This window comes from Suncus etruscus, chromosome 2 (genome assembly GCF_024139225.1).
Source record: "Suncus etruscus isolate mSunEtr1 chromosome 2, mSunEtr1.pri.cur, whole genome shotgun sequence".
In the NCBI taxonomy this organism is placed as follows: Eukaryota; Metazoa; Chordata; class Mammalia; order Eulipotyphla; family Soricidae; genus Suncus; species Suncus etruscus.
This window is the reverse complement of record NC_064849.1, coordinates 23,297,537-23,712,536: the sequence shown is the minus strand read 5'-3', so window position 1 is coordinate 23,712,536 and position 415,000 is coordinate 23,297,537. Positions and strand designations below refer to the sequence as shown.

Here is a 415,000-nt window from a genome sequence, read left to right as displayed (position 1 = left end):
TAGCCCTAGACAGCCATCAGCCATACACTATAATAGGTAAAGCAATGTATGCCTCCCCGCTCAACTCTCAGAAGCTACGAAGGAACTGAAGATTAAAAAGCAAATCATAAACAGCTGCGTCTCCCTCCCAATTGTTTACATTCTTAGACATCCACTTTTTAAAAATATTCCCTCTGTAGATCAAAACACGCTGCACTTGGAAACAGGCAAAAGCAATGACGTGAGCTTTAAGATATGCCAGAATTTACATATAAACAGAGCTGAGCTTCGTCTGCACATTACTCTCCTTGGCAGTGATCGGGTTGAATGGCTCAAGTGGAGAGTATAATTAAGTGTGTTAATTATCTGTCTACAGCAAACTCGGAAACACGGATGTACCCCTTAAGATGGTCTGTCTTGCTAGAATGTGTACTCCCACTTGAGTGACCTACCACTGATTTAGCAAATCGAGGGGTTTTTCAGTTCAAGAGAGCCCGACATGAAATGGGTGGAGTTCTAGGGAATCTCTTCATGCCTCAATCTTTTCCTCTTCCAGTCCTTCCAACATTTTTCTTCTTTTTTCTATTAAGAAACTCCTTCTCTGCTCATCCTATCAGTGAGTGTCACCCAGAAATGCTTTCCTTTTTTGGATCTTTGGGTCTCACCCAAATTATGAGCAGTGCTCATGATTTACTCCTGGCTCCAATCTCAGGAATTATTCTTGGCATGTTTCAGGGGGCTATATGGAATGCCAGGGATGGAACCCAGGTTGGCTGAACTCAAGGCAAGCACCCTACTCATCGGACAATTGCTCTGGCCCTGCCACCCACAAATTCTTGTTAGCATCACTACAATATTCGGGTTCAGATATCTGGGTGGTCCAGATCAACCCACGTTAAAAAAAAATTGCCTTTCAACATAAAAAAATACTAACAGAACAAAAAGCCAATGTCAGAAGGACAGGGTTTGCTCTCCCAAAATTAAGTCTGTGGGAGAGGCACAGGGAGGAGTCACATTTCTCTAGAATTTTTAAGGAAAAAAAAAAATAAAAGAAATTTTAAGAAAAAAATTCTAGCAGCTGCCAAAAAGTCACCAAAAACCAAAGGCCATCTGCGGACCTCATGCTAAGACTTCCAGTGTCCCTTATGAAGGAAAATCATTCATTCTAAGAATCTTCTAAGTTTTCCCCTATTCCAGCTCACTTCCATCAGCAAAAGCAGATGAGTATCAATGGCAAGAGAGTAAGTTCAGGCAGAAAAAGACTTGGCTGCTCTTAACTATCATTAAGAACGCATTTATCCTATAGGCGCGTGTCTGAGCGATGAGCCATGGTGAATCAGCTGTTTTACATCAAGCACTGCTGAGTCCCTGCATATGCTCCCCAGAGGAGGAAAGAGCCCTAAAAGTGCTTCCCATGTGGGGCACATGAATCCTGATCCTCCACAGTGATGCTTGTACTATGAAGAGAATATCCTTGTTAGTTCAGATGCAGTAGTCCAAGCTACAGCAGGGATAGAATCACAAGGAAGCAAAGAACTGTCCCCTTTGAAAAGGAAATTAGACACACACTCAAGAAGACTCTTAGAGATGGCCGGGTGATCTGGCCAAGGGAGTCGTACCAGAGCAGTGGCAGGAATATAGTTTAGGGTGCTTTATTGTTGTCCACATAAAAAAGGTAGATTTCTACAGTGGTGCGTTTTGTTCCTTCCTCACAAATGGATGGTAGACCCATTGAACATGGATACCTCTAGTTTACAAGGTTATATGCTGGTATTCATTAAAGGCCAAAGTAAGAAGCACTATATATTTCAATTTATTTATAAGGTGCTGCATTTAATAGAACTCGGCAATGATTCCAAATCAAAAAGCACTTAAAGGGGACCTCTAACAGAGTTAAGAAGTTTCTATGGCTGGGCCAGAGCTAAAGTAGGTGGGTAGGACAATTGCTTTACAAGTAGCCAAACCTGGGTTCTAATCCCCAGCATCCCATAAGGTCTCCTGAACCTGCCAGGAGTGATTCCTAAGTGTAGAGCTAGGAGTAACCCCTGAGCTCCATCAATTGTGGTCCCAAAACAAAACAAACAAACAAACAAACAAAATAGAAAATAAATGGGGCCGGAGAGATAGCATGGAGGTAAGGCGTTTGCCTTTCATGCAGGAGGTCATCGGTTCGAATCCCGGCGTCCCATATGGTCCCCCGTGCCTGCCAGGAGCAATTTCTGAGTGTAGAGCCAGGAATAACCCCTGAGCACTGCCGGGTGTGACCCAAAAACCACAAAAAAAAAAAAAGAAAATAAATAAAAAAGAAGTTTCCAGGGCCAAAAAGAGATGTTGCTACCAAGTTTGTAGACTCCTAGTAACCAGTCTGTGACAGGCAGGAAGCCTGGAGTCTGAAGAGGCATTCCACAGAACCCGAGCTTCCTGGGAAGGAAGGCTCTGTGGCCAGTGACATTTAAAAACTATCTCCTTCTTGACATTAGAGCCTGTGCATTCTGTTTAATTGTGCGTCTCCTAAACTTATGATCAGCATATTCTGTTTCATACCATCAACTCTTAACGTCATATCAAACTCACCTTAGGAAAGCTACATTAAAATTTCTCCCAACTACACCCCAACAACACTAAAATACATCATCTTACATTTCCCCTCCTTAATGTTATTCAAAAAGCATTCTGATAATATGTGCACATGTATATAGTATATATACAGTGTATATGTAAATAAAAAGTGTGAATTTTAAGATGTTAAATACACATCTTTGGGGGACGTTGGGCTACACCTGTTGGGCTTCCTCTGTTACTCAGAGGTTACCCCTGGCTCTGTGCTCAGGGATCATTCCTGGTGATGCTTGGCAGATCATATGGGATGCTGAGGATCAAACCCAGGTAGGCCTTGTGCAAAGCAAATGCCCTACTCAACATACTATTGCTCCAGCCTCCTAATTACACATCTTTTTTTGTGAAGTTAACTGGAGAAGGCTGGGAGATGACTTGGAGATGAAAAATACACCTTGTATGACTAAGGATCAAGTTTATGATTCTTTGGGGAGCACCACAAGCTCCCCACCCAACATGTATTCCTCCCCACAGCACAGCTGAGTGGGGTCTTGGCAGCCCCCAGTACCAGCATATCAGGGTCAGAGCAGCAATGCTTTGCTGGACACTAGCACTGATCTGTCTGTCCATGAAAAACAGGTGGATAAGGCTCTATCTCCAGAGTCCCCTGGGAACTGCTTGGATTTTTATTGAGAATTATATTGCATATAGTTTTATTCTGTTTGCTTATTTTTGGACCTGGCAGTGCTCAGGGCTTACTCTGGCAATACTCAGGGATCACTCCTGGAGGGGCTCAAAAAACCACATGCGGAGTTGTGAATCAAAGCAAAGTGGGCCATGTGCAGGGCAAATGCCCTGCCTGCTGTTCTATCTCTCCAGCCCCTCTGGTCTGAAAGTCCAAATATGATTTGTAGCCAAAAACAATGTTATTAACATCAACCATTTTACTTTGTTATATAGTTTGTATATCTAAGGAAGTGAGGTGTTCCAATTCACACACATACATAGGGAATGAGGGAAAGTGACAGCAAGGGAGAAAGAAATGACGGGTACAGGGCAAGAAAGAAAATCGCAGTAAAAAGAGCAAATTTTCTTCCCTAATTTCCCAGACTATCCAAAAAAATTTCCCAGACTGTGAAAAGAAACATTTTCAGTCTTTAAGGCTCATTTATGAATGTTGTTTTTATCTTCATGGCATTGGTTTAAAAACATTCTCTATGAAATAATGTAATACTATACAAATAAATTTTAAATACTACTTGGGAAGAAATATAGACTTTAGTAAATTTGTTTACATTATTTTACCATCATGCGCTAACATAAACTGAGCTGTTACCAAATTATAAAAAATATAAATGGAAACAATTTTTTCCCAAAATATTAGACAGAATGCTATATTACATTTTAGCCCAAATACTTCTTCAACATATAGTTATGTCTACCAGGAAAATGCCAAGTCAGAACGTCTAAATGTTTATATTTAGACTCAAGTAAAAATTGTAACCAAAAAGGTTAAATTTGGCTGAAGTTAGATAAACACATCCAATTAAATTCATAAGCTGTCCAAGAAAGTACAATTTTTGAAACTGCGATAATAAATATGATTGCCTATAAAGCATTTTTACAAAAACCCTTAAACAAAGATGCTCAGGGCATATTCCACATGATTTTATCCAGTAGTTGTGGAGGAAAAGTGGCCATGCAAATTAAACATTTACTTTTATTTATGCCCCAAATCTGATTCCTAGTAGCCCGAGGGAAGGATAATGAAAAAATAATAGTCCTAATAGTCAAAACTATTTGGGTGAGAGAAGACACCACACATGGCTTAAAGCAAAATCAGAGTCAAATGAGAGCTCATCACCAGCCACCCATCTAAAAGTTGTCTCCAAGTACTTATTTATAAATGGGGAATAGATTTGACGTACTTTTACAACACCATGTTGGCAAATGAAAACGTTCTTCCTATAGCACATAACAGAATGTCTGGAAAAATTTTTACAAACAACCAGTGAAATACTAAATAGGGTACCTGCACTTCATAAAGGAGCAAATATGTGCTGGGATTCTGTGTGTGGAGTTACAAAGGTTTTGACATAACCAGCAAACCATGGCAGCTGGCAAGTATCCTGAACCTTAACCACCAAACAGCAGCTGTAGCAAGTCACATTCCAAAACTATGCAGCACTTCCTATAATAAAGTCAAATGTTGATACGCAGGGAAACTTATTTCTTCACTAAGCCTGAATGAAGAGCATGTGAGCAGAGAAGAGCTTCGATGATCCAAGCAGACAGGCATTTTCCAACGTATTTAAAATGCTAAAGAGAAAACAACATGGAAGCTAAGTTTTTTCCCCCCAGAACTTGTCACTAAGACAAATAAAAACCATTTGAGGGATGAAATTTAAAGCAGAGCAGAGCATTTTCTTTCCGCTAGAAGAAATGCAGGCGAATCAAAAGTCACAGAAGCACACAAATATGCCACAAGACTGTGAGTAACAGTCATAAGCACTCACGGAAATGTGTTGTCTCCTCTCTCTCTTTTAAACCATGAACTCAAGCTTAGAGGAGAAAGAAAAGTAAAGCAGAGAAAGAATCTGCCCATCCTCCAAAAAGTCTTATAATGTATGGGCATCTATATTAGTTTGAGTTCGAGTGAAGTGCTTTTTGGACTTTCTTTGGATTTGCTTTTGCATTTTGAAAGAAAAGATTTAAATAAAACCTCATTTTTGAAACCAAGATTCACTACATTGTTTTACACTGAAAGGTAGCCTGAAGTATGATTTTACTACAAAGTGACTTTAGGAATCTCTTGTTTATTCTTTGCTGAAGTACCCTCCTCATTTTTTTTTTTTTTTATGAAATACCAGGGGAAGAGGTTCTCATGAATAATGGCAAAGCTCAGGGTGTCAGGTCCACACTTCCCTACAAACACGACCAGTCACGCTCATTCCCCTCTCTTAATCTGCTGTGGCTCCATTAGTAAGCCCCTAAAAATGTAACCTGGCATTTACACTCTTGTCCAGCTGGAATGTCCCTACGTCAGAGGAAAACCCTCATCCCCTGTGAAAGATGAACAAGGGCACAGCTGGTGGGGAAGAGCCGGGCACAGAAAAGGGACTCATTTAGGCGCTTCCATAGACATAGCTAAGTATTTAATCCTTGCAGCACCCTTTCCCCCACTCTTCTTTCCATTTCCAGAGGAGGCTAGCAAAGAAGTAAGTGGGTTTTGGTTTTGTTTTGTTTTGTTTTTCTTTTTTTTGAAGCTGTACTATCAGTCACCAAACAGTTCGTTGTTGAAAAGATATCGGAAGAACAACGCTTGGAAACTTGCCATCCAAGCTGTATGAAGTCCAAGGTGCTGTTTTTTTAGTTACTGGAAGCCTTGGAAGCAAGTATTCATAATGCTCAGGTCGATCTTGTAAAAGTTGCATTGTGAAATCCAGCCCTGCTCCTCTGCCCTCCTGGGGCCTCAGGGCCATATATGTGCATTGCAGCGAGGATTCAGGTTGCTGAGGTTTTCCATGCTGCTCCCATGAAAATCAATACTTCTAGGTTTCACTGCTGGCGCAGGATGTGAAGCTAAACTTAGAAATCAAGCTGGGTTCTCTATCAGGTGACACCAATAACTAGCTGAGGGCAGGAACGTGAATGCACAGACCATTCTCATTCTTAACTATTGGGTTTAATGAGAAAAGCAGGGCAATAAATTCCAACCCTCCAGATAATGTAACTACAACAATAACATAATTGCTGTGGAATGCACTGTGGCGTGAAATGTAGCCTTTGTTGTAACTGAGGATTTGTTGTGTAAATAGACTACACAACAGGGGGAGTTATATGCACCAACTACAGGGGGCGCTGTTTACACCACTGATCACAAGGTGAGCTGCCTGGCCATTCCAGATCTGTTTCCAGTAGCTCTCGATTCAGAAAAACCTGTGTGTGTGTGGGGGGGGGGGGGGGGGGGTATTTTATGCCTGATACTTTGCAGTGTTAATTCTTCCATGCGCCTCACCACTTCTCCTTTGGCCAGCTGTCACTCGCGGTACAAAGTTTTCCTTCTAATCAATATTCAACTGATCACAGGCTAACTGGGGCTTCAAAGTAATTTCTTTCCACAAAGCCTCCTACACCGCCGATATACAGGTTCTAAAATCTGAATCAAACTCTAATTTTATGGGAACGTCAATGAATCTGCAATTCTCCAAACCCAAGGAATCTGCTCCAGTAAGAGTTCATCTGACCTAGTTCAACGACAATGAATCTTGAAATGTAAATGACTGTTTCATGAGAGTAATTTGGGAATTGTGACAGAGTTATAAACATGGCCATGCAGAACAGAGGCTGCCAAGTGACATTACTTTCCATCATAAACTACATGTTTCTCATTTTTGATAGCAGAGACCCTGGATTACTGGGTTGCACAGGCACTTGATCCTAATGACTGGAAAAACATAAAAGAGGACAGAAACAAAGCCAGGGATATGGCTCAAAGGAAAAAATGCATGCCATGCCATGTGAGCATGAAACTTGGGTTCAATCTCTGCACAGAAAAAAAAGATTAAAGAAAACAGAGAGAGAGAGAGAAAGAGAGAGAGAGAGAGACAGAGACAGAGAGAGAGAGAGAGAGAGAGAGAGAGAGAGAGAGAGAGAGAGAGAGAGAGAGAGAGAAATAGTGCAATAAAATGGTTAATGAGGGCCAGAGAGTTCAATGGGCCAAGCACACACTGTAAAGCACATGTAGAAGACCTGGGTTCAATCTCCAGCACCTCATGATTCCCCCAAAGCACTGCCAAGAGTGATTCTGAATGCTTCCAGGCATGGTGCAAAATCAAAAGCAAAACAAAGCCCAAAGACTTAAAGAATACACAGAGCTGACATGCATCCTCTATCAGCACAGTCTTTGTTCACTATAGAAGCACTAGGTCCATACATAGCAGAACCTTATTGGGTTCACTTTCTTCCAACAAATATTGACCAATGGTTTCCAGAAAAACATAAATTTGGGAGGTTGAGAGAGAATATCAGAGTTAAGGCACTAGTCATGATAGACCTACAGAACATGATTCCCCAAAATCACTAGGTGATTCTCTGGAGGCCCATAAGCCCTGTAAGGTCCAAACAGTAGTACATCCTCAGAACCTGCATTAACTGTTTCCTAGCTGTCTAAGAATTGCTAGGAGGGCCCCCAATGGGCCTCCTAAGCACTGCTGAGGAGCCTCTTCCAATTCTCTCTCTTTCTCTCTCAACCTGATTTGATATATAAATTTTGCTAAGGTTTTTCCAACTTTGTTTTTTAGTGAATGTAAATAAGCATGTACCATCCAATAGAATGTGGCCTGTTGACTTGGAATCACAGTTCAGAATTCTTTGGGAAGGCACTGCAACCCATACTAGTGTACTGGCAATTAGAGCCATAAATCATAATCCTGAGAGATTACCATCTAAAATGTCACAAGGGTACAGGATGTAAAGAAAAGAAAAAATCGAGAAAGCAACAAATTGCATTCTAAGCTTTCTCTACCATCTCAAACTGTGATCTTGATTGCAACAACTTGACTCTACTGCTTAATGCTCAAAATCAACCCCAAACAGTATATTGGTTATGGGTGTATAGCAATAAAAGTACAAAAACACAACAGGTGACAGCCAGATTTTGGCCCAATCTCTAGTTTGCTGCTGATGCCTGATTCAGTGTTGTGTGAGCTAAACAACTAGTACTGTAAATAAGAAATAGGACTGTGTAAAAAACAAAAATCAGCTGAAATTAATAGCTTTGTAAACACATAGCAACTTTCTTATGAAAAGAAATAACCAATGATTTGCCAAAGTAGAAATGTATGCTTTCTTGGTCTCCTTACCAAATTTTGTAATACTATTTTCAACATCCAGATGACGACTTGAACATTGTGTCACTACTTTTCCTTTAAGAACTTTTATAGAAAAGAATGTTCCAAATAGAAAGACAGAAGGAGAAAAGAGACAACACTTTAAAGGGTAACCTAACCCAGATCCCTGGAAAGAGAAGGAATGAGAGAAAGCCCTGGTGAGGTCTTACTTATCCCAAACATTTTCAACAGCATTTTATTTTGGATTCTTTTTCTATCAAATTACTAAATGTAGGGTTGTTTTTTTTTTCCTGTTCTTTTTTTTCTAACATATTGTGGTTCTTTCAGGCCTGAAATTACGCAAGATTCTGAGAATTCTGTATTAAAAGTCTCTGGGTAGGCTCTAGTCCAGTTTTATGACAAAAATATTAAAATGAAATCCACAAAAAGTACACATCTCAAGATACTGGTGGCTACTCCCCCCACCCCTTTGAATGCCTATATGAAAATGAAATGAGCAATTTGTGGAGCTTGAATTTCAAGGGTATTTTGAAAAAGATGCCATCTGCTTTCCAAAAGCAAAACAGCAGCAGAAATAGTTTTCTCTTTCTCTGAGGCCACGAAGCCAAAATATGAGATCATAGCGCATTTGATTTTCAATGGCGAAAGTATCAACATTTTTGCGGTCTTTCTCTCTTGATGTCTATAAGTCGAGGCTTATTCCATCTGGAATTGTTTTCCATTCTCACAATAATTCCAAGTTAACTTTAACTGCCATCCAAAAAAAGACCCTACAGAAATTCTCCATTCACAAAAGCTTGGATTTTTGAATCAATTTTCTCTTTTGTAATACCCTAGAATACTCTTCTCTTTATTATCCCTATCAACAATGAATCTCAAGATAATATTGTATCTTACTGAACATAATGGTCTTTGAGTAACTGGGGCTTCAGAATTTATTCGTATCACTGTGTCTAATAATTTATTAATTTATTACTAGTAGATAAATTTCCATTATGAATAACAGATATAAAAGATATATGAAAGATGGAGCAAGGGTCAACTTTTTCTTTTTAAGGGTCAACTTTTAACAGCTCTAGATCCAATGTCATTTCTATTTTATCTAAAAGTAAGTTTATAATTTCTCTCCCACAAACTCTTTTTTTTTTTTTTTTTTTGGTTTTTGGGCCACACCTGGTGACGCTCAGGGGTTACTCCTGGCTATGTGCTCAGAAGTTGCTCCTGGCTTGGGGGGACCATATGGGACACCGGGGGATCGAACCGCGGTCCGTCCTAGGCTAGTGCAGGCAAGGCAGACACCTTACTTCTAGCGCCACCACACCAGCCCACCCACAAACTTTCTAATGCATTTCTTGCTTCTGTTTTTTGTTTTTTTTTTTTACTGCATTTATAAAAGTGTGTTCCTTTAACAATAACAAAGACTAACAAAAAGAATATGACAAAGATTTAAAAATATGGACTTTTAAAGGGCTGTGAGAAGTCCTCAATATGCTTGAAACACCAAAGACCAGGAGAAAATAAGAGAATGAATGAAAATGGCATTTGGAATCTCTGCAAAAGGAGGTCAAGTGAATCACAATGATGGCAGCAATCCATAACATCCTCTCTGTTTGGGAATGTGCCACCATTTATCTTCTGTTGCAGTCTGTGTCAAGGTGACTCAATGTGTATCTAGATGTGACTAGATCATAAATTGATCAGCTGCCTAACTGGTTTTCTACTAGATCACACAACTGAAGACACTTAAGTGTTCCCTGCAGAGCTAATGGTGTGCTGTCCAATGAAGTGCTGGTTATGGTTAAGCCATCCAAAAAGTCTGGAGAAGTCCAGCATACAAATTTCATACTCAGCTCATTCTTTGTCTGAGTCAAAAGTCTGCCTGTAGTTCCATTACTTCCCCCTGAGACATTATCTCTATCAACCTTCACTTCACCATACAGATTCACCAAATTCATAGTGCTTTCTTAGAAAAACAAAATAAATTTGTTCAGCTTCATGTCTCAGGAAAAGCACGGTGGAGCTGCAGAGAAAAGGAGACATCAGAAACTTATACCAAATGGCTGTTGTCCATCTTCTCTGAGTGCCTCTCAGTTGCAGGTTTTTCAAGGACTGGTCCATATTTAGTTATAAAGGCCAAATGAATTGTTATATAGTCCTGGGAAAACTCTTGAAAACCTAGCTTCTTAATTTGTAAAATTTTTATTTTAAAATAGATTCATGATTCATGATTTGGGCTGAAGAGATACTGCAGGGGTTAACATGCTTGCTTTGCATATGGGAAACCGTTGTTTGATCCCAAGCATCATCTGGTCCACTGAGCAATGCTGAGATCAACCTCTAAGCACAGAGTTAGAAGTAGTCCTCGAGTACTGTTGGGTGTGGCTGAATCCTTACAGTTTATTACAATTTAAAAATATTACGATTTATTATCATTAAATATTTGGTTTGTATATTTTACATACCCTGGGCTGCAGAAAATTTTTCTTAGGTGAAAAAGGGGTCCTCCCTGAAAAAAGATCATGAAGCTCTGCTTTAAAACAACCCAGGAGCACTAAAGGCTCTTACCTGAGCTCCCAGGAGTAAATTAACCGGAAGCACTGCCATCTACCTACTCAAAAATCAGCCTAAACATTTATAACTTCCTACTTCTACTATTCAGGTTTTCAGGAAGAAAAGGAACCACCTTCCCACAATTATCTTCTCTTAACCCCCTAACAGAAATACACAAGTTTTTACCAGCTGAATACAACTGGTACCAGGAAAAGGCCATTTTCAATAGTAAAATTCACAACTGAGACACAATTTTGAAAGTAAGAAAGAACTGAAATGCTATTTTATGTTGGAAAATTAAAAAGATGAAAATACTAAAACTCAGATAGACGAAAACTGCTATTTTACTTTTTGTACAAAATTTGTTTTAACATCTACTTTAGGCAAAATTTGACCATGAATTAAGTTCTTACTTTGAATTAAATTTATACGAGTTTCATCTTTGACTTCTTGGTTTATTAATCAAGAATGATTACTTTTGTAGAAAAATAGAAAAAGATGAAGAAAAGTTATATCAACTTCCAAGAACCCCCCCCTTAAAAATAATTTCATATTTTATATATTTACTTGAGATATACTCAAGGAGTTATCATCATTGATTAGTTTCTCCAACTCATCTAATTCTGCTGAGGTTGTACTTATCATTAACTACCTGTGAATCCCAGGGGGCTTCTCCAACATCACTATCATTGATTTCATGAAATCCTACATCTTTTGCAAACTATACCTTTCCGATGTTGAATATTAACTGATGGAGAAATAGTCCTGGGTATTAAGTGTAGAGAGATAATAAGCAAGGAGAATTTAGAAGTGGTGAGTTCATTAGTGAATATTTTTATAGCTTCCACTTGCCTACTTAATCCTTATAATTGCAGGAACTCAGATAATTAAGTGGAGTTTCATATCATCAATTGCTAGCATGTCTACATGAAATGACTAGAGCCAGCTGTCCATAGTAGCTCAAAACAAGAACGATCACAGAATTAACACCTAAAGACAAATGGCACATCTAAAACATCATTAAGAGTTCATTTGTGGAGTTGGAGAGAAAGCTCAAAGGACAAAGCACAGACTTCACCTGCAGACAGCCCAGTTTCAATCCCCAGCATCATACAGTCCCCTAAGCACTGCCAAGAGCAAGCAACAAGCCAGGAGTAGCTCTCAGGCACCACTAGGTATGACCAAATAAAATTTCAATAGTTAATTTTGTTACCATTTTCCAAGAAGTAGGCAAAACCCAGTTTGTTTGTTTTTTTAAGGGGATGAAAGCCAAAACCAACCCTTTCTACCTAACTGGCACCATATGCTTCTTTCCATGAGGAGTTTTAAATATTTCACTAAAGAGATACTCTGAAGCAGAAGCACTAGAATAGACCAGTCATCCAGCAAACCAGAGCAAACGGACTGAAAGGAGCTAAAACACTCCTCATTAACCAGATAGGCCTTCATTCAGTGCCAGCCAACAGGCAGCCAAGTGTTATCAGCAAGTCTAAATTTGGGTCTCATAACTTACAAACCATTTCAGATAAAGAGTACTGAAAGAAGTGCAAGGACGTTATAATAGGGTCAAAATGTGAACAGGTCATGTCAGGTGATATGGATTTCAAAACAAAAATGACCAACATGGGTATATTAAAAACCAAGTTTAACATTTCTAACTAGAAAGTTACTCAGGGAGCCTTAAATCAAGGGGTCCTCCTACCCAAGAAGGCAGGACCTTGACCATTGTTTATATAAAAATTGAGACTAGCTGTAAAGAAACTGCAGTAGGTGATGATGTCAAGAATATGTCAACAGTCATCAGGTAGGGAATCAGCATCCAAACAGGCCCCAAACCAAGACAAAACTCTGGTCACTATAGATGAAGGGCCTAATTTGGCCAAAGGGCATCTAAGGTGCTGTTGTAAGATATTTCCTTGGGGCACCCCCAAAATACGCACGCATGTCTAGGAAAATCTGGGTCAGAGGTGGCTTTAGTTCATATCCCAGTTAGTTGGCTCAATCAAGAGTGCAGACATGAGAGTGAGATATTACATAGCAGAACTCCCTGTCTCTCCTATATAAAACCTGGAAGGCTTGCTGGGTGGTCTTGGCATACATGGTTAGCTTTCTTAATGGGCTACTCACCACACTGGGAATGAAAGCCAACCTACTCACTAAGGCTGAGCAAACACTCCTAGACCTAGCTCTGGGCTGCTCCCTCTCCCAGCTCTCTAGATGCACTAGAACCTACTGGAACTGTTCTCAAAAACAGGACTGAATCTGTGTTCCCAGTAACAACACTTACCACCAGCCTGTAATCACACAATACACACACACACACACACACACACACACCTCGTTTCTTGGGCAATGCTTCCTTTCTCTGTCCACTTTTGCCATAAACAGCTCTTCTTCCCCTCTTTATCACTTGCAGGACTTGTGGGTTGTTTTTTTTTTTCTTTCTGATCCTCTTACTGGAGTTGCATTGCTTTTGTTTATTCAGTTATCACACTAGAACAATATATACATTATGGGGGCCAAAGTGATAGCACAGCAGGTAGGGCATTTGCCTTGCACGTAGCTGACCCGGAGTTTGATTCCTGGCATCCCATATGGTCCCCTAAGCCTGCCAGGAGTGATTTCTGAGTGCAGAGGCAGGAGCACTCCTGAGCTTCACCAGGTGTGGCCCCCAAACCACGAAGGATCATAGGCAAAGCAGGAGATCAAACTATTTAAAAACAAAAACAAACAAACAAAATCACCACCACCAACAACAAAAAGTACCTGGGTTCAAAGAAGGTATTCAACCAGTAAATATCTGTGGCAGAAACACATGAACATAAAACTACACTGGTATAAAAATATCCCATGCAAAAATGAAATAAAAGATCACAGGCAAATAATTATTGATAAGAATTGGAATGAACCAAATAAAAGCCAAATCGGCATTAAGAGTTACTTGTGAAAACCACTTTGAACACTTCTCTGGATTTGCTGATCTTTGAATCCACTTGAAACTAAGCTCTAGCTTTTACTAAACCAAGTGATTGTCTTAGAAATTAAACAAGATCTTGGTTCTTCTTTAGAGTACAGGACTAAAGAGAGAGAGCTGGGCTCATTTTTGCATTAAACTCCAGGTTTGATCCCCAGTCCTACATCCAAGCATTGCTGAGAGCATGAGGTGAGAAGTAACCTGAGTACTCTATGCCCTTCAGTCCCAAAAACTTTTTATAGGAGGATACATATTCTGTGTAGGTACATGGTGCCCAAGCACAATTTAGCTGTATCTCCCATCTTGATTTGTGTGTACTTGCATACTTTAATATTGTGATGTGTACTGGGGCTTTCTCTGCCTTTGATGAAACCCATTCTTTCTCACAAGTGTCTGTCTGTCTCTCCCCTCCCTCCCCTTACTCAGAATTTCTAAATAAAACCTGTTTTTACTTAAAAAAAAATAATAAAAATAATGAGAAAAGTTAACTGATCCAGAAAAGATGGGGAATTCTATAATCAATTCTCCCAAAAAATGACTTGGTGACCACAGATATTCTCTTAAAGCACAGAAGACTGGCACTCCACAGAGTAGAGACATAAGAGTTTAGAACATGATGCAATGGAAGATAGTGAAGGACTGTTAAGGACAACTGAGCAGTTAAGGACTGTCTTTGCTAAGCCAAGAGTGGTCACTGGCAATGCAGAGAATAGACACGAACTTCAGGACAGTTCCTGTTCATGACCAAGAACATACTGAAAGGTATGATCAAGCAAACCTCAGAGTATCTTCAGGATGGCAAACATTAGGTCATATAGCAAATATATGCCTATTTCTCTCCCAGTCAACCAATTCATGGATGGAAGGGCCAGAGATAGAAGACACACAAGGGAAAGTAATTTAGTCCTCCTAAGAGTTTCACAGAAGACAAGAGATTTCATTTCTATTTGATAAAGCAACAACTGTTCAATCACTTAATATCCATGTAATTTTACAAAGTGGGAACAGGGAAGATAATGGGGAAATGGGGTTCAGGACTTATCTGGTCATTTTTTGTAGGAAAGTTTGTATCTATGATTCCAAGAGAATGGGAACATATAAAAATAAGTCATCATATAATGTACCAACTTTCCTCAATAAACTCAGACCATTCACTGAAAAGAAACATATAATTCTCTTAGAAATTCAATCACCATCCATTGATTGATATACAGGATATATGTAGCTTTCAAAGCCATATAAAATATAGTTTCTTCTTCTCTCTCTTGAACAGTGCAGGCACTGAGAAATATACTCCTCTCCCAAGAAAAGAAATAAGACATTTGAGAAAGAAAAAAAAACAACAATAAAAATCCTAGTGGTAATAAAAGTAATTTTAAAAACTAATGTTTAGGTTGACTAAGTCATTATGCTGAAAATTAATTAGAAGTATTCATAAATTATATTCAAGTAAGGCTAATAATTATACTATAGGTAAATAAGGAAACTGCATTTAACAAGCTATCTTTTAAATCTTTTCATTATTCTCATAAATTACGATTTTTCAGAACAGATCTTTGAAAAATAAAATGTACCTTGCCAACAGAAGTTTAAAGAAAAACACTGCAAAATTTAGGATTGGAGATATGGTACAAGAGTAGAGTGTTAGCCTTGCATATGGCTGAGTTGATTTTAATCTCTGGTACTACATATGGTCGGTCTCCCTGAGCTCACCAGGAAAGATCCCTGAGCACCAAGCAAGGAGTATGCCCTGAGAACTAGATGTGTTATTTAAAAAAAAAAAGAAGAAGAAGAAAGAAAGAAAGAAAGAAAACTTCAAAATCCAAATTTGAAATTCAAAATTGAGTATGGTCTACTCAGTTTCTTTAATGCTTTTCTGACCAACATTTTATTCCAAAATCTCCCTAGCATCCTTGATTTTTCCTAAGAACAATTCTCTGGAATTGCTCTGGTTAGCTGGCTAATAACCATGACCCCAATCCAGGAGTCTGCTTATTGTCTTGTTTCTCTCACACACACACACACACACACACACACACACACACACACACACACACACACAAAATCCAGAAACCAAACATTATTCCAAGCACTCAAAATAGTACCTGCCATCATAAATATCTACACAAATAAATGAACAACTAAGTCTTAAACACACATTCTCTGCATATCTGAATATGTAACTTGTATATTTTATAAATACATACTTAGAAAACATAATTTATAAGCACCACACAAATGTCCATCCTCATACAGTACAATCAAACTGGAGATAATACTTTAGAATTTTCTGCAGACTTTTATTGATAGTTATATCTTCTCAATCAATTTATTCAATTCCTGAGTCTATGTTTATTTACCCATAGAATAAGGAATTATGTTTAGTTTTGTTTTCAGGCTTCTTTATCCTTCAGTTTTAAGAAAAAGTCTACATGCATCATCATATTTGAATGGCATTCTAAAATTTGTGGTATATAAGGAAACTTTCAGCTCTAATTTTTTAACAGTGCTCTAGGGATTGAATACATGGTTTCACACAGGCAAAGTAAGTTCTCTCCCACTAACCCATATCCTCAACTCCCCAAATATCCTTACTTAAATAATTCAAGAGGGCAGAAAATTTAACAGTAGGTTAGACCCTTGCTTTGTATGTAGCTAACCCAGGTTTGATTCCATGTAGCACAGAGCCAGAGTAAACCCTGAGCATTTCCAGGTGTGTCCCAAAAAGAAGAGGAGAAGGAGGAGGAGGAGGATATAGTGGGAAATCAAAAGGCAAATTTAATGCAATTAAAACCAATTTAAAGAAAGAATAATTCAAAAGACACATATTAATAATGGTTCACAGTCTACATGGAAAATACAAAATAAAAAATCCTCACATCTGACCTCATAATTCTAAATCACTAGAATCAATGACAATTAATAAAACTGTCATATGAAGCTACCTCCTCCAACATTCTCCTTTATTCTCCTCATTTCTCTTATACCCGCCTCCCTTCTAAGAACATGGACACCTAAAAAATCGCCACACAGTCATTACCAAAGTCTTTCAGGATCAGCAAAAGAGGATATAACTGGTTTTCAGTTTGCAGGGCTTCCTCTCTTTCAGACAAGAACATGGCATCACTGAGATTTTATGGTCATTATCAGAGGTGATCTAATTCTACATAAATAAGGACACTTTTTTTTTCCTTTACCCTGCTCTTCAAGACAGCCCTATCCTCTGCTTTGTACAAGGCAGAAATCCAGAATCTCTTTGCCAAAGTTTCCCTAGAGTTGAATAATTTGAGAATTTGAAGAAAGAAAGTACTCACTGTTACCCAGAAATACTTTCAGTTCTCATATTTGGTATATTGTTAATCCACAAAAACAATAAAATGTATGTGTGTACCTTACTTGAAAATACAATACCTACATGTTGCTCTTTAATCCTGATTTATATTTATAGCTTATAAAAATAATTTAGCCTAGATATAAGACTTTGCTTCTTTTACATCAATATGTACAACCCAGTTCATAAAATCTAACAGAATTATACTCGGATTTCATAAAAGCATTTGAATTAGAAAATCAGTGGCCAAAGCGATGGCACAAGCGGTAAGGTGTTTGACTTGCAAGAGTCTAACTTAGGATGAACCTAGGTTCGGGCCTCCCCCTCTCGTCCCCCCCCCATATCCCCCTCCCCCGGCATCCCATATGGTCCCACAAGCCAGGAGCGACTTCTGAGTGCATAGCTAGTAGTAACCCCTGAGTATCACCGGGTGTGGCCCAAAAAGAAAGAAAAAAAAAAAAGAAGAAAATCAACATGACAATAATCTTATGGACCAGAAAAACTAGGTCAAAGAATAATGAATCTCAGGAAGTTCCAAAGTCAGAAAAACATCCACCTCCCATTTTTTTGTATCCATGTCAGTTCTAGTCTGCCAGCTGACCTTTCATTTGTAACAGTCAACCCAGCCTTATGTCATCATACATAGAAACCAATATATGCACAAATAATCGTGAAGGAAATGAGTCAACGGTCATAGACAGTTGTTCCCTTGTAAGAGCAAATACTATTAAGTTGTAGGAAATAAGAGAATCCTATCAGGACAAGAAAAACGATGCTAGTAAGTTACCCTTACCCACCTCCACCCTGTAAATCCCCCCACCATAGACCTTTTTAACTTTAAACTAATGTTTAATCCTCTTATAGAGCGTGATTACAAGAAAAAAAAATCTTGGGATCAGAAATGCAGAACTGAAACCCAAAGCTTATCACACTGATAAGGAGACTTATACAGGAAGCAATAAATTACCAGTGCTTCCTGTTTTAAGCATTCTTATCTGTAGGACTCTATTTTTTTTTTTTTTTTACAACAGAACCTCACATTTAGGATACTTCCCCAAATAGATTCTTCTGATCTTCAGCTGTCAGCTGGAGTTGCTTCATAAATAGTTTGCCATGTGTACTCTAGAGGGCCGTTAACAATCTCAGTGCAAACAGAGCTTAGTGGAAACCCTCTGCTTTTAGACTTGGGTGACAACCTGGAAGGTGCTGAATCCAACCACAGAAATCCTAAGAGAATGCTATGTTCAGGGAACTGAACTCTTCTTAACAGAGAACTTGCAGCAAAGGCTTTAGCAGATGCATCTCCCCGTTTTTAATATATGGGTCACACAGGACCTACAATCTGTTACAGATCAGCTTTAAGAACAACTTTTGTCCAGTTGTTCATTTTGGCATCTAAAAAGAACACAAACACATACAACAACTTGGGTCCTGGGTTTAAAATAACTTTTCCAGAGGTTTTCATAGCCAACAAGTAGAGACAACAAAACTGATTATAAGGAATGTGTTTGAAAAATTACATATGTAACTCAAGTTTAAATATATGGAGGGGAAAAAAAAAACTCACACATTAGTATAAAAGACGCCTAGCTGTAGCTGTAATCTTTATGATCTAGTATGTCAGGAATTCTACTGCCAGAATTACACAAGCTGGGACAATTTCAGAGAAAGAAAAAAAATCAATGTCTGTGTTTAAAGAACTAAAGAGAGAAATAAACAACTATGAAATAGGACTATGAAACACTGACCTTAGGCTTTGGGGGAATTGTTTTGTTTTGGGGCCATATCTTGCTCCGGAGCTACTCCTGAGACATTACTTCTCTCGGTACTCAGGGAGCCATCTGATGACAGGGACCAAACCTGGACCTCCTGTAAGTAAAACGAGCATTCCAATGGCAATATCTCCTCTGCCTATGGACGGGATTTTATGATGTGTACGTGTGTCCTGAACTAAATGCCAATGCTTTTATGGTTCCCTATCAGTTCTGCCTCTGCTCATTAGCCCCACCCCAGGTGGGGTAAGAAGTTTTGCCCTGGGCCCAGAGCAGTTACCCCAGCAGGTTTGGTTAACTACACCCTATAAGAAGTACAGAGTCAAAAACTCTTGTTATTGAGTTAAGGAGATAAAGAAATAGAACAGGGTTAGGGCACTTGCTTTGCATGTGGCTGACCTGGGTTTGATTCCCTGGTATCAAATATGGTCACTTGCCTGCAAGGAGTTATCCCTGAGGGCAAAGCCTGGGATAAGCCCCAAGAATTGCTGGTGTGGGCCTCTACAATCCTAGTCCCCCAAATGCTTGCTGCATGCTAACTCTATACAAGTCCCTTTTTATTTTTTTTTATACTTTTTTGATTCATTGATGATTGACTGATTGGGTTTTTGGGTCATACCCAGCGGCACTCAGGGGTTACTCCTGGCTCTGCACTCAGAAATAGCCCCTGGCAGGCTAGGGGACCATCTGGGATGCCGAAAATCGAACCAGGTCCCTCCCTGGTTGGCTGCATGCAAGGCAAGAGCCCTACCACTATACTATCTCTTTGGTCCCACAAGTCCCTTTTTAGCTGATTGCCAACTAGCTACTTTTTTCATCTAATAGTACTACTAAAAGCTCATCCACCCAGAGTGGCCCCTGTTTGAGCTCCAAAACTATTCCCTGCAGTGTAGCCAGGAAATCTCTGTTCAGACACATTCAGACAGAAATGAACCCGTGGCCATATGGAGTGAGCCACATGGAGTCCAGTCCAGGCCAGGGTGTCTGTCACCTCCATATCCCCACTAGATTTTAGTCTAATACTGATGACAACCAAGTTCAAAGGAGACTACTTCACTTAATTAGGAAGTAACAGTCAAGGAAAAAACAATTGATAATTTGATGATCAGTATCTATCCTGAGATAAAATGGCAAAACCACTTTAAATGAAAACCAACAACAGAAGGATTCAAATAAAACTCCAAACAGTTCAATCCTTCAAGGGGAATTGCTCAAGAAGGTTCTAATGACCACAGCGGCTCCGAAGTGGTCCCGTTATTAGAATGTTCTATCTCACTAAAGACATTCACACTACACAGAGGAGAATGGGGAGTCTTGAGAGGGAAAATCTCCAACTGTAACTTACGTTGGCTGGAAACACTCTATAGGTTGGCTAATCCTGGGCAGTTTGCAGAAGAACTATAAAATTAATAGAAAAGGTCTGAAAAACCAAACTGATAAGTACAACTTAGAAATGGTTCATAGGAAGAGAAACAAGAGCTGACTTCACACAGGTCTTCAAACATATGTCGGGAAATAGCCCATAAAAGGTCAGTGAGTTGAATAAACAAACTGTGGTACATCCATACAAGGCAATATCATCCAATGACCAAGAAATACTGAGCCTTCAAGCCACAGAAAGACACGGATGACTCTCAAGTGCACTCTATAAAGGGAAAGAAGTCGGTCTGATAAATGCATGTAGTGCATGAACGCCAATTTTCTGACATTCTGGAAGAGGCGAAACCACAGGCGTGATCAAAGGAGCAGTGGTTGCCAGAGACTGGGGGCAGGAAATCTGACTAGGGAAGTACGGCAAATTTTAGGGCAAGCAAACTATTCTGCATTTTGTCATGGTAAATATGAGACATCAGGCATTTGTCAAGGCCCATAGAACTCTACAGTCCATCAGGTTGGAGAAATAGTACAGCGGTTAAGGTACTTGCCTTGCATGCTTCCCACCTGAGTACAATCCCCAGCATTTCAAATGGTCCCCTAAACCCCAACCATGTGTGATCTCTAAGTGCAGAGTACTACCAGGTGTGGGCCCAAAACAAACAAAAAGGAAGTTACAACACAAAAAGGGCATCTTAATCATTACACACATATTGGGGGGTGCCTTTCTTGAGGGTGCTATCCTCAGTGGTACTCAAGAATTAATTTCTGGTTCTGTACTCAGAAATTACACATGACAATGCTCAAGAGACCATACAGGATACTGGGAATTAAACCCAAGTCAGCCCAATGCAAGGCAAAACCTTAGGCCTGTACTACCACTACCATCACCCCATCCAAATCACTTTATAATCAGCTATCCCAGGTTAGAATCTCAATAGATCAGGAAGAATCTAAATATATTCCAAAGACATGAAACAAACTCTCTGAAAGAGGGAGGAGGATAAAGGCTGAACTAACTTGGGAAATGAGACATAGTCAGTAAAACAAACCACACCTAAGCACTGGGCTCTAGTTGATAAAGTTGTTTTTGATAGGAGTGTGGATATTTGAATCTCCCACTGCTGATTCTTTATCACCTGACAAGTAAGCAAATGGCTGAGGGACTAAGGCAGCCAGGCTTCTGACCACTGGAATGGGAGACAGAGCAAGAAAGGAAGTGGGAAGGATCCATGTCAAAATCAATTATTGTGAAGATGCATCAGAATGACGCTAAATAAATCAATGAATAAATAAGAGAGCTAAAACATAGTGCCAGACACATTAGTCAAAGGAATAAGGTTCCAAATTTAAACCTTGGGACCACACAGCTCCTAAGTACCACCAGAAGTGGCCCTGCTGGCTTTCAGCACTGTTGGGCTTGGAGTATCACCACATCTTGGCCCAACCACTGAGCCTCCAGGCACGTACAGTCAGACCAAGTGCTCCTAAGAATGTTTCCTCAGCCCTAGTTCTATAAATATCTATGAAGTTTTCTCTCCAAGTGGTTTTCCAACACCTTTTCTATTGCTTGAACACCTTAAAATACTCCCAATTGTAAATTGCATTTGATGAATTAGTACTTTCATAGAAAAGTCAAGATTTCTTATGAAGGAAATTGATTCTATAATTAAATTTCAGCAAATATATATATGTTATATTTGAATCACAGAAAAGCATATTCAGGTTAATTAGCATTGTCTTATCATTTATAGAGCATTTTATATTTATGGCTATCTCTTCTAAGAATTTCTGTTGAAGCACTTTTCCTGGCTTATTTCCTCTTATAGAAAACGAATTAGTAATGGTGCCAAGGTTATGATTTTATGCTTTTTCTTTTGTACATTTAAATGCATTGTGTTCATTTTTAATTTGTTTAGGATTCTTGCTGTGCCTTACAGTATATTTATTGCATGCACTTAAATCTTTTAATAAAACAAAATTTATAACCCCAATTTGGAGAGGGGTAGGGCCATCTCCAGTGGTGCTCGAGGCTACTCTCCACTCTTTGTTTAGATTACCTCCAATAGCTTCCAGGGTCAGCAACATGCCAAGCAAGAGCCTTACCTCCTGTACTATCTCTCTGAGCCTACCCTCAATTATTATTTTTAATTAATTAATTAATTAATTAATTTTTGCTTGGGGCCATACCAGGTAGTGCTCAGGGCTTATAGCTCTGTTCTCAGGAATAACTCCTGGCCTTGATTAGGAGACCATATGGGGGTTCCAAGAATTGAACCCAGGTTGATTGTATGGAAAGCAAGCACTCTTTTCATTGTACTATCACTCCAGTCCCAATTTATTTAAAATATTTTTGTGAAGCAATAGTTTTCATTGAAATTTATTTAGAAAGGAATGAGGGGAGAGAAGGGGGAAGTGTGTATTCAATAGAGAACACAGGCTTTTCCAGAGTGAAACAGGTATGCAAAAAAACAGAGACAAGCAAAAGAAATACTGTATTTGCCGGCGTATAAGACAACTGGACGTATAAGACAACCCCCTAATTTTGCAATTAAAACATAGGTTTAGGCCTATATTCACTGTATCAGACAGAACATTCCTGTGCTACAACTGTATGTACCACAGTGAGCCAATCACAACAAGCAAAAGTTCTAAGACTCTACTGTAATAGACTTCCTCTCTGACTCTGGCCAATCTGAGCAGACTTTCTACAGTGTAGATTTGGGTACAGAACACTGTATAATTTGCATGCATAAAAAGCCTGCTTGGATTGGCTGAGTTAGAGAGGCAGTCCGAGCAGCCTTGCAGTGATTGATGCAGGATCGAGTTGGAAAATTCGTTTTGTGGTGTTATTCAGACAATTTTCGTTTAGCGGCATATTGAAACATTTTTCGGGATATACTCGGCGTATAAGATGACCCCTAATTTTCGGTTGACTTTTTTTTTGTTTCCAAAGTCATCTTATACGCCGGAAAATACGGTAGGTGTTCAAGGGAGAACATGGGCTTGCAGAGCAAAGCCCTATCCTCAATTTTTTGTTTGTTTTTGTTTTGGGGAAACATCAGGAGCACTCAGGGGTTACTCCTGGCTCTGTGCTCAGAAATTGCTCCTTATAGGCTCGGGGACCATAAAGGATGCTGGAGTTCTAACCTAGGTCAGCCATGCAAGGCAAATGCCCTACCTGCTCAGGTGCTATTGCTCCAACCCCCTTATCCTTAATTGGTAAAGGTAAAGGTAACAGCCCCTCACTTATCACTTCTAAAAATCAAAAGAAGGAGTTTAAATTAGTAATAAAGAAATTTCCTTAGGCCAGGGATGTGGCTCAGTGGTGAAGTACTTCCCTTGTGAGTCTGAGGTCTTGGTTCTATGCAAGAATTATAAAAACTTTCTCCCCATAAAAGTTTTTAAACGGGACTGGAGAAATAGCTGAATGGACTGGTTATATGCTTTCCATTAGGAGACCTGGGTTTTCTCCCCAGCACCAGATGGTCCCCTAAGTACTGAGCTGGTATAGTCTCTGAGCACTATCAGGTATAGCTTCAAAATATAAATCCATTTTGGAAGAATCAAAAAACTAGCAATCACTAGAAAAAGTTTCTGAGGTTTCCTTTTGTAATGTAATGACATAATAGTAATTTGGCTAAAGATCCTTACTAGAAAAGTACATAGATTATCAACATGAAATTTTAGAGAAGAGGCCTTTTAAGAGATTTGCTTTTATTCCCAAACATTTTGGAGAAGTAAATGTGAGAAAAGTAGACATATCAAGTACTTTTTCAACATTTGAGAAAAGGATTATGAATCAATCTACAGTATGCTTTACATAATAAGCATCAAAAGCATGAAAGCTCCAGGTCCCAGTATCACTGCTATTCTCAAATTTGTTCCATCAAACAAATAGCACTGAGTAGGCAGAAACCCACCCCACCACCATCACCCCGACAAAACACACACACACACACACACACACACACACACACACACACACACACACACACACACCACATGAACCAATCCTGGTCTGTCAGGGCCTCCCAAGATATCACAGACTTCTGACACTTTTCCCTACTTGTGCCTGTTCCAGATTGTGCCTTTTATGCAAGACAATCTCTCCCAGGCAGACACACATCAGTTTCAACTCTTACTTCCTTCTCTTTCACGGCCTGCCCTTATTACATCAGAAAACACTGGCTGTGCCTACTTTGTGAGTCACAAGGTAACTGTAATCAAGAACAATAAACGACACGAAATGCCAAGGATGGACTTCCATCCAGGCAAAAGAACATGATGAGTTTTACACTGAAACTGGGTACGAATCAATGCTGGCAATCCTGTACGTCCATTAAAAGAGGCCAGAATGCCTTGCCACTTCTCTCAACAGCTATCATCATCTAGAGCAGTGGTTTCTCCATCAGAGGCCATAATGCCTCCCCTCTCTGCCCCTGTGGGTCTGTAAGATATTCCAGGGAGCCACATGTGAAAATCGCACCAACTGTGGACCACAGCGTAAGACTATGGGGCCAACCAGGAGGCCACAGTAAGGAAAATGTTGAGAAAAACTGACCTGAAGTTTTCTCCCTCATCCAGTTCTCAAGAAAAGTTATTCTAGGAAGGCCCACATCTTTACTTTCTTTACAGCTGAAACTTGAGAATGTAGGAATTCTTTTTTTTTTTTTTTTTTTTTGAGAATGTAGGAATTCTTTAGGCCACTCAGTAGAGAGTAGTGGCTCACTCACTCCTGGTTGCAGTTTGCACTAACTAACCATCTTAGATCTACAAACATTTGAGCCTCCCACCTTTCTTCGTAACTGGCCAGGGCTTTCTTCAAACTTCCAGTTTCAATTATTCTCAATTCTAGCCTAACTGGAAATATTTGGGGCAGCTGTGACCACCCAGTTGTCAGGTAATGTTACTAAGTAAACGCTGTCCTCTTGAATAGACTATGATTCTGCGCTACAGATGAAGGGGTGCTGACACATTTCACAAGTTACTATGGTCTGAGAACATCTGACCCCATGTCCAATCCTTCAGTCCCTTCAACAAACAGCATCATTTCAATCAGAGAGGCTCACTGCCTTGCACATTTGAACTGGAGTGGACAGAGAGGAAGAGCCTGGTTCAGTTACAGACCCACTACTGTTGAAAAACACTTTTGGAAACACTTTTAGAAAGTAGAATAAATGTCAAATGATGGTCTGTAGGGTATTAAGAAAGCTAAAGTCCTATTTAATATGTAATAGAAGACACAGATTTTGCAGAGTTGGTGGAGCTGGGGTTTGTTTTTGTTTGTTTGTTTGGGTTTTTAATAGTAAAATGATAAATATTTTGCTAACTATAAAACTGTTTGGACCTTAAATCTTTTCAGTTTAGTACTTAAAATATGAAGCAAAAGAAGTGCTGTAATTGGTCAACTTGTTTAGGGTGTGCTTTTTATGGCCTGGGTGGTCCTCACACAAGCTCATTCTCAATTTACAAAGGTAGAGAGTAAGGCAAAAAAAAGTCATGAATCTTTCCAATTGGTTCTACTCCCCAGACCAAGGTCACATTCTATTAGAGTAGCTGACAAGGGTCACCAAGGCAAAATGAACTCATTGAAATGAGATTTCTTTTTTTGTTCTTTTAAAAATTTATTTTAGATTTTGGGTAACACATTACAAAGCTTAGGGGTCACTCCTAGCTCCTGGCAGTGCTCAGGCAGAAACATATGAAGAAATGCTGGAGATCAAACCCCCAGTCTAGGCATGAACAAGCCATGTACCCTACCTGCTTTACTATCACTCTGGCCTTCAAATGTAATTTCTTTAGCCAACTCTTCCCTGTGTTTTAGGAAAAGGCTATCTAATTAGCAATAATATACCCAGGACTAAAAAAAAAAAAAAAAAAAAAAAAAGGAATGCATAGAGGGACAAATCAGAAGAGGGAGTTGGGAATTGGCCTCTTTAGGAAAAGAGGTAGCCAAGAGACAGTTATTGTTATTCAAGGAATTCTCTTCTCCTTGTCACTGATCTCTTCAAACCTCAGTGCAAAGATGATGCCCTGACCTAAATCAGTAAACTACAATTAACATCAGAGGCACTCCATTAGTAGCACAAAAGTTGATGAGCTACTGTTGGAAGCAGAGAAATAAATCTTGTCAAAACAAAGCAAAGTTTCTGTCAATCGTGGAGAGAAACAGTTGTGGGGGGAGAGGGTGCAGAGCTGAAGAAGCAGCCAGGATTTCCGACAGGATGGATGTGGTTTGGATTCCTGAGGAATGAAATGGCTGGAGGTACCTCACACTTCAGCCAGGGCATTGTTTGTGGTGGATGGGTTTTCTAAAGCCCTCCTGCCCTAGATTCACAACTCAACTGTTGATAAACAAGCTTTCCATTCAGGGCGACTTGTGTGCAGGCTTCCTTGGCTCTCTGAACAGTGATTCTACACTGAAAAGGCTCAAAAAAGATAAAAATACACGCAAATGTCCCAGGCAGGAGGGCAAAGGCAGCTGCTGCAGTCATTCAGGAAGGACTAAACCATCTGAAATAGAGGAGGTAGAGTGGCAGATTTACTGGAACTGAACCATCTCACACTCACACAGCTTGCTGGGACCTTTTAAATGTATTGATTTTTTTGCATTGCAAATGGATGCTCAGAAGGCTGAAAATCTCTGAGCTCTTCAGAGCTATAAACTTTCTGCTTCCATACCTTCTACCTTCCACCATCCTTTTCAAAAAGTATTTTCAAAACATAAGAACTAAGAGACTAGAATGTAAGAGTAAAGACAAATCCCTCTTGTGTTGGTGTGGTGTGGAAGAATGGAACAAGGTACACGGAAAAGATGTCTATTCATTTTAAATGCACCTAAAAGTAGCAAATAAATCAGCTCAGACTGGGTGGCATGGGATTTGGTTTGTGCCTGATAATGCAAACTCGCTTTCAAGAGCCCATACGATAATGTGGTCTGGTGGGAAAGTGGGCTTTGAAGACACAATAGCATTCCTCTGGCGAGTTTCAGGCTGGAGGCTAAAAGCACCAGCCATTCATTTTTCCATCTTGAGACACATTCCTTCCTCAGTTCAAAGGCCCAGAAACAACAAGCCGGCACACTTTCCCAAAGGTTGTCCCTTGCAGGAACTTGTGAGAGGCCAAAGGCAGGGGTGGCAAAATAATTTTAGAGTCCTCATTGGAGGAAATGTTTGTTTATTATTATTGGTTTGTAGTCTCCACTCCTACTGCAAACCTTATGCATGCAAACAAGTTTAGGCAAAAATCAAAGTTTTCATTATAATCACAATGACAGCCAGGTATATACCAGCAATGAAAGAAATATATTTTCAGAAAATATAATCAACATTCCTAAAAACACATAAAAAAAAATCTATGATATTTCTACTCCATTATTGGGTCTGATATCCTTGAGGCATTTTAGATTCTGATAATAGGACAAGATGAGGTAATCTGGGCAAAAAAGGGCTTTTTTTTTTTTTGCCCCACTTTGCTGCCCAGTCATCACTGACTCCTCACTTTCCCAAATCCATATTGTGCTCCAGTAGGAAACCCCCTTTCAAAACATTGAGAAGTCTATCACTCCTGCCACACTCCCTCTTTCCTTCTTGCCACCAGAAGTAGGAGAAACATCCTGAGCCAAGGTCTCATTGGGGCCAGTCCAGGGAATGTAGAACTATATTGTTTTGGTTCCTCGTGGAAGACCAGCAGCAGTAGTATAAATATTTTCACGACCTCCAATGACATAAAATATACAACAGCCAGAGAGTACAAAGGATAAGGCCTTGCATCTGCCAACCCCGGCTCTATTCCTGACACTGCATATAGTCTCTCAAACACTGACTGACGACAGAAATGATTACTAAGCACAGAGCCAAGACTAAGCTCTGAGCATTGCCTGATAAAGTCTCAACATACACTCAACAGTTCTGGTACTAGATATTGCAGTGTTTGTCATAATTTCTTTTTCTTAGACTTGAGCTTACAACCTTCAATTTATCCAAAAAAAATCTATCCAATACAAGTACTGTCTCCTTTCTCCCCATTGTATCTACCCATGTCCCAACCTCTTCTCAGCAGACCTCAGACCTATTAGCAATAGGTTTTAACACTTTAGCTTACCATTTTGTGGTCTGTTCATCAGTTCTGTTAACATGTGTGCTATACCTAAGTCAATTCTATCTCCTTATGTTGCACACATAAGTGAAGTTATCCAATACTGGTCATTTCCCTTCTGATTGACTTCATTGTACACAATTCCCACAGGTTTCCGCTTTGTTCCAAATGGCCACATTTCCTCATTTTTATTGCTGAATAGTTTTGTTAGTATAAATGTACCACCTCTTCATTATCCTATCAACTCTTCAGGGGTACTTCAGTTGCATTGGCTGTTGTAAATAGTGTTGTAATCAACACTGGGGTGAGTATAACTTTCTTTGTTAACATTTCCATGTTTTTCTGATAGGTTCCCACAGGTGAGATTGCTAGACCGCAGGATAGCTTTATCTTTAGCTTCTTGGGGACATGTCATGGTATTTTTCAAAATGGATGCACCAATTTATATACACACACAGTGCAAGAGACTTTCATGCTCTCTAGACCACTGGCTGGTACTGCTGCGTTTGATGTATACCATTCTCACAGGTATAAAATAGCATGCAGTGGTCTTCATTTGCACTCCCCCTGCTCTGGTACTGCAAGATCAAAGATGAGCTTTTCTTTTTTCATATGACCAAGAAAAGGCATGAGCTCTTTCCTGAAAATGATGCCAACCTAAGAACAGCATTTGCACCTGGCATAATGAACATGCACTATGAAATATATAAAAACAAAAATATTTGTTTGGGGTGGAGAGATTGTACAGTAAGGAAGGCACTTGTCTTCCATGCAGTCAACCTGGGTTCAACTCTCAGCATTATATATGGTCCCTGGATCACCACCTGAGCACAGAGCCAGACACAAGTTCAAAGTACAGCAAGGTGCGGCCCCAAAATAACAACAGGAAGAAAATATTTGCTTTTCCTTCACAGGCTGAATGACAGAGCTACATTATTTTCCATTTTTTCAAGCACCCTCCACCAAATGCCTCCCTGTTATTTAACTACTTTTTTCCATACCATACTTTGCTATAACAATTCCCTGTTTACTCTATCTCTGATGAGCATCAGAAGGAATGGGAAATTCCTTTAATCTCCAGTGACTGGCTGCCAGGCATTTAATGAAGACTTGAGAGAATATGTTTTCTGAGAATTTAAGAGGAAACCATCTTTGTATGAAGAAAATCATTGCTATTTAACCCCAAGCTAGAACATCATTATAAACATCTAAGTACAATTTTATTCTAAATACTCAACATGCATCTGAGGTTTAAGGATGAATAAATATATTCATGTAAATATATAAAACATAAATTGGGCTGGCTATGCACATGGAATGCTCTTTGATCCCCAATACCCTGTATTATGGTCCCCTGAGCATGTCAGGAGTGATTCCTGAATGCAGAGTAATACCTGAGGGAAACAGAGAGAAAAAAAAAATGACATAAATAACCAGATTTACAAATGCAGTCTACTCTGTGTAAATGAGAAAAAAATAGATTCTTCTATCAAAAAGTAGTATCAATTTTTCTATCTTTAAAAGGGTATGGTAATAGTATTGTGGCTTGCTCCGAGCAATGGGATCGTAACACTGTGATTTAAGAGGCTTGATTTAGTACTTGTGTCTGCTTGCCCTTTCTTGCTTCTGAAGCTTGTCCAATACCAGATAAAGTTCAGGTTAACCTTTGAGAGAGAATGGCTATCTGGTTTGGTCAAGAAAAAGCACCAATGGATGCCTAGAGGGAGGCCACCCAGATGTACCAGTTCCCAGCCAATCCTTCAGTTCTATTTCAATATGCCTTAATCCAGGTGAACCAAGCAGAAGAACCACCTCGCTGAGCCCAGCCCAAATCACCAACCCAAAGAACTGCCATCTAACATATTTCAGCAATGTCTCAAAGCAGCCTGTTCTGCGATGGTTTGTTACACATCAACTAGATGACATACTATATTAAATTCCTTAACAGATTTTTTCCCTTAAGACCTTTCATGTTGAAGGTCATGTTACTCTCTAGATGACCTACAAACCACATTACTCTAGGTGATCTAAAGGAAAACTGGGGTTGGAGGAATAGTGCAGTGGTTTAGAAGAGGAAAGCAAGGTCACAGATCCCAAAACCCAGTGTCCCTAAAGGGCTGATTGAGATCTTGGTAACCCAGCTTTTAGAATGCTGTCCAGTCACCCCTGGTACAGCCAGCAAGTTCTGATGCACTACATTCAGGTATATGTGTACTTTACCAAAAAAAAAAAAAAAAAAAAAAAAAAAAAAGGAAAATGACCTCATGAACCTCAGAACCAATAAAGATGCCATAGTGCCACAGACAGAAAGTGTGAACCCTGGTTAAGCAAATGTTTGAGGACTATAGCAATTCACAGTGGGTGACAGTCACACCCTAACTTTCTTGCCTTGATTAAGAGTGCAATTTCTGGTGAATATGTGTGTAAATACTGCCACTAAAGAGGGTCAATCACAGTGAGCAGCTAAGTATGCGAGCACCACAATATGGTGGGTATGTCCAGGGGAGTACCTCTGCTAAAAAAAGCTTTTCCAGGTTCAGAGAGATAGTACAGTAGATAAGGTATGCATGCAGTGGACCTGGATTCAATCTCCAGCCTCCTATATGGTTCCTTGAGCTCCTCCAAGAGTGATCCCTGAGCACTGCTGGGTATGGCCAGGTATGGGTGTTTACCTTGTGGATACCCAACTGGGGTTTCATCCCAGCAGTCCATATGGCCCCCCACAATGCCAGAAGTAATTCCTCAATGTAGAAACAGGAGTAACCCCTGAGCATTGTTGGGTGTGCCTCCAAAACCAAAGTAAAAAAATAACTTTTAAAAATGCTTTCCCTCCTGAGGCCAGAGTCCCCAGGATTTGATCTGCAGAACCTTGTGTGATTCCTCTGAACCCCTCCAAGAGTAAGCTCCAAGAACGGCCATGTTTGGCTAAACCCCCATCTCCAAATGCTTTTCTTCCACTAGATTAACCTGAGGATTCAAAGGGACCTGGAAAGTAGCAAGTACTTTTCTTTTTTCCCCTCCATTAAAGAAGCACCATCTCTATTGTTAAGAGGCACTGTCTTTTTTCTGTGTTACTTTAGTGCAGAAATTGGAGATCCAAGCGCATTATTCCATGGAAATTCTGAGTAAGTGGGCACTGGACCCAGTTTGTATTACCAAGCTTCAAAACTTACAAGCAGCCTATCTTTAAGAATATATGAAAAGGAGTCTTCATGGAACCATCTGACTAGAAAAACTAAGGAACAAGAGAGGAAAGGGGACTCTCTCTCACATATTACTCACACCTCACAAACAATAAAAACCAATAAAATTTAGAGTCTCTTCATATATTGTCTGTAACCTACCCCCAACTGAAAATTAAAGTTAAAACCAAATGTGAATAGGCCCAGGAGTGAATCAATATCATTTTTTAAAAAGTTGTTTATTTTTTATATTTCTGTAAGAAACTACTATAAACTCAAAAGCAAGCAGAGACAGCCTGTGAATGTTCAAGAGAGAGAAACTGCAAATCTCAAAGGAGATCATACTTTCAGCCAAATGCTAGCACAGGAACCAGAGTTCAGTGGGTTAGACCCTTTTATTACTAAAAATAAAACCACCCACCCAACAGGGGCAAAAAAGAGTCCCTGAATAATTCAACTGCTAAGCCAAAAAGACTTGAAGTGAAAGAAAAAGAGATTCTTTTGCGGCGCCTCTCTTGCCTATTTTCTTCTGAACATTTGCCCAATCTACAACAAATAGGCATCAAGCTCAATTCCTTTAACCCCGGATCTCTCTCCACTGCTTCCCTTGGATGAAGAGTCCAAGGGTCTCATTTTCTGGCTTCTTGCTAATATCCTCTTTCTACCCCAATAACTAAACATGGATCACTCTTCCCACGGAGAGTCCCAATAGACCTAAAAACTAAAGTGGCTGTGTCCTGAGTAAGAATCATGCTTAGAATAACCAAAAAGAGCATATGACCATATGAGTGCTGAGTACCTTCGCTTGGTTTTGTATAAAAATGTTGATGAACATGACAACACATTCCCAGTCTTCATCCCCAATAGTCCCATTTTTCTTCCCAGTGATCCCACCTCATCCTCTTTCTACAACATAACTCAGCATTATTCACTGAGGAAAAAAGAGAGTGTGAGGACTAAAAGAAGCCTCGGTTTTACTTGCTTAGTCAATGGCACCTAATGTCTCTAGTTGAGAAAGTGTGGCGGCCTTTAACAGTACACTACAAAGTCTACTGTTTTGCTGGATTATTCTTTAACACTCAAGGGCAAGTATTATTATTATTATTATCCTACAGAGACTCAATTTCCAGATAAATAGGAAATTGTCCTTGAAACTTCTTTTAACTCCTCAAAATAAAATTTTTGCCTCTTTTATTTAGCTTATACCTTTCCCAAGATTAACATTCTTAAAAGACAACTTGTGTTTTAAAATTGTGCAAAAGACAACTTGTTGGCCACGTTATATCTAAAGATAAGTTATCCAAAGATACCCCCCCCCAAGTCTCTGGTGGTTTCAAAAAAATATATAATGTAACTAAGAACATCTCAAGATTAAATTATACCATTTAGGGGCCAGAGCGATAGCACAGCAATAAGGCTTTTGCCTTGCACGCGGCCAACCCGGGGCAGACCCGAGACAGACCTGGGTTCGATCCCTGGTATCCCATATGGTCCCATGAGCCTGCCAGGCGTGATTTCTGAGTGCAAAGCCAAGAGTAACCTTCGTGCCACCGGGTGTGACCCAAAAACCAAACCAAAACAAAACAAGAAAAAGATTAAATGATACCATTCAGCAACATGACCTAAATAAGTGCGGAAGATCAGAGAACTGGTACCAAAGTTGTTTTGTTTTGTTTTTCAAGTTGATAGAAAAAAAAAAAAAAGGTAGGGGAAAGCAAGTTTATCTATTATACTTGGATTTCACTGGAATCTCCTTCCACCCAACCAATGAGCATCTAATATATCCAGGCTGGACTAAAAAGGCCAGGCAAGGTGATGTAGCATGTAACACAAGGGAGGGAAAAACAAAGACAAAACACAGCCTGCAATGGCCAAAGAGAAACAATGGGTGCCACTCAGCTCCTACCATAGATCACTCAGTACAGACAATCTAATCATAGCAAGTTTCTCTGCTTGCAGACAAATCCAACTCCAACTATATTCAACCCACACAATCAGTTTAACAGACATTAGTGATGAAAACACAGAGAACTGGTAACAAAAAGCAGCCCCTCAACATAAATGCAGCCTTCCAAACAGTCCTATTTTTCAAAGACCACTGACTCAATGAAGACACACAAATACCATTTATTCAAACTAATCTATTTCAACAGATTATAGCAGAGCCTGCAGCAGCAAGAATATTATGAAAATGGAAAATGCTCTTCTCCCCATTGATGTCATTACCTAATCTATATCGAATCCATCTTCCCTCTTTTCCTAGGAATTAAAAATGGGAATGATCCTGCCATTTCTATCTGTAAGATATGAATAGAAACAAGTAGCACTTTACTAGTCTATCATCTTCATTTACTTATTTTCTTTTTCCTGGTGGAGTTTTGGGACTGCAAGTGACAGTGTTCAGGTACTATTCTCAGCTCTAATCATGATTCACTCCCAGTGGTGTTCGGGGGACAGTGCAGTATCTAGAATATAGCTGAACTCCCTATACACATGTCAAGCTATCTCCCCAGCCTAAGCCCATCATTTTTAAAAGCTGTCCAGTAACTTTTGTAATATTTCATATTAGTTTGAAGTAAGTCTATTATTTATATTAGTCTAATCTTAAAATGGCATTGTTGCATTAAAATTAATGTGACTACATCTTCTGAAAATGTTGTAATTCTATTCAGAAAAAGAGCTTTTTTTTTTTGTGATGGTGGTTATGGTTCGGGATCACACCCATTGGTGCAAAGAAGCTACTCCCTGCTCAGTGCTCAGGGGACCATTGGCACTGAAGATAGAACCCAGACCTCCAGCACATGTGTTCCATGTATTTTGAATTATCCCTCTGGCCCCCTCTAATGAGCTTTTGAAGTTTATCACATCCATGTGGACTCTTATGGTAATAAAATAACAAATCAATTATATAGTTACAATGAGATAAGACAGAATATCTATGATTTTAAACACTAAAAAGCATTAGTGTAGGAAACAAAACATTACAGAATCTTTAGTGTGAAACTGACTTCAAATACAATTCACATGAAATTCTTCTCTTTGAATACAATTTCCAGTAAACTCTGTATGTAACATGAGGAAATAATTGAGGAAATGGTTTTCTTTAAAACAAAGCAAAGCAAGCCCTTAAAATCATGATGTATTCCATTATGCTAAAATTACCAACCCACTAAAAGAAACCACTTATATGTTATGCAGTTAAGAAATATATCCCATTATAGCTGGGCAGGAAAAGAGTAAATCAATGGTGTTTTGAATGAGTCAATAGACTATTTATGAAATTCTCGTGGAGATGCCCAAAGGGCTGGAACTTCTGAATACATGTGACAACTCAATAGCTAAAATAACATGGGAGCAGCAATGCTGGTTACAGGTCAGTTACTCACATAACAGGTGGGAAACACATTTTGCTAGCAAGAGAAAACACAGCTTTGGTACATACCTACTAGGGATACATAAACCTAAACAAAAACTATGGAAGACTTCCTATGGTCCCCAGCTGAACTCTCTTTCCTTTCTTTCACTCATTAGGATACTTCACTGAAGAATTCTGATGGCACAAATGAGAAATATTATCCAGAACTGACCACCCCCGCAAGTTAGGGGTGATTTCCGAAACAGAATTCACAGGAATAATGTCGTAGGAGTATATTGGTTAAAGCCTGTCCTACACTGCAGGGTAGATGTTTCCAACAACTGACCTTTTGGGGGCTGGGGAGGCAGGAGTTAGCAGGTGACTTGTATTCCAGCTCACATTTCATTTTTAAAAAGAAAGGAACGAGTTTAATCAGTCTAGATATGGTTCCAAAGCAGTCTGAGGCTAGCCAGAAGAATTTATCTTAAAACAGCGGTCTGTTCAAACTTGAAAATGCCCCCTCCAAACAAACAGGCAGACAAAAAGATTAAATCAGGCCCATAAGAAGTTGGTTCTATCAGTTCCAAAAGTTTGTCTGATTTAGAAATCAGAACTGAGTTCCCCAATGCTTCTCAAGATGCTCCCATCCGCAGCTTTTTCAGAAAGAATCCTCATTACACTTGACCCACTAAAGAATATTAAACATTTCTCTGCAAAAGAGTCCTATGTTTAGAGCTGAAAAGGAGGTTAGAATAATTTAGAACAAAATTCTCAATTTACAGAGGAGGAAGTAGGTCCAGATTAATTGACGTGTTCAAGGTCACAGCATTAGCAAAGGACACACAACCAGGGCTAGAACTCAAGATCTCTGGCTCCTGGGAGCTGTTCTTTCCATTGCATCATTTAAGATAACATAATGCTATTTTCCAGGAATTCTGATAAACAGAAGGGGGAAAAAAAGAGTGGAGAGAAGTATGCCCTTTTGGTTCAAGGTCTTTACAGAAGGCAACCTTCGAAAGTTTGGGGGGCAGGAGCTATGTATGATCAGTTAAATGATAATATATGAGATTCTGTATGTATTTTCTTAAGTGTAAAAAGCTGGCTACAGAATGGCAGAAATTTATCAGATGCTAAAACGCTTTCTGGAATAACAGGGAAATTCATGGTTCAGAAGCAGGTCGGGCATTGTATTTATCACAAGGCAATCCTTAGATCATCATGTATGATACTTTAAGTAATACAGAAGGAAGAGTGCAACTCAGGGATAGATAGTGCAGGCCCTGAGGATAGCACAGTGGATAGGGCGCTTGCCTTGCACGAAGCGGACCCAGGTTTATCCTCGGCATACCATATGGTCTCCCAAGTCTGTCAGGATTAATTTCTGAGCACAGAGCCAGGAAATCCCTGAGCACCAATGGGTGTGGCCCAAAAACCAAAACAACAACAACTACAAAACAACAAAATAAACCCAAAGAGTGCAGGCAGAGCAATGGATGCATGAGAAGTAAGCATTTAGAGAGAAGAGGGTGGGAAAGAGAACATACTTCTACAGCACAATTTCTCTTTCTCGGTTTTCCTTCTTTACTTTAGAAAGGTCAGATCGGAACAAATTTTCCATCCCACGGTGTATTAATATAACAGAAATCTGGCTTTTAAAAAAAATAAAGGAAGAATAACAAATCCAGCAAGCTCTCAAAATCAGTTTGCCCAGTCTGCCCTGATAAGCTGTCAAAGGTCAAAACACTTAACTGTTTTTTGAGAACTTAAGCAACATTTGCCCAACTCCAACCAAGAATCCTAATCAAGTCTTATAATGAAATCAATCTCTAAGATTCGCAGGCTTTGAAAGCGGATTCCCAGGCTTGCGTTTCACTGTCAGCACCCTCAGGCCTAGGTTGTTTTTGTTCATCTTATCTCCTTCCCAGCTTTTGCAAACAGCAGGCTCTCAAAAAAAAAAAAAAAAAAAAAAAAAAGCCTTTCCCCCTAATGCAATTTCCAGTCAAATGAGGGTTTTTTTTTCTCTTTCTTTTTTTCCTTCTGCCCCCGATGATTTCCAGACAATGCCAGCCACAGAGCTTGTATTTCCTTCTTTTAATTTCCCTTCTCCTCCCTCCCAGGAGTCTGAGATGTAAATGGAAGCGTTCTGAGCCAACCCAATCAATCCGACAACCCAACGACCACGTGCTGCAGATGCAGCAGCTCCCTCCGGCTTGCAGCATTCCAGACAGGAAGAACGTGGAGTGGTAGTAAAAAACCATAGTAGAGAGAAACAAAATGGGGCGCGTCACATGGTTCAGGCCTGGATTTTTCTCAATTAAAAAAAAAAAAAGAAGAGGAAGCGTGTGTTTCCGGGCGCGGAGGGGGAGTGGGGGGGACTTTTTCATTCTTAGGATTTCTGGTCTCGATTGCATGCACAGGGGCTGAGTGCATGACAGCCTCTGCGAGGGGGCAGAGAGGAGGCTCACTTCCGAGTGCTCCAAAGGGCATGGGTGGTGGAGGGAGAGGGGTGGGTGAAGGCCAGCTACCCCGATCCCCCACACCCGTCTCCCCCGGACGCCTGGCCCAACCCCCAGAGCACGACCCGGGAACTAGGCCACCGGCCCCCACTTGCTAGGGCCCCAGCCCCATCCGAGCCACCGCATCTCGGCTCTGATTAGCCCCGGAGAAGGCCAATCAGCACCCGGCGCCCCTCCTGCTCCCAGCTAGTCTCCGCCCCTCGCAGTTGCAAGAGCTGCAGCCCGTGGGGAGAACATCGGGGTGCGAGGGGGTGAAGGGGCGTGTGGTGGGGGGAAAGCAAGCGAGGGTGGCGACCCGAGAGACTTGGCTGGGTGGGAGACCACGGAACGCGGCCTGGCTGCAAATTCCCACCGCGCGACTCTAGGGGGGCTCCGGAGAAGAGAGGAGGAGCCTGGTGCCCAATAAATAGGGAGGAATGCAGGAAGCGGAGATGACCCGAGAAACGGGCAAAGGCCCGACCGAGACCAAACCCAGAGGGTTTGCAAGCAGACAAAAAGGCCACACAGTGAGGGGGAAGAAGGGGCGCTCAGAGAAACAGAATGTGAAAATGGGCAATGTGGGAGAGGGGTGGAGAATTTACATAACCCCACAAAACGCAAACACACACACACACACACACACACACACACACACACACACACACACACTTCAACAAACACACACAGCTGCTGAAGGGAAGGATGGCTGGGGTCTGCGGTTCAAACAACTACAAAGCCGATAGACTGGGCAAAGGTGGCTGACAGACGACATCTAAAAAAGCCTGGTTGTCCTTTCTGCCTGCCTCAGTTCCCTCGCTGTAGCAGAGGTCCAAGGACCAGGGCATTCTAAAGGGGATAAAATGAAGTCAGGCCATGCCAGGAACAAAACCAGGGAAACAAAGAGAGGGAATGGGCAAGGAGGCGCGCTCGCCAATAGTATCTATACGTCTCTTAAGTTGGAGGAGGTTCAGCTTGACCTGAGAGGAGAGAAAGGGAAGGTTTGCAGCCTGGTGAAGAAAGGCCTCCAACAAACTTGAACACCAGGGTGAAATATCTCAGACAGGGGAAAGACTTTTAAGTCCAGGGATTCAAAATGGGGAGTTCAGAAAGCACACCTGCTCAGAACACTTCACTTTCTCTCCAGCAGAATATTTTCCCTGGGAATGAGGAGGCATTGCAAGCATTTTGCTGAGGGCATTAGGAAAACCTTTTCACAAACATCCTCATTCCTAGGGAAAGTTGTTTGCCAAAGACAGGTTTGACTTCTTTTTGCTTCAGATGATAACTGACTATCAAAGCACACATTAATATTCAAGAAGGCAAAGCAAGCAGAAGGACCATATATACACATCTCTCTGTCTCTGTCTTTCTCTTATACATACACACACCCTCTTATTTATTCATTTACATATTTTAAATACGTGTAGGGATGGGTATTTGTCCTGACATGGTGTCAACGTATGATCTGCTACTTCAAGATCATTAAGGATAAGATTATTCTTATTCCAGACTGTTATATTGCAAACTCAGAAATAGAAAATTGTTTTGTTTGGTTTCTATTCCCTCCATATAAGAAGGACTTCATTTTTAAGCCCTTTGGAAAACCGAAACTCAGTTTGTTCATGAGCTCTCTTCAGAGAAAGCATTATTTAGTTTATCCTATAAAAAGAAATCCATTCTAATTTAAAAAACAGATGAGGAAAATTTAATGTTTCTAAGTTTCCCCCATTGCCTTTATAAACAAAAAGTAACTTCAGCTGGGGAAGAGAGGGTTCTTACAATCTTATTACTTTATAAATCAAACACTTTGCAATACAAATGGTGGAAGTGTTAGACGATTGAAGGTTCCTAAAAAAAAACATCATTTGGAATAAAAGGAAGTTTTTGCTGTTGGTGTTTCAAACAAATCTCTCTTCTAGTGACTCATGAAAATACATGTGGACTACTGATCAAATATGTTTTTTAACTATACCACATGACCTGAAAGTCCTCATCTGAAAACTTGAATATCTCCTTATACAAAACAGATAAGAGTTAAATATGAGAAACTTAAGATCATGAAAGAGCACAACCATATTAAAACCTATTGGCAGGAATATGAAGCACAAATTCATTTCTCATGAATGGGCAAATATTTTAAGAAAAAAAAAAGAACAATGCTCAATAAAGTTCATTCTGTGAAGCATATATAGAAAGACAATCAGAAAAAAATCAGTTTGTCAGACTAAAATGTTTCCAAATGCTGGAAACTTCTGTAGTGCCAACTCATCACATTATTTGCAAACTATATTCCTCTCTTCCCACAATTATGACCACCAGAAAATAGGCTCAACAGAACCAAGGGCAAGCTAATTTCCTATTACAAATGTTTTTCATTTTCAGTACAGCCCTAGCCACAGAAAAAAGCCAACTTGCAACATTTACCAAGGTCATCTACTCTTGGATTTAAAGACAAACAATAAATAGCCAAAAAAAATGTGGAGTGCAAGGTTAGCTCTTACATTCAAAGTTAAGACCAAACAATAGCCATTTACCTGATGTAATAATATTCCTTCTGTCCAGTCCTAAAGTGTTAGGTAATAGAAGATCTACAGGAGCCCTAAGATCTGTGGGAAGTCTCTGAGGAGGCCTTCACAAGAACAGAAAGCCAGGGATGAATTTCCATAACGCTTCACTAATAATGGGTCCCACACACATGCAGATTTTGCTGCCTGTCCTATACAGAAGCTGCTGTGCCTGCAATGTGGTGGGTCTGTGTGAGAATAATAAATACCTCACCAATCTTGATTGGGGAACAGAAAGCAAACATCACCATACTTACTTTCTTAAAGTGAGTCAGGGACAGACTGGTACTTCTACTTAAATAGGTATGCCTCCACACACTATGACTCCTTCCATCTTTTTAAGGGTGGTATGGGGCTTTCCCTCCCTTCTTTGGGCTGCCTTGGTATCCTGGCACCACAGAACTAAGCTACAAACGACTAGCTCAGATCACCCTTAAGAGCTCCGAATAAATGTTTCATAGGAAGGGATTAGTTAGCACCAGTTTTGAAAACCGTGTTTGCAGAATTATCCTTTCCAGGGACAGACAGACAGACAGAAAGATCGAATACATAATATAGGTAGGTCAAACTCAATTTCAATCAAGGTTCATAAAGCTCAAGGCTCTGAAACAGAAGCATGGCAAACACTGCAGTAAGACTCTGTGATCTAAAATTTCTACAGCAAGGACCTCTACTGAGACCCTTGGAAGCACAAGGAGACCACCTTCCAGGGGTCCTCACAGGTACTCTGATCTCACTCTTCTCCCTTCCCATAGCACCCTAAGGATGAGACAGAGAGCAAAGGGCAGAGGCAAGAGAAAAGGGATTCCAGCATCAGAGGCAAAGCAGTTCTGTCTGCTAGCTCTGCCACCACAAAACGCACCTGCTGTGATGTCCAGTCGGGCTACTGGCGGTCCTCTAGCTGCTTCTGGAAACTGATGCTGGCATAGGCGCTTAAATCCTCACTGGAGCGGCGGCTGCTCTGGCTGCTGCCCAAAGGCTGATGAGGGGCTGGGGGTGGGGGAGGCTGTGGTTGAGGCGGGCGCTCTGGGGGGCGCTGTTTGAAATCCTTGACCAAGTCCAGGTCTATGTAGTTCAGACCATTCTCCAGACCCCCAGGAGCCCCACACACTTGAGTAGGTTCCTTGGCGACTGCCCCAAGCTCCCCAGGCCTGAGCCACACATTCTCAAAGGAAGCAGAGCTGTGGCGCTTCACCTCCTCGCTGTTGCTGTTGCTGCTGCTGCTACTGCAGCCTCCGTTGCCACCCCCTAGGGCAGGACCCCCTGCAAAGGGCACCGAGTTGCCTGCCCGGGTGGCACTAGGCGTAGAGGAGAAGGTCTCGGAGCTGTGCCGCCTTCGGCACCCCTGTGGGTCCGCCCGGATCACTTTGGCACTCTGGTTGCGGTTGGGACTGAGGTTGACCCGGGTGAAGGCGCTCATAGCTCCAGGTCCTTGGGAGGCCCCTAGCAGGGAAGAGTGCCCAGCCAGCTCCCCAACTCCTGTAGAAGGCCCAGTGGGGGAAGTAGAGGCAGAAGATGAGGATGGAGCATCCGCTGTGTCCCCAGGAAGGCTCACCTCCTCCACCACGACCCCTGTCCGCATATCAGCATAGCTGATGGGGGCTACAGGAGAGGTGTCTACATAGCTTGGCCGGGGACAAGTCACCTGCATGGTCATGTAGTCACCCCGGCTACTAGGCACAGCCCGGATGGGCCTGCACATGTTCGAGGTACCCAAAGAGGCCGGCCCCACCCTGCCCACTGAAACACCAGAGCTCTCTTGCCAGCCTGCCCTCCGGGGCCCCAAGTCCATGTTCATGTACTCTTCTGTGCCCGTCTCTTCCTCCCGCGGTGCGGGCTGCAACGGGACTGGGCAGCAGACAGAAGGAGGGCTGTGCGAAGCCACGGGTCCCGATAGGTAGCCAGGTGGGTCACCCCCAAATTCAATATTCACATATTCCCCAGGGCTCTTAGGCTCGGGAGGGTGCAGCAGAGGGGGCTGAGGGGGCAATTGCTGTTGTTCTCGGGCCCGCGGCAAGGTGCTGGCCTTGGGGTCCCCCAGAGACAGCCGTGTGGGCCTTGTCAGGCGGCTGTGGGTCTGGGCGGCTGTGTCCACCTTCCGGGGCAGGTAGGGCTGCAGGACCTGGTGATGGAGATGAGGGAGGCCAGGCTCCGGCCTTACCCCACAGTACCCGCTACCCAGGCTGTCACTGCTGGTGGAGGAGGAGGAATCTTCGGGCACAGGGGCCGCGGTGTAGACCAGGCGGCCAGAGCTGGCGGAGAGGCGGAGGTGCTGGTGTCGGACTGTCTCCTCCAGCTCCCCGGGGCGCTGGGTGTGCTTAAAGGACCTGGGCAAGGAGCAGTAGGACAGGACCGGCTTATGCTGGGGTTCCTCCTGAACGTAGTAGCTGTCGGAAGGGCTGTTGGTGGTGGAGTCCGCCACAGGGGACATGTTCATGTAGTCTCCGGCGCACGACGACAGGAGCTTGCCCCCGCTGCTGCTCCCCACGGGTAGCTTGGGATGCGGCAGGGCGGGGGAAGGGTGGCCTCCCACCCCATTCGTCCATAATTTGCCATAGCTACCCCCTGAAGGGGTGGCACTGCTGCTGCCACCGCTGGGGCCCCCGGAGATGTCAGGAGAGCAGCTGCCACTGGGCGACATCATCATGTAGCCATTGGGGTCTACTCGCTGCGGATGGCGCCGGATGGGGTTGATGATCTGCTGAGGGGCCGACACGCTCTTGGGGCTCATAGGCATGTAGTCACCGCCACTGCCCTTGCGGCTGGTGGGCGTGGGGGCCACGCCAGGAGACATGGGCATGTAGCCATCATCCGGGCGGTGATGGGCAGAGGGATCGGGGCGCGGGTGGCCTCCATGGCGCTCCAAGGGATGCATTTCCAGGGTTTCCTCGGGGTAAGAGTGGGTGGGCACGAAGGCCGAATGCCGGTAGCCGGGAGGCCGGCCTCCACTGCCCCCTCCTGGTGGGTAGGCGGGCATCATCTCCGTGTATTCCTCGATGGATGCCACCGAGGACTGCGAGGGGGTCTTCTGATGGGAAATGGTGGGCGAGGTGCCCGCCGAGTGGGTCCGCTTGCGGAAGCGATTGTCCAGATCGCTGGCACCCGAATCCTCCGTGGCCAGGGCCGGGCTCAAGCCCAGGCCGGCTCCTCCCGCACCGGGGATGTAGCGATGTCCATTGCCCGCCCGGGGCAGAATATAGTGTCCGTTGGGGGCGGCGAGGGTGGAAGGCCCTTTGCCTCCCATGCAGATGTAATTGCTCAGCTCCTCCTCTCCACGGGCGGGTGGGGTGTGGCCCAGGGAGTCTGGGGTGACGCTGCGGAAGGAGCTGCGGAAATCGCAAGGGCTGGAACCGTACTCATCGGAGGAGATGAAGCCGCCGTCGCTGGGCGAGCCGGACACCGAGGCACTGGAGCGACGCGGGAAGAGACAGTCCGACGTGGAGCCGTGGCCACTAGTGCTGCTGGACGACAGGCTAACGGGGCTGGTGGCAGAGGGCGAGCAGCGTGAGGACGGCATGGGGATGGAGCGGCTGTGGTTGAGCGGGGGGTGCAGCCTGGAGTTGCCCCGATGCCGGTGCGCGTGGGTCCGATTGGTGCTGGGGCTCACGGGGCTGCCGTCCACCGAGGCAGGCCTGGACATGGTGCCTTCACCGTCGCTGGAGGCTCGGACGCGGAAAGAGCCCTGCTTGCCGCCCACCAAGCTGGCCGGGGACGTGGCGGTGATGCTCTCGGTGCGTGAGCGACGGGTCAGGCCTACCTGGCTGGGCGGCGGGTTGTTGAGGTGGTGCCGGCGCAGGGGGACGCTAATGGGGTTGGAGCAGTTGGACGACGACTGGCTTTTGCTGCGCGGCCTGAACTCGTCGCTCATGGCCCGCATGGCCTCCAGGATGGTCTCGTGCATGTTCTGCGCCACCACCGAGTCATCCACCTGCATCCAGAACTCCCCGGGGCCCGTCACGGCCGAGCGGCCCACCTCGATGAAGAAGAAGTTCTCCGAGTGGCCGCAGCGTCGGATGTTCATGAGCTGCAGCACCACAGCCGCAGCCTCCGAGTTGAGCTTCACGAAGCTGATGGTCTTGCTGGTGAGGCAAAGGCGGTAGATGCCAATCAGGTTCTTTGTCTGCCCCAAGCCCTTGGGCTTCAGGATCACCTGCCAGACCTCCTTGAACGCGGGTCCTGGAGGCATCTCCCCGTAACTCAAGTCCTCGCCGGCCTCCCCTAGGCCGGAGCTGCCGCTGCAGCTGCCCCCGCCGGCTCCCCCAGCGCCGCCCGGGCCCGCAGCGCCGCCGCCACCGCCGCCGCCGCCGCCGTCGTGGTGGTGGTGGCCCTTGGCACGGTTGTGCAGCTGCAGGAGGGCCTGGTACCAGCTGTCCTGCTCCGCCTCGCTGTCGGCCGCGATGGCAAAGTGCTCGTCTCGGGTGTAGAGGGCCACCAGGTGCTTGTTCTTGGAGTCGGCCCGCTTGTTGATGTTGAAGCAGCTCTCCAGGGGGATCGAGCGTTTGGGGGCGCTCGACTTGTGCCGCCACTTCTTCTCGTTCTCGTAGTACTCGAGGCGCGCGGGGCCCCCCGCCTCGCTGGCCGCCCGCAGCACGAAGAAGCGCTTGTGCATGCTCTTGGGCTTGCGCAGGTAGCCCACCTTGCGCACGTCCGAGAAGCCGTCGGTCTCCGGGGGGCTCGCCATGGTGCCCCCGCCGCCGCCGCCGCCGCGGAGACGCAGGAGGTGCCGAAAAACAACCGGGTGCTGGGGGAGGCGGGAGCTCCGCGCCGCGGCCCCCCGCACATGCAAACAGGGCTGGAGATGGCCGAACCCCCCTTCTGGCTCCGAAATGCACCCCGCTCCCAGCACCGGGAGCACGGGGAGGGGGCCGTCGCAGAAGGACGCAGCGGCCGTGCCAAGCCAAGCCAAGCAGAGAGCCCCCCGATCGGATCGGAGTTTAGGGGCGTCTTTTCATGCCCGGGGGGTGAGGCCGTGCGTCCCGCGTGAGAGCAGCCCCGATCTTCTTCCTGGAGCCCCGTCTCCTCCTCTCCGCCGCGGCGGCCGGGCAGGGGCGAAGAGGCATCTCTCGCCGCCCGCGGGGCGCAGGCAGGCAGGCAGGCAGGCAGGCAGGTAGCGGCGGCGGCCCAGGAGGGAGGAAAAGGGGGGGTCCCCGCGGTGTCCCCTCCAGGCGCGCGCGCGCCTTTCCCTTCCCTCCTGAGTTCCCTTTCTGGAAGTCGCGATTCCGGAGGCAAATTAAATATCCTTGGGCAGGGGGAGGCGAGCTGCCAAGTCCCAACGTTGCACGGTGTTCTCCCTCCTCCTCCTCCTCCTTCGCCTCCGCCTCCTGCTACCACCCCTCCACCAACCAACCGGCCCCGCCGCCGCTGCCACCAGCAGCACCCCCCCCAAAAAAATACCAGCTCAGTGGCGGAGACCGCGGCGATGCGGCTGTGGCTGCTGCGGCCACCCTCCGACGCGTCCTCTGCTGCAGCCCCCGATCGGGCCCATCTGGGCGGGCGAAGAAAGTGGCTTTGGCACGCGCCGCGCGCCTTGGGAGCTGGGGAGGACGGGCCGGAGGGACAAGCTCATCCCGGCGGGCCGAGTCTCGCTGCAATCGGCCCGGGGACTAGGGGAAGGGGACGGAGGGGAAAGGAAGGAAAGGGGAGGTCGGAGAAGGAATCGGGGTTGGGGGAAAGGAGGGGTGCAGACGTTTCTTGCCTGCCAGGGAGGAGCAGCCGCTGCAGTTACTTCTCTCTCCCTCCTCCCTGGGCCCTCCTGCTGCTGCTGCTGCTGCTGCTCCTCCTCGGAGAGTTGCCGAGAGCCCCAACCAAAACAAGCAGCGGCGGCGGCGTCTGGCTCTCCGACCGCGCCGCCGTCTCAATTCGGAGGAGGACAAACACGTGATGAAGCCTCGGAGCTCGCAGCCCGCTCGCCGCCACCGAAGAGGCTCCAGCCCGGGTCTCTCTACATTCCCGGCCGAGCCCGCCCCATCGCCCGCCCCTCTCCGCCCCCCTAGCCTAGCTTAGCCTTGCCTTGCCTAGCCGTGCCGTGCCTTGCCTTGCCTTGCCGCAGAGGCGCCCGGCCCCGGTGCAGCCGCGTTCGGGCAGCGCCCCGGCGCGGCCAACCCCGGTCCCTAGCGCAGCGCCGGCCTCTCCCAACGCGCCACCCAGGGCGCGCCCCCCTCCCGGGCCCGCAGGAATCCCCGCCGCGGGCACGGGCGCGGGCGCGGATGGGGTGGGGGAGTGTTTGGGTGGCTCCCCGAAAAACACGAGGGGAGTCTGGGAAAACGAGGGGTGGGGGTGAGCCCGGGCAGACGCAGGAGTGAGGGTGGGGGGACAGCGGGGGGTTTCGGGGAGCAATGCGGCTGATGGAGGAAGACCCGAGTGGGAGGGCCCGGGGAGGAGGGACGGAGTGCGGGATCTGGGCTGAATCTTTACCTAACCAGGTATAAAGCTCGACACCCCCCACACTCCTCGGAAAGGGGGTTTCCAAGCCAACAGGGGGTTTCTCCCTCCCAGCAAAGTAGATTTCAGGGGTTTTTTTGGGGGGGGGAGCATAAAAAGCCCTGATTTTTTTTTTCTGAGGGACTTCTGGAGCTGCGGGGGAAATCTTCCACTTAGGAATCCCCCGGCACAGTGTTGCCGCAGTGTGGGACCCTCTGAGCAACCGAGGGACGCTCAAGGACAAGTGATTACAGGTTGTTTTTTTTTGGGGGGGGGGGCGAACATTCCACACTGCTGGGAAGTCTCCTTAATAGCGATCGCTGGTGCTAGGAGAAAAATTGTAAACAGCACACGTTTCTTTCCCCCTCCCCACTCCATACACATATGCACTGCGGCCCCCAATTCGAACGGGGACATCTAGGGGGTGCATACTTGGGGAAGGAAAAGAGATTCCTTCCCCTTTCAGACTCCTAAATCTATCTGCGTGATCTTCAAAAGATGTCATGGGGCCAGCCAGGAGAAGGGAAGAGGGGGGGAATGCACAGGGTTCGAAGACTCGCTGGCTGCAATGTTTGTTTCTCACATCGACCCACCCGTTTGCATTTATTTATTTATTTATTTATTTATTTATTTTTACCCTTGGCCAGAGCCAAGGATCACCCGGAGAAAACACGAATGATGCAGACTAGACTGTAGGGGGGGTAATAATAATAATAATAATAATAATAATAATAATAATAATAATAATAATAATAATAAATAAGGCATTTCAGGAGTCCAACAGCTTGGCTCCAACTCGGATGGACTCTCGCACCATTAATGACGTGGCGGTAACGATCTCACGTCAAACAAACGCTCCACACACCCCCAAAGTTGTGGGTTTGTTTTGTTGTTTTTGTTTTTTTGACGCAGCTGACCTATAAAAAAAATAAGCAGCTTGTTCTGCAGGATTCTAGAAAGATGACGCCGGTCTCCCCGAGTCCTTCCCCCTCCGTGGCTGCAGGGTTTGGCATTCCCACTTCCTCCCCCCCCCCACTTCTCTTCGCGGGAGACCCCTCTAAGCCCCCGGCGCTGGGGCACTGCGGGATGCTCTCGGGGAAAACGCTGCGGCGGAGGCGCTGAGCATGCTCCGTGGCCGGAGCAGCGGTGCTGTGAGGGGCGGGCACACGTTCGGAAGGAATCGTCTGATTGGTGCAGCTAGCTGCCACTCAAATATTGGAGGAGAGGATGGGGAGAATGGGTGAGGGTACCAAGGTAGGTTGCAAAGGGTAGTAAAAGAATAATAATAATTTAAAAATAATAATAAAGGAGCAAAGGAGCCATGCAGCGGCCTCTGATCCATGAATTGGAGGACAGGGCCTGTTTATGCATCAGGGGGGTTATCAGCCACCCTTCTAGCTGCTTCTCTCACCTCCTGACTCCCTCCCATCTTGCAGCCTCATCTAAACCTGGTTAATCTATAATTTGAGTACACACTGCCGAGAGCCCGCCCTTGTCTCCCTCTGACAGTTTTGGTGGTGCGGGCACACGTGTCCACTACAGCAGTGCTATAAATAGCAATTATTGGAGCCTACGGTAATGAGGTGGCAAGAACAGCGACCGAGATCTAAGGGGGTAGCCTGCTTTCTAAAAAGCAACCCGGGGGGGGGGGGGCTTCTGAGCTGGGAAGCCTGAAGTTAGTGATGTCTTAACTCTGCGATTTTTTTTTTTTTTTACCTTGGGGGAGAAGAAAAAAATACAAGAGTTGTTTACTAGGAACAACGCAAACGGAGACCAAATGGATCTGATCTTTTATCCTCGGGTGGGATTAAAAAATAATTTACTTTTTTTGGAAGACTCCATAGACTCTGATTCTTCATAATAATCTCTTCCCCCAAGGTTAACTGAAGGGATATGCCTCCCGAGAAAACAATGCTATTCTCTTGAGAGCGGGAAGACCTACTTAATTTGCAAAAAAAAAATTCTACAGTAGATTCAAACCCATGTTCATTTCGAGGCTAGAGGTTTGATCCTATTGAATTATTACTCTAAAAACCTCTTGAAGATGTCTCACTAAAAAGGGGGCTAAAGTATACTATAGGATTCCTGAAATAAACCAACTTGCTGACAAATTCTACTCAGGCCAATCAATTTCATGTGATAAATAATTGTTCATTAGAAAATGTTGCATTCCTTTCGACATGCCAATGTTGCACTACCAACCTTAAAGGTAATTCATATTTATTATGATTACAGTATAGTAAGTTCACTTGTTCCCTGCGGGTTTTTTTTTTCTTTCTTTTATTAATGGGTTGAGATTAATGGGAATGCACATTTGGTTCACATAATCTACAGGATGGAATGAATAGAATGCTTTTGTGGAATCTAGCTGAAGTAATTTTAAGCAGGTACAAGTATTATCCTGTCATCTTACGCTAAATTAGCTTGTGGTGTACTGTAATGAAATACACTGTATGAAAAATTCACTCCTCACTGAAAATACACCGAAACCAAGCGGCAGTTCAACAAATATATCGCTCAATGCTGCCATCTATAGGACAGTTATGACAGCTAAAATAATGGTGCTTTAAAACTGGACAGCGGTGTTATCAGGAATTAGAATCCTGAATTCTAATACAGAAATTAAAACGTAAGGTATCATAGGTGCACGATTTAGAAATATTAATAAAATTTCCTTTGGTTGTTAAATGTTTTATTTTATTTTTTTTTTTTTTTGGTTTTTGGGCCACACCCGGTGACGCTCAGGGGTTACTCCTGGCTATGCGCTCAGAAGTCGCTCCTGGCTTGGGGGACCATATGGGACGCTGGGGGATCGAACCGCGGTCCGTCTCCTAGGCTAGCGCAGGTAAGGCAGGCACCTTACCTCCAGCGCCACCGCCCGGCCCCTAAATGTTTTATTAAAATATTTGAGTACAATGTGGGAGGGGTAGTACAGTTGGTAAGGTTCCATCCCCTGCATTGCATATGGTTGTATTTGGTTCCAATGTGATTTACTGAGCGCAGAGCCAGGAGTAAGCTCTGAGCACCGGTCTCTCAAAAAATAAATAAATCTTTTAGCTTCTATTGATCACCATAGAGAAGAGGTTTGAATGGGAATCAAGAATAAAGGTCGTTGGTAAGGAAATGGATGAGTAAAATTAGCTTTAAAATGAAAATATTGTCTGTGTGATAAAAATTATTATGTATATCATGTAACCTCTCACTGTAAACTTAAATTTGATCACAAATTTACATTATGAAGTAAATAGTTTCAATATGATCAGCATGGGGAAGTATATTATCATAATACCTAGAACATAGAATTAATTTGGTTGAAGATATAACTTGAAATTTGAAAACTAGGAGGTCTTTTTTTTTTAATTTCTGCAAACATGTTTGAGTTTTAACTATAGAATGCACACCTTCCTTCATCAGTGCAACTTTCCCACCACTAATGTCCCCCATTTCCCTCCTTCCCCATTTCCTGTCTGTCTTCGAGACAGGAATTATATTACTATCATAGGAGGTATTTTACATATAAAAACATATGGGTTATTTAAGCTAGATTAGCATAACTAACTGTTGAAATATTGTCATCTCTAGACTTAATTTTAACAATTTAGAATGATGGGACCTGAGCAATAGCACAGTGGGTAGGGCCTTTGCCTTACATGTGGCTACCTGGGTTTGTTCCCCAGCATCCCATGTGGTACCCCCAAGCAAGCCTACCAGGAGTGATTTCTGAATGCAGAGCCAACAGTAATCCCTGAGCACTGCTGAATGTGTCCCAAAAAAATAACAACCCAATTTAGAATGATGCTTCAAAAGTTAAAATCACATTTGAAGGAAAATCAAAAACTTGAAGTTGTTCTCTTTTTTGTGGCTGATCTTTTCAAAATGTTTTTAAATCATTATTACTTATTTGCAATTATTTAAAAGCGGTGTATAACAGAGTTTCAGGTATTTAATTTCAAGTTTCAGTAGCTGTTCTCACTTTAATATATAGTTTTATTTAAGATAGCTCAATAGGGGCCAGAGAGATAGCATGGAGGTAAGGCATTTGCCTTTCATGCAGAAGGATGGAGATTCGAATTCTGGCATTCTTATATGGTTTCCTGAGTCTGCCAGGAACAATTGCTGAGCATAGAACCAGGAGTAACCCCTGAGCGCTGCCAGGTGTGACCCAAAATCCAAAACAAAAAAAAAGATAACTCAATAGTTACAAATGCCTGCATGTCAGAGAGTATGACCTATATAAAAAAGAGTCAATAATTTGGGAAAATTGGTTAACTACATGTACTAAATTAAAACTCGATCTATTCCTCACACCTCACACAAAGTGAATTAAAGTGAATAAAAGTCATAGAGAGCCGAACAGAAACTATAACTTCAATGATCTCATACCACTGACACAAGCAACAAAATCAATAACAAACGAGACTACATCAAATTAAAGAGTGTCTATGTGACAAAGGAACATAACTAAATGGTGGAAAATATTCACATTCAACACTAAAAAATTAACATTTAACAAAGATCAGTGAAAAAAAGTTCAAAAGTTCTGTCAATAAATGGAAAGAGGAAATGAGCAAACACTTCTCAGTGTAAGATAAGCAGATGGCCAATAGGCATATGAAAAAGTGCTCAGCATCATTTATCATTAGGAAAATCCAAGAAAACAATGAGATATTATCTCACACCATTGAGAATGGCAAATTATCAAAAATAGTTGAAGCAATCTGTGCTGGCAGGCAAGTGGTGAAAGAGGAATACTTATCCCCTGTTGGTGGAAATGTTGTCTGGTTCAACCTCTGTGGAAAATGATATGGAGAGCTTCAGTAAACTTAGAATTGAGCTAGCATATGACCCAGAAATTCCATTTTGAGGTATCTATCTTCAGCACTTAAAAACATTTATTCAAAAGGACAGATGCATGCATTTTCGTTGATGCAATTAGTACAATAGCTAAGATATAGAATCAATGTAGGTGTCCAATGGCATGAACAGATTATGAAGGTGAGGTGCTTATGCACAATGAAATACTATGCAGCTATAAGCAATGATGAAATCATACAATTTGCTGCAACCTAGTTGGTGTGAAATAACCTGGTTGGTGAAATAAGCCAGAATAAGAGCACAGAATAATCACACTTATTTGTAGTATATAAAATAATTTCATAAATAATGTAGTAAAGGGAGATGTCTAGATCACCTCTAACCCTAGAGCCTAGGGAGGAGAAGGACAGAGATGAAAAGAAATCAAGGCAATAAAAATGGGAAAGAGAAATAATGGAGGAAAGGAAGTCAAGGATTGCTTTTTTTGTAGTGGTGAAATGGGAGCGAGCTACAGCTCTGTACCCAGAGCACAGACTCAACAACACTGAAAACATGATATCCAAGCTGAACCCATCCAACTTTAATGTGCCTGCCAAGGTGGCAGGTGGGGGAGGGGAGGTTGGCTGATGCAGTCAAAGGATTTGACACTGGTAGTGGGATTAATGTTGAAATACTATAGTTCTACAACTCAACTATCAATAACTTTGTGAACCATGGTTTCTTAATTAAAATTTTAAAAATTAAAAAAATTAAAAATTAAAAAAAAGAGAGGCAACCCTTATAGCTTTGATGGGGTAATTAGAGGGACCAAATAGGATGGGTCTGAGCAATAGTCCAAGGGGTAGGGCACTTGGGTTGTATGCAACCAACTTGAGTTTGATCCTTTGGTACCCTTGGTATCTCTTGATATTCTGAGCCTGCAGGGAGTGATCCTGGAGTGCAGAACCAGGAGTAAGTCCTGAGTACAACACTTCCTTCCAATTAATTAAATAGAATAAGGATGATTGATAACGAAAGTACTGTGGTTTAATATCAAATACTCTTCACTTAATAGTTCAATATCAAAGACTCTTCATTTAGAGCATGTAGTGATAATGTGGGCAAAATTAATTTTTAAATCTCTGTGGATTCAAGAATTCTGAGGATTTACTTAAATAATCCCTGAGAACTGCTGGGGTTTCCCTGGTGTCCCTCACTGCCATGGGCTAAAGACCTTACCATCCGTCCCATAGAGCCAAATAAAGAGAATTCAGTGACCTGCATAGACCTACCTGAGAATAATCTGCTCTTTCTAAACAGGCTTCTAAATTGTCCTGCATAAACTATTTCTTGAGGCAATATAGGCAAGATGTTCTTTAGGAAAAGTTTAGCATCTCTCAACCTGCCTGGTATTATAATCTCTTTCTTGACCAGTCACTTTGTCTCTCCATGGATGAAGCCTTCCACCAGCACTGTCTATTTTTGTAGAGGAAATAACCCATATCAAAGCCCAAAGTTAGAGTAGGAAAGAGGGAAGTGAGGCCAAAGTAAATTGAAGGAAGGAGTGTAAGAGAGAAAGAGCTTAGAGAAATAAAATCATGGATACAAGAGCATGTGAGTTTTTTGTTTTAATTAATGTTTTGTTTTGTTTGGGGGTCACACCCAGCGATGCCAAGAGTTTATTTCTGACTCTGCACTGAGGAATTACTCCATATGGGACCATATGGGAGTTGAACTTGAGTTGGCCTTATACAAAACAAGCATACTCTAAACTATCACTACCCATTGAACCTTCATTCTGGCCCCTCATGAGAACCTTTTGAAGTACTTTGGTTTGACCTCAGTGGTAGAGCACCAGGCCCTAAATTCAAACCTTAATTTACACAGCCCTCCACACACTATAGATATAGCCCTGGTGAGTCCCAAGCCATACTGAGTATTATCACTCGATAGTCAGACACTTCTTTCCAGCTCTGTGCAAAGAGGTCAGTCCACATGGTGCTAGGGATTGATTGAACTTGGTCATGCATCCACTCACCAAGCATGTACTCAGACCATGAGGTATCTCTCAAGCCCTAATTTACATTTTAAAGACTTACTAGGGAATCTCTCTGGGAATAGAATATAAGGAAAGATGAGGTAGGAATAAAAGCAGAAAAAGAGGATCAAGGATATATACTGTACAGGAGTTAGGGTTTATGTCTTAATATTCCAGACCAGTACATCATATGGCCTCCAGAACCTCACTGGTTGTGCCCCTGGTGGTCCACAAGTACCATTGGGGTGGCCCTGGTATCTCCAGTAATGCAGAGACAAAACTCTATCTTTAGGCCTAAGGATTGAACTGGCATTCCAGTTGACCAATTATTACTGGGAGTGCTCCCCCAGCTCCCAAAAGAAAAACAATCACAAGACTGGAGATATTGTTTAGCATATGAGAGGCCCTATGTTTGATCTTTGGCACCAGAAGTTCCCCCAGTCACTGCCAGGAGCAACTTTCAAACACCTCACTAGTAGCACCTGATTCCTGCTGGGTAGAAACAGGACACCTGATAAAGTTAATTGCAGAAATCCAACCTAGAGATGAAAGTTAATAATGGAAAGTGAAAGTAGACCAATTCTGAATATTGTACAGGATTTATTTGTAAGTGATTTAGATGTCACATGAATGAAAAAAGGCTTTTACCATGCATCTGGGAAGATACAGTCTCCTTCCACTGAGATAGCTGTCATTTTCTAATGCTAGATTAAGGAGAAGAGAGAATAGGAAAAACAGGTGTTTAGGTTGTCCTCATTAAGGCCAAGATAAAAGGAAGATACAGTATTAGGAAGAAAGAGTGAAGATCTGAGTGGATCACTGCTAGGGGCCAAATCAAAGAAAATTTTGGGATTGCCAATGGCTTTGCTTCACCTCATTTGAGCCATGTGCCTAAGACATATTAACACTGGTCTCAGGTGCACATAACATGTTTAAGACAGGATTCTAACCTTTAGGAAAATCACTAGATCCATCACTCTCTTCAATTCAATGCAGTCAACCTGCTTACATGGATAATTTCCCAAATCTAGTATATTACAGCTTCTTTTTGTTGTTGTTGTTGTTGTTGTTGTTTTTGGTTTTGGGGTCACAACTGGCAGCGCTTAGGGATTACTCCTGGCTCCACACTCAGAAATCGCTCCTGGCAGGCTCAGGGATGCCGGGATTTGAACCATCGACCTTCTGCATGCAAGGCAAATGGCTTACCGCTCTGCTATTTTCCCGACATAATATATTACAGCTTCTAAACAACAAACTTGTGAAGTTGCCACCAGGGTGAAAATATTTAGTGTATGTGGTGTTAAATACTTATATAATTCTCATCTGGCACGTAAGCCTTTTTGTTTGCTTGTTTGAGGGCACATATATACACCCCTGAATCTGTACTCAGGAGTTCCTCTTGGTTATACTTGTGCTACCATGTGGTAGGAAGACTATCTCTCTGGTTCATTTTATGGCTGAAATATCTAAACTTCTAGAAAGTTCTTAAAATTTTGAGAGAGGAAGGGACAGGGCCATGGCTCAGCAATACAGCACTTATTTTGCTTGTGCAAGGCCCTGTGTTTGATGCCTGGCCCCATAAAAACTAATATAATACTACTAAGAAAATTTTGAGAGAGGGAGCAGTGGTGGCATGGAGAGAAAGAAGGATCCATAGAATAGATTTATGAGGTAACACATTTTAATGTTACCATTTTTCCTTACATTTTTACATAAAAGTCTATTTCGAGGACTCTCTATTGATTTAATTTTACTAGTTAAATTGTACTGAATAATAAATGATAGATTTCTCCTTTCTTTTAAATGACTGCTCAAGACTAACAAATTAAAATTTAGTGTCAAGGATTAAAACCATTACTAACACTATTTAAAATAGGGCATAAAAGATGAAATCTTTTATAAAATAAATTGCTATCCAACAACATACCCCATAAATAAAAACTGGTCAATTATTTGTAGACCACACAAGTTCTCAGAGAGTGAAAATCTTCCAAGTTAAAAGCTTAGACCCACAAAACACACTTATGTACATCCCTGTCTCTGTGAGCTGTGAATTATTACTGTTTTAACCTCTCATTTTTACAGAATAACATAGAATAAAAATCCAAAAGATCCTGCACAGGTGCTTGTGGGAAAGCTCAGTGATGAAGCTTCTACCTTGTAAGTGTGAGGACAAAAGTTCGAACCCCAGTGCATCTTATATGTGCTAGGGAAAGTTGTGAGGGCTCTGCAGAGCACACAAAGCACTGGAGTGTTATATTCTGCAGAGCACACAATGCACTGGAGTGTTATATTCTCCAGAGCACAGAAGAAATGTGTGCAAATAATATGATTAAAGTGTGTGATTCCCCACTGAGGCCAAGCATGTACCCCCAGAACACACACATAGCAGAACATATACAAGAATTGCCACTACAGGAGTGTGACCCCTGTTGAGCACATGTGCAAGCACTGACACTACAGTGACCCCTGGCAAATATGGCAGCTCACTGTGTGAGAACGAAGCCAAGTGTATGTGAAACCCCATCATGTCCAAAAAATAAATAAATAAAATAAATAAAGGAAGGGAGGGACAAGCACATGGCAGCTGAGAACAGCAGTTGATGTGTGTCCCTCCCAATGGTGATCTCTCTGCAACCCCACTAGACTCATGTAACCATTTTACCCGAGTTGAAAACTTATCCCACAATTGCTGCTCTTTCAATCTGGTCAAGGTTGATTGTGGTTTCTACATTGGTAACAGAGAATATTTAAAAAGGAACAGCATAGGAGCTGGAGAGGTAGCACAAGCAGTAAGGCTTTTGCCTTATATGCATTAACCTGGGACAGACCACAGTTCAATCCCCTGGCATCCCAATATGTCCTCCAAGCCAGGAGAGATTTCTAAGAGCATAGCCAGGAGTAATTCCTGAGTATCACCAGGAGTGGTCCAAAAACCAAAAAATAAAAAATAATAAAAAATAAAAAGGAACAGCATAAAACCCTTTTCTCCTTCGACATCATTTTCACTTCATTTTATATGTTCCAGTCTATCACGTGTCAATGGACTGGGGGGTGGTTCAGGACCATGGAGAGCGGGGGAAGGGTGCTTATACCTATATTTGATCAATGCTTTCTGAACATTGATTTTCATTTACTGGCAGACCATGCTGGAGGCAGTCGAAAGTTACTAGTGCAAAACATCTTTGGGGAGTTTATGTTTATAATTTGCTTTCTCTTAAATTTTGGTCACTTATAGGCTCCCATGATCTTTTGCCAGTTATAGGTTTGATGATCCATGAGGGAGGAAAATTAAGTCACACAAAGGAACTTGGAGTTGGAAGTGGAAAATAAGAGGGGGTGTGGGCCCAGAGAGATAGCACAGCGGCGTTTGCCTTGCAAGCAGCTGATCCAGGACCAAAGGTGGTTGGTTCGAATCCCAGTGTCCCATATGGTCCCCCGTGCCTGCCAGGAGCTATCTCTGAGCAGACAGCCAGGAGTAACCCCTGAGCACCGCCGGGTGTGACCCAAAAACAAAAAACAAAAAAAAAAAAAAAAAGAGGGGGTGTGAGCTGATTCTAGTTCAGGGTCTCTAGAAATGTCCTGGAGGCTGATGTTCATCTTTCTTTTTTTTTTTTTTTTTTTTTTTTTTTTTTTGGGCCACACCCGGCGATGCTCAGGGGTTACTCCTGGCTGTCTGCTCAGAAATATCTCCTGGCAGGCACGGGGGACCATATGGGACACCAGGATTCGAACCAACCACCTTTGGTCCTGGATTGGCTGCTTGCAAGGCAAACGCCGCTGTGCTATCTCTCTGGGCCCTGATGTTCATCTTTCAAGTCAAGAACCTACCTGGAATCTTCACTGTGGTCCTCTTTTCCCCTTTTAATGTTGCATAAGCTAGTTTCATTTGTGTTTAGTTGTTTGCAAGCAAGAATGCCCCGCTAGTGCAGATAGGCTGGTACTAATGCAGATAGGCAGGTTTACATTCACAATGAGAAAAATGCTGGATTCTGAGTCAAGAATGAAAAAACTACAGGACAGGAGACAAGACATAGGATTTTCCATGGCAAGGAAACTATTGGTTTAAGAAAAATGAGTGATTTTAAAGAAATATATTTAAATATCTTCTATATTATGAAAGAAAAGGAGTCTTTTAGTCTCTTTAGAAGGCAGTTGAATAAAAGTTATATAAAGTACAAATGTATATACCATTGACCCCAAAATCTATTTCCCATATAATTAAATAAAAGTATACAAAAACTTCCATTGAAATGTTATCCATGTTATAAAATGGCTAAAATGATATTTATGGTCACTTATATGTTAAGTATAATGCTATATTTCAACTTAAAATGATAACAAAACACTAAAGAAAATGTATGGTGACAAAATAGAAAATCTCCATATGAAGGAGAAAAATATTACAGTATAAGATTAAAAAATTATATATATACTTAAACAGCATATATTTTTGTGTACATACAGATTTCTAGAAGGCAAAGCCAGAAGTATTAGCTATGATTTTCTCCAAAGGAATAACTATCTAGGGCCTGGAGAGATAGCACAGTGGCGTTTGCCTTGCAAGCAGCCGATCCAGGACCAAAGGTGGTTGGTTCGAATCCTGGTGTCCCTTATGGTCCCCCGTGCCTGCCAGGAGCTATTTCTGAGCAGACAGCCAGGAGTGACCCCTGAGCAATGCCAGGTGTGGCCCAAAAAAAACAAACAACAAAAAAAAGAATAACTATCTATATTGCTTATACTGCTAGTTTGGTGGTTTGTTTGTTTTAGCTACCTTAACATGTTACTACTTGAATTAAACCACCATAAATATGGAATGATGACAATTTGATTTTATTTTTGAGAAGGGACACAATCAGAGATGCTCAGGGAGTCTTCCTGGCTCTGTGTCCAGGAATCACTCCTAGTGGGCTGAGGGATGGGGCACATGGGATGCTGAGAATTTAACCTGGGTTAGCCATGTGCAAGGCCAACACCCTACCCCCTGTAGTTTCACTTCAGTACCAAAAGAATGATGACAATTTAATGAATGTAAGTTATAACTTTTTTTGCAATTTTTGTTTTAAAGTCTTTGTGTACCATCTCCTAAAAACTTATGTGGAAGAAAGGGTGTGTCCAGGTGCAATGTTACATGAGGCTGTAGCAGAACAGCTGCTAGAGTTCTTTGAGGGGCAATACCATGAATGCAAGCCATGGTGTCTGACTACACCCATTATCTTTTTGAGCAGTCTCTAACTGCATTACCAACTCCTTTTGCCACCATCACACCAATACCAGGAGATATTTCTGTGGAAAAATTAATTTCTTAGAGTGTTTATCAATAGAACCATACTGATGTCGAGGGGCTATTTGTTTCCCTGCTTCTGGCAAGCCAATTTTTGGGGGTAGGGATACTGAATAATTTTTTTTAATTTTCTGAAAATGCAGATGTGACAAATAAGGTCTGGAGCCTCTTTTGTAGACTCTTAAGTAGTGATATCCTGAAAGAATTATTGTGGTACTGAAGTGATAGTGTGGTGTATAATATAATATAGCAATAATTTAGATAGTATATTATAGTTGCATTGCATGTGGCTGATGTAGGTTCCATTTCTAGTAGTTCATATGTTCCTCTGAGCCCCATTCACCCACCCAGGAAAGATTCTTGAGTCTGAAACTATGAGTAAGTCCAGATCTTGGCTAAGTGTATCCTTCCCCCTCCATCAAAAAAATTTAAAAGATTCTGATCATAATGGCTAACAAACCATCAAATAAACTGTTCCTTCTCTGTTAGGTACTTTGAGTTAGTAGAGAGGTTTACTTCAACTTACGGTACATATTACTACAAAATTTCAGAAAAGAGTGTTTTATAATCACTTTTCTTTCTATCTAGCAGTGGATGTCATTGTATGTAGTGTTTAATCGTGACAATGAGAGCTGTAGAGGTGGCCCAATAGGTAAAAGTTAAAGTATAGCAGAAGTCCAGGTTCTATCCCTAGAACAATATGTTCCACCAAAGACCTGTGCTATGTGTGTCCTCCCCAGGAAATAATCAGGGCTGTGATAATGTTGAGCTTTCATTTAGACAGCTAACTCTTATTGTTTATATAAAATGGATTTAGAAGACAAGAAGTTATAGTTAAAGAAATATTTGCCATTGAAATTCAGGTACATCTACCAAATTGCTTACTCCATCTTTGGCAAAAAGCTATAACCTAATATTCTATTGGCCAACTCAAAAGAGTAATTATACTTTAAAATTCAGAAAGGTCAAACACTGGCACTGTTATTTAACTTTCCCTTGGTCTCAAGAATCAATAAAGTGAGATCAATAGTACCTCTTGAAATCATTGTGAGATTTTATTTCTTATTTATTTAAATTTTTTATTAAATCACCATGAGATACAGAATTGAAAGGTTGCTAATAGTTGTTTCAGTTGTAACTGTATGACTTTCAATACCCATCTCTTCACCAGTGTTTAATATCTTACCACCAATTTCCTATTTCCCTGTTATTCCCTCTCATTGTAAGGTTTTAAACAGACAGTATTTGAATTTTGAATTCTCAATAAATCATCATTATCATCATCATTATATTATTATTATTATTCAGAGGCTAGAGAAAAAGTACAGCAGGTAGTGTGCTTGTCTTGCATGCAGTTGACCTGGGTTTTATCCCTGGCATCCATATCGTACCCCCAAACACCACTAGATGTGATTCCTCTGTGCAAGCAGAGCATTTTTAAGTGTGACCCAAAAAACAAAAACTAAAATTCATTGTATATTTTACTTCTTAAATCTTCTAAATAATACAAAAGTCCTTAAAATGTTCTATATTATATCAAAGCATATGAAGCCTAATTTACTGTCAAGACCATGAACTATAAGTAGCAGAAGACAAAGAGACAAAGAGATACAACAAAACTTGAAGTTTCTATTGCCCTTCATTCATTCTAGTTAAAGCTATTTCTGGTAAGCATGTTCTATGAAGGATGAAAAGGTTTTCTTAAGGGTTAGTACTATATATTTTTACTGGCAGTACTTAAGTTTTTATTTAATGCCAATTGGTGAATAAAAACAGGATACCGTATTTCCCAGAAGTTCTATTTTCAAGATCCTAACTACCCAAGTTTAATTTTTAATTTTCTCCGTCTTATAATATATTCACGCTATTTTTTTGACATAAAAGTCAGCACTTGGGAGCAGGAGAAGCAAATGGAGGAGAGCAGTTAAAGCTTTAAATTCTTTCTTATATGATGCCCCCTGCTTGGTGTGTTGAGTTTGTGAGATGACACTGATGTCTTATCTGTTAGGGCACAGGTGGCTGCCTCTGTCAATGTATCTGACTATCACTCAGCAGTAGATCTGGTGGCATTGTGCTGACATGCAGGCTGCAAAGTCTCTGCAAAGGGCCAACACACCTGCAGCCTGACTTTATGTCACTAGCTGACATTCCTCCACCTGCTTTCGTGTAAATGGCTTACTATCTCTAAGGACATTACAGTGCCATCTTTCTGATGTACACTCGGCGGTGACAAACTCAATGCTACTTCACCTCTGTGAGAGTTAAGATTCATGACTGGGCCATGCACCCCAATTGTGTCTCTGAATATTCCGAATGGCAAGGCCATTTGCATTAATTGGAGTAGCGTGAAATGATGGGTAAAGACAAGCTATGCAAGAAATGATTGGTTTGTCTTCTGAAGAAGATCACTTCAGTGATCATCATTTCTGTGGTCTGACAGTAATGTTCAGAAAGCTTTTTGAAATGGCCTATTTATAGACTAGGCTCAAGGATGAGTAATCTCTTAAACTGGGGCTCACTTGCATTATTTGGTTGTTTACAGGGTATGGATATGTGATTTCAAAAACATGGACCTGGAGACAGAGAGAAAGTACAGTGGATAAGGTGCTTTCCATGTACGTGGCTGACCTGGGTTTGGTCCACAGGACTTCATATGCTCGGTTGTCAGAGCACTGCCAGGAGAGATTTTTGAACACACAAACAGGAGTGAGTCCTGAACATAGCTGATTGTGCCTCAAAACCAAACAGAGATATAGTGATATTTTTCTAATTGCATTTTTGGTGGGTGGTTTTTTTTTTGTTTTGTTTTGTTTTTGCTTTGTTTTAAAAAAGCTCATTTTGGAACTGGAGAGAATGTACAAAAGGTAGGATAGGAGTCTTGCCTTACATGCTGCTGACCTGAATTTGAGTCCTAGCATCCCATACAGTCCCATGAGCATCACCAGGATTAATTCCTGAGTGCAGAATCAGGAGTAAGATCTGGGCATTAAAAGCAAACAGAAAAAAAGGTGTCTTTCTGCTACAGGTGTCTTGCATCTCAGCATCACTAGTGGGAGAAAGATCCTTCACGAGAGGAAAACGGGTAACATGAGCAGCTGAATATGAAATATGAAATAATGAAACCACACAAAAGTATGTGGGGCCAACACAGATTCTGGCAGAAGTGTGACAAGTTTAATTTTTAAGCAGGGGGCTTTATAGGGGTAAAGCCAGTCATAAATATAGAACAGAATGTTTACAATCACAAAGTAAAGTTTAACAGTAGACAACACTTAAGCTATGGCGTGAGCAGTAAGAATTCTGAGTTACAAAGGAGAAGGTCACATCCCAGGGCATCTTTTAACAACTAACTTCAAATGCAAAATAAGAGATTATTAAGATGTAGAAAAAATCTAGGAACTTGGTCTTCACTGAGGTGAGCTCTATTGTTTTAGAGGTCAAGGACAGAGCCAAATCCCCTATGGTGCAGTTCTCATTTTCTGAGAAGGGTCAATAGCCCAGAATCTGTATTCTGGCCATGCCCTTGATTACCAGACACTGAGGCTGCAAGGACATATTTGTAAAAGAGAAAAAATATTGTCTTTGATTTTAGTGCTAAATATTATCCAGAAAAGAGTTTCACTTAGTAATCTTTAGTGTTGGGATTTCTGAAAAGAATTTGATGGAGGCAATATTTTTGCCTGAGATTTTACAAAGGAGAAAATAATGACATAAAGAAAATGATGACATAAAATGTAATGCCAAGCATAGATTTATGTCTTCAGGAATTCCTTAACTATCCACACAAGGGAAGAAGCATCCACAGAGGGCCTTTTGAGGAACCCTGTGGGGGTTATTTCAGTTCTCCACGCCAGGAAAATCTGGGGATACATCTGGTGTGCCTCCTGAGTTCCCCTAAAATGGAGATATTTATGCATGTCATGGTATCATTTATAATTTTATAGTTCTGTACACCAGAAGTCTAGGTGAAGCATTACTCAGATATAGATTTCTCTCTCTGTCACTTTCTCTGCCTATCTCTCTCTGTCTCTCACTCTCTCACTCACATACACACACTTTGGCAACAGTCTTTTGTTTCTTAAGTTTTTAAGACTGTACCAGTTTTGAAACACATTTAGGTTGTTGGGGAAATTTCACTTTTTCTTTTTTTTTATTCCTTTTTTTTTTTAGGAAGGAAGGAGGAAACTGAGGGAGGGAAGGAAGGAAGGAAGGAAGGAAGGAAGGAAGGAAGGAAGGAAGGAAGGAAGGGAAAATTCACTTTTTCACTTTTGTTTTTTGGTTGGAGAACTGAGCTCTTTATTACATTACTGGTTTTGTATAAAGTCATTCTCAGCTTTCTGCACCATTTGGCTCTTCCCCCATTATCCTGCTAAATGTTTTTTGAAAGGCGACATGCATTTTGGTTTATTTTTTAATGAAGTACTATAATAATTTACATTTCAATTGTAGTTTTCTCTAAGCATACTAAAATATAAAGTTCATTGATACTGTCAGGCTATTCGCTAAATATTCAAGTATCTAAAATGGTATGACTACATACTTTCATAATACTATTTTTGTTCTTTGTAAATATATACAATAAATTGTATTTTTACTTCTGAATTTAAAAGTAGTCGAGGTGGTATGTTGTATGAATGATTTGATATGGACTCATTTGGTAAATGTCATCTTTGACTTTCTGAGAGCTAGAACTAGTCAAATTATTAGCTTAACTAAATTGCTCAGTGGGTTTAAGTAAATGATTGTTCAATTTGGTCACAGACAGTTGATCTAGTAGGCCCAGTTGTCAGTGTTCTAATTAATGCATCATAATAGTCAATCAAAAATTACTTACTGGGCACCGATCAGGTACATTACACTGATATCCAGTAGGGAACCAAGAGAAAACAACTCACTAAGGCATTAACTAAATGAAGACGTTTACTGAGCAACCATAAACGAAAAACTAATGAGGTAGACATTTGTCTTTATGAAATATCAACCTGTAATTATGGACTTAAATGACTCTAAAGGACAGATGTGTTTTGGATAGCCCAATCAAACAGGAATTCCAGAAATCCAAAACTAAACCCACTTTAATTTGGTTCTAGCTCTATCTATAGAGAGGGAGAATAGAAGGAAGTTAACAAAAGTGAAGGCTAGCAGTGAAATGACCAGAGTACATAAAGGAGAAGAGTCATTAATAACTATACTAGAATCAATTGAAGATTGGGGTGATTGTCGGAAACTAGATCCCTATGTCTCTTAAGATTCACTAATGCAAATACAACATGCACAGTTAAACACCTTGAAGCTAGCACAGCAATAGCTGTCCCCCCCCCAAAAAAAAAACATATACAAATATCATCCAATGGTGTCTATGTTCAAACAAATTTTATTGTTAACTTTGAAGTGGTTGGAGTATGACTCCCATTCTGAGAAACACATTTCAAGGTTTCCCATGGAATTCTAAGTTTAGATCATCTCCTCTGTTTAGCAAAGATGTAATGTAGCCTACTGTTACTGCTGTCTGTGCAGCCCATCTAAAGAGCTACTTCTATAGAGCAAAAGAAAGTGATGGCCACTGACTCTTTCCAGGTATGCTGGTCCAGGCTGAAAACTCTTAAGCCTTCTCAGAAAGAATGGGAAAAAGATTCCCCTTTCTACTTGTGCCACTGCAGCCCATCTACATCCAACACCTCTAGTGAGAAATGACTCAGCTCTACCATTTAACCTTGTTTAATTGCCAACCCACCAGATTTGTTCCAGAGTTATTAATCCTGGACTTTATGGCCATGAAAAATTTCACAGTACTGTCACCCAAGAAAAATCACAAGGAATCTGATGGGAAAGTTATATAGAATACCACCAAGCTCAGTGAGCCTACACAGTAAAACAGAAGGCTCAACTAGCACCCATCAACCCAATAAATCCTTAAATAATTACATTAGTAATACCATTGATAGATATAATTACTTCAAAGTAACCCTTATTGATCTAATTTTTGTTTTTTTGGGTCACACCTGGCAGTGTTCAGGGGTTACTTCTGTCTCTGCACTCAGAAATCGCCCCTGGCAGGCACGGGGACCATATGGTATGCTGGGATTTGAACCACTGTCCTTCTGCATGCAAGGCAAATGCCTTACCTCCATGCTCTCTCTCTGGCCCCTGATCTAATTTTTGATAATTCCACTTGCCTTTGCGTTGTAGCAAACAATATATATGTAAATTTGTTTGTGCCTACAAGAGAACAGGCTAGGATGGTGGGTGAGAAACTGGGATGGGCACTGGTGAAGGGAAGGTCACATTGGTGAGACTAATGTTTGAACATTTAATGCCTGAAACATCTGTATTATGAACAACTTGGTAAATACTGGTATTATGATAAAAATTGGTTAAAAACGTGTACTATGAGGAAAACAAAGTAAATATAGAGAAATCTAGAGAAACCAGGCTTCTGAGTTCTCTGTGAATTGAAGATTTCTGCTTCCTTCAGAACACCAGAGGGGAGGTAATGGGAATAGGGAACCAGAACCTACTACACATTGGTGTAGTAAAGGTATAATATAGCTGTATATCTAAACCACAGACAACACTAAAAACATGAGATCCAAACCACAATAACCAAACTTAAAAATGTACCTGTCAAGGAAACAGGCTGGAAGGTGGAAGGGAAAACTGGGTACACTGGTGTAGGGAGATGGAATCTGTTGAAGTTGAATGTACTACTGATACACTATATGCTAAAACTCAACTTTGTAATCACAGTGCCTCAATTTAAGGCAAGGCACTTGCCTTGTATGCAGCCAACCCTGATATGTTCTCTGGCCTCTCAGATAGCTCTGCTAGCATCACCAGGAGTGATTACTGAGTGCAGCAGCAAATGTAAGCCCTGAGCATCACCGAGTATGGATAAAAACAGCAAAAAAAAAAAACCAAAAAAACAACAACAAAAAAAAAAACCAAAAAACAAAACAAAAATGCAGACTTACTCAATGATGGCACATCCAGGGTCAAATATGACCTTTTTATGTAAATGTATTTCACAAGGGCAAAGCTTATAGTCATGATCTCAGTGACTGGACTCAGTAGAAGGAAAGATAAAATTACATGATCATATCCATAATTTCAGAGAAAGCAATAAACAAAATCTAATATCTATTCATGTTGAAAACCCATAGCAAAATAGGTGGGAAAGGAACCTCCCTTAAGTTAGTAACATCTTTCTATAAAAGTCTCACATAAAAACCCTATAAAAAGTCAACATTGGGGCCGGAGAGATAGCATGGAGGTAAGGCGTTTGCCTTTCATGCAGGAGGTCATCGGTTCGAATCCCGGCTTCCCATATGGTCCCCTGTGCCTGCCAGGAGCAATTTCTGAGCCTGGAACCAGAAATAACCCCTGAGCACTGCCGGGTGTGACCCAAAAACCACAAAAAAAAAAAAAGTCAACATTATTCTTGGTTTTTGGGTCACACCCAGAAGCACTCAGGAGTTACTCCTGGCTCCTCACTCAGAAATTGCTCCTGGTAGGCGCAGGGGACCATATGGGATGCCGGGATTTGAACCACCATCCTTCTGCATGGAAGGAAAACGCCCTACCTCCATGCTATCTCTCTGGCCCACAAAAGAGCCAAGATTATTCTTCATGGCAAAAAACAACAACAAAGCATTTCCACTAAGGTCAGGTATGAGGCAAGATGTCCATTCTCTCCACTCTTATTCAACGTATTAGAAGTCCTAGAAATATCTATCAGACAAAAGAAGGAAATCAAACAAATCCAAACCAAAAATGATGAAGTCAAACTATCTGTATTTGCAGACGGCATAATTATATACATCAAAGACCCTAAATAGTCCATTGAAAATCTCCTACAAACAATAATCCAATACAGTAAAGTGGATGGCTACAAAGTCAATACACAAAAGAGAGTTTACATCTTTTATACAAAGAAATGGCTCAGAGGAAAAAGAGATCAAGAGTCTATCCCAGGGGCTGGAGAGATAGAACAGCGGTAAGGCATTTGCCTTAAATGCAGAAGGATGGTGGTTCGAATTTCAGATCCTATATGGTCCCCAGGAGCGATTTCAGGAATAACCCCTGAGCACTGCTGGGTGTGACCCCCCCAAAAAAAGAGTCTATCCCAATTAAAATAGGGTCCAAAATTATTAAGTACCTAGGAATCAACCTAACAAGAGAGGTGAGGACATATATCAAGAAAACACTTTAGAAAGAAATTGAAGACCTAAGAAAATAGATGAACATTCCATGATCCTTGATTGGAAGAATAAATATCATCAAAATGGCCATCTTACTCAAAATACTATATAGATTTAATGCAGTCTCTATTCAAATTCAGACAAGTTCATTCTTCAAGGTCTGAGAACAGTCAATTACAAAGTTCATGTGGAGCCAAAAAAGACCTACAATAGCCAAATCTATAATGAAAATCAAAACTGGAATCACCTCATCTCCTACTTTGAAGCTCTACCTCAAAGCCATAGTGATCAAAACAATATGGTATTGAAAGAAAAACAGATTTTCAGATCATTAGAATATCCAGCGACAACTTCCCAAGTTTATCGTCAACTAATCTTTGACAAAGGAGCCAAGAATTTGAAATGGAACAAAGACAGTCTTGTCAACAAATGGTGTTGGAACAATTGAATAACCACAAATAAGAAATTAAAGTTTGGTCTATATCTCACACCTACACAAAATTCAGTTAAAAGTGAACTAAAGTACTTGAGATTAGACATATATATATGTATATTTATATATATATATAAAGTTCACTGAGGAAAACATAAGCAGAACACTCCAAAACTTAGACTTCAAAGAAGTCTTCGATGATAGGATGCCAATGGCAAGCATCAAACCTAAATAAATAGGACTACATCGAACAAAAAGTTTCTGTATGGCAAAAGAAACATGGACTAAAATTTAAAGACAGGTAACTGAATGTACATGTCTGTCCATGTTGTATATAGTCCATCCCCTGTTATATATAACCCTTATTTTCCCCCTCCCTTGCTTACCACATTAAAAATTCTTTTCTATCCTTCACTCTCTCACACCAGAACTGTAATTTCTCCTTATTTAGCCTTTTTATCTTCAGTTTTAACTCCTCGGGAACTGAAACAATCCCCCCGACTGACCCCAACCAGCGCCCAAAGCGAAAATACAGTTGCCTCTCTTGGCAGGCCAGGGAAGAATCTGCTGTTGCCACTGCTGCCGATTTGCATTTGGTGACTCCTTTTCTTCCACACCCTTTTGCTGTGGACTGTTGCTGTGTTCCAGATTTAGCTTTTGAGAGACCCTCAGCACAAGGACATTTCTCTTTCATTTTTTTTGTTTGTTTTTGGGTCACACCCGGTGACTCTCAGGGGTTACTCCTGACTATGCGCCCAGAAATTGTTCCTAGCTTGGGGGATCATATGAGATACTATGGGATCAAACTATGGTCAATCCTAGGTTAATGAATGCAAGGCAGACACCATACCACTTGTGCTACTGTTAAGGCCTCTCAAGGACATTTGTGATCCATGAGTTTTGGGAGCCATTTTTTAGATTCCACATTTGCAAGCTGAAGCTGTGCTTCAGATTTTATCCCCTATTCAGACTATTTCAAAAGGCTTAAAGGGGATATGTATATTTCCTTTGTAGATTTATCTAATTGTATTTATAGGTATAATTCTTATATGTATTTCCTTATGTAGAGGTAGTCTCCCCATCACTTTTTTTGGATTTGTTTAGTAGAAAATTCTAGTAGGTAAGTTTCTCTTGGGTCCTGGGTTTATGTTAGAGTCAGGCTATAAAGATTGTTTAACTTGTTATTTTTACCCCTATGTACACCTATGTATCATGTGTCATTGTTACTTTATGCATAGGCACATTAAAATAGGGAAATCTTGGGTATACAAATAAGTTATCATCTAATATAGATAGGAACTTATAAATTTTATATTGCAGGGGGGCCTTTCACCCTGAACATTTGTCACAGGTTCTTGACTTAGGCTTCAGTAGATTGGACACTGACTGTTAACCACTGAACCTTGGATTCCATATTTGGAACTGGCATGGTTTTCTGCATCAGCACCAGGAAATGAATGTCTATCAGGGAAGGTCCTAATGCTGTGCTGGCACCAACTTGCTCTAGAGTGTGCTCATATGATACCCAACAATTTGCTTTCAGAGCAGCCTTCACTGCATTGCCATCTAATGGTGAGATGAAACCAGATGATGCTCTGTGACACCCTGACTTAGACATAGGGTCTGTACAAAAACCAAGGTCTATAATTATAGAAGCCTAACTGTGACAATGGTGATTGAAGAGAACTTTTACTAGAACCATGGAGAAAGACTTTGGAGTTATATAACTTTGTATGCCTGCAGCCTGTAGTTGGTCTTATGGCAGGATGCTTCATTGGTAGGGTCTCCATAGTTTTTTCTTTTTATTTTCCCCAACTTTTGCGGAGCCTATGCAAAACCTGCCACCTCCTATTTTTTCTTCTTTAAAACATTTTTTAATCTTTTAAATAGGGGATCCCCCTTTTTAAGAGAACCTTGGGACACAGATTCCTTTGTTTTACCTCATATTTCTGAAATTTTCTATAAAATTAAGAAGAAAAGAAAAAAGAAAGAATGGGATCTGGGAGGGGGGCGGCAAGTGATCTCAGATGCATTGGTGGAGAAAAAAGGACAGAACTAAATATCCAAGCCAAAATCAACAGTAGAATCAAGAAACCTAAACTTTAACAATCTAAACTTAAATGGGCTTGTTATACAGGCAGGCCAGGGGACAAAAGGTGGTGGTATAGGATGCATTCTGGGAACATAGGTGGAGGGAGGTCAAGACTGGTTGTGGGAATGGCCCTGATTATATCCGAAATTCAACTATGAAGGACTTTGTAGATCACGATGTTTTCAATTAAAAAAACTTTTAAAAAGGAACAGTGGGTAAGGAGGTTGCCTTGCTCACAGCCAAGTTATATTCAATCCCATATGATTCCCTAAGCACCTTCAAAAGTGATTGCTGAGCACAGAGCCAGAAAGAAGCCCTGAGCAGAGCTGGGTGTAACCCCCAAACCAAACCAAACCAGAAGAAAACCTAAGTGAAGGGAAGTAGAACTATGTCTAGTTATAATAAAGAAAACTGCCCAAACCCCTGGTCCAGGTGTGACTTCCATTTTTCCCAATTCTAGTAATTTGGGCCGATCCTTAGAAGCAATTCTGCAAACATTCCAACTTCTGTTTGGTCCTAGGTTTCTCTACCATCTCTGACCCATCTCTGACCATTTCCTTCAAGTCATGACTCAAAAGCTTAACTTTTGGCTTGAAACTGAAATTCATTCTCTCTTATATTTTACCTGAACAGCTCTACATTTTGAACAACTATGTCTATTTGTCTGTGAAAGGGCCCTTCTAAAGGTATTGTAAGGAAGTAGCAAGAAGTGCCAGGGTGAGAGATTGGTTAGGGTGCACTTGTGAGTAAGTGAACATTGGGTCCTCAGGTGCTAAAGGCAACCATAAAGTGAGTAAGGGATAATCAAAATGCCAGTTATTCTCCATTGCCATGGCCATGACTTGTTTGCTACATTTTGATGTAAATTCCTTTTTCACATATTTTTGTTTCCTTAGCAAGAACATTCAGATTATCCCTATTCTAGAATTCCTTATCTAGTTTTTCTAAATATAAAGTGCATATTAAGTATTTACAATAACATTCGCCCATATTGGAGGAGATGTGCTTTAGCAAGAGCTCTGTGAGGTCCCATGAGGTCTCAATTCTCATTGAGAAAATAAAATTTGGTCGTATGGAATAAAATTATTCATTGTAGCCATGGAAGCATCAGATTGTCAATGTTATAAATAAAAAAAAAGAAATGGCATTTGCAGTTGTAAAAGAAAAATGTTGTAAAAGAAATGATTATTAAAATAAATGACTTTATCTGGGGTTTATTATATGAAAGAAACAGGAGCTCTCAAACAATTTTTAACCATTCTTCTGCAATAAAAGAACAATGGGACATCTGTACACCCAATTTAATTTTTAGATAATAATAATTGAGTGAAAACAAGATTAAAGAATATTTAGCCAAAACATTCAATAGAAAAAAATACTTCCTACAATAGAAAACTATGGAAAATAAAATGAAGTCATTCAAAATATTCTGAAATGGATAGTGAATTATTGTCATTTTCATGTGTGATTGTTAGGATGATTAGTGAAAAAAAGAAAACCCTATGCAAATACATGAGCAGAAACAAAATCTTTCTTATAGAGACATCATGCATCCAAGTAATACTCATCCCCGAGTTCCCCACCTCCACCCCAGCACTAGACACTGAATATTCAGCAGCGCGTATAATATATTAGGAAATTTGAATGATCAATCAATCTCTTACTTTGCAGGCTCTGTAAGCTTTGGCAAATGGCTTAGACTTTCTGACCTGTTTCCTCATTTATACACTAGAGATGAAGTGCTGTGCTTGGCATAAAGTAGACATTGAACATATGGTAGCTGATAGTGGTAATAATAACTAGCATGTATTGAGTGTTTATTGTGTGCCAGGCATTTTGATGAGAGCTCTAAGTTATCTTATTTAACAAGTGGAAATATAATGGTAAAAGTTAGAAGAGGGAGAAAAGAGAAAAACTCACTAAAATATTAGAGTTGTCAGAAAACAAAACCAGGACCAGATAGTACACCGGTAAGATACTAATGTTGCATGTGACTGACCTTAGTTCAATTCTAAGCACAACATATGTTCCCCTGTGAATCTCTGAAAGTAAAGAGTCAGGCATAAGGCCTAACCAATCCTTGAATGCTCCCCCCCAAATATTTGTATATGTATTTATATATATATATTTTTCACAACCTGTGAATGCTGCAGTCTAGCATTGAGCCTTGGGATTTTATGTTCCCCTTAACACTGAGCACCCCTAGATGTGGCCCCCAAATTCAAGAACCTCCAAAATGATTTATTTACAATATGATTGATAACCAGGTAATGGCTAATCCAGAAACAGGAGTTTAAACATTAAATAGTGGGCATTAAAATACTGGAAAAGTAACATCAATTATTTGTTAAAATATATTTTCTCAGTTTTATTAGCTTAATTGAGAGTTGATTAGTAAATATTTATGTGAAATTATAATATTGTACATAATAATGTCAATATAATTAAACATACAGGTCTACTGTAAGTATATGACTCCTATTTGTAATTTTAGTGACACCTTATTGCTGCCAGAAATTTTCTCATTGAGTATCAAATGAACTCAGTTGTGATGGAATCTTTATTTTTTCCTGTATACAAAGTATGCACAGTAGCCCTTTGAACTATTATCTCAGCTCCTCATGCTGGATTCTTAATTTTATATACTTATTTCCAATCTGCTAAAAACTTATTTGAGTTCTACACATTTCCATAAAGAAAACAAAATTCAAGAACTCTGCAAGAAACTCCAGACATGTTAGTTGCTTTTTTGTTATTAATAGTGTATTCAAGTTAAAGTGACTATTCTCTCTATTTTAATTGGCTTGAGCCCTATTTTCTGCATCCAAATAAAAATTACAACTAATTTCTCCATTAATCTCCTAAATAAATTCTTTAGTTCATTTACTTCAATATTTATGTTGTAATGCTCACACAACAAGATATTGCATATCAAGGCATGCTCTTTTCATCCCTACTGATCAAAAGAATATGTCTTTCAAATGCTCCATGAAACATTAATCTTCTAATGATTCCTCACAATGTTGTTCTCATTTCATTTTTTCTTGGCCTACAATGCTCTTGTGCTAATCCCACTAGGTCCAAAACCCTCTTATACATCAAGAAGACTATTCAAATGTCAACTCTAAAGTCTCTTTTCTCATTTCTCTGACATGTGACTATTCCTTTTCCTTTAAAGTCCCAGATTAATTTGACTAAATATCACTCAGGACAGTTAGCTCTTTCGCTCTGATTTCTTTGAAATTTATGTAGATTGCTCATCTCCATTACATGACTGCAAGTTCCTAGACTATGGCATCCATCTCTGATTGGTATCCCTGTCTCATGGACAATGCGTTGAGCATACTACACAGAAGGGCAGATTTGCTACGCTTAGTTTCAATGCTCATAAGTGACCAAAGGTGTCCAGAGATTAGGTTATCTTTTCTTTTTAGAGTTGATTGGGATAAAATTCATATAGCATAAACTTAACCCATTATACATAACCCATGCTATGATACTGATAAATTTACAGAATAGAGTAACTGTAGTCCTAATCATTTTAAAACATCCCTATTACCCCCAAATTTCCCTTATACTCATTTACTCTTTGAATCCCATCCCAATGAATCTCAGTCCTAAGCAACCACTGTTATCATCTGTGTCCATACATTTGCCTTTTCTGTGCATTTCATAGAAATGGAATTTTTTGACATATTGTCTTTAAGATCTCATTTCTCTAAATTAGAATACTGAATTTAAGAAATTGCATTATCTTTTCAACAGTTGAAGACTGTGACTTTGGAACTACTGTGAAAATACTGTATGAAATTTATATATAAGTTTTTTGTGTGTGAACATAACTTTCATTTTTCTTGTGTAGATAGCTAAGAGGAATTGCTAAATTGTCTCATAAGTCTCATTAGTGTATGTATAACTTAAAAACAAATACATGCTATTTTCAAGGTGGTCATACCATTTTACATTTCCACCAGTACTGTATAAGGATTTGAGATTTCCCCACAATCCTGATAATAACTCATTGTTATTATAGTCATTTCAGGGTGAATGTGGATAGAAGCTCATTATGATTTTAATTGACACTTTACTGTGCAGTATTTGCTTTAAGTACAATTCATATATTTTGCTTAATTTTAATTGAAACATTTATCTTTTTCTTAAGATTTTTTAAAAATATATCAGATACAAATCCATTATCAGGTATAATTTTGTTGCAAATACAGTTTTTCAGTATATAAGTGAGTTTTTACATTAAGAATTTTTTTTTACATTAAGAATTTTTTAAAAAAAATAAGTGTTATTTTTATTTGGGTAGGTCTAATTCTTTTGCTTTGTGCATCATACTTTTGGTGTTTAAGCTAAGCAGTTTTTGCCTTATTGAAAATGACAAAGATGATCAAAATTTTTTAGAATACTTTTAGCTTTAGTTATTACATTTAGACCAGTTCAAGTAAATTTCTGTGTTTCTGTGAATAAAGAATATAATGAGTGCATTCATTTTTTTGATACAGATGTGTAATTTCCCAGCACTGTTTATCAAGAAAACTCTATCTTGATAATTTTTGTGAAAATCAACTTAGATCTAAGGCCTTATTTCAAACCAATGACCATTGTGCCTATTCATATCAGTAAAGTATTGATCCTACTAACCTCATAGTATAACTAAATTTTTCCGGTAAACTCTTCTAGCTTTGTTCTTTTTTCATCTTCCTTTAGGCTGTTATATTTTATTCTAAGTCATAATCATCAGCTTGCCCGTTTCTAACATTTATAAAGTTGCTAAGAATTGGAGTGTGATAAACATACATAAAAGATATATTATGTTTTCTTCAAACTAAAAAATTGTATGTATAAATGCTTTTTAAAATCTTGACTTTGGGGGCTGGAGAAATAGCATGGAGATAAGGCATTTGTCTTGCATGCAGAAGAACAGTGGTTCGAATCCTGGCATCCCATATGGTCCCCTGAGCCTGCCAGGAGTGATTTCTGAGTGTAGAACCAGGAGTAACCCCTGAGCGCTACCGGATGTGACCCAAGAACAAAAACAACAACAACAACAAAAAAAAAATCTTGACTTTGAGACTAATTTGTTACATTTAAAAGTTTATTTGCATGCATGTAGCTCTTTTTAGATTTATTTATGAATATTTCTTCCTATTTGAGCTGAAGCCTCTTTTGTTTTTATTTTGGGCCACACCCAGCGGTGCTCAGGGATTACTCTTTGTTTAGAAATAACTTCTGTCAGGCTCAGGGGACCGTATGGAATGGCAGAGATTGAACATAGGTCAGTCACATGCAAGGCAAGTGCCCTACCTATTTTCTGGCCTCAAACTGACTAATGCCTTATCTTTTACTTTCTTATTTCACTGGCTTGTGCACAAATAAAAGTAGTGAAAATACACCTACCCACCCTTACTTTTGGTTTGGGCCACACCTGCTGATGCTCAGGGGTTACTCCTGGATATGCTCTCAGGAATTGCTCCTGGCTCGGTGGACCAGATAGGACACTGGGTCATTGAACTACAGTCTAAGTTAGTGTGTGCAAGGCAGATGCCCTACCACTTGTGCCACCGCTCTGGCCCACATCACTTTTGTTTTTTAAAGGGATGGTCTTAAGGGAAAACATTTATTGTTTTACTGTGAAGTGAGATTGCTTTTGGTATTTTTTAGGTTGTAATCCCTAATTGTGTCTTTATTGTGTTGGATTTTGCCAAATATTTTTTATCTATTGAGATGGCTTTTTTGTCTTTTATAAAATAGTATTAATATATAGTTTTACATTAAGCCAAACTTGGATTCATGGAATGTAATTCTTCTAACATATTGCTAGGTTTGGTTTATTATTTCAGAAAATTTCATTCATGCATCATATTGATTGGTAGCTTTCTTTTCTTGTAATGTCACTATCTAAACTTGATGTCAGAATAACATTTTCAAGTAATGAAGTAAAAATTGCTTTCTGGGGTTGAGGAGATAACACAGCAGGTAGGGTGCTTGCCTTACATACCAGGGTGCTGGCCCAGGTTCAATCCTTAGCATTCCATATTGTCCTTTCTACCTGGAGTGTCTGATTCCTTAGCTCAGAGCCAGGAGTAATTCCTGAACACTTCCAGGTGTGGTCCCCAAACCCCACCCAATTATTTTTCTCTATTTGTTTGCTTATGATTTTATCTTCTCTTCCTTAAATATTTTATTGAATTCACCAGTGAATCCACTTGTACTTTTACTTTTCTTTATGAGAAGATTTTATTTCATTCCCAGGGCTACATCTGTTCTGAGTGGAATTGTGCTACGAAATATATGTTGAAGTTCTAACTCCCAGTACTACAAAAAGCTATTTTTGGAAAATGTGTGATGACAGATTTAATCAAGATGAGGTGCTACTAGAGGTGCTGATTCAAAATCCTCTATGAATTATGTAAGAGGAGGAGACAGGAGAGAACAGTATTATGAGGATGGAGGCACAGACCGAACTTGATGCAGAAGCAAGTCAACTAGAGAAACTCCAAGTTTTGCCAACAATCCAGTAAAGCTACTTTGCTCCAACAGTGCAGGTGGTTCTGTGATTTGCTGATCTTACCTCCAGAACTGAGTTTCTGTGAAGTTACTATGTCTATGGCACTTTGTTATGTTAGCCTTAGGAAATGTTACGGACAGTTTTCAGATTTTTTCTTATTTATGGAAACTTGTCTCTAATAACTTGTACAATTTATCTACATTATCTAATTTGTTAGCTTATAGTCACTCATATTCCTCTTTTCTAATGTTAATACAGCAGGTAGTGACTTCCCTTATTTTTGGCAATTTATTTTATTTCTTTTCACCAATCTTACTATTTTCAAAAGACCATTTTTTATTTTAATTGATTTTGTCTTATCTGTTTCTTTGGTTTCCACTATAATCAATTATATCAATCCTAGCTTCATGTACTTAGGGTTTCATAACTTGAGGGAACCAAAACTTTTCTAGCTTATTAATCTTCTTGATATCTTGGCCCTGTCTACAAAAATAGGCCATAAAGTCTATTTTGTCTGATTTAGTATAACAGCACGTTTTCCTGGTGCATGTTCTTTCATTGTTACGTATAGTTGTGTTCTTATTACCACATTCTGTGATGTAATTTCATATTAAAATCTTTGTTTATGTTGGTCTAATTTGGATTCATTTTCACAGTCATACATCCTTTCATCAGTTTCAATACATTTTTAGTAGTTTTAAATTTAACAATTCATGGAAACCAAATAAACAATTAAAAAAGGACCCTTTTCAAAAAAAAAAAAAAGTCTAGTCATCTTATTTTATCCTGGTGTTGTTGTCTGCGGTTTTCATATTTGGACCAGGTATTGAAAACTGGTCATTCCAGATATATGAACTGTATACAAAAGTTGTTATCTCTCTATATTTAGACCAAAGAATAGTTTTGGATTATTAGGCACAAAAGTATAATGTTGCTTTATCTTATCAGTAAGCTTTTCAAGATAATGGAACAATTGTCTAGCTTTTTAAAATATTTATTGCCTATTTACACATTTTTAGTTAATTTTCTGGATCTCTCAAGCCATGCTCAAGGGATCCTGGCACCATTCCTTGCAATAATCCAAGGTTAATGTTATTCTCTACCCAGCAGAGCTGGGGCTATTAGAGTCTGGGAATGGCAAGTTGATGTCTGGATTTGAATTAGGAGTCTCTTCATGGCACACACATGGCACACACTTCAGTCATTAGAACTATTGTTCTGGTCTACAATTGCATCATTTTTTTAAAATGCTAATAGATTACTGGTATTACTTGAGCATTTTAAACACTTATTTTCAGGGAAAGGATGCTAATGACCTAGTATATTCACGGTTAAGGTAAGAAATTATCATTCAATTGATCTGTTGCCAATTTAAATGGAATTGTGAATAACATGCTGGTTTCAATAGACTTCAAAATATCTCCGATCTGCTTAATGAATCAATCATATAGGACAAAGAAGTCATTTTTAAAAGGCTGTTTTCCTGACCTCTTAAATGTCTATTAAAAATTTCACTGACAATATTGAGAACGGAATAAAATCAAAGACACTTCTTACTCTCTACATAAAATCATTTTATGAGATTGCTGTGTTGAGACTTTTGTGAGTCCCTTAAAATCCTTCCTGTTTTTGGTGTATTAAAAATAAGGACATGAAAAATGGAACACTTACAGTAAATGGGGAATTTGAGAAGACAGGAGTTAATATTAATTATACTGACGCAAATGATCATGGAGCTGCAATACACTTGGAAGGGACTTCTTTCTGAGAACTTCCATTTTATTTTTTTTCTGGGGGGATATATAAAATACCTTAGTAGGTAAATTCACTCTCCATCTCACCCTTAAGAGATGCAGTTTCTCACGATTAGCTCAACTTTCTGATCAGTAAGCATATCACTACCAGAGAGCTAAATGTATAGTTCAAATTGCATGTACTTGGAATCTGCTAAGAAGATGCTGTCTCTAGAGCGTGTTATATGCCTAGCACATGAGACAACCCTTCATTTAAATTTCAAATGACAAACGTTTTCATGATGATTTCTTGCAATACACACTGCAACAGATTATCAAGCTCCTGATTTAGTTTTTGAGTGGACACAGCTGTCATGCCAATAACTACAGAGTAGCATAAAACAAAACAAAACAAAAAACAAAAAACAAACAAAACACCTGCATTTAGATTCCTCCTTGGAAAAGTCCAATCTTCCCCATTCGTTATCAGAAAATTCCCTACCCATCAGTGAGACAGTATTCTCATTTCATGATGACATAAATCAAGTATGTAGGCAGGTTAACGACCTCAACATAAAACGTGGTGGGGCAGAGAAGCAGAACCACTTAACGGGGGAACCTTTCAGGGACACACAGAAGAAAGTGCAGCGTTGGGGACTTGAGCCTCGTCCTTGTCACGGTTCTACAGCGTTGACGGTGGGCTTTTCTCTATGTGGTTCCTTCTTCCTCCTGATGCATTTTCACTCAGTATCTTCCTTTACGTTGCAGCAGCAAGAATACGGATTGAGCTGAGGTATGGAGGCGCACTTCTCAGCTGGGTCTGGTTCCTGGAAGGTTCGATGGGCGGCCTCACAGTCCAGAGAGCAAGACGGATTTAAATCTGCATTTACAGTAAGCTGCAAAACCGACGAATTCTGGTGGCCAACTTCCACCTAGCATTGAGGCGCCGGCCCCTGCGCCCAAGGAGATCCTTTCAGATGCTAAAGCCATCAGCTCACACAGCGCAGAGACAGCCCTGGAACTCTTTAACAGCCAGGAGAGCCACAGTGCGCATGCCCCGTCCGCTAAGCCCCGCCCCTTCCGGCAAGCCACGGCCCCTTTGTCTCACGAGGTCGCCCAACTCCGCCTTTCTCCGGGCGGGCCTTGATGACGTAAGAGCGCGCCGAGACGTGGGGACGCCGCGGACCGTAGAGAGCGTGAGTTTCTGCGCCTGGTTAGTCGCGCTTGCTGTGCTGCTGCTGCTGGTGCGCCGCGTCTTCCCCCTTTTCTTTCTCGGGGCTGGCGGGCGCCGGCGGCGGGGCGAGGGCTGTGGGGAGGCTGTCGGCGCCAATCAGGGCCCGGAAATAAGGCCTGGGTGCGCTGCCTTTGCTCCCTGAGCCGTCTCCATTGGGTCGAAGGTGGCCGGGGCGTTGCATTTCCTAGAGTCGCTCACCGTGTGTGTGTTTGATCTTGTGTGTTTCATGGTGTGTGTGTGTGTGTGTTTCATCTTGTGTGTTTCATGGGGTGTGTTTGTGTTTCATCTTATGTGTTTCATGGGGTGTGTGTGTGTTTCATCTGGAGCCCTTCATCTCTTGGGGTGTGTGTTTCATCTGGAGCCCTACATCTCTTGGGGTGCGTGTGTGTGTGTTTCATCTGGAGCCCAAGTGTGGGTGTGTGTATGTGTGTGTGTGTGTGTGTGTGTGTGTGTGTGTGTGTGTCTTCTGGAGCCCAAGGGAGTTTCCAGGGCCTTGGGATGTCGGGGTGGCTCTGTGGAGTTGGAAAGGGTTCCTGTGAAATTCTGAAATCGAAAGCGACATTGCATCAGCCCCAGCTCGCAGTAGCAGGTGCTTCTGGAACTGTGTCACACACACACACACACACACACACACACGTGAGTGTGCGTGTGGGTGTGTGTCAGAAACATGTCTTAGCCCATTAGCTAGCGCTTTTCTTGATGCCCACATTTTAAACACACCGCACAGGAACACGGAACCCGATTTGATGCTGCATCATTTCCCCAAACGGAGTAGACACTTCTGAAAGATACAGGGTGATGCCCTAAAGGGGCAAAGTCATGATTTAAGTCATTGAGATGTGCAAACTGCCTTTCAGGTTACTTATTGATAGCTGGATACTTTTTTTTTTTTTTTTTTTTGCTTCTTCCCTGCCTTCATTCTCCCTTTGACGTTTTTAAGATGCTCACATTTATTCTATTTTTTGGGGTTTTTTTTTTTTTGGGGGGGGGGGAGGAGAGAGGGCAGGAGTTAGTCTAATTTAAATACCCTGAAACTTGTCATTTGTTGTTGGCCTACAGGGTCTGAGAAAGGAAGTAATGTTGCTAAAACTAGGACTCCTAGGCTCAGAACTACAGCTTAGGACCCATCTGGGAATTTTGTTTGGAAAGCAAGTTTTGGGCTCTTACCCCAGAATTCAGTCATCTGTTTTAACGAACCTCATGGTTGCTCTATGAGCTCATGGAGGATGCTCAGGTTTGAGAATAGCTGGTCAGGAGGCACAGGAGGTAAAGTGTTACACTTGATAGCCCTTTAGTAATAGTATTGTACAACCCAGTGTTTAAAAGGAAAGTGGGGGGAGTGGAGTGGAGTCAGAGAGAGGAGAGAAGAGGTAGATTGGCAGGGAAGGAAACTGGGAACACTGCTGGTGGGAAGCTAAACATTGGTGAAGGGATGGGATGAGTGTTGGAACATTGTATGACTGAAACTCAACCATCTACAACTTTTAAACTGGTATTTCACAGTGATTCAATAAAAATTTAAAAAATTAAATAAGAATGGCTAGTCAGAGTGATCAGGCACAGAATGGAATTTACTTCTAGACAAACTGCTTAGAAGGCAAGTTACTCATAGGTTACATCAGGAGGTTATAATCACCTGACAGGAAAATGTAGAAAAGTTGTGACATCATGGTATGTAAGAGAACCACTTCATAGAGATAAGATAGTATTGGGGTCCGGGAATGGCTCAGCTGGAGCAGATGTTTTGCAGGCCAAGAAGCCCTGTTCTTTCTGTGGTCTCTCAACCACCTCCAGATGTAGCTCCCCTCCCCTCAAGATGTTTTAAATAATACTATTAAAAGGCATTGAGGAAGTACATAGTTGGCTAATTTTAGGGTTTGAATCTCTGTAGTACATATATGAACACTTAGAGGGCATTTTATTTTTCAAACTCTTATTTATAATTAAGGTTGGATGTGATTTCAGTTATTTAGAGTAATATTACTAAATAATACTGGTGCAATTATGGTCTTATTTTAGCCACTATTGTGTTAAAAGTTTAAAAATATTTTTGTTCTTTTTTTCATTTTGGGCCACATTGGGCACTGTGTATGATGATGGGGGGGGGGTTGAAGGGGTGGTATTATTCCTGCTCAGTACAGTGTGTGTGTGGGGTGGGGGAGGGTACCCTGCAATATTCTGTGATTATGTAGTGCCTTGTTCTAACCTGGAGTGGCATCCTATATGCAAAACTGGTATTCTAACCCTTGAAATATCTCTGCACTCATTTATTTTTTTGTTTTTTGGGCCACACCTGGTAATACTCAGGGGTTACTCCTGGCTATGCGCTTGGAAGTCGCTCCTGGCTTGGGGGACCATATGGGACACCGGGGATCGAACCATGGTCCGTCCTAGGCTAGCGCTGGCAAGGAAGACACCTTACCTCTAGCGCCACCACACCGGCCCCTATTTTTACTTTTAGTATTTTATTTTGTTTTGTTTTGTGAACACTCCTGGTTTGTTGTGGTCACTTTTGGCAGCTAGGGGATCATCTGGTACTGTGGATGGTTGACTTCCACAAACATGATTACTGTTATCTGGGCCAAGCCATGGCTCCTGGAGATAAATGGAAACATTGTATTGTTTTGTTTTTATTTATTTATTTTTTTGTACCACACGTCATAAATCACTCTGTGCTCAGAAATCACTCCTGATGGTAGTTAAATCACTCCATGGGTTGCTTTGGGACTTTATGCAATGCCAGAGATTGGAGCAGGATTGACCACATGCAAAGTACCATATTTTCCGGCGTTTAAGATGACTTTTGAAACAAAAGAAAGTCAACTGAAAATCAGGGTCGTCTTATACGCCAAGTATATCCCGAAAAATGTTTCAATATGCCGATAAACGAAAATTGTCTGAATATTGCCACAAAACGAATTTTCCAACTTCATTCTGCACCAATCACTGTCAGGCTGCTCAGATCGCCTCTCTAACTCAGCCAATCCAACCAGGCTTTTTATGCATGCAAATTATACAGTGTTCTGTACCCGAATCTATACTGTAAAAAGCCTGCTCAGATTGGCCAGAGTCAGAGAGGACGTCTATTACAGTATAACCTTTGGATCTTTGCTTGTTGTGATTGGCTCACTGTGGAAGATACAGTTGCAGCACAGGAACATTCTGTCTTATACAGCAAATATAGGCCTAAACCTATGTTTTAACTGTAAAATTAGGGGGTCGTCTTATACGCCGGAAAATACGGTAAATGCTTTAATCCTGTCCTAGCTTTTAGTCCAAATGGGGTCACTTTTAAGTAGCTGCTCTTTCTGTAGTTTATTTTCTATTTTCTTTTTGATGTTGGTGTTTGAGCATGTGGGGGAGTGGTTTGGGCATGGTTGCTTAGGACCACCTCCTGGGGTGCTTAGGGTCTATTCTTTTTTTTTTTTTTTTGGTTTTCAGGTTACACCCAGCAGCGCTCAGGGGACCATATGGGATGCCGGGATTCGACCACCAACCTTCTGCATGAAAGGCAACCACCTTACTTCCATGCTATCTCTCCAGCCCTGGGGGTCTATTCTTGGCTCTGTTTGGGAACCATTGCAGTGCTAGGGATCTATTGGTTGGCCTCAAGCAAAGCAAGCACATTACCCCCCTGTACTGTATTTTGCTCCTATAAATTTCTTTACTCTGCCAAACTCGAAGTATTCCCTTCTCAGCGGTCTCAAACAAAACATTTCTTTGTTTCTTGTGTCTAAAAGTCAGAACTTTGGGAGTGGGTTTGGATCAGGTTGACCCTATTTAGAACTCTACCTTTGTTGCACATTCCTAGTCCATAAAAACAGTCGGAGTTAAGGTATAGCCAGGATATTGAATAAAATAAAGTGCAAATCATATCCAGGAGGTATTGCCTAATAGATTCAACAGTAGCCAGTAAATGCTGCATGTGTGTGTGTGTGTGTGTGTGTGTGTGTGTGTGTGTGTGTGTGTGTGTGAGACGAAGGTTATTGGGTTATTGTGTTAAACCTTACCTTGATTTCCTTGAAATTCTCTGTTATCTAATTGTGTCTTTTTATATGAGAAGTAATTCTTTGGTGAAGAGTCACTCAAAGCTTTTGCTTTTAGTAAGAGAATGCAAGCACTGTAGAAAGTTAAAACTTGAAACCTAGGAACCAGAGTGATAGCATAGTGAGTAGGACATTTGCTTTGTACGCAGAAGACCTGGGTTGAATCCCATTTGATTTCATGAGCTTGCCAGGAGTGATTTCTGAGTGTAGAGCCAGGAGTAGTCCCTGAGTGCCTCTGGGTATGCCCCCGTTCTCCCCCCCCCCCCCCCAAAAAAAAAAAACAAACAAACAAAAAAAACCCAACCAACCAGTCAACCAAAAACAAAAAAATACTAGAAGCCAGGCAAGAAGAAACCAAGATCAGTTTTGTTTCCTGGGTAGCAACTTCCATACTTGGCTAAAGATGTTTACTAAGACATCAATGATTGATTCATATTTCAGTATTCACCATGACAGAAGCTATGTCACAGGTCATGAGACCACAATGAACATATGTACCCCAATGTCAAAAAACTCTTGGTCCTGAGCAGTGGTAGTGGATAAAAATTCTTCTGTTCTGAGGTTGAAATTCTCAGGACATAAATTAGACTAAAAAAACCCTGGAATTCAAGATTCTTGGGAATGGGATTTACAAATATCTTCTGAGGGCAGCTGCTAGGTTTTTCAGCAGTGTCAAATATGTATAGATCTTCCTGCTGTAGCATTATTATTATTTTTTTTAAATAACAGTCTTAACTTCACTCATGTTAAAAATAAAAATAAAAAAAGTTGTTTGTGTGCACATTTTTGAGAGATCATCTAAAAACTTCTCCCCTTAATCCTTCTAAGCTAGGACAGCTGTATCACTGTTAAAACTATTCAATATTTTAACTGTATGTTAGTTAGCATCACAGATGACTCTAGTCTAGGATAAGGAAACAAGGAGTTCATGGATGTTTATGCCTGATGTTTACTATCCGTTAGTCTATCTGTTGTGTGAAAGCAGCTGGTTTCCATTTACATTGTAAAAAAAAATCTTAAAGACTTAATTTTTAACTAACCGTGAGCTTTCATGAGAAAATAATTTCAAATGATAAGTGCTAGGCTGTTATTAAGAGTGGTGGTAGTAATATCACATTGTCTTTTTTTCACAGATTGAGGAGGGTTTTCCCGTTGACAGCTGGAGCATGGGGGAAGGGAGTCAGTCACTTTCAATCAACCAGCTGCTCAGTGCAACATCATGATCATGATAGCTCAAAGCCCACAGATCATTTTGGCTGTGTTCAGGAGAGCAAATGTATCAAATTTCTGGGCAGCAATAGGTAGTGGGCCAGAGCCCCCGTGGGATGTAGAGCACAGCCAAGTGACATTGTGTGCATTCAGCTTTGCATGTTGGTATTATTTACCATCTAGTTTCTTGGACATTGTTACATGCACATCATAATTATAAAGCCATAAAGTCTAGTTCCATAGGGAGAACAGGCTCATTACATTATGGAGAGAAAAGGAAAATCAAAAAACAAACTTTGGGGTTTCTGTGAGATGCTTGCACCTAATGCTTCTTTTTATTCTCAGTGGTTCATGGCAATAAGTATTTTATTTATTTTCTTTCATCTATGGGTAAGGAAGGCCAAGTCAGCAGGTTTGATGATAGGATGATATGATTTGTACAGAATCATCCACTGGTGAGGATAACATTCATATTTAACCTGAAATCTGGCTGTAGCACCAAGAGTTTTGTTATTCTTCCAGCAGCTGTTTCTCTGTGGTGTTCACCTGCTTATGCATTCTTAATCCCAAACCACAGTATCAGGATAATTATAAGTGAAATTTATATGTATATTATAATGATTTCCAGTTTATATGAATAATATATAGGGATATGTGCCTGTGTGTTGGCAGCAAATTGTGGCTTTTGAGTTTCTCCTTGAAGCAACTGTCTTAGGCAGCACTGCGAAGGAAAATTTACTTACAAAATTATTTTGCTTATAAATACATTGTTAAGAGTAATGACATTTGTATTAAAAACAACTTGCAAATATCTCTGCTGTAATGATACCTGTTTTGAGTCTACGTTTGATCAAGTGGAGTAATATATTGCTTTGGACTGCCTTGTAGAAACTTTCTTCCTACCAAAATTTTCATGAATTTCTCTCTTTCAAGGTATGTTAATTTTATAGTAATAAGAGACCGTGTCTAAATTTACATCCTGTAGCTATTGTTTTTCCCACTTGAAGGCTTAATGCAAAATTATTTTATTTTTGTGAGGTAGCTCCACTGCTTTGAACTTAATTTCATTGGTCACTTTATCTCCCTTACCACTACTCATAGGATAATACTTATGCCAATATTTCTTTCCATCTTCTTCCTCTACTCAGAAATATAAACTGCATGTTGTCTTTAATGCACTGTGGGCACTTGTGACTGTAGTCATGTTAGAACACTTTATCGTAATGCAGTGTTGTTTTTATATATGTTGGCTTCTCTTTCTACATTGTGGTTACTGAAAGGACCATGTTTATTCTTAGTAATTTTTTAAGGAATACTAAAAATAAATATTTGTTTAAGAAAGAAACATAGATATAAAATTACATGCCTGAGGCTTTTATTACTAACGTTTCACATTCATTGGTTCTGGGTTCATGATTAGGGAAATAGATTATGTCTCTTAACTAAATTGGATCTTGGTAACAAATTCAGGAGTAAATTTTACTGCACAAAACATGCAGTATACTCCATGATCTTTTTTGAAGACTTTTAAATTGAAAAAGACTTGTTTACATTCTCTCTCTTTCTTTCTCTTCCCTCTTCTTCCCATGAATCTTAACGTTCTAATCGGATGTTTTCATTAAATGTATATAAAAACCATACCCAGTGAAGAATAAAGGCAGTGAGTACAATGTTTTGAAATTCACCGATGATTAGAATTAGTCTTTGAAAACATCAACACTGCAGGAAAAGACAACTACCTTACACCATCTCTTTTTGTGTTTGTGATATACCCTTCATCCATTGTCCAGGTTTGTACATCAGGGTTATGATTGTGAAAGAATGTGCCACAAGTGTTTATGCAGCAGATGCTCTTGTTCTCACATCTCTAGTCCTGTGTACTCTCTTTTCTTTGGATATATCATGTCCACAGTCGACCTTGGAGAGACTGCAGACCCTGTCTGTGTTTTGGTTCTCCTATTGACTAAGGAAAGCCTTGTGCTTAGTAGAATAAAAAGGATCTGGTGATGTTTGGAATAGATCGGGTTCTGCTTTTCAGCTCTTAACAAATGCATGCCTCTTCTGAGCAGGGTTTATTGACTTCAAACAGTAGAAACTAAGTTCTCCACATTAAAATTTGCAAGAGTGAGACACTGATTGGATTTTTAATGGATCTTCTTGAAGAATCAACTGTAAAACTGAAATGACCAACTAAGCCTTAGTAAAGGACAACAATTAAGTGGATTCTTGAAGAAGTTTGAGTAGACTGGTAGACCTAGAAAAACTTGAGTTCATGCTCTAAAGTATTGGCTCCAGAAGTTGCTAGTTTTGTGTCTGCACTGGTGAAGACCAGGAGAAAGTTAGTTGTTCCTGTTCCTGCAACTTTGGTCACCTGTCACCCTTGCTTGTGTGGGTGTAGGGGAAGCTCCTGTGATTGTTAATTCCTCTCCTGGTCCTCCGGAGAACACAGACATCATGGAAGTTAGAGGTGGGTTTCTGTTATTGAAAGAATGAGGTATAAATGCCGGACAGGCTAAAAAAAAAATCAAACGTCCCACAATCTAGCAGTTACTTGGTATTCCATGTGCTTTGTGGGGTCCTGAACAAGTATCTATGAAATCTGGCAGACTTTTTCCTCCCTTGACTAGTTCTTGTGCTAGGGGATTTTTAGTTACATAAATAACTCAACACTTCTTAGGTGGATTCAGCTAAATGGGGGACTCCAGTTCTCCCTTCTCTCTTGACTTTAGGAAGACAAAGAAAGAAGTCTGGGGAGCAAACGTGAAGATGGAATTGTTTAAACTCTCCTGAAGGGAATGATGGTGAGATAGTCCCTGTGTGCTTCCTGGTTTGAAGGACCTACGTCTGCAGGGCTGTCAGTTGGACAACCTTAATGAGCCTTCATTATCCTAAAACCTGTTGTCTGTGGGGGAAGGGGCTGACTTATGATTGATATTGGAATTCATAAATGGTGATGGATCTGAATTGAGTTTGGCACTAATTTACCTAGCTGTGGAGCAAAAGTGAAGATTATATGCAACACCTAGTATAATTTTTCATGTATAAAGATAATCTCATAATTTCTGTTCTGAAGAAAGAGAAAAAAATCTCCTAAATATTTGGCTATTTGACATGTTGAAGTTTTTTTTTTTAATCCTAAAATGGAGGCTCATTAAATTATTTGATAAATTTAGATGGAGACTATGAAATTTTAATCTGCAGTTAATTTTAGTTACCATTATTTTCCTTTCTCATGCCGTCCACATGCCCTGCCACCACATCAGACTGAACAATACAATTGAGTCTCATGTAGTTAGAAAATATAGGATCATAGACAGCCCAGAAAAGGGCTACTAACTCCCAAATTACAAAAACACATAAAACTGGGGCTGGAGCAATAGTATTTGCCAACCGCTGGCCCAGATTTGGCCCCTAGCACCTCATATAGTTCCCCTAAGCTCTGTCAGGAGTGATCTCTGAGTGCTGAGCCAGGAATAAATGCTGGCCATAGCCAGGTGTAGTTCCCAAATGAAAACAAACACCACTTAAAGTTGCTTTAAAGTTATAATCTTAAGTCTTATTTGGGCAAATGGGTTAAAAACACTATTTTACCTAGTCTAGATTTAGATGTTTATAATCTCACTGAAGCATCACAAAAACTGTACAAGCTCCCTTTACAGTGAGAAGTTAGTAGTTCAGTAATTTCTAAGTCACAGAGTCCTGCCATGCAGAATTCTGTCCCAGCCATGTACCCAGTTACTGTCCCAGGCTACCTACCCTGCACTGTGAGCCCAGAATGAGCCTTTTGACAAAACATGTCAAGACCTTTCTTTCCTCCAAGTCTGTCTATTTGCCCCCAATTCTCTAACAGCTTCTTTATGTCCAGACCACGCACACACGTGCTGTGATCCGTGGTATGGTGTTCCTGTTTGCAGTGGAGGTGAATCCAGTGTCCCTGTTGCAGCAGCATGCACCCTGCAAAGTCTTTTGTCCTTTGTGTCTCAGCGCAGCCTGACAGCCTTTTATGTTGAATCTAGCAAGATTGCTTTTCACTTCACAAAGCGGAGTGTCACTCTCTAGGTGAAAAATAATGAAATGCCTTTAAAGATATATTTGATTAACATGAAGCGTGATCTATGTAAATTAATTATAAGTGTAATGATGTCATAGCCTTGTCTTTTGTTATTAACCAGGTAATTGACCAGAAGTTGGGGCTTATTGTAACTGACAGTTCATGGTTTGACCTTGTGTGCCTTGTAGAAGAGAAACATGCACAATGCATGTAAATGCATCTTATTCCCTGAGCAGTGGGGGGTTGTTGGAGCCTGTCATCTTGGGTTCTTATTTTCACTCTCCGTATTCTTAGCTGAAATTAGTGTACTTGAACTGAATATCATACTGATTTCTTGTACTAAGAGCATCTGGCTAAAACCAGATGCTCTCTCTGTCCTTGAATAGTTGCAACCAGACCTGAAACTTTGCCAATTCAGGATCTAGAGTCAAGTAAATAGAAGCCCCAGAGGAAATGAATTCCACTTTTAGGTTCATATGATGGAAGGTAAAACTGCTCTCAGGTGAGAAGAAGTGAATAGTGGCTGGTTGGATAGGTTGAAAGAGAGAGCTACCTTCTCTTACTCTAATCCATTCAAGAAAGTTCAGTGCAAATAATATTTTAAATATTGGAGTGATACTTAGAGGAGAAGTGAAACATGTAGTGTATGGCAGTGGTGATGATGGAGCAGAAGCCAATACTCTTAACATCAGTTCATACTGGCAGACTAGCACTTAGACTTTCTTTTGAGGGGCCACACCTGGCGGCGCTCAGGGGTTACTCCTGGTAAGCTTGGAACCATATGGGATGCCAGGGATCAAACCCAGGTTGGCTTCTTGCAAGACAAATGCCCTACCCGCTGTGCTATCGCTCTGGCCCCTCATCTTAGACTTTCTATTAGGAGAAATAGACATCTTCACTAGAATGTGAACAAGCGAGGCATTTCTAAAAACAAACAAACAAACAAACAAAAAAACCCCCAATACTTTGCAAAAATTATGCAATGAAGACCAGTGTTTGTCAGGCAAAAGTATTAGGAGCAAGGCAGTCACAAGTCATATGCATCAAACATTAAAAAGAAAACCTACAAACCTGATAAAATGATAGATAGCTCATCTTTATCATTGTTAAATGGTTGAGAAATACATAAGCACTCCAAAACATTAGGCTCTTTCCCTTCAGAAAGACCCAGACTTTGCTCATGCAAGTGGCTGGCAGTGGGATAGTGGCTTGTGAATTCTTGATAAGTGGTGGAAGGAGGGTTATTGAGATGGATGTATACATGGACTCTTGTAACTTACAGCAGGTAGGAAATGTTTGAGGAGTGGAAGAGTACATTTTGCAGTTTTCCTCATGTGTCTTATTTCCCTTGGTATACTCTTCTGCATTCACCTAGTACTTCTTGCTGATGAAATGATACAGAACCAAAAGGGACATTTGGTTTATGCTCAGATTGTTCCCTGAGATAGTAATTGCTTTTGAACAAATTTGCTTGTTTGAAAACAAGTCCTAGAGGGGCCGGAGAGATAGCATGGAGGTAAGGTGTTTGCCTTTCATGCAGGAGGTCATCGGTTCGAATCCTGGTGTCCCATATGGTCCCCGTGCCTGCCAGGAGCAATTTCTGAGCGTGGAGCCAGGAATAACCCCTGAGCACTGCCGGGTGTGACCCAAAAACCACAAAAAAAAAAAAAAAAAAAAAAAAAAAAATCAAGTCCTAGAGCAGAACTGGACTAATTAATTTATCCTTCATCAATATGTTTCATGTTTCAATGCTAATTGTTGTCTTAAATGTCTCATCTGCTTTTTATGTTTCAAGGGTAACTCCGGTATTTTCAGAATTGGATTGAGTTTTTTTGTTGTTATTTGGCACACATTTGTATAGTATTTTCCTGTTTACCTGAAGTGCCCATTTTAGGTTACATGTGACACCAATTAGTAATAAATGAGATGTGTTGGGGGGGCAACCAGTTGCTGAGCTCCCAGCAGTAGAGTATTTCTGTGTATTTGAAAAAGGATGCCTTTTTCTGTTTCTGGTGGGATTTCGCACAACAAATAGTCACTTGAAAGGTGTTTTGCAAAAATGGAAGGTGATGATCTCTGGGGCCCTAACAACCTGAGGGGCACAAGTCAGTGTCGAAAGGCAAAGTATTATCATCTGAGGGTTTGGTGGAACACAGAGCTCAGGGTTAGAATAGCTATCTTTGATACTAATAATAGAGTAGATAAGATCTTTCTTTGTGGCTCCTCCCCACTTCCTACCCTAGCTTTGTTGGCTGGAACCTAGATTTAAAAAATGGCTCTCAGCACAAGCTTCACCTCCTCTATTCCCCAAATAAGCTTCCCTTGCACACATACTTTCCAGGTAAGGAGGAGGCGGAAGAAGAGAAAGAAGAGGAGGTATCTGGGCTGCTGCTCCTTAATTGAGTGGAAGATATTTTGATGCGGAAAATTACATTTGGGTAATATTTTTTTAAAACTTTATTTTAAAGCCAAATTTTTGGAGGGTTCTTAGAGGGGCACACAAGCAATGCATGGGTCTGATTCTTTGCTCTGAGTTCCAGAATTACTCCTGGAGTTGATTGGGGTACCATATGGGATGCTTAGGATCAAACAGATTGGCTGTGTGTGTAAGGCAAGTGTCCTGCTTGCTATACTATCTTTCTGATACTCTGGTATTACTTTTGAGGAAATGCTTATGATAACAAATACTGACAGCAATTGGGTAGTTGGACATTCATTTGTACTATTCCCTGAAATTACTTGTATGCAAAATGACTTGTATGCAGAAAATACATTTGATAGAGTAGAACATTTAATGCTTTGACATTTTTCTGTATTTAAAGTACTCTGAAAATACATAAGCATATTGGTATATTTAATGGAAATCACCCACTGGCCTTTCTTGGGAAGGACCATTATTCACATGGAGATTCAGTTTGTATTCTTTCTTGTGGTAGTTCAACTGACATATCTTTTGTTAAAGGACCATGGGAGTGATTTCCTGTTTCAGCTTTGACATGTTAAGAGCTTAGAAGTTGTCACTTCTGTTTTCATAACAAGGGGGAAAAAACCTCAAAAAAACTAAACATCAACAACTTTTCTTAGATTCATTGGAGAATGGAGGTCACAGAGTAGACTGCCTTTTGAAATCTGGAGAGACGGGTTCATATGAAGAGATGGTTAAAGAGGAGAGGAAAACTGTTCTTTTTTCTTCTACATGTCTCGATATCCAGCTGGGACCTTATAAATTGGACTGATAAGAGAGTAATAAGAGCTACAAACAAGATGATGGGCACATACATGTCCTAAATATGGCAGCACCAGGAGAAGAGTAACCCAGCTCATGGGTTAGAATTAGGATTTATTGAATAGCTTGGCCAAAAACAGCAAAGGATTCTGGAACTGACAAGACAAAGGACTTTGATTTCTCCATAGGCCAGCATGTTGGGAATTAGTTGAAAATAAGGGCTAGTGGGTGATATTTGCTATCTGGGTCCCTTAGTGCTGGGGATTAAACTCTGCCTTTGCCCATAGAGGGAGGAGGGGCCACCCCTATACAAATTTAGGTCCTGCTTTTATGCAGATAGGGAATGGTGGTAGAGAACTCTTCTTCTATCTGCTTCTCCCTTGTTTTCTTCTCAAAACAATCCATATGCCAGGTTGCATATTGCAACATTGCAGAATTTCTCACCCATGGAGCTATGGTTAGCTTACCTGAGAATGAAGCCATGGAGCACAGTACTTAGTGGGAACTCTTGAGTGCTACTTTTTTGATAACTGCCTGGGGTCTGAGTAGAGACTTTTATCACTTCACCCCCTGAATGGAGACTCTTGATTTAAAAACTTTCAGTTTTTCCAAAACATGACTCAAAATTTTGTTTTAAGATCTCTGGATCTCTATTCTTTAGGTCAAATTCTATGTTGTCTAGAAAAAAATAATGACTCAGAATTTTGTTTTAAGTTCTTTGGATCTCTATTCTTTAGGTTAAAATCTATGTTGTCTAGAAAACGAGAAAATACTGTCTAAAAAAAGTTTGTTATGACTGAAATCCAACTGCAATCATGTATGTAATCATGGCGCTTAAATAAAGAAATAAATGAAGTTTAGGTTATTAGAAAAAATTTATGGAGGATTGGGCTGGGGTGATAGCTCAGCAGTAGGGCATTTGCCTTGCATGTCACCTACCCAGGATGGACCCTGAGTCGATCCCTGGCATCCCATTATGGTCCCCCAAGCTTGGGAAGAGAAATTTCTAAGTGCAGAGCCAGGAATAATCCCTGAGCACTGCCAGGTATGGGACCCCCCCCCCCTCCGAAAAAAAAAGGAAGTTTGGAGAATTGACTCCAAACTTACAGGATTACTGAAGAAACTAATATGTATTTATGTGTACATATAACTTCAGCATGATTTAACTTTTTGATCGAGATTTTATTTAAACAACAACAAGAAAACACTAGATCCTTAGCAAGTGTATATTTCTGATAAAGCCATAAAACGGTAGTTCAGGGGTGAGAGAGAATGGAGAGAGAAAGAGAGAGCAAAAAAGTGAGAAGGAGAGAGTGTAGAGGTCGAAGGCATTTGCCTTACATGCCTAACCCTCCTTAAGTCTTAGACACCTCTGAGCACCACGAAGAGTGACTCCTGAGGCCTGCCAGCCACCCTCCCTCCCAAGCAAGAAAATCAGTGACCAAGTTTTGATGTGTTTCTTCTATGCTGACTTTATTTTAAGCAGTTTGATATTCTAAATTATCCAATCTTTCCAAAACTTTTAGGATCAAAATTGGCATTTAGCATTACCAAGCCATTTTGTGTATAGGAGATAAGACCAATAGTTAAGAAGAGATGATTACACCACCCTGGCACCTGATCAGGGGTGGTGCCATCAGGGAGCCTTTCCTGAAGGAGGGAGGAAAGAAACTGCTCTTGAAGGTTAAGGGGAAGTTGATGTTGGGAGGAATATCAGGGAGAAGGTCTGAGGCCTGGGAGTATGCTGCTATGTCTGAGTTAGTGCTGACAGCTGCTGGCTTTTACTAGTACTTTCTGTGGTTGGTGGCATGTCACAAATGATAGGGAGTTGTGGCTATATCTTCAGGAGATAACTCTGAGATGCATCTGTATGTGCTCTCAAAATTCCCAGTGAGATTAAGTGGGGGAAGAGCTGGTGATGAGTTCCAATGTACAGTGTGTGAATGAGGCTGCAGGGCTCCTTGGATCAAGAAAGACATATTCTGTTCACAGTCTCTGCAATGCAGCTGATAGTGTTTCCATTCAGTTTTGGAGTGATGATATTTGGAAAGGAAGCTCTGGAATGTGTGTAAGATTTATTTTGGTGACCTCTGGTGGCCAGAGTGCCTGTCGTGGTGAGAGAGAATCCTCATCTGCCTAAATGGCCAAATTTATTAAGTACCTTGGACAGAGCCAGCTACTGTTGAATTTGATGCCATATGCACTCCTCTTCCACACACCAACACCCACAGCCACACTCACGCGCACATGGGCACACACACACCATCACCACTATCACCACCAAAGTCTCAAGGGCAGAAATTCCAACATTTCAACTCCTTAAATGAACCACTCATTGGGAGTTTGTCAGATGAATGTCAGGACAGTTAAATGGTTTCCTTGGCAAGTGCTGAGTAGACCAGCTAGTAGATAGCATGGAATACATTTTTTATTTGTTTTTGGTTTCTGGGTCACACCCAGCAGTGTTCAGGGTTTACTCCTGGCGTTAGGCTCAGAAATCACTCGTGGCAGGCTCGGGGGACCATATGGGATGCTGGGATTCGAACCAATGACCTTCTGCATGAAAGGCAAATGCCTTACCTCCATGCTATCTCTCCAGCCCCAGCATGGAATAAATTTTATCTTTGTTGGATTGTGAGATTTAAATGAAATGGAACAAATCATAACTTCTTTGTATGCTACTAATAATTACATAAATATTCATCAGGATGGGAAGGTATTTAAATCCTAGACTGAAATGGATGAGGCTGATCAGGTGATGACGATGTAGGTGATATCAGCTAGTACATATTCTTTATGATATTTTAGATATTCTGTATATTTTACAACTGTATGAGTCAGGTTTCAGTATTTAGTAATCTGTCTTATAAATGAAGAGGTGGGACTGGAGAGATAGCATGGAGGTAAGGCGTTTGCCTTTCATGCAGAAAGTCGGTGGTTTAAATCCCAGCATCCCATATGGTCCCCTGAGCCTGCCAGGAGCGATTTCCGAGCATAGAGCCAGGAGTAACCCCTGAGTGCTGCCGGGTGTGGACCCCCCCATAAAATAATAAATGAAGAAAGGTGAGTTCAGAAGATTAAGAAATTTCCTATAGACACGAGGTTTTCAAGCATTCAAGCTAGAATTTGAGCATAAACCTTTGCTTTTGTTTTTGTTTTTGGGCTACACCCAGTGATGCTCAGTGGTTACTCCTGGCTATATACTCACAAATCACTCCTGGGTAGGGACGCCGTTCTGGATCTGGTGCGTGCAAGGCAAATGCCCTACCTCTGTGCTATCGCTCTGGCCCCTGAACACAAGCTATTTTTGTTTACATTATCTATCCTACCTCTGTGCTATCGCTCTGGCCCCTGAACACAAGCCATTTTTGTTTACATTATCTATCCTGGGAACCATGCCTAGGTATGATGATGACAAAGTAATGAAAACAGTCAAAAGTGAGGAAACATGATGGATTGGGGCCTTGATGAAAAAGTGAGGAAACTGGATTTGAAACTAGTGGAATCAGGCATTATGTTAGTAGATTCAGGGAAAGGAGTATCAGGTTTTGGTCTGACCTTTGATGAAGTCTCACTTCACATCACAGATGTCTTTATTACTGTTTTTTTCTGAAAAACATTTCTGAAAAAAAATCATGCCTGAAACATTCTCTTATGTTGTTTTATTAGTCTTAAATCCTATCTCCCTGGAGATCAGATACTCTTCCTTCTATATGGAAAGCATTGATTCTTAGGACAAACTGTTATGAATGACAGTTTAATACTAACCCACTAAGGAATGGGAAATTTTGTATTCACTTTCATTTGAAGAGGAATATGAAAAAGGAAGGATTCTGGGTGATGATCTAATGGCTGTGTTGAGTAAGGTGAGATTTTTCTTATGGTTATAATGATGAATTATATGAGATTGGAGGACTATTCTATAATTCAGGGGTTCCCTGAATTTAATTTATTCAGCCAACTGTGCCCGTTTCTTTTTATGGATTTTGTGCAACACCTGGCAGTGCTCAGGACTTCTGGCTTTGTGTTCAGTGGTCACTTCTCACAGGGCTAGGAGGACTATATGTGTGTTGGGGGATTGAACTCCTATCTTACATTGGCAGATGCTTACTCACTATATTACCTCTACAGCCCTCTACTGTCCTTTTTTTTTTTTTTTTTTAAAAAAGTCAACAACAGAATTGATACCCTATCTACAACAAGCTGTACAAAAGAGGACCAGTTACACTGACATTCCGGGTAACGAAGGCGGGAGATATGGGACACATGCTGGGAACAGGGATGGAGGGAGGACAACACTGATGGAGGGAATGTCCCTGATTCATTGTCACTGTGTACCTTAAATATTACTGTGAAAGATTTGTAAGTCACTTTGGTCACAATAAAAACTATTAAAAATATCCATATCATTCAGCAGCCCCCTGGGTCCCCCCCCAAGAACCTTCTTTAAATAATACATCTTCCTTCTTTAAGGAATGCATTTTCCCATTTGCAGTCGAGCAGATTCAAGATTCTCCTGGATTATTCTAGACCCCACCCCCGAGAATGGGCAGTATTATCTACTTTGGGAAATACTTGTACTAATTGGAGGTTTCAGTAGCTCTAAAAATGGGAAAATGCACTAAAGTTCTAAAAATTTCTCTAGAACAATGTCCAAGTTATATTTCATAGATACATGGATATAATTACGGAGAGTACAACAATATTAAAAGATTAATAGAGACCAGATCCCTATTAGTTTCTTAATAGAATTTGATATCAGTTTTAAAAATGTTTTAATTTTATTTAAACACCATGATTTACAAAAGTTTTCATAATACAGTTTCAAACCATTTAGAATTCCAACACCAGGGCCTGGAGCGATAGCACAGCGGCTTTTGTCTTGCAAGCAGCCAATCCAGGACCAAAGGTGGTTCGAATCCTGGTGTCCCATATGGTCCCCTGTGCCTGCCAAGAGCTATTTCTGAGCAGACAGCCAGGAGTGACCCCTGAGCATCGCTGGGTATGGCCCAAAAACCAAAAAAAAAAAAAAAAAAAAGAAGAAGAATTCCAACACCAATCCTACTACCACTGTGACCTTCCCTCAACCATTGTCCCTAGTCCCCCACCTGCCCTTTTAGCAAAATAATTTATATTATATTGCTTGTTGTAACAAAATGTCTAATGGAGTTACAAGAAATTCATGATCAAAATTGGAATTATCAAATTTCCAACATTTGATTTAGAATTTCCAAAAATTCCAAAATTATAAAAATTCTGTTAACAAAATATTCAGTAAAAGGACATTTGTGAAAATTGTTATATCTCATGATGGGATAAGCATTGGGGATTTACTAAGCTGTTTATTGCTAGCTGAGTCTTCTGTGTTATTCCTTATGTTTATTGAACATATTTTGCTTCTGTGAAACTTTCCCATCAATTTGTTGTGTTTCTACCTGGCTGTCAGTACTGTGGAATTTGGAGGTGTCTTGTTCTAAGAGCTCCAGAGTCTGTAGAATGGGGCTGATGAATTTCAGTGGCTTGGCTTGGCTTGGTCTCTTTTGAGATTAGTCGTGAGGCTGTAAAGCTGGACCATTGTTAACATGGCAGTAGCTGCCACCACTGACAAGCTTCAGCTTTCAGTCTTCCTTGCGGAGGAGCCCAAAGCACTGAGTCCAACAGCAGTTCCCATCCCAGGTTGTCCAGGTGCCACTGCTTCTCCCACTAACCCAGGCCAAGCAGCAGCATCCATAGATGAATGGGGAACTCCTGAATAAAGGACAGATTGGTCAGAGTGTGGCTTTGTGATATGCTGTGAGCATGCAGCAGGGACAGGCACCCTGTTTTTTTTTATTTTTTATTTATGAAGTCAGTTTTTATTTGCTTGATTTTCACTTTTCTATCTCTGCCTTCAGTATGAAACAAGAAAATGTAGCCTTATTCTGATTCTCTTTGATCCAGTCATGAATGGGACTCATGAAGCCACTTAACAGATTTAGATGGCCAGAAATACTGATTACTTATGTGTGACTTGTTAAATGATTATGGCGCTTTTGTGGAGCCTTGATATTGCACCTCCAGACTCCTATTTACTAAACAACTCAGGTAGATGGTACATTCTGGTAAATTGAACATGGTGTAATGATGTGAACCCATGCCATCTGCTCTTGCATTTAATTTTTAAATGTCAACTTTAAAAGCATAATTTTTGTGTTATCCATATAGTCATGTATCATATATAGAAAATAGGCATGTTCTGATCTACTTGAGTTTTTGATAATTGATGTATTTGAAAAGGAGAAGCAAACATGTTTTACAAATATTAAGTTTTACAAATATTATTTTCACTGAATTCAAAAAACTTGCATGGCGTTAGCAATTTTTTTTCATTTTTAGAAAGTATCTTGAAATTTTTATAACTGGGCTCTTCTGGAATCCAAGGAAGCTTTAGGAAAATGAAATTATGCTAAGTAGTTTTGTAAGAATTCTATTATTACTGGGCCAGCCAGACCACAGAGTTCTCATCTCTTGGCTATGTCTTAACAAGTCAAGAAAATAGTTTCTTATGTTTGGATTAGGAAAGCTATGAGTGATAAGATTCCTGAGAGAGTTGAGGCATTAGAAGAAATGGTCTGGTTCAATTCATTTTTAGAGAAAGTGAATCTAAACAGAATCAGACAGGAAAAAAAATACATGTCATGTCTCATTTGACCTACTTAATATGATATTTATGATGCACTAATTTGTTGTCTAGCTCTTGTCATTGAAAAGCAAAAGAGGCTTTTATGCTTAGTTAGCACCAACAATTTTTATTTCTGTCTCATTTTTATTTTGTTGGAAACATAGCATGCAACCTCCCTGTTTCTTTCACAAGCAGTTTTACAATATTTGGATTCAAATGGGTGGGCCCAAGCCCTGCCTTTATATTGCAAGAGCTTCCATATTGGCTTTCAACACAGCACACTGGAGGGTTGGTGGTGCTGACATTCTTGTGCTTCAACCAATACAGTTTCCTCCTGGCTTCATATTTCTCCCTGAATCTTTTGAGTGGAACATGTTCATTTCTTTAAAAGGTGGAAGAGGAGGGAGACAGAGTTATGAGGGGAGGGAATAGTTATGTTCCTTGTAAAGGGGATCCAGTTTTCTCTGGTACTACAGTAGTGCCAGGTGAGACTCTTTATCAGTGACAGAGTAACTCCTCCAAATCCTGTCTCTTGGTTTTATTACATCTCAAGTATTCATTGCTGTGGGGTCCCTTCCCTACATGCATTCATGCCTCACTTGTGAACTTTCAGGTTTATATTACTTTGTAAGCAAGAAAAATTTAATACTTACTGTCATTGGTTATTAGGTCAAAAGAAACCAGTATTATTTAAAACAAGTATTATTGATGATTTGGAGAAATTGGAACATCTTAACATTGTTGGAAGAATTATAAAATGGGGCCCAGTTTGGAAAAAACAGTCTGGTGGTTTCTCAAAAGTTAGAGATAGAATTACCATAGGGCTTAACAGTTTTATTCTATGTGTGTCTGTTTATGTATTTGTACATACATATATGTTATATGTTTAGGAGAATTGAAAATGGAAAACGTGGATTCTAGAAAAGTATATATCAATGTTCATAGAAATAATTAACTTTGTGCCATACCTGGAGTTGCTCAGGGCTTATATGTGGCTGGACCCAGGGGACTATGTGAGTTGTTAGGAATCAAACCCAGGTCAGTTGCATTCAATACAAGCACTCTCTTTGCTACATTATTTCTTTGGCCTTAGCATTTTTATTTATTATATTCAAGAATTCTATCCCAAATGTTGCATTACACCACATTAACATTGCAGATTTTATGCCAAATATTCTTGCACAGCTCCCCAGCCCCCGATTCTGTTATCATTATATGGAGCTTTTGTGTAAGAAAAGCTGTGCTTGGGAACTGAGAAATAATACAACTGATTGTGCCCAGTTCAACTACCAACTCAGGTTCAATCCCTGGTATTTCATATGGATCCCCAAGCACTTCAGGAGTAATTCCTGAATGCAAAGCCATGAATAACCTCTGAGTACTGCTGGGTATGATCCCCAAATAAAATGAATCAACTACAGAAAAAGAAAAGTTGTGCCATGTTTAAACAGGTTGCAATGATGATGATTCAGAGATAAATGGATAAGCATAGTAGGATAAAGCTGCACAAAGAAATATTATTTGGCAAAGGAGAGGACTCACAACCAGAGTGCATGCTTTATACATGAGAGCTCCAAGTTCCACCTTAGTGTCATGTGGTCCCTTGAGCCCTACTGGGATTAACCACAGAGCCTCAAGTTCCACCAGGCTCCACAGGGCATGGTGCCCCAAACAAACAAATGTATGTATCTATCAAAAGGAAATATAGACACCACAATAATGTGAATTATTGACTTATATCCTTGTTAAACACCGATGCAAAGATTCTCAACAAAATATTAGCAAGTAATTCATCAAGAAGGCTATACACCATGACCAAATAGGATTCATTCTAAGGATGCAAAGATAGTTTTGTATGTGCAAGTCAATCAATATAATATACCATATCAATAAACATTATTTGATTGTATCAATAGATGCAGTGAAAACATTCAACAAGGTCCAACACCCAGTCATGATAAAAACTCAATAAGATAGGAATTGAAGGAACTTTCCTCAATATGGTCAAAGCCATTTACCACAAACCCATTGTAAGCATTATCCTCAACGGGGAAAAAAATTAAAAGCCTTTCCTTTAAGATCTGACACAAGACAAGGTTGCCACTTCTCACCACTTTTACTCATTATGGTACTGGAAGTACTTGCCATAGCCATTAGGCAAGAAAAAGATATCGGGGCCGGAGTTGTGGCACAGAGCAATAAGGCATCTGCTTTGCTGGCTCTAGCCTAGGACGGACCGCAGATTGATCCCCCGGCATCCCATATGGTCCCCCAAGCCAGGAGCAATTTCTGAATGCATAGCCAGGAGTAACCCCTGAGCGTTGCTGGGCGTGGCCCAAACAAACAACCACAAAACAACAACAACAATAAAAAAAAAGATATCAAGGGCATTCAAATAGGAAAGGAGGAAGTCAAGCTCTCATTGTTTGCAGATGACCTGATATTGTATTTAGAAAATCCTTACGAGTCTACAAAACAGTTTGTAGAAACTACAGTAGACTTAGTAAAGTGGCAGGCTACAAAATTAATACACCAAAATCTATGACTTTGCTATATACAAATAATGAAAGAGAAGAAAATCATATTAAAAAATGATCCCATTCACAATTGTGCCTCAGAATCAAGTACCTTAGAGTCAATTTAGCTAAAGAGGTGAGAGACTTATACAAAGGAAACTACAAAACACTGCTTTAAGAAATAAAGCAGGACACTAAGAAGTGGAAACATATACCCTGCTTATGGATTGGGAGGATTAATACAGTTAAAATGGCAGTACTTCCCAAAACATTGTACAGATTTAATGCAATCCTTATTAGAATACACATGAAATTTTTTAAAGAAGTGGATCTTTGAAGTGGATCAAACACTCTTAAAATTCATTTGGAATAATAAACATCCACGAATAACTAAAGCAATCCTTGACAAAAAGAAAAATAAAAAATAAAGAAGGCATCACTTTCCCCAACTTTAAACTGTACTATAAAGCAATAGTCATTAAAACAGCATAATTTTGGAAAAAAGACATACTCTCAGACCAATGGAACAGACTTGAATATTCAGAGCTGAGCCCGCAGGTTTACCATCAATTAATCTTTGATATAGGAGCAAGAAATACAAGGTGGAGCAAGGAAACAAGTGATGCAGGGAAAACTGGTCAACTACATGCAAAAACTGAACTTAGACCCCTCTTTAACTCCATGCACAAAGATCAAAGTGGATTACAGGGACTGGAGTGGTGGCACAATTGGTAGGGCATTTGCCTTGCATCTCCCAGTATCCTATATGGTCCCCCAAGTCTGGAGCAATTTCTGAGCGCATAGCTAGGAATAACCTCTGAGCATCACCAGGTGTGGCCCGAAAAGCAAAAAAAAAAAAAAAAAAAAATTGGATTACAGATTTTGTTATCAGACCTAAAAAACCATAAGGTACATAGAGGTACACAGAACATTCCATGACATTGAAACTAATGACATTTTCAAAGTTGAAACACCACTGACCAAGCTTATGTTAACAAGGATAAACAAATGGGATTACATTAAACTGAGAAGCTTCTGCATCTCAAAGAAACAGTGATTAGCATTCAAAGACTGCTCAAGGAATGGGAGAAATTCTTCACCTAACACCCATCAGATAAGGGGTTAATATCTAAGATACACAAAGTACTGACAGAACGTAACAAGAAAAAAACATCTAAACCTATAAAAAATGAGAAGAAATGAACAGACATTTTCTCAAAGAAGAAATACAGATGGCCAAAGGCACATACAAAATGGTTCCATTGCTAATCATCAGGGAGATGCAAATCAAAACAACAGTGAGATATCTCACACCACAGAGTCTGGCACACATCACAAAGGACAAGAACTACCAGTGCTGGTGTAGGTGTGGAAAGAAAGGGACTCTTATTTTCTGCTGGCGAGAATGTAGACTGATACAGCCTTTTTGGAAAACAATATAGATATTCATCAAAAAACTAGAAAATTGAACTTCCATATTATCTAACAATACTCCTCCTAGGGATATACCCTAGGAACCTCAAAATACCATCCAGTAAAGCCCCCTGCATTGCATTCCTATGTTTGTTGCAGCACTATTTACAATAGTCAAAACATGGAAACAACCGAAGTACCCAAGAACAGATAAGTGGCGAAAGAAACTGTGGTGTGTGTGTGTGTGTGTGTGTGTGTGTGTACTGGAATACTATGCAGTGGTTCAGAAAAATGAAGTTTGCTTATATGTGGATGGATTTGGAGATTATTATGATATTTGAAATGAACAGAGGGAAAGGGATTGACAGAATATTCCCACTCATTTGTAGGATATAAGAAATTTAAAAGATACTATGGTAATAATATCCAGAGACAGTAGAGCTGAAGGTCAGGAGGACCAATCAATGGTAGGAAGCTTGCCACAAATAGGGGGTCAGTGTAGTTAGGGCTGAGAAAGGACCATTATGAGAAGAAAAGTTGGAATATATCACTCTGGACAAAAATGGGGTACCAAAGAAGATAAAGTGATATGCATGATACATACCCCTTCATTAACAGTAGTGCAAACCACAGTGTCAAATGGGGGAATAAAAGGAAGAGAGTGAGAAATGGGGGAGGGGAGAGGAGAGAGGATGTTTGCCAAGAGGCAGGCAGGTTTTGGAGGGGTGGGAAATTGGGGGCTTTGGTGTGGGAAAAACACACTGGTGAAGGGTGGTGTGTGTTGTATGACTGAAATTTAAACATGAAAAATTTTGTAAATGTGCTTAAATAAGGTATTTTTTAAAAATTAAAAAAACATGTATTTATGTATATATGTAATTTGGTAATAAAATGATACTAGGTCTCAAAAGTTGGTACATTGGGGCCGGAGAGGTGGCACTAGAGGTAAAGTGTCTGTCTGCCTTGCAAGCACTAGCCAAAAAAGGACCACGGTTCTATTTCCCCGGCGTCCCATATGGTCCCCCCTAAGCCAGGGGCAATTTCTGAGCGCTTAGCCAGGAGTAACCCCTGAGTATAAAACGGGTGTGCCCCCCAAAACAAACAAACAAACAAACAAAAAAGTTGGTACAATAAGGATGGGCTTAAAAACCTTCCACTAAATGAGAAAATTGTATGTTGTATGATTCCACTGGTGTGACATGTTCAGAGCAAGTAGAGCCATAGAGACAAAGTCGATCATTGGTGGTCAAGCACTGGAGAAAGGACTAGGGGGGAAATAATTGCTAATGGGCTCAGGATTCATTTGGGGGTAATGTTCTCCAGCTATGTAGTCATGGCACTTTTACATCCTTGTGAATATACATTGAATTTACAGTTTGAGCGAGTTGTATAACGTGTGACTTATATTTTACTGAAACACATCCAAAGCTTGAGTGTCTGGAAAGTCAGGGCATTTACAGAGTGTTGAATCTGGATGATAGAAAGCTTTTTTAAATAGTTGCTGAATGACTAGAGTAAACTCAGATTCCCCCCCACCCCCATGATTTAAAAAAAAAAAAGCCAAATGAATATACTTAAAATATATGGATTTATTAAATAAAAGTTACCAAAGGCATGAAAACGATAACCATGACATTATGGGACCACACTTCCAATGGAATAAACCTTTTCTTGGGTCTTGCAGAACTCTCACAATTTATTTTTTATTTCTCTCTCTCTCTCTCTCTTTTTTTTTTTTTTTGACCACACCCAGCAATGCTGAGGGGATTACTCCTGGCTCTGCACTCAGGAGTCATCTCTGGAGGTGCTCTGGAGATCATAGTAGATGCCAGGGATTGAACCCAAGTCATCTGTGTGCAAAACAAGTACCTTATCTTTCATCACTCTAGAGCTGAACTCTTGCAATTTAAAATGATTTCTAGAAGCTGAAAAGATAGTACAACATGTACAGTGTTAACTGTGCATGCAGTCAACTGTGTTCCATCTTTGTCAACAAATATGGTTTCCTGAACTCAGAAGTGATTCTGAGTGCAGAGCCAGGAGTGAGCCCCGAGCTCTGCCAGTTGGGGCCCCAAGCCCAAAACAAATAAGAAAAGATTTTAGAGGATAATTTAAGATGTGTTGAGCTTTGAAAACAGGGAGGGCTGCTTTCAGACTGTTTTCAATGACTTCTATTATACCTGCAGTTTCTTTCTTGCTTGCAAAATTTATTTAGTTATCAGATACCAAATTCAATATATACTTATAGATGATACATGTTCTTGCATTTTAATTATTTAAAAAAAATTTTTTTTTGGTCACACCGGTAGCGCTCAGGGGTTACTCCTGGCTCCACACTCAGAAATTGCTCCTGGTAGGCTCGGGGGACCATATGGGATGCTGGGATTCGAACCACTGACCTTCTGCATGAAAGGCAAATGCCTTACCTCCATGCTATCACTCCGGTCCCTGCATTTTAATTATCTTTTTTTTTTTTTTATTGATTTTTGGGCCACACTGGCTATGCTCAGGGGTTGCTCCTGGTTATCTGCTCCTCAGAAATAGCTCCTGGCAGGCACGGGGGACCATGTGGGACGCCGGGATTCAAACCAACCACCTTAGGTCCTGGATCGGCCGCTTGCAAGGCAAACACTGCTGTGCCATCTCTCCAGCCCCCATTTTAATTATCTTAATTGAATTATAGGATGCTAATTTTTGCCTTTTGCTGTGGACTGCACTGAGCGGTACTGGTAGGCTGCTCAGAACCCCTGTGAGAGGTTCTCTCCAGATGTATGGGGGTAAGGACACATGGTGTCAGATATTGAACTCAGAACCTCCCCACATACAGGACAAGCACTGTAGCCACTTTCTTGGCTTGAATTCTTGGTCAGTTAATGTGAAAATTAATGTATGAGCTTCCTCAGTAAGTGATAATAATGAAACATTTTTTTGCTTTTTAAGTAGAACTTTAAAAAAAAATCACCCCAATTAGTTTCCTTCTTTTTTATTTTTTTGTAAAACTAAACTTCCTTTTTCTTTCTCCCTTGAGACACATTGGTTTTCCAAGTTATGAATCTCATTTCCTTTGTTTGTTCTACCCACTTTGTTTTCACTATTATGTACCTGTTTAATTTTTAATTTCTCATTAAAAGTAAATATGGCTAATTTCTCAGTATTTCAAGTTGCATTCCATTTCTCTCTGCTACAACCTTGATATAGTGTTATCTAGTGTATATTATTACATAATTCAAGTGTCCCCCTTATCAAGAAATTCCGGCCTAACAGCCTATTGATATGTCTTAGAGGGATCTGTGGTTTATTTCTGTGAAATTGAGATAAATTCTAAAAATGCTTCTGGAGCTAAGTTTCATACTATGGGGAAGTCATTAGAGTTGCAGAAGTTGCAGGAAGATTACTTGAAATAAACGTATCAGAGGTCTTCAGACCTTGGAAATGCCAATCCTGACTCAGTGTGCAAGTCCTTTTTCAAAAGATGATGGGGATCACTATACTGGGCTTTAGTTATTGTAATCTGTGGATTGGAATGGATAGGACGCTTCTTCCTAGCAGAACTCTTGATATAGGAGTGACTGTGTAACTGGTGCGTAGGGACCAAGGCTGACAGCAGTGTGAAAGGAGACCAGAGAGATAGGCACAGGGCGTAGTTGCCAGGATGCAGCTGCAATAAAGGGTCTGGTCTTTATTCTACATAGAAGGATAACTCACTGAAGGCTTCTGTGCAGCTGATTGCAGCTTCACTTTGGACAGGATGACTCTGAGCAGTGCATGGACAGTGACTGGTAAGTACTTGGAGGGAAGAGAGAATCAAGGGTATGAGTTTTCCTTTTTCTTTTTTCTTTTTTTGCAACTCTGGTTAGAAATTAGTTGCCTCTGACTTTAATACCTGATTCATCGGCTGACTCTGTGCTAAGGTGGAGCTTTGGAGGAAGAAGATTGGAAGGGACCATCTGGAGTTCATGTGTTTAGGGGGATGTGGCATGTAGGGACTAGCCTGGCCTTCCCTGAGTTGTTACTAAGTAATTTGTGGTCGGGGTACACATCCATAGATATCTTATAGATTTGAGGGTCAGAACAGAATTTTTTGATTTTGATTTTGTCTTTTTATTTTTTGAGTTCAGGGGTTACTTCTGGCTCTACATTCAGAAATTCCTGGTGGGAATTGGCGGATCGTGTGAGCTGCATGCAAGCCAAGTGTTCTTACCCATTGTACTATAGCGCAGAGCCCCACTTTTTGATATATTTTTTTTTAAAGTTTTGATCCATACTGGTGATGCCAAGCTGCTACTCTTGGCTCAGTGATCCAGGGTCACTTCTGCACATGTTTTGGAAAAGAAATATGCGACTGGGGATCAAACTTGGCTCTCCTGAACACAAAACATGTGCTCCTGCCTTTTGAACTAGCTCTCTGGCCCCAGAAATGCAGTGTTCTTGATTTCATTTTATAGTCAATGCTTCCTTATTATTGCTTTTCTCTTTATGCCTTCCCTGTACAAGAGATCAAATAACAGATATGATTTTAACGTAGCTTTTCTGTGACCTTGAGACATCTGTCATTATGGATGATGGCTTCTTAGAAGGATGATAGTATATAGAGTTTGTATTCAGTAGTCTCTCAGTTTATTGTTAATATTCAAAACTTACTGGCCAGGTGTGTGACTCAGTTGGTAGTGTCTCCCTCCTATGTGTGAGGTACTGGGTAGGCCCAGGCACTGCCCCCAAATGTAGACCTTTCCTTCTCTCTCCTTTAAAGCTGTGTTCTGATGCACTTAGTGAAAACACATCCCAAAGTATTATGTCAGACTTGCTTTAATGTTTTTCTGCTTTCATAGTATGTACATATTTGTTGAGAATAGGAAATACATAGTTTTCTTTATCAGTTTTGACTTTTTGTAGGCAATATTTTTTATTTGTTTAGCAAGTAGAAAGGGTCAATTTAGGGCCCAGGCCTCTCTGTTTGTATGTGCCTGCAGCATGTATGAGCCTGTCTAGGGCCTAGCCTGCATTTGCCCGTTCATGTTTTTAAGTAGATAACTGAAAGGAAGGAAGGAGTGGTGATCCCGTGAGAAGCCACAATCATTTCATTCTCAGGCATCACAAGCTCAGACAAGCAATATTCTTTTTCTAAGATTAAGTTCCCTGAAGTCTCTTGAGAAATCAGGACTGAAAAAATGCATATTTGGGGATCATCCTGATAGAAACAACTAAAGAAGCCAGGGAATTCCATGTATCAATGCACAGTGAGTTGGGATTGATAGGAAATGAAAGGCTGAGACAGAAGGACTGGAGCCTGCACTGGAGAGCAGGGTATGCTGGGAAAGGGGGAAAGAGCTGAAGAATGGGTAGGAATGTAAATGGAAAGGGACCTTTTGATTTGGCCTGAAGTCAAGTAAATTTCATATGAATATGAGAGTGTAGTGTAAAATATGACTGGGGAAATTCCGTTGTCCTTGTTTTATACCCTCCATCAGTAATGATTTCAATAAGGGTTTTTTTTTTTTTCTTTAAGCTCAGATAGAATTAGTTTTGATTTTCTACTTGCATGGTCTAGAATACATAAGACACTATACTGAAACTGAAGGGTTTGCTTTGTGATTTCATGCAGTTTATAACTTATGACCAAGGTCATATTTCTCCATTGCTCCCATTAGATGTAATGATGTTTGATGTATGTAATTATTTTGGGGATTCTCAAAAAGAAAAGAAAAGAAACCATAGCAGTTTAAGAATAGAAATTGGACTTGAATGCCTAAGTGAAAAATATAGACCATTTTTTAAATTATTTGGGAGTGTTATAGTGAAAATTCCACTAATGCTACAAAACTCTGATAATTTTATGGCAGTACAGAAACATGTGACCCTATGCATGTGTATGCTTATATACTTAGTGTATGTTATAGTTTGGGAGGCATTTCCTCTTGGTATTATGGTGATAAGAATTCATATATGATGATATGAAGTAAATTTGAGACTTCATTAGTTTGTTTTGGTTTTGGGTCACACCTGGCGGTTACTCCTGACTCTGCACTCAGGAATCATTCCTGGGATGCTGGGAATCTGAAACGGGGTTGGCCATATGCAAGGCAAGCCCTCTACCCACTGTGCTATCACTGCAGCCCAGTGATATCTTATTAGGATGCATCTTTTAGCAAAGGAATTTTCACATAATTGTGCTGCCTGACAGGAATGGAAAAGCAACTGTGGACTTTGTTCTAGAAATATTAGTCATTCTGGAAAAAAGGTATTATCTCTCTGAATTTTTTTTTTTTTTTGGGTCACACCCGGCAGTGCTCAGGGGTTACTCCTGGCTCCAGGCTCAGAAATTGCTCCTGGCAGGCACAGGGGACCATATGGGACACCAGAATTCCAACCGATGCCCTCTTGCATGAAAGGCAAACGTCTTACCTTCATACTATCTCTCCGGCCTCTATCTCTCAAATTTGAGTTGAAGACATGCGAGATCAGAAAGTTTTAGTAATTTGCCCTGGATCGCAAGACTAGGAAATGGGCATCCTGTCCTTTTGGAACTCATGCTTTTTGCAATTTCCTGTATAAATGTGGCTCTGAGTGAATCATCGTTTTGGGAGCGAAAAAGCCCCCACAGAGAAATAGATAACAACTTGAGAAGTTTTTTTTTTTATCATCCTGTCTTCTTCTTTGCATGTTTCTATATCTGGATCCCACATTTTTCTTCTTTTCTCCTATGATCAACAGGGCTCTTCTCTCTAAGGATTTGTTTCCTATTTCTCTCTTTCTTTATTTATATATATATATTTATATATATAGTTATATATATAGTTATATGTATATAATTATTTATTTATACACACATATGTGAGGATACATATTCCCCAGTTTCTCCTCATAAGTAAAATCTAGTTTCTTGATAAAGAAAATGTTTATTCCTTTGGGTTAGCACTCACTGTATAACACACTGCTCTAAAACACGGCAAAGCAAAACCATAAGTATTTAACTAAAGTGTTTTCTCTGCCATTTTCTCACCACGGCCCCTCTGACCTTGTTTTATTTCTGTGGCCCTCCTTGCTCTATGTATTGACACCCTAGTCTTGTTCCTTGCCCCCACTTTATGCTATTTTTATTTGTGGCCTCCTTGAGATATTTTGGGGTTCGACAGTCACTTGTTTTTTTTTTTTTTTTCTGGTTGTGTTAGCTCATGTTGGACTCGGGTGACACCTCTTAGGTTTTGCGGTCACATGTAAGTCAGCTCAACAGCTTTGCTTTGAGTGGTAGAGTAACCAGCACCAGTCTCTTTCATCCTACAGAGGACTAGACTGACTTGGATAAGTCCACTCAGTTGGCTAGAATGGATACAAGAGAAGGCAGAGGATTCCCTGTCAGTTGGAGTCCTCTGTTTCAGACATACTTCTCTAGGTCTTTTCCACCTCTGTTGGCCACAACAGTACAAGACAATCCCAACTAAGGATATGGAGAAAGAGAGAGGCAGTGCTGAACCTTGGAGCTCTTCCCTTTGTTGCTAATTCCAGATTAGTAGTGAGTGACTTCAAAAGGACTGAGCTAATCCAGGTTTGGCACGAAGTAGGCAACATTTAATTTCATTTTACCTATTTTCTGATTTTGGGTCACACCTATGATACTCAGGGCTTACTCCTGCCTCTACACTCAGGAAACACTACTGGCAGCACTCTGAGGATCATATGGGGTCCTGGAGATTGAACCTGGGTTGACCTCCTACAAGACAATTGCCCTACCTGCTGCACTCTTGCTCGGGCCCCAGTAGGAAACATTTGAAAGGTGAGGTTTTTGAGGGGGTGGACAAATAATATAGGGGTTATGACACATGCCTTACAAGTAGCAGTTCAATCCCTGGCACCACACCAGAGCATCACTAAGCACAACCCTAAAGCCCCTGAACATTGCTGGGAAACCTCTAGCACTGCAGGGCCTTATCACTGAGTCTGTGGTCCTCACATTGAACCCTTGGAGGATAGTTGCTGGGAGTTACTAACACCTGAACATTCTTTGGGAAACTCATCTCAACTCATTCCCTCAAAAACAGAAATACAGAAATCCTGAGGTTTATGTGTAGCTGAAATATTTTCTGGCAGTTGAAATCTGCTAATATGGAATAGAAGATAATATATATTGCAATTTAAGGCTAATTTGCTTGTTGGGCTTTAAAACCTCGGGAGAAGATGCTATCAAAATAAAATATTCTATTGTAAATGAAGGATATAGGGGTCAGGGGTGTGGCTCCATGGAGAGCCCTTGCCTTGCATGTGTTCAATTTCCAACAGTGCCCAAAACATAAGACAGGACAAGACCAGAGGGGTGTACTGAATTCTGAGTAGAAATCATTGTTGTGGGTTATTTTTTTTCTTTTTATTTTTTGTAAGAGATTACAAATTTGTTTATAAGACAAGCAGACCAATTTTTGCTGTTGTTGTTTTGGAACCACACCCAGTGGTGTTTAGTGCTTAATCCTGGCTCTGCCCTCTAGGATCACTCAGGTAGGATGCAGAGATGTATGTGGGTTTGCTGTGCTAGGCAAGTGCTTTACCTTCTATACTCTCATTTGGCCCTGCAAGTAATATTTGCAGGGCCTGGTTTATTTGTGAGAGAAAGCATCCCTGGGCTGGGGAGAGCTAGAAGGACTGGAGCACATACCTTGTGTGTGTGCAAGACCCCAAATTTAATCCCTAGCACCAGATCTGTCTCCCTGCTGTTAGTCCACTAGCTTTGCATTGCCAGGTCTGACTGTTGAAGTGGTGACTATCATTGAGAGTGGCCGTAAGCCCCCTGAACATTGGGACAACTACAAACAAAAAAAAAGGGTAAATTATACCCATGCATACCAAATACCTATTCATGAACTAGTAGTCCATTGGCATAAATTTTTTGCTTTATACTATAAAATGAAGGGGCTTAGCCAGAGTCCTGGGTATTACTTGGAAAGATGTATGAGTATGTCTGTGAGAAGGGAAATGGCTAGGGTATGTAAAAGAAAAGTTTATTTTTAAGTCCTTTTTTGGGTGTGTATATGTATTGGTGGTGGTGGGGGGGGTAGGACCATACCCAATAGCATTCAGGGGCTATTCCTTGATATACTGAGGGTTCACTGATGTTGGTGTTGGGGACATTAGACAGGGGTGGTGGGTTGAAAATCCTTAAACAAGGTAAGTGCCTTAATCCCTGTATTTTCTCTCCAGCACCAGTACTCTTTTGGAATAGATGGGATTTTTCAGATGCATTTTGTTTTCTGTTTTAGACTTAGCTGCCTGATACTTACTTCCTGGGATTCCTGAAGCCCGAGTTGCTTCTAACCATGCAGCGGAGATCTAGAGGAGTCAATACTGGCCTGCTTCTGCTTCTTTCTCAAATCTTCCATGTTGGTATCAACAATATTCCACCTGTGACCCTGGCAACTTTGGCTGTCAACATCTGGCTCTTTTTAAAGCCTCTGAAGCCTCTCTATAGCTCTTGCCTTAGCGTAGAGAAGTGCTACCATGAGCAAGACTGGCAACGCTTGCTGCTCTCACCCCTTCACCATGCGGATGATTGGCATTTGTATTTCAACATGGCATCCATGCTGTGGAAAGGCATGAAGCTGGAGAGAAGACTGGGCAGTCGCCGGTTTGCCTTTATCATCACCACATTCTCGTTACTCACGGGGGTGGTGTACCTGGTGCTGGAATTTGCTCTTGCAGAATTTATGAATGAGCCTGACTTCAGAAGGAGCTGTGCAGTTGGTTTCTCAGGTAAGCTCCACACATTGCCTGGGAGCGTTTGTGCAGACAGAAGGGAGATGTCATTACTGTCATTTTGTGTGTGTGTGTGTGTGTGTGTGTGTGTGTGTGTGTGTGTGTGTGTGTGTGTAAAGTTTAGCTTCCCGGTGGCAAGGGAATAAAATGCAGAATTATTATTGGCAGCCTGGGCTTGGATTTTGGAGAAGCTGGTTTTGGAGGGAAAGTGCTCAGACAGGATGTGGGTTTTACTATTGCTCATTATGTGGCTTCATTATGCAGTGCTGGGGATCATAATTGTTTCTTGGATAGTTGTCTAGAGAGTTTGTAGGAGAAGAAAGAGATCTTGGGTTTATACTGGCTCGATCATGGCAGTGCCAGAGAGAGCCTTTGATGCATTTACAATAGCAAATTCTCGACAAGGATGAGTGTGCCTCTCAGAAGATTGTAAAATAACTGCTCCATACCCTACTGGGATTTGCTTATTATGTTCTAGGGGCCACAACAGTCACTGCACATTGCACACTGTTTAATACATAAGAGTTCCAGAGGGATTGACATTATGCAGGGTTTGTGGATGAGGAAGCTAATTCTCAAAAATTTGACTTACTCAAGGCTACTCTCTTGCTAAACTGGAAGAACTGGGATTTGAACCCAGTCTCTATGACCTTAATCACACATTTCATTACCTCTCACATTTCCTTCTTATTGGTTTGTTTTGGGGTCACAGCTAGCTGTGCTCCGGGTTTACAACTAACTCTGTGCCCAGGGATCACTTCTGGCACAGCTCAAGGAATTGTATATGATGCCAGGGATTGAACCTTGCGTTTGGCTACATGCAAGGCAAGCGTGTACTACCTCTGATCTGCCCTTTCAAAATATATTTTTTTAACACATAAGGCTGGATTGGCCATCATGACTTAAATTAGGTGTTATGAAAATTAAGGATTTTCCAGAACTTGGGGAAATAATCCTGATATTGAATGAAACCCCCTACTTTCCATTTCTTTCTTCCCTTTAATATATTCTCCATTATCTAATTATGGGAAAAGAACAGAGTAAAGGGTCTCTACCTTCTATATAGGGTTAGGACAGTATATGGCAAATATGCATTACTGTTTGTTTTTAATTGAATGAAAAACCACGCAGTATATTAGTGAATTTGTTCTTGCCACTTTAGTTGTATTTAGTATTGTCAACTGTTTTACCCCATCTTATCTGTTTAGTGGCATAGAAATTTCGTATAAATTTCTGTGCAGAGACTCAAAGCAATGATCACCTTGTACATTAACTATCTCTCTACCAAGTGATAGGCTCACTTTCTGAATAGCATGTGTTTCAAGGCACAAAGTTGGAAGTAGTTGAGTAATCATTTTCACTCTCTATTAGTTTTACTTGCAAATGTTAAGATTGTTGATATTTGTATACTCTTTGTTCTCTTCTAGGAGTGCTGTTTGCTCTGAAAGTTCTGAACAACCACTATTTCCCTGGAGGCTTTGTCAATGTTTTGGGCTTTTCTGTCCCCAACAGATTTGCTTGTTGGGCAGAACTTGTGGCTATTCATTTCTTCACACCAGGGTAAGTGTTTATTTTGTGAGAATACAAAGGAAGAACCTGCTGTTGCGTGGAGAAAGAATTGCAGTCATGGAATAACTTTTTTTATTTCTTTTTTCATTTATTTATTTATTTGCTTGTTTGTTTGTTTATTGCAGTGAATCGATTTTTGCTTTCACTCTAAGGGCAGAATTAAGCTTAATGGGTTTTTGTTTGTTTTTAGAATTTTTATTATTGTTTCTTTCAAGGGGCCTCCTCTTGATAATCTTAGCTTGATGATGAGAGGATAATGATTCAATGCTTGAGGCCTGACAGCACAAAGTTTAGTTTCCTTTGGAGTCTTCCAGGTTCATCCTGGCATTGCATTGGGCACACGGAACTCAGGCAGGGCATCTGTTTTGCCTCTTTGAAACGACTGTATATATCCCAATCTGAACTTTTTTTTTTAAATGTAAAATAGTTTTTTTTTGGGAGGGTGGGGTGGGGGGGTCACACCTGGCAGTGATCAAAGGTTACTCCTGGCTCTACATTCAGAAACCGCTCCTGGCAAGCTCAGGGGACCATAAAGGATGCCGGAAATGGAACCCTGGTTTGTCCTGGGTCAGCTACAAGGCAAATGCCCTACTACTGTGCTATTATTCTGGCCCCTAAAGGAGGGCCAGATAATTTACTTGGAGAAATGTGAGTGGAGAGAGAGAATAGATATTTAAGTTTGAACATGGACCTCTCCAAGTTGGAAATAGCCACCCCCCCCAACTCTATTTCCTTGTTTTTGAATTTTGGAACCATTCCCAGTGCTTAGGGTTTACACCTGGCTTTGTGCTCAGGGATTGCCCCTGAACCATATTTTTATGGTTGGGATTCAATCAAGGCCTGTGGCAGGCAAGTGCTTTAACCCCAGTAGTATCTCTCCTGAATAGTTTTAACGCCTGATATTCCTTAGCTTGAGTCTTAACAAATACTGATCTATGTTTTGGTTTACCTGTCCTGCCTCACTTTCACTTTTCTCACTCTTTAAGGAGGAACAAAAACCTGCTATTCAGGTTTGAGAATCAATATTAACCAGCCTGTCAGTTAATTAATTCTAAAAAGTAATTCAAAGGAACACATAGAAACAACATGACTGTAAAGACTGAAAACAGCCATAAAGTTCATTGACTTGGTGTTTTTAAGTTGTTTGCCTTGCGGGTATTCTTGGTGATAGACATCTTTAAACAGAATTAACTTAGAGCTACGAAAATACGTGGATATTTGAGTATTAGCTTATGTGTAGACATAAGCTTTATTTCTCTGAGGTAAATACCTAAGAATATAATAAACACTTAAACACATATAAATAAGTATGTTTTTGTTTGTTAGGGATTCATTTTGGGGGTGGTCATACTCGAAATTGTTCAGTAGTTACTCCTGGCTCTGCTCTTAGGGATTACTCCTAGGCTCAGGGGATCACATTGAATACTGGGCATGTAACCCAGGTTATCTGCAAGCAAGAAAAACACACTACCTACTGTACTTTCTCTCCACTCCCCATGATTTGGTTTTGAAGATCAAAAGAAAAACCCAACACAACTTTGACATATAAACTTGCTGTTGTGGGTGGGTCCTTTGTCCAGCCCTTGATAAAGAAGGTCACCTCTGTCCTGAAACTGCCAAAGGGTGGCAGCAGGTGTCTTCTGTACAGGTGTGTGCATCTCTCTGGCAGGGCTTTCTGGATGCTGAGGTGCACGTGTCTCCTATAGGGCAGGATTAAAGTTCTTGACCAAAGGCTCTGGGTTCAGAATTTGGAGGCAGATGTGCTTCCTGCTGAGAGTGTTCATCCTATAGGTTTTGCGACCTCTCCTCTCATCCTGGATGTTCTAGGAACTTGTCCACAGTGGTTTCCTGACACAGAGCATGTGGCAGTGGCAAGGAAAAGAGGCTGCGAGAAAAGGGACCATGCATTTCCTAACAGTATTTGCATTATTTTGACTTGTGACAAAGAAACCCGGAGCCTAGACAGGCCTAGTTTTCTCATTGAGACCCCCACACCAAACCCCAGGACTCTTAAGAAACAGTGTAAGAAACACTGATTATAGATGAGTCCTCTTCTTTAAAGATCAGAGGTTAAGGGGCACACAGTAACCAGTTTGAGTGAACTCTGGAAGAAGCAGCAGCCAGGCCTCCTCATTCATTCCTGATGTTCCATCAGACTTCTCTCTCTTTGGTTATCTTTTCTGCTTTCTGTTTAAAAGAGAAACAGAGTGGAGTGCTTCCCTGTGCTTAATCTGTGCAGTCCCACAGCCAGTGCATGCATGGTTTGTTAGTTTGTTTTTACTGTGGGTTTAGGTCTGGAAGCTTGCAAAGGTAGGCAGTAAGAAGGATCTTGGTGTTACTCTTCAGGTGGGAGATTTTGTTTTGCCTTTAATTGTGAGAGTGTAGGGCATGGTGACTTATTTGAGAGGATTCTCCTTAGCAGTCCAGTAGTAACTTGGGGTCTTTCTTTAGTACTAATTCTACATCCATCCTGGGCCACCACTGCCAGCATGTCTGGAAAGAGGCTGAGCTGTGGTCGCTGAGCACCACTCATTTGCAACTGCATTGTTAGCCTGTGACAGTTCCCAGAAGAAAGCCGAACAAAATCTTCAAAGTTCCTTTTGAAAATGACTCTGCCTTATCTGAACGGCCCTGTCTGTACCTCATCCGTCATTCATGGCTCCCCCACTCACTTGATGTGACTTGCTTCTGTGTGCAGAGGGGAGACTCCTGTCTTGAGAGCAGCACCCAACATTCATATGAAAATCACTTCCTCTCCTACTTGAACTCGCATTCTGTAATGAATCCATTGAAGAGCTGTGCAGGCGACTACTTCTGAAGCTTCTTATCATGTGCTTTATTTTTTTAGGGTCCTGCCTTGACATGGCAAAGGCTTGCTTGTATTAGTATGTAATATGCTTATTCTGAATGAAGGGGCCCAGTATTCTGAACCTGGGAATTAAAAAAAAAAATCTGTCTTTGAAGTTGGAAATAATCATTTTTTGGGGTGGGGGTAGCTTTTCAGATTTTTTTTTTTTGCAGAATACACTTTTCATATCTAAGCCTTTACTTCTGAATGTGTTCCAGTAAAGACTAAGCTAAACCCTGGCCTTGGAGCCTAAGAATCAAAGCTTCTGAGGGATGGGGAAGAATGAGAGAAATGTGAGCTCTCTCTACGCTGCATTGTTATTCTCCTAGTGGTTGTCAATTAGAATTTTCACTGGGAAAACACTGTAAATCTTTAGAACAAAGTCTGCTTTATTGCTAGAAGTAATGAGCTGCCCTTTGGGAGGAAGAAGTAATCGGCTCTGGTAAATGTTCCATGGACCACAGTGTTTTATGAAAGTCACAGAATGACTGATTTTACTGCGTGTTTTAGGGAAAGATGCTGCTCCCCCCTAGCAGCCAGCCCAAGTGGGTGAGGCAGAGAGGTGTCACATCTTTTGCAGGTGCATTTTCAGTCCTTGTTTTAGAGGTGTCCTTGGTTGGGCCCATTCCTCCTCAAGTCCTGGGATCCTGGAAGATAACTGGGTTTGAACATGTGTGTCCCTGCTCCTCTGGTGGCACAATGAAAGGGTGTGAGACTTCTTGCAGGGTGGTGGATGTCACCTCCTCAGGGCTCCTGTCCCCAGTCCCACCTACCATCTCTATTGGAAGGAGAGAGGTCTCATGCTGCTTTCTGTCCTCTTCATTTTCTCATTGAGCCTTACACCTGTCTTACACCTGTCTAAACTGAGGTATAGACCTCAGAGCAATGAACATTGGCTAGAATAAGAGAGGCCCTTTGGAGGGCTGCACTGTTGACACTGGTTAGGTGCGGACTGTAATAGACTCTCTAAGATCTGCCTTCCTACTGTGTCTATGGAAATGGCACATCCCTCTTGTTTCATATTACTTGGAAGGAGTCAAGAGATTAAGTCATCTGAAGGGACTTGATGGGCAATAATATACAGAACTCATTTTTAGGCAACTTGCAAAAGTGGCTTAAAAGTTTTGAATTTTATTATTATTATTATTATTATTTTGGTTTTGGGCCACACCCAGTGGCACTCAGGTGTTATTTCTGGCGTGTGCTCAGAGTTTCTCTTGGCAGGCTCCGGGGACCATATGGGATACCAGAGATCCAATCGAAGTCTGTCCTGAGTCATCCACATGCAAGGCAAATGTCCTACCTCTGTGCTATCTTTTCAGCCCTTAAAATTTTTTTAAATTGAAGCACTATGATTTATAGTACTAGAAATAAATGGGTTTCATGCATACAAATCACACTCACCAGAGTGTTCACTTCCCTTCACCATTATTAATATTCTCCTCTGCTGCAGGCATCCTGCATCTCAGCAGCCTAGTGGGGGTGAAGTCCTCAGAAGAAAGTGGGAGCATGGGTGGAAGAACGGGATAATATTGAAACAATAATTACCACACACAAAGAGTATATGGGGTTGACACGTCTTCCGGCAGGAGTGTGACGAGTTTATTTTCAAGACAGAGGTTTTTATAGGGGTAAGCCAGTCACAGGTGTTAAGGATGATAATTATAACAAGGTAAAGTTACTCAAGACAGTTTTTATCAGTTAACCTCAAATTGTCCCAATACTTCATCTGCAAGAAGAAAAAGACATTGTTTTAACTTATAAGTTCCAAAAAGGGGGTTCTCGTAATCTTTGGTGCTGGAATTTTTTTAGCCAATTATTTAATAGAGACCACATTTTTCCCTTAAAGATTTATAAAGGAGAGATAGTCAATTAACTAAAAATGCAATGGCAAGCATCTCTAACGAAATTCCTCAACTGTCCACGCAGGGGAAAAAAGCGTCCACAGCGGGCCTTTCAAGGAATCCCGTGGGGGATATTTCAGTTTACTCCACCAGGAAAATCTAAGAATACATCTGGTGGGCTGAATTCCCCTAAAAATTTATGGAGGCGTGACACTCCTCTTCCTGTTAAGCTCAGGAATTCACTATTTTTTATTGAGGGTAAATAAGGAGAGGCTATAGTATAAGATCTGCTAATGAATTATACTTAACTTATTTTTTTCTCCCTAAATGGAATAAAATAAAGCAGGGTTTTTGTTTTTGTTTTTTTCTCTATAAACGTCTCAATATCTAAATCTCTGCTTCTGAATCTAAACTGAGCTAATACTAGGAAACTTTTTGTTAATTTAATTTTTCTGGCTCTCGCTTTTGCCCTTATTCCTACTTGACTTTTATGTTCTGAATGATAGTAATGAAAAGTCCTGAGAGTTCGGCCAAGACAAGGGTGCACGTCTGGCCCCTGAAGATTCTTTACACTGACAGCAGTTTGGGACCATTAGTTCTGGGCTTTGGCTAGTGTTTTGTTATCTGTGTTGGGTGTAAGTTCTTGACTTTCACTTGTCTACAGACTTCTTGGCTCAATGACCAAATGAGAGTGCCATTCCAAAAAGCACAGAAAAATTGGAATAAAAATGTGGGGCTATGTTGGCCAGAAAACAACTGATATTGGAAAGCTCATGTTGCCAAGCAAACATCAACAAGGGGAGTGAGTGGAATGTGATTTTTATGCTTTTGGGGCTACCTAACTGTCTGTGTAGGACAAATCGTGTATATTTATGAGGAGGGAAGAGAATGTGAATGGTTGAGGGGCATAGAATGGAAGATCATACATCCAGAAAGTGGCAGAGTATCATCACAGGATGTATGTTCCGTTAGTGGGGAGAAGAAAGGTGTAATTATAACAATTAGGAGCGCTCCATGTGCTGTGCCTATACTTCACTGCTGCCCTGCTGGATCTCTGGGCCCTAAACAGTACAGAGATACTTATAAAAAATTCTGCCTTTGTCCAGTCAAAACCAAAAAACCAAAAAAGTGTACCAAGGTCACCTCCAGAAAGAGACTGTCAGAGCATCATGGCCTTCAGACCCCAAGCCTCAGGCCAATCTGGTTTTGCTTGTTGCAAATTTTTTGGTTTTGGTGGCTGTGATAGGAAATTTTGGTTAGTTCAATGTAAGAGAATATCTGCTTAAATAATTTTAACTTTATTTTTCCAGTTTCTTTTTTTTTTGTTTGTTTGTTTTTGGGTCACACCCGGTGGTGCTCAGGGGTTACTCCTGGCTGTCTGCTCAGAAATAGCTCCTGGAAGGCACGGGGGACCATATGGGACACTGGGATTCGAACCAACCACCTTTGGTCCTGGATCGACTGTTTGCAAGGCAAACGCCGCTGTGCTATCTCTCCGGGCCCTCTTTTTTTGTTTTGTATTGTTTTGGGTCACACCTGGCAGCGCTCAGGGGTTACTCCTGGCTCTATGCTCAGAAATCATTCCTGGCAGGCTCGGGAAACCATATGGGATGCTGGGATTCGAACCACCGTCTCTCTGCATGCAAGGCAAACACCCTACTTCCATGCTATCTCTCCGGCCCCCTCCAGTTTCTTTTTTTGTTTGTTTTATTTTTGGCCACACCCAGTGACACTCAGGGGTTACTCCTGGCTATGTGCTCAGAAATTGCTCCTGGCTTTTGGGGACCATATGTGATGCCAGGGTTTAAACCGAGGTTCATCTTGGGCAGCCACGTGCAAAGCAAACGCCCTACTGCTGTGTTATTTTTTTTTCCAGTTTCTTAATTTGAGAAGTTTCACATTTCAGGAAAAGTTGCTAATTCATTTGAAGGGTACAGATATCCGGGATAGAAGTAATCCTAAAAATGTGAGTGTGCCTTTTCTATAAGGTAAAGATACTCGTTTACATAGACCCACATGACTATTTTTATGCTGAAGGAAAACAACAATTCTGCTTTTTCCAGTAATGGTCCATCTCACTATCACCATTTTTTTTTTTCAAAATTTTAATTTGTAGGTTTGGGCCACACCCAGTTGTGCTCAGTAATCACTCAGGAATCACTTAGGCTGTGCTCAGAGGAATATAGTAGTGTCGGGGATTGAGCAGCTATCTTTATAGCCCTTCAAAAATGTCTTATAGAACCATTTTTTGGTGAAAATGAATATGAGATGGGTCTAGGATTTAGTCAAGGTTCCCATTAGATAGAGGTTTTAAAATCTCTGTTAGGGTAGAGAAGGCACTTACCTTGCATGAAGTTTACCCGGATTCAATACCCAATATCTTTAAGGTTCCTGAGCCATGTTAGGAAGTGCAGAACCAAGGAGCAACCCTTGAGCATTGCCATATGTGGCCCTAAAATGAACAGACAACAGACAAAGATACAACAAACTAATTTGACTTGTCTTCCATTTTTCATAAGAAAGAGCACTCCCTGCCTGGAAATCTACCTTTTCAGCAGTGCAGAAAGCTCCCTGATTGTACCAGAGTCTCCTATCAGTGATACAATATTGGGATGGGATGTTTTCTACTTTTGGGAACTCAGCATTAGATAATTATTTTCCCTTGTTCTCTGAGAGTTCTAGGCAGCCCTCTGTTTTCGTTAACCATGACATTGTGAAAAAAAATGTCCTGGCAATAGAACGTAGAGACTAGGTAGATGTTGTAGCATGTTATGTCTACTAGATTTATCTGATGCTTTCCCTATACATTTTTTTGGTGGGGGCACACCTGGTGATGCTTAGGCGTTATTCCTGGCTCTGCACTCAAAAATCTCTTATGGCAGACTCAGGACTATAAGAGATGTTGGGATCAAACCCAAGTCGTCCATGTGTAAGGCAAATGACGTACCTGCTGTGCTATCACTCTGCTTTCCCTAGTTTGCCTCTTCACTTGTTCTGTGAACTTCAGCTTCTCCATAAACCAGAAGTTAAGTCAGAAGGCTTAATTACAATCATTTAATGGATCTAACATATTTTTTAGTGGGGGGACAGTGGGTTAAGAATCCTTACTTAGGCTGACATAGACTTTATATTACAGCCATCAAGAACAACATCACTGGGGCCGGTGTGGTGGCGCTAGAGGTAAGGTGCCTGCCTTGCCAGCTCTAGCCTAGGACGGACTGAGGTTTGATCCCCCGGCATCCCATATGGTCCCTCAAGCCAGGAACAACTTCTAAGCGCATAGCCAGGAGTAACCCCTGAGTGTCACCTGATGTGGCCCAAAAACAAAAACAAACAAACAAACAAAAAAGAACAACATCACAATGACATACTCTGCCTCTAAAATCAAGTCTATGTTTAATCATTTAATCTAGGTGGTCTTCTTTGCAATTGGCAAGTAATCTGTGGAGGGTTATGGGTTATTTTTTTGTGTATCACAGATAGCTTGTTCTCCATATTTGCCTTTCACTGTACAGCATCAGTGCTGATCCCTGTTTGATGAGAGTACAGTGTGCTGTGAAAGATGCTTTTCTGATTCTGTAATTCCTTCTACATTTATAATATCAGATCATTTGGGACTCCATTTTAATATCCAATGGCAAGAAGCTGAGAAATGTGAGTATTCTGCTTAGGACAGATCTTAGTTTTGTGAACATGGAGCTTACTCAGTTGTGTGTGTGTGTGTGTGTGTGTGTGTGTGTGTGTGTGTGTGTGTAAGAAAAAACAAACGAAGAAAAAAAAACAAAACAAAAATAGAAGCAGAAGTAAAAATGGTTCATGGAGAAATAAAACAAAAACAGACGTATATACTTTTAAGAGCTGACAAATATTTTAGCATTACAGAATTCATAAAAATAACATGACATTAACCTGCTGGGTTGCCTCTTACATATTTTCTGCCATGGAGTTTGCTGCATAATATTCGATCTCTTCTTTCTCCAGCTAATTTGGCACTAGCTTTCTGCAGAGAGATGAGCCTGGTGGATCAAAATTCATATATCATTGAGCCTTTAGAAAAGTTTTTCTCACAACACAGTTTACAATTTTAGAATTGTGTGATTTGGGAAAAACTCTATCAAGGTATTTATATCAATGCTGGAATGTTTGGGCGCCTTTCATGTTTTCCTCTGCAGTGACCAGCACCTTAGAACTAACTGATGTTAAGTTAAGCATTGCCAGTGATCTCTGGCGGCATAGCTTGAGATTTGCTGGTTATTACTACTTTGTCCTGAATTGTAAATTTAAAAATACTTGATTTATGCTCCTGATTCCTTGCTCTTTATTATAGTACCAGAAATTCAAGAACCAATCCATTACTTCTGTTTACAGCTTTTGTTTTTCTTTTGTGCCACACCCAGCCATGCTCAGGGATTACTTCCTGGCTCTGTGCTCAGGAATTACTCCTGGAGGGCTTTGGGAACAAAATGGGGGATGCTGGACATTGAACCTAGGTTGGCTGCATTCAAGGCAAGTCCCCTACCTAATACTTTTTATATGAGAGATGAAAGCACAGGCATTTGACCCAAGTTTTTTTCTGTGTTGTAAAAACAATTGGTTTTAGGTGTCATGGTTTACAGTACTAATAATCATATGGTTTATTGCATAAAACAAGTCAGCATCACACCTTCCGCCAGAGTTTCTGCTTCTCTCCATCATTGTTCCAGTTTGTCCTAGGACCCCCCTCCCATCTCTACTCCTCTGCCAGCAATTTCACCTCCATTCTTCTTGTAGTAAGCTTCTTACTGAAGACCAGTTATTTTTCTATTGCCTTTATGTATTTGTTATTCCCTTACTATGCTTCCCTATATCTTACATATGAGAGATCATTTTCTATGCATCCTTCCCCTCTGATTCACTTCACTCAGCACGATGCTCTCTAGTTCTATCTGCATAGCATAAAATTGCATGTTTTTATCTTTATTATAGTCAAGTAGTTTTCAACTGTATATATGTACCATAGTTTCTTTATCTGGTTTGCCCTTGGACACTGGATTATTTCCAGTTTTGGATTATTGTGAATAGTGTTACAGTAAACAAAGGAATGCAGATGTCTTTTCTGAATAACATTTTTGGTTGTTTTTATTCTTTTTGATGTGTCAGTATCACTCATGTGAGGTTATATCTCCTTGTTGTTTTGATATGTCTTTTCCATAATCGTAAATGATACTGAGTATTTTTTAATAATATCTTTATTTAAACACCGTGATTACAAACATGATTATAGTTGGGTTTCAGTCATAAAAAAAAACCCCTTCACTCATCAGTGCAGCATTCCCACCACCAGTGGCTCCCTCGTCCACCTCATGTCTCTTCTCCCCCACTCCTTGCCTGTATTTAAGACAGGAATTCTGCTATTGTCATGGTAGTTATTAGTGTAGTTATTTCTCTAACTGTACTCACCATTCTTTGTGGTGAACTTCATATAGTGAGCTGGTGAGACAGAGCATTTTTTAAATGTACTTTTTTCTGGTCATCTGTCTCTTTTTTTGAGGAAGTTGCTGTTCATCTAGATTCTCTCTGGTTACTTTGATCTGAAATCTCTTGCATTGTTCCTTTGTTATTTCTATAAAGTATTTTATTTTATTTTATTTATTTATTTCTTGGTGTTTGGGTCACACCCGGCAGCTCTCGGGTTACTCCTGGCTCTACACTCAGAAATCGCTCCTGGCAGGCTTGGAGGACCATGTGGGATGCTGGGATTTGAACCACCATCCTTCTGCATGAAAGGCAAATGCTCTACCTTCATGCTATCTCTCCAGCCCCCAAGTATTTTATTTTTTAATAAAAATAATTTGGAAGAATGAGGTATTTAGCACCTACCCAAAGTTGCGTAGGGGCTATTATTGGCTCTGTCATTACTCCTAGAGGTGCTCATGGAATCGTATGTGATGCCAGGGATTGAGCTGAAATCTGCCACATGCAAGGAAAGCATTCCTAGTTCTATATTTCTGATCCTCTGTCAAGTATTTTAATTTTAATAGACTTTTTCCAGTGTTTATCTTATTATCTTATTGGGCCAATATCTCATTGCTTAAGAACTTTAGAACTCTCTCAGCTATAAAGAGGGAAGAATTTGGAGTATTTAGGATTATACCTTGAATCAAAGAGGCTCCCTCCTGAATTGCAGGCAGAATCTAATAATTCCATCCTCGTGTATTCCAGATACTTAACTGGAAGAAATCCACATCAACAACTGACAACTAAAACAGAAGCAGAAGCTTTAGTTTAATAAAAGCTGAGGACTAACAAAGGAGTGTAATTGAATCTGACTTGAGTAATTAGCAGCATCCTGGAGGAAAGGGGTGTGAATATTGAATGTTAGGGAATAATGGGGCACAAAGGAGGGCCAGAGAAACAGAAATAGAAACAAATAAGATGTTGATTATTGTGTGGCTAAGTATTATTTCCAGGACCTTTGGTTTTAGCTCTATGGCGGCGTATGTGTGGGGAGGAGTTTTTGTCCTGGGGCAATCCATTATCAGAATATTGTTAAGCCTCTGCCACTTCCTTAGACTCCAGTTCACTGATTCTGGAGTATCAGATGAACATCAGTGGCAGAAAGGAGTGCTGGAACTTTGTGGCAAAAGGAACAGGCTGAGATACAGATTTCTACTAATTTTCTGTCTTCTGTTCAAATAAGTATTATTCATAGGTTTCCTCATGATTCTGGCATCTTGCACCATAATTGTGTGCATATGCACAGTATGCTAACACCGACTGCTTCAGAACCTTAACTGCCAATAACAGTTGTTCTACCATAAATGCTATTAATAAAATCCTCCTGAAATTTGTGGAGCTACGAAGAGCAAAGAATGGTTATAAGAGCAAAGAAGAAAATGAGGTCTAAAAAATGTATATATATATAATACACACATTTATAAATATATATGTATAAATATATGTATATATATTTATAAAAACTCATTTTTCCTGCATGAAAACGGAACATTTCTTTTTAAATGTTTTCAGTGTTTTAGAATAATGTGGAAAGCCTTGTAGGAGGAAAATAAATCCCCACTGGAATCAGGGTTAAAATACATATTGGGACTTGTATAATCAAAAAAAAAAAAAAAAGACTGTAAATCCAGTGATGTTCCAAATTAATTGTGAATGAGGGAGACAGCCTTGGTCTTTTGAGGGTTGGGACATCTCTTAAGGCAGGAGTGGGAGCTGCTGCTGAATGTATTTTTAAGTGAATGTTAATTGTTTTACAGCAATTATTACCACTGTATCATTTTGGTTTTTATTACAAATTGATCTGCATTTAGCATCAAATTTTTGAAATAGAAACTTCTTTTGGTTGATCTTAATGTGATTTTGCCACACTGTTAGGCATACATGTTTATTTTCAAAACTGATTGGTCATTTAGAGCAAACATTTATGGAAGCATTGGTTTGCTGTTTACAATGCACAGTCATATCTTTAGTCTGTATCTTCAGGGACAGTTTGCATTTACTTAATTCACCTAGATGAAACTGTAAGTAGACTTGGTATCCAACCTCTGTTTTATTTGGTGGAAACTTTTACCCATCCAACATTGCCCCCAAAGCCTGTCAGAGTCTAGTTTGATTGACTCAACATTCCAGAACTGTCTAGTGAAGTAGACAACTTTTGTGAAGTAGGTCAAGTTTTGCCTGTGCATTCCTCAGGTGTCCATTTGTACATTCTTTTTCCTTCCTTGCTTCTCTGCTGGTTCCCATAAATGGAAGTTATATGAGTTCTATAAGAGTTAGTTAATGTGTCTGTTTCCCAGGAAACCTTAGGAGATGAACAGAACTCAAGGGGAGAACAGTATTTAACCAAATCAACAATTCCCTTTAGTTGGATGTGGGATGGGAGGGGAGAATGGGTGTATGCATGTATGAGAGAGAGAAAGAGACAAAGAGACAGAGAAACAGAGACAGAGAGAAAAAGAAATAGAGGAACAGAGGAAGGAAGGGAAAGAAGCTCCTACAGCTCAGCTTTGCACTCTGCAGGAAAAGAGGCCAAACCTGTAGTGTGGGAAGAAGTCACGTGTTCTGTATTGATATGATGTGCAGTGCATCCCTGGCCACTGTAAGAAGAGCTCTGAAGAGCAAACACTTGAGAGCTGAAGAGACAGTTTGATCTAACTACTGAGATTTCTTCAGTCAGTTCTGTTTAAGAGATTTAATTTAACATTTTGTAAAAAAAAAAAATAATAATAAATAATAAAAAAAAACGTTGCTTAGATTTCATAGCCCCAGAAGAAAGCTGTAGCTGGATGATAGTGTAATCCAATTTTTAGGTACTAATTGAAAGAACAGTACATCCATTGAAGAAACATTGAAAATATATGTGTATGGGAAAGAAAACAAATAGTCTCCTACCCAGAGGAAGCTATTCTCAGTATTCTTTTATTGCATGCCCCTACCTGCATGGACTATTAATTGTTTTTAATTTTTCATTTTACTTGTCTCCATCACAGTTCTTTAAAAGCTTCTGTTTTAATGGCAGCATTTAATGACTCCTGGTGTGGTTATTTATTTTTTGATTCATTCATTAATCTTGAATTTTTAGATCGTGCTTCCTAAACATTCAAAGAAGGGTGTTTACCAGAGCATTATTCACAAACCTTGGCTCCCACATTTGAATATGTCTTTGGAGTAGGTTTTCAAAAATAGAATCATGTGTAAAAAGGTTTAAATTATTTTGGGGCAGGATTCTTGAGGCTGAGAGTTTGGCCTATATCCAGTAGTATTCCTGGGTCAGTGCCTAGGAATCATTCCCGATGATGCTCAGGGGACCATATATAATACTGGAGATTTAACTGAGGTCAGCCACTTGCAAGGCAAGTGTATTAGCCTCTGTATTGTCCTAGTTTGAACTGATTTCATTTCTCTTTTTATTGCCAGCCTTCTGTGTGTTGGTTGGTTCCAGTTTATCAATAGTATACAAGTGTCCCATCCCATTCCCTATTTCTTTACCAGTCACACGGATATTCTCATTTTCAGTTTGAAATGTGATATGTGTGAAAAAAATCATTCTATTGCTTTTGCTTCGTTTTCATTTTCCCTCATGTGCTTCAAAAGCAGTGTTCAATCAGCCACAGAACTTGACTTCAAAGCAACTTTTTACATTAGGTGTATGAACACATATTATCTTCTGTTTTGGGCAACCTCACTGTAGCCCTATTGTCAGACATCTATGTCATGCACAGAGGCAGATATGAAAAATCTCCATCTACACCGCAGTGCGCTGCCACCGAGGACACCTGCTGCCTAGATATTAGTCAGATCTTGTTTAGGACCGGCTTTCCTGGATTGGCTGGCCCCGAACAACAGAGAGGAGCAGTAGGGAGAAATAAGGAGGCAGCTGTTTCTCCAGTTGAACACAGAGTTGTCTGGAAAGAGGTTCCCTAGCCAGGTTGAAACTAATTGGCCATCCTGCTGGGATGTAATTGTGGGTGTGTGGTTGATGGCACCTACCTAATCTGTACTTAACTAACCAGGCTTGTTAATGGCCATGTCTGGTGGTCCTGTGACAGATGCAGCTCTCAGATTAACTGTATTGGAGGTCTCAGAAAGTCATTAGAGGCTGATTTTTTTTTTTGAAGATCACATTTTAACAAAATTTTAAAAAACCCTATATCCTGGATTAAAAGTGATTATTATGGTATGTTAATTAAAATGCTTCTTATTAAATAGAAGAGATATGTGTATAGAAAATAGGTGCTTCTAATCTGGAAAGTTAAAGATCAAATATAGCAATTAATTTAATTTTATTAATATTTTTTTCATTAAAATAATGAGCCCAGTGTAGCGCATTTATTTCTCTTTGGAGCATTTAGAATATGCACTTTGGTCTACTTGGAATTTTTCCTCAGAAGACACTATTGGAGGTAAATGTTCCACAATTAAATACTCACTCTCAACTAATAAGATAATAAATCACATCTCTGGAGATTTCTGAGGAATTTACTTAATTTATCTATATTAGCATAAGGAAGACTAATTTTAAATAGATATTTCTTTATTTTTGCTAATTTTTTCCTTTCTATAGTATTAAGTAATTTTTAGTTAAAACTCCTAGGAGGTAAATAGGTAGGAATTCTATTTCCATTCAGGTTTGTTCCAATTTATGCAAAATGAAGACAGTGGGTGCTATGAATTGAAATTATTAGTACGTCAATTATTCTATGATGACCAGCTGAGAACAGGCTGCAGGATGTCTGAGAGTTCCTTCCATTTAAAATTGGCTGGCTTCTCATTAAGCCTATATGAGAGAGAAAATAATTTGATTCTAATTTATCTCTCTTTAAATGGACATTGTTCCCCTTTGAATTCAAGAGGAGAGCATTTTAATATTGTAGTCATTCATAACACACAGGCTAAATAAATAAGTTTTATTTCTACTAACATATGTCTTTTCTATTATTTATATTACTGTTTTGATTTGGGCCCATTATTTATATTATTGTATTTCTTGATTCTTAGATACTTCCCCCTGTCTTTTAAGAGGAAAATATAGGTCGTAAATATAATAAAAATAACATGTTTTTAAAAACTGGTAGGGAAGATAAGTGATATTTAAAATGGTATTATTTAAAAAAACTAAAGTTAGAGCTTTATTGCACTATTTCTCTGCAGCAAAGTTAAAAAACATTTATGTTAAGATGTTTTGGGAAAAAAATCTGGATCTACAAAGTGCCAGACTATGTGAAAAAAATTTTTGAGGATAAAAATGAAAAACATGGGCCAGAGCAATAACACAAAGGGTAGGGTATTTGTCTTGCATGCATCCAATCTGGGTTCGATCCCTGGCATCCCATATGATCCTCTGAGCCTGCCAGGAGTTATTTCTGAGCAGAGAGCCAGGAGTAACTCTTTAGTACCGCTGGGTGTGGCCCCAAAATAAAACAAAACAAAACAAAATGAAGAACACAATCTCAAATGCAAGCAGAAACCACTGTTGTTGTTTTTTTTCCCCTAAGCTACAGTTTATTTATTTATATATTTTTTCTTTTTTTATATATTTTATTTAAACACCTTGATTGCGTACATGATTGTGTTTGGGTTTCAGTCATGTAAAAAACACCTCCCATCACCAGTGCAGCATTCCCATCACCAATGTCCCACCCAACCCCCGCCTGTATTCTAGACAGGCTTTCTATAGTTGTTTCACTAAACTCATCCCTGTTTGTGGTGCACTTCATGAGGTGAGCTGTACTTCTAGCCCTTCTCTCTTTTGCATCTGAAAATTATTATTGCAAGAATGTCTTTCATTTTTCTTAAAACCCATAGATAAGTGAGACCATTCTGTGTTTCTCTCTCTCTCTCTCTCTGACTTATTTCACTCAGCATAATAGATTCCATGTACATCTACGTATAGGAAAATTTCATGACTTCATCTCTCCTGACAGCTGCATAATATTCCATTGTGTATATGTACCACAGTTTCTTTAGCCATTTGTCAGTTGAAGGGCATCTTGGTTGTTTCCAGAGTCTTGCTATGGTAAATAGTGCTGCAATGAATATAGGTGTAAGGAAGGGATTTTTGTATTGTATTTTTGAGTTCCTAGGGTATATTCCTAGGAGTGGTACAGGTGGATTGTATGGAAGCTCGATTTCCAGTTTTTTGAGGAATCTATAGCGCTTTCCATAAAGGTTGAACTAGACGGCATTCCCATCAGCAGTGGATAAAACTTCCTTTCTCTCCACATCCCCTCCAACACTGTTTGTACTCATTCTTTGTGATGTGTGCCAATCTCTGTGATGTGAGGTGGTACCTCGTAGTTGTTTTTATTTGCATCTCCCTGATTAGTGATGTGGAGCATTTTTTCATGTGTCTTTTGGCCATTTGTATTTCTTCTTTGTCAAAGTGTCTGTCCATTTCTTCCCATTTTTTGATGGGATTAGATGTTTTTTTCTTGTAAATTTCTGTCAGTGCCTTGTATATTTTGAAGATTAGCCCCTTATCTGATGGGTATTGGGTGAATAGTTTCTCCCACTCAGTGGGTGGCTCTTGTATCCTGGGCGCTATTTCCTTTGAGGTGCAGAAGCTTCTCAGCTTAATATATTCCCATCTGTTAATCTCTGCTTTCACTTGTTTGGAAAGTGCAGTTTCCTCCTTGAATATGCCTTAGTCTTAATGTCCTGGAGTGTTTTGCCTATGTGTTGTTCTATATATCTTATGGTTTTGGGTCTGATATCAAGGTCTTTAATCCATTTGGATTTTACCTTCATACATGATGTTAACTGGGGGATCTAAGTTCAATATTTTGCAAGTGGCTAGCCAGTTGTGCCAACACCACTTGTTGAAGAGGCTTTCTTTGCTCCATTTAGGATTTCTTGCTTCTTTATTAAATTAGGTGATTGTATGTCTGGGGAACATTTTCTGAGTATTCAAGCCTATTCCACTGATCTGAGGGCCTGTCTTTATTCCAATACCATGCTGTTTTGATAACTATTGCTTTGTAGTAAAGTTTAAAGTTGGGGAAAGTAATGCCTCCCATATTCTTTTTCCCAATGATTGCTTTAGCTATTCTAGGATGTTTATTATCCAAATGAATTTCAAAAGTCCCTGATCCCCTTTTTGAAGAATGTCACGGGTATCTTTAGGGGGGTCGCATTAAATCTGTATAATGCTTTGGGGAGTATTGCCATTTTGATTATGTTAATCCTGCAGATCCATTAGCGGGGTATGTGTTTCCATTTTCGCGTGTTCTCTCTTATTTCTTGGAGCAGAGTTTTATAGTTTTCTTTGTATAGGTCTTTCACATTTTTAGTCAAGGTGATTCCAAGATATTTGAGTTTGTGTGGCACTATTGTGAATGGGGTTGTTTTCTTAATGTCCATTTCTTCCTTATTACTATTGGTGTATAGAAAGGCCATTGATTTTTGTGTTTTAATCTTGTAGCCTGCCACCTTGCTATATGTGTCTATTGTTTCTAGAAGCTTTTTGGTCGAGTCTTTAGGGTTTTCTAAGTAGAGTATCATACCATCTGGCAACAGCAAGAGCTTGACTTCTTTCTTTCCTATCTGGATTCCCTTGATATCTTTTTCTTGCCTAATTGCGATAGCGAGTACTTCCAGTGCTATGTTGAATAGGAGTGGTGAGAGAGGACAGCCTTGTCTTGTGCCAGAATTTAGAGGGAAGGCTTTTAGTTTTTCTCCATTGAGGATAATATTTGCCACTGGCTTGAAGTAGATGGCCTTAACTATATTGGGAAAGGTTCCTTCCATTCCCATCTTGCTGAGAGTTTTGATCAAGAATGGTCGTTGGATCTTATCAAATGCTTTCTCTGCATCTATTGATATGACCATGTGATTTTTATTTTTCTTGTTGTTGATGTTGTGTATTATGTTGATAGATTTACGGATGTTAAACTATCCTTGCATTCCTGGGATGAAACCTACTTGATCATAGTGGATGATCTTCTTAATGAGGCATTGAATTCTATTTGCAGGATTTTGTTGAGGATCTTTGCATCTGCATTCATCAGCGATATTGGTCTGTAATTTTCTTTCTTTGTAGCATCTCTGTCTGGTTTAGGTATTAAGGTGATGTTAGCTTCATAAAAGCTATTTGGAAGTGTTCCCATTTTTTCGATTTCATGAAAGATTCTTGCCAGGATTGGTAGTAGTTCCTCTTGGAAGGTTTGAAAGGATTCATTTGTGAATACATCTGGGTCTGGGCTTTTGTTTTTGGGCAGATATTTGATTACCATTTTAATTTCATCAATAGTGATGGGGGTGTTTCGATATGCTACATACTCTTCCTTCAACCGTGGAAGACTATAAGAGTCCAAGAATTTATCCATTTCTTCCAGGTTCTCATTTTTAGTGGCATAGAGTTTCTCAAAGTAGTTTCTGATTACCCTTTGAATCTCTGCCATATCAGTAGTGATCTCTCCTTTTTCATTCCTAATATGAGTTATCAAGTTTCTCTCTCTTTCTTTGTTACGTTTGCCAGTGGTCTATCAATCTTGTTTATTTTTTCAAAGAACCAACTTCTGCTTTTGTTGATCTTTTGGATTGTTTTTTGGGTTTCCACTTCATTGATTTCTGCTCTCAGCTTTGTTATTTTCTTCTGTCTCCCTATTTTTGGGTCCTTTTGCTGAGCACTTTCTAATTCTATGAGCTGGGTCATTAAGCTATTCAGGTAGGCCCCTTCTTCCTTCCTGATGTGTGCTTGCAAAGCTATAAATTTTCCTCTCAGTACTGCTTTTGCTGTGTCGCATAAGTTCTGATAGTTCGTGTCTTTATTATCATTTGTTTCCAGAAAAGTTTTGATTTTCTCTTTGATTTCATCTCGGACCCACTTATTATTTAGTATGAGGCTGTTTAACTTTCAGGTGCTAAAGTTTTTCTTCTGTGACCCTTTGGAATTCACATATAATTTTAGAGCCTTGTGGACCACTGTTTTTTTAATATGTAAAAACATTATAAATGAAAACAAAAGCCCAAAAAGAAATAAATAGAAAATAAAAGGGTGATGAGCAAGAAAAGTATGTGCAAGAAAAGTACGAATAATTAAATCAGAGGAATCTACTAGGTGATTACAGAAAAAAAAAAGTCAGCTGTTGGGACCAGGGCACCAATACAGTGAATTGGTCATATTGCCTTGCTTACTGCCAACCTGGGTTCAGTCTCTGGTATTCAATATATTCCCTGAATCTGCCAGGAATAATTTCTGTGCTTTGAGCCAGGAGTAACTCCTGAGTTCTACAGGGTATGGCCGAAAGTGAAACAGAAAAGAGAAGGACAAATATGTAATATAAAATTTATTGTTATCCAAATAAGGGAAAGTTGGAGAATAAGCTATTTTTCTCATAAAATTAATAGTAATAAAACATTTTACTGTTATTGAAGGTTTGATTAAAAGAGAGTTTATGAAAAATCTAGTGGATTGTATATTGGTGCAAACATTTTAGAAAATAATTTGATTAATATATCAAGAACATAAATAGTTTGTTTATTTTAATCAATGATTGCATATTCAGGAAGCTGTCAAAATACCAAACCAGAAATAGAGAAGAAAACTGACATGAGTTTTGTTATGAAGTATTGGAAAATTGAAAAACACTAGCTGTTCATTTATGGATAAGTATAGTTTAATTAATCAGGATGTGTTAGAATACTATATTACTATTAAAATGGTATTTTGAAAGATTATTTTAATGTAATTGTCAGTTCTTTAAGGGTGAAAAGTATAATACAAAGTGTTATGAGATTATCATTTTAAATTATTTTTTCAAAAAATCCCTGTCCTTCGGGCTTGGGAGGGTCTCTCTCCCTTCCTGGAGCAGGATTTTTGGCTAGCAGGGGCGGGCAGCTGGCAGGCCTCCACATGTGCCAGCGGCCTCTTGGCCCGGCTTAGGGTAGGGGGGCTCGGACATGGGTCACCCGACCCCCCTCTCCCCCTTTCCTCAGGATCTCCAGGTGGGTTTCTGGAAGGAGCTGATGGGGCACCCTGGGTTTTCCCCACTTCCTGGCCCGGTCCGGACTCTGGCCTAGGGTGGGGCTTAAATCCCCGTCCTTCGGGCTTGGGAGGGTCTCTCTCCCTTCCTGGAGCAGGATTTTTGGCTAGCACGGGTGGGCAGCTGGCAGGCCTCCGCATGTGCCAGCGGCCTCTTGGCCCGGCTTAGGGTAGGGGGGCTCGGACATGGGTCACCCGACCCCCCTCTCCCCCTTTCCTCCGGATCTCCAGGTGGGTTTCTGGAAGGAGCTGATGGGGCACCCTGGGTTTTCCCCACTCCCTGCCCTGGTCAGGACTCTGGCCTAGGGTGGAGCTTAAATCCCTGTCCTTCGGGCTTGGGAGGGTCTCTCTCCCTTCCTGGAGCAGGATTTTTGGCTAGCAGGGGCGGGCAGCTGGCAGGCCTCCGCATGTGCCAGCGGCCTCTTGGCCCGGCTTAGGGTAGGGGGGCTCGGACATGGGTCACCCGACCCCCCTCTCCCCCTTTCCTCCGGATTTCCAGGTGGGTTTCTGGAAGGAGTTGATGGGGCACCCTGGGTTTTCCCTCTCCCTGGCCCGGTCCGGACTCTGGCCTAGGGTGGGGCTTAAATCCCTGTCCTTCAGGCTTGGGAGGGTCTCTCCCTTCCTGGAGCAGGATTTTTGGCTAGCACGGGCGGGCAGCTGGCAGGCCTCCGCATGTGCCAGCGGCCTCTTGGCCCGGCTTAGGGTAGGGGGGCTCGGACATGGGTCACCCGATCCCCCTCTCCTCCTTTCCTCCGGATCTCCAGGTGGGTTTCTGGAAGGAGCTGATGGGGCACCCTGGGTTTTCCCCACTCCCTGGCCCAGTCCGGACTCTGGCCTAGGGTGGGGCTTAAATCCCTATCCTTCGGGCTTGGGAGGGTCTCTCTCCCTTCCTGGAGCAGGATTTTTGGCTAGCACGGGCGGGCAGCTGGCAGGCCTCCGCATGTGCCAGCGGCCTCTTGGCCCGGCTTAGGGTAGGGGGGTTCGGACATGGGTCACCCGACCCCCCTCTCCCCCTTTCCTCCGGATCTCCAGGTGTGGCTTTGGAAAGACTAATCAAATAAGCACACCTGTGGCTGGTTTACTTAATTTTAAGCAGCTTAGGGAGAGTTTGAAACAGTTGATAGGAGAAAGCATAGATATCTATGTAAGCACGTCATGGAGAAAACAAATGAGATTATCTAATGTTCTAAAATTGTATATTTTAAGGGAAGTTATAAATATATATATTTGGGGGGTCACACCCAGCAGCGCTCAGGGATTACTCCTGGCTCTATGCTCAGAAATTGCCCCTGGCAAGCTCGGGGGACCATATGCAAGGCAAATGCCTTACTGCTGTGCTATCTCTCCATCCCCGAAAGTTATATATTTTTGTCACTGCTATTTTTTTTGTTTGTTTTTTGTTTTATTTATTTATTTTTTGTATCAGGGCAGAGAGATAGTACAGCATGTAAGATACTTGCCTTGCATGATGCCAATGTGAGCTTGATCCCTGGCACCAAGTATGGTCCCCTAAGTCTCACCAGGAATGAGACTTGAGCATAGAGCCAACCTTGATCACTGCCAGGTGTGAGCTCCAAATATGACCCCACAAATAAAGGGGAAACAGTGGGAGATTACATATTCTTAATAACATTTTTTTAAAGTTTGGACATTCTCTGATGTGCCCTCCTATGGCATCCCTGTCACACTAGAAGTTCTCAAGTCCCTTGTACATTGAGTTTCTGTTTGTCAAGGAACATGTTGGCCTGCAGCTTGAGAGAGGATTTCCTGTAGTCATGGATCATGTGCTGGTTTCCATGAAGTGATTTTTTGTTTGACTTGGACTGTGTAGTTTACCACTTGTCATGGACCAAATTAGAACTCTAAACAAAGGGCCACCTTTTCCTCCTCCTCCTCCTCCTCTCAGGTGACTTTGTGAAGTGTGATGTACCAGTGGGTAAAAATACTCTAGGACTTGCTAATGAAAGACAGTGTATTCAGAATCTGCTTTTCTGGCATATATTTTTATAGATGTTGAAAATGGTGTTGTCAAACAGTATTTTAAAAACTGTCAGGTATGTGTGTGTTTGTGTGTGTGTTTCAAATGGGCTTTAAATAATTTAGTACCCTAGACTGCAGGGAAAAAAAGGAAAAGACTTTATAAACTTGCAGTGTTCTTTTTTTATGGAATATACCGTGGAGCCTATGAATTAAAAACGAGCTCTGTCTGGTCCATATTTTTGGCTAATAACCATGTTACCAGTGTAGAAATTATGGAAATTTGCTATTACTGCAAGGGTGTAGGGTATGTTTTTGTTATTATTGTTTGTGCTTATTCTTCCCCTCACCCATAGAGAATTGTGTACAAGTTATTTTTGCACAGTACTTGTGCACTTAAAGTGAGCTAGGATCCTGACAGCAGTCTTTGCCTAATGTACCAAAGTTGACCATGACTTGTGGTTGTCTCCTTTCCTTTTCTGCCTTTCTTTTGCTGTGGAGTGGCAGTGTGGATTGAGGAGACCTGGGAGATAGTTTACCATAGACAGGGTCACATTTATCTGCATGATCTATATACATCAGTTAATGGAATTAGCTTTGAGGGGCATTATGACACTTGCTGTTGCAAGATATTTGTTGGTGCAAAAAAATAAGGATCATTGTGATTTTGAGCTACATTTCTCATTATTCATGAATCTCATTTTTCTTCACATATTCTTGTCCTTTACGCTAGGTTGCTGTGGTTGCAATAATTGGGATCTTTTATAGGCTTGAGTGTGTTGCGGTGGGGAGCCACATACCTGCTTGCTGTGTTTGCACACTCTACTATCTTGCACATTTCCATCTCAGTACTTGCACACACTTCCCACGGGTCACATTGTTTAATTGTAGTGCTCACACATTCTGGTGGTTATATTTCAGGCTATAGTGAGTTGCAGTGCTCATTGGGGCTGCACATGAGTTGTACTTTGCACACACCTGTTTGTTCCACAGATCACAGTGTGTTGGAGCATTGTATTTAGGGGTCGTGGTGGTCCAGATACCACAGTTTCGGGGGTTGCACATCACACATATTGGAACCAGGAACCAAACTGAATACTTTATGGTTGCAAGATAGATACATTTAGCCACTGAGCCTCACATTTCTCTTCATCCCACTGAGCCTCACATTCCTCTTCATACCCTATTTCTTTTCTCTTCTTCTTTTTCTTTCTTTCTTCTTCTTCTTCTTCTTCTTCTTCTTCTTCTTCTTCTTCTTCTTCTTCTTCTTCTTCTTCTTCTTCTTCTTCTTCTTCTTCTTCTTCCTCTTCCTCTTCCTCTTCCTCCTCCTCCTCCTCCTCCTCCTCTTCTTCTTCTTCTTCTTCTTCTTCTTCTTCTTCTTCTTCTTCTTCTTCTTCTTCTTCTTCTTCTTCTTCTTCTTCTTCTTCTTTTAATTTTTGGGCCACACTCAGGGACACTCAGAGGTTATGCCTACATAATTACCCCTGGCAGGTTTGAGGGGTCATATAGGATGCCAGGGATTGAACTGAGGTTGCTTGCAAGGCAAATGCCCTAACTGCTATGCTATTGCTCCTGCCTCCATACTTTTTTTCTTTTTCTTTCTTTCTTTATCATTATTATTTTTAATTTTTGGGTCACACCCAGTGGCACTCGGGTTACTCCTAGCTATGCGCTCAGAAATTGCTCATGGCTCAAAGGACCAAATGGGATGCTGGGGATCGAACTGAGGTCTGTCCTGGGTGAGCTACGTGCAAGGCAAATGCACTGCTGCATTGTTGCTCCGGCCCTCATATTGAATTGACAGAGGAAAGCCTATTTGCATTGTTTCTATATATTTCATCGATAAACACTCGTGATTTTTCCAAGCAAACACCTTTTTTTCATCTCTTTCTCCCTTCTTTTTTTTTTTCTTCTCTTCCATAATCTTTGGTTTCAATGATTCCACTCAAATATTTTCCTATTAGTAGCATTAACCATGTGTGGAGTTATCAGAACTCTGTTGTTAGCTATTTTGGAAATAGAATGAAATGATTTTTCATACCAGATTTTAGGTGTTGAGTTTAGTAGCACCATGAAGATATAACCATTCTTTTAAATTGATCCTTGTTAATCTGAGTTTTGAGAATTTTTTTTTGTGTGTGTTGGAATAACTAATATGAAGTAGATTTGTTTTTGCCTGCAAGGGAAGCAGACTAGGGTGGTAGATGGAAACTGGGAACACTGGTGAAGAAAAATTCACACCAGTGGTGGAATTGGGGTTTGAACATTTAATGCCTAAAACAATTGTATTGTGAACAACTGGTAATTAGAGTGTTATAATAATAAATATTTAAAAAAAGATTTGAGGGATAAAGAAGTGACTGAAACCACAGCCATGAGGATTGTAGGATTTTGATTAGTTGGCAACAATATTGATGAAATGCCTGTTTTAGGTTGTGAAGTTTAAAGTAGCATGCACTGTTTCAGTAATTTTAGAGATTTCCCCCCACCAGAGTAACAGGAGTTCATTTAAAATTATACATTTCACTCCAGTATTTTTGAGTCCACCTTGTCTGATTGCCATTGAGGTCCTGAGTGAGCTGATGATAAGCCATTTGACACAGAATTTTTGCAGTGGTATTTCATATACTGTAGAACTAGTGTCCTCTCTGCGTTTGCTCTGTTCTTTGTGTGGGTGGAGATTTTTCTCTCCAGGTTCCTCACATGCTTCAGAGTATTCTCAGATGCTCTCCAGAGGTTCTTTTTTTCTTTTTCTTTTTAAATCTATTATAGTCAAATTTATTTTACTTTATTTTTGGTTTGGGGGCCACAGCCAGCTGAGTTGAGGGATTCTCCTGGTTCTGCGCTCAGGGATCACTCCTAGCAGTGCTTGAGAGACTATATGGGGTGTTGGGGATCAAACCCAGGTCAGCAGTGTGCAAGGCAAATGCTTTGCCCACTGTAATATCTCTCCTTCCCCTTAGGTTGTAATTTTTAATAATGGCTTAACATTTCTTTTTGAAGTGGGTTTCATAACTTTTTTTTTGGTATGTTTGTTTCTGTCACAAGGTTTTCTTCAGATTCAGTTCAGAACCAACAATGCAGAAAGGATTGAGTAGCAAATAGACAGCAAAAGATCTTAGAAAATGGCAAAGGTGACCCATACCCCTAAAAATTCAGTTTGTGTAGTAGTTTTGAATAAGGCATGTATTGTTTTCAAAACAATTTTAGCAAGGAGTACGAATTTAAAACACGATTAGATTATTTCAGTTTTTTGTAAGTGCTATGGAAATGAAACATTATCCATTGTGTTATTAGACATGCTTTATATGAACAATGACAGAGTTTTGAGTTACCCTTGAGGAGTTTCACTCTTGCACTTCTCCTTTGCAGATTATACATACTTCTTTTGTTTGCACAGGTGTGTAGTGACGGACTGAGCCCACCACCCCTCACCTCACTCCAGTGGACAGATTCAGTTCTGCTCTTGTCTTTCAGCACACTTTTATTGAGTGCCACTCCACTTTTCTCCTGCCCTATATCTCCCTAACCCTAGGTTTCACTTTTGGAAGTGTCAGTTCCTCAAGTGTCACACGGAACAATAATCACGCCTGTCTCCTGGGCATGTGGGAGGATTAAATGCACAGGGAAAAAGTTACTGAAGTCTATGTCTAGGTCATTTCTGGGCCCCTAAGTTGTCTGCTGTGGCTCTAAGCGGAATTATAGATGAAACCCAATAATCTTATAGTAAGAGCAATTTAGAGGCTCTCAGAACATTTCCTAGAGTCTTGAATACCCTCAGAAACATTTGTTAGCAATTCATTCAATTAAATATCTGATTTTCAGAATGCTCTAAAAGAGAAATGTGGAGATGTTATTTTTTTAGTGCAGTGTCTGAATTTTGACCAATACCTACTATGTGTCATGCATTATCTGCAATACTTTTGCATGTATTTTACCTTTTAAATCTCAAAACCTCCTTTGAAGCTTTTACTTTTTTTTAAAATTAATATTTTTATTTAAACACCTTGATTACAAATATGATTATAGTTGGGTTTCAGTCATGTAAAGAACTCCCCCTTTCACCAGTGTAACATTCCCATCACGAATGTCCCAAATCTCCCTCCTCCCCATCTCACCCCAACCTGTACTCTAGACAGGCTTTCTACTTCCCTCATTCATTCACATTGTTATGATAGTTCTCAATGTAATTATTTCTCTAACCGCACTCATCACTCTTTGTGATGAGTTTCATGTCGTGAGCTGGACCTTCCAGCCCTCCTCTTTTTGTCTCTGGGAATTATTGTAAAAATGTCTTTTATTTTTATTAAAACCCATAGATGAGTGAGAGTACTCTGCGTCTATCTCTCTCCCTCTGACTTATTTCACTCAGCATAATAGATTCCATGTACATCCATGTATAGGAAAATTTCATGAGTTCATCTCTCCTGACGGCTTCATAATATTCCATTGTGTATATTTACTACAGTTTCTTTAGCCATTCATCTGTTGAAGGGCATCTTCCTTGTTTCCGGAGTCTGGCTATTGTAAATAGTGCTGCAATGAACCTAGGTGTGAGGAAGAGATTTTCGTATTGTATTTTTGTGTTCCTAGGGTATTAGCTGCTCAGCTGTGTCTCTGAAGCACAGCATCCATCTTGGGCCTTCACTCTTTTTTTTTTTTTTTTTGAGGGGGTTGGAGTGTTAAGGCTAGTTGCAACACACCTACCTGGTAGTGCTCAGAACTTACTCCTGATTTTGTAGCCATATGTGGTGCCAGGTATAGAACTAGGTGAGCTGTATGCAAAGTATGTATGTATGTATGTATGTATGTATGTATGTATGTATGTATGTATGTATGTATGTAGGTACCTTACCTATTATCAGCCCCTCACACTCTTATTTTTTTCATATCCTACACATGAGTAATAGAGCTTGTGTCTAAGTCAAGGATTTATATTCCATCAATTAGTTTACAGAGTTGACAGCTATCTTGTGTGTTTGATCTGCAGTTTGATCACATTCTTTTTCACTATTTTTTACTATTTTTTTAGTTTTTGGACATTATATTTTTTTATTTTACTCTTTTAGTTTTGATTCTCAGGAGACCATATGGCATGTGCGGGATTTAATCCAGGTAGGCTCTGTGCAAGGCAAGTGCTGCCCTTCCTGCTGTTTTACTGCTCTGGTCCTCCTTTCTGACTCTTCTATGAGAATGGTAAAACCCTCCTCACCTGCTGTCTCAGCCTTTACTGAGTAGACCATTCTGTTGGAGACTGTTTTCATTGCTTCTACATTGTCTATCATCTTTGCCTACCTTAATTGAGATTTTATTTTATTTTTATTATAATCTCAAGAAGCCCAGATTAAACTCAAAGAAGAGGAATTACATGTATTGAAATGTTTTATGGTACATACCAGGGTTCCAGAGATTTCATGTTTTTTTTTGGTGGGACTTGGGGACTCAGATCTCTGTGTTTAGGTCCATATCTTTTTACTTTGTATTTTTCTTTTGATTTCTATGTAACTCACTTTTTACTGCATATAATTATACCAAACTCAGCACTGCATAGTCAAGTACCAAATCTTTTGGTGTTTGTGAGCTCAGAGGCTGGGTGTAGTATACTTGGACTCTGGGGTGCGGGGGTTAGGAAGGAGTTCTTAGGTTTGTTCACAAGACTGCAGTCAAGGACTCAGTCACTACTGAGGTCTTATATGATGTCTTGGCTGGGGAAGGATCTACTTTCTGGCTTATGTGGTTGTTGAAAGAACACAGCTTCTGGTGAATTGGTAGATCAAGACCCCTGTGGTCCTCAGTCTCTGGATCTCTGCATTTCTCTATCAGGCAACTGCCTTTCTTCAAGTTATCATGGAGTTTCTTCAAGTTATCAAGAGTGTGCTAGTAAGGTGGGATTCCAGACTCCCATCAGAGCATCTGAAAGTGACCTGCTCCATTTTGTTGATTAAAGTTGGCCCCAGGTATCTTTTCCTTCTCTTCTCAGCTCAGGAGAACAGAGAGCAGAAAGGTGTCATCTACAGGGTCCATTGTAGAATCTGTTTCCCCTCTCTTTATTTTCTGGAAAGCTATTTTTGATGGGTAGACCCTGAGTTGACCAACAGCTCCTGTTTCTGATGTTCTAAAAAGAATCAAACATGTATACATCTCTCCATGAATGCATATAGGAATATGGAGTCAGGAAACTTGGTTTGCCACAGGGAAATCTACCTGCCCAAGGGTCTACACTAAAAGATGCATAGGCAGGAGAGGAGGTAACTTTGAGATGTGTGGAGAACCTTGAATTGTGGGTCTATGAGGATTGGATGGGCATTTAGTGGTACTGGTCATTACTTCTTTGTACTCTCATGATCAAATTCAAAGTGTCTTTGATTGGCCAAGTCAGGTTCCATGTCAGTGCTCTCACTGAAAGGAGGGGTGACAAGGGCACACCTGCCCCACCTGGGCCTGCACTAGAGACTAGAGACGGAACAAAGTAGCAGATAGTTGTATCCAAGGCACCACTGGATGGGGCTATCCGGAGTAAGAATTTTTATTTAGACCAGCTTTAACCACAAGTGGAATTTACTTTTCCTGAAATTGCAGGCCCACTCTGATTTGCTTCCTGTCCTCTCGCCCCCACAACTTAGTGCTGGATCTGAGATTTCAGACAGAGAGGACCTTAACTCTTGCAGTTCACCATCATTAACTATGAATGTGTATGTAAATGTATGCTAATTAGCTGAATTATCAGATTTTTGTAAGCCCAAAGAAGTTGTAAATCTGTTTGAAGTGAGTTCATATGTTTCTTAGCATGGATTTTTAAAGCTGTACTCACTTTCTTGTTGCATTCAAGTAGAATACATTGGAATCAAATACTGAGAAGGGAAACAGATGTCACTTCTATGGTGTAATTTGTATAGAGACTTGCCTTTGATTTCCACCCCCCTTACTGGCATAATATGTAGTAGAAATATCACTGTTAGAATTTGCAGTTTTACTTAAGTTTGGCAGTCCTTAGCTCAACACATTAAAATCACCTGGGAAATTAAAATAAACCATCAAAACCCAAGAATAACTAAATAAAGGAAAAGAAAATATCAGAGACTACTCCAGATCAATTTTGCAGATATTTAGGGAGTAACTGTAATATTTGAGATTGCTTTACAAGATGAAACTAGGATTGAGAACCAGTAGCTACTACTCAATACTACTGCCTGATTCGCTTGTTATGGTGTCTGTGTCATGGGGAACGTAGAAGACATTTCCTGTTGCCCCTTCATCCTTCATGCATCCTCATTCATGAAGGTCACTTAACTCAGTGACTTCAGAAAGCCCAGCCACTTTTGGTCCTAAATTCAGGCCCCAGGCCCTTGCTTCTGAAATGCTCCATCCAGAAGCCTGAGCTCAGATTTGTTTCCTAACAGTAGCACTTGTTAAAATCAGGCTATAAACAATCCTGCTTCTCTTTGGTTTCACATTCACTTCTGGAGGTGATGTGCAAATAATCATTTGCATGGTATCCAGAAAATATTTTTCTTTTTTTTCTTCTTTCTATACTCATCACAGATGGTAGAATGTCTTTCATGTGCCAAGTTGCATTTATTCTCCCACAGTGCAATGTGGAAGCGATCATGGCCTCTTTCAAATCTTCCAACTTCCCATGTGCATTTCAGTTGTGGTGGGAAGTTTTCCTGGGTATCAGTCCAAGATGTGGGTGATTTATTTGGAATCCCTGGAATGTGTGTACAGTGCAGTCACATGAGCACTATTCAGAAAAGAACAGAAAAGAAATAGTTTAAAGTCTCATGATTAAAGGTCACTCATTGAACCTTTAATACACATTTGCTAGGCTCACGGTCTTCCACAGCATGGAGATTTGTTCCTAGGGAAGGGATTAGAAGTCTGTGAGGTGGTTTTACTTATAATGATTAGCAGAGGTGCTGCTGGCATTTGGGGTGCAGTATAGCAGGGTGAGGTGATATTAATTGTACTGCTGTGTAGGACAGTCCCCTAGAACAAGAATGGTTCTGCCATGCCTCCCTCCTGCTTCCTCGCCACAAAAAAATCTATTGAAAGAACATTATGTAGGTGGGAAAGCTGTTTATGATTATCTGAACCTAAAACTTATTTGTGCTTTTCATATAAACACAAAGATTTTTTTTTTGGCATGGACTTACATACAATGACTTTTCCAGGAAAATTGTAAATTGAATTGTAAATGTAACCTAAGGGAAAATGTGCTTTGCTGTATTTGGAATCGAATGTTATTTACCCTCTCATAAAATCAGTTTCTGCTGGAGCCCTACTCATGCTGATGGTGGAGTCACAGAAAGTCCTTCCTCATTAGTCTCACCCTTGCATGTGGATTCCATCCACAAAGAAAGCAAAGGCCCACTCCATGCATACTGAGGGTGCCATGCCTGAGCAGTTAGAATTTATACTACTGTCGGGTGGTGCTTTCAAAAATCATGCTCTTGTCTCTACAGCCAGGGTACTGCTTTGGCTTGAAATTACATGGAAATGCCTGTTTTCAAGGTTGCGTGTGGTGGCATGTGTGCATTCCACTATGAAAAAAGAGAAACGCATTGTTCAATGTTTGTGCTGTAAGGATGACTGGAGTCTGGGAGGTTTGCAGACACAGGTGACACAGCCAGATGGTGGCAGACAACTCTTTAGACAAAGGTTAGCACATGAATAGGGGAAGGAGGTGCTGAATAACCAGGACACTAGTTGCAAAGGGCCTGGTGTCCACAGAGTCCCACAAAGCTGAAACTTGACTTTGGTGCAGACTCAAGCTGGGATGGGGGGCAGCTGGGAGCTGATGGGAAGGAGAAAGCGAGGAGGCAGGAGGGTCCCATAGGCCTTGCTTGTCTTTATTCTGGGAACTCTGGGTGGGAGGTGTGGTGTGCTGCTAGGTCATAGTGTTTGGGAACAAGCTTGATCATTAGAGGAGAGAGACTGATTCCCTGACCTCAAGGGGCTGATGCTGACTAAGCTAGGGAGAGTAGTGAGTTCAAACTGGACAGAGGGGTGCATTTGAGCAAGGTTCCTGACGGTGACAGTGAGTCAGTAATGTGTGGGCTCAGGGTCATCTCTCCTGTGCTTGTGCTCTCAGCCCTTTGCCAAGTGACTGAGAAGATGACACAGTCTGGCTAAATTACATCTCCTTTCCAGTGAGTGTGGCACATATACAATATGAACGAGTGTTCTAAGATGTGGTTCTGTGACATGTGCCATAGAAATCGCACACAAACATGATGGATGGTATTTCACAGATTCTCGGCCATCTAGGCCCTATTAAAAGCATATATGGCGATTCCCCTTCTTTTATTGTGTGTGAGATCTCCTGTACCTGTGGCTTTCACTGCATTTGGTACAACCTTTTACTTGTTTTAAAGGAGATTGGAATTATGTCACATAGTTAGAGAAGCTTAATAATGTTACAGGGTTTTGATTTTTATCTATAATGTTGCTTAAAGACATTTTTATGTGAAAAGTGGGGAAGACTTTTTGTCATTTCATTTTCAGAGGTGCACAGCTGGCTGTGCTCAGGGATCACTTTTGACTGTGCTTAGGGATCACTCCTGGCTCTGTGCTCAGAGATCACTTATGCTTAGGGATTATTTCTGGTAGGGATCTGGGGACCTTTTGTAGTTCTGGGGTTAAACCCAAGGCAGTTATTTGCAAGGCAAGCACCTTACCTTATCGCTCATTTTAGGAAAATTATTCTAACATCTTACCCTAGCATCAATAAAAAAATTTGGATTTAGCTGTCACATTGATGAAAGAAATACTGACTGTACCGGAGATCCTTGTTCAGTTTTGCAGCCTTTAAAAAGATAAATGATTAAAACACTATCATAAGAAGTTTGCAAAAGAGGTTGTTCCTCACCCCCAAATCATCTGTTACTATCCTTGTACTTTTCATGTTTATGTGTATAATTATCTATGTTCTGTAGATAAAGATACAACAAAATTGTATATTCAAATTCGTATATTGCTGTAGAAATACAGTGGTTAAATGGAATTAGTTATGGGGCCAGCATTGGGAATCAGCCTCGCTTTTAATTTTGGTATTAGTATCCATTCATCTACCAAGTGACTTGCAAAGTTAACCTGCAGCCATTGCATCTCTGTGCCCATACCACCATTCTCTCCCTCTGCAGCCACCCTTCCCTGGCCAGCATTGTTTTTCACCAACTCACTTGAGTACTTACTCGTTTGCTAGTCTTTAGCTTCCACTGGCCATTCTGAACCTCACTGTGTCTCTTTTCTGAGGGGCAGAACAGACCACTTAAAAATTCTTCTGACCTATCCTAAAGCACTTAAAGTAGTGGAGTCTTCTCTTCTTCGTATGACAAAAAATCCCTTTGGTGTATCCTTCCAAGTTCTTCTCATGACGGATCCTGTGTCCTCACTTGCTGTTCTACAGTGAACAGTAGCTGTCTCAGTGTCCTTCAGGCACTGATTCTTCCCAGAGTTCTTACATATGTGCCTGCTACAAGCTCCATCTACTTCCTTCTCTTAACTCTGTAGAGGTCGCTTTCCATCCACTTCCTTCTGGAGCCCTTTTGGAACTTCAACTCCTTCTTTCACAACTTCTAGTTGTTCTGGTGTGTATTTTTCCCTCACAAGACTATAAGCTCTATGAGGCATGTAATATTCAGTGAGGAATTATGTATTCATTCTCTCAGTATTATGTAGCATTCTGTGAGGCAATAGATGGTGATGAATGATGATTGAATGAGTGAATGAATGAAGGCAACCCTCTTGAATGATCTCACAGACTTATCAAACTGAAGATTGAGAGCCAAGACATTTTTAGGCATTATCTTGGAAGCCTTTTTGTAGAAATGTTTCCTGACTTGGCAGTTTCCTTGTTTTCAACCAGATCGTGTGCAGTTTCCTTGTTCTCAACCAGATTGTGTTTGTCAGGGACTCAAGTAGGACAGTCCCTGTCCTGTTAGAGGTTGGTACTGTGTTTCATAAACTACCATGGATAGTAGAAATTTGCTAGCAAAACTACCACCAGGGCTGGAATGTCAGAAGATGGCTGGTTTTTCTTCTGTAGCAAACTATGGCAAGAGGGGTGTGTGAGGGCAAGGTGTTAAATACAGAGAGATTGTACAGGCCAAGACCCTCCTAAATTGTCCTTGCCAAAGACACTGTGATATGATTGAAAAAGCAGCAAGGACAGAAACTGGTCATATCAAGAATAGAATGTCTTGGGAGAAGTAATTTCATTGAGATTTTTTTTTATAGAATCAGTGCTTAAGAACCTGAAATTCTTATGGGGCCGGGCGGTGGCGCTAAAGGTAAGGTGCCTGACTTGCCTGCGCTAGCCTTGGACGGACCGCGGTTCGATCCCCCGGTGTCCCATATGGTCCCCCAAGCCAGGAGCAACTTCTGAGCACATAGCCAGGAGTAACCCCTGAGCGTTACCGGGTGTGGCCCAAAAACAAAAAAAAAAAAAAAAAAAAAAAAAAGAACCTGAAATTCTTACTACCCCTTGTTGTAAGGCTTGTCTGGGATCAGTTATGAAGATTTCCACATCTTAGAACTTCCTCCTGATTCAGTCCTTCCCTAATAGTAAGTGCTTTCTAGGAGGAAATTATGGAAGGTGTGATCTGATTGGTGACTTGCATCGGATTGCTCCTATCTTGTTCCCTTACCTTGTCCAGTACCAGGCCTTCATCTAATTACCTCCTTAATGAGGTCATTTGCTTCAAAGACACATGTGATTATTTCTTAGAGTAATATACTTCCTACTCTTAGTACTTTGTCAGAGAGGGCAGCCACCTGAGCTTCATGTAAAATTTGCCATTTAAAGAGGAAAAAAACCTTCCTAGCTCACAAGAACTTTCTGTCATTACTGATTATATTGCTTCTCAACAGTGGCACGAGAGTGCAGAATACTCTGCCACTAGCATTTAGCTAAACCTTACAAACAGCCTCTTAGTTTTGCTGTTCAGTTTCTGTTGAGGCCCTGTGAATCTTAGTAATAAAGTTTCAGTCACGAAAATAGCTTCTAAAGGAGTATGTCTGATTCCTGTAGATTGGTATGAGAGGAAGAAACGAGGGGTGTGGGTGTTAATACCGGTAGCGAGTTCTCTTGACTGAAATTCAATAGTAATCTTTTTACCTTCAGATGTGCTTAACTCACACTCCACATAGATGTCTTCATCCTAATTTTGTTCCACAAAGGCATCCAATAGTGCGCCAGTCTTCACTTCTCTTTCTTTGTATCAGCTTTACTCCTGTCAGGAAGTCACCAAGTGCTGTATTTCTAGAGGGCCATGGGACCAACAGTATTGGTTGAGGATTTCTTTCAGCATTGTAGAAAGACATGAGATCTCAGGTTGAAAATGCACAGCAAATCTCAAGAAAGGCAAATCAAATAAGTTGACAGCGGGCATTATGATGTTATAATGAAAGAGTGACTCAACTGAAGAGGAGTCTTAGAAGCTGAGAGAAAAGGCCAACTTTACTCTCCTCAGTAGCTGCAGAGGCAGAACTAGCAGAATTTTCTGCCTTGAGATTTTAGCTGACAGATTGCCTGAGAGCTGGGTTTTAGTATGTAGGGCTACACCTTTACTAAGCAGTGAGACATACAAGCATTTGGACACGTCAGCATACTTGAATCATCTAAGTGTCTCTGTTACAGGATTTAGGCAGTATGCATTAATTTTTTCAGTTGACTATGCAGCACAAAAGAGCATTTTGATCACCAGTGATATACAGCAGTGACAGAAGTCCTTATTCCTGACTGCAGAGTGACTTTATAGCCAGTGATATGTTGTAGGATGTGGTAGGACTTCGTACAGTAGTAGCTACACTGATATGTGTTTACTGCTCTCTTCAGAGTGTCATTTTTGCCTATGTTTGATTGAATCTTCTGTTTTGCCCTGACCCCTTCAGGGGTCCTCAAACTTTTTAAACAGGGGGCCAGTTCACTGTCCCTCGGACCATTGGAGGGTCTGACTATAGTAAAAACAAAACTTATGAATGAATTCTTATGCACACTGCATATATCTTATTTTGCAATGAAGAAACAAAACAGATACAAATACAATATGTGGCCCGCGGGCCATAGTTTGAGGACCACTGCCTAAGTGAACAAAGTGAAATCACACAGTGAAATCACCTGACCAGGTGTTTCTGTCACATTCCTATATTGAAACAACCCCTGGTGATACTTTGGGCTACTTGTAGCCTGTGATGAATCTGAAATCATTCTGCTTGAGAGGAATTATATTCTCAGGCAAGGATTTTTAACAGGATATTGGTCCATGAGTGGATTTTAGGCCCTCAATGAACTAATATATAATTTATGGAGTTTTTCTTCAGACATGATTATGGATTTTCCTCAGGTATACAATGGTCTCTAGAACCTCAATGACTTTTTCCTTACTCCTGAATTAAAATGTAATTCCCTAGAAAAAAATGAAGTATTTTAATACTTGCTCTGAAGTGGAGATACTTTTATATGTGGTCTGACTTTGAATATGTGGGTGACTTTGTGGAATTCTTCAGACTCTGGCCACCATGATTGTATTTCATCATCACAGTTTATACTTGGTTATATTTGTTAGGATTTTCTAAAGACAGTCAAGATAAACTTTCAGAAGAAGTCAAGTGTCCAGTGACCAGCATTATATGACAGTGTTGTAGTGTAGTTGTTTTTTTAATTTAGTGCATATTTTGTGAAATACAGTGTGTATATGTGTTTGGAAAAATGGGTTTAGTCATCTCTCCCACTAGAGTTGTTCTGTCAATTCATGTTTAATATGTGTTGTTTGTGTATTGGTTAAGTGGGTTCAATCATCTCTCAGTAGAATTTTGTACTAAGCCACAATTGACTGCTGATAAAATGTAAAGCTAAAAAGAAAGAAAGATGTAAGATAGATAGATGATAGATAGATAGATAGATAGATAGATAGATAGATAGAAAGAAAGAACATAGATTTTTCTGTGACACTATGAAAATTATTTTACAGAAAACAAAAAACTAGGGACTGGAGTGGTGGCACAGCGGTAGGGCATTTGCCTTGCAAGCGGCTGATCTAGAATAGACTGTGGTTCGACCCCTCGGTGTCCCATATGGTCTCCCAAAGCCAGGAGCTATTTTTGAGCACATAGCCAGGAGTAACCCCTGAGCATCACCGGGTGTGGCCCAACCCCCCCCCAAAAAAAAAAACAAAAAAGAAAGAAAAACAGAACAAACAAAAAAAACACAAAGAAAAAAACTAGCCTATATCATCTCTGAAACCACTTGATCTTTTCTTCTACTTGTACCTGTAACTTTCATTGATTGTCATGTTTTGTTTTCTGTTTGTTGATTTTTCTTTCTGTTGCCCTCATAGTTGATGCCATCTCATATTGTGTTCCGCCCTTCTTTTGATCTATTATGTGACATTTGAATTTCCCATAATTACTTATCAACCATTCTTTCAGCCTTTATTATTCCTGGTGTGGTCCTGCCCCTGAAGACTCACTTGAAATTAGGAATTTGGGTGACAAGCTGTCACCACATACTCCGAGTCAGCCCACAGCACAGTCAACAGAGAAGCAGCTTTCCAGGGCTGTCAGCCAGCAGGTCTGACTCTGATCAGGCCAGAGTGCCTCTTCGGAAGAGGGCAGCTGTGGTGCTGCATGCTGAGTCCATGGACTTGTCACCTCATTGTCATTATCTGGCTAGCACAGGCCTTGGATGAAATAGCATACTGTTGTTCTTCTTTTTTAGTTTGTTTTGAGAAGTTTTAAACTTCATGTTTCTAAGGGGGCTACTCTGGGGTCTACACTGGGGCCATGCTCCAGCCAGTGCTCAGAGGATTGACCTGGCCTCTTGTGTGCACAGCACATTCACAATTCTCTGAACGTGTCTCTCTGGCTCACTGGAAGTGACTTCTGAAACTGGTGCATGCGGAGGTGGACTTTGTCCATCAGATCACTCAGATGTATCATCTTCTCCTGCAGCCCAGGGCCTCCCAGACACCACAAAACATCAGACGTGCACCACCTGCCATCTGTGCCCTGCAGTTCAGCCCTGATTGGCTCTTGTGTGCAGGTCAGCAGAGCAAATTTCTCAACTGGTTAGGATGGGCAGGTAGCAATACTCCCTTGTGTAGAATTGACAGATGATTAGTTTTGATTGTATAATTTTTTCATTTGGAAAAAATTTTCATTTTGATTTCTTTTGTATTTGCATATCTGGTAGTGCTAAGGTATTATCCCTGGTCCTGCATTCTGGAATCACTCTGGTGGGGTACTCAGGGGTCCATATAGGATGCCAGGGATAGAGGCTGGGTTAGTCACATTCCTTACCTGCTATTCAATCTCTCTGGCCCAACCGCCTTTCATTTGGACTTTTAAAAATTATTTTTGTTTTGATTTGTTTGAGGGCCACATCTGACAATGCTCATGGGTAACTTCTGGCTAGGTGTGCAGGAATCACTCCTGGTGATACTCAGGGCACCATACTGGGGGTGCTTGGGATCGAAACCAGGTGGTTGCATGCAAGGCAAGCACCCTCCTCACTATACTATTGCTCTGGCCCAATCTCTTCATTTTGAATGGAGGACAGCACCCCTTTATAGAGCTTAAAGGAAATTATAAGATGGCTACGTGTGGAAATTTTTGTGGAAGATACAGAATATCGGACGATAATGTGGTCTGCTCTTCTTTTGTCAGCCTTCCTAACTTAGTCACAGTTATATTAGAGCAATTAGAGTGTAACTCAAATGTCTGAAAGTCATTTACAGAGATAAGAAGTTCATTGAAATGTATTGTATTTTAAATTTTAAATGATATGCAAGATATACAAGATTGCTTATAGTTTGAGGTTTTAAGTTGAAAAATTTTTGACTTGTTTTGTTTTCTCTCATTTTATATCTGTATGATTTATCATAAAGATTGTGTAAGAAGGTTCAAAAATAATTATGCTAGTATTATTCTTTCCTATTAAATTGAGGTTATTACATAAGTACATATATTTTAAGTGGGCTGCTTTCTTCTTTTTATACTCAAATTACTCTTTCTTTGCCATTCCTAGAACTAGTTAACTTGTTTCAAGACAGTTTCAAAATAGACTGTATAATTTTGTTATTGTTTAAAAGTTGAAGAAAAGCACAATTTATGCTGTTCTTCCTGGAGAACAGGAATCTAAGTCCCTGATGCCATAGTCTTCAATATACATGAACTAGGAGGTAGATATATTTGGTGAAAGTAAGAACTTACCTGAAGGCGTGTATGTGAGTATATGTGTGAGACGCCCAGTATGTGAGTGTGTGTGCCACGGTTTGTATGTGAGACTCCTGGGGTGTGTGTGAGAGAGAGAGACTGTAAGTGTAGTTTGTGTGTGAGGGAGATTCTTGATGTGCTTTTGTATCACTCAGTGTGTGTGAAATCATCAGTGTGTGTTACTATTAGTGTGTGAGGGTGACTCTCAGTGTATGAGTATATGACTCTCATTTTGTGTGGTATATATGACATAACCCTAGGAATCAAACTGATGCAGTCTACAAGACATACCTTGGCTCTGTGATATAGCCTGTGGCCACTACCCTGGCTCCATGCTATGCCCCTGAATGAACAGCCACCCATGGTCATATTCAACTGGGGCATGATTGATATTTATAGTTAGAGGTGCTTTCCGTACCTTAGATGCTATTTTAAGAAGTCAAATCAGTGCCATAACCCACCTTGCATACTTGAGATTGACATTTTTGTATCTTTTTGCTGAACCACTAAAAGGTGCACATGAGGACACTTTGAGGGGAAATTTGTGACCATTCATTCTCTTTCCTATCTCTTGCTCTCTGGCACACTAGTGTGTTACTGGTGTGCATAAAACACAGTTGTTATACTCTTGTACACAGGGAGAGAAAATGACCTCTTAAATGGTAGAATAATGCAAGATTTAGTGAATATGAAATGGATTTTATTTACATTTTGTGCTAAGAACTACAGAGAACTGAAAGAAATATAGTGGGGTAGTTGTCCTGACAAAATGCTCCTGCTATGCTGAAGTGGTTGGTATATTATGCTTAGCTAGGGAAGGATATTTATTGTCTTTTTTTTCCCTAAAGGTAGGAAATATTCTTTGGATTGGCTTAAATGTTGCTCAGTAGAAAAGACTTGATATGAGCAAAGCTTGCGGGTTGTGACTAATTGACATGCACTGGGCAAATAGGAAGACTAAATGTGTCTAATCAACAGCAGAACAAACACTCACAAAGGATCCCCTTTTCTCCTAGGACTTCCTTTGCTGGGCATCTGGCCGGAATTCTTGTTGGACTAATGTATGTTCATGGACCTTTGAAGAAAATTATGGAGACATGTGCAGGTATTGACCTAAACACCTTTGTTATGAGAGGCAGTTTGAAGTTCATCTTGATTTTTTGTTTTTGTTTTTTTGGGCCATCTCTGGTGGCACTCAGGGGCTATGCCTCCAAAATTACTCTTGGCAGGCTCAGGGGACGAGTGGATGCAGGGGATCAAACCCAGGTCGGCTGTGTGCAAGGCAAACCTGACCTGCTTTGCTATTACTTTGGCCCCTCTCTTGATTTTCATGGAAATAGTCTCCCCACTCACTGTTCAGCTTAGGAATCCCTTTTATAAACAAGAGCCAAAGCAACCAGTGCAGTTCCACACTCAGCTTCAGAAGAAACTGCAAAGCCTCCTAAGTAAGCCCCAGGCTTTCTTAGGGAACAAAGAGTGGCATGTATGTATGCTCTTGGTATTCATGCTACTTCCAGCAAGCCATGAGCTCTTTGACTATGCAGAGAACTAAAGCAGGTTTAACTCCTTCCTTCATGAGATTCCCGAAAGTAATCTATGTACATAGCAGCATTGAAAAGAAAAACCAAATCTCCACTAAAGTTCAAGGCTAGTCTTATAAATCTTTAAAATGACCACTAAGTCCTTGGAGGGTAAGACATATATATGTATTCATGCATGACCAAACCAAGTCTGTTATTGCTAGAGCATGGTTTCTGCTTAAATTCTGTGTGTGTGTGTGTGTGTGTGTGTGTGTGCACTTGCTTGCTTTTCCGCCTTTCAAGTTGAAGTGCAATGAAAAGACCTTATTTTATTTAGAAATATATGAATATTTTAGACCTCTTAATTTAAAACGCTCTACTGCCTTTGACTTATAAGAATGCTATTTTGCAAACACTTGCTTCATAGACCTTATGAGAAGTTCCAATATTTCATCTTTTATTCATGGGAAATCTTTTGAGACTATTTTACCTTTTCTTGAACCATAAATAATTTGTTTTCACAGTTTGTGCCAATGGCTGGTATTCTTGAGAACCATATAATATTCATGATACTAGAAAGCTTTCCAGGCACCATGCTGCCACTTTTATTAGCAGGTTGTGTTCACCATTGGTGATTATTTAACAGTCTGGGTAGCTTCTGAGAAGATTCTGGTTTTCTTGTTTGTTATTGTGCTTCCAGTATGTGTGCTGAAGGAGGCAGAAAGAGCATCATTTGATAAAAATGTCTAATGTCACTGTATTTTTGACCCAGTGTTATTTTATACATCTGCTAATGAACCATGTTGCCCAAATATACCTATAAAGACAAAAGAATGAATCTTTCTTCCTATTGTCCTATGTCTTAAAATTAAGTGATTAATTAAGATGTTCTGCAGACATATTACAGAGTTATTACATTTTAGAGCCTGGGGCTCCACTATGATGATTTGGTGAGCTATGAGTTGGGAGGCAGACATTGATGCAGTAAATAATCCACACAGTGAAAAGGTACAATTACGGGTTTAAGAGACCTAGCACTTAAGCAAGGCATCCCACCACACAAGACTTCTGCTCATAAGAAGGAAAGCAGCTTAGTGGAGGAAGACCAAAGAATGAGTGCCTGCCTTCCTCAGACCCCTGCTTTTATTGACAGAATGGAGGCCACACCCTAGGGTGGGAGAGGAATATAAAGTAGGGAATAATCCAAAAATCCCATCACCAGATCACATCCTATGGGGGGATGGACTGCATTCAATTCCATATGGTCCCCGAGCCTGCCAGGTGATTTCTGAGCACAGAACCAGTGGTAATCCTTGAGTGCAGTCCCGTGTAGCCCAAAACCATAAACAAACAAACAAATAAATAAATAAGAGTTTAAATTTAAGCTCTTGGTTTTCCTTCTTAAAATCTTTTTCTCTTTTCTCTGTAGACCATATTTTTTTTTTACATCTTTCTATTTGAAAGTAATAAAAGAGCTAGTTCTAAACATTGGAGAAAGCATTTAACACTGTTTATAAATAGCCTGCAACATTTCTGTCCATTTTTATTTATGGTGTTACTACAGAAAGATTTAAACTTGTCTGAGAACTGCAGGGACATGAAGAACATGCTGGAAATCTAGTACAGGAAGGCATCTCTCTGGAAACTTCTGGATGCAGAGGGTTGCTCTTCTATTCAGCAAAGCTGAAGTGAACTGCTTTTTTAGGAACAAAAATATTCAAGGAGCATAGATCACTTTGATTGGGGACAAGTTTTCAATGTAGCCAGAGTATCATCCTATATGGAGGTATTATAGTCCATGCCTGGACTCTGGGCACAGGTTGTTTTCTTCATAGGAAACTTTCAGTAAGACCTTAGACAATCTGAGTTAGAATTTCATTGTCTCCTCATACATTCCGTGCCCCCTATCACTGGTCTGTCAACCCCTAAAGAATTTTATTTGAATTGCCTTTTAGGAATCATTTAAATAACCTTGGGCTTTGTTGTTAATTGTTGGCCTGATTGTTAAAAGGATTAACTATGAAAATCTTAAGAGTATTCTAGTCTGCTGGTTAATATGTCTCTTCTTTCCATTACTGTTCTGTTCTGATTAGAGAAGCTTTGTGATGTGGATAGAAATCAAGGGGTTTTAGGTAGACATTACCAAAAAGATGAATAATTGGTGTTGATTTATAAATAAGGGAACCTGAATCATTACTGGTGGCAATGAAAATTGGTACATTTGTTTTGGGAAGCAGTATGAAGGTTTCTTAAAAACAGTGAAGATTGAGCAACCATCTTTTATGTTACTTATGAATATATAGCCAAAGAAAATGAGATCAATATCTGATGGTTATGTTCATCAGTAATTAGTTACATGCTAAATTACATACACATGCTACATATACATATGCACTGTAAATTACAAACTTTTGGTTATAAGATGACTAAGTTCTGGGAATATCCAGCCTGGTGAGTGGAATTGTAACATTGTATATGCATACATACATACACACACAGAGCTCACTGTGGGAAGTAATGAATATTCAAACTGAGTTAATTGTGACTGTAGTTTCACATTGAATGTGTGTCAGATAATCCTGCACACTTTTGAAATAATCAGGTAGTGTAACCTAACTATATGCCTAAGTTTGTCAGCCAGACATACACAATATATTAATAAAACTGGGGGTAGGGGCCATGTATCCTTATGGCAAAAATTATGGTATTTTTTCTTTTTTATTTAGGTATTTTCCCATCCAATATTGGCTACGGAGGGCAACAGTACCACTTTAATAATTCAGGTATGTATTTAATTCAATTTAATATCTTAATGCACTATTTCAAGTTAAAGCATTCACCACTCTAAGGCTCTGCCGCTTTATGATGATGTTGAGCAATTACTTTACTAAATTGTTATGCTTGTACCTCTAATATGTTTGGTTTTTATTGGAGGGGTAACCCAGGAGAGCCAGAGACTATGTTTATTAAGGTGGCAGAAGACCAGGGGAGGAATTGCATCTAGCATGAAAACAGTGTGATTGGGTCTTAGGGTATCTAAGATACAAGAGGACTCTTATTAGCCTCAAATCTCTTGATCCTCAGTTGAAAAGACTCTGCTGTTGGTTCATGTGAAGATAACATATTTTTCCAGGGTATTTATGGAACAGATAGAAAGGACTTCTGTTAAGACATTAGTCTTGTTTTAGACTTCTACATGTGCATCTTTTAGAGCCTGACATTGCAGCTTTGGAAGGCTTCACTCTAATATCCCAGCACCAGGAAATGGAAATCAGTAGGCTGGAGAAATATTGAGTATTTATCATAATTACCAAAATTGAAATCTGGTGTCACTTAAGTCTGCAATAGGTACTTTCCAGTACAGAGTCCAGTCAGCTAAAGTTTTAGATTCAGGGTTATACTGGCGCTCGATGTGGTGTCAATTGCAGATAGTCTACCCGCTGGTCCTAGCAAAACAACAACAGCAACAACAAACTGTCTACAGCCATAGACAGTTCTAAACCAACTGGGTGTAGATGTATCCAAAAATTTCTTATTTAGAAAAGTGGACATAGGTCAGCTTTGGACTATAGCTATAACTTTTGACTCTTGGCTTAAATAAGTTCAAAGAATTATTAAGTATTCATAGTAGATAGTTAGGCAATTATTAGCCATTCTTAATAGATAGTTGGGTAACTAGGTGGGCAGTAGATAGATTAGTACAATAGTTTTGTACCTTTGACACCCACAGACTGGTGAAAGTAGGAGAAATATCTTATGGTAAATGTCATATCCATTGTTCCATTGCCATCCACTATTTTTAATGGTTTTTCCTTGAATTCTTGTATCATTAAGGAACGCTATATAATTTCAGTTTTTACTTTAATAAATGCTAGGGTTCTTTGGGAGGTGAATGGGTGGCCCACTCTGCAGTGAGCAGGGCTTGCTCCTAACTCTTCTCAGGGATTACTCCTGGCAGGGCTCAGGTGACCAGTTAGGGTGCCAGAGTTGGTTGTGTGCAAGGCAAGTACCCTATCCACTGTTCTATCACTCTGGCCCATTAAATGCTTCTGATTTATATACTAAAATTTCTTTATTTTAGACACTACAATATATAAAGTTGCTCATAATATAGTTATTTTTGACATTAAATATTCTAACAACAAATGCTACTTCTAACTTGATACTACTTTTATCTTGATACATTCCAATGTATGATGTATTCTAGCCAATTTTCCTTTACAAATAATATAATTTTCCCACTTCTGTGAGTAGTATTTGATACAAAACATTTGGTTTAGGGTAACTATCTTAATCATATCTCCTGTGTCTTAATATTTTTTAAATCTAACTTTTGTAGCAAGACTGAGAGAGGGTTCAAATCTCCACCTATTGATCTGAAATTCTCTTAATCCCCTTCAATTCTGCCAGTTTTGGCTTCATTTATTTTGCCTTTCACCAAATCTGTTAGAATATTAGATAGTCTTACTACAATATATTTTCTCTCTCCTCTCTTTTTCTTTGGCATCTGAAATATGAATGACATAAACAATAGGCACTTTGCTGTTGTTCTTTAAACCCCTCATTTTTGTGCACTTCCTTGTGTCCTTTCTTATTTTTGCCTCAGTGTTCTTCATATTGGATAATTCTTATCTGTGGTTAAGTGACTAACTCTCAGCATCTCCATTCTGTTAGTGAACTAATTCAGCGACTTGTAAAAAAAAACTATTGAAAATATTTTTTCAATTTCCATTTGAATTTTTGAAAATTGATTCTTGTGTCTGTTGAAAATTTTGTCCTTCCATTTCAAAACAGTTTCTTTATCTCACAGAGCAGAGCTCTTACATCTCTAAAGTCTTCCAGATTATTCCATCATCTGACTCCTCTCATGTGGCTGGCATCTGTTGATTGCATTTTTCTCCAGAGAATTGATGACATTCTGTTTGGGTTTGTGTGATCAGTTAAAAAAATGCATCTGAATATTGAATATTATTTTGTAAAACTCTGGATCCTGTTAAGACCTTCTGCAGAAAGTTACTTTTTGCATTTGTATTGGGCTTATTTTAGCAGGCAGTTATCCTCTTTCTGTTTCTCTGGGAAGTGGGCTCAGCCAGCGAGTTATGTCCATCATCAGTCCAGCATCCTGCCTTGTATGTCGTGCTGATAGGTTGGCCTGTTCTTCTAAGTGGGATAATGTGATTAAGCTTTTCCAGCCTTGTGTGCTCACTTGCTTACCTGTTCTTTACATGCCCAGTTTAGGGATCAGTCAACGCTGTGTCATTCTCTCCACTGAAGCAGGAGGCACCTTGTGTGTAGAAGTTGATTTCCGGGGCCGGGCGGTGGCGCTGGAGGTAAGGTGCCTGCCTTGCCTGCGCTAGCCTAGGATGGACCGCGGTTCGATCCCCCGGCCTCCCATATGGTCCCCCAAGAAGCCAGGAGCAACTTCTGAGCGCATAGCCAGGAGTAATCCCTGAGCGTCACAGGGTGTGGCCCAAAAACCAAAAAAAAAAAAAAAAAAAAAAGAAGTTGATTTCCATCTGATGCTACGTTTCTTCAGTCTCAAGACTCTAATCCTTCAATATTTCTTCTGGTGCAGATTTCTTCATTATCAGTTGCCTCTGTAGTTGTCTTTTTATTTTGTATATATAAGAAACTAGTCTCCCTTTATTTATTTTTCCTTTTTTTTTTTCAATGGGCCACATTTGGTCATGCTAAGGGCTTTCTTCTGGCTTTGCACTCAGGAATCACTCCTGGTTGTGCTTGAGAAATAATATGGGATGCTGGAGATTGAACCCCAGTTGGCTGCATGCAAAGCAAAAGCCCTATCCTGTGTGTTATCAATTCTTCACACCCCCTGTTGCTGACATACTAAAGTATTATGGAATACTTCCCTTGTTTTGATTCCCTTTACAACATGATACTTCATGCAGTCCTCAAGTTCTTAAGCCTGGGTCCTGTTATTGGCAGTTATGTTTGCATAATTTCTGCCTTTTTGTTTGTTTATATTTGACACTCAGTGATATTCATGGTTTACTCTTGCCTCAGTACTCAGGGATCACTCCTGGTGATGCTTGGATGGGAGGGAGCATAAATAATGCCAGGATTTGAACCTCAGTTGACCAAGTACAAGGCAATTACTTTACCTGCTGTATAATCTCTCTGCCCCACTTGAGACTTTTTATTGCTGAGTGTTCATTATTCTTTCTTCTACCATGTTGTCAATCTGCTGTCAAGACTATTTAACCACATTTTTTCTTTTTGATGTTTTATTTTTCAGTTCTAGAACTTCCATTAGTAGTCTCTCCTAGATTATTGTTTCCCTAAAATTGAGAGTAAAACTCTGGGTTTCTTTTAGCTGGTACTCTTCAGGCATGCAGGATTTGGTTGCATGTAGTCTTTATCTCTGGAAGTTTCTCTTTAATGATGTTCTTGACTGTTGATTTTTCCTGAGGATTTTCTTTCTGAGTTTCTGGGACCCCAATGATTCTTAGGTTATATCTGTTGAATTTATTGAACATTTCTATTTTCATCAGTTTAAAATCTTTGAGTATTTTTTCCATTGTCTGATCATTTGCTTTGAGGTTCTTTTCCAATCTCTTCTGCTGTATGGAGTTATTATGCATCTCATCTTCCAGCTCACTAATTCTGTTTTCAGCTGCTATTACTCTATTGGAGAGGCTCTCCATAGAGTTTTTCATTTCCTCTACTGCATTTTTCAGTCCCGTTATTTCAGTTTGGATTTTTCTGATTTCTATATTTGTGGTCTGTTCAGATTGATCTATGCTTTCTATAAGAAGTGCACAGCCTCAGAGTGAAGTGGAGCGGCGATTTTATTTTCTAGGTTTTATGGTGGAATTTATTTACTAGAGATGTGCTCCTCTGGGCCCAACCTGCTCCGGTATTGTTTTAAAACCCGCAGCACTCAGGAGCTCTCAGTAGTTGCATCAGCAGTGGCGACCCAGACTCACCCCCCTGTTCAGGCATGTCCAGGACCCCTTAGTCTCAGCTTTCTTCAGGGATCCCATCAAGAGTAAAACTCAAATGACTTTTGTTAAGCCCTGACTTTAAGTTAATTTTCTCTCCTTTCTACATACACATCTTTATATTTGCTTCCTTGTTTTGAAATCCTCTACTGCTTATCATCATAGTCTGAGCACATAGTCTGAAGTACACATGTTTTATAGCTGTTTTGCAGTCTTCCACTTGCTTTTGCAGTCCAGTCAGTCTTCACCTAGTGCTCAGCCTTGGTGGGGAGAGAGGGCAGTTGGGAATGTAGATATTAGAGACCTTGTATTGGAAAAGACATGCTGGTTCTGGTTGAATGAGTAGAAGCTATGGGAGGTAGTGCAAGAGTTTTTTAATTTTATGAAAACACTCTGTTGGGGTCACCTAGAACATGATGGAATGCCATTGGAAAATTTAATCAGTAGTGTGATACTCTTGGAGTTGCACGCTCCATTTTAGATAACTTTAACAGTATATTCATGCCTTGCTTGGATTTACTACAGACAAATTCATTCATTCAGTAGGAGATAGAGTCGTGTGTGTGTGTGTGTGTGTGTGTGTGTGTGTGTGTGTGTGTGTGTAACTGGGGCTGGAGTGATAGCACATTTCATGCAGCTGACCCAGGTTCAACCCCCAGTATTCCATATAGCCCCCAGAGTCTGCCAGGAATGATTTCTAAGTGCAGAGTCAAGAGTAACTTCTTAGTGTTGCCAGGTGTATAGCCCCCAAACAAAATAACACTAAAACAAACAAAAACAAGAGTGGTGGAACTAAGACAAGAGTTGCCAGTTACTCATTCTTATTCCTATTTTTACTATTGTACAGATCTTCAGTGGAGCCTTATGCTGAATTGCCTTACACAATAGGGCAGGTTCCCTTGTTTTAATCTTTCCTTCTTGCATTTATATGAAAAAGAGAGAGAGAGAAAGAGAGGAAAAAAGGACATTCAGTTCCTTTTCTTCTTCCTATGTGCAACAGCCACATGGATTAGAGAACTAAAAGGAAAAACAAAAACCATCTTTACCTTTCTTGTTCCCTATAAGATTACCATATTTATATTCATTCCTCTGAAGTGATTGTCCTTCTTCAAAGGCTGAGTTCCATCAGGCCAGGTGGTTGTGCTAATGGTCATCTAGGGAACTTTTATGAAAGCATATGTGTCTCTTACAAGCAATGATTTATACTTAATATGGCCGTCCTTAGCTGGAAAAGTCTTTATAGGTCAGAGAACCTCATGAATGTTTAAAAAAGCTGGTACCAATTTTTCTAATCTTGGTGGTGTTTCTTGATCTCTTTTGCCATGAAATCCTGGTATGCATATGAGGAACAGATGGAGTAGTTAATAGAATAATGATAACCAGAATTTCTTTTACGACAGAGCCAAAGTATATAGCTACAAAAGAATATTAAACTAGTATTCATCACACAGGATGTAATTTAAACTTATTTATCTTAAGTGTTTGATTGTTGGGTTTTTCCAGCCAAGTTTATTAAGAAGATTTAAAAATATCTGATTGGGCCAGTGAACAGCTGTAGAAAATTTTTGGTCCTTGGAGACGTGTTCTTATTATAATACATATTGATGGGATTTTTGATCTTGTTTATGACTTATGACTGATGATATAGAATCTTTAACCACACTTTTTTTTAACTTAACCATACTAAAACTTTCTCTTTCATTCCCCCCCACATTTTATCCGAGAAGTACCAAATTAGATTTTATAATATTCAGATGTTTAAAAGTGTAGGCTTTCATTTCATTAAGACATGGCTGGGATTTTTAACAAGTAAATAGCATGAAGAAAAATGTTTTTCCTCTATCCAGAAAAAGTCATCTCACACTTTATTGAGGTCACCTGGCAATGAAAACTTTTGATTAGCATTTGTCGCCTCTGTGTAAATGAGTTTGGGTTTTTTTTTTTTTTTTGGGGGGGGGAGTTATATTTGGCACTGGAATTAGCTGAACATTTCAAGACTAGATGTGTAGAAATGCTGGTTAGATTCTTCTTTAGCAAGATGACTTTCTATGGGGCTTTGAAAGTGGTAATGAGCCATATGGGAAAGTGCCCGTTATGCTCTCTGTGTTGCAGGGAAGTAATTGGCACTCTGGGGGAATGGGGCGGTCTGTGCAGGCATTGCAGAAGCTGGGGTGCTGGCATTCAGCGCCTCATCTGTAAATATTCTATTGTGTTTGCAAATGGTTGCCCCTTGCTTTTGTTCTTGGTGAAATAGATGTATTGTTTGCATTGTGACCCCTTCACCCTGAATGGAAGACTGCTTTGGTTTTGTTTGGGTTTCTGGTGAGAAGCAGAGAAAACATATTTTGTAGTAGCGCCAATATCTCTCCTGCGCTTTTCAGGCTAGGGGACTGGTTGTGAATTGCCCAGCATAATGGGAAGGGCTGAGTTTTCCTACTGGGTTGACAATTGACACCGTTTAGCAAAAGGGTGCACCAAAATTCTACTTCTGTTTCTTTGTTGTTTTAAAAATTCCACTTGCCTTTGTTGCTTTGTTGTGATCAATGTTCATAGCCCATACTTGGCTATAGGTGATGGGGTTAAGCTGTATGGTGTTATGGGTGCTCACACTGTCTCACTGTACATGAGGAGAAGCTTCCCTCCACTCTCAGTGCTTGCACACAAGTAGCTGCATATTCAATTGTTGTTCTGTGGGTCTCAGGGAGTCTGCCAAGATACACTCTGTTCATGTGGTAGCACCAGTGATGTTACTCACAGCCCTAAATTTGCAAGGTAGGTTGGCTTTCCTAGTTTGTTTATTTTTCACCACAAACCATCCCCTGGGTCACTACTTTACTCCTTAAACAGTTTTGAGGACTTGGAGAATCTGATATGTCTTCCTCCCCATTTTAAATATCCTCTTGTTAGTTACTATTCAGGCTGGAGAGCACATGTGGTGTGTGAATTAGATTATCACAAGGAATTAACAAATTTCCACTAGTTGTAGTGCATTAGGAGGAAAACTTGTAAGATGTAGCCTCTCAAATTCTGAAACTTTTAATGTAATGTTTAGTTATTTCAGTTTTTTTGTGTGTGTGTTTTGTGTTATTTGAGGTGATTATTAGGTGATGCTTGGGTCTTACCCTGACTTAGTGCTTAGGGATTATTCCTGGCAATGTTCATGCTATGTTGGAGCTCAAATCTATGTACAAGGCAAGTGCTCTACCATACTGTACTTTTATCTCCAGCCCCTTTCATGTTTGTTTAAACTGTTCTTTTTAATGGCTTTCAAGGATATTTGGGAATGCAGTACCAAGACAGAAGACTGTTGTAATAATCATTTACTGTAGGCACAAGTTCTCAGAGATAGATTTTTAAAGAAAAGGCAAGAGGCAAATAAGCTTATGAAAAGAATGCCCAGCATCATTAGACATCAGAACCACGATGTAATCTGCCTTTATACCCACTATGAAAGTTGTCATTTAAAAGATAGGCATCAGTAAGAAGTGCTAGTAAAGATGTAGAGAAAGCTTAAACAACATACTCTGCTTGTATAAAGATAAAATGGGACATCTTCTTTGGAAAGCAGTCTAGTCTGGCTTATTCTGCAAATAGTTAAACATCGGAATGTTGTATAACTAGAAATTCCACTCCTCAAAATATCCCTAAGAGGAATGCAAACATATGTCCACATAAAGACATGCATGCTAATGTTCAGAGCAGCATTCTTAGAATAGTCAATTAGTGGTAACAAACTTAAATGTCTGTCAGCTGATGAATGAATAAACAGACGGATATGGCCATAGGATGGAATCTTATTGGACATTTAAGGAAATGAAGTATTAGTTTATGCTGCAACATGGATGAACCTTGAAAACATGCCAAATGAAGGAAATAGTCACAAAACACCACTGAATGTGTGATTCCATTTATGCCAGTGTCCAGGAAAAAGACAGAAAATAGATAAATGTTTACCTAAAGGCTGGGAGAATGGAGTGTTAGGTGAAGAACACAGTTTTGAAAATGTTCTAAAATTGATATTGTTGGAGAGGGAGAGATAGTACCTGCCTTAGACACAGTTGACCTTGGCTTGACATCTGGCATCAACTGGTATCACATAAAGTTCCCTGAACACTACCAGGAGTAATACCTGAGCACAGAACCAAGAGTAAGCCCTGAACAGTGCTAGGTGTAGGCCAACTCTCCCCCCATGAAATTCTATGACTATATTAAAAGGCACTGAATTATAAAAAGCCTTTAAAGTGGCAAATTGTATACTTTGTCAGTTACGTTGGAATAAAGCTGCCATAAAACATGACTATCAAACAGAAAAATTTTAAAAGACAAATATACATATGAACACATATAGCTGATTAGATTGTTATTTGAAATGACATTAGTATGTTTTATTTATTTTGTGCTTATGTGAAAAAATTTCTATAGTGCTAAAATCTTATGAAACATGTTAAAATTAATTCCTTTTTAATCTTAAGTATCAGTATTTTATTCATAATCAAAACAAGTAAATTTTAGAATAGCCTCTGGCTGAGCACATGTTATGCATGCAAAAGGTAAGTTTTTTGTTTATTTGTTTTGTGACCAAACCCAATGATACTCAGGGTTTACTCCTAGCTCTGCTCCCAGGAATCATTCCTGGCAGGCTCACAGGACCATATGGGGTCCCAGCATATGTAAAGCAAATGCCCTCTGTACTGTTGTTCCAGCTCAGGGAGATAGCTTTGATCCTCAACATCGGATGGTCCCCCCTGGCATTGCAGGGTATAAGCCATGAGCACTGCTGAGTATGGACCCTCCAAAATAAAATGAGCCTCAAAATGATCAGAAAATCTCAGCCAGATTTCACAGAGTCTGTGCACATGTGTATGTGGTGGTTCCAATTATCTTGTTAAAGCAGCAAGAATCTTAAACTTAGGCCTATGCTGTGTTAGGTGATATGAAGACATGTCAAGCTCATTAAAAGGTAGGAATTTTCATCATCAATAAAAGAGCTCAGCAATTAAACATTTGATTCACACCCATTTTCAAAGTGAGTTATCAGAGTTTTCTAAGGGCACAGAGAGTGGTTGGTTGGGAGGGAACCTCAAGCAATTGAGGACATTTGGTGTAGGATATTTGGATATTGGATGCATTGATTCAGTTGATCCTTAGCAATATCATAAATTGTGGCGCTGCAAATTAAAAGTAAAAAATGAAGATAGAATAAAAATAAATAAATTATATGAACTTTTTTTCTAGCAGAATTAGTCACTTTTCTCTGAGAAATGTATAAGGATGATTCAGGAGAAATTGAAAAGATTAATGAAAATTTCTGCAAAGTGAACTTTACTTCATAATTGACTTTTATTTTAAAAAAAAAGATACTTGCATTTCATTCTTAAAGCATCATTTATTGATGAAGTGGTCCTAGCTCTGTCTCTAGTTTGATTTAGCAACAGTCTTTCATGAGGCCACACTTGGCAGTGCTTACTCCTGACTTTGTTCTCAGAGTTCACTCCTAATAGTGCTCATAGGTGGTTCTGGTGATTAAAGTGAGGTCAGCAACATGCAAGGCAAGCAGCTTAACCCCTCTGTCCTGTATTTCTGGCCCTGCTACTAGGTTGAACCTATGGTTCCTGACAATTCATGTTACAGAGACATTAACTTATATATCTCACATAACTCTACTATGGGAAAGTTCTATTCAGCACAGAAACCTATAGTATTTGTATCAAATGTTGATCTCCCTCTCCTGGCATGGCCCCATCAGTAAAAACCCAAGGTAGTTTCAACCATCCCTTGATTTCAGTCAGGAATTGAGTGAAAAGACTCCACTTATCAATGAGTTCACAGTGGAAAAAGTTCATTCTAGTTCTCCTCTCCAATATCACTTACCACATGTAGGGTTCAGATTTCTTTCTCTTCCATGCATAAAGACTTAACACAGTGGTATCAAGAACAGTATTTGTCTGCCTTCAAGGAAGCATTCTCTATCGTCATCTTATTTTGAGAAGGAAAAAATATATATCAGGGCTGTATTCTCTCACTTTTTTCTGTACCTATAGGCTACTCTGGCTATCACCCTAATGGCAGACCAGGTTACTATGATGGCATACCCAGGAACTATGATGCTTACACTGCAGGGCTGAGTGAAGAGGAGCAGCTGGAGAGGGCGCTTCGAGCCAGCCTCTCGGACCAAGGTAGGACTTTGTGCTTTTTGCTCCTTCCCGTGTCAAGCTCGCCAGGTGAGCAGGTCTGAAAAAAGGCTATTTGTGGCAAATGCAGCTTGAAATAATTTATGAGAAGGATCTGTAGATAGAAAAGTGTGTGCAGATTGCAATCACAAAGGATGGGGTGTGATGCCATCCTCCCTAGTAACCTGATCCAGTAGGTGCCAGACAGTGTGTTGTCAAAGCACTGCTTTTTATAGGCCTGCTGCACTCAATGCTCTGGCATTGTGCTCAAGAAAGGTACTTGCTCCAAATTCTTGGATGCATAAGAATAAAGGAGTTTATATTCCCATTCCAGTCTGTTGAGCAAACTAGATACTCCAAAGTGTGGCCACACGACTATTTCACAGTCACTCAAATGGCTTGGTTAGGATTTAGACTCAATATTCTTCCCCAGACCTATGAGCCAAACGCCCTGGGGACAGAGCTTAGGAGTCTTTGTTTTCAACAGGCTTTCTAGAAGATTCTTTATGACAGATGGTCAGATGGAAACCACTGTATTTATTTTGCCATATTTGTTCTAGGTTTGGTTTAAGAGTTTGGATATTTCCGTTGTGAGTGTATAGTGACAAGAAGTTATTTGTCTATTTAATAAGTATTTATTCAGCTCTGTTTTTGTTTTATATTCCTTGTTCTGTACTTTGAGAATGCCAAAGAGTAAAAAGGTAGGAGAGTACTGCTTTATCACATAATGTACAGGTAACTATTACTCGGGTAGGTGTATTACTCCCTAGGTGCAGAAGAGACTGAGGGAACCATCCCCAAGTGCTAAAGAAACTCAGGGAATCATCCTCAGGTGTTGGAGAGAGACTCAGGAACAATCCCAGGTGCTGGAGAAACTCAAGGGACCACCACCACCACCCCACCTGGGTGCTAAAGAGACTTAGGAACCATTCTCAGAAGTTAGAGAGAGACTCATGCTAAATGTCACAGGCAGTGGGAAATGGGAGGTTGCAAGCTTAGACTGAGAATTTCACAAAAGAGATGGCATTTGAGTTGGGACTTTCAGAATGTGTTGTTAAGAAAGATGGAGAAGGACCTTTCAGGCAGGAGATAGTACCTGCACAGACAATAATGTGAGGGTCATGACCAGTCAGTCCTCAACTGTGAGCAGGAAGAAGCATGGCTTCATGTGGGACCCAATCACAGGGGTTCTAGAATTAAATAGGGAAAGTGAAAAGTGGGTCCAGCCTCTGGTGCAAAAAAATTTTCTTTCTGATTGGAAAGAATATAATTTTAGCAGCAGAGCACTGGGGAAGGACAGCCATGAGGGAGATGGGAAGACTTGGTCTCTAAACAGAATAGAATTCCTGATTAGAGGGTGCCCAGTGAGAGAAGTGAAGAGAAGATAAAGAACACAGTGCAATCCCTTACTTAAAATTGCACTTCAAGCTAGAGTAATCATAACAGTGGGGTACTGGAATAAAGATAGAGCCTTTTTTTTAATATTTTATTAAAACACCTTGATTACATACATGATTGTATTTCGGTTTCAGTCATGTAAAGAACACCACACATCACCAGTGCAACATTCCCATCACCAATGTCCCAAATCTCCCCCCTCCCCACCCGACCCCCGCCTGTACTCTAGACAGGCTTTCCATTTCCCTCATACCTTCTCATTAGTAGGACAGTTGAACATGTAGTTATTTCTCTAACTAAACTCATCACTCTTTGTGGTGAGCTTCATGAGGTGAGCTGGAACTTCAGCTTTTTTTTTCTTTGGTGTCTGAAAATTATTATTGCAAGAATGTCTTTCATTTATCTTAAAACCCATAGATGAGTGAGACCATTCTGCATCTTTCTCTCTCTTTCTCTGACTTATTTCATTCAGCATAATAGATTTCATGTACATCCATGAATAGGAAAATTTCATGACTTCATCTCTCCTGACAGCTGCATAATATTCCATTGTGTATATGTACCACAGTTTCTTTAGCCATTCATCTGTTGAAGGGCATCTTGGATGTTTCCAGAGTCTTTCTATGGTAAATAGTGCTGCAATGAATATAGGTGTGATGAAGGGATTTTTGTATTGTATTTTTGTGTTTCTAGGATATATTCCTATGAGTGGTATAACTGGATCTTATAGGAGCTCGATTTCCAGTTTTTGGAGGAATCTCCATCTCGCTTTTCATAAAGGTTGAACTAGGCGGCATTCTCACCAGCAGTGGATAAGAGTTCCTTTCTCTCCACATCCCCGCCAACATTGTTTATTCTCATTCTTTGTGATGTGTGCCATTCTCTGAGGTGTGAGGTGGTACCTCATAGTGGTTTTGTTTTGCATCTCCCTGATGATTAGTGATGTGGAGCATTTTTTCATGTGTCTTTTGGCCATTTGTATTTCTTCTTTGTCAAAGTGTCTGTCCATTTCTTCTCCCCATTTTTTGATGGGACTAGATGCTTTTTTCTCGTAAATTTCTGTCAGTGCCTTGTATATGTTGGAAATTAGCCCCTTATCTGATGGGTATTGGGTGAATAGTTTCTCCCACTCAGTGGGTGGCTCTTGTATCCTGGACACTATTTCCTTTGAGGTGCAGAAGCTTCTCAGCTTAATATATTCCCATCTGTTAATCTCTGCTTTCACTTGCTTGGAGAGTGCAGTTTCCTCCTTGAAGATGCCTGTAGTCTCAATGTCCTGGAGTGTTTTGCCTATGTGTTGTTCTATATATCTTATGGTTTTGGGTCTGATATCGAGGTCTTTAATCCATTTGGATTTTACCTTCGTACATGATGTTAGCTGGGGGTCTAAGCTCAATTTTTTGTAAGTGGCTAGACAGTTGTGCCAACACCACTTGTTGAAGAGGCTTTCTTTGCTCCATTTAGGATTTCTTGCTCCTTTATCAAAAATTAAGTGATTGTATGTCTGGGGAACATTTTCTGAGTATCCAAGCTGATTCCACTGATGTGAGGGCCTGTCCTTATTCCAATACCATGCTGCTTTGATAACTATTGCTTTGTGGTAAAGTTAAAAATTGGGGAAAGTAATGCCTCCCATATTCTTTTTCCCAATGATTGCTTTAGCTATTCTAGGGTGTTTATTGTTCCAAACAAATTTTAAAAGTGCCTGATCCACTTCTTTGAAGAATGTCATGGGTATCTTTGGAGGGGTCGCATTAAATCTGTATAATGCCTTGTGGAATATTGCCATTTTGATGATGTTAATCCTGCAATTCCATTAGCGGGGTATGTGTTTCCATTTCCACGTGTCCTCTCTTATTTCTTGGAGCAGAGTTTTATAGTTTTCTTTGTATAGGACATTCACATTTTTAGTCAAGTTGATTCTAAGATATTTGAGATTGTGTGGCACTATTTTGAATGGGGTTGTTTTCTTAATGTCCATTTCTTCATTATTACTATTGGTGTATAGAAGGCCATTGATTTTTGTGTGTTAATTTTGTAGCCAGCCACCCTGCCATATGAGTCTATTATTTCTAGAAGCTTTTTGGTAGAGTCTTTAGGGTTTTCTAAGTAGAGTATCATGTCATCTGCAAACAGTGAGAGCTTCACTTCTTCCTTTCCTATCTGGATTCCCTTGATATCTTTTTCTTGCCTAATCGCTATAGTGAGTACTTCCAGTGCTATGTTGAATAGGAGTGGTGAGAGAGGACAGCCTTGTCTTGTGCCAGAATTTAGAGGGAAGGCTCTTAGTCTTTCTCCATTGAGGGTAATATTTGCCACTGACTTCTGGTAGATGGCCTTAACTATAATGAGAAAGGTTCCTTCCATTCACATCTTGCTGAGAGTTTTGATCAAGAATGGGTGTTGGACGTTATCAAATGCTTTCTCTGCATCTATTGATAATGATCATGTGGTTTTTATTTTTCTTGTTATTGATGTTGTGTATTATGTTGATAGATTTATGGATGTTAAACCATCCTTGCATTTTTGGGATGAAACCTACTTGATCGTCGTGGATGATCTTCTTATTGAGGCATTGAATCCTATTTGCCAGGATTTTGTTGAGGATCTTTGCATCTGCATTCATTAGTGATATTGGTCTGTAATTTTCTTTTTTCGTAGCATCTCTGTCTGGTTTAGGTATCAAGGTGATGCTGGCTTCATAACAGCTATTTGGAAATGTTTTCGTTTGTACAATTTTATTAAATAGTCTTTTTATATATATATATATATTTTTTTATTTAAACACCTTGATTACATACATGATTGTGTTTGGGTTTCAGTCATATAAAGAACACCACCCATCACCAGTGCAACATTCCCATCAACAATGTCCCAAGTCTCCCTCCTCCCCCCCCCCCACCCCCACCTGTACTCTAAACAGGCTCTCCATTTCCCACATACATTCTCATTATTAGGAAAGTTCAAAATGTAGTTATTTCTCTAACTAAACTCATAACTCTTTGTGGTGGGCTTCCTGTGGTGAGCTGGACCTTCCAGCTCTTTTCTCTTTTGTGTCTGAAAATTATTATTGCAAGAATGTCTTTCATTTTTCTTAAAACCCATAGATGAGTGAGACCATTCTGCATTTTTCTCTCTCTCTCTGACTTATTTCACTCAGCATAATAGATTCCGTGTACATCCATGTATAGGAAAATTTCGATGACTTCATCTCTCCTGACAGCTGCATAATATTCCATTGTGTATATGTACCACAGTTTCTTTAGCCATTCGTCTGTTGAAGGGCATCTTGGTTGTTTCCAGAGTCTTTCTATGGTAAATAGTGCTACAATGAATATAGGTGTAAGGAAGGGGTTTTTGTATTGTATTTTTGTGTTCCTAGGGGTATATGTCCTAGGAGTGGTATAGCTGGGATCGTATGGGAGCTCGATTTCCAGTTTTTGGGAGGAATCTCCATATCGCTTTCCATAAAGGGTTGAACTAGACGGCATTCCCACCAGCAGGTGGATAAGAGTTCCTTTCTCTCCCACATCCCTTGCCAACACTGGTTTATTCTCATTCTTTGTGATGGTGTGCCATTCTCTGTAGTGTGAGGTGGTATCTCATCGTTGTTTTGATTTGATCTCCCTGATATTAGTGATGTGGAGCACTTTTTCATGTGTCTTTTGGCCATTTGTATTTCTTCTTTGTCAAAGTGTCTGTTCATTACTTCTCCCCCATTTTTTGATGGATTAGATGTTTTTTTTCTTGTAAAGTTCTGTCAGTGCTTGTATATTTTAGAGATTAGCCCCTTATCTGATGGGTATTGGGTGAATAGTTTACTCCCACCTCAGTGGATGGCTCTTGTATCCTGTGCATTATTTCCTTTGAGGTGCAGAAGCTTCTCAGCTTAATATATTCCCATCTGTTAATCTCTGCTTTTCACTTGGCTTGGAGAGTGTAATTTCTTCCTTGAAGATGCCTGTAATGTCCTGGAGTGTCTTGCCTATGTGCTGTTCTATATATCTTATGGTTTTGGGTCTGATATTGAGGTCTTTAATCCATTTGGATTTTTACCTTCGTACATGATGTAGCTGGGGGTCTAAGTTCAATTTTTTGCAAGCGGCTATTCAATTGTGCCAACACCACTTGTTTGAAGAGGCTTTCCCTGCTCCATTTAGGGTTTCCTGCTCCTTTATCAAAAATTAGGTGATGTGTATGTCTGGGGAGCATTTTCTGAGTATTCAAGCCTATTCCACTGATGTGAGGTCCTGTCCTTAATCAGTTACCATGCGTGTTTTGATAACTATTGCTTTGTAATACAGTTTTAAAGTTGGGGAAAGTAATTCATCCCATATTCTTTTTCCCAATGATTGCTTTAGCTATTCTAGGGTGTTTATTGTTCCAAATGAATTTCAAAATGCCTGATCCACTTCTTTTGAAGAATGTCATGGGTATCTTTAGAGGGATAAAGCATTAAATCTGTATAATGCCTTGGGGGAGTATTGCCATTTTGATGATGTTAAATCCTGCCAATCCACGAGCAGGGTATGCGTTTCATTTCTGTGTTTCCTCTTATTTCTTGGAAGCAGAGTTTTATAGTTTTCTTTGTATAGGTCCTTCACATTTTAGCTCCAAGTTGATTTTCAAGATATTTGAGTTTGTGTGGCACTATTGTGAATGGGGTTGTTTTTTAATGTCTATTTCATCCTTATTACTATGGTGTATAGAAAGGCCATTGATTTTTGTGGGTTAATTTTGTAGCCAGCCACCTTGCTATATGAGTCTAACTGTTTCTAGAGAAGCTTTTTGGTAGGAGTCTTTAGGGTTTTCTAAGTAGAGTATCATGTCATCTGCAAACAGTGAGAGCTTCACTTCTTCCTTTCCTATCTTAATTCCCTTGATATCTTTTTCTTGCCAAATCGCTATAGCAAGTACTTCCAGTGCTATGTTGAATAGGAGTGGTGAGAGAGGGACAGCCTTGTCTTGTGCCAGAATTTAGAGGGAAGGCTTTAGTTTTTCTCCATTGAGGATAATATTTGCCACTGGCTTGTGGTAGATGGCCTTAAACTATATTGAGAAAGGTTCCTTCCATTCCCATCTTGCTGAGGAGTTTTGATCAAGAATGGGTGTTGGCTTGCTGAGAGTTTTGATCAAGAATGGGTGTTGGACCTTTTCAAATGCTTTCTCTGCATCTATTGATAATGATTCATGTGGTTTTTTATTTTTCTTGTTATTGATGTTGTGTATTATGTTGATAGATTTACGGATGTGTAAACCATCCTTGCATTCCTGGGATGAAGACCCTACTTGATGCGTAGTGGATGATCACCTTAATGAGGCATTGAATCCTATTTGCCCGGATTTTGTTGAGGATCTTTGCATCTGCATTGCATCAGCGATATTGGTCTGTAATTTTCTTTTTTTGTAGCATCTCTGTGCTGGTTTAGGTATCAAGGTGATGTTTGGCTTCATAAAAGCTATTTGGAAGTTCTTCCGTTTGTTCAATTTCTTGAAAGAGTCTTGCCAGTATTGGTAGTAAGTTCCTCTTGAAAGTTTGATAGAATTCATTAGTGAATCCATCTGGGCCTGGGCTTTTGTTTTTCGGCAGACATTTGATTGCTGTTTTAATTTCATCAATGGTGATGGGGGTGTTTCGATATGCTACATCCTCTTCCTTCAACCGTGGAAGATTATAAGAGTCCAGGAATTTATCCATTTCTTCCAGGTTTTCATTTTTAGTGGCGTACAGTTTCTCAAAGTAGTTTCTGTTTACCCTTTGAATCTCTGCCATGTCAGTAGTGATATCTGCTTTTTCATTCCTAATACGAGTTATCAAGTCTCTCTCTCTCTCTCTCTCTCTCTCTCTCTCTCTCTCTCTCTCTCTCTCTCTCTCTCAGTTTTGCCAGTGGTCTATCAATCTTGTTTATTTTTCGAAAGAACCAACTTTCGTTGATCTTTTGGATTGTTTTTTGGGTTTCCACTTTGTTGATTTCTGCTCTCAGCTTTGTTATTTCCTTCTGTCTCCCTATTTTTGGGTTGTTTTGTTGAGCACTTTCTAGTTCTATGAGCTGCGTCATTAAGCTACTCAGATAAGCCGCTTCTTCCTTCCTGATGTGTGCTTGCAAAGCTATAAATTTTCCTCTCAGTACTGCTTTTGCTGTGTCCCATAAGTTCTGATAGTTTGTGTCTTTATTGTCATTTGTTTCCAGGAACCTTTTGATTTCCTCCTTGATTTCATCTCAGACCCACTGGTCATTCAGTATGAGGCTGTTTAACTTCCAGGTATTAAAGTTTTTCTTCTGAGTCCCTTTGGAATTCACAAATAATTTCAGAGCCTTGTGGGTAAGAGGAGGTGGCCTTGCAAAATTTCTATCCTCTTGATAGTATGGAGGTATGTTTTATGTGCCAGCATGTAGTCTATCCTGGAGAATGTCCCATGTACATTGGAGAAGAATGTGTATCCAGGTATCTGGGGATTGAGTGTCCTTTATATATCCACTAGGCCTCTTTCTTCCATTTCTCTCCTCAAGTCTAGTATATTCTTGTTGGGTTTCAGTCTGGTTGACCTATCCAGTGTTGACAAAGCCGTGTTGAGGTCCCCCACAATTATTGTGTTGTTATTGATGTTATTTTTCAGATTTGTCAACAATTGTATTAAATGTTTTGCTGGCCCCTTGTTCGGTGCATGTTTGTTTAGGAGAGTTATTTCTTCCTGCTCTACATACCCCTTGATTAATATAAAATGTCCATCTTTGTCCCTTACAACCTTCCTGAGTATAAAGTTTGCATTATCTGATATTAGTATGGTCACTACAGCTTTTTCATGGGTGTTGTTTGCTTGGATAATTTTTCTCCAGCCTTTTATTTTGAGTCTATATTTGTTCTGACTATTCAGGTGCGTTTCTTGTAGGCAGCAGAAGGTTGGATTGAGTTTTTTGATCCATTTAGCCACTCTGTATTTCTTAACTGATTGCATTTAGTCCATTGACGTTGAGAGAAAGAATTGTCCTGGGATTTAATGCCATCTTTATATCGAAATTTGGTATGTGTTTTGGTTAGTCTTGTCTTAAATTAGGTCTTTCAGTTTTTCTCTTAAGACTGGTTTTGTGTCTGTAAAGTTTCTGAGCTGTTTTTTGTCTGTGAAACCATGTATTCTTCCATCAAACTGGAAAGTGTGTTTTGCTGGGTACAGTATTCTAGGCCAAGCATTCATTTTGTTTAGTCTTGTCACAATATCCCACCACTGCTTTCTGGCATTGAGTGTTTCTGGTGACACGTCTGCTGTAAATCTCAAGGATGCTTCCTTGAATGTAATTTCCCTTTTTGATCTTGCTGTTTTCGGAATTCTGTCTCTATCTGAGGGATTCGTCATTGTGACTCGGATGTGTCTTGGAGTTTTTTTTCTGGGGTCTCTTTTGGTTGGTAGTCTTTGAGCATGCGAGATTTGATCACATACATTCTTTAGCTCTGGAAGTTTCTCTTTAATGATGTTCTTGACCGTGATTCTTCCTGGAAATTATCTTCCTGGGTCTCTGGGACTCCAATGATTCTTAAGTTGTTTCTGTTGAGCTTATCATAGACTTCTATTTTCATCTCTTCCCATTCTTTGATAATTTTTCTAGCCTAGTCATTTGCTTTAAGTTTTTTTCCAGTCTCTCCCGCTGAATGGAATTGTTATTTATCTTATCTTCCACAGCACCAAGTCTATTCTCAGTTTCTGATACTCTGTCCCAGAGCTAATCCATTTTGTCATTCACTTCGTTTACTGACTTTTTCAGGCCTGTTAGTTGACATGTTATTTCAGTTTGGAGTTTTGTGATTTCTCTCTTCATATTTTCTTGGTTCTTATTAGTGTTCTGTTCAACTCGATCCATGGTTTCTTTGAGTTCTTTGAGCATCTTCCATATTGCTTGTCTAAAGTCCTTTTCTGGGAGGTTGATTAGTTGGTTGGTCATTATCTGGTCATCAGAATTGTCATCTTCATTCTCTATGTCTGATGCTGGCCTGCGTTGTTTCCCCATTGTCACACTTGTATTGTGGGTTTTTCTATGTGTTGTGATGGTGTTCATTGGCTAAATGATGTAGGCAGCCACACTCCTCTGGCTCCGCCCTTTCTGGATGGGTCGACTTGCCTCCAAGGGAGGGGAGTCCTTTGTGGATGAAGCCTCACACAGAATCAAATCTTAGGCCTGAGCACGCAGCAGAGAAGACAGTCCGGAGAGAAATACTGGGCTTCAGTGATCCAGCACAGTTCTTAGTGTGATTTTTTTTCTTCTTGTTGCGATGGTGTTCTTTCCTTAGAAAGAGGGCACGGCTGCGTAGTGAAGCTAAGCCAAAGTGCTCTTCTGAAGCCTCTTTTCGGCCCACTCCCAAGAGGTTCATGCAAGAAGACAGTAGACAGACACACACAGGCAGCACTCACAAATTTTCACAGTTGGGCCCCACTGAGCAGGCGTAGTTTCGTAGATTTTCCCAGCCTGACATCACAAAGAGGGGACCTCGCTTCTGCAGAGTACTGCTTATAGCCGGTTTTCACGTTATAGAGTAGTTCCTTGGCTTTCCCGCCCTAGAATGGGCCTCCGGGAAAGTGAGTTTTCTGGAGCCTCTCTTAGGCCCACTCCCAAGAGGTTCACCCGGCAGGACAGTAGACAGACACACACAGGAAGCATTCACAATTTTTCACAGTCGGCACTTTTTTTTTTTTTAATGAAACAGAATTGAGAGTTCAGAGTACATTCTCAGATTATGCACAAAGGAGCAGAATGCTTGAAATGGAAGCAAGGAAAAGCTCTTAAACAAATGATATTAGGAAAACTGGATAACCATGTGCAAAAATATGAAAAGAAACTGTATCCATATGCTTCCACCATGTAACTTTTGAGTTAACAAAATTGACTTCAAAGTGGCTAATTCTGGGCATTACAACAGAATCCACAAAATACATCGAGGAACACATGGGCAAAATTCTTCAGGATAAGAACCTCAGAGATATCTTCAATGATTTTATTTTTTGGCAGAGTCAACAGTGACAACAAAAAGAAGCAAAGAGGAAATCAAATTAAAATATTTCCCATGGTTAAAAGACAGCCTACTGAATGAGAGAAAAAGGATTTAGGCTTATATTGGGGAAATGTTTATTTATTGCCTTCTGTTAAGTAATATTCAATTATTACCTTCTGTGAAGGAAATATTTCATCTCAGGTAGCAAGGCTTCCCAAATAATAAATAAAATGTCAGAAATCAGAGGAGCCTATTTGCATTTCTGGAGAGTGGACTGTAGAACGTCCCTCACTTCCAGGGTAGTCAGAGAAAGGAATGCAGGAGGCTGTTTTACAGCCCTGGTTCTAGATATGTAGGGATCTTTCTCAGAGGGGAGAACACTATCCCCAAACCATTTAGCTCTCCTAAGTGTGGAATGTCATGGAAGGAACTTCTCTGAGGAGTCTGTGACTTTACTGCCATGTTGGAGAATTTGGACAGTACTACAGGGAAAGAACCAGAAGATTCTGTGAATGCTTATGATGATACTTAATACTAAGTTTTCTTTCTTTTTGATTATGGTATTAAGTAACTTAACTAAAGAATAATTAGGTTCATACTGACTTGAAAAATTTCTGAAAGTCATCTGACAGTGTTGATTTTTCCTAAATTACAGTAATAGTCTGTAGAAAGTAGCTTTTTTTTTAATAGAAATAACTCAGAAAACATCAATATTCTAAATGGTAGTAGAAATAAAAACAATGCATTTTTTTTTTTTTTTTTTTTTTTTTTTGAGAGAGGACAGGGTAAAGTTACAGTGGAAGCCCAATCACCCATAAGCAGAATTCTCGGTAGTCCCATCGATGATATCCCAGCCTTGATCTTTCAACCAAAGAAAATTAAGAAAAACAAAACTGAACCCATGTACAATACAATTAATTTGTCCCTCAAATCCCCAGTTGTATTACATACTATTTCTTAGCAGCACACAATATAATCCAAAGAGATTAGACTTATGTAACTCCTTAAACATTGAGGGCAAAGTACATTTATCTTGTTCCATGCACATGCTTACTAGTTTAAGTTAACCTCAAAAGTTTTAGTGGGTTGCATTTATTTTAAATCTTTTTTTTTTTGTTTTGTTTTGTCATCTTGAAAACATTTTAGTAAAGTTAAATTTTTATTCTTATTATTAGGTCACACCAGGCAGTTAATTTTTATTATCTTACTTGTAAAAGAAAAATAAATGTATACACAGGGACTGTAAAACCTACCTGGTGGTAAAAATGTTTCTGTAATTAAATTTAAACCAAGGATTTGGTTTTGTTTTTACCTCTGATTGATGACATTTGTAGCAGAATCTATTGTTGCTGTTTTTTTTCTCATCTACTTGGATGGAATTACTGTATCAGATCTGTCATAGTGTAAAATTGCTTTGACCATGAGACCCAAAGTTTTGTGCTGCATTATTTTCACTGTCTCACTGTTCACTTGAACAGAGTCATAGATTTTTCTGTCTTCCTTTTGCCTTTTTTACGGCAGATCTTTTTTTTTCACAATGGACTACATTCCCTTTTTTCCATTCACAAACAACCAGTCACTGGGCACTGACTTGACTTGTGTGACTCAGATGACCACTTGGTATAAGGGATCACACTGGCCTTGCCTGGCATCTGTATTAATGTAACTCTGTTTATACAACTGGTATATTTTTGGCTTTTTAAAATTATATAGACTAGAAGACGTAATATTAGGAGATTGAATGCATTGCATTGGAAAACTTAAGCAGTCTGGGGATATTAGGGTAGAAGTTCGACCATGGTATCAACTTAATTTTTATTTCTTTGGTAATTGGGGAGCTCTCCCCTCAAAATCATGCAGTGCTAGGAATCATGCTGTGCTAAGGATCAAGCAAAGATAAAGAATTATTTATTTATTTATGCCTGTAAAATATAACTTATAAAGTGAGTGGTGGCTCTATTCCTACTTGATATCAGAACATTTATGTAAATCCTGTTTCACACCAGTGCTGAGATTGATCTCAGTAAGTATGCAAGGCTGCTATGCTAGCCAGGCCTGGAAGTCCCCACCCAGCCCTAGTTCCCTGACTTTGTTTCCCCTCTAGCACTGAGCACTTAGGGCTGGGATGGGAAGACCCCTGGGGCATGTGCTTGCTCTAAAGGTAGAAGATCCTGGAATCCTGAATTAATCCTGATCACAGCACAATGAGGACTGGAGAGACTTTGAGGGGCTGAACATCACTGCAAGCAAGCATCCTATAGCACAGCACCCAGCACAGCTTTTGACCACTGCCAACTGTGGCCCCTAAACTAAGCACCAAGTCACAGATAAAGCATGATTCATCCTGTCTGGGGACTTATGGTGAGGGTGTAACCAGGAGTTACTCCTGGTTATGCACTTAGGAATCACTCCTTGTGGTTCTTCAGGGGCCAGAGAGATGCCAGGAATTGAACCTGCATTGGTTGTGTGCAAGGCAATCGCCCTATACACTATACTATCATTTCAGCCCACAGAAGAAACTTTATACATACATACATGTATGTATGTATGTATGTTTGTATGTATACACACAGTATATATACACATATCTATTTTTCTATCTATATATCTATATATACAAAGAAGAAAGCAATAGATTTTCTAACAAAAATTTGACAAAGAATTAGTGTTAATATATGAAGAACCCATCCAGTACAACAATGCTGGTCCCTGGGGGGAAATGGAACAGAAATTGAAAACTTAATGTATGAAATTGCTTAAGAACAACCAGTGCACACCTGAAAATAATTTTCTCTGTACTAGCAGTGAGTTGCTTTATTTATGTGTCACTAGATTTAATGCTGGTAGTGGTGCAGCATTTCTATGGATCTATTGAGAGTGCAAATTGGTATAACCTTTCTGAGAAACTCACAGGAAATATATAATTAAGTGCCTTCCTGTCAGTGCTTGCTTGTCTGGAAATATAATGTAAGAAAATAAGTGCTTGCTTGTCTGGAAATATAATGTAAGAAAATAATAGCAATATGTTTGAGAACTTGTATATATATGTTATTTATTTCATAATTATACGTAATCACCAAAAATCCTCAGTAGATTGAAGTTTGCACAATGGTATAAATAAGGGTTAAATTGGTTATTTTAGAAAACAAGAATGTTATGTATCTATTAAAAATAATGTCTCTAACATTAGTGGTGTGAAAATATGATTACATAGAGTATTGAATGGGGGAAAAGTAAGATACAAAAGACCATACACCATATGGTCAGAATTTTCTAACAGAAATTTAAACCGAACATTTTTTCCATTGAAAAAAGCCAAAATATAATAGAGTCCTTTTTAAAATTTCTTCTTCCCCATATTTAATGAGATAGTCATGAAGTGCTTAAAGAAAAATAAAATTGAAATTAATATAAACAATTTGTAAAGCTGCCTCCATCGCTGCTCCCCTTTCCTGTATAAAGCACTTCAAGAAGTCTCTTTTGATCCATTTCCTTGGAACTAGTTCCATATGCTCTGAAATTCATTCATTAAAAATAAAGCTCTGTGGTCAAACAGGTTTGGAAAACATTAATTTAATAAATTGGTTTCTTAATTGCAGAACTAAATAGAATCATCAGTATGCTATGTCATTCTGGATCATCAAAGGGGTATCATTTATAGCAGTTCTCAGATTTATTTAATGTCGAACGTGTGGTGAGAGTGAGGAGGAGGGAAATGGGAAGAAGAGAGAGTTGTTTTGATTGGCCCGTTGCTTTTGTTTTGGGGACCACACCTGACATTGCTTAGTGTCTACTGTTGTCTCAGGGGTCACTCTTGGAGAGCTTGGGGGGAATCAGAAGGGGTGTCAGGATCAAACCAAAGTTGGCTTTGTGTATGGCAAGTACCCTACCCTCTCTATTCTCCCCCTGGCCTCTGGCTGACCCTTTGAACGTCAGCTGCGTTTACTCAGGATATCTCCCTCTGTAATGAGACATTCTGCTACTTACCTACTGCACATTTTGTTGACCATTGTCATGTCAAAGTTAGCAATGTTTCTCTGAGAATATCTACTTCAATGGACAAAGCTCTCCAATTTTTTTTCTCAGAAATGTCCTTGATAACAAGTTTTTCAATGTTTTTGTGTCATGTTTGCTCATTCTTTTCTATTTTAAAAAACCATATCCTGGGGCCGGGTAGGTGGCGCTGGAGGTAAGGTGTCTGCCTTACAAGCGCTAGCCAAGGAAGGACCGCGGTTCGATCCCCCGGCGTCCCATATGGTCCCCCCAAGCCAGGGGCGATTTCTGAGCACATAGCCAGGAGTAACCCCTGAGCGTCAAACGGGTGTGGCCCAAAAACCAAAAAAAAAAAAAAAAAAAAAAAAAAACCATATCCTGCCTTTTATCTATGATCACCATCCCCATCCCCACTGACAGCCAATCTCACTGAATTGCAGAAAAATACTCAGTTTTATCTGAGTATGTCTCATTGGGGTTATTCAATTTAATTCAACATTCATCTATCCCACATATTTTCATTATTTTGACACTTATATTGGAAGATTTGGAGCTTTTCAGCAAGACTCGGTTATAGAGCTTTTTCCTTCAGATCACTCATGCCAGGAGCACAGACTCAGATCACTGCTTTAATGACACTGGTGTGTCTTTGATCAGCCAGCCTACTTCAATGCATAGGCCCATCTTCCCTCTATGTGAGCATGTTCTCAGGGAGGCGATGACTGTATTGCACATGAATGTCCTATTTCTCAGCCACCTTAGTACTACTGATGGCTTTGATGATGTCCTCCAGATGGTTAGTTATTGGGCCAGGGTGCAGTTCAGGTAGAACACCTGCCCTTGCATATGTGTTAGGGCCTGAGCTCATGTTCCTACACCACAATTCACCCACCCAACCCCAAAAAGAAAAAGGCATTTTGTTGGGTTTCTTACTTTGTTTAATTTAACAGTAAAATTTACTCTTCATGTTCTACAGTTTTGTCAGTGGACCTCAATACAGTCCCTGTATTCCAAATGTTCTAGAGAGTATTCTTTGTCTCTTTGCTGGCATTGTCCCTCTCCTCTCATCATATCTAATTGATCCTTTAGCTCTAGACAGCCTCTCACTTTTTACAGGGTCCAATAGCACTGAAAGCCAATGCTACTTAGCTTCTGGGGTCAGACTTACTTCTGGCCTGTTTGGCCATATGTTGTCTTTTACTGTTTAGCCAATGTCTCTTGCAGACTCTCCAGATAGGCTGTGTTTTATATGCTGTTTTTCTACCAGATAGCTATTTCTCACAGTCCCACAGCTGGAAGTCTGTGAAGGTGTGAAGGAAGATTTCAGGGGGTAGTGGGGACTGTGTAAGCATCCTCTTCTGGGTGACAGAGGGCTAATTTTGAGAATGACTTTCCAAGTAGTAAAGGAGAGTTCTATGAAGTTCCTGAGTTATTTTCTCCATCTTCTGCTGTTTTTTTTTTTTTTAGAGGTGTTCTGCATCTCCTCTTGGAGTCCACTGATTTTGTCTTTAGCCGCTGTTACTGTACGTCCAATGCCTTCACTTTAAGTTTCATTTTATGTACCTGATTCTTTAGCTCTGTTAATTTCTGATTGTAGTTTTCTCATAATTTCTTGTATGTTAAAGTCTATATATGACTGGTTAGTACTGGTTCAGCTTTCAGGTCTACTCTCTTCTCACCCTAAGTGTAGTGAGGTTCTGAACTGCTTTCCCATTGCACCTGTTGTGGCCTGGAGCTTGGTCTTTTAATTCACCGTTTGTGCCTCTCCCCTCCCCAGGACCCTTGCTGGTTGGTTATCTCTTTGTTCTCCATCAAAACTGCTAGGGCCAATGTAGTTCAATTGTATGTTCTTTGATTTGTTTTTGGGTCATACTTGGTGATGCTTAGGGGTTACTCCTGGTTATGCGCTTAGAAATTGCTCCTGGCTTGGGGGACTATATGGGATGCGAGGGGATCAAACCACGGTCCATCCTGGGTCAGCCACATGCAAGGCAAATGCCCTACCGTGGTGCCATCACTCCAGCCCCAAATTGTATATCTTTTTTTTTAGTATATGTGCTGTCGAAGCGAGCACTCAAATTGTATACTTTATGTCTTTTGCAACACAGGTTTTTTTAATTCCAATGAAGCATACTTTGTCAAATTTCTCTAATGAATCAATCTTTGCATATTATACTAAGTTACTTCTTGTCTTAATTCCAAGCCATGAAATTTTTCCTCATGTTTTATTTTAGGAGTTTCATAGGTTTGTAAAGTACATTTAGAACTCTCAACCTGTTTTGAGTAACCTTTTGTCCGAGATGCATTCTTGCCTGTGGACTTCCAAATACTATAGTGGCTTTTTTTTCCCCATTCACACCTAGTAGCACTCAGGAGTTACTCCTGGCTCTGTACTCAGAAATTAATCCTGGCACGGATGGGGATCTTATGGGATGCCAAGGATCGAACCCAGTTTGGCCACGTACAGGTCAAATATCCTATCCACTGTGCTATATTGCTCCTGACCCTCTATTGCCATTCTTTGAAGAAACCATTTCTCCACTAAATTACCTTTGTATTGTTATCAAAAAATTAATTGACTGTATTTATGTGAATCTCTTCTTAGATTTTTTTCCTTCATCTGTATGTATATTACTTACCAATACTCTAATATTTGACCTCTTTATCTTTAGAGTAAAATTTAAAATCAGGTAGTTTAAAAACTGTCCAACTTAAAAAAATATTTTGAATGTTCTAGTTCCTTTGCTCTTTTATGTAAATTTTAGAAAAAGTTTGTGATATCAAGCAAAAGTTCTACTAGGTTTTCATGCTATAGATCTTTACAATAAAGAATTTTCTGATCTGCAGTGTATTTTTTCATACCTTTAGGTTGTCTTTCTCTCTTTTAAGTAAAAACACCTTTTATTTAGAAATTATGATGAAGGGGTGAGAGCTGAGAGTACATATCTTAAGAAAGGAGATGCAGGTGGCATGTATGCAGTAGCCCGGGCAACACATGCAGTTGGCAGTAACACATGGACTCGGGTGACATACATGCCACGTTTAGGTTGTCTTTGATTTCTTTGAACGGCGTTTGAATGTTCCAAGCAAGCATATCCATCATCTATTTTCTTACAGTCATACATGAATATAAATTATTTTTGAGGGGAGGGAGATGTGTGATTATCAATAATACTTTGAAAACTAATGTTGAGGTGACTAATTAATTACGTTTTCTTCTCTAGTCTGTCAATATACTAAATTATTTTGATTTTTTGTTTGTTTGTTTTTGGGTCACACCCGGAAGTGCTCAGGGGTTACTCCTGGCTCTATGCTCAGAAATCGCTCCTAGCAGGCTCAGGGGACCATATGGGATGCTGGGGGACCATATGGAATGCCGGGATTTGAACCACTGTCCTTCTGCATGAAAGGCAAATGCCCTACCTCCATCCCATCTCTCGGGCCCCAATTATTTTGATTTTTTAAATCAAGACAGATTTGCATTCCCAGGATAACTCTCACCTATTTGTGCTATTTTACATTTTCTCCAGGTGGAAGTGCTATCCGCCCCTGAAAAGCATATGTATTTTGCTCTAATTATTTAAATGGTCCACAAGATGTAATGAGATGAACTGCCTTGACATTGTTGCTCAGGTGCTCTATATTTCTCCTGGTTATTTACGTGCTTGTTCCATTGAGTGCTGTTGTGCACACAGTTTCCATAAGTACTGCTGAATGTACATCCCTGCTAGGGTTGCTGCAGGTAGAGCAAGGCCTCATATTTCTCTTAGGATGCCTTGTTTTTAGGGCAGTTAGTTGATAGTGTCAGCTTGACTGCAAAGGCACTGTCACATGACTAGGCCCTCCTGTGTACTGTGTCCCCTCTTAGGCTGTATTGCTATAGCACTCAGTATTCTGCTTTTCAGTTGGCTGTAGGGAGGCGAGAGCCAGGTGTTCTCTATTTGGGGCAGTTCCAGTTTGGATTTGGGGGTAATGCATTTTCTCAGGTTTGGTGGTTTTTCACCATTTCCCTAAGTATGGGAATAACTTTTGTGTTTATCCCAGACATTTAAGGCCTCTGTTCCTAACACGTGATGAAGAAGAAGGGTCTTAGCCGACTTTCAGGGTAACTTTGTCATCTGTGGCTGCTGTTCTGTCCCCTAGGAATGACAACAGATAATCCTCTGAACTCCCACTTACAGGGATGAACTTCCTCTATGAGCTTTCTGAGGGTGCTGTGCCATGGATTCTCTATTTTCTTCCTTGTTCTCTTGCTTAGCTCATACTCAGGCTCTAGTAATTTATTAGATTTGGGCTGACTATTTTTATTAGCACCCAGAAAAATCTGTCACAGTTAAGCAGCTGATCTTGTGTCATTTTTCTTGTTGTTGTTTTTTTTAATTTCTTTATTTTTAAATAATATTGGTCATCAAGATGTCAGGATTTACAGTAGTATTAGTGTTTTAGGCTTGCAATGGTTTGATACCACAGTTGCTACGAGGGTCTCAATATCTGTTCACCAAATGGATGTCATTAAGGTCTTCCTTCCTTCCTTTCTTTCTTATTTCCTTCCTTCCATAGGTGACTGAACCCAGGTCTCATGCATGCAGGACTTTCACTATTCCCACTGAACACAGCCCAGCCTCTCTTGTACTGTTTTTTGTTTCTGTTTTGTTGGTGTGCTATTGCCTCAGGTCTCTGATGGACTCAGGGAAGGTTATTACTCAGTGTTTGTGTTTATGTTTATGATAAAGATAGGACTGAAGCCTTTTCTGGCTTTATAAAAACCCAAATGAAAGCTACAAACTTTTTTCATTGGGGTTTGTGTCTGTCACTGGCAGCATTCATTTACTAATTCTTTTTTAAAAAATTAAATACTATTCCCTCATGTAATGAATCTATGCAAAGGAAAATTAGAATCCATCCAGCTTTTCATTTTAAAAAATGAGTAAATGTGTACTTCTTCCTCTTTGATTGCCAATTTTTAGAGAAAGATATCAATTTAAGAGTCAAAGTGATAGTAGTGAGTTTTAAAACTGCCAAGTAATAGAAATTCACTTGGGCAAGTGCCAGTCCGGCAAGAAGCATCCAGTACCAATTAGCTTCAAACTGTTCTTCAATTCAGAATATTGGAAGATAAAGGAATAGGGCAGCATTTTTTTAACCTCAGATTTTGCTATTGTTTTATATTGGAATAGTACCTGGCCATATTACAAGTCCTAAAGCTTGTGTCAGGATAAATACTTGCATAATAGCCACGGTGGAAGAAATTTTGAAATCCCCATTATTTCCAGGGACCTGCACATTTGCTATTAACAGAAATCTTGTCTTGTTCTGTTGGCAGTCTCAGCTCTTATAAACGAGTGCAAGAGGCAGCTGATACCACAATAATAGAAAAATGTTGGAAAAGAGCCATCTCTTTCTTTGAGTCAAAAGGCAGATGCCAACTAGAAGCATTAGCTCATTGCATCTCCCTGTCCCCTCCCCCACATCCTTCCCTTCCATGTATAATTTGGTGTCTTTTTTTTTTTTTTTTTAATAGCCTGCCACCAAGTTCAGCTGGCGGCTGGGTTGGGGACAAAGCTGTGTCCTTTTCAGCTTCTCCCTGCCAGCCTGGAGCCTGTGTACTGGTGAAAGCTGGAAATCCTTATGGACATGTTGGGTGCTTGGGCTTCTGTTCTGACACTCTTCTGAAAAGCAAATGGCCGAGATCACACTCTGTGCCACCCTGTTTCTCCCCCTCCCCTCCACTGGACAGTTGGGGTTGCTGGTTATCCATATGGGAAACTGGGGGAAGAGAATACAAGGTCTTGGCTTCAGAGTGAAATTGGTTTCTGATTTATCTGAGGCTTCTCATATGAAATGACAAGACAAGTCACATTGGAGGAAAGTGGAAGGGTGGGTCCCACTTTAGAACTAGTGCTTTCATTATTAGCAGAGCATCTGACAATATCTTTGAATTCTGTTTTTTTTTTATTGTTTTATATGCATCATGAGTTCATAGGAACCAGCTGATATGTACTTCAAGTTTTTTTTTTTTAACTCCATTTTTGTTTTGTTTTGGGGTCATATCTAGCTGTGCTCAAGATTTATTCCTGGCTCTGTGCTCAGTGAACACTCTTGATCATGCTCAGTGAACCATTTTGGGTCTTAGGAATTGAACCCAAGTGGACTGTGTTCGAGGCAAATGCCCTACTTTACTTGCCTATTAGCTCTCTGGCTCCTAAAAAAAATTACCTATTTTAATTTATACATTTTCTTTATATCAGTATACTAAATCATATCAAAGCAGCATTTTCTTGTTTGCATAGAAATTTTTTAGAAAAATGGACTGCATGAACTTCATAGTCATTTACAAAATTTAAAAAGTTACTTTTTAATTTATTATTGAATTGTGGCTACTTCATAGTTTTTACATTTATCACTGGGAGGTACAAAGGTACAAGTCCTCAGAGCCACTGACACTAGCCATTACTTTTTTGTATCCACAGAGTTGAATTGGCCACTCAGCCTTCTCCATTATTCTGCCCTAATGGACTGAGGAGAGGGGGATAGCAGGAAAGGTTGGGGTCATGGGGAAAGACCAGAAGATTGGGAAGTGTTTAACATGCACATCCAAGGCTGACAGATGAAAGATTACTTCTGGGAGCTAAATCCCTACAGTTGTGCCACGCAGCACTGAATTGATTCGACAGGAGAATTTTCAGCTGTGTGAGTCCATGAGGCTCATTGCCTAGTGCTCATTGGCTAGTTCCGGCAAAATCCAATGAGTCATTCTATTTTGTTTTGACGCCACATCCTGACAGTGCTCAGCGCTTCCTCCATTTTATGCTCAAGGATCAGTTCTGGCAGTGCTCAGGGTACCATATGCAGTGGCAAGGATTGAACCTGGGCCTGGCCACATTCCTAATGAGCACCTTAATTCCTGTACTAGCCCAAGCCAGCAGCCCTGTATGACTTCAGCCTGTATGTTTGACTTCTTAGCAGCCTCACAGACCAGGTCAGTGTTGGAGCAATGAGTTTTGTGTGACCATTTAGTTTATTTTTTAAGTGATGTGGTGTGTTATTAATTTCTATGTAATAATGATTTTTATAATGTACAGTCTAGGCTGGAGCATTATTACAGTAGGTAGGGCATTTGCCTTGCATGAATCTGACCCAGGTTCAATACTCAGCATTCCAAACAGTCCCCCAAATCAGGAGTGATCCCTGAGTACTACCAGGTGTGGGCCAAAATCAAAAATCAAAACAAACCTAAAAAAAAAAAAAAAAAGGACCATCTGCCAGATTGTTTAAAAAGCAGTTTTATTATAAACTGTTTTCTTTGGATTCCTGATTTTTACTTGCTGCACTTGTGTTTAGAGGCCTTTGTCTCGGTGAACAGTAATGTTTGATGTTCAAGACTGTATCTCCATGGGAAATGATGCGTGTAGAGAAAAAGAAGTACATCTTTCAGGAAAAGAAATGCTGGAGGGAGTGGCCCCAGGTTCTGTTTAGATCCATACTGAGAAGGAGCAGGCTTCTGTTTAGGTCCCAACATTTTTAAAATCGTAACTGTAGCCCAGCTGTGGCTCACAAAAAAATGACGGATGTGGGCAAATTGATACTTTTTCTGCCTTCCATTCCCTTAATCACCATGCATTGAAAGACATTATTCAGATGGTAATGAGTAGATTTAACAATAAACGTGTAAACAAAACTCTAATGAATTAATGCTGCCCACTCAGGTCTCTTCCCTTACCCCACAACCCGGAGACCCTTTATGGCTCCCAGAGCTTTGGGGTTTCATAAGAATTAATTGCTCCACACACTTACCAACTTCATTATTCACTGTTTCTCAGCAGAGCCAGTATTTGTCACTCCTTTCCCTGTGTCAGATTCTGTCAAGCATTGCAGGCTATAGAGTGAACACATTTTGTTCTTTACAATGAAAGCTAAAATATTTCCCCACCCCACTTTTTTCTAACTGCTGAGCTTAAGCAATTTATTTCAGCTTAGCCCTGCAATATATTAGATTTAAGAGACATATAACTCTGGGACTGGAGATACAGTACATCAGGTAAGGTGGTTTTTTTAGTTTGTTTGTTTGTTTGTTTTTGCACACTGGCTTCCTAGGTTAGATCCCTGTTCCCATATAGTCCCCTGAACACCAGCAGGAGTGATTCCTGAGCAAAGAGTCAAGAGTAACCCCAGAGCACCACTGGATGTGATTCCCCCAAAACAAAACAAAAACAGCAAATAAATAAATAAATAAATAAATAAATAAATAAATAAATAAATAAATAAATAAATAAAAAGAGAGAGATACAATTGGGATATATCTTAAAATGTATACATCTTAGAGTATCTCTTTCAGTAGACAAGAGAGAGTAACTTTTGAAGTGAGTTGATCTTTTGCTTACATATCTATGAAAACCTCTGTTTCAGCCACTGCAATTCTGTAAATTAAAAAAAAAATTTATATATTGTCAAGTTTACTTAGGTGACAGTTTAGATATCCACGTTACCCTGTACAGTTTGAAGTTTCTGAAGTTCTCAGTATGCAGTTCATTATTGCAAGAGATTAAGCTTAAGTGGAGAAGACTAGAACATGGGCCTTTGCAAAAACTCCTGGTTCTGTGACATGTGTTAAGTCTGCAGAGTTCAGATTGTGCTTCAAGATGGATCTTACATTGTTGTTTATGAAGTAAGTTACTGGAACATGAAGCAAGTTCATTTTCTGAGATGAAAGCTTTAATTATGTTTCCTGGGCTCAGTTGTTGGTATTTTCAGTAAAGAAAATTCCTGTTTGGAAATAGAACTGTTGGATGACAGCATGCAGAGTGTTCCCAGTAAATGGTCCTATCTGATTGACCCTCTTTCTTCTCATGAGGAGGACAGAGCCTCAGAGAAGCCCAGGAGATGTTCACCATATCCCAGGCTGTATAGATAGGCATGTCAACCATATCCTGCTATAGGAAACACAGGCGGGAAGTGGGTCCACTCCACCTTCCTTAGGCTATGGGGAACCTGGAGTCCAGATCTCCCTGGAAGTTAGAGGTTGAACCTATATTTCTGAGATAACTATGAGAGTCTGGTTTGGAGCACAGCTGAGCCCCTGAGGGACTTTTTGTGTCAGGCTTCTGGCTTAGCTATAGCTCAACACTTAACTGCACCTCACCATCCCCCAGCCCTCGGGGACGCCCTGATCACTTGATCTGAGCTTCAGGTGTGTGGGATGCATGCTGGCACAGATGCTCTTAGAAGTGCCCAGTGAGCAGTACTCATTATCAGGCCAGATTTCTTGCCTGAATTCCGCTGTGTGACACAGTGCCCTAAGAAAGACAACTGGTGGGCTGCCTCTGAGCTTTCAGTGTGTGGCTGCCCCATGATGACCACTGTGGGTTCTGAGGAGAGATGATATCTGTGCTTGGAGATAGATGTGCTGCTTCATTTTCCTGCATTTGGGAAATGAGAATCTCAGAGGCAGAGGGCCACTGTCTTTGAAGAGTCTGGACTGATTGCAAAAGACTGCTGAACTTAGTAGCAGTGGCTTCTTCAGCTCATGTCTTCTCCTGTGCCCATCTCTCTCTATCTGTTTGTCTAAATTTATATATTTTTTAAGCAAAACCACCCAATGAGAATAAAAAAAATTTAAATACATTGATCTTCCATTTGCAATGCCATATTGCTAGTGAAAGCCAGGGGGAAGCTAGAGTTATGTGTTAGTTCCCATTTATTCTAGACTCAAATAGCTTTCATAGTGGTCCAGTCCCATCACACAGCAATTCTCCAATGATTCAAACTATAATGCAGTTGTTAGTAATGGAGAGCCAAATGTGAGACTCAGGCATAATAGTGTTTCTTTTTCTTAAGATCTCAGACAGGAAGGGAGTTTATCTGCATTGTATTGGCATCACTTAAATCTGCTTTTGTCATAACCCAGGACCAAAATCTTTTAGTGAGATTACTAAAAATATTGTGCTGATTGTAATCATCTGCTTTGGAAAAATTACAAATGGACTGGTCATGCTACAGTTAGAAATGGGCTTGAGAGATTATATTGAAGAATAATATTTACTCATGAAAAAGACAGGGGGACCAGCAGGCAGGGTCTGGAATGAGAAGCAAGATACAGTACTGTTACCAGGAGAAATTCATTCAGTAGCCTATGGAAAATGTACTCTTAAAAATCTTGAAAGGTATTTAGCAAAATGTCAGTCATCTTTGTTTCTCAGGAATAAAACTTTTGTTTTTGTGTTTTGACTTAACTCCTTCATAGATATCTGAAAAATCATATAGATCATTTCTAAGGAAAAAAGTACTTAAGTAAACCTACATGTTGCTGAATTCTTCTGTATTAACCTGGTGCTTTTCTGTGTTCTCCACAGATTCATTCAGATTATTACTTTGTGGAGAAAGGCTGAGGTTTGGTGCCTTCTTCCCTCCTCCTTCCCCCTCTACAGTCCTGTGAGTGAGGGAGAAAATGGTTAGAGCTGAGCCTTTGAGCATGGATCCCCTAAATCCTGCCCTCCCTTCTTCTGACTTGCCTGGTTGCCACCTCAGCTTTCTGCAAACCTGCTCCAGCCACTTAGTCACTAGTAGCTGGGTGCTTCTAGCATACTTGGGATCCTGGACAGTTTGGCTGCCCCAGTTGTTCTTGAGCACCAATTTTGCCCCCTGGACAGTCTTATAGATGGTTGGAACCCAGGGGTTGGTGTACCCGAACAGTTCTGTGTTTACTTTTTTTTGTGTGTGTGTGGTTTTTGGGTCACACCCGGCAGTGCTCAGGGGTTACTCCTGGCTCCATGCTCAGAAATTGCTCCTGGCAGGCATGGGGGACCATATGGGACGCCGGGATTTGAACTGATGACCTTCTGCATGAAAGGCAAATGCCTTACCTCCATGCTATCTCTCCGGCCCCTGTTTACTTTCTTATGAACTAGGAAGAATACTTCCCTTTTGTTTTGAAAAGTTCAACTTCCTGCATCCATTATTTTTCTAGCCTTGGCATTCAGTTCTTCACAAATTCTTCCAAACCCCAGTTATATTCTGCTTTTAGTGTTCAGCTCCAGGAGATGAAAGGAAACTACTTTGGGTCAGGGCAATGCTGGGCCAGAGATAAAATGCTGCGTGTGTGCACAGACCTTCAAGAAGATAAAGTGTTTAATAAGAGTCTTCTGGAAGACGGGACATCTGTCTAGAACACCTGTTCTCTTCATTAGAACTTTAAATAAGCCGCGCCCCCGGGGAGACCAGGGTCCTTCCTCAGGCTCATTGCCTTGTGACAAAGATAAATTTTAAGCTCAAGTAATTGACTGTTGTGTTGAGAAAGTTTTCCAGAGAACATATGTGGGTTGGGGTGGCAGGGAGGAGGTGCGTGCACCCTGAAATCTGCTCATAGAGACTAATGTGGTTTGGGGTGAGCCACGTCCCCTACCCTTTGGAAACCCAGGTTGCCTGCTGGTTCTCATCAGCTCCATGAATGTTTCTGTCACAGACATGTGTCGGCAATGGCTATTGGCGAGCTGGGCAGCACATTCTGGCTTTCTTGGGGAGGCTTTGAAGAAGGGATCCAGGTAGCCCATGCATAGTTCGTGGTAGTTGGAGGCTGCCAAACTTATTTGGCCTTCTATTCCCATATTCAGGCAAAAGAAAAAAAAAGTGTTTTTCCTTTTAGAATTACCTATAAACAAACAGAGGGCTGAAGTGATAGTACAGTGAGGAGGGTGTTTGCCTTGTATACAGCCAGCCCAGGCTCAATTCCCAGCACCCAGGATGGTCTCCTGAGCTCTCAGATTAACCACTGAGTACAGAGACAGAAATAAGCCCTGAGCACTGTGGGTATGGTTCCCCCAAACAACCAAACAACAAAAATCAAAATAAACGAAGTTCCCTACCACACACACACACACACACACACACACACACACACACACACACACACACACACACACACACACACACACACCATTCCAGCCCTCTTACTGGGGCTAGTGGTGGCAGTAGCTGTTGTCTGAGTTTTCCAGCTACTTGCTTCCTGAGTTCCTGTCCATAGTGATGGGGGGACCTTTTCACTGCCCTCTGACCAAGAGTAATTCCACAAACAATGGCTGTGAAAAGCCTGGTGGCTGCAGAAATCAACACTGTTCTTCATCTCACTTTCCCTAGGAACTTGTAACTCACCACCCAATTCTGCTGTATTATACATTCGATCTTTTGAGACCAGCTCCTCTGCCGTGCCTTTGCAGTTTGACTCAAAAGCTTTGTCCACCAAGTATAGTGGTTGTGGTACAGCTGCTGTACCTCTGAGTCTCTTAGACCTTGACACCAGGCAAGGGACGGGTCTTCAGAGTTAACGAGCAATTAGGATGTTCTTTCCTGTCAATTAACTGGCAGAATAATGAGATCAAATGAGTACTGACCTTAAAAACACCCAGAGTTGTATTTTCTACAAAGCTTGTCTTTATCTCCTCTTTCCCATTAAATGAACAGACAAATAACTGTTTAACATGAAAATTTAAGAAAAAAGAAAATCATGCCTAACAGCCAACAGACAAGATGCGATTTCTGACCCTCAAATTCACTTTCTTGAGTTCCTTCTGACCATGGTATGGTATGGTGACTTCTGCTCACAGCTCAGCTGTCTTCATGAGGGACAAGCAAAGTAGAGAACGGGTTTTTTCCTTTGAAAGAAGAGGCATGGTATGGTGCTGGGGTGACATATTGGTTATGGCTGCGATGGGTTTGGGGAGCAAGGTTGCAAGACTTGGTTCAAAGCAAGCAAGAATTGTGTCAGAGAGGGAGGCCTTATGCTTTGTGTTTCAGGCTGTGTGTTAATCCTGGTGCCCTAGGGTGGGTTCCCAAGTGGGTCTATTAACCAGGTGCCCCACCCTCAGATACTTGGGCACTGGACCCCCACAATGCTAGAGATATCCAGGTCATCCTATTGATGCCCACAGGCCTTCAGGGCTGCACTTGGCAATGATCAGGGTCTGTAATACAGTACCAGAGTTGAATTAGGCTTAACAAAATACAAGACAAGGGTCTGAACCCCTATGCTGTCTCCTTTGTAAAAGCAAATCTTAGATTGTTTTAGGGATTTAAGAAAGGCAGATGTTATTGGTGACCCGTCCTGGAGGGAGGGAGGGAAACAGGGAAGAAGGGAAGGAGGGGGGGGAGAGAGAGAGGAGAGAGAGAGAGAGAGAGAGAGAGAGAGAGAGAGTGAGAGAGAGAGAGAGGAGAGAGAGAGAGAGAATATGTGTATGTGGAGGGAGGGAGGGAAACAGGGAAGAAGGGAAGGAGGGGGAGAGAGAGAGAGAGAATATGTGTATGTGTGTGCGTGTTGTTCGTTCATTTAATTCAACAGCAATCTATGGGGGTGAACTTTACTTTTCATCCATTTCAAAGAAGGTAAGTAATCCTGTGGTTTTATTCTTTTCACATCCTACATCACTGAAAATAAAAGAATATTTGGTGGATTACTGACACAAAAATAAGGAACACTAATAAGGGTACTTCATGTAGCAAGATAATTATATTTCACTGTTTAATATTTTCTGCATGATCTAGGCATGCTATGTGCTAAGTGGTAATAACTTCTTCATTGGGCTGACAGGAAATGTCTGTGGATTGTCAGTAGTCCATGGCAAAGAAAAAAGGAGGCTAAACAGGGCCCTAGCTTGAAACCAGTGGTAGAACCGAGATCTGAAGCCAAGCTGTCTTGGTGCCAGAGTCTGTGTACTTAACCACTTATTAATTGTTTTGTATACCCTGTGGTAGGGTCATCTTGATATCTTAATAACTAATATTATAATTAATCTTGTATGACTAGATATTACTAGATACTACTTGTTTAATAAACTGTAAAAATTGATACTCAGCCTTATTGGAATGAAATAAAAAGTATATTCCAGTTTTTTGGAAAATATCAAAAAGTTTTATATTAAGGTTTTCAAGGCCAGAGAGAACAGTACTATAGGTAAAGCACTTGCCTTGTAAGCTGAGGACCCTGGTTTGATCTCTCAGAGCACCACCTGGGATCACACCTGAGCACAGAGTTGGAAGTAACTTTGAACACTGTTAGCATGACCCACTTCCTTTCCGACACAAGTGGATGTTATTAAAGCCTCCTTCATCAGTTCTGATTTCCACTACAGATTTCGGGGTTGAGTTGTGATCTTAAGCTTGTGGATAAGCTGTGCAGTGAATAGGAAACCCCAGGTGGGCAGTTTTTGGGGGGTCACGTGGAGCCAGTGGTACTCGGGAGGCTGTGCAAGTCCAGGATCGAACCCCAGGTCTCTTGCTAGGCCTGTTCTCTACCATTGAGCTACCATCCTAGCCCAGAAAGTAGACTTTTATGAGAGATGCCAGTCCCTTACTGCAATGGCCTCACTCAATTTCTGAGACACGGAAAACGGTTGTCCCATGTACATCAATTAATCAGTGGAAAAGGGGTGCAACTAGAGCTCTAATGCAAAAAAAAAAATTTAAAAATCCAACATTTTTAAAGTAAATTGAAATATTTGGGAGGTTTTGCTGTTTCTCCATCTTGGCTGCTTGTTAAAATCACCCGAGTAGCCTTCTAAAATTAGTTTTCTCTGGTCTGCAAATAAATTAAGAGCCACAGCTGTTGAGCTGGCTCTTAGAGATTGGGCAGGGGCCTGTGTGTCCTGTGAACATCTTCCCTACAGGCTGGGAGTTGTTGGAAGGTCAAGGTGAGAAGTGCCCACTTCCCTCTGCATGAGTCTCTCTCAAGAAGTGCAGCAGAAGGCAATGACTTCCATCTGAATATACATATAGTGACATGTGTTTCAGAAATTATATGTTCCTAAATTATATGAAATTTGATTTTGTGGGGGGCCACACCCGGCGGTACTTGGGTTACTCTGGCTCTTGCTCAACAATCGCTTCTGGTTTGGGGGACGATATGGGATCCTGGGGATCGAACCTGTTTCCGTCCTGGGTCAGCTGTATACAAGGCAAACACCCTATTGCTGTGCTACCACTCCAGCCCTATATGAGATTTGAAAAAAAATATATGAACATTCATTATTCTGGAGATAAAGAAGGAAACAAAGACCCACACACACACATAAAGAATAATAGAGGCCCCATTTTGTGTTTTTAGGAAAGTCAAATGGAAGCAGGAGGAAGAAAGGGGAAAGAGTTAGGAAAACTAGGAACACAGCCACAAAAATAGATCTATGTGGGCAAGATAATCAAAGAGAAGGGCAACTGATGATTGGGAATGTTTAGAAAGGAATAAAGGGAGTGGATGAAGTGGGGAGGGGGTGGGTGGGAGGATGATTCCTTAATACATCTACAATAGAAAAAGAAAACCATTAGGCCCAGCTTAGGCCACATACCAGTTCTTAGTACAAACCAGGCAATTAAGAAAATGCAAAATGACATGATTTTGTTTATTCTATTCTCTGGGCTTAAGTATTTACTGATGAGGAATGTTAACATAGTGCAATGAATTTTAATGGTTATTGCTTGTAGTGCTGCTTTAAAATTTTTTTGGTTTTGCTTGTTAACATGTTTTTTATTAGAGAGGAATGAAAAATCTTTTCAGGCTCTTTTAGCAGATAGGAAAGCTGCAATTTATGAGCGTACCCATTAGTGATGATTATAACCTGGCAACACAACTGCGTTGTCTAAGGAGCACTCAGCTGATGCTCCTATACATGGGCTGGAAATGTGTGTCTCAGAGCCTGTGGCAGCATATGGTCCTGTCGGAATCACACAGGGTTCTAGTTAACTTGCTTATTCGTGGAATTGCAATTCCAGATGGTTCTTGGGCATAGTCAGGTCCTAACTGCCATGCTGCACCACTCCCATTGGGGTGTTTGCCTGTCCAGGCTGCCATCACGAAGTGCCACGTGCACTGGGTGGCTTACACAGAGGAACTCAATTTCTCTGTTTTGGGAGACAGGAAGTCTAAGGTGAAGGTGTGGGACTCTGTCCTACTTCCAGGGCTGCCTTTCTGGTACCTTTGAATTTCTCTAAGGACACCCCAGCTCTGGTGGATGCAGGCTTGACCTTCAGCACCTCAATTCATCTCAGTTATCTCTCCCAAAAACCTTTCTCCAGATGTCTCTACCCTGGAGTCCAGGGTTTCCACATGGGAATGTGAGGGAAGGCAAGCCTGGTTCAGCTGGTGAGCGTCAACTGAGTGGGTAGAGCTTTGTCATTGTCACCCTCATAATAAGCCTCTGGTATCCCCAATCAGTTTTAAAAAGGAGCTAAGGGAAATACAAGGACTTGTGACGAACAGATGGTCAGTGAGTTGAAGTCAAATTCTGTGTGGCTGCATTGCACAGGAAATGTCCCAAGGAAGCTCTCTTTCTCTTGGTAGTACTGCACTGAACAAGAACTGTACTCCAGCCCCTACTGTCAGCCTGCCTAACAGAGGGAGGGCTCCATTGTGGAGGTCAGTTCCCCCTACGTTTTTGCCCCTGGAACTGCACATTGTATCCTTTTACAGCCAGACCTGAATCTCAGGGCTTTCCAAGACAGACTTATTTCCAGGCCTCCCAGTTAGCACCCACAGGCTCTGAATTTGCTCCATAGCAGTAAGACTTACTGTTTTATCTCTCCAGTTCTTAGGTCTCCCACCATTATTTCAGAAAATATATCAAAAATTCTGCCAGAGAATAAAATAACTTTTCTCCCTACTAAATTTTTTTAAGGTATCATGTATACAGGCCATATGATCCATGCCTTTAAACTTGTGGGGTTTTTTTTGTTTGTTTGTTTTGGTTTTGGGGCCACACCCTTTTGATGCTCAGGGGTTACTCCTGGCTAAGCTCTCAGAAATCGCCCCTGGCTCGGGGGAACCATATGGGATGCCGGGGGACCGAACTGCGGTCCTTCCTTGGCTAGTGCTTGCAAGGCGCCAACTCACCGGCCCCAGTACCTGTGGGTTTTAAGTGTATGTGTTTATGTGTGTATTAATGTTTATTGAAACACTATGATTTACCAGAATTATTCCTAATAGAGTTGTTTCAGGCATACAACATTCCCAAACCCTCTGTCAATATCCCCTTCCCTCCACCAGTATTTCCAGGTTCCATCCCACCACCCCCCCATCCTGCCCCTATAGCAGTCATATAACAAATATATTTCAGATTACTTGGTCCGGTCCAATGAAACTTAAAGGAACAGTAATAGAATTATCAGAAAACAATTCAATAAAATACCGTTTGTGGTGATTGGTTTACTATATGGTTTTAACCTTAAATCTAGCAGAGGGCAGCTATCTACACCAATAATGAGTATCATACTTAATGCAACATGATGGGAAGTTTGTCCAATTCTTCAGAGAAGCTCCTTTACCACTTTCAAAACTTGTTTCAAGGATATGAATTCCCTAGGCTGTTGCCTGTCTATGGATCTCTGTATGGTTCCTTCAAATCTGAAAGATAATCTAGCTGGATAGAATGTTCTTGGTGTGATATTCATTTCATTGAGATTTTGTTCTATATCCCTCCATATTCTTCTGACTAGTAGAGCCTCATTTAATAGATTTGCTATATACCCATGGACTTTCCTTATATATAAGTTTCTTTTTTTATCTTGCTGTTTTCAATATTCCGTTTCTATCTTTGGATTTTGTCATTTGAGTATTTGCCATTCTGAGCTTTGAATTTTCCTACTTGGGTGTACCCTTCAACCCTCTTAGATCTTGATGCATATAGTTTTCAAATATGGGAAATTCTATTGATGTTTTTTAAACTTGTTTCTTCATCATGTTTGCCTTCTTGCTTCTCATGGACTCCAATGATTCATATATTATTCCTCTTGAACACATCTCATAGTTCTCTGATATGCTGTTCATTTCTTTTCAGACTAAGTTTCCACCTTCTGCTGTTTCCTAGTCTTTCCTCCTCCCTTGGACCTCCTCAATTTTTTGCTCAGCTTCTGCTTTTCAGAGCGTCTATTGACTTTTAAATATCATCTACCTGGTTTTTATTTCTGTAGTAGTCTTTTATTTTGACTATTATACTTCCTTGTGCTTTGCTGGTTAGCTATGCTATCATTTCTTTGAACTCATCATAGTGTCACTAAAGAAATTAAAGAAATTGAGGATTTACTGGTGTTATTCATGTCTTTGTTGATATTATTTTTGCTCATTGATCCTGATAGGCTTCTACCTGTTTTCCCCATTGGTTCTCTAGTGTTTTTACTGTTTTGGGAATGAGTCTTTGTAGTTAGATTCCCCTAGGAAGATGATAAGGAATCGATTAAACTAGAGGTTGCTCTCTGACTTTTCTCTCTTTCTGGAATGGTGGAACAATAAGCATGAAGTCTAGAAGGAGCAGTGATGTGGGGCCTTAATATGCTACAAGTTGGGTGTGAAAGCTGTTGGAACTTACCTGGTAGGAAAGGGCTCTGCCTCTTGTTCCAGAATAAACCCAGTCAGTGATGTCAGCTTCACCTAGCATGATCGAAGATCAAGCAGAAGGTCCTTCCCTACTAAACTTCTAACTAAATTTCTATGAATCGCATTGTCTGTTAGAAAACCAGTATTAGAATTCAGAGGAATGAGATGAATAGAGCAGCAGAATTTTCTCTTTATTAGGTTTCCTGCCCTACTACCAGGAATTATTCCTGAGCACAGAGCCAGGGTCAATCCCTGAACAACTGTCTAAACTGTGTTCCAAAAACCAAAAAAGAAAGCAAAGCATAGAGCCTTCCAGATGCTGATTTTGAGTGCGAAATCTTTTCTTTTTCTCAATCTGTGATATTAATTTTAATCACTTTACTGAGCTATAACCAGCATACGATAAAATACGATATTGTTTGATTTTTTCGACATATATGTGTACCTATGAAATGGTTAGGATGACATGTTACTATAGTCACATATAGGTCTTTGAGTGGGTTGGAGAGGAGGGGTTGGTCAGTGTTCTATTCTGACTGGGAATGCTCTGGGCAGTGTCCCTGAGGCATGAGCTATTTACAATCAGAAATTTGCTTTTCTGTTTGGGGAAGGACCTGGTGAAATAAAACAGAATACTCTAACAACTATTGTGACAATGTTAATGAGTGAGAAAAGTAGAATGCCCATCTCCAATACAGATAGGGGGTTGGAAAGGAGGGAGATTGGGGGGGGGGGCATTGGTGGTGGGAATGTTGCACTGGTGAAGTGGGGTGTTCTTTTTATGACTGAAACCCAACTACAAACATGTATGTAATCATAGTGCTTAAATAAAGATTATTTTAAAAAATAAACTTTAACAGTTTGTGTTTAAAAAAAACCAAAAACAGAATAAGGACCAGTCGATCTTTGGTGAACTATTGCCAAACTGGTACTTACTTACAAGAATGAAAATTGAATGACTTGCTCAACTAACTGTATTTAAAATATGTTTTGTGGTTCTTGTTTTATGGTCAATATCTGGTGAGACCCAGCCAACCAGCCATTACTGTCTCTGCTTATGGATTTGATTTAATCTATGTAAGGCAATAAAGATGCATAGCTGGAGTCAGGAGGGCATGTGCTCTGATCCCCTCTGAAAAGGTCCCTAGTCTTGCTCTCCCTCGTCCGACTCATCTGGGCTTTGCCACCCCATTTAGGGATCACGATGGGTGTCATAGGTCTTCCCCCTCATGGGGCTGCAGACCTGGTACCTAAGTGAGAAGATGCACTCCTGGCACAAAGAAGGCACCTGGAGTGGAGACACCTTTTTCCCTCTCCTTTGTTCTCTTCCTCTAGATGTTTGCTTTTTCCACTCAACCACGGCCATCTTGGCCCCCATTTCTTTTCTTTTCTTTTTTTTAAATTAATATCTTTATTTAAGCACCATGATTACAACATGTTTGTAGTTGGGTTTCAGTTATATAAAAGAACACCCCCTCTTTACCAGTGCAGCATTCCCACCACCAATGCCCCCCTTCTCCCTCCTCCCCCAATCCCTACCTGCATTTGAGACAAGCATTCTATTTATCTCACTCACTACCATTGTCATAATAGTTGTCTGTGTAATTTCTCTAACTTAATTCAACATGTTGTGGTAAACTTTATACTGTAGGCTGGTCCTTTTACTCCTCATCTCTATTGGCTCTGGGTATTATTACAATGCTGTCTTTTATTTTTCTTAAATCCCACAGATGAGTGAGACTATGCTGTGTCTATTTCTCTCCCTCTGACTTATTTCACTCAGCATAATTTCACTCATTTTTCCTTATGGCTGCATAGTATTCCATTGTATATATGTACCACAGTTTCTTTTGCCACTCATTTGTTGTCGGGCATCTTGGTTATTTTCAGGTTGTAGTTATTGTAAATAGCACTGCAATGAATATAGGTGTGCAGAAGGAATTTTGTATTGTGTTTTTGTGTATCTAGGGGTGGACCCCATTTCTGTCTGCTTAGAGATATTTCCAGAAAGATGATGCTGGTATGTATTACAGCATCAGCATTCCACAACCCCTGAGAGAACCAGTAGCCCAGGACAGTAGATATATATTTGTTTGTTTGTTTTTACTTTTCACAGAAACCCAAAGAAACAGTGCTGTGCCATCAAGGCTTAAAAATTAACTTGTTTAAAAGAAATTTTTAAAAAATTAACTTGTTTTGGGGGGTTTTAAATTTTTGTTTTGTCTACACATTGGCTCCTCATAGTGTAGCATCTCAGGGAAGTTTCTCCCCCATCTACATGTCTGATACTATGGCAAGGTTCCTGGGCCATCTAAGAAAGACCTCTCTGCATTCTTCCCATCTCTCTGGGAATTACCACATTTTCTCTGCATCTATGGAGTTTTATTGTTGTGGTTTTTATTTCTTTTTACAAGTTTGTTCATTTTAATTATTCATATTCAACATGATCGAAACCAACAATTGTCCTTCATTTTCTTACTCATTTCACTTTGCATTACCACCTCAGGATCTGTTCATTTTGTCCCAAGTGATATCATTTCATCATTTTTAGTGGCAGAATATTATTCCATTGTGTATATCCCAGCTTCTTTCTCTAGCTTTTTGTTGATAGGTATTGAGGTAGATTCCATGTCTTGGCTACTGTGAACGTTATTGTGAATATCAGGATGTAAAGAATCCTTTAAATTAGTGTGTTCCTGTCCTTTGGATCAAGAAAGGACTTGGGTTGGTATTGCTGGGTTGCATGTAATTTAGAAATAAATGATAATAGATCTCAGGTATGGAGCCCGGTTTAGCTGTACGTAGCTTTTAGTTACAGTATGTCTCGGAGGATATTCTCGAGGGTTCAGTTCCATTTCTTTCTTGTCCTGAATGGTAATGATTTTGAGGACAAGGGCAGCTTCTGATTACTGCATGTGCTAGACCCAGGCTAAATGCTTCACCTATACTGATCACCCATAGCTTAACGCCATCCTTCACAAATTTTATTTCTTTCTTTATTACTCAGATGATAAAACCAAAGCACAAAAGTTAAGTCACTTGTCCTCTTACCCAAGATGATATAGAGATAAAATGAATTTGAGGGGTTAGAGAGATAGTACTGTGGGTAGGATACTTGCTTTACAATCGGCCAACCTAGGTTTGATCCCTGATATCCTACATCATCTCCTAAGCACCATCAGGAATGATTTTCTAAGTGCAGAGCCAAGAGTAACCCCTAACCATTGCTGGGGTTAGCCCAAAAAACAAAACAAGCAAAAAATCTTGTGTTTGAACTTTGGATCTTAATCCAGCCATCTGTCCATCTATTATTTCAATAGTTCTTAAAATTTATTTTGTTATAGAGCTCAGGCTGATAAAAGACCCAGGAACTCCTTGCTCATTTTAACCATCCTGGCTATATTTTCCTGTTTTCCAAGAACTTAAAGAATTCTTTACTAATCCTTGCTGCAGGACCTTCTAAAATAATGATATATGGGGTATTTTTTTTCCAAAGCCTATACTGAGACTAATGCAAGGAAGAATAAATAGCAAATTCATTAACTCAAAATCTATTTACAGTCAATTCCCAAAGCTCATTGTGCAGGCAGCGCCTCTACATCATTTAGAGTTGCTAATAAATGAACGTCTTTGCATCTTCCAAGTGTCTTGATATTTACAAGTCTCATATTTTACCATAGGAAGCAGTTTGAACAAGCATATTCATGTGTTGACAGTTCTAATTAATACAAGTAATTAGTCCTGACAGTAGAACTGTGGAAAGAAGACCCATTCATAAATTTGCTAATTGCGTTACTCTGCTTAGAATTTAATCGCAGTCTAGTCTTTCATCATTTTTGTATATGGGCAAAAGGTCATCTTACTAAATTCTCAGACTTCCACATTTATTTCTAGTGAAGGCATTTTGTAAAAATTGATGTAGCACTAGCACTGAATATTCTGGTATGGTGGAATTGATGAAGCTTTCTGAACAGAATCTAATGAGGGAAATGGGAAGAATCAAGGAAGGAGGAAGAGGGGAAGGTAGAAGACCTTGAGGGTATCCATATGCTTTCTTTCAGCTTCCAAATCTCATTCTTTTGTTTGTACATATGTTGATAGCTGAGGTAGTTTTTTTTGTTTTGTTTTGTTTTTTAGGCTGTCAATATCTTTATGGCACAGAAAACATGAAGGTGATTTGTCATTTGATCTGAAATTGATCCAGCCCTCTTCTCCAGGGTCAGGGTTCTTAATAGTAACCTAGTTGACTTTTGGGCTGGAGTGGGCTATTTACTGTGGAGGGCAAGAATGCCTTGTGCATTGTAGATTATAGCACTTAATTTGACCCACCAATTTCCAGTACACCCATTCTCAGGTTGTGACAACCAAAATACTCCCCCCGCCACACACACACACATACACACTCTCTCTCTCTCTCACACACACACACACACACACACACTCACTCTACCTTGTCTTAAGCGGGTTTAAGAGTGGATACAAGCAGTTTCATCCCCGAGCCTGACAGAACCACTGGATTCGAGCATGACTTTAGATAAAATAGAGTGAGGGAATATTGTATGCAAGGATACTTACATGAAATCAGTTATAGACAAATTAGTAAAGTGCTTCATTGAAGTATTTGGTGGTATAAATCCAGATTTGGAATGTTGGTCCTTGAACCACAGTATGGTCAAGGTGAGGCAAAGTCTGTTTGTGGAAGGCTGTTTCAAGGTCCCATCTTTAAATTGGAGAGGTGAGGGGAATAAGCACTCTTGGAGGTAGTTCAGATGTATTAAAGGAAAGTAGGAATGGTTTCTATATGCCCAAATTCACCAATTGTCACAAAGATGCAATAAAGCCATTTTCTCTCCACATTATTTCTGAAAGGGGATCTGTTTTTGATACGTGAAATAGCAGGGGTGATGTAGAAGTGCTTTCTTTGAGATCTCTCTGGAGCACAGTAGTGAGTGGACTTGTGCAAGACTGGAATGGAGGTGATATATGCAGAGGGAGGGAGAGAGAAGGAGAGGTGATGCATAGGGAGGGAAATAGTGGAGGAAGGTGATCTGTGGGAAGGAAGGGCGAGAGTAGAGGGGAAGTGATGCATGGGGAGGAAAGGAGAGAGTGATGGGGCGGGGGAGAATGGAAGGATGTGATTCATGGGGAGGGAGGGAGAGAATGATGGGGTGGGATGAAGAGATGTAGAGGGGAGGTGATGCATAGGGAAGGAGGGATGGAGAGAGTAGTGGGGAGGTGATGCATGCAAGGTATTTTAGTCTACAGATCTGGACCCAAGCTCCATAGAAATTGAGTCTAGATAGGTAAGAGGCTTTAGTGTTTGAGTCTTCAGCTTTGAAAATTGATAATTGCTGAAATGAGTGGGTCCTAGTAGACCAGTTGATGTTTCTTCCCAGGAAAAAGGTGTAATCCAGCTGCGCTTGCTGGACTTTGGAATATGAAAGCTGAGAAATGGTCTCTGGATGTAACAGAGTTTAAGCAAGACCTTTTGACAGGAGCTATTTCCAGAAGGGGCATGTTAGAAGGGGCAGATTCTGGTTTTGTCTCTGTACCCTTTTATTTTATTTTTATTTTATTTTATTTTATTTTGGTTTAGGAGTCATATCTGGCAATGCTCAGAGGTCGATCTTTGTGGTATTCAATTGGCCATATGTGGGTGCTGGGTAGCAAACCCAAATCAGCTGCACAGCTGCAGGCAAGGAAAACACCTTACCTCATACTATCTTTCTGACTCCCATTCCTTTGTATTTTAAACAGTAACTCTGTACTTTTAAAAGACCTGGGTTTCTTTATCTTTTCCTATAAAAGAAGGAATGAAGGAACAATTTGTTAGGCCAAGCTGCCTTCCTTCTGCTACATTCCCCACCCTTAGCTGCGTTAAATAAATCTGTCCCCAGTGCCTCATCCTGGAGCCACGCAGAGCTTCCCATGTGAGAAACCACTTAATTAAAAAGCTATTTTTGCCTTTGATTTGGACCAGTTAATCTTGTGCTTTCCAACAGAAGGCTAATATTTGAAAATGCCTTTTCCCTGATTCTTGATGGAAGGGTTTCTCTAAGAAATCCCACCCTCACCCCACAGCTGCCTTGCCCCCAGACACTTGTGTGTAGTGGCCAGTGTGGTGCCCACATCTGCTGAGCTTCGGGCATGTAACTGGTCCAGTGGAGGAACTAAGTCTTCAGTTTCAGTTCATTTTAATTCATGTAAATGTCAGTAGTCATGCATGGTCATTGCATGGAGCCAGCTCTCGAACATCCAGTCTCAAAAGTGTGGTCTGAGTAAAGACTTGATAGATCCTTGAACCCCACCCCAGATCAACTAATGCAGAAACTTAGGGAGTGTGACCTAGTATTCAGTCCCAATCAAGAGGCAATCCTACTACCCCTAATCAAAATGAGTTCCTCTGGTTTTCTGATTTTCTGGTTTTCTGGGATAGAGACTAAAATTTTGTTTTTCTCTTGAATTCGCATTTGGTGTTCTGTGCTAGCCTAGGAATCACTCTAGGAATCTAAGGGTAAACTTTCTCTCTTTTTTTTCTTTTGTGGGGGATACTTCTTAAAAAAATCTTCCAGCCTATTTTCTCAGAATGGAAGAAGGCCTCTAAGATTTTGGTGAATGAATAGACTTATATTAATTCATTTTGATTAAAATCCCTCAAGAACTTATCCCATCTGTGACAATGTGCAGCAAAGTGCTTTTGACATTGCTGGTAACCTATTAGAAGATTTCTTCATTTTGGAGAAGCCATTGTTGGCCTGATTTGGGGCCCCTGTCCTTGGGAGGAATGTCCACTGTTAGTTAGAAATATAAAAAGACTGTCTTGGTCAAAGCTGGGTATTCTCTCTCTCTCTCTCTCTTTCTCTCTCTCTCTCCCTCTCTCTCTCTCAGTGGTGTATGTCTGAACTATTAGCTTATGCACAGTTTCAGTACCAGTCTTAAGCAACAAATGACTTAAAGTTATGGATACAGAGCTAGAGCAATATTTCAGTGTAGGGTATTTGTCTTGCAGGTAGCCAACCTGTGTTCCATCCCCAGCTTCCCATATCGTCCCCTGATCTACCAGGAGTAATTCCTGAGTGTAGAGCCAAGAGTAATCCCTGAACATCCCCAGAATAACCCCCAAAACAAAACTTTTTATGGATATAGGCAGGGGAGGTGGCTCTGTGGAAGAGCACAGTGCCTTGTATGTGTGATACCCTAGGTTCAATCTCCAGCACCACACATACCTCACACAAAAGGCCTAGATGGTTGGAACACAGAGGATCCAATTAACTGGTGATTCGATTAGTGTTTGACCAGAGAAATTGCTAGTAAGAGATGAATATTACAAGGAATTGGCAACTGTGGAGTTACAAGGGGATGAAGAGCAAGCCCTGTGAAATCTGGGGGCTGGAGCCCATAGGCATGAACTGAAATACCATTTAACAAGGATGCTTTAGCATTGCCTAAGTCTTTGCCTGGGTCTCTCACTGTCTAGCATTGTCCTAGGTCTATCCTAGGACATACTCAGGCCCATCCAGACTATCTAGGGCTTTCTCCCTTAAAGTCATAAGGCTTTGGGCAGTGATCAAACCCTCCCACCTTCACAACATTAGCTCTACCATGTGCGTTATTAGATAGCCCTGGCTTGTACCTAATGACACAGGAGAGCTGCACTGGGCTTGCGGACCAGACTCCCTCTTGGGAAACCTGTCATGTGTTTCAGTCCTTGGAGAAGGGAAGCTCCTGCTAAGTGGCCTAAAGAGAGAAAGTCTTCTGGAGGCTTTTCAACATCAATTGAAAAATCATGAGAAGACTGCCAAAGAGGAGAGTGCAGTGGTGTTTGCAGGTTCCATATTTGTTGCTACAGATTCTATCCCACACCTCACCTGGAGAGTGGGTTCTCCCCCAAATAAGATGAGGTGTCTTTGAGTGTGTCTTAGTAGGTCTGATACTACTAAGTTATTATAAAGCAACATTTCTGTGAGAACTCGAAAAGCATGTCATTATGACAAGGCAATGGCTGATTGTTGCAGGCTATGTCTCAAGTTCATGTCTTTTAATTTGGGGGAAAAATAAGATTTAGCAACCTCTTGGAGTTAGTTCAGATGTATTGAAGGGAAATAGGAACATTTCTATATGCCTAGGTTCCCTGATTGTCACAAAGATGCAAAGCTGTTTGCTCTCCAAATTGTTTCTAGAAGTGGAGCAGTTTTTGATACTTGAAACTTTGGAAGTGAAAGAGTCATTATGATTTACTGGGTTTTTTTTTTTACCTAAATAGGGAAAGTTTTTACCTAAATAGTTCCCAAGAAAGGTGTTCCATATTTCTTAGGGAATTCCCATTGTGGTCAATATATTACATTATCCAAGAAAGTTTCAGAAAGGGCCAATAAAGCGAGTAGTTAGATGTGCTCCCCCCACACACACCCATCAGAACTCTGCTCTAGAAAACAAGCTGATTTTGCCAAATGCATTTCCCCTCAACATGCTTAAAGCCAGATGCATTTTGAAGCAAATGTGGTCCATATGTTCCCAAGTCAGTGATGCCACAGCCATTCCCATTCTGTTTCAGAAATGTGATTTCATGTTTAAAGTTGTTGTAAAATATGTATAGTAGGTTTTACTTCTTCATAATCCTTGGCTTCTCTTGGTTTCTTTCTTGAAGCACTGTGTGTCACCTTGACACACCTCCTGGGCAGAGGCAGGAGGATATGGGCCAGCCAGAGGAGATCTGGACTCTGGCACCAAGAGTGGACAGAGGGATCTGACTGCAGTTTATCAATCACTCTCCCCACCTTTTTTATTTTTCATATTGTGTCCTGGGAAGCTTCTAACCTACCCCTGTCCTTCACCTGTAGAATGACATTTCACTCCTCAAAGATGTCTTTGTTTGGTTTGGTGCCACACTGGGCAGTGCTCAGGGGTTATTCTGCATTCAAGGATCACTTGTTGTGGGCTCAGGAGACCATATGGAGTGCTAAGGATCAAATCTGATTTAGCCGTGTGCATGGCAAGTGCCCTCCCTACTGTACTATATCTTCATCCCCAGAAGGATGTCTTTGAAGGATGTATTTATGTGCTGTCCCACATGACTGGCCCCTGCTTTCCCAAACCGAGGTCATTTTCTCATTTTATATAACTACTTGGGAGGATTGAGGTGCTTTGAAATGCATACAAAAGAGAGAGGTGAATTTAAACTTAGTGGCAGCCTCATTTTTTGTCCATTAAAACTGTTTAGGAAATGTCTTTTATTCATTTTTTTATCCTTATAAGCTTTTTTAAAAAAATAATTAGGACCAGAGAGATAGTACAGCAGGTAGGGCATTTGCCTTGCATGCCATTGACCTGGGTTTAATCCCTAGCATCCTATTTGTCTGACAAACACCTTCAGTATTGTTTCCTGAACACAGAACCCAAAGTAATCCCTAGTAATCTACTAGTTGTGGCCCACTTCAAAAAAATAAAAATAAAAAAAATCACCACTTTGGGGTTTTATGATGTAGATCTAGTTTTAGCTTTCATGAAGTGTCATGGTTGTCCTGTGTTGGTGGTAGTAAGACCCCCAAGCAGTTTTGGTTATCTAATAGGCAGTAAGTGTGGCAAACACTGGAGGTGACAGTTACTTTAGGGAAGAACAGAAATAGAAGTAGTAAAACTTGTGAGTGCTTAGGAGTCACTGGCCCATCTTTTTTTTTTTTTTTTTTTGGTTTTTGGGCCACACCCAGTAACGCTCAGGGGTTACTCCTGGCTCTGTGCTCAGAAGTTGCTCCTGGCTTGGGGGACCATATGGGACACCGGGGGATCGAACCGCGGTCCGTCCAAGGCTAGCGCAGGCAAGGCAGGCACCTTACCTTTAGCGCCACCGCCCGCCCCCCCCCCTTTTTTTTAATAAATTTTATTTTATACTTAGGAGTAAATCAGATTTAAAGTATAAAATTCAGTGAGGTCTTTTTTTTAAATATATTGACAGATTTTTTACAACCACTATAATTGATTTTCAGTCACGTTCATCATTTAGCTCTCCCCTTCCATCTCCATCAGTCATTACTCGTTTTTTTGTGCAACTGCCCTACCACCAGCCACCATAGACTTGCTGATCCTGGACAATTAGTATACATGAGGACAGAGTATGAAAGCTTGTTGAGTTGCATTTAATCCATGGTCTTTCACATTTGGGGAGGGTGGGAGGCCACATACTGCAGTGCTCAAGGGTTATTACTGGTTTTACACTTAGGGATCATTTCTGGAGGGCTCGGGATACCATATGGATGCCAAGATCAAATCGGAGTCAGCCACGTGCAAGGCAGACACCTTACCTGTCTCTCCAGCCCTTATTTCACATTATGGTTTTTTTAAAAAAAAAAACAAAAAAAAACAAAAAAAAAACATTGGTCTTCATAATGGCTCTAAAGGAGATTGCATTTGTGTGTGTGTGTGTGTGTGTGTGTGTGTGTGTGTGTGTGTGTGTGTGTGTGTGTGTTTATTAGGACATTGTGGTTCTGACTCCAGCTCAGATCTCAGCTATTTCCCAGAGACTATGGCTGAGGGGCTCTCTCTGTCCCCACAAGACTGAGCTCAAGGAGAGATCATGGGAGGACATTTGAAGACCTTTGTGAGCTTCTGTTTTAAGAAGCCCCAACTGGTTTTCTTTAAAATGCCTTTAAATGTACATAACCATCACCATAGTAGCTAAGTATACTTTTAAGTAAAGGAACGAGGACATAGTGATGTATGTGATATCTATCGGTTGGGTTATAAATTAGTGGGAGGGCGCATTTTCTGGGCATTGAATGAAACATTGGTTACTTTCCTCTTTGATGATTTGTCACTGTGGAGTCAGTTCATTATTATAAGGCTGTAAAAAGCTCCTGAACCTGAAGCACTGTTCATTAGGCAGACAGAGCTGCCAGTACCTCCCCAGCCCCCACCCTCTCACTACATCCCTGCCCCATTATGCAGCCCTGGAACTGAGAGAGGAAAGAAATAAAATGGTTAGTAAATGGTTTATCAAGGTGTTAGCAGTGCAGTGTGGCATGAAAGCCTATGGAAAACCTTGTTTCCATGGTCACATGGCAGGCCAAAGAGGGGAGTCCCGAAATGTGCACTTAGATTCTCCTATGGGCACACAATGTTTACAGGCTTACTCTGTGGAGCTCATCTTTCTCTTCTGTGTAACCTCTGTGTTTATTAGTAGTGTACCTACTATTGGTATGGTTGGCTCTGCACTCATGGATCACTCCTGGTGGTGTTGGGCTTCCATATGCATAGCCAGTGACTGGCCGAGCCTAAGTTTGCTGTGTGCAAGGCAAATGTCCTACCTTCTGTACTGTCTTCTGGAGCTCAAGTGTGGCTGTTATTAATATTTAAGCATTGATATAGAGGTTTCATTTTGTTTTGTCACCTCTCCTATTAGAACTCTGAAGTTTTCTTCAGAAGTGTTTTTCGCAGTTATGTGTGTTTTCATGAGAGATGACTTGATTTTGTTTTTGTCTTTTGGGCCACACCTGGCAATGCTCAGGGATTATTCTTTTTTTTTGGGGGGGGGGGCACACCCGGCGTTGCTCAGGGGTTACTCCTGGCTGTCTGCTCAGAAATAGCTCCTGGCAGGCACGAGGGACCATATGGGACACCGGGATTCGAACCAACCACCTTTGGTCCTGGATCGACTGTTTGCAAGGCAAACGCCACCGCTGTGCTATCTCTCCAGGCCCTCTTTTTTTGTTTTGTTTTGTTTTGGGTCACACCTGGCAGCGCTCAGGGGTTACTCCTGGCTCTATGCTCAGAAATCGCTCCTGGCAGGCTCGGGGGACCATATGGGATGCTGGGGATTCGAACCAACCACCTTTGGTCTTGGATCGGCTGCTTGCAAGACAAACGCCGCTGTGCTATCTCTCCGGGCCCTCAGGAATTATTCTTGATTCTGCTCTCGGGAATCATTCCTGGGAGACTCAGGGAAACATCTGGGTTAACATGAATCAAACCTGGTTTGGCCACGTGCAAGACAGAGCCCTAACCTCTGTGCTATGTTCATTTTTTAAGCCAGAGTTCCTTTTCATAGTCTGCCTACAGAACTCTTGGGAGTTGAAACTGGGGAAATCTATTGAAAACAGTATGACGCTAGAGAGTGCGCCCCCTCGTTGCAGCGGTAGGGAATTGCAGAGGGGGTGAATAATGCTCGCAGGGCTTGTCAGGGTAGGACAGTCCTTCTTTGCCTCTGCACCGATTTCATGCCCAGAAGAGAGGGCCCTCATTTGCTTCAAGTCTGTGGACTTGGTGGGGACATTTGTTCTTGCTCACCTGCACCCCAGGCCTTCTTCAGACCCTGTTGAAACCTACCCAGGTATCTTCTGAATTAACCCATAGCTTGCAAGACTGTGGAGTGAGTTTACAGCTTGCTTGCACCAGTGGCTCAGCCAGGCCCCGATGGCTGGTACTGGCACTTGACAACACCCCAAGGGCTGGGACAGAGCTGAATTCAACCCTGGGGACTGGAGTTCTTTGGGCTCACACTCCATCAAGCTTGTACATGTGAGAATACATTTTCTTTCTATATAAATTCAAGTAAATCATTTAGTCCCTCTTTCCTGCAGTACATTTGTAATGGTTTTTGGCTTTACTTCTCATTCGAGGAGGTTGGTTTCTCTGTGTGTGCACAGGCCACCCACATCTATGGGAAGGGCTGAGATGTATAACATGAGGGGAGACATGTGGAGCACTCTGGCGTAAGACCTGGTGCAAGAAGCGTCTGTCTGCCCATTGCACTATGACCTTTCAGTCTGGTTTTTAACTCTGTCGGGACCTGGACTTCAGAATGGAGCCTGGCCCTTCCTGAGTGAGGTCGTGTCCCTGGACAGTCCTTCCACAACTCCCCAAGATTCGTTCCCTTGGTCACTGCTCCTTGCTGTTGATACTTATGTGTGTCCCTACATGATCTTTCTCTTCATTTTATCTAGACCATTTAATTTGTAGCAGGAATCCCAAAGTATGTTCTCCCCAGAGAAAGAATTTTCTGGTATTGAGTTAAAGAAAGAATTACTCAGGGAAATTGCGTGAGAAGATTTCTTCGACTAGAGATATTGGGACCATGCAGCAGGGACTCCCCAGAGTGTCTGGAAAAAGATGTGATTTTCATGTTGCCTGTGTTATGCTATAAGCTTTGCCATTCACCCTGAGTTCTCAGCATTTGGAGCTGGATAGTTGTTTTTTAGAGTGAAGCTCCTTTGGATTCAGAGCTTCCCCCATACAGTCCTGCACAGGGCCTCTCCTGTGTCCTCTTCTCTTTCCAGGCCAGTGCCTGCAACAAGAACCTTTCCCACACTTTGTAGCTGAGTTATTTGCTTCCTGGAGTCCACAGCCCAGAAAGTTCTAGAGTAGGTTTCCTCTTGGAAATACCTGGTCCTTTATGATTATCTGTCTTTATCTCTGGAGGATTGAGAATAGAAAAGGATCCTGGCCCATCTCTTTCTCAGGAAAAAATGATGTCAGTTGCATCTTTTGGGAGGTTTCTCTGAGTCTTAGAATAACCCTCGAGTCAGTTAGCCAGAGCATCCATCCACTGTCCAACCTACCCACTGAGCCCCCAGAATCACCCACCTAGAGCAGGGACCAGTATGTGACACAGAAGCTTATTTCCCTCTCCTGAATAGAGAAGAGTGAGGTCAAAGGTAAAGAAGGGGTCCCACATGGGATTTATAAGCCCATGTTTATGTTTGTTCAAGCTGCTAACTGAAAGGCCTCTTTCGGCTTCAGGGGTCATTGCTGACTGGAATCTCCTTTCTCTCTCTCTCACTGTCCAGAGATGATTCTGTTTCAAGGTTGGTGGGGCATGCCCAGGTTCCGGGGGTGCAGAAGACCCTGATTCAGAGACAGACCAAGACCCTACCTGGGTTCACCCCAAACTGCAGCCCTCATGCTTGCACCTCCCAAGGTGCCTCATACCAAGACTGGGGTATATCAGGAATCCTGCTGAGGATGCCAGTGGTCAGCTACCAAGGTTTGAGAAACTGGGTAAGGAGTGAGAGTGTGTCCAGGCTGTGGGGCAATTGTAGCCCCTCTTCTGGCCCCTAAATTCAAGTCCATTCAGGAGAGGGAAATAAGCTTCTGTGTCACTTAGGACCTCAATGCCAAGCACCTATACAGGGTGTATGGGCTTTGGTGAGGCCCGAGGCACCACCTTTTCTCAGGGGAGTAAGAAGAGACCCAGGGAGAAAGAAGGGCCGGAACCTGCTGTGGTGGGATCCTTCCTCCATGACCTAACAGTTAGCTCCCCCATGGAAAACAATGAGGATAGTGGCTGCCAAAGACACTTTCTGTCACCACCAACCATCACCCCCCAGTTCCTACCTGGTCCCACCCGCAATTCCATAGAGGGGTGCTCTGTTCTGGGGGCCTCAAACCTTATCCTCTCAGGGGAAGAAAAACTGGCCCCAGGTTAGCCTGGCCCTGTGTGTCCCTCCAAGGTTCCTTTTTTCTCCTAGGAGTCACTGAGCTCTTGGCCTTGATGTGAAGGAGGAAAAGACCCCTAAAACTTGCTTCTCTGGGCACTGAGCTGGGACATGCTGGGATGTGGGGCCTCCCTTCACTGCTCCCAACTTCTCAGCATGGTTCCTTGGGACTACCCCCTCTGTGCCTCTGTAAACATGAACACAAAATAAATTTGCTTTGCTGTTTTGCCTTGCCACCCCACCCCCACCCCTCACCCTATCCCAATGTGTCCAAAATAGCCATTGGAATTCACAGGCATGTTATGTCTTCAGATGTTTATAATCTGAAAGAGTCCCTTCTGTTTGGGGGTTGTGTATTTTTCATAATAAAACGCTTGGCTGTTGGTATTTGCTGCTGGGAAGCCGAGCCAGGTTCATGGCTTTCCTCCCTCCCTCTCTCCCTCCCACCCTCCCTTTCTTCTTCCCACCCTTCCTTCCTCCCTCCCTTCCACCTTCCCTCCCTCCCTCCCTCCCTCCTTCCCTTTTTCCCTCCCTCCCTCCCTCCTTTCCTCCCTCTCTCCCTCCCTCCCTCCTTCCCTTTTTCCCTCCCTCCCTCCCTTCTTCCCTCTCTCCCTCCTTCCCTCCCTCCCTCCCTTCCTTCCTTCCTTTCTCTCTCCCTCCTTCCTTCCCTCCCTCCCTCCCTCCCTCCCTCCCTCCCTTCCTTCCTTCCTTCCTTCCTCTCTCCCTCCTTCTCTCCCTTCATTCCTCTCTCCCTCCTTCCCTCCTTCCCTCCCTCCCTTCCTTCCTTCCTTCCTTCCTTCCTTCCTTCCTTCCTTCCTTCCTTCCTTCCTTCCTTCCTTCCTTCCTTCCTCTCTCCCTCCTTCCCTCCCTTCCTTCCTTCCTTCCTCTCTTCCTCCTTCCCTTCCTTCCTTCCTTCCTTCCTTCCTTCCTTCCTTCCTTCCTTCCTCCCTCCCTCCCTCCCTCCCTCCCTCCCCTCCTTCCTTCCTTCCTATGAAGCAGGTTTTGTAATATTATAAGTTACAGTTGTGGAAGAACAGCTGCTGTTCTTATTGTGTTCAAATATCCCGGCCTAGCACAGGCCTTTTGGAATCATTTTTGAGCAGTCTTAAGTCAGTTTGGGACATTCTCAAGGATATGAAGATAAGCTGAGGAAGGGCTTTTCAGGTGGGGAGGTCTGTGTTAGGGTTCAGTTGACAGGATCTATGACTATCCACATGCTTGTGATTGATCTTCCTTACCCACACAGACACACAGTTCCATTCACTTACAACACAAGATCATAAACACATACACCACACACTCACATACTCGTTTACATACCACATATGTGCATGTACACGTATGCACACTCACTTCCATGTACTCATCATGTGTACACATGCAAATATACACACAAATAGCTCAAAAGGGGCACAGATGGATTGGTGTGGGTCAGAGTGAGAAAGTAGTAATGGGGGATACACAGCCCAGCCCAGAAGCCCTGCTTGGAAACAAGCTTGCCCTCCTTATGCCCATCAGCCACCCTGAGAATTTAATGCAAGCGTTCCTGTCTGCACGGTTCTCAGCAAACTGTGCATTCCTAAAAGCCAGGCCCTGCCTGCCTGTGATCCTCCACAGCTCTCCTGCCTTCCCCTCAGGAGGGCTCAGGTCTTACTCCTGGCTCTGGGCTCAGGATCACTCTTGGGGATCTTGGGGCCAAATGGACACTTAAGACCAAGTGTCTTCCCACTGTACTCCCACTCTAGCCCCTTTATTATACTTTTCATATTTATGCGGTGAAATATATTCAGAGATGAAGGTTTCTGAGGGAAATATCACCAAATTTCAAAAGGTCTGTGAATTCCCAGATATCTAGAAGTCAGGGTGTTTGTGGTTTGAAACAAGAGTGGGAGGATGTGAAAGGGGGACATGCATTGGGGTTCATTGTCACTGAATGGGGCTAAAAGTGCTTTTGTCTGTATTGGAAGTGAGGACCCAGGTACTTTGTTGTTTCTGGGTGTGTTAGGGGGGTTGGAGGGTCCCTTTTCACAGGAAAGATCCAGCCTGACCCTTCTGTTGGTCTTTTCTTCTGACAGCCGTTTTCCCAAGAGGGTTGAACCCACCAAACAGACACAGCCGCCAGTCTACATCCCTCCTTGTCTAAGGTCAGCCTTTGCACAAGAGGCAACAGCCAGTGGGCACCTTCATGGCCCCGTGGGGTGCCAATTACCAGGAAAGTCACAGCTCCATACTGGGGGCCTGTAGGCTAATGCTTCCAGAACACGCTTGTGCCGTAACTCTGGGCTAGGAAGGCTGTTGTTCTGCTCAGGAGTTCTTCTCCTGTATAGGAGGCACTGCCAGGCCCTGGTGCCTAGTGGCCGTCAGTGCCTTGTCCACTGCACCTCCCAGATATCAACAGAAGTGGGGCTGGCAGGTAGGACCTACAGACCCACACGCTGCTATTCTGCAAAGTGTTAAGAGGGGAGTCCAGTGTGGCTGCAGTCAGGATCATCTGCTGGCTCTTTAGTTTTTGCCAGAGTGACAGTGACTCACTGAGCCGGGCAAGGCGCTGGGCACAGAGGAAGTGCAGAATCAAGCTAGTGCAACATCCAGTCCCCCTTTTCTTTCCCAAAGAGCCATGCTAGTTTTCGGGTTCTCCAGAAACCCTACAGTGCAGAGTCTTGTTTGATGCCATGTGATGCTCAGGGATCACTCCCAGCAGTGCTCCAGGGACCACATAGGATCCCCTGGACCAAATCCATGCAAGTATTTAAGTGCTTAATGTTCTTTACATGCAAAGCAAGCATCCTCTGTGCCCACTGTACTATGGTCCCAACACAGGACGCAGAGTATATGATGCTGTTAAACATTCCCCAGGTTTCAGACCGTCTAGCAGTAAACAGCCCCACAATGCGCTTCGGTAGGGCCCATCTGCTTCAAAACAGGAATTCTGCTTACCACGCTGAAGGCTTTGTTGACTGTCCTGTTTCCCCGCAGCTGATTCTCGGCCACGTGCCTCTGTCGCCACCTGCCGGCAAGTGTGAGTTCCGCGGCAAACCCCTGCAATCTCCTCTCGCTTTTTTCCCTTAATCTTAGGGTTGTCTGTGTTTTCAATACAATGTTAAAACAGAGGGGAAGGCTGCCAAAATGGGATTTAGACTCAAAGTAAGTCGAACCCAATAAGATTTTAAATTTCGGCTTCTAAGATAGGGGGAGAGGGTCAGGAGCCTTGCATATAGGAAAGCACTAGAACTACCTGTCCTGTCCTGTCCTGTCCTGATCCTCTGAATCTCGTAAGGCCATGAGAGAGAGTACTGAGTGAAGTCTGGCGAGCAGGGCAGGAGCTTACTAGAGAGAGCTAGAAGCTGCAGAAGGGGTGCCTGAGGGCTGATTTCTCAGTGTTTAGTTTAGCTTCGTGTGCCCCGCAGAGCAAGCCCAGCACAACTCCCCAGCAGACATGCCCCGTCTCTTTCTGGGTCTGTGGAAAACTAGAGGTTCTGCAACTTTATTTCTGAGCAGAACCTGCAGGGCTTTTTCAGCTCCTAATAACCATGTTTGAGGACCATACCACAGACATTGACTTTATTCAGCGCCTGAATAAAGGGGGCAGCCTCTGAAATAGGTTTGAGTTTATTCCAGGGATTCCCACATGCCTGCGACTTTGAGCACAATGCTCTTAAAATATCACAAAAAGGGGGCCAGAGCGGTGGCGCAGGGCATAAGACACCTGCCTTACGTGCACTAGCCTAAGACGAACCGTAGTTTGATCCCCTGGTGTCCCATATGGTCCCCCAAGCCAGGAGTGATTTCTGAGCACATAGCCAAGAGTAACCCTGAGCATCACCAGGTGTGGCCGAAAAACAAACAAACAAAAAAAATCACATAAAATGGGGTCCCAGCAGGAGACTTGGGGTCCAAATATCTGATAAATAACAGGAAGGAAACAGTTGAGAACTGCTGCTGTGGAGGTGAATCCAGACTTTGTGATTATGAGAAAGCCCAGACAGAAGGGCCCACCCATGTTCTAGGTAATCCCTATTGCCAATGGGTTTGGGTTGGCCAATATTCTGACACTTGTATTGGTGAAGCTTCCCACTCTCCACCCGACTGGCCCACTGGGACAGGGAGGAAAGCTCACAGGCCAAGTAGTAAGTGGGGTTGAACGTGACTTTCAGCGTTTTTCATGAAAGATGCCGGATGCTGATCAGATTTCCAGATACTGCATCAGAATTGGGTTCTAATCATCTCCTCAGCTGATGATGTGGCGCGCCAAGAAACATGCTGATTTCTCTCTCCAGTCTTGGCTGAGTGTTGCCTTTCTTGTCAGAACACAGCTCTTACTTGTATGGAAGTGATGAGGTTGTAGGTAAATTTTAAATATGTTGGAGTGGGATACCAGAGTCAGTTGCATTATAGCATCAGTGACTCAAGACTTGCTATTCATAAGTCTTCAGAGAATGTTATTTTGGGGCCTCATTCTGTGGGCTTTCTCAGGGCTTTCTCTTGACTCTGTGCTCAAGAATCATTCCTAATGGAGCTGGGGATTGAACCCTGTCAGTAGACTATAAGGCCTGTCCCTTCACCCTGTTCTGTCTCTCTGGCTCCATTATAGACAAAGTTTCAGGCTTTCTTTCAAGCTGCAGCCATCTATCTGTCTTTCAGAAGGCATTTGGGACTCTGATTCATGGAATCCCAGCAGAGCAACCTAGCAGAGGTTGCTAATGGGGTGAGCTGGCTACATGAGCTGCTAGAACCATTTTCTTGTGATTCCAGGCACAATGGTCGCTCCTCCCTGGGCAGCAGACAAGGACATCACATCTGAGTGTTGCACAAACAGTTGTTTCTTCAGATAACTACTGATCAATATGTCTCTGATCTCACTGTTGGGTTGACTCTGGGGTTCAATCTCTGCCTGGACTCTGTCCTAGGATCCTTTGAAGCCTACTCTCTGTTCTTTGAGCAAAACTAAGCTGACCTGGGTTTACAGGAATGAAGAGGTTAGAATTTGGATACTGAGGATCTGAGGCCGTGAGGGGCTGGGGTTGGAGATGTCATGTGGTAATGTCTAGTTGTGTTATTGTGTGATGATGTGTCACTTTGTGTAGTGATGTGGCTGTGCAGTGTTGTATGATGCTGTAATCATGTGGTGTGTAGTTCTATGGTTGCATGATGTTGTGGTTGTGTGGTCCCATTATGTGATTGTGTGGTACTGTGGTTGTATAGTGCCGTTATGTGCAGTTGTGTGGCACTGTGTTGTTCAGTGTTATGATTGTGTGGTATTGTTGTACAGTACTGTAATTGTGTGGCCATGGCATGTGATTGTGCGGTGCTCTTTTGAGATGCTATAGTTGTGAGGTGTCGTGCAGTGCACACTGTGTTGTGTGTGGTGTAATGGCTTGCAGTGCTGTGTTGTGCAGTGCTCTTGTTTGTTTCTGTGTTGTGTGGTATCATGACTGCTGTGGTGGGCTCTGAGGTGCTGTGTTTGTGTGGTGTTGTAATGTGGTTACTCACTGAGCTCTATCATTGAGGCAGGAGGAAAGAGCTGGCCAGGGTGAGTGCAACTGGGGAGCAGGGGGTGAGACAGAACTCTGTGATGTGGAAGGGAGCAGCGGAGCCAGAGCCAGAAATCAGAAGCTGTGAAGTTTCCTGATACCTGCTCCAATTCCAGTAACCTGAGAGCTGCCCCCACTTCATATCCCCATCTGTAACACTGAGGAGTAAACCCAAGGTGTTGTGCACCCTGACAGCCCCCTTGCACAGTACTTGGTCTTCCCTTGGATATGGGAGCTTTTTGCTTTCCTGCCTGCCAGGCTCTGATCTCAGTCTGCTTCTCTTCCCAAGCCCCAAAATGGCTCCAGAAGCATCTGCAGAGCTGGGCCCCAGAACCCTCACCGTCTGCCTCTTGTCCTTCCTCCCAGAGTGTTTCTTCGTGGAAGCACTAATTATTCTCAGCCTGTCTTTTGGACACGTTAATTCCCTGAGGCGCATGAGTGCTGTGCTTTTGCACGCCTCAAGCCCCGTGGCCTTGAGTCAATATGTCACGTTGAACTTGCTCCTGCCCCTGCCCACAGCTCCTCCTGGCAGTTCCCAGCTGGAACAGGGAGGCACACTCTGGCCTGCAGGCTCATTGCAATTAAGGATGGCTTGTTGTGCAAGACAGCCATCAAAAGAAATGCCAGATCCACATGGTCCATCCAGCAACCTCAAGGCCTACACCCAGAAGTGATTCCATTCAGAGCTTCTCTAGGATTTCAAGGCATTTGGCATTTTGAATGAGGAGAAATTCTGTTACAATACAGGTCTCAAAGATTGCCTCCTTAGAAACAGTTGGCCTTGCTATGCTCCTTAAAGCTTAGATGGGGGACAGCATCTGGGGACCTGCCCCCTTTAATGTCTGGTTCCACTGACGACTGTTTTTCTTCGTCCTCATAGCCAGCCTTTATGCAGTGGAGTAGCTGCAGGTGTAGGTTGGGGACTCAGCCTGCCCAATTACCTGGTCTGGAAGTTGGTTGGGGCTGTTCGGAAGCAAAACCAGAGCAAGGTGCTCACTGGGTCCCAACCCCTTTAGGAGTTTAGACCACTTCACATGGTCTCATTTCCCAGTTCCATTGGGATTTAGCACATACACCCTTCATTTCAGCAACTTTCTCTGGTGCCTTTCTAGGAAATCCTGGCCAACCCGCGGCAGCATCCTCCCCTGTAAGCATCTCTGCCAGTCTTCACTCCTCTTTCTCCCTGGCTCAACCCCACTCACCTTTCCTGGGTGGCCAACATACCCCAAAATCTCCAGTTGGCTATGAGACCCCCCTTTCAGTATTGCTACCTGTCTGGAGCATGAACCCAGGATGATGATGTTGGTGGATACTCAGCTGAGTCATCCCGGTGACCGATCACTGCCAGAGGGAGGTGTTGACAACCAATGGCTTCATGAGTGGAAGGGGGAGAGGGAGAAAGAGGAAAGAGAGGAGAGAGAGAGAGAGAGAGAGAGAGAGAGAGAGAGAGAGAGAGAGAGAGAGAGAGAACACTTAGTGGAGAGAGAGAGAGAGAGAGAGAGAGAGAGAGAGAGAACACTTAGTGTAGCAGACCTAGAAAATAATAGTGACTTTTCTAGTGACTTTAGTGGTGACTCAAAAAGAGACAAGCTTTTGTCCTTGCATTTCACAGAGAACCTGCCAGCCTGCACTTTCTCTCAGGGATGCCCTGAGTGGCCCACAATGACTTACTAGAAACTTTTAATAGAATTGGGTTGCTAGTGAAGATCTGGGATTGTCTTGCTTTTCTGTAGAAGGGCACCCACTAGCAGTTCTCTGCCTACCAGATTGGATTCAATCCAGGGGCTAAGAATATGGCATCTGCTCTGCCCAATGGTACTGGGGATACCCAGTCACCTCATGTGGTACAAGAATACATCCAGGATGGACACATACTTGGCGTGTACCCAACCCTGTAACTAACTCCAGGCCACTGGGCAGGAATCAGTAATTCCTTGATTACTCCCCTCCATTCCTCAGAGAATGTGGTTTGTTTTTTTTTTTTTTTGTTTGATTTGTTTTTTTATGTATTTCTTTTGTCTGTTTTGGTTTTGGTTTTTTATGTATTTCTTTTGTTTGTTTTCTGGTGGTGCTCATGGCTTATCCTGGCTCTGCATTCACAGATCACTTCTGGTAGGTTCAGGGAACCATATAGGATACTAGGGATTGAAACCCATTCAGCAATGACCAAGGCAAGTGCCCCCCCACACACACACACAGGGAACTATTGCTCCAGCCCCTTGTGTGTTTCTGTGCAGAGTTGTGAGGCTTGTATACATTTGTAACCCAGGAACCCCTTTGGTCATGAGTTCCAAGGTCCTGCACTGTGACATTTAAATGCTGGAGGTGGAGATGAAGCTGCATGTTTTGCCCCCACCCCCTGATATTCTGTCACTGGATCCCTGACATCCCAGTGATGCTGTTTTTCACACAAGCAGCTCACCAGCTGACAGGGGATCCTGACAGGAGCTGCCTGAGGGGAGTCCAGAAGCCAGTGGAGAAAAAGGCCCCCCAGAAAACCCAGTGGTCTGCTGGAGATGGTGCCAAGTTCTGTCAGTGCAGCCCTGAAGACTGGAGTTCAGTGTCGCAGCTGGGGGTGCTTGGAGGGGGGGGGGTGAGATGGGGAGGGGCAAAGAAGGGTTGACACGAAGCTTCAAAATGAGTCAAGTCAGGTTCATGGGCGGGACCGCATTGAAAATATTTCCAGCGATGTTGAAACGGGGCATTGACAGCTACAGCTGAAATATGTTTCTGATATTTCTGTTCCGTGCTGAAATAAAGAGGACATGCAGCCGTGGCAGGGCTGGGAGTCCCGCTGCCCCGCCAGTGTCAGAATGATGGAGAGCAGGTCTCATCCAGGCCCTGTGCTTTCTCTCTCTCTGCAGGAAATGCCAGAGGCAGCCCCCAGCCCTACGGGTTCCGCCTGACTCCCGAAGAGGAGATGAGGAGACAGAGACTGCACCGCTTCGATGGCCAGTGAGTGGCCTGGGCACACGGGTTCCCATTGTTTCCCGCCGGGGTCACCCCCCAACCTTTTGATAAAGTTTGCACGAAAGCACATGGGATCCGCTTGTTGGGGCTGCAGGAGGCCCATCCTGCCGCAAATCTGTAGCCACAGTTCCTAGTCTGGACTCCAGACCCCATGGCAGCTGTCCGCAGCTTTCTGGACGAAGCCAGTTCTCTTCCTGACAGACACAGCCTGTCTGGACCAAGCTCGAGCGCACTCATGATCTGCCCTCAGGAGCCCCCGTGACAACTCAGTTTCCACAACTCCGCAAAACCAGGCAGCCCTCTGCTTTGTGTGCCCAGGTTGCATTTGACATAGAGATGAGCCCCCACAAGTGTGCTTCGTGGCAGCCTGGGGGCAGAAGGTTCATCGCCCCGAAGTGGGTACTCCTATGTGCTGATTTGGGGTCATTTTGCCTTTAGGGGAGTGTGACCTCATCCCCCACCCAGGAGAAAGCTACATGCACACACCCTTAGCTCTGCAAAAACTCCTGTGATCACTCTGTGCTGCAGAAGGTAGAGCCATGAAAGAGCCTGGGTGCTCATGGATCAGGTGATTGAAAGTCTCTCGAGGGAATGTCCTTGTTTTTCCCCTCCATGAAAGTGCCTTTGAACTGGCCACTGTTGTGCCTGAGTGTCCAAGCCACTGCCCCAGCCCCTGACACACTGTCTGCTGCCACACATTGCCCAGACCCCAGGAAAGGAGTATAAGGAGACCAAAGCCAGTTACCCTGTGTCGCGTCATCACTGAGAATTTTATTTTGAAAACTTGTTGGAATTCCCATTTGACTTAGCCTTTATACTTTTCTATTATGAAAGTTTTAAATATATGTATATGCGTATGTAATGCATGCCTAATACCTGCCTCAGTCACCCAGGAGGAGGACTGAGCATGTCTGTTTGGGTTTATCCTTGTGGGTGATGCACTATTTTTTTTTAACCTTTTGCAGTATTTTTTCTTTTTTTCTATTTTCTATTGTAAAAAAATGGGTATGCGGGCCTGGAGAGATAGCACAGCGGCGTCTGCCTTGCAAGCAGCCGATCCAGGACCAAAGGTGATTGGTTCAAATCCCGGTGTCCCATATGGTCCCCCGTGCCTGCCAGGAGCTATTTCTGAGCAGACAGCCAGGAGGAACCCCTGAGCATCGCCGGGTGTGGCCCCCCCCCAAACAAACAAACAAACAAACAAACAAAAAATGGGTGTGTGTATGTATTTTCTGCAGTCAAAAAGAGCAAATTATATAACAAGAGTGTGTTTTACAAAAATGGACTAGACAATCTATTGAAAAACTGTTAATAAGCAGAAGTACAAATAAATGCATATGCCTTTCTAAAATCATCTTTATTCTGATCATTCAGGCTCCTGGGGTCAATTTATTACTGATGTAAAGCTGCAGCTCACTTTAAATAGGGATTATATCTGTGAACCTAGTGGCATTCAGCATGTTTAAAGAGCACAAGCTAAATACCATTTCTCCTTTTGCCAATCTTTTTGGGTTTTCCCCCACATGATTGCCATCAGAAGTAACCCATGTACTGGAGATATGGTACAAAAGGAAAGAAACTTGCCTTGCACAGCCCTCTACGCTAGATTCCTGGCTCCACAAAGGATCCCACAGCACCCTGGGTATGATCTTAAAATCAAAGCAAAACAGGGCCCGGAGAGATAGCACAGCGGCGTTTGCCTTGCAAGCAGCCGATCCAGGACCTAAGGTGGTTGGTTCGAATCCCAGTGTCCCATATGGTCTCCCGTGCCTTCCAGGAGCTATTTCTGAGCAGACAGCCAGGAGTAACCCCTGAGCATCGCCGGATGTGGCCCAAAACAAAAAAAAACAAAAACAAAAAAAAAAATCAAAGCAAAACAAAAGTGACTTCCTCCTCAATCTTACACCATGACACTAGGATTAGTGCCATGAGACTCTTTTTGTTTAGTGCTAACACAACTTCCTGTTTTGGAGTATAATTGGAAATGGTCGTGGATGAGCCTATGCTTTATTAACTGCCGTGTGTGTCCATTATCTCCCTCCCTCATCCAGAGGTGGACTACTGGAAAGGGCTTCTTAATTGTACTGAGGTTTTTTTTTCTTCACTTACATTGGAAGTCCCACCATATGGGTATAGAGTTAGGTTATTGCTTTTCTGGAGCCCAATAATAGCAGCTCCTGGTGCTGACTTGTCAAACTGTGAAGACACCAGAATTGGGCTAGGGGTGGTCTAACTATAATCACCACGCCTTCTTTATTTATGGAATTTGAACCTCAGTAAACTTGTTTAGAGATGCGGGAGAATCCTTTTAGTTATAAATATAAACCAATTATCCTAGCACACCAGTAAAGATGCTCTGGAAAATTATTATAATTATTTTGTTCACTTTATAGCCCTGATCTTAACCAGTGCTTATTCTTTTCATGTCCATCCCATGTTCCCCCTTCCAATAAGGAATCTCCAAAGTCCTGTCAATTGTATGAAATTAGGCTAAGAAAGACATACATAAACAAGTGTCTAGGATTAATGATTTTGAATAGGACTCTGCAAGAGGAGTTGGGTTTTGAGGTTGGTTTCTTCACTTTGACTTGCTAATTGTTAACCATCCCATTCTGGGTTGACTGGCTCACCAAAGGAAGAGAGCACTTGCTTCTGAATCTAGCCTTGCCTGGAGAGAGGAAGGAGTGGTTTGGATTACTTCCACACAGTGTCCTCAATCACCTCTTAGGACTGGAGTGGCCTGCAGTTCCAAAGGCTTTGGTTTATTTTTTTATGTGGAAGAGAATTGGGCCATATCAGGGCCATATCAGTTCTGGATCGACTCCTGACTCTGTACTCAAAGGTCACTCCTTGAGGGCTTGGGGCTAGATATGGAATGCCAGAAATCGAACCTGGGTCAGCTGCATGCAAGGTAAGTGCCCTCCCTACCATAGTATCACTCCAGCCTTGGTTCTTGAGATGTGCTTTGTCCTTTGCTCTGAGTGTAGTTAGGGCCAGTGTGTATATCCCTCACAGGTTGTGCCTGGAGTATGAATCTCCTAAAGAGCTGAACCCCACCACTCACCTGGCCCCTTCACTTCTCTGGAGAGATTAGGTGAAGAATGGCATTCAGTTCTCTTGTGAACAGCATGGCCCTTTCCTGGAGACAGCCTTTTCTGTCTCCCTTGTCTTCAGTCTTTCCTTTCAACAGACTCTGCTTTGTCCCTCCCAGCTCCATACTTTACCCTCTCTCTTCACTCACTACTAAACAACTGTCAGTTCACCTTCCCCAGGTGGCTTTTGTTGTGACTCTGCTACTCTTTTCATTGCCTTTTATTGTCTCTCTGTAACCAAATAATAAAGTATGAAATCAGTCGTCTCAAAACTATAGGGTTTGGGCCTGTCTCTGGGCCTCATGCCCACTTAGCTGGAACAGAGGCCTGCACTTCTGTTAATTGGTCTCATTGTCCAAATCACCAAACTCCGCTTGTCCTCTCAGTCTGTGTTGTGAATTTTACATGGAACAGCCCTCTTCTCCCTCAGATCCCTTTGAAGCCTCCCTGTCAGGACTGACATGAGCACAAATTTGACCTCTGCGGTCTCAACTGACAGAATGAAACATGTCATACTCACTTGGTCAAGGATGCTGTTTCTTGGGAAGAGACAGGTCCTAGGATCAGTAGGACCCTGTGACATTGGAAGGCTCTGATACCAGCCAAATATTTATCCACGTCTACCATATCTCTTCTGTGCACTAAATCTCTGAGTACCTCACTTCCTGGCCTCCTGACCAAAGTTGTTTTTTTTCCAGAAAGTGCAAGTTTACTTCTTTCATTTTATTTCCCCTAAATACTTTGTTTTCTCAGAAAAAAAAAAAAAAAAAACCACAAATCTCCAAAAGAGTAACATCTTAGATTGGGCATTTTGATTCGAGGTCTGTCAAAAATCATTGCATCCTCTTAGCTTTGAGATGCTATCTTTATAAATAAGACCCCCTTCCCTTACTTTCTGAATTACTAGAAGCTATTTATTGAAACACTCAGTCCCAGGATTTCACTGAAGAAGAATGGACAGGTATCCTCCTCTGCTGCTCAGAGTGGCCTCCTGCCCAATGGAGCCAAAGTATCCAGGAACTGTTCTGGAAATTGGATAAGACAAGGTTTGCATGTGCACACACACAGAGATACTCATAGTGGTGGAATATCATTCAGTCCTCCCATTTATAACATGGATAAAGCTAGACAGCAGTGGTAAGTGAAATGAACCAGCAACATAATCTTACTTTATTGAGTCCAAAAACTCTAGCTTATAAAACTTGAAAGGTTCTGGGGAGAGGATGGAAGTGCATTACTCTAGTTGTCCCTTGTATGTTTTGAGAACCCAATAAATGGTATGTCCAAGCCACATCAGAGCTGAAGGGGTCCTAGTTTAGGTATTGTTTTGTTTTTAGAACAAGTATTGGAAATACTTGCAGTAGAACTTTCCCTTCAGTCTTGAACTTTTTGGTTCTTCTCAAACAAAAGTAAAGGATTTCAGGTTGAGCATGCCTATTTTAAATGTTCAAAAAAAATTTTTTTTAGTTTTATTTGAAGCACCATGATTGACAGTGCTGATTATGGCATGGTCTCATTCCCACACCATGCACCAGATGTCAGCTCTCCTTCACCATGTCCCAGTGTTGACCCCCACCCTTATCCTAACCCCCATCCTTCCTATAGTGAACTACTATATGACCAGTTGTCATTTTTCTGTTGCCTTTGATTATTTCTTGTTTCTCATTACTTTATATAGTACACATGAGGGAGATTATTCTATGTCCCTCTCTTAAGTCCATGCAGCTTGGTAGTCTTAAAATCCAGCAAGTGAGTTGTTCTCTCTGAACCTCAATCTCCTTGTCAAGAGAACTTAAAGAGAACTTTGTACAGGATTCATATACTCCATGCTACATAGTAGGTACTCAAGGAATATGAAATACTGCCCTATATCAAGTAAGAGGGTAGGCCAGGTACCAGGGAAATTGCCTCCTACTCACAGAGCATAATCCCTTGAAATGGGTATTGGGAAATGAATTAAGTGGCTTATTGGAAAGCATGATCCATGTTCAGCCTCTCCTTCCAGCTACTACAATGGAAAGCAGCAGGACTTGGGACCTCTTATCTCTTCAGTTCTATCTTTCACTTCTAATACATGCCATGAATTGGTGAAGCAGGTGCTGTTATGCTCCTTCAACTAAAGAGAAACTGGGACCACAGGGCATGAGTCTCTAGTCAAGCTATACCTCAGCCATGATTAGGGTACAACCTAATTCTAAGGCCTTAGAATCCCACCCTTCTAGAAAATGAGGTCATTTTCTCCCTTTCTGCCTGTTGGCTGTCCAAACTTCCAAGAACCTTTTCCTGTTTCCTCCATGAGATCAGGTCCAAGTGGAAAAGGAGAAGAGGATATTGGAAGTTAAGTCAACTCACTTTGATTTAAAGAGGGAAAAATGCAACAAATAAGTCATTTGAGAGACCACCTCAATATTTTATTTTGAATGAACAATATTGTAAATTATAATACAACAAAGATTGCAGTGTCAATAGTAGAATAGGCACCTTGGCAGATGTTACATGTTGCGAAGTCTTTAACTTTACAGCCAGGGGTTGGAGAAAGGCATGCAATTTATTCCACACATTTTACATTTTTCCCTATGAATCATTAAAAATTTAAGCACCATAAAATTCAAGCATTTCACAAGAATGTGGCAGCCTTGGTGGTTTTAAATGCATTATGCAGCATCGCTGGCAGATAATAACAGTGACAATTGCAGAGAACTGGTTTTTAATGTCAATTGTTTTGTTCCCTGCAGAATTTCCTGATAATGTCCCTGTAGAAAACTGCTTTTTTTTTTTTTTTACTCCATGGTACAATAGCTTTGAGAATTGAAATAAAATAGCATTCCCAAAGACATTATAAATTGGCCAACTATACATAATTCTTATCAGTTTTTATTTGCTCTAAAAAATCATATAATTCTACTATATAAAATAACTCCAAGAATGAGTCTTCATATTGAATGGCGTTTTATTTTATTTTTTGTTTCTGGACTAGCTGGCAATACTCAGGTCTTACCCCTGGTTCTGTGCTCAGACAGGCACCTTGAGATGCAGAGGAAGATGGTGGCCAGTCACAGGAAATGTTCTTTAGGGTCAGGGTTGGGGATCATGGAGAGAGGAAAACATTCCCATTTATAATCCAGAAGCTTAAAGACCAGATGAGAACTACAGTGAAATGTACTTATACATGGATGAATATGGAGGATATTATGCTGAGCGAAATGAGTCAGAGGGTTAGACATAGAATGACTGTGTTCATTTGTGGGCTATAGGAAAAACAACATAGTAGGGTAACAGTATCCAAAGACAATAGAGACAGGGACCAGGAGGACTGGATCATGGTGGAAGTTTGTCACAAATAGTTGGAGAGTACAACTATTAGGGCAAAGAACGGACCGCTATGACAATGTTAGTTAGAAATGGTCACTCAGGACAAGAACTGACTGCTGAAAGGAGACAAAGTGATAGTATAGACAAAGGTGATAGTGCTAGTAGCAATATTGCAAACCACAGTGTCTAAAAGAAAAAAGGAAGAGAAAGATAAAGAAATGAAAAATGTCTGCCTCAGAGTCAGATGGGGAGGGCAGGAGGTAAACAGAGGCATTGGTGGTGGGAAATATGCACTGGTGGAGGTAAGTGTTAAACATTGTATTCAACTGAAATTCAATCATAAATAACTGTGTATACCATGGGGTACAATTAAATTATTTTATTAAAAAAGAACCCACAGGAAACAACCACAAACAGAGCAAAACCTAGAGCACCTCAGTTTTATCTCTGGCACCAAATAGTCCCCAAGCATTGCTGGGTGGAGCCCTGAGCCACTACTATAATAACCCAGGTAATCTCTAAGCATAGATGGCCTGAGTAGAGCTGCACCCTAGTTTGGAGCCTGGCTTTGAACCACTGCCCAGATTGGCTGACTATCTCCAGGAGTCCCTCAGCAATCCCTGAACACTGCTAGAAAGCCATCCCTAAAAATAAACAAGTCCCTAGAGACAATCTAGATGCATTCTACCCCATGGGTAGGGTGGAGATCCTTAGGAAGGGAATTTCTCCAAGGCTAATTGATCATTTAAAGTGGGTCAGAGAACATTAAAACTGTTCATTCTTCACAGAGACAGGATGGTCCAAAGTACATGAGTCTATAATCAGGTTAACCAAGGTACATGTGTCTATAACACTGGCCTGGAACCACTTGGCCTTCTCGTCCCAGAAGTTGTTTTCATTCTCAGACTATTTTGTCCCTCAGATCCTTTAAGGAATTTTTTAACCTCAGAAGGCTGTGCTAGTGCTGCTTTTAGAGGAGTCTCTGGAGATAAGGGTACTACAGACATTCAGTCTCATTCCACTATCCCAGGCAAGCTACCCACTTTATTCAGCCTGTTTTCAAAAAGTAGATTTGGCAAACTTCTAAAGATAGTGTTCTCATCCCAGAGTTAATGTGTCCAAAGTAGAAGGAAAGAGCTGAAATGACAGTACAGCAGGTAGGATGTTTGCCTTGTGTGCAGCCAACCAAACTGTGACCTCCAGCACGCCAAGGATCCCCAGAGCAGAGCTAGGAGTGACCCCTGAGCATAGAGCCAGGAGTAAGCTTGAAACACAGCTGGGTATGGCCCAAGAAAACAAAAAACAAAACTTTTTTTCTTGGGTTTTTTTTTTTTGGGGGGGGGGGAGAGTGGTGGGCCACTCCTGGCTATGCACTCAGAAATTGCTTCTGGCTTGGGGGACCATATGGGATACCAGGGATCGAACCGAGGTCCGTCCTGGGTCAGCCACGTGCAAGGCAAATGCCCTACCGCTGTGCTATTACTCCAGCCCCCAAAACAAAACACTTTAAGTCAGAGGAGAAAGTAAATGTACTTCTTATTTCATGGCTCTCTTTATATCTTCCCAGGAAAACTCTGCTAACCAACATCAGGAATGACTGGGATACTTTTCCAAAGACTTACATTTGAAGTCTATGGGATAGAGTGTTTGGAAACAGAATACGTCATTATAAATAAAGGGGAAAGAGAAGAGTTGAATGAACTAGGAACTATGTGGGCACATCAAGAAAAGTTGTTACCATAAAATAGAATATTTTCCTTTCAGGAATTAGTTTTAATAAAATAATAAACATCAGTTGAGGGACAGTACAGCACAGGACTGCTTTGGAGCCTGAAACCAATGTTTTCTTATAAGAAGTTTGCTTAGTTTTTCAAGAAATGGCATTTTAAAGCAAGGAAAGCTACAGATCTACCTATTGTTCATCCAACCAATCTTTTAGATTTTAGACCACTGAATTTCTAGGAATAAAGAATATGCATCCTTAACTCTACAGTAGTATATGATTAGAAGTAGATTTGAAATACAAAGGATGCACCATTTACAATGAACCTATCGGGCCAGAGATAGTACAGCAGGTAGGACTTTTCTCTGGCATGCAGCTGATCCAGTTCTAAGCCTTGCGAATTGTGATTCCTGAGTACAGAACCAAGAGTAAGCCCTGAGCACCATTTAGTGTGACACCCTACCACTCCCCACCCCCACCCATAAAAATGAACCTATCTTCTAAACTTGCATAGAAAAATAGAAGTGCTGAATGTTCAACTATTGCCTTGTGTCATGGTGAAATAAATTATAAGAATGGTTTGAAATCAGAAAAAGATGCTCCTTTAAAACCCAATAATAACATAAACTCAAATTGTAGGCTACCTCTGTTGTATTTAAAGATAGTGCCTCGAAGCCCTAGTAGGATGACCCACGCTTAAATGAATCTTCTTCCTGAAGTTGAATTAAGTTGGTCCTTCATTTTCTCCCAAGTATATAATGACAGCACTGTCACTTGTCCACGGAAGTGTCATTATGCTGATGGAGGGAGAGTGTGCATAGGCTGGGAGGCTTTGTATGTTCCTTTGTACCCCCTGAGGGAGGCCCAGGTGGTGGCAGCCCCATTAGCATGCACACACAAGACTAGCTGGGGCCCCCCACTGGGAAAAAAATGGTCTGTTAGGAGGTTCCCGTCAATGATGAGTCCATTTTTGTGAATCACGACCTTAATATTCATTAACAGCTTTTAAGCTCTTAATCCCTTATTGAACATATATACATATATGTATATATGTATATGTATATATATATATATTGCCCATAATTGCTCCTTTTCAAAAGGCTTGCCAAAGTAGGCATTTCCATTCTCTGCAAACTGCAGAAGGGAAGAGGTGGTTTTTATGCTTCTCTGTGATGTGTTTATGCTAATGGCGCATCGCTGGGAGGCCATGGCCCTTCCTGGCAGCCTCCTCATTCTGCTTTGCAATGAGCTGTGAACACTGGCTGGGGTGGTTTGGGATTTGGGTGTGTTTATATCTTGTTTTGCTTTTTCATTGTTGTTTTTAAATCTTTCTGAGTCGTGGTTTTACCATTATTTAAAATGCATGGAAAAATAGATTACAGAGGAAATCATTTTGAAATGTTGAAAATCTCTACTTTCAGCACTCATTTGTGGTCCTATTTATTTTTTTGCCTGCAAAATCCACTCGGAAGCCTGCTAGATTCAAGAGTAATTGACTTCAATTGCCTGAAAGGCTGTTCACCAATGAGGGAAGTCTTCACTAATATGTTGTGTTGTCTGGCCTTCCTCATTGATTTTTGCCTGCCTGGAAATTTGCATCATTTTAAATAAAGCCAGCTTGAACCCCATCCTTAAGGAGTTGAAAATTCACTGGGGAAACAGAGACTGAAAAGAGAGGAAGTGGGAGAACTTCTGAGAGTCCAAAGGAGACAAGCAGTTTGATGTTTCTTATGCCAGCATGTACCTGGACACAGCACTTGGGCCATGGGGCTTCCGATGTGAGCCTGTTGCCCTCTAGTTCGATCTCATGCACACCTGACACCGGCTGACCTTCTGGCGCTGGGCCTGGCCTGTCTTCAAAATGTCCGGGGATGGTGCCAAAGAAAATTGTGTGTCTGCGCTCACTGTGCTGAGCCAGAAACTGTACTCATTGGCAAAGAAGTGGCACGTGCCCTGCCGGCCTTGGCACTCGATGAAGGGGGCTGTCCTGAAGTCTTCCAGGCAGCTGCCAGGGGACATGAGGGCCTGTCCACCACCTTCGGCTCCAGCTCCTGTGTGCTGTAGGGGAAGCAAGAGATAATGAGGGCGCTGGCTGTCAGCAGATGATGCAGGGATGAATCATGTACTTTGCATGCAGTTTATACCAGTTCCTTGGGGTCCGTTTCTCTGAGCTTTGTAGGGTTTGCTCAGCCAGAAGGTCCCTAAGCACCATTAAAGTGACCCTAGGAAATTATAGCACTTAAGGGCTGGAGCATCACTTTGTGATCCTCAGATTCATACTAGGCTACCACCAGGAGGATCTTCAAAGGCCTCCTGAGCACTGCTGGAGAGATACTCCTCAAAATGAAAGAATTACTCAAAAGAAAACAATGACTGCTGATAATTTCCAGATAGTTTTGTTCTGAGGGATACCTCTGTGGCACTCACAGAAAGGGGCTGGGCCTCCCCCTCTTTTTTAATTATTTTACTTAAACATTGTGGTTATAAGATTGTTCATAATACAGTTCAGTTATTTTTTCCACAATTGCAAAGTTGTTCATACAATGTACAATACCTTTCACCAGTGCACGTTTCTCACCACCAATGTCCTCAGTTTCCATAACTCCTCCCTCCTAGTTGCCTTTGGGACATTCTTTCTCTCTTTCTCTCTCTCTCTCCCTCCCTCTATATCTATTTATCTATCTGTCTATCTATCTACCTGTCTGTCTACATATCTTTCTCTCCTCTCTCTTCTCTCTCTTCCTTTAAGACACTATGGTTTACAGTATTGTTTATAAAATGCCTATCACTTTTTCTCCTTTCCAGTTCTTGTCCAGAGTGATTATTTCCAACTATTATTATCATAGCGGTCCCTTCTCTGCCCAACTGAATTCCCCTACCATTTGCGGCAATCTTTCTACCATACACTAGTTTTCCTGGCCTTATTTTTATAGTTTTTGGATATTATTACATACTATCTTAATATTTCAAAATTATTAATATCTTAATATGTGGGATTCTTAGTAATCCCACAAAATGAATGTGTTCATTATATTTCTATCCTATTCCCTCTGACTCATTTCCTTCAACATAATACTCTTCATATTCATCCACATAGAAGCAAATTTTATGACTTCATTTTTCCTAACAGCTGGGTAGTATTCCATTGGGTAGATATGCAACAGTTTCTTTAGCCAATCATCTGTTCTTGGGAACTGGGATTGTTTCCAGATTCTGGAGATTGTAAATAGTGCTACAATAAACATGGAAGTGCAGAGGGCTGTTCTGCATCCCTCTTTCTGCATATACAACAGGAGCCCAACACCTTCTGACAGAAAAGACCAGCTCCACCACTTAATCATATCAGACTTCTAAGCCACCAAGTTTATTTTCAATCTATAATTCCTGAACCATGTAATCACATTCAGTCATGAGACACTTCAGTTTCTTATTGTGTTGGCCTAGTAGTATGGCAGAAAATCTAATGGAAAATTACATAGTGACCTACCTATCTCAGTGAGCCTAAGCAGCAGCACAAAAGGCTCAACTAGCACCAAGCACAGCCCAGTAAATCTTTACACACTGACGTTAGTAACACCATGGAGAGATAGAACAATCATTTCAAACTGAGCTGTGTTCATCTAAGTTTTAATCATTCCATTTGCTTTTGTGTTGTAACACACAATAGGAAGTAAATTTTTGCCTGCATGGAGGCAGGCTAGAGTGGTAGGTGGGTAACTAGACACACTGGTAAAGGAAAGGTCCTGCTGGTGGTATGATGGGTGTTTGAACATTTAATGATTGAAACAACTGTATTATGAACAACTTGGTAAATCATGGTGTTATAATAAAAATTATTTTAAAAAGCATGGGGCCAGAGCAGTGGTGCAAGTAGTAGGGTGTTTGCCTTGCACGCGCTAACCTAGGATGGACCACTGTTCAATCTCCCTGGTGCCCATATGGTCCCCCAAGCCAGGAGTGATTTCTGAGCGCACAGCCAGGAGTAACCCCTGAGTGTCACCGGGCGTCACCAAAACAAAAGCAATGAAATAATTAGGGTGTAGATAAGGATCCTCCATCCCCAGATCCAGAAAGAGCTTTCTAAGGCTTGCACCTGACTTTTCTTTTTTTCCCCAAAAAATTATTCCAGGAAGAGCAAAGTCTAATTACTGAGGAGCGATTTGATAGCTCCCCTAAATGAAACCCAATGATGGACAGTCCTATATCCCCAATTCCATCCAAGCAATAGAAACTCCAAACTATCTGCAAGGAAACAGAAGAGTCCTGCTATGGTCTGGGGAGCCTTAGGGATCTCAGTTTCTCTCCCACCCTCTCCAGGCTGACTGGCCCGCATTATGAAACCACGGTGCATGCCAGACTGAAGGGGTAGTGCTGCCTGATTGTGGACACTCACCATCAGGAAGGAGTACCCAATCCAGAGGCTGGTCCAGTTGTCTGGGCATGGGGGGATGGTTTGGTCCTGGCTGTGCACTGCCACTGCGGGAGCCGGAGACTCACACACAGCACAGCGGCTGATGTAGGGGCGGATGGCCTCCTCAGAGAGTGGGGCAGAAGGCAGGGGCGCTGCACTGGCCAGCCAGTAGGATTTGTCATTCCTCCGGGCATAGTGGCACACTTGGTGGATGTTGCAGTAGGCAAAAGGCAACGTGCTGAACATTGGAAGGCAAGACCCTGCCAGTCCTGGGCAGGGAAGAAGAGACAGTCAAGATGTGCTCAAGATAACCCCTGTGCTTCAGTCCTGGGTAGAATGGCATCATTGCCCAATGCCCTGCCAAGGATGTTTCCACATAGATGAACCTGATAGTTCTGACATCCTACAATAGTCCTAGTTCCTCTTTGTTCATGCACACATGAACCCAACACAGGGCCACGTGTGTTGGACAGTGAAACACCTGTATCTTTGTGTACAAAGCTTCTGGCCTGTCCTGGGGAATGAGCAAACAGGCAGGTTTATGCAACTTCTTCATAACAAGTCCCTAGAGAGAGCAGTGATAGGAAGGGATGGTAACAGAAACGGGACCTCATGGAGGGTTTTGGAAGAAACTACAGCATGAAATGTACTTTCAAAATGCCCAAGGCTGGACAAGACAGGCAAGTGTCTGAAGGAAAGACAGAAGTACAGAGGGCCCAAGATTGGAACTTTACTTTAAAAAAAAAATGAATGGAAAGGCTTAGGACATAGCTGGAAGTGCTCAGGGCTTACTCCTGGCTCTGTACTCAAGAATCACTCTTGTTGATGTTCAGGGGGAAAATATGGGGTACCAGAGATGGAAATGGGGTTGGCCATCTGCAAGGCAATTGTCTCATTCTCTGTATTGTTTCTTGAGCTTCCAAAGAGTTTTCAAATAAGGGAGCTTGGTGCTCAAAGGACTCTAAAGCATGCTTAGGGAATAAGTAGAGCTCATGCAAGAATAAGTAAAAATGTGAGCTTTGTGGATTTGAGCCCAAGAGTTCTGAAGAGATCTGTGATATTGGCTATGGCTAGATCAGGGTAGCAGATAGACACTGGGCATATAGAAGCCCAGATGGCAGAAGAGACACAGAAGGCAGATATGAGTGGGACAGAAGGAAGCTAGAGACAAGAGCAAGGTGAAGGCTGGCCCATAAGGGATAACCCAGAGGAATATTTGGGTATCTGAGTCTTAGCCCTGAGTTTGCTCCCTATCAGCTATTCCTGTTAACTCTTTTCCCTCTGCCCACCATTGTCTCTAAAAAAGGAGGTCCAGCATCCAGTGCTTATTTGACCTTATGGAGAGGATAACACACAGGCTCAACTTGCATCAACCACAGCCCAGTGAACCTTTAGACACTGATTTTAGTAACACCAATAAAAGATAGACTAGTGATTACAAATTGACCCTTAGTCATCTATGTTTTGATAATTCAATTTGTCTTTCTGTTACAACAACAATATGGAGTGAACTTTCTTGTACTTGAAGGAGGGCAGACTATGATAGTGGGTGGGAGATTGGAGACACTGGTGATGGCATTGGTGCTGGAATATTTGATGCCTGAGACAACTATAGTATAAAGAACTTGGTCAATCACAGTGAAAGAAAGGAAAAGAAGATAAAGAAAATAGAGAAATAAAGAAAAGAAAAGAGAAATAAAGAAGAAAAAGAAAAGAAAGAAGAATGAAAGACAAAGAAAAAAGGAAAAGAATAAATAAAGAAAAAAGAAAGAAAAAGAAAGAATGAAAGAAAGAAAGAAAGAAAAGAAAAGAAAAAGAAAAGAAGAAAGAAAAGAAAGAAGAAAAAAGACAAAGAAAGGAGAAGAAGAAAGAAAGAAAAAGAAAGAAAAGATAAGAAGAAAGAAAGAAAGAAAGAAAGAAAGAAAGAAAGAAAGAAAGAGAAAGAAAGAAGAAAGAAAGAAGAAGAAAGAAAGAAAGAAAAGAAAGAAGAGAGATAGAAGAGAAAGAAAGAAGAGAGATAGAAGAGAAAGAAAGGAGAGAGGGAGGGGCAAGGAAAGGGATGGAGGGAGGGAGGGAAAGGAAGGAGGGAAGGATACTAGTCAACTCACACACAGCTGAATGATTTAAAAACAAACCAGAGTTGGGCAGAGACTTGGTAGCCTCCTGGCAGGCATCTCACAAGCAGGGTTATGAACATCTGTTATATATGAAAGCATTTCCATAAGATTATTATCTCTGCCTGTTGTCCCACCTTCTCCTTCCAGGTGGGGGCGCTGTGGAGAGCCTAATAAATTGAGAGCGAGGTGCTGGGGTTTTTTGGGATAGTTTACTAGCTGGCTTCAGGTGTTTCTTGAGGACTAGTAGTAGGCTGACAAAGGACTCTGCACCCGACCTTCTTACCCCTTTACCCTCCAGTCTGTGTGGATTATTTGCTGCGGATAATTATTACCAAGATCTCTCCCCCCCCCCCAAGGGGATAGGGAAATTGGAATCAATTTCTTATTCTGGGAGCTCTTTGAGGATCCATTGATAACCAATCAAGGTGTAAACGGAACCCAACAAACATCTACCCTCTGACATTCTAGCTCAGTACTGGAAGGGCAAGGCATATCATTCGAATATCATTAGGATATAATTCCTAAAACCTTGTCCTAGGGAGGCCAGATATCATAACTACTCCAGTCAGAAGGACAGTCTTAGAGGATTATAGATTTGATAACATTTGACTGAAGTTGACAAGATGATTCATTAAAAAAATAAAAATAAAACAGAGTCAAGGGCCAGGAGATAGTATAGTGGTTATGGCTTATGGCTAGCATGGTGGGACGGGGGTGTGATTTCCAGAACCACATGGTCCCCTGAGCAACATTGGGCAGAGCCCAGGAGGCCTGGATATCCCCAGCTCTACAGGGTCTGAACAGTGATGCATTCTCAGCCTCCTGGCTAGGATGATTGCCTTACACACAGGCCTGACCTGGATTTGATACCTAATACCACGCAGGGTCTTCCATTAAGAGTGATCCATGAGCACAGCACAGAGCCTGATGTAAGCCCTGAGCACAATCTGCCCCCCGCCCAAAACTCAAAAAACTAATGGTGGAGGGTCTGAATTAGAATGTTGAATACATAGGATGCTATCATTAACAGCACTGTGAGTCATGGGGACTGAGAGTAAATAAATTAAAACCAAAAAAGAAACAAGATGTCAATGTTTCCATAAAATTCACCCAAAACTTTCCTACTCAGCCCCTGGCTGGGGGTTTGGTTAGCTGATCTGCACTTACCAAGATCCTGGTTGTGAGCCTTCTCTTGCCCTTCCAGGAATAGCAGGCTGTAACCAGTCCAGAGCTGGGGCATGCCTGCTGGGCACATGGGTTCTTGGTCAGTCTGACTGTGCAGGACCAGAAGGAAGCCGCTGATGAATCCAGAACTGAGCCCTGGGGGTCCAACATCCCCAGTGGGCCCAGGAGGTCCTAGGTGAATAAAGAGGGGGAGAATGAAGGCAATTTAGGGAGCTCTGCTGAACCAGCAAGTCCAAGAAGACCTGCCCTTGTGCTACGGCACGCACTCAGGGAACAAAGGCATATGTCAAGGTGTGTTCCCAGAAATGTGTCACAGTGATGGCAAAACTGTATGTATTAAAGTCATTGAGAAAGGGTCCAAATCCCTTCTAGAACTACATGCTGCTTCACACACACACACACACACACACACACACACACACACACACACACACACACACAATAGAAACAACGGTGAGAGGAGGGAGAGAGAGAGAGAGAAAGAACCAGCTAGAGAACCATTGACTGCACACTGCAGACCTCCTGTCTTCCAAGGTGTACTGAATGGAGGGGTCCCTCCCTGGCATTCTGATGGACACACAGGCAGTGGACAGTTGTCCTCAGTGCCAGCAGGATTTGTGTCCTGTAGCATCTCTAACCGGAGGGCCAAAGGTCACTTCTAATTTAGTAACATGAGATGAAAGTTTGGCTTGAGGATAGGGTAGCTCCATGAGCTAAGCATAGGTTTTGCATGTAGAAGTTCTAGTTTCAAGTCCTGATACCACCTGGTTTCTCAAGCACCACAAAAGTAATCCTGAGCAATGACTAAATATTATTCAGGGTGTGGACTATGAAAGAGGAAGGAAGGAAGGAAAGGAAAGGGAAGGGAAGGGAAGGGAAGGGAAGGGAAGGGAAGGGAAGGGAAGGGAAGGGAAGGGAAGGGAAGGGAAGGGAAGGGAAGGGAAGGGAAGGGAAGGAAGGGAAGGGAAGGGAAGGGAAGGGAAGGGAAGGGAAGGGAAGGGAAGGGAAGGGAAGGGAAGGGAAGGGAAGGGAAGGGAAGGGAGAAGAAAAAGAGGTTCATGGATTTAGTGATTGCACAGCTGGTAGGCTGTTTGCCTTGCACTTAGCAGGCTGGGTTCAATCCCCAACAGGAGTAATTTCTGAGCTCAGAGGCAGGAATAATCCCTGAGCACTGCAAGGGGTGGCCATGACAAGACATAACAAAAGAAAACAAAAGAGGTAGTTTGAGTTTGAAACTGAAGGATTTTTGCTGGTACTTTCATCGAAGGCTGCCAGGCTCCACCCATGTGCTCCTGACCCAGGGTCCACTGGTAGAAACTTGAGGACTGACTCACTAGCCCTAGAGGAGCACTAGCGATGGAACATTGACCCACATTTCTTCATGACAACAAGGGGCAGATGCTGAGTTCCAGCTTTCTTTCTTTTTTTGTTTTGTTTGTTTGTTTTGTTTTGGGGGCCACACCCGGTGACACTCAGGGATTACTCCTGGCAATGAGCTCAGAAATCGCTCCTGGCATAGGGAACCATGTGGGACACCGGGGGATTGAACCACGGTCCTAAATTAGCACATGCAAGGCAAACGCCCTACCGCTTGTGCCACTGTTGCATCCCTCCAGCTTCCTTTTTTATATTTATAGGGCTCCCACCAGGAGTAACCAGAGATTTGGGGTCAGTTCCAGCTATGAGGCTCAGGTACCACCAGGGCTTCACACCCTAGCTGTGCTGTGGGCGGAAATACAATGTGGAGGATGGAACTCAACCTGGCATGAGAAGTGCCTGACCACTTGAACACTACCCTGAACTGTAGATTCAGATTTGGTTTCAGCTCTTTGGGTCTCAGCTCTTATCGAGCTTTTTTCTCACTAGATGCTGACCAAAATAACAACCTCCCACAATGAGACTATGTCATGGTGTCTTTGGGTCCCCAGAACCTATCACAAGAAATTTAATCTCAAGTTCTACTCTGAAGAGCCTTAACTTGCCCATCTCATTTCCCCAAGGTTTTCCTTTCATAGGATAGAAGATGGGGCAAGGGATGCATTCTGGAGACTTAGGAAAGCAGGTAGGAACTTTGCCTTGCACATGGCACAACTGGTTTCCATTCCCACACCCCATAGAGTCCCCCAGCCTCACCAGGAGTGATCCCTTAGTACAGAACTAGGAGTAAGCCATGAACATAGCTGTATGTGTTCCCCCCCAAAACAAAAAAATAAAGAAAAAGAAGATCCTCAGTTGAATGGATTGAGTGCATGCATTGCAGGTAAAGGGGTTCAGGTTTGATCCTTGGCACTGTAGACCATTCCCCATAACCTTTCCAGGAGTTACTTCCAAACATAGAGACCCAAAACTGCTCTCTGGCTATGGAAACACACACACACACACACACACACACACACACACACCTTTATTCTGTCTGACTTTATTGAATGCCATGGGATAATATGAAAGGTTTCAGACCAAGCTATTCTCTTGCTTGTAGGGGCTAAGACCTCTCCCTGCCCTTTGCCCAAGTCTTGCCTAGAACATCAGCAGCTGCTTCTGGAGTTCTCTGGAGGATCAAATGGTTCAGAAGAAATAGGACTGACTGGATTGGACCCATGTTCACAGGTTGAGAGTGTTGGAACATGACACAAAGTCATGCTTGGCTTCTGTCCCTTCTGTCTCTCTAAGATCCTCTGACTTGACATTGAAGGATATAAAATCTTGACCTGGAATCTGCCTGGATATTAGAAGCACTTATGGATTTTGCACACAGTTCAGCTCATCACAGCAAACTGGAGAATCTGACATGCCCAACTTACCTGCTGATCCAGGACAGCCTGCCTCACCAGGGTCCCCTCTGTGTCCTGGAGGCCCAGGAGACCCAGGGATGCCATCCTTGCCCCTTCTGCCATCCAGGCCTGGCTCCCCTTTGCAACCTGCTGAGAAGGTAAGGATGGCTTTAGTGAAACAATCTGAACCTACCAAGTAACAGCATTCAGACCCCAAATATCAGCTAGCCCTGGGCTTCCCCTTTTAAAAGGGCTTCCCCTTTTAGGAGCATAACCACATACTCCAAATACCTCCTGCTCCCTAACTACCTGCCCTTTAGTGACCAGGGATGGATATTTAGGAGGAATGCCCCTAGCTCAGTGCTTCTCAAATAGTGGGGCATGCCTCACAAATGGTGAGGCTCCATAAAGGGGGCACGTTTGACCTCGGCAAACACTGACATAACAAGCTAAGCCCTGTGTTCATGTCTTTGTCTGTCTCTGGAGCTGAGAGTTGCTGTGTCCTGCTTCAAACCCCGCTTCGAAAAGCTATGCATTGCAAAACGTGCTCATTGTAGCCCTTAATCCAGACATCACCCCTGATTAAAAAATCAGCTCAAATTATTTTATATATTTTTGTTTTGCAGGTTAAAGTTTTTTAATAAAAATACTATTTACAGTTGTGCAGGGGGGGGCATGAAAAATGTTTTCTTCTTCCTAGGGGGGCATGACAGAAAATAATTGAGAACCACTGCCCTAGCTTAAGTTGGTCATGTCATGAGCAGGGATAGAACTGGAACCCAGGCCTGGAATGTGCTGAGTAAGAACATCTCAATGTTGGGGATTTGGGGCTACACAGACTTAGATGGTTTCTAGAATTCAATACTGTCTTTATTAAGAATGTTTCAGAAGTCAGGTTGTTATCAAATATTACAATCAGGCTAAAGATATAGTACAATGAAGGGCATTTGACTCGCACCCAGCCAAACTGGCATTCCTTATGGTCCACCAAGCACTGTCAGGTGAAATTCCTGAGTGTAATCTCTGCCAGGAGTAATCTTTGAACACTGCTGGATGTGACACAAAAATCAAAAATAAATAAAATTGTTATGATCTATTAGGAACTCAAGTTATTTTGGAGCAAATTTTACACGTTGATTGAAAATAAAATGATGGTCTGTGTATCACAAGGCATATGTTGTCTCAGGCAACATGTACATGCAGGTTGTTTTTTTTTTTTTTTTTTTGCAATGCAGCAAGGCTCTTTGGATGCTGATCAGCGTCATTTTTAGAAAAAGTGACGCCAAGCCAAGCTGAGGCACTCTCACTAGCAGACAGTGCCATTAGTCACCAGCACTTGCTTTGAGACAGCATCACTCTGAGGCTGGAAATCCCTATAAGCTCAGTGTGGGCCAAGTTTAGTACTAGGCACAGCCTAGTTGGGTTACACAGAGGCATGGCTTGGGTACGGAGCTGTGCTCGATAAATGTGCTCTACTCGCCCCCATTCTCTTCCTCTCTCTCTCCTTTCTCTCCCTCTCTTTCTTTCTCTCTCTCTTTATCCCAATACCCATGCACCTCTCTTCCTCTTTCTTGTATTGTCTATCCCTTTCTCTGTTTTGCTCCTTTCTACTATTATCGATTGATCAGTCTATCCTGTTTTCTTCTTCCTCCCTTTCTCTCTGTCTCTTCCATCTCTCTACCCCTCTCTCTTTTATGTGTATCTTTGTATCTAATCTTTTCTACCTCAGTATAGAGAATCTTCTCTACCTCCGCTTGTTCCTCATCCTTTTCCTCCTGTCAAGGCATTTATTTACCCTCTCATCTATTGATTAATCTCTATCCCTCTGGCATGTATCTGTCCTTTCTTCCTCTTTTGGCCTCTGTCCTCTTCCTTCCTCTCCTGTCTATCTTTTGTCCCTTTATCTTTTCCAACCTGTCTATCAACCATTGATCTTTTCTTTCATCCCTCTTTTCTTCCCTAGTTTCTCCACCAGTTTTCTTTCCCCTTTCTCTGCCATAGATTCGCTTGAAATTACCCATGTATCAAAGAGTCTTTGTTCAAGTGACTCCCACATATTTGCTCTCCTGGACAGCTTCTTTTTTTTTTTTTTTTTTGATTTCTGGGCCACAACCGGTGGTGCTCAGGGGTTACTCATGGCTATCTGCTCAGAAATAGCTCCTAGCAGGCACGGGGAGCCATGGGATGCCGGGATTCAAACCAACCACCTTAGGTCCTGGGTCGGCTGCTTGCAAGGCAAACACCGCTGTGCTATCTCTCCGGCCCCTCCTGGACAGCTCTTTAAGAAAAGAAGGAGTCCACTGGGTGAAGAATCGGAGTTTCTAAACACAATTGATGGGGTAGAAAGATTACTTAATGTCCCTCTTCCACACAACTCCCAACAGTCTTCTTAGATGTAGACCTCACTGTTGTCACAGGAGCAAGGCCCCTCCTCATTCTCAGACCCCCAGTTAGGAGCCCTACCTCCACATCCTCAGAGACTGAGGTCTCTGCAGCATTCCCAACTTCCATGGTGTTGTCAGAACCTGGTTCCAACCCATGGAACATTACTAAAATCTTTTGAAAAATTAGCTTGCACCTGGCCTATGCTTTGAGTGTAGGTCTGTCAACATATGAGAAAGGAAGCCTGTATAACCCCTTCCCACTCACACCTGGCTTCCAGAGAGCCCACAGAAACTTTTGCTGAATGGCCCAGCTGCAGGCCAGTTGGTACCTTTGCCTCAGACACTCAGAGGGACAGGGCCGAATTGGTTGGAGGAACATGGGTCCCAATGGGAACTCTGAGCAGAGATACTAAATCCTACTGGGCCCTGCATATGCTCCTTGGAGAGAGGCAGCCAATGGCTGATGAGGCTTGAGGAGGGAGGATTCTATAAGTGCTGTAAACCTCTGCCCTGCATTGTATACATATGAAAGTTCTGCATCTTTCTTGTAAAATTGCTCCCACGCTGGATTTTCTAAGAAAGTCTTTGCTTCGTCTTTGGAAGAACAAGAGGAAACTAGCATTCCCTTCCCTAGAGTAGGAAAGTTTGTGCTTATACCAGCTGTGTGCCCAGAACTTTATATGAAATGACATATTGTCTAGGTGACATGCATCACAAGGAATATATTGACTTTAACAATTCTCTTCATATTTCTAAGGTTGGCCTTTTCTGCAGGGGTCATTAGAATTCACACACCCTAACAAGATGTGGTGGCACCCCAGAGGCAGAGACCAGTTCACGATAGAAACTGTCACTAAATTCTACCCAAGAAGCTTTGAGTTTGGAGCCATCTAGAAAATTAAGTAGTAGAACTGAGAGACAGGTGTAAATGACAGTGTGAGAACTAGTGATACAGGGGAGAATGGACATCTACTTCATGTGGCATGATTCATTCTAATGGGTGTTCAAGAACCACTTAGATTCCCATAGTAGGGGCCATCTCTATGTCCCTTAGCTACTTGGGTTTGGAAAAACATGACAACATAGTGATGACAAGTTCAGCTGTACTTCCAATTTCTTTACTCAACAACAACAATAATAGAAAGCCACTGCTGAACAGTGGAGGAAAAGGACAACAAATGGTCTATGGCCTTTAAGGATCATTTACATACAGGAAGTGTAGGATCAGGGACACTGCCCATTGAGCTGAGTTCACTATAAATGTAAAATATAAATGAGGTAGAGGGAATATGTAAAGACAACGACATTATTTGAACGATGATTTTTAAGAGAATGGTTTGGTTTAAATTCTCACATAAGTCCTTTGCTCTCCTGCCAATGATAGAACACGACTCAGATCAGTTAAAGTAGGCAATGGTGCCATTGATGCCATTTTGTCATATGAACTTCCTATCCCCTCTTCCTCCTTCACACAATAAATACATTTCCTTTTCCCTTCTTGTAAGCTGTTTCTGCTCCATTGAGTCAATTCAACTGTTGTGCACTTAAAGTCAAGTCAACAGCTATTAACCACTATGAGTAGAACATCTACTTCATTGTCCTAAGTGGTCTCAAAACCTCACATCCCAAAGCTGCCCAAATAGGAAGAATTTCAATAGTGTTTAATACAGATACAGAAGAAATGTGTGGATTCAGTTAGGACACAAAACCTTGAGCAGAAGCATAGAAAACACTGTGTAAGAGGAAGATTTATATTGCTGGACCCTTATCCAGATGAAAGAACTTTTAGCCTCCATATAAACACTACATAGTGCAAAGAGTAGATTTTTAGTTCAGCAATACATAGAGCAAATAGGAACATCAAATAAGGAACTTGTACCTGGTCCTGGAGGTCCTCTTGTACCAGAGGGGCCCATGGTTCCTTCTGGACCTCTTGGGCCTGGTACCCCAGGAAGACCTGGAATTCGGGGGCAGGAATCCAAGTCTGCAGGTGGTCCAGGTTTACCTTAAATTGAAATAAAAACTTACACAATGATTTATTGCTCCGATGAATGAATAAGATCATCTTCATTCTCTAGGATTCTGAACAATCCAAAAATCTATCAAGACTATTCAAGATTGGGAGTTAGAGCATTGTAAGACTGAAACTCAACTATCAACAACTTTTTAACTCTGTACCTCATGGTGATTTAATAATAATAATAATAATAATAATAATAATAATAATAATAATAATAATAGAATAATAATGTTCAAAAGTCCAGTGTTATGAAGGCAGAATTTTATTCATTCTAGGGTGTATAAAAAATTCTAGGATAGGTTGAATAAGTAAATAAATGAGTGTGTGAATATTATTTAAAGGAAGGCAAAAATAAGATGGATAAGGCCAGTTGAAACAATAATTATATTTAGTAATTTCAACAGAAGTTGCCATATTTGGGCCATTGGTGGCATTATGAGGAAAGATACTGGTTTTCCCTATGAACAGCTTAATGTTTCTCTGATTTGTTCCTTTGCATTGCAGAGGTAGATTTTCTTTGCACAGTATTTGTTACTCAAACAGAAAATTTCAAAATTATTAAAAATTCTAAAGTTGTGACTTTCAAAATGAGTGCATTCAAAATTATCTGTGAAGCTCATGAAAATATTCTATGCCCAGGTCCCCCAAATGCTGGTTTAATACAGTCTTAGAAGTGTCCTCAATCCAGTCACACAATAAATTTAGCTAGGAGGTTTTTTGGAAATAATTGTATCAGGACCACACCTAAATGTAAGAAATAGGAATTCCAGGAATTTAGGAATATGACTTCAATTTTTATATTCTCTAACTTCACTTTTTATATTCTCTGACTTCACTTTGATGATCTGACACCTTTTAAATAATTCTTTTTATAATCTGACTTTACTTTTTTATTCTCCAAGTGGTTTCAAGGTCATCCACGGTTAGGAAGCACCATCTAATAAAGCTCTAATTCTAACCTTAGTACATAAGAACCATCTGGCTTACTGATCCCTGAATTTCCAAGACTTATGTGTTCCCAGATGAAGTTCACAGGCTGACCTGGGATCTCACTTTGAGAACTACATACTCTAAGATAAACAATTTTCTTGGTTGCATTTGTTTATTTAAAACTTTTTTAAATTTCTAGTGCTCCATTCGGTCACCCGGCAAAGATCCCACCAGGGAAAATAAATTATGACAATACTAAGCAGATGATTAATCTATGGCATTGATTATGTCATCATGTAGCAGACCCTTTCTAAAGTTTTCACTATTCAATGCACCCCCTCAGGTTATATGTGCTACTGTTAGGAGAAAGTTTCTGATTACATGAGACTTAGGTAAGGACATTAGGTTACATTAGACTTTTTTTTTGGTTTTTGGGTCACACCCAGTGATGCTCAGGTGTCACTCCTGACAATGCGCTTAGAAATTGCTCCTGGCTTGGGGGACCTATGGGATGCCAGAAGATTGAACCACGGTCAGTCCTAGGCTTGCGCGGACAAGGCAAACAGACGCCTTACGGCTTGCGCCACCACCCCAGCCCCAGTTTACATTATACTTAACTAAGGATGCATCTAAAATCACATGCCTAATGCTACAGCCTTTGCTTAAATCCAGCTGTTTGGTTGCAAACCTCTGCTCTTAATTGCCATACCACACTGCATTAAGAACCCTCAGTATAGGGCCGGAGAGATAGCATGGAGGTAAGTCTTTTGCCTTGCATGCAGAAGGACGATGGTTCAAATCTCAGCTTCCCATATGGTCCCTGAGCCTGCCAGGACTGATTTCTGAGCATAGAGCCAGGAGTAACCCCTGAGCACTGCCAGATGTGATCCCCCCCCTCCAAAAAAAAAAAATAGAACCCTCAGTATGAGATGAGACAAATTCTACTAAATTGCAAAGTAGTCTAAAATCTTCTGAGGCCTTTTAAAAAAAACTCACACAAATGTTCAAAATGATTTCAGAATCAACTAAGCACCCCCATGTGATTTAGGCATACAACAAATATAACCAAGAGTGACAAAAACAGAGCAATGATAAAGTTGCAAGAAAATCTTTTTTTTTTTTTTTTTTTTTTTTACCACACCTGGTGATGCTCAGGCTATGCGCTCAGAAATTGCTCCTGGGGGCCGGCGCGGTGGCGCTAGAAGTAAAGTGCCTGCCTTGCCTGTGCTAGCCTAGGACGGACCACAGTTCGATCCCCCCATGTCCCATAGGAGCAGTATAATGACCAAGACCACCAATTACAGAAGATGGATTAAAATGACACTGAAGGAGCAGAACTGCTAGAACCACAAAGAAAGACTTCATCATAAGCTCTATTCCTTGAGCTGTACAGACACCAAGATCTCTAGATACAGAGGTCTGATCTTAACAAACATGACGAAGCAGAAGTCTTCCATACACCACAAAAGCACAGGGGGGATAGTAAATGATCATGCAAGGAGTCTATAGTTAATCCCACGACAGTATACTTCAGGGGTGGAGAAATCCTGAATCTCCTAGGCCAAGGGAATTCCCTCTATAATGTCCCCAATATATCCTGTGCCTAGCAGGTGGGAAAAGAACCAAAAAAGCACAAAAAAATCATTTTATCCACATATATATATTTATTGATTTATTTATTTTGACTTCTTTATTTTGGTGTAGATATTGAAGTTGGTGTCTCCAATTTTATTTTATTTTATTTTATCTTATTTTTCTCTCTCTTTTTGTACTCTGGCATGGTTTGATTTCAGGAGCGACTTCTGAGCGCATAGCCAGGAGTAACCCCTGAGCGTCACTGGGTGTGGCCCCAAAACAAAACAAAACAAAACAAAAAAAAAAAGAAATTGCTCCTGGCTTGAGGGACCATATGGGATGCTGGGGATCAAACCAAGGTCCTGGATCAGCTGCATGAAAGGCGAGCACCCTGCCGCTGTGCTATCACTCTGGCCCGCAAGAAAGTTCTTAAAATTATGCTCAATATATCCACATTTTAGTCTACATAATGTGCCTATTGCAAAACCGAAATGAACACTCTAGAGCAGTTGGAATTTAACCCCTTGTTAAACATTTTATGAAACCCCAAACATTGCCAAGTTGAGCATCTTTATACAATACAGGCAATTTAATGTAAAACTTGTTGCTTCTACCCTTAGTGACTTGAGAAAGACGGATGTGAATGTTTTCTATTTTCTCTGAATAATCTGATGAATTACTGTGGAAATTTACCAGTGGTGGTGGAGAGGAAGGAGAGGGAAGAATCGGAGGTATAAGACTGGGATATCATATTTAGAATTGGAATGAATTTATGCACACCCGCAAAAACACTAAAAGAATTAAGGTAAAAATAAATTTAAAAATATAGTGGTATATTTTTTTAAATTATTTTTTGGGTTGGTTGTTTATTCTTGCTGAAGTTCCAAGATCCCTAGAAATAAAATACCGAGTTTGTGCTTAGGGGAAACTTCTACAGGGTTAATCCCACATGCCTGGAAAGAATAAATGTCGGAAAACATGATTTCCCCCTCCTTTTTGAGAGACTCTCCTTATCCTCATTGAAAATGCCAGACACAAAATAACATGTTGCTTTTGGGTTGTGGAAACTTAAGTGAACACTGACTTGAAAAGAGTAATGAAATTTTCTTTTTAACATGAAAAGAAATTTGCTCCTTGAAAGTAGACTTTGGGAGGGATGGAACACATTGGTTACATTTCCTGATTGAGTTTTTAAGATCCCATCTTTTCATGGATTTGGTACTGCTTATTTTAAGGATTTTCTATGCATTTGTAGTGTAGAATTTATAAAAGAAATGTACATGTGTATGCACAGTAGTACTTGACAGAGAAAGCACTCATATTCCAGGCTTGAATTGAAATTACGTAACTGAGCATCTACACTGCCTTGACAACCTATAATGAGGTTCAGCATTAGGACGCTCTAATATGGGGTTACTATATCTGTAACGAGGAAGCAAAGGCATTTCAACCTAATGTAATTATAGCATCCCGGCTACAAAAATGTAACCAAGAGGAACTCACAAAAACAGTGCAAAAAGGCAAATGCAGAAACGGCTGGAAACCAGATTTAGAGGAAATGATTGATTTAATAGCAATGCTTACCTTTGGAACCTGAAGAGGTACAGACCCAGTGCCACATGATGTTCATAGGGGGAAAGAAATGTCAAATTTGTCAATTAGGACAAGAATGAAAGAGTTCATTTGAGAAAGTACATTATCATTTGAGGAACGCTTCGGTGACGAGCAGGATGACAGCAACTTATTTACATAAAAAGTCGACATGAATGTTGCCGACAGGAATCCTGATGCTTTAGCAATGGAATTTTCATAGCCAGCAAGACGAGAAATGAAACTTTCCTGCACAATATATCATTTGCATGGAGTAATTAGAAAAATATGCCCTAAGAAATTGAACAAATATAGAGGTTCTGTCCACTTGGAAGAATTCCAGAAATCCCATTTTATTTTGTTAAGTTTTATAGATTATGAACAGAAGAGAAATAGAAGATGAACCAAAGTGTAAATCCTTTGTTACTCTGTACTATATTTAATTATAAAGCAGCATAGATCATGGTGATACACAGTGATGTTAGGGAACCTTAATCCCCTGCACATTATCCCTGGTCCCTAAATTCAACCATCAGGTCAGAGAAGTTTACTTTGTTAGAATTTAAGATAAAGTAATGGCCTGAAAGATGACCTCCAAAGTTCACTTTTAAACAAAATGCCATGTAGAGACATTTAGAAGCTTACCTGGAGGTCCAGGGGGTCCTGGTAAACCTGGGATCCCAGGTAAGCCCTTTTCTCCAGGTAAGCCTGGAAGTCCAGGTGGTCCTTGTGGCCCCGGGAATCCCATAGGTCCTAAAAGGAACACAATACAATAAAACAAGTGGGAAGGAGAAACAGAAAGACATTGAGGTTCAAGAAGGGGCTGAATGCAGAGGGTCAATACTACATCGTGTGGGCCATGTCAGCCACAAGATCGGGACAGTGTTTCTTATTTTGTCCACTAAGACTTACTTCCTCTGTCTGGAAGAAGAGCAGTAACACAGCTATATATAGGACTGAGAAAAGCTCATGATCAAGACAAGACTGAATGATAACCTCTACTTCAATCCATAATGCAGCAAATTGCAGTATTCTGTTCTTGCTTAGAGCTGCATTATAGTTCACTGTGTATATAGGTCACAACTTCTTGATCCATTTATTCATAGTTTGTTTTTTCCCCATAGGTTAGCTATATATACTAAGTGCTGTGATGAATGCATAGGTGTACACATGCCTTTTTGAAGGAATGTTTTTGTGGCTAAAGGATAGATGTCAAGTAAAGCTATCCTTGGGACATATGAGAGTTATGTTCCTTTGTTTTTTCTTCCTTTGGGAGAGTTCCCCATATTGCTTTCCATAGAGATAAGAGTGAAAAGGAAGGGACATTGGAAACCTTATTAGAGGGAAGTGGGTACATTGGTGATGAGTGTGGTGTTAAAAACCATCATTAGCAAATCACAATAAATCACAAACAAGTTAACTTAAAAAAAATCAAAGACAGACCTGAAATGAACCCAAGACTTTCTCTGGAGTCAAAGGACTGGAACCAAAGAAAAATACTAGAATACTTTGTTCTCTGAGGCCAAAATGTCTTGAAACTTCAAGAATTTACACATTCTTCCTCACTCATTCCAGACACACCAGCCCCTCTGTTCCTCACAGTTCTGTTCCTGCTTTTCTCCCCTGTCCTCCAGGTCCTTTCTGGGAAGCTGATTAAGCCAGTGAGGCACTTCTAAGAACCCCTGTCTGGTTGTCTTCATTTGGCTCTCACCTCATTCTTGTCATGAACATATTTGCCTTTGGAATTGTTTGCCTCTCCCAACTCCTTGAAACACTCATCTGAAGGAGAATGGACTCTACATATGTGCTCACTGTCTGTCTCCCTGGAGTATGCAAGACATGTTTGTGGGGCAGAGTAAGTATTTCCCATGGTGCATACCTAGAAGAGCAAACTGGGAACGTTTCCTTCCTTTTCACAGGTAAGTACTCTGGACTCGAGTGTCCATAAGAATGGGAGTTAAGAAATATGATCTATGGAGCCAGAGAGATAGCATGGAGGTAAAGCATTTGCCTTTCATGCAGAAGGACGGTGGTTCAAATCCCGGCATCCTATAGGGTCTCCTGTGTTTGCCAGGGGTGATTTCTGAGCATAGAGCCAGGAGTAACCCCTGAGCGCTACCAGGTGTGACCCAAACCCCCCCCAAAAGAAATATGATCTATGATTCCAACAATGTTTCCTACTCACTGGAAACCATTAGTACAGGGATCCTCAACTACAGCTGTTGGGCCACATGTGGCCTGCTGATGACTTTGATCAGGCCTGCTGTGTGTTTTTGTGACCACTGCCTATCCTGCTTAGCAGCTGACTCATCCTGGGCCCACTTGTGCATGTGTGGATGTGCGCTACACTCTCCGACTCCCCTCCTTATCTCTGGCTCTTGACTCCTCCTCTCAGTCTAGAGCAGGGGTCCTCAAACTTGGCTCTCAGACCACTGTTGTTCATGGTTGTTGTTTTTTTAATTATAATCTGGCCCTCCAACATTCTGATGGACAGTGAACTGGCCTCCTGTTTAAAAAGTTTGAGTACACCTGTTTTAGTAAGTCATTTGTCTAATTCTGATACTTCTCTTCAAGTTTATTCTCAACAATAGTTTCTCAACCTTTTTCTGACCATGACCCCCTACTGACTCTTTTCTTCCTGTGGAGACCTTGTTCTCTTGGTTGACCTTCTTGTCACATGCTCTGCTCCTCGTACACATAATTTTCACCCTTGGAAAACTCAGGGATGTATGGGGTGAAAGCGGTGGGGTGTGGGGGAGGCTCATATGGTGCCCAGTTGAGAAATTCTGCTCTTGAGTGATAAATGGAGAGTTATTTGAGAAAGAAATAAGATGGTAGAGCCAGACCTCTTTCTTTCTATCAGTGATTGAGTAGAGAGTTTATTTGTCTGAGCAGAGCTGAAGAGATAGCACTGGTGTTAAAGCTAAAGCCTTGCTTTTAGTTATATTTAGTTTCCTGCACATTGCCAATAATAACTGATGAGTACATAGTCAAGAATGGCCCCTAACTGATGGTATGATACTGTTCCCCAATTTAAATGTAAAATAAAACATGTCTGACCAATTCTATGGTTTAATAATTGGAAGTCCACATCCTAGCAAAAAAAAATATAAAGTCATAGTCTCTAATATGGATTTTCTTGCTATAGAAGAGAAGACATTTGAAGGGTATTTTTGTATATGCTATACACTTTGAAATTACAGGACTGTTATTTGCATTGAAGTCATGGAAGTCTTATTGTGAGTTTGATGCCCCCTCTTCCCTAATTTTCTGGCCTATTCTACCTTTTGTTGAAAAGTCAAAGACAATGTTAAATTGCAACATTTTCTTCTTTGATATCCAGAATCCTTGTTTATTAGGAAGTATTCATTATTAATCTCTTGTCAACAAAAAGAAATTATAGAGCTAGAGTGTTATTGCTGGGATTGTGGGGATTTGCCTTGAACATCACCAATCCAGCTTGCTTCCGAACACCTGGTCACAGGAATGATCCCTGAACAGAATCAAAAGTGAGTCTTGAGTACTGGCCACCAGTCTTGTAGCCCAAAACTAAAAAAAAAAAAAAAAAAAAGAAAAGGAAAAAATAACTTCTTAACAATTGTCTTCAATTTTGGAGACCAAAAACTAGTCTCTCTAGTTACTATCAATTAGTAAAGATTAATTGAAATGACTGTTTTAGCCTTCCTTAGTGGAGAAATTCATTAGCAGGGACTGATAGGAAGACTCAAATCAGCAGTCTAAAATAGCTGTCCAATAAAAAAAGCCACCAACCATATGTGGCTCTTGAACATGGTCCAAACTGAATGGAGCTGCCAGAATTGAATGCACACTGGATTTCAGAGAAGAGTATCATTTAGGAAAGAAATGAACGCTGCTATTTTTTCCTCAAGAGCCTGTAGATCATAGATCAAAATAATGCTACTTAAATATATTGTGCTAATAAAGTTAAGTATGAAAGCTAATTTGATTTTAACCTTTGGACTGTACCCAAAAATTAAGCTGAGAGTTTACACCTGACTCTACTTAGGGACCACTCCTGGTAGGTTCGGGGACCATATATGATGTTGGAATCAAACCTAGGTAAGCCCTATGATGAGCAAGTACCTATAGTACCATCTTGCTGGTCCCTAATTGTGCTTTTCATTTTGTTTTTATTTAAAAAAAAACCCTCATTATCCTTCCCTGCTGTTGCTGTTCTTACCAGAGGTCACAAATGTGATTGAAGGGCTCCAGAGAGGAAATATGTATGGGTGCACCAAGGATTCTAAGCCTCAGTGCTGCTGGATGCAACTCAGTGTGTGATAGTGCCTGGGATTGAGTGGAGTGGACAGGTTCCTCCCTGCAAGACTAGTGCTCTACCATCTCTGAGTCTCTCTTTGTAGTTTTTAAAAAAAAAAAAATGTGGCAACTACATTTCTTATTGGGGGTGGAGTCAAGGAGTTCCTTAGCAGGGTTCAGACAATCCTCAACCTGCTGTGGAAGTTTAAGCCCATCATTTGCACTTTGCTGTGAGGTGATTCCAATCACAGCACAAATGGGTGTTATCTGTGCTACCTCAAGCAGTTTTATGGGCCACTAGGACTATGGCAGGAGATGCTTATGAGGTCATGTGGTGGGAGGATAGAATTTGGGTTCTTTTTTTTTTTTTTTTTTTGGTTTTTGGGTCACACCCGGCGGTGTTCAGGGGTTACTCCTGGCTATCTGCTCAGAAATAGCTCCTGGCAGGCACGGGGGACCATATGGGACACCGGGATTCGAACCAACCACCTTTGTTCCTGGATCGGCTGCTTGCAAGGCAAACGCCAATGTGCTATCTCTTCGGGCCCAGAATTTGGGTTCTTACGTGTCCCAGTTATTCACTCCAATCTTTAGAATTATTTCCCCAGTTTGGGAACTATCTTTTTTTTTTTCTCTTTGGAACACATTCAGTGATGCTCAGTGGTTACTCCTGGCTCTGCACTCAGGAGTGATTCCCAGTGGTGCTTGAGGGACCATATGTAACATGGAGATTGAATGTAGGTTGGCCTCATGCAAGACAAGTGCACTATTAGCCTGGCCCATAGAGATTGTGTCTTTTAATAACATACATCCTTCATTTTATTTTTATAGTACAGTTTTTGCTCTATAAGATGATCATTTCTTTTTAGGGGCCAGACAGGATCTTGTGCATTTAACTTTTAACTTGTCCATTCTCACTCACAGGGATTAGGAATGATTCCAGGTGTTATGGTTAGTAGTTAGAGATTTAAGGTTGAGTATTTTATTTAGAAAACTATTTGCATACATACCTTTCTGGCCATCTTTTCCATCACATCCTGGGAAACCTTTATATCCTGGAGGTCCTGGTGGGCCTGGGGGACCAGGTAGCCCTGGCAGGCCACAATCACCTGGTTCCCCTTTCAGAAGGTCAACACTCCCAGGGGCACCAGGAAGTCCAGGGGGTCCTGACCAAAGGGAAGAGGATCTCTCAGTGAAGGGCAAAACTATGTGCTAGAGAGATTCAAAATACATGTAATATGATGACGGGCAAAAAAAAAAAAAATGAAGAAGAGTCAAAGAATGTCAATAGCATCAGTAGTAAAACAGAAAATTATACCTCATCAAACCCCAATTGAGAAATAACAAATAAAGTAACTATGTGAGGGGAAAAAAGCAAGCAACGTCTTTCTTCATTCTGCAGTATTTCTGTTGGATGTAACAGCTCATAATTTTTGTTTATATTGCCAAACCACTGCTTTATCAAAGAGATGGTTGGAGAGGTGGATGGATAATTGGGTAGATGCATGGATGGGTGGTTGGCGGGTGGATAGATAAATGAATGGATGAATTGATAAATGGATAGAAAAATGGATGGATGAAAGGATGGACAATGGATGAATAGATGAACATGTAGTTGGCTGCCTAGATGATTGCATAGGCAGATAAATATGTGAATAAGTATGTGGGTGAACAGATGAACAGATTATATAAATGATAGGGTTGTAAGGAAATTTTGCATATGAAAGGAGTGTCTGCAATTTCAATGATCATTCCATTTGAAAATTAGTTTTTTACATAGGAATTTAAATGAAAATCTGTTCCTAGTTACTTGTAAATTTCTTAGATCAATTTAAGCACCTTGATGTGTATTAGTGTAAAATAAAATTATCTAATTCTTGATTCCCCACCCTTACTAAGATCCTAGAGATTTAAGGACATTAGGTTGTATCTTCTCAAAGATCTCTAATCAGAATGTGATCATCTGCATTTAGTAAGACTTAGCAATATCATGCTGTCTTCTTACCCCCACTGAGCTCTAGTTTCATTCACTTCCACTTTGTTAAATAAGGCTTTTACTCGAAGGAATTGATGACCAGAACCAAAAGCACTCTTAACAACACATGAAGAGATTCAATTTCTCTGCATCTGCCAGGCCTGGGGCCTGTCTCTCAGTGCCAGAGACAGTGATGGATGTGATAGACACTAGAAGATACCCATAGGATTCAGTTCTCTCTTGCTGGCTGCTGCCAGACCCTCACAAAGAGCATCAAGCTATAGTAAAGGCTTGTGGTGAGTCAGTCTGTATATGCCAGAGAGGTGGTCGGGCACTTAAAGAAGGAGCACAAGGGACTTATGCTCCTGACTTAACCAGGTTCTGTTAGCCCATCAATGCCCATGCTCAATTGAAACTTGACCACTTTCCCAGTGATGGAACTGCCAAGGAGCTTCTCCCCTGCCCTTCTCTAATGCCACATTTAACAGGGCAGCCTTATCCCTCAAAGACATGATCTGCATTCCTAGAGTATCTAATCTAGGAGTATTACCACAGTGTTTAAATAAAGTAATTAAGTGAAATATTGGGAAATTAGAGGGCATCTGGGGATATTGGTAGCTGGAAATGTGCATTGGTACATAAATTGTATGACTGAAACTCAATCAAAAGCAACTTCTTAAGTGTATATCTCACTTTGATTCAAATAAATTATTTATTTATTTATTTTAAAAAGAAATAATTTTCTTTTACCTCTAGCTCCGTCAGGGCCAGGAGGTCCCCGATTTCCAGGTGAGCCGGAGTCAGGAATGAGCCCCTCAGCATCTCTCCCTGGGCTGCCTGTGGGACCAGGTGGTCCACGGTTTCCTGTAGGGGACAGGTTCAGTCATTAGTCTCCTTACACCTAGAACATTCTGATTCTGTTATCAAGAGAGGAGCAAAGTACACTGTTCCCCACCTGGAGGACCAGGGGGTCCTTTTTCTCCAAAAAGGCCAGGGGGAGAAATTCCTGGGCTCCCTTGATCTCCTGGCTCTCCTTTCTGCCCAGGTGTGCCCATGGGGCCGGGTGGACCAATTTCATGCAAACCTTAAAAATGAAAGAATTAGAAGAAAATTAGCCTTACATTTTCTTGATCAGACCTAGAAAGGATGTACTTGTCATCAGGTTTGTATGCTCGGTAGGTTCTTTGTTTTCTTTGGGGAAGCTCAAACCCAAGGAGGCTCAGGGCTTGCTCGTAGCTACATAGCTCAGGGATCACTCCTGGTAGTGTCTATAGTGCTAGGAATTGAATCAGGGTCAACTAGTGTAAGACAAGTGCCTTCCCCCTTTTGCTTGTTCTCCATTCCCTTTGCTGGGTTCTCTACTCTATCAGTTTCAGATATTTGGTGGTCCTTCCCCAGATTCTTCTCTCTTCTTTTTTAGCACATAAAGAACAAAAATTTATTTCTCTCATTCACTGGGAGATTGAAAGCCCCCAATTTCTTTTTCTTTAATAGCGGCAACTGGACCAAAGAGATAGTACAAGAGGTAAGGCATATTCCTAGCACAGGGTCGGCCTAGGTTCAATCCATGACATCCCATATGGTCCCTGTGAGCACTGCCAAAAGAGATACCGGGGCACAGAGCTAGGAGTAAGTCCTGAGCACTACTGGGTGTGGGTCCCATACAAGTCAAGATAAATTAAAAAAAAATGAAATAACAAATCAGCGAGCAACCTGCTAATCTCTACTGTAGAAAGATGAGCAAGTAAGGTGACTAGACAGCCAGGAATTGTGAATAAACTGGTTAGGAACTTGAAATGTAAGTGGACACTGAGGCAGAATTCATTGGTGGGAGGATCACCCTGCAAAGGGAGGATCATCACTGGTTTCTGGGAGGGAAGCCCAGATCTTTACCAGGTTTATTTGCATCATTTGGAGGACAACTAAATTACACTAGTTTTAACCATCCTTATAAAGATTGTGCCCCAATATCTCTCAGTGTAGCTGGGGCCCAGCAGAAATAGGCTTGGACCCCATTGAGATTGCCACTTTGGCAGTCCATTGAAGGGTGCCCCTGACATGAGATACCCTGTAGGCCGAGGCAGCCCTCCCCACCAGCAGAGCTTGTTAGAGCAAATATCTGGCATGTTGCAAAGGATCCCCATCCTGTACTTTCCCCTGGTCATGTAGGTCATATTACCCCTAATCACAGAGGTCTCATTTTTCCAGTCACATAGGTCACATCCAAGGATGTACATCCTGTATATACAGCTGAACAGTATGGACCTTCACTTCTCTTTGTTCAATTTTCTCCCCTACAGAGAAATCCTGTTTTCCCTATTGACTGTACAACTGTTTAAATACTCCTTCGCCCTTGGCAATAGTTTTCTCACGACAGTCACTTCGGGAGGTTTTATTCTGTATGCTCCCCACTTTCCACCCAACTCTTAGTCAACCTAGATGAGGGTGCAAACTCACCTGGGATCAGACATAACCAGCATCATCTACATCCTGGAAGCACCATGAGATCTTTATCACCAGTTCTTACAATCTGGGTGTCTGATCCCAGTGATCTCAGCTTATGGAGAGCTATTTTTCCAAGGAAGCAATCCAAATGCGTGGATGGTATTAAAAGAATAGAAATGACTAAGATGCATTTGTCAAGGAGCCTATTTGCACCCATCAAAAATAAGAGCAATTTGTTCAGGTAATTTGTTTTAGCAGCAAGCTATTGAAGGCTGAGAAAAGCCCTAATTAGACTCATGTGATCATGCTTGGCATTACTACACTTAAAACAACAACCCCTCCCAGAATAAAACAGCAGCTACTTATTTGTTATTCATAACATTTTGAAATCTAACTCCAGCTAAGAAATTAGTCAGATGTGCTTTGGGTAGAGAGATAGTCTCGAGCAACATTAGCCGCATGCCTTCATTTAGGGATGTAGGAGCCATACCCATTGGTGGTACTCAGGTCTTTTGCCTGGTTTTGTGCTCAGGGATCACTCCTGGTGATGCTCAAGAGATCACATACAGTGCCAGGGACTAACTGCATGCAAGGGCCAGTGCCATGGTCCCTGGATTATCTCTTCATCTAGAATCATGGCTTTGAAATAGAATTTTCTATTGTCATAAGACATCTACTATATCATAAAGTTGTTCCAATATGCTATGTCTCTTTGCTAATTCTGAATATTGAATCCCTATTTGTGAAATGGGGACACACCAGAAGGTAGTCAGTTCCACTGGCCCTCAATCTCTCACAAGTGGGATTTTGTTCTTACCTGAAGAACCTTTGGATCCTTTCTGGCCCTTCAAGCCATGCAAGCCATTCTGACCTGGTGACCCAGGGGGACCTGAAACACATCACAGGCTTGTGACCTGCAGGAAGGAAGGAGGAGACCCACTGGCAAAGTCCTGACCACCACCCACAGGCACTGCCTCTCAGAGGGAAGTCTCAACCTGAGAGAGTCACACTGAGTTCTCAGGTGGAGACCGCATTATCAGCCTCTAGATATCCTTTTTAGGGCAGAATCCATGGCTGAATGTGGCTACTACTAGCACATCCATAGGGTGACTATTCAACATGTACACCTTTGGTTCGAAAGCACTTTTAGTAGTGGATGAATCTGCCACAAATATGTCTCTTTGCAACCAGGCAAAAAAAATCCTCACCAGTCTATAATTAATGGGTCTCAATGTGGAAAGTGACCTGCGAGCTTATGACAGTAAAATCATTCTAGACAAAGTAGATTAGATGGGAGCACAATCAGAGCCCTTTGCTCTCAAGATTAGAATCCAGACACACTCACAATCTGCTGATTGTGATTTCTTTAGGATCTAGTCAGGTCAGTGTAGTAAAACAAAGGTCATGATGAGGCCTGTGGGGTACCAGATGGCACAGGGCCCTTATCTCTTTATCTAATGCTCATATTTTTGAGTACTCAGGGGGAACACAATGAGCTCAGGTTAAGTTTAATCACAGATATTCCTTTGAAATCACTTCTTTCAAAGAGAATTATTCTGATGGCTTTTTAAGGAAAAGAACTATATTTGTATCAATCACAAAAGAGTCTATACTTTGTCATTAGATAGGATCTCATTGATAACTTCTTTTGTCAGACCTCAGTCTAGATTCTTTTTTTTTTTTTTTTTTTTTTGGTTTTTGGGCCACACCCAGCGGTGCTCAGGGGTTACTCCTGGCTGTCTGCTCAGAAAGAGTTCCTGGCAGGCATGGGGGACCATATGGATGGGACACCAGGATTCGAACCAACCACCTTTGGTCCTGGATTGGCTGCTTGCAAGGCAAACACCGCTGTGCTATCTCTCCGGGCCCTCAGTCTAGATTCTTAAGGCAATCGATGAGCCAAATTTTAAGTTGCCATTTAACATTGACACAAAAGGCCTTGAGAATTAAAAATATAAATACTGGGCCCAGAGAGATAGCACAGCGGCGTTTGCCTTGCAAGCAGCTGATCCAGGACCAAAGGTGGTTGGTTTGAATCCCGGTGTCCCATATGGCCCCCCATGCCTGCCAGGAGCTATTTCTGAGCAGACAGCCAGGAGTAACCCCTGAGCACTGCCGGGTGTGGCCCAAAAACAAAAAAACAAAAAGAAATATATATATAAATACTGATATATATTATTATTATACATAGCATATTTCTAACATATTCACATCTCAATGACAATTATCAGCTATATTAAATTCAACAGTATATTTGTTAAGTATATAATATTTGTAATACATGAATATTTTAATTTACAGGAACAACACAGAAAGGAGGAAAGGTGGGTGGCAGGAAGCAAAGAAAGGAGACAACTAAGATATACAGAACATCTTGTGGGCACTGAGATTTCTGATGGTCCTGTCACAGAGTCTTGTCCAGAGTTTAGCTGGAGGAAGGAGGTTTACAAGGACTTGGTCATCCCTAGTAAACTACCTAGTATGCTAAGGGATTTACTATCTAATGATTTCTTTCCCATTCAAGGATAAATGACTCCTGTCATCAGTTGGCCCTTCACTCAGTGTAAGTATCATCCCTAGGATTTTATGAGGCTAACCTTTGAGTGTGTAGGATCATCTACTCCTAAGTGGTCTAAGTGAAAGTTATCCTCTCCTTCTAAGATACATACAAAGAGCTCCCTCAAACCCTCAACAATTCCTGTCTCTGGATGACTGGTTGACTTCAGATAAATTGATTGATTGAAAGACCAGGTCCTTCTGATTGGTATTTTTAGATTCCATGTAGCATATGTCCTTCCACACTTGAGGTGTACAATAAATATGAAATGAATGAATGAATGAATGAATGAAAGACAAAGTAAAGTGGTGATAGTTGAGATAGTACCAAAGGCAAGATGCTTGCCTTGCATGCTGCCAACCCTGGATCCATCCCTGGCACTGAATATGGACCCCCAAGCACCTGCTGGATGTATGCCTGAGCACAGAGACAGGTATAAGTCCTGAGCACTTCCAGGTATGACCCAAGCCCTTCTCCTCCAAAAATAAAGAAAAGAGGAAATAGTGAGGAAGAGGACTTGAATTGATAGAAAAAAGGCTATAAAAAAGAGTGCTAAAAAAAAGGAGTGCTACAATTCCTGATTACATGCCACCACTTTCTTTGATAGATTTATAGGGTGAATAAGATTTGTTGAATGAGAAATATACATTGGTAAATAAATAATTCAAGCTCTAATTATTATCTATTCATTAAGCATATCCTCTAGGGACTTCTTACTAGAAGATATAACAGTTCATTGGTTTCATTCTTTATATGAGTCCATTCAATAGGTGCTCTATTTTTAACTTCTAAACTTTCAATTGGTGCTAATGGGCTTTATTTGCACCTACACACAAATAAGAAAACACCCTGATTTTCTCTGAAGTCATTATTTTCTAATCACTTAAAAAAAAAAATTCTGGCTGAGTTTATTTTCCAATTGTCGTTCTTATTTATGTGCCAATGTTTCAAGTTTCACCAAAAGAACACACAGACCTTCTTCGTCAGCCAAGTCTAGATATTTATTGCAATCTATCTGAAAAATGATGATAAATTTTTTTTTGAGACCACTTTGTTATTTCAGCCTGTTTTGATCTCCAGCTTAAGCCACCAAGATTGATGGCATGGGGACTTGGCTGGGGGTAGACGTCTCAGCTGCTGCCAGCTCTCCATTGTCACACTGTACACCCAGACCCTGTTTATCCCAGGCCCAGCCCCTCGCCATTGTTGAACTGGCCGACCCTGATCTGACCCAATGTTATCTTTCTAAATTGAATGCAGCTACATCTGGGTAGGGTTTTCACGGTGATATGTTGTTTTTCCCTCTTTCTCGCTGAAAGCCTTTTATCAATCCCATCTCTAGATCAGAAAGTTGTTCATGCATAAAATATAGACAGTGCAGATGAGAGGCAATTAGGCTAACAAAGCACATTCTTGGTAATGAGAGTGTTTTATTCACCTCTGAAGTCCATCCACCCACTTAACAACCCTCATTTGAGAGGGCTCCAGGAATCACCCCCAGGCTTAGAGGCTAGGGTACTTATTCCCCCTCCAGCCAGAGAATCTCATTTCTCCCAGCTTCCAACTGACACCCGGATTCCTGGTACTGGACTTCCTTTCTGAGCACTTCTTTTGTTGTAAATCCTGAAAAGCTGATTCCCCTTCCCAGCCAGAGGCCTTAGTCCAAATTCCTACTGTTAGTAGAGTGGCCCACTTATGTCCCTTTGGGATGCCCCAAGCCTAGCCTGGAATGTACCCTGTGTCCTGAGAAAATTCCTCAGTCCCAGGCCAACTGGAACAACTGTTCACCTGTACATCAGAGCCAATAGGCAAGAGAAGTCTAAGTGATTGTCCCTCCTTAAGGAACAATGACATTCAACATTTATCAGACCAGCTTCTGCAATAAGGTTTCAAATTATGCTTTTAACTTAAAAAAAAAAAATCCTTGAGTGCCTGCCAAGAGAAGCCATAAGAGCATAAATATCATCTGGTAAGTCTCGAAATTTTAGTCTCATATAGACCTAGTGACAGGCTCAGATGAGAGAGACAAAGGGAAACAGGAGCAAAGGGATCCCTGACTTGACAGAATAAACAGGCAATTTCATCAAGAGTGGGGGAAGTGCAGAGGATGTTGGAGGGGAGCAGAGGATTCCAAGACCTGAAAGGGTGAAAAGCTCATCGGTGATTTTCTTAGTTCTAATGGACTGGACCTGGCACTTTTCTGATCCAAGAGACAGTTCCCGAATCTTTGTTCTTAGGAAACCTTTTACTTGGTGCCAACCAAAATAACCCACATCCCCGTTCTCTATACTTGCGGTCATGCTACAAGAGCTTACTTTCCATTCTCAGGATCTTATAAATGCCCAACTGGGAGCTGGGTGTCTTCCTTTGAGGGGGCGTGTGCCTGGAAACACTCACATCCAAGGAATCAAGCCACTTTTTACACCTATATTTGAGTTAAAGTTTAAATCAGACAGAAGACTGGCCAAGCTCAGAATCCATATGGCCTGTGGGAGCAGAGCAAACAGCTCAGTTCAGCGGCTGGTTTGTTCAAACAAGATCAATAGTCCCTTTGACTTATTCAGAACATACTTCAAATATTTAGCTTCTCAGTTCAAAGTGTTTCTGCTGGAGGGTGATTCATTTTTTCGATCAGCATGATACACTGCAACAATGGATTTCTAGCGTAGGCATTTATATATTTTTTTTAGTCATGGGTTTCACAGTTTTGTTTTGAAGTGGGGGTGAGTGGGGGTGCAGGGGTCCACCGCACTGTTTGTAGTGCAACAGTGTCCCTCCGTGGCCAGGAAGCACACTGCAGCCGAAGCTGCACAGAGGGAGTGAGCCCTAGGGGCTGAGCACTCCATTTCCTCACCTCTTCCTAACATTGGCATTCCTCATAACACAGAATTAAAATGTGATGGGAGATTAATTTCAGAGAATGTGTTTTTCAGTCAAGTTCGCTGACTATTATATTTCTGATGTATCACACTGAAGTTATGTGAAAAATGCAAACGAATTCCAGAGAAGAAAAAAGCAACACGAGTAGCTAAAGCTTGTCATCTGAGTCCCACTGGGTGTATATGACTGCCATACCAAGCAAGTACTAACCGTTTAATTAAATTGGGAGTGTAGCAAGATGTGGCAATGTAATAGGAGAGGTTAAAAATGGAAAACGTTCCTTTTGGGTTAGTTATCAACGTTATCAGCCAGAGTGACTCAAAGAAGTGCCAAAGAATAGATATATGGCTTGAAGGACTGGAGCATACACTTTGTATGTAGACACCATGGGCTTGATTCCTGCCATGGGACTTTACATCATATGTCCCTGAGTATTTCCAGGAACTGCCCCAGTAACACTGTGAATTTATTGTTTTGCTTGAACTTCTATAGATTCTTTGTGTTTTTTTTCTTGTGAACCCATATTTTTGCAAATTACTAGGCTTCACATGACTGAAAATGCCTACGAGAAAAAAGGACAGTAAAAATCTATCTGGTTTAGTGATAGAAATCTTTCCCACCAACTTATTTGGCGGTAAAGAAATAGAAAAGCCTGCCATTTCTTTTTTTTTTTTTTTTTGTGGTTTTTGGGTCACACCCAACAGTGCTCAGGGGTTACTCCTGGCTCCATGCTCAGAAATTGCTCCTGACAGGCACAGGGGACCATATGGGACACCGGGATTCGAACCGATGATCTTCTGCATGAAAGGCAAATGCCTTACTTCCATGCTATCTCTCCGGCCCCTAAGCCTGCCATTTCTTTAAACTCAGTGGCTCCCTCTTTGCAGATCTGGCCCAAATAAGTCTACTACTTGCTGGAAAATAAGAATTACTTGCAAGTTATTGAGGAGTGAGAATATAAGAAGGTATAAAAAACAGTATTTGGAATTTTGAAACAATAAATAATTAAGAGTTTCCCCCTCCCCCGAGGTTTCCAAATTTCCCAAGAGGGCAATCTTTTCACTTTACCCACATAGCAAAGGGTAAGTGGGAGAAGTAGAAAAGACAGGAGAAAGGGAGTTGGTAATGGAAACCCACTGATTAAGGTTGGTTAAAGGGGAAAATAGCACTTGTCACTATTTGGTTGTTTCTTTATTTCACTTATAAATCAGTCAACAGACTTCATGTAGAACTACAAAAGTCATTCCTGTTTTAAAAATAAATCCAATTCTACTAAGTGAGAGGTGTTATGCTAGGGTATACAAAAAAAAGTATCCACGGAAAATGTTTTCTTTCTAAAATGGAAAATAAGAAAAAAATGGAACTGAAGAAAACATTGTAATATGGATGAATGAAGAGTTGTGAAAATGGTTAATTATATAATGGTTAATTATACAAGTTATTATATTCTACACTGTATTGCATTTAATATTATATTTGTCATAACAAAACTCATTTAAAATCAGTTTATTACCATTACAGGAAAAATTAACGTGTAATAAAAGGTCTAACATCTAACAAGGATGTTGACTACTAGGTCTTTTTCCACAGACTCTGAATATTTTCTCTTCCTTCCACTTAGCACAATTTGTAAATGTAACTTTATTTATATATTTAATTTTATATCTGCTTTTTCTACTAAAATGCAAGTTCCAAGAAGCAGAAGTAGCATTTTTTTCCTTCACAATTGTCTGTTTCATATCTTTTTTTTTTTTTTTTTTTTGGTTTTTGGGCCACACCCGGTAACGCTCAGGGGTTACTCCTGGCTATGTGCTCAGAAGTCGCTCCTGGCTTGGGGGACCATATGGGACGCCGGGGGATTGAACCGCAGTCCGTCCAAGGCTAGCGCAGGCAAGGCAGGCACCTTACCTCTTTGCGCCACCGCCCGGCCCCCTGTTTTATATCTTATGCACATTAGATCTGAAACATGGAAATACTTAGGACATAACAGAGGCTTAAATATTTTGAGAGATTAGATATGCACTACTGGGGGAAATGCCCTAAAAAATGATGGGATAGCATAATCATTTCTATAGAAGGCAGGTAGGAAAACTTGATGAGCACAGCCCAGAGCTGCAAGTAGGAATAGGAAGGCGCTGCTTCAGGCATTTTAGGAAAGCAAGGTCAAGATGGCATAGGTACATAGAAGTACTATGAATTTTCTCCTCTTTAGTGCTTTCTGATAAATTTCTTTTGACTTACCTTTTATTCCAGGAAGACCAGGTATCCCTGGATCGCCCATGTTACCTCTTGGCCCAGGATCCCCCATTGCTCCTGGATGTCCTTCCTGGCCAGGCATTCCTGGATTACCTGGTGGCGACATGAACATTTTGCTAACACCCAGATGATATCTGAGTTGCTAAGTGGAAAGGCCATCTGTGTACCTCATATAGGAGTAACTGGAAACATCACTATGTCACATCTTAGACCTTAGTCCTTAGATTTGTGTCCTTAGACCTCTCACTCTTGGAAGTATAGTTGGTGTCAAGAGAAGAAAATGGTCTCTGAGTGACTAAAGTTGTGGACTACAACTGTAAACCCTCTCTTTATTTGGAGTTGGCATGCAGAGGAGCCATTAAAATGGAATGTTTATGCCATATGCCTGTAAGTCTGAAAGAGGGACAGAAAATCTATTCTGAGGACAAGTGCATCTCTGTCAAACCATGCAGGTGAGCCTGGCACCCTGCTATGGACTTAATGATGGAGAGGTGTGATCTTCATTGACTACCAATATAATCCAGTGATACAGGACTTTGTTGCAATGACTGGTGAGGAAAAGTGTAAGTGACTTGGCCAGAGTCATAGGTCTGTGAAAGCCAAACTCAACTCTAAGTGAAACCTGGCTTTTGACAATTCAACAAGATATACATGATTGCAAGGGAAGATTCTGGATTCCTTTCAGGGTACCTGGACACCCTGGTGGTCCTAAGAAGCCAGGTGGTCCTGGCATTCCAGGTGGTCCTCCAGGCCCTTGAACACCAGGTAAGCCCCGATCTCCAGGTTCTCCGGGATGTCCTAAAGGAAAAGGGTCAAACCTCTTAGTGGTTGAACATTGTTTTCGGAGAATCAATTTATAAGACCTCCACTTCCAACCCTTTTTGCCATTGCTACTTTATATATGAACAATCTTTGCACTGAAAGATAATTTAAAAGAAATATTGAAAACAAAACTCTTATACTCTGATCATCTTAACACAAAATTTAATATACAATATGCAAATATAATCTTTACTTTCAAATTCTAATTTTCTTAGGTTAGCATTATATCATAAGTAATTTTCAAGCTTGCTCTCATCTGCATAATTTTAAATGAAAGCACAGGGGCCGAAGTGATAGTGCAGTGGTCGGGCATTTGCCTTTCATGCAGCTGACTCAGGACGGAACTCGGTTCGATCCCTGGAGTCCCATATGGTCTCCCAAGCCAGGAGCAATTTCTGAGGGCATAGCCAGGAGTAACCCCTGAGCATCACCAGATGTGGCCCCAAAACAAAAAAATATGACAGCATAGAGTTTATTGAGTTAATCTTTGATAAATAAATTTATCTAATTTTCTCCTCAAATGATTTCTAACTGCATTTATGCATGATGGCCTTTATGCAGTAAAATATATTTCTACTTATTCAATTTGCTTTTAATTCATTTTATCCTGATTTCTTAGGAAAATATCCAAGAAACACCTAGGAAAAATTCTTAGTAATATAGTCTATTTGAATTTTTCTTATGCATTTTAAAATGCTTAAGTATTTTAAAATAAATCACAGGCATCATAGAATTTTATCCCCAAATATCATAGCCAAAAATATTAAATAAAATTCTTTAATATTATCTAATGTTCTATCTCATATTTGAGTTACCTCATTTTTTTCTCTTAATATTTTTCCCAGCTGGGTTGTCACCTGTGTTTCATTCCCAAACCTAGCATTCTTTCTAGAGCACCTAATCCTTGAAATGAGTTAAAGTCCCAAAGAATTTTTTTCTCCTAACAGTGATCAGTCACAAATAATGTACAGTGTAAATAGGACACAAGTTTTTATTTAGAGTAGACCATTTGGCATTGGTTCTTGTTAGAAATTATTGCATGGTTTGAGTAAATGCATCACTAATTCATACCAACACACATCCAACTTACCTCTATCTACAGTTCCCCATAAGAATGCTCACAATGGTTATGATGTTTTCATAGAAGATTTCAGTTTGTTTTGGTGATTCTCTTGCTAATTTATTAATGAAAAAATGGTATTTCAGACTGACTTGACCTTTCTTTGATTACCAAACAAGATGAATGCTTCCTGTTGGCTAATTCACAATATATGTCTCTAATAAATTAATGTAAGTAGGATAGCCAGTACTGAAAATTACTAGGCAGATCTTTGAATAAAATGTCTCTGTACAGACAAGCTCATGGGTGGATGTGTAAGGAGCGATGAGTAAATGGTCATTATTTACTATGAGAGAAATGAAACAAGTCTATGACAGTTTATAACTATTTCCTGGTAGAATTTAAGAACGATGAATCTCACTGTTATTTTATTTATTCTGAAAATTCTTGCAGTAAAGGAAAGGCAGCATTAGTCTTATCTCCAAATTAAAAAAAAAAAGCAAGTATAGAAAGACTTCCCACAACAATCTTTTTTTTATTAAGCGTAGAACTTGTGAATTTATCAGCAGTGGGCTTTCTACTCAGAATTGAAAGTGAGTTGTACCTAACACAGTACAGTCACAAATAATCCCTGACACAGACTGTGAAACTATACTTTTCTCTTTTTTTGGCCACACCTCGCAGTGCTCAGGGCATATACTTCTGACTCTATTCTTAAAGATCATGCTAGGTGGTCTCAAGGACTGACTGTACAGGATGCCAGGGTTTGAACCTGGGTCAGCAATCTACAAGGCAATCGTCTTCAACACTTCACTATCTCTTAGGCCTCTAAGTTTTTTCCTGAAGCTCATTTCCACTCAATGCAAATTTTTCTAGTCAATGGAAATTGCATATTTAAGTAAAGTCTAAAAAACAAGACACAATCTAAAAAGTGTAATCTCACACCATACCATGGGTGAAAGGGACCAATTTAAATGATGATAATCACAGGAAACCAGGAAATTAAAAGACAACTTTTTCTGAATTAGGTCGTAGGTATAACATAAATTCAAATTTAGTTTTTAACTTAAATTATTAGGTAATACAATGACTTCCATTTTGAACTATGTTCATCTTATAACATCTTATTATTTCAGGGTTAATATTAACATATTCATAAATGTAAAAAAAGAACCAAAATCAACATGTTGCTGACTGTCACCGCTGAAAAGAACAGTGATGCCTCAAAGTGTGTAGCTGTGTTTATTTTCAAATCGCTTTCAAAGATTCTCATTGGCTCCTCAGAACAGTGTGGGAACCAATTGATAGCTAAAGAAGAGCTAATTGTTACTTTGATTTGCATCTCCTTGATGTTTAGTGATGCAGAGCATTTTTCCGTATATCTTTTGGACTTTTGTATTTCTTCTTTGAGAAAATTCCTGCTCATCTCTTCTCCCCCTTTTTTGAAGTGGTTGAATGATTTTTTATTGTAAAGTTCTACCAGTGCTTTATGTATCTTGAATATTAATCTAAGATCTTGAATGAATGGTGAGTAAATAGTTTCTCCTAATTTGTGGGCTATCTTTGTATTCTGGCCATTGTTTCCTTTGAGGTGCATAAGTTTCTTAATTTAATTATTTATCTTTGCTCCTATTTGTAAACTGGGGAATGGAAGGAAGACGTGACTAAGTAGTGGACAGTGGTATAGGGATTGGGGTTGGAATTTTGTATGCCAGAAACTCAATTACAAATAATTTTTTTTTTTTGGTTTTTGGGCCACACCCGTTTCACGCTCAGGGGTTACTCCTGGCTATGTGCTCAGAAATCGCCCCTGGCTTGGGGGGACCATATGGGACACCGGGGGATCGAACCGCGGTCCTTCCTTGGCTAGCGCTTGCAAGGCAGACACCTTACCTCCAGCGCCACCTACCCGGCCCCACAAATAATTATTTTTTTTAAAAAAGGAGAAGAGCCAAGAAATCAGCAACCTTCTAAGACCATATAAACATTCATAAGAAAGTCACCTTGAACCAATGACAATTCTTACTGAGTGTTCTCACTCTGAAGTGCTAACCTCCAATTTCCCCTTCAATTATATATTTCAGCTACACATATATCAATTAAAATTGACATTATCTAATTGATTATACCAGTGGTAAGTAAACTACATAAAAGAGAGAAAGGAAATTTTTGCAACCATGAACTGCCTTAGCTATTAGACTTATTACTTTAACACTTACAGGATATTAGGAAAAAACAAAATTTCTCAATAATTCTGCTCAGATATTCTTTCTCTCAAATGGAATGAAACATGGTAATAGCCAATAAGAATTTTTTAAAAAGTCATAAAACATTGTAAAGTACATGAACTTATACACATATAAAATGTTTATATAGTTGGGGCCGGGCGGTGGCGCTGGAGGTAAGGTGCCTGCCTTTCCTGCGCTAGCCTAGGACGGACCGCGGTTCGATCCCCCGGCGTCCCATATGGTCCCCCAAGCCAGGAGCAACTTCTGAGCGCATAGCCAGGAGTAACCCCTGAGCATCACAGGGTGTGGCCCAAAAACCAAAAAAAAAAATGTTTATATAGTAATAATATGCTATGATTTAATTTGTAAATACCTATCTAAATGGACGCTTGGCAATTTACAGATTCATTCAGTTATCTGACATTGGAGCTAACTTATAAAACTGTCTTCAGTGGGGTTTTTTTTCTATCCTGCAAAGGACACTTCTGTGCACACTTCATTGTATGTTTGTATGTTGATTAAGATAAATTTCTACAATCATAGATATAGTCAAATAAGCTGAGTGCATGAAGGAGTTTTAAATTCTACCCATCATCATATGATTCCTGAGCACTATAGGGAGCAACTCCTGAACATAGACCCTGGAAAAGACTTTCAGCTGGGTGTGCTGGGTATGGCTTCAAAGTGAAAAAACAAACTATATGTATATATATATATATATATATATATATATATATATGTTTAGCTATTATATATAGTTTACATGCATATTTTATATATCTAGCATTTATAAGCATAAAGGAGGTTTTATTCATATTTTGAATGCAAGTGCACATTCTGAAGTATACAACAGAAGGGAATACAAATATATTCCCCGCCACTTTCTAAAGAATAACACTATATAACTGCAAATCAATAAAGCATAATGTCTTAAGTCCACTTTGTCCAGCAAAGAATTCTCTTCTGTTGTTTGATCCCTGTAGTTGTTCCTTTTCCTTGGAAGTATGGGACTTTTCAAAGTTAAGGACCCTTTTCTGCTGTGGTTCATCTAAGATAGCTTCCTGGACTGAGCACAAAAATCACTGGTACATCACAATCTGCCCTGAGGAATTCAATGTTTGGGTGACTGGCAATATGAGTCACTTAGGTTTGTTGGGAATAGTTGGTGAGGTTTTATTTATTATTATTTTTAATAAATAAATTCTTTAATTGAATCACCAAGAGATACACACTTTCAATATTTTTCATAATTGAGTTTCAGTCATACAACGTCCAACACCCATTTCTTTGCCAATCCACATTTCCCACTACCAATGTTCCCAGTTTCCCTCTTGGCACTTTGCCCTACCCTGCCCTCTTCCTAGTCTACCTCCATAGGAAACAGTTTTAATTTCGCTCTCTCTTTCTCTCTCCCTCCCTCTCTCTCTCCTCTCTTTCCTCTTTCCCCCCTCTGTTTCTGTCTCTCACTTTGTCTCTCTCCTTTTTTATTCTTTAGACACTGTGGTTTGCAATATTGCTAAACATAGACCCAAAAGACACTGCAGAGGTATTACACATATCATTTGGCCTCCTTTCTGTACCCAGATCTTGTCTAGAGTGATCATTTCCAACTTTCTTTTTCTTTTTATTTCCAACTTTCCTTGTCATTGTGGTTTCTTCTCTGCATCCCCCCAACTATTTGTTGCAAGATTCCTACCATGAATTGCTCCTCCTGGCCCTTGTCTCTATTGTCTCTGGATATTATTACTTTACTATCTCTTTTTTCATATTCCACAAATTGTGTCTATCCCTCTCCCTTTAACTCATTTTGCTCAGCATAGTACTCTCCATAAAGATGAGGTTTTATACTGACTAGTTTGTCAGTAAATCAAAGGCACTGGCCTTAATTCATGTGGGATTTTCTGAATCAGAAAGGAAGGGTAGAATTGACAGCTGCTGCTGGGATAGTATGAATGGGCTTTGCAAATGTAGCACATTTAATTGTAGAAATTGTTTTTGGGTCACACCAGGCAGCACTCAGGAAGGCTCAGCGCTCAGAAATCACTCCTGGCAGGCACAGGGGACCATATGGGATGCCAGGATTCAAACCACCATCCGTCTATGTGCAAGGCAAATACCCTACTGCTGTGCTATCTCTCCAGCCCCCTAATTGTAGATATTGTAAAACATCTATATTTTGTTTTGTTTTGGTGTCATACCCGGCCAATTCAGGGATTACTCCTGGTTACATCTGGATCTACAGATGGAATGTTTGGCATTGAACCAGGGTTGGTCACAAGCAAGGCAAATGCCCTAACTATTATACAATTACTCTGATTATAAATAATTCCACATTGACAGACTTTTTCAACTATGTCATAATGTTTTCTCAAGAGAAGAGTAAATGGAAAGTTTAAAATAATGTTAACCAAGGTGGAACCTTCTCCTTGAAAAACCCTGACAAGAGGAGTGATGTCATATTTATAAATAATTCTGATTATATCTTAATGGTCAAAAGTGGATGACAATACTGTAGTATTCTGTCTGGGAGGATGGAGTAATTGTGCCATTTTTCAAGCTTTCCTTCCTTCCTTCCTTCCTTCCTTCCTTCCTTCCTTCCTTCCTTCCTTCCTTCCTTCCTTCCTTCCTTCCTTCCTTCCTTCCTTCCTTCCTTCCTTCCTTCCTTCCTTCCTTCCTCCCTCCCTCCCTCCCTCCCTCCCTCCCTCCCTCCCCCCTCCCTCCCTCCCTCCCCCCTCCCTCCCTCCCTCCCTCCCTCCCTCCCTCCCTCCCTCCCTCCCTCCTTCCTTCCTTCCTTCCTTCCTTCCTTCCTTCCTTCCTTCCTTCCTTCCTTCCTTCCTTCCTTTCTTCCTTCCTTCCTTCCTTCCTTTTCTGTTCTCTCCTTATTTTTGCTAAAAAAAAAAAAATCATGCCACCTTACCTGGACATCCAGGGGCTCCTGGCTCACCCTTTGGCCCTGGGGCACCACAATACTTTGCAGGGTCACCCTTGTTTCCTGTAAATGATACAATGCATATAATATTAAGAAAATTTAATCTTGTCTCAACAAATGACTTAGTAACTTTTATATTTTTTTAGAGTAGTCTATTTGAAAATATTTTAGAAGACAAGTTTTGTTTTTGTTTTTGTTTTTATTTTGGGCCACACCTGGTGCCTCTCATGGTTACTCCTGTCTATGCACACAGAAATCGCTCTGGCTTGAGGAACCATATGGGATACCGGGGTATCGAACCATGGTCTATCTTGGGTCAGCTGTGTGCAAGAAAAATGCCCTACTGCTGTGCCATCGCTCTGGCCCGAGAAGACAAGTTTTGAGAAAATACTTATGTTCATACTTAGAATAATAAGAAACATGGATGCAAAATGTGATGGAAACACACACACTTTGATAACATAGAAGGAACTACAAATGCTAATAAACTGGCATCTTTAAAATTCCCTAACAGAGTTCTGAATTGCAGTTTCTACTTGAGAAATTACTTGGCTCTAGGTGACAGTGCCCTACATGGTATTTTAGGAGCAAAAAGAACGGACATTCTCATGGATTGGGCTGCTGTAACCATATTGCTTAGATTCTGTGAGGAAGCTCATCTTTGTTCTGGCAACAAATCAAACACTTGACTGAAGAGGCACCTCTCAGGAAGTGCCACATTCAAATGCCATTGCTGACAATGACCACCACAGTTCCATGGAACTAGGGCTTAAATGTCTACTTCTGTAGGGTAGAAGTCATCCACATTCAAGGCCTGTTGCTTTTGGCAGTGGGACACTAAGACCTATTGCTTGCTCTGGATTACTGACTTCCTTGGGTAAATCATTGTGCAAATAAAACTTGGCCCAGGAAGCACCTCTGTATTTGTTGTCTCTAGCACCTTGGTGCAGTAATGCTGTTTGAGACAACAAAGATGAAAATCTTTATGATCTAACATTTTATTTTGGAGGAGAAGTATTTACTTACTCAAGCCAAGTCAATAGTAAATGACATGTCACCTAGGTCTTCTTTCCTTCATAATACTAGAACACTGTGATGTCCACATTCCCTGAGCACAGTGATTTACTGAGACCTGAAAGCTTCAGTGGTGCAGTCCTTATAGGAGAGATGTTTCCAATCCAACTGGACAGTGGCCCATGGCTATGTATCTGATGAGATGTCACTTCTAGAGCTATAGTTACTGTCAGTACTGCTGGAGTGAGACTGAAGTATAAGTAAAGGAGGCAGAGGAAGAAGAGAAATGGCTGTGCCCTACAGGCCTGCCCTTTCTGTGCTGGCACCCTGCATCGGAAGGACTGATGTTAGTGATATTTGGAGTATTTGTCTATCTATAAGAGTCTAAATAAAACACAGTTTGTTGGGTAGACTTTGCTGTTCACATCCAGCCGAAGTTACCATGACACAAACCCCCAGGTTTATGAGCCTTAGTGGATGCCATATCATTTCCAAAGCATACCTTTAGGTCCTTGGGTTCCATCCATTCCTGCAAGTCCAGGGAGCCCTGGACAACCTGGATCACCCTAAGGTTTAAAAAAAACAGAAGCATACATGACTGAAACCCAAACACAATCATGTATGTAATCAAGGTGTTTAAAAAAATAACAAAAGCAAGTCATGAACTGTATGTCAGATTAAGTAGACACATAATTTTCCATAAACTCAATTTATTGTTGGTGATTGGCAGCAGCAAATAAAATTGTAAATATATTGCAAGGGGACTTCTATCTGTTTCTTGTGGTTAGGCCACAAGAAAACTTCAGAATTAAATGCACGAACACATACCAACATCTATTTCTCTATATTTAATTGCAAACCAATAATTGCTTCATATCTTGAATTTCAAACGTTGAATGAACAAGTGGCTCCCAAATGCAATATTATTTTAAAAACATATCTGAAAATATGGGTAGCAAACTTCATGTGAAAGTTTTCAAAAAGTAGTAAAGACCGAATTTAATTTAAGAAATCTGGAGATACCTGTGGGCAGATAAAAAGTCTGAGAAGCCAGAAGTTGGATCCATTCTTTAAATGACTTTTTGTTCTAGTAAACTAGACTCAAGCTGCAACAGATGTGTTTGTTAAGTAGACTAAGATGTTCTAAGTACCTGAGTACTTGGATAATTGCCCTGGTCAGGGCAACCAACCATATAGTACCACTCAGAAATGTAGTTACACTATGACAGAAGATTCCATGATGCCTAATGGACAGAAAGTTTCTTTGTAACCGTGCTCTCCAAGCAATAACTGCTCACCTGGTCACCTGGATATCCTGGAAAACCGATGATTCCTCTTAGTCCAGGTGAGCCTGGAGGGCCTGGTTGTCCAGGAATCCCTGGCTGCCCACTTCTTCCGGGCTTCCCTTTGTGAATTCCAGGGGGTCCCATACTTCCTGGCTCTCCTCTCTTCCCTTGCATGCCAGGGCTGCCTTTATCACCTAGTGGGGTTGGAGAATCATAAAAAAAACTTCTTCACAGAAATTCATACTGAGGCTAGTTACACTGAAGATTTAATCCTACTTTTAGAAAATAAAGACAGAGGTCTTGGGAATTCTTGGCTATCTTATTACACACATCATTAGAGTTTCTGGTTGGTGGTGGTGGTGGGGGGGTCTCCTGTAAAAGCAAATGCCCATGACAGACTCAGAGCTCCAAAGCAAAGGGCAAGTATAACATCTATAAATGAATAAGAACTTCCAAGAGATATTCAAGTCTGGTTCCTGACAATGAGTTAAAGAATCAAGGCTCAGGAAGACAAAGTCTGAATTGGGCGAAGAGAACAAAGTTGGTTGAAGTTCTTGTAAGATCCTGGTTCTGAGGGTGAGAAGGCATACGCTAATGAGAAATGGAGTGGTAGGTTCAGCTGCAGACCTACTTACTCAGAATCTACATTTTAACCAGAGCATTTGCGAAGCACTAAAAGAAGACTTGAAAGTCACTTTGCTATTTATTTTCATTGTAATTCCCCCAAAGGGAATACTTTTAATCAGGAACCAGCCATATCACTCAACAACTTCCCAATCAATTGTAGATCACTGATTTCAGAGGGTCTCCATAGGCTCTCCCTTAAAGTCAAGACATGTATTAAGTTCTAGCATCCAGATTTATATAAATACCCTTTGTGATACTCAATGATAAAATCACTGCCTGAGGTATTTCTCAGAATGTATCCCAATCATTAAATACCACCAAGTATTTATACCTCAGGCATGATATCAAAAAGTTGGGTCCAAGCTCTAGAAGACTTTATTACAGTTATAAGTACTTACATGTTTCCATCAAGTTCTAGCTAGCATGGGAAAGCAAAACAAACAGAAAATACAATGAGGTTTATGATATATATATACACACACTAATAAATGACTTTTCCTAACCTTAGTATTTTGGGAGGAAGCTAATTAATCTCAATGTCTATTAAAAAATCTCCAGATAAATTCATTAGCTTGATAACATTTAAAATACATAAGAGTTTACCTTCTTTTCCTGAGAAGCCATCATCTCCTGGTGGTCCAGGTTCCCCAGTTTGACCCATTTTAGAAATTATAGTAATTTCTCCTTCATCTCCCGGGGGTCCTCTTGATCCTTGATTATGTAAGAACAGGTCAGACAGAAGCATTTTAAGACACTTCTCGTCCAGTTTTCAAATCTGCATTTAACCTAAGCTATAAACCTAATGTTTACAGATTGCTCAGCATCAACATTGTTGATTTATTTCCCAAAGGAGGGACTGTGTCTTTTTATCTACCTCTTGTAGCCAATCCAGTATCAAGCTCTGGTATACAGTGTGCTTAGTAGAATTTGGCTAAATTCAACCAAATGGTTTGAGATGTAAGGGCAAGAAATGTTCCTGCTTCAAAATGTTCCTGTTTATTCTATGAAATTTGAAATATTCATCTTATCTCCCCCAGTTCCCTGCCTTCCCCTTTCTAGTCTCCTCTTACTATTTTCCTTACATTAAAAAAGTATATACATTTAGCAAGAAGATACAACTGGAATCAGAAAATAATAAAGGCCATGGCAATAATACAGCAAAAATAAGTATATACACTTGGCTCAATTGGTTCTTAGAGAATGTCAAAAATTAAGAAAGGGTGTATGTTCTTTGAGCTTGGTTTTCAGACCCTATGTAGTTGTAACAAGGAAGAAAAAGATTTTATCTCAAACCTCTGAGGCTATATATACTATATATATATATATAAATATAAATATATATATCGTATATACTAGCTATAAAACTGGTGTCAGTTTCTTTTTAACCAACTGCTATTGCAATATCGATGGAATGGTGGAAACATTTATACCATAACAATATGAAAACATAATCAGGGGCCGGCAAGGTAGCGCTAGAGGTAAAGTGTCTGCCTTGCAAGTGCTAGCCAAGGAAAGGACCACGGTTCGATCCCCCAGTGTCTCATATGGTCCCCCCAAGCCAGGGGCAATTTCTGAGCGTGTAGCCAGGAGTAACCCCTGAGCATCTAACGGGTGTGGCCAAAAAAAAAAAAAAGAAAAAGAAAAAAAGAAAACACAATCAATCAGTACATCAATGGCTATTTTTTTGGTTTATAGAATTAATTTGCTAGCACAGTATTGGCATCACTGCTCCTCACTCCCTCTTTAAGGTGGGATAATTGTACAGTAGCATAATAGCACTGCAAACCTCACTTGTTTAAAACTAGCCAAGTAATTTTTATTCCGAGATTCTACATCAATAATGTATGGGCTAGTAAAACAAAAAATAATAGCAGAATAAATCAACAAGAAATAAAAATAATTTGAATTAAATGAGCCTATTTTCCCAAAGGGCTTTAAGGACAAAAACCTTGCTTATAAAAATTGTCAAGCATTCATTCTCAGCACAAGAAAGTAAAATGCAATCCTCATCTATGCAACCTTGGGCTGAGAAGAAAAAGATGCATTTTAGGGAATGGGATAGAGGATATAAACCAGCATTTTTTGAACTTTGATTTTTGCTAATAATGGAAACTGCTTAAATGAAGCTCACATAACCCAGAGCGACAGCACAGAAGGTCTTGCATTTGCCTTGCACTCTGCAGACGTGGGTTCTATATCCATCATCCATCCTATAAGGTCCCCTGAGCCTGCCAGGAGTAATTTCTTTCTTTCTTTTTTTTGGGGGGGGTGGGAAGTTACGCCCAGTTATGCTCAGGAGTTACTTCTGGCTATGCACTCAGGAATCGCTCCTGGCTTGGGGGGACCATATGGGATCAAACCAAGTTCCATCCTGAAACTGCCATGTGCAAGGCAAATACCCTACCACTGTACTATCGCTCTGGCCCCCAGGAGTAATTTCTGAGCTCAGAGACAGAAGTAACCTGAGCACACTGGGTGTGGCCCCAAACCCAATATATATAATTATATATAATATATAAATACATATAGATATATTATTAATATGATATATAATTGTATTTAGTGTGTGTTATATATTATATAAATTATATAACATACAATTATATATAATGTTTAATGTTATATCTAATTATATTACTCAATTTACAATAAAATATATTATATCATGTAATATATACACATAACATACATATATACACATATATCTACATTTATACATAACACATATGTGTAATATATATACATAACATACACTTAAAAGATTTAAAAATAAACATTTGGAACTATGGCTATCCTTCCTGGGATGTTCTTTCCTCCAACATGGTCAATTATGAAATATTGTCCCTAACGTTATAAGATGAGTGGCTCTAGTTTCAATGAACACGAACAAAATTGCGTTGCCAGAGGATGCAATAACCCGCCAACACTATAACTGGTCTCGAACTGACTTCTGCCCCAGAAGTTCACCCCCATGTCTCCTAGCAGCTTCCAGGGTGAGTTCTGTGAGGAAGAAAGGGAGCACATGACTGAGGACCTGGATGGCCAGGCATGGCTGGAGCTGCTAATGCAGCACTTACACTCAGGAAAAAAAAAAAGGAAAAGAAGCTTTTGGAGACCTGACCATAATAAATGGTTCCTTCTAGCTCAGAGTGTGATAAGATATGCCTTGTTACCTAGTTCTATGTGATCCACGATCTATGCATTGTTTTAAAACTGTTGGGAGAGAAAGCTCAAAATCAGGCAAATATAGTATGGTCTGTTAAAATGATATCAAGAAAAAATTTCTGGATCTATAATAACAATTCATGGTCCTGTTCATTGCTGACTGCTTTTGTACCACTGGAGTTGAATAGGTCCATTAGACCTGCAATGCCAAGATATCCCTTTTCCTAGGGTGTTTCCTATTTATTGTGAAAGTTTCTCCCAGAGGTTCCAGGAGGCCTGTGATGTCAGTCATAAAAGGCATATTCTCTTTCTACTTCTGGAGTTGTCTCTTTGGCCCCAAACAACTTTTTTGGTAAGGAAAATAAAAGTATAAAGAAACAAAATCATTGGCACAACCAGTGAGACGTTCTCTGGCCCGATTGTTATAAATAAGAGAAATAGCTATTTGTCTATTGATAGAATGTTGTATCCTATGGAAAGGTATGATAGATTTGATAATATATGATATAGTAGCATCATTTAAAATACTCTGAAGTTATTCTTAGGTATATGCAATAATTATACTTAAGTATAGTACACTATATTATATTAATTGAGTTAATCTAGAGATAAGGACAATTAACTTTGTGTAAAGATCTAATATATGGGAGACAGAATAAGGAAGAAGATAGGCTCCAGGTTGTGTATGGTTTTTTTTTTTTTTTGGGTCAAATCTTTCTTACCTTTGGCACCTCTAACTCCTGGGTGACCCTGGGGGCCAGGCCAACCTTTCTCTCCAGGTTCACCTTTTCTTCCAAATGTTCCATTGGGCCCAGGTTTTCCTCTCTCTCCTGGAAAGCCTGGAAAACCAGGCAGCCCCTGAGGTCCTGAAGAAACAAAAATTATAAGCCTTAGAGGTTGTTGCTGAAAGAGAAAACCTCAATTTCTCCCCTGTCCACTGTTACTGCAGCTCTACTTTAGTTTATTGCAATCTAGACATTCTACAAATGCCTAGACTGATCTCTCTGGAACTGGGTAATTTACACATTCCCAAGACATGCATTTTGCCAGAGCTCTTGGTTTCAACGGAGATCAAGAGATAATAGATAATACCTAGGGAGATAGTCAAATAAATAACATAAATGTCCCTAAATACATACAGGGAAAAGCAAGTCACCCTCAGTGACCTTCTATCCTGAAGGACAGAGTCAGATGAGCACAGCTGCTCTGCTCCACTGTATGACCAAGAACTTTTCCTACTCAATGAACCCCACCATGGCACATAGAAAATACCACACAGCAAGCATGACAATGGGGAAACAACACAGGCCTCCACTTTGCTCAGAGAATGAAGATGTTGGCTATGATGACCTGAAAAGTATCAACCATCTATTTAACCTCTCATATAAAGACTTTAGAGAAGAAATATGGAGATTTCTCAGAGAACTCAAATCATGGAATAAACTAAGTGATCCACCAATAATAATCAAGATATAAAATCAAACATGAAAGTAGAAATGAGAAAACTCCAAACTGAAAAAACAGGACTGAAAAACTTGGTAGGTAAAATTACAACCTTCCTGGAAAGCCTCCAACAGAGTAACAGTAGCTGAGGTCAGAATTGGTGAGCTGGAAGATTAATGCATAACAACTCCATACAACAAAAGATATGGGCAAAGAACCTTAAAACAAATGACCAGACAATGGAAAAAAATCCTCAAAGAATGTAAACATACAAAAATACAAGTCTCTGTTAAACTTAACAGAAGCAAGATGAGAATCATTGGAGTCCCAGAGACCCAGAAAGAAAAATCTCCAGGAAGAATCAACAGTCAAGGACATCATTGCAGAGAAACTCCCAGAACTAAAGCGTACATACAACTAAATACTACATGCCCAAAGAAAAGCATCCCAAGACACATCCTAGCCACAATGATGAATACCACAGATAAGGATAGACTACTGAAAGTAGCAAGATCAAATACTGAAAGTAGCAAGGGAAATTAAATTCAAAGGAACATTCTTAAAATTTACAGCAAATTTGTCACAAGTAAACCTCAAGGTTTGAAAACAGTGGTGGGATATGGTAACAAAATTCAACAAAATGAATGTTTTTTCAAGAGTACTTCACCCATCCAGACTTACATTCAAGTTTGTAGGAAGGATACACACTTTACAGATAAACAGCAGCCCAGAAACTTTACCGACACAAAACCAGCTCTAAAAGACAAACTGAAAGGACTACTTTAAGACAAGAAAGACAAACAGACACATCAAACTCCTACAAAAAATGACACTAAATCTCATGACAATTATCTCAAAGTCAATAGATAAATGAACCACTTAAGAGAAACAGTTGCAAAATGGATCAAACTGCTAAATCCAGTGTTTTGCTGCCTACAGGAAATATATCTGAATAGTCGGAAAAACACACTCTAAGTCAAAAGTTTGAAGACAATCATTCAAACAAGAAAATTCCTTAAAAAAGGCTTGGGTGGCCACACTAATATCAGATGACATAGACTTCAATACCACCTTGTGACTCCTTGATAGGTCAGCCTGGCTAAAACCAAACAAGACTATATTGGCTCTGAAGGGAGAAATGGAAGAGAGTAGTTTAGTGGATCTATATAGGGCTCTCCATCTCCAGAAAACTAGATACACCTTCTCCAATGGGCATAGTCATTCACCAATATAGCCCACATGTTGGCCCATAAAACATACCTCTATAAATAAAGAGAATAGAAATTGTACATACTACCTTCTCAGATCATAAGGCCCTAAAATTAGAAGTGAATTACAGACACGGGGAAAACTTTAACACCTGAGAATTAAACAACTCACTTTTTAACAACCAGTGAGTCAGAGATAAAATAGAAGAAAACATCAGAAGATTTTTGGAAGCACATGAGAACAAAACACAAATTATTAGAATTTTTGGAACATTAAAGTACTACTATGAGAAAAATCAGTAGCTTGCAAGAACTCACCAGGAAGGATGAAGGGGCCTACATAAATAACTTAATGACCCATCTTATCAAATAGAAAAGTGATCAATAAAATGAACCAAAAATAGACAAACAGAAGGAAAGAACAAAGCATAGAACAGAAATTAATAAATTGGAAATCCAAAAAAACAAACCAAAAGATCAATGAAAGTAAAATTTGGTTCTTTGAAAAAATAAACAAGATTGATAAACCACTATTAAAACTCACAAAGAAAGGGAGAGAGAGAAACTTAAATGATTAGAATTGAAAAGGGGAGATTACTACAGATTCTACAGAGATTCAAAGGATAGTCTGAGACTATATCTCTTTCTCTTTCTCTGATTCAATTCACTAGGCATAATTATCTTCATTTCCATGACCATAATTTGCTTAATGTATAAGCAAATTTAATGACTTCGTTTTTCCTAACAGCTGTGTCGTATTCCATTGTTTATCTAGATGTACCTTGGTTTCTTTAGACACTAATCTGTTCTCAAGGTACTTGAGTTGCTTCCAGATTCTGGCTATTATAAATAGTGCTGTGATGAACATACAGATACAGAGGGCTGTTCTGTATGGTGTTTTTGGTTTACTCTGTTTTGCTGGATCATATGAAAGCTCCATTTTATTTCTTTGAGGTATATCCATATTTTCCAAAAAGACTGGACCAGTCTACATTCCCACCAGCAGTGAATGAGAGTCCTTTCACATCCATGACAGCAATAATTTTTCTTTGTGATGTGTGCCAGTCTCTGGTGTAAGATATCTCATTGTTTTGATTTGCATCTCCTTGATGATTAGTAATATGGAGAATTTTTCGATGTGCCCTTTGGCCATTGAATTTTTCAATGTCTATTCACTTCTCCTAATTTTTGGATGGGGTTAGATTTTTTTCTTCTGGTTAAATTCTATCAGTGCCTTGTATATCTTGGCTGTTAACCCCATATCGATGGGTATTGAATAAATAATTTTTTTCCATTTAATGATAATCTTTGTATTCTAGTCACTGTTTTCCTTTTGAAGTGCAGAAGCTTCTCAATTTAATGTAGTTCCATTTGTTTATCTTTACTTCCACTTGCTTGGACAGTGGTGTTTTATTTTTGAAGAAGCCTTTTAGCTTTAATGTCACGAAGTGTTCTGTCTTACATTTTCTTCTATGTATCTTATGGTCTCAGGGTATTTCATTTTGATCTGACCTTCGTACATAGTGTTAAAGAGAGCTCTGAGTTTGCCTTTTTTACATGTGACTGATCTGTTTTCCCAACACCATTTGTTGAAGAAGTTTTCCTTGCTCCACTTTGTATTACTTGTTTCTTTATCAGAATTAATTGATTGTATACTTGTGGATCAATCTCTGAATATATGTCTATTCTACTGATTTGAAGGTCTGTCTTTATTCCAATACCATGCTGTTTTAATGACTACTGCTTTATAGTACAATTTAAGGTTGGGGAAAGTGACGCCTCCCATCTTCTTTTCCCAGAGGATTGCTTTAGCTATTCGTGGTTGTTTATTTTTCAAAATGAACTTTAGGAGTATTCCATTCACTTCTTTGAAAAATATCATAGATTTTCTTATAGGTATTGCATTAAATCTGTACAATATCTTGGGAATTATTGAAATTTTTATGATATTAATCCTCCCAGTCCATGAGCAGAGTATGTATGTACACAAAAAAGTGTTTCATCTCCTTAGTTAACTTGACTCCAAGGTACTTACCTTTCTGAAGCACAACTGTGAATTGATTTTAGTTCTATACCCTTCCATTATTGTATATATAAAAACAATGGATTTTTGTGTATTAATTTTGTAGCCTGCCACTTTACTATACTTATTCATTGTTTCTAGAAGATTTTTGGTAGTTTTTTTTTTTTTTTTTTTTTTTTGGTTTTTGGGCCACACCCTGTGCTGCTCAGGGGTTACTCCTGGCTATGCGCTCAGAAGTTGCTCCTGGCTTCTTGGGGGACCATATGGGACACCGGGGGATCGAACAGCGGTCCGTCCTAGGCTAGCGCAGGCAAGGCAGGCACCTTACCTCCAGCGCCACCGCCCGGCCCCGTTTTTTGGTAGTTTTATTACTTTCTTCTGACAGCTTATTTTTGGTTCATTTTGCTGGTTAATTTCCAATTATTTTAAACTGTGACATTAAGTTATTTGTATAGGCTCTTCCTGATGAAAGCTACATATTTTTCTCTTACTACTGCTTTTGCTGTATCCCACAAATTCTGATAAGTTATGTCTTCATTCTCATTTGTTTCCCAGAATATTTTGATTTCCTCTTTGTTGTCATCTTTAACTCACTTTTTTGTTCAGTTGTGAGCTGTTTAGTTTAAAGATGTTAATATTTTTCTCTGTGTCTTTTTGTAATTCACTTTTCTTTTCAGTGATCATGGTCTGAGAAGACATTTGATATAATTTATAGCCTCTTGATCTTATGGAGGTATGTTTTTATGGCTCAATAGTTTATAGCATGTGGTCTATCCTGGAGAATGTCCATGTGTCTTGGGGAAGATGCTATATTGAGCTTTCTGGAATGAAGAGCCATAATCTTCCATTTATTCTTTATCATTAAGTTTAGCCTGGTTGATATATCAAAAGGTGACAGGGCAGTGTTAAAGTTTTTCACAATTATTGTGTTGCGATTAATGTCTTTCTATAAGTCTATAGGCAGGTGTTCTATGTTTTTTTGTTTGTTTGTTTTTGGGCCACACCTGGTAATGCTTGGGTTATTCTTGGCTATGTGCTCAGAAATCGCTTCTGGTTTGGGGGACCATATGGAACACCAGGAGATCGAATCGTGCTCCATCCTAGGCTAACACACGCAAGGCAGACACTTTACTGCTTGTTGTTCTATGTATTTTGTGGGCCCTAATTAGGTGTGTATATATTTAGGAGCATAATTTCTTTCTGATGCATACATACCTTGATTATTAAGAAACGTCTATATCTGTCATAATTCCCATCATGACCTTTGTGTGTGTTGTTGTTTTTTTATGTGATGTGGTGTGGCTCCTTGACTAGAAGAAATGTGTGGTCATAGAGTGATGTGGAGCAGCCATGCTCTTAACTAGGCTCACACACACACACACACACACACACACACACACACACACACACACACACACACACCTCAGTTCAATTCAAAATGGTACTTTTTAAGTTCTAAGTCTACCCACACTCCACAGCTGCTTCCACTGGGCTTGCACATGTCAGTTTAATTCAAAATGGCACTTTATTAGTACAAATTCCACCCAGGCCTGTGGCCACTTTTGTGGGGCTCAGATATCTCAGTTTAACTCCAAGTAGCACTTTTTTTTGTTTGTTTTTACTCCAAACTCCAGCCACAGCCTGGACTACTCCCACTGGGGTCACATGCCTCAGTTCAATTAAAAATTTCCATTTTCTATTTTGCTTTTTTCTTTTATTATTATTATTATTATTTTGTTTGTTTTGGGGGCCACAATCAGTGATGCTTAGGGGTTACTCTTGGCTATGTGCTCAAAAATCGCTCTGACTTTGGAGACCTTATAGAATGCTGGGAATAAAACCCAGGTCGGTCCTGGGTCAGTTGCATGCAAAGCAAATGCCCTACCACTGTGCTATTACTCCAGTCCCAAAATTTCTATTTTCTAATAGAGTTTGATAATCTTTATTATTAAGTATTTTCACTTTTGAAAATATTGGAGATCCTGGGAACCATGAACAAACACAGATACCCACTGTCATTGCACCTGCATTTCTGTTCATGGGAGAGGAACACTCTGCTGGCCTATGTCTACACTGAAGCTGTCCCCAGTTTCCACCCCAGAGACCAGTGCTGAACATATATTCCTGAGTCCAGATTCTAATGTGTTAAATGAAGTAGCAGTGAAGTGGTGAATAGCATCTTAGGGACAGAGTTTCAGCATAGACCCTAGTCTGTCACTATTCTCCCTCCCCTGATGCTAATCCCTCTACAGAATGTACCATAGGTTCTGTGGACTTAACAACCCACCCCTCTTGCTTTGTCTCTCTCATGTGGAGTATGTTGCTGGCAGACTCATTCCTTTATTCATAATTTTATTTATTCATCTCAGTGAATCTGTAAATCCATTTAAAGCAGTAGGTTTCAAAAAAATGGAATTGGGAGATTATAGTAAAAGTCTACCTACCCTTTGGGCCTTGAAGACCAGGTAGTCCATCATCCCCAGAGGGTCCTGGGACCCCTGGCAGCCCCACGGGTCCTTTTTCTCCTGGCTCTCCAGGTATTCCAGGCAGCCCCTTCATTCCAGCTGGTCCAGGGGGACCCCTATCCCCTCGCTCCCCTTTCCAACCAGGTGCACCTGAAACAAACCACATTAACAACTTGTGTGAAGAAAGAAAACTGGCTTCATATTTATCCAGACAATAGAAATAATATTCATAGTAACAAAATTTGTGGCTCTTCTGGCTGCTTTAGCAAAAGTAAAGCAATATTCATTAACTAAAATGGCAGTAGCAACTCCCCACGTCTAAGAATATATTTTTGACGGTAATTAAAAACAAAGGAGGAAAATGACTTGAATAACTATTTCCAGTAGGGATGCATGAAATGTTATAAATTTTTAAAAGTGGAAATGGATGTGGAAGGAAATAAAATATTTGCATTTTCTATTGGGGGCATAACTAATAGAAGAAAACTTTCCAGATGCTTTCTAAGGCTATTACTAAGTGAATTTTACCCAAGCTATTTGCTGTAAGGAAAGAATTGTAGAAACCAGAACTTATTATGTAAGACTGGTGTTACTGGGAACAATGGCTTGCCCCAATCATCTCTTGTTCCTGAGTGACAATGCATTACTGCATATGATCCTTGCCAGAGGACTTCAATAGTAGTGCCAGCTTGAATAATAAAATGAAGGACATATTGGAAAAATTTGCCAGTACCACATGTGGAGAGGGCCTCTCTATCTTATATCTCATTTAGCACCCACAGTCTCTTGCTAGATAGGCCCAAGCATGTAACAGTCCAACTGTTTTTTACACATGTAGGCAAATACATTTTTCTTTAAAATGTTGCACTGACTGCAAGCATCCTGGACTGATAGTCTGGCACCTTTTCTGGGAGTAAAGGAAGCTTTCCCAAGGACTTTCCAGGCTCAGATGTTCCACACAGATACTGCAGTTTACCCATTTAGCCTCATTTATGCCTTCGATGATGAGGAAAAAGATGCCAACTAATATTAAAGTGCAGATTATAAGTTGTACCATGGACCAAAAGGTTTTTCTCTGGCTTTGGGAATCCATGAAATAGCCATGCTTACTATTTTGGAAGAAAGTGTGTAGCCTTCACAATTCTTGGTACCTGTGGGTACTTACCTGGACTTCCAGGAGCCCCAGGGTGTCCGGCTTGCCCTGGTCTTCCTGGAATACCTCTTCCACAGGAACTGCCGGGGTCACCTGAGATGCCTGGAAACCCAGCACTTCCTTCTTTGCCTTTGGGACCTTTGAGACCTGGGAACCCAGGCATGCCAGGTAGCCCTAGAAAGACAACACATTTATGATACAATGGCATCAAACTATATCAATGTTCTATGAGAAAATACACATCAATACCAGAAGTAAACTTTTTGTTCTTGGCTCTGTACTTATTTTTTTTTTTTTATTTTTTTTGGTTTTTGGGCCACACCCGGTGACGCTCAGGGGTTACTCCTGGCTATGCGCTCAGAAGTCGCTCCTGGCTTGGGGGACCATATGGGACGCCGGGGGATCGAACCGCGGTCCGTCTCCTAGGCTAGCGCAGGTAAGGCAGGCACCTTACCTCGAGCGCCACCGCCCGGCCCCATTGGCTCTGTACTTAAATGAATTAAGTCTCTAAATAGTTTTTCTTATCATAGATCCCAGCAACTTCCAAAAGTCCAGGAAACCATGCATTGCTAAAAGTTATTTGATAAGGTTATGCAGACAATCAAGCAAGGCTTATGCAAATTAAAAGCCCACACTGCTCTTCCTGATTCTAATTAACCTCTGACTTTGGAGCAGGCTTTACACCAAATTTTCACAATACTTACAACCCCAGTTTGTGCCTTCTGAATTTGCATTTTTTAAGAATTGTCATCACTGATGCTTTCAAATTTCTGTTTCTTAAAAAGGTAGTGCAAGTAATTTTCAGAAAAAAGATGAATCTCCCCTAATTTTACACCTCACCTAAAATTCCACTTTATTTTTCTGTTTTCATTATATTTTAGTTCATGTATTAAGTTAGTAAAAATAACAATTAGTATACATTCAATGGTTGAATTATTTCACATTACATATTCATCTGCAAATGTTATCATTTATGTTGTAATCTTTACAAATATCATTTCAATCACTAGTAGAGATGAATTACATTCCCTTGAGAGAGACAGACAGGGGAAGAGTGTAGAAAGAGAAAAGTCTTCATTTCCTTGATTATTTCTAAATGTTCCTGTATTGCAAGTAATATTCAAAGAATAATTGCTTATGTACCACCCTTACTTTCTGTGTAACACTTCTTTTAAATACATTTCCACAAGTAAGATAGCAGTAGACTGGGTCAAAATTACTTTCACTGACTCACATAAATTATTATCTTGTTATTTTCCAATTAATTGGGTTTCTATTTAAATTAATTAAAATTTATAGTTTAGGTAACATGGTGACCATTGTGTTAACGCACTGCATGACCCTCAAAATACCCAAGACCTTACCTTGTATCACCTCTAGTCTTTTTTGTTTGTTTTTGTTTTTGTTTTTTTTGGGGGGGGCCACACCCGGCGTTGCTCAGGGGTTACTCCTGGCTGTCTGCTCAGAAATAGCTCCTGGCAGGCACGGGGGACCATATGGAACACCGGGATTCGAACCAACCACCTTTGGTCCTGGATCGGCTGCTTGCAAGGCAAAGCCCGCTGTGCTATCTCTCCGGGCCCTCACCTCTAGTCTTATAGGAAATGCTTTGACTTGCAAATTAGTCAGTTCCAGAGGACAGAGAATGTTTTTTCTACCTACCCAGCTCCATTTGTCTGATTCAAACATACTATCATCGCTCAAATGGGCCCTAAGAAGTATCTATTAAAGTTGGGTCCATGTGTCCACCATTACCCTAGGGGGAGGGGCCACATTTCCCAATTCCAATTTGATTGATTTGTTGGCTAGAGTGGTGATGCTAAGTACATTAACATCTGAAGACCTCTGCTGGGATCAGGGAGTTTCTTTAGTGACTTCAGAAGAGGACTCAAATCAGTCCATTCATCTTTCCATCTGGAGCTTTTCTGCCTTGTCTGCTTCCCCTGACGAATGGAGGGATGAGAAGTTTTCTGCCCCAGACCAAGTATAACTTCAGTCAGTGCCTTTCCTGCTCAACCATATGTCTTCTCTGAACTCCAGCCTTCATAGCTCTGCACTTTTCAGACTCTCTTCATCCACTTGTTCTGTTCTTTCACCAGACAATGGCAACAGGAAGTCTACTACCTTCCTTCTCAGCACCAAATCACTGTCTAGAACCCCAAAGTATATTCTTCCATAGAAACATGCATGAAATATTCACATTCTAGATTTCCCACAAGATAGTTTAAGCATTTTTTATTCCAAGTTACAGACCATAGACCCCTCATACCTGCAGTCCCCGGGCATCCTAGATCACCTCTGTGTCCTTTCACCCCAGGCACTCCTGATAGACCCTTCTTTCCTGGGGGCCCTGGGAGACCAGAAGCAGGGTCTCCAGGGATACCTTTCTGCCCATTTGCTCCAGGTAAACCAGGAAGGCCTGGGGGGCCCCTAGGGGAGGGCCCCTGTTCCCCTTCAAATCCTGGATCTCCCATGTCACCACGAACACCTATTTATCAACAAAAAGACTTAAATGGTTAAATGAACAATTATAGAACCATGCCCACCTCATGCATTTTACTTAAAACAAACAAACAAAAAAAAACCCCTTAATTCAGAGCAGCTTAATAGATAATATCTGGCCCATCTTTTGCAGCAATATAAATGGTATATTTGTATTTCCTGTAAGCCTATGATGATTTTCTAATAATTTTCATTCTCTGGAGATCTGATTGGCTGCACTGAGCAGTTTTTACAACCTAATAAACCAACAATAGCCTACAAATCATGCTTCAGGTAGAAGCTTATACTTAAAAATTATCACAACCCCAAAGTGGTTGGAGCATGGCTAAGACTTTATTATATTAAGAAAATCTATTTCTAGATTATATAAGGATCTGAAGACCATTTACTGCCTAAGATCATCTAGCTTCAGCCATTTATATATGTAATAACTCCTAAAGCAGGAAAATTACTCTTTTATTTACCAGGTGGGCCAGGTATGCCTGATAGTCCTGGTTTGCCGGGTCGACCTTTTGGTCCATCGAAACACCTGAGCCCAGGAGTTCCCCTAGGTCCTGGAAATCCTTTTAGACCTAAAAAAAGAAGAAACCAGACTCAAGAAAACACAAATACAAATCAAATCAGAAACAAACAGTTGACTTCAAAAAGTTTAGGCAATCTTTTGTTTTGTGAGGTTTTTTTTTACAGTATAGAAGCAAAGATGCTGCCAAATTCATTGAGAATCTTTGATCATACCTTGAGGGCCATCCATACCAGGTGGACCTGGTTCCCCAGGGTAGCTCACATCACAAGGAATTGTACCACCTGGAAAGAAAAATATGGTATTCTCATGTCAATCAATGCAATATGAATCTCAGTCGAAGTTCATCAGGCTATTTTATTTATAGTGTGTGTCTCTAAAGAAAAAAAGACTTCCAAGAATGACTGAGCTCCTGAACTATTTTGCTTCAGAATTTCAATGGCCAAAAATCAGTTACACACACCACATGGGAAAAATAAAAAAATAATAGAAGAAAAATATTGATTCTCAGACCTATCCATGCATTTTTAATGTAACAGAAGTAAATATTTTGCTACAGTATGAAAACAACAATATGCAGTCAACTTGGAGTTCAAAACATTTGGCTCCTAGTTCAGATAGGGGGAATTGAGCATGAAAAACTGGAGTAGGGGCCGTTGAGGTGGCACTAGAGGTAAGGTGTCTGCCTTGCAAGCGCTAGCCAAGGAAGGACCGCAGTTCGATCCCCTGGCGTCCCATATGATCCCCCCAAGCCAGGGGCAATTTCTGAGCGCTTAGCCAGGAGTAACCCCTGAGCATCAAATGGGTGTGGCCCAAAAAACAAAACAAAACAAAATAACTACAACAAAAAACCCCAAAAAACCGTGGAGTGTACCCAAACCAAAGAACCAGATTCCCAGTGTAAATTCTTCCCAAAGCTATGAAGAAGGAGGGGAGACAGAACACCAGCTGCCCTGGCTGGGTCTGCCATGGCTTAGGGGCTTGAAGCATTCATCTTTTGTTATTCTAATGACTTAATCCTGTGGTGATTGTCATTCCCCATATTAACTCCTATGGAAAAAGATAAGATTTCCAAAAGGGGGCCCGGAGAGATAGCACAGCAGCCGATCCAGGACCAAAGGTGGTTGGTTCGAATCCCGGTGTCCCATATGGTCCCCCGTGCCTGCCAGGAGCTATTTCTGAGCAGATAGCCAGGAGTAACCCCTGAGCACCGCCAGGTGTGGCCCAAAAACCAAAAAAAAAAAAAAAAAAAAAAAAAAAAGATTTCCAAAAGGGTGTTCAGAGTCAGTGCTCCTTTCGTATGGAAGGTTTCATTTATAATAGAAGTTATAGCTCATTGTGTATTATTTCAAACTTATTTTTCACAAGTGTATAACATAAAAATGTTAGATTTGTTGTGGATCCTAGATGATCATAAACTTTATCAAAAATTATGTATTAGCCTTTCCATGTAGTCAAAGCAAGACCAAAGATTTGACTTTGTTGTCTAAAATTTCAAAATGAACTACGTAGTTCAAGGTATATTACACATTACAAAGCAAAGATCTTGGGACAGAGACATGGTTAAGGAGTGAAGGCACTTTCTTTGCTCTTACTCTCCTGGAACTACATCACATGGTTACTGACCACTGCTGGATGTGTCCCCAAAGGATCCCTCCAATAAATTAATTTTAACAATTTATGTAAATTTTTCCCAACCCTTAAAAAAGTTTCATCTATCATGCCATAAATTATATTATTGCTTGAAATTCATGTAACTATCAAATAATCTTAAAATCTTTATTTTTTCTTCCTAGAATATTATAAATGAGCAATGATGTATTAGTGATGGAAATCCCCTCTGATTTTATGTAAATATGTACCTAAAATACTATTATCAATAATATGTAAGCCACTATGATCAAAATAAAAATTATATTAAAAAATTAAAATTTGAGTGGTTTTTATTAATTACCCTGCATTATAATAAAATACTATCTCAAAATAACACATATATTGTATAATTCAAGTACAGATTATAAGTCATTAAGATAAATGAATAAAAGGCAATTTGAAGGCTTTCTCCTAAATATTGATGTAAATATTGTACTGTAATGCTTTTATTTGTTTGACAATATTCAAGATCTAAACAATAACTTGATGGAATTTTATTAGGTGTTCCACCATAGCCAGGACCAAATGTAGATGCTTATCAAAAACTACATAATTTTGTTTTTGTTTTTTGTTTTTTTACTACCTAGCATTCAAAACATTAAAATTACCTTTCAGACCCTTTATGCCTTCAGGTCCCCTCTGTCCTGGGTGGCCTGGAGCTCCTGGTGGTCCTCTTTGGCCAGGTGGACCTGGATATCCCAAACCTGGTGGCCCCCTGGGACCCGTTCTTCCTGGAAGCCCTGGAGGCCCAGGAAACCCTTGATCACCTGGTGTTGCATCTTCATGATCCCCCTGGGAATGTTTGCATCCTGAGTTAATAACCAGTCTTGGAACTGGTTACAGAAAATAATATATAGAAACACTTCATTTAAGAGAGCCAACGGGATCTTAAAATGTACAATTTTACATTTTCACAATTACTTTTTTTCACTCTACAAGAAGCTACAGGAATAGAGTTTACATAAAACCAGAAGAAAGAAAGGCTATAAAAATGACACAGGTTTGCCTTGGATGCAGCCATCCCTAGTTTGTTCCCTGGTATCCCATATGTTCCCGTGAGTACTGCCAGGAATGATCCCTAAGCAGAGAAGCATAAGTAAGTCTAGAGCACAAGTGGGTGTTGTCTCTCAAATAATTATTAATTAAATAAATAGAAGGTAGAAGACTAGAAACTGAAATCTTGGTCTGACTCAACTATCCCTCAGGTTGTTATAATATCTTCAAATATGCCTTGCATTGTCCTCAAATTTGAGGCGTATTTGTTGTGGCAGTAAATTAAAAGTGACTGACTATCTGCATGTTGACACTCCATTGAACTATAATTTTTTAATTGACAAGGGAAAATAGTAATCACATTAAAAATTGTGAACTTCAAAAAAAAATTGTGAACTTCAAAAGCAGTGAAAACCCAGACATAATCTTTGATAAAGGGGCAAGAAATGCAAAATGGAGTAAGGAAAGCTTCTTCAACAAGTGGTGCTGGGACAACTGGTCAGCCACGAGCAAAAAATTGAACTCAGGCCTCCATTTAGCACCATGCACAAAGGTCAAAGCCAAATGGATTAAAGACCTTTATATCAGACCCCAAAATCATAAGGTATATAGAACAACACATAAATAAGACACTAAGGAGGAATAAGGATAAGACAATAAGGAGGAAATAGCACTCTCCAAACAAGTGGAAACAGAGATAACAGATGGAACTATATTAAGCTGAGAAGCTTCTGTACCTCAAAGGAAACAGTGATAAGGATACGAAAGCCACCCACAGAATGGGAGAAAATTTTCACCCAATAACCGTAAGATAAGGGGCTAATATCTAAGATATATAAGGTACTGACATAACAAGAAAAAAATCTCTAACCTCATCAAAAATGGGGAAAAGAAATGGACACTTTCTCAAAGAGTAAATACAAATGATCAAAAGGCATAAGAAAAATGGTGTACATCACTAATGATCAGGGAGATGCAAATCAAAATAATGAGGTACCATCATGCCATAAAGACTGGCACATATCACAAAGAACAAGAACAATGTGTGCTGGCAGGAATACGGGGAGAAAGGAACTCTCATTTACTGCTGGTGGGAATGCTGTCTAGTCCAGCCTTTATTAAAAAATAATATGGAAATTCCTCAAAAAACTGGAAATTGAGCTCCCATATGATCCAACTATACCACTCTTAGGGATGTATCCTAGAAACACAAAAATAAAATTTAAAAATCCCTTCCTCATACCAATATTGGTTGCAGTGTTATTTACAATAGCCAGACTCTGGAAACAATTAAGATGCCCTTCAACAGATGAATAGCTGAAGAAACTGTGGTACATATACACACTGAAATATTATGCAGCCATCAGGAGAGATGAAGTCATGACATCTTCCTATAGATGAATGGACATGGAAACTATTATGATGAGTGAAATAAGTCAGAGGGAGAGAGATAGACACAGAATAGTGTCATTCATCTATGGGTTTTAAGAATAAAAGACATTACTACAATAATGCCCAGAGACAATAGAGTTGAGGGCTAGAAGGACTGGCTCACGATTAGAAGCTCACCACAAAGAGTGGGGAGTGCATTTAGAGAAATAACTACACTAACAACTATCATGACAATGTTCAAAAGTGAGAGAAGTAGAATTCCTGTATTGCATACAGGCAGGGGGTAGGGGAGAGGGAGAATGGGACATTAGTGGTGGGAATGTTGCATTGGTGAAGAGGGGTGTTTTTTTTTTATGACTGAAACCCAACTACAAACATGTTTGTAATCATGGTGCTTAAATAAAGATATTAAATTACCAAATAATCAGTGATAAATTATACATACTGGGGGTCCTGGATCTCCCTTTTCTCCTTCATATCCATCCTGACCAGGTTGTCCTTGCTGTCCTGGAATTCCTGGGAGTCCATCAGGACCTCTTTCTCCTTTGCGCCCTGAGAATAAAGGTCCAAGCATATTCATGTTCTCATCAATTGGTGCTATGAAAACAAAAAAAACTGGAGGGCTAAGGATACAGGTAAATTCCTTTATCATGTTGAAATAATGGCCTTGATTCTGTCTGGAGAGTTAGAAATTCCTCTGAATCTTTGACTTGATTCATGTCATACAGACAACTATGGAAAGAAACAATTGAGAAAATAATAATAATGTCCAAACATACTGAATTTCTTCATGTGGGAAGTGGTTCTTTTCTTTTCTCAACAGGTTGTATATGTGATGCCAATCACAACAGCATCTCTCCTTGTGTGATGATAACCATGGTACTCTTTCCCCTGTCATTGTGAATGACTCTGGGAAGTCTAATTCCTGTTCATGTTTTTTTTTTTTCAACTTAAAATAAAAGAAGTAGAGCTCTTTCATTTCTGTTGGAAGAACATAGTAGGTATGTGCCTATTATTTTCTGAGGACCTGTACTCATGACTCTTCCTGTAGAGTAAATGCATATATGAAGACTTGAATATGTATATAAAGGGGCATTTATGAAATAGAGAGTTTGAGGTTCAACTTTTATGGCACAAAGATATAAAATGTAGAAAGAGCCTCCTGATGCTATTTAAGACCCTGAGTCAATTGACTTAATGCAAATATCATATCTACCCTTTCAAATGCTATGAAGGGCTGAAGAGATAACCCAGCCAGGAGTTATTTTCCTGGGATTCCTAGTCCCAGGAGTTATTCTTGAACATAAAGACAGAAGTAATCCCTGTGCAGAGCCAGTGTGCCCCTAAAATAAAAACAAATGAAATGTTGTTGAGATAAGTGAGTAAATCACTTTCATTTAAACTACTTCAGGCTTAATTTCTGTCCCAACTAAACTACGCTTGATTAATACAAAATTCTTTGTACACTGCAGTGAACAGACAGTGGATGAGTGAAAGGAATTCTTGTGTCACGTCAAAGTTACAGTCACAAAGATTTGAATATGTGTCTAAAAGAGTATTTAAAAATAGTGTGTTTGAGGCTTAACTTTCAAGTTGTGATGACAAAAGATAGGAAGTATTTTTAAAGCAATTTTTATAAGTCCTGTTATAGAATCGATCGATGGTTATACTGGAAGTTAATGCAAGAGAAAGGTTCAGGGAAGTGATTAATTATACTTACCTTTAACTCTTGAAACAACCATATCCCCCTTTTCTCCCTTGCTGCCAGGAGGTCCTGAGGCACCAGGTTTTCCCTTGATGAAAATATGATGAACAGATCTATTTGCAATTGGTCAAAAGTTATTTATATCCATGTGCATTTGATCTCTTTTATTTCCTTCTAAATTTCCTTTTCTCTGTTCTATTTGGGGACTTTTGGTCTCACATTGCCAGTCTTCCAAGATAGGTCCTATTTTACAAAGTCAACATTCAAGTATTGTGTGTAAAAGCTGAGAGAATATGAACAAGACTCTTACTCAAGTCAATAGAAAGGTATAAATATAGATGGCCAAAAGGCACATAACAAAATGAACCACATCACTAATCATTAAGGAGATTCAGATCAAAACAACAATGAGGTACCATCTCATACCACAGAGAGTGGCATACAACACACAGAACAAGAATAATCAGTGCTGGAGGAGATGTGGGAATAAAGGAACTCTCATTCACTGCTGGTGGGCATGCTGTCTAATCTGGTTTTTCTGCAAAACAATATGGAAATTCCTCAAAAACTGAAAATTGAACTCCTATATGATCTATTCCTAGCGATATTATATACCACTACTAGGGATATACCAGAGGAACACAAATACACAGTACAAAAATACCCTTTGTATGACTATGTTCATGGTACCTCTATTTACAATAACCCAAATCTAGAAACAACCCAAATGACAGACAATAGATGAGTGGTTAAAAAACTGTGATACATATACACAATGGAATTCTATGCAGCTGTCAGGAAAAATGAAGTCATGAAATTTTTCTATACATGGATGGACATGAAAACTATTATGCTGAGTGAAATAAGTCATAGGGAGAGAGAAACAGACACAGACTAGTCTCACTTATCTGTGAGATTTAAGAAAAATAAAAGAAATATGGTAATATTACCCAGAGACAATGAAATAAAGTTTGAAAAGACCCGCTCATGATATGAAGCTTACAACAATGATTGGTGAGCACAGTAAGAAATATAACTACACCAACAACTATCATACTAATGATAGTGAGTGAGAGAAATAGAATGCCTGTCTGGGAAGAGGGAGTTGGGGAGCATTGGCGGTGGGAAAGTTGTACTGGTAAAGGGGACTATATTTTTTCATGCGTGAAACCCAACTACAAACATGTTTGTAATCATGGTGCTTAAATATATATTAATAAAAATAAAATAATAAAACCTCTCTACTGCCTATGCCATGCTATCCAGAGAGCAAGATCAAATCAAACCTACATACAGACATTCCCCAATCCACCTTTGACCTCATCATCTCCAGCTTTCTCCTCACTCTATTTATTAAACTCATGATGGTTTAATTATCATTTGCATGATATATACTGAATTCCCTATCTATTTCTAGAAAACAACATGGATATTCTTTGAAAAACTGGAAATTGTGCTCCCATATGATCTAGCAATACCACTCCTAGGGACATACCTCAGGAACACAAAAACACAATATGAAAATACCCTCTGCATTGCTATGCTCATTGCAGCTCTATTTACAATAGCTAGAATTTAGAAACAACCCAGAAGCCCAAAAATAGATGGTTGGCTAAAGAAACTGTCTTACATCTACACAATGGAATTCTACACATCTGTTAGGAAAAATTAAGTCCTGAAATTTTCCTATACATGGACAGACAGGAAGACTATTTTGCTGAGTGAAATAAGTCAGAGGGAGAGAGATAGAAATATAAGTCTCACTCATCTGTGGGATTTAAGAAAAATAAAAGACAGTACAGTAATAGTACCCAGAGGTAATAGACTTGAAGGCTAAAAGAACCAGCTTATGAAGCTGATCACAAAGAGTGGTGAGCACAGTTAGAGAAATATCTGACAATGATAGAGAAATAGAATGTCTGTCCCAAAGAGAGGCAGTGGGTGGGAGAGGACGGAGATGGGAGACATTTGTTGTGGGAAAGTTGCACTGGTAAGGGGGGGGGTGTGTGCATTTTATGACTGAAACCCAACTAAGAACATGTCTGTAACCATTGTGCTAAAATAAAGATATTCTTAAAAATAAAAGAAAGAAAGAAAGAAATAGGGTCTCTCTTAGCAAAGCAGAAGTCCCACCCACCACTGATCATTGCGTTTTGATCTCTGTTGAAACAGTCAGTGCCAAATAAATTAGTTAAATTCATATGGATTATTTTGAGGTCAATAACATATTTAAAGGTTAATTTAGAGGTTAGTAATTTAGATATTTTCAAAAACATAAAATATATTACATTATAAGTTTGATAAAGGTATAATTAAATTACAAAGCTGACTCTTAAACTGAAGGATTATAACTGGCAAGATACTCACAGGTAGTCCTGGAGGTCCTTCAGCACCAGGAGGTCCTGGAACACCTTTTTCTCCAAACTGCCCAGGGGGTCCTGAGTCTCCTTTCCTGCCATGTCTCCCAGGACATCCTGGGGGGCCTGGAGGACCTGGGGGACATGGTTCACAGTCACAGAACCCCTTGTTTCCTAGAGAAAATAAAGATTAAGGCAGTTTTTTCCTGTTTTCAGAATCCCAGTAACAGCTAAGTTATGCAAAACTGCAAGTGCAGATATAAACAAAAAGTATCAGTTTCTACAATTTCTATTGTAGACTAATGATAACTTATAATAGGGAAAAGGTAGATGGAACACAGTGCCCTGTACCAGGCATGGTCTATGGGGAAAGAGTGTCATTTCCAGACAAATAAAGTGGTTAATTCACCCTGACAAAATTTTTTTTTTTGGTTTTTTGGACCACACCCGTTTGATGCTCAGGGGTTACTCCTGGCTAAGCGCTCAGAAATTGCCCCTGGCTTGGGGAGACCATATATGGGACACCGGGGATCAAACCTCAGTCCTTCCTTGGCTAGCGCTTGCAAGGCAGACACCTTACCTCTAGTGCCACCTCACCAGTCCCACCCTGACAAATTTTATGGGGAAAACTAATGTCTGATTTTATTGAGGAAAAGTTATAAATAAGAATTAGTTTCTTATTTATTCAATATTTGGAAGTCTCCTAATTTGTTCTCACTGAAATAAACAAAAATAAAATAAAAATTCTAGTCATTCAAAATAATGTCAAAGGAATAATAGGGTGCTTGCTATATTACATTTGATGACTTTCTACAATGTGTTTTGTGCTCACTAGAACAGTCCAACTAAATAAGCATGCATAGAGTCAACCTATCCATGTATCCATGCTCTCACACCTCCCTGGCTTAGTTGACCAAAAGGCACTAAATAAACAAAGGTGCAAAGACATGAAATAATTCAGGTGGTAGAAAAAAAATGAAAAGAGAAAAATGAACAGCACAGGGGTAGGACATTTGGCTTGCACATGGCCAACTCAGGTTTGATTCTCTGCATCCATATGGTCTCCTGAGCCTTCAAGGAATGATTCCTGAGCATAGAACTAGGCGTAACCTTAGAGCACCAACCACTGAGTGTGGCCCTAAAACAAAACAAACACAAACAAAAAACCCCACACAAATACAAATAAATGAAAATAAAAGTACTATTTTGCCTCTTTTAGGAAGCAAGGGGCCCTTATGAAGGAGGTAACCAAATTTCATGGCACTCAGGGGTTACTTTTAGAATGAGATGCAAGTATTTTACATTTTGGTAACTACCACATTCTGAGCACACTATGGAGAGGAGGACTCCTAGAGAAAATAATAGGAGTGAGAATTGTTTTGTTTGTTTTTGGGCCACACCCAGTGATGCTCAGGGGTTACTCCTGGCTATGCACTCAGAAATCGCTCCTGGCTTGGGGAACCATATGGGATTCCAGAGGATCAAACTGCGGTCTGTTCTAGGTTACCACGCGTAAGGCAGATGCCCTACCACTTGCACCACCACTCTGGCCCTAGGAGTGCAAAATTTAAGTGAAATGTCAGTTTTCATTTTATATAAGTCTTTCGATCTTGATGTTTGGTGTCTTTGAGACATCCTACCTTTGCTATGTACTTGCCTTTTTCTCCTTTGGGACCTCTTCTTCCTGGAAAACCCATTTTGCCTTTTGTTCCTGGTGGTCCTGGGTCTCCAATTCTACAATAGATAACTATATGGGAAAAGACAGAGATGATGAACATTCAAAATAATGTCAAAGAAATGATAGGTTGCATGCTATATTACACTTTATAATTTACTACAACGTGTTTTGTGTTTAGTAGAACTTTTAGTCTAAATTAGCATGCTTAGAGAGTCAACCTATTCATGTATCCATTCTCTCACAGCTCTCTGACATAGTTGACTGAAAAGACACCAAACTAAGGTGGAAAGACATGAAATTATCTGGATGGTAGAAAGAAATAGAAACTGGGTGGAGAACCACATAGTTTCTGTGAATGTCTTCTATAGAACAAATAGAAGCACCCTAGGTACCTAAAGATCCCTTTGTTCTCATTTCTTCATTCATATCTTCCCTTGGAATCTTTCCATTTGTTATAAAGTCATTCAGGGAAAAATTTTACAATTGTCCTAACATATTCCTGATACCATACCCTAGATATACCCCTATTATTTTCAGTCTCAATGCAGTGGGTTATATAGCAAGGCAATATACTTACACAAAACTCAAACAAAATATTAAGTATGTGACAAAAAATTTTACCATAAACTATAAAACATTATCTACTAAAGAAAGCATAATTTGCAAAACAAACATTGAAACAACTGAACGAAGCTAACATATAAATGTCAGCAAAAAAACTGCATTGCTCTTTTCACATCCTAGTAAAATCCCCAAGAGGGGAAAAGAAACAGCATATATATATGTGTGTGTGTGTTTTTATGTTAGTATGCATATAAGATAGGCTTTTCATAGGTTAATAAAAAAAGAAAATGGAAAAGAGACATCATACAATTGCCTGTATTTATATTTATATATTTTTATATATGGACTTTTTAAGCATTAGAAAGTTGAGTACCAAGCAGACAGTAGGACAAGCAGAGAAAGAAGTAAACTGATGCAAAATCTTTTCCAAAGAAGTGGAATTGACATATCAAAAATTGAGGCCCAACACGGTAATTTGCTAAAGAAAGAGCAAAGCAATAAGGTTACTTTTCTTTTTTTTTGTTTTTGTTTTTGTTTTTGGGTCACACCCGGCGGTGCTCAGGGGTTACTCCTGTCTGTCTGCTCAGAAATAGCTCCTGGCAGGCACAGGGGAACATATGGGACACCGGGATTCAAAGCAACCACCTTTGGTCCTGGATCGGCTGCTTGCAAGGCAAACGCCGCTGAGCTCTCTCTCCGGGCCCGATAAGGTTACTTTTCAAAGTTAATAGACAAAACCAATGACCAATTTATTGGAGGAAGCAAACAATGCAATAAGAAGACAACCGGAGACTCAAGAATTTAATAAGATGAAGAAAATATTCTATCTTTGAAATAAGAGCAAGTGTTTATTAAAGAAAACATTTTAAAAATAGCTGAAGCCAGAGAGATAGTATAGTAGGTAAAGCACATTCCTTCCTGCACACAACTGATTCTAGTTCAGAACTCCTTAACACCACAGACCAAACTGAACTCCATCAGGAGAGATCCCTTAGCACAGAGGCAGGAGTAAGCCCTGAACACAGCTTGGTATTATCCAAACTGACCCCCAAAACAATCAAAATAAAACAAACAAAAAAATAATACTGCAGCAAAAGCTTTTGCAATTTAAGAAAATTAATGATAAAAAATTCTTCCCCTAAGTATTATAGACAATGAGAGAGAGAGAGAGAGAGAATGAGAGAGAGATAAAGAGAAAGAGAGAGAGATGAAGGGAAAGAGAAAATGAGAGAGTGAACAAATTTTCAGGATAAGCAAGGTATTGCACTGGTGAAGGGGGGGGGGTGTTCTGTTTATGACTGAAACCCAACTACAATCATGTTTGAAATCATTGTTCTTAAATAAAGATAAAAAAATAACAGATTAAGAATGTGATCTGATTTGAACAGATCTCCAAAAGTTTTATGAAACATTGATTCAAAGATATGACTAATTGAAAATTTAATGAGTTACCGTGTACTCTTCTGAGATTTCTATAATTCAAGGTGGATTGAAGTTGAATTAACAGGGAGTAGATTTATTGAAAATCAAGCAAGCACACAAGGAAAACAATAAAATTATTAAAAAATGTGCTGGAAAATAATTATTATTTTGTGATTGAAGTGGTAAACAGCAATTATTTAATTATATAGTTTAAATGGGGAACATGGATTTAAGCAAAATTATATGAAATTAACTATAATTCCTATTGTGTGTGTCTGAGTGGATGGCAGGGCCGAGAGTTAGGAAGGCAACTCTAATCATCTTCTATTGAGGGAAGTCAAAAGAATATGCTAGAGCACAAGCAAAAATACAGCTACATAGATAGTATGGGAGTAAACCCTGAGCATTTCTGTGTGGCCAAAAAAACAGCCAAAAAATAACACAAACAAACAAAGATACATTTAAAATTTGGCACAACATAGTGCATTCATAACAAAATAAAGGCAAATAACAAAAGATCTACTCTTGTTTCGAGAAGTGGGTGTCACACATGGTGATGCTCTAGTGTTTCTTCTGGAGGTGCTTAGAAGTTCATATGGAATGATTAGAATTGAACCTAGGTCAGTCACATGCAAGGCAAGGGTTCTATTAGCTGTACTATCTCTCCAGCTTCACCTACGATCCAAATCTTATGTGGAAATAATTTCCCATGTTGAGAAGGGAATAGTAAAATATCAACTGAGACAGAAGATCATCACAAAAAGACTGTAGAATAAAGTCCATCTAACTCTGAAAAAATGAAAACATCTAAACACTGAAAGTTGTCTCTCCTATGAAATACTGCCAGCAAATGTCTTCACCTGCATTCTGAGAGAGTTCATACATCAGTGTACAGGTTTTGAATTACCCATATAACTTGATTTATGATAAAGGAGATGAATTATATGTTTAGACAATAGAGCTTCTGAATCACACTGCAAACATCAAATGCAACATAAGTGTTAATGAACGTGAAGGAGGCACATGTTACCATTTGATCCTGGCTCTCCCTGCAGCCCTGGTTCTCCAGGCAGCCCAGGTGGCCCAGGTTTCCCTGGTTTTCCTGGAGCATAAGTCACCTTCCCAGGAATTCCAGCAGCCCCTGGATGTCCAGGATGACCAGGAAGACCTTGTGGTCCAGGTGGTCCCATCAGGCCTTCAAGAGAAATATAGAAAGTAACCACAGTGTAAACTCTTCTCTAGGCGAAATCAAAATCAGTTTTGCTTCCTTGGGTTGTAGAATTTTTTAAGAGGGAAAAATATTATTTTAAAATAACTCATGCATGCTTCCTAATGAAGGCTCAATGGCAGCAGGCACACTGCCTTGCAGTGTGAGGGCTGCAAGTTTGCTTTCTAGTGCTGACCACATGGGTTGAACACTTCTCCAGTAGCTCTTCCCTGTAGGAGCTCCTGGTGCTGCTAGAAAATGTCTGAGCTTCACAATGAAAGTGTGCATCCCCTTGCAAGTGCAACCCCTTACTCCCATTAAAAGATGTGGATGTATTACTGCCTGCAGAAAAATCTTTCTGTGCACCAATGAGCACCACAGCCAGACCATGCATGAGTACTATAGGTGTGCAAAGAAGAGTGTGCAACTCCCTCACTGTCGTAAAGGGGAAGGAAGAAAGACAGCAATATAAAGCTAAATAGTAAAATTTGAGTGATCTGAAGAAACACTCCTATAACCCAGCTTCTTCTATATCTTTCGTATGTGAGACTTCAGGATACATACAATGGGAGAACTGATCCACACAATTGAGTTGTTGGTGGATGGTAGGGTGTGTTGAAAGGGAGAAGTGTTTGTGTCATTGAGGAGGAAGATAGGTACCCTGCTGATAGTGCTGGAATGTTCATCAGAAACCATCATTATAGTATTGTGAATCATAAAATCTCAATAAATATTTTTAAAATGATAGCAAAGTTAAGGCATGAACAAACCATATAAACAAATAAATAAGCAAAAATTTACTTGTTTGCAAATCAGCACACAAGAGAAAAATAAAATGAGTTCGGGAAACCGCCTTTCCTTACTGTCCTAAAATAGCTAAAGCTATTGGAAATAAAGGGATATTATTTTATTAAAATAATCTCCTTAAATCTGTACTTTGATGACATGATCACTATGAATATATGAGCATATTTAGCAAAGAAAAATATGGGTCATTTTTCATGTAGGAAATCAAATTCCATGGCACCCAGATTGATGGAGAGCACAGAGATGTTGACTTTGAACCTGGTCTCTTCCTCTTAAATCTCAAGTACTTCAGCAGATGCTTTGGCTTCTTTATTGCTCTCTAGATAACTCATAGTCTTTGTATAGGAACAATCAATTAAAGTCACAGAGTACAATCGCATCTGCTCAGTGAAGGATTAGGTGTTTCAAGCAGTGTAAGTGAGCAATGAAGCAGTGATCAGTCTCCTCCTTTTTGACATTCTCCAATTAAAGACTAAATCTGAATCCTGTTTGTGAGAGTGGGTACTTTTCATAGCTGTGTCATCCTATACATGCCTGGTTCCAGCATTACTTTAGGGGAAGTTTGTTGTTTTCGAAGATAGCTGCCATCTAACCTCTGTTCCTCAGGCTCTTGTATCTCTTTCAGGTTCTTGTAAATCTTTTAGGCCTTTGTATATACTGTCCTTCATTTTGTATTTCCCATTCCTTAGGCTATCATAGATTTATCTCTCATCTTCTTGTAGATCTGGTTCCCTGGTATACTTGTAGCCCCATCCCTCATAGCTCTTATAAAGTCTGGCAAAAAGTGATGTGAGGTGGGACGTCCTTTTACCCTGGATGTAACCATCTTTTGTGATTATTTGTATGAATGGAGTATAGTAGAAAGGATCCTTCATGATTTTTCAGGCTAGATTATTCAGTGTGATTGAACATTTTTTCCTGAGACAGAAAGCACTAGGGTTGGATTCCTGATCCACGCTGGAAACTTTCCTACTGTTCTAAAATCACCACATTTTGAAGAAATACAGTTGTTTAAATGGGGATTATTGAGAACACTCTAGGCCCCAGAATATAGTGAGGAGAAGGAAAGAAATTGAGTGGTGGAGGAGGAGAAACAAAATATAAAAGAATGGTGGACAGGGGTCATGAGGTCTCAGGTGCATTGATGGTGTTAAAAAAAGATAGAGCTAAATGTCCAAGCCAGAGACAACAACAATAAAATCATGAGACCCAAACTTAAACAATCAAAACTTAAAATGGGCCTGTTATGTTGGCAATCTTCGGGATAGGAGATGGTGGTATGGGATGCACTCTGGGAACATTGGTTGAGGGAGGTCGACATTGGTGGTGGAATTATCCCTGAAACATTCTATATCTGAAACCCAACTATGAAGAGTTTTGTAAATCACAATGGTTTCAATAAAAATAAAATGTAAAAATCACCATGCTCTAAGGAAACTTAATACAAAACCCACAAAGAGAAACTGGATACCAGAAGGAGATTTAAGGGAGAATTTCATACCCTCAGTTTCCAGTGTAAGTAGCCATATGAAGATCATCTAAATTAGAACTGGTCAGCTTTGCCTTTCCTGAGTTCTTAAAACACAGAGTGACATGACTTATTTGAAGTCACTAGGTTCTTAAATAATTAGTTCAGCTGAAATCCTATTCATCATCAGGAGTGTAGCATGGTAGTTAATGGTCTTTATTTTCATGTCCATATGTTCAGTATATAATTTTTTACACCGACTTTCAGCCATTATTTTTCTTCCCAAACAAACTTGAAAAGTTATACTTTATAAATGAGGTATAGAGAGTTTAGAGATAAATAAGAGAAATGAGGATAATAGCCAACATTTAGAGTCTTTAACAAATAGTGGTCTGTACTCTAAGATCTGTATATGTATAAATTACTGCTTTCTCTCCTGTTTTATTTCCCATTTTTTGTTGCAACAGTGACTAGAGATTGTACACTTTAGTTGTGGTGCTTGCACATGCGTACTTAGTTTCTTACCCAGGGGTTGTACAACTTTTGTTTTGTTGCCTACACACACTAGGTCACAGTGTACTGGAGAATGCACATTTTTTTTATGTATCTGAGACTACAAATGGTCACTGAGTTTGCATTTGGCATATGGGGTGGTAGCAGTTGTCCAGTTTCTAACCTCATGCCTATAAGTCTGGTGCGCTAAATTCTTTCAATTCCATGAAGAACTCCATTCTGTAGATGAAAAATTTGAGGTTACAATAAGGAATAGATAGTGGAACTTGGGATGTTTTTAGTCCATGGAAAGTGAAAGTCATGGGGCTGGAGAGATAGCGTGGAGGTAAGGCGTTTGCCTTGCATGCAGAAGGTCATTGGTTTGAATCCCGGCATCCCATATGGTCCCCTGAGCCTGCCAGGAGCGATTTCTGAGTGTGGAGCCAGGAGTAATCCCTGAGCGCTGCCTGGTGTGACCCAAAAAACAAACAAACAAACAAACAAAAAGTGAAAGTCATAACTTTTTCACTGTAGTAAGTGGAAAGACTAAAATTTAGTCTCAGGTGTTTGACCAAAATTCTGCTTGTTTCATGGGAAATAAACATATACATAATCATATAAATTAAATATGCATGTTACATTGACCTTCGTAGACTCTCGATATTGATTGTATTACAAATATAAAACAAAGGAAGTTTCTACTTGAGACAAAATGAGAATGTGCTTCTGTGGGCTTGGTTGCCATCTTGATTCATGCCTTTTCTAAATTCTGACTCAGAATTTCTACAATTGCACTGGGTGGCCCTGGATACTAATAATGATATCAAAAATAAATCTCATTTCAACAGGAACAAATATTACAATGGATGCCATAGATCACCGATTGACTAAACTCAATTAAATTGTGACAATATTAAAATAATTTATCCCAAAAGAATGTAGTAGGAAAGAATTCAACAAATACCAGAAAATATTATTCTAAAAAAATTGTGTCCCAATAATATGTCTATATGGATACATGTGCATGCAGAGAAATAAATGTAATAAAATCTATGTTTATTTTCATTAATACAATAGCACAAATAATTATAATGTTTTAGGGGTATAATGTTACCATACCCAGCACCAAAATGATATTTCTAACAGAGTTGCAGCTTCAAGTTTTGGAACTTTTATGTAATAAAACCACACTAACAACAGTTTTTTTAACCACATTGCTTAAAAAATGTAAAAAAAAAAGAAAGTAAGGCCTCTGGGCTAATTCTTTAAAAAAATATAGACTTAAGGTATTTAAAGATTTCCCTTTATGTTTGATTTGGAATCTTCTAGAGATAAAAGATATTTATCCCCATTGGGCTGGGAATTCAATCCATTGGAGGCACTATTTAATGATCAACAAACCCCAAAGGAGAAATTTAAGTCCAAAGTGTAATTAATGCTCCTTGACCACCATAGCACTATATGGGACTTATGCAGTTCTACTCAATTAGGCCAACACCCCATGTATATATGTGAAGATGAAATGAGGGAGCCAAAGTTTCACTGCTTTCATGATCAGCAGAGCCTATGAGGCATAAACTTAACTCGAGATGGAGTAAACAAGAACCCTGTAATAGTTGATTTTCTTAGGAAACTTACAACTCCTCCTCTGACATTCAACAATAGACACAGGCTATATAAAATTATATTTATTCAGACTTTTCCCCTAACATATTTAATCAGCTCTCCTGGGTGCATCGGATGCAAATATCCACTAAAACTTCTAATCTTACTAGGAATAATAACAGACCATGCTGGAAGGAATAAGAAGGCTTTTGTTTCCACCCCCACCAAATGCATTCTTTCCTAAGCTCTTCATCAATGTTTCTGAACTACAGGGGTTTTAGTTAGTTTGGGGACCCAGGGATGTTATTAGATTATTTTTCAAGCCTTTGGAAAAAGGGAAGACTGCTATTTTTTTGCTATTTTACTTTTAACCAGATGATTTTTTTAAGTTCAAAATGTTCATTTCTACATTTTATGTAAGAGATTTAGTTGGAACCTAAGTTTGGGCGTAAGAATTTAACAAATAGGTGTCCATTAAAAAAATCTTTCAAGAAGGTAAAGAGTGCAAATAAGTGTTCTACCATCTGTGACTCCCAGACCTTAGCTGCAGGTGATCATTTTGTGTGGAGCCCAAATAGTAATTTTCCTTCACATTCCTCACCACATTCCTGACATGCTGATCAGGTTATTTAGGGTGGACAGTCTGCTCCTGTATTTCTCCTACTTGATTAACTGGTTTGAGTTCAGTGATTTTTAACCCTAACTGGAAATGGGGAAGTGCTTTATAGTAGCAGAGAACTGGGCTCAACCCTTAGCAAGTGGACCTTCTTAGTCTACAATAGACTCAGACATCAATACCTTGAGACCTATCTATGATAATTTAATTTCAGTGCCAACTAGAGCTGAAAATAGCTGGTCTGGGTGAAGCTGTAAGAAGTCTTTGTCCAGTTAACAGGAGAAAGATGGTAGATTTGTACCTGGGCAGGCTTCCCCTGGTCTACCTGGTAGGCCTGGGGGACCAGGTGGTCCTATATCCCCCATTTCTCCATAGCGGCCAGGGAGACCTGGATCCCCTGGAGGACCTGCCAAGAAAGGAATACAATCTATAAATAAAATACACACCTATAAAATGTATTTTAAAATCCACACACAATTGCTTTCTTTGAGACTTGGAACTATCCTGTTAGGAGACTGTTTTGGAGTTTCTCATCATATTGAAAATTTCTCCACTTTAGAGTTAGATCCTTGGGGCCGTCTCACTTCTGCAGACATGCCAACCTTTGTATGCTTTGTCATTTATTTCAGCTGACTTGGGATGAAAGATCTTGGTAAGCAATATTCAAATGATTTTATGGATTTTTGTTGTGGTGTTTGGGAATCATCCAAGTGGTGCTGGATATTAAGAGGCATCCATGGCTACCCGTGGTGATATTCAGAGGACCATATCTTTCTGGGGATTGAACTCAGGGCCCTATGCATGCAAATCATGTACTCCAATTCTTTGAGATACACCCCTAGTTCTTTACACATGGAGTGGGTGTTGTGGTGGTGGTGCTTAAGGATTGAATTTAGGCCACACACATTGGGCAAATATTCTACTGCTGAGTCACATCCTTGGCCAACTTCACACTTGTTTAACAATGAGTCTCTCTGGTTCTGAAAAGTAGCATAAAAAAATTTCAGTATAGGCTTCACATAATAAAATTAAGTTGTATGTTCCATGCTAAGGGAGAGAAAATAAGATGCACTAACCTTTGGCAGTGATAAGTTCAAGGTAAATTTTATCATTTACAATATACACTCTACATAGAGTTGTATAGTTCTGTATTTGTGGCATAAATTCCATAATTTTAGCCTATATTATGGGAAAATTGTGGCCATATTGGGCCAGACTCTTGTCAGGATCATTCAAACCCCATACCTTATGGAAAAATTAAATGAAACACAAACCTTTGAATGGAGGAGGAGGAGTCATCAAAGCACCTGGTGGTCCAGGGTATCCACGCTCACCAGGATCTCCCTGAAATTATCCATTCATTCACTTTTCTTAGAAAGAGCATTTTCCCCCCAGTTGCCTGGAATTCAGTAAATATTAAAAGGACCATGAGGGCATTCACATGAGAAAAAGCATTATAAGCTGGTAAGAGAAATGAATGTTTCATGGTATTCTAAAGTAAAAAAAAAAGGGGGGTAAATCTATAAACAGGGCACATCAAGGGGCAAAGATTCCACAAAAGAACAATGATATTTAGCTCCAATGAGATTGTTCAATGGACAAAAGTTAGATACCTTAGAAACAGGAAGTTTTATAGATCTACTGTGAGCATGAATGTCCCATTAGGACAAGTTTATTTGCTTAGAGCAACTGCATCTACATGCAATTTTGGCAGCAAATATAGTTACTCTTATTTGTGTCTTTTAGCTGATCCCACATCCTTTTCAGCAAGGGCTAAAGATGAGATCACAGGTTCACAAAAAAAATAAAGTATAGTCATGAAAGGCAGAGTGTGTCCCACATTCCCTCACACCCATCTATGTCCTGACATTATATGATCCCTGTGGAATTTTGGAATGCTCCCTATCAGTCATCTATAAGATTATTTACCAAAAGTAAGCATAATATTTATAGCATGCAAAAATGAGAGTATATATAAAGTTAGCTGTCTGTTTCAAAGTTATATTTTCAATTAGTCTGAAACTTTTAACAATATCTTTTTTTGTTTTGTTTTGTTTTTTGGGCCACACCTGTTTGATGCTCAGGGGTTACTCCTGGCTAAGTGCTCAGAAATTGCTCCTGGCTTGGTGGGGGACCATATGGGAGGCCTGGGGAATCGAACCACGGTCCTTCCTTGGCTAGTGCTTGCAAGGCAGACACCTTACCTCTAGCGCCACATCTCCGGCCTCTGTGCTCAATAATTTCTGGCTCTGCACTTGGAAATTACTCCTGGAGGTGCTTAAGGATGCTGGGGCTCAAACCCAAGTTGGCCGAGTACAAAACAAGTGTCCTACCCACTGTACTATCTCTCTGGCCCTTAAAAATATATTTTAAAGAGAGATACAAAATTTTACCACATTTTAATAGGCTGATTTTCTTACCTTTGGGCCAGGAAATCCAAATGGTCCTGGTTCTCCAGGCAGTCCTGGCTCCCCCTATAAAAAAAAATACAAACATGCCTTTTTTTAAATAGTGATGAGGGGTAAAGAAATATAGCTCAAAGGGCTAGAGAGCATGCTCACTGTATTGGAGCTCTGGGTTCAGTCCCCAGCAACTTTTATTTATGCAATTTCAAGAACCACTGAGAATGACTACAAAGCACCAACCTAAGAGTAGCCCCTAAACATCTCTGTGTGACACAAAACACACACATGAGATTGGAAAATAATCAGATTCCATTTTTCTAAATATATTTATTTAATCCTAGCATAGACTAAAACAGTCCAATAATTGCTGATTGGCAATTATGATAAACAATTTAGGTAGAGTTCTTTTATTTTTTTTTAGTTTTTATTTATTTTATTTATTTTTTTATTTTTTTATAATTTTTATTTTGACCAAAGTGGCTTAAATATCTTGCACAGTAATATTTTAGGTACATATTAACATTAAATCAGGGGCATTCCCATCACCAAAGTTGTCCTCCCTCCACCCCCATTACCATCTTGCATCCCATATCCCCCACCTTCACCCCCTGGGCTACTAGTATAAGTGGTCTCCTCTGTGTCTAGCTTACTAGTTAGAGATCATACAACTGTTTGGTCTTGGTACTCTCCATTATTTCCCCCTCTATTTGAGAGGCAGAACTAGGTAGTTCAAGTTATGTGGTTTTGTTTGAAGAAAAGAAAAGCAATGAAATGGGGTAAAAATCAAATAAGCCGAATATGGGTGGAGTCCTTCTAGAGGCTCTCAACCTCAGTTTGAGAGCAGAAAGGGAAAAGAAAGTGAAACACCACAGCAATACAAGAGGAAATATAAAAAAAATTCAGTGAGCATTACAGCAATAAAGACAAGCACCACTTAATAACACGGTCCTGAAATAAAAACATAACAGAGTGCAAAAAGGAGAAAAAAATTAGAGATAACAACTTCAATATCCAAACCAAAACAAAAGAATAAATAAATAAATAAATAAATAAATAAATAAATAAAAAAGATTATTTTGTGCTGTTTTTTTTTTTTTTCCTACACAGGCACAGTAAATATTGGGGACATTAGAAAGGGAATTCCCTTGGCCTAAGAGATACAAGGTTCCTCCACCCTTGAAATATACTGTCATGGGAATAACTATAGACTCCTTGCATGTTCATTTACTCTCCCCTTGGTGCCTTTGTGGTATATGGAAGACTTCTACTCCGTCATGGGTGATAAAATCAGACCTCTGTCTAGAGATCTCGGTATAGGTAGAGTTCTTTTAGATTTCTTATTATATTCAGTTTAGCAGTATATGGGAAAGAAATTTCATTAAAATACTTAAAATGTGGTTGAGTGACAAATCCTATAAATATCGACTGAGATTCTGGACAAAAATTTAACTTTGAATTGGTGTTGCTACCGGCTTTTTGGTGGGACACCTTGGGTGGTGGTTTTCACGGTATATTTGTGAATCTGTGCTCTCTTGGTGGGGATCTAGGGACCATATGGGGTGCGAGTGATCAAACCTGGGTTGGCTTTGTGCAAGTTAAGTACCCAGCCTCCTATCTCTATGACTTTGCAATGGACAGTTAAAAAACATTTCTAGGGTTCAGGGCGCTAGTGCAGGAGGTAGGGCATTTGGTTTGCAGCTAACTCAGGATCCATCCCCGGCATGGTAGGCATATTCCTGAGTGCAGAATCAATAGTTACACTAAACATCTCTGTATGTGGCCGTAAAACCAAAATTTTTTTAAAATTAAGAACCATGATTTACAAAGTTATTGATAATTCAGTTTTAGACATATAATGTTCTAGGACCAATTCTACCATCACTCTCAACTTCCCTCCACCAGTGTCCCGAGGTTCCCTGCTAATCCCCCACCTCCTACTCACTTTTCTTGCCACCTTGACAGGCACATTTTAAAGTTTGTAGTTTGGATCTTCTGTTGTTTAGTTTGTTTTGTTTTGGGGCCACACATGGCAGCATTCAGAGGTTACTCCTAATTCTTGCACTGAGAAATTGCTCCTGGCAGGCTCAGAGGTATATATAGGATAGCAGGGATCGAATCTGGGTCAGCTGCATGCAAGGGAAATGCCCTACTATCTGTGCTATCACTCCAGCACCCTGGAGCTCCTGTTTTCAATGTTGTTGACTCTGTGGTCAATATATAGCTAGACCATTCCACATTACCAATACCTGAAGTTCCTAACCCTGCTTCCTCCTTAGTTCCCTTTCTCATCTTCCTTCCTTCATGGTTTCTTTCCTTCTTTGTACTTTTTAGGAGTCAAGGGTGATCTAGACATCCCTTCTCCTTACTACATTGCTTTCTCTTATCCAGTTATTCTTATATTGTGAGAACCAAGAATCAAAGTCCCGTGAGTCCATGATAAGAGCCCTAGTCTAAGACAAGCCCAAACCTTAGTAAAATGTACTTTTTCACTCTGAGCTAAGGCAGAGAAAGTTAACTCAGGAATAAAAACCAAAGTTGGTGCCCTCAAGGAATAAGGAATAGGGTTGAGTGAGCTCAGAGCACTCTATCTGACAGGGCTGGCTCCCTTGACAACTGAAGGTTTGGGTCAGAGTGTCCCTGGATGACCAAAGCTGAGAAAAATCAATGATAGATTAATACATCTATACAATGAAATGTTGTTATGTTAATGCTTGTAACTTCTATTTAAACTGCTTGAAGATTTGCCTCAGAGCCTTTATCAAGACTCCCTTGGTTGGATGAAACTTGGACCTCTGCAAGCTGAATAAACTTCCTTTTGCATCTTGATTATTGAAGGCAGTCTTTGACTCTCAGCACTGTCTAGGTGTCAACTCGAACCCTAACAATATCACTAATAAGGCCTGAAGAGATAGCACAGAGATAGTGTGTTTGCCTTGCAAGCAGCCGATCTAGGAGATCTAGGACAGACAGTGGTTTGAATCCCAACATCCCATATGGTCCCCCAAGCCTGCCAGGAGTGGTTTTGAGCACAGAGCCAGGAGTAACACCTGCATGCTGCCGGGTGTGATCCAAACTAATAATCACTAATAAGTGAAGTTAACCTGTGTTTGTCCTACTTCTGGCTTACTACACTCAACATGATATCTTCAGGTTTCAACCAGGTTGCAGCAAATTGAATACAATTTGTAATATAGTAGTTTTTATGCTTTCATTTTTGCATCTATACCTAAAGTGTTTTTTTTTTTGGCCACACCCAACAGTGCTCAGTAATTCCTGGCTCTGCACTCATGAATTACTCCTCAATGTGCTCTGGGAACCATATGTGATGCAGTTTCATAAAGTAAATATTTTTCTATTTCTCATTATTTGGTGTGTGTTTGCATACACTTATTTAACTTCTAAATGTCACTTGCTAATAAAAAGAAATACTTATTATCTGCATGTTTACCTTTAATCCTGGAAAACCCGGAGCTCCATAAGAACCAGGGCTACCCTAGTAAAAAAAAATAAAAATTAGCGTAAGAAAAATTAAATAAAAATGCATGAACCAGGTCAATGTACTACTTTATACTTTTTGAGGATGTTGCATGAATAGCTAATCATAAAGATAAATAAAAGAAGGCAAACATAAAATACATTACATTTCTGCTCCTCACCATTTTTATCATAGTTATTGTTCGAAAAAGCCAAGTCCTTGCCACTGTTTAAAATTAGGAACATTTGTTGTTGCTCTTCAATTTTAATTTATTTAACTAAATGTTTATGCTGGGGGAGCAGCTAAATACTTTTGAAATTATTGCAGTATAATTTGTCTGGAGATTTATAGTTGCTCTGTGCTCTAAGAGCAATGAAATTTATCATGCAAGCCAATGTTGTCCATTAAGTATTAAACCTAGAGACACCTAAACTTCAATGCTCATGCCTGAGGGGATGTGGCCTTACAGACTCCATGAATGAGGAATCTTTGGTGATGTGTGTGTGTGCTGATGGCTGAGGCCTGATGATGTGTGTTCCTTAGTTATTGTTCCTAGATCAGCACTTTCTATGCCAAATAAGAATACAGAATAAAGGAATACATCCAAGCATTATTATATTGACACTGAGCCAGGCAGAAAATGACACAACCCTATGATCCCCACCAATCTTATCTTCTGCTGGTTTCTTTTAGCAAAATGATGACAATGGAAGCAATATTGTGGGACATTCAGTTCTTACTTCCATAATTCTACCTGTCTAAGATATATTGTACCTCTTTGACAAAACATTTTGAGCACTCAAAAGCATTGATGTAGTCTTAAAAAATGTGAGAGAAAAGCATCCAGACTCACAGATGGGAAAGAGATGATGTGGGAGTCTTACCTGAGGTCCTGGGAATCCTGGAATGCCTTTCTCTCCTTTGGGTCCGATGCCAGTTTCACCCTTAAAGAGATGACAATATTTCGAGGTTTTCATGCAAACAATATCTCAGCAGCATGGAATTCAAAACAAAATAAAAACAAATTCCTACTTATTTAAGGGAAACAAATATTTTTAATTTGTTCCTGTACATACTCAAACTTTTAAATATTTTATTTTTAATTTATTTTTAATTTAAACCCTGTGATTACAAAGTTGTTCAAAATTGAGTTTCAGTCTTACAATGCATGATCCCTTCACCCATTAATGTTTCCACCACCAATCTCCCTGGTTTCCCTCCGCTGACCCCCTGCCTCCCTCTGGAATAGGCACTCTACCCCCCTCTCTATATATGTAGTGTAAGTATATATATATGCCACCCATTTTTTTTCTTTTAAAGACTATGGTTTGCACTATTGTTAATGATGGGATACTGTGCCTATCACTTTATCTTCATACAATACTCAGTTATTGTCCCAAGTGATCAGTTTCAATTATCATTATCATAGTGATCCATTCTTTGCCCTAACTGCACAGCTCCACTATTTGTGGAAAGTGCACTGGTCTTCCTGGTACTTCTCTCTATTGTCTCTGGATATTATTACCACATTATATTTTATTTTCCTTATATCACATAAATGAATGATATTATTTTATGTATATCCTTCTCCCTCCAACTCATTTTACTCAGCATAATACTCTCCATGTCTATCCATGTATATGCAGATTTCATGACTTCATCTTTCCTAACAGCTGCATAGTATTCCATTATGTAGATGTACCATAGATTCTTTAGCCACTCATCTGTTTTCAGGCACTTTGATTGTTTCCAGATTCTTACTATTGTAAATAGTGCTGAATATCAATGAACATAAGAGTGCAGAGGGCAGTTTTGTATTGTGTTTTTGTGCTGCTGAAATATATCCCTATGAGTGATATTGCTGGATCATATGGGAGCTCAATTTCCAAATTGTTTTCCAAAAAGTCTGGACAAGTTGGCATTCCCACTATCAGTGAAAGAGTCCCTTTCTCTGTGTCAGCATCCATGCCTACACTGGTTGTTCTCACTTTCTGTGATGTGGAGTCTCTGAGATGATACCTCATTGTTTTTATTTTTTTTGATTTGCATTTCCCTGATGACTAGTGATGTAGAGTTGTTTTTGTTTTTTTTTGTCTTTTGTCTTTTGTCCATCTATATTTCTTCTTTGAGAAAAAGTCTTCATATCTTCTGCCAATTTTTATATGGAGTTAGATAAGAAAACCAATATTTTACAAGGCATATTCAACCAAATTATAAATTATCAGAATCTATTTGATTTTAAAGTGTTAATAACTAACCATGCAATAATCTCTCTCTCTCTCTATTTCTATCTCTCTCTATCTCTATCTCCCCATTTCTTTGCTTTTGGGCCAATCCAGCAGCACTCATGGGTTAATCCTGGTTCTGTGATCAGAAATTATTATTGGCAGGCTTAGGGAACTATATGGGATGTCAGGATCAAAACTAGATCAGCCGCGTGCAAGGCAAACAACCTATCCACTGTGCTATAATTCCAGCTTTTATAATAATTTCTTAAATTAAAAAACACAGGGTACATATTGCAAAAAGATATTTTAATATGTTACCTTGGGTCCTGGTGGTCCTGGTGGTCCAGTCATCCCGGGCATTCCTTTTATACCCTAAAAACAACAACGAATATAATCTGGCTCATTCTTTTTTCTTTTTAAACGTTATTAATTGATTGATTGGTTTCTGGGACACACCGGGCAGTGTTCAGGGGTTACTCCTGGCTCTGCACTCAGAAATCACCCCTGACAGGCCAGGAGCCCACATGGGATGCCAGGAATCAGGTCCCTCCCAGATCAGCCGCATGCAAGGCAAATAAATGCCCCACTATTGTGCTATCTCACCGGCCCCCTTGCTCATTCTTAAATGGGAAAATTCCACCTAATTTAGAAATTAGCTTTTGCTAACAACCATTTTTTTAGAGGAACTATTCTTTCATTCTTGCTAATAAGTGACAAACCCAGTGGATATAGAAATCTGTGACTCTCGGATCTAATGTTTGTGCATCACAGGTCTGACCCCTATAGAACCAACAGCAGATGCATGCAGGGAATGTGACCAGGGAGAGAAACACATCTTTTCTGGTCAAGTAATAACATGTCATCGAGTAACTAAAAATCAAGCACTGAATCCACACAAAATGTCACTGACATGTCAGCAGAAGGCAGAATAATACATGTTTGCCAGCATCTATTATTGGCCCAGTTCTCTGCATCTGTTGCCTTTCCAATGATCAAAACATGAAGTTATATGAAACACTTAAAGGGCAAGAGGACTCTCAGTGTCCCTTTCAGCATCTGTATCAAAGACAACATTAATGAGCTGCTAAATCCTAGAGATTATGAACAATATCTGGAGCTGAGTCTGCAACTCAGCCACTGAGCAAACTTGAAGGCATTGGCAACATGTCAAAGCTTCATTTTCCCAATTTGTACAATGCAACTAATTATTATTTGTACAATGCAACTAATTAGTACTAACCAAGTATTCAGACAGTTAAGATTGCCTGGTGTTAATGTGTGATGCATACTCAGCCTTTTGCTGGCACAGGTACATGTTCAGGAAATATACACCATAACTGCAATACATAAAGTTTGGAATTACCTTTTCTCCTTTATAGAGATAATAATCAGGTGGTTGTACCAATAGAGTCTGTCCAGGGGAGCCCCGCAGGCCTACATCACCCTTAAAAAAAGGCAAAGACCTCAAATTAATAAGAGCTTGTATTTTTTTGAATTTTAATTTAAAGCAAAATTCACTCCAAAATTCTAATGGTATTTTTTTTTTTACAGTCCTGTTTTTAATGGGTTTCAATAAAAATCACAAAAATTATTGGGTAATTGAAAAGTATTTCTTGTTTTTTTATAAGTAATATATATTTGTTAAAAATAAGAAATAACCTATATTCTACCAGATAAAGATAACCTTTCATTAATATTTTGGGTACACATATGGAAGTTCATATATATATAGATATGTAATTAATGGAATCTCAAAAATAATTCTAAAATATATTATAATCATAAAGACTATACAGTAATATATAAACATAATCTAAAATACACAAAATAGTTCATATATTTCATCATTAAAAGTTTAAATTTTAAAATAATTTTGCGTTTTCTCTTCACATCTACTTTTAGAATTTTCTGCTTATGTTAAAAATTCTTCAAAACCCAATCACTTGTCATAAGAATATACTATTATTTATTAGACTACTATTTACCTAACTACTTGAGTTAGAATTAGGGTCTTTCTGTACATTGACAATATTTAAAAATTCTATAAAATCATTAGTCATACTACTCATTATGTTATATATAGTAATCATATACATATATATGTTATTTTTCAGGAGAAGATGTTTATTGAATTGCTCTTACCCCCAATGCAACCATAAATCCTCACTTTTACTTAGAAGTTAATGTTTTTTATATATGTTTTTAATATAGTTGTATTATTTTTAACTCCAGTGTCAGAAGTAACAAATCAGGCTATCAGTGTTTGCATACTAGGCCCTTAGGCAATTGCCTTTAAATTTCTCTTCTCTCTCATTTCCTTAGTTCCTCTAAATCCCATTTTCTTCCCTATGAAATGGGATTATAAAATAGCCTGTCTCAAAAAATTTATTTATTAGCTAGATAAAGCACACACAGTGCTTACTCCTTATTTCAATGAGTGGAACAAACTCAGTCCTCAAATAGATGATGGTTAAAGTCATTAATGGCTTTGATCAGTGGGGCTTAGGGGTGAAATGTTTCAAGCGTAAATGAAAACCTGTAATTCACTACTAAACCCAAGAAAAAAATAGAATGAAGAATTTATGATGGTTATTTGTTTTTAATCTTCTTGGTGTTGATGTAGCCCTTTCTAAAGACCCCAACTGATTGGAGGATAGAGTAAGTACAGGTAAGGCTCTTGCCTTGCGGTGGTAGACCTAGGTTCAATCCCGTTCACTCCATATGGTCCCTACAATCTTATCAGGAGTGATCACTGATTGCAAAGCCAAGACTAATCCCAGATCATTGCCCAGAGTGACCCAAAAGACAAAGTGAAATGTTTTTTTTTTTTTTTTTTTTTTTTTTTTGGTTTTTGGGCCACACCCGTTTGACGCTCAGGGGTTACTCCTGGCTATGTGCTCAGAAATCGCCCCTGGCTTGGGGGGACCATATGGGACGCCGGGGGATCGAACCGCGGTCCTTCCTTGGCTAGCGCTTGCAAGGCAGACACCTTACCTCCAGCGCCACCTACCCGGCCCCAAAGTGAAATGTTTTAATAAAAAAATAAATACAGGGATTCGATCAATATTATAATAGGGCATTTGCCTTGCACATGATGACCTAGGTTCAATCCTGAGTATTCCATATGGTGCCCTGAGAACCATCAAGAGTGAATCAAGAGTACAGAGCCAGGAGTAACACCTAAGCATCAAAAGATGTGGCCCCAAAACAAAACAAAGCAAACAGAAAAAATACAAAAGACCAGTTTCATGAACATGTACAATCAGTTTCTTGAATATGCAATGGTAGAGAAGCACTAACTTTAGCGTATGATAAATGAGTAGCATACATTTGTAAAGATGACTAGGCTCATTCTTGCAACTGGAATACATCTGAGTAAACATCTAAAGGCTGACAAACAAGAAACTTCTTCAAGACATTACTCCTATTACTATTTTTTAAGTGTTTTAAGCCCACTTAAGTCAAAGCTACAAAGAGGAGGCAAGTAGCGACTGTAAAGTGGAAGGGCATTTGCCTTGCACATGACTGAACAGGGTTCAATCCCTGGCACACCATATATATAATTAAAGAAAATAAAGTATGAAGAACAAAATGCATATGATCCATAATCCCATCTGGGAAAAATAAGTAATATTAAGTGCAAATATGGTTCTTAAAATGGGTGGGTAAGAATATTTTGAACATTGGAGAATTCTGCCACAAAGTTTCAAAAGGACAATTTTATTTGCCTGACAACCCAAAACCATAAAAAGAGGCATGTTTTGGATAATTGAAGCAGCTAACATGTCCACATCACTCTGACCTAAACTTTCATCTCTGATGGTGTAAATACTAAGTTTGCTTAGCCGGTGCTGCTTATCAAACAGAACATTTGTTCTCAGATGTGGGAGGTGTGGAGACCAGGGCTTCTGGGGGTTTGGACAAACATTTTCAGAGACCTGTGACTTTTCGTGCTGGTGAAGCATTTTTAAGTCTATTTTACTTCAGTTAGTGGTTTTCAAGAAGGGGAGGACTAATTGGCTGCTTCCTTCCTCCCCACCAATGGGAGGATGGGATGTTACTGAAATCCAGTGTGTGTATGCTGCTAACCATGCTCCTCTCTCCATGATGTGTCAAGGCTGGGAAATCCGGTCCTGGGGCACACTTCAAGGTCCTTTTGTTCTTGTGATTGAGTTTTTACTAAGTTGCCACCTATACCTTCAATCTTATATCAGAAGCTTTTCCCCTCTCATCATCTCACAGTACATTTTTTGTTCCTAATCATTTCTGCAAGAGACTGTAACTTAATTTACCCAACCAGGCCTCTAACACAGCAAAACTGCCTTGCTCCAGGTCCCTACCCTGGATACTCTGGTAGATCCCTCCAAGTTCCTACCATAGACTCTAGATGTTTAATAGCTGAGTGGAAATCTGCACTCACCACCTCTTAGTCACCTCTTAAGATTGTTTTCTGGGCACCTGCCATTTTAAGACAGATCTCCAGAGCTCATTCTTGCTAAATTTTAAGTTTCAGCAGAAAGAACTATGGAGAAGAGTTGGGAAGGGCAGTGAATGATGGCTAGAGAGAGGTACTAGGAGATAGTGTTCTTTGATGATTTTGGTTCCAGTTTTTCTTTATTTCCCCTATGTGTTAATTTATGATTCTTTGGATTATTGAGAATTTTAAGAATGTTTCTAAATCGAATCCAGAGAAATCAGTAATTAAATAAATTGTTATTCCAGATACAGCATGTTGTCAGAAATGTTGATAGGGTAAAATGTGTTTTCAGTTCTGTTAAAATGGTCATAAGCAGGCCAGGGCTATGGTGTAATTTAGCAGTGGAAAAATTACTCAGAAATGGGCAGAGACATGAAGATGAACCCAACTTAAGGAACAGTAACAGCTGCCAATGTAAGGAAGGCAGAATAATATTTTAATATTGTTTTAATTTTAATTTTATAATTATATCATATTAACTATATCATAACATTGTATTATATTAATAATATTTTAATATTAATAGCATTTTAATACTTGTCTCTCTAGAAAAGGACTTTCTTACCGGGTCTCCCATCTGCCCTTTTACTCCTATACCAGGATTGCCCTGGAAGAGAAAAGAGGAAAATTACTTTCAAAGATCAAAGTAATCATTGTGAGGAAGATTTTTGGATAAGAAGTATGATATTGATTTGTTACATAATTGGGCATTGAAGAGAAGGAAAACAACTACTGTCAGTGCTTATATATTTCTAATGCATGGGTTTTGTTGGGAGATAGTGTTGGGAGAACCTACCTTCAAGCCTGGGCTCCCACTCTGGCCTGGCAGTCCCTAATAAATGACAAAAAATATCAATAAATAATTCATTCCAGAAATTAAAATGTGTTTGTGCTGGTTTCCCCAGAGTCCTTTTAGGGAATGTTTGATTTGAAACCCTTCACAATGGACTTTCTACTTGGGCAGAATTGTTTCTAAATCCTGAGACCATGAGCCATGATGGATTTATACTGGAATGGTAAACTGGCAGGATATCTCTGTTTGAATCTCTTCCAGAACCCCCAATACCTGAACCCAGACTTACAATTTAAACCTTAGTCTGACTATGAGGGGAACAGAATCAGCAGGGGGTGTACTTACAGTGGGTCCTGGCTCTCCTGGATAGCCTATGGGACCTGAAGGGCCTCTTGCACCCCTAGATCCCTAAACATGAGATAATACAGTTCATTTGTTAGGAAAGCTGTAATACTCCCACATCTTGACCTATACATAACTCGGCATGGACAAAACATCCATCCAACTCAAGATCCTGAATGCAGATATACTCCTGAAGACTCTTTCCAGCAGCTCTGATGCAGACATTGAAGGACACCAAGCTAGAGGGAAGCAGCACCTTGGTAGATGTGATAAACACCTACATGTTTGATTAAATGAAGCCCTGGGAATCAATTTATATATTTACTAATAGACCCTGTATATCAAAAGTAGAGAGCATACACAAATAGGAATTTTGGATGACACACTTGAAATATATATGTTATAATGCAATGTTACTTTAATAACTGAAAGTTGAGAACAAAGGAAAAAAACTTGTCAATAGCTATTCTTAAGTTCCATAGGTTTCACAATCCTAAAAATCTCAGGATGCTTTAAAATAATGAATATAAGTATATCATAGTAATTTTACTTTTTAGTGTATTTTTAAGTGTAACTATAAGTCCAAGTGAGTAGAAATGCTCTTTTCAAATCCCAATCAATGAATCAGCCACAACTACTTTCTGTAGCATAATTACATGCAAATTTGCTAACGGTCTTGGAAGTATGAAGAGAGGCATTTTGTTCTTTAATGCCCTGTCGACATCAAGTGATTTACAACTGTGTGTTGGGGCAGAAGCAATAGTGCAGCAGGTAGGGTGATTGCTTTGCACAGGGCCAGTCTGGTTTCAATCCCTGGCATTCCATATGGTTCCTCAAGTCCACCAGGAGTGATCCATAAGTGTAAGGCCCAGAATACATCCTGAGCACGCTGAGTGTAACCCAAAATACTTTCCCCACAAAAAGTGGAAAAACTAACATAATCACCTAATTATATATTTCACTCAACAGGAAAAATCATTTATTTCCACCTAAAATAAATACACCATTTATGTTGTTTCTGATCAAATTTTGCCTCCTAAAAATGAATTAACCAAAGAAGTGCAAATAATGCCCAATGATCAGAGAGAAGGAAAAAACAGAGAAAGCATGCTGAGAATCCAGGATGTCTTCACAGGTGCTGTCATGTTTGATTTAATGCTCTATTATAACCCTTTTGGAATTATTAATAATTATTTAGAAATGGAAATAAAATTTCATTTTGCAATGGGCTCTGCAGATGATGTCACTGGTCCAAACTAGTGTGGATGACAAAGGGAAAGAACATGGCCTGCTCAGGGTACTTACTGGTAATCCTGGAAGTCCTGGCTCCCCTCTGTCTCCCTGCAATAATAACAGCACAATCAATGTTTTACCAGAGAAATACCATTTCTCCTAAATACAAATGGGATACAAAAGGAAAGACAGAGAAGAATTATCTGGACTTTCTAAACCAGCGTTTTCAACCACTGTGCCGTGGCACAATAGTGTGCTGTGAAATATTGTCGGGTGTGCCAGGCTCACAAATAGACCAGTCAGGGTCAAACATGCCCAGGTTTCGCACTGAGTAGTAAACAAAAATATGAACAATTATAAAACACTTTATTATTTCATAATAAAGTAATTATAAAAAATTTCTTTGTTTTTATTTGATTCCTATTTAAGAAATTGCTTTATATAGAGTCAATATAGGCAGAGTTAAAATTTTTTTTAACATTTTCTAATGGTGGTGTGTCTCGTGATTTTTTTCATGAAAAAAGTGTGTCTTTGCACAAAAAGAACAGTGAAAAACACTGTTCTAAGCATCCAAACTATCTTAACTGTTGCTTACTTAAGTTTCTCATGTTAAGGAAAACCATGGATAGTTTCTGTGGAGCAATTTTTGTGGTTTCCTTCTGCAGCTTAGAGTTTTAATTCTGTGAAAATCTGCAGGAACTAGTGAAGCACTATTGGAATCGTTCAACAGAGCATCAAGGTAGATTTTATCTTTCAGCTTGAAAGGTTCTCAATAGTTTGATAACCCAACTATTGACACTGTCAATGTTCACCAGATCTTGCTTTGCTATGGACAGCTCAAGACATTTTTCCCCTCAAAGGAGAGGCAAAAAGACTTATGGAAATTATCTATCACTCTATTGCTATTTTCCACCAGAGACCCTATCTTTAAAATACCACAGACTGTGGTCCTGAAAACAATATCTCCAGACAGTGGACTCCAGAGTCCAAACAAACTATTAAAAAATAAAATAAAACATTATATTTTAAAATACATATAAGATGAAATGGAAGGTTTGTGCCATTTTAAAGAAAACTGCATTTCTGAGGCACTAATAACCATCTCCACCTTCCCCTCTAGAACATTTTCATCTTCAGTAGAAACTGTTCCTTGAGAAGCATCAGCAGTCTCTTCTCTCTCCCATCTCAGTCCCTGACAGGCACCATTCTATAGTCTGTGTCTTTGACTAGCCTGGGAATCTCATTGAAGTGTCAATTCTCCCTTGGTTACAATGATGGCAAGGTTATCCATGATGAATTAGGAGCTTCCTTCTTGTCCAAGACTGAACAATATTGTTTTGTATGAGTATGTAATATACATCTTATTTATTCTTCCTGCCATAGAATGTTCTTTCTTCCTTCTTCCTTTTGACTATTGTAAATAATGTGGATTTGTGTTTTGTTGTTTCTTCTTTTGGGCCACACCTAGCAGTGCTCAAGAACCACTCTACACTTAGAAAATAGTTCTGGAAGTATCCAGGTGTACAAACAAGTGCTACTGTACTATTTCTCCAGCCCCTTATGAGTAATGTGGATTTGACTATGGCTAAAAACACAAGTGTTCCTGTTTCCATCTTTTCTGAATATTGGAAGTGGAAATACAAGTTTAGAGATGAATTGTAGTTTCAGTTTATTGAAGAATAACTGCACAGTTTTCCAGAGCATCTGTACATTACAACTAACGATGTATAAATTTTTATTTCTGTATATATCTACCAACATTTGTTATTTCTTTTTTTATAATAGCCATTCAAATGGATAAAAAGTACTTCTATTGGTTTTGGGTTTGGGACCTCAACAGTGCTCCAGGATTACTCCTGACTTTTTGCTCTGGGATTACTCTTAGAGTAGATCAGGTGACCAATTGAGGGGGGGGGGGTCCCAGGATCAAACCTGGGTTGGCTATTGGCAAGGTAAGCATTCACCCTACTATATAATTACTCTGCCCCTTAAACTACTTCTTGGATGGATTCTCAAAATATTGTTTCTCAATGCTTACTGATCAGCAAACCACTTTTATTAGTGATTCTTTTATTAGTTTCTTTTTTAGGATAAAGTATCTACATTTATCTTTTACCTGTTTCCTCTTGACAATTAACAAAAACTATTTTCTACAATAACATTATATAATAGATTATAGTTACCATGAACTAAATATAAATTATTCTAACTTTATCTTGACAGCATCAGGAAGGAAGCAGGACATTGGGCTAGATTGATAGCACAGTGGGTAGGCCATTTGCCTTGCACATGGCTGACCTAAGCCTGCCAGGGGTGATTTCAGGAGTAACCCCTAAGCACTACTGAGTACCCCCCCCAAAGAAGAAAGAAGCAGGACAGATATTTTAATTTTATGTCAAGAATAGGAAAAATGAATTAGAGAGATTCGGGGAGGGATTTGAATCTATATATAGGACTCCTCCACAAATACGTTTATTTAAATAAAATTTGAGCTATATGAAGGGCACATTTATTGCCATTTTATGAATAGGCACAAAGGTAGCAAATAGCATACATTTTCTAAAGGCATTGTCACTCAAAAGTGTTCTGAAGGCATGAACTGAGGACCTAGAAGAAACCATCCAAGACTAATTTTATGTAATTGTCATAGACTATTCCTCCCTCAGGGAAACGATATTGTCTTTAAAATTTGTTATTTACCTTTTAGATTCGTATCTAGTAATTTCCTTGAGCTCATTCAGCTAGTCATTAGCTAGTCATTATTAGCTATTAGCTATATTAGCTAATATATTATTATTAGCTATTATTATTATTATTATTAGCTAATATATTATTATTAGCCTATTAGCTAGTCATCTAAGTCTTGTTTCTAGATATTTGCTTATCATTTTTACTAAAAGTACAAAAGTATTTCATTTACAAAGGATGGTGCTATAAACACTTTATAACTTTTAAGTCCTATAAGTTTCTAACTTCCATACTTTTTATAATAATGGTAACTCCGACTGTACTAGATAAACGAGTTTTAGTATTTCAGTGTTTTAGTCACAGAGAAACCAGAGGTCCTTAACAGGAGTGATTTTTCTTCTAAAGGGGACCAATTGTAATGTCTGGAGATACTTTTTTTCGAGAATGGTAACAGGTGGCAATTGACATCTAATGAGTAGAGGCTAAAGACAGAGTTCAACATTGTACATGTACAGGTCAGCCCTTTAATTATCTGGCCTGAAATGTTAAAATGCTAAGGTAAAAATGCCCAGAAACAAATGTATTCATCACAAAGCTGCAAGGATAGTTAGGTGGTGCTGAGATTTTGCAGTTGGAAGAACTAAAGCCAACACAGCAGTAGGATATACACCAGAGGATCCTAATATTGATAAAACAGTGTTCAGGGACATTTAAAATAAAACCTTCAGTGTATGGCTTTACCCCTATGAAAAAAAGTTTTCAATGCATCATTACCATAAAGCCTACCTGAATACCTTTAATGGCACCAAATACGAATACAGAATCTCCTTTTTCTCCACGTTCCCCAGGAAGGCCCTGAAAATAAAACAATCACTTATATGAAAGAGGAAAAATATGATGCTTGTTGCAAGTCAGCCCCTGAAGAGGTTGACTGATGGAGGGATGGAGGATGAGGCCTTTCTCCTCCAGCTCGGACCACGCATCTGTTACCCTGTTCAGTCAGCGGTTCTGAGGTGAATGCGGCGGGAAGAAAGCCAAAGGCAGTCAGGCTTCGGAAGAAAACAGCTCTTTATTCCGTGAAGAGGCCGAAGCCAAAAGGCCTAAGAATAGGCCACAAGAAAAAAGCCTCTTGCCTTCTACAGACCCTTGATTTTATGCCCCAGAATCAGGTACCACCCAATGGTGGGATCAGCTACCACCCAATGGTGGGAGCAGAATCAGGTACCACCCTAGGGTGGGAGCAGAATGCCAGGTCACACCCTAGGGTAGGGCACAATCACTGATCAGGGTAGGGTCAGTAACAAAATAATCCCATTAAAATGTTTACATACACAACAGATGCTCTTTCATATTTCTTCTCTATGTGAAATGTTACTTAGCAATGAAGTTACCAGTATAGGTTTGTTTCACTAATGGGTTCTGTATTATTCTCTTTACAATTATTATTATTATTATAAAGTTGATAAAATGCTTATTAAATATTTAGTTAAGTTCTTTTAAATCTTCAAAGACAAATAATCTACTAATATATTTATATTATTCATATGTTATAAATATAAAATATCTATTTTATAGGTTTTTATTTAAGATTTATTAACATATTATTAGTGACTTACTAATATTTAACAAGTAAATTACATTTTTACAACATATTACATGTATTAGTCTTAAGAATAATTCGGTAATTTTCAGTTAATTTATGTCCTAGAAATATTTTAAGTAGGTTTTTCTCATTTCAGTATTTGCTTCAAAATAGAGTCTAGGTATTCTTTTTTAAAAAAGATTAACTTCTAAATATTATAGCATGCTATTTTTAATTTTTTTTGGGGGGTCCACACCCGGTAACGCTCAGGGGTTACTCCTGGCTATGTGCTCAGAGTTGTTCCTGGCTTGGGGGACCATATGGGACACCAGGGGATCGAACCGCGGTCCGTCCAAGGCTAGCGCAGGCAAGGCAGGCACCTTACCTTTAGCGCCACCGCCCAGCCCGCTATTTTTAAATTTTATTTCATTGAAACCATTGTGATCTACAAAGTTCTTCATAGCTGAATTTAGATATACAGGGAGTCAGTGTCATTCCCACCACCTACTCTGAGGACAAAGCTTGTAGTGATGGCTCAGCAGGGATAATCCACCCCCAGCCCTGACACAGCTATGCTGGGATGTTTAGCAGTGCTCTGGGCCTCGGGGCTACCAGATAGTGTCAGGGATCAAACTGAGGTTCCTGTCTGCAAGGCAGGTATTCCTGACCATTGGACTATCTTCCTGGTCCTCAAGCAAGGATTCTTAGCTGTGGAACACTACAGCCTCTGTGGGAAATAGAGTTGTCCCAGGATTTCTGGCCCCTGCGTCCTCTCATCTTTCTATTTGTTCTCAGATACAAATCAAGATGTGGTTGTGCATATGCACCTGTGAATAGATTGTTTGCAGATACCACAAATTCAATGTCAATTTCCCACCACCAGTGAACCCCGAGTACATCATATACCACCACCCTTTGTCCCCTGAACTGCCAGTATAGCAGTCTATTTAAGTTTAGATTGTTAAAGTTCAGGTCTCTTGGTTTTATTGGGTTTTTTATTTGTTTGTTTTTGTTTTTGATTTTTAGTTTTTGGGTCACACCCGGCAGCACTCAGGGGTTTCTCCTGCCTCTATACTCAGAAATCACCCCTGGCAGGCACAGGGGACTATATGGGATGCTGGGATTCGAACCACAGTCCTTCTGCATAAAAGGCAAATAGCTTACCTCCATGCTATCTCTCTGGCCCTGATTTTATTGTTTTTGTCTTTGTCTTGGATATTTAGTTCTGAGACCAATTGATCTCTGGCTCCTTATTTTTCTTTTTTTCCTTTCTTTTTAGTTTTATAGAAAAATGCAGACATACGTGGTAAAACAAAGTAATCTGTGTCCCAAAGTTCTATCAAAAAGATTAAAAAAAAAAAGATATAAGGACAGTAAAGGGTGTGTGTGTGGTAGGTTTTTTGTTTTGTTTTGTTTTGTTTTTGTTTTGTTTGCATAGGCTCAGCAAAAGATGTGAGAAATAGAAAGTAAAAACCTTTGGCCTAAGATCAGGGAGACACTACCCATGAAGCATTCTGCCATAAGACCAACTAGAGGCTCCTGGCATACTAAGTTGTCTAATTCCAAAGTCTTTCTTTGTGGTCCCAATAAAAGTTCTTCTAATCAGTTGTTGCAGTCAGGTTTCTATAGTTAGAGATCCGGTTTTTGCACAGATCCTATGTTGAAGTCAGGGTCTCATGGAATGCCTTCTTGTTTCATCTCACCATTAGGTGGCAATGTAGGAAACCCTACCCTGAAAGCAAGTTGTTTCCAAGTCATCAGGATGTCATATGAACCCACTCTGGAGTTAGTCAGTGCCAGGATAGCATTTAGCCTTCCTCAGTAGAAGTCTGATTTCTGGTGGAGGTGCAGAAATCCATGCCAGATCCATAAATGGGATCCAAGGTTCAGGTGTAAATGGCCATTTTCTGATCGTTTGAAGCCTAAGCCAAGTCACTATAACAAGTGTTCAGGGTGAAAGACTCCCCTGCAATATAAAATTTATAAGTTCCTATCCCTGTTTGATAAGAACTTGTTCCCATGCATAAGATTTCCTCATTTTAACGTACCTATGCAAAAAGGAACAGTGCCACAGGATACTACTGGAGCATATGAGGATAAAAATAGCAAGCTAAAATCTCTATAACCTGGTTCTAAGATGAACTCAGAACCCAAAGAAACTTATCTATTAGAATTTCCTACTAAACATATTCGAAAAAAAAAAAGAAATGGGGAAAAATACCTCTATATAAGGAAATAGACAATAAGTAAATGTATCTGAATAAATATACAATAGTGGGCCAGAGTGGTAGCATAGTGGTAGGTTGTTTGATTTGCATGCAGCTGACCCAGGACGGGCCCAGATTAGATCCCCAGAACCCCATATGGTCTCCCAAGCCTGCCAGGAATGATATCTGAATGCAGAGCAAGAAGTAACCCTGATCACTTCTGGGTGTGGCCCAAAAGCCAAAAAAAAAAAAAAAAAAAGAAAAAGAAAGAAAGAAAGAAAGAAAGAAATATACAAAGAAAATATACACATTCCCTTTAAGCATATTATTTTTGTATGTTTTTTATGTTTGCTGCAAGTCTGTGCAGATCATTTTTTTTTAAAGTGAATACAATATCTCAATGTATTGTTTTTTTGAGGGACACAACAGGCAGTGTTACTCCTGACTCAGCACTCAGAAATTACTCCTAGAAGTCTCAGGGAACAATATGGGATGCCAGCGATCAATCCTGGGTTGATTGCATGCAAGGCAAATGTTCTACCCTCTGTGTTATTGCTCCAACTCCTCAATGCGTTTTTTTTTTATCTTCATCAAAATTATGCTACTGAATAGCCAAATATCCTATTTGATATTTTAATACGTTAAACTTGGTTACTACATCAAGTTTCCCCTTTTGCTCCTCAAAAGGCCAGATGACTGAAAGTCAAGCTCTTTTAGCAGAGAATTTAGTTTCTCTGAAAAATATTTTATGGTTTTATAAGTTTAGTCAACAGTTTCCTTGAGAAATCAGATTGCCCTATACAAATAGTTCTAATACACATAAATTTTCACAGTTAAGTAATACTAATCTTCAAAACAATAGAGTTCCAGGTTCCTTATAAACTAACTACACAAAGTACACACTTCATTGTTATTTTATTAATCCACATATTATTTATATTTAAAACAATTAACATTTTAATTGAATTAAAGAACCATGATTTATAAAATTATTGAATAGTTAATTGCTCAAAGCTGCTTTTATCAGCTCCTTTTGACATGATGACCTAGATATAACCTAAAACATTGTTCCTCAAAGGGAATAAGGGATTGCTGGAATGATTCAGGGAGGTAATGGTAATCATACCTTCAGGTGCAATTTGAGGGGAGAATTTCTTTCTTTTTATTCCATTAAAGAAGAAATATTTTCAGTGGGTGGGGGACTGGAAGCTTTTTATTTATTTTTTTTCTGTAAAGAGGGCAGAAGGTCAAATAAGTCTGGGAACCTTTAATTAGGAGAGCAGGACAGCAGAGAAGAGGAGGGCATTATTTTTCTGGCATTGCTCATGCTTCCTGGTTAGAGTTGTGGTATGGAAACAGCTGAGTGTTTGCATTTAAAAATCACAACTTCGGGGCCGGGCGGTGGCGCTAAAGGTAAGGTGCCTGCCTTACCTGCACTAGCCTAGGACGGACCGCGGTTCGATCCCCCGGCGTCCCATATGGTCCCCCAAGCCAGGAGCGACTTCTGAGCGCATAGCCAGGAGTAACCCCTGAGCGTCACCGGGTGTGGCCCAAAAAAACCAAAAAAAAAAAAAAAAATCACAACTTCACAGGAGCCCTTCATCCCAATCTGCATCCCTAATAATAACTGTCTGTATTAAAATACTTTCTGTTGGGCGTATCTGCAGGGGGTGATGGGTTTGTAGCAAGAATTCTATGATAAGCAACATTCATTAGGCTAACTGGTCTTCTGATACCCTTTTCTTGGTATTCATTCTCTGAATAGCAGCCAGGAACCCTTTCATGGGGATGAACAATCTCAATAGATCATCTCCTCCTTAGAGTCTTTCTATGCCAGGGAACTAAAATCCATCTCTTTCCATTGTCTGCAAGGTCCCCCCATGCTCTAAGATGTACCCAACTCTCTGAAGTCACAGAGCAGTTCCTTTGCCTGGTTTATTGAATATATCAAGAAGGTTCTTCTGTAGAGCCTTTTCACATAAACCCCACCAGGATGAAGTGTGAGTATCTTACTGGGGGGCCCTGGGGGTCACGAGGTCCTCTGTCTCCTGGAAACCCCGGATCACCTCTTAAGCCTTTACAGCCATCAGCACCAGGTTTGCCTCTGGGTCCAGGAGGCCCTGGGTGACCCTGCAGAAAACAAATGTAGAAGTAAAACAGTTTTTATAAGAATGTTGTAATATAGATTTTATGGGGTTTAGAAACCAAATTATGACAATGGTGTCTTCCTGGGTTGTTTACTTTGATGATACTTTAGCATATAAAATAAATAAACTGGGCCCGGAGAGATAGCACAGGCGTTTGCCTTGCAAGCAGCTGGTCCAGGACCAAAGGTGGTTGGTTTGAATCCCGGTGTCCCATATGGTCCCCCGTGCCTGCCAGGAGCTATTTCTGAGCAGACTGCCAGGAGTAACCCCTGAGCACCGCTGGGTGTGGCCCAAAAACCAAAATAAATAAATAAATAAATAAATAAATAAAATAAAATAAATAAACTTTCCTATGCTCCACTTATAATTTGTTGTGGAGGACTCTGGAAACTTTTTTTTAAAAAATCCTTAGAAAGATACTATTGGATTGCAAAGATCCCCCAATATCTTTCCTTTTTAATATTTTTTTTCAATTTCAAATGAGTTTTAAGTTTATTTCTAAGTTGGTATCTATCAACAACTAAAATATTTTACTGTGAATATACACACATTTTCATAACATTGTACATAATACAGTATTTTTAGTGTATGTTGTGTAATGTTTTTTTCTAAGTTTTTATACTTGATCTCAATATAAAGTATTTTAGACTCAGAGTCATTACACAAAATTAAAATACAGATATATTTTGCACTAAGATGGTAAACTTAGAAATATTTATTATCTATGAATGTGTGTATGTTTGCACATATAAAAATAAGCATAAACATATATACATATATATATAGAGAGAGGAAGATAATATGTAATTTTAAGTGGTTATGGTATTTTTGAGCTTTTTAAGAGCTATGACCTTGATAAAATAACAGAGAAAAGTTAGGGATACTTACAGGTATACCATCCAAACCAGGAAACCCAGGAACACCAGTTGGACCCTAAAATCCCAGACAAAACAAAGTCAAGATATATAAGTTACTAAATTATTAATTTATATGTTTTATTTGCTTTAAAACTTAATGACATTACAAAACCATTAGCAGTATTTATACAATGTTAACATTAAGAATAACTGTTTGGGGTTCTTAGGAAGTCAACCCCTGAACAGTATAAATTTGAAGAAAAATTCAACCCTATATGATTCAAAAATTCAACTTCTTAGAAACTATCCCAGAAAAAACAACCTAATAGAAATGTGAACATAGATGCTACAGAACAGTATTTCTCAAGTAGAGAATTTATGGCCTCTCATGTGCTTAGAAGATATTCTAAAGGGGTTATGCCTAAAATTAGGTAAATGGAGACCATGGCATGAGACTAGTGGCTATAGAGGAAAGAGAGACATTAAATACACACACACACACACACACACACAGAAAAGTGACCAATAAAAGCAAGGAAAGGTTAAGAATTACTAATCTAAACCTTCCTCTGATTGTGGCCCTCTTCATATAATGCCCTCATCTGGGGACGCCATGTTCTATTCTCATACCATAGGCAATTTGCACAGTTTTCACATGTGGTCTCCATTGAATATTCTGGTGCTGAAACATTATAGTCTAAAATGCAATTGAGAAATGCTGATCTAGAGGACTATTCTCACTCAATTAAACTACCTGAATTTGGGGTGGAATATCAAAAGAAAATAAGTTAGATCTACATATACTGATGGGATATGACTTGAAAACCATTTTGCTGAATGAAAAATATAACAAAAAGTTTTGGGAGATTTAGTATGGAACCATACTATTATTTGGCTAAATCCAGAAATTCCTGAATTTAGAAGACCTGACAGGGTACACTGGTACACTTGTGGGCACAGTAAAGGTTACATGTGCTTCACTGGAAAGAGCTTAGGGAAAGAAGCCTCATACTGCAAAAAGAGTTTTGACTTCATATATGATAAGAACATAGTACCATCAATACTTTCAGTGAAGAACCAAACAGGCCACAGCAGTACTGGTGAAGAGATCACTGAGTAATCTTACCTTGTCTCCTTTGTCCCCCACTGCTCCTGGGCGGCCACTGTCACCTCTTAACCCCTTCTCTCCTGGAAGCCCAATGGGTCCTGGCAGTCCCAGGGACCCAATTGGGCCCTGTGGCCCTGGTGGTCCGGCTCGACCCTAAGAAAAAATATTAAAACTGTGTTTGGGGGTGATGGGGAAGATTTAGGTCTCACTCAAGACTGGAGAATGAGGATTGAGTAAATTGTATCTCACAAATGCTAAAAAAATTACAAAATTAGTTATAAGAAATAATGCAAGCATGTGATTAGCTGCAACATGGATGATCTGGAAGATACCATGTTAAATGAAGAAAGCCAGAAGAAGGATAGATACAGAGTGAGCTCACCTATATGTGCTAATTAGAATAAATGCTTGAGGGAATACAATGGTTTAAATGGGGTGTGGCTTTTTAGAACACTCTTGACCACAGAATATAGTGAATAAAAAGAAAAAAATAGAATGGAGAGGGAGAAAGACAAATGTGAAGTAATGGGGGTCAGGGGTCAAGAGGATTCAGGTACATTGGTACTGTTAAGGAAGGACACAACCAAATATCCAAACCATGGAGTCAACAAACACTGAAATCATGAGATCCCAAATTTAACGACCAAACACAAAAAAGGTGCCTGTCAAGATGGCAGGCTGGGGGTGGAGGTGGAAGGTGAGGAATCATGGGATAGGCTCTGGGACATCTGTGGAAGGAAGTTGATACTGGTGTTGGGATTGGTGCTGAAACATTATAGTCTAAAATGCAACTATAAATAACTTTGTAAATCACAATATTTTGAAATAATTTAAGAATACAAAGAGATAAACGAAGAAAAGAAACAGTAATGCTACTTATTGGAACCCAAATTGAAGTCATATGATAGATCTGAATTATGTATTTACAGAGATATGCATCAGTAAACTTATGATTCTTCTGATAAATATTGACTTGCTTAACAAAACAAGAATACATAAAAAGTGCTTCTCATTACTGTAGTTGACATATTTGGAGAAATAACTAGATTTTTATTTATTCATTTGGCTTATAATTTGTCAGTCCCTTTACAGGAGAAAGCCATTCCATTTTTGTTTTTTAAAACAAGTTATTTTTTTAATTTAAACACCATGGTTATAAGGTTATTCATAAAACAGTTTTTTCCACAGATAAAATTGTTCATGATTGAGTTACAGTCATACAATGTACAACAACCTTCACCAGTCCAAGTTTCCTACCACTAATGCCACCAGTTTCCCTCTCACCCTCCCAGATGTTTTCTACCCTGATGTCTCTAGGGTATTCATTTTTCTTCTCTCTATCTCTTTTTCTCTCTCTTCCTTTTTTTAAAAAAATGTTTTGACTTAATTTTTATTTATTTATTTATTTATTTTATTCCCCCAACCCTTAATTTTTATTTTTAATTTGGGACATGGCTTGCCAGGTCACATTACCCAGAATGCAAATTTCCATAATAAAAATGTCACTCCCTTTTTTTAGGGGAGGAAGATTTGTGACCTCCCTTTCCTCTCTCACCCCACATGAGCATTCTCTGAGCCACGGACAATGTCTGTGCTCCCTTTGTGCTATTCTTACATTGTGAGAAGATGAACTGAGCCACTAAATGAATGTTCCATTTTAGTCCTTCATAAGTATCTGTGAGTTTCCTGGATTTCTCTGTTTTGGGGGAAGGAAGTGTGTTCTCAGACACACATGATCCTGTCACCCACAACTCCCTCCTCTTCCACTCTCTGCACAGTGTCTACATATAGCTCCTTAAGGGGTGCAGATGGCACTGTTCTCGCCTTACAAGCCTTACTTTAGACATCTCTAACTTCCTGCTGCCCCTTCGCATCTACTTCCATACAGTGGTTTCTCTGGCTTTAAAAATTCAAAAGGAAACCCCTCACCTGAAATTCCATACTCTGTTGATCTTTCCTCTCTACCCAGTCAGAATTCTGGGATCAGTTTTGCATATTTATATTTTTGCCTGCCCTTTCATATAAGATTGTTTCCTAGCCTTTCATTTTTGAAATCCAGCTAAAATTCAGGGAGATAGATTTTGTCTTATCTCCTCGGTGTCAAATAGTATCTGTGAACTTACTGTTTCTAAATGGATCACCCTCTTGCTCTGCCTCCTCCATGACTCTTTTGAAGACCAACCTGAATATGTCTTCAAATTGGAGGGCCAGGAGTGTTCAAAAAATGGGCATGCAGGCTTTGCTTGTGGGAGAGCTGGGCCCAATCTCCAGCACTGGAAGACTCTCTAAGTACCATGCTGAGAATAGATACCCCCCAAAACACACCCTTAAATCAGATTATGACACTGCCCTATGTTTCTTATTTAAAAACTCAAGTGACACTGCATTACAATACTGTATAAGTTTCAGATGTGTCTTTAAAAACAACTCATGTGAGGCATTCCTGAAACATAAACTGCCCTAATATGACATCATTTCAAACAAATAAATAACATTCTACATGAACATTATCACAGGACATTTACCAATAAAAACCCAATTTTCTTCTTTACCATACGATTGTCTCCATTTACCTTAATTACTTTTTCCACTTTCTATTCTGGTGACCAATGGACCTAAAGTCTGAACTCTTGGGTTTGTTTTGTTTTGTTTTGGTGGGGGTGTATACCCAGCTGTGCTTGGATTTCTGATTTTTGATCAGTCCAGAGAAGTGATCAATCTTTGTGGTGCTCAGTGAGGATTGACCTTATGGGGTGCTGAGGATAGAACCTAGGTAAGACTCATGCAAGGCAAACACAATCTATCCAGCTCCACACAATTTTGTTGTTTTATGTAGTTCCTCTGTTTACTTTCTCTCCATGACACATATTTGTGAGCTCATGCAGACTTTGTTTTGATCTGATTTATTTCACAAAGCACGTTGCCCTCAGGCCCAGTTTTTACAACCTGGCTGCCTTCCATCTGGGTGTAGATAAAGCCAGGTGCTCTTCTTCATCTTCACAGCCTTGCAGGGTGTGCCCCAATTTTCCTGACTGCCACATGTCATAACCTTCCTACTCCCACCCTCAAACATCCAAACTCTGGACTGTCAGCTACAGGAATCATCCTGTTCTGGGAACTTGAACACATTTTCTGGACTCCTTGCTGCCCAGATGATCCAATGACCCACTCCTGCACCACATGCACCTCCTTGTAAAGCAGGAACAACCCGCTAGTGCCCCTTTTATCCCAGCCAGAGCTTCCTCTCCATTTTCTTCTCAGCATCTCAGCACCCCATATATTCAAGTTGTGTATTTTGCTCATTAGACCGCTGGTTGCATCTCTAATCAGACCCTGCATCAGGTACCATGAGCACAGTGTGATTTCTCCCCCTTTCACTGCTCAGACTCTGACTCCCGGAAAGTACTTTTGAACAAATGAACATAGATCTATGTAGATTAAAAATACAAAATATAAAGAGATCCACGTGTTGGGTGAGTCCTCCCCCTGCACGGTGTTTTTAACCCCTTAGACAGATGGGTCTGATGAAGCAGGGTAAGGGCAAAGAAATAATTCACAAGCAGTTAGTTAAAGTTTCATCGAAGTCAGCTTGCTTTTATTCCATGGCCTTTCTCTGCCATATGCTTTTCCTCACATGTGCTTCTCTGCTGAGCTTTCTGCTACCCCACACCCTCTGCCTTTTGCTGCTTCTCTCCCCCTCGTTCTGCTTCTTTCTTGCCTCCCCTTCGCCTGACTTTTTTTTCTTTAAAATAGCCCACGACATCCCAGGTGTGGGCGGGTCTGATCATCCAGGTGGGATTAACATCTCCAAAGAAAGTTTAGGTAAAAGGGAGCTGGGGGCAGGGTTACAGATTTACTAATGAGCATAGGTTGACAGTTTGAGCACATATCTACAAAATGAGCTCAGATCCACAGACTGAGCACAGATTCAGAGTGAACACAGATACACAGAGGGAGAACAAATCCAATGAACCAGCACAGACCCACAGAGTGAACAAAAGGATCCACAGAATGAGCACAGATTCACTGAATTACCATAGATTTACTGAGTGATCACAGATCCACCAAATAACCCTGGATCCAATGGCTGCCACTGAGCTCATGGGTCCAGCAAATGCCCCCTCTCCTCAGATGCACTCCCACCTGGCATGGTGAGGGATGTAATTTTTGAACTTTGAAAGAAGTAATTTGGCCCAACGTCATCTTCATGACTAAAGCCCTGATTTCATATATTCAAAATTATTAGCTTTTTAATAAAAATAATATGTAGGAACAATACAATCATTTGGATGAACTAAACAAATCTAAAATCAGTGTTTCTAAATCACACTTCTAATCTCAACGTTTAATTTGTTGAGAATTTGAGGAGGGGAGATGAACATCTTTGGTTCACATGACTTTTTAGATAACTCCCTTTGCAACTTTAGGTCAACTCAACATCCACATATCCAATTAAGAGAAGATGTTCACAATGAGATGTTCACTAGAAGGTTTCCCCCAATGAGGTGTTCACTAGAAGGCTTCCCCTATCTGTGAGAGATGACTGGGCAGTACCAGACCTCACATTGCTGTGGTGTCCATGGTCAGTGGTATCTAGAGCTAGTGCCACCACATTACAGTGTAGAAATAGCACAGTGTTAACCTGAAGTCAGAATGTCTACCTTTTTTTGTGCTTTTTAACAATTATCAAAGCTTTTGGAAACATCCCTTCATATCTCCTTGCCCAAGCAAACAGCATGTCAAAGCCTATTTACACATACTATTATTTCAAGTCTATGGTTTGCATACTAATCTAATTAATACTAATACTAAGAAACATACTAATCAACAACAAAATAAATGCATTGACACCGCTGCTTCAGTAGAAACATGTTAAAAGATTCTAAATCCAGTCAAAGCTGCCATTAGACCCAGTATCCCTTGTATACACTTTCTTCTCCAGGCTAGCGGCAAGACCATTATTCTACCTAGTCCTAAATATCTGCTTCAGTGAAGATAAGGTGCACAGACTGGAGCTCTCATCTCTTGCAGGGAACCAGGAGATACTAAGAAAAAAGGAAGAACTGACAGAGGTGTCAGTAATGATGAGGTGATGTCAAAGGGGAGATGAGTTGGCTGGATAAGCTTTGTGGAAGGAGACAGGGGTGAGAACAAGGATAGATAAGTAAGAGTTTACTATGGGGAGAGGGGGTTTGCAGAAGAGCACTTTATGAGAGTTGAAGAAATGATGTGGATTAATGATATATGCTCTGAGCAAAAGTTGCCAAACTAGAGGATAAAAGAAATATTCTCTGCATACATGTCTCACATTTTCCAAAATTGTATACAAGAAATGGCATCTTGCCATGTCTTGAGTGAGGTAAGTGAAGACAGTGTCACAGTTGGCGCTGAGCATCTTGCCATCAGAACTTGGACAAAGACAGCACATAAACAAAAAACTCACAAGACAAAGATGACTTACATGTCATAAAAATATAGATTCAACAAGAACTGTCAGCAACCAAAATCTCTGCCAAAATGCCATACAACAAATTGTCCTTGATCTTTCCTTGCCCTTTCCTTTCTTATTTTGTTTTGTCTTGTTTTTGAATCACACTCAGTGATACTCAGGGGTTACTCCTGGCTATGTGCTCAGCAATCACTCCTGGCTGGAGGGACTATATGGGACGCTGGGGGATCGAACTGTGGTCTGTTCTAGATCAGCCGCTTGCAAGGCAAACGCCCTACCACTGCGCCACAGCTCCAGCCCTCCAATTTATTTTGTTGTTGCTTTTTTCTTTTTGGGGGATCCACACTCAATGATACTCAGGGGTTACTCCTGGCTATGTGCTCAGCAATCACTCCTGGCTGGAGGGGGCCTTCCTTATTTTTTTCTAGGTACCACATATGGTCCCTGAACTTTGCTAGGACTGATTTCTGAGTGCAGAGCCAGGACCAATTCCTGAGCATCACTGGGTATGCCATAAATAAAATGTTTATTTGCTATTTTTAATTTTTATTTATTTATTTTTGGTTTTGGAGCCACATCGGTGACCCTCAGGGATTACTCCTGGCTATGCACTCAGAAATCGCTCCTGGCTTGGGGGACCATATGGGACTCTGGGGGATTGAACCACAGTTCATTCTAGGCTAGCTCGGGCAAGGCAGACACCTTATCACTTGAGCCACCACTCCAGTCCCCTTTCTTATTTTTTAAAGTCAGCATTCTAATAGTTATTGTTTACAAATTAGACACAAAACCACTAAAAGCTTAGAGTTTTCAAAGAAGCTAAGATGTGTAAGTACTTGTTATACAAAAGGATAAATAAAATATATTTGTAATATATTTTAAAATATTTTAAGTATATTTTAAAATAAAGAACAATAAAATAAAATGTTATGAACACAAACTATTTGGGGGTATGCAAGGCTCCTTTGAAAGCTCAAGATACAAGAGAAATGTTAAACTACAATCTAAGAAGTGAGAATAATAACTTTTGCTGACTTTTTTAAAATAAGTTAATCAATTATTCTTTATAAAATTAATTAACATAAGTTAACAGAACCCACTTTTCCTAAATACGAGCTTCAAGCAGTAACTACTTTTTCATTAAATTTGAGAATTATCTTTTCATCTTGCATGTAATTTATATGAAGTGCTTCAAATTGCCTTTTGTGAATGCTATATTTTACAATAATGTATTATTTAGAAACATAACAAAATGCATGCTGGAACATAAAAGGGTAATTGAGAAAGAGACAGCCAATTAACTGGCAATAAATGTTTTTAATGTTTTCTAGTGTCTACAAGCTGTGTAGAATTCAGAGGACTGATGGAAGCTGGGGTGTGGTGGTTGGGGTATTGGGGTTGAGATGAACAAATGAGTTTGACACAGAAGTAAGAATGAGCAAACTACAGTCAGTCTGGAAATGAGAAAGTGCCCTTTAAGACACTTTGTAAAAAAAAATAGGACCAGGAATGGCTGTTTTCCTTCGTAAGAATATTAATCCTTCCTTCCACACCTCCTCTCCTCAATATGTTCTTTCAAATTTCAATGCCCACTTCCAGGAGGCTCCTGCCAAACACCTCCTTCAAACACAGCTCAAGATTCCCAGAGTGGTGCACATCTCCCGTTCCCCCAATTTTCCCAACACCCTTCAAACTTAGTGCTTAGACTTTGGAAAGGCCTCCTCTGTTAAGACATTTCTAGAGTGACACTTACTACTATCACTCACACAATCTTTATAGGGATGCCCTCAACCCTACACTCATCAGTGCATTAGACTGGAGTAGGACATCCTGGTGGGCCAAGCCAAGGTGCTCAAGTTAGGGTGGCCAGAAAGGCAGGGAGAGGGTTCAGGGAGACAGTACAGTGGGTAGAGCACTTGCCTTATATGCAGCTAACCTGAATTCATTTCTAGCCACCCCATATGGTCCCTGAGCTTTGCTAGGACTAATTTCTGAGTGCAGAGCCAGGACTAATTCCTGAGCATCACTGGATATGTCATAATATAATATTTATTTGATATTGCCCTGGGCCTGGTCCCAGCTGGCAGAAGTCTCGGAATCTTTGTAGAGTTCACCCCAGGTAAGCAGATCTCAATTATGACAGTGGCTCTAGACGAGGTATCCTGGGGCTTCTCATGGACATTCCAGCAGCCAAAACAATCCCAGCATGTCAATCACATGAAATAGCCAGGATAGCCCTTACGGAGAAAGGAAAACTATTAGAAAACATAAAATGCCTGTTTCTTACAACTGGTAGAAGACTTCGGTTTGTTTTATTTTTTGTTTTTGTTTTTGTTTTTGGCCACACCTGGTGACACTCTGGGGTTACTCCTGGCTATGCACTCAGAAATTGATCCTAGCTGGGAGTACCATATGGGATGCCAGGATCGACCCAGTTCTCTTCTGGATTGGCCACATGCAAGGCAAGCGCCCTATCACTGTGCTATTGCTCTGGCCCCTTCGGTTTATTTTATATTGAGGGTGGTGTTTCCATATTTAGGGGTATTTTATCTTAGGGTATTTTCTTTGGAGTCTCTCAAGAAGTGTGCAAATAGCCCAGGGGATCCCATACCCTTTTACACACATTCTCTGCCTCCCCATCATTTCTGGCCAGTTAGGTCATCAGTGGTTCAAGGCAAGGGCCAGAGGTTGCGATGCTGCTGTGCTGAGGGCTTCCAGGGCTGCATCCAGTGGTGCTCAAGGGACCAAATGACGCTGGGAGTTGAATCCCATAGGTTACTTGCCTAAATGACCTGCTCATTACAGAAACCGATTTAGTTGCTGTACTATCTTCCAGCCCAGCACAGGACACATTTTGGATTATGGCCTTGGTTTTTAGGCCACTCACCCAGCTATGCTCAGGATTCTGGATAGTGCTCCAGAGGACCATATGAATTGAATAAATGTCTTAATCTATTTCTATGTCAAAATCTATTTCTCCAGATCCACAGGATACCTTTTAAGGAGAAATACACAGGTCTTACATAATACAACTAATCTTTTAAAGATACTCACAACCCATTTCCCTAGAGCACATATTTAAAATTGACTTGGTTCCTTCACCCAAGCTAAGGATGATTTAACAATGTTTCCACAGCAATGCAGAGAATAATTTTTATTCAACTCTTCAATAATTTTATTCAACTATTTCATAGAACAGGGGCCAGTAAAAAGTAAATATGTTTGCTTATTTATAGGGCTTAATAAAATAAACATCAGTATGGTGATATAAGTCCCAAACAACGAAAGACTTTCTAAGGTTCTGTCAATTATCATAGAAAGTATGTAGTGTTTTTTCCTAAAATTTTTTTTTCATTTAATTTTAATTTTTTAGGCTACATCTGCCATTACTTAGGTCTTATCCTTGGCTTTGTGGTCTGTGTTCCCTCCTAGTGGGACTCCGCAGAACACATGGAGAGCTGGGGATTGAACTCAGACAGAATATGTATAATGCAAATATCTTACTTACTGTACACTTATCCCTCAAACTCTTTTGTTATGGGGTTATATCCTGCAATGCTCAGGAGTTACTCCTGACTCTGAGCTCAAAAATTAGTTTTGACTAATTTGGGGGACCATGTGGGATGCCGAGAATCAAACCCAAGTTGGCTACGTGCAAGGCAAACACCCTCTCTGCTATCTTGGGGACCTTCAGTCTCCAAACTCTGTTTATTTAAAAGCTCTGTTTCATGATCACTCATTGCATAAAGGCACGTTTGGGATAGATATATGCTACACTAGACTCAGTCCACGAAGATTTTCAGACAAAATGCTAAGAAGCCTTGAACTCACACCACCTTCCTCTCCCTTCCCTCCTCCACCCTGGATTGTAATTCAAGTACTTTACCACTAAGTGTCACTATGCAAGCACTCAAAACCGGTAAGCTAAATCCTTAGCGAAGTAACAGTGCGTGCGTTGGGGCGGCCAGTGTGGGATGTAGGGCCGTGGGAGGTGTTTATATATCAGAAAGAATGATAAAGATAAAGGAATATCGGTGTTGTTACAAGAGGAAACAGTTTAAGAACAGGATTGTCACAGAGCCCCAGAGGCAGATGGTACATTGTAAAGAAAAGTTGGGCTCTAAGAGAGAGCCTGTAGACACTGTCACTGTCCCTGAACCAGATCTGGGATAAGGCTCTGGGGGCACTGAACTGACTCTGCCTCCATCCTGGGGTGCCTGCTCCTTTTCTGCTGTGTTTCTTTTCCACCAATGTCTTCTATGCTAACTCCCCTTTCCTCCAGGCTGGGCTGTCCTGAGCTCCTGGGCTGCCCTCGCTTCTCCTCGCACTTCATTCCTTGGGCTCAGTGGCAGCCATAAATCCCTCCACTACCCCCAGGAACAGAGTTCTTCTCGAACCCCAGCCACAGATCCAATTGATCGCAAGCTGTACAGGTCCAACACTGGTCTCAGTGACCGGCAGCCCCCTGTCCACAGCAGCCACACTCCACCCCCTTCCCCACTACACTAGAATGCTCACAAACTAGCAAGCTCCACAGTGGTCATTGTTCCTGGCAATTCTACTTCCAAAATATTTCCAGCACCCATCTGCTTATGGTCACCCATGTATGCACCGCTCTGCTCATCCCTGACTCAACTCAGGAGGCTGCAAAGGGCTCCCTGAACTTGCCCTCCTACACAGCAGCCTCAACGCTTACTTCTATTTTTTGTTTGGGGGTTTTTATTTTGGGGTCATATTCAGCAGTAATCAACGCTTGCTCTAGCACTGTGCTCAGATATTACTCTTGATAGAAATCTGGGGACCTTGGGACCGGTGCGATAGCGCAGCAATAGGGAATTTGCCTTACACGCGGCTGACCCTGGACGGACCTCAGCTCGATTCCCACGTCCCATATAATCTCCCAAGCCAGAAGCGATTTCTGAGTGCATAGCCAGAAGTAACCCTGAGCGTCACTGGGTGTGGCCCAAAAACAAAAGAGAAAAATAAAAAGAAATCCGGGGACCCTGTGTGGGAATGGAAATGGGGTGAGCTGCAAGTAAGGCAAGTTCTATCTCTCTGCATGTAAAAGCAGGTCTCCTCCTCCTCCTCCTCCTCCTCCTCCTCCTCCTCTTCTTCTTCTTCTTCTTCTTCTTCTTCTTCTTCTTCTTCTTCTTTTCTTCTACTTCTTCTTCCTCTTCTTCTTCATCTTCTTTATCTTCTTCCTTCTCCTCCTCTTTTCCTCATTTTCTTTCCTCCTCCTATCTTTTTCTTTAAATTTTCTCCAATACAGGGTCATTCAGATCTGCTTTTCAACAGCTTCTCTTGTCACTTGTTCCTCCCCTGCTACATTTATACCCATCTTTCCACTTTCACACATTCACATAAACCAGTTCAAGTCCTTCCCACTTCTAGCCAGAGTAGAGTCTGTCCTCTTTGCCCGCATTCTTTCAGAGGCTTGAGGAATGAAAAGTGCGCCCACAAAGATTATATTCATGTCTGGATCCTTTGGAAATGAACTGATGAAGTAAACTCAATTTTGTTTTAATGATGGGGATCACACCCAGTAATGTTCAGGGATTACTCCTGACCCTGTACTCAGGAATCACTCTAGTAGTGCTCCAGGGCTTCTATGTAATGTCAGGAACCATGTTGTGATAATTTGCCTTAAGTCTTTTACCTTCTAAACTATCGCTCTAGCCCTAAGCTCAAACAAGCACATGTTGTTTGTTTGTTGTTTGGGCACACCTGGCACTGCTCAGGACTTACTTCTGGCTCTGCACTCAGGAACCATTCCTGGCATGTGTGTGTGTGGGAGGTATATGGGGTGCCAGAGATCAAAACCAGGTTGGCTACATGCAAAAAGTACCTTACTCTCTTTACTATTGCTTGGCACCAAGCTCAGGATTTTGAGGAGTCAGTACAAGATAGTCTAGGTAAGACCCTGAGGCCATTATCCTTATAAGAGACACCCAGAAAAGACTGATGCAAATGCACAGAGACATGGGTGAGGATTATGGAAGGTTGACTTAAGACTGAAGGCCAAAGCAGAGAAATAAGAACCCAGAAGTTAGTAGGCACCATGAAAAGGTTCTCCCATCTTCCCTACTGAGACAAATAGTAATGCCATTGCTTCTTGCCTCTTCACCTCCAGAACCTATGAGAAAAATAAAGTCTCTAAGTATGTGGGAATGTGTTGAGGCCAACCTAGGAATGTAATCATAAGCTTCCCACTGCTGTAATGCATCAAATTCAGACTGAGTGTCCATCCACAGTCCCCCAAACACTAGCCCCCACACACTCCTATGCAAAATCAGGTGAGTACAGTTGGAGAAGAGGTCCGTCTTCAAGGAAGAACAGAACTTTAAGAGATTCAAACATTTCCAGGTATCCTGGGGTCCAGAAAGAATAATAGGAAGGGGACCCCTCAGTCCATAAGAACTTTCGTTTTTTTCACCAACGATCAGTGTGTGTATGTGTGTGTGTGTGTGTGTGTGTGTGTGTGTGTGTGAGAGAGAGAGAGAGAGAGAGAGAGAGAGAGAGAGAGAGTATGTTTGTGAATGCTTATTCATGATCGTGGGTTGTGTGTGGTGGTGGGCATGAGCTCAATAGTTCTTTGCTGAATGAATGGGCTGAATGAAGCATTCTTTGATGAGTGGATTGCAGATAAGAGTAGATGGAAATGAGTGTATTGACCTGCTTTCCTGTAGATTTCATGCCACATTACCAGCTATGGCATTTGAAAAGAAAGCTGTGCTTCTCCCCATGAAGTGTTGCTATCCAGTACTCTGACTAACTTGGTCAGATACTGCTTTTGCAATAGAAAAGTTCTTTGTGTCACACATATTGCTTTTTGTCTTCCTAATGAGTGATGCCTCTGAAATATCAGTGGGTTTGCAGCTCCTATACTCTAGGAGGCCACTGTGTTGCTAAGCTTGATTTTCCCTTTACAAGTCTCCTACATGATAGTAAGGACCTTGATCCTCTTGGGTGCAGCATAGTCTGTATGTTTCACTCAAATGGGGCCACATGGTGCCACAGTTGCTCAGATATAAGCCCTGTTCAAGGTAGAGACCAGAGTATCTCTTGCCACCAACCAACAGTAGAAATTTTCTTCACACTCAAGATGTGAAGTTTTGCATGCTTGATCTGTATGCAAAGTACATTTTACAAAACAGCTGACAACTAGAAACGTGTGTTCTAGCCTCCCATCTAGAGCACCATTGCTGAAGTGTAACTGTCAGCCAACTGACAGTCTCATTACACAGATACAAGTGGCCACTGCTGCTTCTGCCACTGGGATGATTAATGGGCCAAGTCATATAAAATGATAGACATTCTTCTCTCTCTCAATTCTCCAGACAACACACCCTGCTCAGAAATAGTTCCTCAAGCTTCCGCATAAGAAATCTGACAACTGACTTTTCTACAAGTCAAAATTGTAAATTGGCTGCTCATGACTTGGAGTTTACACAGAGATTCTTGTAAACTATTGGGCCTGATTAAAAAAAAAAAACATTCTAATGCATTTTCATGTTCAGTGCATTCTGGCTCCACATTTTTCCCCAAAGGAATCTTCAGCCAGGCTATTGTCCCTTAAGATCACTGGCTCTCACTTCAGGCAGGAATTTATTACTCGAGAAGTTCTACTATGACAACATGAGTGGGGCTTTTATTATTGGAGGATAAAGACATGAAAAGAAAAAGAAAAGAATAAAAAACTGAAGAAGCTGATGATTTTTGCCAACTTGTCTGCTACCACTATATCTTGTTTTCATCAGAACAGAACATTACTGAGCCAGGTCAAAATGAAGACATCAAAAGCATTGCTCTGAACACTTATCACACCATAGTTATGGAATGTTCTAGAACACAGCTGTGTGGCCGATAAGAAAATTGTGTTCTCTAACTGTATGTGCAAATAGTTCCACAATAAGAAAAAGTTGTTAGCTAAAATGATAAATATTATTTTTATCATCAAAAGCAGGTTCTTAAAAGAAAGGGATTAAGTGTATGGGTTTACAGGGTAAGATCTTATACAATTTTTTTTAGGGATTGAAAATACCAAAAAAGAAAAACTGGTGTTTTATATGATTTTAGTTTTCAAATCAAAATAATTAAGACAGGGGTCCTTATCTTGCACTGGCGCAAATTATAAGGCATCTGCCTTGCCAGCACTAGCCCAAGACGAACCGTGGTTCGTGTCCCATATGGTCCCCCAAGCCAGGGATGATTTCTGAGTGCATAGCCAGGAGTAGCCCCTGAGCATTTCCCAGGTGTGGCCCAACAACAACAACAACAACAACAACAACAACAACAACAACAAGAATTAAGACAGTTCTTGAATTTTAAGTCATTTGAGGTTCTTCTTTTAAAGTGTGTTGGTTTCATAGAACCTAGAATCTTATGAATAATATAAAGTATATATTTATAAAATCTTGTAAGATGGTAAAGATATATTTTTATACTAGTTAATTAAACTGAATTTTAAAAAGGATCCTCTTAGTGTATAATGACATAATTTTTAATTTTTCCCTGCATGGAGATCCCTCCTTGAAAATTGATACAGACTATTTAAAATTCTTCTTAACATAATCATACCTCATCCTTAGATAAGGACCTCAGTGAGTTCTGGGGAAGTATCAAGGCATCCTCATGACATTTTTTGGAAACCAATTAAACAGTTGTTGCTTGGGGCCTGAGAGATAGCATGGAGGTAGTGCATTTGTCTTGTATGTGGAAGAATCTCGGCATCCCATATGGTCCCCTGAGCCCGCCAGGAGCAATTTCTGAGCATAGAGTCAGGAGTAAGCCCGAACACTGCCGGGTGTGACCCAAAAACCCCTGAAAAAATAGTTGTTGCTTATGCACAGTCACACCCCCTCTCAGAACATTGGGATATTAGTAATTGGATGGCAGAGACAAGACCAATCCATGAGTATAAAGCCTTCTTTATTCAGGGGAGATCTCTGTTCCATAAAGAGGCCATATAGGATGTGGAGGTAAGCACCAAGTCTCCTGACCACAGCTAGATCTCTTAGATCTCAATGGACCTTTATAAGAACAAAGATCCTTATAAAAATTAAGTTTAATATGGAGAATATTGTGCTGAGTGAAAAGAATCATGGGGAGAGGGAGAGAAATAGAATAATTTTACTCATTTGTGGGATATAAGAAAAATAAAAGATAGTATGGTAATAATATCCAGAGACAATAGAGATGAGGGTCAGGAGGACTAGTTTATAATAGGAAGCTTGCCACAAATAGTGGAACAGTTAGGGTAGAGAAGAGACCACTATGACGCTGATAGTTGGAACTGATACCCTGGGACAAGAACTGGGTGCTTAAAGGAGGCTTGTGTTCCTTCATTAGTGCAAACTACTGTGTCTATAAGGAAAAAAAAAGAGATAGAAAAGTAAAATATATACCCCAGAGGCTGGCAGGGGGCTGTGAAGAAAATTGAGGATATTGGTGGCAGAAAATGTGCATTGGTGAAGGGTGATATACATTACATAACTTAAACTTGATTATGAACAATTTTGTAAGCAGTGTTTAAAGTAAAATTTTTTTAAAGATTGCAGTTTACCACAAAAACATAAATTTGAAAAGATATTTTCACACCTATGTTCACTGCAGAGCTTACTGTAATACCAGGATGCTGAAACAACCAAAATCAATGACAGATGAATGGATGGAGTTATCCTATATACACACAAGGATCCTATGCAGCTACAAACAATTAAACTATGTAGTTTGTTGCAATATACATGGAACTGGACGGTGTCATGTTATGCCCAATATTTAAGAGAGAGATGGGCAAACACTAGATGATCTTACTCATCTGTGGCATAGAGAAAAAACAAGGAAATAGACAATCTCAAATAATAACACACCCTTGGACTTGGGTTGCAAAACTGATTACTAAGAAGGGAGAGAAAAGGTAGGAATGAATAGCTAGAGGTGGCACGGGAATGTTGATGGAAAATAATGGGTATTTTGATGATGATGGGGTACAATAAATTTTCATACCAATACAACTATTTTGCATTGGTAACTATCTTGCCTCAACTAGATTTTTTCCAATATATATATGTGTATATATATGTATATATATATGTATATATATGTAAATATATATATATATATATATATATATATATATATAATGTCGAGGACAGAGAGACAGAGCAGTGAATAAAGCACTTGTCTTGCATGCACAGATTCAAGTGCAATCCTTCATACCAAATGTAATGTCTTGAGCACTACTGGGAGTGATCCCTGAGAGCATGGAATAAGGAATAAGCCCTAAGCATAGCTGGGTATGGGGCAAAAATCTGAGAGAGAGAATTTTTTGATTTTTTTTTTATATATAGCCCAGCTCTACTTCAAATTAACTACAGCCTCTGGTGAAAACCCTTAGGATAGTCTTTCAATCCTGTGGAGACACTCTAGCTCCCAACAGTTGCTCTGGAAATAGATTTTTGGCTTGAACAAATGACTTCCCAGATAGGCATTTCTAGAAATGCCTATAAATTTATGTTTTTGTTTGTCTGGACCATTTCTAGCAGACTCCCCCTGTCTTCCTCCTCCTGGCATTCAGTAAACTCTGATTTTTATAGTCCACCTTGAGCTGTGACAGCTGGTCTGGAGATGGTTTTGTGAGTTGGCTAGCATTGAGAACTCAGACCCGCCTCCCAACCACCACCCAACTATGTCCTTGCTTCCAAGTCTCCAGCTGGACAGCATCACAGGGCCCTTGCAGCCTTCACATGGAACTCTCAGGTCACAGGAAGAGCAGAGGGTGAGTTGTATTCTGCTTGCAGCTCGCCTGACCACCCAGAAACAGATATACAGCCAAGTGCATGTAGCCCAGACTGGAGGCCGTTAGGTATGCCTCAACTCCCTTGGCATTGAATGGCCTTCTTAGAATCCAGAGTCTTCACAGACAATTCTTCTGCTCAATAAACAACTACAGAAACCAAGGGGAAAGAACCAAGGGAACAACAAAGCCAGACTGCAACTAATTCAAGTGCCCATCTCAATCTCACACTATGAGACAAAGATTAAGTATGGACCTTCCATGTGTGCGGCTCTTCTACCTAGATACTACCTCTGGCATTTCATAGCTTCCAAGCCCTTCCAGGAGAGACCCTCACCCCACAAAATCCCAGTATAATTTAAGGTATAGCTGGAGCCTGAGGGTCCCGATTTGCAGAGGCAAAGAAATAAAAAAAACTTGCAGAGCCCAATGGTTTAGATTGGATTTCCACTTGAAGCACTTTTGACCTTGAAGACTAAATAAAAACATTCCAGGTGCTAACACAGAACATTGCAGTTCAAAATGCCCTTTAACTTCCAGATTCATAGTTTAAGATTTTTGCAGACAGACATCACCATCTGATAGAAATATTGGAGCATGGATGATTTTTTCAGTGGTGAAAACTACTGGAATATAACCACACTATTTTCACCACTTTAGTGTCAGATCAGTTCTTCCCAAAGAGACAAATTTATAAGCATGTGCTATATGGGGAAAACTTGATTGGTTTTATTTGCTATCATCATAGCTTTTCTTACAAATTGAAATCTTCTCCCACCAAGAACATAAAAAAGCTACAAGTCAAAAAACAAAAACAAAAATTAAAGTAAACTTTTAGCTGGGATTGGGGATGAAACTCAGAAATGAGGAATAGATGTTTGCTTATTCTGGTACTGGATGTCAAACCTCTGCATCTTATGCTCTCCAGAGAAGTCTGAGAATTATAAGGTTTAGAGGTGCTGCAATTTCTAGCCTCAACATTGAACTGCCTTGTCTGATAGATCAAATTTCTATGGGAATATACATCCCCCAGGAACACTGCTTGGATACACAACCCTCCCCTTAAAGAAATAAAGATGTTGAGTTTATATATCTTGCTCAAACTAAAACTTTTTGTTTTGTTTTGTTTTTTGGACTACACCTGGTGATGTTCAAGGGTTACTCCTGACTACGTATGTGCTCCTGGCTCGGGGGACCATATGGGATGCCGGGGATGGAACTGAGGTCTGCCCTGGGTCAGCTGTGTGCAAGGCAAATGCCCTACCACTGTGCTATCGCTTCGGCCTTGCAAATTAAAACTTTGATTAGCAACATCCTATGGCTAGGAACACCCCTCTTCACATTTGTCCTTCACTTACCCGAGACCCCTTTTCAGGAATGCAGTGGTAAATGGAGCAATTTCTTCCTCCGCAAGGACCGATAAATGTCTTTCCACTCTGAAAGAAAAGTATCTGATTATTCATTGCTCACAGGGGCAAGATACATACATTACCATAAGAAGTGAGGTTTCCTTCCCTCTCTAGAATGGAACAGAATACTCTTACCTTGGACTATGTGAAAGGCCATTTATACTATATTATAAAAACAAAAGACTTCCTGGGGCTGAAGAGATAGCACACCAGCAGGGTGTTTGACTTGCATGTGGCCAACCCAGGACAGACAGTGGTTCAATTCCTGGCATCCCATATGGTCTCCTGAGCCTGGTAAGAGAGATTTCTGAGCACAGGGCCAGGAGTAACCCCTGAGTGCTGCCAGGTGTGACCCAAAAACAAAAAAAAAAAAACAAAAAAAAAAAAAACGAAGAAAGATTTCCATGGTGGCCTGAGAGTTAAGGGTTAGTGATGATATGAGTATATGAGCAACATGTCTATGTAAATTATGTGAATTTATTTTTTTAATTTAAAGCCCCTTCTAAAACCACTTTAATTGCTATTTTATTTATTTATTTAGCTATGTAATTGCTATTTTCTTGTAGAAAAATTCCATTCACTGAATCGTTTCCAATCTCAAAAAGTAAAGTATGAAATTAGGGAAATTATAAGGACATAGTGTTTTTTATTTCAGTGACAAATTTGCTCCCATCTCACTCTTGCTTATTCTCCAATATCAGCCCAGTATGACTCCCTCCTGAAGTTCCATCTGAGCCAATGTTCCACCCGTGACCTTGGGCTGACTATTAAAATGTTCTTCCTGGCTGATTCTCTATAACTCTTCAGTTAGGGTGTGTTTCAACCAGGAAGCTCATGAACTTGAATATTTTCAGGTCCCTTCCCACATTTGGAAAACTTTGCTTCAGTAATTTTTAGAATTTCTTTTCACTTAAATATTTCCTTCTCCTCATGTTCTCCAACCATCCACCCATTTGCATGTACACACACAAATATACACATATACAGAAACACACATACACAGAAACACTCTCATACATGAAAACAAAGTTAAAAACCCTAAAAAAATTAAAAAAAAACACACACAAATAAACAACCCAAAACCATGTCAGGACAATATCAAGCACTTAAAGTAACTAGTGAATACTGGAGTTCATTTAAGGTTGGGATTCATTACCAGTATTCAGTGAAACAGCAAAATAACCAGAGAAAGCAGTTTAGTTGATTAGATTGTTTGATAATAAGGCAAGTTTGTTATAATTTGCTAATGCTTTTTAAAGTGTAATTGGACAGAGTAGCACTGAAATGTCTACAGCAAAAACTGCATTTCAGGAAGGAACCACTTTAAAATAGATGAACCACTTTAAAATAAGTAAATAAAAGAAAATAAGAAAAAGGCAATTCAAGTTTCTATAGGATTCTTTTATCTGAGACCTAGCCTATAAAAGGTTCTCTGAAGAGGGGAGACATCAATATAGGGAGAACTTAAGTCTTAAAAACTGTACAATCCTATAAAAAATGAAGAGACAAATCTACAAAGGAAAACATATTCATGGGAAAGACACAAACATCTTCAATAGCAAACATTTCTGCACTTCAAAGACAAAAAAAAACAGAAAGAAAAAAAAGAGAAAAGAAATGGACGACTTTATCTCTGATGTATCAAAACAAATATTTGTGAATTTAAAAGTTGAAAAATAAGTTAGTAATTTCTAAATTAATAGTTTATCCTTGCATGCCTCTATTTCTATTTTTAAAATTTACATACATAATAAAGTTTTATATAAACGATGCAAATAATTATAAGAGAAAAGAAAAAGCTCTTATCTAAACAGCCCTCAGATTTCTCCCTTAGATGCAACTACTCCAGTCTATGCTTTGGCACTTGTAAACACATTCAACAATGATCACACAGATGTTTGCACACACTCAAGCTCACCCAAGTGCAAACTTCTTTATATATTTTATATCTTGAAATGACCCAGTTGCTTCTAGCCATTCTTTGAATTTTTTTATAATTATCTTTATTTAAACACTGTGATTACAAACATGATTATAGTTGTATGATTACAGTCATGGAAAGAACACCCCCCTTCACCAGTGCAACATTCCCATCACCAATGTCCCAAATCTCCCTCCTCCCCACCCGACCCCCGCCTGTACTCTAAACAGACTCTCCATTTCCCTCATACATTCTCATTATTAGGACAGTTCAAAATGTAGTTATTTCTCTAACTAAACTCATCACTCTTTGTGGTGAGCTTCCTGAGGTGAGCTGGAACTTCCAGCTCTTTTCTCTTTTGTGTCTGAGAATTATTATTGCAAGAATGTCTTTCATTTTTCTTAAAACCCATAGATGAGTTTTTTAAAAAATACATTTTATTGATTTACAAAACTCTGAAATTGGGGGAACACAGTCCCACACCTGTCTCTGCCTAAGTCTTACTACACCTCTCATCTAGTTCAAGTGCCTTCACACTATCAAAATAAAACCCCTCTTGTTGTTCTTCTCATCCACCTTGCCTTTCTCCTTAAGTGAGCATTATGATTTTCACAGTGTCAAGAAGACATTCTTCTTTTGCCAGTTCATTTGCTTTGATTTGAAGAGAGAATTATGTTAGTTATAAAATAAAGGATATCACCAATATCTGGAAAATTTGCTAAGCCAATTTTAAGACATAAAATCAATCTTGCTTTGTGAATCTTGCCCAAGTTCACTGGCCAACATTGAAAAAAAAATCTCAGTATTTATCTAATGTAGCCTTAATTTCACAAATGAGAAAACTGGATCCCAAAATGTTGTGGTAAAATGTATACCAAAAATTTGTAATAAAAAGTGAATTTCCATGGGGCCAGGAAGGTGGCGCTGGAGGTAAGGTGTCTGCCTTGCAAGCGCTAGTCAAGGAAAGATCGCGACCATGGTTCGATCCCCCAGCTTCCCATATGGTCCCCCCAAGCCAAGGGCAATTTCTGAGTGCTTAGCCAGGAGTAGGCCCTGAACATCAAACAGGTGTGGCCCGAAAAAAAAAAAACAAAAAAAAAGTGAATTTCCAATGCATAATTAAAGCTGATCAATGACTTACCCCGTATGTATGTTGCATAGAAAAGAAGATAAGTAGAAGTGACCTGTAAAAAAGAAAGAATGCTGATTAATTTAAACTGAGTGTTTATCATATAAAACAGACTAACAAGAAAGGTAATCAAGGAATTCTGGAAAGTTTCTCCTTAATTCTAATAGTCTACTGTTACCAGTTGATTGCCATAAGTGATGAGATTAATGAATGTTATTTTCTTTCTTTCTTTCATCATTAACTTTCTTTTTTTTTTTTATCAGTCAAGATGGATTCACATCCTATTTTACTGGATCCCTAGGGGACATTATGAAGGTGAGATTCCATCCCCCATTCTTCCTGTGTAACCTTACCTGCTAGTAAGACCTGCCCATTTCTGGGAGGGGTCTTTGGGAGGTATCAAAAGATTGTCTCAGGGGCAGGAAGGGGAGATTGAGAGAGATTCAGCAAGGAGAAGCAGGAGGAGAGAAATGACTGAAAGAGGGTGGATGCAGGGCTGAGTTTATTCAGTATAAAAGGTTATGGTAGAAGCCACACCTGTTGGCTAGGGCCTTGAATAAAGCTGATGTCTCCTGAAGCCTGATTGATGTGAATCTTTTCCTCGCAGCTACCCTGAACCCTCAGGCCCACCGGCTGGAGAGAGTTGCAGAAACGTGCCCTGGGCCGGCAGAGAAAGGCCCCTCCATCTATGCCATCACCATCCAGCCCCCTCCAGGGCAGTTATTCTACAAAGGAGAATCACACCAGAATGAAAACTGGAAAAGAGTAAACCCTGATGTGAGATCAAAAAGGAAGGAGGATAAAAGGTAACTGTAGAATTGGAGAAGTGGTTTGGAGAAGGGAAATCATACGAAAGAGATAGAGAACTCAGAATCTCATAACTGAGTCTAATATCTTCTAATAAAGTAAGGCCAGAACAATAGTACAACAGGTTGGGAGCTTGCCTAGTACACGGCCAAGAAAGGTTCAATCCTAGCACCCCAAATGATCCCCCCAAGTTCCTTTAGGGGTAATCCCTGATAGATCCAGTAGTGAGTCCTGAGAACAACTGAATGTGAACCAAAAATAAACCAACACCCACCCACCAAAAAAAGCAGAAGAAAATAAAAAAGAAAAGAAAAGAAAGAAAAGAAATAGAAAGAAGAAAGACAAAAAGGTAGGAAGGAAGGAAAAGAAAGAAGAAAGAAAGAAAGAAAGAAAGAAAGAAAGAAAGAAAGAAAGAAAGAAAGAAAGAAAGAAAGAAAGAAAGAAAGAAAGAAAGAAAGAAAGAAAGAAAGAAAGAAAGAAAGAAAGAAAGAAAGAAAAGAAAGAAAGAAAGAAAAGAAAGAAAGAGAAGGAAAGAAAGAAAGAAAAAGAGTAGAAAGAAAGAAGAAAGAGAAAGAAAAGAGAAAAGAGTGAGAGAAAGAAAGAAAGAAAAGAAAGAAAGAAAGAAAGAAAGAAAGAAAGGATGGATGGAATGAAAAGAAGGAAGGAAATAAAAGAAAGAAAGAAAGAAAGAAAGAAAGAAAGAAAGAAAGAAAGAAAGAAAGAAAGAAAGAAAGAAAGAAAGAAAGAAAGAAAGAAAGAAAGAAAGAAAGAAAGAAAGAAAGGAAGGAAGGATGGATGGAATGAAAAGAAGGAAGGAAAGAAAGAAAGAAAGAAAGAAAGAAAGAAAGAAAGAAAGAAAGAAAGAAAGAAAGAAAGAAAGAAAGAAAGAAAGAAAGAAAGAAAGAAAAGATGGATGGAATGAAAAGAAGGAAGGAAATAAAAGAAAGCCAGGGATTAGATGGTCCATTGAAAAAAATAAATCCTGGATAAAGTCAATAGAATTGTTATTTATGGATGGTAGGAGTTATCTATGTGATAGAGGCAGGGGACTTTGGGGTAGTAGTGGAAGGTTACTGTTCACTTTGTAGCAGCACTACAAGTTAAAATAATAATAATGTGGTAGAATAAATAACTAGAAATGGACAAACAAGAAGTGACATCTACAGAAATGAAAAGGCAAATACTCAATGATCTCACACCTAAGCAGAGTGTAAAGAAACTAAGAAAGAAAGGGTTGGGCCAATCCCCAGTGGAAACAAAGCCCGGTATACATTCAGGAACCTGTGGCCTAAGGCACTAAGGGTAAGGACAGGTCCTGGGAACAAAGGTCAGTGGAGCTTGACTTTGGTGGTGCTGGGCATGTTCAATGATGACATCACTATTGTAAACTATAATACTTCAACAAAAATCAGATTTAGAAGGGGACAAATGATAGGTATGTTCTACAGGTTTCTAGAACAATTTTGCTTTCTGGAGAAAGCATTTAGGTAAGTTATGCTTTTAGATTCAACAATTATTTTTAAAATGATGAAATAATAGCAGGTGAGTACAGGAAGGATACTTACCAGCATTCAGTAGCCTTTGATGCCATGGCCTCAGATTACATTCCAGTCAAGATCTGGTTCACCAAGAGAAATTTTCCAGTCTCTTTTATCTTCCAGAAGGTTCCCATGTATAGAAAGTTCTATATCCTGAGTTTAATGTTTGCATTAAAAATAAACATAGTTTATAAAAGGAAGTATAACTTTGTGAATAATTAATTATATTCATTGTTCATAATAATAGAATGTTTTCTAAAGAAAGCATCCATGCTTTTGCTAGAAAATCCTTAATGATAGCTAAATTGAATAAACATAGTTTTATTAAATATCAATTTTTATAGAAACAAAAATATTCTGGAGATAAAGCAATAATACAAAGGTAGGGGAGCTTGACTTACACCCAAATTCAATTCTGGTCTTCCAAGTTTGCCTGAATGCAGGGTAAGTTGTAAGCCACAAGTATTTCTGAGTGTGGCCCCAAAACAAAAAATAAAGTGGGGGGCCGGAAGTTGGACCATACTCAGTGGCACTCAGGGTTTACTCCTGGCTCTGTGCTCAGAAATTACTCCTGGTAGGCTCAGGGACCTTATGAGATGCTGGGGATCAAAACCCAGTGCAAGGAAAATACCTTACCAGCTATGATATCACTCCATTTCACAAAAAAAAATTTTTTTTAATTCTACCAAAAGATTGATTCACTGTTGGTGGGAGTTTCAACTAGCCCTACCTTTCTGGAAAACAATATAGATATTCCTTTAAAAAAAATCTGAAAACTGAGCTTCCATTTGACCCAGCAACTCCACTTTTTGAAATATACTCGGGATAAAAAGCAAAATGGAGAAAAGACATTTGCATCCCTATGTTCCTTGCAGTACTATTCACCATTGCCAAAAGTCTGGAAACAACCCAAGTATCAAAGAATAAAAAACTAAATTAAAAAGCTATGGTATGTGCACTTGGCCATAAGAAAAGATAAAGTCATGCAATATTTTTGATACAAGGAGGAACCTGGAGATGCTGAGTGAAGTCAGAGGGAAAGAAAGGGACAACAGACTGATCTCTCTCATATTTGAGATATAAATAAGCATAATGGTGAAATAATAAATACCAGAAGACAATGGAAACAAAGAAAACAAGAACTGGAATTTAGTCAGAAATATGCTACTTGAGGGGGCTGGAGGATAGGATAAGAGAGGAGACAATGTCTAGGGTAGAGGAAAATGTTCCATCAGGAGGAGGCAATGCTGAAAAATAGTAAAGATGGTCCCTATCAGCAACAGTACTGTAAACCAAAGTGCAAAAACTTAATAAAAAAAAGTCTCTCTCTTTGGACCTCAGAAATAATACAGCATATAGGGCATTTACCTTGCACATAGCCAACCCACGTTTGATCCCTGGCATTTCATATGGCCCCCTAAGCCTACAAAGTGTAATTTCTGTGTGCAGAGCCAGAGTTAATTTTAATTTCACAGTAACTAATAAAAAATTATTCAATCCTTAATATGACATACCTGAATTTTTGAAAAATGTTAATGTATTTTGAAAAATATAAATGTAATCTAAAATGGAATTTTTTTCTATGTAATATTTTGTCTCAAAATTTTTATTAGGGATAGAGAAATAGTACAAAGGTTAGGGAACTTGATTTGTATGAGGCTGTGCTTTTTTCTCTAGCAGCACATGGTCCTGTAACCATAGATCCAGGAGTACTGAAGTATTCCTGAGCTAGTACTACTAAGTGAACCCCCCAAAATATCTTCCTGCTCCAAATCTAAGTTAAAATTTATTCAAGTGCTTTACTATTCTCTGAAACTAGAAAGGAGTTTTTGATAAAAGTTATATTATTTTTACATAAATAGAAAATTTATATTAAACATTTTTATTAAATGATACAATAATAGGGAGGGCATTGGGGGTGGGAACGTTGCACGGGTGAAGGGGGGTGTTCTGTTTGTGACTGAAACCCAACTATAATCATGTTTTTAATCATGGTGCTTAAATAAAAAATAATAAATAAATAAATGGTACAATAAAACACATTGACACTTCTTAAAATAGTTATATGTACACACATAAAACTGCCAAAGAGAAAATTTATATTAAACATTTTTATTAAATTATACAATGAAAACACATTGACGCTTCATAAAAAGGTATATATACACATATATAAAACTTCCACATGACCTAGTAATCTATTCATGCAAATATATATACATATCTAAGAGAACTGACTATAGTCAGTTATAAATATGTACATAAATAATCATAGTAGCATATTTATAATAACCAAAAATAGAAACAACCCAATGTTCATCAACTAATGAATAAATTAACAAACTGTGCTTTATTTGTAGAGTAGAGTGCTATTCAGCCATGAAAAGGAATGAAGTACTGATACATAATTTAACAAGGAAATATTGACAACAGGGCAAGTTGAAGAAGTCATCTACTCTAAAGTTTCTACGCATGTACAGAAAACATTCAAAACAGAAATATAGACAGGGATAATACAAGGGAAAAATTTTATGGATTAGAAGAGTAGAGAATTTAGAGGCAGTTTTTTTGGGGGATGATGAGAACTTTCTGGAATTAGATCATAGAGAATGGTTTTTTATATCTTTTTACATATTTATATCTTCTTAAATTAATAACATTTATTTAATAATTTATTCATAAAGTATTCATATAATTATAAATATTTATGAAGTTATATGCTTCTAAGTCAAATGATAAAGATTTATAAATTATAACTGATAGTTCAATTAATAATTAAAATATAAAATGAAAAATAAATAAAAACTTACTATTTTTAATAATTGCAATATTAAATTTTATTTTGTGATTCTTATCTTAGTAAAAATAATTAAAGAAAACATTTTGATTACCTTGATAAGAGAACTCTTTGGCTCAAAGAGGTGAAAGGTCTCATATTAAAAACTTTGGCTTCTCTGAAGACCTGTATTTATGTAAATTTATTAGAGATAAGGAAACTTGGAGTGTCGAATGTTACAAGCTATTTTTAAATTTCTGGACAGAATCTAGATAACTCAATACTCTATGGGCAACTAGTCTTCCAAGTAAGTGGTAGAACAGCATTCCATGATAGTTTCAATCATGGAGAAACAGAGTCACCTTAAGTGCCCAGGCCTTTTCCCACCCCCTAAATCCATCATTTAAAACACTTTCTCATTCATTTATATACTTCAGTCACCATAAAATAAATTATAGTTTGGGAAGGCATGCAAAGATTAGTTTGAACCATTCAAAGCCCTTTAAAATTGTAAATATTTTTTTAAATAGAAAATAGCCCAAAATAAAAGAAAATCAGGTATCTTTATTTTAATCACCAAATAGATACACGATGTAGCTGATGTCCAAACATATTGTGACAAAGGGTACACAAAGGTGGGGTTATTAAAATAGTGTTGCTGTGGCAACCTTTCAAATAAAGAATGGTTGAGTATTAACCTAACACCTTGGAGTTCATGATACATTTCCATTTAATAGCTTGAAGAATGGAACATATCTAGGAACTTACCTCCTCTCCCCGAGTGATAGGCATTATTCAAGTAGTAAAAAGACAGACTGTGAATGGACACAGGTAGAATAAGAGTACATAGTGCATTATTATTACAATTAGGCACTCGAGTTACCATATAAACTGGGACAAGAGGGATTTGTTTTATTTTATTTATGAATTCATCCCCATTTCCATAATAGTGCCTGGCACTTAGTAAGTACTCAGTAAGCAAGTGATCTTTTAGGTAATATTCAGGAAATTTTGGACTATGACTTAATACAGTTGTTAAGGGATAGAAGATGAAGCATATTTTAAACATACAGAAGGAGTGAAAGAATGAGGAGATAAACAGACCCTAATAGTTCTTGGGAAAACAGAAGAACTGACACTCCTTTGAATGTAGCCCTCCTCATGTCACTTAGTCTTTACAACTTTCCAAAGAAAGTATTATTTTCACTATGCAAGAAAAACAAACTGTATTAGCTATAGGGGTCTGTACAAAGCCAAAGCATTGATAAAAGGCAGAACTGGACTTTTGGAGACTTAAATATTTTGTGTCCCAATAACTATACAATTTAATAGACTTTACTTAGAAGACTTTACGCATCTCTCCTTTGATGTTCCCTTTTAAGTAGGAAAACCTATACACATTCCTTCTTCTATTTGAACAGTTAAATCTAAACATTTTCATCATTCCTTATTATTATTTAATCAAATAATTATTTCAATCATTTTATCAAATAATTGCAGAGTTTAATTTGTACACTGAAAACAATGACCTAAAAATATATTGTTACACTATTTCAGAGGTAGCCAATAAATCACAGAGCCACAGATACCTAGTTTTCACATTTATCAGTTTAAAACATATGCACCCACTTTCTTTAAAGCAAATGTTTGTTATTTTTCTTTTATCTTGGTTCAATAAGAGTTATATTTCAAATCTTTTTCAATCTTATAAAATCTTATATTGATTCAAAGTTCTCCATGGCACAAATACAAATAATTTATATAAAATGTATATAAAGTAAGATAAAGATTTCTTATAATCTGTCTTAAATCTTGTGAATTGGCTTATCATCTGATTGCCTAATCTATAATTCATCAAGATGAAATCTTTATGAGTAATCATAAACATTAAGAGTAAAATCTTTGGGGCCAGAGAGATATCATGGAGGTAAGGTGTTTTCCTTGCACTCAGAAGGTCGGTGGTTTGAATCCCGGCATCCCATATAGTCCCCGAGCCTGCCAGGAGCGATTTCTGAGCGTAGAGCCAGGAGTAACCCCTGAGCGCTGCCGGGTGTGACCCCCCCCACAAAAAGTAAAATCTTATTGGAAATATAGGTGACAATTAGTTGACTAGGCTTTAAAATTTTTCTCTAAACTTATTTATTCCCTCAGTTCACCATATGTCTTTCTGGATGACATTTAGCAGCAATCCTACTTCTGATTTTGTTTTTAAAGCTGTAAATTCTAATCAGCATTGAAAAGGTGATTTGAGGGGCATGGAGTGGTGGCCATATGGGATGCAAGTGATAAGGCATCTGTCTTGCCCACTCTAGCCTAGGACAGGACTGTGGTTTGATCCCCCTGGCATCCCATATGGTCCCCAAGCCAGGAGCAATTTCTGAGCTCATAGCCAGGAGTAACCCCCTGAGTGTCACTGGGTGTGGCCCCAAAATCAAAAATAATTAAAAAGGAAAGAGAGAAAAGAAAGAAAGAGAAAGAAGAAAAGAAAGAAAGAACAGAAAGAAAGAAAAAGAAAGAAAAGAAAGAAAAGAAAGAAAAGAAAAGAAAGAAAGAAGATAAGAAAGAAAGGAAGGAAGGACGGAAAGAAGAAGGAAGGACGGAAAGAAGAAAAGAAGGAAGAAGAAGAAAGAAGAAGAAAGAAAGGAAAAGAAAGAAAAGAAAGAAGAGGAAAAAGAAAGAACGAAAAGAAAGAAAGAAAGAAAGAGAAAGAAAGAAAGAAAGAAAAGAAAGAAAGAAAGAAGAAAGAAAGAAGAAAGAAAAGAGAAAGAAGAAGAAGAAAAAAAGAAAGAAAAGAAGAAAGAAAGAAAGAAAGAAAAGAAAGAAAGAAAGAAAGAAAGAAAGAAAAAGAAAGAAAAGAAAGAAAGAAAAAGAGAAGAAAGAAAGAAAGAAAGAAAGAAAGAAAGAAAAGAGAAAGAGAAAGAAAGAAAGAAAGAAAGAAAGTAAGAAAAGGTAAGTTGTGACTGGAAGAAATTTCCTTTATACATATGGCTGAATTCTCTTCACTTTTCTTGAATTGTATAACAAGATCATTATGGAATTGATGAAGTATGCATGAGTACAGGTTCCATGTGTAAGTACAATGCATTCTGATCTCAATGCCGTCTAGGTGCCATCTTCCTTCTGACCCCTCTTTACATGCTAGATGGTCATGTTTGTGATGAATCAGGCAAGAATGTGAGAGGGAAATACCTTTCTTTTGAAAAGTAGAAAGACATTGAAATAAGAGGTAAATATCTACATCAAATTTCCATTTTCATTTTTTTGGACTTTTTAAACAAAGCTGGTTTGTCTTCAAGTTTGTTTATAATTTCTTCACCTATGTAATTATGCTTCTATGACTTACTAACATGTTTTTAGTACTTTCAGTTCCATTTGTATGTATTTTCTCATCTTTTTTTTTATAATAATTTTTATTTTGACCAAAGAGGATTCAAATCTTTCACAGTAATACTCTAAGTACATAGTGACATTGAATCAGGGGGCATTTCCACCACCCGACGTTGTCCTCCCATCACCCCCTGTTTCCAGCATGCATCCCATATTCCCTTCCTTTGCTCCCCTGTCTGCTAGTATAAGTGGTCCCCTCTGTGTCTAGCTTATTGTAGATTGGGTATCAATTCTGTAGTCATTGGTGTTGGATTTGGTGTTAAGTCTGATAGTCTCTTATCTTCTAAAAGAGGTCTTTTTTGACTTGATTGAACTGTTTGTTCATAGATAGATTCATTTCGCAGGCTAGTGACTCCTTGTTTCTTTTGCTAACACATTAAGTGTTGATTTTAGGTTCTCATCTATAAGACTCAGGCATTTTGGTGGACTTGGAAATTTGCCTGGGGTTCTCTTCATATCCCCAATTGTATTTGTCTTCCTTAGTTTTCCAATTTTTCTTTGCATTTAGTGGGTTGGAATGCTGGGGTTTCAGGTTACTTAAGAATGTGAGGGTGTGAAAAAAAAAAGAAAGTGACTTATTGAGTTGATTGTATAAAAGGTGGTGAGAGATATATATGCTTTAGATGTTATTTTCTTAAACATGTGAGATTATCTAAGTATGATAAAAATATTGCCAACTAATTCATTGTATTTTTTTTCAAATGAGTTTTGAGTTGTATATTTTCTTTTTTTTTTGTTTTTTGTTTGTTGGTTGGTTGGTTTTTTTTGGGGGGTCACACCCAGCAGTGCTCAGGGGTTATTCCTGGCTCCAGGCTCAGAAATTGCTCCTGGCAGGCACGGGGGACCATATGGGGCTCCGGGATTTGAACCGATGACCTCTTGCATGAAAGGCAAACGCCTTACCTCCATGCTATCTCTCCGGCCCCTTGAGTTGTATATTTTCTAAGAGAAAGAATTTCTAGGTCCAATGTGCTTGAAAATATCTGATATAAATTGAAATGTCTTATGCAGGCACACTAGTGTTGACATAGTTTGGAAAAAGGAGGGTTGATAGGAGGGACCAGAGAGTCTCTGTTTGGGCAGATGCACCTGAGATGGGGTGAGAGACAGCAGGGAAGTCAGAACCAGTGGTGTAATATAGAAGCAATTTGGGGGGAGGTATTAGAGGTAGCACTGGCTGTGTTTAATGGGAGGGATAGCAGGGTCCCTATCTTTGCAGACAAACCTAAAATGGAGTAAGAAACAGCAGAGAGATTAGTAGTGGTGGGATACCAAAGCCCAAAGTTCCATTTTCAGATAGAACAGTCTAAGAAAGAAAATATCAGTAGCTGAAAATCAGAAAATGAAGTTACTCAGTAATATTTCTCAATATGTCAACTACATAAGGTTTAAGGATATTTTTTGTCCATGCCCCTCAGTTTGAAAATCTCTGCCTTGGATGAACTGCTGAGGAAAAGAAGCTGGAGTTCCTCCTGGAGGAAAACTTATGTGGGAACATAGTCATTTTATATGCTTGCTTAGCCTGAGAAAAGGACTTTATGACTGTTCTTTCTAAAATACAGTTACTAGGTCAGAGCACAGCATGCCCCTCTCAGTCTCATCTGCATACCACACATATTGCTGAGCACAGAACTCTACAATTCACAAAAGGCTGCCAATGCGTAACCCACCACAATCTATAAGGGCTTTCTGGGTTGCATAAAAACGTAGTCACAAGCAAACTTTCAACTACATCAAGTGGAAGATCCCATTTCTCTGAATGTCATTCCTCTCACCTACCTTCTCACAAATATATGGCTATTCCAACATGAAATATAATACATGTCCATTAAAGCCTAACACTAAGCCACCAAAGCACATATAACCACTCAACTTCCAAAGCTTTTCTGTATAGGAAACTTCTGCACATGTTCTGTGCCTTGCAAGACAACTGCTTAAGTAGTTTCCATAGGCTGCTGAGTTAGAGCCTGCTGGACTCAGATCCAGTGTTCAACCCAGGTAAGTGGAGATGGGGCTTAAGTTTAAAACCACAGGATTTGTTCCTCAGGTTGGGTGTTAACTAGCTGGACCAAACAAAACATGACCCATTTGGATGAGTCCTCCTGGAGAGCTGAAATCAGACAACAAAGAAGCCTGGGAGATGAGGAGAAAGGTGTCAAGAGAGGCCCTGAGGTCCATTAGGGTCTTCAGAGATTGGCACAAATCTAAGTACAAGTACAGGTTTGAATTAAGAAATAGACAATAGTCCTAAAAAATCTATTTCAAGGAAATAAATATCACCCAAAAAATGATGGCCTTATGAGAGGATGAAGATCATTTTATTCCCAAGAGCTGGCTTATATGAACTCAGTCTATTTCCTTGACTGAAGTGAACAAAAACTATGCAGACAAAAAGCACTGCCTCTGCCTGCAATTGGTCTCTAGACTACAACCTGTGAACTCAACCTGAGTTATTCAACCTGAGACTAAATGCAAGATCCCTGGACTCTCACCCACTCACCCAAGTCATTTTACCAGATGTATTTTCTCACTTATATTCAATAATTCTCTTCCTCCAAACTCTCAAAGATTATTTTGTCTTCACCTCCTTTCTTAGAAATTTCTGTACTCATTTCCCCCTGGGACTTCTGTAGTATTGCTGACCAGTGCTTTCTAAAAGGTCTGGAAACAAGATCTAAGATCTTCTAAGCCATTATCTCTTACATGGGGATTTATTTTCTCTGCAACCCCAATCTTGAAAAGAAACACAGCTTACAGGGACTCACAATAAGTAGGGGATAGGAGTGGCAATGGCCAAAATACATGAAGATTGATGTTCAGATTTCTTCACCAATCCTAAAGTAGCAGAAGTATAGTCTATTCTCTTTTCCCAATGTAATACTAAGTTCTTCTTAATAGTGATTTTTTTATTGTGAAAATATTCTATTGATTCAATGGCTCCATATTCTGTCCTTTGACTCCGATATCCTAAGAGTATCAGAATATCTCTTTCCAAAGGCAAACTGGGGAAGTTCCTGAACATCTTCTTATATATACCCTTCTCTTTCCAAAGTATAACCCCTAAAGGCTACACTATTGTAAAAAATATATATACCAAGACTCACCGAGGTTATAAAAATGCTCCCAGAAATTTTATAAAAAGCTATTTCACCTGAGTCTGACAATTTCCTGCTATTACTCACCATCAAAACTACTCCTTGGCTTTTTGCTTGAAGATTTCATAGTTTTGGGTTGACTTCTGCCTGGAGACATTCAAAGACTCAGGAAATTGTGATGTTTTTAGCAAAAATTGTCAGCCTCATACCACATGTCCAAATTTTTAACAGTGAATTATCAATTTGTATGGCCCAGGGACCCGTGGGAATGTGGCTAGATGCCATGTTCTCTGGGAAGCAGAAACAGGGAAAGTTGCAAATTATTCAAGTAAGTTCAAGACTCAGAATTCCAATTTGACCAAATGATGCTGAATTATGGCCTAGAATGCCCTACCTCCCTACCTCCAGATTCAGTGGAATTATCTAAGTGCTGCTGAGTCCTCAGCTGACCTTGGGGTTGAGATTAGCTAGACCCAGCGATGGCCATCAACTCTCTTGCCAATATAGGCTTTTCTTATCACTTTTTCCCTTGAGATCTCCTCCAATGTCCACAGAAATTTTGACAACAATCATAATAATGTCACCCCTTAGAAATGAAGTACAGGTGAAGCGTGTTCCAAAAAACAACAACTGTTTTCAAAACCGGAGTACACCTAAATGCTCCAGTTCTCTGGCCAAAAGATACTATTTCCCTCAAGGCTCTTGATCTGAGATTTTTTTTTTCCCTCTCGAAACCAAGGTGTAGTGAATTTGTCACAATTATCTTGTCCTTTCAAACATTGAGAAGATGTAGGGATGTGCAATTTGACAACCAACCCCTACCAAAAAGACTCTTATCACTATCATATTATGGGAAATGGTGTTTGTCCTTGATGACTTCTTCTCCTCCTAGAGCCTACATGTCTTTCTTTTGTTGTGCCTGATGCTTACATGATTAGGCAGGAAAGCAGAAGATGGAATTAGAAAGGCCAGGCACATCCTAAAAAGGACAATTTTAAGCAATATTTTTTGGCTCCCTGAGCTCTAGATTTCACTCTGTGTATAAAATTAATTTTTAGCTGAAATAATATTCATGACTATATACTGAAGCCCCAGCACAGTGTCTGGCATGGGGCAACAGTTTCAAAATTTATTTGTTTCTTGCTTTCATTTGTCATAATGATAGAAAGACACTCCATTGAGTTTAAGAAGTTTGAGAAAAATGGGGGACTGGGGCCAGATCTGGGTAGAGCTCAGGAAAGAGAAAAATTTGGTCCCAGGAAAGGATGATATTGAAAGAGGAAAAGGAGGAGTAAAATTCAGCATGTTTCCAAGGTATCTTTTTCTAATCAGTAAAGAAAAACTATTGAAAGGTCTGAATCATCTGTTGGTGTAGAAGATAAATAATTCTAGTTATAATGGTTCTGAGAGGCCACAAGCATATTGTTGGCATTTAAGTTTAACATTCAGAAAGTTCTGGTTGCTGCTGAAAACCATGCTGATGGATATTGGTCTTACCCTCTTTGCTCCTTCTCCCCTTCTTCACACCTCCCCTCCTTTTTTCTCCATGGCTCCTTTACCACCATCATTCTGACCCTAAGAAACTCTAACGAGACATCATTTAGAGACCCACCTATATGCTAAGAATTTTGCAAGAGCTTAGCATGGATCTCAACTCTTGATAATAACCTGTGAGGTAAGTAATATGATCACTTCCTTTTAGAATAAAGTCATGCATCTAATAAGTGTGACTCATTTAGAATTCAAACTCCAGTGCTTTACTTATAACCACTACTCTACTTCAAACTTTATATAAAAAAAACACCTAGATAGATTTCAGATAATTAATCTCTAAATCATTGTTACCTTCAAAAAAAAAAAAAAAAAGCTAAAGCGGGAAAAATCCACTAAAATTGCAATGGAATTCTATTTCTTGTGAATCTAAGGAAACTCAACTTCTCATGGGAAGATCTTCCTTTATGTTTTAAAATTTATTGTTTGTGAAATAAGTCAGAGGGAGAGTGATAGATGCAGAACAGTCTCACTCATCTATGGGTTTCAAGAAAAATGAAAGACATTTTTGCAATAATTCTCAGAGACAAAAGAGATGAGAGGCTGGAAGGTGAAGCTCATGACATGAAGTTCACCACAAAGAGTGATGAGTGCAGTTAGAGAAATAACTACATTGACAACTATCCTAACAATATGAATGAATGAGGGAAGTAGAAAGCCTGTCTCGAGTACAGGTGTGGGTGGAGTGGGGAAGAGGAAGATTTGGGACATTGTGGTGGAAATGTTGTACTGGTGAAGGGGGGTGCTCTTTACATGACTGAAATCATACAACTACAATCATATTTGTAATCACAGTGTTTAAAGATAATTATAAAAAATATTGTTTGTTTTGGGGTTCTTCCTACCTGTATTTGGAAAACCAAATGCCTGGTAGTAGAATCCAGACTCCTGCATCCCAATTATTGCTTCAGTTCTTTGAACCATCGCAGGCCTAATGTGAAATTATATAGCTAGAAACTCTTATATGACAGTATATTCTAAAGAAATAACTCTTTCTAGGATATAGAAAAACCAGATACAAAAGTACTAAGACAAATATAAAGATAAAATGAGTTTACCATAATTTCTAAATGAACTTATTCTAAACTTAGACAGAAATATTGGGAGGGAGTTGCAAATGATTCCAGGTTACAAAGAATACTGCCTTGTGGGGAAGTAAAACTGTATTTATGCGAGTTAAGCCTTTTCAAGGGACTTGAGTACTTCCTTTCCTTATGGTTGTATTCATTTTCTCTGCCAAACCCTTTTTTGTCTATTTTCTAGAAGAACTTAGTACCTAAAGACTCTTCTTAGTATGCCCTTTGTTATAGGACAAGACCTGGTACTAGACTCCTGCAGGAATGTTTTGCCATTCTGGAACCCTCTAAAATATTCAAAGACATCATTAATGCTGAGCGTTAGAGTACAGGCATCTCATAGTCTGCTTCACACTATAAAATGCAATTTTAGTATCTCAGTTTGGAAATGAAGTAACACACACTAAAATTTTATTGTTCAAAAAAGTATTCTGAAAAAAAATAGGAACTATTTTGAACAAAATGATAATGAAAACAGTATGTCAAAATATATGGAAAACAACTTACTGAGAGCAAAAGAGGAAATTATACATACAAATGATCATTGGAAAAGAAGTTTTAAATCAATTATCTAAGCTCATACTATGGGAAACTAGAAAAAGAATACATTATACCTTAAATAAAAGACAGAAAATAATAGAAGTGGGGCCAGCGTGGTGGCGCCAGAGGTAAGGTGTCTGCCACGCCAGCACTAGCCTAGGACGAACTGCAGTTTGATCCCCCGGCGTCCCATATGGTCCCCCAAGCCAGGAGTGACTTCTGAGCGCATAGCCAGGAGTAACCCCTGAGCGTCATCGGGTGTGGCTCAAAAACCAAAAAAAAAAAAAAAAATAGAAGTAAAAATAAAACTCATTGGAGGAGAAAATATACATCATAAAACTATCATATATAGTAAAACTTCTATTTACAAGGTAAAAATTTAATAGTCCTGGCAACTTAGCAATGTCAGATATGCTATTGTACATATAAAAAGTAGTATCTTCTAGAATATTTTTTATTAATTTGACAATGTTTAAGTAGAAATAATGTTATGAAAGATGCTGATTATCAAAATTGATACAAAAGAGGCAATGGAAAATATGATTTGCCTTATATTAACTGAACTTAAAGTTATTAATTACATCAATAAAAATCTTTTCCCACGAAAACTCCAGGTTCAGCCAGTTTTATTAATGAATTTTCTCTAATTTTTTGGGGACTCTTTTTGTTTGGTTTGGATTAGATTTGGAGCCATAACCAGTGTTGCTCAGGATTGATTTCCGGATTTATGCTCAGGGATCACTCCTGGAGGTGCTTGGGGGAAAATATGGGGTGCAAGGTATAAAACTTGGGTCAGCCAAATGCAAGGTTATTGCTCTGTCACTATGCTCCACACATATTTATAAAAGAAATAACACAAGACTACAAACACTTTCACATATAGAATATGAGAATGCTGATCCACTAATTTTATGAAGGTATTACTATTTTGGTACCAAAGCAAATAAGGAGGTTGCAGCAAAATTATATATTTCTTATGAATATATGAATAACTTCAGATAATCAATTGTTTAAGGCCCAAAATATTCTTTCAATAGATAATATTGGAACAACTGAAAAGCATTAGTAAAAGGAGATTAAAAATACTTTGTGTATGCCTTAATTAACTTAAAATAGATGATTGGCATTAAAATTACTATCAAATGGTATAATATTGAAGCTGGAGCAATAGTACAAAGGCTCAAATAAGTTTCTCTCACACAACTAATCTGGGTTCAATCTCCAGAACCACAATGGTTCTCTTGGCCCTTGCCATGACTGACTCCTGAGAACAGAGCCAGAAATAAGCACTGAATATAGCATGGTGTGGCCAAAATAAAAGAAGCAGCAGGAGGAGGAAGAAGACAATAAACAGCAAAAAGAAAGAGGAGGAAGAAGAAAGAAAAAAGATGAAAGAGAAGGATGAGAAAAAGGAGGTGAAGGAGGAGGAAGAAAAGAAAAGGAGGAGAAAGAGAAGTTGAGAAAGAAGAAAAGAGGAGGAGGAAAGAAGGAGGAGAAGGAGGGAAGGAGAAGGAGAGAAAGACTAGGAGGGGGAGAAAAAGGAGAGGAGAAGAAGAGGAAGAGGAGGAGAAGAGGAGAGGTGAAGAGAAGAGGAGGAGGAGAGGAGGAAAGGAGGAGGAGAGGAAAAGGAGAAGACTAGGAGGAGGGGAGGAGAAGAAGAGGGGAAGAGAAAGAGGAGAGGCAGAGGAGGAGGAGAAGAAAAGGAGGAGAGGAGAGAAGGAGGAGAGGAGGGGAAGAGAGAGAGAAAGGAGGAGAAGAGGAGGAGGAAAAGGAGGAGGAGGAGAGGGAGAGGAGAGGAGAGGAAAAGGGAGAGAGGTAGAGGAGGAGAATACAAGAAGGAGGAGGAGAAAGGAGAGAAGAAAAGAAGCAAAAGAAGCAGAAGAAGAAGAAGAAGAAGAGGAGAAGAAGAAGAAGAAGAAGAAGAAGAGAAGAAGAAGAAGAAGAGAAGAAGAGAAGAAGAAGAAGAAGAAGAAGGAGGAGGAGGAGGAGGAGGAGGAGGAGGCGAGGAGGAAGAAGAAGAAAAAGAGAAAAAAGAAAAAAGGAGAAGAAGAAGAAGAAGAAGAGAAGAAGAAGAAAAGAAAGAAGAAGAAGAAGAGAAGAGAAAAGAGAAGAAGAAAGAAGAAGAAGAAAAGAGAGAAGAAGAAGAAGAAGGAGAAGAAGAAGAGAAGAAGAAGAGAAGAAGACACGACGACTTTACATTTCAGCATAGATCAAGATTTTTCAGTTAAGAAAAGCAGACCATATAAGAACAAGTTGATAGATTTTCATCAAAACAATGTGGTCAGTGAGAATACAGGAAATAATCTTGCCTGAATACAGCTTTATCCCAGTTTGGTACTGGCACTGCATATGATTCCCAAATGATTGTCAAGGGTTACTGCTAAGCACAGCATCTGAAAATAGTCCCTAAACACTGCTAGGTGTGACTCAATACCATCTTCTCAAAGTACCATATTTGCTTTTAAGACTATTGTAGTAAGGAAATAAAAAGACACAGAGAGGGACTTGTTAACATATTTATATAAAAAGGATCTTAAAATATATAAATAACTACACTCAGCAGTAAAAAGAGAAGCAATGTATTTATCCTTAACCAAGTAAGAGTTATACAGGATCAGAGAGATAATACAAGGGTTAAGGTGCTTGTCTTATCTGATCCCCATTCAGTCACCAAGAGCAGATGTGGTCCCTGAAGCACTTTCAGGACTAATCCCTGAACTCTGCCAGATGTGACCCAACTAACTTCCACCCCACCCTAATAAAGTTCTATAAAGGTTTAGTAAGTACCTGAAATATGTTCAACAAGATTAGCACTCAGAGAAATTAAAAAAAAATCTATTGATGTACCACTACAGAATCATCATAAAAATTAAAATGTAAAAGCCTGACAGTGCCAAAAAATGTGACATAAATAAATAAAATAACTGGAACTCTCATACATATTGGCTAGAATGTTGAATAATATAACTTCTTTAGGAAATTGTTTCTTTTATAACTGAAAAAAAAATACTCTATGATAAATCTTAAGTCTGTATCCAGGAGAAAAAGTGTCCAATCAAAGTCCAGTATGATAAAATTCACAGCATCTTTCTTTGTAATTGCCCAAGTGGGAAAAGTCAAAATCTCCAATAACAGGTAAACAGATTTTGGGGGAAGGTGATGTCCATACAAAAGACTACTGATTAGCCTCCAAAGGAACAGATGGCTGATAGACATCAATGGGCCTCAATATCGTTTTCTGGGTCACAGAAGTCACACACACAAAGGGGTATATAGTGTATGAATTCATTGACGTGAAATTCTAGAAAGTGCAGAATAATCTAGAGGGACAGTAAGTTGGTCCAAAGTTGTTTGGAAATAAATGTAGAGAGAGGGAAGAGCTGCAAAGAAACAGAATGAACCTATGGGACATAATAAAAACATCTATATCATGGCTAGTATTTGAGTTTCACAGGATATACACACCTACAAAACTCCTTGAACACTTCAGGTAAGAGCAGTTTTTTAGGGGCCGGGCGGTGGCGCAAGAGGTAAGGTGCCTGCCTTACCTGCGCTAGCCTTGGACAGGACCGCGGTTCGATCCCCCGGCGTCCCATATGGTCCCCCAAGCCAGGAGCGACTTCTGAGCACATAGCCAGGAGTAACCCCTGAGCGTCACCGGGTGTGGCCCCCCCAAAAAAAGAGCAGTTTTCTAAATATAAATTATATTTTATACATTTTGCATGTTTTATCATGCTAAAATTTTTAATCCTAGATTTGTCTTCATAAAGATAAAATTTAGGATATTATCTTTGCTGTATAATTAGGATCTGATCAGAAGTCCCCCTCTTGACCATATATTTGATTTAAATTTTAAAACAACTGACATACTAAAAAGGAGGATGTCACTGAAAGGGGAGGGGACAGTAAGTACAAAGATAAAAAAAAAAGTATTAATGGTGACATTGAAAATCATGAGAAGGGGCCCGGAGAGATAGCACAGCGGCGTTTGCCTTGCAAGCAGCCGATCCAGGACCAAAGGTGGTTGGTTCGAATCCCGGTGTCCCATATGGTCCCCTGTGCCTGCCAGGAGCTCTTTCTGAGCAGACAGCCAGGAGTAACCCCTGAGCACTGCTGGGTGCGGCCCAAAAACAACAACAACAACAAAAAGAAAATCATGAGAAGACAAAATTTTGTAAAAGTTGATTTGGACTGCCATTTTTATTGTAGTATATTTTTAAAATTATTCAACCAGAACTCCATAGACTCAATCTATTCTCAAAAGACATGAAAGCAAAGCTGAGAAAAATTATGGGTACAATGGCCATGTAGATGAAAACAGATGAATCTCAGGTGGAAAGGTTGAGTCAAGTTCCCCCTGCTAAAGCAATTCCAGCTGCACCCATCACCCAAAAGAGCTGCTTTGCCAATGACTCTGCTTCACCACTAATCTATAACTTTCTGCAGAGATACCAATCTGTTCAAAACTCAAAGTACACTAGTACTTGGGTTGACATCACCAGGATTTTTTTGGAATTCCCCCTCCCCCAGGCTTCTCATACCTCCTTTTATAAGGCCTTAGCAATGGAAACAGTCCCCACAAATACTGCAATATCAACAATAATGCTTGGAATCTCTGGATTGTGTGGCCACATTTGCAGTGTCATGACAAATCCAATTTGTTTTTTTAATACTATGTCATCCCCAGAGGAACACACCAATTTAGACACCAATGTGTATTTGAACCTACCTAATGTTCAGAAAGAAGTAAATGAATGATCAAGTAAAATCGAGAGCTTAATAAACCTCTGACAAAACAAATTTATTTAACTTTATTTTATTTGAAGAACTGGGATTTACAATACTGTTAATGACAGGGTTTGGGTGTTCAAAGTTTCAATAACAAGATGTCCACCAGTATCTGCTTTCTGTTACCATAGAACCTTTTTACCAGGGTTCTCTCCCATCTAACCTGGCCCTCTTACCACTGCCCACCTCTCTCAATACAACTTTGGTAAACTCAATTCTATAAACCAGTTCTCAGATTCCTTTTGGTTTTGACCATTTGTCATTTCCCACTATTTTATTTATATCCTACATATGAGAGAAATCATTTGTATGAAAACAGTTAAGCCAAGAGAGTCTTCTGGGAAATTTGAAACAAGAAGTGACCTGGTATAAGTGATGGATATTTACAGAATATAAAGAGCTTTCTTAAACTCTATCTAAATGTTCAATCCTTTTCACACCTTCTTTTACATCCATTCTGTGATGATGTCTTCTGTAAAATGGGCATAATGAAAGTATCTCCCTCAAAGAACAGAAGAAATGTAATGCAATAACCCAGTACAAGTCCTTGGTCTTTTTTGTTTTTAAATACAAATTAGAATCTGATCTCCAAGATCAAGACAAAGAAAGAAGCTATTTACAGCTTTTATTTAAGGCACATGTCAAATTTTCTGTCCCCCAATTACTAATTAAATGTGTTTGCATGGCTACTTTGGCTGATGAAATGTGAGTGAAAGCCAGGAGGGATGTCTTAGAGCATTTTGGATTTATCGCATGTAATTTTTTTTCTGAGGTGATCATAGGATATCATGTTAAGTAAGAATAAATGAAAGAGGCTACGATAAAGCTACCCACACACCCAGCCCCAAAACCCCCTTCCCAAGTGTAAAGATGGGGGGGGATCTTTTTACTGTAATCCTCAAAGTGGAAGATTATTTATAAATTTCACAAGTCATCTAGGTTTCTGATACAATGTGTAATTTTAAGTGGGGCTCTAAAAGTAATCTAGAAGAGAATGCATTTTGGAGAGATAATTGTAGAGAATTGGCTAGAAATTTACTGTAATCCTCAACAGATAAGTACAGGTACTAAGGTAGAACCATGAGCTTAGAAAAGCAATAGAGATGGAACTTCCAAGAACTAACATGAGTTGTCTAGCACTAGAGATATTGTTTAAGGTGTTGAACAGAGAATTTTCTGTGGGAAGGATGACTAAGTGGGGGACTATTTTTAAATTAAAGATGATGGAAAGAGCACTAGATAACTTGGTAAGCTGTAGCTTATTAAATGCAATGACATTAAAGGCTATAGGAAAATCATGTATTTAAAGGGGAAAAAAAAACAGACCTAGGCATATATTCTGAGGGAAGTTGCTCAGTAAATTGTACGATTCACTCATTTTTTTAAATTGTAAACAACCCCCACACACTCATTTAACAAAATTGAATGCCCATTCCCTAATGGAGTTTGCATTTAAGTATATAGGGACAGAAGTACAATATGTTTAAATACTATGCAAAAAAAAAACCAAAACAGACAGAAACTACAGTTGAGAAAAAAAAATTGGAATTATAATAGAACTGTTACACTTGTCCAAACTGATACCTACTTTCAATAACTTTCTTGGCATTGAAGTCAAAAGCAGAGACCTCTGAGTTTTTTATAGAAATGAAAAGAACCATCTTATATTACTTGTATCACATTTAAAGCCAAAACTTGGAAAAATTAACTTTTTCACCCCAAGATACCTTTCTTAGGAATCAGAAACTTTGGTTAGTTTGTACCACCCTGTAAGTATATCCAACATTCCATAAAGGAAGATAGGTTCATGTGGTGAGGAAGTGAGGACTGGGTGATTAAATATGCCTTTTATCTTACTTCTGATTTGGGAGTTATAACCCAGTGGTGTTCAGAGGCTACTTGCAGCACTGTGTTTGGAGATTTCTCCCTGCAATAGGATGGAACACATACAAAATTGCACTCATTTCTTGGAGTTCTTTCCCTGGACAAAAAATTTCCACTTATCAAAAAGTAACCCATGTCTGAATGATTGGAGACAAGCCACTTCTCAAGGAGTGCTGTGTGTCTGAATGATGAGGGACCTTGGTAAAGTCAGGCTTTAACTGGGGAAAAGTGTGTGATATAGTATATAAGATTCTGCATTCCTCTCCATCTTCCAGAATGCCAAAGCTGCTGGTCACAAAAATCCATTTAAAAAGATTCTGGATGCTATCATAGTTCCCTTACCTCAGTGGAGTTAAGTATTCTTGTCCCTTCACTGCTTGCCATTGTGTTAATTATAATATATCTACTGTACCTCTATTTTTCATCCAGTTCTCTTCAACTCCCTTAAAGACATTGGAGATCAGATTCTAATTTGTATTTAAAAACAAAAAAGACCAAGGACTTGTACTGGGTTATTGCATTACATTTCTTCTGTTCTTTGAGGGAGATACTTTCATTATGCCCATTTTACAGAAGACATCACAGAAAGGATGTAAAAGATGTGGAATGGATTGAACATTCAGATAGAGTTTAAGAAAGCTCTTAACTACTTTCTTTATCCTTAAAGTCACTAAGACACAAGTTTCTATCCTGTCAATAGTGACTTGTCGTTGAACTGCTGCTTCACTTTTAAAAGTGAATAAAACTATACCTGGTCTTCTGTCAAAAGGACTTGGTTTCAGGAAAAGGTATGCCTGGAATTTAGCAATAAAAAACTAAAATAGGAGATGCATTTAATTATATCACTGAGGACATTTTCTCCAATAAGTAATTACAGATCAAGATCTGCCTCTGAGTTTTTCTACACTGTCATTTCATCCACAGAACCCCCCACATCTACCACAGTTGCCAGAAATTTCTGAAAGAACCTTTCTCATCCTTGGAAAGAAACAATTGTGTAGCATATTGTAACATCTCTGCTTCCTTCATTCAGGCCAAAATGAATGAAGTGTAATGCATTTTTTTCATGGATGTATTAAGACCTGAACTCTCATCAGTGGAACTAACAGAAATACACATGTAAAAGTATCTCTGAAACGTGATTACACATGGGAATCTCCAGCAGGTTTTGAAACATATTCCAAACTCTATCACTGAAGAACCTGGTGTGATTTACCTGGAATGGGCAGGTGAGTAGATTTTTTAAGAGCATATGTCCATCAATGACATGAGAAGAAAAGGGGAATTGGGGGGGGGGGTGGATGATTAAAGACCAGCATTTGGGTACTGACTCTACTACCTCTGGTCTAATATCCTAATAGCTTCCATTCTATTTGCATGCCAGTGGCTCACCAGTATCAACCACTAATAAGCTATTTCATTCTTGGTTTGAAGACTAATCTGCACATGACAACATTGATGCTTCTCTTAACCTGCAAATGGAACTCAGGTGGATTGTAAACCTGGAGGGGAACACAAATGGCATTGCAGGCATTAGTGTTTTCTATAAATCCAGCCCTTTCTCAGATATAAACATCAGCAACATTGCCTAGATATTAAGTAGTGTTGGCAAGACTTTGTGCCCTCCTACTGACATTTCCCCCCATCACATTTCAGTTTGGGCAGAGTTGTCTTAAAACACCCAAGGGAGGGCAATTTGGGGATGGGAATCCCCCCTGATTTTATGTAAATATGTACCTAAAATATTATTGTCAACAATATGTAAGCCACTATGATCAAAATAAAAATTATATTAAAAAAAAAAAGAATAGAAAGGAAAGCAAAGAGTGACTGAAAAGAAAAAAAAAACACCCATTGTGGTCAATAGTACTACTTTGTGATTACAATTTTTTTCTAGATCTGCAGTTGGCACTTGGTGTTGAATACAGTAACAATGATAAAAGCGTATTAACCTTATGCCTTTTAACACTTGGTCATCACATCCCCAGGAAACAGATTCTGATTTCGTTGACGTTTGTGTATTTAATGGCTTCCTTTTGCACAAGGATCTTTAAAAAATATGTGAAAAAAAATATTTGCTTCTCTAGAGTAACTGTCAAGAGTACAAGAATTAGTCAAATTTGCTAAGAGTGGACTTAAGTAGCCAGAAGCTGACGTTTGCCACCTCCTCCAGGAAGGACACACAGAGGGAGATAGCTGGACAAAGTTGGTTCTTGGCTTCCCCTGTACTTCCGCAGATTAGATTTAGCCCGAAAGCCGGTTCAATGCGGCAGATAATAGGATGGCTTTCTCTTTCCCCTCAGCTGCCTCCTGCTCTTGGCATGTCTAAGTGCCCAGGCTGCCAGGCTGGTAACCTGAGCCTCCAAATGAATCAAAACACAGTTCAAACCCAGGCAGGCAGACAAGCCCCGGAGCCAGACAAGCTCTCCTCTGCTGACCCCTGGGCCCCTAATTCCACCCCGCCCGTGCCCCAGGAGCGCGCCACCCTCGATGCCCTCTCTGCTGTGCCCTCTGTGCTGTCCCCTCTCTCCGCCGGGTCACTGTCCACATTGGCCAGAACAGCGCCTTACCTCACAGGGTACTGGCCGCGGTGCACACCTCCAAGCACCGACGCGCAGAAATTCAGCTGCCCCAGGGTTGTCTCTCCAAAGGCCAAGTCCTAAGGCGGCACGTCGGGGCGGGTTGGTGAAAGGGAGCGAAGGCACCGCCGCAGGAGACAGCAGTGATCCAAATGCCGACACCCGGCTCGCCTCCGTTTAATCTGGGCACGCCCGCTGGCCACTCCCTCCAGCTTGCACTAACCCAGCGCACATCCCCAAAGATTCCCACCTCCAACCTACACCCCATCCTCCCCTGCCTTCGCTCCAGGACTTGGGGGACCATCCCCTCTCCAATCCCTCCCTTACCTTGCATCCCTGTCCTCCTGCTACCCAGGCGTGCTCTCCTTTCTCGCCTGGGCAGGATGCCCGGCTCCAAGGGACAGTGCCTGGAGAATAGGGGGGCGGAGTGGAGAAGGGGGGACGAGGGAGGGATCAGAGCACCTCCCTCCCCTGGAGCACAGTCAAAAACCTCGGTGGGGAAGGACGACTGAGCCCTAGAGAATCGGCCCGGCGGGCAGTTCTGAGCGAGCCTCTCCAAGGGTTTCCTCACCCTGCGCCCGCTCAGGGGACGCGTTGACCGAGAGGCTGCGGGGCACGCTGGGCTCGCCATGTGCCCCGGGCCTTCGCCGAGGTTGCCCGCGGTGCTATTGCTGCCACTCCTGCTGCTGCTCCAGGCCCAGGAGCCCTCCGAGGGCAAGGTGAGTGAGGGGCGGTTGTGCACTCCGACCCTGAGAAGTCCTGCAATCTGCTAAGGTTTTGGACAAGAAGGGCCACTGTCACCAAGCCCCTGCCTAGGTGGCTGCGGTGGTGAATGCTTGCTTCAAGGGAGGGTGGTGTGGGGAGGCCACCAAAGTCACCTGTCTGCGGGATCAACGAAAGGCGCTCTCAGGAAAAGTGGCTAGTACCCAAGAGTCAGGTAGGGGAAAGATCTCCAAAGTTTATAGATGGGTGATGATTGATGGATTGGATAGATAGATAGATAGATAGATAGATAGATAGATAGATAGATAGATAGATAGATAAGTGATAGATTAATAAATAGATGAATGGATGGGTGGATGGGTGGATGGATGGATGGATGGATGAATGGGTTGGTGGATGGCTGGATGAGTGGGTGGGCAAATGAGATGGATGGGTGGGTGGATGGGTGGGTGGGTGGGTGGATATATAGATTACAGACAGCTGTTAAGAAAGATATGAGACAGATAAAATGGAGGATAATAGATAATAAGAGATAAGCTAATAGATAAATTGATAATAGATTGATAGACAGGTAGAGGAAAAGAAATAGAGGTAAAGACATGTAAAGGGAATCAGTGGGTAAAGGATGGTTGACAGATATGAGGCAGTGAGAACACAGACACAGGATGTCCTCTTGGTGAGCAGAGCACAGCATGGCCTGGCAGAGGGGCTGAACATGAAAATAGGCACCAGTGTGCTACTCTTTATTTTTGCCATGGCATAGTTTTTCAAGGAGAACTAAACCAAATTTAATAGGCCCTTCCTCTATCAGTTTTGGGGATGATTTTGTGTTTTGCATTCTAATAGATTTTGTAATCCATGTAATATCTTCATGTAACTGGTTCCCACAAAAATGCAGTTTGCCCGTACTAGGAATGATATGCCCAAGTCACTCAGTCTTCTGGCCATTATGGAGAAAACTCACCCAAGAGAAATTTCTATCAACTTTAATCCTGGAACACATAATTCTAACAATTGTAAACCCTATGGAAGTTTTCTGAGATGGTCTGAAGAGGAGTTCCAGAGAGTGGTTTTCACTTACATCCCCTAGAAGAAATGAGATTGGGGAGGAGTAGAGAAAGAGCAAAGAATGACACAAAGGAGTTGAGGGGATGGCATAGTGAGTAAGGTATTTGCCTTGCAAGAAACTGACCCAAGTTGAATACCCCTGAGCCAGACAGGAGTGATTTCTGAATGCAGAGCCAGGAGTAACCCTGAGTGTCACCAGGTGTGACCCCCCCCCAAATAAAGGAATGGCACAAAGATATGCCTTTACACCAACATAAATATAAAAAAACATGCTTTCTATGTAAGCTCTGACATATAAAAATATTAGTTTTTAATTTATTGCAATATCCCATTATTTTACATGTATGGTTTTGGTAAAGTTTAATTAAATCTTACTAGATTTTTGACAATATTACAATTAAGTTACCAGCATCATCATTTGAGTTAAGTCTTAGTTAAATGTTATGAATATCACTTCCACCACCTGCCAAATGACACAATGGCATGAAAAGCTTTAAATGAATCTTCACCTTGTCTAGGAAAGGAATTTGGACAGATTAATTGGTAAAAGCAGAGAGTGCCAGAACTTTTCCCTCTACAAAGCAACTTGTCTTTTCTGAGCCTTCCTTTTCTCAGCTGTCAAATGGAGAATCTGGAACTTTTTGTAGTGCCAGAAGGTGAGTTCATAAGTGAGATTATGGGGTAGGGTACACTTCGGACACTGAATTATTAATATTTCAGACTTCAGACTCAACATTGTCCCTTCTCCTTTTGAGGGAGAAGATGGGAATCTATTTTCCAGGGAAAATGCTCAAATTCTTTGAGTTAGCACATAGATAAGACACTGTTGATGGTTTTTGTTGTTGTTGTTGTTGTTGTTGTTGCTTCTTTTTTGTTTATTTGGTTTTTTGAGGCCACACCCATTGACACTCAGGAATTACTGCTGGCTATGAGCTCAGAAATTTCTCCTGGCTTGGGGGGACCATGTGGGATGCTGGGGAATCAAACCATGGTCTGTACTAGGCTAACACTTGAAAGATAGTCGCCCTACCTCTAGCACCACCACTCCAGCTCCTTTGTTGTTGCTTCTTTTGTTTGGTTTGGATTTTGTTTTGTTTGTTTTTGATAAAAGGCAAATATAAAGAGAACCAAACAATGTATAAGTAGTGGCTAAATTTTGTTACAAGACCATCATATGGGCCAGAATGATAACACACTGCGTATGGCCCTTGTCTTTCATGTAGCCAACACAACATCCAATATAGTTCCCCAAACCTGGCTGGAGTGATTCTTGAATGAAGAGATCATTGAATATGACCAAAAACAAAAACAAAATCCCAAAAAGGTCATGATACTGTGCTGTGATAGTTCAGGACATAATTTTATTCTTATATCTGCTCTTTCATCAGCATTTCTCCTAATTAAAGGAGGTGTTGATTCATAGAGAGGTTCAGACAGGATGGAGATCTGTACCTATACCATTTGTTTAGGAGAATCGCAGAGTGAAATATTTCTAATTCTTTGCTTTTGGATTCTTATCCTAGGCCTGGTCCTCTACTGAACCCCCCAAAATATTATCTTACCCCCTTGAGACTAAAAGAGATACTTTGCTGTCTCAGCAGACATATGATATGAGAGCAAAGTTAGAGAGCTTGCTTTTACAACATCTCAAGAATAGGAGGTTGCTTTTCCTTTTTTTTTTTCCCTCAAAATTTCATACAAAATATTGCAAGTAAATATTAGTGCTGAAAAAATATTGTACATTGATAGAATGCTTTATTTGGTAAATTTAAAAAGAAATTAAGTTGGATTAGAACATATTTTGAACAGTAAATTGACAGATATCAAAAGTATTACTAAAAATACTTTTAAGCTTTGGACTGTTCGCTCTTAGATCTTTTCTTTTAGAAAAACCAATGTAAAAGACAGAAACTCATTATCCTCTTTCGTCCTAGAGGTTTGTGTAAATCATTCCTGTGCATGGTTTCAAATTTAAACTCAGTGTGTATGTATGTGTAGTCTTGACAAAAAATAAATATTATTTTGTGGTCCCTCAAATGCATAAAGTGAATGACTTCATATTATTCATACCTGTTGGAATTTACTTGTGTCACTCAATATTATGGGCTTGGGTTTAATCCATGTTTATGACTATAGATACTATTTATTTGTATACAGTTGCTAAGATAGATGCTGTATAGAACCAGTTACATAAACACAACCAAGTTTATTTGTCTATCTCCCTAAACACAGTGAGTTTCTACATTTTTCTTTTGCAAAGTTGCAATGCTATTACAACAAGTATATTCCTGAGCATTTTTGTTTTAAAGAGTTTTTTTTTTCTGGAATGCACTTTCAGAAAAAATGTTTCAATCTTTTTTGTTTGTTTGTTTTGTTTTTGCTTTTTGGGCCACACCCGGTGACGCTCAGGGGATTTTTTCTGGCTCAGAAATTGCTCCTGGCTTGGGGGACCAGATGGGACACCAGTGATGGAACCAAGGTCCATCCTGGGTCAGCCGCATGCAAGGCAAATGCTCTACCGCTGCTCTATCGCTCCAGCCCCAAATGTTTCAATCTTATTAAGAACTATCAATTGAGCTCCAAAACGGTTGTACCAATCAAATCAATCAAGTACCAAAAGTACCTATTTCCCCATTATGCTCAACAAAGCTTGATGTACTTATGTGTTAGTGAATATGATATAGGGTCTTGTTCTGACTTGTGATTTGTAAATCTTTTCATATTTTGATTGATAGTTTATATTTCTCTCAGTGTAAATTAAATGAACTATCCTTTGTCTCTATTCTTTGTCCCTTTGTTTTGAGTGAATTAAAAGTTATTTGTCTCTTTGGATACTAAACTTTTACCATTTAAATGTGCAACAATTTTTTATTAAACTCTGATTTTCTTTCTTTGGTTATAAGAACTTTATGATTTAACTTTTTGACATTAAAAGATCAAACAACCATCAAACTTGACCTTGATGTTTTACATTTTGTATCTTATTGAAAAATCCTTTTCTTCCCTGAGATTATATTCTCCTTCATTAAAGCTATTTTATTTAACTCTTACATGTGGGATATGAGCTTTATCATTTATTATGTAGATAAATTCTTCCAACACAATTTATTGAATAGCTTTTATTTTTTACCTATTTACCTTGCATTGTAAAATCTACAAAGGTGGGAACAAGTACATGGTTCAAGTACAGGTCTATTTGTTTTTATTTATGATTCTGTTTATTGGGGGCTTTAATGTCTCGCAATATTTTGGAGTTGTCTGGTTCTTTAATTTCTAAGTAACTGACATGGTGCCCATTTGTTGTTGGTTTGAATTGGGCCACATTGGTGATTCTCAGGGATTATCTCAAATTATGTACTCAGGTATTTCTCCTGACAGTACTTTGGGAAGAATTTATATGGTGCCAGGTATCAAACCTGGGTTGGCTGAATAAAAGGCAATCATTCTACTCTCTGAACTATCACTTTGGCCCATAAATGGTAGGTTTAAATAAGTATTATAGAAATACAAAATTTAATTTTGTATTTTGGCTTTGGTCAAGAACTTTACATAAATCAATGCTATTTAAATAGTTCAAGGCCTAAGGCTAAAAACTTCGTTCACACACTTTGGTATCACATATTTAAATAAGTGATATCTTATAATTTCATTACATTTAAATTCTTCTAATTGATTTCTGTATCCCATGCATCATGTAAATGTTAATTTTGGGGGGGACTTCCAAAGTAATATTCAGAAATATGAGGGACCCACCAGTGAATCTGGTCATTAGGCCATAAAATATGAAGTTGCTCATTTCTGCAGTATCAGGTAATGTCCAAACATACAGAAATTATTTCAGGTATTTTAAAATAGAAAGTGGCGTTAGAACATATCCTGGTGTCAATAATTTCTGTGTACACAATTAGATCAAGATTCGGAGTTTGTTATTCAAATTACAATGTATGTGTCCTTTATATTCCTTTTCCTCCTTGGATATTAATGAGATACTTTATTTTTCATCAAATCTTGGATGGTTTAAGACTTTTCTTTTTATGTATTGTGCCTTGCTCCATCTCTATTCCTGACATTCTCAGCATGTCTGTCTCTTATATTTATCTCTGGGTCTCTTTACTTGTTTAATATATTTCATGGACCACCTATATATTCTCAAGCTCTCCTTACTCCTGGAATATGGCACTGACTTCCCCCAGCTGCCAGACTTTTTAGCACATTCTATCACCTGTCTTCTTATTGTACTGTAGAAGTACAGGGTTGAATACCCACAGGAAGAACTTTGACCATTGGAAACTGGGAACCACTAGGAAAATTCTTCCCTTTCCCTGCTACCTTTGTCCTGACATGCAAAGCTCATCAGTCTTTCATGAGACCAAGAGACTATCTTCATCAAGTAGGAGGTTCTAGTATCTGTTACAAGTATGGGAGTTGATGGTGCTTTTACCACAGTTGTTAAATCCTGAAGATCCAAGATATATCTTCACATTCATTTTTAAAATTTCTTATTTTCTGCATGCATTGAATTATGTGACATTTCTCAAATTTATCTTCAGTTTTTTTTTCACTCTCTTTTGTTGTTTCTAGTTTTCAGGTTTAGAGTTTTCTAAATAACCCTTAGCATAACTTGCAGCTCTGGGGCTATTCACTCTTAGATTTTTAATTAACACATAACTGTAATAGTTTATGGATAGTTTATAATTGTTTATAATTGTAATAGTTTATGGGTACTCATCTTAAAATGAGAAAGAATATACTGCCCCTTTGAACTGGTTACTTAGTGGCTTAATAATCATAACAAGTTTTTCTTTTGGTTCTCAAGACTTATTTCTGGTTCTGAGTTCAGGGATCACTCTTGGTGGACTCAAAGGACCATTTGGGTGATGGAGACTGAATTCAGATTGGCTGGATGCAAGACAAATGCCTTCCACACAGTACTATCTCTCTTGCTCAGAAAAACATTTTTATCATGTCTTTCACATCATATATCATAAATTATATAGAAATTTCTGCGATTATTGCTGTCCACTACATTTAGTGACAGTCATATTTTTGCAGTTTTATTTGGAGTCTGAGTTTTGTTCTTTCTTTTTTTTAAAAATTTCTACCCCCACTTAAAAATTTTGGTTTTGTGGGTACAACTGGTGCTATGCTTAGGGTTTACTCCTTGTTCTGTATTCCAGGATTACTCCTAATGGGGCTCTAGGACCATATAAGGTGCAGGGAAAACTAATATGGGTCAGCGATAAACAAGGCAAGGGTACATGGCAACTATATTATACTAATACATGCTATATATCTCTTCATCCCCTATCCCCCTTTTTATTTCTGAAATTATTTTATACTGACTTATGTTCTCTTTTATTTTTTTCTGCTATTTCAAGGTCTAGGAGTCTGCCCTGTCTCTTCTGTCTGCTGACTCTTACCCATAGGGAGACAATAAGTGCATAGTATGAGAGCAATCAGCACCCTGCTTCATCCCATCCTGCTCCATCCCATTCAATTCACAACACACAGATTTCTCTCAAAGGGAAAATGACAGTGTTCCCTTGTGACTTCCAGGAGACCTGCCCCAGAAGGAGTGAGTTCTATAGTTATAGTCTAAGAGTAAGGAAACCCAATACATCTCATATTGTCTGACTCAACCTTTTCCTACCTGTTTCCACTGTGCACTTTCTCTAAACATTGTGGATTCCTGTTGGATGAAGTGTCAGTCAAGTCAACCACAAGGAAGATATTTTCTTTCTCTGTCTTTCCTTCTTAAGTAGTTCTCTTGAGTGGCAGTAACTCATTTGTTTTCAGGCATAATTCTTGGAAAGATGGAAGCTGGTGAAGTTGTAGTTACCTTATAGTTTTAGCTATGTTGCTAAAATTATGTTGCAGTCAGCACAGGATTAACTGCCTGGTGTTCACTGTGCATGTTATAGCTGATGAAAATCATCACCCTATTGGTGGAGAATCCTAGCAATGGAGTATCAGATATGCAAAGAGCCTGGTCCTTCATCCTTGAGGATTTGCCTATGCTTCTGCTATGATCTTTGGACCAAGAGGCTTTTGCCACTATGAGAAAAATTTTTTGATATTGGTAAAAAAAAAAAAACAAAAAAACACATACACACACAACACATTGTATACAGCGCATATATTTTCTTCTGTGAGGTTTATATCTATCCTCAACCTAAACTTTCTAACCCTAACTTAAGCTCTTTATTCCACTTCTGGTTTCATTCAGTTTGAGAGATAATTAAAAAAACAAAAACAAAAACAGGGGCTGGAGAGATAGCATGGAAGTAAGGCGTTTGCCTTTCATGCAGAAGGTCATTAGTTCGAACCCCTGCATCCCATATGGTCCCCAGAGCCTGCCAGAGTGATTTCTGAACCTGGAGTCAGGAGTAACCCCTGAGCACTGCCGGATGTGACCCAACCCACCCCCAAAAAAAACAAAAAACAAAAAACAAAAATAAAAGTGTATTCAAGGGCCCGGAGAGATAGCACTGTGGTGTTTGCCTTGCAAGCAGCCGATCCAGGACCTAAGGTGGTTGGTTCGAATCCCGGTGTCCCATATGGTCCCCCGTGCCTGCCAGGAGCTATTTCTGAGCAGACAGCCAGGAGTAACCCCTGAGCACCACCAGGTGTGGCCCAAAAACAAAAAAAAAAAAAAGAAGTGTATTCAATTAACAAAATAGTTGTTTTCTGAAGCTGGGGAAATAGCTTTGCATATAGATAGGAGTCCCAGGCTTGATCCTCAGCACTTAATGGTCTTCTAATCACTGCTAGGAGTGACATCTTAATTCTAATTTGGGAGTAGTCCCAGAGAACCCCCACAGTAGCCTACCAGCAACACTTCCACTTACTTCATTTTTCTCAATTGTCTTCATCATTAATAATCTGGTAAGACAGCAGCTTACTCTAGGCTCTGCCTTTACCTCACCACATGTAATTGTTGGCTCTGCCTTCTGGAAGTACTTTGTCAGTCTTTCCATTCATCCCAGGTTTCTCACATAATTTCCAATTAAGGCTTCTGGCTTCAGACACATTTCCTAACCTAAACTGAATGAGATTACATTGACCCTGTACTTTTTACAACCTTAAATCCAGATAAGAAACATCTAGATCCTGTCATACAATAGCAATATAAAGTGAATTATAACTCTGAACTGCCTAGGTAATTAAAAATGTTCCAGGAGTCCCATAGAAAAAAATTGAAAAATCAGATGATATTAGCTTTAGTATATTATTATAATATTATTACTTCAATATCTAACCACTTTTTAAAAGCATTAAAAAATTTTACAACTTTTTTTATATTAAGCTTTTAAAATATAGGATATCTTTCTTTTATTTCTAGAACATCTCAGTTGGAACTAGTCACATTTCAAATAAATGTCCACATGCCCTCCTGGGATCTCTATCCTGGACAGTCTGGGTCAATGTAAACAGTGTCCAGATAATAGAGGGGAATGAAGGCTATAGATAATATCTGGATGGAGAAGAGGTTGTTGTTTTTTTTACTATTTGCCCTAGAAAATAAACAAATGTCACAATGATGTATTTTACTTAAAGACATTGAATCAATATGAGTCATGCCTAAATATCTATGTAATTATTTTTAAAATATTTGAGATAGAAAACTGAGATTGGCTCCAATGATGAAAGCCATAAAAGTGACCATTCAGATACACTTAACTATCTATAGTTTCCTGCTACCAAATGACAGTCACATGCATGAGGAATTAGGGGGAAAGATCACAAGGCAACAAACATGAAGGAAGGGGAATGAAGAAAAGGATAAATACATAGAAAACCAACATACTGTCTCTTGCCTTTCCTTTTAATATATAAACTAAGTCTCCGTCACATATATAGGACTTCAATTTACTAGAAAGGTTTCTGCTACAAAGTACTTCAAAGTTACTTCTAAGGATCTGTTTCTTATCTAAAAATGGAAATAGTACATTTACTGAAGATATTATTCAACAAAATGTCTGGTGATGTTAATACTTATATTTTTATTTACTAGTGGGGAAATGGACTTAAACCAAACCCAGAACTTCTCAGGGGCTTATTCCAGTCTCTGTACTCAGGAGTGATTTCTGGAGTTGCAGTACCTGAATAGAATTGGGGTCACCATACCTAAGGCAAACACTTTCCTTCCTGTACTGTGCCTCTGGTCCCAATACCCCAATTTTTTTATTAATAATTTTTATTTTGACCAAAGTGGATTACAAATCATTCACAGTAGTATTTTAGGTACATAGTGACATTGAATCAGGGGCATTCCCACCACCAATGTTGTCTTCCCTCCACCCCTGTTTCCAGCATGCATCCCATATCGCCCCTCCTTTGCGTCCCGCCCTGCCTGCTAATATAAGTGGTTCCTTCTGTGTCTAGCTTGTTGTAGATTGGGTATAGATTCTGTTGTAGTTGGCTTAGGACTAGGATTTAGTGTTTTTTAAGTCTGATCATTTTTTATTTCTACTCAATGTTCATAAGTCTGTTTGGCCTTTTTTTTGTATTATTTTTATGCTTTTCTTCCTTTTTCCCTTTCTTTTCTTAAACTGATTTTTATAGTCTCTAGAAGGACTCCTCCCATTTTTAGCTTGTTTAAATTTTTGCCACCCCCCTTTTTTCTTTTTCTTTTTCTTTTTTTTTCCTTACCTTCAAACAGAACCACATAACTTAAACAATCTTGTTCTGCCTCACAAATTGAGAGGGAAATAATAGAGGGTACCAAGACCAATACCCAAAGTTTTTTTGTTGTTGTTGTGGTTTTTGGGTTACACCCGGCAGTGCTCAGGGGTTATTCCTGGCTCCATGCTCAGAAATTGCTCCTGGCAGGCACGGGGGACCATATGGGACCCCGGGATTCGAACCGATGACCTTCTTCATAAAAGGCAAACACCTTACCTCCATACTCTCTCTCCAGCCCCCAATACCCACATTTTTAAGTCCAGCAACAATTACATGTATTGTTCCAAATGTGAAGAAATGAATAGAGTTGAAATGTTGACATGTGGTTAGATGGTGGAGATTCATTGAGTCTTTAGAAGCAAGAAGCCCAGGAAACAGATGTGTCATAGTAGATGGTGATGCCTACCAGGAGGTAGTGGGCTGTGAAGGAGACCATCTGCAGAAGCCAGGAGATATAGGCACCACTATTGAGTAGCCAGCTCACACACTAAGGCCCCACAGAAGAAACAATCCTAAGAAATACTAAGGGCTGAACTTTAGGCATCCAAAGTTTGGAGAGGGAAGAGACATTTTAAATTTCACAGCTCCTGGATTATTGAAGAACAGAGCCAAGACAAACAGAATTTCTGAACAAAAGAAACAAAACAAAACAAAACAAAACTGAGTTAATTTTCTACCAACAAAAAGAGTAGATGTCCCTACGGGGGGAAAAAACTGAGTATTGGATTAGATCTGGAGGTGAGGTGGAAGAAAATTTAGAGGATTAAGGTGCTTGTGTTAATCAAGAATGAAAGTATCGGAAAAACAGTACAGTGGTCAAAGTGCTTTCCTTGTACACAATTGACCAAAGTTTCATTATGGTCTTACATGGTCCTCTGAGCCCTAACAGGAATGATCCCTGAGTGAAGGACCAGGTGTAATTCGAGCACAGAAGAGTGTAGAAAAAAAAAAGCCTTCCTTTCCCCCCAAAATTGAAAAGTTGCTCATTGGATAAGAGGAAAGAAGCGCATAGGTCTGTATGTGGCTCACCATGGATATTTAAGTGAAATAGAGAATTAGTTATGTGATTCACCAGATTTCCTTGGCTTTAGTTATGGGTGAAAAGTGGTTCCACAAAGTGACTCAGTTCCTGGAACCACCCTAATGGGGTATGAAGAAAATTTTCTTCTATGACTTGTGTTAGCATTCTTCTATCACCCTCTCCTTGGCCTCATTAAGAATCACTGAGAATAGAGCCATTTCACCAAATGTGGTGTCAGGACTAGACCAAGAATGTGAAGCTAAGTCCTTATTCGAGTTGACCCGTTCCAATGGGTAATGAATCCTGTTAAAAACCTAGAGGGAGTAAAGAGCACCTTGATCAGAGGACCAGAAGCCCAGTCTCTTGGTTTACAAAGCAGGAGATCCAGTCAACCTCTTCCTATGCCTCCCAAACAGAACCTGGACTTTAACCAACTCAAAGAAAGGTCATACACAAAGAATCCTTACTGTCTGCGGATTAATCCAGCCTTGCTAAGGATTCTGCAACTCTTTCTAAGAACAATGGATCGCCTGGAGGGATGAAGAAAGAACAAGAATAAATTTAAAGCTCTTGAATGGCTGACATATGGAAAACATTCTCTTCTGTTCTATCCTTGGGAGCATGGCATGAATTTTGTTGGTGTTTTCTTCTTGGGATATGGTGCTCTGGGATCCAGAAAGAGGGAGAACCAGTTTTCATCATCATGGCTTCATCTCTCCTGTTCACTGATTAAAGTTGATGATCTTTATGCATCCACAGAAGTTTAAAGATCTAGTTTTGGTACATAGACATATAAAACAACCAAAAATTATTTTCAAATATCAAGGTAAGGATTATCTATTTATGAATGTGTCTGTTGACATATTTAAAGGTATTTGATATTCTCAGTATGTTGACATCATTATAGTTAAAGCATTTTTTAAAGTGTGATGTTTGGGTCAATTTTAAAATATAACATTTAAGATACTTAAAATATAAAAACATTTTATTTTTATGACAGTACTTGAAAAAGTTAAGAATGTAACATACCCTTTTAAATCTCTAGATTTATTTTTGTTAGTTTGATTTTTTTTGCATGGATTTCTTAAAATGATTCTAATATTTGAAAATGACTTCAAGAGTATTTGGAAACTTTAAGAGATTTGTCATTGTACAAAAAGTGAGTCTTTTTCTCATTAGGAGATTTTGTTGTTTCAAGAGTTTCTCAAGGAAAAGGTCTTACAAGTAGAGAGTTGAAATCTGCAATATTTTATTTTGGTATTGACTGATAAAGTTTGTCTGCAAAAACCCAAGACAACTAGGTTAATATTATTTTCTTTGTTTAATCAAATAAAAGAATATAATGTGCTTTTATATATGGTATTGGAGAATCAGGAGTATTAACTTGCTGGTTTTTAAAAGTTGTATTATTAACAAAATATTTAAAATGTTTAAAGTAAATGAGGATACAAAATAAAAGCTACCTATAAATATATTCCCCATCGATGATTGTGTAACACTTTGGCTTATTTTATTTTTATACATGTTTCTTTCACCTAGCAATAGACTGGTGAAATTTTTTCCATGCCATTAAGGCATTCCAAATATCATTGAAAAATGGGTACACAGTACTTCCTTGTAGGTTGACACCAAAACCTATTTAATCAAGGTCTATCTATTGAATATATTGTTTTTTCAACTATTTAGATACTATGGTTCAGTGGAATTTCATGAAATATTCCGCGAGTTCTATTTTAAGTAATTTTCCAAGTGGCAATTTTCTTATAAAATGTCTTATTTTATATATTTGTGGGGATTAGACAGTGTCAAGATATTTTTATTTCTGATTTAATATACAGACAATGGTCTGATTTTTTAGTACATTTATTTAGTTAGTGGAGAAAAGGAGTATAAAATTGAGAATTATGTCTGTTTTCTAAAGACATTTGATAAGATTTCTTCCTACTCAAAACATCTAAGATAATGATAAAGATGCATTGGCTGTCATTCTATTCATTAAACAATTAAGCAACATATGAAACCTATTTAGTTACTTTTTTGTTTCTGTGCCACATCTGGTGATGCTCAGAACTTACTCCTGCTATGTGCTCAGGGGTCACTTTGGTTGGGGCTAAGGGGAACCTATGTAGTATCAGTAATTGGATTCAACAGGCTGTGTAAAGCAGGTAACCTGTCCAGCTCTTAATGAATTATGTTATATTTAATTTTGATTTAATTTTATTTTATATTTGACACATGCCCAGCAGTGCTCAGGGTAATTCGTGCTCAGAAATTACTCCTGGCAAGCTGAGGAGTGACATGGGATGCTGGATGCTGGAGATCAAACCCCAGTAGGCCATATACAAGGCAAAAACATCCTACCTGCTGTGGTATTATTGCTCCAGCCCTGATTGATTATTTTTACATGATGTGATTATCAAAAATGCCAAATCTATTACACTGTTTTCCCTCTGGAATCCAAACTTCAATGAAATACTCTCATATCCTGAATTATTTTTTTATCTGTCATCTTAAAAGAGTTCAACTCATTTCCTTGCTTTATATCTGTCAGAACTATTTGAAAGCAGGTGTCTGTCTAACTGGTCCATGTACTTTTAGCTTTTGACTGGTTCTTGATCAATATTTGCAATATACTTTAAAATTTATATAAAATGTTAAAACCAAAAAGTCAATAAACTGTATAATCTTTAATTCCTTGCTATAATAAGGTAAATAAGTTCCTTTTCAGATGAAATAGTGATTGCTGCATTTAATCAGCTAGATGCTGAGAACAAAGGTAGATTAAGTCAACATTTAGTCCTTTCTGCAACGTGAAGGGATGGAATGAATCTACTACTAGTAACAATAAAATTATACATGCTATATCAGGACAAGTATACCAAAGAAAAAAATTTAATAGAGATGATAAACAATAATCAAGATGGACAGATGTATAGATCAGTGAACACACTGACTTTCATACAAATATATAAGAAGCACAGAGCCACAAAGATTTCAGTGGTTTCAAAATAGTTAATCTTCAGAGGAAGGTATTTATTTATGTTGGTGTAAGTACTGAAAGCAGCATAAAGAGTTATTAACAGCAATTTACTTTTCTTCCAGCCTCTTTCTCCATGAAGCTAGGAACAAGACACATGTAAACTGGTATTTTCTTATTTTGGAAGTTATGCAGTCCTTTCAAAAAGTTGATCAAAACTAATAACAGTGATACCTCTGACAATTTAACAGATAGAGTCCCTATAGCTGAGGACCAGACTCCATGCCCAGCTAGGATCAATAATTTCTAACTGCTGCAGTTCTGGCACGAGATTCCCTGTATTTAATTTCCCATTCACCCCCACATGCACACACACACATACACACATGTATGTTGCTGGAGTGTAGCATGTACCTGAATTTGTTCTCCCCCAACCCATCAGATTCTTTTCTATGGAACCTATCTAGGTCTTTCACATGTGACCTGATCAAGGAATATGCAGATCATGGAGGGCATTGGTACATGCAAGTAATTAAACTCCCCCCTCCAAATCCTATATGGGAAAAAGACATCTCAGTAACAGTTCAGAGCAAGCTACTCAATTCTCAAAACTCTCCACTTCCTCCAGCATAAAATGTGACCAACTTATCCAGAACCACCCCCTCCTATTTACATAAATCATATATTTGGATGCTTGGTGTACCCAGTAAGTGATGCTCAGCTGTACAGAGACAGGAAGGAGTTTCAGAGATCAGAAATGCAGGAATCCACAGACAGTTCTCAGCTTCATTTACTTCTCCAGTTAGTTTGAGTCTCACTATCAACTTCCTGGAATGTACTAAGGAGTTTCTTATTTTCAAAAAAATATTATTCAGTACATTCTTGGCTTCTGGTATTTTCTAATAAGACTACTTGGAAGCATCAGCAGAAATGGCATCCTCCCTTAGTCTGTCCTCATTTAAAAGGAAAAAAATAAGTTTATTTATTTTATGACAGTCTTTGTTAATTCTGATGCTAAAAGGTACCTAATGCCTTCATCAATGTTATGGTGACTATCCAATTACTTTAGTTAGAATACATGGTAATTATAGAGATAATTGTAACAGTGAATATGAATAATTTGTTCCATTCCTATATTTAAAGTATAAGTTCTTGGGTATGTATTTTATTTGAAGGAGAAGCAGTGAGAGCAGCCCTGAAACCTCAGACTCCCTCAGATTCCATTCATGGGGAAAGACCACACCATGTGGAAGGTGGAGTTTGTCCAAGACCCATTCGCCCATTAAGTACAAGGTTTGCTCCTAAGGAGAATTCTGTGCTATTCTTTCAAATAGAAATGGCTCCTGGGAAATGTCAAAATGAATCTTCCACAAATAATTAGCAACTTGAACATAAAGATGGTTTCAATATCAATCTTTTCCTCACAATAAAACTAACATACCGCTTCATGAGCATTTAAATATTTAAGTATAATCTGATGACAATAAATGATAAAAAATGAGAATATGTTGAAATACAAATACTCCATGTCTAAATATATTCCATATACAACATAAATATGAAAGAGATCATTCTGTATCTATTCCTTTTTTCTGACTTCACTTAGCATGATATCCTTAAATTTTATTCATGTAATTGCAAATTGTATGATTTTGTCTTTTCTTAGAGCAGCATAGTATTTATGTATGCATACCACAACTTCTTGATCCATCCAATTATCTGTAGTTGGGCATTTGGATTGTTTCCATATGTTGCCTACAGTACTAAGCACATAGTACAGTACTAAGCACATATCCTTTCAAATTAATATTTTGTATTTGTGGGGTAGATGTCAAGAAGTGTCATTGTTGGTTAATATATTGGAGCTCTGTTCCTATTTTCTTTTAAAGATCTCCACATTATTTAGGTAGAGGTTAAACTTAAATAATATTCCCATCAACAGTGAATGAGGGTTTCTTTCTACCACAATGATTCAATTTTCAGATATTTTGATAAATGCTCTTATCACTTTTATAAAATAATATTAAACTTTACATCTTAAAAGTTTGTTTTCCATAGGAGACTGGAGATACAGTTGAATGGTTAATATGCTTGCCTTGCAAGCAGCTGATCCGAGTAAGATTCCGGGAACCCCATAAGATTCCTGAGTCCTTATAGGAATAATTTCTGAACACAGAACGAGGAGTAAATCCTAAGAATATCTGGTTATGGCCCAAAAGTCAAATTTTTATTTCATATTAGTAATTTCTCCTATATCTACCATTTCTGCAATAACCTACCATATTTCTCCCATTGGCTCTGATGCACTCAGATCTTTCCTAAATTGAACAAAAAATTTGCTGGAATAGAACCAATTTCTTCTTAGAAAATAAATCTGAAGGGCTGGAGCTATAGCACAGCAGAAGGGCGTTTGCCTTGCATGCAACTGACCCAGGATGGACCTAGGTTCAATCCCCAGAGTCTCAAATAGTCAGTCCTCTGAGCCAGAAGCGATTTCTGAGTGCATAGCCAGGAGTAACCCCTGAGTGTCACTGGTTGTGGCCCAAAACAAAACAAAACAAAACAAAATGTGATGAAGAAATATACAGCTTAGTATGCACATACAAAATACAGATACTTATTCTTTTTGTAGTCATGAACTCAGTTGAATAGTAGTGTACCTTTTTTTTTTTTTTGATAAGGGCCACAGATAGTGTTTTTAGGGATCATCAGTCCTGTTTTGGGAGCACTCAGGAGACATATGGTGCTGAGGGGTTGAACATAGATCCTGTACATGCAAGGCATGCTCTTTTACCTGGGTTAGATTCCTGCTCATTAAGAAGTTGTTTTTTTTTTTCTTAAAAAATTTACATGGATGCAAAATGCTCAACATTTTTTTACATAAACCCTAGGGACTAATAGAACTACTCTTAATATCCACCCACAAACATTCTGTAAATTATTTACTTGGGAGTCCATTCCGAAAAGTTCACCTTCAGAAAGAAATAGTCAGTAAAGCTTCACTGAAGCCCAACTTGTTTTTACATGTGGGACTGTGGTGTTTTTGCATTTCAGCATGTCAAGGTATTGGTCTAAATACAGCAGTGTTCTCAATTGTTGTTATAAGCTTTTCCTGGCCTAAGATTTTTCCTTGTTTGGGAAAATGATGTTTTTTTGGTGTGTCTAAAATTGAGCATTATAGGTAACTACAATAAACAATTGAAAATTACAATTAAACCATTGTAAGCTCTATTTCCAGAGTAGTCTCTATAAGCCTGTACTGGAACCTTTTTATGAAGAACAATTGTTCACAACTTCTTACTAAAACAAAAGGAAGGGATTGCTCATTGTAATCCTATTGTATCTCTGAACTGTAAATCCATCGTTTCATTCCCATACATAGTCCATTTTCAGTTTTACATTACTTCTCATTACCTCAAAATTGTTTTACATGAAAAATAATCATCACCAAAAATATTTATATTTAATATATAAATATGTTATATATTATATATAAATATACATTAGTTGTTGAACTTTCTTTTCCTCATCAATAAATGGGCACAACACAAACACACAGGTAAAACTATATAACAATGGTCCCTTTAGGTCCCTTTAGGAGCTCAGTAAATTTCTACTTTAATAGTCAGAGTGAGCATGCATAAAATTAGATCCATTTCTAATGGCATTATATATAGCCACTATATTGAACTTATAAAACACTAACTTTTGAACTTTAGAGGCTCTTTAGGGTTCTCTGCCTGGCCTAAGGAAGCTGAGTGGTTCTGACTATTTTTTTATTTTCTTCTTTAAAAAATGTATCTATGCATACAGATAAAAGTCTGAAGTTGTTCTGCTTAGAATAAGCATTTGGGGCAAAAGACCATGAGCTCAGGGTAAATTCTCAGAAATCTGTATCCCAGAAACATTTTAAAGTTTCTACCAGAGACTAAAAGCCAAGTAGAACATAAGGAAAAACACAAACAGAACTATAGATGGATTGAAAAAGACTGACTCAAACCTGTTGGTGATCACACTTGATCCAAAACACCCAACCAAAAAGAAGACAATAGATCCTAGCCAGTAGAGGCAGACGGAAAACAAAATGCAATGAACATTCTCTTTTTAAATATTCCCTTTACCTACCCCTAATGATTGCCCCACAATTGACCTAAGAGGTGGGCACATGACCTAAACAAAGCCAAGCCAGTTTTCTGGCCTAGGAATTTAAATCCACATAGTTGAAAATTTGAGTTTATTCATCCAGACAATAGTGACTCCCAAAACTTTCCATCAGTTTTAATATCTTGATCCACACAGCTGCCCTAGGGCTGGTCTTTTGGGGGCCTGTTTATTTAACTTTCCTTCAACTTTTGTGTGCTGCCTCATGTCATTCCAACAAATTCCTCTTTATCATGAAATGAGCCTAAATCACGTCTATTGCTTGCCACCGAAGCACCCTGGCACAACATCAGGAATCCAGACAACATCCTGGCCAGCAGAACTGGTAGTTCAGCAACCTTCTGGCCCCTCTAAGGAGGCTCTCACTCATCAGGAAAAGAGAGTTAACCTCAGGAGCCACTGTTCAGGCCAGCAAATGCACATGGACCATCTGGCACCTACCCAAGCTGGACTGGGGAATGTGAGAACTCAGTGAATGATTAACTGCCACTTATCACCAAATTTTGAAGTGCAGCTTGTTTTGTATACATTTGGTTTGAATGCTAGTCCGTGTAAAATGAAGATCAACTCAATCCATCTAGTTTTTTAAAAAAAAATGAAGTTTGATTGAAGTCATATCTCTACTCTAAAGACCTCTAACTTTAGAATAGCAACGTAGAATGTTCATCAAGGAGAACTAGAGAGATAGTAAGTATACTTGCCTTAAATGTGACCAGCCCCAGTTTGAGGCATTGCATGTGGTTCCCTAGCACCACTGGGAATGATCGTTGAGTATAATAAAGTGAGAGCTAAGCACCACTTCCACAAATACATCAAGATGATAATAATGAAATTAGTAATAATATAAACAGTAATGTTTATTAAGGTAACCTTGGTCATCAGCTTGGTTTCTACCCTCTGCCTTGATTATTTGAGAAATTTATGGTATTTGATTTGTGCCTTCGGAAGGACCTGTGAAATTTTTTCTACCCAAACCTATTTTGTTATTTGTTTCTCAGTTCTTTTCATTAAATATTTTCTTCTTTTATTTACTAGGTTAATCTTTTTTGCCTTCACCAGCATAGATTTGAAACATGTTTAAAATTCAGTAAAACCAGACTCAACACACTAAATAGAGCTTTAAAAATACAAAATCTAACTTATATTTCCCCTCACTATGCACACTTTAGAAAATTTGCCTCGGAATTTGTGCAGTCTTGACTGACCTTCACTTTGCAAAACTGCCTTACTGGACTTTTGACATTTGTTCAAATTAATTTTTGAAGTGGTTTCAGTCAAACAATTGTAAAAAATAAAAAAGGGGTTCCAGTGAAGTGCAAGCCTTAATTGGTTAATAATTACTTGAAAAATGGGTGATTTGGAGGTGTTTGACCATTGGCTCTCAGCAATTGTTCCAAGCAGTTTGTGCCTGGTGCTACTAGTTAGCATACAAAGACTCATGCAAATCTCTAATGAACTACATAACTTCTAGCTTTCAAAGCAAATTAAAGGTCTTAACAAGTTCTTGATCTTGACTATAAGTGAACTAGTCATAACCACAGGAAAATCCAAGCAAATGAAGGTCAAAAATATGTTCTCTAGGGTTGGGCCAAGATTCCAAAGCAATCACCACAGCTTCAAGCAATTCTTAGCATTAGAAAACTGAGAATTCCACTCAGTTCTATACCATCTATTAGGTAATAGTGTAGGTCTGCTCAGCTCAAAGCTATAAGCCAAAACTACCATTCACTCTCAGACATCATTTGTAAATTCAGATTATTTCTTGTGGTTCTGACAAGGCCAACTACCAATCAGAGCTATTCACCATCTCTCTTCTTTATACTTCCAGTAACATGCCTGGGGTCATTACCTACTTCACAGTACCTGACTTTGTAGCTCAGACTTTCCCAGGATGGCCCTCATGTTAGATTCAACTAAGGTGCCACTGTGAGTCACAGAACTCAGGAAGCCCATTTAATCTCTATATTACTGCTTTTTGTTTGTTGTTTGTATTTTGGGACACACCTTTGCTCCAGGGCTTACCTCTTGGCTCTGTGCTTAGAAATTACTCCTTGCAGCTGGGGGGACCATATGGGATGCTGGAAATCAGACTCAGGTTGGTCCAGGGTTGGTCGCGTATGAGGGCAAATGCCCTACCCACTCGCGTTATCACGTACCAGCCCCTCTATATTACTGACTCCTTATTCAGAAACTGCTTTGCAGGAATAATCAGATAATCTTAGATGATCTTTGAGGTCCCTTCCATAGTGTTTTTATAGAGATTTCACTATCAAGGTACTACAAGATTAACCTCAGTGGTAATTGGCCCATTGAATACAATCTCTAACCTCATCCCTTTCTCTAAAAATTATGGGTCTGGTTGGAATTTTCTGCTCTCTAAAATATGTGTCTCTGGTAATTGCTTGAGTATCTCCAAAAATTCACTTTCACTGATATAATAAAGGGACATCTTTAACAATCTCACCTCTTCAGAAAAATTCAAGGTTGGTAAACCAGGAACAGTAGACAAAGACATGTAAGAAATAATTGTATTTGCAGAATGGAGAGGGAGAGTTGATCAGTACAGGTTGGTACAGGGTATTAAAGTACTTGCCATGTACATGGTCTATTCTAATTTTCCCTGGTACTATAGATGTAGTTTCTTGAGCACAACCATATGTGATCTCTAAGCCAGGAAAAAGCACTGAGCATGGTGGGGGGTAAACAGGGAGTGCCCAAACAAATATATATATATATATATACACATATATATATGTGTGTGTATATATATGTATATATTCTATCTTTTTGGCACTGATGATTCTTCTCCTCTTCCCCTAGACTGGTGAGAAGGAAACATTTGTACTTCAGTCCTCCTTTGCTAGATAAGCACAGCTAGGAGTCAACAGACTCCTAAGGGGAATGTGAGTACAATGGATCTCAAACAAAACTTAGAGTCCAGCCACTTCTCATGAGTGATTTATTCCTCTCTGGCCAATCAAGAATTTTTTATAAGGGCTAACAGACTTCCATAATCTGTAGATTTTAATAATATATGAATTTTTAGAGAAGAGTGTACTCTATCCTCTTTTGACAAATTCTATAAAAGGAAATATTCTTTGCTTTAGGAACTCCAAGTTTCCCTTCATGATTCTTCATAATTAGGGATCTTAGCAACTTTCCAGATGTCTAGTTACCAACATTGAATTGGTTCTTTTGCAAACTGAGAGATTTGGAGAGTGGATAAGAACAGATGGTAAGGTGAGATACCACTGAGGCTACTTTAATAGGACCAGACTGAACTGTGGCTTTCAGGGAAGACTTGACTTTAGTTGGAGTGGACACACCAAGGATGATGTCTGGTAGCAGGGCTGTGGGTATCCCCCTGCTACTGAGGAAAGTACATTTGGGTCAAGACTTTTGCTGGTGAGAGGACCTTCCCTATTATCTTCAGAAAATGAAGTTGCTCTAAGTAACAGGAATTTAAGTCTTGAGGCAGGTCTTATGGACAATGAAATAACTTTAAAAGATATATATGTCAAGTGGTCAACCTTGAGCATTGCCTCTTTCAACAGTAGTATAACACATAGACTCAGAAGGAATCTCTGCTGTGGTCCCAACAACCACCAACAATCTGCTTAAATCAATGTGGCCCAGCATACATTCTTTGCCTTTGTCACCCAAATTATTAGAATTGACTACATTATCCCCTTTTCAGGGATAGTTTAAAATAATTTTATGCTGGGGGCCAGAGAGGTAACATGGCGGTAAGAAGTTTGCCTTGCATGCAGTAGTTGGTGGTTTTGAAATCCCAGCATCCCATATGGTCCCCCGAGCCTGCCAAGTGATTTCTGAGCATAGAGACAGAAGTAACCCATGAGCGATGCCGGGTGTACCCAAAAACAAACAAAAAATTTTATGCATATCATATACTTTCATCCAGTTGTCTTAGAACATTTTATAGTTGATTCAAATTATTATATTTTTCTTTTTTTATGTGATTGGCTTACAGGTATTTTATATACAAAATACTTTTTTCCCTCCAAAAACTGTCTCCACAAACTAATCTATAGAAAGCAGAAATTTTCCACCTGTAGTATCTCAAATAAACAGTGATCCTTGAGGAATTCTAAATGGGTCCTCTCCTTTTGGAGATCTCCACTGTGTCAGTCTGACCTGTTGTCAATAATTTGACTTTGTTTTGCCTAAACCCTCTCACTTTTGGTAAATGCTGTTACCAATGCCATGGCTTGGACCAAGGGGCCCTAGATTTAAGGTACCAGTCTTCCTAACCCTTCTTGTCTCTCTCTGCATATTCTATTGATGTGGCTTTCTGCTTCTTCATTATTTCTGTACATCTACCTCTTTTCCTTGCCAGAACTTTTAGGCTCCGATCATCAAATACTTCGTTTCCCCATCTCTATATACAAAGACAATTAGTATGGCTAATCTTTTCATCTTTTCTACTAAATCAGGTCATTTAAGTGGGCAAATATAGACCCCTCTGGAGGCCCAATGATACAAGCCCATAAAAAACTTTGAGATAACAATTTTCTATTATTCTGCTTTTTAAGAGCCTCCTAAGAGCAATGTCTCTAAGACGTCAGTTTTTCAGCTCCAAAATAAAAATGATTTAAGTACAAATCAACAATCTTCCTTGTACTAATTGTGGGCTTCCTTCTCACTAAGTTGCTAAAAATAATTTATTTATTTTTATTTTAGTTTTGGAGACTATACCTAATTGTACACAGGTATTGACACTGAACTCAGAATTCTTCTGGTGGGGGTCAGGGAGGCCATAATGTTGTACCATTGACAGAACCTGGATTGCCATCTTGCAAAGGAGCCAACAGGGTTGCTCCTTACCTGCAGTACTATGTCTTTGGACCAAGGATTTTATTTTAAAAATTCACTCTCAGTAATAGCATCAGATGTTTTAAGTACCTAGAATGATAGAATGAAAACTTTTTAAACACAATACCCTTTCGGTTATAGCACCTTAAGATTCATTACATTTAAAGTAGATATTTAGCAATTGAGAGTTGGAGTGAAAGCTTTATTAAAGATCAGAAATCCTCTCAGGCTTAATAAAATATATTTTTACATAACCCATGATGCCCAGAGGGATATCCGGTAACTATTTTTAAAACATTCTACCCCACATATCACATAACAGAGTTACAACACTGTTGGGGGAAAAAAATGGCACAGTTTCTGTGTTTCCTAAAATGCAATCCAAATGAAATGTTTTTAACTCACTTGAAATTGGAATCCTTTTTACTTCAATGAGCTACATACCAAAGAAATAGTTTTCTGAATGTGGCACACACGTATGTAGGTAGAATATGGGTTTGGACATTGATATAAGATATTATATGTTAAGTTTTGTCATAGGAATATTTTTCTAATTAGCTAACTCATTCCACAAGCATTTCTAGAGCACTTACTCTGTCTTACACTTATTAGTCCTGGGAATACTAGTAAGAGTGAGGCAACTTCAATGCTCACTATGATCCAATGTCATTTGACTCAGTGTCACATGGTCCAATGTCACATGATCCAACTGCAATGTGATGGTAGAGGCTTACAGAATAGTGTCAGAAGTTCTCTCAAAGAAAGGATATTAGTGCCAAAACCAGGAGAAGAGGAAAGGTTAGGTAGTTGAATGGGGACAGAGAGAAGAATCATTCAGTAGAGATAATGTCCATGTGAGAGGTTGGTGCCTGGGGGAAGTTAGTACATAGAAGTTTTAAAAAATAGGCAGATCTATGAGTTTCTCAGCTTTAATTAATAGTAAGTATTACTGATAGATAATGGATGGCCTCATATACGGATTTGGTGTGACATTCATTTCACAAATAGAGTGAGTCTATTTACTACAGTAGTATATGTTTTTAAAGCAAGATTAAAGCAAGGGTTATTATATGAGCACCCCTATATTTGTAAGTCTTCTGAAACTCAATTCAAAATGACATAAACAATAAAAGGAACTAACCTGTTTCCCTTTAGCTTAAAAAATCCGGCAGTTGTGAGGATTCATCAGGTAAATTAGGATTCAGTAATATAATATTGTATATTATATACTACATAACATCTCTAAGCACTCAATTCTTTGTATACTGCCTGCCTCAGCCTTAGTTTCTACCCCCTCATGATCTCAATAATATCCTCTGTATTTGTATTATGTATTACATTTAAATAATGCTTATTGCTTTATTAATTTTTATTGATTTTAAGATATGAATATATATTACTGTTGTATGAAAATGGTATTGAGATACTACAATTTAGAAAATTATTCATAGTTGAGTGTCAGACATACAATTTTCTAACTCCAGTCTCTTCACTAGTGTCAAATTCTCTCCACTAATGGCATAGATTGTTCCTATACCCCCAACCTGCCTCCTTGACAGCCCTATTTTTTGGGGGGGGTCACACCTGGCAGCACTCAAAGCTTCAGAAATTGCTCCTTGGCAGGCTTGGGGGACCATATGGATGCCGGCTCCAACAGGCCCATTTTTAATTTGGTTTTTGTCATTTGGATCTAATGTTTTTATGTTGTTGGCTCAGACATATAGATTACCACACCTCTAAACTGAAATATGTCCAAGAGTCCTGATGTCTGCTCAATTATCTTCCTTCCATCTCTTCTACTTCCTCCCCTCCATATCTTTCCTTCCACATTATTCTCAGTAATTATGGTCCTAGGAACAAGGTAACCTATATGACCCTCCTCTGCCATACTTCATCTCCTGTCCTGTTATTTATATGTCATAGTAAGTGAGGTCATCACACATTTTTTTTCTTCTGACTTACTTTGCTTAGCTTAACATGATGTTCTCCAGTCCCATCCAAGATGTAGTGTATTGTATGGCTTTGTCCTTCCTTATAGCTGCATAGCATTCTATTATGTATACACACCACACCTTCATTATGCTCTATCACTGGATATGTAGCTATTGGATATCCAAGCTATTGTGATAAATGCTGCAATGAATAGTGGTATGCATGGTGTCTTTTTGAATGAATTCTTCAGAAACACTCTTTATTTGTTCCCTCTTTTCCCTAAAGAAGAAAGTTCCACTTATCAGAAAGCAGTTTTTGGAGTCTCATAAAACAGCAGTGTTCAGGAAAAGGCCATTTATCAATTAAGAGAAGGAAGAAAGCCAAGTAGGAAAGCCAATGTCCAATACTTATAGCAAATTTTCCCTGGAATAATCTCTGCTGTCACTGTCATAACTGAGTTGTTTCACCAAAACAGAAATTCAAAGCCCAGGCAGGTCCCCCTAGAATTGAAGTCAAACTCTTTGTTTTGTTTTTTGTTTTTTTTCTTGGGGGTGTGTATTCTTTAATTATTTAATGACTTTCAGTTGGGACCATACCCAGCTGTGCTCAGGGCTTAGTCAGGCTCTGCATTTAGGGGTCACTTCTGGTGGTATTTGGGGGTGCCAATATGGGTTTGAACCAAAATTGGCTATGTGCTAGAAAGCACCCTATCTGTGGTACTATCTCTCTAGCCCTAGAGTCAAACTTTTGGTAAGTATTTTTCCTTCACTAATATCTCACTTTCACTCCACACCCATGACTTCCTTACTTCCTTCCAGACATATTATTTTTTTTGATATTTTAGGGCCACATGTGGTGATGCTCAAGGGGTTACTCCTGGCTATGTGCCTCAGAAAACGCTCCTGGCTTGGGGGACCATATGAGACACCTGGGGATCGAACTGCAGTCTTGCTAGGCTAGCCGGGGCAAGGCAGAATTCTTACCACTTGTGACACTGTTCCAGCCCCAACACAGACACAGACACAGATATCTTTTGCAAATCTAGTTATTCTTTCAATACAGGACAAAAAATTGTGCTTCTCATAGCACTTAATATTTATTCCTGAATAAGTAAGATTAAATCACTGTTGCCATTTCAAACATATGATTAGGCAAATTATAATTTCATACATCTTGTATTAGCATCAATAACTTTACTGTTTCAATTCTAAAATGTGGGGGCCAAGAATGATAGTAAAGTGGTTAGGGGCATTTACCTTGCATGTGGCCAATATAGAGTTCATTTTTTTCCAGTTCTATTCCTGGTGGTGCTTAAGGTCTAATTTTGATTCAGTGCTCAAGACTGACTCTGAGAAATACTTAGGAAATTTATGTGACACCTGGGACTACCACATGTAAAGCATGAAGTCTAGCAATTGGAGCTATCTCCCCAAGTCTTCATGCAGTTCTATTAGAAATTAGACATGGGGGCGGGGCTGGAGCAGTGGCACAAACAGTAAGGCATTTGCCTTGCACATGCTAACCTAGGACAGACCACAGTGTAGATCCCAGGGTATCCCATATGTCCCCCCGAGCCAGGAACGATTTCTGAGTGCATAGCCAAGAAATAACCCCTGAGCATCACTGGGTGTTACCCCTTCTCTCCATAAAAGAAAGAAACTGGACATGAGGGACTGGAGCAATATCACAATGGGTAGGGCACTTGCCTTGCTTATGGCCAACCAGGTTTCGAACCTCAACATTCCATATGGTCCCCTGAGCCTGTCAGGCATGATTTCTGAGCACAAAGCCAGGAGTAATGCCTGAGTATCACTTGGTATGGTTCAAAAACCAAAAAAAAAAAAAAAAAATGAACATGAAATATCAGGTGGCTTGTAATGGAAAATTATATTTTACTTAGTTAATTATGAGGTCAAATTTTTTGTTAATTATTCTCAAGTGAGTAAGAAGTTTCGGTGGCTAGGTTGGGTTCATAATATCAGGGCACTGTACAATGATAATTGATAGATCCCATCTTAGAAGTCCTGTGCAGGATTTTCTGGGAGGAGGGAAAAATTAAATCGCCTCTGCAACAGAGCAAATTTCAAACAATTATAATGTCAACGTAATTTCCAAATTGTGGACTAATGTTAAAACTTTCCAGTATGACTCAATGATTTTGTTTTATTACAAGTGCATAAAACTATTCTGTGTTCTTGCTTGCTTTTCGAGCCCGTGTTTTCTCTTGAACATGGATCTTGCTTATTGTCCTCTGGGTTTTTTGCTTGCTTCATTCCACTCTATAGAAACCCATGTTCTCATCCTGAACACATTTTCCTTCTTCCTCTTCCCTCACATCTTTATAAGCAAGTTTGTTCAATAAAAACTATCTTGCTTCATGCATAAAAACTATATTCCAAGTTATAAACATCCTTAAAATCATCAAACAATGACACTAAACAGTGTATTTTAAAAAACAAAGTATTATTATTATTCAAGAAATACAAATTTTCTTCATGTTCTTATTTATAATATTGAGTATGTTAAAAGGTTAAAACTTAGAGGCACATAGAACTCGATGTCTATAGATACTAGAAAGCATTTTTGAAACTTCCAATTACTTCTTACACCACACATACAAGTTGGAAAAGTGGAAACAGGTATTATAAAACCTGAATTATGAAAGCTCACACTTACCCCACCAACTGTGTGCATGCTAGAAAAGCAATTCATACTTATTAGTTAGGACACCCCAACACTCTTATAAAGTATTTATCACCCCATTTACTAATAGTTAATCACACCATTTAACTAATAGGAGTGTAGGGTGCTGAGGGTCATGAGGTTGGTAAGGCAGGGAAGTCAGCTCTGCATCCTAGCTCTAGAACTCTGGGGAGAAGGCCTTTGATCTTTAGCCTTCCTTATGTCCTTTATAAAGTGTGTAAATCATATTTTTGCCTAGGTAGTGGAACAGGTAAAATACAAATCCATTGGAAATAGCTCCTCTGTGCCTTTTGCCTGAGAATTAGTGAGGTTCAGATCATTGGCTTGTTTGTTCTATGGGTCTTTTTCTCTTGGTCAGAATAGATTTCATTCAGTTCTTAGCTATCTATGTGGGTCATCACCTGTAAATGATAGTGGTGGTTTGCACTCTCCATCACTGTAAACCATCCAGGGCATTGACATTAAAGTCTAGATCTGTGATGTCTGTTTCCTGCATCAAGGTTTAATCAAGAAAAATTGAATTTGTGAATGGCTTATTAGAATAAGATAAACATCTTAAAAATAAAATCCTACAATCTCAAAAGGATTTAGCTAAGTGATTAAAAACTTGGTGGTTCTGAAGTAGCAATATTAGGGAGCAGACATTCAGAATTATGCCAACCTCCCTCTTTCAACAACTGGACTCTTTTTTAATCACTAACATTTGAAATTTTTGGCTTCTAGAAATTCCCAGCATACCATCATTCTAAAAAAGAAGTACACTATTTTAGTGCTTGGAATATTCATAGTATCTCTAAATGGGGCCTTTGCAGTTCATTTTGGCTAATCTTGCAGTTATAACAGGAATCAAAACAAACTAAGGGATTTATCTCTAATCTGAAGCATTCCAAAGAGATTGGTTTAAAAGAACATTTCTAAAGTCCTGAAAATACTCAATTGTAGAAATAATTCGAGTTCAGAATTAATCTTCTGCTTTAATGTTTCTGAATAGTTGCCCATATCTACAAACCAAGACCCATGATTTTAGAATCACCTGGTGAAACTTCCTAAATATTTAAATACTAGGGCCCATCACATATTTGCCAAATCAGAGTGAGGGACTGGCCCTAACGCATAGAAGTTTAGAAGAGCAGGTGCTAGCAACATGCTCCTTGGATAATTTTTGTGCTCAATAAAGACTAGCATAAAGTATAGGTCATAACCTCAATATTAATTTTCAAGCATTAGAAAGTTTATATTTGATATGCTAATCTATAAACTGTATGTTACGTTTACTCAGAGCCTTGGAATGATTTTATTCTGTAGGTATATGCACAGTAACACCTTATCATAGAAGGGCAGAAAAAAGGAGAGGTAGACTTGACTATCACATGATGCTTATGTCTAAAATGGATGAAAATCTTTCATAAGTGCACAGGACAGAGCTATCCATCATTCACCTTCTTAAAATAGTCCTTTTCAGGAAGGGAGTTTGGGGTTACACCAGGCAGTACTGGGGTTACTCCTGGATCTATACTCAGGAATTACTCCTGGTGGTCTTCCAGGACCATATGAAAGGGTAGGGTATCAAACTGGGTTGGCTATATGCAAATCCAATGTCCTACCTACTGCAATATTGCTCCAGTTTCCGATTATTACTTTTATTATTATTATTACTATTTTCATTATATTATTATTTTTATTATTGTGTTCTGAAAAACATGGGACAGAGTCCAACACAAATTTATCTTTACATAATGGATTTGTTCTAGCCAACAGCAGCCTCATTTCCCCTCTGTAATAAAAAGATAAATTTGTGTTGGCTCTGTCCTGAGTGCTAAAAGCACAGAGTTAGGTTCTTTCCCCTCTCACCCTAAATGGCTAGTTCTACATAGGGACCAAACTTAGATTTTTTTAAATCTATTTCAACTCTATTCTGTTCTGCATCATTAACTCCTTTGTACTTTTTTTGCATCATAGTTTCAAACATAGCTGTGTGCATAATAAGTACATACAGAGCATGAATGATCTAAAGGGTACCCATAGTTGAGAAACTAAGTTTTGGGTCACATATATAACAGTGGAATATTGACTTGGCTGTAAGAAAAGATAAAGTCTTGCAATTTACTGCTATGTGGATGGATCTGGAAAATATCATGGTGAGTGAGGTTAGACTGAGTGATTTAGACAAAAAGATCTCTCTTAAGTATGGCATAATCAAGAAACATAGTAGGGGAATAACAAATGCCCAAAGGCAATGGAAACAATGATCAACAGTCTGGTTTATAGTAGAACTTGCTACTGTGAAGATGGACACAATATGACATTGGTGGAAGGAAGTGGTCATTCTGGAGGAAATGGAAAGCTGAAAGTAGGTTATAAAATGCCTGTCATAGAGGCAGGCTTCTAGAGAGAGGGAAACTTGGGACATTGGTAGAGGGGAAGTGGAAGAGATTGGTGTTGGAACATTGTAGTGACTAAAAGTCAATCACGAATATCTTTGTAATGTTGAAATTCACAGCACTACAATTAAATTTTTAAAAAGAAAAAGAAAATGGGATTTTAAAAAGTGTTTGTGAACATGTCTTAAATTTACTGGAGGAGCCTCATAAAACTACTCAGACTTACACAACCTTTCATAGCAGACCCTTTACTATATTTGTATGTAGTGGGGGTAGAACACATAGAATATACTTTTCTCCTACCTTCTTTGGTTCTGTACATTGTACTTTCAAATTAAATGAACAAAAAAAGTATTCAAGAAAAGCATACAACTTTCATTTGTTGTTGATGCGTTTCACAGAAAATAAGTGAAAAAATCCGAACAGTGAGGATTTGAGGACAGAGCATAAAATGTGGAGACAGGACAAAAGAGAGTTTGGGTTTCCCCTAAGGGGTGGTAAGCATATAGAGTAAATGAATTATAAGTAAGGTTTTTTTTATATAGCTGTCTTAAAGCCTGGTAGGGAAGAGGAGAGAATACTTTCACAATGGAAATTCCTGCTCTCATTATGGACAGAATGCCGAGAAGGGGTGAGGCCTATGAAAGTTTTTTCTCAATGGCCTGCAGCTTAAATTAGTCTTCATACCAAAGTGACATATTCTGAATTCACATGTTCTGATTCCTGTCTGCAGAACAAATAAAGCTAAATCTTTGAGGTTGCAGTCATAAATTCTACAAACATGCATGTATCTCCAAAACAATTCCTAATTGTAAACAAAAGTTTTTTCTGTAATCATGCATATGTATTTTCAGTTGAAGATGCTTTTGATATTTAAGCACAAACCATTGTACAAATTACTATAAATATTGAACTACAAATAGCTGCTCACAAATAGGTGAATTTTTTTAATATTTATTCCAGTATTTTAGGTCAAGGGATATATAGTTCAAGAGGTAGAACACTTGAATTGTATGTTTGTAGCCCTGGTTTTGATTTTTTGTTTGTTTGTTTCTTTGAGGGATTAAGGTCACACCCAAGGTGCTCAGGGTTTACTCTTGACTGGCTCTATACTTAGACATTATTCCTATCAGAGCTTGGAGAACCATATGGGTGCTCGGTATTAAACCCAGGTCAATCGTGTGCAAGGTAAGCACCCTGTTTTCTGTACTGTCTCTCCAACCTGACCTTGATTTCCTTTCTGACACTGTAAAAATTATTATAATTAAATAAATAAATTATTGTCATTAAATAAAGAATATTATAATTATGTTAGCTTTGTTTCAGAAAATTGGAATTTTTAAAAGTATTGAACTTAAATTATATAGCATTTTTTTTGTTTTTTTGGGCCACACCCATTGGTGCTCAGGGGTTACCCTGGCCATGTGCTCAGAAGTTCGTCATAGGCTAGCTCAAACAAGGCAGACACCTTACCACTTGAGCCACCTCTCCAGCTCCCATTCTTTTTTTCATTTAATGTGAAAATTCCCAAAACATTTTGTTATTGTTATTATTGTTGTTGTTGCTAGAATGGGGCACCCAGGTGAATAAGACAAGACATATGCTTCTGTCATTTGAAATAAACCCAGCTCTGTTCTTATTATTTTAAAAACTAGTTAATTGAACAATGCATTTATTCTATTTAGACTGAGATATCACTTGGTTGCATTTCTTTTCTCCAGTTAATCTGCTTCACAACCTGAGAAAGTAAAAGTTGAACAATGGCTTTTCCTAATTTTATTCAGACATCATGATGCACAACATTTTTAATGATAGTTTCATGCAAATATTATTATACCTCATATCCTCCATCAGAGTTTCTGCTTCCCTTCACCAGTGAGCCATGAAACCCTCCCCTCACCCCTTTAAAAAACTTAGTTCTGTATGCCAGTTTCTCTGATTACATTTACCCATTTGTAATTTACTTACCGGTACTTTCGGGTTGGTTTTTTTTTTGTTTTGTTTTGTTTTTGATATTCCACATAAGAGGGAAATTATGTTTAACCTTCTCCCTCTAGGTGACTTCATTCAGTACTGATACCAATGTATTAATGGGTAGTAATGTAGTGTTCATCCATGTAGTTTTCAATTTAATCTTTTTTTATAGCTAAGAAGTACATGATTTTATATATGGGTTTCTTTATCTGTTTACCTGTTATAGATAAGCATTTGGCTATTGTAAGTAGCACTATAATAAATATAGAAATAAAATGCTTGCAATAGTAAATAGGGTATATAACAAGAATGGAAGTGCTATATCATATGGTCAATTATTAATTATTTTAAGAAGTGTCCATACAAAAAACAAAACAAATATAAATTAAAAAAACAAGGGGCCGGGCGGTGCGCTAAAGGTAAGGTGCCTGCCTTGCCTGCGCTAGCCTTGGACAGACCTCGGTTCGATCCCCCGGTGCCCCATATGGTCCCCCAAGCCAGGAGGCAACTTCTGAGCACATAGCCAGGAGTAACCCCTGAGCGTTACCCGGGTGTGGCCCAAAAACCAAAAAAAAAAAAAAAAATTAAATTAAAAAAACATATTGGAGAGATAGCATGGAGGTAGTGCATTTGCCTGCATGCAGAAGGACAGTGGTTCGAAGCCTGGCATCCCATATGATTTCCTGAGCCTGCCAGGAGCAATTTCTGAGTGTAGAGCCAGGAGTAAACCCTGAGTGCCACCAGGTGTGACCCCCCCCCCAAAAAAAAACAGAAAAGAAGTGTCCATACTATATTTCCTTTAGAGTCTGAACCAGTTATCACTCCTTCCAACACTAGATATTACCATTATCTCCACATTCATCCCAGCCAGTGCTGATTGTTTTTTTTGTTTGCTTGTTTTTATTTTGGGCTTCACCCAGCAGGGCTCAGGGGTTTACTCCTGGCTTTGCATTCAGAAATCTCTCCTGGCAAGCTTAGGAGACCATATGGGATGCTGGGAATCGAACCCACATCTGTCCTAGGTTGGCTGTGCCCAAGACAAAAGCTCTACCACTGTACTACCTCTCCAGTCACATCACTGATTATTTCTGTTTTTTTTTTTTTTAATCTATGCTAGTCTCGCTGGTATGAAGTGTATCTCAGTGTTTTTTATTTTTATTTCCTTGGTAATAAGTAATGAGAAGCAATTTTTCATATATTCATTATTCATCTTGAATGTCTTATTTGAAGAAACACCTGTCCAACTCCTTCTCCATTTTTGTTTATCTCTTTATGTTATTTTTTTTCTTTTGGAGGGGAGGAGAAGGGAGGAGAGGGGAAAAGCGAGGGAAATGGAGAGGAGGAAAAGGGAGAAGAGGGGAGGGGAGAAGGGAGGGTAAGTGAGGAGGTGTGAGGGGAGTGGAGGGGAGAGGAGAAAACAGGAAAGGAGGGGAGAGAAAAGAGGGAAAGACTAGTGAGAAGAGGGAGAGACCAGAAGGGGAGAGAGGAGAAAGGGGAGAGGAGAAGAGAGGAGGTCTTTATGTTATTGTTAAGCTTTGTAAATCATTTGATATTAAACTATTAGATGATTTGTGAGAACATATTTTCCCATTCTATGGGGTATGTTTTTTATTCTACTCATGCCTTTTGCTCTGAAGGAGATTTTTCATTTGATGTAAACTTATTTGTTAATTTTTGCTTTTGTTTTGCTTGGTCAATGGCATTGAGTCATTGAATATACTTCTAGAGTTAATGCCAGAAAGAATTCTGCCTATGTTTTCCTTAACATACTTTATAGAATCAGCTCTAAACCATTTTGATTTGACTGCTGTGTATGGTGTGGGGTAGAAGATTGGGTTTATTTTTTATATGTGATGCCAAGTTTCCCAGCACCATTTGTTGAAGATGCTTTCTTTTGGGTTTACTTCACACACTTAGATCCTTTTTTGAGGATTAGTTGTCCACATATCTGAGAGACTTTTTCTGAACTCTCAATTCTGTACAATTATTCTTTATTCCAGTACCATGTGATCATTATTACTATAGCTTCATAGTAAAATTTAAAGTTATAGAAAGAAAATCCCTCCCATATTCATTCTCCAAAGATTATTTTGGCTAATGTGAAGTTGGGAGGAAAGAGGAGGATAAACAGTTAAATGGTATTAACTTAGCATATTTTAAAAATAAATAGTCTGCTCTTTACAAGTCAATGAATAGTTTTAAGACATGAAATTTTTTCCACTGAGGAGGAAAACAATTTCTGGTGTTGGTAAAAGTTAACTGTAGTTTAATAGGGAGTGGCATAGTCATAGAGATCAAAAAGCAAAATAACAAACAAGAAAAGGAAGTCCAACATATTTGGACTTGGGGTTGGAAAAGCAAATCTGTCACATTGGAGACATACATTGTATTTGGAGTTACTTCTCAATCAGTGGTATAAGTGGATTTCTGAGGCTCAAAATTCTGACTAGAGGCAGAATGTTCAGGTGATCTTGATTTCAATAGTTCAGGAAATCCAAGGGGGTAGGGTAGTGTGTATAGAAAAACAAACAGTTCATTCTAAAAAACCACAGAAAGACACTTATGGAAAACAGTGAAATGAAGGGAATTCTGACTGAAAGGAGAAATTTAAAACTATCTACAGGACTTAAGCATTCCAGTTGATATCTCCTATTGAAATCAACTTCTGTCTATTGGAAAAAGATTAATTGATCTGTTTTGTCCTAAACCACCATTAGTCTAGTTGGTCTAGTTTTCCATTACCCAGTCTGACAGTGTCTTCAGCACCAGACCAACGATATATCATTAACTAAAGCACTGAAAGAAAGCTACAGTTCACTTTAAATACTAACCCTTAACCATTAACCTGAACACTGTAAAGAGGACTTCAGGACTTGCCAGGACACTCAGCCCTTTTGAGCAGTTTTATTTCAAGGTAGATCAGTAGCAAAAAAAAAAAAATCTAGGTGCAGAATTTCTTTTTCTGAGTACATTGACTGATCTGTGCTATTACTAAAAGGTTCGGTTCACTGGAACTGCGTGTATGCAATGTAACAACATTCGGACTCCACCTGGAGGCATCCTAAATTCTAACTTACTTACACTTAGTAGTTCATTTGTCTTCAAATAGGTTTGTTATCACTATTTCCCTTGTATCCCCAGAAACTTTTTGTTTTTCTTGTCTATCCTATCAAATTTTACCATTTTATAATCTGTGTATTTATTAAAACCCTGACTTCCATACCTATGACAATTTTTCTATATTAGATAGATGATGCTGGCGTGTGGATTTTCTTAAGGCAAATACAAAATTATTTTTGTCCAAATTTATTTGATCTTGAACCACTATTTCATAAATATTTACCATATACTTAATACAGTCCCTTAGCACATAAGCATCTTGAGGGTGAAATATGCACTCCTGGATCCACATATGAGGCACAGGGGAGAGACTTAACAAATATTTACTTGTTGGCATTCAGTCTAAATAGGACCCAGAAACGCAATCATGAAAATACAGTAATATCCTCAGCAGTATGGAGCCTGCTGTCGGCAATATGCAGCATAATTGTCATCAAAATTCATCTTGATAACAATTGGATTCTCTCCAAAATATCACAATTTACCAACTAGGTGACTTAGGGAAAGGTTTATCTCCATTCCTGTTTCCCCATGTGTTAGGATGAAATAAGGTACAGAAATAGCATACCTAGAAAAATAGCTGATATGTTCAATAAAATGAAGCTATTACTTTTCTGTACCACTCAGAACCATTATTATTAACTCTCATTTTTTCTTCTTTCAATCCCTTCTTCACTCTCCATCTTCCCTTCTACCTTGTTGCTTTTTATTTTCATTTTCTCTTTTTATTTTTATATACCTTACTCTCCTCCTCACTACACTCTTGCTTGGAACTTTTTAAAAATTCCCCCCACCATCCAAGAAAGTACCCATGAAAATAATGGCTATGAAATTTTTAAGTTTCTAAAAACAAGTCAACAGAATTCCTTGTTGGCATTTTCAGTCTGAATGCCTTTTGCTTAACCTAATCCTGTTACCTAACAATTGCCCAGCTGGCCACAAGGCCAAAACTCCAGGGATTTTCCATTTGTCCCCAGATTTGCCTCAAACACACTTTGTCTCTTGTTTCTATGCAGCTTCAATCAGAAAAGCTATTTAAGGAAATTTAATTGAGGAAATTTTTAACAAGGGTAAATCAAAATGTTACTTACTTGTGTGTCTGCATCCACAGCACAAAAATGTGCCATGACTAGCAGGTTCGTGAATGTGTGCACAGACCAACACAAATCTTAGAGATTATTCAGGCCTCTAGTATGACAAGTGACTGATCAAATGTGGGTGAGCAAAAAGAGATGGAAGTGAGAAGACACATCAATAGAAATGTTGACACCAGAAGTAGCCTGGTGTTTTTTTTTTTTTGATTCATCTTTGAAATTGGGGCATAGCGAAAAGTTT

At 39.9% G+C, this 415,000-nt stretch overlaps 4 protein-coding genes across 4 annotated transcripts in view; 2 read left to right on the top strand and 2 right to left on the bottom strand.

Annotated features, from left to right (window-relative positions):
• IRS1 (insulin receptor substrate 1) overlaps nucleotides 1-44,902 on the bottom strand; it is a 64,673-nt gene extending 19,771 nt beyond the window's left edge. Inside the window, exon 1 of the mRNA XM_049768302.1 lies at nucleotides 40,947-44,902. Within this exon, the coding sequence (XP_049624259.1) occupies nucleotides 40,968-44,765 (3,798 nt within the window). The 5' untranslated portion in view covers nucleotides 44,766-44,902 and the 3' untranslated portion in view covers nucleotides 40,947-40,967. The remainder of the gene's footprint in view (nucleotides 1-40,946) is intronic.
• Nucleotides 44,903-78,765: 33,863 nt separating this feature from the next.
• On the top strand, nucleotides 78,766-222,010 carry RHBDD1 (rhomboid domain containing 1). Its single transcript, XM_049768323.1, has 7 exons — nucleotides 78,766-78,789; nucleotides 111,195-111,684; nucleotides 113,115-113,247; nucleotides 152,635-152,723; nucleotides 155,865-155,921; nucleotides 166,142-166,276; nucleotides 221,811-222,010. The coding sequence occupies exons 2-7, from the start codon at nucleotides 111,252-111,254 to the stop codon at nucleotides 221,903-221,905; spliced, it is 942 nt and encodes a 313-aa protein (XP_049624280.1). The 5' UTR covers nucleotides 78,766-78,789; nucleotides 111,195-111,251; the 3' UTR covers nucleotides 221,906-222,010.
• A 9,827-nt stretch (nucleotides 222,011-231,837) lies between these two features.
• On the bottom strand, nucleotides 231,838-356,464 carry COL4A4 (collagen type IV alpha 4 chain). Its single transcript, XM_049768923.1, has 46 exons — nucleotides 356,439-356,464; nucleotides 354,079-354,121; nucleotides 350,966-351,043; nucleotides 333,382-333,516; nucleotides 332,287-332,331; nucleotides 331,265-331,381; nucleotides 326,249-326,317; nucleotides 322,847-322,882; nucleotides 321,545-321,607; nucleotides 321,203-321,238; nucleotides 320,972-321,013; nucleotides 317,293-317,373; nucleotides 316,248-316,301; nucleotides 314,586-314,645; nucleotides 313,675-313,719; nucleotides 310,242-310,295; nucleotides 309,096-309,165; nucleotides 308,123-308,227; nucleotides 302,657-302,821; nucleotides 299,620-299,709; nucleotides 297,973-298,136; nucleotides 295,621-295,693; nucleotides 294,346-294,452; nucleotides 292,124-292,307; nucleotides 290,078-290,146; nucleotides 289,807-289,914; nucleotides 289,110-289,328; nucleotides 286,853-287,014; nucleotides 285,667-285,837; nucleotides 279,271-279,414; nucleotides 275,987-276,094; nucleotides 274,769-274,950; nucleotides 273,973-274,036; nucleotides 272,445-272,519; nucleotides 266,108-266,215; nucleotides 265,403-265,510; nucleotides 258,542-258,613; nucleotides 256,235-256,363; nucleotides 256,030-256,143; nucleotides 254,315-254,470; nucleotides 249,672-249,779; nucleotides 244,791-244,916; nucleotides 240,558-240,674; nucleotides 237,739-237,927; nucleotides 234,437-234,723; nucleotides 231,838-232,101 (listed from the first exon to the last, which is right to left on the bottom strand). Exons 1-46 carry the CDS (start codon nucleotides 356,462-356,464, stop codon nucleotides 231,838-231,840), a joined length of 5,022 nt encoding a protein of 1,673 aa, XP_049624880.1.
• A 22,137-nt stretch (nucleotides 356,465-378,601) lies between these two features.
• The window catches only part of COL4A3 (collagen type IV alpha 3 chain), a 151,166-nt gene continuing 114,767 nt past the window's right edge, over nucleotides 378,602-415,000 (top strand). Inside the window, exon 1 of the mRNA XM_049768301.1 lies at nucleotides 378,602-378,806. Within this exon, the coding sequence (XP_049624258.1) occupies nucleotides 378,717-378,806 (90 nt within the window). The 5' untranslated portion in view covers nucleotides 378,602-378,716. The remainder of the gene's footprint in view (nucleotides 378,807-415,000) is intronic.

Bases quoted from the DNA above. Each gene is read 5' to 3' on its own strand.
- COL4A4 (XM_049768923.1), bottom strand. From the start codon at position 356,464: ATGGCATCAAAGGCTACTGAATGCTG. The intron at 289,915-290,077 runs GTATGATCAAAG...TTCTTTTTTTAG, and splicing joins TGGTATGGATGGCCCTCAAG to GTCTAAAAGGATTTCCAGGA. The intron at 256,144-256,234 runs GTGGGGAACAGT...TGTCCCCTACAG, and splicing joins AGGACCCCCTGGTCCTCCAG to GAAACCGTGGACCACCTGGT.
- RHBDD1 (XM_049768323.1), top strand. From the start codon at position 111,252: ATGCAGCGGAGATCTAGAGGAGTCAATACTGGCCTGCTTCTGCTTCTT. The intron at 152,724-155,864 runs GTATTGACCTAA...TTTTTTATTTAG, and splicing joins AATTATGGAGACATGTGCAG to GTATTTTCCCATCCAATATT. The intron at 155,922-166,141 runs GTATGTATTTAA...CTGTACCTATAG, and splicing joins GTACCACTTTAATAATTCAG to GCTACTCTGGCTATCACCCT.